Raw genomic sequence first — 519141 nt, forward strand, 5'->3', positions numbered from 1 at the left:
GTAGTTATAGAAGTATAGGGATATATTACTATTAATATTTTAATTTGCCTTTCTTATTATACTAAGCTCTACTATAGGATAGGCACGTATAAGCAGTATTAAGGTTGCTAGTAAAGGCTACGCATCTATTAGTATAATAATTAATAGATAGAGGAGTTATAGTATCCTAGAATAAGGTATATAGTATATGCTACCCCTAGTAGATAATATTACTAATATTAATATTATAGTATTTCTTTAAACTTTATTATATCTTTTAGACCTTCTTATATAGAGTACCTATAAATATAGCGTATATATTAAGAGAGGTGGTGTAAAGTTATTAAACACACTCTATTTACTTATAATATAGTATATATCCTATTTGCTATTATATATCCCCTAAAAAGTCCTTTAGGTATAGAACCTCTTTATCCTTGTCTGTAAGTTACATGTTATTATTATAGTTATCTATTAGGTCTGCACTATTACTAGTAGAATTACTAGTAGAATTATAGGAAGAATTAATATCTAGTACTCCTTATATATTATTAAGGTGTAATAGTTAACTAGTAGGGTAGCTAGTAGTCTATAGTATAGCGGCATCTTTAGTAGTAGTAAAGGGAATATTTTATTTATAGCACCTTTGCTAGTATTATATATACTACTTTTAATTCACCTTATAGCGTGCACCTTAGTGTAGAGTAAGATAATAATAATACTAGAACTTGTTCTATTAACTAGATATTTATAGGCAAGGGGTAGCAATTACTTACTATATACTATCTATAATAGTTTCTACATTAATATAGCACTTAGGGATATAGATAGTAGATATATAAATATAGATAGTAGTGTCTAATCTAAACTATAGCGTGTTCCTTTAATAAGCTATAATATAATTATACTAGTCTTCTAGTATAATAGCTTAGTAGCGTAAACTTACTATTTTGCTATACTAGATAATATGAATATTAGTAAGCTATATATATATTAGTAGAGTTATAAAGTTTTATATTTATTATAGTTACTATAATAAATATATTAGTATAGAAAGTAGACTTTGTATTATCTTCTTTTATACTATATAGGTATTCTACTTTATATATCTATATATTCTATTTTACTATAAGTAGATATACTAGATATAGTTTATCTTACTATAAGTTAGACCTAATCTTACCTACTACTTAAAATAATAGTATTAAAGATGTAGTATACGACTGCGATCGCGACAGTTAAGACTACTAGAATAACTATTTAAACTGCACCTAATTAAGGAAACTTGCTAAGCTTATAAGCTAACTCTTCTAACAAGATAAACTATGCTACAGTAACTTTCTGTAACTATCTTGCAATAACTAAACCTCTAACCTTGTTATTACTATTAGACTTCTATAATAGGATATTTAAGTGTGTAGATATATAATTGCTTAGAAGACTAATAACTATTTAAGAGTATAGCGTAACACTATACTCTGCGCCTATATTCTATTCTACTTAGGAGATTTTGCGTTAAAATATATTAGTTCTAGGATAGATAATTAACTTTAATAGATTATTAACTTAAATACTTAGGACTATTACCTTAAAAATAGTATAGAGAAGCATACTAGTCTACGTCTATTGCGTATCCTATTAGATTGCAAAGAGTGTTATAGCTATATTATAGAACCTATAATATTAAATTAATTAGTTTAGAATAGCTCTTTCCTTAACCTAATTAGATCCTAGAGTTATATTTACTAAGATTATATTTATAAGGATAGGCTAGAGTAACTTAGATAGTATATTATCTATATAAATAGTACTATAATATTAATACTAATATATATCTAATTTAAAAACCTCTAAGTCTAATCCTATATACTATAGTAATATTATAGTAGTTAGGGAGCTTACTTTACCTTTACTATATAATCTACCTTATAGAACTCTACTATTAAGTAGCAACTTAGCGTATCCCTCTATAACCTTAACACCTCTATCCCCTTATCTACTTTATTAATCCCTCCTATTACCTTCTTTATATAGCTTCTTCTTCCCCTTTTATATTAAAGCTACTTATTAACTACGCTAATTAAAGTTGCTTATTAGCTATATAGTCCTAAAGTTACTAAAACTCTAATAGAACTAAGTCTCCCTCTTTTAAAAGTAAATAGATAGTTTACTAAGTTATAGTTAGGTACGCTGCCTACGCAGGCGTATATATAAAGCTACTTATTAACTACACTAATTAAAGTTACTTATCTGCTACGCAGTCCTAAAGTCTCTAAAACCTTAATAGAACTAAGTCTCCCTTATTTAAATATAAATAGATAGTTTACTAACTTATAGATAGGTACGTTACCTATATAGGTATATATATAAAGCTACTCCTTAATTACGCTAAATTAAGTTACTTATTAACTACGCAGAACTATACATACTATCTATATTACTAAAACTAAGTCTCCCTTATTTAAAAGTAAATAGATAATTTACTAAGTTATAGTTAGGTATATTACCTATATAGGCGCAAATCTAAAGCTACTCCTTAACTACGCTAAATTAAGCTACTTGTTATCTACATAGTCCTATAGTTTTTACTTATCTTAGTAGAACTAAGTCTTGCCTTATTTAAATATAAGTAGATAGATTGCTAATTCTTATCTTAAGTATATTACCCACGTAGGCGCAAATCTAGAGCTACTTACTAGAGTGCTATAAAAGCTACTTAATAGAGTGCTAAAATACCTAGTTTAGATAAACTTACAGTCTAACTACGTTATTAATTAGTGCAACTCTATTAAAGGCTATAGTAGTTATATCTTTAGATAAGTAATTAATCCTACTATATATTATAGACTGGCCTTAAGGGAGAATGCAATAAGCGTTAATAATAGTATTTAGTATCTTAAAGGAGAGGTAAGCCCTTTATAGCTTTTTATAGGTGTCTAGTGTGTTCGCTTAGTAGTGGTGTTAGACTTAGTCTATCTTGTGTTAGACCTAGGCTTAGGTATAAGCCTAAGCCCTTTATATACCCCTAACCTTCCCCTATAAACTATCGTGAAATTGTCTTTCTAGGGGTCTAGGGTTATGTCTTTATCCTCTATAATCTGTATTAGGCTTTATTACTATATTTTTTAGTTTTATTATTATATCTTTATATTCCTTCCTAATTTATAATAGGCCTATATATTAAGCGATACGCGCGCGTAGCGTCTATACGCTTATTTTAGTACCCTACTATAAAAGTTCTAATATAGCTATCCTACCCTACTATAAATTTCCTAAACTTACTTTGTTATATAACAGATTTTCCCTACTAATTAGCCCTTTCTCTAATCTTTTTCTATTAATCCTGCCTATCTAGTCCCTATTATATCTTTGTCTATAGCTACTAGTGCTAGTAGTAGGGATCTACTATAAGGCGGTTAGACCCTGCGCTAGGCCTACTAAGATAAGGTGCGTACTTCTAATATTCTCCCTATATTTCCTACACTAACTTTTTATTTAGCACACATCTCCCTAAACCTAGTTACTTAGTAGCTTTATTATTTCTAGTAACTTAGATAATAAGGAATATAATAGTAGCTTTATAAAGCTACTTCCCTATAATTAGTATATTAACTAGCTTTATCTCTTTAGCAAGTGTAACTATTAGGAGGGTAGTAGTAAGTTCCCCTTAATTTTTGTTTCCTTTATAGCAAGTTCTAACTATATCTAGGGCACTTATACAAGTCCTGCTATTATAGCTATAAGACTTATACTTAGTTAGAAGCTATCCTTACTAATAATCCTAATATTTGCTAAGCTCTCTGCAACTAGCTTTAGTTTTATTATAGTTACTAGGAGGATTACCTTTATATTATAAAGAAGGGGACCCTTAGTACTTTTATAGGGAAACCTACTAAAGGCACCTATTACTAGTTTATACTATAGTTCTACTAGCTCTACTATTATTTTAAGGATCTTATATTAAGGGCTTAAATTAATAACACTATTACTCTACTTGCCCCTACTACTTACTTGCGCGCCTATAATTAGTATTAGCTTAGTGCTATTATTCTATCTACTACTAGTACTCTAGCATTTCCTCTTTAGTCTGCTATTACGCCTTTATATAGTAGTTATAGCAATAATAATATTATATAGCTTGCTACTACTACTAGTATTACCTTTTAGCGTATTAACTAGCGTATAAACAAGACCTAGGCCTAAACTAACCTTTATATTAATAGGCTTAAGAGCGCTACTAAGCGCACTACCTAAGGTATTAAGACTCTTATTATTAGTATTAGTTTTCCCTTATTCCCTTTATATCTATTCTAATATTTGTTTTCTTTAGGCCTAGGGTACTGCGCGTTAGCAAGCTATTAAAGCACTACCCTCCTCCTAACGCTGCTACTACTACTACTTATATTTATTAACTAAGTTGTGCCCTACCTATACTACGCGTAAGCGTTACTACTATTGCTAAGAGATATAGAGGTGTTAGAATAATATAAATAATAGTTTAGGGGGGGCTAAAGGGGGGTTAGTTATAGATAGTAATAGTATAGATACTACTACCTAATTATTAGCTATATTATAAAACTTTAGTAGTAGGGCACTTGCTTAGAGTGTTATAAGGATAATTAAAAGATTTCTCTAATACCTTTCTACTTCTTAATTATAATAAAGGTCTAAGTTATTATTCTAGTTTCCTTTTACCCTTACTTTCTAGTTTTTATACGTATTAGGCTATTATTATATATAGTATCCCTATACTATTCCTTAAACCTATGTAGAGCTATAGTATCCTATACTACCTCTAGTAGGTGCTATATTAGATTAATATACCCCTTTTATTTTACTAGGACTTAATACTTCCCTTTTCCTCTTATATTCTTTATATAAAGGATCTCTTCTACTTCCTATTTATCTAGCGTTATATCTTTATTTTCTAGAGTAACTATTAGACCTAGTTATAAGTCCTAAAGCTTCTAGCTTAGTAGCAGGTTATTAGTAGCTCTCTCTAGTAGATCTATATACACAGTCTTATATAAGCTCCCTAGTAAGTCTAATACTACTATAAGTAGAGTAGGAACTTCTATTACTTTATACTTTACCTATAGCTAGTTAAACTTTTTACTTAGTTAGTTTATCTTTATATTATATATTATAAACTAAACTATATTACCTTTTAGGAACTTTTTAGCTAGGTGTTAGGACTAGTTTATTACTTCCTATTATTATTACTATTAGAATATAAAAGTAGCTTGCGCTAGCTCTATACCCCTCTATAGGTGCGACAAGAACGCTATAGCCTCCCTATAAGGATTCTTAGGCTTTACTAGCAGTAATATTAACTTTTATAGCGTGTCTATAGTATACCTATTTAAAAGTAGATTTAGGCTAATACTAGTTATACTAGAGTCCCTATTATTAAGTATAAGTTAGTAGGCTAGTAGGTAGTTAGGCTAGTTAGTCTGCTTAAAGCATACTATTATGCGTAGTACTACCTACACTTCTTAGTTTACCTACTCTATCCTGCTATCTATCTAAGGGTAGTATATAGTAGATAGTAACTAGTTTATCTTTATTATCTAGTATAATATTATCTAGAAAGATCCTAACTAGTTAGAGCCTTAGTTAGTAATAATAGAGGATAGGAAGCCCTAGAACTACTACTAGTTATCCTAGAAGATCCTTATATAATAATTAGCTACTATAGAGACTATTACTTTAAGCTAAACATATTTAGACAATCTATTAGTAATAACTAATAGGTACTAAGGTTTTCTATTATCTTTTATAGGTAGGTTAACTATAAAATCTATAGATATTTAGGACTAGTATTATAACGTAACTAGTATAGGTTATAATAGACCCTATTAGCGCCTCTAGGAGATATAAGCACTATAATAATAGTAGTTCTAAATATACCACGTAATATCTCCTAATATTCTATCCTAATAATAGTTATAGCGTAGTATTTAAAATATTATATTCTTTCCTAGATATCCTACTAAACCTAATTTATATGCTTGCTATATAATAGTAGTTATAAGGGGTTTCTATATTAGCAACTAAATAACGCCCCTCTAAAGCAAAGTACCGTGTGCGCTAATTATATAGTCCCTAATCTATTACTTTGTGTTAGCTAGAACTAGGAAAGACCTAGCGCCTTTCTAAACTATATTAAGACGCACTTAGTATATCTTATCTTCTAATACTACTTTGTCCTATAGTGTCTATATATATAGGTTAGCAAAAAGGCTAGCGCCCTTTAGTAACTTAGACGCCTCCTCTACTTCTAACACTATAACCTAAATTAATTTAGGGCGTATTACTAACTATAGTGTTACTTTAGAGGAGTTTAAGTCTTATAGTTACCTACTTAAGGTATTAGGTTATCCTATAAGATAGCTAGGTCTATACTATAGGATATACTAATATTTTAAAAGTTCCTCTACCTAGTAGTACTATTACTTGCTTAAGCTTTAAAGGCTAGTAAAGTACTCTAGGTTTTTATAGTCTATAAATATTATAAATAGTTTATAAATACTCTATAACTCTACTAACTAGCTTTTAAGATACTTAATAATAGCTAGTAATTCCTTATTATATATAGTGTAGTTTTGTCTCTCTAGTGTTAGTGCTGCAGAGTAGTAAGCAACTAGACGCTAGACGCCCCTAACTTTTTGCAATAAGCAACCCCTAAGAGTATATCCTAAATAGTTAGCTTTTAATAATATTTCTTTAGCTAGGTCCTATTATATTAGTACTAGTCTAGATATAAATACCTTTTTTAGTGTATTAAATATACTCTATTCTTCCTCTCCCTATTAGAATAGGGTATCCTTCCTAGTTAGTTAGTTTAAAGGCGCTGCTACTTTAGAAAACTTTGTAATAAAATTATAGTAGAAGTTAGTAAAACCTAGAAAACTTCTTACCTCTCTTATATTCCTAGGGGATTCCTATTCCTATACTACCCTAAGCTTTTTAGGGTTAGGTCTAAGTAATTTGCCCGCCTTAATAATATAGCCTAGGTAGCGTACCTCCTTAATACTAAACGCACACTTCTCTAAGTCTAGGTGTAGTCCTACTTCTTTTAATAGTATAAGTACACGCTTTACTTTTTCTATATAGTTAAACTAGTCTCCTCTTAAATAAATTAGGATATTATTAAGGTAGGCTATTATATATAATCTAAGTAACTCTATAAGCGTAGTATTAATATATTATTAGAAAGTAGATAGCGCACTACTAAGACTAAATAGATATACTAACTATTTATATAACCTAAACTAGGTATAGAAAGCTATTAAGGACTTATAACCTTCTACTATTCTAACTTTATAAAAGGTAGCGCAAATATCTACTTTTGTAAACTAATTTGCGCTAGATAGTATACGCAAAGTTTCCTTAATAAGTAGTAGTAGGTATTAGTCTAATATTATTATACTATTAAGTATCTAGTAATCTATATAAAGGCGCTAACTGCCTAATAGCTTCTTTACTAGCAATACTAGAGCTCTAGCTATAGAAGAGCTTACTTAGATCTAGCCCTTGTCTATTAATCTAGTAAGTTATATTCTTAGTTCTAGTAATTAATTATAAGATATAGGGTATAGGGGACCCTATAGGGGGTTAGGCTAGGTTCTATCTAGGAGAGTTATTAACTAAACATAGTAATCTATACTACCTTAATAGGGTAGTAAACTACTTACTAACTCTTTATTAAACAGGTCCTTAAACTCTTATAGTTCTAGTAGTAACTTTATCTTTCTAGTTTCCTACTTAGGCTTATAGGGAACTATACTATTAGTAATATAGATAGTGTGTATATTAATAAGACTTCCCTTATTAATACTTTCTAGATATTTTATTAGGCGTAAGTTATATATTACCTATAAAATATCTAGTATATTTATTATAAAAATTTATACTTATATATCTTCCTATTAAGGTCCTTAATTTAGCAACCCTGCTATAACTAAACCTAAGATAATAGAGATATAGGTAGGATACAGGCGTCTCCTGCTCTCTTATACTACTATATTTCTTGCCTTCCTAATTATTAATTTGCCTTGTAGAATATCTATAACAACACCCTCTCTGCATAGCTATAGTCTGCCTAGTATTAATTAATAGGAGAGACTAGGTACTATATATGCTAAAAGCTAAGACTACTAACTATCTAAATTATAGTCTAATACTACTAACTATAAAATTCTTATACCCTTAGCAATTCCCTAGGTATATTATAAGGGTCGCAGGGGAATATCTATAAAGTTCCTACTAATCTATCTTGCTAACTTTTCCTTAACTATACTAAAACACTAGTACCCTAAATTAACTATTACTTATATATTCTCTACTCTACCTAGGAGGAGGGGAATAAAGAAAGGAGGATTATTTAACCTAGCCTTAATATATAGGGGATACTTAATAGGCTCTACTATTAATAATTCCTCTATTATAGTATCCTCCTTATACCCCTAACTTAGCCTAAAGTTAAGGGTAGCTAGTTTCCTAAATTAGGGCCACTTGCTAATACTGCAACTATCTTAACACCTACTAGTTATAGTAATAGGGTATTAGGACATGCACGCACAAAATAACTACCCTATCTACACTAGGTGTAGACCTTTGCTAGTTTCTATATATTAAATAGGTCCTATAGGATCTAGTTAGGACGTAATATTAGTAGTTTAGTAGGTGCACTTAATAAGGCTACTACTTCTACTATATTTATATTACTATCCTAATCTAAGTTAGACTTCTACTAGGGTTCCTTAGACTTACTAGCCTAAAGAAAACCTAGTTCTAGAGAGGCTATTTTAATATCTACTATAATTATCTTATATTCCTCTATAGCTATATTATAGTTTATTCTAGAGACTTCCCTATTAAGGGAAACTAAGCGTATATAACTATTAAGAGATTGCTAAAGTTATAAAAGCTTCTATTTATTATTCTAGTATAAACCTCCTAACTATATAAGAAGCTATACAAAATTTATAAAGAACTCTATAAAAGGCTAATTTTAGCCCTAATATAAGTGTTCTAATATAACTTAGGCGCGCTCCTACCTATAATAGTTACTATAATAGAACGCTAGGTAGTTAAGAAACCTACTTATATCCTAACGCTTACGTGTACTATTCTTAAAGTATAGTGCTATAGCGCGCTAGACTATAGGTAATAACTAGGACTAAATATATATAAACCTTGCCTCCTTATCCCTAATAAAGACCTTGTCTACACGTAGTTTAAACTCTATAGTTATTTACTAGAAGGAGAAGTTTGCCTTAGTACTATTATATAGCAAGCTAACTAGGAAGGGTTTATAACGTAAGGCAGGAGAGGGTAGAGGTAGCATGTTATTAAACCTGGCGGGCTTAGAGGAGGGTTAGGATAGAATCTAATTACGTATTTCCTTGTTCTATTAATATAGTATAGCTATTATAGTAGAGTCTTAAGCCTATTATTCTATTAATCTATAGACCTATTATATTAGCCTTTCTACTATATTAGGTTGTACCTAGTTATTCTAAATATCTAGCGCGTCTATCTCTTATTACTATTATAGTATATTTAGAAGAAGATACTAAAATATTATAGACTAGCCTTAAGGGAGAATATAATAAGCGTTAATAATAGTATTTAGTATCTTAAAGGAGAGGTAAGCCCTCTACGCCTTTTTATAGGTGTCTAGTATGTTCGCTTAGTAGTGGTGTTGGACTTGGTCCGTCTTGTGTTAGACCTAGGCTTAGGTATAAGCCTAAGCCCTTCACACTATAGACTTTAATATATTAATAACTTATAAGTCTACCTAGCGCTCCTAATACTATTAACTTTATCTTTAGTAGATAGATAGTTACCTATCTAATAACGTACCTATAGTTTTATACTAGCTATTCTTATCCCTATAGTATTCCCTTAATATTATTTTATTAAGTTAGTTAGTGTTAAAGGGATTAAGATATACTAGATACTAGCTAGGTTATAGTAGCGTAAGGACACTATACTAGGCGTAGTACTAGTTATTAAAACTAGCTTAGGTCTACCTAATAAGTAGTTATAGCAATACACGCGTCTCTACACGCGTCTCTCTGTCTTTATGTTACTTAGGGAGATGTCCCTATTAAGTACTTACACTTAAGGTAATAAGGTAGTACCTTCTCTATATTATTATTCTATTAATATTATTAAGATAGGTAGCACCTCTAAGTTAATAAACGCTGTAATAAGAGTTGTTGCAGCTAGTAGTAGTTGCACTTAGCACTATCTAATAAGCTCCTAGAGCCTATAGTTTATATAATAGATAAGTAGTAGGTTAGTATACACCTATACTTTCTAAGGATCTATAGTCTCTATAGAGGATAGTTATACCTAAGCTAAACTTAATACTTTACTTAACTAGTTATTTAATAGATTTTAAATTAGTAATCTTAGCTAGAATTAGGACTAGTAGTTAGTAGTTACTACTATAGTAAGGCTAAGGATCGCAACCTTTAGGCTTTTAAATAATAGTATAACTAGCGCTAGTATTATGCCCCTATAGGAGCTAAGGAGTTATACCTGTCCTTAATAAGGCTAATAGGTAGTATTAGTAGTAGTAGTATATAGTCTTTTAGTTTATTAAGGGCGTAGTAGTTTATAATTATAAGTATATAAGTAGGTATATTAAAGAATAGTTAATTATACTAGTATACTAGTTACACTTATAACTAGCAGGTAGAGTTAGTTAGAGTTAAAGTAGAGTAGCCTCTCTTTAGTAGTAGTCCTAGACTATAGGACTAATTATTTAGGTCTACTAACTATAGGTTATCTACCTATCTTTAGTATTACTTAGTGCAGATTAGACTATTATAGGCGTAGTAGGGCCTAGACTACCTAAACTTAATCTCTCTATAGTATTAGGGGACAACCTTATATTCTTAATTGCTTATAGTCTTTCTTTCCTTTAGAGTATTTAGTAATATTTACTTGCTAGTAGTAGAGGTTCTCTTTACCTAGCTATCTCTTAAGACTTTATAATAGAGATATAATTAAAGGGGTTTCTTACTATAGATAAGTATAAGCTAGCAAATTAGGGGCGTTAGACACTATTTATAGTAGCCTTTTTAAGCGTTATAGAGACTCTTTTAACCTCTTTCTAATAGAAGTAGGACTAGCTTAGGCTACTTCTATATAATCTACTCTACTTAAATCCTTACTTAGTATTAGTTTCTCCTCCTTATACCTTAGTTAGCCTTATAGACTAAGGATATTCTAAGAAAGGTTTCTAGGCTACTATAAGACTGTATTGCTACTATTCTATATAAAAGAAAGCTAGTCTAACTAGTGTAGTTTAGGTAAGACAGCCTATTAATAGTATAGTTAGCTTATTACTATCTACTATTAAAGGGCTTTATACTATAAGATATACTATCTAAGATACAAACTTGCTATATTATAATAGATACGCAGTTCTCTACAGGATACTATATAGGAGGGTAATCTATTTCTCCTTATATAGGTTATCTAGTTACTACTAGATTTATCTATATACAAAGGAGTAATTCTTTAATTATATAATATACTTATTTAATATATCCTATTACGTTACTCTTATATATAATATATCTATTATAAGTTTATTAATACTAAATTAAATAAAAGCTTCTATAAAGATAATCTTAACTTTAATAGTGTACTATTAAAGATAAAGAGCCTCTTCTTCTATAACTAGGCTTTCTATAGTAGGGACTACTATATCTTATAGTAGTTAACTAATATATATAATAGCCCTATTTTCTATCCTAAGCTAATATATATTAGTTCTATACCTAGCCTAGGAAAATATATTAACGTGTAATATATAGTTAATAGGGTATTTAAAGGATAGATTACCCTACTTTTAGAATACTATAGTATAGTAGACAGGTTATTACCCCTAAATTTAGTAACTTATAATATTATCCTCTTAAATAGTGTTATAGTTACTATATTAATCTACGTTAATTCCTAGTCTAGTATAACTTATATACTAATCTAGGTTATATAATAACTGCGTTTTAGTAAACATAAACTACGTGTAGCTAATATAGGTTAGTAAGAGTGTATTCCTAGATATTTATATCTTACTCTATTAATATAACTATTATACTCTAGTATATAGAGGAGTAGGTAAATAAAAGGATATAGTATAAATCTACGTAAGCTAATATAACTTATTAGCGTTAGTTATAATAAGTAATAATAATATAATTATAGTAATATATATAAATCTATATAATAATAATCTAGTATACTCTAAATTAATTATTAACCCCTTACACACGTATATAATACAACACGTTAGCACACCCTCTCTACACTTCTATTATACTAATATAGCATAACTATAGTATAATAACTTATTATTTAATAACTATATTATAGAAGTATATTAGTATAAAGATATAGCTAAAGATAATATATTATAAGTAATAGTAATAACACTAGTACACGTTATAATATAATAAGTGCACAAGTTATATATAATAATATACCCTTTCTATCTATAATAATATATTTATAATATATTAGCTTTACTTATAACCTTATCTACTATAAATACTACCTTTATTCCTAACACTATCCTATAGTTAATATAGGATTTAAGATCCTATTTATATAAAATACTAGAACTATATAGTATCTGCCTATAGCTAAAATTAGCAAGCAATAATCTAATTATAGTGTAGGTAGCAATATATACGCCTAAAGTGTTTGCCCTATAGATCTACACGTTTATAGTTAGTAAGAAGGGTATTAATAACCTTAATAAATATATCTACAAGGCTATAGATATATACTTTAATATAATCTAAGACTAACTATTTAGCTATATTTCTAACTCTAAGTAGACTAATATATAGGATACTATCCTTACTAAGTATCTATTTTTTAGATATTTTAATAGAGTATAGGTATTAAAATAGCTTATATAGTAGACCTAGATATATAGGAATAAGAACTAATACTCTAAACTAAAATATAAGTATATTATCTACCTCTTTAAATATACTAATCTTACTATTATAAAGGAGCTATTATGCATAATTATACTATACTAGGTAATAGTATTACTACCCTAATTACTTAAACGTTTGCTATCCTATAAGGCCCTAGCCTAGGGAGGTCTATTATATGCAGAGGTCTATATAGATACTAGTAGCTAATATCTAACTTTATTTATAGTAGTTTAGGTATATACTATAACTATATAGTAGCCTAGTTAGGATTCTATAGTAATACTCCCTAATATTTAAACTAAGACTTATTATAGGCTATAAGTAAGCTAGTATTACCCTATCCTATTAAATATATATAAAGACAATATCTACCCTAATCTAAATATACTAGTAGTATTACTAGCTTTAAAGACTAGGGTGCCTAGGATAGCAATAGTAGTGTTTTAGGGGTTAGTATTCTAACCTAATAGTTAGTATACCCCTAGCTAGTAGTGTTAGATTATAACAAGTACTAGTATAGCTAGATATAAGACTATAAAAGCAAACCTATTTATATAGTATACTAGCCTAACTAAATAATTCTACTCTAGATACTTATAAAAACACGCCTATAGAAGATAACTATAATATACTACTAGATACGTAATAACACTAACCTTATACTATTATAGACTCTCTAATAAAGACTTTAGATTCTACTCTACTAATATAGACTTGTAAGAATATATATATTAGGAATATAAAGGCTAGGCGTAACTATATAACTAAAGCTAAAGCTAAAGGTAATAGTAATAAGAGAAATACTTCTAGAGTATAAGGCCTAAAATTATAGTAGTCTCTAATATAAACTAGAGTATCTATTATAGATGCCCCTTATATAAATAGTAGTAGTATAGGAGAGCTAAATAATAGTAATAGTAATAATAGCGTCTAGGTTTATAGATAATTATAATATAAGAGGGTCCTAACTATATAAGTTAAATAATATATATATATAGTATTAGTATATATAAATAATATAATATAATATTACTATATATCCTATACTACACAAGCTTACTATATTATACTACCCCTTTACTACTATATATAATATAGTATATATAATAATATATATATATACCTAACTTTAAACTAATATACTACTAAAGAAACCTATAATATATATAGTGTAAGTAACTAACTTGCCCTAGAATATTTATAATATAGAGTATAATCTTTAGTAATACTACTACACTATAATATAGGAGTGTTGTTATAATAGGCGCCTTTATAGAACTTACTAACCTATTATTATAGGATATTTTAGATTGTAATTTTATATACTAGGTATACTACCTAGTCTCTTAGTTATTGTTATAGTGTACCTAGGTAGTAGTATACTACACGCCTATACTACCTAGGTATCTACTAGTACTAGTTCCTGTATAGTAACCCTACTAAATCATGCCTACTACGTGCCCTCTATCTACACTAAATTTTCCCCCTAGGTGCTATATATCTATCTACTATATAACCTATAATTAGGTATATTATATAAACTATATTTAAATAGATACTAAAGTTAATATATATAATACTAATAATATATAAACTAAAAAGTAGTTTACCTTTATAGAATATATAGTATAGTAAACCCTATTTAGGTTTACTTCTTATACTTAAACTACTTTATAGTCTACTTTAGATAAATATAGCTACTATAAACCGGTTTTGTACCGTAGTGACACCATGCCCATCAACATAAAAACGTAAAGACAAACCCCCCCCCCAACCCAGCCTCAAACAACAACCAACCAAAAGCTGCATAAAAAGCCCCATGAGACTAAACCAAAGAAGCCGTCCTTTGAAAAGTGGGAGAACGTGAGGTCAGCTAGGCCGTCTCTACATATGTATTTGCATACCACTCTCTTCGCAGCTGCCTCTCCAGCGAAGTCTGATCTACTCCTTCCAAACCCTGTTCTCCACTATCGTGTCCCTTTCTATCCACTCTTGTTATGCTGTTCAGGAGGCTCGAGGTCTTGTAGTCGTAAACAGCATTTACATACATTCTACACCTATCAATAAACGTGAAGAGAAGTTCAGAACACCCGCCCATCTACCGGTACCGGTAACGTAACCCATCATGAAGATCCCGGGTCCCACACCGAGCACAGTGAAAACATCATCGTAGAGTCACAGTCTCATCCATTTATTTTCCTTTGAATGCTCAATCAAAAGATGGCCCAGCATGCATGACATCCGATGGTTACTGCCACAACAACTCACATCTCGAAGCAACAAATCCATCGCCTAGGCACAGCTTTCACGTTATCCGCGAGGGTTTCTTCGATTTTGTTTCTGCCAGGATATGTGATAATTGCAGATATTGTAGATTCGGACAGCGTAGCCAGCGTCATCGCACTTTCCTGTCAAAATCATGCGCATTGGACTTGAACTCACAACCTACTTGGGGGTAGTGTAATCTGCTGCCTACGACTGAAAAAGACAACGAATAACATGTGAAGCGTAAAATCGGGAGAATGAGGCCTTGAACATTGATGAATTATTATGAGTTGCACATTACGAAAATTGGCTGTCAAGACATGCTTAGAGTTTTTCACGGAAGAACTTCTTTCCTCCCTTGCATTATCAACATCCGCAACAACAAAACACTTAAACAATTACTCATAGGGGGGGAGCAGAGGGGTCTTCCATGCACTGATCGACACGCATGAGCTGCTTGCCAGTCTTCTTGGCAATTTGGATGAACTCGCGAAGGTAGCTGACGGTGGAGGGGTACAGGTAGTGAAGGACAACGAGGTTACCGCCCTTGTCGACATCACGCTGGAAAGCTACCTTCTGCTGCTCGGGGGTGTTGGTCTCAGCCCACAACCAATCCTCAACATCAACAGACCAGTTGACAATGGTGGCCTTGGGACCGACTGCCTTGACCAGACGCGAGCGCATGCGGGCACCCTCGTTACCAAAGGGAGGACGGAAGTAGGGAGTGTCAAGACCGTTGAAGGAGTTCTTCATGGCCTTGATGTCCTCGTTGTATTCCCAGTCAATGGCAGCGTAATCAGGAAGTGATTCCATTTTTGGGTGAGTGTACGAGTGGAGGGCCAACTGGTGGCCAGCCGCCTGCATCTCACGGTAGACATTGGTCAGGTTAGTCGAGGAATCGACGAGAGGAGCACCGACGGTGAAGAAGGTAACCTTGATGTTCTCCTCGCGAATGATCTTGAGCACTTCCTGGGCAAGAGATGGAATACCGTCATCAATGGCGAAAGCAAAGGAGTTGGGACGTTTGCAGGAAAAGATCAGATTGCCGGTCGCGGCCTTCTCGGGAATGGTGGTGCCAGCAGGGACCGAAGATACAATCTCGATGGTGGAGAGCGTGACAGGATCAGAGCTGTAGAAACCCTTGAGGGAAAAGCCGATGACGCGGGACAAGTTGATGTTGAAGTGGTTGATGGGAATGTAAATGTGACCATTGCGAGCGTAGCGTGATGCTTCTGCAGAGTCCCAAGTCTCAGGAAAGGGAGCGATGTTGGAATCGCACTTGCTGTTATGTTGCTGGAAGGCGACGGTAAACTTAGTGGAGCCCTCGTAGGCAATGTGCAAGTATGAACCCTTGTACTTGGTGAAATCACTGCAGCCAGCGGAGACTTGGGTGTAGAAAGCATAGTCGGCATCATCCGAAACGATCTGGAGCTTACCACCGTTGTATGTGAGCTTCATGCCCTCGTCGCCACCGTGCCAGAAACCCAAAGCGTTGCTACCGGAGTTGGCGAACTTGTCAATGACCAGAGTGCTAGCAGATGGGTTACTGGGAGCAGGAACAGTGGCCACAGATTCTGGCGGGGCGGGAACGGTAGGGACAACGTATTCCGAAACAGTGTTACCACAGTAAAGAGACATGGGGCCAAAGGAAACCGTGTTGGAAAATCCAGAGAATAGCACAGTGACGAGCTTCTCGAGGTCAACGTTAGGGAATTTGGAGAAGGGTATGGAGTACAGCTTCTCAGTGCCGTCGAAGGTCCAACCAAGATCTGCAGTAGAAGCATAACCTGATACTACCTTTTCAGGGTCGCAGGTTGCAGACGAATCAAGCTGCAGGTTAAGAGTTGTGCCCCTGGGCGCTTTGATGCGAAGAGAAATACCGCCGTACTTGCCCTTTGCGTTGGTGCAGGGCATTTGGCTGTAGAAGTAGGCCTCCCCGGGGGTGTTGGGAACAAACTCGACGCGGTTGGCGGATGGCTTTCCGACGGTCACAGACTTCATGGTTCCATCGGAAGCAGTAGGGTAGTTGAAAGCATTGTAGAACATGAAGGTCAAACGAGACTGGGATATAAAGTCGTCGATCAATAAGTTCTTGCAGGTTCCGGAAGAGGGCGATGGCGATGCGACTGTTGCCATCGTAGAGCTAGGACGGGCCATTGAGCTCGAAGCCTTGCTTACTGAGGGGCTGGCAACAGCTCCACCACAGCCAAACGCGATATTACTGAGCTGCCACGCGGAAGTAGTGGAAGAGAAACCCGACCACACGAAACCTTGAACAGCATCCAGGTTGGCACCAGCGAACTGGGTCAGTGGCACAGTCATAGTCTGGAGGCTCCCGGTGAGGCCAGACAGCTGAATGAACTTGGACGTGTATGCCGTGGCCGAGCAAGCCGTTTTGGTTTGAATTTCCAGTGTAGCCGATCCGCCAGCTGGGCCTTTGATCTGGAATGTGACGGAGTTGTAACCATTGCTCTTGGCCTGCTGGCAAGGAAATGTCTCGTAGAAGTATGAGGATGATTTGGGGGTGAATGATAAGACCCCGCCGGAGGCTTTAATACTAGCCATGGAGCCATCATCTGAGTTGATTAGAGATTGTGTACGTTTGGGAACGGAACCACATGCTTACCGCTAGTCCACGAATTAAGGCTGTTCTGGTTCGAGGCGTACTTTGAGAAATCGTCAATCTTCAGAGGACCACTGCAGGCAGCATCGACAAGCGCAGGAGCCAGTCCGGCCACAAGGCCAATTAGGGTAGAAATGAGCATGATAGACTTTGTATAACGAGAGACGGCTGCAAAAGCGAATGTACGGAAGTGAAGACTTCCAGAGCAACAATCAGTCGCAACTCCTACAAGCCGACGGTAGGAGAAGACGGAAGCGGTAGTAGGTGAAGTCGACAGCGGGAGCACTGGTGACTATACGTCTATTTCCGGGTGGGGGAAGAACCTAGCGAGGCAAGGCATGACACAGGAGGAAGTTTGGTGGCGTCCTCGGCATGCAGGCCTTCACGGGGCGGCACTGTTATTTCCCATGCTGGGAACCCGAAGTTTTCATTGAAGGATGTGGCCCTGAGCATGGGCATGGGTAGATCCTCTGGGCGCCTGAGCTTAGAGAGGATTAGACATGGTGACGCCCTAGCCTGGATCTAAGGTGGGACAGGCGATGCCATAACAAGCCTTAAGCGAGTCCACTATACCTGATGATACAACAAAGGGGACCACACACACGGATCTCTCTCTCAGAGATCTCTCTCCTTAATTTACCAAATACCATTATTAGCAACGGTCACTATGGACGATCATTCCTTGAGGCCAGTCTACATGTCATGATTCATCAATGACCTACATGTACATAGTAACTTACTGTGTACTCCCCACACCCTCGGGGTACTTGAATTTAGCTGACATTAGAGATTGTACTATTCAAGTAATCTACAATATACGTGACTACAAGCCCTTCTTACCTTTGGCACCATCTTTTGTAGGCCAGGGCAAAGGGAGATGAAATGACTCAAGTAAGTTATTAGCTACATTAGCTAGAGCCGGCTACACTCCAAAGATTACTGATCGTTGCCCTTGGCTGTACCTACTTTGGCTTACCTGTATATAGGCCATTTATATCATTGTCATCGGACTGTTTAACGTTTGTTATGAAAAGGCCAAGACTAAGGTGCTTCTGAACTCTGTATGTGCATCCCGACGTTCGTTTCTTGTTGACGCTTACCTATGCGGCTCACCCCTGGAGGCGGGGATGCTTCGCCTAACTTGGCCTCCGTGCACCGCGCCTTAACTTCCTATGCAAGCTGACAAAGGATGTTGCATGGGCTTGTGTAAGCAAAGTGCTGTCACTGCATCCAAGTACTATGATGCAGACCTTCACTTCCACGGGCGGGCACTTGTCCATGATCTGCCAGGTCTTAGCCGCGAACAGGCGAAGAAGTAGTATGTGATATGGAAATAGCATCACCGCATCTGCGAATCATGGACCCCTCTAAAGGCAGTTGAGGCGGCTGAAACGCCCAGGACCACCCGGAAACGGACTTTACCAACCACAGCTCATGCCCGTTTCCAAGAAAAGACGGCTGCAAGAACAGAGCGACGCCTTCGTTAAAACAATACGACAAACGATACTTGGCTATGAAAAGCGAGGTCCAGCAGCTCTTGGCCGTGGTGTCAAATCGAGGGCAGCGATGGCGGAAACCCTTAGTGCCTACGGCCAACGAAATGCGAAGGAAGATACAACTTCACATTTCAATACTGAAATCGAGCACAGTCCGAGCTATCAAAGACTTAAAAGGGATTGGTAGCTATTTATTCGATGATTACATTAAATACATGGGGTTGCGCAGACACGAGCGAGGGACAGGGGCCAGCGCATGGCAACGAATGTTGTGGTCTGATGGCGCTGACACTGGTTGGCAGGTGACAGCAAATGGCAGCTGGCTTTAGCCTTTTGTCGGCCCTGCTGATGTGGTGTGCTCTGTCGGTAGTGGTAGTAGCAGTGGTGGTGTGTGGTGGTGAAGGTGGGCGCTGCCTTATGCTGCACGCGTGCTCGAGGAAGCGCGCTTCCCAGCTACAGTACCTATGTACATGACCTCACACTTCTTTGGCACGTCAGCAATCACTACCTACGGTACTACATGTCGCCATGCTTCCGTGCACATATCAAGCACCCAAGACAAATGGCAGATCCTGATTCCGACGCTTACCTCCTGCCCAGACCGCACTTCACCCCTGCCCAGAGCCAAGGCTTAATCAGCTTTCTGGGCACTGAGGCATTACTGAGGCATTGTTTCACGTTTCACACGCACGACCTCTCTTGAAGCAGCATAGTCCGCTCCCTGTACCATGGTAGCTTCTTCTCCCGCACGCGACTCATGACCAGGACCAGCGCCACACCGGACGATTTAACTCGACGCTTTCGCTTGCTCCTCACCTAACCAATTTGGTTGAACATAAACACAAAGGGTACATACCATAATGTTGGAGCAAATGATAAGCTTGAAAATCTGTATACATGCACGTCAGCTTAATGTACAAAGCACACATAGCTATCGACGAATCAGTCGAGCTACAAACCCGCTGTGCCTTCATCCTACCACTTGGACATGTATCACGGACTTGTAGCATCTTTGAGCAAAAGTTACGCAAGCCGTACTTTGGTCTCGTGTGCTTGACAAGATCATCTTGGAAACTATCACATCATCCGACTGTGGGTCTATCATAGTTACCATACCCAGTGATACTGTTCCAGGTATTCTGTTTACACGACTCTTCGTGCATGAGAACTAAACTACTTGCAAGCTGTGATAGTGAAAGTCTGATCATCCACAAGATGCTAAAAGATAACATACCTCAACAGCCAGATTCTCACAGCAGAATCTGAGCAGATGCAGTACACACCAGAGCCCTCGGCTATTCCTGCCGTTCATTCAACCCCGCTCACACCCGCTGCATACTGTAGACATCATCACTTCTAGTCTCTAGAACAGATGAAACCCGACATCTCCCATTTGAAAGGCCTTTTTATCCTCAAAAACGAAATCTCAACAGAATCTCTCGGTCGTGCAAGGGAGATTCCAAACAATGACAAATACTATCGAGTGTGTGCTCAACTCCAACTACCTTGCATGCGAACTGCTGAGCTAACTACCTAATAATCAGCCTTGAGAAATTGGCAAAACTGCTTGTAGCAAAAGGACCCCATAAGGCTGAACGGACATCTCGACGCGTACGGGGACTCTTCAATGGAAAATATGTATTTGACACGACTGGCGCCTTTCACGTCTGGGAACATTCTCGTTTCCCTCAGTAAGAGCGCACTGCCACCCTCTCCCCAATTCCCACATCTAAGTCGGTATTATTTAGATACTACATCCCGATTTCAGATTTCACCAAAGACGCCACCCTCAAAAAGCTCTCTGCCATAGAGGATGCAGACAATGCCGCCCACCTTGGCTGCCTAACCGTTGCCGACCTCAGCACACCCCGCGTGCTAATCTTCAACACCCCAGCTCTCGAGAATCTCGTCAAAGTCGACTTCAATGCCATCACCCAATGGTTCGAAGAAGAAGTTCCCATTTATTGCCACCCAAAAGACCCCTACAAACGCATAGACATCTTGCCTTCCACCCGACATATCAAAGTTGCTCTTGATGGGGTCGCACTCGCCGAAACCTCCAGTCCACTACTGCTGCTCGAGACGACGCTACGTACGCGATACTATGTGCCGCCGACAAGTGTGAATTGGGAGGTATTGACGCCAAGTCAGACAACGACGCTCTGTCCCTACAAGGGAAGAGCAGAGTATTATCATGTTGAGGTGAAGGGGAGGATGTTTAGGGACTTGGTTTGGTATTATAGGTATCCCACGAGTGAAAGTGCGTTGGTGGCGGGCTGTTTGTGCTTTTACAATGAGCATGTTGATATCTGGATCGATGGTGTGAAGGAGGTGAGGTGAGGCTGAAGGTAGCACAGGAGAGTGTAGGATGCAGCTGATGTTGTGAGAAGCATCAGAATATATATGTATTACCGAATATGACATACTGATTTGATGCAAGCATGCGCGAACCTTTTCATGGCTCCTGTGATAGAGACAATGCATTCAGACTCGGAGAAGGCACAGAGACTCTGTAAGCTAGGCTGAAGCCGTCACCCAGGTGATGAAATATGCCAGCGACGCAACTTTCTAGCAAACGCTCTGCTGCCTGCCCAACTTCACCTCTCATCAGTCACAGACGTATTTGAACGGCTGCACCGCCCCTTTTCGGCCTTTCTAATTCACGTCATTTCTAGACACCCGGGGCATCATCTAGTCCTCCAATCTATCTCCACCGTCTTCAACAATGCATCATTCACCTCAATTAACCTCGTGGCGCATCTTCAGACATAATGTCAAACGCCATGATGACGATGCTGTTCAGCGACCGACTGGCCTAAAGAGACTCAAACAGCAACTTCGCACAATCTACGTTCGCTTTGCACCTTCATCTCCAAAGAGGCGTAGTTCATGCGCACATTGTGGCACAGACTGCTACAGAGTGATGTCGCCAATCATGGCTAACTCTTACACTACAAGATCTAGTGGGTTGAGATCGAGAACGACACCTGATATTCCTGGGGACGGAAATACCCGCGATAGGAAGCCGCTGTGCCTGGTATGCTGGAGATATCACAGTCGATTTCAAGGCTGTAGTGGCGCGCCGCTGCCGTTTATTGAACTGAAAAGTGGAGAGCAGCCTCGCGATATAAGACCCAATAAAACAGGCTTCGATCCACCACGTTCTCCGGCTACGATGCAAAATTTGGCCGGAACGCGTCCACTGGGGGAAGTGGAGTTGATGGCTCATGGCGACTCAGGACAGCTAGGCTTGATGAGCGGCAATAATGACACTGCATGTGCTGTTGCGTATTGGAATGCGCGTTGCCCTGAGCAAGAATACGATAAGGATGTTTCTGTTTGCCAGACCTGCGGTAGGGCGGCGATGTTTAGTGACGCTGAAATGGAGGAATGGAACGATGTTGTTGGAAGATTGGCTCCTCGTGACCATGAGGGCATCTCTTACTTGGATGTGTCCGCTCTTCCACAATACGCGTTCACTCTCTCTTACCGAGACGCCCTCTGCAGGGACTACCACCAGTCGCATGCATTCGAAAGTCTGCTGAGTCTCGCGCATCGAGACGACATGATGGAGGATGATAAAATGGAGCCATCCAACCTTGAGGGGCACGCTCGAGACCCGCCTGAACCGTCAAATGATGCTCCAGTGATGAGCAAGTCCGCTGTAATCAGCATGACAGAGTTTGAAGCCTTGCCTTCGTGGTCTGATGTGGAAGACGAGGTTACCGACGACAATGAGGAAGCCATTGGTAATCTATCAATGCATTCAATTCCGAAAGGGGTTACACTTGGAAAATCAGTCAAGAACCGACAAAAAATGAATCACAGCAATGCCACATTCGATGCTTTGCTAGATTGGTCTGGTATGGGAGTTGGCAAAGATAGCCCCAGAAGAGCCCTCGATGTAGCATCGTCAACGTCATCTTCCTGGTATTCCAGTGACATCTCACAGGAGCTTGAATATCACACGGTCGCTTTTGGGTATGGTACAGAGCCTAAAACAGAGATGAGGCAAGACTTACACCCTGTCTTGGAGCCACCAAGATGCATTGGAGCTTCTGAGCAGGTGCATGCTAGGCCATTGTTGTCTGATTGCGAATTCGATGTTTTACCAGGATGGTCTGATGTGGAAGATGAGTCTCAGGACCATTGCTGAGTGCTGTGAGCGCTCATGTGCGTGGTCGAGGGCGAGGCTGGAGACATAGTGGTGCACGGTGTTCGAATGAGAGTCGCAGCATGATGGCCCCAATTGTGTATATGTCAACAGATGATGGAGATGGAAGTTCCATGATTTGTTGATTGGAGCTGTGCAGACGGCAGATTGCAGATGCGGAGAGCTGAGTGCTGAGTAAGAGTTGAGGGAAGGGTGTGAAAGCTGAGGGCTGAGGGTCGACAGGTGATGGAGCGCCTAGGCCCGTTTGAGGCTAGCGTCATGGAGATTCAGGGACGGACGACATGATTCGAGCGCGGTGATGCTTGGGCAAAAGGAAGCAGAGCCGAAGAAATCAAAGAAGAAGAAGAAGAAGACGAAAAAGAAGAAGAGCAGCGAAGAAGACCCAACCCGTGACATTACGAGACGAATCGAGAGACTAGACGACGCCGATTTCCCTCTTTTTCCCTTCTTCTTCGACGCCGCTGAGCAGCCAATGCGCCATCGCACCGTCGTTCTCGCCCACCCACGCCCGTTGTTACTCTGAGAGGAGTAGGTAGAGGAGGAGTGGTAGATTCCCCTCGCCTTTTGCCTCCATATCGCCCGACCAACTTCTACGACTACGCCAACTGATGACGACGACGACGACAGCGATGATGATGATGCTCAAGCCGCTGGTAGGCCGCCTGGCCCGACGGCCATGGCGATTCATCTTCCCCGGCCTCCTCGTTTTCTTCCTCGTCTTCACACTCTCGCGCCGCACCCCACACAGCCAGCCGCCGGTGCACAAGACCAAAACGAAGTCTTTCTTCCCGCCGCTCGAGAGCAAATCGGCCAACTCGATCGAGCTCGACTACTGCCAGAATTTCCCCGTCAAACTGCTCGATGAGATCCAGGTGGTGCTCAAGGTGGCCTCGAGCGAGGCGTCGACGACCAAGGCCCATCTGAGCACCGTCTCCAGCTGCATCACCAACCTCATCATCGCCGGCGACAGCGAGGAGCGCCTGGGCGATCGCCACATCATAGACATCCTGGCCGAACTGCCCAAGAGCTACGAGACGAACAACCCCGACTTCAAGGCCTACGTCGAGCAGAAGAAAGCCCACACCGAGGGCGAGACGGTCAAGGAACAGCAGCGCGCCTTCAAGCTCGACCGCTTCAAGTATCTGCCCATGGTCGACAAGGCCTACGCGGCCAACCCCACAGCTAAATGGTTCGTCTTTCTCGAGTCGGACGTCTACTTTTTCTGGGACACGCTGTTCCGCCTGCTCAGCCAGCTTGACGCCGCAGAACCGCATTACTTGGGCGCCCCACACAAGGGCTCCGACGGCCGCTGGTTCGCCTATGGCGGTGCCGGCATCGTCCTTTCTCAGGGCCTGCTGAAGCAGCTCATCCCGGCCAAGACTGTTGGGGCCCCCGACGTTGCGCATGAGAGCAAGCTGGCCACGCGCTTCGAGAGCTGGGTCAAGGAAGAGCAGCGTGGTGACGCCGTCCTTGCCTATGCCATCCAGAATGCTACGGGTCACAAGCTCCAGGCGCTGTACCCGACCTTTGCAAGCGACCCTCTCAAGACCGTCACTACAACACGCGATCGCTGGTGTGTTCCCATGCTTTCGCTGCACCAGCTCAAGCCAGAGGAGATGGAAAACCTGTGGAAGTGGGAGCGGACGCGGCAATACAATACGGTATGTCTTGCGCACGATCGAGGCAGGATAGTCATTTGGATGCTAGGCTAACTAATGCACTGCAGAAACCCTTCACCTACTCCTCGCTTCTCTCTTACACACACTCCTTCCTCTCTCAAGGCCCATCTCGCGAGTGGTGGGACAATCTCTCCACGGCTCCCGTGCCCAACGACCGGCCTGCGCATCGCAATGCGGGCTCATGCGGCTCCGAATGCGCCGCCGACAACAACTGCCTCCAATGGTCCTACTCGCAGACCGTCTGCCGTCACGCCGACTACATCAAGCTCGGCGATGCTGTCGACCGAGAAAATGGCGGACAGGGTGAGTTCGTTTCAGGCTGGGATACCGGCAAGCTACAGAGTCTCGGCTTCGGTGTCGAGGACAAGAACGGGCAAAGGGAGTTTTACGCAGGATGTGACGAGGCTACATGGTTGACTCCACAGATTATGCAAAACTGATACCATCACGGGCAAATTAGGGCATTGCTGGTCAATACAACATGTATAGGGAGGCGTTGAGGCTGCTTGCTGGCATATCTAGGCATGGCGTTTGTTTTCTGGACGGGGATAGGGATGGTGAAGGGGGAATGGAGGGACTCACGCACACACGCACTGGTTTTGTATATGAGGTGCGCTGTGATTGATGCGTGCAATGAGTCATGTTAGACGGGGCAGTGTGCTCCGCAAGAACTTGTCAGTCGATAAAAGGCATACACCACATTGGCCGATGGACGGCACTTGGAAACGAGGGGACTCTATAGCCTAATGCCTTGGATACCTTGTTGAATGAAGTTTGTATAAACCGTAGTAAGTAGTAATTACACCGCAAAAACCTCGCCCCTTTCTTTCACAACCACGTCCACTATCTATAGGCTAATACAGCCATCAGCTGAATCCTCAAGGAATAAGCCACCGTAAATCTGGCCCTCGTTCAAATTCGGGCTCTGGAATCCACTGTTGACAACATCGTCCGTTCCGGTAGGCTTCTTCAAGATGCCCATTTGGTACTGGCCACCGCCAGTGAGGTTGACGGCCTTGGGAGCGCCAACCGATTCGAGACGGTCGTTGCCAACAGAGTAGAAGATGGTGACTTGGCTTTTCAGGGCTGTTAGTATTCATCTTTACCAAAGAATAACATGGATGGAAGGAAAAGAAGGGTGACATACTTCTTAACATAGTCCAACTTCATGGCGAAGTTTTGCCATCGCTTCTGATCAATCTGCACACTGTGCAATTGCTTGCCATCCCTATCCAGGATCTTGAACTTGTTCTTATCCGCAGCGCTCTTTCCAATCAGACTTCCAGTCTGGAATTGGATCTGGTTATTGCTGAAATCCGCGGCTTCATGCCACACATTCAGGTACTCATGCGTCAGGTTGAGCGGTCGGGTAGGATCCTGCTTGACGCTCCAGTGAAGCGTCTTAACGCCCTTGCCACCCTCACCATCCGGCGCATCTTTTTGGAACTGCAGGCCCGCACGACGGAACCCGAGTTGTTTCTGGAAGATGGATTGGTCGGACAAGGTCACCTCGACCGGCATAAACTTTGTGCCGTCAAAACGGCTGGGTTCGCCGCCCGGGAACTTGAGGATTTGAGACCAGGTCAGGTTGTTGCCCTTGACAAAGTCTGGGTTGAAGAGGTTGTTTGGCGGCGCTGTGTCGAAGAAGGTAGGGGTGGTGTTGACGGGGACGCGGCCATCGAAGACGATGGGGCATGAGGGGTCTGCACGGGTGGTGACGGGCTTGGACTTGTGCGGTGCGGCGAGGGTGCTAGAGGCGAGGCCAAGGACTGAAATGAATGTGCTGGTAAACATTTTTGAAGCTCTATCTCGAATCGTAAAAGGGAAAAGTAAAGGAATGTCGGGTGAAGTGAGCGAAAAATGATATTTGCATGCGGAGCCCACGTCCATCTTATACCAAACCTAACTGCTCGCACCGGCACCATACCTCCTGTCTATTTCCCTAATTACTTCCCAAAGATCGGTCCGCGCAAGTGTTTCAGTGTGCGCCTCCAGCTCGTCTCGTGGCTCGACTATGGGGGGAGGCAATGTTCCTTCATTTGCAGGGGCCTGTGGTGAGTGGGCGAGGCAACGTTCCTTCATTTGCAGGGGCCTGTGGTGAGTGGGCGAGAAGGCGATGCTTAGAACGCTGTTATATTGCATGCTAGATATCATGTATAGTTCTAGGCAATATGTACTACAAATCTACGCAGTGTATTGATTGAACCTAGTATCTGGGCGTTGCCCAAATAAGACGCTCCTCCTAGGGCAATGTCGACGAAGTTGGTGTAGTTTTCGAGTCTATGAAAGTCCTGAAAGTCCTGAAAGTCCTGAATATTACGGTACATGCACGCAACACAGGTATAGCATCCACTAGGTACTTGCTGATTATTCCCATTCTTCCTTGAAGCTCAGTTTCCCCCCCATTTTTTTTTTTGCTTACTGTGAAGATTCACAATTTGCTCCTCTACGCACAAGAAGCTGGATGGAAAAGCGAAGACCGCAGCGCTGTGGCTTCGAGAGTCCTGCCATTCGCGTACATGAAGTGGCCGAGGGACTGCCGTCAAACGCCGCACCATTGTGTCTTGGCCACAGGTCGTTGGAGAACACCCGCGAGTGCGACCGAGGAAGAAGGGCAAGGTCCAATCCCGCGATCCAAATGCCAACCGTCCCGCACTCGGCGATTTTGGAGTTTCTGTGCCCGCGGCGAAATGCGCAAAGCAAGTCGATGCAAATTCACTTCAAGTCTGATACCAACGCTGCGTCTCCCTCTCCTGCCGGCTATCATCACTCCGTCCTGTCTCGGCCCTGCTCATTTAGCCATTTTCTTTGCAAGACCATCTTACTCTATCTGGCGCAAAACCGTTCAAGAATAGAAAAGCGCTTCTAGTTTGGTGCGACAAGGCACATTGGCCGTGTCCTTGACCGTTTGTATTGAGCTTGGTTGTCTATTTTGCTTACATATACATGAATGCTGTCGCCAGCTGGCAGATTCATGGAGCGTGGCATGCGTGCCCTATCCAATAATTCACCATTTTTTTCATCTTCTCGCCGTCCACCGCGTTCGTCCACAAAGTCCCAGGCGAGAGGAGAGTTGACGTTACCGAAAGCACGCTAGTCACGATGATGACGGCAGACATGTCTACGTGAAATCGTCCCAAATGCGACTCCACACAAAGAACGGTGGGGGTGGGTAGGTATAAGATGTAGCTCATCCACCACCACCCCAGGGCTTTTGAGAAGCCAATTAGCTAGTTCAACAACACATATCCAACCATCTCCACGATGACGGACACAGCCGACTCCAAGGCCATTGCGCCGTCAATCAACGTCAAGAATCTCAGCTACCTCTTCCCAGACGGCTCGAGTGGGCTCAAGGAGGTTTTCTTGCAATTGCCGCCTGGCAGCAGGACGCTCTTGATCGGAGGTGAATTACATGACATGCTATGACGTGACGTGCGCTTTGAGCGCGCCTTCAATGGCAGATGGCTGACGACCGCACAGCCAACGGCGCAGGGAAAACCACCCTTCTTCGCCTGCTGTCCGGCAAGCGCATGGCACCCTCGTGCTCAGTCTCCATCGCTGGCGTCGACCCGTTCAAGATGGGCCTCGAAGGCGTGACCTACCTCGGCTTGGAATGGGTGCTCAACCCCATCGTCCGCACCGACATCGACGTGCCCACCCTTCTCGCCTCCATCGGCGGCGACTACTACCCCGAGCGTCGCGACGAGCTCGTGCGCATACTCGACATTGATCTCAGCTGGCGCATGCACGCCGTGTCCGACGGCGAGCGAAGACGGGTCCAGCTGGCCATGGGTCTCCTCCGGCCGTGGACGATCCTGCTGCTCGATGAGATCACTGTAGATTTGGATCTGCTCTCGCGCAGCAACTTTTTGAACTTTTTGAAAAAGGAAACCGAAACACGGGCGTGCACCATTGTGTACGCCACCCACATCCTCGATAACCTCGCCACATGGCCGACACATCTGGTGCACATGAGCCTCGGCAGGGTGAAGAAGTGGGGTAGCGTCGAGGATATGGAGGTCAAAGTGGAACAGGGTGCACGCTTGTATACGGGAAACAGCCAACTGGGTGAGCTTGTCCTCAAGTGGCTTCAGGAAGACTTGAATGAGCGTGGCCCAAGGAACGGCAAGGGCGAGGGCAAGACATATGAAAGTCTGGAGGGCAAGGGTGGTTATGGCGCTGAGACGAGAGCGGAAGAGTAGACGGGGCTATATCTGAACAAGGGGCAGGAGATGCAGGAGACCATGGGCTTCAACAAATGCGGTCGCTGGAATTCAACAGGCGTTTGGGAGCTTCTCAACGATGATACCCCTTCCTTATTCAACATGTCAGGGCGTTCTAGGAGAGTCTCGTCAAGTGTGCACTATGACAGCACACCTCTGGCTCTGTGAAATTATATTATCATATTGACATGTAAGATGATGACCTGTCACTCTTCGCTCGACGTGCTGAACGACCCCAAGAATACAGCGCAGTCAACTCTATTCACCACAGCCTCTTGCTCCACATCCACAAGAACTCCATGGCGCTATTCGCGCGATGTTTACTTTCGCAACCAAGCCCAGATGTTCCCAGCTTCCAGGGTCTTCGCCTCAGAACCGGTGGCCGACTGTTCTGCGTCTTCCAAGCTCTGTTCCTTGCCGAGCTTCGGATTTCGAAGTGCCAATGAGAATCCGATGAGCAGTACCGACAGGCAGATACCAGCAATGCAAAGCAGTCTTTGCACGTGCCGATAAGCAGCTACAACAGCCTCACGTTCAAGGGTGCCCATTGGATATGTCGACGCAAACGTGAAAGGATCGGCATATACGGTGGCCGCGAGGGTGGGATCCCCAGTCTGCCGGAGGAGCTCTCCAGGTATGATCTGCTGCCACATGGCCCCTGACACTGTGTTTCCCAATGCGCTTCCAACATTGTAGACGGCGAGATAAATTCCAGTTACAATAGCCACGTCTAGCAAAAGTTAGCATTGGCTCTACCAATTTGTCCACTTACTTACGCTCATGCTTTGTCGCAGCTTGAATACTAGCTTGCGTCGGATAAGGGAACATTCCTCCTGCTATGCCTAGGCATATCTGAGCACCGATTATACCACTATGCGCATCGTTACCACTACCGCCACGGTAGTGTATCAAGAGACCAAAGGCAACCATGAAGAGACATGTTCCTGCAACAATAAAAGGCTTCAGGCGACGGACTCTGAAGACAATGCCACCGAGAATGAGGCCAGTAATGACAGAGGAAAAGCTGTACAGGGACGAAATGCGAGTGGCGCTCTTGATAGACTCGTCAAAAGCCACTACGAGGACGGTGTACAGGAAATCGCCCTGCATATACCAAGCTAAGGAAGGTTAAGCCATGACACTGGAGCGATGCCGTATAAACTTACCAAAATTCAAAGTGCATGCAATGCCCAAAGCGCCCCAGACGGCACGATCTTTGAGAAGCTGGTAGATGTTGTTAGCAGTGTGGCAACGAGGAAACTCAAAATTGCAAACATACATGGAAGGGCAGCATGGGATGAGGTGCCTTCATCTCCCACGCAATGAACATTGGTATGCAAAGAATGCCGATAACCAGGGGGGCTATCACTTTTGCAGTACGCCACTGAGACGAGACGCCACCCGCAATAGTAAATGGCTATATACGTTAGTCAGACTTGAAGAGCTTGGGAATAGACGAGACTTTACAGTAAGGATGCAGCCAAGCACCGCTATCACCAGAATAATTCCAGGGACGTCCAATTGCCAGAACAGCGCTGCAAGAAGCTTTTTCGGTCCATGCACCTGGTACGGTGTCTTGAAATCGTCGAGAGCACCAGCTCTTTTCGCTCTCGTATGTGCCCACAGCAGTGAAGCCGTCAACGGGATACAGCAAACCGTATAGATGATGCACCACATGCCGACACCCCAACGCCAGGTCGTAGACTCCAGTACAGCCTGACTAACATCGCCGCTGATCCATGTGTTGATCAAGAAAGGAATCGCGGGCACGTAAGAGAACAAGAGACGGGACCGAAGAGATGTGATATCAGCGATGATAATCTCAATGAGTACTATGATGACTGTATAACCCAGTTGATAGAGAACAGCGCCGGCAGCGAAGGCTGCTACACCAGTACTGGTCGCTTCGACTACAGTGCCTAGGATGTAGAAGAATATGGACAGGACGACGATTTCAATGCGGCCGAAGACATCAGCTGCGAGTTGTGAGTGGGCAGACTCGCTACAGACGGACCAGAGACATACCAATCTTGGCTGCAGTGGGTTGTGCAGCCGCAGCAATGACGCTTCTCAGGACGTTGATCGTAGCAAGGGTAGAGTGCTGCTGAAAGCCAGAGGTAGCGTATGGCTGATACGTGTATCGCAGTGTTCCATCAAGTCCATAGGCATAGGCTACCAGGAAGAGACCGATGAAGATGCAGACACGATTAGCGAGTGTAGTATGCGCATTCAAAGCCTCGATTCTTGCCACACCCGGAGACTTGTCGCCAATCAATGGTTTCAGGGTGGGGCTGCTTTGCTCGGGTTTGACATGCGTATGCATGGGATCTTTGTCATCTTTGACGTAGGCTGGATCCATTGCACTTGCCATGATGAAAGGAGGTGAATGGTTTGGATAGCTCAGTGCAGTGTACAATCTTGAGAAGCGGAAGGACTGGTAGCACAGCACTACATGTACACTCTGCGGACCCGAGAGATGGTCTGATAGAAGGAATCAATCTGATTTGCTGGATCTTTTGCATCAGCGGCTGAACCTTGATTTATACGGCGGGCCAGGCTTGTGGTTCCCCTCGGCACGAAGAACAAACCGAGAAAATTCTGGCGAGCCACAAACGGGGGCCCGGGAGGTAGTTGGGTTGGTGAAATGCTTCGGCGTACTCTGTGTGGTGGTAGTTCACTGGAAGAGTGGATCTGATAAGATTAGATGCACAGGCTGGGCTGGCCGTGGCGGCGCAAAAGCGGAGCTCCATCGGTGTTTGTAATTGTCCGGTAATATTGATGCGGTATTGAAAGAAGCGAGGCGATCTTTACGGGCCGTCTGGAACGGGCAAAAGGGTCTGGAAAGGGAAAGGGAAAGGACAAGGAAAAGGAAAAGGGAAAGGAGAGAAAATTTGGAAGGCTCGGAATAGACGGGCCCAACAAACACCAACTAACAAGGATTTCCTTCAACCTTGCCCTCTTCCATTCTTGGGACCATTACACAGTACATACTAAGTGCCATCTCAATTCCATGGCTATTTATCTAGCAGTTTTGTTTTTGCAGACTTTTCTAGCGTGTGGAACGGGCGCTTGATGGCTTTGAGTCTTTTGACCAAGCAAGACTCATGACATTCCCATACTCTGGACATGCGGAACTTGGCTGGCCTCGCAGCAACGTCTTCATGCTACTCTATCCATCTTCCATTGTTGGCTGTGACTGTGGCGTTCACGAAATGTGAATAAACCATTGGGAATGTTTTCCTCGTTGGGACTGGGTGGAACATACCTAGTCTGGGAAGTTGGATCACCATCAAGCCTATCCGACATGCCCATGGAATTTTGATGCCTAGATAAGCAAGAATTCAGGCAGCTGGAGGATGTGTAACGCATCTTTTTACATCTTGAGCCATCATCATACCATATCGTGTCTACTTAGCTTAGTTCTTAGGTACCGGTACCGGTACCGGTACGACCTCTGGAACTAGTGGACCCTTTCGACGCTAACCAAGTTGACAAGTCCCAAGTTTTGCCCCATGCACCACCACACGTGCACTCGACTACACATCGTATGCTTCGAACCTTCAGGTCCTTACGTACTATCAATATGGCCCGGGCGCCAGTCAAGCCTCTAATCACCATTGTTGGTGCCACCGGGACAGGAAAGTCGGATGTATGCATGTCAGAGCCATAGTAGACGATCCAATGCTGATCACTACAGTTAGTTAGCCGTCGAGATTGCGCGCAGATTGGATGGCGAGATTATCAATGGCGATGCAATGCAACTATATCGTGGTCTCCCCATCATCACCAATAAAATTACTTCTGAAGAGGCCAAAGGAGTGCCACACCATCTATTAGGTTGTATTGGGCTCGAGGAAGAGACATGGACAGTCGGGAAATTCGTAGGCGAGGGGCTGCGTATCGTATGTTGTCCATGTTGACTGCCTGTTTCAAACTAAAAATGTCAGATCGATGAGATCCAGAGTCGACGCAAATTACCAATCCTAGTTGGTGGTACTCATTACTACACTCAATCGCTTCTCTTCCAAGATGCCCTGACCGATGAGCCAACGTTGGATTTGCACGAGGACAACCAGAAATTCCCCATCTTACAAGAGCCTACAGCTACGATTCATGCAAAATTAAGAGAAGTTGACCCCGTCATGGCAGATCGCTGGCACCCCAATGAGCGACGAAAGATCCAACGGTCTCTGGAAATCTTTCTCAGGACAGGCAAGCCTGCTTCACAGCTTTACAGCGAGCAGCGAAGTTTGCGAGCATCCTCGTCTAAGACGATAGGCGAGGATAGCATCAAAGATCGCTCAAGTCTACGCTTCCCAACTCTAGTGATTTGGGTCCATGCAAACAAGGCTGTGTTGTATCCGCGACTCGATGCACGCGTTGACAAGATGTTACAACGAGGCTTACTGGATGAAGTACAACAGCTCAGTGACTACCGAGAACGCGAAATGTCTCGCTCAAACTCCAGTATAGACACCTCACGCGGTATTTGGGTGTCTATAGGCTATAAAGAATTCTTGGAATATCAGAACGCGCGTACTAATCAGGCGACCTTTGAATCTGAGCTCGCCAAACAGAAGCATATCGCGATCGAAAAGACTCAGGCAGCTACCAGGCAGTATGCTAATCGACAAATCAAGTGGATACGTATCAAACTCCTGAATGCACTCATACATGCGGATGCGAAGAACACTACCTTCCTTGTCGATGGTTCTGACCTGTCTAGGTGGGAAGAAGATGTCGTCCAGCCCGCAGTGACAATCACTCAACAATTTCTGAGCGGCCAATCACTTCCGGTGCCGATTGCACTTTCTCCTGTCGCCGCGGACATGCTCACCCCAACAAGAGACTACGATCTCGCACAGCGACCGGATCTATGGGAGAGGAAAGTTTGTGATACCTGTGGCACTATAGCTGTTACGGAGAATGACTGGACTCTTCACACTAGGAGTCGCGCGCATCGCAAAGCTGTTGGTGCAAAGAAGAAACAGGCCTATACCCAACGCGCACAAATCGAGGAGCGTAAAGGTGCACAGAAGGATGTCATCGATGTACTGGAGAACTACCTAGGAAGCTTCCAGGACAAGGAAGATCACAACCGAACTTGATATGATCGTACTTCCAGCCTACCGTCGCAGGACTCTGAAACAAGCATCATGGAGTGTTTGAGGCAGATGGCCCTGTCTTCGCGATGGCATGATTCATAACGACCGTACAGGATGAACTTATATCTTCCAAGTTTGATACACTATTTGAAGGATTTTTCTCGGGTTAGCCACGAATTTATTCCAGATTGGCGTTTTAGCATGGACAGCTGCAGGTGTATATCCCAGTTTCGGCTTCTGATCGAATATATAAAGTCTTGCAAAATTTTCCCGCGCATGTGGGACATGAATAAAGATTGTATCAATATCATGCAGGAAATGTTATATTACAGGTAGGTAGAGCGACTAAGGCCATAGTGGAACCTGCTAATGACGATTACTCCATGTCAGGGTATATGCTGTACAGTGATAACTTTTTCCAAAAAGGCAAATTGTATATACGGAGATGTATAATTACTTAGAAATAAGACTAAACAGGGACTCTGACGAATTTTTTCTGTTCTTTCTTTAGAGTTCTTAAGTTTATTTTCTTTTGGTATTTTTTAGCTACCTTGCTGGCTAATGACACATTTGCAATCAGCACTGTAATTTGCTTGAAAACTTCCAAAGGTGTATAGTTGAACCCAAACAGGTGTTAATTACTAGTCATTTTAGATAGGGTTGATAGCAAAATCTACACCATTGACTTATTTTAGCTTAGCCACTGGACATTTTATGATAAATTTGCGTTAAGAAACGTAGTATTGTAATAATGTTGTCGATATAGGCATTGCTACAGGGGGGGGGGTTCTACTGTAGTTTCAATATTCCATGCATATCCTGTACCATGGAATAGTCAGCCTAGTGCTCACATCTACCATACCATTGTACATATATATGTACATCAGAGTACCTATCTGAATTTCATAACTTCTCCCTTACATAATATTCGCCACCTGAAATTTGATTTGTGGAAATCATAAGTGTGCTGAGAAGACTACCGGATCGGGGTTTGAATAGATCAGGGTGAAAGAAAGCAAGACTTGGCAGCACGAGAACGACTTGCGAACACGAACCTGATTGCACTCCTACTGTCCAATTTCAGAATCAAAATCAAGATCTAGGCGAAAGACTTGCTCCAATTCTGTATTTTGCCGTCGAATAACGGACAGAACGTGCGCATACTTTCGAACTGGTCACACCACTGTGCCCGCCTATCCATACCATCCAATGTCGACTTTCAACTACATAAAAGTCAGCGGCGAAAGCTCCGGAGATGCATCAATTGCAGATCCAGATAGTCACCGAGAACCATCACGACCCACAACGTATTCCCGAATCTGCAAGATACTTCGATTCTCGCGATGGCTATTCACACTCGTACTTCTCGTTGCCATCCTTCTATGCCAGCTATTGATCCTGAATCGGCAACCGGACCAGCTGCAACTTGGAGGAGAGCTGAATTCGCTCATAACAAACTGTAAGTGCTGAGCAAAGATTAGCAGGCGTGCCTGAAATATAGACTGATTGCATGCCAAGTTTCCAAGCAGCAAAAGATGTTTAGAGAAGACCGTAGGTTCACCTCAGATCACAAGACCCCAGCGTCCGTCAATGCCACAAAGCAAAACTGGCTCAATCTGTTCCCTCGTATGTTTTCCTCAAAGAAAAAAACCCCCTTACCAGCGTATTCTAATAACCATTCGCAGGCGGTAATGGATTCCTCAACATCCCCAACTACGCAGACTACAACTTACCCCCACCCATGCACTTCCACGCAACACCAGGACAGCAAATCTACGCCATCGCCCTATTCCACGAGCTCCACTGCCTAATGTCCATCTCGGGCTTCATGGACAAACTCGTGCTGCAAATGCGGCGCAAAGACTTTACACTCTTTGACGAGGAGATCGAGCACAATGACCATTGCTTCAATTACCTGCGCAACGCAATCATGTGTTTTGGAGACACTACCTTGGAGGGGCAATCGCAAGACCCCCTATTTCAGGATGTTGCGGGAACGGATGGAACGGGGGCGCTGCATATATGTCGGAATTATGATGAGATTTTTGCTTGGGCGGGTAAACATAAACTTCATTATGAGGATGATGAACAGGGGCTTGGGGATCACCATCATTGATGCGATATAGGCTGTATAAAAATATGTAGAGGGACATGGTACTCTGATGAGATTGACTTGCCACCTACAAATCAACTCGTACTCTTACTCTTCCAATACACCATAGAAACTGCGCTGAATGTTTCTGAATCTTTGTGTGTGAATACTGTTGTGAATTACATTTACCATGATGATACAGAATGAGCTTACGGCCAGATAATCTTAAGCTTCACTCCTTATCTGTAGCCCTCATCTTCCCCACCGTTACTAGATAACTTGTCAACTTCGATCTCTGAGTAATATATATGAGAAGAGACACCAGACTATATTCTGATTTGTGGCTGATCATAGTGAGCGGCTAGCGACAATGAGTACTGGGTGGCTTATTTAGGTAAATGTCTCTTTCACAGGTTCAAGACCAGCTATATTTCGCAGGTGATATCAAGTGCCGTTACATGTTCACCACTCCACTCTCTTTAGCCAGCACATCCCATCCTACCAGGCGCCATACCTCCTGCTTATACCATTCTTCCACATTTTTGTCTTCGACCTTAGCTACATTTTGGAGAGAACCCACTCGCATTGCTGGCACGGGTTTCGTGAGGACATCAAGAAACTCGTCCTCGACTGCGTCACCGTACATGCATGTGACTAGCGTGCGTTGAAGTCGCTCTTTTGCAATTGGGCTCAGGCGAGCACGTGAATTTGTCGGCAAAGTCTTAGTACTCAGTGTACGAGCCAGATGCGCAGACGTTTTTATCGGGCGGCCAGTTTGGGGATTCATGTGGTATGGCGCCAACCCCATCGCTCGTTCGAGTATCAGGACGAGCGACTTCAGTTCCAAGCGAAGAGCAAGTGCTGTAGACTCGTCCTTCACGGTCCGCACCGACTTGGCATGATCTAAACCAGATAGAATATTTACCTCGACAGTAGTGCTTCGGTGATGCCCAAACGTGCAGTAGTAAAGCCTTTGCCCAACACGCTCAAGGAGAACGAAGACAAACCCATCAAAAAGCTTCTGATGGTTGACGTCTGATTTTTCTAGAAGCCCGAGAAAGCCCACCAGGAGTTGAGCAATAGCTCGAGCTGCTTCACATTCTTTGGGACAATGATCTACCATCGCTGGCTTGCCTTTTTTCACCCGGTTAGGCTGCGAGACGACCAGCTCCACTGTTTGACGAGCCGACCATTGAATTGCATCCAATGCGCACTTGAACGTCTCCACAAGCTCACAAACTACTAGGGTTGGCATCCGGTTGTTTGTATCAGCACTCGCAAGCTTACCAATGCCGACGAGTATCGACATGAATGCTCTTGCGCATACGGACAATGCAATCGCAAAATCTGATTTGTCGTGATCTAAAGACCTAGGCTCCGAATTCCCTAACCCCCTGCACGATAGCTGCTCGTAGTTGCGGGCTACAACGCGTATCACGCTGTTGAGTGCTGTGGAGGTCTTCACGAGACTGAGACATAGTGTACTGGATTCTACGTTAGAGGCTCGACATAAACTGTGTGTCGTGAACAATGCCTTTGTCAAGCATGCACCATCTATGAAGAATGTCAGCATCTGTCCAGATAGCCCGGATGATAGCCTACCGTGTCCCAGGGCATCAAGAAAATTCGAGTCGTCATCCATCGTATCCTGAGTCTCTACAACTGATTGCTGGGGTGCTTTGTGTTGTGGTCGCTTCCTTAACTGAACTAGCGAAACTGCCCGCCCTTTGCGTCTTGGAGAAGCTGGTATCTGAACATTGCTATCATCCGTTGGTCGGTCGATGCGAGCGGTGAGATTGTGATTTGATCGCTCGAGTTTGATATTCGAACTCTGCAAGCGGTCGCATTCCTCCTGTACTCGTCGACATTGGTCTTGCCAGTATGCGACCAGATCGATGTATTGGCTCGATTGCTGCTGCAAAGCTACTTCTGTTCCTTGGCGCGTATGCTGGCGTAGCTGTGAAATGTAGTCTGTGGCGCTGAGTTAGTAGCAACATGCAATGGGATCACAGCAACTCTTACCTCGTACGGATACATTGGACGGCTTCAAGCGGATAATTGCGATGGCAAGGGCGGTCTGCTCGAGCGTGGGCAGCTTTATGGACAGAAGGGTAGAGGCAGTTCGATTCATTTCCGATGCCTTTTATCCTGGCGTCTCGTGCTGTAGTGAGCTGTAGTGTGATGCCGAAATGGCAGATTGGTCCAAAGGAGAAGTAGGAGAAGCCCTTGGGCTTATGGTCGACATACTCGATTCCTTGGGAAATGTGGGGTTGCAGACATGCAGAAGGAGCGACTGAGCACACGCAATAGTCCCGCAAGAACACAATGGCGAGGGACAACATCGAGCATATCTAATCTCGGTAATATTGCAGTATGATACATTTGGTGGATTTTACGTACGTCTTACATGTCGTTAGGCTGCGGGTTAGTGAATCTGTGCCCTTCTTACCGCATCCGCTCCGTTCGCCGCTTATATGGTAATGGCTCCACTCTCTTCCTCTTGAACTCCACTGCAATCTGGTCTGCGAGACCAGCACGTTGCATCACATCCGCCATGCTATCATCCCATTTGGTGCGGAAGAGCGTGGCGGTAATTGGGCTCAGCTTATGAGTATCAACGAAGCTGCGAAGATTGAACCTGTCGCGTTTTGACTGGCTAACCTTCGTGACGTCCAGAGCTTGTGCATCTTTTTGGTCAAGTACGAAAATGGCAAGACGGTGGTAGGGCGCACCCTTGTGGGCCCAAGGTGCAATCCACGGCAAGGCAATCTTCTTGGCTGCTGCGTCTTCGGCTTTCTGGTCCTCGTGCGCGATCAAATGAAAGGGGATCGAGGTCTGTGTGGGCGAGAGAGGAATATTGCAGGCAATGAAATGGCATCTGTAGGTGAAGCTGTCTGTCTCGGGTACTGGAACGTCGGCATCTACGACTACCACGGTGACCTTTTTCTCTCCAGGGGTGAAAGTTTGCACGTTGAGGCGAGGCATCTTCTCGCTGATGGCCGAGCCAACGAAGTCACCCGGGCTTACAGACTTCCGTCCAAATGCTAAATCTACGTCTGCTACTATGTCCAAGGTGGGCAAAAGATCGGGGATGATAGCCAACTGGGTGACGCGCTGCTCAAGCACCAGACGCTTGTACTTGCGCCACTTCTGTTCGGCCAGATATCGATAGATGGGCTTGTTCATGTCGCCTGAAACAGAGGTTAGCTAGGCTCTTTGTTTGGATGCGCCTTGTAGCCTACCTTGTCCGTCCTCAAACTTCCTCTTCACGACAGGGTCGTTGATGTCGGCGAGAATGATAAGCTCGTTTAGATGATTCTTCATACTCCGCAAACGAGCCTGCTTGGCTGCGGGACCTCCACTGACCGCGGGGTCCTGCTGCTCAAGGTTCTTGATTCTCAGCTGCTGCGTTTCAATCTCCTTGATCTTCTCCTGGCGGTCCTGCAGTAGCACCTTCCTGGCCTCCTGAAAACACTGATACGGCAGCTGCTCAAACGGAATCTCGACAGCCTTCTGGAGAGTAGTCCGCCGTAAGGCCGCACGACGACGGCGTGACCCCACGGGTTGGACATGTTCTCTTCGCAGCAACCGCCGCTCCTGCTTCTTGTTTTCTACCATCTGGGGGTCGAGCGTGCCCCACTTCAGCATGTACTCGGGCGTGTCCTGGCGATCCGCATTCTGAGCAGCGGTCGCGGAAGATTCTGAGGGCGGTGGCGGTGGCGTGCTTGTCGGCGTCTGCTGCTGCTGTTGCTGCTGCACTACTTCCTCACGGACGGCGGTCGTGGATGAAAAGAGGCGTCGCGCGGTGCCATTGGCCGACGAGACTGGTCGCACGCATTTCAAACACGTGCTGAACTGGCGCAGCGACGGCGTGACGGATGCCATAATGTCGGTGAGTATGGTGGTGAGCGCGTTGGCCGCGGGCAGAGGGCAATATCCTGACCATGACGAGGTTCGAAAATGAGGTGGAGCGCACGGACCTTACTTTTTCCTTCACGTAAACCTCCGCGCCATCTCCGCAACGACGAAAGATGTGGACAACCCCAGCAGGCATGGCTTCCACGAGGATATCAACGCCAATGCGGGGCGCCACATGCACTCTCGGCCGGCTGTCGACACGGAACGGCCATTGGGACACTTTCAGACACCTCCCACTTCGCCCATCGGCCCTCACAGCCCTCACAACTCTCCAGAATTACCCCCCCGGCACGTCTCCCACCCGCTCTATCACAACCTCCATATCTTCGCGAGCCTCGGTATCCGACATCACCACATCGGTCGACGATTATGTGCCGATCAAGCCCTTTGAACAGCAGACGGTGCTCGCGACCATCCACCGATTCCCTTCTCTCGAACCCCTTCGCTTCCAGCAATATCCAGCCAACCACCTCTATCTACCCACCCGGCGAGATATTCTACATCGCGCCATCGTCTACGAAGGAGACAATACCCGCCTGGGCACAGCTTCTACCAAGACCAGATATGAGATCCGTGGCTCAAGGAAAAAGGTTCGGCCACAGAAGGGCACTGGAAAGGCTCGTCTAGGAGACAAGAAATCGCCCATGCTGCGTGGCGGAGGTGTTGCTTTTGGCCCCAGACCGCGCGACTTCGGCACCGACTTGCCGAAGAAGGTGTATGATCGTGCGTGGCGGACCGCATTGTCATATCGATATCGCAAAGGTGAACTGATCATTGTGGACAATGCCATGGAGATTGAAAGCCCATCGAGCCGGCTGTTGGAAGACATTTTCAAGCACCAACAAAAGCAGCTAGGAAAGGGAAGAAGTCTTCTGGTCACACTGGAGCAGCGACCCTTGCTCGAGCAAGCATTGGCCGACATGGATCGTGAAGAGCAAGCCCTCACGTGGGAGGAAGTTGATGTCAAGGACCTTTTGGAACTCTCTCGTGTCATGATCGAGCGGGAGGCTCTGCACAACATCCTCCTCAGCCACCAAGAAGACATCACCCACAAAGCCCTCCAGCCATGGCACAAGAGCTTGGTTCGGGCATCGCCACCAAAGGAGCTCGAGTCAATTATTGGATGGCAGGAGTTCCGCGACCTGGCACTCAGCGATCCTGCCGAAAAGGATGTAGCTCGTGCGACTGTCTATGAAGATGTAGCAACGAATCGTTACACCCATGCACAATCATTACTCCACGGTCCTAACCGCAACGAACTCATGATATCCTCGTACAACCTTTTAGCCGAAGCCAAGGAATTCCATTTTGCCCGAGCAACTGGCCTCTCATTCAAGGACTACTTGCAAATAAGGGCAGAAAAAGGCCCTTCGAAGATCCCATCCATTTCCCCTCGTATCCAGGCGCTAGACTATCAGATCACCGTCAAGACTGAGAATGCGACCACATTGGCCGAGACATCCAAATTGAAGAGCGAAGAGGTTACCGTGGCAGTGCGGGAGCTCGCGGTCGAGAAGCGCGAGGTCTTGTATGAGGCCGCCCTCCTCGCTGCACAGATTCATGAACACGTGGCCGAAGCCCAGGGGCTCCAAGGCGAGGCGCTTGCAGCAAAGCGGTCATTAGCACGGGCTAGCGACGAGCGAACGAGAGTCCAGCACTGCGAAACACGATTGCTCGAGGCGAAGCTTCACCTGGCCAAGCAGAAGCTTGTTGTGGCAGAGCAGAAGCGCTTTGGTGAGCGCAAGGCGCGAGACGAGGTGCAGCAGTGCACAGAGTTGTTGGCGGCGAGGCACGCAGCAAGGAAGGCGTCGAAGGGTCAAGTGGAAAGATTGGGTGATGCGCAAGAGGCAGAGAGTGGGGTGGCTACCGCAGAGAAGGAAGGTCTCCAGGAGGACTCTGTTGTTGACATGAAGCATCCGGAGAAGCCGGTGGTCGAGATCAACCAACCAGAGGTCAAAAGTCAGGAGAGGATTTGAGAGTAGCTACTTTGAAAAACTTGTGTATCGTACAATGTATCTATAAGCAGTTTTTAGTGATCGCGACACATCTATCCGTCACTATAGTGGCTGGTTTGTTACATGCTGTAGTGCTGTACATGATGTTCAAATCAAAGCTTCCGATAGATCCCTTCTGCCTTCTTGCCTACATGTTGTATGTGGCCCTGCGACCCGACCATTTGACGGCGCAAGCTGTCGGACTGAGTCGTGCAGATATTGCTTTTGCGCTTGTGGCAGATATGTTGACGCTGCACTTTGTTCTTGTGTGTTTCTCCGCGAAAAACCGCCGTGCTCGGGTCTTTAGTTCTCTGCTTCCTCGTTACCCCCCTCTTTTTCCTTCTTCTTCTTCTCTGCCTTGATTTTCGGGCCCTCGAGAACGATGACCATTACCCCTCCAATCGGCCCGTCAACACTCTTCTCCGTCGCGCCCTTGCACTCAGCGACGGTGTCGCGAATGGCCTTCATCACTGCCGCCGCCTCTTCTTCTGTTGCCTTCTTCCCGCGCCTCTTCGGGCCAAGGGTAATCTCCACCTTCCTGCCCTCCATCAAGAACTCCTTCAACCTCTCCATCCTATGCTTCAAATCCCCGCCCGCAATGGCCCAATTCAATTCCAAGCTCTTTCCTATGGGGCCCGTTCCCTGGCCCTTGGCTTCACGGCGCTCGATCTCAAGCTTTCGCTGGTGTTGGGCGCGCAGGTCGATTTTGGAAGTCACGCGACATATGGGGAGATTTTCGGGGTCGAGGTTGCCCGACTCGTCGACTTTACCCGGGGTCAATTGAACAAGGTGGTGTGTTACCTTGTCAAAGGACCTCAGCGCATCTTCGAGGGAGACATCTTTGTGGAAGGTGCCGTCTGCGTCGACAAGGTTGATGTAGTCGGCTTCGATGGCACGATCTATAACGTAGTAGTCACTGAGAGCCTGGCGACGCGTCTCCTTGGAGTATTTCTTCTCGCGGATGGTGGTGCGGGAGATTAGGGAGGGCGTGGAGATGGAGCTGGGTGGGTTCGAGGGTGCGAATGCTGGGGCATAGAGGAGCGAGATGGAGCTGGTGGCGCGGAGATTGGGGGCCACGAAGACACGGTAGAGGGCGCGCGAGGTGCCTGAGATGTGTGTGGGGGGCATCTTGGAATGGTGAGGAATGAGGAGGGGTTTGCCAATGGGATGTGGTAGAGTAGGTAGGGGCAGGTGATTTGGAGTAGTTCTAGTGTCGGAGTCCAACAGCGCCTTGCCGTGGTATCAATGTACCTAAGTAGTAGTATGTACTTGGATCCGAGCTAGTAGAGTAGTTGGAGTAACGTAACCCAACGTGACTTGATCGACTTGGGACGTTGGACTTTTTTGACGCTAGATCTTTAGTCGAATCCGGAGAGAAGCGACCCCCGAAGAACGCCCCGCGCTCACCCCCGCCTCTTCTCACATACCTTGGTGACGGGCGTCAGATCGGGGGAGCATGCGCCGTACAGCAACCACAAGATGAACTCACCAGCCGACGACGCGCATTGCTCTCTATTGTCCTTGCTGCATACATTCAGCCAGCCTTGAAAGCGAAAGCCACAGCCCGAGCCCACCATGAGTCATCCGCTCGCCGACTATCTCTCTGCGCTCGAGGCTCGTGATGCGCGTGAGCAGGCCCACGCAGCCTATGTGCATGCATGCAAGTCTTCGCCCCTTCACTCTCCACCGCGCAATAGGCATGAGCTGACCTGAGGTAGACACCAGACTTGCCGACCGCACAGCAGCTTCGGCACGCACCAAGGACAGCGCCGCTGCGTCGGCTCATGGCCCCTCGCCCGCTTCAGAGGCGCAACTACGCTCCGAGTTGGCTTCGACGCATCGCACACGCAGCGAGCTCGAGACCAAGCTCAGCGCACTCTCCACGGAACTCTCCACCCTCAAAGCGTCGGATGCGCAGCAGAAGCAGCGGATACAGCAGCTGGAGCGGGCCAAGACGATGCTGGAGCGACGTGGCAAGGATAGAGCAGATGAGCTCAAGGGCAAAGGCCGGTTCGTCGAGGAAGTTCAGGACGAGATGGTGGCCCTCAATCTGCAGCTGAACATGGCAGAGCAGGAGAAGGAGCGGCTCAGGAAAGAGAATGAGGACTTGACCAGGCGATGGATGCAGAAGATGGACGACGAGGCGCGCAAGATGAATGATCGCATGGGCTGGGAGGAGTCGAGGCCGAGCAAGGGCAGCAAAAAGTAAATGGACGCAGGACGTGGTGGATCAAGCTGCTACTCTAGACCTCTATCATCGCTCCAGCCAAGGTTATTCATTTTTCCATCATCATCATCATCTTATATGCATGTATGTCGCTGCTACTGTAGCCAACTGTTTGTCTTTCTTTCCTTTGGGGTCCGCGGCCATGGGTGCCTGGCTTGGCAGCCGGCGTGAGCTCCCCGCGTGCCCGCAGCCCGCAGCTCCTCCCACTCACGAGGTAGGCCTACCACCCCCGACAACAACCACACCAACCACAGCAACAACACGATCAATCAAGGCGACTTGAATACTCAATCCCGTCGTCGCCCACCATGGGGACTGCACTCAAGACTTGGGGTACGTGTGAGGCTTTCAGTTCGTCTTTGATGCAATCTTGCCGCAGATGTAGACGCATTTGCCCCTCCTAACCATGTTCCCATGTTCCCATGTTCACAGTCAGTGACTTGTTTCTTGCTCGCTCACTCACTAACAACCGCCCGCAGAGCTGGAAAATGCAGTACAACTGGTGGACCCGACCAAAGACGCCCTCTACAACTACTCGGCCTCAGCGCAAAAGTCGATCAACGAAGCGCACCCATGGCGGACCGACCCCCATTACTTCACTTCTGTTCGCATCTCGGCCGTTGCCCTGCTCAAGATGGTCATGCATGCCCGCTCCGGCGGCTCGCTCGAAGTCATGGGCCTGATGCTGGGCAAGATTGAAGCCCACACCTTCGTCGTCACCGATGCCTTCCGCCTACCAGTCGAAGGCACAGAGACACGCGTCAACGCCCAGGACGAGGCAAACGAGTACATGGTCGAATTCCTGCAGCGTGCGCGAGAGCAGGGCCAGTGCGACAACGCGGTAGGCTGGTACCACAGCCATCCTGGCTACGGCTGCTGGCTCTCCGGAATTGACGTCAACACGCAAAAGACACAGCAAATGTTCCAGGACCCTTTCTGCGCCATCGTCATCGATCCCGACCGCACCGTTTCGGCAGGCAAAGTCGAGATTGGCGCCTTCCGCACCTACTCGACCGAATACGTCGAGGCCAAAGACAAGGCTGGCGGCGCCTCCAAATCCCGCTCTGGCGGCACAGACAGCGATGGATTTCAAACGATACCGCTCGGCAAGATTGAGGATTTTGGAGCTCATGCAAACCACTATTACTCCCTCCAGGTCTCACACTACAAATCCTCGCTTGATGCCAAGCTACTCGAAGCTCTATGGAACAAATATTGGGTGCAGACGCTTTCTTCGTCGCCGCTGATTTCGAACCGCGAATACGGAACCAAGCAAATCAGTGATTTGGCGCGCAAGACGCAACAGGAGAGCGCAAACGGCAAGCGGTTCAAGGGAGGCCAGAGTTATCATGCTGGAGCAACTGCGGATAAAAACCAGCTCTCCAAGTTGGGTGCGGCGGGTAGCAAGATTGCACGAGAAGAGGATATGGGTCTTTTGGCGGCCAAGGTCAAGACTCAGGTGTTCAATCTGAATGGAACAGAATCAGAGCCAGAGCCAGAGCCAGAATCAGAGCGAGTAGTCGAGGAGAAGGCCAAGGTCATGGAGAGTCAGGAGGTGGAGATGAAGAGTTAATGGGGAGTGCATCACTTTTCTCGCTCTCGATCACGATGGAACGCTTGCACGTTGAATGCATGGCATGGAGTTTAGGCGCAGATACGGCCGGCTCAGGCTCGGTATAGGGACTAACTGGTGATTCTACTTGCACCTTTATGAACCTGAGAATTGTCGAATAACTCTATTCCTTAGAGGTAATGGTTGTACATGTTCTCTTCATCATCATCGACATCATCTTGCAAAGGGCCCCACCCTACTGTCCATCAAGGCGGAGGTTTCATTCCCCCACGCCCAACCTTGCCAACGTCTCTCTTCTTCCCAAAATCAACATGACATCGTAAATGCGCATCCCCTGTTCCTGCCCCGTCACCATCTTCCTGAGATAATGATATACATCTTTACTGCCAGCCTTGCCCTCGGCCCTCCCATCAATAATCTCCCATACCTTTTGCATGAGGTTCTCCTTGTTCCACTCCGACTGCGTCACTTGCGAAAGCATCTGCGCCCGCATAGGGATATCCGAAGACGTCGCGACAGGCGGTGCATCGTGGTAGGGTCGCAACGGCGTAAAGAAGAAACTGTTCCTGTATAGGAACTCGTTTGCATTTGTATAGTTTTCCGCATCCACACGTATGATGTCGGCAATATACGCCTCGGGAAACGGCGAACCTACAATTTCCTTCCACGCTTTGTACGGCGAGTCGGGTGCCAGCAGGAGCTTGGCTGTGTTCGTCACCATTTCGTTGAATTTTTCCTCGCCCTCTGCGGCACGCGCGCCAGCGTGCTTTCGTTGCAAAAAGTGCATTTTGCCAAATGTCACCGTGGTATTGCCCTTTGTGAACTTCATGCTGAAATTCCGGACCAAGGTTGGTAAATCCATCACATCCGTCTTTTCCCTGTGACTCCACCCAAGTAATGCGGCAAAGTTGGTCAGGGTCTCGGGGAAGATTTCCATGTCCTTGAAGGCGGTGATGTCGGTGTCGAAGTTGCGCTTGCTGAGCTTGTTGCCTTGCTCGTCGACGAGCAGGCCAACGTGTGCGAACTGTGGGGGTGTCCAGCCAAAGGCCGAGTACATGGCTATGTGCTTTGGAGTACTGGGCATCCATTCGCTGCCTCGGACGACATGGGTAACTTGCATGAGATGGTCGTCTACCACGTTGGCGAGGTGGTAGGTTGGCAGGCCATCTGATTTCAGCAGGATGGGATCTTCAAAAGAGGCCTCAGTGACGTGGCCGCGGCGCCGTAGAGGGCGAAAGGTGCCGTAGATGAGGTCTTTGTAGGTAGGATACTGGTCGGGTACCTTGAGTCGGATGGTATGGGACTCGCCGCGATGGGCTCGGTCGTCGCTCTCTTCCTGCGGGATAGAGGCGCAGGTGCGATCGTAGTCTGTTGCCAGGCCCAGCTTGTGCCTGTGTTCGGCGAGGGCGTGTAGGCGGTCGGCGGAGCAGAAGCAGCGATATGCATGGCCCGCGTCCAGTAATTTGTGCGCGTGTTGCTTGTATATCAGACTGCGCTCGGATTGCCTGTAGGGGCCGTAGGGACCTCCCACTTCAGGGCCCTCGTCCCATTGCAGCCCTGCCCAGCGCAGGTCATCGAAGAGTCGCTGCTCGGCATCGGGCACGGTGCGTTTCTGATCGGTATCCTCAATCCGCAGGAGGAACTGGCCGCCTGTACGTTTTGCGAGCAAGTAATTGAAGAGGGCGGTCCGTAGCGAGCCCAGATGCAAGTAGCCTGTGGGTGAGGGCGCGAATCGGGTGCGCGCGGGGGATGTAGGCAGGGCTGTGTTGATCTTGTTTTGGTCTTTGGCCGCCGCCTTGGAGGATAGGGGACGCCTGTGAGATACTCGTGAGAGCCGTCGCATCAGACAGGAGCGACATGTGTAGGCGGACATGGCGATGTTTTGTGATCTTCTCATTCCTGGTCCTTGATTTTGCTCTGTTTGTCCTGTTCCTTTTGGTTTCCTCCTTTTTCTTCTCTTTGCTGACTAGCTATTTCCCATTGTTCGGTTTGTTATTTTTTCAACCGGTCAATCGTTCTTTTTGCGGATGATTGCTTGAGGCTGAAAGCTACCCCATGCAACCACCAACCACTTTGCTATGCTTGGTGGTGGAGACACTTCACCGCCCGGCTGCAAGATGACTGAGGCCTACCTTACTCAGCACTGTGGACTCTACCCAGTCTAGCCTAGCGCAGTCGAATTGCTTCCCCGCTGTCTCATGATTACCTAATCATCCTTCTGATACCAGGACACAAAATTTGGTCTTATCGATAAGGCGGAGTGCGGAGGGAGTTTTAGTCGTAGCTCGCATTCACTCCTCTCTCTGGGTTGGGTTGTAGTTATACCCCCCTCCCCCCCCCTGCAATCCCTCAACAGCCGCCCACGGATGGTCTTCCTTTTGACAGTTTGATACATCTTGAACATATCCAACTATAGTTAGGGTAATTACTGCACTCTGCTTCCCTACTTGCGCCTGCCTTGTTAGACCCTTTTCCTTAGTTATACACTTGGATTGGACTACGTCTTCTTCGAAACACCACTTTTCAAGCCTCCTTCTTCCCCACCACGACGTGTCTTTCAAACGCCGCCAACAAAACCAAGTGAGGCTAAGACCTACAAACTCAGCGTGGGGCCCTGGCTGACGCTGGCCACCAGTGAACGACATGGATGAAGTCGACCTCTATGGTACTATGATGCGCTTCCCATCCACTCACAGCCCCATCTAACACAAAAAGAGGTCCTCGGCATCGACAACGGCGCGACCAAAGTCGAGATCAAAAAGGCATACCACAAGGTGCGCAGGCCTCCTTTGGGTCGCTCACCTCCCCACACTGACTCCTTTGGCCAGGCTGCGCTTGCACACCACCCTGATAAGGTCGCTGAAGATGACCGTGAAGAGGCGGAAATCCGCTTCAAGGCCGCCAAACAAGCCTACGAAATTCTTTCCGATGACGAGAAGCGCTCCATGTACGATACCCACGGCATGTCTGCCTTTGACCCGTCCAGAGGCGGAATGGGTGGCCAGCCCGACATGGACGACATTCTGGCGCAAATGTTCGGCGGCGGCATGGGAGGCTTCTCTGGAATGCCAGGTATGGGTGGCATGCCCGGTGGCAGGAACGTTCCCCGAAAGGGACGGTCTGTAGAACAGGAGTACGAGGTCACCCTAGAAGAACTGTACAAGGGCAAGACGACCAAGTTTGCCAGCACCAAAAACATCATTTGCTCTCTGTGTAAAGGCAGCGGTGGAAAGCAAGGCGCCAAGAGCCATGCATGTGGTATTTGCAACGGAAGGGGTACGTGTTGCCATGCCATGCTGACCACGACTTTAACTGATACCATTGCCGATAGGTGCTAAGCAAATCCTCCGACAAGTTGGTCCCGGTCTCGTGACACAAGAGACGGTCCCCTGTGGCAACTGCGAAAGTTCTGGACAAATCATCCCCGAGAAGCAGCGCTGCAAAAAGTGCAAGGGCAAAAAGGTCGTCGAGACCAAGAACGTCCTTGAACTATACATTCCCCGCGGCGCTCGACAAGGCGAGCGCATCGTCCTTGCGGGCGAAGCCGACCAATTACCCGATCAGGAACCTGGTGACATCATCTTCACCCTGACAGAGAAGCCTCATGAGGTTTTCGAGCGAGCAGGCGCTGATTTGCGTGCCGAACTCAAGGTCAGCCTTGTTGAAGCTCTCACTGGCTTCAGCCGCGTAGTACTTACACATCTCGATGGACGAGGTCTTCAACTGAATATCCAGCAACCGGATGGCAACGTTTTGCGACCGGGTCAAATTCTCAAGGTCCCAGGAGAAGGTATGCCAATCAAGAAAAGCGATGCAAAAGGCGATCTCTACCTTATTGTTGATGTCGAATTCCCCGAGGACGGATGGCTCAAGAATGATGCCGCAGTACAGAAGCTCCGCGACGCATTGCCCAAAGTGGAACGGATAGAAGAGAAGCCTGAGGAGATTGAGGAGATCGACGTTGAATGGGATGCAGATATGGAGGACTTCGGTGCTGGAAGTGGAGATCCACGTGCGGGAGGAGGCGAGTGGGAGGACGACGATGAAGACGGTGATGGTGCGCCTCAGTGCGCTACCCAGTAAGGTCTCGAACCTCCGCATGATACGGCGAATGTATTATGAGCGATATAAGTGCAATCGATTTTCAGACATACCGGTAGTGCATGCTATAACAATTTATCGGCACACATGCCGTTTTTAGCATATTGAAGTTTGCCAGAATGGTCAGTGAGCTTCTGCGCCCACACTAAGTCGTTAATCATGATTTTCTCATCATGCCTCACCGATTCTCCAAACAAACACATGAAGAGGCCACAGCTCTGCATACATATGATTGCGCTGGCTCGCATGCAGCGTACACCCCTAGTCATACTTGATTTGTGGTTGACGGGAGAAGCTGATATATCCTGATTGTCCAAGGACACACAGCCTGATGTACCCGTACCTTTGTGCGCTCGAATGTGAGAAACTATATGAACCTATCGATCAATTGCTAGGGCGACAGGTACAAGATGGCTGTACCCGAAAAAAAATTAGTCACACACGACATCACTACCGTCTGTGCCAACATCTGTAGGTAGACGGGAAGGTCTTAGATTGCGTGAGAAATTAATGTTTGGCTATTCGTCCAGAAACATCGGACAAATATGCTTATATTGATTGAAGCAATAGTGCACTTGTATCTTGCATTTGGAGTGAGGGAGTAAGCGCAAGCAGTGGATTGAAATACGTTTAGTCGTGCGGGAATTTCGCATCTCATGATATGATTTGTCAAGTGCGATGTTCTGACAAGTGTATTAGTATGTTCCCCGCAGGGGTATGCTGTTCATATCGTTACAGGAACAAACGGTACTGGCTATCTGCTGGTAGTTTATCGAGACTATTCTGTGGAAAACCGATCTTGTTTCGCCGTCTCAGAACCAAGTATGCACATTCAGTTGATATTGGGCAGTTACGCAACATGCGAATGCATGGGTGACTCATGAGTACCAAATAAGGACAAAGCAGCCGCTACACCCTCTTACTACATATTACTCCAACTACCGAAGCATTGATCGCTAGACCGCTGTCGGCCACACTTCAACCAGGTTCCGTTGGTCATAAGCCATGTGCAAAACGCCCACTACAAGGAAGATCGTTCCAAAAACGATACCAGTCAATCGCACTTTGATCAGGCTACATAATAGGAGGGCTCTCGGCCTGCACCCGACTCCGGTCTTGAGTCGAGGTCTGCAACGCGCCGCTGATCAGCCAACTCGATCATCCTGTCAGCCTCACGCGCTGGTATCGAAACAGTGGAGCCCCACTCTCCCGCGGCATCGGAAAAGTTGATAACAGCTAGCCTCTCCGCTACATACTATCAGCCTCAGTCATTGGAAGTAGGGTATGCATACATACCATCGCTCATGCCTCTTTCATATTCTTCTCTGCGTGACTGATGCCACTGGGCTGATAAGTCTGGGTTCATCTCCATGAAGCGAACAGGATACCGTGGCTGCCTTTTCATTCTAGAAACGATGTTTCGATACGTCACAACGTAATTGTCTCTGCGCGGCCCCGAGATCTTGGCTAGTGCGTAATCTACATGATATGCGCTCAGAAAATGCTCCAGCCAGGCGAGATCAGTTTCCCGTCCTGGGTACCTGTCGAGTCCTTGAATGAGCTGCTTGGCAAGACGGAGAGCAAATAGGCCGACAATGAGGAAATCAGGTGCGGGTTGAGCCGCTGAGCGAAGGTGCTGCGGCGGGTCAGCTGGCGGCGCTGGTGAGGTCAAAGGAACACGCCCAGCGTCATGCGGTCTGTAAGGTGCGGAGCTGGGGCGCTGCATCGTGAATTGGAAAGATAGTTGTAATTGATTGATGATGTTTTGATTGTGCTTGATAATAGAAAGGCTTGCAGAACCTCGTGTAACATGCTCCTGCCTCCAACTTGTCTTGGCATCAAACGAGCAAATAGCAAGCGCACACGATGAGTAACGTTGTAGTTACGTGGTTCTCCTGCTTCATAATTGTTACTATAGTGGTTTAATAGGATAGCATATCTTGTAATACCTCCTATGTTAAAGGAGTAAGCTTGCAAAGGAATACTTGGAAAACTAGTAGCCTTTGCTATGCATATTCTGTTATTTTTATATCACCCATAGTGCTTACCTTATACCGAGGTGGTGACTGCCCACCACCATTGGCGACTCCCCTATCCTGGGTTGACTAGGAGACACCCATTTGGGACTAGTGGATGTCTATATCTAGCCACCTTGGCCCTTTATCTATAGATTCTTTAATTAATACTTTCTTATTATATTAGGTTATAAGCCTAGCTTATCTACTAGCATACTTAGCTTTATTTACTAGTACCTGCTTACATTAATCTCTTTATTAGCCTTTACTACTTTAGCTATATCTATTGCTAATATTTACTATTATTATAGCTTCCTATTCTAACCTATTTAACGCGTTCTTACTACTATTACTAGCTCTACCTATAGCTTTATTAGAGGTACTACTATCCCTATATCTACTATTACTAGAGATAGATCCTCTCCTAGGACTATTAGTACTACCCCTACTACCTATTATATCTACTAAACCTATATTTAACTTCTATCTAGACCCTTCCTTATTACCTAAACTAGGTTCCTAAGGCAAGAACTATCTAGAATAGTAGTTAGCCTAGACTATAGTATTTAGATATACAGGTATTTAGCCTATCCTTGCTAGAAAGAAGCTAAGACTAATACTTCCTTCTAATACTAAGGACTAGGATAAGTAGGATAATAAGGCTTTAGTTATACTACTATTATTAGTTTACAATAACCTAATAATAAGCGTGGTAAGCTATAACACCTCTCTAGAAGCCTAGAAGTATCTTACTAACTACTTTAATAGGGACATAGGCAATACGTTAATCTTGCTTTTCTAGTTACTTATAAACCTCTACTATTATAATAGAGATAACCTTAGACTATACCTTAATAAATTCTATTAACACTAGATATATATAGCTAAACGTTACATAACCTCTATATAACCTATTATAGTAGTAATATATACTATATTTAACTCTAACTAGGTTAAGGGCTTATTCTTTCTTGCTACCCTACCTAAGATAATAGATAATATTATTAATAATTTATCTACTAGGAATATAACTGCGTTTAAAGATATTAAACCTAAGATCCTAGATATCTTAGAGAAGCACTTATTAGATATTACTAACTCCTTAGCTACTTATATAGCTAGATAAACAGCGTCTAGATAACTAAACACTAATAGACTACTATTAACTAGTACTAGTATACTAGAATACACCTAGTGTTAGAAATATAACTTATTATTTATTAGTTATATCTATCCTAACTATAAGCACCTTAAGAAGCACAAGGAGAACTAAGTAAAGGGAAAAGCTAGCACTACACTATAGTTATAGTTATTCTTATTATTAGGCTCTTAGAAGAAGCAGAAGGCGAATAATGCTGCTGCAGTTAACCCTAGTAAAGACTCTAATAGCTTAACTACTATTATTAGTTACTCTATATATTATTATATTAACTTAATAATACTACTACTGCGTCTAATACTTAATTTAAATAGCAAACGCGCTAGATTAGTAAGTGCATTTACAGTAATCTATTAACCTACTACTATTAACCTACCTATGTGGCTTTTTAATACTAGTGCCTCTAGGTATATATCTAGCTACGCTAATAACTTCCTGTCCTTAATACTAAAGACAGGCACTATTACTATAGCTAGCGGCATTAAGCTCCCTATATAAGGAATTAGCACAGTTTAACTTTACCTGTAGCTCCCTAATAGCTTAACTAATATTACAGTACTAACTAACACACTCTATAGCGCTAAACTCTATAGCACCTGCTTATTCTTATAGATATTTATTAGATATAAGGGGTTTAAGCTATTTACTAAAAAGGACAACCTATACCTTGTTAGATATAGTTAATACACACTATAGGCATAATATATATAGGGCCTTATATAGCTCTAGACTAAATAACTACTATTACTATTACTATCTACCTATATACTTATAAGCCTGTCCTCCCCTAATTAAATATTAATAGCCCTAGCCCTAATAACAATAATAACAGAGGCAATAGTAATAGTAATAAAGGCGAAGGACAATACACATAAGGGCAAAGGTTTTAGGATATACTAGGATTTTTATAAAGCTATAGGACATCTATTAGTGCTAAACCTATTACGTATCTATACTAATAGCTATCTAGTACTAGATAAACCTAATAACTTTATATATACTATATATTAATAATTAAAGTTAGTGTATCGTGTACTAATACAAGGAACACCACGCTATACCTAGCTACTTAAGCTTGTTTACTCTAATCTCTTAGGGAAGATGCCTACTTAAAGTATTAGTGGCTTATAGTATTATATCTCCTTTGTTAATAACTATACTTAACACTTATAGATTTAGTTCCTTAAGCTTAAGACTAACGCACTACAAGTAATTAAGGATTTTATTACCTATGCAAACACCTAATTCTATAATAATAATATACTGCAATATTCTATTGTTAAGACCTTCTGTTCTAACAATAGCGGCGAATACATTAGCTATAATCTTTAGAAATTTTTTATAGCTAAAGGAATTAACTATAAATTAATACTACTATACTACTATAAATTAAATAGCGTCCTAGAGTAATTTAACTACACCCTATTCTAGATTACTTAATATATAATACTATCTAATAATCTACTTTTCTTATAGGCTAAAGTAATAATATTAGCAAATTTTCTTAAGAATATTACGCTATATTCTTTAGACCTATTATAACATACCCTACACAAATAGCTCTTTAGGAAGAAGCTATCTATTTAGCACCTCTAACTATTTAGTATCTAAGGCTATATCTATATTCCTATAAAGGCCTAGAAGCTAGGCACTAAACTTCTACACTACTCTAAAGAAGGTATCTTTATTAGCTATAGTTATAGTACTAGGATAAGCTGTCTCTATATACTATAACAAGCTATTATTATTAAATCCTAAGATGTTACCTTTATCCTATAGGTTCCCTAGATATTTTAAGCAATTTAAGACTAGGGAATTAAGTATAGTCTATAATATCTAGATATAGAGCTTTAATATCTAAAATAGTAGCCTAGGGAATTAGTTATAACACTCCCTCCTATTAAAATTCTTAATAATACTAAGCTAGGGGATATAAGTAACCTTCTATTAGCACCTTAGACTCCTATGCTTAAGACTAGAGCGACAAATATGCTATATAACCTCTTAAGTAGCCCTAACTATCTCTCTATATAGGCACTACCTAGGATAGGACTAGATTTCTCTTCTTTAGGTGCTTAGAGTTTATAAACACCTACCCTACTCTAGAAGAAACCACGTATAAAGGAGATATTAGCACTAACACCTATAGCTATAACTTGTATTAGATAATAGATAAAAATGCTAGAATAATACTAGGGTTCCTATACTATAGCATAGCTCTTTACTATAACTTATAAGGAAGATGCGTTAGTATATATCTTATTATTCTTAATAACTTTCTTTACTACTATAATATTAACTAACACCCCTAGGATATTTATAGAAGCAATAGATAAGAATTATACTACCTTATAGTAGCTAGCTATTAATAAAGAAATTGCTAATTATGCAGAAAATAGCATATAGGAAGTTGTACCCTATTATAAGATACCTCTAGGTATAAAGCTTGTAGGTACTTAATAGGTATTTAATACTAAGCAAGATAAATCTAGCAATATTATTAAAAGAAAAGCAAGGCTTATAGTATAGGGATTTTTATAGCAACTAGGCTTTAACTATAATAATATATACTTACTAGTAGTTAGGTATAACAGCCTGCGTATCCTCCTAGTCCTTGCTACTCTATATAGATAGTAGATGTAATAGGTAGACTTTAATACTATATACCTAAATAGATATCTTAAGCACAGGATCTACTACTAACTACTACTAGGATTACCTTCTAATAGCGTACTGTTCTTGCTTAAGACCCTTTATAGTCTTAAGCAATCTAGACGTAAATAGTATACTATCTTATCTAAATAGTTAAAGTCTTAATACTTCTCCTAAGCTAATTTTAATCCTTATATCTTTATCTTAAGAGATCTTGTCCTTAGGATCTACATAGATAATATCCTTATAGTTAGTACTTAAGAATAGATTAATATAATACTCTACCTTATAAAAACTTACTTTTGCTTTTAAGACTTAGGATAACTATATATACTATTAGGACTTAAGATTAACTACTTTAATAACTATATAGAACTCTACTAATATATATATATTGTAGCTATTCTTTAAAGGTATAGTATAATAGATTATAATAGTTAATATACACCTATTAACCCTAGCTTGTTCCTACCTTGCATACCTATAGATATACCTATTAATATTAACTATTAGAAGAAGTTTTAGTCTATTATTAGCTCCTTTAATTTTATAGTAGTTATAAGTAGACTAGACATAGTATATATAATTAGTCTATTTAGCTTCTATAATACTAACCTATTAGAGAACTATCTTAAACTAGCATTCTAAGTGCTCTAGTACGTCCGCGCGACTTTACATTATTAACTAATAATTAGTACACCCTCTACCTAATAGTCTACTAAGATTGTAATATACTTTAACGCCTCCTACGTATTAGACCTAGATAACTTAAAATTATTCTCTAGCTATATCCTTAAGATTAATAGATTAGTTATCTTATAGTTATCTAAGCAATAGAGCTATATTACTTAAAGCATATATAAAGTAGAATATATAGCTGCCTTATATATAGTATTATATCTTGTCTAGGCTTAACGCGCTATTATAGAATTCCTGCTAGTTATACTACTATACTGCCTGCTTGTTAATAATAAACTAGCTATTACACTTATTTAAGACTAGAAGTTAAACCTATAGTTAAAGCATATCTATATTTATTACTACTTTGTAAGAGAATAATTCCTAGAAGGCAACTTTAATATCTAACACGTTTAATCTAGTAATAATCTTGTAGACTTATATATAAAGGCACTCCTAAGGCCTATATTAGAGAAGTTAGACGCTAGAATATTAGATATAATAAATAAAGGATAATCTTATTTAGGAGACTAGGGGATATAGTTTTTCTCTTATTTTCTTTGTATTTATAGTTACTATAGATTTAGGGGACTGTTATTTTTATATCACCTATAGTGCTTACCTTATACCAAGGTGGTGACTGCCCACCACCATTGGCGACTCCCCTATCCCGGGTTGACTGGGAGACACCTATTTGGGACTAGTGGATGTCTATATCTAGCCACCTTGGCCCTTCGTCCATAGATTCTTTAATCAATACTTTCTCATCACATCATATTCAGCTCCACTTGACCAGCATTACGGTAGTACTGCCAGATAAACGATAGTGTACGTACACCTAAAGTATGGTTATTGTGCAGATGGTTATGTAGGTCACGGTCTCTAATTGGTATTTGTCAAGCGTTACTGGTGCATACTGGTTGCCCTCGAACGCCTTGAGTCCAACAGTCCACATCATCCTTTGCTTTAATGAGCATCAAAACTCCAGCTACAGGATCCTTACCGGTATGGACGAAATATTTTGGGGGAATTAAATCAAAACAGACCCCGCTCATGACAATTTCGCATCATTGGGATGGAATATTCGCTGTTGCCTCATTATCGCGTGGTGCACTCACTTGTTGGGTGAAGCGATGGAGATCAGCGCTGAGAGAGGTCTAGTGTTGAATACCAACTAGGTATCACCAAAACGCGGGGGGGGGGCCGGGAGATTCGATAGGTGCGGTACATCTTCGGATAATGCCATGCCAGTTGCTTAATTTGACATTACAAAAGCTTAGGGCGCAATGGCAATCTACCGGTACCTACATGTCAGTCTGTTCTGTCTCATTGGAAACCGAATGGCTGTGGGATTCCACCGACCAGATACAACAGTAATTGGAATCAGCATGCATCTTCAACAAAATTGTTCACTCGGTGACGCAGGTGGCGCCCCCAATGTTCCGGATCACTTTAATGCTACGATGAGTTGGACAAGCTTTAAAGTAGCCGTGTGGTTGTGAACCGAATGAAAAATACCACATCAATTGAAGCATCGCAATTATCTCTAAGAATATTTCGCTACCGGTACCACACTTCGCATGTTCTCTCTCTCCTGTCACTTTGGCGGGCATCATGGTCAGCCACAAAGGTAGATGAATTTTCTCACGCAGCTCGCTGCCATCCCTAAAATTGATACCTACTTTGAACATCAAGATCAGACCTTCATGTTACCAGCGGCTCGGAATACATTCTTGTAGAGATACAGAATGAAATCAAAAACACTAAACCACTCGCGGCACCAAGCAGCTTGCAGCGAAAATGCGTCACATGATCACAACAGAAGATTATCATCCTAGGGTCACGCGTCAAGGTAGAACGGAAAGAGTCGAGTTTTTTTTTGAAGAATGCGAGTCTTATGCTTCATGGGCAGTGGTTACTATGGAGAAGACAATGCGCGACGTTCTAGGGGAAGTATCTCACTCGCGGACATTTGCAAGGTGCTCAATGTGCAACATCTTGTTGCTGAAGATAACAAGATAGCATATTCATTGGTACGCGCATAGATTAAAGGACAACAAAGGGCAGTATAGATTTTGGACATCTCAGAAGACTATCTAGGTGTATCAGCGACTTTCAATTATGTTATCTTGGCTGCACACCTGATATCGTACGCCAAGCAAGCACGGTGGGCGGCACTCTTTCTACCTCACCTTCACCTCCGCAACTTTTCATCGATGAATTGCCGCCTGAACATTTGTCTGATAAACAACGCAGACGCCGATTCATTTGGCATCTTCATGAACAGAACTATCAAAAATATCTGACTTCGGCTTTGTGTCTTCACGTTGACAACATTACTCACAACCTAGAACAGTCTGATTTAGTGAGCCTGGCGATGGACGTTACACCGACAGAACCGCCTTCATCGTTGCCGCCCCGCTCGCCCTCAATAATGTCTTTTGACGAGACCACGGATATCGCAGCCCTCCAGAGCGTTGTCGCCGATCTAACAAAGAGGAACAAATTGTTAGAGGCCCAGGTTACTGAGGCAATTTCAGAGATCAAGGCTTCATCGAACCGCGCTCAGACTCGCTATTCAGAAAAGTTACTTGCAAACCGTAACGCCGAACGTCTTCAGCAGGCGCTCGAAAATGAGCGAAGAGAGCGAGAAGATGACCAGATCAAGGCGGTTCGGTGCTATCACAGTTTGAAAGAAACCATCGCTGGCTTGATCAAGGAGAAGGATACTTTTTTGAAGACGAAAAGGAAGGATTCAGCTACGGATGATGAATCGCTGACAGCACAAGACGGTGCGGTTACACATCTACAAGGCCAGATTCAAACACAGCAAGACCGAATCACCAGACTGGAGACGGCTCTGGCAGCTTCCGAGGCTACACAAAACAAACAGGCCCAAGCAATTGAATCATCACTACCGGAGAGCCCTGCTTCAAATGCGCTGGCCGCTTTGGACTTGGAAGCACATGCGATAGCCGTGGCCAGGCTCAAAAGCGCTGAGGCTAAACTTATCCAAGAACGAATCGTGTTCAACAGAGCAGTCGAGGGGACTAAGACCAGGTTCCAAAACGAAGCTATAGAGATGAAGCGGAAGTTTGAGCAAGCTCGCCAACAAGAAGAGCAGAAAAGCGTAATGCTGCAGCAGCAGCTTCACGCCAAGACTATGGAGGTCTCTTGGTGCAGGCAGCAATTACAGAAGCAGCAAATGGGCTTGCAGGCTTCGCAGAGTAGATCTCAAAACAATGTGGGCAAATATGCTGCTTCTCAATTGGCACCCGAGCAAAAGAGCACACTTGATGAGCATGCGAAGAAACGGCAACGGGTAGACTCTGTCGGGTAAGTCGCTTCTTTTGAGTCTACCCTTCGGAGCTCGCTGACCGTGATATCATATATAGTGCTACCGGAACTCAGATCCCTCAGTTCAACCGCGCCGTCTCCAGGCAAACTCACCCTGCGAACTCCATTGTTACCCCGCAGTCACAGAGCAGTTCTGACGATGGTTACCGACCAAGCCCTACTACACCAGCACATCTCCCATCGTCTTCAAGCACTTCATCGCAAGATCGACATGAGAGACCTATGACACAACAGATGGCAAAACCAATGGGGATGAGTGATTTCCATCGCCGAAAGTTGTCGCAGAACTCAAATTCGACCAATACTCTATCGTTATCCTCCCCTCGGTCGACATCGCAGCGAACACTGAAGCAGTCTACATCTCAAGTACCGAATCAGGGACCACACCCGAGCCATATAAGCCTCGCTGGGTCGATTAATCGGCCGCAGCAAATGGATCAGTCACAACAGATGTACCAGCAACAACAGGCAGGCCATGCTCCAAGACCTTTCTACCAACAACCCCGTTTGCAGCAACAGCAGCAGGTCAATCCCCAGCAGCAGATGTCTCGACAAAAACGATCGACTGATGGACCACAAGCAAGCGGTACAATTCTCAATACCCAACAACAGCCATCTTTCGACTTCCAGGTGGGCCCGCATGTTGCAAATCAAGCGAGGGCAGCCAAGGGCATTCAAGACACCAGAGAATTGTCCTATAGGCAAATTCAAGCTGTGATGCACATACCAAATCCCAAACTTCAAACTTTGGACAGAAGTGATATGACAGGATCGCAGCAAGTGCAACAACACGATTTCAAGGCATCCGGTAAGGACGCAATGCTACTGCAACCGTCGATGAATGTACCCACGACGCCAGGCAAGGCGGCACAATTATTCCTGCCCCAGAATCGTCCGCAGTCAACATTGGCAAATGCGCAATTCCAGTCTCCTGCCTCACAATGGGCCGCCCAACAGCGTTTCGAGCGGATAATGAAAGCTGCTAGACAGAAGATGGGATTCGCACCAGGTCTCGACAGCGTCCAGACCCCGACATCGTCAAACCTCACAGACGATTCTGGCAGTGAACATCACAACAATATAACGCAGGTCACACATTGTCCTTCTGGGTTTGAGCCATCGCGAGAACCAAAGTCTTTAAGAAACGTCGCTGTGCCCATGTCTCCTGCTGCCGGGCAGGGCATTCGTTTACAGAGCGGCGGGTCAGGCAACCTGACTGCGAACTTCGATCATTCATTTCCTTCATGGTCTACAGAACTAGGACCCACTATGTTTGTGGGAGACAGTCTCCAATTTGATGGTTGGACGTCAGACCGAGTACTGGCACCGGTCACGAACACAACAACCGTTGCAAGCACCGCGCCACGCAGTGATACTGGCACTACTGATGTCGAGTACACTTCACAACCCGGCGAACCACTGCAACATACAACCCGAGATCCTTCGCTCTCCATACTTGGGGCCCAATTCCAACGTCCAAAAAACACCTGTCGCGCCCCCACTCCCAACGTCTCCGCACATATTCCCTGCGTATACTGTTACAGCCATTGGTGGGAGCACTCCTGCGAAGGACAGCCATGCACCAATTGTCAGAAAAAGGGTGTTGATTGCCTGCGGCCCAAGTGCGCCGATTTTGCCGATTGTGCAAAAGGTTACAGGTGCAAGCTGGTGCATGAAAACGACCCGCGCTATTACGATATGAACTACTTGATCACGCTGCCTAAAGCTGGCGCGATGCCGAAGCGAATTGGAACGAAGGCGAAGGCAAAAGAGGCACCAAGCGTGTTGGGCAAGCGTAAGGCAGACGCAATCACTGAGGCTTGAGGCCTGGAACTTGGTACTGATTTGAGTTGATGCTGTCTGGGTATGTTCTTTCTTTGTTCTTCTTACAACGAGCGCGACGAAAGCTGATACTGAACTAGACGAAGGTTAAATTTCAATCGAGATATTGTGAAGTCGGTTGGTATGGATGGACTCATTGGTTGATTTGAATACTGGAAACATTTTATGCAATAAGCAGACATTGAAAACATGTAATCACTTCACGAGAACGATGTGCTATCTTCTATGATTGCCTTTGTACACATTGATTATACTGCTTCATCAAGTAATGATCTCCAAGATATCGAAGCGGCCGTCACCGCGCAAGCATGTGTTGCTACTATGCTGCCTACCAACCTAGCGACAAACGCCACTCCAACAGCCTTCTTGGCCATCGCTGTCTCTTATTCAAGCAAGTACAAGTTGTACCTCTCGACTTATGTTAGCCTCCCTTCTTATCTTAATCCTCCGCTTCTACCAAAACGTTGTCCAACGAGAGAGGTTTCGACGCAACTTGCATGATCTGCTCTTGTTCCGAAGACAGCAGTTCTCGCAGACAGTTTGGCCGTCGCATTCTCATCTATGGGTAAAACACGTTGTACAACGTATGTGTGTGACCTTTGCATTCTTGTGACGGGGAACATCGCGATCGAGGAGTGTGTCGTCACTGGCATCGTCTGGAGCGTTGGAAGCAGTACTTGCCGTGGCGGGAGTATCCTCCTTTTTAGCTACCTCCAAATCTTTTGCTTTCCGTTTCCTGCCGCTGCTGGGTAGCTGAGTTCCTGCCAATGGCAATGATTGACAAGGAGCGTTCAGCAATCGTTCGTGCGTCCGCTGAGCGGCCTTCTCCACTCACCACTAACAAACACCGGGCTTTCGAAGACTCCGGTTACAACACGCTGACACTTCTTCGTCATCTACATCAGCATAGCCGACTCTGAACGCGATCAGTCAACAGGAAAGAGTGCCAAGCTCAGCACCAGTGAACGATCTCGGGAGGAAGAACTGGTAGCTGAGAGAGCGGTTGCGTAACCGCATCCACATGGTACACGAGAAGAATCGAGACCTTCAAGCACAGCTTCGAGAGACCAATAAGGACAGATGACAACTCGACAACATGGACTGCGAACTCCAAGCATCAAACGAACAGCTGGAAAGGAAGGTGCAATGGTTGGAAGGTGATCTGGCGGACATGAAGGAGACGGAGAAGGAGAGGAGAAGAAGCCGGCAGCGAAAGAATACGATCCCGCCTAGGATGGCTTGCTACCACTCGATGATGTCGTTCGCATGCATTGGAGAAAGCATGGCAAGTATCGCAAGGGGGAAGTTGGTAAGGGCTGCGAATCCTGTAGCCATGCGGCCCGCCATTGACGCCGCCGTCGCTGACGAGGTGGAGGAGGGCGAGGACGTGGAGATGGACTTGGCTTGAGGCAGCATATATATGATATAGGCATAACACGTTCGTAGGACGTGAAAATAAACATATGAAACAAAGACGTGAGGATCATGCGTATCGACGAGCCTCGTAGGGCAGCTCAGGACAACGGTGTAGACGTCACGAATTACTGTGTCATTATGGCCTTATGGATGCTGATAGACGGAGGCAACAATAATAATAAACGGTTCCATAATGATTGAGAAACATATCAAAAATGACCTGCAAGCACAGGTGAGAACGCTCCATTCTAGCACATACGTCTACCGGATATCTGTTGGACAAGAATGCTGATATACATTAGAAACAGTCAATTTAATTTGACATAGTTCCCTAAGACCGGTTAGCGCGAATATGGACACCCAATTCGTCATTAACGTACCTGGGAACTGCCCCTGCTTTCCTCGAACTTTACCGATCCACCACTCGTTATCATTCTGCGTCCGCGATACAATCTCTATGACATCGCCAGCGATGAAACTCAGGTCGCCTTCGGCTTGTGCCTCATAATCATAGAGTGCTGTCACAGTCTCGGCCGCTGGAACGCCACTCAGTCGTGATGGCTTCGGTTTTGGCGGGGGAGGTGCAGCACCCTTGGCCTTTGCGGCTGAGCCCCACGAGCCCGAGGACATGGCAGGTGATTTGACGTCTCCAACGGCTCCACCAGCTCCGGCTGGCCCAGGACTATATGGCGGTGGCGGAGTTTCTGTATCTGAAGAGATCGACGAACGCCCTCCCTTTGCTTCCAAGGCCTTGGTGGCGTACTTGGACTGCCCTGGTCGGGCGCCGGCAGGACGACCGCCAGTCGTCTTGAATTTTGTGATGGAGAGCTTCTCGACCTGCTCTTGTATATCGCCCCTCTTCTTCTCGTATGCCGCCTCAATATCGAGTGTCAGATCAAAGTAGCCAATGTCGAGCCGTTGCATGCGCTCGTGGAGTGTGTAAAAAACGTTTAGCTGCATGTAGTAGAAGGATTGGAAGAGTGGCTTGATGAACTCTCGCTCTAGCAAGAAGAGCTTCGGCAGCTCGTCCTTGAGGAGATCATTGAAGTAGTTGTAGTCCTGGGTTGCCTGCTCCACGTCGGCTTCGGCGCGGTATGTCGCCTTCTCGTCCTTCAGTGTCTTGTCCTTTTTGTCTTGCAACTTCTTAAGAGTGGCCCTGTGGCGATCGTAGTCCAATTGCTTGTGGTCGCGCTTGCTAGCAATCTTGCGCACCGCCTTGATAATGTCGAGTAGCTCGTCCGCTGGGCGGATCACCCGCGACTCAATCATCTCCAATTCGGGCTTGAGTGTTTCCTGCAATTCCTGAACCACAGCCTCGTACTGCTCGCAAGCTTCTATGCCAGCGGTGTTGCCTTCGTCCAGGTAGGAGTCAGGGTCAGACATTCGTCCAGAGATGGGTTTGTAAATCTCGGCGACGGCTTTGGAAAACTCGATCTGATGAGAGAGCATGCCTGGACACGGTCAGACCTGAAAGGATGCGCGCGCGCATGCGCGACAAGCGTTACACACCATTTATGGCTTCAAAGTACCTAGCGAGCGTGTCAGCATCATCCTTGGGTTTACAGTGGGCAGACAAGGCGCATTACTTTTTCGACTCTTCGTGCAGCTTCTTCGTCTCCTTTTCAAGCTCCTGGAATCGCCGCTCTGCGTCGAGATAGATGGCATCCTTTGTGATTTCGCCCTGGCCGTTGATGTAAGTAGCTTTCTTCCTCCACGGAATAGGGCGCATGTCGTGCCACGAGCCGGAGAAGGCTCGGGAAGGCTCAAGAAAGACATACCAGGTTGAACTTTTGTTTGAAGGTCTGGGGCGCCTAGATCGCAATTTGTTAGCAGCGTGCTGAAGGCCGAGCCGGCTTTGTCCCAACTCCTTTATGTCTACCTACCCTCGTCACCGTCTTGGTCAGGCCTTTCCACGACATGGAATATTGCTGGTATGCGGCGGATGGTAGTGGTAAGATGAGTCTGGGATGTGATGGGAAGAGTGAAATGTACTGTGTAAATGTACAGGTCCAGGAAGCGGAAGCGGAAGCAGAAGCAGAAGCAGAAGCAGGGTCCTGCGGTGGTATGGGAGATGGCGGAGCAGAGGGGAGATGACGTGGGTGACGAACTCAGGTGTGGCTGAGCGGCTTGGGGTGGTGAGGCGTTGAGACGTTTGGGTACCAAGTGGATGGATCAGCACTTGGGGTATCAATACCAGTACACGATGGTACTACTTGTAGAGTACTTTAAGCAAGCCAGAACAGGAATCAACGGTTTTGTCAGCAGTGGTGAGTGAAGGGAAGTCAGGGCAAAGTGTACACAGTATGTCAAGGTCGGAGGCGGGGAGAGACAGACTCTTGTCGCATGCGGCCGTCAAACATGCTTCCCGAAATACCCGATCGATCAAGTAGTTAGTTTCCCCAAGTTCTGGCACGATCGGTAACCACATGATTTGGGTACATTGACACCTGCAGTACCTACACGACATGATGTATAGTGAGTACATGGACAAGTCTCAGGCTTGTCAGGCTTGCTTGACACTGTGACACGTCCGTTGAAGAAGAAGAAGAAGACGAGGAAGACGAGGAAGAAGAAACGCATTGGGCCGAGGCGAATGATGATGACATGCATGATGAATACGGCACATGTGCAGACCAGAGCAACCAGTCATCGCACACCTTCAGTGCTGACTAATAATTACTAGTCTTGGCATCTCACATTGCAAAGAATCAGTGCAATCGCTCCAACGCCACCCACCGACAACCTCCCATCCCAACTTCCATCATGTCGAGCATCGTACCCACCGTCGGCAGGCAGGCCCTCCGCATCGCCTCTCGACGCTATCCATCCTCTGCATCTGCACGCTTCGCCCGTGTTGCTGCTAGCCAGAGGCACTATGTGTCATCCTCCTCCCCCGCTGGAGCTTCTGTGAACATTGACACGGCAAGCCAATTGGACACCAAGTCATACCGAAAGCAGACGGGTGAGCGTGCAGAGGATGCGACCATGCCGGCAACTGGCATGAGCGGGGATGTCATGATGTCTCCCACTGCAGGTAAAAGCTCCATTCCACCCATAATACAACGGAGAGGCTCATCATCTCAGGCATTCTCAAGCAAGCCACGGTGATGGATCAGGGCTCACGGCCCATCTATCTGGACATGCAGGCCACGACGCCCATGGACCCACGTGTAGTAGATGCCATGCTGCCCTATATGACGGGCATGTATGGCAACCCTCATTCGCGAACCCACGCCTACGGCTGGGAAACAGACAAGGCAGTCGAAGATGCACGTAAGAACATCGCCGACCTCATCGGCGCAGACCCAAAAGAGATCATCTTCACAAGTGGCGCCACCGAGAGCAACAACATGAGCATCAAAGGCGTCATGCGCTTTCTCGGTCGCGCTGGCAAGAAGAAGCACATCATCACAGCCCAGACGGAGCACAAGTGTGTGCTTGACAGCTGTAGACATCTTCAAGAGGAAGGCTTCTCCGTGACTTACCTGCCAGTACAGAATAATGGCCTTATCGACATGGCTCAACTCGAAGCTGCAATGCGCCCCGACACAGCCATGGTCAGCATCATGACCGTCAACAACGAAATCGGCGTCGTCCAGCCTGTAGACGAGATTGGCAGGCTTTGCCGTTCCAAGAAGATATTTTTCCACACCGATGCGGCACAGGCAGTGGGCAAGATACCTATTGATGTCAACAAGATGAATGTCGACCTGATGTCCATATCTGGCCACAAGATCTACGGCCCTAAGGGTATTGGCGCGTGCTACGTACGACGAAGGCCTAGGGTGAGACTCGATCCCATCATCAGCGGTGGCGGTCAGGAGCGAGGACTGCGCAGTGGAACCCTGGCGCCTCCACTGGCCATTGGTATGGGTGAAGCAGCGCGGATCTGCAACGAGGAGATGGCAGTAGGTACACCCGTTGTGTTTCGTTACATCCACTATGATTATTTGCTTCCGACATGCATGGCTTTCAGAGTGTTCGGCGGCTTCGGCCGTCGACGCACCATGTTGACAAATGTGCAGGGGTTATGAGTCGTTGTTCTGATCTTTTATGTTTCCATCTGGTCGATGTGGGCTCTACTGACCAGACACAGTACGATAGCAAGCGTATCACGTCGCTGTCGAATCGCCTTCTCGAGGGCTTACTCTCGCTTGAGCACACGACACTCAACGGTGACCGCGAACGACACTACCCTGGTTGCGTCAATGTCTCATTCGCATACGTAGAGGGCGAGTCCCTACTCATGGCACTGAAGGACATCGCCCTGTCATCTGGGAGTGCGTGCACTTCAGCATCGTTAGAACCCAGCTATGTTCTCCGAGCGCTTGGTAGCAGTGATGAGAGCGCACACAGCAGTATCCGCTTCGGTATCGGGCGATTCACCACAGATTCGGAGATCGACTATGTGCTCAAGGCAGTGCAGGAGCGAGTGACGTTCCTGCGAGAACTGAGTCCGTTGTGGGAGCTTGTGCAAGAAGGTGTCGATCTGAACACGATTGAGTGGAGCCAGCACTGAGCGATGAGGGAATTGATGAATGTACTATATTATACCCTGGGGCGGAGTTCGTTGTGTGGGAGGAATAGGCGCATGGTCAATTGGCGCACTTGGGACCACGCTCGCTGAGGGGGTTCATTGTTCACGATTGATATGACGACCATTTTGATTGTACGCTATTATATATGTTTGCCCATGGCTATGTACATGAATGTAATGATGAATAATCTACTGGGAAAGATGGCCGTGACGGTGCAGTAGGGAATGAAAAAGAAAGCAAGAAGCAAGAGACGGCACAAGGTGCCCAGCGGTGGAGGCAGACTGCGTGTTGCCAAGATGTCGGGTAGTTGGAGGACAGGAAGCTTTCCCCGCGTCCACGACACTAACCACCGGAGGATACAATTCTTACCTTGCGATACTTACGGTAGATGGCATACATGCCATAAATGTGCGATTAGATAGCCCAGGTATGAGCGCGGTGCCCGAAAAGGTGCTCAACTGGCTGTACAGCGTCCTCACCAGCGAGTACTCGCACGTCCAGCGTACATACAACGACGCAGCCGAGGTGCTCTCGAGTTACCCGTCGCTCACACCGCGCACTGAGATCTACAGTAGGGAATGACCATGGCAACCCATTTCACCTCTGGCTGCAACTCGGGACCGAAGACGATTCACTGACATATGTACAACCAGCGTATGAAAATGGAGCTTCGGCGCTGCTGCTGCTCCTCAGCGGCACCCTGCCCGTCACCTTTCGCGGCGCAACCTATGGCTTCCCGATGGCTATATGGGTCCCCTATGGTTATCCGCGAGAAGCGCCGATGGTATACATGACGCCCTCGCAAGACATGGTCGTGAGGCCCGGGCAGCATGTGGGCGGCGACGGTAGAGTGTACCACCCATACCTCGCGCAATGGGCGCAATACTGGGATGTAAGTTGGAATCATTCCTTTGATAGCCTACCAGACTCTGTGACCAACCCACCGACTGACCAACCTTACACGCAGAAGTCTACGCTGTTCGACTTGCTGGCAGTCCTGCGCGGTGTCTTTGCAAAAGAGCCGCCTGTGCGATCGAAGCAACCAATCGTGCATTCTCCCTCACCAGTGATTCCCCCTCCCCCTCCTCCAAAGCCCCCAAAACCAGGCGACCAGGACCAGAATCGAGCGACACCCCAACCATCGCATCATCGTTACTCACAGCCTCCTCCTTTACCTCCACCGCGGCCACCTCTATCGCCTTCGCCCCAACACCCACACGCACAATCGTCACAACAGCAGCAGCAACAACAACCATACCAGCTGCAAAGGAACAGCTATGGGTATAATCCCCAGAGCAGCCAAGGCAATCCCGACATCAGCCCGCCAACGCCCATACCATCAAGACAACCCCGACCGCAGGCACAGGCACAGGCGCAGAGCTATGCGGCGGCCCAACCATCATATGACATGCCAAGTCCAGTCAGCCCCGTGACACCTGATGGTTCATGGTCAATATCACGCTACTCGCACACAGGGCCGCCTCAATCGCATCAACATGCTCTCCAATCACAGCAGTATCAAGGACCCCCACCGCCGCAATCCCATCCATTCTCGGCTCCTCACACAGGGCCCCAACAGCAATATCCTCAACAGCCACCCCACGGCTACCCGCCACAATCACACCTACAGTATCCGCACCAACAACAGCCACAGCAACAACTCCGCCCGCCTCACCAGGCCACACCCGCCGCAAAGCCTCCAGTCAATCTGCTGGACGACTCTCTCCAAGTCACACTCCCCTCTCAGTCCAACAATCACCTACCCGTTCCCGTCCCACCCGTTCCTCCTAATCCCGAAAAAGACGCTCTCCTCCGTGCCCTCAGTCAAACTCTCGTCGCACAGATCCGCCAAACAGTGTCGTCGAATCAGTCCGCCATCGGCCCACTGCAAGCCCAACAGCAAGCTCTACAGACTGCACATGCGCGTCTCCAAGCAGAGCTGGGAGAGCTTCAGCAGTTGGACTCGGCCTTGGCAAGCAACGAGCAGGTGCTGAAAGGGGCCATGGTAGAAGCAGACCGTGTCATGGAAGATGCAAGAAGGCGCCAGGCGCCCGATGTTGACGATGTACTGGTTGCCCCAACGCTTGTGGGCGGACAATTGTACACTCTTGCGGCTGAGGAGAAGGGCATTGCGGATGCCCTTTTTATTCTGGGTAGGGCCTTGGACAAGGGGAGGGTGGGAGCCGAAGTTTTTGCAAAGGTACAGTCTCTCCTCTTCATCTTGTCCAAAGTGCCATGAGCGATAGGGAAAGACGCAAGGCTAACAACTGCGCGCAGCAAACGAGAAGCCTAGCCAGAGAGCAGTTCTTGAAGAAAGCGCTTATCAAGAAGATAGCGAGAGGTATGGCGCTGGACGAATATCAGATGCGCTGATCAAAAACTCAAAACCTATGTTCCCCTGCACATTCTGCATTGGCTTCTTCCAGTGCGTTGATTCAAGGCCATGGAGGACCACAACTATAAGCAAACATAGGTAGGCCTTGAAACATGGCCAAAATGGATGGACAGCACAACAGAAGAACACGGCATGATAGCAGTCAGCTCAGCCAGGGTACTGGGCGTTTTTGTACCCGTTGCAGACAGCACTCAATCTCGCTAGGCGGTTGAAGAGGCGTTGTTGGTGCAAGGATGCCGACCCCCTGATCTAACTTACCAATCATCAAGCACTACATTTAAGCTTTTCGATAAGTTTATACCAAGCACTCCAAATGTGAATATCAGGCAACCAGCCTCGCGATTGAACATATTTTCTCGTTTCGCGCGCGCACCAATTCTTTCTACATTCGTACTTCGTTCAGGGACCACAGATACTATACTAATGACAACACGATGTCTACACTGCATGACCAGTCGCACGCGGCTGTCGACTCGACTACGACGGCCCCAGCACAACTTACAGCTGTCCGAACACCCTTCTCCCACTGCTTCCGACCCACGACTGCAAACCACCCCTCTTCTTCGCCAACCTCCATCCTAGACGTTGAGCGCAACCCAGCTGACCGCTACTGGAAATTTACATTCGGCGCTTACATCCTCCTCCCCTTCAGCGGCCTTGTAGGAGTCGGATGCATTGGATACCTCCTCTCCACGCTCTCTCTATGGCCAACGTCATCCTACAATCCCGTTGGACCCTGGGACCTATGGCCCTCATTACTCACCTTCAGCCTCAGTATACTCTGGTGCAGTGTTTGCCTCTTCCTTTGGTACAAAAGCCGTCATACATTCCATCCTGGTCTCTACTTATCCGTCCACTTGGTCCTATGGCTCGGGTTCGTATTCACCACCCTCTTTGCACTCCTCGCATCTCGTATGATGATGCGCTTCGGCCACGAAGCGCAGATTGTGGAGTACGTCAGCATGCAAGGATACACTTCGAGTGACTACGGAAACTACCTACTCGTGGAGAACGGCACGTGGGTTTGGACACGCGACATGCGTTTCTCCGAGGCCACCCTGCACCTGCCACGAACCTGCCAGGGATCGGGCTACCCTGAACTTCCTCCCGCCGACGACATGCATTATGCCGCTGCTCTTGCTGCCAACGCTGCTGCTTGTGCTGAACAAGATGAAGGGGTCAATGAGCTCTGGCGTGCTAAGCCAATGCGTGTGGGATTCTCGCTTGCGGCGCTTGTTTGTCAGTGCATTGGGCTGGTGGGACATTTTCTGTTATTTGTACGCGCGTGTGTGGATACGAAGAGGTATAGGAGAGTGAGTGCGGCGAGGCGTATTGAGGAATTGGCGGGGGACAGGCTGAGGGAGACGAGTCCATTCAAGGTTAAAGGGTAGCGGGGCAAGACAATATCGCGATTCAAGTGAAGTTGAAGGGATTTGGGACCGGGTTTGTGGGAGAAAGTGCGTTGAAATTTGGGTAACAAGGTTAGAGACCGTGTCATCAAATGCGAATGTATATCACACATCATAAAAGGCGCTTTATTATGCCTTCTAGTCTGAACCCGTTCACTACACTGAAGTTTAATGGAACTTGTCGTGTCTTGTTCCAACCTATCTTCTCTGAATTTTGGAAATCTATTGCTGACAGACAGTCCTCCTTCCAGTCTCCATTATTGGAGATTGAAGATTCGCAAGGAACTGTCATCACTGGCCACCGCAAGCTGCTGACCGTCCAACTGGCCGGGTCTCCACGCAATCTGATTGATCGTCTTCGCCGGCAACAATCCCGCATCACCGACATGCACTTCAATCCCATCAAACGCATCTACAGGCGTACGCGCGATACAAATTTCCCCACCCTCCGTCCCAAATGCAAACTGCAGGTACGCACTCGCAGAGGGACTTTGATTACACGCAACCGCAGTCACAGCCGCATTCGCCGCCACAGAACCCACCAGCACCACCTCAGGTCCCTCGACCCGCCAAATCCTAACCATCTTGTCCCTTCCCGCCGTCAGAAACGTCGGCTTCTCCAGGGGGGCCCAGGAAGCGGCGAGAATCATTCGCGTATGGGCTTTTGGGTTTGCGTGCGCCAGCTGATACATGGAAGCTGCTTGGTTTCGCTCCCAGAGGACCCACTGTCTGTCTCGGCCCACGCTGAGCAGATACTTGTCGTCGGGGGAGAATTGTAATGCGGTGACGGTGAGGGAATGTGCTTTTAGTGCGGGTTTGACTTCGAGCCAGTCTTTTGTGTCGTATAGGCGGATGACGGCGTGGTCGATTGAACTGGCACGACATGCGGTTGCGACGAGCGTGGCATGGCGACTTACAGCCGCGGCGGAGATTTCGTAGCCGTGGCCGTAGAGTTTCTCTGTTTCGGGCCAGAGCAGATGGCGTGCTAGATGGTCTTCAAAGGGTGGGTGGTTGAATTGCAAAGTGGATTTTCGAATTACGGAGGAGGGGTCGATGGCTTCGGCGTCGTCTTCGTCGGCGTTTTGAAGGGGCTCGTCGTCGCCGATGGCTTGGATGGCCTTGTTGGAGAGGCCGAGGACGGGGATGTTGGCTGCGTCGGGGAGGTTGGCGGATGGAGAGGTTTTGATGTGGCAGAGGGAGTCCAGTATATCTGCGACACCTTTTGGCTCATCGAAGACGCGGAGTAGCTTCTCGTCTGCGCCGGAGATGAACTGTGTGTTTGTGACTACCTCGACACAGTTAAGATCGTAGCCGTGGATCTGGGGCCGTGAGAACTCATGCCATGAGGAGGCAAAGCCGTCGCGTTTCCACTGCGAGTACAGTCTTGTTGTCTGGTCTGAACTCGTTGAGAGAAGATACGACCCATCCCTGGCCCAGCTGACGCCTCTGACTGGACGTACATGACCCGTTATCGCGACTTGCTGTGCCCACATGTCTTCTGCAGTCGAGTACGTCCACTTCCTCCAACTACCAGTACGACCGAGTGATACCACAGAGTTACCATCCGGCGACCAAAGTCCGATCCAGAAACCTCCCGCGCTGCCAGTAGCGCTCGTCGAGCCTTTCTGCGCGCTGATCTCGCCGAGTCGGGTGATACAGATCCAAACACCAGAGCTAGGGTCAGATTGCCATATTGCCAGTGAGTTATCCTCAGACGTTGTGAGCAGTTGTAACTTGCCACCTCTGTGTCGCCATGAGGCCTGGTAGATCCAATCTTCGTGTCCAAGGAGAAGGGCCTCAAAAGTCACCGAATATTTGGAAATCACCGTACTAAACCAGTGAGCCTTGTTGGACAAGGATTTGCCCATGCCGCCCAGAGCAGGATCACTAAGCGCACTGCTAACAACGGGCAGCTCATCCCCACCGTGAAGTCTCCAGAGGCGAATGTATTTGTCCTGACTCGCTGAGGCAAGTAGCAAATCGCTTTTGGGGTCAGATGTTTCTCTTGTGAAATCAAGGGCGCGGATCCAGCCTTCGTGACCTGTGAGCGTGGCGGATAAACGAAATTCATCTTCTTTTGACACGAAGATCTGAATAGTGCTTCGTGTGCCAGCGGTTGCTAGGACGGTAGATTTGCTGTCTAACGCCGCGAGAGCAAGGTTCAGAGGGAAATATTTGGGGGAAAGCACGATAGTCTGAGTGAGCTTGACATCTATTGAGGAGAAGCCGGGGTCATGAGCAAGTTGCCATATTTTTATCGAGCCGTCTGATGATCCAGTTGCGATGATGTTCGAACCAGGTAGAGTTGCGATCCTTGTGATTGGGCCAGTGTGATCAGTGATAGTGATGACACACTCGAACTTTGCAAAGCTATGTCCTTGACTGCGCCATATTCGGATGGTATTGTCTGCTGATCCACTGAGAAGGATGGAGACATCTGCTGTGCCCGTGGAGTAGAATTTGACTGCATTGACGGCCTTGGTATGACCACTCAGTACTGCTTGGACGCCGGGTAATTTGCCATTCTTTTCTCATCAGCAAGTCGACCACGTGCAAGAGATCAAACTCACTTGAGGATCCCAAAGGGCGACGCAGTCATCGGCACCAAAAGCCAACAGCTGGCTACCACCTTCATCCCAATCAGCGGCAGCAGGATTCCGATTCCCACCTGTGGAAATGAAGTCGGAAGATAGCTTCATTTTTAATGACGATGCGGTCGGCTGGTATACCTACCTACATGTAGTAGTCATTCCTTTCGAGGATTTCTTTGACACTAACGTCGCTTAGTTGGCCTGATGCGGTATAGAACGAGAGGCAGGCTTTGGGTGCATCTGCGCAGCTTTACTACACCCACGAGTGATAGCCGTGGAGAGACTGCGCAGGTGCTGCCCCAATGTCAGACATGCAGAATGATACGATTCCGATAACTATCGAATTCAGGTAATGGTGTCTCAGTCTGCGAACCCAACGTCCACCACTTACACCACACATGTAGCGGCGGGCTGGAGATGCTGTTCGCGAACCAAAAGAGACATACACTTGCAATGCCCACGCAGGACGAAGCAGGAAAACCAGCAAACATTGCATTCCTCGTACGCCATCTGTGCGACAAGGTCATGAAGGACCCCAGGAAAGACTTGTTCGTCCTGGATGGCACTGTGTACGTTTAAATTTGCTCATCAGCTGATGTCCACTTACACACGCTAAACTCAATCATTAGACGTCCCGGCATCTTAGTCCTGATCAACGAGGCGGATTGGGAATTGGAAGGAGAGGACGAGTATGAACTAGGGAAAAACGACCATATCATGTTTGTGTCTACCTTACATGGCGGCTAGAAGTGAATAGCGTCTGATTTGGTTGTCAATGAAGCCAGGAATGAAATATCTCTCTCATGGCTAGATGTGGGCTTCCCACTTCTACACACAACACAGTAACTACCAAGATGCTACGATAGTATGTACATACCCGCATCAGTACTATATTATGCAAGGAAAGAGGATGAAAGAGTCACTGCAGTCCCTGTACACGTGTCGCGGTGCTTACGACGCTCGACCGTGTGTCATCCACCGTCAGACTGGGGTGAAACGTGTTCTGATCATACATCCGACAACCTCCATACTTCATGGCTTCTGCCTGGCCTTGGCAAGTAGAGAAGATGCAGAGACATGACGTCGTGTACTGACTTTGACGAGGACTAGTGGCACGATAGAAACAGGATACTCTGCGTATGCGGAGCAAGCAGTCCTGACGGTGGAGTTTTCGGTGGAACAGTTCTGCCCCGGAAGCATCCGGCAACGGACCAACTACCGTACCGCTACCTACCTAGTACTGTAAGTAGGTGTGTGAGAGCTGGACGGGGCATTTTGGTTTATGCAGAGTCGAACCTACTTCTAAAATATGTACCAGTACCGCCGGTGCGATAGGTAAGCTTGAGAGGCTTGGACAGCAAAGAGAATGAAAGCACCAAGCCTGGGCCTCGCGGGTCTGGTCAGGATGTCCGGGTGCTCGTGCTTTCCCGCCAAGCTCCGAGCACGTGCTTTCGCGATGGCCCGCGCGTGTCACCGCTCCAGGTTCACGTCGCGCTCTTTGCTTTTGCTGGCTCGCTCAGAGCCGCCTCACATCACTAAATCTACACATGCCCCCAGACCCAACATGTCCGAGTCCGATGAGGAAGCAGACTTGAAGCGAGCGTTGGCCATGTCATTGGGCCACCACTCGACAGGGGAAGAAGATGAAGAAGATCTTGCACAAGCAATTGCGCTCTCGCTTCAAGAGAGCGAACAGCAGGTCGGCCCGAAGTCTCCCGTGGGCATATCAAACCGTGTGACGACACAGGTTGAGCAAAGTGATGAAGCCTCCACTGCTGTGGGGGCATCCCTATCGAATTCTGATGCTTTCTCCAGAGGTCTCGGTGGGATGGACCGCAAAGCAATGGAGGAGGAGCGTCTCGCAAGGCAAAAGAAGCGCAAACACATTTCATCTCCTGAACAGCCTGTCAAACGTTTGACACCCGCGTCCGATGGAACAGAAAAGCAGAAGAACAAAATCGCTGCTCAGTCATCACCATCGGTCGTACTGCAGTATCCCAGAGGGGCCATCAAACGTACTTTTGCACACGCATATCCACGAACAAACGACATCAGCATTGACGAGCTGTTACAAACACCCAGCATTCACATGGCCGTCATTAGTTCTTTCATGTGGGACGCAGATTGGTTGCACAAGAAACTAGATCCTATCAAGGTCAAGCAGATATGGGTGATGAATGCCAAGGGCAAAGATGTCCAGAAGAGGTGGTTACAAGAAATGAAGGACACCGGCGTCCCGAATCTCACACTCCACTTTCCGCCCATGCATGGTATGATCCAGAGCATGCATAGCAAATTCCTCCTGCTCTTCGGCAAGAAAAAGCTACGGTTTGCTGTACCTACTGCTAATATGACTTGCATTGATTGGGGGGTTGCGAATGATTGGCAGCCAGGAGTCATGGAGAACTCTGTGTTTCTAATTGATCTTCCTCGACTCGCAGATGGCGTTTCCGCAGATCACGCCAAGCTTACAAAGTTTGGAAAAGAGCTCATCTACTTTTTGGAGCAGCAGGAATTACCGCGCAAAGTCATTGATGGGGTGTTGAATTTCGACTTCTCAGAGACTGCTCACCTTGCATTTGTGCACTCCATGTAAGTTGAACATGATGTGCAGCGCGCCGCGAAGTTGGACTTGTCTAATAACGATAGTGGCGGTAGCCATGACCCGACGACTGCTCATCCAACAGGTCTGCCGGGCCTTGCAGCAGCCGTGCGTGGCTTAAATCTTGGAAACGTGAATAATCTGGAAATCGACTATGCAGCCTCCTCGATCGGTGCTGTAAATGACAACCTCCTGCAACAGCTGCATATGGCTGCACGGGGAAAAGACTTTGACGCAAACACGCAGCCAGCAGGGGTTCGCGAATACTTCCGCATCTACTTTCCCACCAGGGAGACTGTGGAGAGGAGCATGGGAGGACCAGATTGTGGTGGTATAATATCGCTCCGATCGCTCGACTATCATGCACCCACGTTTCCGAGGGAATGTATGCGCGATTATGACTCGACACGTCGAGGGATGCTATCGCATAACAAGCTTCTCTTTGCGCGCGGGTGCAAAGAGGATGGAGGGCCACTGGCTTGGGTATACGTTGGCTCTGCGAACCTGTCCGAGTCGGCCTGGGGAGGCCAGAAAGTGGGCAAGAGTGGCGGTCTAGGAAAGCTCAATATTAGGAACTGGGAATGTGGTGTCATCGTGGCGGTGCCAGAGGAAAGACTGGCACGGATTGAGGAGGTGGGAGATGGAGGCACAGTGCTGCCAGAAATGGGGGTGTTTGAAGAAATTGTCGAGATTCCCTTTCACTATCCTGGGACTGTGTTTGGGAAAAGACGGCCTTGGTTTCGAGCTCGGTGAACTGCTTGCTACCCAGCACCACCATGTCGGATATGATGGACTGTAGTCAGTGGTCCGAGGCTAGTACAAGTTGCTCAACTTAGTTTTTGGACCGGCGATACGGCCATACTGAATCGAGACGACGAGATGGATGGGAAATTTCTTTTCTCTTGGCTTTCCCTTTGTTCTTCTTCTCCCATGAGTAAGAGAAAGGTGCCATGGTGCAAGAGATGTGCGTGACAAGGAGCTTCTACATTTACTTACCTAGGTATCGACAGCCTGTATGTACTAGGTACAATATAAGGCAATGCTTTACTCGAGAGCGATCGGCATTGCTAGCGATGCCTGTTGTCTGACATGTTCTACAGTAGCTACTGTATGACATGTGTACTGTGAGTGTCTTGAGCCCTTGTACAGACAAGGGGGGGCTGCATGCTGGTGCTTATGTTCGGCACCACCCGACAAGACAGATTCGATCATGCATTGTATAGGTAGGTAGGTGGTATGGGGGAAGGGATTGTGGTAGCTAGCTGACCTCATGGCTAGGGAGACAGACTCTCGAACGTTTGATCATCACCAGCACTGAAGTCTGAGCAGTGGATAGGTAATTGCAGATGAACCATGACGGTCGGCTGCGAGGCCCCATGTGCCAGCTCAGCAAAGATACCATTTTCTTAATCGTCTTCTTCTTTTGGAATCGATCGCACATGTTTGTCGGACCAGTTCGGCGGACCCAGGCGGCAGGATGGGGGCTGGGGGCAAGGGTGGTAGGGCAAGCGACTGTAAGTCCCCGACCCTTGAGGAGCCGTCAGCGTCCAAGCGTCAGACAGTGCGCAACTTGCGCCACGAGCGAAGAGTGAAAGGAGGAAGAAGCCAGGAGGAGGAGGAGGAGGAGGAGGAGCAGGTGGCGGCGACGTGCGGCTGCGGCTGCGGCTGCGCAGGATAACCTAGCTCATTGCACATCGCATGTGGTGCTTGCAGCAGCATACCTTAATCATGTCTTTGCCACGGTGTTTGGTACACTTGCACTTTGCATTGTAACAACTCCTACCTACACACGTCTCTTTGACTCTTTTGCCTTTGCTCCACTCTGCTTGCTGTGCTGCTGCTGCCTTTTTCTCCCCAAGCTCCAGCGCCATAGCCATGCGACGTGCGCTCTTTTGCCCGTCACACTGACCGATAAACATTTTCCCATTTCCCTTTTGCCTCCCCTTTGCCTTTTCTTCTGGTCCGCCCCGGCCCCCATGCCAGAATCTCTCAACGGCAGCCGCCCGCCACCCGCCGTGGACGCGATGTGCACGCCTGCACCGTCGCGAGTTGGACCTCAGAATCCCATCACGCATCCCATCCATGCCTGGTTCACGTCGCCAGCACGGTCGGCCCCGAATACGGCAGATGCAAAGGAACTGCCCCTGCATCTTATCCAGTTGATTCTGACCTATGTAAGTCGCACAGTCTTGGCATTGGTGTTGGTCATGGTTGCGCATCCTACGTATTTTCTTCCCTTCTTTCATAATCTTTCGTCGACGATGCCTGCACCTTCCTTCCTCGAAATGATTGCGCCTTCCCTCTTCGAATTCGATATGCTTGCCCCTTCCCCGCTTCGACAATGGCTCCTTCCCCCCCTTCCCCCTTCCCTTTCCCCGCACTCAGTCAACAAACACGAGAACCATTGCACCTTTCCACTCTTTTCACTTTCCCCCACATCCCTCGACGATTGCACCTTCACCTTCACCCTCACTCCCCCAGACCAGAGACCAGAGACCAAAGACCAATGACTACAAGACGACAACTACACCCACTCTTCACACACTCTCTTCAGCCGACAATTGCCGACATGTTCTTCTTTAGCTTGACGATGTTGGCGATCTCGCGCGCGTCACCCGTACTTCACGCCTCTTCTACTACATGACCCTCCCGCGCCTCTACGAAAATGTCACGCTTCACTCTCACGCGGAAATCCGATACATCGATGGAAGGCCAGAAGGCTATGGTGGTGGCAGTCCCTTCGCCATGGGCCTGAACACGCTGGTATCGCGCACCTTTACTGACTATGTGCAAAAATTTCGGGTCATAGGCGACTGGCGAGAGCACGACATGGGCGACTACAAGCAGGGCCGCGTTCCCGACAACAGCATGGTACTGCAGATAACCATGCGCGCCGTGCTAGACAAGATGAAGAACATCACCACTTTCTCGTACGTCTGGCTGGCTGGCACTTCTTCCCCCAGTATAATGGCTGACACGTACACTTAGCTGGGAGCTCAATACCCCGCCCCTGTATACCGTCTACCAGGGTCTCGTCGGTAGAACCACGCTCACATCTTTGGTTTTGCGATGTCAAAACTGCCGCACACCTCGGCCCACGACCGTCATACCGCCCATACCAAATCTCAAGTCAATGGTCATGTACGACATCGACCCATTGTGCTACCCTGATGACATATCCATGATACTCCTGGGCTCCAAGAAACTCGAGCAGCTGAAGCTACACTGGAGTCCGCGTATGCGGGAAAGTGGCGAGGAGTCGGTCAATCTGCTGGCCATCTTTGGCCGCTGTCTCGCTGCGCGGTATGCTGTGCCCATCAAGCGCCTGGCAATATACAATCTCTATACACGTTTCCACGGTGAAGGCGTGTACAAGGTCATAGACTATACAGTCCAGACAGAGGCCACCATCATCAATTCCATGGACTCCTCGGATCCCATGACCGTCTTCACCGACCAGCCCTGGCAAGTAGCTCACAAACCCTCCGTACCTGTGAACTTGAAGATATTACGGACAGACAACACGGACAAAGAAGGCGCAACCATTCTGGGCCGGTTTCAAGGCCTCGACCGACTCTACCTTGTTGCCAAGAAGCGAGGCAGAGGCATTTCATCGAAACCCAATACCGCTGCAGGCACACCAACAACGCCGTCAACGGCCACACCGGGTGTTGCTAGCGCAAACGGAACACCTACCGTCAGCGAGCACCAATCTCGGAATACAGCGAGTGAGTATCTGGCGGCCATCCAAAAAAATCATAGCTCCATCCGTCATCTTCTTCTGTCAGATCGCTGGCAGCTGTCCTTCGATACCTTTTACAAGCTCTGTCAATCCTGTCCAAATCTGGAACAGCTTGGATTCTGTTTTCTGGCACCTCCTCTGGAGTCGATGCGACAAGCCATAGCCATGGTACCCAAACTCTGGGCCCTCCGTCTTCTCCTCCCCCAGGATGCGGATGCCGCCGACAAGATCGATAACTTGGATTCCGACATGCACATGTTCGCCATCGCTACTGAGTTTTGGCGGCCAGAATACAAGAATCTAAAGTACCTCGGCATAGGGGACAATCATATATACAAGCTAGGAGGTGTTTATTTCCCGCCCAAGGCCAAGGATGACACGCCCGACTGCCTAGAGAACGGTATGCTAGCAAGAAGGTCAGGCCCCGTCCGTAAAGTGGAGCTTGTAAGCCGAGAGAGTGTCAATCACATTGAGATTTGGGGCTTGGATACGATGGAATTCGATCCCTCACCGTCTTGAAAGCTAGACAAGGAACACAAATGGACGGATCTTTTTGGCCAGGAGACGACGACCTATCTAGAGCCACTACCGCGTATGCGTCCGCTGTCTTGTCAAAATCGATGCTCTTTACTGTGCTCGAACAAGCCGGCGAGGTTACAACAAGTGAAGAGAGGGAATTTAAGGAGGGGCGTACTGGGGAACGCGGTGGCTCGTGTACCCACTTGCTTGACTATGAGCGCGTTATGGATTGGAGCAGAACAGCTCATAGCGCAAAGGAAGGCGCTGACGTAATCGGGGAAGAATGGTGACTTGCCGGGTGCATAATAGCACTCATTTCAACAGCCGATGAAATTCGATGCGAACATGGCACCGAGCACGAATACCAGAGTATTGGTTTTACGCAATAGCCACGACCAAACTTCTGGACTAGCGAAGAAGGATTCTGGAGGTAAAACCAACGACTTCATATGCCTCTGCTGACGCTTGAATGCGAGGGCACTTGCATGCGCGAGGAAATGGCCACACGTAGGTTGATGGAGTTTGCAGGGCATGCGCAGGTATACGGACTCGCATTTGCAGACACTGCCATCACGCAATGGAAGCATGCCATCTTAAGGCACTCTCAGCCTAGGAGGCGGGTGACAACTCGACAGCTTTCCGTACGTGACATTCAACATCAGCCTGCTGTGACTGGTCTAAATCAAAAGAATACTATTGCACGAGGACGATGATTCTACCAGTGCTTTTGAAAGGTGATGTCTCGATGGCTTTTGGTGGTTTTGATTCTCGCAGTGGTGAGCGATATCGGAGATGATTGATACACATGGTACTGGGAGGAGCCCGTGTACAAGTGAGTAGACTAGACTACCATCCAAGTGATTCGTGTCTAGCCGCATCACATCAGAAGATGCATGTAATCCCAAACCATCAGTTCACACTTCATGCTCATTTTACATTTCATGCGAGATATTTACTTCACAATTCCTCACAGCCATCTCCCCAACACCCACCGCATACACCCCCCCACCCCTCCTAAACCCTCTCTCAACCACCCACCCCCCTATCCTCCCCAACCGCCCTCATCCTAACCCCTCCACTCTCCCCAAACCCATCACCATCACCACCACCACCACCACCCACCCCATCAACACCCACCACCCCCGTCTGCCCCCCCTCCCGCCCAACCCTCCACGCGCGCGCCCAGTCCGCCCTCCCGGGCCCCTGCAGCGCATCTTGCCCGAACAGCGAACCGGGCGGAGAACGGTATCCGACGATGAAGAGGACAAGGGGCTCGCAGAGATCGGTGACGAGGCGGATGCGGAGGACGAAGGCGAGGTAGAGGAGGATGAAGATATTTAGGACGAGGGTTAGGGATAGGACGGGGAGGAAGGCCTGGGGGTCGGCGGCGTTAGATATTGTTTGCTTTGGTGTATTTTTATTATTTTGGGGGGAAAAGTTGGGAAAAGATTTTGCCTGTACGGACCTTTTGGTAGGGTTTTTCGCCGCCGGACATGTATTGTGCTACGCGGACCCAGGCGTTGAAGTATTCTAGTTGGGCTGTGTTGGGTGTGGAGGACGAGTTTGGAGTCTGGGCTTTCTGGTTGGCGTTGGACGAGTGCAGGCATTTCGATTGTGGGGGATTTTGGATGCCAGTGGCATCATGGGCATGTGTTCAAACATGAAGAAAATGATGAATCAACCTACCTGGGCCACTGTAAACGGAAAATTCTGCGTGAGATCAAGCACGGTACACATCATAATGGACGCCAACGCCTCGGCAGGACTAGGCAGAGTCTGATTCAGCACCGGCTCGCGGAGTTGCAATTGCGTCAGTATCCTAGCCGTGCTTGCGTCGCCGTCAAAGACGCCGTTGTTGAGGCTGATGGAGTTGAGCAGGTCAAAGGCCATGTCTAGCCAGCCGCTCAGCGCCACTCTATCGCCTTGAGATGCCGATGCGGTGGGCGCATCGTCGTCGTGCCATTTGCCGTCGTTTTCGCAGAGGGCTTCTAGGCTTTGGCCCTGGGAGGAGGCGTTGTAGCGGGTAGTGCATGTTGTTGTGATGCTGGTTTTCATCGAGCAGAGGAAGTAGTCGTTTGTGGTAGCATCTGGTGCTTTGCCGAGGAGATAGGCTGCTGGGCGAGGGCCAGTGGAGGTGTGGTTTGCAAGCTAGTGGTCTGGTGAGCAAGATGGAAGGGAGGTGGGTGTCGTGGTAGACTGACGGTATTTGCATCTTTTGGAAACTTTAGAAACACTGCAGGATGCGTTAGCGGGGATGTTGTATAATACTGGAAGAAAAAACGGGCAACTGTTACCTGGCCTCGCTTGCGTATTTTCTTCGTCTTCGTTGCGCCAGCCGAACACGCCATCGAGAACGGTCATGTTGTTGGCATTCGTGCCGTCTGGAAATGCTTGGATGGGCCAGTAATTGACCGCCATGGAAGTATTCTCCATCTTCACCGCGTTCGGCCACGTCTCGTACACGATTGGCTCGAGTTCCTCGCGTTTGGCGTTGACGCAGAGTACATTGAGGGCGAAGCTCGCGACTGAGGCGCGTACGGTGTAGGAACCGCCACCACCTTGGAGATCCTGGAAACAGTGTCAAGGACATTGATAAAGTGGCCGTGAGTTACTCACCTCCGGCTGGAGTAAATTGTTCTGTGGATGTCGGGCTGCCGCTGGAACACCTCTATGCGGGACAGCTATGGTGATGTTGTTGACTATTTGGAATTAGAGGTGGCAAGGAAGCATTGGTATGACGATGAGAGAACTCCACCTGGGTTGTGCTGCAAGACAATGTTTCTGCGCAGGACTACATACCTATTCTGCCAGCCTTGTCCGACTCGGCCTTCATATCAACTCGGTCTATCCACGTCGTCGTGACAGGGATATTGTCGTCGAGCGCAGCAAACACCGGTAGACGTTCTCCCAATTGATCAGACATCCATGGCGGCTTCCTTTGCGCAGTCTCATCATCCCACTTGGACAGATAACGAGCGAAATTCCGACTGCAAAGTGAGGACCACTCCACTGCCAGACACGTACTCCCTCCGAAAGCAGCATCTCCAACATCTGGCCACGCACTGAGACACTTTTCTCTAGCCTTGAGCGTGTTGGAGAAGCCGGACTCTACTTGGCCGGCTAGGGTTTGGAATTTCCACGGCGCGAGCCGTAGCTGCGGCTGCACTGATGATCATTTAGTACTTGGATAGGCTGCAAGTAGAATCTTCGCAAAAAGACTTACCCAGGGCACCCGCAGCAGTCGTATAGAGCAGCGACAGTACAGCCGTCACAAGAGAGAGCACGCCCAGCATGCTCCACCCAGCAAATCGAACACTCTGCCACTGTGTGACCAATGTCCCTGGCTGACTACCATCACTTAGTCTGATGCAACATTCCCACCTGTCATGAACGGGGCTCAACTTACAGAATCCACGAGCGCATTGCAATACTCGCCAAGTTGATGCCCTTTTGCTGACTCGCTCGCCTAGACAGAACCTGTCCAATAAAGACCAAAAAGACCATGACAAAAGACAACTCGATTGTCTTCGCTATGAATTGCGTCAACAGGGCAGCCGAGGATGGCGAAAAGCGTCCGTCTTTGGAGACGATGCGACCGTACTTTGGTTGAACCAAAGCAACGATGAAGAACAGGGCCGAACACAAAGTCGAGTACACCGAGGTAACCATGATGGTAATCGAGTATAAACTTCGCCGTGGCCGAAGCGGAGCCTGCGAGGAGACGAGCGGTACGCTACTTGCTGAACTGCCTGATGCCCTCGCCCCATGTCAGACTTTGATATTCCGGGCGTGCTGTCAGGGTCCATTGCCTACCTACTTCTGGAAGCAGCGGTCATGATACTCGGGCCATCCTGTGATGGCCGAAGAAAGGGGTTTTCTTCCCGTTCCATTGCCATGGTAGCGTATGCAAAGATATCGCAGAGTTTAAATGATTCAAGCTGTCCATCACCGTCAACCTAGACAAAATCTGAAAGCGCAACGATAAGAGCCGACATGATGATGATGACTGGACAGAAACAATTCTGGATGAACAGCAACGGCAGATGGGGTGGAACAAGGGCAGACGTTTTGGATGATGGATGGATTGCTGATCTTTTTAGTGCGACATGCCGGGCTGTCGCCCTGAGGTCAGCGATCCACTGCATATCACGTGTTGGCGCGTCGACAACTGTCCGCCTTGGTATTCGCGCCATTCACTATACTTTGACTACGACCCAACGTGATGTCTATCACAGCATCCTGCTACCAACGTCACTGCAAATACTCAACCTCTCCTCTCTCATAGTACTGACACGAAGCCTCTGCAGCCTCTAAATTGAATCTATATCTAACCTCCTTTCCTATCCCATCGTGTAAGACAAAAAGTTTTCTCTACTGCTGATCCAGCATGTGTTTAAACTTCTCAATCTGTTGGTTCTCGTTAGTCAACTGTGCCCTCCTTTGTAAATGCGTTCATATGAGGTTTCTGACCACTCACCTTTGTACTCAGGTACTTTTCCACCTCCTCACTCTTGATTCCCTTCTCGCCGCCCGTCTTCCATGCAATCGGAATCATGGCCACCCGCTCCCTGACGACAACCTCCCGATTGGGGCCCTCGACGGCATGCACCTTGTCCGGGTTATTGGTCAACAGCCTGATGCCCCTGTCACCATCTAGCCCCAGGTCCATGAGCATGGCGGTGGCGAGCCCATAGCTCCTCGCATCCGCAGGGTGTCTGAGCAGGATGTTCGCTTCATACGTGTCATTTCCCAAGTCTTGCAAATTGTAGGCTTTGAGTTTTTCGCCTAGGCCAATTCCTCGGCCTTCTTGGCGCAAATAAATGATGGCGCCGCCGGACGGGGACAGGTGCGGGTCTGCCATCAAGCGGGCGGCTTCGTCGAGTTGCTCGCCGCAGTCGCAGCGCGCCGACCAGACGGTCTCGCCGGTGTAGCATTCGGAATGTATTCTGACCAGAGGCAGATCGCTCGAGGCAATCGGCTGTACATTACCATTTTCGCTCGACGGCGCCGAGGACGGGGAGGGCAAGCCATTGACCCTTTTCGTCGTCTCGCGCTCGACCTGGTCGTCCGACGTCCGCTTGGTAGGAAGGCCCTCTGAACGCTTGAGCTGCTCGACCCGCGAGCTCGTCCGGCCGGGATACAAGCGACCAACATAGGCGCCCCGCGTCATGCGATCGAGTTCCGTCTCCCCCGGTCTTTCGGCGTCCAGTGACCGCGAGCGGATGTTGGCACCAAAGACAATGGCAAGGTGTTCTTTGGTGTCTACGCTGTTGCGGTAGACGTGCAGCCACATTTCATGGCCGGTGGTGGTCGGGATGCGGGCGCGCACCTCGCATTCGACATGTGGCAGTTTGGCCAGCAGCTCAGGCCGTGGAGCATCGTCTTGGAGGAGCGAGGTATCGACAGGTACGGATCGTGGTGGGCGGGGATGCGAGGGTGTGGAGACGCCAGCCGGAGTGGCCGGAGGGGTGAAGGCGGGCGAGATGATGGATGGGACGGCGTGGGCAAGTTGGGTGGTGGGGTGCAAAGAATCACGATGGTCGTGCGCACGTGTCTGTGGCGACGTCGTGGATGACGATGATGGGGATGCCTCGAGTACATAGCCATCGCGACTTGAAGGCCGAGGCTGGGGTGAATGGAGAGGCCGGAGGGCGGGGGATGCGTGTGCGGGGAGTTGGGAAGAAGGCATGACACTGGACTGGGTAGGAGAGAGATCGGGATTGGGTATCGGGAGTGGTAGGCGAGGGGAGAGACGGCAGCAACAAGAAAAGAGAAGAGGAAAAAAGAAGAAATCAGCCAATTGATGTTGGCAAGGTCAAGCGATGCGCATCGTGATGGCAAAGTGGAGGGAGAAAGGGGTCCGAGCCGACAAGTGGACAGTCGTCAGTCATCAGTCATCAAATTGTCCGTGACTTGTGCCGTGTGTGTGATTGTGTGGGTTGTCGTACCATACTCTAGTCGTCCTTCCGCTTCTCGTTTGACTCGGCCGTCTTTTGTCTCCCGGGGGAGGCGCCAGGCCAGGCAGTTCCCGAGGCCGGATGCGGCATCCATGAACTCCAACTAGAACTGCGGAACGGGCGGCCCCCGCTTTCGGCCATGGTATGTTATGTGTGATGTACTCTAGAGCATTGAATACACAGACCGGGAAGTAAGAGGGTGGCAGGCTAGAGTAGTGTAGTACTAGAGTACTGCTACTCTACATCGAGAGGGCCTGGCTACTGGCTGACATTAGTTGGTACTTTATCTGTAACCACGGGTTCATACACAGTCTTACCGTATATTTGCATTATGTAAGCAGTCCAGTCCGATGCCTCGGCAGTGGCCCCCCACCCCCCCCCCCTTCCTTCCACAAGCCCTTAGTCAGCATCACAGCCGGCCCCCTCTGGACCGAACACTTCTCACTCTGTTGGCCTTGGACACCCACGACAACACACGGTAGAGTAGACTATGTAATGACACTGCACTGACACGGTGTTGCCACGGTCATGGGTGGAAATATACTTTGCGTCCTGAGAATTCGTTTCCCATCCCACCTTCACCAGAGTAGGCACTGGTAGAGTACTCTACATCCGGCCTTCAACTCTCCACATCAATCCACTCTGCGCTCTCGCCCCCAAACCTCGTCTGCATTCCTCTTGCCCTTGGTCTCGGGCACATACCATGCGATAAAGGCAGCAAACGAGGCTGAGAGCGCTGCAAAGATCAAGTAGACCTTGCCGTGCAGCTTTGCGCTCGCCAACGGGAAGAACTGCGCTACCATGAATGTGGCAATCCAGTTGGCACCCAGCGCAATGCTCTGCGTCGCGTCCACCGCATCGGGCCCCACCAGTTCACTGGCGAGGATAAACGGTACCGGCCCCAGACCGACCGCAAAACTCGACACAAACGACAAGACGGCCACCGCCGAGAGCACTGGGATCGACTGCATAATGCCAATCGCAAGCAGGACCGAGCTCGTTCCCATGCCTGCAAGAGAAACCAGCAGACACGTCTTGCGCCCCAGCTTGTCTGCCAGCGGTGCGCATCCTGCAGTCACCACAATGTTGAGGGCCGAAACAGCCAAGTTGAGCAGGGCAGAGTTGGACTCGAGTAGCCCGGCCAGCAGGGAGACTCCGTACATGACGATGCTGTTGATTCCGCTAAACTGTTGCGCCACCATGACCATGATGACAGCAATCGCCGCCTTCTGGTAGTCCGTGTGCTTGAATACTTGCATGATGCTGAGCGTCTGTTCCTTGCTGGCCTTGGTTGGGATGCCCATCGCGCCGTCTTGGTTGTGCAAGAGCGTCTGCTCTTCGTCTGTAGTCTTGTTAGCGTGCACCACATCCAAAGACTCGTCCATCCTTACCACTGATCTCACTAGACCCGACGGCTCCCCAGCCACTCATCTCGTCTTCCACGTTGGCCTCTTCGCCTCTCAACTTGCGCAGCGTCTTCTTCGCCAGCGAGATCTTACCCTGCTCGGCAAGGTATTTTGGACTCTCGACGGATAGGAAGAGACCCGCTGCCTGTGCAAGCCCAATCAGACCTCCAATCGCCAGTATGATCCTCCAGTACGAGTCGTGGCTCAGGAAGTAGCCGAGCAACTGTGTGGTGAGGATGCCAACGTTGCACATGATTTGCGTAAAGGCGCCAAAGAAGCCCTTGTCTGCTGGTGGCGCGATTTCTGAAATGTAGAGAGGTACAATCACCACCGACGCCCCAGCGCCTACACCCGACAGCAGCCTGCCAAAAGCCATGACGGCGATGCTGGGGCTCAGGGCCTCAAAGACGGGGCCGATGGCGAAGAAGAGCGTCGTGATTTGCATTGCCCTCAGCCGCCCGAATCTGCCTGCCAGCGGTCCAGCGGATAGGGCTCCTATCAAGCCTCCAAGTGTGTACATGGAGCCGACCACGCCCCATTCCGTCGGGGTCATGGGTATGCATTGCGGGAGGTTTGGGCTGGCGGTGGTAGCTGTTATCGACTTCTTCTTGCAGCGAATCACGTCTTCGGGCGCGTTGAGTTCCGACTGAAAGGCATTAGGCTTTGTTGTTGTATGGGCAATGGCTGGCTCAAACGTACCAAATGGAAGCCAAACAGGAGCGGACCGAGCGTCGCAACGAACAAAATGTACACAAAGTACCCGGTGAGATGATGCAACTCCATGGCGAATAGAGAGCAGAAGGGGATGTAGGTGGTAGGTAAGCAGAGCTAGAGGCACAGGTTGCTGCCCCTCAAGAATGTGTGCTACTATAGCACGAGTGCGTCCTGTCAGCAATCAACGTGAACCCGGCGCTTGCCCGTCTCAGAGCGTCGTGCAGCTACTACTATGCACGTACGCCATCATGCCCGTAGCAAGTAAGGACATCCTGAAAAGTTTGGCCGTGGAGACCGTCTGGCTGCAGCGATAATGGTAGGTACATAGTCAATCAGGTGAACCAGGTACCGTAACGTGCCTACGGGCTGGTACGGGGCTTCATTCGGTGCCTGTGACGAAGCTTCGGCCCCAGCAGCTCACGTACGGTATGATGATCATCTATCCAAGACACCAAGGGAAACACCAGCCTGTCTCTCTGTTGAACCAAAGCGCCGAAACCATTCAGCTTACGCCATACGTGCAGGTACATGCCGGCCGGTAGATGATAGGTAGCGACATACCGTCTACCGTGTACTGTAGACAACATAACCTCCTCATCCATCCATGGCCACTTTGTTGTTCCGCTTGATTGTTGTTCCGCGAGCCTTGCCAACTGCGGCCCGAGCCACCCGGTCGACCTCCCAGCGCCCCAGCCTTCATTTCACCAGATAACATCGCATCGCCCTGTCACCCACTCATTGAAAAAACAAACCCCGGTAGAGCCTGACAAGGCCATGTTCACCGGATACAATACCAAAAAACGGGTCAACGAGCGTTACAAGATTGTGGGTTTCATCAGTAGCGGTACCTATGGACGAGTCTACAAGGCCGAAGGCCGGAATGGTCGCGCGGGAGAGTTTGCCATCAAAAAGTCAGAGTCTCTCCAATCCAACATTCTTGCGGGCCATACTAACCGCCTCCTAGGTTCAAGCCCGACAAAGAGGGCGAACTGCAATACTCGGGCATCTCGCAGTCGGCTATCCGAGAAATGGCCCTTTGTACCGAGCTAGCACATCCCAATGTGGTGCATACTGTCGAGATCATCCTCGAAGACAAGTGTATCTTCATCGTCTTCGAGTATGCTGAACATGATCTACTCCAAATCATCCATCACCACAACCAACCCCAACGCCAGGCCATTCCAGCGCGTACCATCAAGTCCATCCTTTTTCAGCTGCTGCAAGGCCTCCTCTACCTCCACCGGAACTGGGTCATGCACCGTGATTTGAAGCCTGCCAATATCATGGTTACCAGCTCTGGCAAAGTCAAGATTGGTGATCTAGGTCTGGCTCGCCTTTTTTACAAGCCATTGCAATCCTTGTTCTCTGGCGATAAGGTCGTCGTGACAATCTGGTATCGGGCACCTGAGCTTCTCCTTGGCAGCCGTCATTATACCCCAGCAGTCGACATGTGGGCCGTCGGCTGCATCTTTGCCGAATTGCTGTCGCTGCGCCCGATCTTCAAAGGGGAGGAGGCCAAGATGGACAGCAAGAAGACGGTACCCTTTCAGCGCAACCAGATGCAGAAGATTGTGGAAATCATGGGCATGCCCAGTAAGGATCGCTGGCCACTTCTGACGGCCATGCCAGAGTACACACAGCTGTCCTCTATGATGGCAGGCAACGCATCCCGCTTCCCTCGTCCACAGAGCGGCGATGGCCTTGAGCGATGGTACCACCAGACGCTGAACAACAATCAGTACCCCGTCGGCTCCGGGCCGGATACCCCTGGACCAGAGGGACTAGCACTTTTGAAGGCTCTGCTTGAATATGATCCGCAGAAACGACTGACGGCTGAGAAGGCATTGGAGCACCCCTACTTCACTGCCCATGGAAAAATCTCGGACAATTGCTTCGAGGATTCGAAGATCAAGTATCCGGTTCGCAGAGTCAGCCAAGAAGACAATGATATTCGCACATCGAGTTTGCCTGGCACGAAGCGGAGTGGTTTACCGGACGATTCCATCCTTGGGCGACCTGCCAAACGTCTCAAAGAGGGATGAGCCCGACTTGTCTCGTGACGAGAAACTCTGAAACTGCAGGTGGACAGTGCGACCATTGCATGAACATATGCATCTGTGTTTACGATCTATGTGGCATAGAAATCCCGGTCTTTGGCACAGTACAACGATGGGGAATTGCGTGAGCTACAAGCTTGACAGTGGAGAGGGGTCCTGTGCAAGATTAGGCCTCGCACAGACGTGGCGCAGGAGCAGCCTTGCGCTTCTGGCCCTGATTGCCCGTGCCACGTTGGAAAGAATGGCAGATGTTTCAAGAGGGTGTGTCTAGCAGTCGTGTGTGTCGATGGCCCAATGGACAATCTAAGCGTTGGCAAAAAATATGACCAGGGTGAAGGGTAGAGGAGAAGGGGGCGAATAAAGGGCGAGGTTGGGGTGAGTTGTAGCACAGGAGCACGGAACACAGAACATCTCAGAAGCAGCCTGCTCTTCAACGAAAGCACACGCCAAGGAGTGGGTGAGGGTTGGCTGTAGCCTGAGCTCGGAGCGATGTTAGTATATGATCTCTGTTACGTTGAAAACCTTGCTTGCTTCCCCCATTGTTGGTGACTGGCGGAGGTCTTGCCTCCTCACCCTGCTTTCCCCACTCTGATCTCGTACTTTGCTGTTGAGAGGGCTAAAGACACATGCGGTGACTTGAGTGAAGCGCCGTCACCATGGCCGTCGTGCATTCTCATCTCCCGTGTGTGTTTGCGTTCGTTAGTTGTGAATGTCAAATGAGCCTTGGCATGGCCGGGCGGCAGAGAAACGAGGACATGTTCATCTAGCTAATCAGACGACAGACTCACTGCTTGACTAGAGTGTACGGTATGCGTCTGTGTGCCCCGCAGCGGGCCCGGGCCCGTGTCGAGGTCCAACTTGTCTTGTCCCACTGCTTCGACTACGCCAGACTCGGCGCGCACAAGAAACTGGCCCAAGTCTGTTGCTGGCCGTTTGCCGCCATGGAAGAGTGAATGCCCAACAGTAGGAGATGGGCTCAACGCTTTCATTGAAGCCGGGCGGTGTTATGTGGCGTGATAGGCTTCCTTTCCTGTTTCGCCAGGTGGTCTGGATCCGTTTGTTTGTTTGTTTGTTTGTTTGTTTGTTTCTTGGTGGTGGTGTTCAGGTCACTTGAATGTAGAAGGCGCGCTCTGACAACAACTACGCTATAGGAAAGTACGATAGTTGGGTAATTACCTCCTGCCCTTGTTCTTCAGCTCTATAAACACTCTGACCCCTCGACCGTCCTCTCTACCATCTGTCTCTCTCCTTTCTGCCCACACCCTCGTTCATTGTCCTATCCGTCAATCATTTCATTCGCCTATCCTACTTTGTTCTCACCTCGTGCCCTACAATTACTATTCGTACGACCGCATCACCTCACCTTGGTTCCTAGGCTCATAATACACACAATACCTCCGCTTCATTCACCTACTAGCCATTGCTATTCCTCTTCCTCCGGCACGGCGACATGAAGATATTCACTGCTCTCCTTGCTCTTGCAGTGGCTGCGGCGGTTGCTGCTCCCACGCACGAGATCATGAGCCGCAATCTTGTTGCCGACGATGCCCCCCACCAGGACGACCCCAACTTCATCAGCGCTGTCATGCGCGCCCACTGGTACTGGCGTCGTCTTCACTGCGCTCAGGATCTGGTCTGGGACACGGCGCTCGCTGACGCTGCCCGCAAAGACATCGAGGAGTGCACTCATGAGCCTGGCCATGTAAGCGCATCCATCTCACCAAGGAGTGCCGGCAAGACTAACACGTGCAACAGAAACGCCCTGGCAGCAACCTCTCGTCCGTGACGCCTCCACCTCCCGACTACGAGGCCTGGATCGAGTTCGCCCGTACCGCTTCTCACGGCTGGCACGAGGAGGAGACCAAGTATCCCTACGGCAACCCTCACTTCGAAGCTGCCTGGGGCCACTTTTCGCAGATGGTCTGGCGCAACTCCACCAGCATTGGCTGTGCTCTCGGACACTGCAACGGTCAAGAGACGGACTGGCCTGGTCGTTTCTACTGCTGTAAGTAGTGGCTGCCATTATTGAGTCCCTTGTGTACTAACAGTGGTAGACTACTCCTTCTATGGCAATAACGTCGCTCCGGGACAGTTTGAGGAACAAGTCTGGGGCCCTGTCTGCAGTGATCCATCCGTCAACGAGGTTTCCGAGCGTGAGAACGTCGACTTTGACTGGGCAGTGTCGAGGTGAGCGACTACGGCGAGCCATCAACAGCATGGATGATAGAGAGGGGTGGGTTTCACGGATGTCTTGAACTCGGATCCACTTCTCCGCCCAACCAGACATGATGACGTATGACTTGATGGATACACTACGAATCTAACGGTGTCATGAGTCCTTTTTCGTTGTATAAACGTGCCTATCTGACTTGTTCTTGTGTCCGCATGTCAAAGGCATTAGCAATTTTGGTTGCCATGATTGGCGCACGGATAGCTATTGATGTCTCTGGTGGGCTGGATACGGTGACCATGCTGGGCTAAGCTTGGCTGTGAGGGAGGGGAATCAAAAGGACAAGGACAAAAATTGCAACCTCGTTCCATCATGTATGCGTGCTGCGACATGTGAGTTGTTTGTGAAGTTGGCGAATGACATAAGCAGACATGACAAGCCATGACAAGCCATGACATAAGCAAGGCACTTGCCGTCCGTTTGGCGGTCTTGGAGTTGAGTTATGGCCGTGGCCAGACAGGGAGGAGACGAGGAGGAGCGAGTACAGCAAGTGTGCACTGTAGAGTACTCTAGCTGTCTGCGTTTTTTTTTGATATGGCTATGTGGCGACTGCGTGATGGCTAGGTATAGAGTAGAGTATGGAGGTGCAATGGCCAACAACACTGCCAGTCCTTCGGCGCCGATGAACAGACCAGACGGCCGAAAACCGTGATTCCCCCCCACGGATGCGGGAGAAATGGGTGGTGGATACTCGACTGGGGATGGAAAAGAAAAATCCGATTGTCATGACTCGTCCGGTAATCGCCTCACGCTGATCCTCGTTCGCATTGCATGTCCACCTCTAGAGTATTCCCTCGCCGCAGAGAAGACAGAAGACGAAAAGAGAGACGAAGAGGAATAGAGTAGGAGTAACTAGTCACTACCCCAAGTGTGTCTCTCCCTTCCTGCCTCTCGCCACCCATCTGCAAAGCATGCGCTCTCCGCGTCACTGTTCTAGCCCTGTTCCGACGTCGTCTGCTTTTCCTCCGTTGCAGTCTCCCATCGATCGCGCATCCAAGCGGTTCCAGCTTGGAAACCCCTGCCGCAACGCAACGGGCGGGCCAGTTGTATTGCATCACCGACGCCCGCCACCCCACATGTCTGCTCAATGGCCGGTATCTGTCTCTCTCACACGGCTACAATGCTCACACGGCATACAATACGGTGTGCATGGTACAAGTGGTGACCTTGGATCGCATGTGAGCACATCAGACCCGGACTGCACGAGACACAAAGGAGGGCAGACGACTTCCAACTCCGGTGTCGCATGGGTAGGTCGCATGCGCTACTCTACCAGTACATGCTTACTTGCTACTACAGTACCTACTATCCTGCTGCCTGTTACCGGCTGCCTGCTGCGTACTACAGCAAATCTTGGATGTTTTTGCGTAAAAAGCCTTCCTTGCCTGGCATGGTGGCCGAAGGTTCCCGCTTTCCTCCAGAGTCTAGACGCATCTCACCACCTGGTCCCTCACTACCCGTTCCCGGTACGTTTCTCATCACTGGCGCTTGCTTGGAGTTCTCCTATATCTTGACGAACAAAAACATTCATCTTCCACCATCGCCTCCTACACGAAAAACCCACCATTACGCCGGCCAAAGGTGACGACAGGCATGTTGGAAATGCAACAAGGTGTACTTGCGCGTGGAGAGGCTGCCGATGCTGCTGCTGGGGGGCCCGTGTCCCTCTCTGCCGAGATCAACATGGCGACGCGGTAGGTGTGACGATGACTCGCTGCACAACTCTTCCCCCTTTTCCAAATTCCCATCTTCATCTCCCATGCCAATCTGACTTTGGGCATACCACAGATCGCTCCACACCGCCCTCAACCGCCTCATTACAAGCCGCCTGCCGCTCGCACTCCCTCCACACGCTCACGACGCCTCGCTCTACACGACCGGCCTCGTCCACTTTGCCCACATCTTCCTCACCTTTGAGTCATTATGGGCCGATCTACTACGAGATCATGTCGCATCCATGCCCCAAGCCGCCTCCTGGCCCACCAACGATGAGGGCGGCACCACATCCCCGCCCTTCTCTCCCCTCCTCTCCTATCTCCTTGTAAACCCGTACGACTCTCCCTCGCTCTTCACTTCCACACTCGGTGCACCAACCCCACCTTCCCCACAAATTGCTGCCTTCTTGCAATCACTGCGCCCACACGGTCTTTTACGCTCATCACGGCTCAAACGAGATCTGGAGCATCTGCTCGACCTGCACCCCACCGACCTGGAAGTCTTACTGGCCAAATATCCCGGAATTAAGGTCGCGGAATTTTGTACACATATTCGTAAGAGCGTCAACCAGAAGCCCTGGACGCTGGTGAGCTATGCATGGTGTTTCTACATGGCTGTCTTCTCTGGCGGACGCTGGATAAGAGGTACCTTGCTGCGCGCTCCGGACGACTACTGGCCGACTCGCCATGACGATATGAGCTTAGCCGATCGGGGATTATCCTTCTGGCACTTTCCCGGCGACCTCGATGGCGAGGATATCAAAGCCGAATTCAAGGCACGGCTGGCAGATGCGGAAGCCCTCTTCTCGCCAGATGAACGAATCGACATCATCGAAGAGGCCAAGGACGTCTTCAGGTTTTGTGCGACGCTGGTCGACGAGCTCGATGCCATGGTCGCCGCACAATCTCCGGATACCGAAGCAACGTCAGCAGGGCAAGTAGAGGAGCACCTTGAAACAGAAAAATCTGCGCTTCTGGCCCTCGCGCTTGCGCAAGGTGTGTCGGAGAAATCTGTGACCAAGTCAAAAGACCTACTCACAAGCTTTGTCCAAAGGCCAGAGGTCACGGGGACGCTGGCTGCCGTGGCGTGTCTGGCCTGTGTTGCGTTTTTCAAGTTTCTCTAAGGCATACATGCGCCGACCAAACGTGCATCATGCCATTTGCATCCTTTCTTTTTCCATTGTATATCGTCGTTATTGCCCTAATTCTTCCATTTGCACACTGTATGGCGACACAGAGAGATACCCCTAGATTCCTAGCTTTTACTCGGCAGCATATTCAATCTTCAATTTTTTTTTTCGGCTCCACTCGAATTCTCCCGTCACTGAATCAGTCTTTACCTGAATTGTATGCAGGGATGCCCGCCTGGCCCAGACAGGAAATCGCTAATGTGGGGGTAGCTCGGCTGGGAGAGCGGGGAATTATTACACCCGCATTTCCAACGTCACCATCGGGACATGCATTCTAATACCTTGATCGTCAGGAACGCTTGGTTCATGGCCGTGGTTATGTGCCAGTGTAGTGCGAGCAAGTTGGATTTTTTTTATCCCTTTACTTTTGAACATGACCTGTGCTATAATTTAGCACAATGAACATGTCAAAAACCATTACCTTGCCATGTATTTCTCCGCAACACCACGATAATACCCCATCCATCCGCATTTATCCTATATCCGGTAAACTCATTGGTGGAAGTTTGAACTCCACGCATGATTCGTCCACAGATACTACCTGCAAAGTGGAACAGAATGGATTGCACGACTTAATATGAATATCCATGTATCTATTGCCATGCGCCTTCCAAGATATCTCATTGATTTATTGGCGCCATGAAGCTTTTTCCCCGTCTCTACTTGGCCAGTACATTGCTAATCCCCTCGGTGACAGCCACTTTGCCAATCGTTCACTCAAAAGCTGGTATCATCCATGGTCGTCACCTCCCGGAATTCAATCAGGATGTCTTCCTCGGTATCAAATATGCACCTAAGCCAGTGCGATTTGCTCCAGCGGAATTGATCAGGGATGCGCCAGACAGGATTGTCAATGCGACGCAATTTGGTCTCGATTGCAAGGGCTACGGCTCAGATACAGATCGCCTCGTTGCAGCCAACTGGACGAGGATGGGCGAAGACTGTCTCCATCTTAATATCGTTAAACCTGTGACCAATGAAACGAATCTCCCTATTTTGCTCTGGATATATGGCGGTGGATGGCAACAGGGCGCGACGAGTGATCCACGGTAGGTACCCTATACTCATTCTCCCACTCACCAGAATCCCCAATTTACGGTACTATTCAAGCTAACGGATCCAGCTACAACATGTCCTACCTCGTCCAACAATCCACCCTCAACCGCAAACCCATCATTGGCGTCTCAATCAATTACCGCATGGCCGCTTTTGGCTTCATCTCCTCTACCGCCATCAACGCCGCCGGCGCCCAAAACCTCGGGCTCCGTGACCAACGTCTCGCCTTGCAATGGGTGCAGCGCCACATTGCTTCCTTTGGCGGAGATCCCGCCAAAGTAACCGTCTGGGGCGAATCTGCAGGAGCCTATTCAGTCGGCGATCACATCAACGCTTTCGACGGCGCAAACGACGGACTCTTTCGCGCTGCCATTTTGGAGAGCGGAGGCGCAGTTGGCCCACCGTTAAACGGCACGGATTGGTACGAGAAAATGTACAACAACCTCACTGCGAGTGTGGGCTGTGACGTTGCAAACAATACACTGCAATGCCTTCGCGACGTTGCATATGAAGAAATCGCACCGCATGGTAATCAAGGCCTCGAATGGTTCCACGTCCTCGACGGCTCGTTGATCCCCCGTCCAGCCCAGATGTCGCTGCACCAAGGCAGGTTTGCAAAACTCCCAATCATCCTCGGCACAAACACGGATGAAGGCTTCGGTGTCACGGGCGTAGATACAGACGATCAAGCTCTCACACAGCTCCAGGCTTCCAAGCGCTGGAATGTGAATGAAACCGTGGCCCGTCGTCTGCTGGCTCTGTACCCGAATGACCCGGCCCAGGGCTTGCCGTATGGCTGGGGGAATCGAACGTGGCCGGAGAATGGGCTGCAGTGGAAGCGGTATCAGAGTATAGCGACGGACTTGACAATGTTTGCGCCGAGGAGGTTGCTTGCGGAGAAGATGAGTGGGTATGTGGACGAGGTGTATAGTTATCGGTGGGATGCGCCAAAGTACAATAATACGCCTGCTAGTATTGGGGTGAATCATTTTTCAGAGGTATGTTTGTGGAGATGATGGGGTTGGGTGGGATGAAAAGCCCGTTTCTCCTTTCTCTTTCTCTTTCTCTTTCTCTTTCTCTTTCTCTTTCTCTTTCTCTTTCTCTTTCTCTTTCTCTTTCTCTTCTTCTTCTTCTTCATCTTCTATTCAATGTTCAAGTCCAGAAACTAACAATCCAAACCCCAGATCCCCTTTGTCTTCGGCAACCCCACACAAACCATCACCCCCCTCGGCACAAACCCAGCCAACCTCGCCCTCTCAAACCTAGTCATGCGCATGTGGACATCCTTTGCATACAATCTCGATCCAAACCTACATGGACGTACGTTTTCCCCCCACAGTCCCTCTTGCGCTCCCTCTTCCCAGTCTTTGCAAACGTTATAGCATGCTAACAGCTGGGAGTAAAGTCAAGGGGATACCGCACTGGCCCCAATACGGCAAAAATGTAACGAATTTTGTGTTTCGTACGGATAGGAGTTATGTTGAGCCGGATGATGATAGGCTCGAGGGCGTGGCGTATATTAATACGCTGGTCAGATGATGGAGATGATGGAGGTGAGGGGTATGTGGCGCTGAGACGGAGCGGCGGGTGAGGTCTGGGTAGAAGGGATAGCCATGAGAGTTCGAATGCTCAGCTATATTGTACTTCCAGTGAGAGTGTGTATCTGCGACGACATGGTTAGCTGTTATTCATTTTAATCCGGAGTTGATGGATCACGGGGTATGAGAAGCTGAAGTTGCATGTCAGGGCTTGCAAAGACAGATGAGATGGAAGATGATGCCGAAAATGGAGGAGAAGGAGACAAGCATGATGGACAAGATGAGCTGAGATGATGAGAAGGACATGTATTAAGGCTTTGTCTCATGGGGCCACCATGCCATGTCGAATGAAATGCAAAAACAAACATCTATAGACTCGATGCCTCAAGGGCAGACGACACGAGGGGTATACGGCGCCGTTCCAGTATGCAGAACGCCCGTGTAAGAAAAATCAAAACCAAGAAACCCAATTATAAGATCAAGACCAACCATAAACCAAGACAAGAAAACAAGAAAGGAAAGAAAAACCACAAACACCAAGATGAGGAAAAAAAAAGAAAAAAAAAGAGAAACCACAACACCAAGATAAGACGACCAGAGAGGAAAGAAAAACCACAAATCAGCCCCGTCCTTCAAGCATAGAAGGATCCATCGGCCTTCCCCTCTGGGACACAGCTCCCATGCTCAGGGCTAAAAGGGTTGAAGCCCTCTGCCTCAACTACCGCCTTCTTCCTGCCAAACACACCCTTGGCCTTGCGCTTGACCCGTCCCCAAACTCCCAACTCCTTCTTCAACTGCTTCTTGAAGGTCCGTCGGTCAGCCTTGATGTCGGCCAACCGAATCTTCTCCTCTGCCTCGAAGGCCACGGCAGTATTCTGCATGTCAGCAATCATAGTCTGACGCACAGTCGGGCAGGACATGACCGAGTCATGCTCCCTCATCAGAGATAGAATCTCTGGGATCTGGTGAATCGCCATACCGGCGCCGACGCTACGATCGTACAACATCTTCTCCAGATATGTCCTGCCGAACCGCGGCTGTCCTGGGAGAGGGACAAGGGTTGCGCGAACAACCCGAAGGACACCAAAGTCGGTGATGGTGCCCGCCTGGTACTGCTTGAGCAAGTTGCAAAGCAACTGGCCGCGCTCGAGAAGCCGGGACTCAGCGTACGTCCATGAGCGGTTGTAGTCGGTCAGCTCCGGTGGCAGGAGCTTGTCCTTCTCACTCAAGGCGTATGCTTGGTGGAATCGACCGAGTTCTGCTGCGGCGTTCCCAAAGTAGAACCCACGGTAGTGGGTCTGCTTGTAGACGGCGGCTTCGACGAGGAGCTGGAGGTACTGGTGCAGGTTGTCGTCGCGCCTAGGTTGGCCGGGAAGGTCGATAGACCCGGTCCGCATGGCACGCTGTGGCATCCGGAAGTACTTGTTGTCCGCATTCCGACGTGCTTGCACACGAGGAGCAACGTCCGGATGGGTGTAGTGGATGGTGCGGTCCATTTCCTCTTGTGAGACACCAAGGTCTCGGAGCAGCAGGAACTGGTCCATGTCGAAAATGCCCTCTTCTACGAGGGGCTCGAGGTAGATGTCGAAGTCCTCGGGATCCAGGAGCTGGGCATCGTCGGCGGGGAAGAGCTGCTCAACAAGGAACTCGTAATCGTCGATACTAATCTCTCGACTATTGAGCTTTCGTTGGAATAGCCGGAAATAGTTGTACCGGGCAATCCATGTGTGCTCAAAGAAGCCCAAGTCATTGGCACGAAGGTGGTAGTCGCCGAAACCAATGACTATATCGGCATTCAGGGGCTTGAGTCCGCTATCCCGGTCACAGAAGTGGTTGTTGAGGCGCTCCAGCTTGTCGTAGGCATCCTGACACCCATAGAATACCGCACCATATGTTATGGACATGATTCGCTCACGGCGCTCCAGCATGGCCATGGCATCACTGGCAGTTTGAGGTTGTCGCCGAACCTCTGTGCTGCGTGGTGCTGGTTCAGGGCGGGGGAGGGAAGGGCCAGCACCCGCGGTGTGCGTCTCCTTGGCCTTAGCAGCCTCTTTGGCGGTAATGTTCTTGAGCTTGAGGCCCAAGTGCTTCTTCAAACCTTTGCCATCCTCGGCCTTGGTCTGGAGAGTCGCATGACGTGCTGCGAGTATCTCTTCAGCCTTTGCGTATGCGGCCATGATCGCGTCGTGATGATTGGATTCTTGGGCAGGCGCGGCGGACACGATATCATCGTGAGGGCCAGTGGTCGCGTGGATGGGGGCCTCGCAGAGACTCTCAGTAGTCGGGCTCACCTCAGGTGAAGTGGCAGCGGGCTCCAAGTCGGTGCGGGCATTCTTGTTGGCTAAGCCTGGGGAGGACGAGCCAGCAGTCGACGGTGGTGTGGATGCGGTCTCCGGAGAAGATGGGCGCGATCGCTGTGTGGCAGAAGTTAGCTTGGTTAACACGAGACTGTAAGCTTAGTGACTGACCTGCGACTCTGATAGTTGACTGGATGGTGTATCAACCGAGACCTGACTTGTAGAGTTGTCATGGTCGCGGCCGGAGAATATCTTGCGGAAGCCGGCAGCGATGCGACCACCAGAGGAGTTGCGCTTGTGGTGAACCGGTTCAGCTGGAACCATGATGGTAGTGTCATTGCTGGCTTGGACAGTGGTCCCGTTGGACATGTGTTGGGCGGAACGCCTGGCGAAGAGTGTGGTGAGCGGCATGGTGAAAGATGCAGGAATCATGTGCTGCATTGTGTGTGATGGTGATGTTGAGGTGTTGAGTGTTGTTGTCGAAGTGTCGGGATGAGAGGTCGAGGTGTCAAATGGAGAGTTCGAAGTGTCAGGTGGAGAGTGAGACGTGACAGGTAGAGATGTGGGAGTGTTGGATGGAGATGTCCAAGTGTTGTGTGAGAATGGTCCAAGTGGAGATGGAGGATTCGAAGTGGAAGAGAAGAAGGTGATGTGTTGGGTGAAGATATGTAATCGTGTGTTTGGAATTTCGATGTATGAAAGTGTTTGAGGAGTCCAAAGATGAGAAGGAAAGGTTTGTGACAGGAGAGAGGCAGTTTATATAGACAAGGGTCCGGGTACAGAAACAAAACAGCAGGGCAATGTTTGGGTGGCGGCGCGGTCTGCAAGTGAAGGTGACAATATAGGAAGGCACGCATGCAAACGAGGCTTTCAGCCTTTGCAACATCGCATCCGTTGGCTAGGGAGCGGCTGGTCCGTGACTGGGATATCTGTATACAACAACGATTTTGTATGCAAATCCAATGTGATTTAGCTGTGACTGCCGCATTGAGTGCCTGTGTTGGCCGGGCAGAGTGGGTTGTGCTGTGATGCCAAGACCTGCGATGTTTTTGACATGGTCATGGAAGCTGACCACATCTGAGAAACGACGGCGCCTTTGAGATCATGTAAATACGGCATGGCAGAGCAAGAGCGGTTAACCAAGCAGCAGAGAATTGTCGCATACCCGTTATCACATAGGGTAGCCATCTCCAGATGATGAGTTAGTCGTGTACTTCGCACCAGAGTGAGATCGTTTGACATCAGTGATATCATAAGAGACAAGAAAGAGAGTAGACATTAGATGCATGAACTCGAGAAACGAGGTGGTGTGGATTGGATTGTATTCGCCTCGATTGTTTTGACTCGCAAACATGACTTGACATGTTGTCGAAAAGATGATAACGGAAGAAAATGCTGTTCCCTTGTACCCATAACTCCAACGCTTGCTAATAATTGAGACATTGAGATGAGAATGAAAGAATTACCTGTGGACATGTCGAACAGGTTTTGAACAGGTCTAGACGAGTCAAACGATGTTCAACGCACGTGACTATTGCCAACACGCACATGACTCTGGTCAACCAAACTTTCTGATCACCATGAACAGCAGTGCCGCCACCACACCATATATGCATGTGTCGACCCAGTCAAATGAACGGTCTGGGCTGCGTTGGATGACCTGTCGCCTCTGAAGAGGTAGTTGTGTGGTTCTGGTAGGTCTCGGCTGAGGTACTGCGGGTGCTGCCGTAGAGTTCGAGGCTTGCGCAGGCATTGCTGATGCTGATGTTGGTGCTACTGCTATTGATGACGCTGCGGCCGAGGCAGTTTCGGCAGATGGCTGCACCGCCTTGCCCTCCCCATTGCCTCCATTTGATTCATGTTGTTCTTTCTTCTTGTCCAGCTCATCGCGGTATGCCAGGCGAAGCTCCTCAGGCACCTCTTCTTCCTTGCGTGTGCCCTCCTTCGCTTCAAGCTCCGCCACGAGCGCCTCACGCTCCTTCATGATATCCGCATTACTCTTCCCGCAACCGGCACATGTCCACGACCCGCTATCCTTGGCCATACGCCCACGTGCCACTTTGCTGCATTCGATGCCTCCCAATTGGCCCTTGGCGTCTGTGTCCATGAAGCTCCTTATCGCGACCAGTGCTGTCCTGACGCCCCAAGCGGGCTGCCATGTCTCCTCATGGTGTCCAGAAATACTGAGGCAGATCTCACGATTGACTTCAAAGCGGCCAGTTGGCGTCAGGAAACGAAAGGATGGGGGTCGGAGGGGGTACTGGGGCGGTAGGATGATGCGGCCGTGGTAGATGCCACCAGCATATGCCGAGGGCTCGGGCGGGCCACGGATGGTGAAGTGCCATTCGAACAGATTCTCCTCCAGTGGTTCTGCATGGTAGTCTGCCGAGGCTGTGACGGAGAGCTCAGAAGCTTCTTTTACTGCGATTGTCAGTGGTGATGTCGTGTCACATGCTATGACATCGCTTACGTATGCGCTTGATGGTTGGGTTCTTGGTGTTGAATTGCCCGCGTGTGGACATGATGACGGGTGGTGACGTTGAGGGGACGTAAAGGGTAATCTCAAGACAAAAACTTGCGGGTTGAGTACATGGATAGGAGTAGGTCGAAGGAAAGAGTAACAGTAGCAGCAGTCTGCCAGCACACCGCTGAGCTGAAACGTTGAGGTTGACGTAGATGTTCCGCGATTGCGCCTAGTAGGAAACAGCCGCGGCCCATTAGACGCAAGCGGGGGCCCGCTTTTCAGTTCAGCCCTAACAGTAAGTCCTAACCCCTAATTACCGCATGCTACCCCCCAATCACTCCTTTCGAGGTAGATTAATACTGGAACTGCTATCTACATGTTGTGCCTCAACTAAAATATACCTAACAAGGTTTTCGTCGCATCGAGGTGACAAGCCATCTCAATTCACAGACACATGCTTAAGATAGCGCACTCTAGGGTCATGTGACCTACAGCCACAACCCATGTTAGATGGGCTATCTATCACCTACATAGGCAATACTTGTGGCATCGCACATGTGACACTTCAATCAATTCACTTCGTTGTAGAAAATGAAAACTGTTATTTGTAAGAATCATCTCCCCCACGCCTGCACCGTTGATTGCCATTCTACTGAACCGCTTACGGTACATGTCCTCAGCCGTTACCTCGCTCCGTCGCTGTGACCCACAACTCGTTCTGTAGGAAAATCCCAAAGTAATTCTGCGAGGTCCACGGCGTCTCTGGTTTCGAGATCGTCCATTCAAAATGGCGCATAAACTATTGCTGTCATTAGCATGGGAACACTCATCACATCAACGCATGATTTACCTCGAACAGAACTTTCGTAGTCTCCATCCAAGCCACAGGCTTCCCTAAACACTGGTACTTGCCATACCCAAAGATCATATCTGTCGTACGCCTCATGGCGAGAAGGCGATCCTTGTCGCTTTCCTCGTCGAGTAACCACCGCTCTGGGCGAAAGAACTCTGCGTCTTCACCGAACATGTCCTTGTCATGTTGGACACTCCAGACACTGTAGCTGATGTTTGTTCCTTCTGGGAAAAAGTATTCCTGGCCGTCTATTGTGAACTTATCGCCGCCCTTGGGTACCTTTTTTGGAACTACATCCGTCACAGGTGGATGGATGCGCAGCCCTTCCCGAACCACGGCCTGCAAATAGGGCAGAATTTTCAATCTCGAGTCCGAGATGACCCCTGACTTGCTGTCGACGCCGTTGGAGGCAATTTCGGCGTCAACCTCCTCTTGGAGTCTACGATATACCTGCGGATGAGTGACGATGTACAGCAAAGTGCATCGTAGTGTAGTCGCGGTAGTATCAGATCCTGCTACGATCTGCAAAAGTGATTCCGAAAGCAATTCATCTTTGCTCAGACCATGACGCATAAATGAGGCCAGCATGTCGGATCGTCCTTCGAGTGGCTTTCTAAGCCTACTATCGATAACATTTCGTGCAATGTACATCATGCGTCCCACACCCGTCTTGTCAGTCTCCGATGGTGCAAGGAGGTGAGCGATCAACGGCCATTGAAGGTATGGGACAAGACCAAAGGCTCCGAAGATGGTAATCATCGTTAGACCTACCTTGGTGGACTTGATGATGTCATGCAAGTCTGCATCTGCCTCTAGATCTCCAAATGGCTCCCCGAATCCGACACTGCTAATCACGTCCAAGGTGAAGTATTGGATTTTGCGGCCAATATCCACAGGGCGTGACTGCGCTGCAGTCGATGTGTATTTGGTTCGGATGAGATTGAGTAATTCAAGTACGCGATTGTCAATGTCGGATTCCAAGGCTAGATTTTCCTTGCCAGAATACTATATATCATCATTTAGGATTGAGACACCCATTGAGACGGCTCATCACTTACGCCTGATGCCATTTGTTGACGGCGTTTAGTGTGCTCCTCCTCGTCAATTTGGCTAAAGATGTTGTCTCGTCCAGGCCTCATGCGAGCAGCGGTATTGTACCACGCACTTCGGGTATATGGCGATCGTACTGAATTCATATGCGCAAGCAACTCGTGCGAAGATGTAAGGAGATCATTTGGTCCAACGCGAGCGATGCGGCCTGCGGAGCCATCGTCAGTAGGGTTGTCACGTCCGCTCCAAATCGGACGCAAGCGCACGACTTCTCGGTATCTAGATTAAATCACTCACCATACTTCTTGCTGACTTCATGGTACTCGAGATGATTGTGTCTGCTGAGTGTAGTAAGGGTATGCCACGCTTCTGACCAGCCTGTACTGAAGGGACCGGGGAAATTTTGCAATCGTCGATATTTACGATACTTGTTTCCCACGAAAATGAAAAGAGCAAGAAATGACAAGAAGTACCGAGCATCGTAAATTTGAACAGCCAAGGTCATCTTGGGCGATTGGGCAAGCTACACTGCCTTTGTAGACCGTGGCGGGTCGCGCTCGAGCTGCACTTATACCTCGACGAATAACCAGGACGCATGTCTATGAGCCTATTCCACCTTGAAGATTGCGCTTTTCACACCGATGTAGAAACCCTTGGTGCTCTCTATTGCTATCAGGTCTTAGCAGCATCTGCTCACTGCCTGCGGGGTTGGCACATTGTCATTGGTTCCGCAGTTACACAACAGATGCAAGATGCAGATGCGACGCTGACGGTAGGCGTCAAGATATCGTTCAATTTGCATTTTTCCAGTGATTCGAACTAGGATCGTAATGATCAGCTGTGCGGCGATCTATGCAGCGAATGAGGTATTCTGCATGCTACCGGTACCGTTTTCAAATCAAGCTACTCAACATGCGCATCGGTAAATGGCGTCGGATATACTCCACTCCACAGGCAGTCATGCGGTTCGATAGTCTTCCCCACACGTAAGGATCGCACATCTAAATGATTCCCATATTCTTGATTTCATTGGACACTACAGACTTCAATAAACAAGACATCTTGTCAGTCCTCTGGATGAAGACTCGAAAATATCAAGCATAACAAGTTCTGCCATTGCCTGGGAACATCAAGTGACAAACAGAGCAGGCGGCAAGTGCTAGAAAGCAACGGTCAATTGCCAAATATTGCTGAGGAGAAGCGGTCGGAGAGAGGGCTCCTTCCGAGCCGTACCGGCACATGTTCAGGCTGGCTGGATATAGAAATCCACGAAGCATTCTCAAACTGCACTACGGTAAAAAATTGTTTACTATAGAATGGTACGCTAGGGGTTTACTATATAGGTGTAAACTGACCTCGTGTATACCCGTAAATAGGTTTAAAGTGGTGGTTTACTTTTATTATAGGTAGTTTAAATTAAGTATAAAAAGTAGTTTTATATCTATTATACGCTATAATACCTAACTAAGACTAAAAGGGGTAGAGAAGATTAGCTTTACGCTATACGCACAAATAACATAATAATGAGTCATAATATTTTTACGAATAGGAGGTGGTGATAATAGAGGTGGTGATAGAGGTGGTGATAGAGGTGGTGGTGGTGGAGGTAGTAGAGGTGGTGGATGTAGTGGATGTAGTGGATGTAGTGGATGTAGTGGATGTAGTGGATGTAGTGGATGTAGTGGATGTAGTAGAGGTAGTAGAGGTAGTAGAGGTGGTAGAGGTGGTGATAGAGGTGGTGGTAGAGGTGGTGATAGAGGTGGTGGTAGAGGTGGTGAAGAAGATTAAAGAAAGGAGGGGTAAAATACTTAAATAGTTAGTAGGAAACTAGTTATTACTAATACTAGTAGATTAATAGAAGTAGAAATAAAAGTAGTTTACTTTTATGGAATACATAGTATAATAAACCCTATTTAGGTTTACTTCTTCTACCTAAACCACTTCTTGGTCTATTTTAGATAAATATGGCTACTGTAAACCGGTTTTGTACTGTAGTGCTGCTGCTTGAATTCTATCAAGCTAGCGAAAGTCCGCGTTGGGTACAGGTGATCGTTATTCTAGGACCCGAGATTCTCCGAAAAACCTTTAGGCACCACAGACATGTAAAATTTATCCCAAAGCCCCCGCAGCGACTGATGATGGCCGTTGACGAAAAATTAGGAAGACATTAGGTCATGTCTCACGTAGCATTGCGAGAAGATCACGATTTTGATAGCAACATTAGTAGTTCCTAAATTCTTTTTGAGAAACGTCGCAAGCGATATCACATGGTCGTCTTGAACATGGCTTTTGAGCTCGGTATGCTATCCCACATATTAATCAGATAGCTTCAGTCTCCAAAATCATGTTTTCAAAATAATGTTTCGAATTTCCATCGCTCCTATCATGGCTCAAAAGTTGAATGACCAATCAACCTTCATGTGCCCAAAATGCCTGCTATGTCAATATTTACGTTCTGAAGATTCTCATTTGAGTACTGATCTCCCCATGTATGACCAGGCAACATCCCGTCTAGTGTCATTTGTGATCGTAAAACCTACCGAAGCTCAACATGATCGGGTCAAGCTTGTTCTCTCCGTAGTGCTGTATGAAAAATTTACTTTGTTGAACTAAGCCGTTGATGAGCATCACCCGGAATTCCCCTGCCATGGACGCTGACTTGAGACTTGGGGAGTCATGTGAATAATAGGACGGTATACATGGAGCTACTAAGTATATGCAGAGATACCAATGATATCACCAGAAAATGAGGCGAACCTTACCTACGGATTGGCTCATTGTGAATTATACAAGATTCTGCAAACGATGCGAAGAATTAAGCTCGTTGAAGGGTCGTTAACTACGACCGTGCGATTATTATAATTGCAGCTTTGAATGCAGAGAATTGTAGCCAAGGGATGTCCCAATGAAATGTAAGTCATGTAGGAGGTGTGGAACTGAGAGCTTAGGCGTGCCCAGAGAGGATGGTTGCACCAAGATTCTTCAGGTTTACTGAGAGATCAATTAGCTGGGGGTGTTCATAAGGCTCTGGTGATTTTGGGCCTTGAAGCTTTCCCGAGGCTTTAAAGAAGAAACCATGTCATGATAGCTGACTGTATGAGCGACAATTGGGTTCCACCTATAAATCGAAAGCCTGTTCGCCTTCTTCCGGTATTGGCGAATGCCAGAAGAAGCCTGGCTGACTAGACATCAGAAATTGAATGTAGTCATCCTGGGTTCATATTAAATGCTTAGTCAAAAGCCCGATCTTGCAGATATAGACATGGAATTTGTTTGAATTTGGCGCTTTAACAAATACACTGTAAAGGAATTACGTAGAGTGTTGCTGAATTGTTCCTATCGCCAGGTGAGAACCACGGCGTTGCGCATGGCACGGGAACCGTGCAAGAGATGTAAACCCTTCCTATATAGACAGCAACCTGATGACTGCCGAATAAATATTGAATGAAAATCAAGCAGCAGAGGTGGGGATGTTGAGTTCAGACCTCGCATTATTTGATGACAATTCTTCTATCAAGTTTTGGGGGCGCTGCCCCCGAGGCTGCTCAGCCTACAGTCTTGATATGTCGCGAAACTCAATTGTCGAGGAGATCTATGGATCGGAAATATTTGTATAGAAACAGGATATTATAAATGAGGCCGATTTCCCTGTCGATTGAAAATGGAACAGTAATCTCGATGACGCTGGCAATGTTCAGTATCCTTTCACAAAATTTCGTATTCAAGTCACTGAAATGATGCGCCCACAACGCCAAGAAGCATATTGGTCCTTCGATCGTGTGTGTGGGGACACTCTTGCCGTGCGCATTGCAGAAATTTGATGTATGATAGCGACGCGCTTCTGGGCACAAACAGTGTCACGTCCTTCGCTTAGAGATAGAGCTGAATGCGAAATATCTTTAGTTTTGGGCATTAGTTTGCTCAATGTGAGCTTTACTGAAATATCAGTCAGGAAAAGTCAACTGTAAGTCCAAAGTTTCCAGCATCGCTCCTGCCGAGTTGATCCTAAGTGAACACAGGAATAGAATAATGTAATCGACCAGCGTTATCCTTCGATCGAGATGTTGAATTTCAAGCGAGTTGTCAAATGCTCTAGTGATACAGCATTTGATCAGCCAGTGCCATTTCCGGATCGGAGAAAGAGTCGGTGCTATTCAATGGAACTAAAGGATGGCTTGCGAGAAGATATGATCACTGGATCCAAAGCGGTCCATGAGGAGGACATCTTTCAACCGGACTTGACCGCAATCGGGCAATAGGCTGATGGTGAGCCCACCGTTTTTATCCCGAATTTCTGGAAGGATTAAAACTGAATGAGGCATTGGCAGACTGAGTGTTGTGTGCATGGCATGATGATGGCAGCAATGGCCCCCAGATCTGGCTCAATGCTCGGACATCAGGCATTAGCGTACAATACGGAGATTGTAATTATTCTAGACGTCATATCTGCTTGAGCAGATGAGAGACACCGATGAGATACCAATGGAGTTTTGAGTAGACGTTTGTGAAAGTGTTTTAGTGTTCCGTACTATGCGAAACACCACACATGGTGAGGAGAAGGTGAGAGATCAACTTGGGGTGTGAATCCCTCAATAGAAGCCCCGCGAGAGGGTATTCTTTCATTTTCACACTGGTCGTTAACTGCCATCAGGCACTAATTAGTGGGTTCTGTAAGACAACTAAGCTCCTTGCTGAACTAACAAACTACTATTCAGTCTATTCAATTTGACAGTATACATGACACTACGAAGAAGAGTGATGTTACACGGGACAAATCGAATATTTAGATTCGAGGTTTGACGCTCCAGAAGCCCACTGGCAGTCCCTTGAATACTCAGCCACTAGTATGCACTTCTCAACTTTCGCGTATTCACCCTCCTGCGTCACCACAAAAGTGAACTCAGGGCGCATGATACCCGCAGTTTGCTGCTGCCTGCAGTAGATCCCAACTAATTTAGCAACTCATCATTGACATGTTCAATAGAGATTTTGTGTGAGCTGCAGACAATTCTCGTTGCGGCATTGGGCTAAATGAGCGTTTTAATGTTGTGTATCTCCGGTTGCAGAACAAATCTGTCGTCTGGCTGTACAGTATATGATCTCCCAGCACACAAGCAGACATTCGATTTACATGTAGACTGCTATTCAAACTAGATGGTATGCATCTGAGATTTTCCAGCACTCACTGAGCCGTTCAGATTTCATGATTATGTGATATGAATTCACACACGCCACCTGCACTGTATGTAGGAAAATGTGAGGCGCACGCTTCAGTTTACCCCGTGCCAACCTAGATGAGCGAATATTGCTGATTCAGAGCACATGAATTTGCAACATGCCGTGAGTAGTGGTATTGCTACATGGGAAATCACCAGTGGGGCTTGGTTGCCGCTAGACGTCCTCCTATACCCGAATGTCGGGGGGTTGAGACTTGACTGCAAAGATGACAGAGGCATTTAATTCCTTCCGGTATTCACAGATGATCTCTACATGTTCACAGCGGAAGTCAAGACTCATGAATGGCTCGGGGACATTTTCCTACCCGTCGAAACGGCACAAGAACCGAGATGGTACCAACAAAAGTGCTCGGAAGGATTCTGCCAAGAGCGCGGCACAGTTGAGAGAGCGGGTCCGGTATTCTAGCATTGACTTCCTTCAAACTGCCAACAAGAAGGGATTGCCTGAAGCCACCAGAAGGGCCGTGGCACGTACTCATTTTCCCATCCGTTTCCATGATCGCATCTGCCAGAGAGCATCGCCTCATGATACTACACTCATAGGAGAAGGCGGCACATAAAAATCAGTGAAAATTGCTTTGGTTGCAAGTACCCTGTTCTGGTATATTCAGTTGATTTTTTTTGTCAGTAATGGCAACGGTGTACATGTACAAAGCCACTACACACGTATGGCATACACGCGGATTGGAACCTGGGACAAAGCAGGCGTCTATGTTTATGGTTGCTATCCCATTTATTATTATCTCAAGCATCGTCGTATTTTTGCGCTTCCATGTACGCTGGAACCTGCTACGCTCAAAACTGACTGCGGATGACTGTGAGAATGTCCTTGACACCGCACCACAACCTTGCCTAACCCCATATTGCACAGGGTTAATCCTCAGTGGCACATTCTTCACCATATTACTATCAGTAGCTAATATGATATGTGAGTTGCTCATCCTCCAATCCAACTTCGTAGGCTGTGATATTGATGTACTGCTTCAGGTGGCTGGTATGGAGTTGGCATGCACAGTGAGAGATTTCAATCTGAAATAACGGTATGCTGAATGCTGATGGCGCATGAAGCGGTCAACATTCCCACTCAGAATCTTACACCCATGTTGAAAGCCAATCTAGCAACTCGACTTCTCTACGTTGTGGCAATCTGCCTCGTGAAATTCAGCATCCTCGTGTTTTACCGAGAACTAGATCCACGAAAAGGCACTAGATTGATAGTGTATGTTCTAATGGCGTCAGTTGCCGTGCTCAGCATTGTGACCTTCTTCGTCTTGCTTTTTGTATGCACACCACCGTCTTTATTCTGGGATCTCCAAGGCCAGGCTCGAAACCCCGAGAAGTGTATTCCACAGAGCACCCAACAAGTGTTCTTCAATACGAATGGAATCATCAAGTGAGTTTTCGAGATGTTGATTCGGACTTGCCCTGATTCAATTCTCACATTCCTGACCCTAGTATCGTTCAAGACATCGCAATATACGTCCTACCGCTGTCCATTGTGTGGAAACTTCAAATGCCACGACGACAAAAAGTGGCTTTGTGCACACTCTTATGTGTTGGCCTGATCGCTGTTGCGGGTACGCTGAATCCCCAATGAGATAACTTGAGGAGCTGACGAGACAACAGCTGGCTGTGTGCGATTGTATTACGTGCTCTTCCTCGCCAATGACGCAGATACTTGGTACTATATGGCAGATTCACTGAATTGGTGCAGTATTGAAATATATGCTGGTAAGTGGTTCTATGGCCAAGCTTGGCCAGTCCATGAAATGGTAATAACACTTGCTCATTGAAGCGATCATCTGCAACTCGGCGTCCACATTCAGAGCCATACTGACCACATATATTCCGAAACTCTGGGGGAGCAGTCCAAGTCGTAGCGGCTACTCTAATTACCGGGATCCGAAGGAGCAGTCGCGAGAAGATGCCATTGCACTCAAGCCTTCACGTGGATTGGTCCATAAGTCTTTGAGCAATCGCATGTATGGCATTACTGATGTAACAGAGATTGGCAATGGTAGCGAGGAGGCAATCATAACGCCTGAAATAGTCAAAGATACGAACATCGAGATATCGAGCATGAAGAGGCCATGAAAAAGCTGCCACTGCAAAATGTTGAAATGCTATCTTCGGGATAATGCTTCAGACATCAAGTAATGCACTTTAAGAGCAACATGAGAGAAATAGATGAAGAACCAGAGATTATGGAACAGTTTACATGGATTACTTTACAAGAATAAAGACAAGATTGAGTGGGCAATAACAATTCAGCTTATTTGAGTTGTTCCAATACAACCCTCCATTGTCAACTTCCTCCGGCCCTCTTTCACGGCGACAAGCTCGTCCAAGAATGTGGTCTGCCAAGCGTCCTCAAGCCTTTGGGGACACCAACCTAGAATCTCACGCGCATAAACTGCCTTCGTAGCCTTATGGCCGGCCCAGCCACGTTCTGCGATGTCGATTTGTCCTGCTGTGATTTCATCGGCAATCTCCCGGAGGGAGACAAGACGGGTTTCCTTTTCCTTCGGAGTGCCCTTCCGTGGGAGAACGCCATCTGAGAAAGCCACGTCAAGGCATCTCTGATTGATCTCTTCGATAAGGACTCGACCGGCTTCCGCGAAGAGAATACCGTGATGGCCGGTAGGAATATACCCAACGCCGCGATCAGGCCGCTCTAATATAGTCTGTACCAGACGGACATAAATCTCGGCAAGGTCAAGGACATGAACACGGTCGAAGTTGGCAGTGTCGCTGAGTCGAAAGCCATAGCCGTGTTGTAACACATACATCATAACAAGAGGAACAACCAGCCCTTGCCTATTGAACAAGCCACTTCCCTCTCCAAAAATGCAAGGAGTGTTAACACTGATTGCTTGAACACCAGTGACAGATGCAGTTTGCAGCACTCTCAGCTCGGTAGTTCGTTGAGGATACGGGTCCTGTGAGTCAAGAAGCGTCATATGTTCGTAGATCCTCGACCCGTCTCTAGCGTCATTCCATTCTCGGCATGGCACAGACGGTTGTGATAGTGGACGATCTGCAAGGTTTGTGCATCCGGATATATGCAACATCCAGGGTGCGGGTTTGTCTTTTGCCACTCGTTGAGCTAAACCATTCACAAAAGCAACAGCACCTTCTGCGATGAAGCCAGATCCTGTGTTGATGATAATATCATAGTTGGCGGCCAATTGTTCGATGAAGATCGTATCGTGTAGGCCCTGCCATATGATTGTGTTGATGCGATGCCCATACGATTTTTTCAAAATGATTGCCTGAGACTCGTTGCGGACAAGAAGGTCTAATGTGAGAGATTTGAGCTGGGGGGCGGTGTTGGCGAGAAGTTCAGACAGTACTGTGCCACCGACATAGCCGGTAGCACCAGTCAATAAAATTTTGCTCATGATTATAACGATTGAGGATATAAGATATGGTAGAAACGGGGTACCCGAAGTGCTTAAGAAGTCCTGTAGATTGTAGTTTTTATGGACCAGGAAGGGAAGCAGTGCCGCGGAGACACGAATGAGCTAAAAAAGTCAAGAACAGCGAAGGATTCAGGAGTAATGAAGGAGGATTCTTAACCATGCATGTTGGTACATGTGCGGGAATGCAGGAGGTGTCACTTATACTCGCTAAGAGAAATCCTATACTCCTAAAAGTCGAAGAGAACGGGCGTGATAGTGAAGTACGCAGTAAATACATAGCTCATATCTATCATAGGAATAGTCAAGAGGCACACGCGTTTTGCTGTGTGTTCAAACTGCAACATCTTCGGTCCCGCCGTAATATAGATTTGTTGTGTAGAACAGCTTGCTGTCATGTTTTAAGGATCTACGATATATACTCTGATACGAGATGTTCTTTTGTGTTGTGAAACGTCCATGAGGTTCGTATGTGGATCTGGTCTGGCCCAACACTACGGTAAAATTGAATGAAGCACCGAAATCCTTATGAGCCCACGCACAACTAATGAGCAGCAGGATCTGACTTTAAAGTATGATAGTCATTATAAACATCTCAGGGCTTGCTAATAGCTGCGTAAATAGCTCATAGGAAATATCGACTGTAGTTGGAGTAGAGAGGATATGCCTAAGGATCCTGCTCCCAGATATCTGCTAACAGCTCAGCATTAGATTTTGTCATTTACGAACACCTTCAGCAGCGATTACGGTGTCCATAGTGCAGAGATTGGGCGCGACACGCGCGAAGGCAAATGACAGTAAAGTTGAATGGGAGTTGGACACAAAATTTTGAGAACCTGTTGATTGGAGCTAGGTAGGTATTACACGGCCGATCGTCTCAGTGATACTATGATGTTAGGCAATGAATGCGACCCCTTGCCTCAATGAGCATGGTGGTCGTGACACTGGCAATGTGTCGCCGCGCTCTTTCAAGCGACGTCTTGTAGGCTATATAGTAGCATCACCAACAAATCAAGCGATTACAATGTCTTTTACCACTTACAACGCAAGCATATGGTGCGACAGGCTTGTAATCGATCGTCACAACATGGTACAGGATTGGTCAGGTTATCCAAGAAAGAATGCAAGAATGAAGCAGCACAGATCGCCCAGAAAGAAGTGGAAGCAGCATGGGAGCAGGATCAATACAGACGAAGAAATGAAGCAATTCCCGGAGAGGGATGGGAAACACGCAGAAGATATGCCAACCCGTCCTGAGCTTCTTGACACCTGCCACAATCATTTCTTCTTGGGCCAGCCCTACCCACGAAAACAGCAAAGAGGATGGAAAAGGCATGTAATCGAAGTGTAATCTGGCATCTGCTTACGCAGTATGCGTTCAGTTGCACCATCTAATGAACCTATGATGGAATCTTGAAGATGAAGTATACTAGGTTGTCTATAACTTCCTACCCATTAGAGGGTCAATTGATCTAAGCTATTGGTCTTGCTTATGGTACTTGAAGTCCACAAAAGCAATGATACCCATCGCGCAATCCAAAACCTATCTCAATCGATCAAAGTATCGTCTTCAACCTGTCGCCAGTGACGGAGTTCCATCACCCGGCTACTGAAATATGACGACCTCGTGTTGAAGAGGTGCTGTTATGGGTGTAATCAATGTAACATTCTGTCCTCGTGGATTTAGTCCAAACAATCTTGCTCTACCTCAAATACTTCGAAAATAACCTCGACCATCCAGATGTGCTGATGCAGAATTTCAGCACTCGAAATATATTATGCCGCGTTCAAACCTCAATGAAGCACAGAGAAGAGGAATATATTGGAACGGTAAAGCAGGAGCAGGTGAGGTCGCCTGAGAATTGTGGGACCCGATACCGTTGGTCACGATGCGTCGAAAAAGATTTTGCGTGCGTTGGAATGGATTCATGCGACCGTGGTCGATTCTCTTATCTCGGAATTAACTTGGTATCTGATCGCAGGACGATAGGAGAGGCAGGGACAGGCGATCGCAAGACAGCTACGACAGCAATTCAAGAGTGCTCTGTGGGGAAAGGCATGCTGGATGTCTCTGCAAAGTCCTTTCAACTAGGCATTCAAGACCAAGAACAAGCTGTGCTATTAATAGCATTAGAGAAGAAAATGCAGAGTGATATACAGGCCGGCAAAATTCGCAGTCACTGTTCGAGATGTCGTCTATTCGATTGTGAACCACATTGACGCAGATAGATGAACGTAGAGTCTCAGTGGCTTATCGCACAACTCTTGTGGTTCTGCACCTAACGACGGATTCTTAAGTCTCTCAAATGGGATACAACCCGCTAAGGTACATAGAGCAGAGTACGCGTATATACGTGACGGGTGAAGTTGTGCGTGCGAAGTCCTCCCATCCATGGCTCAAAATTGACCACTACCTATGGCCTACAAAAGCTCACGCACCCTGTCGCCCATTCACCCCACAGAAAATTATGGTGGAGGATTTCTACTCCTATGCTTCCGCAAAGAACCGAAGGAATACTAAGATACTTACCGCTGGATTCAGGAATGCAGACCGTGGTCACGGGCATTGATCGTCGTCACGATGATGCTATCAGGCTAACTACTATAAGTTAATTCACCAATGTCGCTTCGGGCCGTGCCGTCGCTTAGGTAGATCTGCGCGGGGGATATCAGGGACACGCACGCAGGCTTGCTTTACATTTAGTATTGGCCGTTCAGTATCAGTGTATGCCTACGCTTGACAGCAGTCCAAGCACAGACAAATTCGATTTGATGGAAGGATGGTTACAAGATATAGCGTTTGCGCAAAGAAGTTACCGGCAGCAGCTGGTTTGCGTGACAGCGTGAACAAACTGGCAAAGTACCTCACCACAACGCACCGTCACAAAGCAGCAAAGGATGATGCTGATGCATAGACCATGACGTAGGAAATTCATCACGTGAGTCGAAATGACTCAATGCTTCTAAATGCCAAGAAGCAGTCGAGCCCGAAAGCCACCAACGATCCTTGTCGTGCCTGTTTCACATGCAACGAGGCGCTGTCTCTAGCCTACCATCTCCTACATTGTATCCCACCTCTCTTCTTCGTCTTGAAACACCTACTCCTTCATGGCCCTGCATCGGTGGTTTGCCATGCTGAAGCTCAGCCAACAATGGGCACCTTCCTGGTACCGCACTCGAATGCGCGAAGAGCTTCGAGAACGCCGCGCCGCGCACACCCGATGGCAGAAGCTCAGCGAGACATCAGACGTCCTCTTCGCGATACTGCGCGCCCAAAACGATGGACATCCAATCATAAGGCCACCACCATTCTACTTATGGCGTAACTCGCTTGTATACGGTTACATGGTAGCCAAATACACCTCAAGATGGAGCTTCTATCGCATGGCAGCTCGCTTTTGCCGCGGCGTCGATCATCGCTCGGTGTGCGAAGTCGTCAACCCTGCCAAAGATCATAAGCTTGAAGAAGTGGCTTTGCGTCACCATATGGATCCTGCAACCTTCAAGGCTTGCTGTCGCAAGTTACGACGGATATGGCCGCTTCTTCCGTGATAGGGTGCGTCGATTGCAATCAATCCATCAAGCAGCCATCAAGCAATCCATCAAGCAATCCATCAAGCAATCCATCAAGGAGACAATCAATAGATGTATAAAGAGACAGAAATATTGGCAGTTCTATGAGCTGTTAGAGTAGATATCCTCGCTTAACCGGTAATAAGAAAACAGCCTTAGCCATCAAATACCAAAAGCTTGACATCTGACCATCTACGTAACTGATCTCTTAAATTTTCTCAAGCTGCGCAAATGAATCCAATCAACCCGGCCAGCGATTCAGGAGGAAGCTGGGATGAGGCAGCCATTTCTGCTAAGCTAAAAGGTCCCAAAGTCATTGGTATCTACGGAATCCCCGGATCGGGCAAGACAACTCTTCTGGCGGAACTAAGCAAAGTTCTATATGCTGAGCGCTACTCCTTTTATGAAGGATCGGAGATAATCGCTCAGCAGATCCCTGGCGGTCTAGCAGCATTTCAGAAGCTGGATGACGAAAGAAAAAGAGACTTAAGACAGCTCGCTATCAAGAAAGTCTACAATGACTGCGTCGAGAGCCGAAAGACGGCGATTGTCACGGGTCACTTCATGTTTTGGACGGAGAACGACTCTCTCGGAAATGTCGTCTGTACCGAAAGCGACATGGCGACATACACGCACATCGTGTACTTGAATGTTCCTCCAGAGATCATCGAAAAACGCTGCAGCAAGGATGCTAGGAGGCAGAGGAAATTATCTTCGGTCAATCACCTATCAAAGTGGCAGCAAGCTGAGCTGGATAGGCTCTCACCTTTGTGCCACAAGCACGGTATCTTCCTCTCGGTCGTTTCTATCGATCAGATCTTGCAAGGAAAGGTCCAGGAATTGATACACGATTTCGATAACTACGACGAAGAGTATAACGATGACCACACAATGGACGAGCTAGATGAGGTTGTCTTTCACCACCTCGGCCAAGCGGAGACGGTCATGGTCATCGACGGTGACAGAACGATTACGTCTCAGGATACAGGCAAAATGTTCTGGGAAATCGTTCCTGCCCACGGTCCACATTGTAAACAAGGCGCAAGTCCACTGAAGGAGCTATTTGGTGGCCCTCTAGGCTATTCATATACTGCTTTTCGGCAAGCCACGCTCCTACACGAAGAAGTAGCTGACGATGAGACGTACGAGAATGTGTGTCAGCAGGTAGCCTCGGCTACAATCATACACTCAGAATTCTTATCATTGCTACAACTTGTGAAAGATCTACCCAGGGTCGGAGCCATCATCGTTAGCTGTGGTCATCGACGCATCTGGGAGATTGTGCTTGAGAAAGCAAACCTGCAGGAAACGGTGGCGGTAATGGCTGGAGGACGTATCGTCGATAAATTGGTAGTTACGGCGGCAACCAAAGCTAAGATCGTTACCGAGCTACAAAGAAAGCACCATAAGAGGGTTTGGGCCTTTGGAGATAGTCCGCTCGATATGAAAATGCTGCAGGCCGCGGACCACGCTGTTGTCGTGGTCACTGAGGAAGGCACAAGGAGCAAGTCCATGGAAGCCGCACTCGCCAACGCAATAGAAAATGAAGCCCTTTGTGCGCTTCAGGTCGTGCTACCGAGTTCGGCTCCACCAAGGCTTGATACTAGAAGGTTACCACTGGTCGATATAACCAAACTTGACTTTGTCAACGCTCTACTAGCTCGCACGGAACAGCCAACCGAACTTGCGATATCAACAGCGGCACAAACAGCCTCGAAGCTCCTGGCTACACCAATGCGCGATGCAGCTGTCCAGGGTCCCAGTCTGCGGAAAGCCCACCAAAGAACCGGCTGGTACCTTGCGCATGAACTCGTCTCCCGCATCATTGGCTTGCAACCTTGTCCCATTTCACACGTACTCGGCCGTCCGACCAGCGGCTTTCAGCTCGCAAACGAACATCAAACAACAATTGTATCCCTGATGCGTGGCGGTGATCCCATGGCATTGGGTGTCAACGAAGCCTTCCCACGTGCCAGTTACGTGCACGTCAAAGTCCCAGAAGACCTGCAATCTCATCATCTCGACGGCCAAGCGCAGGTCATTCTCGTGGATTCGGTGGTGAATACAGGGAAGTCTGTGATAGAGTGTATTGGAGCTATACGGTCTCATCGCCCTGAGATACGAATCGTTATCGTTGCGGGCGTTGTGCAAGCGCAGTGTTTGCATAGAGATAGTATCATGTATAAAGCGCTCTCTGCGGATAGACGCGTGGATATCGTTGCACTTCGGGTTTCTGAAACCAAGTTTACTGGAAGTGGTACAACTGATACGGGTAATCGGCTGTTTAATACTACCCATCTGGCTTAGCTAGGCGTTCATGGAGCTCTCTTTCGCTGAGAGCTCAAAGTTGGAGGCGAAACCAAGACTTCCTGCGGAGATGCAACAGGTCATGTAGGATTAGTCAATATTTGTTCGCATATTGTATCATGTTATTTAACATTTATCAAAAGCATTCCATAACCTCTACCGCACCTTTATTCTGATGATATTTCTTCATCCGTAACAGTTTAGAGCAGGAATCCTGTCAACACACATTTTCATACCCACTCGAAACAATTTGGCCAGAAACCTGGACGTCCTGCTTCTGATACTCATCACGCTCCCGTAGACAAAGCCCCATTCTAGACTAATCGCGGCAGTGAAATCTCCAGAAATGACGATACATGTACACCTTAAACCAGGCGCTAAACACTCCCTCAAAAGCAAACAACAAGCCGCCCACTTTGTCCTCCCACAGAGTGAAATCCTAGCTTGATTTCCCCCTCGCCTCACACTCTCAACCCCACCTTCTTCTTCAACACCGCATATTCACAGCCTTCCTCCAGATATCCCAGGCCAATATGCGTGTTCACATTCCAACTGACCTGAACACACGATGCGAAGTCACTTTCTGTCACAAATCGAATCCTCGTACCATTTCACCCAGACACACCACTCTCCCCTTCCTCCAAGCCCCTTTCCACTCCCACCCATGACGCGTAAACTGTACCTTGTATGTTAGGCTGCGTGTGATTTCACTACTTAGCAAAATTCAGAGTGCAAGAAGGAAAATCGCAAGTGATTTTTTCTTGTTTCGCTGGTGGCCGGTGGGGGGTAGTTGAAGTTGGAGGTGGAATTGTAGATTACATTACCGTCTTCACGTATCGCGCAGGACGAGAAAGCGCGAGAATCTTGTAGTACCGGTATGAGGGAGTGAGGTCACATTTTGCAAGATTTTGATATATTGTGGAATTTTAGAGGAATGTCTCTTGTTGGGCGTGAATGTTGTGGAGGACAGTCGTATTCTTAAATGAGTTTCAATTGAGCTTCTTCAGTGGTGGTGCATGGTGGATCAAGACGGCGTCTCAGTCTCTGTGGCTCTGTTGGCCCTTTGATAGACAGCTCTTCAAAGGAGGCGATGGATTAGAAAAAGAAGGTTGCATTTCCATTGTAGTGAGGTCTCTTGTTAAAATCGTCGTCGGCCAACGGGTAAGATAAACAACTAATAGTGCCCAACTAGTGCGCTTGATGTGATTAGTGTTGCTAAGCACGCCAAGTCTACTGAGCATATTATGTGACCGGGTTGACGTTAGTCGTTGATTAATCACGCATTCAACAGATAGCTATATCTAGCACTAAATCTTATGCGTTCCTCCCTCTTACGAAAAGCTAATCTTCCAACATGGCAGGCACACCAAATGTCACGTGCACTCTTTCCACTCCTAGTGGACCCATGCACATGTCGCCCAGCCTGACCGCAATGCCGAAATCGAGCCATGAGAACAACGGGCCGAACAGGCCGATACATTCGTGGTTCGGCAGATGTTCCTGACAGCTGTGGCAGCATGTAAGTCACCAACGGGCCTTGCCCGCGATGTGGCCAAGTACAGTTGCTCATGACATACAACCGCAGCCGATTGCTCTGTGTGCGTGCACAAGCGACTCAGTCCATGGGAAAGAGAGTAGTAAGCAGGCGTATGGTTCCAGTATACTTGTCTAGGTGCCCATGTTGCTTGTGCCAAGTATGACTGTACTGACCCATTCCAAGGGTGAAGAGGCGTGTTCTTTGGGGCGGAACAGGCTGTTAGTGAAATGCGCCTTGTCATTGTATGATCAATCATACCATGATCGATCATGGTTGTTAGCAATTGAAATAATAGGCGTAATTTTGTGATGTTTCGTTCATCACCTTGCCAGATGATCAGCTGGCTCTGGCATGAACTGGATCGACCAAGCGAGCCTTGTAGTTGGGACATGACCTAATCTTGATCCAAGACATATCATCTATGTACGGTAGGTACATCCGAGATCGTCCTGGTTTAACGCCCAACCTACAACACTCTATTAGGCTGCAATGGACTGTACGTCTGGTTGGTGAGCAAAAGAGAGTTGAGTTGAGAGGGACGAACACAGATGCCACGATGGACCAAGGAAGCCTGTATCTCGTTAGTCTTTGCATCATCCATCTCGCCCAAGACTACCGTTGGCAACATGGCTGTTTCCCAAGCAAACATGTTACCATGTCCGACCAAGTGGCTCTCACTCTTGGGATACGGTAGTCTACGGTCGCGACTCAAAAGACATGCAGATAAAGATCTTCGTTGTGCGCCTCGATCGGTCTTGGACGTTGCTGGGAGCCAGCTAGCCAATGAGGCCACAGCGTTAAACGACGGGCTTTACGGGCCACAGTAGCCCCAAAAGCAGAGTGGGTAGGGTGGGGTTGGCGCCCTTGTCTCATTGTCATATGACGGACATTGTGCGTGCGTGAGACATGGCCATGGTTCATGGATGCTAAATCAAGCGCAAGACGTGGGGTAGTTGCAATGCACTCGTAGACGGTAGTAATAGTCGTGCTGTGTTGAGAAGAACCTGGCGCTTTTGGCGCCCTCACCGAAGGCGAATCCCCAGCACAAGGAAAGCAGGAAACATTAGCTTCCGTTTCATCGAAATCCACAAGCTTGGGGTGGCAAGTCGTGAGTCGTTGCGTTGCTAACATGGCTGCGCGCTTGCATGTGGCCAGTCGGGAGTGGTTCACAACAACGGTGAGGCTAAGGCATCTGTGGGGGTGGAAGTTGAGTTTACGTACGAATAAGAAGGTGGTGCAAGCGCACAAGCTGATAGAGCTGAACGTTATCAGGTTTGGTTGGTTGCTCTGGGGAATCTGGCTAGCCCGCCCGCGCTGAGCGAGGCTCGACTCTAGAGTATGGCGGGACGGCGTATTGCTGATTTTACAGTACTCCTAGATAGCTTTGTCCCCTACCACATGTAGAGTATTGTACCTCCTATCCCGTGCCCGACGAGCTTCTCAGGGTGCCCACAACCGCATTGTGCGCAATGAGCAGTCACGACAATGGGCCATGTCCGATCGGCCCGCTCTGTGCACTTTTACCCGGGCCGACGTGATGCAGCAGGTTCGCTGGCGAGGCGCTGACTCCTGCTGGAACCCGAAGTTGATATTTCTTTTGCAGAGGGCTTACGCACCCATGCAGCTTGGCCTGGTAGTCGGTACCGACAGTTTGGATGGTGTCTTGGATGTGCGCCACGGACAAGGACGAACAACCTGACGCTTGGGCTGTTCTGAGCTGAGATTTGCATCAGAGGCGCTGGCGAGCGTCAAGCGATGGGCCCCGCGGTGGGGGACGATTCAGGATGAAGCGGTAGAAGACGTGACCTTTGTAGGTGCTGATGCTGCTAGATGATGTATTCAAAAAAAGAGGTGAAGAGTGAGAGAGAGAGAGGAAAGTTGGTGGGTTGGGGGAAGAAGACTGGGGAAGGGGGGAAGAGGGGAGACACGACAGGAAGGGAAAGAGAGATCAGCCAGAGCAGACAACAACAGAATGAACGAGGGTGAGAGCAAGAGGGAAGGAAGGCAGGCACGACTTGCTTGCTTGGAAGGAGCCGCAGAGTAGCTCATTTAGATTGGAAGGAGCCGTGGAGCATGGAGTAGGTAGGTACGGTAGGTACTTGTAGTGTGTAGTAACTCATGTAAGAGGGACAGTACATGCAAGAGATACTGCCCCATGCCATGCCCAGCTTTTTTCTCTCTCTCTCTGTCTCTCTCTCTCTCTCTCTCTCTCTCTCTGCCTAGTCCCTACCAGCCCTTGAATGGTCTAGGTAGCTACTACTGTGTAGCGCCAGGGCCCAGGCTGGGCTCGTAACAGTAAGGCAGAGAGATGCTGGCGAAGGGTGACGGCGATTGGACCGGGGAAGAGCAGTAGTGACAGTTGACTTCACCCCTGCCTGCAGGCCGATGGCTGGGATGATGAGGAGGGGGGGGGGGAGAGGGCCTCGGGATGGGATGGGGCATCGAATGCGCGACCAGCGAAATCTTGCTCGCAGCCGTGGAGGTTGTTGTTGGCGAGTCTGGCTGGCTGGCTGTCTGGCTAGGTCGTTGGCTGGCTGGTTGGCTGCACAAGCTCTCTGGTGAGCCAGCGTCTGTTCTGCTGCCCAGGAAACCTTTTTCTTTGTCTTTCCTTTCTCTGGGCCTCTCCAGGGAATAACTCCACTCCACCCTAAGTCCTTACCTAGTCAACCTGATGATGCCCTGTCTATGCCTTTGCAGGCATACTCGACCACCACGCCGCCACCACCGCTGTTGATCCATCTCATCTCACAGCCTCGCTACGGCCAACGCAAGACACGACCACGACGACCGGTTGCCTAGGTACTCTTCTAAACGCCGCCGTCTCTTTTTTTTTTCCAGACAATTGCACGCTCTGCTTTTCTCTGCCAGCCAGCCAGCCAGCCTGCCTGCCTGCCTGCCTGCCTGCTTGCCTGCCTGTCTGTCTCCTCCCTCCCCTCTGGCTTCAAAAGTAGTTGCGGTAGTGGTAGCGGTAGCGGTAGCGGTAGTGGCAGTAGGTAGTAGTCCTGGTCGTGTGTTGGACCGCACCAACCTTTCACAATACACCGTAAACGGTAGACGGTACACACGATACCTAGACACCATCTCCTTCTGTTGCTGCTTTTTCTCTGCTAGAGTACCCGTACCCGTACCAGCAAGCCAACGCTCCACAAGCCGAGCCCCCTCGACGACCCAGCGTCAGCCAGCGAGCCAGCCAGCCTCGTCCTCGACAGTCCCTTCTTCAGCTGCTTCCTACCTTGCCTGCCTGCCTGCCTGCCCGTCCGCCTGTCTAAACCGCCTGGGTTGCTGTGCTGCATCGCCCGCCCGCCCCGTCCGCCCGCCCGTCTGCCCACTCTCCCTCCCAGAACTCGCAGGCTCGTTCGTAGGTAGCCAGCCGTGCCGACTCCCACCAACGCCCGCTTCCAAACAACCACGCCGCTGCACGACACCACACACAGCCAGACAAAGACAAGTCTCTTCGTCCCCCACTTCCTCGCCTACCGCCTCCCTTTTCCCCTCCCCCGCCCCTGGGTCCAATGGCGGCTCTCAAGGGCGACCCTGCGCCTCGCGATGCAAGGTTAGCGCAGGTCATGCGCGAGTTCAAGGAGTTGGTGCGCAACTTCGAGGCGGGGCTGCTGAGTTCACTGGCCGACCAAGGCCAGGTCCATGGTTCGCCGCACACACAAGATGCTGAGCAAATTCGCCGTCAGGCCTGTCGACTGGCCATCACCGACCTCAGCAACCGCTATACCCCCAAGTACATCCGCCGCTCGCTCAACGCCGCTGAGTCTGCAGGCAAGCGCCTCGAGGAGCATTTGAGTAGCCTATCGCTCGACAGCAGCCGCCGCGACATCGCCCACGCCCATGCCAACAACGACAATGACGATGACGATGAAAGCGACAACAACGAGGACAACCTGGCTGGCCTACACAATGGCTACTTCCGCCTATACTCGACTGAGCTTTTTGACCTGCTGGGCCAGCCCGCCGAATTGCGCTTTGGCACTTTGCGCTTCCACAGGCATCGCACCTCCCCTCTCGACGCCGCCGCCGCCGCCGCCGCCATTGCCTCGCCGCACCAGCACGACACTGCCCAATCGCCCTGGGTCAACATCGAACTCGCACTGAATAACTCTTTCTACGTCGCCGATTCCATGGAGACGCTGCCCTATCACACCTTCCGCCTGCCGTCGGCCCCCTCGCTACAAAACCGTGGCATCCTCAGCAGAAAGCCTGAAGATCAAGGTGCCTTCCCTGCCTACGACTCGTGGCTTCTCTTCACTTTCCTCGGTAATGGCTGCATAAAGCTCGAAGTTCCCATCGAAATGTGCGCCGACGTCTACGGTGGTGCACTCACAGGTCGCGAGAACCACGAGGTGCTGTTCTGGGGCTTCTTTGTCGACGACGATGATGCCAATGGTGACGTCCCTGTTGCCTCGGACTAGCTCGAGCTCCCCACATGGACGGGAATATTTCGTTTGTTCTTTAGTGTGTTCTGCTGGAGTTGTCAACGGAAACGGTTAACAGGAGCTAGAAACAGCTTCAGGCTTGGGCATATTGGGGAGTTGGGGCGCACATTGCAATCACATTGGTCTGAATGGGCAAAGATGGCTTCGCTATGCTTCACCCGCCGCTTGACCAAGGTGAATTCGGGGTCATTTGCTTTTATAACGAACTTGATGATTCTCATGGAACCTTTTCTTCTGCACTTCAGCTTTCACCAACACTTCATATTCCAGTATGCTGGGGTATTGGGAACATGACACCGCCGCTGCAGTCTGCTAGCATGCATGTATTTTCCTTTGTTCCCCAGGGCTCTGGGCTTCACTGGTTCACATCCTTCTTTCTTTCAGCACTTCACTTTGGACCGACCTACGTTACATATTCAATCATCACCTTTGTATAGCATGGAACTACTGGCTCTCATTCCCCAAGAAAAAGTACAGGATATAAGCAATGTTGGGTAGACGGTAGCGTACGTTAGATAATGACATGTTCCAACCCTCGCATTCCGGGAACGCATGCATGCATGTAGAGCGTAGTGCCGGTAATGGATTTGCTAGTAGAAAGGTAATGCGCCGGCTCTACAACCAATCAGGCTTAGCGGAGAAAGATGCCTTAGCCGAAGTTTTCCCGCACAAGTTTCTCCTCACCACTGGCAACTGCCTGCCTACCTACTGCTACGGCAACTGGAAAACTTGATGCTGCATGCGATAACAGTTGATCCAATTTCCACCCGCAATAAACATCCACAAGCATACTTCAAATTGTAGCTTGAATCCTCTACAAACGCGATACAGAAAAGACACAATCTTACCCAGATAAACGTGATCCACAACCATGTCTTCGTCCACCACCATGGCGAAACCGACACCAACACAAACACCCACACTGGAAGTCCCAATCGATCCAACACCAAGTTTCACATTCACATCCAGACAGCAAAATCAAGCTTCAGATATAAAAGATGATTCTGATTCGGACTCTGACTGCGAAGCTGAATCCAAGTCAAGTTACTCGGCACTTAACAACAACGATCCTGGTCACGACAGCAATAACAATACCAACGGCCATCCGCGCAGCAATGTACAGCTGCAAGGCAAGGCACAGGAGCCCGCTAAACGGACAAAAAGTAGGAAGAGGAGGGACAGAAGGAAGGTGGGCGCCCTAACAGATGGGCTAGATGGGGTACTTGGGGCTGTGTTGGGGGAGTTGGGGAGTGGCGGAGGTGAGTTGATGTTTTTTGAATATTTTATTTTTTGACTCTCGTCTGTGTTGGTAATGCTGGTGGTTGATCTCTTGGTTGCAGAGGGCTGACTGGCTGCGGTTTGTGATAGGTCAGATTGGAAGTGCGAATGTGAATGCGAATGCCAAGATAAATGCAGATGAAGAGATGGAGGTTGAGAATTTGGAGATGGGGGCGGGGAAGAAGCTGAGTAAGTTTTACTTTCTTTCATCTCAATTCAATCGAAATGAAAATGAACGACGCCTCACCTTTCCCCTCCCCAACAAACTCACATAAACCCATCCACCCCGCCCCCCCCTCCCCATATCTCAAAACCACCCTGCAAACTCACCACCCCTCCTTCCCTCCTCCTTACTTCCCCCCAATACTCACACTAAACCAGACAAGCGCACACGCCAAAACCTCCTCAAAATGGAACACCGTCGCCGACAAAAACTAGCCACCAAGCGGCGCGAAATAGCCATAGCATCACCCCACCACATACAAACTCCAACGCCCAAGACGCCGCTAGATGCCAAGAAGAAGGCGACAGATGCAAGGCGAGCGCGCAAGGAGAGGGCGCGGAGGGCGCGGAAAGAGGGTGAAGTGGAGAGGATGGATTTGGGGTAGGGTAGGGGGGTGGGGAAGGTGGGTTTGAGCTTGTGGGGTGGTGTTGGAGGGGGTTTGACTGTGTCTGGTGGGTTGAATGTGGTTTTGGCTGAGGGGGGTATGTGGATAGGACTGTGTGTGATGGCAGGGGCTGAGTGTGTGCTTGTGCGGTCTCGCATGCGGCGTGTTTGTTTATATGTTGGGCTATACCGGTAAATAGTCTTACTACAACGCAAACCGAGAATACGAACTAGGTCCAGAGGCAAATCGTCCTACTCCAAACCCAACCCAAAACTCCTCCTCCCCATCAATCCACCCATCCCCCAACCCACTCAATCCCAGCATTCACACCAACCCCCCTTCTTCCCTTCCCCTCCAATCTTCCCTTCCCCTCCAATCTTCCCTTCCCCTCCAATCTTCCCTTCCCTTCCCTTCCCACAACATCCACCACTCTCCTACCTACAGAATCTAGTCCTGCCGGTATCAACTCAGCTTTATATCTAAAAGCCCTGAGGTCCTTGTCAGTACGGATTGGTTGGCCGATGGTGATGGTGGGGTGTAAGCGGTGATGTTGTGAGAAGATTATATAATTTGGGTATTTTGGTGCTGGGGATGCAAGTGTTGCGGTATGATTGCACGATTTGGCTCTGAGACCGGCATTGTTACTTTTGTTCCTGGCTGATGGGCTTTGAGGCTTATCCCGAGAAACAAAAAGTCCTTTGCTGGATACTGAGTCTTTCCTCACTAGCCTACCCATTGCTCATTGCTCATTGTTTTTTTTTAATCTAGAGGACGGTTCCTGTCAAGCTGGCTAGGATTAGAATTGCAGTTTTTTTGCAGCTGCTACTATACTTATACCGACAGCGTCGAGTCTGAGAGTAAATGTCAACGTGTACACTTGGAGAAATCAATGCGTAGTTGATTTTGGCTGCTCTGGTTTGAATTCGGCCGTGGCAGCATTAAAGGATCTTTCAGAGTTCTGTAGAAGGGTTGGCCGCAGTACAGATTAATTTCTGGCAGTGGAAAAAAAAACTACTGAGCGCGAATGGTTTTGGGAGTTAATAAGGGAAAGATGATTTGCAGTACAAATAACAGTCCGTTCTTGATATTTGCCGCGTTTTGCGAAAGGCTTTGCTTGGAGCTGGTAATGATTTAGAGTGCATGGCAGCTCTAATGCTGACAGTGCACATGTGGGGCGAAACAACAATGATAATTCATCCCTCCGCCCCTTCGCTTTCTTCCACTGCGCTTGAACATATCCCGGCTCTGTTCAGCCCCGACTCACCTTGGATACGCGTCCATTCATATCTGCCTAGCGTGAACCGGCTAAAACACATCTCCAAGTGCCTACCTGACTTCCTCACCAAACGCGCACCATGTCTACTCCATCTTCCAACACTAAACCGTCGCCCAACCTTGCAATTATTGGCGGAGGAATCGCTGGCCTAACCCTGGTAATTGCACTGCTCAAACATGCTCCAGCTCTTCCAGTCACGCTCTACGAGTCGGCATCAGCATTTGGTGAGATTGGGGCGGGTGTTGGGTTTGAGCCTGTGATGGTGCGAACGATGGGTCTGATTGATTCGCGCATTGTAGATGCCTATGTGAAGTGCTCTCGAGGTAATGCGCCAACAGATCCACCGATATGGATGAGGATGCGTGTGGGAGATCAGAGATGGTTAATGAGCGGCCGCGGAGATGGGATAGGGCTGGACAGGCTGGAGAAGGAAAATATCGGTCTTGATGAGGAGGTTTTTAACATACCATCACGCGGGAAAGGGCCAAGAGGGGGTGTACATCGCGCGCGCTTCTTGGAGGAACTAGTCAAGTTGATTCCAGCTGGCATTGCGCAGTTCCGCAAAAGGTTGGTTGATATTACAGAGGCTGCTGATGGCTCAGGTTAGTAAGATCTCGTGCGTTTGGTTGAGATGATTCTCGTTGACATTGTCAGGCAATGCGGTTCTGCATTTTGCCGACGGTACGACTGCAACTCATAGTGCAGTCCTGGGATGCGATGGTATCAAATCAAAGTCTCGTTCAGCTGTTCTAGGTGACCCCGATGCGACAGCTGCAGTGTTCTCTGGTAAATATGCGTATCGAGGCTTAATCCCAATGACCAAAGCAGTTGAAATCATGGGTCCGATAGTCCCCAAATCAGCGCAGATGTATCTCGGGTACCACGGTCATCTGTTAACGTTCCCGATAGCGAATGGAACCATTATGAATGGTGAGGTCAGATCAATCAAGCTCAAGACTCCACGCTGACTTGGCCAAAGTGGTCGCATTCTCGTCGCGATCAGAATGGGTAGAGAAGGATTGGGTGGTGAAAACTCCGCGAGAAGAAATGCTTGATGATTTCAAGCACTGGGGCGCAACCGTGCAATCGATCATGGAACATTTGCAGAAACCAGATATTTGGGCGCTCTTCGATCACCCACCGGCGTCAACTTATTACCGCACTAACCCATTGATTTGCCTCGCCGGCGATGCTGCGCATGCCAGCACGCCCCATCAAGGGGCCGGAGCGGGAATGTGTATCGAAGACGCATACATCTTGAGCCAGCTACTTTCGAAATGTCAATCTAAGGGCGATATAAGCAGGGCTTTCGCCGCATATGACCTTGTACGCAGGCCGAGAAGCCAGAAGCTCGTCAAAACAAGTCGGGAAGCTGGGATGTTGTGGGAATTCGAGGGTGAAAACGTGGGTGATGATCTGCGTGCATTACAACAGAATGCACAGCAAAGAATGGCTTGGATCTGGGACTATGATATCAGCGAGGATCTCGAAAGGGCGACACGCGCAATGGCAGGCAGCGCATAAACCCGACATCTTTCACCCTTCAAAGGCACGGCACTGCACATCGGGGGCTCCCTGGAGACTTTCTGTGTGTCACGTGGTTGGGAGATGCAATGCTAAAATGGACACAACGGGCGGCATTTGTGTAAAAGGGAGCTGAAAGGAGTGTCTGGTTAAAGTATGGGTTTGGGTACATGCCATATCCATGGCCTCCTGGCATCAACATGGTAGAGGTATATTGTGTACTGTGAAGGTAGTTGGTGCTGCACATGTGGTCCGGAAGCAAGCGCGTTCTCGGCCCGAGAACACGTCATGACTGGCGATTGGTCATCATCAACGCGTACCTCTCTCTGAATCTCATACATACATGTACCCCGATTCCCGATGCAGGCTCTTCATCCTGGAAACACGCACGTGAATCCTTTTCCATGATGAGTGCCCATCGCGATGTCGAAAACGGGTCCAGGCCCGATGAGCGCGCACCATTGCTGGCCCCAGAAACACTGCGGCGCGACTCCAACACAACGTCAACCAGTGGCGGGTCCCAGTCTGATGGACCCAAATGGCGGTATGCTTGGAGAGCACTTTGGATCCTGATTGCGGTGCTTCTGATTGCTGTGTTCATCAAAGGATGGATAGATGCCGATGATGTGGACGTAAGTCCCCGATCACCATGCTGCTTGCAAGGTCTCCGGCTGATGAGCATCGATAGTTTGACCTGAAAGGTGCTCTGAAGCGGGCACTGGGCGGTGGTCTCAGCGGTGCAGCTGCAATGGTCCTCCAGGTCCTTTCGTTGATGCCTATTCGCACAATCATGAACTACCAGTATCGCCATGGATCGTCATTGACAGTGGCCACAAAAACATTATATGCTGATGGCGGAATCGGGCGTTATTATCAGGGCATGGGCGCTGCTCTTTTCCAGGGTCAGAACATGAATCGGATTACCGACAATGACTAACGTGTTCGCATTAGGCCCAATTGCACGTTTCGGAGACACAGCAGCCAATGCTGGCATCTTAGCCTTGCTCCAGTCCAACGGCTATCTTAAGCAGTTACCATCACCCATCAAGACCGTTTTTGCATCACTATGTGCAGCTGCGTTCAGGATGGTTCTCACGCCTATTGACACACTCAAGACCACGCTTCAAGCACAAGGTCCCCGAGGATGGGCACTGTTAAGAAACCGCATAAAGAGCGATGGAGTGGGAAGTCTTTGGTGGGGAGCTTTTGCAACTGCTGCAGCGACATTTGTTGGGCATTATCCGTGGTTCGCTGTCTACAACTTCCTCTCCGAAACGATCAGCGAGCCATCTCGACAGCATCAGATCGGATGGTGGTTACTTCGTGCCGCCTTCATTGGCTTCTGTGCATCCGTCTCATCAGACACGATTTCCAACTCTTTGCGAGTGGTCAAGACGTATCGTCAGGTAAATGACACTAGGATCTCGTACACCGAGGCTGCAAAGCGCGTCATCCGCCAAGATGGACGACTTGGACTATTCGGTCGGGGCCTGAAAACCAGGATCTTGGCAAATGGACTGCAAGGTATTCTTTTTTCGATCCTCTGGAAACTCTTCTTGAAGATATGGGAGGACAAGACAAGTTAATCGAGTTGGCGTTTATCGTCAAGACAAGGCATCCGAACGCCGGCCACTAGCGAGTGTGAGTGTATGCACCTCTCAGGCACTAGACTGTTAATCCAGTAAAAGCTTGATCATGCATAGATGGATCATTTTTGTGCAACTTATAGCTGTTAATCCCCTTGAGATATCATTCAAGACTTCTTACCTTAGTATTCAGACGAAATATAGCATAAATGAGGCTAAGTACACCATTTTCCAGCCTGTCCGTAACTTTGGCCACAAATCAAGTGGAATTTTGGCCGCGGTGTGTGGGTGGGTATGTGTGCACGGGAACTATTTTACAACTTTCTCAATGTGCCTTCGAGAAAAATCTGTGAAGAATCAGTGAAATATTTGAACTATTTCATCATGTCTTTGTTCGAAAATCATCATAGATCAGAACAGGATCGTGTGCTGTCGCAGATACCACGATTTCCAGACGCGCTGTGGGAGTGACACCGGGCCTAACATTGATGTTGAATTCATCAACACGTGTAAATCCGAACATTACTCAAACCCAATGACCCATGCTCCTGGCCAATTATCACTACTTTCCAGATCCAAACTCGTGAAGATTTCCACTTTGGAAAAGCAATGGGCCATCTCGCGCTCACTCATATCTGACCAACTCAACGCCAATCACTTCCACACCACTACTTTCCAATCTTTGCCATGGCGTCCTCGAACCCCTTAACCAACCCCTCAACATCTCTCGCAAATTCAGCCAACGCCCCTACCAAATCAAACCCAAGGTCCTCCTTCCTCACCTCAAGCAAGTCGCGGAACGCCCACTCCCCAACAAACATATCGAAGCTTAGCGCCACAGTCAAATCCAATTCCTCTTCCAATTTGGCAATAGCTACATAGTCCACCTTGAACCTTGTGCTCTTAAGCGCAGTGATCTGGGCCTCGAGCGCGAAGGAATGAGAGTTGAGAGTTGTTTGCTCGGCTTGCAGAGTGAGGAGCAGTTTCAGTGCTGTTGTTACGACGGCTTGATCTGAGGGATCGCCTGGTTGGGAGTGAGGCATTGGGTCAGATGACATGCTGTCAATGAACGCGACTGTTTCTTCAACACTCTTATATAGTAGATTCTGCATCATGGAGGCTTTTTCCGCGGTGCAGGATTCTGAGTCTGATGATTCGATCGATTCGAAGCATAGCATCGGGTGGTTAGAGTCTTGTGGCTGTATTGTCTGTACATCTACCTCCTCAATATTTTGGCATGACTCATGTTCATCTTCGCTCCTGTCTGGCTCGAATGTAGCAGGTCCTGGTGGCGCATCCAGTGATGGCTTGCTTGACGCAACATCGCCTTGGACAACATTCTTTTGTGTCAACTCTCTCGGTGGAGTCAAAGTCGCATCTTGCTTCCCGGGGCAGTGAGCCATTTGCAAAGGCTTTTTCGCTCCACGCCTCTGCGCCTTTTTGGCCGCGAGTCTCTTTCGATTCTTCTCTGCTTTATGCAACCGTTTGCCTTCATTCTTCCGCGACTTTGATTGTCCATCGTTCAGTAACGACTTCTCCATCGGCGGAGCTGGGGAAATTAAATCATTCACTGTGCGCTGCTTTCGTGGGGGAGGGCTAGGCATCGCGCATCTCACGGAGCGATCGCGCTGTTTGTTTGGTGTCGGCGGCGGCGTCCAAAGTTGGACGCGATCAATAGTTCGAGCCTTGCGATCTGAAGATGATGACATATTGCAAGAGTGGCACGAGACGATTGTGGTGAGAATTCGAAGAGAAGGTTTTGAGATCAATTGGAATGTTGTTGCTTAGTGACAAGATTAAGTGAAGGTGAAGGTGAACACGTCACACGCCGCACAAACAATTATCTAAGAGATACAAGAGAAATAGTTTGTTGCATGAAATACTAAATCAGGTTATTTTAGAAGAGAAGGAAAAACTCTGTGGCCAATCATTCGCAGAAGACCAAGCACCTTACTTCAATACTCTGACGGCCGGGCGCATCTGCAGGCGTCTTAGGGTCCGCAAATGCAGTATGTGGTGTTCCCACAGCAAGTCCCTTCTTCCCATTTGGCATACCCTCACCATGGCTGTCGAAGCACTTCAACAACAACGCCTCGTCAGGTGTCATGTTGCTTTGATAGTAGAATTTATGGTTCTCGTTTGGTGCAACATACATGACCTCACCCTTTACCTCATAACCTTCTGTGGACTTGTCATCGAACTTGACGGGCGGAACCTCCTTCCCGCGATCATCTGCGTCCATGGAGTCGCGCTTTGGGTATAGCAGGTCCGTAGGAATCAAGTCTTCTGGTGATGTGCTACGCCAGTCGACGACTGCAAGAGGGTGGTCAGAAGCGGGGTTCTCAATTGGACGCCATACGTTGATGATTTGATAGCGGCCCTTGAGAAGGTCTTCAGCTTCATCTTTGGGCACGTGACGACGAACACGAGCTTCCGCCGCATCGGCCGTCTGATCGACATGAACTTGCTGTACCGGCTTTCGAGCAGCATCTTTTGTCCGTCGGCGGATGGTGTGATCGAAGATGACAATCTTCCTGATGCCTGGAATGGTGTCACGCAGCAGGTTCAGGACTTCGTGGTAGTAGCCTTCGCGCACAGCCTGGTCGTCGGTAAACAGCTTCTCTTTTGCCGGGTATTTTAAAACTTGGAATCCAGAGTTTTCCGTGGTGAATTCATGTTCTCTTCCACGGATATCTGTGACTTGTCTTTCATAGCTCTTCTCGCTGAAGCTATTGCCGCCACCGTCCACTTTGCTCCATGGCTTTCCCTCGTATGAAGAGGTATCAATGTGAAGAAATCTTGCGGTAGTCATGTTGATGGTTGCCTGTGAGTCTTGTGATTGAGATTGACAGGTAGGGTTACGTTGTGATGGTCGCTGTGATGGCGATGCCTTTATGCATTGTCTTGAAGCGTTCATGCAGAGTCCGATGCTTAGAAATGCTGCATGACGCCATGTCGGCTGCGCGCCACGGTGATTACGGTAGTTTGTAGCCAATCAATGGTCACAACCAGAGTTTGTGAGACCAACACTTGGTTACATGGAGTCGCGTGCTCTGCGCGGCAAATGTCGTCGTCGGACAAGAGGGGAATATTACGTTGAGTGACAGGACGATAAGAAGAATATAATCTGAAACATGATCTGAAGAAGGTCAGGCAAGATAATGTACGATAGGTATGGTATTCGTAACGTAAGCGGTCGGCCAAGGAGGGCAGATTGATTGTATTTTCCTGAAACAGGTAACTAACGCACTTCCAGTCCAAGACTTGTGAACTAGCATTGTTAACGATTGGATTTTGAGGTGCAGAGGCTGGAACGTAGCGTTGATGATAATGGGTGTAGAGTTGATGGTCACGTGCGGGAATCAATAACGGACAAGGGAAATCTTGGAATACGTTCATTGGCTAATTCATCTCCGCCACCTGCAATCGCCGTGCGTATCATCACTACTACCAGGCATGCATCACCGTCCGACTCCCTTCTGAATCCTTCGATTGATACGGCGATGCCACGCTACGTGAGCGATGATGATGAGCCCCTTGAGGATAACACTGCAAGACTTACAATCAGAAACAAGCGCACAGAACGTCTGAAACGAAAGGAAACCACGCGACAACGGAAGCGAGAGGCCATCATCAACCTCGCCAAGCTTCCCACGGAACTGATTCTTGAAAGCCTCGAATATCTGCTTCCAAGCGATGTTCTGAGCTTTGGCGCGGTGAACCGCCGCTTTCGTGATCTTGTTCATGCCAATGCCACCATCCTTGGTGATGCCATCATCAGACTGCGCTACCCCATTCTCGTCCAGTGCTTTCCAACACCGAGGCTTTTGTCAGAAGTTGAGCCAGACATCCAGAAGCTGCTTATCAATCCCGATCGGCAGAAACAATTGAGTATACATAACCGACCCTATCAGCATATCCAGTCGCCTGATCCCCATCAACTTTGCACCTGTCTCACGTGTATTCTCACATGGAACAATCTCGGGCTCGTTCTGGATTTTGCACATTGGCGCTCTCATCTAGACAGCGGAACTCCGATTCCAATCGTACCCAGGGGTCAGAAAGAGGCGTGGAATGATGAGTTGGTGGCCCGAAACGCCCGTATTGCCAGGAAAGCTGTGGAGAACTCTTTGTGGCACGCAAACATTCTGGAGCAGCACCTCGAAAGTACCACACACGCTATTCGGCGCCACGGAAAGAACAAAGGCAACAAGCGGGTTCACGTCGCCATGACAGATGCAGACGTTGCCTCTGGTGCGGATGGCTTCCTTTCAAAGCACGGGCCTTTGAGCCTGGAGTTCCCCTATCAGCGTGATGAGTATTATATGCTGTAAGCCATTAAATCATGTGGTCTCTTGGAATACTAACCAGTTTAAGGGAAGCATATCTACCCAACCGCTGGTGGAGAAAGAACGAGAACCGATGGATCTATACTATTGATGGCCAGCATCAGCGCGATCTAGAACTTGTCCAACGCCTCGCCAAAAGGTGATCTCTCTCGATCTACCTTCACACCCTATGTCAGTAAGTTTCTCTATCCTTCCTATTTTCTCGCATGTTATCACTTGGAAACTTGACGAGTCCGATGCTAACGATCTTTAGACACCAATTAGCAGTGTTGACTTGTTTCATGTCATGCGCCGATGAGAAGCCTGAGATAGATACGCCGCTGTCGTTGGATGTCCACCTCCAGACGCAATATATCATGAAACTTTTGACTGTTGCCAATTTCAATCAATCCATATTAGGCGTCAACTTTCTTATCGCGGCCACAGCCTCATTACCTGAGGTCAAAATCTCCACAATGTCTTGTAGGTATACGGTGGTCCGTATTGATCCCCATATTTATAAATCTTGGCTCTGGTATGTTGATCATCGAATAACCGATCACAACACTATTACCGCTCATTTCCACCACATCAATATGGGGCGTTTATTCCTCAAGAAAGTAGCCGCCTTCATATCTACCAAGCTACCGATGGATATTAGACCACAAGACCAAATCTCATGGCCAAAACAGTTGACATGTACGATGTCATACCGCATTCCCTCCAAGAACCTTCTTCTGCCATGATTCGACACCCTTTTTATGACTCCGCGAGGCTCAGTGTTTACCGTTGTATTATGGCAGCTGAATCCCAACCCTGGCTTCGGGTGGACAATAAGGGTGCTCAGATTTATCAACATCGCTGGCTTGCCCATCATTCTTGCCTTCATGTTGCCAAAATTGCCACCGCAGAGGACAGGTCCCTTGGTAGGCTGGGAAGCAGTTAAAACTATCTGTATTGTCTATATTTCTTATACTCGCGCTTCCTTATGGCTCTAGTGTATTGTGTATTCTACTATGTAAACATATATTTCGCATTCATCTGACTTTGCTAAATTATGGACACAGATTGCAACGTTCTCCCGGTACATTCTCAAGACTTCCGGCACTACCTATTTGATTTCGTTATTCTTCTCAACGGCGTCAGGCGCCGAGCTCGTGTTCTTTTGCGGAAATTCAAGAGCAGTCAATATGCGCGATCCACCATACCAGGTTCAATGTAAATACATCACCTGGACTGCCAGCAATGCATCATTTTCCTTTGGTGAGCTTTGGGAATCCACCTTGCGAATAGTATATCGACAGTTTAGGACCACAGTACAGCATAATCGAGCCATGTCCATCGCATGACTAAACAAGCACCACAAGGCTACTCAATGGTGCTTTTCAAGGCATGTAGTACTGCTCGAGAGATTTTGGGTCATACGGTTTGGTATGGTGAGGACACTGTGCCTCCACTCGAGGGCATAATATAGATGGTATGAGAAGCTAGGATGACTCTGCATGGTCTTTCTAAATTCGGTGTTAAGCGGAGCCAAGTTGGGGTTCTTCACTATCAAACCGACTTCCCTGATAGTCACTGAAGACCCTGTTTTATATCAGTAATTTCTCCCTTGGTGTCCTTGCATAACATCGCGGAATCTTTGCCACGGTCTTGGAGAAATACGCAACGAAGTGCGGACACATCGAATCTGCCAAGAGTGTCCCCTTCACCTCAGGATTTGTGCGTTATCATCCACTTGCCACTTAATTCCCATCTATAGTATTGCTCGTCTATCCTGATTTCATGCCATGTAAAGAACAGTTGTGAAGAACAGTTTCTAATGAAAGGCTCCCCACCATACAGATCACGCATTCAAGTCCCATTTTCTTGCAATCGTGCTTGTGCTTTTTCCAAGACGTCTTTTGGCATGTTGTACTGCAGTAGTGCGCGATCTTGCAATGACTGCATCTGGCTGCAGACGGTAAGTCACATTTCTGGCAGGTTAAGTATCTCTCATCGGAATCAATAGCCATAGAGTAAGACATCAAATGGGTGAAGTAAGAGGGGGCAAAATACTGCGTCTAGTGAGGCTGTAGTTGGCAATATAGGCGGGCCAAGTTTTCCATACCAATGAGATTGATTTCAAAGAAACACGTGGATCAGCAGAGTTAAGACATAATGTCATGGTCTGGTTCTTTGAAAGGTTTGACTGCTATGGATCATTGCTGGGCGTAGAGTGGCTGGAAATCGCTCTATCGCGCGATCTCCTCGACACACACACACTCCTATGCCCATGCTGAAACCCTCTTGGTCTTGACACACTGCAATAGTATAGTTTTAGAGCATCTTAAGCAATATTAGATCAGCTTGCAAAACCTCGTCTTGAGCAGCATTGACCTTTTGCCGTTGGAAACCCTGGTATCCATGTTCGTCAAACCTTACTTCAGAAACTCACGGAATGTTCGCGTGATAAGTTCCCCACTCTCCCCTGGATGTGTCCTGGCATACTCAATCGAATCTTGGAATATAGCAGTGAAATCATTGTGTTCGACGAATGCACTTGTCGCTGCACGGCAAGTTTCGATAAGTTCTTTCTCAGATTTTCCAAAATCAACATCGTTCTGGGACCTGATACGCGACAAGGGCATGCGATTCTTCTTCTCCCAGGCTACGATTGCCATCTCTAGCCTCTCCGCTGCGTCTCCGACAATGCCGTAGGTGAGCCTCGGAATCCCTTTAATATTTCGTAGAATACCGAAAATATGCTTGTGTGTTCCAAACGGATATGCTTTGCCTATTTTTGCGGAGAACTGCGCTTCGTAGACAGGCGTCTTCCATAATGCTCGATGTATCCCGTACTGAGAGCCGCAAAAATCAAATAGATACTGCTTTCCAGTCTTCGTGGATGTGATTCGAAGGCCTTCGTGCATGTATGTTGGCCAGTTCTCGAGGCGGAAGCCGTCAGAGTTAACGATCTTGATAGTGCGTGGAACCGATCCAAGTGTGATCGATACCTCTTCAATCTTCACGTTGAGTCCTTAAGATGGTTAATTCACGCTTACAACCAGTTATAAATGCAGACTTACCATCAAGAAGTCCACTCAGAAGCTGGTGAAGGAAGCCTAGAGCCTCGTTGCATTTCCAAGCACATAACACCGCCTGCTTCATTTGTTCATTCTTCATAAGATGTTGAGGGAACTTGACGAAATAGGTTCTCTTGCGCTGCTGATCCCCATCTTGAATGAGCCATTGATCACCACACTCCTCCACCTTGATAATTTGTGTATCGAAGGTCTGTTCACTGAAATCGAAGTATGCTTTCTGGACCAAGATAGCAACACGCGATAGTGCCTTCTCGAGTAGGCGTTGCTCGCAAGTAAGCTTGTGCGACTTCCAATGCGTAGTTTGACAGAACTTTCCACAGTAATTGATAGACCTGCAGCCACTACATTTATCTGTTGCAGGATTGCCACATGCAGCGCAGGTAGTAAGAGGCTGCGGCGTCATTTGCATGGCAAGCGAGAAATCGATCACTTTAAACAAGGTGGTGTCTTTTGTTCGTGTGGTTCTAAAGGGATCTGGAGGATGGGGCAATTATCAGGTCGCGGGAGATTTGGCAGCTAGCTTTGGCAGGTAAGAGGTGAAAGTAACAGTGAAGGCGTGCAGCTTTGAATGCGAAGCCTAGACCAAGTTTGTATTTGCGTATCAACAAACATTGCAGGATTTCTTTCTAGGCTAAGATTCTCCCTAAAGGAGTGGGAATGTTTTCTTAAGCTTGATACGGCCTAACGTTAAATCTAAGGTGAAAGTGGCGGCAAGGCCTACCATGGCGGCTGTCGACACAAGATACCTTTTTTTTTACGAAACTACATTACCGGTATCTTAACCAACGGTAGCAGTGTGCGCGTGGAATAATCCTTATTGGCGCTATGCAATCAACGAGTCCATTTGATTGAGTCCTCTATGGTTAAGAGTGTGGCAATATTGAGACGATACACAAATCACTTTGTATTTTAACGAGGCGTTTGTAACAATGAAAACATTGCTGCCTAGCCTGATACTGTAGGTCTCTACATATACCTCGCATCTAATCAGACTGGGAGTGATGTGGCCATTAGTCACGTGACTCTATTCTCTTTTGCTAGTTGAAGTTGAATCTATTATTCAAGGGATGTGAGGTCTTAATTCGTGATAGCCGCCAGTGAAAATCTCTCAGCTGAGATGCAGAGATTTTACAGTTTTGATACTCGACGTTGCCAATGAACCACAACGAACGGCCTGTTGTAATGTCACATGACTTTTGCGATCGTGACGTACCGCGCTGCTGCGCCACGCAGGTGGCGAACCTTCCTCCCTTTAACATCATTCACTCTTCCATGCCCTCCTAGATGTACGACAACTCCATATATCCAAGTCTACACCCACCTCTTCCCAAGCTTCTCAACCCAGCAAATTCAGAAACATGGACGAGGACCTCATCGCCTTTGGCTGCGTAATGGTGCTCTTCCTAGCCTTCCCCTTCATCACCATACTAGGCATCACCGGCTGCGTCGCCTACAGCCGCACCAAAGCATGGGACAAAGCCCGCAACCAGCGCGCCGTTAGCCTCGAAAGCAGCGAAACCAACCCTCTGGTCGAAAACGAGGACGAGTCCGACTTCTACGACACAGATGATGAGACGGAGCAGAAGACACGCAAGGCCGAAGAGGAGGCGGACAAGCATCTCACTTTTAGCCAGAAATTCAGAAAGGAATTCGCCAAGGTGTGGAGCGGAAAGGGCAAGCTCGATGTCATCCAGCAGAAGGAGCGTGAGGATCGCAGGAAGTTAGCCAAGGCGGTCGCGAGGGAGTTGGCCAGGCTTGAGAGGCGCAAGGCAAGGGCTGCGGCAAAAGCTACTGAGTCGGACAGCCTCCCGCCTTACGAGAAGGCATAAATGTCGATTTACGCTGGAGCAATGAGCTTGCACTGCCAAGGTTGCATCTGAGATGGAGATAGAGATTACCAGCCCTTAGTTTAGCCCATCGCGAAGGCGTCGACACATTCCACTTGGTTCAAATTGATATCCTAAGCCCAATAACTCTCCCTGTTCTCCTGTAGTGACTCTTCAATCGCAGTCGACATGAGCTGTGAGGTGGGCGTCGTGCTCATCATCCAACCTAAAAGCCTTTTCAACAACTTTCCCAAAACCGCAATCGTCGAACGCAGCACTAAGCATCACTAACCCTTATCCTGACACCCCATCAGCACACTAGTTTGCAGTGAGGCTACGCCTGCAATAACAAAGAGGTAATTCGTCTGGCTGGCTGGCGTGTGTCGGATCCTGGCGGCGCCTGAGTGAGCGCAAGGGTAGGCGTAGCTGGCCGTAGCTAACAGTAGCGGCTCGGCGGAGGACTCAATGGAAACGGTCCGCGGGATAATAGAACCTGTCTAGTGGGAGAAGAGGTGCGCGTGGTGTGATATTGGCTGCGCCGGACAGAATTGAGATTATTATTATGATAGATTGATTATGTGGACGATACCACACTACGATAGATACCATCCTCGTTAGGTAGCTCAAGAATCCTATTTGATTGAGATCTTATGAGAGCTCATCTGGGAAGCCAGACAAATGTATAGTATGAATATCGTTGATCCAACTCACAAAGCCTGCTACATGCGCTCTTTCACAATCTCCTCATCCGTTTTCCTCATGTATACATCACCCCTTCCTGGTGCCCGAAAGTCCAGCTGCTGCCGCAACAGCACATTCCCTTTAGCCCGCCCAGCGCAAGGTGAAATACTCTAACCAAGATCCCCCAGTACTACGAATGCGAAACTACCTGGGTGGTCTGGAGGGCTCGGAATAATATTGCTGGGCGAGATGTCGTGGTGCAATATCCACACGTCATTGTCCTCGACGCCAACGACAAGGAGGCATCCCACGTTACATGTGCAACAGCTTGTTGGTCAGCGCCACGAGGACATCAGATAGAAAGCTCGGAAAACCGGACGTGATGCGTGATGTGGCGTGTTAGGACCGCCCAGAGGCTCTCATCACCGTGCCACTATGTTGCCAGTGGGACTCTGCTGTTGAGCCCATTTTAGTCGCACAGTAGGTACGGTACCTAATCCCAGCCTCTGCATAACTTTAGTTCCGCAGGAATGGTACCGGTGGTATGTGTCTGGCTTCGCGAGCAGCGAAGCCGTTGTGGACGTCTTGGACGGTGAAGTTTCTGCGCACGCCTCAGATGCGCTGGCCATTGTATAGGATCGAACTGGAGGTCTGCGTTGAAATCTCCTGATGAACTCGTGGTGCAGATGACTTGGTTAAATCTGTGAGGATGTTTTTGCATTCTCGTCGATGTGAGTATAAGTGGCTGCTTGATCACTAGGGTGTTTTGTTCGTAGTCTCTATGCGCGTGCCATACTGATTGTAGATACTCTTTGGCAAAACAGATGCATGCGTGAAACGAGAGACAATATGTTCTATATTTGGGAGAATTTTGGCTCTGTTGCTAACATGTCACTGTTGACAAAGTCATTCATGAACAGCGACTACAGGTGCGAAAGTCAAGGTAACAACCCACCCGGGACTGAGGACGGAAAAACTAATACAAAACTTCAGATTGAATTCTAGGATCTCTATCAACAATATAACACAGAAACTCAACGCGACAGGGCAACAACTCATCGACATCCGCTGCCATTATCCAACAGCACCTCTTGCTACTTCCACTTCAATTCACCCCCACACGCCCACCTCAGTTTCCCCGAACCATCCTTTCCTGCTCTAACACTTTCGCCACTTCATATTCATAATCTCTCTAAACGCTGCATCCGCTGAACTCCCCTGCACATACCCATTCCTCTTCCCACCCCCAGCATCAACCGTCGCACTCAAGCTAATCTGCAACCTAGCATCCTTCTTCTGACAAACACTTGGTTCAACATCACTCATCTCTCCCTCCTTGTGCAGCAACACATCGTCTTCAAACGGACCGCTGAGTTTCTTCTGCGCATGACCCTAATCAAGGTAGTAAAATCAGTAAAAAGCAAGACATACTCACAAGTCACTAGACCACAAGCACAGAACAGCCTTTGAGTTCCTGCCCCCACGATATCGAAAACTCAACCCCAAAGCCTCAACTCAAACATGAAGACAAGAAACCAAATTGACCGAAACTCACCTTGCCCTTCAAATCCTTTCCCCCCGCATCAACCCACTTCCAGCGACTCACGAGACTCGCCTCAACACCAGCCTCCAACAACACATAACCCCTGAAATCCACACTGGCAACATCAAACACCCACCCTGCTGCATCCAGCCCAACAGTAACCTTGCACAGCGCGCGCGTAGTTGTGGCAATTGCTTTGGGTCCGTCGGCGGCCACAAAGGCGTCGAAGATGAGCGTCAGCGCGCTGTTGTCGGGCGCGAGGTTGATGGAGACGGAGGACGGGGGGCACCCGCTTCCCATGTGGCTGGTGCTGAGGGATGTTATGGTTACGGCGCCTTTGGGAGGACGGAGGGGGGGTGCGGCGGCTGGGATGGCATGGAGGGTGGGGATGGCGAGGGCGAGGGTGAAGAGAAGAGCGGAGTGATTGGGTAACATGATTGAGTGAAGAAATAAAAATATGATGAGAGGAGAAATCTGAAAGGATGTGTTTTTAGTATGTTAAAAGAGAAGTACAACACAAACAAAAGCAACGTCTTTTGTACCGCAGTTTACTAGTCCTTGAATCATATTCTATGTACGTTCTGAGTACGCCTAAACTGCTCAGTCGGTGGGCCCAATACTATATCTACCAATTGGATGTTCCTCACAAAGTGTACGGCGTGGATACTTACCCAAACGTGGACATGTAATCGATATACAGCCGTCATGAAATGTATACAATAGTGGAAATAAGATCGTTTTCTCATCGCTTCGGGAGCGCGGACAAGTCCAAAGCAGACTTTTCCAGTTCTTAAGGGTAGCGCCGAACGTGGTATTGTGTTTAGCCTATGCAACATGGTCTATTTCAATCTACCATACAATAGTACCCTGCATGTATTGCATACATGCAATAGCACATCCAGGATTAAGCATCGTAGCGACTCCGAGAAGGACTTTGCCTCGTGAGTTCAGCCTCCAGGCTCGCGTGCTGCACCAACAGAGTGGTAGTCACGCTACATCCGGGATCTCACGATTACCGCTTGTAGTCGACCACTGCCTGAATGCGCCACAATGTCAAGCAAAAAAAAACTCTTTTAAATCTTCGCCCATTTCAATCCCACCGCTGCAGCCACAACAGGCAATACACTAACCAATTCACCCAACCCAGCAAACTCGGGAGGAATTCTCGCCCGCACAAACGCACCCGCGCCCAACAAGACCGCAAACAAATTATACGTGAAGCTCCAGCCAAAGTTGAACGCGATTCGATGTATCGCTTTCCTGCTAACATTGATTATAGTGAGAATGTTGCTGAGATGCGGTCGCACGAGAACAACGTCAGCGGCGGATTGCGCAATGTCAGTGCCCGTGGAAATATGGACACCGATTGTAGCTTGCGCAAGAGAGGGGGCGTCGTTTGTGCCATCGCCGACGAAGATGACGATGGGGCTGCGGGGCTTGGCGGAATTTGTGGAGGGCGTGGAAAGGAGGTTTTTGATGTAGTTTTGCTTATCAGAGGGGGAGCAGCGAGAGCGGATGTTGGCTAGTGGGATGGAGAGTTCAGCGCCTATGGCTTGCACAGCGCCGTCATCATCGCCGGAGAGAAGGTGAGTAGTGATGCCTCGGGCTTGGAGCTGGGACACTGTGGAAAGGGCGTCGGGACGAATTGAGTCCTGAAGGCCGAAGGTTGCAATCAGGGTGTTGTTGATGGTGAAGCAGAACGTTGTGAGGCCTTTGGAGAGCATAGCTTTGACATGAGTGTGGTCGGACAGACCGAGCCATCTCGAGTTACCGGCACAAATATTTGCTCCATTGAAGGCGCCTTGTACACCTTTGCCGGGAAGTACCTTCGTGTCGACGATCGTAGAAGGTGAGATGCCCTGGGATTCTAGATGCGCTGCCACTGCGGCTGATACCGGATGCTTGATATTGACTAGCAAGCCCAGCAATATCGATTTAGATAAGTTGGCATCCTCTGCGAAGTACTCCTCATGAGTGACAGCTAACTCTCCAGTTGTCAAAGTGCCTGTCTTGTCGAATACCACGTCAGTAGTCTTGTACGCCACCTCGATACTGTTTGAAGACTTGAAGACTACGCCACGTTTAGCAGCTACGCCCGAAGCAATGACAATCACCATTGGTACAGCGAGGCCAATTGCACATGGACAAGATACTATCAATACCGTGATGGCATATGTGATAGCTTCAATCGTTGCCTCGGACCCAGATTGACGACGTACGGCAATGCCAACAGCTACCCAGATGACAAATGTGATGATCGTTAGGGCGACGACAACAGGGACGAAGTAGCTGGCAACTTTATCGGCAATTTCTTGGATCTTTGGCTTCGAAAGTTTCGCTTCGTCAACCATACATGCGATGGTCGTGATAGTATTGTTACCAGGCAAGCGAGTCAGTCGCACAGTGAGCATTCCGCTTCCATTGATAGAGCCAGCAATGACAGATGATCCAGTTTGTTTGTAAACAGGCTTGGATTCACCCGTTAGCATCGACTCGTCTACCTCCGACACGCCATTTACAACTGTGCCGTCGGTGGGGATGCGAGTGTCAGGCGCAACTCTGAATATATCACCAAACTGTAACAGTCTTGCATCGATCTCTTCCTTGGACCCTTCTCCGTTGACAAGGATGGCGGTCGGTGTCTGTAATGAACGAATGGAGATAGATTCGGCAGCTTTTTGGCGGGCGAGAGAAGCGACCCATCTCCCAACCATGATGAGGGTGACGAGTAGTGTACTCGTCTCGAAGAATTCGCCAGTTGAGAGTGGATTACCTGCTATCATATACCCATATGCTACCACTGAGAAGATGTACGCAGCGCTTGTACTCAATACGATGAGAAGGTCCATTTCAATCACCTTCGAGAAGATCAAGGCCTTGAGTGCTTTTGGGTAGAATGGCCCTGCTACCACAAATTGGACAATGGTCGCCAGTGCAAGTGAAGCCGAGCCATACGCAATCTCGCGTTCAGGTAGAGGTGCCCATGACATGACAAGGACGGGTATTGTGAGCACAGCGGAGAGAAGTGTCATGTACATCATGTGTCGAACGTGTCTGCTGCCTGCGTCCAGCGATGCGTCCAAACTTAACGGTGCAAGACGCATTGGAGCGCCCCATTCGCTATTGAGTAGGTCCCTCGCCCCAATTATCTTCGCATCGAACTCGACACGCAGCCCGTTCTTCCCTAGAAGCTTGACTTCCAGTACACCCTCTGGCCATTCTTCGTCGATCTTCTTCTTCACATCGCCGTCTACGATGAAGTCAAGGCCACAGCCCTGATTCGATATGACCTCGCACTTGAATTCCGTCGTGCGGTGAAGGTGGGTCACTATATCCTCCGGCGTTGCAACAGCTCCAACGATGTCCAGCTCAACGCGTGCGAGAACGAGACTGGTCTTTAGATTCTTGACGTATGGGAGAGTCCCTAGCGTACGCTGAAGCTTGGTCTCACAGCCGGTACAGGTCATACCAGAAATACTGAGATTGACATGTTGTAGGTCGGTAACACCACGTTCAAGGTCGACCGGGTCGTACACTTCGATCTCGGTGGTGGAAATTATCGGACCTAACTTGGGGTTGCAGCACCCAGATGATGATTTGGGAGCACAACAGTCGGTTTTGCCTTTTTGAGTGGGACACTTTTTGACTTCCACGGTACACTTAGTACTATCGTCTTTCTTTGGTCCACAGCAGCCATCAGCGCAAGAATCAGTTGATACGCTACCAGCCGTATCGTCACAACAGTCGGTCTTCGCATTGGCTTGGCAGCCTGCTCCAGACACAGTAGATCCAGGCTCATCTACCAACGGCTTTGCGGTATTCTCGCAGCGAGCAGACGTTGGATTGCTTGGGCAGTATGATGTCTGTGCTTTGGTTGTGGCAGTGGCCACAGCTGGTGTCGTTGTGCAACAAGCCTTGTCCGTCGCGCAAGCATCTGCTGTCTTCTTATCGGTTTTCGATGAGCAGCATGATGAAGTTGTAATATTCCTCTCTGGTGTTTTCGAGTTGCATGGCTTGCTGACTGGACTCTCTTCTCGTGCCGGTGGTGTTGAGCAACAACCCACTGATTTCGCTTTATTGCCTGCGTTCGGAGCGCAGCATGAATCTTGATCGTTTTTTGCGGTGATTGGGCGTTCGGGTAGAGATTCTTGAGTGGTGCTACAACAGGTAGCTGCACAGTTGTTCAGGTCATCTTTCGACGCAGACGCTTTGTAAGGGCTTCCGCTAACAGCTTCTTGCTTTGTAACTTCACGTATTGTTGAAGGTTCCCCAGTTTCTGTCGAAGGTTCGAGACTTTCTGTCGAAGGCAATCTCACGCTCGCGTTGTCATTAATCCGCTCACTTGCCGGAGTGACTTTCGAGCCGCAACAGCCTCCTCCACAAGCCATTTCGATGTTACGTATAAAAACACGTTTGGGTAAAAGTAAGAAAGAAGATCACACAATCTTAGACATTTGCAAGAACGGAGGTCTGATGTATTTACATTAGTGTGGAATTTACGTGGTTGCATATCGATATGTCATCGATTTGACGCTTGGCGTCCACGGTGAGAAAGAAGCACCCCGGCCGGCGAGGATCACATTGGCATTGTGATGATCGGCAAAGCGATGGCATGATGTACGTGAGAATCATTGGACTCATAATGAATTCTTTTCTCATATTCCGCTGTTCTTAGTACGTAAGAGTGGACATCGTGTGAAAGTATTAAGTGTCGGACACCTTACCCACCAGTGCCAGAGAAAATGAGCCAACGAAGTTTTTTGATAACATGGCAGTTTTATCGAATTGTCACGTTCTTCGATATTCAAGGATGTTGCCAAGTGAGATGAAAGAGGGGGAAAAGCTCTCGTGTATGCAAGCCAGCGCATGCGGTGGACCTAAAATCTTCTACTTGCTCACCAACTTAAACCCGAAATGGTCTCCCATGTCTTTGCTAAATCAGAGCCCTTCAATTCAGGAAATATCTTCCTGTGGAGAAATGCAATGTGGCGAGAGGCTCTATCTAAATGATGACGTTTTGAGCTATTAGTCATCCTTGTATCGAAAATGATCGAAGCGATCTCATCTTCGAAGTTTTCACCTCTGCCATAAGGCTGTAATTTCTACCACTAGTTAGTCACTGATCTTACTATAGTCCCCGTGATATTTACTATGGAGAGCCCCTTTTGATGTAATGCCATCACAATGGAAGCCTTCACGACGGAAACTGAATCTGGTTTGAGTGAGATCATGGGATCACAAAGGATATCAAACACTGGTGTACAACCCTTTAGTTTTGTTAGTGATGACGGATTCTTCAGCATAAATCGAAAAATTACTCGCCGGTAGAAGATGAGCAAACATAAATACGTGTTGCTTTAGCTCGGGGAACTCGATGTGACTCTCAATTACCCAAGGGATGAACAACTTCTCAAAGTCTCTCCTCAAGCTAACCTCTGTGTGACTGTTGTAAACTTCTGCGCGACCTTTGTAACGCCCATGAAGACTTTTGCGCAACTGTTGAAGAGTGATCATCCTCGTAGTCCCGTTGCTTTTCTGCAATTTCATACACTGGCAATGATTAGTTCGTTATAACGAGAGCAATATCGGAATACAAACAGTGAGAGAAGACCTCTTCGCAAAGTTTGTGATCAAACTTTCTACTGAGGCATTCACGTCCTTACTGCAAGGCGCAGAAAAGCCCAATAGCAGATCAACTATTGGCGTTTGGCTGCTTAAGAGAGTAGCCCCAGCCGCTCTTGAGCCCGTTGCATCGATGAGATTACGGCTGCTTTCGTTGGAATGCCCTGCACTATTGCGAGAGAGCTGGGTTCCTTTTGCCTTAAAACCCTTGCCACCATCCATTTGCGCTCCATGAACGCAAGCTTCGACCGAGCGGTTTCTGACGGCGGTAGTGGACGCTGTGACTTCTGCTTGCGGTTTGGTCAGTGAGTTCGTTTCTATAACGCTCACGTTGGAAACGGCTTCATCTTTCACTGAATTCTGATTTGGTCTGCGTGTGCTGGTTTTCTCGGAACGTCCCACTTCTTGGCTGGTGCTATGCCCAACGCTTTTTCTTGATTCCCGGACATGTCGGATATCGATAGGCGCAGGCGTGGCTCCAGTGGTACTCCGTCCTAGCGATATTGTATTGGCTTCAGCCCGAATCAACATTGTGCGGTCCCCTTCAATCAGTTTACTGTAGCTTTGCATCCATTTCTCATACTCGGAGAGTGGCGTTTCTTCTAGCATAGCCTCCATTCTGTGGCGTAGCTCCTTGCGCTTCGCGGCGGTTCCGAATTTCTTCTTCGCAAGTGGCAGAGCATGGTAGGCGAAAAGGTCAGCGGCAGTGTTGAAGCAGTCACTAACATCTGCGAAGGCGACATCTTGTGGGAGGATATCCCATTTCCAAGAGGTAGAGATCTTTTTCTCTCTCTGCATCAGGGCTGGTGTGGGGGTATTCATACTGGCTGGTTTCGTTGGATAAGTATCGACATTGATTACCGCATTGTTTGGTGTCTCTTCTCCCCTCATGTCAAGTTCTCTTGCCTTGCTCTTTTCCTTCCTCTTTCTTACCGTTGGGGTGAACGTTTCACTTGCCGACTGTTCCAAGTCAAAAATGTCACCAGAAGGGAGGTTGCCAGTGTTCTTGTCCGAAGCTTCAAGGTGTATAGGCGAACTAGGCTTAGCTGACTCTTGAAAGACAGCACCGTTAGATAACTCGTGTGTCGAATTGCTTGGAATTCGCTCTCGTAAGCGATGCATGCCAGCCACCACATCACCCAACACGTCGTCCCCAAGTGTGGAACCGTGCAGATTCGCGCTGGCTGCAACGATGGCCTCCACCCCAGCCTCCAGTTTTACAGAAGTGTCCATATACTCAGCAAGCATCCAGGTGACGCGATGAGCCATTTCAGCACGGAATATCTGGACCATTTTACGAATGTTCTCTTCTGGCGCGTTTTCCGTATGCATGTGCTCTTCGAGGACTTGTATGCCAAGCGTTTCCAGTACACCCTGAGGAAAGCATATCTTGACTAGGCCCTGCACAGCTTCCTTGAAGAGATCGTTATTAAGATCTGTGGATGACGAGATGACTTTGACTCGAAACCGCCAGTCATCGCTGGTGGGCAACGATGCAGCGTGTGCATCGTTGCTAGGAAAGTAGGGATCTTCCTTGCCACGAAAAACAGACTTTGCGCATGATGCTTTCTGTTTGAATGTCTGCCGTTTAGATGGAGCGGGATGGCTAGCTGAAGATGACACTTTTCGTACGCGTTTGGACGGAGTGGCCTGACTGGTTGATGGCGACTTCTAACGAAATGTCAGTTGTATTCAACCCACGGTGATCGCTCCAGTCCAGTCGCTTACCGGTCGTTTCTTGGTGCTACTCGCCATGTTCGGATGTGGCAGGAATCTCAGCTTTAGCAATACTTGATGCTGCAAGTGTTGACTGGAGGTTAAGTTGTAGCTAGTTTGAGCGGGGAATGACAGCACAAGGGCCCGTGACAAAGGTTTTGGCTCACGTGCGCTAAAATGAGGTGAAGGTGAAGTCGATCCGAACCTCGCTCAGGGAATGCTGGTGATCATTGTACCGTGAAGATGGGCGTGTTCACGATGTGGATAGACCTGAGCAGAGAACCAATGTCTCACAGAAATGTGGAGAGCTCGTTTAGTTTCAAATAGAAGGGAATTGTCTCGATAGCTTGAGCGTCCCTTGTCTTAGCAGGAGGCATCAATAGCTAGGTAGCAAAGGCCATGTTAGCATGCACTGGACACGTGACACGTCAACAGTGCATGTGAGAAAGATATCTCTCCTTGGTTGGATTGTGTAGCTTCCCATTGCATTGAGAGAACGACGAGGTCGTAGAAAAGCCAACTGTTAGGGCCTCTTTGGAGTTGAACCAGACAAAGATTAATGCCATATTTAGAGTGAAGAGTGGACGAGAGATTCCCTGTGTCTCGGACCTAAGAGGCTTTATCGTGACTGGTGTTGGAACGAACGAAACGCGCTCTCACGTGACAGCCCCCCCCCGTACCGGTAAGTTAGGAGACAACGCTGAATCTTGCAACCAGGAACCATTCGACACACATCCGACATGTTGCACACCCCGCCTAGCATTCCTCCATCATCGCAACATGAGCCAGTCTGGCCATGCCAGTACACGAAGAAGGCTAAGGTGAGAGTGAGGGAAGCGTTCGTGAAGTGAAGAAGTTGCCAAGGCCCATGGACGACGGGTGACGTTCCCGTCTCTGGTGGTGGGACGGCCGGAGCTGGGGTCCACCTTGCCCGTAACTTAAACAAACTTTCTTTTCTATCTGTTCAACTGATTTCTTGATCAACCGAATTTCTTGGTCAACTCTGTCCAACGTCGCATCGCCGTGCTCCACTCGCAATTCTTTTGCACAGCACGCGACGCCATGTCTCGTCTCATGGCGCCACCGACGCTTCCAGTGGCGCCGACGTCGATGCGACTGACAGTTGAAGTTCTTCCTCTCGCTGCCGAGCACGCCCACGGCCCATCGCGAGTGCAAGCCCTGGCCGACATGAAGGCCAGGAGGTTTGCTCTGCCTGTCCAAGTAAATCACACATTTCGACAAGTCTGGGGTCAGATTGAGGAGCGGTACAAGAAGAATTATCTGAACGCTCAGCAGGCAGCGTAAGTTTGGCTTGTTGTAGTTATGCTAGAGTCTATGGCAGGCGCTGATCATGTCCAGCGCATTCACCATCAACAAGCTCCAAGATGCCTACGACTGCGACTTGGACGTCGACGACACTGTCGGCTCCATCTTCGAAGGCGAGGCGGATCCCACCATGCGAAAGATCAAAGTCGTACCTTCCTTTGTCGACCGCGACTTCTCCGTGCCCGTGACTTCGAACCTGCGGCCCGCCTCCGCACAGAAACGATTACTAGAAGTTGCAGAAGAGCGCGCAAACAAGAGGCGACGCATAAACCACTCACAACTCCACTGCGTACGCGAAGAGTCGCATCCTCTGCGCGATCAGCCACTACCAACTACCGAGTCGGAGCTCTGCGGGGAAGATATCTCTGATGAAGCTGCAAATGGCTTACAGGCTGCGCATCGTTCCTCGAGATCGCATACAGGAGCATCTTTAGTCTTCGTGCATGGGGGACAGACAGGAGATGCCGAGTTTGGGTCTGGCATCAAGGCGGAATCGCCGGAGCTGGGGGATTTACCTCGACAGCCCACACCTGAAGTCGCACAGATAGAGGCCATGGTAAGAGAGCCATCCATACCCCTTCGGAAGGAGACACCGCGGGGAGCACGACTGCAAAAGAACACATCTCGCTCAAGAACACCCCATCAGTCGGCGCCTCAGGTATCGGAGGGCCATGTCTGCCCGCTCAAGGACATCACGCAAGACAGCGACCTACGCCGCCAGCAAAAAGATGGACTGCAATCAATTACAACAAACGAGAAAGCCGTGGACACTGCCATACTGCGCTCCCCAGAGTCCACACCCTCGCACATGCAACAAACCCCTCCAGTAGCTTCCCGACGAAAGGATTTATACGAGATATCAAGCTCTCCCGAGTTTGTAGGTCAGAAATCGAGCTCAAACATGACCACCTATGGCCGATCGCCAAAGACTGTGCAGAAAGCGGTGGCCCTGATGAACCGTGCCAGGCGGCTGTCTGTGCAAGCTCAGAGACACACTCCCACTAAACAAAGCCCTTCAAGAACATCATTAGAGAAGACTCACGCATATCCACTTGCTCAGAGTGATTTCATTGAGTCGACACAACAGGACGAGGAAGTTCTGATACGGTCGCGTCATGTTCAAAATGGTGTTTCCACTCCCATCCAAACCACACCAGCAAAGACATCCCGGCCAGGAAGCCTTAAGAAACCGTCTAGGACTTCACAGTCCGCCATCAAAGCCGCGAATGATATTGCAGCTTCAAGCTCCCAGCGAGGTATCGGCACGCCAAAAAGCACAAGTACACCGAGAAACGTTGATCCAAGTGTACAAGCAAGACTGGATCGTCTACGCCAACGGAAAAAAGTCCCGCCGGTTCTGGCTGACCAGTCTTCGCGTCGGGGCTCACTTCAGTCAAATACAAGTGCACAATCTACGGCTGCCACATTTTCTCCCCCAGTCTCCATTGACAAGACCGATACTGAGTCAGGAACGTCAGCTAAGAAGAAAGCGTCATCTGAGACGGCAACGCCTATCCAGCCACAGGTTGAACCAGAGACAGTCGCTCGCCTCCCTTCGCAGCCAGCTACAGTCAGAGCTACGACTCAAAGGACTCCAGTTCCACTTCCAGCAAACATAAGAAACTTATCACCAAAGAATACTTCGTTACACAACAACAGCACCACAAGTGATGTGAGAAAGCCTACACTGGAAAAGTTGAACTTCCAATCCGAGGGTGGCAATGAGCACTCTCGACAGCGTGAGTCACCCAACACTCATCCAGCTTCTGCAAAGACTAGCGCAAAGCATTCATCTGCCCATTCGTCTCATCAAGCTGCACCGGCGCAAAAGGCAGGTTCCGGGACTACCCCAATTTCAACAGCGACTGTACCTAAGAAGCGTGGACGTCCGAGGAAGAATCCCGTGGTCGAACCTGCAGCAGCACCAGGTCCATTTGCTGATCCTAGCAGAATTGAGCCACCGCAAGCGGAATCCATTGCCCCGATTTCGTCAAAGACAAGCTCTCAAGCCAAGTCCGTTGGCGAGGAGGTCATTATGGTTTCCAGTGCTGAATCAGAATCTTCAGAAGATCCTGAGGAAGACGAAACGTCTCATAATGTATCTGCGGCCATGGCAAACAGTAGCACCGTCCAACCTGAGTTGCAGCCAGAGAATGAAATCAGATCAAGCCAGTTACCGAGAACCTCGGAAAATGGGTTGGAGTCGGTAGAGCAAAGCGCGGAGCAGCAGTCCTCGGTACGGGATCAGGTAGCTCGGTCATTGCCAACCCAGGCACAAGATTCTTTGGCGCAAACGCAGAAAAACCAGAAGAAGACACCTTGGAATTCAAACTCCTGGGACTTCGGCAATATTGCTGATAAGGACGGAGTCTCCAGCGAGTCTATTAGCAATCAAGAAGCAAATGCACGCGCAGCATCTTCTCAACCATTGTCAAACGGCAAAAACGAGAGCATATCTGATGCAGGACTGGCACGCGAAGAAGAGAGCAAGTCACGATCCGTCAGTCCTGCCGTCTCAACTCGCTCTTCTCCGGCATTGACCCGTCGTCCTGCGCGCTTTTTGAGCCACTCGCCAACTCCTGACGGTTCCGATGCTGAAGACAACTCAGAGGAAACATCGGCTTCACCTTCAAAAGCCAGCACGCCCCAGGCGGTAAACAACGAAAGTGGAAGCAATAGCGATTCTGCATCCTCAGACAGCGATTCGGATGGCTCAGCCACTGACAACGAACTGCCAGACGCCCCACCGCCAGCCTCATCAACACAACCCCTATCCTCCTCGCTCCCTCAACCAACTGTACAATCAAAACCTCCGCAATCCACCCCCATGGTACCAGAGACAAGCCAGCCAGTCCCCGCACCCTCCCAACCCTACAAAAGAACGCCCATCCCCTTACCCCCCAACAGCCAACTCCCATCCACAGCTTCCCCTAGCCTCCAACGTCCCGCCACAACAGCAGCAAGAGCAGGACCAGGGCCCTCATCAGCAAGTCTCCAAACGCCAAACCGCAGACCCACCTTGTCATCGAAATCCAGCCAGTTCACCGGCCTCAAGGATCAGCTTGTCCAGGTGCAGACTCTGACTGGTGGTGCCAAGGGTAAGTTGGCCGCTGCGTTTGACCCGAGAAATATGAATCTCGGTAAGCTTTTCAAGGCTGGGGCTCGGGCTGGGGTGCCGGTTGGTGCGCCGAATGGGGTCAAGAGTAAGCCGGGTGTGAATAGGGCTGGTAGTGTTTTGGCTGGCTTGGAAGGGGGGAGTAGTAGCAGTGACGAGAGCAGTAGTAGTAGTAGTAGTAGTAGCGACAGCGATAGTGACTAGGCGTGTTCGACGAGGCCCGCGATATGGCTTCTTTGATGCCGTTTCTCTTGCGCTAGGAGGAGTTTTTAAAGGCCACACCACCGCTTACACGGGGTAGAATTCAGGATACGGAAATTCAGAATACAAGTACATGCAAGAGTCCACACTTCTCCTATCTCACCCTGTCGTCTCTAGACCGCACAGCAATAGTTCTAACCACCATACCCCGCTGACATGGCGAGATGTACACAGAGGGGAGGGTACATGGAGGATGGGATACCGCACGTATAGTGCTGGTGTACTTGGCCATCTTGGTGTGCTTGTGCTTGTGCTTGTAGTTTTTCTCTTTTCGCACAACTATCGCCGTTGGGCATTTACTTTTGGCAGGCGAGGCACAGGGAAGCAAAGCAAAGCACAGCACAGCACAGCACAGCACAGCACAGCACAGCACAGCACAGCAAAACAAAGCGAAGCACACCATCCCAACCCAACCCAAACCCTCCTCCCCTTGCCCCTCTCCATGACACAAGAAGCAAAAGCCAAAACGACAATAAAGAAAAAATTAGATATCTGTGAGATTCAATGATATGCCAGAATAAGGGGGTTATTTTGCGGGGAGCTGGGGGAGTCTTGTGTTCTTGCAGTGTGCTGGGTTGTTGTCGAGTATGGGGAGATGAAAAAGGGAAAGAGAAATCATATAATACAATCAGAATCAGTATAATTCCACCATTACTATCACCATGACGCCGATATCAATATCAGTATCAATATCCATGTCCAACACTTTCCCTCCTCCCCCTCCCAACTCAACCGAACCTCCCCCACCCCAAAAAACGCCAAAAAAAACCCCCCAACACGCCCACCCTACCTCAAAGCCCTCGAACCCGGCAACGACCGGCCCTCGCCATCCCAACCCCGCTCTTCATCCGTATCATCATCCGACGCTGCATGTTCATCCCCCGGCTCCTCCGCATCGCCATCTGCATCCGGGCTGCCCTCCCCACGACCAAGAAGGACCTCTCTATCCTCAGCGTCGGGGTCAGGGTCAGCATCAGCATCAGCGTCGCGATCGACATCGCGCATGATTTCGTCTTCGGATTCTGTTTCTTCTTCGCGTAAGAGTCTGCGATGTTGTTGGCGTTGAGATTCCTCGAGGTTGGCTGCGTCGAGTGCTTCGTCGGCGTCGGCGTCGGCGTCGGGATGTGCAACGCGTTCATCATCAGGACCAGACTTGCTCTTGTCCTTGCCTCGTGTCCGTCTACCCGTTCCCCGCCGTCCTTCCCATCTCTCCACCCTTCTCAACGCCCTGCCCAGCATCTTGGCCCGGTAATAACTCTCCTCGCCATGATCGTTGACCTCGCCGCCGAAATCCAAGGGCACAAGCCCGGCCGGCATGGGCGGGGGTGTTTGCGTCTTGGAAAGGTCCATGGCACCACCCGCACCACTATCAGCGGTACCGCCATAATACTTGCCCAGGCTGTGCGTCTCCTCATCCGTGTCGTAACCGTCCGGCATGCCCTTGCAGCGGATCCAGCTGAGCATAATCGGGTTTGCGCGACGCCGGCGCCGACTCGCGAGTGCGTATTCCTTGCGCAGGCTACGGGCAAGAATCACGTCGACGCGGCGGCGCCGGTATTGTTCTACTGCGAGTTGGTGCTGGGTGAGCGGGCGGGTGCGTTTGTGCGAAGGATCGGAGCCGTTGAGCGGGAGGTAGAAGCCGTGGGGCCCGTTGAAGGTGGGCGCGCTGGTAGAGGGGGAGGCGCCGTCTTGTGAGGCTGTGGCGTCGAGGCGTGATTTGAAGGTTCTTGCGGCGCTGCCGGGGTGGTGGAGGCCCGATGAGCGATTTCGCGACCAGTTGCCGCGGCCGGGACCTTTGGGGGCGGGGGACGAGGAAGGGCCGGCGTCGTCGTTTAGAAGGGTGTTTATACGCATGTTGGGTGTAGCGGCATGCTGTTTGCTTGTGGTGTTGTAGACAGAGTTTGGGGGAGAGGCCGAACGTGTGCGGTCAGTGTCTGAGGCATAGTCGCGCTCGAGGAGGGATTTGGCCAACTTGGTGCGGCCGCGGGCTGAGCCTGGTGGTTGTATTGGTTAGCTTCATTCTGGCTTGGGGTAATAGACTTGGAGGTGGAGGTCAAGTGCTTACCGTGGGAAGGCGATTGTCGATCTCTGCCAGGGGTAGAAGCGCCATCATCTGCTATGACAGAGAAGACAGGATTCTGGTTGAATGCTAGCTAGAATATCAGTGTTCACATTCAAGACCAGCAAATACCAAGGCCTCGACTCACCCTTCTTGTTCGTCCTCTTCGGTCCTGTGACGACAGGCGCCATGTCACTCGCAAGAATGGCGGTCCTCTCCTTGCGCTTGATCTCTCCAAAATTCTTCTCCTCGGGTGTATCCACATTCTCGAGCGCCTCCTGATCCGGCGTCAAGATGTCAAAGGGGGGACATTTGATTGGAAAATCGGCTGTCGCAGGATCATCTGCAGGTCCCAGCTGGCCGTGGCCAAACGGGTTGTTCTCCGCAGCGTGCTTGGAGAAGTCGCTTTCGAGATACCACCACATCAGCCAGAGAAAGGCGGTGGCACGGCTCCTGCTACTAAGATTGGGGCGCATGACGAGATCGAAGAAGTCGCGGGGCGGGAAGAAGTGCAGCTCCGAGATCTTGGGGGCGTATTGGGAGAGGACGAAGATGAGGTTGACGGGGTTTGTGCGTGGAATGGTGGCGGCCATGATTTCTTCAATGGTGCTGGGCTGCTCCCTATCTTCTGTGGCGCCCTTGAGGATGGACTTGAGGCGCGGCGCATCTTGCAGCTGCTTGTAGGCGTTGGGATCCTGGTGTGCTTGGAGCGAAGGGATCGAGTGATATGTTCGCAGCTGGGCGCGCATCTCGGGAAAGACTGCAACATGTTAGCGGGGTGTATGTGTGTGTTATTTGGGCGACAAATGCCCAAGCATGTCCAGAAAAACATCGCACTTACAGTTCAAAGTAGTATTCATGCGCCCGACATTGACCAGCAGACAGACCATGGCCATATTGATAGCAGCCGGCCGCTCAGTCAGCAACTTGTCCTTGAGAATCTTGCTGCACTTGCTGCTACCAGCCATGGCATCGAGATAGATGTCAGCAAACGTGTGGCCGCTCGTGCCATCCGACTGCTTGGTGAAGACAGGCTTGTCGTCTTCAAACACGAGCTTGAGGAAGTCGTACTGTATGTCCTTGCGCCAGAGCGGGATGCCGTCGTCCTTTTTGAGATGCTTGATCTTGTTGCCGCTGTAGACGGATGAGACACTGCCATTGGCATTGCGCCGTGTGGTTGTCGTCGTGGCCGTGTAATAGGGACGGGGCGCATCCGTGTCTGTCGCTGGTCGCGAGCCGTCTGGCACATCACCTCCTGCCTCGCTGTCTTCAGGCGCTGGTGTATTGGCCACCGATGGTGATGCTTTGTTGCTGTCTTCCATGGTCGGGTCTGCGAGGATGTGTCGCAGGCTGTTTCTGCTGTCCGCCTCTTCCACGCGTCCAGACGGAGGAGCGGACGAGGTAGGCGCGTCCTCCATGGCCATGGCGAGATCGGCGACCTCTTTGTGTTCAATCTAATCGGTTGCGCCTCGAGATCTTGCCAATATTGTGAAGCGATGAGAGACTGGGGATGTTGGATTTTGGGAGGTTTGTCTGTTGGGCGACTGCGGAGAATGTGAAGTTGGTTTCATAAGGTTACCAAGTAAAGTACGGTTACGGTTACGGTAAGGTAAGAACACGAAGTTGCAGATCGGCAACTTACCGGTAGCTCCCTCTTACCAAACAAGTCCAAGTTCCAGCCCCCCTACGTAACTCAAATCCCAGTCAATTCACTCCAGCCCCTGCTATTTCTCCCTGTCCCAGTCGCATTGTCACATGTCACATGTCATCATCATTATCATACATGTGTATCTTATATCTGCCAGATAGCACGCGGATGGATTCCATGACTTTTGGCATGCCCTTTCACCTACAGTAGTAATAGCAATAACAATGCTTCACTGTACTTTACTTCACATCTCAGCATAACCGCAAACTGCAAGCTTCAACCATGTGCATTCAATTGCACAAAGCCATGTACACCACACAAGACAGTCATCATGCTCATCTCTTCGAAAACACTGATTTCACATGCTCAAAACTATTGCTTTTTATCGAGATTCCCTTAACCCAAGTCATTTTTTCGCTGGGTCCGCATACTGCTGGCTTATGTGCACGGGAAGAGTACGAAGGGGGAGGGAGGCCATGGCTATCAAGAAAAAAAAGCCACAAACAAACTTCTTGTTCCACGATGCCAAACTGCCCCGCCGAGCCAGCCATGAAAAGAACAGCCACATGAGATGGTCACCGCAAAGAACCGGGGTATCTTCCGTCGTCGTGAATGTTGAGTGGGCAGCAACAAGGGCAACCCTCATGAACGCCGTCTACTATGCGAATGTCATTACCAGCAAACTTCTTCCGTCGTCCCAGACAAAACGTCGCGCACTGTTCCTCCGCGTGTGGAGAAACGCGGGACAAGAGGACGACGAGGGAAGACATTATCGCTGAGGAGTATGACCAGGGAAAAGGAATCGCTTTTGTCGTACGTGGGAAATCGCTGGAAAGGGGCCGTCCACGTGTAGAGAGTGCCGGAAAAACGAGATCTATAATCTCCCCAAGCAGCATGCTTAGCAGAACTGCGAAGACATAAAATATTCGTAATGCATGCCTATCCGTAAAGAGGCGGGCGGTCCTGCCATCAACGCTCAAGCTCGACAACGGGGGTGTCGAAAGGGTATCCTGTGCGACTAGAGCTCGAAAACAGGCAGATCCGCTTAGAAACAGGCGCTGTCTATATGCTGTTGGGGAATGAGATTCCGCAGTTCCGTATCGATCCGTGGAAGCCGATAAAGAAGCGCATCGATCGTTCAAAAAAGGCATAGGAAAAAAGAGAAAGGAAAGGTAGGCCGTAAGCGAAAGCAACACGAAGTCCCAGGGTATCGAACAGGGAAAATGCAATCCCGGGTTGGCCTGATCGTGAAGCCTCCAGGGTGGCGTTTACCACCAAGAGTTGCCGCCAGGGCCAGATGGGTTGCCGTAGCCTCCACCATAGCCACCACCACCACCTCCGTAACCACCAGAAGCAGGGGGGGCGGCATAGCCACCAGGAGCGGGTCCACCACCGTATCCGCCACCATAGCCTCCCTGAGGAGCTCCACCCCAGCCTCCGCCACCCATGCCGCCGCCCATGCGACGTACATCACGAGTTGCAGCGCCGCCACGGCCACGACCGCCACCGCGTCCTCCGCGACCGCCACCACCGAAGCCAGAGCCTTCGCGAGCAATAGATTCGAGGAAGCTCGGGACTTCCTGGTTGGCCTCCTTGAGGAGATCGAGGAGGTCGCGTACAACACCGCGGTTGCCACGGTTGAAGAAGGCAGTCGCGATACCAGTGTTTCCGGCACGACCAGTACGACCGATACGATGGACATAGTCGTCAATGTCGGTAGGCAGATCATAGTTGACCACGTGCTTGACATTAGGAATGTCCAAACCACTATATTGCATTTTACGTTAGTCAAAGATTCTCAGAGAATACATGTGGTGATTCTTACCGGGCGGCAACAGCGGTGGCAACCAAAATGGGGCAACGACCGTTGCGGAACATCTCAAGAGCCTTCTCACGCTCGCGCTGAGTACGGTCACCGTGAATAGAGGTGGCAGGGAAACCCTGGTTGATCAAAAAGTCGGAGAGGGAGTCGGCCATGCGCTTGGTTTCGACGAAAATCAAGGTGAGACCAGCACCGTGGGTGTGAAGAATATCAAGAAGAACTGAGCGCTTGTCGGCATCTTCAACGTATTCGACCTTCTGTGTGATGTTCTCAGAAGTAGATCCGACACGACCGACAGAAAGAAAGATGTACTCCTTCAAGAAGTCGCGGGCGAGCATCTGGATGTCGCGGGGGAAGGTGGCTGAAAACATGAGCGTCTGGCGGGCAGCGGTAGGAGGCATGTCCTCGCCCTCGACGATGCGGCGAATCTGAGGCTCGAAACCCATGTCCAACATGCGATCGGCCTCGTCGAGAACAAGGTATTTGATGTTGGCAAGAGAGATGCGACCACGCTCAATCAAATCGACGAGACGACCGGGGGTAGCGACCAGAAGATCACAGCCACGCTCAATCTGGCGAAGCTGGGAACCAATATCCGCACCACCATAAACGACACAGGGACGGACCCATGAACGGTAGGCGAACTTGCGGGCCTCCTCGAAAATCTGAGATACCAGCTCACGAGTGGGAGCAAGCACCAAAGAAGTGGGGTAAGCCTTGCGCTGACGTCCGTATCCGCCTGCCTGTGACTGAGGGGGAGGAGAAGGTCCGTTGACGAAGTTCTGGGCCAGGATAGGGAAGAGGAAACCACCAGTTTTTCCAGAACCAGTCTGAGCACAAGCCATGAGATCACGGCCGCCCATGACAATGGGAATAGAGTATTTCTGGACAGGAGTAGGGACCTTGTAGCCGGAGAGCTCGATGTTGCTCAACAGATGGTCGTCCAGAGGAGGGTTTGTGAAGCGAGTGACGGGCTCGGGCACACCCTGACCGGAAGCCTCGACGGGAATGTCGTCGTACTTTTCGAAGTTGATACCGGTCTGCTGCTTGGAGGGGTCGTTGGGGACTCCGAAGAGATCACGCTCGAGGCGCTGGTTTGCAGGGCCTGGAACGTGCTTGCCGTCCTTCCACTGACCGTCTCCAGAGCCTCGGGTAGAGCCTCCACCAGCACCACCACCTGGCTTGCCGTAGGCACCGGGGTCGAACCTTCCCTGAGGAGCGCCGCCCCATCCACCGCCCTGGGGACCGTCACGACCGCGGGGAGTGAAGTTGGGTGCGTTGGCCCAGCCGCCGCCGCCACCGTTCATCTGCTGGGGAGGACCGTGACTGTTGCATTATCAGCATGTTTTAATATCGTGAAGCAGCTTCTCAATGTACTCACCCTCCTGGTGCAGGTCCCCAAGCACTGCCACCAATGCCAGGGCCGCCGCCGTTCATCATCGCAGGCGGGCCGTCCATGGGGGCAGGGCCACCAGGGCCACCTCCCGGACGGCCGCGCAGATGGGGAGGAATGTAAGCAGAGCGCTCGCCGTTGAAGCCGTTGGGAGCGTGCTGCGAGTCGTTGAGGTTCAGACGACCCATGTCGAGTTGTTCAGCCATGATGAAGTAGGTGAAGAAGTGGTCGTGAGGCAAGAGAGGTTGGATTGTATAGTTTGTTGGTTTCTTGTGATTCTGCGAGATGACGTGGGAGAAAGTCAACGATTACTGTCTAGTCTCTGGCTGACTCGACGGTGAGCGACAGACAAAAACTGGCAGAGTTCTAGGAGACGAAAAGTCGGAATCGAAGGCAGAAACGCGCCTGAGAGTCGTTTTTTTGACAGGAAAGAAGGGAACGCCTCTGTCCTGAAGAAAACGAGAAGAGAGAAAAAGGGTGAAGACCAAAAGAGAGGACTTCACAGGGACTGTGTTGGTAGGATCGTGTTAAGAAAGCACACTGAGGGGGGTTTTATTGGGAGAGGGGGGGGAGAGTGGTGATGGACAGGACTGAGACTGAGAATTTTAGGGCGATAACACCCTGATGACAGTAGCGCGGCGCTTGGACCCTGACTTTTTCTCGCTTGCCAGCTGCGATAGTGATTGTGGCGAGTCGGTGAGACAGTGAGACTGAGGGTTGGGCGGTGAGACGGGCTACAACTTATTTATTTTTTGTTGGATTCGAAAGCCAGTGATGGGCTGCGTCATGTTGCCTGTTACCATGCTGTCCTGTGGTGACTGGTCTGGTGTGCAGTTGCTTGCAGCGTATCCTGTTTTACTGCGGTGGCGGCATGGCCTTGTTCCCTTAGCCCTCCCTCCTCGTGCTTGGCCACCGGGTTTGTCACACCAAACTAGCAGGCAATCTCCACAGATTTGTATCACAACTACAAACAAGCAGACAGTCAACTTACTCTATTCCTGTTCATGACATTGGTGTCTAACGATTTCCACAATCATGGGGAAGAAGGAGGTGGTGGTGGTAAGAGAGGTGCAATGCTCCCTGCTTACACTTTGTCTCAACTCAGGAAAAGTGTATTGCATCATTACAGAAGCCTGTTCTACACTTGAGAAGAAAGGCTATTTGCTATATGCATCCGCAATGGCATGTACAGTTTGGTTTCTAGACTATGCACACACTATCCTCCATCAAACTGTCAAGACTTGTAACATGACTACCCTATAAACCAAACCAGTCTCAATCAAACAGCTGTCTTGGAGATAGCATTCACAAAACAGAATCCCCCTACCATCCACAACCACAGAAGAAATAAATAAAAATGACTGCAGAGAGGGAGACTGATACAGTCGAGTTTTTGACAAGTACCTTGCAGCTTGCACCCTCTGCAGGACACTACCCAACGACTACAAGGTATGTTGTAGACACTACGCAACCACAGTGGTGGTGATGTGCGCAGATGATCTAAGGCCGGGCTGGAAAGATACTTGCCGTGATTACATGGAGGAGCAATACCATGCAGAAAAGATCATGAATTGCGAACCAAGACCGCAAGTGAAAAAACCAATAATATTCTGTGCAAGGCATCTACCGTTGATAAAGTCTAAGCCATACTCCTCGTCTTCGCATGCCCACTGCCGTTACCTCTAGACTTGAGAAAAAGCGTGCAGACAGTAGCGACGCCACCAATGATGAACACCTTTTGTGCGACCGACAGTCCCTCAGCAGATCCACCAGCCGCGGCAGCAACAGCAGCGGCCAAACCGGGAGTAGTCGACTTGACCGATTCCGACGACTGAATAGTAGCCTGTTCCTCCTTGTTGTTCGATGCAGCCGTAACGTCGAGATTGTCACCGGGAGTCGCGGGCTCCGCAACACCGTAGAGATCTTTAGGTCAAGAAGAAAAAAATCAGCCAGCATCCCTACAAAAGCCCGGGGCTACGACACCCGGAGCACGCCGTCGGCATACTCTAGTCATAGTTCAGCGTGTATACCTTCCGGAGGGACCTCGAGCTCGCCGCTCTTGGCAATGGTGACGGGCTTGAGGGGCTTGTCGCCGCTGCCCTTGGGCAAATTTTCAATGGCTTCGACCACGTTGTAGCCTTCGAGCACTTCGCCAAAGACGACGTGCTTGCCGTCGAGCCAGCTGGTGATAACGGTGGTGATGAAGAATTGGCTTCCATTCGTGTCTTTTCCGCTGTTTGCCATGGAGAGAAGGCCCTTGCGGGTATGCTTGAGCTTGAAGTTCTCGTCGGGAAACTTGGCACCGTAAATTGACTTTCCGCCGGTTCCGTCTCCCCTGGTGAAGTCACCTGTAAATGAGTGTCAGCAAAGGCCTTACGCGTAGCTCGTGATGAGAAGTCCATACCTCCTTGGATCATGAAGTTCTTGATAACACGGTGGAAAGAGGAGCCCTCATAACCAAATCCCTTCTCGCCAGTAGCCAGAGCACTCCAGGTATGTAAGCAACCATCTCAATTCCACATTGTGTCCACAAGAAACATACCGGAAGTTCTCAGCAGTCTTCGGTACAGTCTTGCCATATAGACCAATGACAATACGGCCCATGTCCTTGTCTCCGTTCTTCATATCGAAGAAGATCTTGAACGCACGTCTGATTAGCCACAGCTCTTGCGCTGATACTCTAGTATTTGCATACCTTGTGCGTGATCTTGGGTCCCTTGTTCGCCTCAGTGCCCTGGGCGAAGAAGACAAAAGCAAACGACAAGACCAGCATAAAGCTGATCATCAAGCGTTGAATGGAAGCCATGATGACGAATGTGTGCTCCTCTTCTGTGGCGGGGGAGCGTATGGGGGGGTTGTATGTATTTGTTTAACCCCTGGGGTGGTGCAATAGGGTGATGTAGCCGTGGTTGAAACGTGGTGTTTTACTTGCGGGCGGCGGCAAAGCGGCCTCCGTTTTGCCATGCCCGACCGCCTTCTCAATACACGCTAGAGCCATCTTGGTGATTCTCACGAAGCATCAAGTTGTTTGGTGTATAAGACGCTAAGCACCACCAAAAGTGTTTGAGGGGAGGTCGTCACGATGGTTAGTTTGCAATTGGGACCTCCGGAGTTGTACTGACTGTGATTAGGTGTTTATAAACGGATTCAGCTTCACGGAGGCGACGCTCGTCAAGGTATGCGCTCTCTTACGGATCCCCCGTCTCCCGTCGCGCGAGGATGGCTGACGGCTTGCTCTCACAGAGGTCCCTCGAATCGTTCTTTGGCATCGGTCCCAAGGTTTCGCAGAAAATTATGGCGAAGTTCTATATCCATCCGTGGCAGAAAGTCGGATCGCTGAAGAACTCGACGGTTTTGGAATTGACAGAGGAGCTCACGAACATGAAAATTGAAAACGATCTAAGGAGACAAGTGCAGGACGATATACGAAGATTGAGAGACATGGGAACCTATAGGGGAAGGCGGCACGCCATGGGGCTGCCAGTGAGAGGACAGAGAACAAGGACACAGGTAGGTTGGGATGTTTGGCAGTTGTGGATGGACTGCGCTGACTTGTGGGATAGATCACTACGGCTCGCCGTTTGAACAGGATGGAACGCGGTGGAACTGGACGCGTGGCCATGTAGGAGAGAATGCAATGGGTCAATTCATGTATCATATGGAATAGAGCACAGGCATGTCAGGAGTTGAATTTAATGTTGGGACGACTGAAGTCAACGTGGTCAACAACTTTACACTCACATGGAATTACTGCTTATGCAGAACAAACTGCCTACCTACCATGATAGAGCATTTTGCAACCATACCTATCCCACACATCAGCGACAGGAGGCTAAAAAGGGGCGTTGAGATGACAACGAATCCATCAGCACAGTCAGCCGGCGATATACAATTGCACGCTATAAATGTCCTTTGAATGCTAAATCACTAGTATTGCTTTTACTATCTTGATGGGCCGAACAAGATGAAGGTAAAATGCAGTAGAAGTATACTAGGTGAGTAAGCAAATAGGTATTGCCGACGTGCAAAAAGCCTAGTCTGGCAAAAGTCTCTCGAGACGAAGGATTGATTCTAGTGGTGGTGGTATAGTGATAATGACTAGCTACCTAAGTACTCACAGCCTACACTATGTAGGGCGATAGGTGCCCTAAAAGCAAAAGCTGTCTCAATTCCCCGCACTCGTAATCTCCCCCTGACGAGCAAGGAGGGCCGAAGTGCATCCTCCCATGGTTCACGGCGACCGTATGTAGTCAGGTTGGCCGTTGTGTGCTGGGGAGGGTCGGTAGGTAACTGAAGGAACCGCCCGCGGCTCCCTGCATCTGTACATGACCATAATTGCACAATGTTGCCCGTCGCGGCTGGCCGTCTTCGCTTCGGACAACAAGAACGTTTCAGCAGTGCTCGACCATTCTCGACGAGGGGGCGGGCTATCTGAGGCCGATCACGTGGCAAGGAATGTCGTACGATGTTAGAGACAGATGGTGTTTCTAGAGGTGGCATCGTCCTATGTAGGCCCTAGGTTTTGTAGTATGTAGGTACCAGCACCAGTCTCATCCACGGTAGGTAGAGTAGGGCATGCGCAGATTCAGCCGGAGGTCAAGCCAAGCGAGCTGCAGGTCCACAGCAACCTTGGAAGTAGGCATCACGTTAGATGATCGACGACATGCACTCCCTCCAATGCTTATCAGCGCCCCGGCCAGTAAGTGATTCTGGAATCTGGAGTTTGAAGTTGGAACAGCCGGCAACGATTCAAGTGTTTGCGACAGTACAGGTCAGCAGTCAGCAATCCGCCCAAGCTCGAGCTGTGGTCATGGAGCATCGCAATCACAGCTCGAACGGCTGACTATGATTGAAAATCTCGACACACCATCAGACAGTTCAAAGATGTGTCGCGCATGGGAGCGGTGGGCCAATCAAGGAGGCTACCGGGCTGAGAGCCAGGGGGTTGCCTATCCCCTGGTCGGAATTATGGAGCGAGAAGACAAGCAAGACAAGCAAGACAGGCAGAGGAGCAGGCGGATAGGGCAATATGGCAAGCCATAAATCACAAGGGGCCCAATCAGAGGAGAAGGGAAAGAGGGCATTTGGCGCCCACTACGACGAGACAATCAGACCAGACCTGGACTGGCATGTGTCGTGTCGCTTGGTTGGGGTTTCACCCTCCATGTGCATCCTGAGTGACTGCATGCAGCATTGCGGAGGCGAGATCATGGGGATAATGCGCTTGGGCAATGCATCCAGCGCGTTGGTGTTGGTGTGTCGTGGTGGGGAGGCGCGGTCTCGGTGAGAAGTGTAAGAAAGGTGAGAGGGGGGAGAAGGGGGACGAGGATGAGGAGGGTGAGCAAGTATACTATGTATGGAGTAGGAACATACTATGGTAAGGACCACAGACCACACAGTAGAGAGATATAGAAGGTAGAGAGGAGCTTGGTTCGGTTCAGAGACAATGCAGACCGAGCCATATTAGTAGATTGTGTTTTTTTATTCTTGTGACATATCACGGTGGCTTGTGAAGCGGTTACTTGCTCAGTGCTTGCTCAGTGCTTGCTGCAGGCATGTTTCAGCAGGCCAAATGAATGGAAATGGATTCTCGTGCCCTTGTGTGTGTGTGTGTGTGTGTGTGTGTGTGTGTGGAGGTTTGTTCCTGGTATAGGTAGGTAGGCGGCTGGTGCGGTTAGCCAGTCATGTAGGTGTACGGTAGCACTCGTATGAACACTTTGGTACTGTATGTACGGTATGTACAGTAGGTAGAGTATACAGTAGATCGTAGATGCAGTTACTGCTGCTAGGCAGGGTTAGGTGATGTCCATCGACTGTACTGTACAGACTTGCAATGAATAATACATGCTCTAAGAGTCTAGGCTGTATCCATGTACCGGTATGTGCTTGGACGCTTAGTAGACGACCTACCTACTGTAGCAGGCTAGGTTGTAGACTTCCGGCTGATGATGACCCTGGCAGCTGGGGGCTTCCCAGCCAGTCTGTCTGCCGCCAGCGCTCACTTCTGTCCGTCCCACTGACTGTCAATTGAGCAGCAGACCCATCGCCTTGGGAAGAGAGAGGTTTCGACTCTCCGACCCTCTCTTTCTTACACAGCCATGACATGGGCCCACTGCGCGTGCTGCTGAATCCCCCATTCCTCGCCAGACACGCCCATCGACATGATCTGACGCCATTCGAGCGAATCGAGAAGTGCATCAAGATTGCCATTCGTGAGCGACAACCTCGCCTGTGGCCGACGCTCCCATAGCCATGCTGCACGCCGCCGCCGCCAACAGCCAGACGACGACGACGACGACGACGACAGCAACAACAAGAGCGACTGCTCAGACACCGACGCAGACGCAGACGCAGACGCAGAGTCACACACTGCCTCGCGCCTTGTCTCAATCCCAGATGCGCCAGCCCAAACCCCCGCCGTTGCCCCCGTACACCCACAACCAGCATCAGAACCAGCACCAACAGCACCGCCAGCAACACCACCCCCTCAGTGGAACCACGCAGCCCGACCGGCCGTCTGCGTATGCGCAACTTCGTCACGCCTCGTCTCCCGCCCTGTCCCCTCCCGCCTCGCCTGTCGCCATGCCTCCTCCCGCTACCACAGGCGCCACCACGACCACGAGACCCAACGTGCGCACTGCCTCGATAGACTCGGCCGCCTCGTCGCTGTCTTCGGCCGCCTCACAGTCCAAGATGCCTCCCGGCCACGTCAACAAGAACTCGCAAGACACCAGCAATGCCAGCCCGCCCGACATGGCGCGCTTGATCGCGGTCGCAGGTTCGCCCGAGGCTGCACTGCTGGCCATGTGGAAGGAGAAGCAGAGCACATCGAATCACAATGCCCAGCTGTGGCGTCTGGTCGAGAAGCAGCGCGCCATGGTCATTGGCCTGCAAAAGGACCTCGAGCGCGCCCTCAAGGACAAGGATCGCTACCGCCGGAAAATGAAGGAGTACGCCGAGCAGACAGCCTCTGGGCCCGGCGCCCTCCAGCGGTCCGACACAATGGCCTCAACCGTCGAACGCGAAGGCAGTGAGTCGCCCTCGCCCGCGCTGAGCGAGCGGGCCGAAGACGCCGCCGCCGCCATGGCAGAGCAGCAGAAGAATTCAGAGTACAAGACGTCCCCATTGACACAGCAGCATCCTGCACCACACCTCATCCCAGACTCGCAACTAGCCCAGTCGCCCTCCCATTGCTCCGAGGCACATAGTGCCTCCAACACGGCCTCCAGTCTCAATTCACCCACGGGCGAGGACGACGAACGTGCGCAACCCCCCCATGTGGCAGGCAGAGGACTGGGCCTCGATGCTGCCTTGTCCGAAGGCTGCCAGGCTCCGCAAATCCTCGAGCCGCCTGCGAAATCAATCACCCCGCCGCCGCCGCAACAGAAGACTGCCGAGGCTCCTGCTGTGGAAGAAAAGGACAGCCATCTACAAGCACCTCAGTTATCCATCACCCAAGCCACACCAGTGTTGGGTGGCGATGGCTTCGACACCCCAACGCGCAAATCCGCGCAGACTCTACGAAAGCCTCCGCCAGCACCTCTCAACCTGTCCAAGCCCATCACGACCAGCGCACACCTCCACCAAGCCGTCCATGGAGACGACGTCGACTCCGACTACAATGACACTCTGGAAGTGGACGAGATCCCCATTGTGGAGCAACGCGGAAGGCGCAAGACTCGTGAAGAGGATGACCGCGTTCGAGAAGCGCTCTACACAAAGGAGGAGGATGCGCGCAGCAAGTCGAAGAAGCAGAAGAGCGAGAGCGAGAGTAAGCACACGCCGCTGTCACACTCAGCGGCAACAGAGGTCCCGGTAAGCGACCAGCAAGCGACGGCTGCAGTCTCTCTGTCGCCGCGCCAATATACCGGTCTTCCCCTGTCGCCCCGCCATCCTCCAGCAACCTCACTCAACGCCCTGCTAAGTCCAACAAACTCGGACACTTCCATGGTGGCTAACCGGAGCGTCGCATCTCTCGGATCGCCCATGTTGAGTCCGGGCCTTCCCTCTAGCCCCCGCCCCACAGATAGACCGCCTGGCTCGCCGTTGCCAAGACATCCCAAATCGACGTTAGCATCCCCACCCATGTCGCCTAGTGCCATGACCCATACTGCCGCGCGATCACTGCCTCAGCCAGGTCCCCCTGCCCCATATACGCCTCAGTCATACCAGTCGCCAGCTGTCAATCAGAATCAGGTGCAGGCGTCGAAAGCGTCCAGCAGCAGCAGCAGCAGCAACAACAACAACAACAACAACAACGCGTCGACTCTACTACAGGTGCCCGGCGCTCAACCTAGTCCAGACTCAACCAACAGCAGTCCTACGTTTGACGAAGTGCCAGATGCAGAACACGTCTACCGCGGTCTTGTGTCGGAGCAGTACCCAGGCCTCCTGCTCCCTCCCAATGCGCTGCCGTCGATTGAAGTCAAGGTCTTCTCGTCCCGACTACGGCCATCTCGTCTTAGTATGCTTGCGCCGAGTCCACGCGAGGAAGATCCAGTCTTTATTCTCGCCATCTATGCTCGTTCCGACAACAAGCAGTTATGGCGCGTAGAGAAGACTATAGCCACCTTACCGACCCTGGACGCCCAGCTCAAGTCTTTGTGTGATTTCCAGGGACGTCTTCCTGAGCGGTCTTTGTTCGGGGGTCACGCACCAGCCAAGATAGACGCTCGACGCATAGCACTGAACCAGTACTTCGACACTGTCTTGGAAACCCCGATGAACGAGCAGACAGCACGAATCGTTTGCGAGTACTTCTCCAGCGATGTTATCGGCGCACAGTCTGGGGACAGACTTGCTCCAGCGGATCCCACAGCAGGAGCAGACGTGTCAGTTCCCAAGATGCGACAAAGAAAGGAGGGCTACCTTACCAAGCGTGGCAAGAATTTTGGTGGTTGGAAGGCCCGGTTCTTCGTCCTCGATGGCCCCGAGTTCAGATATTACGAGGCAGAGGGTGGTGCGCACTTGGGCACAATCAAACTTCAAAACGCGCAGATTGGAAAGCAGTCGCAACAACAATCCAGCCAATCACCCCAAAGAAAAGACGAATCGGAAGACAACCAATATCGCCATGCATTCTTGATTCTGGAGCCGAAGCGCAAGGATTCCTCAAGTCTCGTACGCCACGTTTTATGCGCAGAGAATGACGAGGAAAGGGATGCCTGGGTGGACGCTCTTCTGCAGCATGTAGACATGCCAGATGATTCTTCACCCGTCGAGATACAAGTTCCCAGCGTTGCACGTTTGCAGAAGCAGCAACCCAGCCAAGACTCTTTTCGATCCCACACACGAGACAGCCCAGAGTTTGAGAAATCAGATCGATTACAAGGTCTGAGCTACGACGACACGGTGGCAGCAGAGGCTCCGGTCCGCGGTCCCAATCATCGGGATGCTATGGGAGCGAAACCCGGCAAAGGCTCACCGAAAAGTGCGTCCTTTTCACAAGACAGCCTGGGCCACTACCCTGCCATCTCAGCACCAAGCAATGGAACCCCCATTCGCGACGTGGAGATTTGGGGAAATAAACTAGCATTTAACGCTGGCCCAACCGCTATCAAGGACAAGAAGCGCAGCATCTTTGGGTTCAGGGGTCGTGGTGGCTCTTCCGAACTTGCAGCGATTCAGTCAGGCAACCAACTACAACATGCTGTGGAGCAACAGCAACAACAGCGATCACAACTTGGCAATCGCAGCATATTTGGCATACCTCTCCAGGAGGCTGTAGATTTCTCACAGCCTGTGGGAGTCACTGTTATGTTGCCAGCCGTTGTGTACAGGTGTCTAGAATATCTCAAGGCAAAACAAGCCATCAGCGAAGAAGGTATCTTTAGGCTTAGCGGGTCTAACATCGTCATCAAGGGTCTCCGAGATCGCTTTAATGTCGAGGGTGATATCAAGCTCCTAGATGGACAGTACTATGATGTTCATGCTGTTGCATCGTTGCTCAAGTTGTATTTGCGAGAGCTGCCGTCTTCCATCCTGACGCGAGAACTGCACCTCGACTTCCTCAAGGTTCTCGGTGAGTTGCCATTAGACTGTTGTCTAGCTGATTTTAACATTTTCACAGATATGGATGAGCGCAGTAAAAAGATCCAAACATTCAACGTTCTCGTACATAGACTTCCAGATGCAAACTTTGAGCTCCTCCGCCAGCTCTCCCTGTTCCTGATCGAAATCGTTGAGAATTCCGCTGTCAACAAGATGACTGTGCGCAACGTCGGCATCGTCTTCGCGCCAACTCTCAACATCCCGGCACCCTTGATATCCTTCTTCCTTACCGACTTTCCTGACATCTTCGGCCCCGCTCTCGACGAAGCAAGCTCCCCTATTCACGAACTCCGTAACGGCACGCCGCACCTCGGCGACGAAGCCATTCGCTCCCCACGCCGCCAGATGTTTTCCGATTTACCAACACCTGCGTACAGTGAGACGACGTTCCAGCAGCGTTTTGATCGGCCAACATATCAGGCTAGTGCAGCACCGAATTACCCGCCACCGCCACCACCACAGCTCCTCCAACAACCGCAGCAGCAACAATCTCAACAGCAACAGCAGCAGTCACAATATCCGTCCTACGAACCCTCATCCAGCGGCTTCATACCTATGCGTCCTTCCTACGATACACCGGCTTACGAACAACCGTACCAAGCCCAATCCTATCATACTCAGTCCGACAACTACGGTAGCCTAAACACTGCTGCACAGGGCGGTACGGCCAAAGAACAGAGACAAAGGAGACGTGAATCGGGTATGATGTTCCTGAACATGGGCCAGAGGCAAGGATCAAATGGATCAGCTCAGCAACACTTTCACAACCGAATGGATGGGAGGGGCGATGGGAGAAACCCCTTGATGGTGAGAGAGGAAACCGCCTTTGAATGAGCGTCATGGCGTCATGAAAAACATATACACAGTCATGTCAATGTGGCCAGTGTTTCGACAGTAATGCGATGGCAAGGGTGTCTGGGCTGGATTCTCAGCCTCCAATATCACTTGAGACCAGCTGTCCTGATGTCCCCAGCTTTTTGCCCGGGAGATGCCCTTTCTTGTGTAAGGCGTTGGTCCTCTGACACGTCTTGACACTCATCTTTATTTTCCAATGTTCATGTCTCATGTACAAATGGACCCTCTATCTTATTCCAGTTTTCTGTCTTCTTTTTGGCGAGCGAAACGAGTTATTCCATCCTCGACGATTTCTTCACCTTCCTACGCGACGAGATTAGTGCATCGGCTTGCTTTCCTTGCTTCTCCTTTCAACATACCCTCTCCGCCTGCCTGTGGATACTGCGGCCGACTCTTTTTTTGTTTTTGATATTGGGCTTTTTTTGTTTTTGTGGTTTTGGGGGGTTTTTTTTACATGAGGATTTTTTTGGTGGGTTGCATGCTCTTGAGAGGGCTTGGGGTTGAGAGTTTGTGAAAGGGGTATTCTTTTCTTGTTTGTTTTCGAGGGGAGGGATATTGGCTTGGAAGATGGAGGATGCGGATATGTGCATGTGTATGTGCATGGGGCTTTATATGTTAATGTCGACTGTGTATGCAGTATGTAGTGCAGTGAATCGTACTTTTAGCATTTGGAGAACATGACAATTGAATGCCTTTTATACTTGACCTTGTACTCGGTCGCCGCTTTTGAGTCTTGGATGCTGGTGAGGTGTGGGATCTCTTGGGCGGGATTGCACATTGTACCCACTGTACACCGAGAAATCAAAACATGGATGTGATGGACCTTGCATTCGATACATGGCCTTTGTGCATACATGGCCTTTGTACATACATGGCCTTTGTACATACACACCTCCCCCATCTCCATCCTCCCCACATCGTCACGCTGCAAGCCCTCCCTCCTCCTCTTATCAATCCATGCTGTGCAACCTTTGTACGATGGATGCTGCATCACGCATCACTCGCTCGGTCGTGCGAGTTCATGTCAGCCTGTAGTCCGCAGCCCCCCACTGATTCAACTCTGCATTGCATTGGTTAGGTTGGAGATGTAGCGCTACTCTCTATTTGGGGACTAGGTGTAGGGAGGTGGATGGGCTGGTTGGGGGCGAGGGCGGGGTGGGTAAGGACTGGGGCTGGGAATGGGGCTGAAGCTGAGGAGAGGAGGGGTGAGTGATAGATACGAGATGGCGGGGATGTAGGTGAATTTGATCTCTGCAAGGATGTGTATTATTTCTTACAGTGTGCTTTGAATGGGGAGGTATTGTGGCAGTTGGCTGCAGTGTCACTGGCGTTCCAAGGTTTGATGTTGCCGTTGGTGTTGTACGCACGGGGTGATTAGGCTGCCACCCCCACCCCATCGATCCACCCTTACCATACTCAACATGCCCCTACCCTACCGCTGTCCCAACCTACCCCAATCATCCACCCAACCCACCCCGTCAGGTTGAGTTTCAGACTACACGGCACAGCACAGCACAGCACTGTACTGGTCAAGTTGGCAGCCGTACGAGTACATAGAGGACATCTGCTGGTCCCCCTTCTTTCAGCCTTACGGACGGATAGTCCAGCCCTACGGACTCGCGTCGCAGATCTATCTGATCGACCCTTTTGACCCACTTTGGTGGGGTTGTTCTTTGTGTTCCTCTCTTGCTTTTCAGCGGGATTCCTTCGGCAGGGGGGCTGTGTGTGTGTGTGTGTGTGTGTGAGGATGCCTAATGTTGGGCGGCCGTCGAGGGGGTGTAAGAATTGTAGGGATAGGAAAGTCAAGGTATGGTATATTTTGCGCTCTCTTTTTGGTTCCCACTCCAAGATGTACTTCGATCGTATTGGGGTTTTAGATTCTGGTAGTATTTTTTTATTGTCATTGTGGTGGTGCATTGTTCGTGAGCGTGGGATGGCTTTGCTAATCGAGACGTTCCAAGTGTGACCAGAAACGGCCGTCGTGCTCCCAATGTCTGAGGGCGCAGAAGGAGTGTCATGGCTATCGCGATCCGCTGTCTATGATGTTCAAGAATGAGAGTGTGCATGTGGCGCGTAAGGCGGAGAGGAGGTATGAAGAGTTGGCCAAGGCGAAAGGGGGAGGAGATGGGAAGAGTAGGGGGTCGGATATGCTTATGCTTACGCCAGTATTGCATGAGGGAAATACGGATGTGTTTTCTTTTGGCAAGGAGTGGGGTTCTGCGAGGCATTCAAGTACAGATATGGATAGTTGGTCGCCGTACCGGTATCCTACGCCAAAAAGCATGAGGAGGGAACTCGTACCACCGATGGAACAACAGGCTCTCGGCTTCTTCATCGCCAACTATGTTGCCCAGCCAGGACTGATTCCCCGAGGGCAATTCGAATGGGTCACCGAGCTTCTCTGTCGAGATGATGTCGATGACGCATTTCGAGAGAGCGTCAATGCTGTCAGTTTGGCCGGATACGCAAACACTTGCAAGAGTCCGGCCATCATGCAAAAAGCCCAAGCAGCCTATGTCTCTGCCCTTCGCTCCACCAACGCTTCTCTACGCGACCCCACACTCGCTGTGAAAGACAGCGTCCTTGTCTCCGTCATCATGCTGGGCATGTACGAGAACATGATCTTCCACGACAAGCGCTCCATTGAAGCCTGGGCCAAACACGTCCACGGCGCCTGCACCCTCATCAACCTGCGTGGGCCCATGCAGTTCAAATCTAGCATTGCCCGTCGAATTTTCCACCAGTTCTACGGCGTTGCCCTACTTGTCGCGCTCGAAACGGGAACAACGGTGCCTGAAGGCCTCAAAGGCCTATACGAACATCTTCGTCCAAAATCCGACTACGAAATCCACGGCCGCCAATGGACGACCCGCATCGTAGAAGTCATGCACGACGCCATCAATCTCAACCAAGACAAGCGTGCAGACCCTAAAACCATGCTCGCCCGCGCCCTCCAAATCGACCGAGAACTCGACGAAGTCAAGGCCCTGATGCCGAGTATCTGGCACTACGAAACCGTCCACCTAAACACTCCCTCGCCATACCACTACGGCGCATTCTACAGCGTCTACATCGACCCCTGGATCGCGCAAATGTGGAACAATCTCCGCTCCTGCCGCATGTACCTCTACAAAGCCGTACGCGAAAATCTGAAAAAGGGCTGCGAAGCCTACGACCCCCCTCTCTTCAGCGAAGCCGAAGCCTTGCCCCAGAAACTCGGGGCCGAACAAGTCATGCATGCCACGGTCGCGGGCATCATTGCTTCTGTCCCGCAAATCACGGGCATGTTGCCCTTCCCCCGCGCCTCGGAGTACCGCTCCTTTACAGCTTCCCAACCACCCACTGCGGCGCCCCGAGCCCGTATCTCGGCGCGCCCTGCGCTCCAGCCGCCTGGTACGTTTCTCGACCCGGCCAAGAGCCCGGGGATGATGCATTTGATTTGGCCGCTGTATGCGGCGGGCCAGAGCGATTTGGCGACGTATGAGATGCGGGAGTGGTGTATTGCGACGCTGCAGTTTATAGCGAGGAGGATTGGGACGAGGCAGGCTGTTGTGTTGGCGGAGGAGTTGAAGGAGACGCAGAGGGTGGGGAGGAGGTCGGGGAATGTTACGGATACGTTGGAGAGTATGGATTTCTTTTTTGATAGGGTGTCTGCTGGGGTGGAAGGGGGAGGATAGGGGGGTTGGAGTTGAGGAAAGGCGGAGGGGGTTTGTTGGTTTGGAAGAAAAGTTGGAGTTTTGGGGGGGGGCTTGGGGAGGGATGGGTTTGAGGGCTTGCTGGGTGCGAGGTTCTGGCGTTGGGCGAAATTGAATAGCTCAAGGTATATGTTTTCGTTGGTTTCATGGTAATTTGGGGATACCTGAGCTAGATGTTGCACAGTATGCAAGGACATGGGGTTTTGCTTGAAAACCATCTTTCAGACGCACTGTCCCGGTTACTATTCTCGTTTCAAACTCAGACTACGCGCCTGACTGATTGGGATGGACATGGGAGAGTTTGTATTTGCAGCTCGATTAGCGCTTATATAGGTGGTAGATGGCTCCTCTTGTTTCTGAACAATTCAATTGCTACTGGGTTTGCCCACGTTGTTGAATAGGGTTCAAGTCTGTATCCAAAGTCCTTGACTGGGACGGCGATCTTATAAATTCCACTCGCACTGGATATATAGTGACGGAAAATGGCTAGGGATTCAGATACGTGGAAACGGAGTGTGATGGATGCACTTTGGCAAATGCTATAGTCTGTAGCCATGTTTGTGGAACAGATGGAAAAATTGTAATTTCTAGCATATGGAAGCTTGGAGTTGCAGATGCGCTGATTTATCCTTTGGTAGAATTGGATATGTTCAACGGGTTCTGTGGAGGCAAGTATTGTGGGATCCAGTGTTGGTGCTTAGAACCAACAATCTTGGTATTACCACAGGAGATAATTATAGCAGGGGTTGTGTAAGTTAATCATATTTCATTGGTGTGCTCCCAAGACAAGACGTTGACTTTCCACATCTTTAGGGATAGATTCACAATCTTATTGTTTAGCCTGATAGACAATGGGTTTTCACGAGTACACCCAACAGTCCTCGGGAATGAAACATTTTCCAGCAGAATGATCCAAGACCACTTATCTACGATTATTAGAAGTCAGAGGACACGTTGTAAGATGTCATCAAGAGCCTAAATCTTTAGAGCTTGTCCTCACCAATGCTCCTGCGGGCCGATTTTCACAGAAGAAACATTTTTGTGCCTGATGATGCCACGCGTCTAACTGCTGTGATTGACTGGCGGTCCAGACTGGTATCTTTATTCTGAGTATTCTATGCTCGTATTTGACCAATTGATGAGCCGGCGATGTATATCATTGCCACAGCAGGACGATGTTGACATTGAGAAAGGACACACTCTTAAAGGTGAGAAGTGGACATGTGTTGTGATTTCAGGGTTGGTAGTAGGTAAGTGCGTCCGCAGTGATGTTATTTTTTGCGATTTAATTACCTTCTTGCCATACTGCCTCTCCACGCTATTCACCCACTGCAGCTTCCTCGCTCAAGCGACTAAACATTTCATAAGCGCGTCCTCATATCAATTTTTGTGCTACGCCCTTCCTCTAACACACCACATCTATCCGCCAGCATCATCGGCGCCACCCACTAACACCCACAACCCATCTCTCTGTCGAATCCCGTTCATCAACAGCGCAACTACATCTTTATACCGAGCTCCTGCCCATCTTTTAGCCATGAGTGCCTCTATTGCCACGCAGTCCTCTACATCGACTGCCGCAACAGCAACCCCATCCTCCACCATGGAACAAACCAAAATCATCGTCAACGCCACCATAAAGCAAGTCAAGAACAAAACGGCAACTGGTATCGCGACCGTCAAGAGAGCCATTACAAAACTCGATAAGGCTATCAATGAGGATCTCAGGGCTAGCAAGACGCAGTCTGGGACAGAAGGGAGGGCGTGGAAGACGAGTCTTTGGGCATGTTGCACGCCTTGGGACCTTGGTATGTGCCGGACAGTCTGGATGATGAGACCGCATGCTGAAGAGGAGACGTATAGCTATCCTGACGATGTGCTGTCCGTGTATCACATTTGGCAAGACATTTCATCGGCTTCAAAATGATGGCGATATGTCGGGGTATGAACAGATCAATGCAGCGGTAAGTTGAAAAACAACTGTTGCCCATGTGTGAAGCAGCACACGATGTCAAACTTGTTACTATGTCCTTCTTTCCTGCATCACGCACTCCAATTAACTTCAGAGATGCTGGTCTTCACTCACATCTACCAGTGCCTATTCTACTACTTCGCACGCTGCTGGTGTATCCAACCTCTCCCCATCTGCATGCAATACAGCCTTTTCCGCGAGAAGCATAACCTAGAAGGCACACCCATAGAAGACGCTCTCAAAGCGCCATGCTGCTGTCCCGCCCTCATGCAAATTGAAAAAGAGTCAAAGCTGGTCTTTGCCGAGAAAAGAGGCGGCCTGGATGGCGTCATCGAAGAACAGTACATCGCCAGCGAGAATATGGTTATGGCCAGAAAAATTCAGATTATGCCTCAGAATGCTTCTGCGCCGTTGTATCGTATCTCTGAGGAAATGGCTGTCACACCTATGCAGGATGATGAAATGCCACATGAGAAGATTGAGGACGATGGTGTGAGCGAGATGACGGCGGTGAATGCAGAGGACATCCAGACACAGAGTGACGGAAAGAACGAGTTGCCAATGCCAATGCCAATGCCAGACGCGCAAGCTATAATAACTTCGGGTCTCGGGCTTCATGCCGATGGCGCGAGCGAGGTACCGATTGCATTCTTGGTACCGCAGTGCACATCGGAACATTCCCAGAGGCGTCTGTTCAGAACGATATGAGCGACGAGACCATGGTCGTTTCATGTATGATTTGATGGAGCACTGTACAATTTGTTTGAATCACGGGTTCCCATCGATTCACGACTATAAAGGTCTTCGAGGAGACGGTGGACGGTGACGAGATTGGACGAGGTGGGCGGGTGCTGCTGGACAGAGATGGCTCGACGTTACGCATTGTATCTTTCATTTTTTTCCTATGCCCTTAGATAATGCTGAAGATTGTTCGAATCCGTAGCGCGCATCCGAGATAATTCCTACTTGCTATATTTCCTCTGTGGACACTTTAGTCGCTCTGATTGTTCAGTTCATGTGACGCTTTTTGAAATCTGGATCTCACCGGTCGAACACGCCGTGATGCAGTCATCTCCGAAGAGACTGTATCTGTTCCCTGGTGCCCCCGAAATGCTGGATCCAGGCGAGAATTTAGTGACAAGATAGTGATTATATTTTGTGATTGCATTAGCTATAGCATGCCATGCATGTGCCACACTCGATTGATCATGTCGAGTAATCTTCAGTTCCAACGTGTATTGATAACAAATGTTTCTTGGAACGAACGACTGTATATCTGTAACATTACAGGCCATTAAACACGCCTTGTGCCATTCTGCCCTTCAAATTCAGACACTACGATGTACGTGTGGTGAGGGGGTATCCACCCCTGACACGAACACCCAAGGCCCTTCTTGCCTCCCAAATCTCCAAAAGACTCGACATTACTCCCCATCCTTGCCTTCGATCCACCTCGCCTCTCGCAACCTTCCGCTCGTCAATCTACGGCGCAATCGTATACGCATTCCCATAAGCATTGTCGCCCCCGGCATTCGCATTTCCATTCTCATACGCATGGGGCACGCTATTTACACCGCCATTAACGCCCACATCATCTGCATCATAGTGAAGTCTCAAACTGGTCGGAATCGGACTCTCCTTGGCATTAGCATCGAGATAATGCCGCATCGTGATGCCCGCCAACTTGTGCTCCGTCGTCGTAAACCGGCCCTGCTTCCCGGGCGCACGCCGTACGTTCTTCAGCTTGAAGACCTCGCGCAGCGTAGCTGCAAGAGATGGCCCGACGAGTCGCGCGCCAAAGCAAAAGTGCAATCCGTGACCGAGTAGCGTGTAGTCCTTGAACGAGCGGTGCGGGTCTAAGATCTCCGGGTTGGGAAACGCTACGGGATCCATGGCGGCAATCGACGTAGCCACGAGAATCGTGTGGCCCTTTTTAACAGAGACAGGGCCCCGCACGCCGTCTTGCACAGTGACGTCGCGCGTGGCGACACGAGGGAGGCCAGGGACTACGCCAACGTGTCGCATGCCTTCGTACACGAAACCTTGGAGTTCTCGGTCGGAGACGGCGGGATCCATGTGTGCGAGTTGGATGATGCGGTTCTTGTACTGCTCGTACTCGGGCTTGAGGTATAGGTCGATTAACAGACTGGCCTGCTGTGTGAGGTTGCCGGCCACTGGCGCGCCCATGCCAATGCAGTCACCCACATTATCGCCCATGGGGAGCTTGGTCTCCGCAAGCGCCTTGTAGATGCGATCTGCGTGGGGGCCGACTTCGAAGGTGCTGCCTTTGGCCATCCAGTCGACTAGGCCTTCCATGGCGCCTGTTTGCGTCTTCAGGTGCGTTTCAAAGATGGAGCGTAGGGGTGCGGCCGCTTTCATGGCGCCCTCGCGGAGTTTCCATTCGTTTTGGGGCAGGATGTTGAAAGATTGGTACATGAAAAGTACAAGGTATGCGGTAAATGCCTCGTAAATCGACAACAAGCCACGGGGTTGCTCCTGAGTCTTGAGAGGTAGGGCAAAGCGGTCTGCGAGCCAGAGAATGGGCGTGATGTTGGTGACATCGCGAACGATATCGATGCTCATGCGGCCCTTTGCGCCCTTGAGACTGTTCTTCTTGATAAGTTTCGCCACGTTGCTGCTGAAGAAAGAAGTGACGTTTGCTTCAAATCCTTCCTCGAAAAAGACTTTATGCAGGATCTTAGAGCGCTCGTCGTGCTTCTTTTGCTCGTCCCATCCTATCATGAAGTCATGGCCAGCGGTGCAGTTGCGAATGGCGGCTTGATACATCACAGCGAAGCTTTCGCGGTCTTCGAAGACGGCTTTGCAACCTTCTTGGGTACGCACACTGATGATGTCATTATCGTTGGCAGGGCGTTTCAGGTCATACTTGTCGAGAACTTTGTTGCCCGTGAGGATGCCTTTGGCTGCTTCAGGGGTATAGAAGGGAAGGAGAACATAGGGCGAAGTGCCAGTGAATCCACCAGGAAGACCTTGGAAGAGTAATTTGGGGAAGACGCCTCCGTATGCGCCGGGCACCGTGTCTGCGAGTAATGCCGCCCCCCATTGAGTCAAAGTGTTACTATTGAAATCGTAGCTGAGGAAGCGGTCGCCACGAACAAGTGCGACTGCGTCATCCAAAATGCCTCGTCCGGTAGTCTGACCTGGACACACTCCGCTGCCTGGCATGGCTGGCTTAGTGCACTCGGCCATCAGACCAGGGTAGAGTTCCATGTTCTCGATGTGACCATAGAGCAGTTCAGCTGATCTTGCAGTCTCTTTGTCTGAGCACCAATCCTCGAACGTCTCATAGGGCTTCAGGTTCAGATACCTGCGGAACTCGTTGAGGGTACAAACGTTGAACACCTCTCGGGCTTGTAGTTGGCCCATGAGATCAACAACTTTCAAGCTGGCCGGCGTGCCGTGAGCACCAAAAGCATGAGCAGGCTCTTCCGTGCAAGACTTGATGAGCTCTGCGAGCTCTTCGTCACGAAACTTGCCATCGGCATCACGTTTAAGACCACCAAAGGTCCAATGTTGCGGCAGCTGCTCCTTCATTTGATGGCCATAGTGCATCATGACTTCATGGAAGGTCTCGATGGTGACATCATCAATATTGGTGATCTCGGGCTTTACAGACCGGATGATGTCCTCCATCCAGCGGTCGTCTGCTGCACTTAATGCGGCATGCCAGTGGTAGAGCACAGCAAACTCCACGGAAACGTGACTCCCAGTCCCGCGCTCGACGCGTACACCACCTTTTTTGATCTCCTTGCCAAGATCTAGAGACCATTCAGAGTTGGCACGAGGAGTGTTCAGAATGGCTGCCACGTAATCGTGGAGAACCACAGAAGCGAAGAAGCCCACATTGATGTTGCGTGTGATCTGGAAGATGTCTTCGTCTTGCCTTGTTTGTTTGTCAGAAGGTGTAGCACTGATAAGATGTGTATAGTGCTTACCATTGCCTTTCCTTCTCGTTCAAGGTATCCCAAGGCTTGTACTTGCCATCCTCGTTTACAGAGAACAGTGACTCGGCAACATGGTTGTGGTTTCTTGAGAACATAAGAAGCACTGCAACAACGCCGGGAGGCATCATCATGATGCGATCCGATGCAATGGAGTCATTGTAGATCAACCCATTACGATATGTTCGTACACGCTTCTGCTCTACCTCTGTGTTTCCATACAGAGTACTGAGGTCGACGTAACTAGAGGTCTCGTTAATCCAAGGATTGGTTCTGGAGGTCTGGAAACATTCGTGAATGACAATGGTTGCGAAAGAAAAGAATAGCCTGTTCAGTCCTGACGGATGAGGGCGAAATGAACCGTTGCGCTTCAAGAGGGCTTCGTATACGTCTTCCACGTCGGGCAGATTAGGACCTGGTATAACCAGTTAGCTCTATAGGGAAATGGAAGCGCAGATATATACCTTTCGGCTTGGAAGGAGGCACATTACGCGCATAGGGCGATCCAGCTTTGCCCATGTCTGGATTGTGTGGGTTATTTCCAGAGCCGTCGTGTTTCCTGTATCGTGCTGAAGGTCCTGCATGTGTTGGCGTTGGATGTGGAAGATCGTTCCAAAGCATGGCAATAAAGCCATCGGATATCTTGGAGCTGAGACCACTGTTTGGTGGCAAGCCCTGAAGCATTTCCACGCCCTGCTCGAGCAAGAGATCCTTATCGTCAAGAGGCTCTCCGGATGCCAAAGTAGTTACGGCTTCTAGCGCGAATTTGGCATTCTTGACACCCAAACCCGTGAGATCGCTCATGATTGCAGTTTTCTACAGAAATAACATCAGCTTATGCTCATACATACTTGGTTACTTATAGAATTTACCTGGTTGTTCTTCAAGCCACTTGCCGCCTCTGCAGACCGGCCATCACTGGCTTGAGTCGGCTTCTTCCTGATCGAACCAAGCAATGATCTCAACGGACTAGGCATGTTGAAGAATGCTGCGTGGAAACATAAGACGTGTGTTACGGTGGGATGCTCCGGGGTAAAGTACCTGGAGAGCTCGAATCGAATGGGCCACTGTGACAGCCGAGCTCAAGAAGCGAGGTCTATGATTCGAGACAGGCTCCTCCTCGCCGGCTGTGCTTCGGAAACGACTATTTCGTACCAATGGCGTTGTCATGATGATTTTCAGCTGCGGCGGAACGATCAGCACAGGCAGTCCGCGAATCAGGCTTGGTGTTTACCCAGTCAGCGTGCATGGCCCTTGAACCGTATGGGGACATGCAGATTGACTGCTGTGGAGGTTGCGCCAAGATACAAGCTCTCCTTTTACCAAAGATGCCATTGGTGCTAGCTGGGGTAATGCAGGGCAGCACAGGATAGTTCCTAATGGTAGCTGGAGCTGAAAGCTGTCAAGCACTACATGGCGAGATGCCCTGGTTTGTGGAAAGCATATACGAAACACCGAGAGAGTTACCCCACTTCATCCTGTGCTACGTGTTCTGGCCGCGGACGCACAATACACCGATCGTACATGGAGTGGTGATCAACAACGCTACACTTGAATGCTGGTGCTACCCCATCTACGAATACTGGTACCGGTAGGTAACAGGAGGCTTGAACTGCAACGCTGATTGCTTCTTCGTTCTCCCCAGAGAGCGATTTGCAACCTTGCACAGGCCCCGGCGCACATGTCTCAAGTGCAGGATGATGGACAGGATCCTAAGGCTACACAGCAGGAACATCTGTTTCGACGAAAAGTCCCCGCTGCTGTTGTGTATGTAGATGGCTTCTCAACGAATCGAACATCTGATCGCCGCGGCCCGATTCAGCCAAGACGGGTAAATCTTGTGCTAATGAATGCACAGACAGTTCGGCGGGAGGCTTCAACTATCGGCACGGCGCGGGCCAGCTATACTGCTGATTGCATGCGCTACAGCTCCATTGTGCATGTCACAGACATGCCCTCTGACTAGAGGCTCGTACTATGTACAAGTGTCCATGGGCCGACGCAGTAGAGTAGCTCAGCAAGGAATTGTGGTATGCATCATGTGCAAGGGGATTATGAGACCTGAAGAAGACAGGATCAGCGACGGTTTGTCATGAGAGGATCTGATGCCTAGTACTGGCTAAATGAGTCTGGTGAAGGATTGGGTGGTGGTAGAGAGGATACAAGGAGGCGTAGGTACATGGTAGATACCTAGACACCATCGAGGGAGGGGGTTGGGGTTGGCTTAGAGATCGGTCGGCTGGGGCCGCGTCGGATCGGAGTGATCGGAGTGAACCCTGAGCTAGCCTAAGCGAGCCTGTTAATTTCCTCGACGTCGCCGACTTTGACTCCACCATTGCCAGCGAGGGAGAGAGTCCGAGAGATGGTACAGCGCCATAGTACGGCATGATGGATCAGCAATGCCGCAGATTTCAATACTATCCTCCGAACCAATGAGCACTGCGTGGCCACTTCATGGCGTATCTTGCTTACCATGGTCGTATTCATCGCCTACATCTCAGACTACTCAAGTTGAAGTAGCTTTCGAGGCCAATCGAGCACTATATGAGGTAGAAGACACGAAATACCCATGTAATACGCCCAGACGGTGAGCTACTGCTAATCTCCCTGGTGTCTGCCTACAGTTGCAGCGCGGGCACTTTGCACAATTCCCACAGTCGCATAAAATCCACAATCCACAAGATAGGATTGGCGGTCGATCAACAATCGATCTGCGATTTTAGATGCTTTGAAGGCGGCATTCGTCACTTTTAGGGCAAAGAGGGACATCAGGCAAGAACAGAGAGACCATGCGCCAGACGCCACTGACATCAGCTCTCAATATGCTTTCCCCTCGTGGGTCAGTACTACCTCGCCTGTTGTTACCCCTTGCCGCATTTTCTACATTTCATACTCGCCACCTCTTCCGTTTAAGTCGGGTGTAACATGCTGTTAATATGCCGGCGAAGGATCACGAGCAATCAAACCTCCTAATTCCCTCCTCCCAGCCCTATATACCCTCTCCTCGCGACAACAACATGGATGGGTACGGGGGCCCAATCGTGACGGCACGGACCCATGTTCCGAAAAAGTTTGTCCTCTGTTTCGACGGTACTGGCAATAAATTTTCTGGTACAGATGCAGACAGCAACATTCTTAAAATTTATCGCATGCTTGACCGTAATGGCGACGACCAATTTCATTACTACCAGCCTGGTATCGGCACATATGTTACCCGAGCTAATGGCTCAATGTCCCGGACGAGCCGACTGGAAAAGTTCCAGTCGTGGTATGCAAAGGCAAAGGATAGCGCAGTTGGTCAGTAAATTACAAAGCTTTCTACCATGCGTTTGGTGGCTAATAAGACTAGGCACATCTTTTGATCAACACGTAATGGCTGGATATCGGTTTCTGATGCGTTACTACACGCCAGGAGATGATATTTACTTATTTGGTTTCTCTCGGGGCGCCTACACCGCCCGTTTCCTTGCAGAAATGCTGGATCATGTTGGTCTGTTATCTGTAAGAATCTCGTATGTACCTAATGATGATTCAGTTGCTCACGACAAGTAGGCAGGCAACGAAGAAATGTGTCAGTTTGCATGGAAGTGAGTATGACTTTACCACGTCTGTGAAAATGTTGGGCTGATCAAATTTGAAGGACATTCCAGAAATGGCAGTGTCGACTTCCTGAAGATAAGGATACTGACCGCAAGCCTGGAGAGAAATCAGCCAAAATGAAACAGCTGGAGTTCATGTGCGCATTCCGCGAAACGTTCAGTCGCCCGGTTCGCGCAATACGTTTCTTAGGTCTCTTTGATACAGTCAACAGCGTTCCGGCGTTCGAGAATGCATGGATGCAACGCAGTAAATTCCCTTACACGGCCCGGAGTAGTGCACGAGTGATTCGACATGCCGTCGCCATCGACGAGCGTCGAGCAAAATTCCGTCAAGACTTGATCTCGCAAGAGAAACCAGACACAACCACTCTCTACAAGCGTCACCATAAGCACAATCATATCAGGAACATACTCCATAGTAACGAAGGGGTCGATGGTATGAGCGGGAAGAAAGATGAGATCGATCAAGGCCAACCTGGGGCTTCCTTACCGCCCATGCGCTTCAGCAATTCTCACGAAACATTTGGAGTCCGCAGCCTCAGTCCTTGCTACGATCAATGCGATGGTGGAAACGACTCCGTTACTCCTTCTATCCTGTCGCTCAATGTTGGAGAGACCTGGAATTCAGAAGAGGAAGAGGGCGAGCAGGACATACAGGAGGTGTGGTTTCCAGGTTGCCATGCGGTGAGTTGACAATACAGATGTCTATATGATATTCTGGCCCAGGCTGACATCTTATCAGGATATTGGCGGAGGCTGGCCCCTCGGTGATGACGATGCAGCCTTGAGCCATGTTCCACTTGTGTGGATGGTCCGGGAAGCGCAAAAAGCTGGTCTTGAATTTGATGAAGAGAAGCTTGAAGCTCTGTACTGCTGCCACGAGGACCCGATCGACGCGGATGGTAGACGGCAAGCCAACATACCAAAGTTCAAGATTGATCCCGCGCCGATACAGTCCAGCGTAGCCAACGGCACTGCTAACGGTGCAACATCAAGTGAAGCCACTGTTATCGGCTGGACGGATGATGACAACATCCTTAGCCACCATCGTGAGCATCCTGATACGCCTTTCCATAAACATTTGCATAGCGCAGCCACGCGCGGCCGCATTCATGATGTGCTTCAGTTTAACAATGGCGCTGGTCATGCAGGTGTTGTCTCGTGGAATATTATGGAGTACCTACCATTTCGCCGTATGGATCTGCAAGAAAACGGTACCTGGAAAGCGATCAGATGGCCGCTGCCCAAGGGTGAGACACGCGATATTCCCGCAACCGCAGTCATCCACTGCAGTGTGATTAAGCGTATGCTTGCAGACCCGACATACAGACCAGGGAATTTGATCGTTGGAGGTGGCGGAAGAGGTGTACGACGTGCGCCAACGGACCTGGGCATGGGCAAATGGGCCGTTGCATGCGAGCATGGCCATCACGTTGGCGAGTGCTTTGTACGAAAAGAACCGCCAAAGAGGACGAAGACAATGGAGATGGAAAACAAGAAAAGACCCTAGAATTTGCACGAAGTTTTCCTTGCACCGCAATTGCGTGTTAGTGAGAGTAAAGGAGCAAGCACCTACATTTATACACTTACTTAATACCTAGAGTCGAAATCAACTCCACTGCCTCTCAACTCACATGGCGCATCTTCCTGTTGATAAGCGAATCTGCGGGTAAGAATTCAAGAGCTATTTGTATCTTAGTGTCATTTTTACGTGAGGAGGGACCGTTTGTAGTGTATCATTGCGTTTGCAGCTGGCCAATGCGCATCGATAGCTAAGCATATATATCTCGATCTCACTCGCTCGCTTTCATTACATACCTCACCACTTCTACATCGACCAGTGACGCATACATGCCTGCTATGCTGATCCTGTGTTGGGCGCTTCTGTTCACCCTGACCTGGAGCGCTGGAGAGTATAGTCCAAGTTCCAATCATAGCGATGAACATGATCTTTTCAAAGAAGCATTCGACCATACCTCTGCGGATCAGGATCACATCTATGCTCGCGATTATGTCAGATTCGATCGCACCAACATAGCTAGCCAGGCTATGTGGGACATGGCCGTGGCAAATGCCGAGCGCCTCAGCTGTATGATGCGCCGCACCGACATTGACGCTGGCAAAATACTGCGTGACAGTCGCAGCACTCCCTCAGCTGAAAGCTCATTCAGTGGTCCATTCCAGGCTCGTCGTATAGTCACGTTGCTCAAGAGCTGGGGCTGGCACAAAACTCCAACCCCGGAGTATATGACAAGGTTTTTCACTCACTGGGGCTGGGATGAAGCCGAACGTGACTGGAAAGGGTTGTTCCAACTCAGAGACAATACGCCGATTCGGCTGAAACACGCAGATCCTAATGATAGAGGCCCTTTGGATACGCAGCATTATATTGGGCCAGACAATAACTTTTACTGGGTGAGTTGAATGCCTGTTCGCATTCCTTTATGATTCAGTGTACTGACTCACCCTTCAAGTCCACGGGAGCTCAGGTCAGCTTCGTGTTTAATCGTCCAGCAGGCAGTAAGTCGATGATCACTCGAGCATCTCCCCGAGCCATATTAACCCTTGTCGCAGTGATTTTCATTGCGGGTTTCCAAAACGTCAGGACCGAGTTTGTGGCCGTTCACCATTACCAGCCCAAAATAGCCGACCTTCCCAAGCTTCGATTTCTCTCTGATTTGCTCTGGGTACATTGGCATAGCTACAGCAGTTCATACATCAGCGAGCTGAAGTACTTTGCCATTGCACGAATCACAAGTCTACAAAGTCAACAGATGATTGCGTATGCTTTGGCAAAACGTGGCATCATAACCCCGCTTCCGGGATGGCCTGGTGTCACTTTCACTGCTGATGAGGAAGCGGGCAAAGCACTCATAGGTAAGTGGCACCGATCAGTTCATTCGACTTCCCACCATATGTCTATACATGCTGATTGCTACATTGTAGGCTCACTTGGCATGAGTTGCGCACAACTGCTTTTCGCTCACAAGTGGATTCTCGGTCTCAAGCACATATCCAAAGTCACTGTATTCCGAGATACAGAGAATGAATGGTATCCACAGGCCGTTTTTTACATTGAACCTGTTCCTGACAATCTCCTCATTCCACAAGAGGATGGAAATTGGCAGCCGTATCCTACAGGCGTTTCGGCAGCTATTGTAGACCTAGACACTCGAGCTGTGGCAGAACCCGGTCCTTATCAGCGTGATGCTGATGGCAATTTCTTCCGGCTCCATGACTTGACGCTTGGATCTTAGAATTTCTGTAGATTACTATTGTTGAGGGTACACATTTTTGGAGGTTTCATAAGCGGATGAGTCGGAGAATTGTCGGTGAAGTAGGACATTGGACTCCTCCAACCAACGTGACGTGTCTGATACAATTTGTGTCAATTAACACGTATAATTATTAGTTTTTATGAATGGGGCAGTCTATATATACCATTTCTGAGCCAAACCTTCCTTTTCTACATGCGTGATGTCCGAGATGTTCAACCGTGCGACGAGAGTAAACTATGCGCAGTTAGTATTTTTGGGGAAAGCCAAGAGGTTCAAAACCGCAGAGGCATTGACTTTTATTAACAGGTTGATTTTTCGAAGCGACAAGATGTGGCAGTTATTCCTATCAGAGTGAACAAAGTGGACCACACTTCCAGTGCATTTGAAGCTGGATATTGGATTGCTCTGTGTTCAAGAAGCGGAGGCATGTTAAAGTTTATATGGAACGACTCCATCTTGATTGTGCAGGCAAAGTAATCTGAAAGCAAAATGTCACAATCGTTCAGTATACTCCATATCAGATAGGCATAATGATTTTTCTACGAAGCGTTACTCAAAGTCTTCCTGCAACAAAAGCCGCCGCCTCTGTCGCATTCTGCTGATAGTTCAGATGAGCAGCAGTGATTATGAAACCACCCTCGCAGATGTTGTCCCCAGGCTCGCAGATCGTCAGGGTCCTCGATGCTGGAATGCTTCCAAAGGATTGGCCACGCTTGGGATCACCGAGCACAACCACTTCGACAAGTTAGTTTTACTGCAAATGTGATTATCCATATCTCAGAATGAACATACCAGCAGCTACTCTCGCAGCATTCACCGCAGAAGTGCGCTGTGCAGCGTTGTGCACAAGCTGAGCACCCTGACTGTACCCAGCAAGTACAATCTTGGTAGACGGACATCTGGTCGCGGCAGTGGAGATGTGTCCCGCCATAGCGGTGCTGCCAGCTGCGTCCCCACCCGCAAAGAAACCAGGGACGTTCGCAGGGTAGGTTACGCCCTGGATTGCGAGCTGGCTTGTCCCTCCGATGCGACTAGCAAGGTTGTTGAAGAATAAAGGACCAACTGCTGCTGGGTCTCCGACATTGCCGTCTTGACCTGTCCCACGGGCATAGATGACAGTGACGGGACGGCATGGGGTGCCATCGGTGAGTTGGTTGTCTGATTCTGATGAGCATTGATCATGTGGATAAAAGCGAGGTGCTTCGAGGTTGGTCATTACATGTGTTGCGAGAGTATTGGCGTTTGGTAAGTCCCTGGTCTTGAGGGTCAGGGAGAGAGCGGAAGTACTTCTCGGGTGAAAGGTCGGTATTGAGCAAATCTGAGATGTTAAACGACTTCTCAGTCGGCTGGGATAGGGCTTCTATGGTAAAGAGAACAAGAGAGAGGAGGGAAGAAGTAGAGAGTTTCATTTTTGAATTGATCAAGTGGTAAATTAGAGTAAATGCTGTGAATAGTAGAAGTCCGTCCCAGTATGGCAGCCGAGGAGTACTTATTCTTTTGTCTCGTGTGTCATGGAATTTACCGAAGATATACCATTGCGCAGTACCTGGTCGCCCATGCTTGCGGAGTCATGAACGGCGACCATCTCCATGAAGCTTGGTCTTGTTGAAGTGCGGTGACCGTTCCAAAAAATGTACACTCTCTGGCTTGGATCTTACCCTCGCAACCAATTGCATGGCTTAACACTGATTCCGAAAGTCTTGGACGCTCCGAAAATCCATTGATACAGTGCGTCAACTTCAAGACATTCAATCTCCTTAGTAACTACTTTGCCCAATATTCGGAGTATTTTGCTCCTGTCCCAAACAATGCTCAATTCCGATTGTAACTAGGCCATTCAGGCAGGAGTATCTTCCAAATCTTTGGGAAAAGTAGATCTAATGACGAGTGTTCTGGTCAGCTACAGTTTACATTGAAGACTACCGACTGTGATCGAATCGCAGGTCTGTGATTTAAAGAAGTTGTACTTGGCGCGTGAACCACATCGGGAAACAGTTGTGAACGGATGCACGCACCCGTTCTTGGTTTGCTGCGCCCGCCTATTCCAGTCGTGGGGCCGGGGCCCACCTTCTTCTTGAGGTTAGGTTTCCAGAGAGAGAATCTTGGGGGACTGTGGTCACATGTAGTGCCTTGGTATATTCCAACTTCCCTTCAATTTCTGGGTACTCCATGAGTCGGTACAGTTCAAATATCTGGGGTGCTCCTTCTGCCTAATTTGGCTAGGTCGTCAAAGTTTCACGATACTTGTCTTTCTTTCGATCGGCCTCACTTTGGCAGGAGGCCCGAAGACGTAGCGTTCTAGAACATAGAATATGTATTTGCGATGGGATGGTTTTGGAGATGACACGTTATGTAGGATCGTAGGTGTGCCAAGGCGCCAGGACTATCTGAGCAATGAGGCATATTGTTCGGGCGATGGGGTATACTATTTGGGCAATGGGATATACTGTTCGGGCAATGAGGAATACAAGCTGTGATGCTATGCAGGCAATCACCAACACGAGAAATTTGACACATGTGTATTGTGCCGACCCGGGAGAAGATTCATTTGTCAAGCTCTCAGTTCCATCTTTTTTATAGCGTCGAGAAAGTCTCCAATTGAGGAGCTTTCCCGCGGTATATGGTATATTGTTATGAGAGACTTTAGCAGCAAGAATGACATTACGTGACTTTAATCACTAAATGTACATATTTAGGAAGATGATGAGAGATACTTGCCAATGATTCGTCCAACGAAGGAAGGCTTACTAGCTTGTTAGATCCCCTGCCAGATCAGTGTAAGGCGCAGCCGCACACGAGGTGCTTACAGCAAGGGCACCTGCAAAGCGCCTACATACGCCAATCCACTCATGATCATTTTATCATATGTGCCATTTGTTCACAAATTATGCGTACCTTTTCAGTTGCAAAGTGCAGCGAGAGTAAACCTGCATCGTGGCAATCGGCCCGATAGCTCGGACTCTACATATCGAGGCCCTCTCACTGTGAATAGTAGACCCTACCTTGTGAAGATTGCCTTTGGTCCGTCGATTTTCATTGTTACATTGAGTACTGTAGTGAGTAAACCACTGAAACTTATAGCATCTTCTTGGTAAGCTGTCGTAAGAAAATTCAATTGGTCAAGCTTTATCGGTCGGATTTTCTTTAGCAATGTTAAGCAAACCTCAACTTGGGGGTCCTAACAACTGCTCTTCGTTTAGTGAGTTTGTGAAGAGCAGTGGAGCTATCTCGTCTCACGACTATAAAAGCCCGAGGCCCTTGCTCCATGACTTCTCATGTTGGTTCTTCAAGAATTAGAACGATTGTTTTGCCTTCACCACACTTTCGATATTAGACTTCGGACCTCCCATCCAGTTCTCTATGCCTTTTGCTGCTCGTTCATTATTAAAGGACCAAGAGTGTCCTCTTCATCTGGACGAACCCCAAATCCTAAACACGTATGTGAGCATATGAAGAGGAGTACTACGCCGTCATCAAGTAGGTGTGCATGGGAGACTGCGAGAGTGAGCTTCATGTAGCGCTATGTTTTTCACGCAAAGTCTGTCTTGGTGAGCCAATTGTAAGTACCGTACACGGCCCTTCTTTCTCGCTCTAACTCCAGCAGGCATCCCGACCCCGACAGGATATATACCCAAAGAGTACCAATATTACTGTCGATAGGTAATCGTGGCTGACACTTGACGATCCAGCGGCCAGCGATACCTATGGTACATATCGACGTCTATTGGCTGAACCGCATAGATTGTCAAGACGGGAGAGGCGAAGGCGAGTGTTGAGACAAAGATGCTGCGCCACGGCGTCACCGACTTTACACAAGGGCAGATGATGGCGTTGTGACAATAAAGCCTTCAAGGACCTGCCTGATGATCATGAGAGCATGGCTCGAGTTACGCAATCCGAGACAAGTATTCAACTTGAACAGCTGATACTCTTGCAGCACGACGCGGCTCTACAGCTGCATTCTGCCTTGCCACAGGCTTCCAAGGTTAGTTGAAATCCACTCAAGGCTGACAGCTGTGATTCTGTGAAGCATGCGGCAAACTTCACTACGCCTCTTTAGCGGCGCTTGAACATGCGACCCAACCCGCTTCATGCTACATGGTGATCTGACAGGCGTCATCGGTATTGTATTGGCTGTCGCAGAAACGACCCGGAGCTTACCTAGTGCATAATACGGCCTTTGGTGGGGTCGAGTTCTCCATGGGGTTGAACGGCACGCGAAGTGGGCGGGCCAGGCAAGTTAAGAGGTGGCCAAGAAGCTAGCTAAGTAACAAGCCGACCCAAGATACCGCCACGGTGAGTTAAGCATCAAACATGTTGGGCGGGTTGGCAATGTGTGTCGACTACTATATTCGAGGATGCCAAAGTTACCCTGTCCCATGGCAGACACCAGCTTTGATCTTGCTCCACCTCTGTTCCGCCAACAGCGTCAGCGTGAGCCCTGTTGATGATCGTTACTCGTAGGGGTTACATTGCACGACATGCTCACCGAACTACCTTACTAGCCCATGCATAGCTTAACCGGTCGCGGTGTTACACAGCTTTCATCAAAGGATTCCCGGTACCACTACCTACCGGTAGTACGGCGGGGTGTCCTTCCCGTTTGCTGCAGAAATACCAGAATACCTATAAAGCCGAAGCTCTTCTCACCTACTTTAGCGGCCTGTGTGATAATCTCCTAGACTTGTGTCAGACGCCTCCATCATGGATAGCCAGGACTACAGCGACAAAGATCGCACCCAGCATCATGATTCGTATGCTTCTATACCAAGTGCGTTTTTTAGTATAGGTACTGACATGAAGTAGTGCTTTCGAAGAACGTGGTGTTGTGAATACTGGCAACAGTGTATCGGCGAAGTGAGTTCATTACCTATACACAAGAAGTAATTCATCCAAGCAAAATGCCAATCAATAATCCAAGGATCCAGAATCCTCTCATTCACATGACCGAGGATGAAATGCTTCAAGATGTCGATTCATTCGCAAAGGAGCACGACTTCGAGCAACACCTGCCTCTGCTTCGCAAAGCTGCGCTTGTCGCACGCGACCCGATCAATATGAAAAAGGTCCCTGGGATCACTCAAGAAGAGACGGATGCAATCTCCAATGAGGTCCTGCACAAGTGGCGTCAACCGAAGATTCTTTACTTCACCATTGTTCTCTGCTCTGTTGGTGCTGCTGTGCAAGGTTGGGACCAGACTGGATCGAATGGAGCCAACCTGTCGTTCCCAGACGCCCTTGGAATTCCCACGTCGGAGATGGTCAATGGCGTTGTCAATCCCAATGCGGCCCGCAACCAATGGCTTCAAGGATTGATCAATGCCGGACCCTACATTGCTTCTGCTTTCTTGTAGGTCATAATACAACGACTAGACACACAGCGACTGACGTTCTTTAGTGGATGCTGGCTTTCTGATCCGCTAAATAATTTCTTCGGACGTCGTGGCTGCATCTTTATATCCGCAATATTCTGCGCTTTGTCGCCTATTGGATCTGCAGTCGCTCAAAGTGAGCACCCCGAATTCTAGTTTGATGAGTATTACTGACAAAAGTGTCAGCCTGGGAACAACTCTTCATTACACGCTTGCTGTTGGGTATCGGCATGGGGTGCAAGGGCGCATCGATTCCCATCTTCGCCGCTGAGAATGCTCGTAGGTACGATGCACCTCTTCCAGTGATATAGTCACTAATAAGGCTCAGCTGCGAGCATTCGAGGTGCGCTAGTTATGACCTGGCAGCTGTGGACAGCATTCGGTATCTTCCTGGGCACCGTTGCCAATTTGGCCGTCAAGGATACAGGAAGAATTTCCTGGCGCCTGCAATTTGGATCAGCTTTGATTCCAGCGCTTCCCCTCCTTATCGGTGTCTACTTCTGTCCTGAGTCTCCACGTTGGTACATGAAGAAGGGAAAATACACACAGGCGTTCAAATCGCTCAGACGCCTCCGCAACAACGATATCCAAGCTGCTCGCGATCTGTACTACATCCACGCGCAGCTGCGCGTCGAGAACAGTCTGATATCGTTGAAAACCAACATAGTCACTCGATTCATTCAGCTCTTCACTATCCCTCGACTTCGGAGGGCGACTGTTGCGTCAGGTGTGGTCATGATTGCACAGCAGATGTGCGGAAGTATGTTTCAAGCATGCCAGCATATACGAACAAGACTAACTATGAGCAGTCAACATCATCGCTTTCTACTCGAGCACAATCTTCGAGAAAGCTGGTGCTAGTGTTACAATCTCCCTCATTGCATCCATGGGCTTTGGATTGGTCAACTTCGTCTTCGCCTTTCCAGCACTCTGGACTATCGACACCTTCGGTCGCCGAACATTGCTCCTGTTTACATTCCCACAGATGGCCTGGACATTGCTCGCAGCTGGTCTCTGTTACTTGATTCCTGAGAGCAGTGCCGCCCATCTGGGTCTCGTTGCTCTTTTCGTCTACCTCTTTGGTGCATGGTGTATGTGTTTCCTCTGGCGTACGAGTTGTTCCCTGCTAATTGTGTCCAAGACTCGCCGGGAGAAGGTCCAGTGCCCTTCACGTACAGCGCCGAGGTCTTCCCACTTTCTCATCGCGAAGTCGGCATGTCTTGGGCTGTTGCAACATGCCTGTTCTGGGCAGCCGTCTTGTCAATCACCTTCCCGCGCATGCTAAGTGCCATGACACCAACCGGCGCATTCGGATTCTATGCAGGCCTCAACCTTATCGCTCTATGTCTCATCTTCCTCTTTGTACCTGAGACGAAGCAACGCACACTTGAAGAGCTCGACTACATCTTTGCGATTCCCACGCGGAAATTCATTAGCCACCAGTGTGGTACTGTGCTACCATGGTGGATCAAAACTTATGTCATGCGAAAGAAGATTGGACCTTGCCCATCTCTTATCAGCTTTGAGGGAGGTGGTGAGAATGATCAAGCTCTCGGGGAACAGGTGCGCAAGGCTAGTCTGGCTGGACATGGTGGTGAAGTCAGGGAGTCTAGTATTGCCGATAAGGCGAGCAAGGCGTTCTAGGCAGAGTCGCCACGAAGCTTGGTAGCAGTCGCTACAATGCTGGAAGCTGACCAAAACTTGATAATCACGACAATCATTACAGTTTCGGCAATCTCACCTGCTTCTACTCTTATGACTAACCTGGCTATATTCAATACCATGTCACAGTGGCTTCCTTACTATTACAATGCACATATTTGCGAGCAGGGTATACGCATTAACAGCACGCTCCACATGATAGCAAAGTAAAAAGGCAATCCCAGGGCACCCTTACGAGGCGTTCTCGCTACGACAACCACACACGGCTTGCGCTCCCAATACGTTAACTCCGCATACTTTATCCATGCTCTCCCGTGGATCCGCGCCCTATATTTCAATCGGATACCATTCCGTACACATGCACACAATACAAGGCAACCCTCCACCGTACAAACCCTACAAAACTACTCCCCCGGTCCTCGCCACTCAGTCACATGACATTTCCAAAAAATCTCCGTGGACATGGGATAAAGAAAAGAACAGGGCATCAGAACAGAAAACCACCTGATGTCAAACCACCACCATCCCACATCCACACACCCCAATTAATACTAACTCCGCGCCACGGTCGCCCCCACCACGCTACCCGAATGATCGGCCCCTGCCGCTGCGTTCTGCTGCAACACCTGTATCTAACATGCACTTTTGAAGCATGTCACAGTAGACATGCGCATCTGTGGCTTGGACTACGACCAAGCTACTGCATGGCACCTACAGCACACTGTCACGTTACCACGTTTATTCGGCACTTTTTTTGATCAGATGCTGCGGAAGCTGGCCGGGGCGGTGGGGGGCCCTATGGCCGATCAGCACACCCTCAGCGAGTTGTGTGCTCGAAGTGTATTTGTTATGTTAGAGTTTGGGGGGGTTGAGTGGAGCAGCCGTGAAGGGTCTGGAGGGGCGGTTGGAAATCGGGCCGATGGGAGGGGGAAGATCGCGATATTGCGGCTGGAGAATGCTAGGGAGAAACGAGGCGAGGGGCGGCATGGAGACGCGGGATGAGGTGCCGCTCGTGTTGGTAAAGATGTTGTGCATAGGGTACTTTGATAGTAGAGATTTCATAGTTATATGCAGGTGGTTGAGATTAGGAAATTGAGATATGTGAAACTAAATAACTTACAGTGGTAGAATCTGCAAGAGGTATGCAAAAAAAAACAATATGCTATGTGATGATTGAGATGCTGGGCTACTACAAAGGAAATGGGGAATATGTTGTGGTGTACCAAAACTCCAAGCATGCATGTGAACCTTTCCTCCCATCGTCATTACATAAAAAGTTCAAACCGTTCCACAGAACTAACGTTATGCCGTGGGTAATATCGCACTCGATGCTTGGCTGCAACTGTCGTCGTCGTCGGATCTCATGCCGTCCTTGTCGAGCGCTGCGCCTATCCAGCGCCAGTCAGATATTGAGAAGCTACGCCTGCTTTCTGCGTTAGTATAATTTCTCTCAAAGGAGATCAATAGGCAAATTTACCTACTGCCGAGCTCCGACCTTCTGCGCAGCATTGGGAAATAATAGTGCGAGACCTTCTTCCCACCCGCGCTCGGTCACGATGTCAATGACAGCTCGGCCAGACTCATCTGTAACTTGAAGATCGACGGGGCCGCCCATGTCAATGAGCAGCTTCAGGATCTCTGCATCGCCGTTCTCGACAGCTTGGAGGATGGCGTTCCAGCCACGATGCATCTTGTTGATGTCGGAGCCACGTGTGAGCAGCATCTGAAGGATCTCGGTATCTCCAGAGTATCGGCGAAGAGCCTTTACAATGGGAAGATGCTCTCCAGGGGCGTTGGGATCCGCATTTGCCACGTCAAGCAGATAGCGGACAATGTCCTTGCGCTCCTCGCGGATAGCTGTAGTAAGGGGAGAGAAGACACCACAGTTCTTGTCTTCGACACTGACGCCAGCTGCAAGAAGAAGTTTGATACTCTCAATCTGGTTGGCAACCACGGCCATTTCGACAACACCACGGAAGGCGCGAGGATTGGGCGTGGCGGCAAGCAGCTTCTTCAAGATGGTAGGCCGCTTCACGGCCATGCACAAAGGCCAATCTTGGCCACGAATGGCAGGATCAGCGCCACGGGATAGCAGGATATCGACCAGCTCGCCGCGGTCCTCACGAATCGCGGTAGTCAGGGCGGTGCAACCGTCAGCTGTGCGATCATTGGGGTTCACGCCCTGATCGAGTAGGTAGAGCATGACATCCTTGTCGTTGAACTTGACAGCAGTCTCAATTATTCCCTTTGGCTTGTGGAGGTCGGCACCAGCAGCGACAAGTTGTGGCAAAAACTGAGTGCGCTTGTGGGTGATGCACTTAAAAGCTGGATATTCGGCAGCGTTGTAGTTTGGGTCTGCACCATTTTCGAGAAGGTAAGTAACAATGTCGGGGCTATTGTCGCGAATAGCTGAGCACAGCGGTGTATAGACATTGTCCTTCCTGACGTTCGGCGAGACTCCATGATTGATCAAGATCTTGATAGAATCAAGTTTCTTCAAACTGGCCGCCAATTCCATGACACCGGGGGTCTTCTTGGTGTCAGCGCCACGTTCTAACAGCAGTTGGAGAGCTTTCGGCTTATAACATGATGGCCAAAGTGGATGTTTAGGGCCTGGCAGGTTAGGGTCCGCTCCGTGGTCAAGGAGTACCGACATCAGGTCGATGCGATTAGTTTGGATGGCCTGGAAAAGCGCAGTCGTACCCTCCCCGCTCTTTGCGTTCGCATCCCCACCAGATGTTAGAAGCATTTCCACAACCTTCGGTGATGTAGTCTTGTTCATTGCTGAAATAAGAGTAGTCGACCCGTTCTCCAAAATCAAGTCGGGATTTCCTCCATGGGCGAGATATAACTGAACAAACTCGGCCGAGTTATTGCTAGCAGCCAGAGATAATGGCGACTCTGAATCGGGTCCCGCAGATAGGTTAGGATCAGCCCCATGCTTCAGGAGAATCTTTGCAGATTCGAAGCATTGCGAGCGTGTGACTGCAAACAGTGGCGTTACACTTTCCCGATCAAAGCCATTAGCATCCGCACCATATCGTAGCAACAAGGTTATGCTTTGGACGTCCTGATTTTGCGCAGCAATCCGTAGCATAGCAGCCTCCATGTGAGATTCTGCCTTTGCTCCACCGTCTAGCAACTGCTCTAGTACTCGGTGTCTCCGCTGTTCAACAGCATCTAGGAGAGCTCCCTTGCCACCTATGTTCTTAGAACCTCCACTTTGGCGCGGTGCCCAGCCGCCTGACTGAGAGTCTACCTTTGATGAGTTATGCGTATGGTTGTCGTCGGCGTAGCGATCTTGTACGTTAAGATGATGCAGCCTGTCCTCAAGCGTTGGGGAGCGAGTGTTGTGCAAACGAACATCTCCGTAACCAGAATCCTCATGAAACCCGATATTCTGATGATACATGGTGTCCCTAGTCGAGTCGCTCGAGCTACCACTTGGGGGTGGTCGCCAATTTTTGTGGAGGTCGACAATACCTGGTGAGATTTCTTCATGTCTATGATGGGATGTGTCGCTGTGATAGGAGTGTTCATCGTGTCTGAGTTGGTTCAAAGACGGCCTGTCCAAACCATGTGGATCTGCATAAGGATGGGCCTTGGAAGGAGGCACCGGTGGCAAATCTGAAGTTGGGGCGGCATGTAGTGGTGGCAGACTCTTAGCCGTGCTGGGGCTCAGACGCTCCAATGCAGCAATGAGACCTGCGTATCCAATTCCCATTGAAGCATCTGCTCTGGCCTCTCCGAGTGTCCATCTGAACATGGCGGAGCTCACTTTCAAGGTATCGCGGCTTCGTGTCAGTGTATGCCGCATCTTGTCGACGTCTGTGTCGGCAAACATCATGCGAAACTTCATGCCAAAGCCACCTTTGTGGTTTTCTTTATCTACAACTATTTCGGATGTCAGTACCATTCTGTTGGTGCTGGAAAAGACACTCGCATCTGGATTAACCGCAAAATTACTTACATTTGTTGACCATTTGGCTGAGGACAGAGAACTCTTCATTGACTTGGCGCACACGCCTGTCAAGTTCCTGGGATACTTCCATGGGGAATCCATTGCGTGATTTGTTGGCTTCTGTGAGACCAGCTTCGATCGACCAGAGTACCTGGCAGAGGTCGATGAACTCTGCGGCGAGGGACTGAAATCCATTGACTGGGGTTTTTGCAGTACTGAGATACTCCAGCATACGAATAGCAATAGTATTACCCTGAGCATTCACTCGGGAGCATAGCTCCACCGACGATTCTTTCCGGGCAGGCGCCATTCTCCAGGTGAGCCAGGTGAACAAGGAAATGAATGATGGCAAAGCACTTCAAACGAGCGGGCCACGGGAGGTACTTTACACTCAGCTACACATATATGGCCCTGACTAGGGAAGTCCTTTGCCCCACTCTCTCGACCATGGAAATCAGCCCGTCCGCACGCTCTAGCCCAGGCAAGCTGCGAGCCACCGTGCCGCATTTCTGCAATTCGCATAGGGGGGCCTTTCCCGCTAAGTAGTACCTACCATGCATCTGCCAGAGGGTTTGAGCGACCTGCAACAAAGTTCACGCTATCGCTTGCTCCAAGGCCGGCACTAGCAGGTACCATTACAAGGACTAGATCTAGGGACACCCCAGTCCACTAGGGCATTGACCGCTCCTCTTCCACGTGCCTGGCAACGCCTTCTCGTCTATTAAGGTGAAGGCTGATAGCGTAGCTAGGAACCGTACGACATGCGGCCGAATGCTGCCGAATATCGCTCAACAATAGTGATTGCACTCCTAGAGTACAAATCCAGTTCTCTTCTCTGGAACCCAATCATGGATCGTCCCAAACGCAGAAACGCTGTGGACGCTCATGTTGGTGTCTCTAACACTGGCGGACTATCACACGGCTTGATTTTGAACACGCGGCAAAATCTACCAAAGCTGGTCATTCATCGACACAGCGACCGCATGGTACATGAGTCTATCATGCGCCCTTGGCGGATAAGAGTGCCTTGAAACTGAAAGCAAATCCGTCCTCAGGTAAGCGAGCCTAGAGAGGGGCACTTCAATTCTTAGACAGAGGACCGAGAAAACAAGAATTTTCCAGCCGTTACGCATTGTTGCCACGCTGGTTTGCGCTGGCCAGCGGGAATTGACGTGGGACCTCAGAGTCAAGGCCATGTGTTTGGCAACGCTGGCGCATGAACAACACGCCGAACGGCCAAAGGACCTTGGCCAGTTTCCTAATCGTCAAGCGGCAATTACATGCATTACCCTTGGATAGATCATGAAGACTGTCGATGCAGAGCACATTGGATCGCATGTGCGAGGCTAAGCCCGTAAACGTATGCCACGGTCCATTTCAGGGACCATGGATTGGAGGGTCCATGTGCGAAATTTCTGCTTGCGTTTGTATTTGAAATGAGTTATGTATGTACAGGGTGATGTGTACATACTATGTTACATACAGTAGACAAAATATGTCGCATCCTGCCTAGTTTGTCGGCGGTCAAAATTTATGTGATACTGACTCCTAGGTGATGTGTAACCTCTCAAGGGCAAGCGTGTGCCTCTGCAGCAACGAAACAGTGTATCAGGATGGATTGCCCCAATGAGCGTTGCATCGGCGATATACTCGGACGCTAGAAGCTGTGCGTTGATCCTGTGGCCAAGATGGTAGATCCGTTTTCCCCGCATGTCCAGGATGCTATGTACGCAGTCGTGTGTACTTTATCATGTACCTGGTTCTGTGGTTCTCTGTAGGTACAGTAGAGCAGGTAGGGGTTCATATTCAGGCGTGAAGGGCCGCACCAGAGGCCGATATCTGTGATTTGGCCTTTTGCCCCCTGCAGCCTCATCTCCCTCAGGCTATATTTGACCAAATAATTCGTATTACAGCCAGATCTTCTTCGGGACCCTCAGAGACTCTGCTGAAATGAACCTTCGGTAGCAGACGGCACCGATCCCAAGCCAATAAAATCTCTAGATGAGTGCATTGAAGGCAGACGCGAGCAACAGCCTTAGTCGCCAATCGCACCAGCCGGATTCTAAGCAGGGTACCGAACGCTACAGGTTCAATCGCCGAACACCAAGATTCTAGCCCTGGGCTAGTGTGTGATATCGAATCATTGGAATTTGGGCAGCGGCGCCGATGGCGGGCTGAAATAGCTCGACTAAGGCAGCCGAGGCGATGGTCTGCGATGCGAATGTCAGACTGTTCCTCGGAAGGGGAAATCCTAAAAGAGCAGCACATCCAACGTAAACTGGGCGCAAGTTCCACAAGTCGTACACCCTCAACGTATGTGTAGTATGCACCACAGTACCTATCCTAGCTATACTGTTGCCCAATCTGCCTACTCATGATGAATACCGGTTGAATAGCCGAGGTTTCTCAAAGGAGAATTAGCCGCGACCACTGGAATCCTCTACCGTATAGCTCGGAATCAGATCATATCTTGGATCGCCTTGAAGCTGGCAAAATAACGCCTCTCCCTTTCGAATCCACACTACTGGAACTTGCGCTATCGGAGTGGCATGTAGAGTAGTTTAAAGTCATGGACCATTTGATTTTGGTCCACCGTCAGGTTCTGGATCGGCCTGCCTTTTGCCGTCAGGAGTGGTGTCCGGCACGGTTCCGCACACATTTCTTCGGTCCAGAACCTTGGTGTCGGCAAGTCCCCGTCTGGAATTCCAACATCTCTTTTAAAAAAAAACCTGGGGGCCCACGCAAATCGAATGTGGGAAGTGAATGGCTGGCCTTGTCTATAGCCAATACCTATATGGAGGTACGAAAAATGGCGTCAGACTTGCGAGTAATTTTGAGTTTGACGGGGTTTGGAAGCCTTGATTCACGACGCAACGCTCGTGCGCAAATTGCTGTGCAACCATATTGTACTGTATGCGGAAATCCCATACCCGATAGCCGAAGTGGATCATTACACATCGATGGGTGGCTCGTGTACATATGTGGCGCAATGAACCAAAAAGTTTGGACATCCTGGACCTGGCTAGGAATTAAACGTTGGGGATGCCCACCATGGGTGATTTTCATGGTGCCCGATTGACTAGTCCTGCTACAATACCTAGACTTGAACTGCAAAAGTGCCAGAATGTGGTCCACGCATTAACCTTGCGTACGGGAAGTCAACGTGCCTTGCTTACCAGTACGGCAGGACATGATCTAGCGATACTTTGAGCCTTTGTTGATCAGTCAGAGCGGCCTTTCGATGATGATCACCTCATGCAATGCTCGTGTAGTACAGAAGATGCCGTTTCAGAGAGAATTGACATCTGGTTCAGGCGAAGACAAGAGTGGCCTATTTGTACCTAGTCAGCATCCTAGTCAGCATGATGTTCTCCCATGCCAATGCAGGTTGTAGTTATCACAAGCTCACAGATCGCTTGCTGGGCTGAGATATACTTACCGAAGTGCTCTTCATGACTGTCATACCTATCCATCTGAAACAGATGCCTTTTCAGCTCTACGAGCACCTTAGTAATTGTCAGGCCCAGCCCGCATGATTGCGTGATGGCCACGCTGTCACGTGAGAGCTTGGCACCCCAATTTCGCGCTAGGCGCCTGGAGTCCACCTGCATGTCATCATTCCTTGGAAACTGGTCAAGTCCATCATCGAACTTTGAAAGCACACTGTGGCACGACCTCGACCTGTCACGCGCCAACAAATCTGGTTATTAGAGACAAACAAAATGCTTGCCGAGTCTCAACACGATGATGCCACGCCTACGGATCTAGCGACCTTCAACATTGCCGATCTCGTGAAAACACCCCATAATGCGCGTCTCTACAAAGAAGTCCAGACCTTGAAGAAGCTCATCAATGAGCTTGTCGATTACCAGCTGGCACATCCAAAGATCAACAATCCACAAACTCGTGAAGAAATAGAATCCGAGAAGGCAACGAAACGGGAAATCGAGAAGCAAGAAAAATACATTCGCGCGCAGTTGTCCATCATCAAGTCTTTGTACCGACAGAGTGTGATGAAGGTGCGCGAGGAAAAGGCAAAGACGTCAGACGATAGGGCAGTCAATGACGCCTTGATACTAGGCTTGCATAACCTCAAATATGAGGAGCAGTCTCTGCGATCTGAGATATCGGCTGCGGAGAACTACGAGTACGTCCACCCGCAGGCCTTATAGATGCATCACTAACGCTGAAAAGCCATAAATACATGAAGCTTCCTCTTATTCCGATCGAAGAATTCCTCGAAGAGTTCCCGGAACACAGGGATGCGAACGAACAAGATCTCATGGCAGCACGCATAGAGCACGAATATCAAGTCCGCGTGAGGCTAGAAGAACGACGCCAAGAGAAGCTCAAGCAAAAGCAGAAGTTGATTGCCGAGGTAAAAAAGGGCAAGGACGATCTCACGAAGCTCGATACAATGGTAGAAAAGTTCATCGAGGCTGCGGAGCCCATCAAGAAAGTTCTTGCTACAGAGTAGGCGTCATCACCAGGACGAGAACATGTCTCCACACTCTCAGTATCAGAGATCAAATGAAGCATACCGGAATGCTCTCAGAGCCCCAGGGAACGCCATATCAGACACAAGCACCAGAAATTTCTAGGCTGCTTTCTCGGTGGCACCGGGTCGTACCATTACCGCACCAAGAGTATTCCGTCCCCACCAACTAAGGCAAGGTACAGTCCTGCAAGCGTCGAGGAAAGCACATGCATTACCAGCAGCCAAAACCCATTTGTCCACACCCGATCTCTGGCCTTGATCACTACAGTTACACTTACTATGACCAAGTCTACGAGGCGGGGGGGATTGCGCAACGGGCCGCTTAACATGGAGATTACATGATCTGAGATAGAAGTTGAATGTTCATTGTTCGGCCAACAATGATCAAGTACTTGCTCAAACTTCGAAATAACCCCATGATCGCATAGGTGTAAGCGCTGGGAGCTCTAAAAGAATATACATGTATATCCTTCTTAGGCTAAAAAATAATAGATATTCTTTCTAAGACAAAATAGACAAAAGTGCTCAGACATAAATCAAGGTGAACATGATGATGACTGGTGATGGTGAATGTGAGACTGTACATATTGGCAGCTGCCTAGAGCGAGTTGTGGGCCCTAGGATATAGGTTTTGGACCCTGAGAGCGGACGTTATCGCGTGCTATCTTAGCGCCTCGGTTTCACGGACATTCGCCCATGCTTCCTCCAAGTCTTCCATCCAACTTTTCCTTTACATGCTTGAACCCGCCGTGGGATCCTGCTCATGGCTTCTTTTCAGGGTCGCGCAGACGTCTTGAGCGTGAATGTAGCAGCGCCAGTGAAACGTGGCCCTCTATCCGGACCCATATTCTCGCTGGATATCGGTGATGCCTCGGGCAACCACCATGCCTTCCAGTCTCTATTTGCTAGAGACGTTGCGCCGAGCGATTGTAATGATCCGGCGCAGAAGCGACGGAAAATTACGAATGGAACAGCAGTTTCAATCCACCAGGTTGAGACCGATTCCAACAAGAGTGTGGTATTAGCCAAAGTCTCGCTGGATCTAGTCAGTCGCGTCCATGTCTCTTGCCCGTCTTGATGGTTGACATTACGACAGAACTCCCGAGTTCCAGCTGCTTCGCTACATTCATCGCAAAATTTCGCTGCCGTTTCACTCGAAAGATTCGACATCAATCCTCGGGCGCCGAATGCCTTCCGCATCGTTCTTTGTAACATCAGGAGTAGGACAGGCGTTGAGGTCATTGCCACCACCAGTACCGACTTTCTCGAATCGGCCAAGCCACATCTCGCAATAGCCGCTTCATTATTGCAGAAGAAACCGGCCTTTCGAGCAGTGTTCTGCCACTGTCGAATCGCTTCACCTGCACAAGGTTACAGCGCTTACAGGCTTGAGGTAGAAATCAGATGGTCTTTGGGCATATCAGTCGTGGAAGATCCCGCCGTTACTGCTCACTATATGAGAGAAGACCTACAATTACTGTCAAAGTACTTTCGAGACGGGGATGTTGAGGAGAGTAGGGAATGGGCGCTATCAGACTTCTATGATGCGGTCCACATACCACCGTTTGATCTGGAGATCTCGCCGCGCATACGAGGGAGTCTCATGGAGACAACTCTATATCCGTTCCAACAAAGAGCAGTGGATTGGTTGCTTCGCCGGGAAGGTGTTACCTTTTCGTCCTTAGGTGAGCTAGAAACATTCACGGAGCCAGCTCCGCCGTCGTCATTCAGATCGACCCAGGATGTGACAGGGAGGCAGTGCCACGTCAGTAATCTTCGAGGCAAAGTTGTTGCCAGTCTTGACGACGCCAAAGACGATGTTTTGCAAGGACTAAAAGGTGGCATACTAGCTGAAGAGATGGGTTTAGGCAAGACCGTTGAGCTAATAGCCCTCATAACCCATCATAAGCGAGATCTGCCGATAGAGAATATCCTTGACGCATCTACTGGTTCCTTTGTCAAACCAAGTGGCGCTACACTGATCATCACTCCCCCATCCATTCTCGAGCAATGGATTAGCGAATTGCATACGCATGCACCAGAACTCAAGGTCTTTCATTATACGGGCTTACCTCGACGATCTGCGTCGGATAAGTATCATGCTGCTGCAACGATTGATAGTTTGATGCGCTATGATGTAGTGTTGACTACATATGCCGTTCTTTCAAAGGAGATTCATCATGCTACGCCCCCACCAGATCGCATCACACGTCACGAGAAGCGTCACGAGCGCCGAGTTAGCCCACTTGTTGGTATATCATGGTGGAGAGTCTGTCTCGACGAAGCTCAGATGGTTGAGAGTGGCGTCAGTCAGGCTGCTAGGGTTGCGCGACTCATTCCGCGTTGTAATGCTTGGGCAGTTTCTGGTACTCCACTTCGAAAAGATGTGCAAGACTTGTTCGGTCTCCTACTTTTTCTCAGGTGCGACTATTTCGCCAACAAGAGTGCCGTCTGGAATTACATGGACAAAGCTTCTTTCAAATCCATCTTCGGCCAGATTGCTCTACGACACAGCAAGGACAAGATTCGTGAGGAGCTCCATCTCCCTCCACAGAAGCGTGTCGTCATCACTGTGCCATTCACTGCCATTGAAGACCAGCACTATACCGAGCTGATGCGTCAGATGTGCGACGCTTGCTGGCTCACCCCTGAGGGACTTCCCTTGCAGGAGGGCCGGGACACAAGTGATCCCGAAGTCATCGAACGGATGCGAGAGTGGCTAGTGCGGCTACGGCAAACGTGTTTGCATGCCAATGTTGGCCGTAAGAACAGGAAAGCCTTCGGTGCAAGGAACGGCGCTTTGAGGACAGTACATGAAGTTCTTGAGATCATGATTGAGCAGAACGATACGGCTTGGAAGTCTGAAACCCGCGAGATGATTATGAATAAGATCAAGGCTGGCCATGTCATGGCATTCGCTGGCAATATTGAACACCGAGCGCGATCTGCACTGACACTGTATGAGGAAGCTCTGAAGGATACGCAAAGCTACGTGGAGTCATGCAGAGCGGAGCTTCTCCTCGAGCGACAGAAGCTGGGGAAGTCCACTTCAGAGCAGCCAGATGTGCTAACGACGGAAGACCACGATACAAGCTTGGACACGGATAGTGAGGACTTAGGCCGGATACCGGTCCTTTGCAAGTCCCTTCGATTGTTTCTGGAGCTCGAACACGCTTGCAAGTTCTTCATTGCTACAACGTATCATCAAATCAAAGAAAAGGAAGATCTCGACAATCCCAAATCCGATGAGTACCGTAGATACGAGGAGCTTGAAGTATCATGGTACGAGCAAGCCAAGGCTATTCGACGCGAGCTCTTGAAAGAGTCTAAGGGCAGGGCTCAGCAGCAAATGGCAAAAATCAGTTCTCGAAAGCCATATTATCAGATCAGCAAAATTGTCGATCTACCGGGTCTTGGTGGTATTGAAGCACGCAGTATTCTCGAAACCATGGATAACATTAGCGACTACCTGAATGCCCAAGCGAAACAAATTCATACTTGGCGGATGAAAATTGTGGACATCTTGTTGTTGCCTTTAGTCGACGATGACGATGACAAGGACATCACAGGTGATGAGTACGACGATTCACTCAAATCTCAGGATGAGCTTTATGTGTACATCATGGCTTTGCGTACCCTGATTGCAGATCGCGGCGCTGCAGTGAACGGTCTGCGGGACACGTTGGTAGAGCACGAGATGAAAGCTGCAGAGAAACAAGCCAAGGGAAAAGAAAGCAATGGCGAAGAACGTGGTCATGCTCCTGAGCTGGTCATCGAAGTCGCAAATATCAGGCGAAAGCTACAAGCAGGTCTGACAGGTGGCTCACTGAAAGGTGTGGTCTCTGGTGTACGCTCGCTGATCACGGGGCTGCAATGGCGAGCAGACAGTGGCGACACTCGTGCGAAGGCAGAGCTAGATGTCAACCAAAAACATCTGGCTCGAATCCAGACGATCGCTACCCAGCAGATAAAGACCATCGCCGAATTAGAGAAGGAACAAGACATGTTTCGAGGTACCATGAACCAACGCCTAGAATATTATCGCCAGTTTCAGCGCATCTCCGATACAGTTGCAAAATGGAAAGAAGACCTCGACGAGACTTTTGACCAAAGCGAATTCGACAAGTTCGAGAGTTTACACGCGCAGAAGAAGGACCTAGTCGCTGTCTTAAAAACCAAGAATACGTATCTTACCCATCTACGGACTGAGAACCAAAATGAAGCAATGCCCGAGTGCATTATCTGTCAAGACGTCATTGAAATTGGTGTTATCACAACCTGCGGTCACAAGTATTGCAAAGAGTGTATAAACACCTGGTGGCATCAACATCGCACCTGTCCCATCTGTAAGAAAAGACTTTCGTCGAGTGAGTTCAAGGACATCAGCTTTAAGCCCAAAGATATGAAAGTGCAGGAAGAAACTACTCAAGTACCAAATACATCGTCAACAGCCACGCAAGCCTCGACACCTGGAGACGCAGGGACATCGATATACTCCTCCATGAGCGAAACCATGTTAAAAGAGATCAAAATGATTGACCTTCCTTCCTCGTACGGCACGAAAATCGATTCAATTGCGCGCCACCTCTTATACCTACGCGCCAACGACCCAGGCGCAAAATCCATCATATTCTCTCAATTCTCCGATTTCTTGGTTGTCCTACGCGGTGCACTGCGTAGCTTTAAAATTGGGGCTTCGAGCATCGTCGAGCGCGACGGTATCGCGCGATTCAAATCCGACCCCAGCGTTGAGACGTTCCTTCTAGACGCCAAGAGCGATAGCAGCGGTCTCAATCTCGTCAATGCCACCTATGTATTTCTCTGCGAGCCGTTGATCAATCCGGCATTGGAGTTGCAGGCTATTGCGCGGGTGCATCGGATTGGGCAGAAGAGGGTGACGACGGTGTTTATGTATCTTATTGCTGATACGGTGGAAGAGGCTATCTATGAGATTTCGGTGAAGAGGAGGTTGGAGCATATGGGCCGAGGGAGTGGCGGCGCTGCCGATGCTGTAAGGAAGAAGGAAGAAGATGGGGAAGACGACGAGATTATGGGGCAGGATGGGGGCAGGGGAGAGAGGGTCAAGGAAGAGAGTCTGGATCAGGCGAATTCAAAGGAGTTGAGGGATGCATCGGTCAAGCAGTTGTTGAGGAAGAAGGGCGACGGGGAGATTGTGAAGGAATGCGATTTGTGGAAGTGTTTGTTCGGCAGGCCGCGGACGGCAGCGGTCGCTCGACCGGTTGTGGAGAGGGACGTAGGGCGGTTGGAGCGGGTGACTGCGGCGGTGAGTAGGGCGACAGATGGTAGATTTTAGATTTCTTGCCCCTTTGTTCTCCTGAAGGAAGTTTAGGAGCATGAGGAGGTATGGTGACGGTGATGATGTAAAGCAGTCATGTTGGATACCCTGCGAATGAATAGGAACATGTATAATGCCATGATTATGAAGGTGAATATGAACAGCAAATTCGAGAGCAGGGACGTAAATTCTGTAAGTACTATGATGACGCAGCACAAACGAAATATGAACAAACGAGTGAGGCAGGCCTGCCTGATGTGGTATCATGTTGAAGCAACGCAATGTAGAACAATTTCATGTCCCACCCAAAAAAACTCACCCTACCATTCCCATCCCCCTCCCAAAACGCCAATGTATCCCAAAGTATACACATCATCATCTTCATTAACGAAAGAAAGAAAGAAGTCAAAATTAAAAAACCCCCAGCAACATCGTTCCCCTCATCAACCCTCGCACAACACAATACCCACCCCACTAAAGCCTGGTACCCCCCCACGCCCTAACCTCGCCCCTCCCCTGCTCATCAAACCCAGCACGCTCCATGAGCTTCGTAAACGTAGTATCACTCGTATCACGATGATGGCGGGCGGTATGCGGGAAGCGCGGGGGGTCGAGGAAACCGGGGGCAGGCATGAGGACGTCTATTGTTTCTGTGCTGTGGAGGCGGTTGGGGTCTGATCTGGTCTGGTTGTGGTGGGTTGGGGTGAGGAGGGTGCGGCGGGTGCCTGTTGTGGAGGAGGAAGGGGTGCGGCGTGGGGAGGAGTGAATGCGTTTTGGTTTTTGGGCTGGGGTGGCGTAGGGGTCTGATTTTGGGTTACCGGCGCGGATGGCGGGGGCGTTGTGGTAGGGGTGGCGGGGGGCGGGGGTGGCGGGGAGGCCTGTTTTGTTGGTGGTGGTGGTGTTGTTGGAGAAGCCAAAGTTGAGTTTGGGGGTACGGTCCCACATGCTCTTGATTCGAGGGGTGAGGCCGTGGATGACGGTGTTCCTTGGTGTTTCTTGCATGCCTTGGAGGATTCGGTCGGTCGAGTTTGGGCTGGGTTGTATGGAGGAGGAACCACGACGCATGAAGTCTGTTCGTGCGGCAAGAAGGGATGGGTCGTAGATGGGATCGCTGATTTGACGCGCGACGTGGCCAAAGTCGCCCGAGTACCGTGGTTTGGATTGGGATTCGCGGCGTTTACGGATCAGCCAGATGAGGGCCAGGGTGCCGAGTGCGCCGATGACGATACCGGGGAAGAGGCCGGCGGCGAAGGACTTGCCGTCAAAGGATGGTTGGATGGAAGCGGTTGCTGGAGCTGGACAATTCGATGTCTGAGAGGCGGATGCCGGGTTCGTGGAAGAAGATGTTGGGCGGGGAGTTGATGTTGGGGATGCGGATATGGGGGGTTTTGTCGTATCTTTGGTGCACATGTTGCCATTGCAGGTATAACCTAGTGGACAGCACCTGTCACCGCATTTTGGTAGGCTGATGCCATTTGTGTCGGAGAGGTGCATTTGGTTGTCCGGGTGGAGGGTTGCATTCAGTTGGTTAATATCGCAGGTGATGGTCTGGATGAAAGCACAGTCTTGTCCTGTTGGACAGCATATGACTGACTGTACAGTCACGCTGTTTAGAGACATGCAGGTCGTGTCTTTTGGACAGCAGAAAGAGGATGGAAATGTAGGTCCACATTGTTGCAGGCTGTCTTTCCCTCCACACACTGCCGCTTGTCGAGGCAGGAGGCTCGATGCATGTACCGAGGCGACAGCTGAGACGGCGAGGTAAAGTATAGATATCCTGGATAGCCGTGGAGCTGGCAGAGAAGAAGTCATGTTGTGCAGTTGTTATGGGGCAAAAGAAATGAATTTTGACAGATATTGTTTCGATTCAAAAAGGTCAGACCAGCAGACCTCGAGATGAGTGAAAGAAGAATGATTAGGTAGGTAGTACTGAGTAGAAACGGAGGAAGGGTGAAGAAACGAAAATGGAGACAGCGAAACAATAAACAGGTTGAAGGAAGTAGAACAACGTGCACCGCTGCTGCGACCGCGGGTATGTCCAGCTACAAATTTAGACATTGATGGACTGGCATCCGAGAGCCGCAAGTGAGGTCCATGATCGGGGAGTATGGGTAGGGCTGGATGCGACGCGCTGTCTCCACAGCCACCCCCCCATCTGGCGGACCCATTTGTTCTGCAAATAGCGCAGTGAGGGCGGCCGACTGGATATGCGGTGTTGGACAGAAAGTGTGAGCTTGCACTGGGCGAGTAACAGGGAGCAGGTGACTGAGTCGATTGTATGGCTCTCTATGGGCTGGCGAGAGAAGGTCGGGTGGATGTGAAACGGGGAATGCAGGGCGCTTGCAATGTCTGGTTGTCTGGTCTAGGTTGGACAGGCTTGGGACAGGCGCGTTGTGATTGGACAGCCCGGCCGGCCTTGTCCCTCTCTAGTTAGCGCGATCCTCGGAGCGCATTTGGGAAAAAGATGAGGAAGAGAGGATGTTGCCGACGACCTGCGCGCACCATCCCGACGCTTTCCCCCAATCAAGCAGCACACATGGCGATATTGCGCTGTTTGGCTCGGCGGCCGAATGCCCTACAGTCGCTGGTGGCAGGTGTTTCGAGGGTATGTTGTTGTTGTTGTTGTCGTTGTTGTTGATATGGGGTTGTTAGTGGTGGTGACGATGATGATAATGATGATGATGATGATACTGGGACTGACGCTGGCTGGTAGAGAACACCAACACCGTCCTTCACCCGCAACATATACTCGGTCCCGACACTGAACAACCATGTCGACCTTCAGCAGAATGGAATCCCAGGCCTGCTCTCCCCCAATGGCTTCAACACGGCCTACACGGACTACCAACAACACATGATTGACGAACTCAACGAGTCAACAGCGGGTACGCCTTCCAACACCAATTGAGACAAGGCTGTACATCGAGACTGACTGGCTGTTCACTTCTCTTCACTTGTCACAGGCACAGCATTCGAGAACCAAGACCCCAAATCCCTTGTCATAGAATTCGCCCGAGACCCCACGAAAGCGTATGCGTTCAACGTCGCCAGCATGGCCTTCAACAACCACTTCTTCTTCCGCGGCATCAACACCAACCCAGGCGTGCAGTCGCAGCCATCTGAAGACCTCGAGAGGCAAATCAACAAGGACTTCTCATCGAGAGACACGCTGCGTGAGACCTTTCTCGCAACCGCCGAGGCCATGTTCGGCCCCGGTTTCGTCTGGCTAGTGCAGACCAACGACACACAATTCGGCAGCCTGCGCATCGTGCCCACCTACCTCGCCGGATCACCGTTATCGGGCGCGCACTACAGACGCCAGTCGCACGACCTGAACACGCACAACGCCGAATCCTACGAAGAGCTGAACAAGGTGGGCTCGTTTGGCAGGGCAGCACAGCAGCAGCCGCTGGGGCCCAAGAAGCCGCTGGGTGGTGTGGATGTGGTGCCACTGATGTGTGTCAACACATGGGAACATGCGTGGCTGCCGGACTACGGCGTCAAGGGAAAGAGGGCCTTCCTCGAGGCATGGTGGGACAGGATTGACTGGGACCTGGTCAGGCAGCACGCGACTTTGATATCGAGACAAAGTCAAGGCCAGCAAAAGTTCCTCTATGAATTGTGACGGACGGAAATAAATAGGAAACATGTAGGAATATGTGTACAAGACATTTGCGACTGAACACGATGGCATGGGCCGGCCGGTGAAGGATTTCGTCAATGAAACATTGCGAGTCCCACAACCCGGTAGTACTCTGCAATGTATACTGCGTAGTGTTCATATGCAGTGCATCAAGCCCAAAGACCTATACACTATAGTATGCAAAAAGTCTTTGCAGTCTCGACGGGCCCTGCCTACCATGGCTGCTCGCCGCCCACACGTCTTTACCTACTCTGTCTTTAGCGACCCCTTGTCTCATCTCAGCCTATCAGTGCGAACATTGTAGCGAGGTCCCCAGCATTTTGATTGAGTGATGCGATGTTTGTTTGCGCTCACCGCAACCCTCTTTCGGACAGAATGAGGCTAGCGTTACTACGATGGCAACACCTCATCGGCCATTCACCGGATCCAGGCTTGACTGTCCATGGATGCGCAAAGACCTATTCAGAGTCCAAGGCAGACTTTCGATTATGTCAAAGAAGCTGCTCTCCATGTCAGCTTGAGCCTCACGAAGTCATCAGGTGGTCAACCTGTAGGCCGCATAGCCGGCGTCATGTGCACCGACAACCATTGGCGTCGCCCCTAGGCTCTTGGGTGAGTACATACACAGTGTGGAGATGACCAATACCAGCGGTAGCATGCAGTTTGGCTTCAAACGAAGCGACGATTGTGGCAATCAAACAATGAGGGTTTGTGGGACATGTGCTTGATAATACATATATAGATATATATATGGTGTACTCACGAAGCAGCACAGCCTCATTGCAGGCATGAACATGCAAATCAATGATTTTCGCCAAACTCACAGCTGCAGTACCTAGTAGTATAGCTTGCAAGTACTCTACTAGGTACGAACTGCTTCTTCGCATGCGAGTGCCGTCCAACCAATCGGCTATCGCACGAAAACTGCGCATGGAAACCTCCCCGGTCAAGATTGGCCCTGGTCCTGCATAAGTGCACACACATAGTATGACCTCACACCGGCGCCAGGATACACAGACATGGAAGGATTTTAGATACGTTTTTGCCTTGTTCCCTTGTCCTCGCCCACTTTAACTCCCTTTCACTACTTCTTGTTCGCACTTCTTAAAGGGGTCCAGGGGGTTGTATTTGATATGCAAAGATGATGATGGCGGCACTCACAGCTATTTTGCCCGTAGTGGCAAGAAGTTCGAGTCTTGCACTGAACATCTATCGAGTGGCGGCTGGCGAGCAGGAGACCGCAAGGGATTTGGTCAAGGTCGCAAAAGTCGTCAACCAATTTGCGTCCAATCTCAAGCAGATTGGAACCATGATCAAGGAAGAAGACCGTTTGCCCTCGCCTGAGGTATGTCAGCTCCTTTTTGTCTTTTTTCGGATATAATTGCTTTTTCCATATGCAACATGCAGAGCGAGCTGATCCTGGTCAAATGCATCGGGCATACTCGTACTGACCTTGTCGTAACAGGCTATTGAGATTTTGGAAGATGTGACTGGCCAAGCCCAAGAAATACTCAATGCGATCGAGTCCGCTACGGCTGCAGTGGATGGCGAGCAAAAACATCGCAAACATGCTGGATCATTGACGGGTAGTGATTACTTGCCACATGGCTCAATGGCTGCTGGTAGTAACTTGAGCTACCTCTCAGCCCATCTCGAAGCCCTCTGTGCGACCTTGTCCGTGCAGCTTCAGACTCTTTTCACGGCCCAGAGTATCATGTGGTCAAAGTAAGTCCTGCAAAATAAATCACGTTATGGAATGATGCGCTGACACTATCACAGGCTTCGTCCAACAATCTCACCACAACAAGCGAATAAGGCTGTAGAAAATGAAAAGATACAGCTACAATCCTTGATAATCGAACAACAAATTTTGATCCTGACAGCCGCCAAAATCTTCGAAGAAGGCGCATCAAAAGGCGACAGGCTCCGGGTGGAAACCAATGATTCAAAGATTCTCGTTTCTGGCAGCAGCAAGAACACGCCAGGCCCGGCCCAATTACATCGGTACCAAGATCGATACATTACGAGTCTTGATATGTCATCCTCAAATGAAGCTGGTTGGCTGCCAGCAGTATCGAGCATCACAGTATCCCAGTCCGAGCGTCTGTTGGAGAGATGGACCAGCCTGCCTCAGTTTGACGACCGCGTCCGCGCCGCTGAGCGTGAGGATCAAAAGCAGAAGCTTCAGGATAAACAGGCCACAGTGGAATCGGATAGTGAAGATGAAGATGATGCAACCACGAAACTTGCCAGTGATGGAGCAAGACGTAGACAATCTGGAAGTGTACAGCCGCTCTTCACGGACGTGAACGAGTCCCGCGATACTCTCAACGCCTCGAAAAGTGACAAATCGATACCATCATCGCCTGCATCCAGTGTAGATAGCCTCCCCGTTGAGGCAGCAGCGGCCGTCGAAGCCAAGGAAGAGGATGACGATGTCGACCTCGAGATACCTTGGACCTTGTGTGCACGAAAGTACTACTGGGAATTCATCGACGCCAAACAGATCAGCAGCAACACTGACCACGCGCCCTCCCTCGCCTACCAGGAACGAAACAGTTGGACGGAAATACTGGCGAGCTGGGTATGCAAGGAAGCCATCAGGGAAGCAGGCTTCAGATTCACACCGGTACAAAAGGACCGCAAGGATGGAAGGCGAACCAGATTCGAGACTTTGTTCTTGATCGAAAGGCCATTGCAATTTGATCATGTGAAGAATCTTGTCGAACGTACAGTCGAGATTTACAGACGAGATGCACCACCCACGCCCCCTGTACCGCGAACGAAAAGATCGTCTTCTCATCGACCGCCGCCACCGCAGATGAACAACGGTGTTGATCGAGATAGAACGCCATTACCACGCAACACCCACCCCCCACTCGACCGCTCAGACACTGCCTTCCTCGCACCCCTACCAGGCCCTCCCCCACTACCACGAAATCCCAACCCCCAAATCCCAATCCCCATTCCACAAAATCCCCAGAACGCACAGTTACCACCTCGACCACGATCCCCGCACCTCCCCGGCTATCCCACCCAACCACAGCCACAGCCATATACACACCCACCCGCAAACCAGCCCCCGTATCCTGCCTCGCCGCCACAATACTCGTATCCACCCAATACGCTTAATCAGAATATGAATACGAATATGAATATGCAGACACCGACCTCCCTTGGTCATCACTCTGCCCAACCACCTTCGCGACAACCCCAGATTCACCCACATCGTACTGCAAATGCACATGCCCATGCCCCCAGCTGTTACTACGATGACACTACGACGTCGGAGTCTGACTCTGGGGACTGGGAGAGGTATCGTGCGAGGAGACGGGAGAGGGAGTGGCGGAGGAGTGGGTATGGGGAGGAGAGGGAGGAGAGGGATAGGGATCGAGATAGAGATAGGGATTGGGATAGGGAAAGGGAGAGGGACAGGGATAGAGATCGAGATAGGGAAAGGGAAAAAGAAAGAGAAAGAGAAAGAGAAAGAGAAAGAGAAAGAGAAAGAGAAAGAGAAAGGGAAAGAGAAAGAGAAAGAGAAAGAGAAAGAGAAAGGGAGAGAAGAAAACGAAAAAGAACGAGTAAAGCTGCGGGAGCACTCTTGGGAGTCGGAGGCTTGACTGCGCTTTTGGATGGCTTGGGGGGGCTTTGATTCGCTGGACTTGTAGAGCATAAAAGACCTTTTCTTGTCTTGTCGAGCGTGACGGCGTTGGGCGTAGTCTGTGGTGTTATCTTGTGTTGAGGGAGGGGATCTGATTGATGGTTCTGTTGGAATGGTTTGGGCGCGTGTTTACTGTATGGTAGTCTCGGGACAATGTACTGTTTTGTGATTGGAAATTTCCGGGCCTCACGTACATGTGCATGTGGCGATGCCATCTTACTACTATTCATCTCGTGTGCATCTCCCCCCATTTTCCCTAGAATAAAAACGCCCTCGCTATGCAGAACAAAGCCGAATCGCCACATCCACCCTTCCTACCCATGGTTCTCTAAATTGCACTTCCCAATCCCAACCCTCTAATCCCCCCTCTTATTCCTCGATTTCCCCCTTCACCGACTGTCAGGCACATCCGGCAACCTCTCAATAACATACTTGCCCTTTGCCACACTGACAATCGGCACACCGGGCACTTTTCGAATCCTACGCTTCAAATCCCTATCATTGGTCGCAACCAAATAGACGCGATGTTTCTGCACACGCTCGGTGATGCAATCATCCGCATACGTACCCTTGTGATCGCAGCGCAGGCGCGTCCAGCGCTCGTCGCGCGCAATGCGCAGCGCGATGCGGTACTTGGGCCCCAGTTTTTCCAGCTCGGCCATGACGCAGGATGTGATGATGGGCGTGGCTTTTGCGTACAGCAGGTCCATGAGGGCTTTTTGGAGGTCGAGTTTGGCGTGGACGGTGTGCGAGAGGAAGTTGGTGTCGATGAGGACGGAGTAGGGGGGACCGAGGGCGGTGTTGGCTTGGAAGAAGAGGGAGGAGGGGGCTTGGGGGCTGTTTTGGAAGGGGGGGTTTAGGTTAGTTGGGTTGGGTTGGGTTGGAGGGGTGGGAGGGAGAGGGTTACATTTCTCGTTTTGCAGACTCTTCTTGCTTTTTCTTTGCGGCTTCTATTTCGCCGGCCATTTGGTTTTTCTTTCTAGAGGATTGTTAGGTGGTGGAATGGCAGGGGGTTATGGGTGGAGGGGGAGGGGGGGGGCGCATCGTCGCGTACAGTCTGGCATCGCGTTGGCCTGTAGAATAGATCAGTATGCGCGCTTCACTTGCGCAGAGGGTTATACAAGCATACCGATGAGCCTTTTCATCTGGCCAAACTTGCGGGTTCTCTTTGCCACTCCCATGTTTGCGTTTGTGTGTTGTTGTGTGTTGTGTGGACTGGGTGAGTGAAGAAGGTGAGTGCTTGGTTCTCACTGTGTAACTCTCTCTAATCGATAGCCCAGAACTTTTTGGTGGAGCAAACGAGACAAACGCCAAGAGTTCGGTGGTGTGCGTCAGGCGGCGGCCAAAAAAAAGGGCAGGAAGCACCGAGGCACGCGCTAAGCTAGTTGCAGCCAGCCGCGCCTGCCCTCCAACGCAGGTCCTGGCCCCTGGTTCTTCCTTCTCTCGAAATGCAGGGTCGCGCCTGACGCCTGACAGATGGGGAAGGCGCGCTGTGTTGACTGTTGACAGCATCCTCACCATCACCATCGTAGAGAAGTAGAAGTAGAAGTAGAAGTAGTTACCAACGAATAGATTACATATTTATTCAGCCTTCCATTCTTCACAACAACACAGCACACTTCCATCGCTTCCAACTTGCATGGTGGTCTTTTGCTTCGCAAGTATTCCATTGCCTATTCGTCATCTTTAGTCCGATCGCTTTGGCCTTCGCTTTTGGCTTTGGCTTACCTACCCAGCCTAGGCACATCGAAATCTCCAAGCGAACCAGCGGCACGAGCTCAAAGGCTTTCTCTGCGCATCCTTGACTTTCCGCCCCTGTCGCTGACCCGTCCATCGTCCATCCCTCCCTCCAAGACTCCCTCCTCTCCGCAACCACGGTTACGCACAGCACCCTTTGCCGTACACAAAGGCCCTTTTCTTCTTCTCCACCTTTCGTTCTGTCGTCGCTCTTTTCGTGCGCCCATCCTATCGATACCCACTCGCCTTGCCTGTTCCCTTTTGCTGTCGCTCTTCCCTCATTCTGCTTGGGCCACCGAACCCTGAGATCGCCAAGTGGAGTCTTTCACCCGCACTTCCAAGTCTGGTCTCCTAAACCTGCTGCACCTGTAACCATACCCTTTTCGCCGGTACTGCACCGCAACATTCCATAATCGGCTCTCGCCCACGTACACACATCAAGATGCGAGCCTCGGTGGGCCTCGCAGGCCTACTGCTCGTCGCCGCCACTTCTGTCGTGGCACAAGACAATGGCCTACCTGACCTCGCAACCATTTCCCAGCCGGACGGACCAGGAGAGACGGCAGCCAGCTCGGCACCAGCATCGAGTGCGCCGCAAACCACTTCAGCACAATCATCGGCCGATGCCGAAACCACACAAGCCAGCACGACTGCCACCCAGTCCGACAACAACGCCTTCCCAACCGTCACTTCTTCGAGAGCAGGCGGCCTCTTGGGCCTGCCAACCCTCGCTGGTGTCGGTATCCCAGAACAGAAAATCCCAGATACGGCCAACGCACCGTTTATGCAAAAGTCCGACCTTCCCGATGGCACTGTATTCATCTGCGTGGGCGCCATTCTCGCCTTCTTTGGAGCCGCCGTGCTCGCATGGCGCGGCATGGTCGCATGGTCGCTGCACCGCTCCGTCAAGCGTGCCGCCATGGCCCAGAACCTCTCCGACATGAAGGCCATGAGCGCAGCCCCCGGCAAGAAGCGTGGCATGTACAATGTGGTAGGCGCCAACTCGACCATGTCTCTGGACCATCTTTCCGCGGCTCCCATCGGCACCACAAAGTCGACCAAGCCATTTGCCCAGCAGCCCGGCGGCTCACCCAACGCGCGCTCAACCTCGAACCTGTTCTTCTCACCCACAGCAGGCGCTGCGGGAGGTGCAGCCGGCATCCGCGACTCGATCGTTGGAAACCGTTCCTCCACGTACCTCCCCGCAGGCTACTACGCCTCTGGCACCGCGCAACCTGCGGCCGGCTCCCCCATGACCCATGTCGGCGGTGGCTCTTCGAACAATCTCTCGACACCAGGAAACCGCTTCTCAGCACGCTCAGGCATCTCACCACCCGAGTCGCCCTCTCTCCCACCCTCGCGTGGCGGATACCCGCGCGCCCCGCCATCGAGAGAGGGCCTGTCCATGTACAATCGCAATAGTGTTGCGACACTAGGCAGCCATGGTCACGCGCGGAGTCCAGTATACGGCCATTCGGACACAGGCGACATGAGCAATCTGTCACTCAATGTGCCCGGGGGCAGTGCAACGGGCGGCCGCGCACCGAGCGCCTATCTGGAGGATTTGTTTGAAAACCACGGATCCGGGCCCCGGGAGAGGTTTTAGAAGGATCTCGAGGTCGGGAGTGTCCGAACTCCCTCTTCTTCTTCTTGCTCGAGCCGGCTGGGCTTGCTGACACGCTGGGAGGGTGGGCGAAGGAGCCGTGTACAGCGTTTGCGAGCGTTTATGGGCAGGGCTGGAGTCGTGCACAGGGGCATCATCAGGAGTAATGAAAGGTACGAGATTCTCTCTGTCGGGAAAGATGGCGACCGCGACGGTACCGCCAACGCACCCTGCCGACGGTAATGCGGCGCCGTGTGTAATGTGGTGGCATGTAGATGTGATGGCGCGAGGGGACATACAATACCACAACAGAGAGCCGAATTCGTGCTCGTGCTTGTAACCGTGACGGTACCCGTACCGTACCACTCACCGCCCAGTCTATTGCACAAATAGCCCCCGAGCTACTCACTTTTCTCTCCCAACCCCGCGTCCGCGCATACACTTTGTTTTCTTTCTGTGCGACATGCTAGCTAGTTGCCAAACTCAGCCCTCTGTTTATTTCTTTTTCTCTTCTTTTCTTTTGGAAGCTTTTATGCACTCGAGCATGCGAACTGGGACCACGATTATTACCCCACGCCCACATGGCGCACATGTCGTCTACTTTGTATGTATTTTCAAGGATGGTTGTACGGGGTTCGGGTGTGTGAGTTGTATGTATGCCGGGTTTATACTGGTGCTGGTGCTAATGTGCACGGATATGCATATGCACATGTACATGTATATGCGAACTTTGTTTTCGTATGGTTTTGTGTTTGTAACGTGGTACGACATTACGGCACGGGTACGGCATGGGTCTGGGGATGATGCAAGCACGATACCGGTAACACTTGAGGGTAGAGTAGAGCACAGCACAGCATGACACAGTACAGACACAGACATATGATATCGTGCAACTCCCCCCCCCCTTTTCACTCCCCATAATCAACATTTCAATCCAGCGATGGCAAAAGCGTAAACAACGTGCAAAGAGCTGCTGGCACGGGCTATTTGCGGCATCTCATAAAGCCTGAACGATATTCACTCTTCATGCAATTGTTACTCTTTTTGTGGGTGGATGTTTTCAGTTTTGGGTTGCTAAAAGGCATGCTCATTCTTTTCTTTATTGTACAAAAACTTTGCTTTTTGGGCTTTTGGGGGGGCACTTTTTAGCTGGGAGGGAAGGAGCGGTTGGGAGGTTGGCTGGTCGATGTCCGGACGATGTGATGTATCATAAATTGGAAGTGCAAGTGGGATTGGAAATATTCGTCAGGGTCGATCGAATCCAACCCAACCCTGCAGAACAGTATCCATACACCAAGACCCCCCTTTCCTGTTTCGACCAGCAGCACCAGCAGCCTGGACAATTCTACCTCGCCTTCTTTGCAATGGTCTTTCGTTTCCTTGCTTCGCCATTAAGATTAGACGATGTGGCATTGGCGAGCGCGGCGTCTTCCTCGGGAAGATTGTTCGAGTCGAGGAGCGGCTCATCGACTAGCTGCTGCTTGCCCAGAATTCGGCCGGCTGTTTGGTTGTATGCAAACTTGGGGAGCTTAAACAGGAGCGTATCGTAGATGGTGGGTTTAGATTCTTCTTCAGGCTGTTTCGTTGTTTTGTCAGTCAGTTGATTGGGTGCTTTGCATATAGATGTATGCATTGTTGGGGAATCGGGGAAATGGGGAGGACTTACGTCGAGGAGGAATTCGGCTTTGACGCCCTCTTCGGTTTCCTCTTCAAGGAAGACGTTGCCGACTGAGTCGACGATGAGGACTTTGCCGTTCTCGGCTACGATGCGCTTCTTGGCTCCCTGGGGACCAGAAGTGATTTCTGGCTCTACGGGCGCGCTGATGTCGGCGGTGCGGACTTTGCTGCGGGTGGAAATGACCTTTTTGCCCTTCTTCTTGTCCTCCTTTTCCATGGCGCGCTTCTCACGGCGGTTGCGGGGAACCATTTCAGGGGCATTCTCGTCGGGGGTGTCTTCGGGGCTCTCTTCTGGGAAGGCGTTCACGGCGGGCGTGGCGTCGATACCGGGGATACCTTGGATAGCTGTCTCGTCGCCCCAGGCCGTCTTGCGTGCATGCCTAATGTAGCGCTCGACAAACTCTTTGCGACGCTTCCAACCCATGAGCAGGGCAAAGTAGTGGAACCCACCGCCAAAAACGAGGAGAAGGCCAACGATGACGGAACCAAGACCTGGGCGGAAGCGCTCATAGTAGTATCCCGAACCTCTCCAAGCGGGAAAGCCATTTTTCAAGAAGTGATCGTAGCGTTCTCGCTCTGGCCCCTTGAGGATATTGGCGATAACCGAGAGCCTCTGGTAGCGGGTCGTGACTTTTTTCATATGCGCGTCGATTTCCCTCTTTGAAGGCCCCTTGCTGACCTTGACGCCGGGCGTGTTGCCCTTCTTCCCGCTGTTCTTTGCATAGTTTGCGATGAAAGCCTGACGGGCCTTGTCGGGGTGCAGTTCGCGCGACTTCTTGCGGTAGGCTTTGTTGAGCTGTTCTTGGGACGCGCCAGGCTTGACGCCGAGGAGGTCGTAGAATGTTACGTTGCTTCCCTCTGCTTTGGCGACTTCATCACGAAGACGGAAGATCTCATGGTCTGGTAGGAGTGTGGGTGTCAGCGAGGTGCGAGAGTCGACATGTGCAATGGCATGTGGAGGTGTTGATGTGTGCGTATGTGGCTAGAGATGTCGAGCTGTTGTTTGTGTGGCTAGGGAGATGTGTCCAAACAACCAAAAACCGTGGGTGGTGAACAAGTGTCATAATGGGCAATGGGTAATGGGCAATAGTACCTTCTTTGTTCCAGGCAGCTGCACAAGCTGCAAAGATGCAGAGGACCAGAGCGAGAAGAGCGTGGGACCTCATGGTTGGACGGTTGCTTGCAGAGGTGCCTGAGAGCTGGCGGGATGGAGCTTTCGGAGGTGAGAACTAGCCAGCTCCCTTGGGCCCTTACCGGTAGGGAGACTGCAGGCTTGTGCGGCCTTGTCGTCGGCAGTAACAGTGCTAGTACGTACACGATGAGGCCGGCTCGAGGGAGAGAGAAGAGTGAACGTGGCCCAATCGGCTTACTACTGTGTGTAGTGGGACGGGTGAGTAGAGTACTATACGGTTGGCAGAGTAAAGTAGAGTGTACCGGTATGTGAGCAGGAGGTACAAAAAGTAACAAGACACAGGCACACTCAACGTGTGGTCGTCACTGTTGCCACTCTGTCTGTTGCAACAACTATCGAAGCGAGCAGTGCAGGATCAAAAGAGCCGTTCGCCTTTCATTCCTCCCCCGCTACCTAAAATCGAAGGTGGCCTCTACACAAGTACCTATCTATGCATTTAGTTTAGCAGACTTTGTCCCTGGCCTTGCTTTGCCTGGCCTTGCTTTGCCTGGCCTTGCTTTGCCTGGGCCTTTTTGAAGCCTTTGACCCTGAATCTTGGCCTTTTGAGCCCCCGTCATCCCACCCGAGGCCAGCCCACACCCATTACCCACATACTCTACTGATACTGTACACACCACCCCCATACCTACTCTGGTACTAGCAAGTATCTATCTGCTCAAGCCTCAGCCCACACAACACATTCACTACCAAACAACCACTACCCAACTGGGCTCTCTCGCCTCCACACGCGTCTGCTTGCCACTCTGTGTTTGCGACGCCGTCGACTTCCGTGGTAAGCACGCCACTCTCTTTTATAGAGCAATAGAAGAATACAGTTTCCCTCACGGGATCCACTGCGAAAAGGACACATCTCGCTCAACATTCGGCCATTGCCTGGCCTTGGCCCTCCTCCCTCTTGTTACCATTTGACAAATACCTACCCATCCAACACGCACACGTCAAACCAGCTGACCATGTCTACTCCTGCAGAACGCCAAGCCCAACATCAGACTCTCATTCCCGCCGACGACGAACCATCACCTTATCCAGCTCCTCAGCCCACTCTGAATCCGCCCGCATCTACATCCATCATGTCTCGTTTCAGCATCCCCATCGACGCCCTGACGTCGCGCTTGAACCTCAGTGGACGCTTCGACAGCCTGAGCAACACCTCCGTGTCCTCGCGATTCGCCAATCTGCGCCCCATCTCCGAGTTCTTCGACGTCAAGCGCGTCTCTAAGCCAGCCAACTTTGGTGAGGTCCAGAGCCGTGTCAACTACAACCTGGGCTACTTCTCCAGCAACTATGCCGCCGTCTTCGTCATGCTCAGCATATACAGCCTGCTCACCAATCTGATGCTGCTCTTCGTCATCGTCTTGGTCGTAGGGGGCATGTTCGGTATCGGAAAGCTCCAAGGTAACGACCTGCAACTGGGTAGCTGGCGCGCCACCACGTCCCAACTCTATACCACTCTCTTCCTCGTCGCAGTCCCTCTGGGTCTATGGGCCTCGCCCTTTACCACCGTTCTCTGGCTCATCGGAGCCTCCGGTGTCACCATCTTGGGTCATGCCGCATTTTTGGACAAGCCCATCGAGTCAGCTTTTTCCGAGGAGGCGGTCTAGGTGGTCGGCCGCGAACTCCACACACTATGCCCCACTGGGGAAGACCACCAGGGGGCCCATCGGGTGTTGGGAGGTACTACGAGGGGGTGGACGATGTGCTTAGATTTCAGGAATTGGGGAGCGACGATGAAAAGAATGGTCGTCAGGTAGGCCGCCGAGGTCGGCGGGTTTTGGATACAACGGGCCTTAGTCAGGACGAATTATACTTTAATGATATGGATGTTCGCGCGTGGGAACGAAGGGCATCAGCCTACGACGAACCTTACCCTGGATTTGCAGACGTGGACGAAGGTTACTACGAGGACTTGGGCGAAGTGCTATCCCCCGAGGACTATGAAGAAATGTTGTTCCAGCGCGTTCTCGACAAGATCCGCATAGCAAGAGCTGCAGGCAATGAAGACGTTCAATTAAGTACAGAAGAGCTTGATGCGTACCAGTCAAAGCTTCACGGTGCAAGGACGCCTGCTGCGCGTCCTCCACCAGTGTCTCGACCTACTGACGCCTATTTGAATGACACAGCGAGCATTGCAAACGCACAGACTAAACATGTTCATTCTTCCTCTCGGCCGAAGAAAGAAAAGGAACGAACTTCGCGCCTCGGGTCCAAATCGAAAAAGGACAAGGACAAGTCCAGCCATCGAAAGCGTGTCTCCAATTCTTCTAGCATTACAAGTCCCATACCAGGCCAGAGCTCGCCTGGTTTCATGATTCCTGGACCAGATGGGCAGCCCGTGTTCGCCCCGATAAACGCATACCAAGGCAACGTCTCGCGCGATTCGATCCCTTCACCCCGTGAACAACTCGCCTCCTCACGCACAACGTCCCGCTCAACATCTGGCAATCTCCCACCTCAGCCCGCGCACCAACCAACGCCTCCACGCGAAGTTCTCGGCGCCTTCCCAGGCTCAGAGCACACCTACCGCCCACCCACACCCAGCCAGCACGAAGCATCCTTCCAACCCCAAAACCCAAACATTCCCTCCCTCTCTGCCCGCCAACAAGCCTATGCCCGCGAACGCCAACTCGAGGCCCAGGGCCTTCTCTCCACTAATGCACAACAGCAGGCGGCGCGCGCCGTCCCGTTTCCCGTTGAAATGTACCAATACCAGGCGTTTAGCCCAGCGCCCACTTCACCGACTAGCTCGCACACACAGACGCCGTCGCAGTCGCAGTCGCAGTATATAAGGCGAGTTAGCTCGGGCGCACTGAGCGACGCAAGTTATAGCAGTATGCCAAGACGGGTGCCTGTTCCCACGTCTTCACCTACGTCTGCGTCTACCTCTGCGCCTATGGCACTGCAGAGAAGTGCGATGGCCTCTTCGAGTGGGTTTGTGACGTCGGGTGGGGAAACGGGGGAGTGGGGATTGGGTGTTGAGGTTCCGTCGGGTGGGGATGTTGGGGCTGCGGGTGTTAGGACCATGGCTGCGGCTACGGCTACGGCTACGGCTACGGCTTCGGGAAGTGTTGGGAGTGGTGCTAAGGATGGGGAGAGGAGGAGGAAGAGTGGCAAGGCCAAAAAGAAGGCGTGAGGTTGAATGGGGTGGTTGGATTGGTTCAATGGGCGAACGGAGGTGGGCCATTTGGGTCTTCTTTTTTTAAGGGTAATGTTTAACATAGAGTTAGCAAACTTGAGTTTTTTCTTTTCAGTTTGACTCTGTGTGTTCTTGACCTTGCTTATTTTTCGATTAACTGAGAAAAGGCTCAGCTTCACAGGGAGAGGTGGACGTAGTTATGTAGGTAAGTACCTGACTAGAGTAGGTTCTTCTACTGTTGGGGTCCACTTCTTTTCGTGATCACAGACATATTGGGGTTCAGATGGTGGAGAGAGCCGAACAGAGAATCCAACGTTTATTGGGCATTTATTTTGATGGTGACAGTATAAGCCTTCATGGCTGACCAAATCTACATGATGGCTGTTCTCTTGCCGGATTCCTGATATTATCCAATACGGAAAGGATATCCATGAACGCGCTGAAGAACGAGCAGCTACTTTAGCTCCCCGCTCCATCCTGCATCCAAGCTAGAGAGCCATGATAGATGATGTCGTTCCGTCGTCGCCAAGGGGCATTGCCACTTAGTTGATCTTCTTGAGCTCGACCTCGCTGCAGCTGTGTTAGCACATGCTGTGGTTCGAATTGGGAGGAAACGGTGCAATGGAGCAACGTACAAGATGAGATCAGAGTGGGGAGGAATCAGGCCGGGGAACTCCCTATTGTTCATTTGGTTAGTAACTTCATCTTGTGAAAGCAGCCGGAACTGCATCGATGTGGAGTGACGTACTGAGCACCGTATGCGTAATCGCTGGTGATGTTGAGCCTCGCCTTCTCACCAAGCTTCATCTGGACAACGCCCTCGTCCCATCCTGGGACTTGTGTCAGCAACATGTACGTAGTCTTTGTCAACCCGTGCGTTGTGCCACGGCTGCGAACTGCAGCTTACCCTTGATAACGCGTCCTACACCAATAGCGGTCTGGAAAGGTCCACGGCCGGTCGTAGAGTCGAATTGCTTGCCCTTGTCGTCTGGCTGGCCGGCCGTCTTCAGCCAGCCAGTGTACTCCATGGTGACGGTATCGCCCTTTTGTGGCGAAGGGCCTTTGCCCTCGGCGATGACAATCTTTTCGACACCCATGTTGATTCGAGAGATGCTGAAGAGGCGGGTTGTGGTCTGACTGATGCGTTGTGGGTTGAGAAAGTTTCGCATGAGAGGGAGGTGTGCGGGATGGGGAGAGGAGAGGAGAGGAGAGAAGGGAGAGGTTTGCAGTGTAGTAGGTAAGTGAGAAGGGAGTGATGGAGGGAGAGGGGTAGTGGGGTAGCTCAGATCGTGCCTGCTGATGCACAGCCACGACGCTTATGCAAGGGCAAGATGATCAGGGCGGGGATGGAGGGGCAGAAACCAATGGATTATCTGTGGCTATACTCAAGAGGGTGAGTTGGGGCTGGGTTGCAGTGCGTAGGGTGGGGATTGCGTGATGGATGAGTACGTCAGCGTATTAATATAGTACTTGCAGTACTCTAGAGCTTACCTACTACACCGGTAGTCGGTAGTACCGTAGTATATGTAAGATTACATGGTTGGAGTCAAGTAGTAGGCGTGCCGTGTACCGGTATTGTACAGTGAATAGCTTCCATAGGGCTGAAGCGAGATGCTAAGCTTCGTGGCATTATTGTCGATACTATATGTACTTCGCGACACACGTTCAACAGTACATGGAAGAGTCGATACCAGGCGTATAGCCAACATGGGCTCGTCCCTAATTCTCTAGAGCCTGCCAAAATTCATGATAATCCATCCTCACAGCTGGTAGCCGTCTCAAACAGCTTGTCCCATAACGCCATGCCATGCAGAGAGGAGATATTGTACAACCAACCTATTTACACATTACACTATCCTCGGCTCTCATCAGAACCACGGCTTATTCCTCCTCGCCTCTCTTCTTGCCGCTTGCTATATCAACATGTCAGCCCGAGTGATGCGGTTTGAGAAGCGTGCGGTGGTAGCGGGGACGACGAGGGCGATCGTGACATTTGTCCGTGCAAGTCTCTCATAAGAGGTAGACGTACCCATTGCTCTTTGCACTCCCTATACGCTCTGAAATCTTATCAGCCTAAACTCTCTTGTGCCCATAGCTACATCCTCACTCACTGGAAGAAGTCCGAGCACATTGCCCTTTCGCCGCCATTGCGCTTCAAACACCGGATGCTCTTGTCTGCCGCTTCTTGACAAGGGTCAAAATACTCGCTATATGCTTTGCTGTTTGAGGCATCAGTTCCTAGCTCCGAGCACCTGAGACCGCGGTCCGGTATGTAGGAACATACTTGTCGTATTTCTGCGCCTTGGGACCGGTCCATTCTTCGGCCTTTGACGGCGTCGTGGACGGGGTCGAGGACGGCTGCTTGTCGCTCATGATGATGGCCGATTCGACAAATGGGAATTATCAGAGTAAGTATGAATTGCGCGAGATCGCAACCAATCGTAATGGCATGCTAAGCTTTGCGCCTCTGGAGCTGGACGAGGGGACCTTTTGGCATGCTGACGAGGTGTGAGGTGTTATCGATAACGTCCGACTTGCGCCACACGGACTCACCAACAACCATGCTCCGTACAGTTGTTTCCAAACATCTCCAAACAACCACACAACGTCGACAAGGAATACAATGACCAGAAGTGTAAAAGTCTCATCGCCCGAACAGAGTGGAAAGAGGCTATTGTCATGTCATCCTAATACTGTTGTAGGATAAACATCATGTCCTTGTTTTATCAAGCTCAGTCGATCAACCCAAATATTCACAACAACCAAACCTCCCCTCACTCAACCCTCGACGCCACTACCCGACTTTGAAATCCACCACAGACATTCTATATCATCCGATCCCTGTGACCTTGGAATTGAGTGCTTGTCTAGACTCGACCGACAAGCGCATGAAGGGCTTTGTCTAGCTCGCTTCAACCATGCTTACGGGTCGGCATAGTCTAAGGCTTGCAGGCTAGAAGACTTCCGTGAGCGGTAATGATCGTTGCTTGTGGGTAGGCGGAATCTCATAGGTCTGTGCTCAAAGCAAAGATGGTCAAATGCTTCAGAAGCGAGGTGAATACATGTGAGGTCGGTCAAGGGACAAGTTTGTATGCGAACAAGGTTAAACGTTGAAGTCTGGCTGATGAAGCCTATGGGCACTGATCATACCATAATGAGTGGCTCGAGTACACTTGAAGTCATGGAATGTTGGTTAGTAACATCTGTGGCGACGATGATTTCATCCGATCTCCGCATGAACTGACAACAGCAGTGGCCAATGTATCAAACGACCTGATCTTTTCGATCGTGAGAGTGTCGGTCCTTCTACAATGCTGTCCATGGACCCAACTCTACGGTGCCTGGACCAACTGAATCCGGGGACACATGGCCGTTGCCATTGACAAGTGCTTTGCAGATTGCGAGGGCCTAATGACCATGGACAATATATTACCGACGGACCCAATGTAAGGTGGTGAAAACCAACAGAAGTTTCAGAATTGATCTTTCCATTAGTATGAGACCTATCATACAAATACTTCTTCATGAGCGCTTCGCCACCATCGCAACCTTCTGCCATTTATATCAGGACCTGCGATCTCTTCGATACTAGGCAGTGTGGTACAGCAAACAGAGGTATGTGACTTCCGCTTATTTCGTTGCCTCATAGCTCGAATGTTATCTCGCCCGCAGTTTTACTGCTCGATTGAGACACTGATACTATGTATTACCCTCGTTGTCTTGCCTCATCTCGGCCCATAGTGCGGCACATCCTTATGTCTCTTCACTTTGCTCTCAACAGCACCTTGCTATCCATGTGTGTCAATACTTAAACTTTCTTCATCTGCGAGAACGGAAATTGTACTTTGTCCAGATCACCTTTTACACTGCGCTACTTCAGTCAAGCCCCCCATTTTGTTTGCAGGCAAGTGAGCATAACATGCAATTTGCCGGATTGATTCACTCGCACCAATTTACGCTCGCCGTAATCTTCCTTAGTCGTTTCTCAACAGTTTTATGTACAAACAGGCTCAGCTACTCTCCAGTCGAGATCTCGATTTCTTGACACAACCGACATCACCGAGCTTTCTACACCATTGATCTGCCGCTCATTGTGGCTAATATAACACCCGTCTAAGCCCTGTATTCGAAGGCAATGGCTTCCCCTAGCTCACATCAAATCATCTCCAGCCAGGCCGTTGCCCTGGAGAGCGGCTTGTTTAGACTGAATGGTCCACAAGATACGCCAGTATTCAACCCGAAGCAGCACCTCATCTTCGAGAAGACCCCCGATACCCTCACCATGCAGGACATTGGATTTTCTTCTGACATTGGCGTCTCTCCTGTAGCAGTAACACAAGCATTCCCACTCTTTTCATCCGAAGCGATCCGGATCATGCGTTCAGAAATTGCAAAATCCGAGGTCATTGCAAACCACACCTTCAGCAGCAACATTGCCGCCGCTCAACTTCGAGGCTACGCTCGTGACCATGCGCCCTTTACCTACGCTGCGTGGAACCACCCTAGCACCGTTGCCATCATGTCCACACTCGCGGGCATCGACCTCATCCCATGGGGAGACTACGAGATTGCACACATCAACCTCTCCGTCAAGTCCGAAGAAGAGGCCAATTCTGAACTTAGCGTCCACCATGAAAGATGTCACAAGCGTGTACACACCGACGAGGGTATCGACATGAGGTCTTCAGAGGGCACAGATGTTGACAAGCCCATTGTCGGCTGGCACACCGACTCCTACCCTTTTGTCTGCGTACTCATGATGTCCGACTGCACCAATATGGTGGGCGGCGAGACTGCACTTCGCACTGGCAACGGCGATGTCCTTCGTGTTCGTGGGCCAACGGAGGGTAGCGCAGTGATTCTACAGGGTCGGTACATTACTCATCAGGCATTGCGTGCCCTCGGTGCAAGGGAGCGTATCACTGCAGTCACCTCATGGCGTCCTCGCTCGCCGTTCATCAAGGATGATACAGTACTGCGGACTGTGCGTCCCGTGTCAGACTTGAATGAGCTCTACTACGACTTTGCAGCGTACCGTCTCGAGATCATGGAGCAACGCATTCGTGCTGCCCGTGACGAGATGCGTGCTCGTCGCATGGTTGGGCAAAAATTTGACACGTTTGGGCACAAGGGATTTCTCACAGAGTCGGCGACTTTCTTGCAGCATACTGATCAGGAGCTTGTTGATATGGACAAGGTCTGCAAGGGAGCGGTTGAGACGGTCGATATTCCTGATGTTATTGTGCGCGAGGAGCGGATGGTTTCTGCGGGGAGGGGTTGTGATGCTTGAAAAGGGTGTGTTTGCATATGAACTTGTATGTTGTTGGATTGATGCTGATGTTGTGATGCAATATGTGCATGTCACTTACAATTCTGTAGTACTTATAAACTGACGATTGATTCCCTTTTCTCTCTCTTCTTATGCATATGCAGTGAAGATGGAATTGCAAGTGAAGATCGACATGCCCAGTACCTACACCAGAGCTACGTTGAAGACTTGGCCATGGTGAGGCACGTGAGGTGTAGAAGAATGATGGATACCTAGGCATTTCACATGCAGCTAATGGGCCTGATGCTAGCAAACTAGGGATGGGGATTGGAAGCACGAGGGAGATCTGCGAGCTCTGAGAAATTCGTGATGTCACAGGCATCCAATTGAAATGGTGGTTGTTCCATTCACTACACATTACAATGGATGGATGGTCCATATTGTACACAGTATCGAGGACTACAGTGACTGGCGGCTGGCTGGGCGGCGCTTAGCGTGAAGTGAAGTGAGGGCTGGAAGAGGAGACGGCGGGAAGAGCGGGTATTCTCCGGCGCTTGCAGATAGCAGAAGAGCGTGAAGGGAAAGTGAGTTGCAGCCAACATGCAACGTGCAACTAGTACTTGCTAGCAGTTGCTAGGACTAGAGAAGTATCCGTGGGCCGTCGATGCTTGCTTTGCATACATGCTCTTAGTACATGCACTCTTCACTCTTAGTACATGCACGACCGACGCCTGCCAACATCAACCACCAACCGACTCTCGTGGGGGGGCAAAAGTCCCCATACCAGCCCGTTGCTTGATTTCCACCACCTCCCATCAACCCCCCCCCCCCCTCCCATCTCTCCGCGAAGCTGGCTGCCCTAAAAGCTGAGCTTGTGTTGTTGGCTAGCCATGGATTCCATTTCCAGAGAATCACCAACCCCGCCTGGGGGCAGCGCTCGCCCCAAGAACTCGCGCGATGTCCTCGCCCGATCGTCGTCATCGTCCATGAACAACAACAGTAATAACAGTGCCAACAACAACAACAACAACGGCAATAACAACACGCAGCCTTCTGCTAGCATGGCCTCTAGCTCCAGAGCGACGCGTGCGAATACGCCCACGGCCAGCCGCTCCGCCTCAAAACTGGTCGACGACGCCAAACAGCGGCCTGCCAGCAGAGACAGCCTCAAGGCCAAGATGCTGAAGAAAGACGAGATGCCTCAGCCAAGCAAATCAGAGACTGTGAGACTTCACAGAAGCCTGCACCCATGGAGCCTCGGGGACAAGTGACTAATGCCACACAGCAACTCAAGGCGCTGAAGACGGACTTTGACAGCCTCCGCTCACATCTCACGTGCAAAATATGTGACCGCCTGCTCTACCAGCCCTACACCATATCTTGTGGCCACACCTACTGCTACACTGTGAGAAGATAGAAAGTCGCCCGCTTGCGCCTGGCAACGACTAACATGACGTAGTGTCTCTGTACCTGGTTTGTTAGCAACAAGGCTCGCAAGACATGTCCCGACTGCCGCATCGTTGTCAAGGAACTACCCGCTCCCGCCTACGTGGTGAGTATAGTTTCCCCGTCCATCTCTCAATCAGCACAGCGCGCTGACATGTGACCAGATTCGAGAAATGACCGGCATCTTCATTGCCCGAGCCGAACTACTACCACCTGGAGAGACCATCGAAGAACACAAGAAATGGCAGAAAGACGAGACCGACGCCGTACAACTGGACAAGGACAATACCGACGCACGTGATGGCGGTCTGTTCAAGGGCTGCTTCAAACCGCACCCACTCCACGGACGAGGGCCGTCGCTCCAGGTCGTGCGAGATCAAGAAGACGGTGTGGACCGATGTCCAGTGTGCACGTGGGAACTTGAACATGGTGGGTGCACACAATGTGGGCTGATCTTTGACGAGACTGGCGAGGTCTCATGGGGCGATAGCTTCACGGGCTTCAGTGACATGGACGAAATGTCAGAACACGACACGGAAGGTCTCGATGCAATGGACATGTTGGAGGCTGGTTATGATGATGGCTACGACGAAGCCTACGACGAAGCCATGGACGGCTGGGGCGCATATCCTCCCGATCAGAACTCATTCATGATGCGTCGTTTCCTGGAAGGCGCCATGCCCGGAACTGCAGCCTTTGCACGACGAAGACCCATGACGCACAGCGAGGCAGGAAGCAGACACTCATATTCGCAGAGCGTCATGTCAGACATCTACGGCGACGAGATGGACACACTGCAAGAAGAGGACGAGGAAGAGGAGGAGGACTCCTCTATGAACGACTTTATTGATGATGATGAGGTCACAGCCTCCAGCTCAGCAAGTGCAGAATCGTCACCGCCTGGTCCAGCTCCTCAACCTTCCAGCCAACGGGCACGCACAACGAATAGGGCTCGTCGCGTAGTAGAGTCTGAAACTTCATCAACTATTTCCAGTGTTATAGAGGAGGAAGAAGAAGATGAAGAAGACCAAGGTCCAATCCGCAGAGGTCTTAGGAACGCCTCCCAAACACAAATTCTGAATAGAGCAAATGGTTCTAGATCATCACATGGAGCCTCATCAATGGCATCAACAGAAGCTTCTACCGAAGACCTCGACGAGGACGAGCAGTCTTTATTGCGGGAAGAGGGGTGGATGAGACAAAGGGACGATGATGAAATGGGTGAAGAGGATGAAGACGATAGTGATGGAGGAAGAACGACCGTTGGGTGGGAGCCGCTCGCGAATTCAAATGACAGAAGCCGAATGGGCGGTTCTCTAACACCTACTGCAGATCATCCTCGGCCTAGCGCCCCAATCCGCCCGCCTTCGCGTACCGGCAACGTTCGAGTAATCAATGCCTCGCGTGGTCTCCGACGGAGATCGTCCGTTCTCTCATCAGCAACTGCCAACTACGAAGATGGTGAGGCCGATGATGACGACTCCGACCAGGACGGCGACCTCGACATGGCTATGAATGCCCTTCGAACGCGCCGATCGCAAGCCCAATTGCGAAGTGCTGCTTTCCCAAATTCAGCTGCGCGCTTCACGAATGCGGGATCCGGACAGGCTGGCGCAGCGAACGAGCATGATACAGACGAGAACTCAGACAACTCACAGGCTGGCCGCCGCAGGCGAAACCCCCGTGCTCAGCATCGAGAGTATGACCCACGCATAAGCTGGATGTTTGCTGCTCACCAGCAAGCACTTCAACAGCACCACATGCAAGATGTCCTCATCGATGTTGAGTCACGGTCCATCACTCCGTTGGCTCGCCCTAGGACACGCAACCGCAATCGAACCAGTCCAGCACAGAATTTCTCACCCTTCATGGCCCCAGCCCGTCTACGTACCCCTCACATGGAAGACAATCAAGCTATCCGGCCAGGTTCGCGAGGACCTTTGTCCCCGCCCAGGCGAACCGCCATGTCTCCAGCCCAGTTTGCGGTAATATCTACTGGGAACCCTAGCAGATTTGACCGTGCACCGTCCGTAGGCTCGAACAGTAATACTTCGACGGCCTTGCCTTCCGGCGGTTCGGCAACACCCTCTCAACATTCTATTGATGACATAGCGCAAGTTCAAGCTTCCGCGGCCCTGGATATGATTGATCGCCCACAAAGCCGAGTTGGGGGCCCTCGTCCGCCATCTGCAAACAGTCGCCGTAACTCTGCCGGTTTCTCGCCCGTAAACGCGGCCTTTCCTCATGCTGCCATGGGCCTCCACGTCCAAGGATCAGCCCTGCCACCGTTCCAACCGCGTGGTGGAAATCCTTGGGCAGCATACGTTCAGGCACGCAATTTACGGAGTCGCCACTCGCGGCAGGTCCTTCGGGAACAGTCCTCTGTCGCTACTCTCAGGCCTGCAAGCTCCCGGCTCAACCTCCGAGACGCCGCCAACCCGCCTCAGAACATGCGACCACAAGTGTCACGCATGAACTTGCGCCCACAGCCATCTAGACGACAGCTTAATAATCAATCGTCGACACGAACACTGCGTGCGAGTGAGCATGCTAGGCCACCACCATCGCCAGCTCAGGAGGCCGAAACACAGAATCAACCCCCTCTTCGGCCCTTGCGACAAACCACACTGACCCCTGACGAACGAGACACACGGGCGCGTGAACTTGTCGAGACACGCAGACGCGCTATTGTACCACCCGTCAACGCACCAGCGCGTACCAACCCATTCACGCAAGGTTTCCAACGCCCTGGCAACCCCATCGCCTCTACGATTATTCAACAGCCTCCCACTAATCAGCACGTGCGAAGCAACTCGAATGAATCGATGCAGTCTGCCAATTCAGCAGGTACCACACAAGGCACATCAACATCTCCAGCACTAGGTCGACGAAGGAGCAACCGTAATCTGACGAATGCAACACCACATGGAGCTACACTACCGACGCAAGGACAGCAGTATGCACAACCGCCTGCCGCCTACACGAACAGCTATTTCCGCCAGCGACAGGGACAAATGGCCAACTCGCCGGGCGTATATGAGGGACCACTGAACAATAACACGAGGAATATGAATCCAATGATGGCGGGGCCGCTGATCTAAACGAAAAAAAGGCGGCTTCTGAAGCTGTGGTGTTTCTACTTTGATGGAAGCCTATGGACGGGCCAGGAGTGCTTTTGCACCCGAAATCGGGAGATTTCCAAGAGCGGCAAAGATTGTAATTTTCCCTTCTCCTTTGGGGGTTTTTTGAGATTTTTTTATGCATGGAGGGATTGTTGGGGGATCAACAGTGTGTCTGTAGGCCAGTCCTTTTTGGACCGTGGGCTTTTGCGAAGATGTGCATGGGTGAGGGAGGTTGTGAGTTTGAGCATGAGCATGAGCATGAGCATGAGCATGAGCATGGGATGCGGGTTTGATTTCCATCGGAGGACTCTTTTTTCTTGTATTTTTTTCTTTGGCTTTTTTCCCTCGTTGTCGGTTGGAGGTTTGGGGGAGTGAAGGGTGAGGAGCGAGGGAAGAGCAGGGGGAAGGAGGGTGAGGGGGTAGATGGGATGGTGTGGGTCTGCCACCAAGGCTTGTGTGAGGGGTTTTCTTTTATGAGATATGAAACATGATTATGCATTTTGCTTTTTTTTGGTTATTTTGGGGTTTTTGGGGGGGTTTCATTGGGGGAAGGGGGGCGTGTGTTGTGTAGGTCAGTATATGGTATCGTGTCGTGTTGTGTTGTGTTGTATATTGTGCTGTGATGAATGAGCGAGCATCGAATGGGCGCGGCATGGCGTAGGCATAGGTTTAGGCGGGGACAAATTCCAGGGCATTTTTTTTTTAGCTTTTTGGTCATCTTGTTTTATGTCTGTGTTTGTGTTTATGGATTTGAAGTGGCTTTACTTTTATCTTTTTCTGCTTCGTGTTTTTTGTTTTCGAGGTTTTGAGTTTACCAAGGGGAGGGGGAGGCTGTTTAGGGGACTCTTGGGTTTGAGGTTGGTTGGTGTGAGATTGGGGAGAGGGGAGGTGAGAGGTGAGAGATGGACATGTTTGGACATGTTACTCCCCCTCTGTCATGCATACACAACACATGCAAATATAGACATGGCTCAGTCTATTAGACCATCAGGACTAATAGTACTCATATGCCCCTCCTCTTTCTCGTTTGACCCTCGTGATTTCTACACTCACACTCACACACACATACAGACGGAAAATACCAAGAGTGTGCACTATAGTACCATGTCGCATTCCAAGACTTCACCCTGTGCATACACCGTTTAGACAGCCACCAGGGCCTTGGACTAAGGGAGATCCTTACCTTGGGGTTGATGAAACAAGCGGCATGTAGATCTTCACCGAGAGAAGGACATGGATTGGAATGGACATGCACAGGTGTACAGAAAAGCAAATCCACCAACAGCAAGAAGCGTCGTGCAGATGCTTTCGTGCATTTACTATCTTCTCTACAAATCTCTCCTATTTCCATCGCGCCCTCCTTGCTGATCCATGTTCAATTTGACTCGGCTGAATATATTTCATCATGCAGATACCGAGTTGTGTCATGTAGCTCGCCTCTTCCCTCGCGCCTATAGCACATATACTCCGAAACACCCTTCCATGGCATTGATGAAGCCTCATCACGATGCCTGACAATTTGTCTCCAAAATTAGTGCTCGACATGGGCGTGACCCACGCTGCTCCTACTCCGTACATTGCTTTGTAGAATTGCGATGACGTGAAAGTTTAGTTGGCATCCGGACCCCAAGCCGAAAGCCGACAGATAAAGTAAGCATGCATCGAAGCGAATAGAAAATGAAAGCGTGGGCCGCACGGCACAAATGCCGAAACCCAGAAAGTCGACATGCGGCGTAAGCATGCGGAGAGCCGCCAACGTAAGATAATTTGAGGGTCGAGATCGGCATTCCGTCGCCTCGGAATGTCGCGCAGCCTCTTGGAGAATAATGAAACGGGTACAGCAAGGGGAGTTGTGCCAATGTCGCAGCCAACTATACATGCTGCCGTGCAATAAGGGCGAGGTAGTGCTGAAGTGAACGCTAATCGTACATGACAGATCTGGCGGCTCCATCTATCAAACAGATGATCCTGTTGGTGTGACCGTGATCAGCTACTACCGGGGTATTAGAGCGGGTACAACGGGATTCCCTACCGGAGATGTTGAAGCAAACTGGTGTCGTGACGGTTAATCCATGTAGAAATCGCCCTTTAAGATTCGCTCCTGCATGGCGTCCGGAACCTTGGGCTGCTTGGGCATCTCACGGACGGGCGGCTCCATGATGGCCACACTCTTGGCTCGCTGGTGGGAGACGCCGTGGGGGCCCATCAGGCCAGGGGAGGGACCGGACATGGAGCCTCGCTCAGCTCGGGTGCGTAGGTTCTCCGCGAAATTATAGCCTTCGCCTGTTGAAGACGATGTTAGCGAGTAGTCCTCAAAGATGACTTCAGGCTGCTCAGTGATGGTGGACGGCCAGAGGTATGAAATGGAGAGCGATCGCCGCGAAGTGCCAGAAGGGGAAAACGGATGCAAGAGTGATGATGCTGAGGGCAGAGAGTGCGATAATGAAGACAGACCTCGACCTCGACCAGTCGGGGGAGAGGATGCTTTATGGATGGAGGGTCTACCATTTGGGTTCCCAACGCTTCCACTGCCCTGCCTGACATCGCGCAGAGCACGAGCTCCAAAGCTCAAGCGACGGGCAAAGGGGGTTGCTGGGTTGCTGCTGGTGGCTGATGTGGAGGGGGCATAGTCGTCTTCGAATGGGCTCTCGTCGACGGAGCCGGAGTTGGCGCTAGAGATGCTCTCAGTGCGGGTCCGCGGGATCGTGAAGGGTGACGTTTGGCTGGGCGAAGCTGATAGGCCAATGGTGGTAAGGGAGAGTCGTCGCCGTTGCGCGTTGACGGCTGCAGAGGCAATGGGGCCAGAGTAGCCAGCCTGTTGGCCCACGTAGCTGTTGGAGCGGCCAAAGAGGTCTTGGAGGGTCTGGCCGGTGACCGAGGCACGCCGGCAGTCGGTGGCAGGCGGTGAGTGGAGAGGTGGTGAGTTGCTGCCGTTGGACATGTTGTGTATAGTGGGTAGGTAGCAGCGAGAAGAGTCAAAAGGCAAGGTGATTGTAGGATGATGATGCTGTGGTGGCGATGTTGTCAAATGTTGTGTGTTGAGTAGTCGTGTTCTTCTGGAAGATGTATCGAAACGTGTGTGTGAGTGTATGTGCGTGTGCGTGTGTGTGTGTGTGTGTGTGTATATATGGTGTTCAGGTGGGTTGGAAGAGAAGCAGAAGCGGGTGTAGGAAGGAAGAGGGGAAAGGCAGGATGTTTGATATGTACTGTGGCATCTGCTTGCGCACGGACACAAGATGATAGCAACCACCCCCCCGCTCTCTCTCTATCTTTCCCTCTCCTCTCTCGTCTGTCCGTCGGTCGATTCGATGATGGGGTGGTCGGGTTGCAGTACGTCAGCGGGGCAGGGATGGCGTGATTAGCGAGCCAGCGTCTCAGGGAAGTCGCGACGAGGGGGGGGGAGGGCGTTGTGTAACAAGAGGCTAGAAGGAAAGGGCTACTATGTACAACAGCGTTATGTACCGGTAGAAGAAAGTAAGTTAAGTTAGGAAGGGGACACCCGTCGTTGGAAGGGGGGGGGGGAGGAAGGAAGGAAGGGATGGGAGGTCAACAGTAATATGGAAGGCGCAGCGGGCATGTGCCAAAGCGTGCAGCTTCCTTCTTTGAATGGCAGGCTAGTGCCGTGACGGATCTTAGCGTGCCTTCCCCGCAATGTCCACCCCTACCCAACCCTCTACAAGTCCACCCACGCTAACTGTACAAGGAATAGCGGCCTACTTTAACTGTTGTGGAAGGAACAAAGCACACACCAACTGTGTGGAAAGCGCAGCCGACGCATGGCCAATCAGACCCCCATCAGCCAGACCCCGCACTCACTCACACACACACACACACACACACACACACACAACATACTATGGTAGAGTACACATTCACACTCACACTTACTCCCCTCACTCACGCCAGTCCGGACCCACCCCACCCTCACCAGGCCTGCTTGCCAACACCCACCTTCTCAAAGGATCATCATCGCGACACATCTCCTAGTCTTCTTGGCGCAAGCTTAGTCGACTATTGTAATCCCTCCATACACCGTATCCCATGTCATGTGAACGAGCTACATACATACTTGCCTCCAACATCAAATCGTGGCACCATCACCAGAACCAGAACCTTGCAACAAAATATCCAAATATCCCAACTCTTGGCTTTCCACTCTATTTGGATCATCTCGAGTCTGACTCTCTACACATGCATTGTCTTGCTTGTCTCGTCTCGTCTCGTCGTCTCGTAGGTGTCGCTTAACTTATCAAGTCGCAGCACCAGCAGTGCGGGGCATACCTAAACGTTAGTCTACCTCGAACTCAATCGACCATCTGATTCATCATACCGCCATCTCCTCTTCCCCTCCCACCTCGCACCCCAGTCTCTTTGAGGGAAGATCATGCTACGCTCCAGGCCGCATCGGCTTGCTCATCACTACCAGAACCATGGGTCTCATGCCCCGACAAACAAGGTTTGGTAATCCAGCCCAACCAATCTGTCGTGAAAGAAAGTCAGCTTGTCCGTCCGAGACGACAGCGACCAGTCTACTAGGTACTGCATACCGACAGCTTAGCGGATCATGGAACCGGCCACTGAGAGGCTGCTATGACCGAATCGGTGTGTAACCGGTAAGGAAATCTCTGGAGTGATTGATCCCCCTCGTTTCACACTACCAAACAGCTGGATGGGCGTGTCCTTCGTATCATTCGACCCTCAGCTACAGAGCCCTGACCGTCACGCCAGCAGACATGTGCATCTGGAGAGATCCTTCTCAGATGACGGACAGTGTGGGTAGGTCGTACAATGCGATAAAGATGCACATGTTGTAGGTACCGTAGAAAGCTTACTTGCGGCCCGATTGGCACACTCGCGCCCGGATCCGCTTTCGTGCATTTCGGTTCCATTTCCGCAACTCGTCAGCCAAAAAACCCCAGCCTCGACGTGTTGGGCCCTGGCACTGACAGGAATGCGGGCAGTTGAATTGGCCGGGATTTATACCGTCTGCGACTCAGTTAGATTACTCTTGGACAATTCACTCGCCGTTGCTCCGTCCCGTGGCATGTGAATTATGCAATCAACACCACGCTGATCAGCATCCTGAGGAAAGAATTGATCAAACGGAAGAAAGGGTTTGCATAATAGTGTTATATACAAGGAGTGTAAGAAGTAAAGGCGATCTAAACGATAATGCAGACAACCTCCCAAACAAGTCGCTATCAAAACCAACACAGCAGCAAGGACAGAACCAAACCATAGGTCAAAACGAAGAAAAGAGAGGGAGTAGAAGCCATGCTAAAGGCTACAAATCGGGGGACCACTAGGTTAGACGGACCCGAGGGAAGCAAGGATTGTGTCCAATGGCTATAGTCGGCCTAGAGAAGGAGAAGAGAAGATACACAAAAACGAGTGAGCAGCAACAGGGAAGAAACAAAGCTGTAGCGGTCAAATGAATACGAGAAGGAGAGACAAGATTGACAACGCTGTGAAAGGAATGATAGGAAACCAGATACCACCGTCGCCAAAACAAAAACAGGAGAAAAGAAGGGAAAGGTCGGGGAACCCATGGGGGAAACATCCCACCAAAAAAAAGCTACATCCTGTCAATGAATGAGATCAAGATGGCATGCTTCTCTTGGACTGCCCTTCACGCACTTCAGACGCCGCTCTCTTCCGATTTTCAAACACTACTGTGCGGAAGGCACTGGTGTATTCCGGCGGCGTCTCAGGACAGGCCAACTTCTGCTCGGTGCCTTGCAAAGTCTCCCAGTGGTTCCGAAGGACATCCTCTTGCGGCAAAGAAGCGAGCGCATCAATCACGAACGGTGGCTCTCCAGTGGCAGAGGCACCAATCAGTGCAACAAACAGGTTGTTCTCAACTGGACTGGTCGGCGCCTCGATTCCCCATTGGGTATCCTCATAGGCGTTGCAGTTGCGGTCAGTCACACGGTCCAGTATCGTGACGAGCGCTGCGGCTGCTCTTACGGCCAGGTCTCTGGTCTCCAAACCCGAGTCGACTCGGTCTTGGTAGAATTCGTCGATGGCGTTGACGAGTGCCTTGAGCTTCGTAGCGCAACTGAGCACGTCGACATGCGGCGCATCGGCCGATGCATTGACTGGCCCGTTTGCTATGTATTCGTCCAGAGCATGAAAGTTCTGGTTGATGCGATCTTCCACCTTTTCAAAGAAGACGCGGCCTTGGAAGTCCGGATCGATGATCTTGCGCATCTGCAGGAAGAGGCCAGGGTCCCGCGACGCATATTGGGTAAAGAGATCGGTAACCTCCTGGTACTTCTTCGATCGTTCCGAAGTGAGGGGTGACTCGGGACATTTGAATTCTCCAGGAAGAGCATCCCGAGGTTCAAAGACAGACAACATCGTGGTGATTGCATCGTGCATCTCTTCATCGTCTTCTGGTAGGTCGTCCTCTTTGAATGCCCAGTCGAGATCGCTTGCAATGATGCCCAGGCCTTTGGCCTCGAGAATGTCTGCTGGCTTCACGTCGGCAATGGTAGATCCATCCTTGGACAGCTCCAATGGTTGCTCGTATAGCTGTTCCGGACTTGTTGAGGCCGAGATAATCTGATCACCAACCCAATATATGTGCTGCAGCTGGCTTAGTGGGTTGCCAAAGAACGGATGTGGCTGATAACTTACCTTGCAAGCCAGACCTTGCTCGTTGGAACCACATGTGCACCTTGGACTGCCCAGCTTCCCTCCCATCGCTACAGTTATGTCGTCGTCAATGTAAAAGTACTTGGTCGGGGTGCCGTCTGGGCTGCTCTCGTCGTCAGAGACGGCGCAGTATTTGATCCTGATATCATTGTCCTCAAGCCCTCGTTTGGCTCTTCTACGAAGATCCGTGTCAAAGGCGGACACATTGTACTGCAGATTGGTTGTCGAAATGACAAGAGAAGGCGTTGGAGAGACAGGGGAGGATGACTCGATTGAAGGAAGAGGATGGTCAGGGACAAGGTCCGGCAGAGTATGAAGGGACTGAGGACTGGCTTTGGCTGCCTTCTTAGCTCCGGCTCGAGTCGTGACCATGGTCTCCCCAAGTGAGAGCCGTGAGAACTGCTCTGATGACATGAAGATGTTGCGACTTGGGATGCTCCTTGACACTTCACGCCTGTCAAGGAAGCTATATATCAACCAACCTCTTCGGCTCCACGCCACGCCACACTCCTGGATGATCCATCAGGCATCGAAAATCGACCATCTTACAGAGGGCGCTTAGGGAATGGGCCTTCCGTGCCGTACAGTGTTGAGGCGTCTGAAGCGGATGTGGCTGTTCGGAGCTGAACCGACGGTGCATACGATGATATGCCCCAGTGCCGCAGGTGTGCCTAGCTGCCTGGAGCTAGTCCGAAGGATGACGACGGGTCGCGTGAAAGTCGCAAAGGTGCATATACACCCAACTTGCGTTAGATCTCTGAACGGGACATGAGGCACAGTCGCTGTTAATGTGCATTTAATCGGAATTACCCCCAATTGTGCACCAATGGTACCTGGCCGCTCGATCCTGGTGTTGGTGGGCCCCCAGTTTGTCGTGAAGCTGGGTTAAGCCTGAGTAGGCAATTAAGGGGCTTAGCATTATCCGCGTCCAGCAGATTAAGCTCCTTTACCGCCGTGGGCTGGGCGTATATGCCGCTAAATACCTGAGCAACCTATCGTCCGTTGCCTTGAGCGTCGAGTGGGAGTGATGCTGCAATGCGCCGCTCGCTATCACCGCAGCTGGGGCGAGGCTCGTGATGGAAAGTGCAGCCTGAAAGCTGGCTCATAACCCAAAACTAAACCCGACAGCATGGCCGCTGGGGCCCGGACGCGGCCGCTACAACAAGGTGCAAACTTGCAATGAAAATGTTCGACATACGGACAGAGTCTAATGAGCGACTTCCGAATGTCGTTGGTGTGGAAGTGTGGAACGTGAGCATGGTTCAACTCAGCCTCGTGGCGGCGTTCCCCGAGAGCATTGTAAGAACCCTGCAACCACCAGTCGTTAGCGAGCCCCCCTGGCAAAATATAAGGCTGACAGCTGAAAGAGGTGACTCTGAGATGGGGTCTCGTCTCGCGCAAGTTTCTACCAAACACCATCATCCATTCTGCGTGGCACCTGTCGAGCGCAGAAGGGGCTTGTTTTTTTGACAGAAGCTGCCTTGGGCCTCTGTCTCAACGGCCATGCATACATGGCTCAAAAATGGATTGTGAAGCCAAGGGACCCCTCCTCCCCGGTCTTTTGCACTGCGCCCTCACTTGCGTCCAAGAATAACGGACCTGCAGAATGGTTGGAGAGAACGCGGTGGACCATTCTCTTCGTCATCGTTGATCCTCGCCGCCGCCGTGGCCCGGCTCGAAAATAGTCGTGCCTTAGCAATTCCCCAACCGTGCCGTTTGCAATGTCTCCCCCCCCTCCCTCTCTCCCTCTCTCTCTCTCTCCCTGGCACAGCACACATACGGCTCGAGTCGGTGCAAAACAGGGCATGTTTAGTTGAGATATCTGCCAGGTTTCGAAGCGATCTCTGAAGGATGCAGACGACTGTGACCCGTCCGCTTTCTTGCATCGTCCTCACGTCTGTCCGATCGGCCACTCATACGAGCCCGCTAACCGCCGAGATGCAAATCGAGCAGCACAAAATCGCAGGGCAAACAGCCCCCCAATTCAAAGAGCACGTGTGATTAGAAAGCCATGTTTTGTAAAATGCTGGCCAGAATTCGGCCGCGTTGTGTTTATATTGGGTTTCGTGGAGACCAACGGCTGAGCCGGAGGGTCCAGGATAGAGTGTTTGCAAGAGAAGACCAGCTTCTTTGCATCTGACAAGACATGAATTGCAAATACTCCGCCGCTCGTATGACTACGCTACTGTCTCACCATGTTGCCCGAGCATCCTGGTTGTAGGAAAAGTGTCTAAGATACTGCCACGCCGGAGAGCCTCTGGCAAACTGATGAGAGAGATCGAGACCGAGCCTGGACAAATGTTAGCTCAGGTTGATCCCTACACTCATCGCACCTACTCAGCCCTCACCTGCCTCCCGTGGCACCACCGTGCAATGAGTTGGCTTGCGAAGTTTGCTTGGAACCCAGCTCCTTCCTCTTGCCGGTTTCAATGATGTGCTTCATGTTGATCCCTCCCCATGGAAGCCCGGAGAGTGTCTCGTTTGATTGCATAGCTTCGGGCTCTGGAGACGTATACGAGCTTCCTGCGTTGCGTTGGTTTTCTGCTTGACGTTCGGATTCTTCCTTGTTTTCCTTGGTCTTGTCACCTATCCTTGCATTAGCAAGTTGATCGGGGGGGTTTGTTACATCAAGATGTAGTTCATACGATATCTTCGCTGAGCCAATTTGTTCTGTATCTTGCGTCGCTCGTTTGGGTCCATCACATTGGACCATTGATCCGCTTCATTCTTTGGAACCTTTCCTCCAATCCCCCTAAGGTCCCCTCCTGATGACTGCGTCTGCTGAGACATGATTCTTTAAAGGTTGAATGCACTGAGTGTCCAACTTAGTCCATGTGCATTATACAGTGAGACCCATGGGTTGAAGACTCTTTTGGATGCTCTGGAGGATATTGCGTACGTCTTGCGTGTTTCAAGTGACAGAGAGTCTCACTAAGTCGTCAAACGTCCGACAATGGCTTTGAGTTTCGGTGAACTTTTCGATCCAATGCTCTATCAACTCTCTCCGTGTTGATAGCCAGTGCTTACTTGAGTGGATAGGAAATATTGAAGAGAGACCAAGAGAAGTAAATGAAGATAGGAACACCAAAGAGCAGCACAACATGCAATTGATAAGCTATTCGCACCGCGTGAAGACATATACAAATTTTCGTAGCAGCCTAATTCCAGTCGAAAAGAGCAAAGCTTGTACCAGGACTGTGATGAGAGACTGAGTACTCTATGCATGGCCGATCCTTTTGGCCGAATGTCTAGTCAACGCAGTGGGATCTTTCAAAGTCTGATCGTCGTAGGTCGAACTGAGACGCAGGTGGACAACGGCCGAGACCGAGGAGAGATAGGCACCACTTGGAATGCCGGTGTTTCCGAAGTCTTGTAGAATAAGGATGCTATATTAGGAAGACATGATGCTAATTCAAAAGAACATCATCGGCGTTTCCGTATGCCGAATTACAATGTAGACCTCTGGCGTTCATTTCAACAGATTCTAAGGCAGCAGGAAAGAACCATGGTCAAAAGCATACAGGGAGCCATGCACTAGTGACAGGCCCATGAGTGGACGCCATGCTCCAAGAGCATACATTACCATGTGTAGTACCTGCGTGCATCGCTACCATTTGATCGGTGTTATGATTTCGGAAAGGCCGCACAAGATTAGCCTTACCATTGGGCTAAGGCGGAAGATGATCGATGAAAGCATCTTGGCAGCGGCTTCGTATGTCCCAGTCGTACCCGTGGACAGGGGCGGTATCGACGCCGTTGGATTTGGATGACTGCGAGTGATGATGCTCGCTGATTGAGTGTAAAGACTAAGAGAAATTACTGTACTTCGCCTACAAGTGTCAGTCCCATGCAAAGCACTGCAGATGGAGGATATGATGCGGTCATGCGTATGAACACAGGGGTTTTGGTAGTTAGTCGCGATCACCACGATGTCTGCCTTGGGTGGTAGCCAGGGCGCGAAATAGAGAAAAGACTGACGGCATGGGCCGGTTTGGGCTATCGTGTGTCCAGACGGCGAGAGAGGTGCAGGTTTGATGCAGTGCGGAGTCTGAGGAAGAAGCATTGGAGTTGCGGTCTCGAAATCGCATCCTAGTCCCAAAGAGGGGCACGGCAAGTAGCGTTGAGTGGTTTGATAGGCGCAGCCACATTGCAGCCACAAGTTCATTGGCTTGGGTCAAGTGGCTGTGCAAATACCAGTGAACACTTGACCGCCAAAACATGTTCGCTCTACTTGCGTCAAGGGTAGCCCTAGACATCAACATGACGTCCGTGTCTTTTGGGACAGATGAGGGGAAAAAAAGCACGTCTCCAGACAGTCTAGATATGGCTTCTGGCGTCTTTCACCCCCCAAGTCAAGATCAGGGCCCAAACTTGACGCCAGTGACGCGTCGAGCTACGTACAGCTTACAGCACAGGTAACCGCTAGTCGAAGTATCGTCGAAGAAGAGACAGGTTAGCCGTGGTGTGGAGAGTCGAGCAAAGGGCTACTCTACGATGCAGATGGTTCACAATGCTGTAGGTGCCCATTCCAGCGTCCCTCTTCTCACGAGACGCGAAGCTCTCTCCAACGTGGGTGCATGTTTGTCATAAAAATAGTCCTACACATCTAAAGGATGGCAATGAGTAGGGTGGAGTAGACACGGTCCTGCTAAAAACCTATTTCAATCTGCCACTAGAAGGAATGTTGCATTCGAGGCCATGGAGAGCTGAACCAAGAAGCAGGCAATCGTGGGGGGGAAGCACATACAAACAACAGGCTGCTCCGAACGGACATCTCCCGAGAAACGACATGCATGGATCGTTTCGTGGTGGGGAGAGTGTGGCAGAAACAGTTGTTGCAGGTGGTCTTCTTGTTGTTGTGATGAAGACGGAGCTGAAGAAAGAGGACAGCGACTGGTTTTGTGGCCGGAAGAAAATTGGCTTGTCGCGCTCGGACCTCGCGGCCCCCGCCTTTGTCAGCAAGCCTTGGCGATGGACGCGGTGAAAACCCAGCAGAGCCTGCCGTCGACTTTTCTTCTCTACACACAATCATAACAAATGGACGATTAATCAACGGCCACAACGGGCAATCTACCTTGTGGTTGTCATATTTGCGTCTTAGAGTAACTCATTGGCACTTTTAGGCTTTTTGCTTCGACTTCCATGTTGCTTGAAGCCACCTGCGTGACCGCACATTTCTTTGCTGTCGTGGAATTGCGGCTCTTCTCATCACGGATCACGGTATGATGATGGCTGCTACCAGACCTTGGGCTGCAGCACTGTTGACGTTGATGTTGAATGGGGTGTCGCGTGTTTGAACGGCCTTGCGTAGCCAAACCATGCCGTGTCTTGGAAGTTTCTGCCTGTACCCTCCTCTTGACTTGCAAAAGAGCAGGCCGTCCGATGGATTGATTCGGCGGCTTTTTACCTTTGGGCACAACACAACAACAGCGGCGGCTGTGGCCTTTGGGCTCCGCCAGCAGCAAACTGCGAAACTGTCGACTGGCTACGCAGTACATAGACAGACAAACACTGCACTGGTCGAGAGGGGAAAGCCAGGTCGGGTTCCTTTGCCAGCAAACGCAGATAGCTACCTAGGTACTGCCGGACAGGGGCGGAGCTTTTTACCATGCATAGACAAAATCGGATTAGAGTTCTGGAGCTTGAGCCTTGCGGGATGCCATGTGTTGCAGTGGAACCGCCCACGGGACACATTACTCGTCATCGCGTCCGGACCAAGGACCAAAGGGACCCTTCAAGTCTCCTTTCCATGTGCATACATACTTCTCTCGATCATATCATGGCAACATTCTTCCTCCGTTAATTGGCGCCACACCACCAGGCCACTATCCGCCGTTCCCTAAGCCATCCATACCCTGCCCCCCTCCCCTTCGTGCACGTTCTCGCTGCTCCCCAACAGTCATCCCCCCCGTGCGACGACCCGTCCAACGTTGGGAAGACCATGGCGTCGGCGCTGAACAAACGTCAGCAGGCGCGCAATGAGCGCACCTTGCAGGACCTCATTAAGAGTGTACCTGGGAATGGCACGTGTGCCGACTGCGGCACTAGAAATCCAGGCATGTTCTGCGCGAAAACCCCCTCTTCCCCCCTCGCCTGCCCTCTCCCCTTCCCCCTCCCGTGCTTACATCGTAATACTAACAGCGCTATACAGGATGGGCAAGTTGGAGTGTAGGTAACCCCCGATTGTCAACGCTCATGACCATCCGCCTCTCCCCTCCAAACGCCCCAACTCGCGACCGTGAAACTGACGCCAGCTCTAGTTGGGCATCTTCCTGTGCATGCGATGCGCCGCGCTACACCGCAAACTCGGAACACACATCTCCAAGGTCAAATCCTTGAGCATGGACAAGTGGGACAATGCGCAAGTCGAAGTAGGGAGTCTCTTCAAACACGGCATCTGATTCGCGAGTTGACAAATGTCTAGAACATGAAGCGTATCGGGAACGTCGAGTCGAACAAGACATACAACCCACGCAACGTCAAGCCACAAATACCCATTGACATTGATGAAGTGGACAGCGCCATGGAACGCTACATACGCCAAAAGTACGAACAGCGCATATACATGAACAATGTGCGACTGGGTGGGCAACAGAACACTGGCAGTACCAGCTCTGAGGACAGGCCGCCGCCGTTACCCCCAAAGCCGACAGGTCGTTTTGGATTTGGATTGCGGAAAGCTGCCACATCTCGAGATCTTACGCCGCCCGTCTCACCTGGTATCGGAGGCTTCGATCACGACATGTCACCACCGCGCGTCAACAAGCCGTCTAGAGTATTTGGTTCCAACGTCCAAACATCAGGAGATGGACTGGATTCGAAATTGACTACCCTACGGGACATGGGGTTTCCGGATGACAAACGGAATGCCACGGTACTGAAGGGACTCAATGGCAATTTGGACCGAACTGTAGAGGCTTTGATTAGGTTGGGCGAGCAGAACCCTGACAGATCGAGGGGAAGTACTCCCACGCCGCCCAGCAAACCCGTTTCGAACGGGCTGAGCTTCGAACGCACTAGCACAGCGCCTGCTGCCATCTCGACGAATCCATTTGATGCGCTTGACGCCTCCGTTGCGCAACAAAAGCCGCAGGCTGCACCAATCCAGACCCAGCAAGCAACCTATGACAACCCATCTGTACAGCCAACCTCATCATCTAATTCTTATAATCCATTTCTACAGCAAGCCATGCAAGCGCCCTCCCAGCAACAAATTTATCCTCAGCAACAGCAGCAGCCACAGAATCCTTACCAACAGAACCCTTGGAGTCAACAACAGCAAAGCCTCGAACAATCGTTCCAGGGCATGCAGCTGTCAAATCAGCAGCCTCAACAGCCTCAGCCGTCTCAACAACCTCAACAGCCTTTGTTTCCAAACCGCACGGGAGGATATGGTACGGCTCAGCCTGCGCCGTACGCCCAGACCAATCCGTTCCAGCAGTCGTTCACGCCTCCGCCGATGCCTCAGATACCCGAGCAGTACAGCTCATTTGTGACGCCACAACCGCAATATCAGTCCATGTCCTCGCCTTCGAGTCCGGGAAACCCCTTCCTCCGATCCTCTAAGAGTCAAGTCTTCACTCCTATGCATTCTAATTCGAATCCCTATGGACAGCCGTCGTTCCAGCAACAGCAACAACCGCAGGGGCAGCAGCAACAGCAGTTGATGCAGCAACCTAGTCAACAACAGAGTTTCCAGCAGCAGCCTAGTCAACAGGAAATATTCCAGCAGCAGCCCAGTCAACAGGAAATATTCCAGCAGCAACCTAATCAACAACAACCATTCCAGCAGCAAACCGCTCAACCGCAGCCATTCCAGCAGCAGCCCGCTCCACAGCAATCGTTTCAGCAGCAGCAGGCATCTCAGCAGCAGCCGCAACCCTCTTGGGCAACGCAGCAGCAGAGTCAAGCGCCTACCCCGCCAGCATCAAACCCTTGGCAAACTCAACAGCAAAACTTCCAGCCCCAGCAAGCTGTACAACAAAACCAACAGTCAAGCTATGCAGGGCAGCCACAGAGCTTCCAAGACCAACAACAGGCCTTCCAAACCCAACAAAAAGCCTACCAGCAGCAGAGCTCTAATCCCTTTGACAACAATTCAATATTATCACTGTACAATCAGCCACAGTCTACGCAACAAGGTCAAGCCTCGAACCCGTCTGGGTCGACCAACATGACAGCATCTGGCAATATGAACCCGTTTGGCCAAGTATCTGGGGCTCAACCACTATCGGCTGCTCAAACGCCAGGCATCCGGCATGTTAGTAATGAGAGCGTGGACTTCTCTGGGCTAATGGGTGGCAGGCATTCTCCAGATGCATTTTCAGGGCTGAGTTCGAGCTTCAGACGCTAAACAGAGCGCCTTGCCTTGCATAACTGTGTGCACGGTCGGTGGCGGGGGATTGGTTTTTGTGAAGGGGAGTGGATTAGCATTCTGCATTGGAGAAGTAATATTCTGGCTTGGAGAATTGGCATTCTGGAATGAAAGAGGATTTGGATGTCAAGTGGAAATTGTTGCTGCCTCTGCAGGCGGGAGGGTTGGATTTCTTGTAGGATCAGAGAAGACAGCGAGCGCATAGCCCCGATAGCTTAATGGACAAGTTTTGTTTCTTCTTGAAGCCGCAGCATGCTCATGCGATCAAAGTATTGATTCTGCCAGCAAATGTCTCCGCTGCGTCCGCACAATAGAATAATACGGACGATTATAGCTCCCTTTCGTCAGCCCGTCCCACATTCAACAGAGCAACGACATCCACCTCCACCGACGCAGTCTTTCGTGTCCATTTCCGTAACCAATGAAGATTTGGCCGCCGTGGTTCATGCAGAACATCCCACATGTACCTGCTTGTGTCTCGGCCTTGGGGTCGAGGCTAGACCTACCAGGATCGCGCCCAACCACCAAAGGGCGGTCTGTTAGTGCAAGCCGACGACGATCATTTCACCTTGTCTGCTCCACAAGTTCGCTCGGCACATGTGCCTTTTATTGAGCTCGACAATCGTCCCCCATCCGTGCTGAAATTCTATCAATATTCATCGTTATTCCCCGTCTTTTCTACGTCCCTGCGCAACCCTCCCCTCCCCCGCCCTCCCCCGCCCTCCCTCTCTCTCTCTTTCTCTCTCTCTTTTCCATCGCTTGAGAATCACATTACAGTTTGCCGGAGCTGACAGCTGAAGGTTTGTATGTAGATCAAAGGATCCACGACGGCCCACGGGACGGAACGATTGACCTAGCGTTGAGGCGAGTAGAAAGAGTTCCTAGCAAAAGGCCGTGGATGGCCAGAAAAGTGCTATTGAGGCCCAATTCGACCCACTCTTGACCGGACAACGTGTGCGACCAAGGCTCAAGGAGTCATCTACGTTGCGCTGTCGCTGTTTTAGACTGCTTCCTTCCATTTCACACACACACACACAGTCATACACACCAACGAGCAGGAAATAGCAGAAAGGCGCCACAACACGTTTCCGACGTCTTCGCTTCCATAGCTTATATACCATACCTACCCACGAATGCGTTGGGGGAACCGATATACACACAGCCACCGCATCCCAGCCTCTACGCTCCGTGCACGCGCCTCGAGAGACCCAACAGCTCCTCGTCGACGCCTGACAACTGCACTGGTCCCAAAACCTACGTTGAACACCAGCTACAACCCGTCTCATCTCCATCCAACCTCAACCTCAACCTCAACAACAATGGCTGGCTCCAACATCTGGAACCCCTTCTCCTCTCCTTCCTCACGCCGAAACTCCCCATCGCGCCGCTCAACCTACGCACGCTCCTACGCCGGCTCTTCATACTCCGGCACATCGCGACACCACAGTTCTACATCGCGCTACAAGCGATCCCCCCGTGACGGCTACCTCACCCACCTCTACAAGAAACTGCAGCACTTCCTGCGAGAAATCTGGCGCTACGCCCAGCGCCACCCGTACAAGGTCTTCTTCGCCGTCATCGTTCCCCTCGTCAGTGGCGGCCTGCTGCACAAGCTCGCAAAGCAATTCGGCGTCAACCTACCGCATCTTGGCAACAGCGCTGCAGGCGCCGGTTCCTCGACTTCGGCGGCGCGCGGCCGGTATAGCGGCACGTCTTACTACCACGACAACCCAAGTCACAGCTCGGGCGGATACTACGGCAGCAACGGGTACGACAGCCAGCGCGGCTCCGCCAACGGCGGCGGCGGCATGATGAGCGGACTCGGCAACATTGACCTCCAGAGTGTGGCGGGCGGGATTGGCGGATTGGCCAGCCTGGCGAGTATGGCAAGCAAGTTCATGTGAGGATGGGAAATCTGAAAAGGTGACTTTTTTGTGCACAGGGACGGCGGAGAACCTGCTTACGATTGTGAGGGTGGCGAATGTTTTGACCGGTGGCTTTGGGTTTTGCGATGCCCCGAGGGCGAAAGAGGGGGAGATTGAGCTGCGGTCGAGATGTTGAGGGGGAAATGAAAAGGAGAAGAATAAAAGAGCCTGGATGCCGTGGGGTGGATGATGGGATGGTTGTTGATCTAGGAAGATTTCGCATTGGAGACGGTATCATGATATAACGGAAAACAAACCCCGACTGTGTTAATTTTTCGGCGCGGACTTGTTGTCGTCGTCGTCGTCGTCGTTTTGTTTTATTTTTATTTTTTGCTTTTTATTTCCTTGCTATACGCAATGGCTTGGGTCACTTGTGTATTCCTTTCCTGGACTCTCTTTCAGTACAGTTTTGATCGGCTTGACTTACGGTTAGAGATATCCCCCCCGACTACTTCTGAGAGGTTTGGTCCTCAGAACGTGGCATGGCGTTTTCTAGGTTCGTTTTCAAAGTATATAGCTGAGTTCTTTGGGAGGATAGGGAGGGTGAAAAATGTTGATGTTGTGTTTGCATTCATATCAGACTTGAAGATGTTAAAGTAAATTCTGCCAATCCATTGTGAAGTCTCGTTAGGGTATCGCAATTCATGCTCCCATTCCCCTCCACCCAAAACCAGATACCACATAAGCCCATCCCATCCACACAGCCCTCCAACCCACCAACGAGCTCCTTCACCCCGAAACAACATTAGCAAACACCTTTGCGGCCAACCCACTCAACAACCTCGCCTTATCCGCCTGCGGCATCTCCTGAAAAACGCTATACACGCTCTTCCCCCTCGTATCCCTCACAGCACCCAACCGATTCCCCGCCACCGCACCCGCAACCATGCCCGGGAAATTAGCAACAATGAAGCCCATGGCCCCCCCACTCAGTCCACCCACCACAGACCAGAACTTCCCCGTCGGACTCGCATCCGTCTCCGCCATGCCTTCCTCACGCAACATCTCCTCGAATATGCCCCCGAATTGCTCCTCGCTAAACTTGTTGTGCGACTCTTCCGTGTTGCCCGCGGGCGCGCTGCCAAAGCCAAAGGCGGACCAGGGGAAGCCTGATGCGAAACCGCCGCCACCGCCACTGCTGCTGCTGCTAGAAGCATGGGGGATCTCGTCGTCAAAGTCGGACTCGGGTGTCGCGGTGCTGCCTGTGAAACTGTTGAATGTGCGTGCGGCGTCGTAGTCGCGGCGGCGTGTGGCGTCGGAGAGGGTGTAGTAAGCGTCGTTGATTTGCTGGAAGCGTTTTGTGCGGGCGGCGCGCTCGGGGGAGTCGGTGGGGACGCGGTCAGGGTGGTGTTTTAGTGCTGCTCTGGTGGTGGGTGTGTGTTAGAAGGGGCGGGCGGTGGGTGGTGGATTGTGGCAAGATAAGGGAGGGGTGAGAAAGAAGGACGCACTTTTTGTAGGCATCGCGGATTTGCTGTTGGCTGGCTTTGGAGTCGACTTCGAGGACTTTGTCTAGGGAATTGTGTAAGCTGTGGAGGCGATTTGGCGAGGCCTCGAGGCTTACAGTAATCTGTTGGAGGTGCTGTGTCGTGTTAGCTGGGACTCGATCGTAGAGGTGGAAAAGCGTACCCATTATGCAGGCTTCTTTGTTGATGGAGATTTTTTATGGGTGGTTTTTGGGTACGGTGAGTATCTGGCTTCGTATTGGGAGGTCTCTAGGAGGAAGTAAAACTAACACGGTGGGTTTGCGACTTGGACGCGGCTGAATGGTTGATGACGTAGCGGGAGGTTACCGCTAGTTGATGTGGCTTCACGTACACACGTGCATAATCGGACATTTACAAGTCATGGGCTAAACTTTGTACGCCCTCATTTCAATACCTTAATACGATGAATGTGGGTTTGGAACACTTTCAAAAACGATGTATTACACGCTTGCCAGGTGTGATTGATGGGCATACACTACGGTACAAAACCAGTTTACAGTAGCGTTACGCGTAAGAGGAAGGGGTCTAGGGCGTTTAGCTAGCGGTGTTGCTAGAACAGGCGTAGACTCTAAGTTAAAGTTTAATAGAGAGCGCTTTATAAGCGCGGGCACAGGATAGCGGGAGTTTAAGGCTAACTAACGTTGTGTGATAATGCTTCCTCCGGTTCCATTTGCAGATGCGCTAAGATGATTAGAAATGGTTAACTTAATTAATAATAGAGCCTACTAGTATAGCTTTAAGCTTAATTTATCTATAATAAAACTCTTTTTAAGTATCTTAAAGATACTTTTTATACTAGCTATCTTTATAAGTAAGATACTATCTACAATACTACTTTTTTATAAGTATACTAGTAGGGTGTCTAGCTCTACCTAAAGACCTGCCGCTACTATTTAGATAGCTAGAAACAATCCTAGTAAAAGCTTACTAGATAACAATTCCTTACCTATAAATAGCTAGTATAGTTAGCTTTAAAGATAGGAGCTTATAGTAGTCTCTTAAAATATAAGAGATAAGCTTAGGGGTTTTATAGTAGTAAAAGCGTCTTTTATAGATTAAGGCTATAGGATATATAACTACCTATGTAGATATTACGCTTTTAGGCACTAAGCGAATATAAACGCGACGCAAAATACACATAGCTCTTAGGTATAAATTAAATAGTGTAACGTATAGCTAGATTAATAATATACTAGCTCGCTTAGCTATTTAGGCACCTACGCTTTTTAGCTATTATATTATAACAATAAGGCAGAATTGCTTGCCTATTATTCTATACCAAGTTAGGCCTAATAAAGGCCTAACTAACTAATATATATAGAGAGCAGCTTACCTATAGTTAGGATAGGTATATTCTTCTTATCCTTTTATGTAAGACCTATAGGTATAGGAATCTTATCCTTTTCTATATAGACACGCACTCCTATATACCTTTAAGTTATATTAGATACCTTTTAGATGCCCTACCTACCTATATTATTATATTATAAGAAGATATAGAAATTTAGATTACTAAGGTTAGGAATAATTTAGGAGATGGATTATTAGATTATATCTACTATAATTGTACTTATATATATAGAGCTTTAGCTACCCTTACTAGAAGGTAAATAATTAGTAAACCTTCCTTACTAGAGCTCCTGCTTTTTATTAGGCACTTAGTAGTAAGCTAGTAGTTAATTAGATAGTAGGTTATATAAGGGTATTAATTAGGGTTAATTAGATTAAGATACTCTATAATCTAGTTAATATCCCTCTTATAACACACCCCCTAGGTATAGGTAGATCTTTTATTATTATAGTTATACTTATAGTTAGTAGGTAGTATAGCTAATTAGAGCGTTATATATCTAAAGGGTTAAATTAGCTTACTTTTTAGATACTAACTAGCGCGCTTTCCTTATTTAGCCTACGCTTACACGCGTAGATATTATCTAGACTAAGCTCTATAACTCTATCTACCTAACTATAATTTTTTACTATAGCTTAAATTATAAGATTATATAACCCTAAAGATCTAAACTATATCTATATCCCTACTAATCTATATCTTAGTTAAAGTTAAAAACTACTACTTATACTTACTCTACTTATACTACCCTTATTACCTCCTATATAGCTAAAGCTATAGTTACTAAAGCTACTACTACTAAAGAAGAGCGTACTACTACTAAGTGTAAGGCTATTATAGAGTATATAGTAGCTAAGTATATAGCTACTACTACTATAGTTAAGATTATAAAGCTAAGGAAGGTTACTCCTACTCTAGCTCCTACTACTCTAGCTCTAACTCTAGCTCCTGCTCCTCCCTAGATACTACCTTATATCCCTGCTCCTACTCCCTCTTTAGCTCCTAAGGAGACCCTAAGATCCTCCTATTATAGAGAGCCTAGTATTTATTATACTAAAACTTATCTAAATTATCTACACTCTACACTCTTTAATAAGTCTAATAGTAAGTGCTATAACTCTTCTAGTAGGGGGACTTAGTACTAGTAGTGCTCCTTTAAGTATAGCTATATCCTAATATATATAATCTATATAAGAATTTTTCCTTTATAATACTTTAGTAAGATCTTATATTAATAAACTAATAGCCCTAAGCTTACCTAATATTCTACGCTATCCTTCCTAGTAAGGAAGTAAGTAAGTAAGAGCTAAGACCTTCTTAAGGATAAGAAGTAGAGAGTCTTAGTACTCCTTAAAGAGAGTAAGGCTAAGTAGCAGGAGCTAGTAAAAGCTGCTGCTACTACTACTAAGCTTGCGCGCAAGGCTACTACTATAGCTAAGGGTACCTAGAGCTCCTTATTAGAAGATAAGGACTCTAGCTCCTTTAAGGTTCCTTCTATAGATCCTAGGTTAGGGTAACCTAGGTAGCTCCCTATAGACTCTAAGGCATACTTTACGCGCGTAATAGAGCTCCTTAGGGAAGCTACCTAGTTAATAATAGAGAAGTAAGCTATAGTTAGTTATTTTTATATTATATATTAATAGATCTTATATACTACCTTACTTTAATTAATACTATATAATATATACTCTACTATTATATAACTTTAGGTGCTCCCTAAACCTTATAAATTATTATATAGTTAGGTTTTTAGTAAGCCTATTAGCTAGTATATTACTAGTAGGTAGGTAGGTAATATAGAAAGATCCCTTTATATACTCTTATCTAAGCTATATATTTTAAATATCTATATAGCGTAGCTTAGTAGTAATCCTTTTATTATTACCTACTACTAACCTAATAGTTTATTAATTATTATAATTAATTATCTAGGTAGTATCTAAAGTAAGGTGTATTTTAGTTAAAAAGCGTTTTAACACTATTACTTCTTTACTTACTTACTTAAGTGTAAGAAGCTCTACCTTAGTAGTTAAAGTAGTAATAGTTACTTATTAAGCTACCTTCTAAATAATAGGTCCTCTAAAGAGCGTGATTAGGTATTTATATAATAATTACTAAGTATTAATATTATTAGCAAATAACGTATTACTATATATTATAAGCTTATTAAGATCCCTATTCTTATATTAGATTAATTAGTATTAAGTTTAGTATAGATAGATAATTACTTAATTAACTGCATTAAAGTGTTATTTAGATAGGTTAGTAAGGTATTAGGAGAGCTAGGAGGCTATATAGGTAATATTAGGGCGCACTATAATTAAGGTGTAAAGGATTAATCTAACGCGCTCCTAATAGTCCTTAATCTCTTTTTAGTGGCTTCTCCTATACTCTTTTTAATATCTTTACTTAATAGTAGTGTAGTAGGGAATTTTCCTATCTCTACTAGATTAAATTTCTTTATAATCTTGTTAATGTATTTATTATAAATAAGCGTTATTATCTATCTCTTTCTATCCTAGATTACTCTTACCCCTAGAAACCAGCTTACAGGTCCCTTTTCTTCTATAGTATATCTTTGCTTTAGAGCTTAGATAACTTTGTAAGCTTAGCTTGTATAGTTTTAGTAATAGAGTGATAGGATATTGTCTACATAGAATATTAACAAGATACTGCAATCTCTATTAAAGAATAGGTATAGCTCCTCTTTAGAAGTAATAAGCTTATTTTCTTAGAGTATAGTTAAGAGCTTATTATACTATAATAATAGTAAGTCTTTTAGTCTATATAGAGCTTGTTTAAGCTTAACGCACTTCCTAGGTATTTAATATCCTTTAGGTAGCTTACAGATAACTATAGGGTGTTAATCCCTTAAGGCGTTAAGGAAAGCTCTAATAACGTTATATTAATATATCTTAAGGTTAAACTTAGCTCTAATAGCTATTATAGTCCTAAAGGTTTAAGCTACTAGGGTAGCTGCGTAGGTTAAATAAATTAAGTTAGTAAGCTATAGATCTCCTCTTACTACTATCCTTGCTTTGCACTTAATTAGGTAACTATCCTAATTAAGCTTATATATAAACACCTATTTAAGTAGGAGTAAACGCTCTCCCTTAGTTAGCCTATTAATCTCCTCCTAGGTACTAGCTTTTAGCAGAGTATTAATTTCTTTATATACTATATCTCTAAATTGCTATCCTATTTAGTAGTTATAGAGATCCTTCTATTATTTTAGCTCTTTTTATAGAGCGTCCTAGTGCGTATTTCTTTTAGGGTTTTTAGGGGATTTACTCCCTATTACTACTATAATTATAGCATAGATTATAGTATTTAGTTTAGGATATACTAAAAGATCGTGCAAGGGATTTCTAATTAGATCTATATCTAATAGATCTATTACTATGTATATCCCTGCACTTGTAGAGCCTCCTAGTGGTTTATTAGGGTCCTGTCCCTAAGCTTGCTTACTAACACGCGTTAGTAGCAGTCCTTTAACTTGCAGTTTTCTACTTCTTCTAGGAGCTTTAGGTGCTGCTTGTGAGGGATCTACAGGAGATGCAGAATCTAGTCCTAAAGTAGGTAGGTAGGAGCTCTACTTACCACCCCTATAAGAGCTAGATAGGGTGCCCTTACCTATCTCTGTGCTCTTATAGAGTGACCCACTAATAGCACTCTCCCCTCTAGGTCTTTTCTAGGAGCTACCTATCGTGGCATTAAAGTAAGTTAGATTACTACTATCTTAGGTAGTAAGACCCTAATCTATAACCTATATATGTAACAATAAGGCAGAATTGCCTGCCCATTGTTCCATGCTAAGTTAGGCCTAATAAAGGCCTAACTCACTAATATATATAGAGAACAGCTCGCCTATAGTTAGGATAGGCATATTCTTCTTGTCCTTTTATACAAGACCTATAGGTGTAGGAATCTTATCCTTTTCTATATAGACGCGCACTCCTATATGCCTTTAAGTTATATAGGATACCTTTTAGATACCCTACCTACCTAAGTTATTATATTATAAGAAGAATATCCTCCTAGCTAGTAATAGTATTTAAGAATATCGCACTTATTGTTATTTTAAGCTACTAATTTAGTTCTAGTAGCTATCTAACCCTGCAACTCTATAGTTAGAATAGCTATTAGAACTTCTAATAACTAAAGCCTATAGGCTTAGACTTCTAGACCTATAGGTAGTGCTAGATTACCTTTAGAAAAATCGCGTTAGATTACGTTAAGGTAGAGACCTAGAGACTACTAAAAGCCTAGAGGAATTAGAGGTAAAGCTAATATCCTCCTATAACTAAACCCCCTAAAAAGAAAAGATTTATTATTCTTATTAACTATAAAATATTAGATAAAGGTAAAGGAAGGGTATCTAGTTTAGCTATGTTTAAAAGCCTATTTATTAATAGAAAGAAATTAGATAAGGAAGACTTAATTAATAACGCCCTCCTTAAAGGACCTGCTTCCTATCTATCTCTTAAGGTACCCTATGCTCCTAGGAAATCTTAAAGTAACACCTCCCTTAAAGATAAATATATATTAACCCTATCTAAAAAGGAGAGGTTAGAGGAATAAGTTAAGCAACTTACTAATTAGTTATATAACACCTCCCTCTATAAGGAGATATAGGGTACTACCTAACCTAGCTAGTCTTTAGCTTCTATATTAAACCTTATAGTATATACTATAAAAGCTAAGAGATAATCTAAAAAGATGCTAAATATCTCTATACTTAGTAATAGTGCTAATCCTACTTTTAGATAATAGCAAGTATCTATTTAGGATAGGCTAGAGATTAACGCTAATTACTACCCCTCTTCTAGAGCTTAGATAGCGTTAGTCTAGGGACACTGCTTAGGACTAGCAAGAGAATACTTAGAGCCACGTTACCTATCTAATTCCCTAAGTCTTTAATTCTAAAAAGCTAAGGAAATAATTACCCTCCTTTAAACTTACTTTATTAATAGAAATAAGATAGCTAAGAGTTAGACTATATTTAACTACCTATATATAACTAATATAGAGATATTCCCTACTTTTAAGTTATAATTCTAGAGTCTTGCTATTAGAGGAGAAGTACCCTAATTAGAGTAGTATTACTACCTCTAGATAAAGATTACACCTTCCCTAAGGATACTAAATCTTGCTTTCTAATAGAATTAGCATAATAATTTTAAGACTATAGTAGATTATCTTACTACTTTTAATATAGAACGCTACCTATACCCTACCTTATCTACTCCTACCTAGACTACTCTATTATCTAGAAAAGGACTAACCCCCTTCTAACACTCTAGAAACTAGTCCTATTTAGACGCTAATTAGAAACCCTATAATAGACCTTTAATAGCTAAACCTTATATACCCTACTTGTAATAATAAGGCACTACCCCTTAAAATAATTAACCCCTATCTACTACGCTAGCTACTCCTAGTACTACTATAACAGGAACCCTAGTAAATTGCTATAATTATAGAAAGCCTAGGCACTTCTCTAGTAACTGCCCTAAACCCCCTAGGATTTAGGCTATAGATGTAGAATAGGTTATTAAGAATTCTAAGGAAGAAGAAGCTACTAAATTAACTAATTTAGATAGCTATTAGACAGGAAATAATAACGCCTAGGAGGATCCTCCTTCCTAGGCCTAACTTAATATAACCTATTAAACCTTTCCTTAACTAAATTATTTATTAGTTCCTATTTACTTACACGTATAACCCTTTACCTTAATAGATCTAGTATTTGCCTAAATACTTTAGTAGATACTAGGGCCTAAGGTTACTTATTTCTTAATTTAAAAATTACTTATAATATCTCTTCTATACTTAGGGTACCTATCTAAAAGCTACTATACAAGTTTACTATTAAAGGGTTCTAGGATTAGATTACCTCCCTAGTTGCCTACTATATTCAGCTTTATATAATAGTTAGTGGCTAAAAGGTTTATAACTGCCCCTTTATAATAGTAGACTTAGGTTCTTAGGATTATATTATTAGATAATACTAGCTAAAATAGTTCTAAATCCTAATTAATATAGATAAATCTTAACTAATCTAGCTAGAGAAATATCCTCTAACCTACGACCCCACACCTCCTATTCTAGTACAACTCTACTAGCAAGTGCTATCTACTCTAGTTACCTACAATATCTTGCAAAGAGACGCCCTTTAGGATTAAGAGGAGAACTAGAACTAAAATAGTCCTAGTTTAATTAACAGGATACGTAGTATACTTAAAATTCTAGCTACTTATAGGGCTACTACCAAACCTATTACGCCACCTACCCTAGTCTAATTACTAACTATTACCCTAACCGCAAAATTCTAAATTGCTACTATTTCTGCTAATGCTTTCTATTTTAATATAAAAAAATCCTCTAATAAATTCTTTACTACTAGCCTGTATAAGATTAAGCGTAGGATCTAAACCCTGTAACAATAAGGCAGAATTGCCTACCTATTGTTCTATGCTAAGTTAGGCCTAATAAAGGCCTGACTTACTAATATATATAGAGAACAGCTCGCCTATAGTTAGGATAGGCATATTCTTCTTGTCCTTTTGTATAAGATCTATAGGTGTAGGAATCTTATCCTTTTCTATACAGACACGCACTCCTATATGCCTTTAAGTTATATAGGATACCTTTTAGATGCCCTACCTACCTAAGTTATTATATTATAAGAAGAATATCCTCCTAGCTAGTAATAGTATTTAAGAATATTGCACTTATTATTATTTTAAGCTACTAATTTAGTTCTAGTAGCTATCTAACCCTATAACTCTATAGTTAGAACAGCTATTAGAACTTCTAACAACTAAAGCCTATAGGCTTGGACTTCTAGACCTATAGGTAGTACTAAATTACCTTTAGAAAAATCGCGTTAGATTGCGTTAAGGTAGAGACCTAGAGACTACTAAAAGCCTAGAGGAATTAGAGGCAAAGCTAATATCCTCCTATAACCAAACCCCCTAAAAAGAAAAGATTTATTATTCTTATTAACTATAAAATATTAGATAAAGGTAAAGGAAGAGTATCTAGTTTAGCTACTTTTAAAAGCCTATTTACTAATAGAAAGAAATTAGATAAGGAAGACTTAATTAATAACGCCCTCCTTAAAGGACCTACTTTCTATCTATCTCTTAAGGTACCTTGTGCTCCTAGGAAATCTTAAAGCAATACCTCCCTTAAAGATAAATATATGTTAAACCTATTTAAAAAGGAGAGGTTAGAGGAATAAGTTAAGTAACTTACTAATTAGTTATATAACACCTCCCTTTATAAAAAGATATAGGGTACTACCTAACCTAGCTAGTTTTTAGCTTCTATATTAAACCCTATAGTATATACTATAAAAGCTAAGAGATAATCTAAAAAGACGCTAAATATCTCTATACTTAGTAATAGTGCTAATCCTACTTTTAGATAATAGCAAGCATCTATTTAGGATAGGCTAGAGATTAACGCTAATTACTACCCCTCTTCTAGAGCTTAGATAGCGTTAGTCTAGGGACACTACTTAGGGCTAGCAAGAGAATACTTAGAGCCACGTTACCTATCTAATTCCCCTAGCCTTTAATTCTAAAAAGCTAAGGAAATAATTACCCTCCTTTAAACTTACTTTATTACTAGAAATAAGATAGCTAAGAGTTAGACTATATTTAACTGCCTATATATAACTAATATAGAGACGTTCCCTACTTTTAAGTTATAATTCTAGAGTCTTGCTATTAAAGGAGAAGTACCCTAATTAGAGTAGTATTACTACCTCTAGATAAAGATTACACCTTCCCTAAGGATACTAAATCTTGCTTTCTAATAGAATTAGCATAATAATTTTAAGACTATAGTAGATTATCTTACTACTTTTAATATAGAATGCTACCTATACCCTACCTTATCTACTCCTACCTAGACTACTCTATTATCTAGAAAAGGACTAACCCCCTTCTAACACTCTAGAAACTAGTCCTATTTAGACGCTAATTAGAAACCCTATAATAGACCTTTAATAGCTAAACCTTATATACCCTACTTGTAATAATAAGGCACTACCCCTTAAAATAATTAACCCCTATCTGCTATGCTAGCTACTCCTAGCGCTACTATAATAGGAACCCTAGTAAATTACTATAATTATAGAAAGCCTAGGCACTTCTCTAGTAACTACCCTAAACCCCCTAGGATTTAGGCTATAGATATAGAATAGGTTATTAAGAATTCTAAGGAAGAAGAAGCTACTAAATTAACTAATTTAGATAGCTATTAGACAGGAAATAACAACGCCTAGGAGGATCCTCCTTCCTAGGCCTAACTTAATATAACCTATTAAACCTTTCCTTAACTAAATTATTTATTAGTTCCTATTTACTTGCACGTATAACCCTTTACCTTAATAGATCTAGTATTTGCCTAAATACTTTAGTAGATACTAGGGCCTAAGGTTACTTATTTCTTAATTTAAAAATTACTTATAATATCTCTTCTACACTTAGGGTACCTATCTAAAAGCTACTATACAAGCTTACTATTAAAGGGTTCTAGGATTAGATTACCTCCCTAGTTGCCTACTATATTTAGCTTTATATAATAGTTAGTAGCTAAAAGGTTTATAACTACCCCTTTATAATAGTAGACTTAGGTTCTTAGGATTATATTATTAGATAATACTAGCTAAAACAGTTCTAAATCCTAATTAATACAGATAAATCTTAACTAATCTAGCTAGAGAAATATCCTCTAACCTATAACCCTGCACCTCCTATTCTAGTACAACTCTACTAGCAAGTGCTGTCTACTCTAGTTACCTATAATATCTTGCAAAGAGACGCCCTTTAGGATTAAGAGGAGAACTAGAACTAAAATAGTCCTAGTTTAATTAACAGGATACGTAGTATACTTAAAATTCTAGCTACTTATAGGGCTGCTACTAAACCTATTACGCTACCTACCCTAGTCTAATTGCTAACTATTACCCTACCTATAAAATTCTAAATTACTACTATTTCTACTAATACTTTCTATTTTAATATAAAAAAATCTTCTAATAAATTCTTTACTACTAGCCTATATAAGATTAAGCGTAGGATCTAAACCCTATCTAAATAGGACATTCTTAATAACAGCCTACTAGATTAGAAGCTCCTATCTAACTATAACTCCTATTAGGACGTCTTTAATAAGGCTAAGGCTAACAAACTTCTAATCTATTAGCCTTATAACTATAAGATAGTCCTAGAGGAACCCCTTCTAAACTACTAGAGTCCCCTCTATTATTAAAATACTAAGGAACTCTAGGCTACTAAGGAATATATATAAGAGCACCTATAGAAAGGTTTTATTAAGACTTGTTAGAGCCTATTTACCTCTCCTATCCTATATATTAAGAAGCTAAATAGAGGCCTTAGGATCTATATAGATTACTATAAGCTTAATAGCTTAACGCGAAAGGATGCGTATCTAATACCCTATATAGATAATCTATTATCCTAGCTAGCTAAAGTAAAAATCTTTACTAAGCTAGATATTTATGCTGCCTTTAATAAGATCTAAATAGACCCTAACTTAGAGGAGTACACTACTTTCTACACTAGGTATAGTGCCTATAAATACAAAGTCCTACTATTTAGGCTATATAATAGACCTGTAACCTATTAGCGCTATATAAATAATATACTAATAGATTATTTAGATAACTTCTATATTGCCTATCTAGATAATATCCTTATCTACTCTAAAAACCTTACTACTTATAAGGACCACGTTTAAAAAGTCCTTAAGTGTCTTTATTCTACTAGATTATAGGCTAATATTAAGAAAAGCAAATTCTATATAACCTATACCTGTTACCTTATATATATCCTTACTAATAAAGGCTTAGAGGTAGATCCTAACAAAGTTAAAGTACTCTAAAACTAGTCTGCTCCTAAGATAATAACTAGAGTAAAGTCCTTCCTAGGATTTACTAGATTCTACTAGTAATTTGTAGAAAACTTCTCTAAGATAGCTAAGCCCTTAACTGCTCTCTAGAGCCCTACTACCCTATTTGTATAGACTTTAGAATGCTAATAAGCCTTTAACTAGCTTAGGAATGCCCTGCTAGCAATCCTAAGCTTAGCTTACTTCTATCCTAAGTACCCTCTAAAACTAGAGATAGACGCCTCTAATAGAGTTATTGCAGCTATCCTCTTATAGGAGCATCCTAATAGGAAATAGTACCCTATATTCTTCTTTAGTTAGACCCTTACTAGTTCTAAACTTAACTAGGAAATCTATAATAAAGAATTATTTATAATAATCTGCGCCTTTAAGAAATAGCGTGCTAACCTAATAAGTACTTAGTACCTTATTAGAGTATACACAGACTATAGAGCACTAGAGTACTTTATATCTACTAAAGTCCTTAGTGCTAGGCAAGCTAGATAGCTAGAGGTTATAAGTCCCTTTAACTTCTAAATTAAGTATACTCCTAGATCTTATAACGCCTAAGCGGATATCCTAAGTAGAAGGGAATAGGATATAATTAACCTTAAGGCTACTTAAAGGGATAATTATTTACAAGTAATAATTACCCTAGATAGGTTACACCCCTAAATTAACTCTAACTTAGCGCAAGACTACCTAGCTAAGCGTTCCTCCCTAATCCTTGCTTTAATTATAGTAGTTTAGAACCCTATAACTCTTAGATCCCTAGAACTTATTAAAACTCTTCTCTAAGAAAATAGGTCCTTATTCCTAATAGAAAGATTAGAGTTGCCTAAGTACTATTAGATAGAAAATAGACTCCTTCTCTACTAGGATTAACTTTGCGTGCCTACTAGATTAGTCCTATATACTAGACTAATTTGTAAGGCTTATAATTAAGTATCTACTACCTACCTATTAGCTACTAAAACCTATTAGATTCTAGCCTAATATTACTACTAGAAAGGTATAGAGACTACCTATAAACGCTACGTTTAGAACTATATCCTATATAGCAGAGGGCACCTAAGATAGCACTAACTCCCTAGCATACTCTACCCCCTTCCTATCCCTAGTCTACTAATGCAACACCTGTGCATTAATTTTAAGGATTTTCCCTAGGATTAATATAGTTATAATTAGATTATAGTTATTATTAATCGCCTATTAAAGCAAGCTATTACTATCCCTTGCTATAAAACTATAGACGCCTAAGGTATAGCTACCTTATTTATTTAGTAGGTGTACTAATTTAGACACACTCTAGATACTATTATTTCTAATTAAGGCCCTTAGTTTATATCTAGTTTCTAGTCTAAGTTCTATTAGATTATAGGCACTAAAGTTAAGCTCTCTACTACCTACTATAAATAAACTAATAGATAAACTAAAATTATAAACAAGTATATTAATTAGAGACTAAGGCCTTTTGTATCCTATTACTAAGATAACTAGAGCAACCTACTACCTATAATAGACTGTGCCTAAAGTACTCTTCTATATTTATCTATTAGTATAGCTCTATATTAGCTCCTCTTTAGTTCCTTACTAAAGCAAAGTTAGTATTAGAAACTAGAAAAGACCCTATCTACTATACTAGAGAAACTAAACCATAAGGACGCCTTATCCCTTGCTACTTAGATACACGACGCCTAGAAGATTACTAAAGAAAATATAGAAAGAGCTTAAGACTAAATACGTTCTACTACTAATTGCTATTACTATCTAGTTAACTAGAAGGTTAGTAACTATATTTATCTATCTACTACTAATCTTGCTATTTTATAACCTAGCTAAAAACTATCTAAATAATAGGAAGGTCCCTTTAAGGTATTAGAATAAGTAGGAAACGCGTATCGCCTCTAATTACTACCTAGTTCTAAGATCTATAATATTTTCTCTCCTAATATACTATATAAAGATCCCTAAAACCTATTACCTAGATAAGAGGCTCTAAAACCCCCTAGTACCCCTATATAAGGTGTAGAGGAATATAAGGTAGAAGAAATCCTAGCTAGTAAATTATATTAATCTAAGCTAAAATATAAGGTTAAAAAGGTTAGATATAATCCTAATCCTATTTAGTATCCTACCTCTAACTTTATAGGTGCTCCTTATAAATTATAGGTATTCTACTAATAGTATCTAAATTAGCTAGGTCCCCTACACAGCTTACTAAAATAGATTTAAGCCTAGGAAAAAGGCAAAGAGGATCTAATATTACTTTATAATAATTATACCTAATATTAGAACTAATTTATATCCTATTTAGCTATACATTATCTATTAACTACTATCTATTACTATTATTCTTGTTGCTATTTATTGTTATATCCTATTTAGAACTAACCTAGAACCTTTAAGGTTCCTAGGACACTACCCCTAGGAAACCTCTTTATTCTATATCTATCTCTCTATTAGAACCTAGTTTAGACTCTGTATTAGCTAAGATAGCGCCTAGACTATCTTTCTTGGCTAATAAAAGAAGGAATCTGCTAGAATTAGTAAAGGAACCCTATTAGACTTAGATACTTACTAGATTGCAATACTTATTCTAGGAGATACAGTACTAGCACTTCTTAGAATTCTTTGACTTAAAATCAAAATTATTAAACCTGCCCCTAGCTAGAGCCCTAACTGCCCTTATACAGAGAGCGCGATAAGCGACAGGGAGAACTCCTAGTAGTACTAGTACTGGCATGGCTAAAGGTTCTAATTTAGATTAGCAACTGTTTAATTATATAGATTAAATACTTACTAGATTTTAGATAGATTAGGTTAAATATTTAAAAAATTAGGGATATAGGAATAAGAAAGTTAGTAGGTAGAGGGCTAGTTATATGCAGGCCAGGGATAGGGGTCTGTGCCCTAGGAAGAAGAAGTAAAGGTAAAGGCAGAGGTAAAGGTGGAATTATTTTGCAAAAAGCTCTTCTTTAATAAGGGATCTGAACCTAATCCTAAGGATAGGGACTATCCTTTCTCTATAGGAGGGGGTAGTATAATAATAAGGTAGAATTGCCTGCCTATTATTCTATGCCAAGTTAGGCCTAATAAAGGCCTGACTTACTAATGTATATAGAGAACAGCTCGCCTATAGTTAGGATAGGCATATTCTTCTTGTCCTTTTGTACAAGACCTATAGGTGTAGGAATCTTATCCTTTTCTATACAGACGCGCACTCCTATATGCCTTTGAGTTGTATAGGATACCTTTTAGATGCCCTACCTACCTAAGTTGTTACAATATAGATCCTTTATCTCCTATACTAAAGTTTAGTTCTAGTGTTAGTTTAGGAGTTTAGAGCCCTATTAGCTTAGGGGACTTTATATAGATCCTTTATACTAAGCTAGCTATACTTAGTACCTATACTAGAGGTGTCTGCTTAGGGGGTTATAAATTACTAGGCTAGCTAGCCTAATTATCTACCTCCTCTAGCTCTACCTTACCCCCTAGCTCCTACGCTAGGTTTAGTCCTCCTTACTTACTAGACTTCTTATATTACTTTACTATAATATAAAGCTAATTAAAGATATTAAGCTCTTTATATACTTCTCCTATATTAGAGATCTTATCTTTACTAATAATATTAACTATCTTTTAAGCCTCTAACTATTAAAGCTACTCTAGATCTTTCTCTTTATAGAAAAGATCCTTATTAAAGGTAATATTCTGCGTTATAATAATCTAATTAAGTAAGGGGATCTATATCCTATATATATTAGATGCTCTATATCCTACTAGATATCTAATATAACCCTAAGGGTTTACCTTAAAAACCCTCTTATAACGCCTAGCTACTTAATCTCTATTAAGGGGGTAAGCTTAACAGCTATAGGCGTATATTCTGCTCTAATTAGGGCAGAGATTAGTAGTTACCTCCCTTATCTACTCTAGTTACTACTACCTAAAGTATCTAGTAAACTAATAATCTAGCACTTTATTAGGTAATATTATATTATAAGTATAAGACGGGCTTATATTGTAGAGCTAAGTCACTACTTTAACAATTTTAGGCTAGAGCTTTGTTAGTAGGTTAGCACTAATCCTTATTTTAATCGATTTCGTTATAATCTCCTGCCCTGCTCTTTCTGCTCCTCTATTAGGTTTATAGGTATATATAGGTGAGCTCTTAATTTTAATACTATTATTAGCTACCTAGATCTAAAAGCAAGATTTGCTATACTAAGAGAGTATTATAATATTATTATCTTATATAATCTTAACTATACTAAGCTTATATTAGTTAAGTATTAAGCTCTTAAAACTTTTAAACACCTATATAATCTTATTAAGGTTTTTAGCTTATAGTAGATAGGTATAAAGCTTTCCTAAGTAGTCGCACTTTAATACTAAGATCTATTGCTTGTAAGCTATACCTGTTAGTATGTTAAATAGATCCTATAATACCTAGTAGTATAGATATAGTAATCTTTCCCTTAGTTATCTTAATATAACCTATTAGGCATGTGTAATAGCGCAGTGCTTGCATTTGCTCCTAGGAGTTCCTTTAATCCTAATATTTATTACTAACTTAACTAGAGCTTTAAGCGCCTTAGGTCCTAAATAGCCTAATTATTAGTGCTAAAGCTCCTTACTATCATGTCTTAGGTAAGTTGTCTAGGATTATTAGGGTTATTTAGGCACTATGCTTTAGATTATTTAATAAGGGGTAGAGGGCTTATATTCTAGGAAAGTTAAGTTAAACTTGCGCAGTAACTTAGCTAATACAACGCTCTTTCCTAATAATCTAAACTGCAAGGTAGTATCTAGCCTAAGGAACTAAACTCCTGCTTTAAGCAATTAAGCTTCTAATATAATATTTATATAAAAACCTTCTACTAACACTATATTAGTAAGCACTAAATCTTCTGTTTTTAGACCTCTTGGTCTATTAAGAGTATTAGGGATTACTCTAGTCCCTCTGCCTAAGATTAGAAAAGCTTAAGTTCCTGCTTTAACTATCTTATATTTAACTAATCTAAACAAGCTTTCTTCTAGGTAGCTTATATTATTAACTAGGTGCACTACACCCCTATTATTAAAGATAGTGCTCTTTAATAGAGCGTAAGCTTTAAAGTCTATAGTTAAATAGATCCTGTTTGTTTTCTCTACTATTAATATAGGGTTAATTAGTGCTGCCTAGATACTACCTAGATAGGTAATCGCGCTTGCCTTACTACTATAATCTTAATTAATAGGATAGGACTTAATTAGAGCTTTTCTTAACTCTTTGAATTTTTAATTCCTATTAATCTTTTTCTTAATCTCTAATTATTAAGTAGTAGTAAGCTTATTACCTATATTAGTCTAAGCTTTAATAACGTTTTTGTATTTAGGAGGTTTCTATAGGTAGGATCTACTATATAGGCATAAAGACTCCTTCTTAGGTTAATTAGAAGGAGGAGCTCCTATTATTGCAAACACTCTAGGACCTTTAGCGCTTAATCTTATATCGTTTTCTTAGAGAAGTAATAAATAGATCTTAGTAACCTACAGGAGGTTATAAGTTAGCTCTCCTATTACTAACTTTTTAATAATCCTTTAAAACATAGTTTAGCCCTAATCTAGTAAGATCCTAGTAGATAGAGCTTTAAGATAATCCTGTACTATAAGCTATCCTTTAATATTAGGAACGTTATATACCTTAGCTTGCGTATATAGGATTGTCCACTCCTTCTACTAGTAATTAGTATCTTAGCTACTTATCTTTACCTTAGCAGGATAAGCTTTGTACTATAATCTTGCTAGTATTGCAGCGCTTAAATTAGTTAGCGCTAGGTTGTTGTAGAGCACTTAGATAAGTGCTTAGAGGGTTACTCTTCCTTAATTAACAAGCTCTATATAGGCTAGGGTAAGGATCCCTTAATCTACTATATTATTAACCTATATAAAAAGGTTCTAGATTACTAATAACTTTAATACCTAATCTAATAAGCAGGTTTAGTACTAAGCTATTTTAAGTTTATACTGCTCGCTTGTTTTATTAGATAGCGCGATATCTATTAGCATATTAGGCTTAATAGGCCTATTCTTAAAGTGGTTTTTAGCATCCTAAGCCTTAGGGTCTACCTCTACCTAGATCCCTTTAGTTAGGGCATAGTATCTAAATTAAATGTACTAGGTAGGCTAGTTAGTTAATCTAGTAAGTAGGATATCCCCCTTTAGGATTTAGTTGCTTATAGTAGAAGAGTAATAAGTAAGCTTCTGCTTAAGAAATAGTATAAAGAAAGAGTAAAGCTTGCTACTTAGTGTCTAAGTTAAACAATACGCTTAAATAGATAGGACGATCTTTAATAAGGTAAAGCGCGAACTAGGCTTATAACTATAGAAATTTAGATTACTAAGGTTAGGAATAATTTAGGAGATAGATTATTAGATTGTATCTACTATAATTGTACTTATATATATAGAGCTTTAGCTACCCTTACTAGAAGGTAAATAATTAGTAAACCTTCCTTACTAGAGCTCCTGCCTTTTGTTAGGCACTTGGCAGTAAGCTGGCAGTCGATTAGATAGTGGGTCATACAGGGGTATTGATTAGGGTTGATTAGATCAAGATGCTCCGTGATCTGGTTGATATCCCTCCTGCAACACAAGCTAACTAGGAAGGGTTTGCAATATAAGGTAGTAGAGGGCAGAGGTAGTATATTATTAAACCTAGCAGGCTTAGAGGAAGGTTAGGATAGAATCTAATTGCGTATTTCCTCGTTCTATTAACGTAGCATAGCTATTATAGTAGAGTCTTAAGCCTATTATTCTATTAATCTATAGACCTATTGTATTAGCCTTTCTACTATATTAGGTTACACCTAATTATTCTAAATATCTAGCGCGTCTATCTCTTATTACTATTATAGTATATTTAGAAGAAGATACTAAAATATTATAGACTAGCCTTAAGGGAGAATGTAATAAGTGTTAATAATAGTATTTAGTATCTTAAAGGAGAGATAAGCCCTCTACGCCCTTTTTATAGGTGTCTAGTGTGTTCGCTTAGTAGTAGTGTTAGACTCGGTCCGTCTTGTGTTAGACCTAGGCTTAGGCATAAGCCTAAGTCCTTCACATGCCTAGCACTAAGGACTTTAGTAGATATAAAGTACTCTAGTGCTCTATAGTCTGTGTATACTCTAATAAGGTGCTAAGTACTTATTAGGTTAGCACGCTATTTCTTAAAGGCGCAGATTATTATAAACAATTCTTTATTATAGATTTCCTAGTTAAGTTTAGAACTAGTAAGGGTCTAACTAAAGAAGGATATAGGGTACTATTTCCTATTAGGATGCTCCTATAAGAGGATAGCTGCAATAACTCTATTAGAGGCGTCTATCTCTAGTTTTAGAGGGTACTTAGGATAGAAGTAAGCTAAGCTTAGGATTGCTAGTAGGGCATTCCTAAGCTAGTTAAAGGCTTGTTAGCATTCTAAAGTCTATACAAATAGGGTAGCAGGGCTCTAGAGAGTAGTTAAGGGCTTAGCTGTCTTAGAGAAGTTTTCTACAAATTACTAGTAGAATCTAGTAAATCCTAGGAAGGACTTTACTCTAGTTATTATCTTAGGAGCAGACTAGTTTTAGAGTACTTTAACTTTGTTAGGATCTACCTTTAAGCCTTTATTAGTAAGGATATATATAAGGTAACAGGTATAGGTTATATAGAATTTGCTTTTCTTAATATTAGCCTATAATCTAGTAGAATAAAGACGCTTAAGGACTTTTTAAACGTGGTCCTTATAAGTAGTAAGGTTTTTAGAGTAGATAAGGATATTATCTAGATAGGCAATATAGAAGTTATCTAAATAATCTATTAGTATATTATTTATATAGCGCTAATAGGTTACAGGTCTATTATATAGCCTAAATAGTAGGACTTTGTATTTATAGGCACTATACCTAGTGTAGAAAGTAGTGTACTCCTCTAAGTTAGGGTCTATTTAGATCTTATTAAAGGTAGCATAAATATCTAGCTTAGTAAAGATTTTTACTTTAGCTAGCTAGGATAATAGATTATCTATATAGGGTATTAGATACGCGTCCTTTCGCGTTAAGCTATTAAGCTTATAGTAATCTATATAGATCCTAAGGCCTCTATTTAGCTTTTTAATATATAGGATAAGAGAGGTGAATAGGCTCTAACTAGTCTTAATAAAACCTTTTTGTAGGTGCTCTTATATATATTTCTTAGTAGCCTAGAGTTCCTTAGTATTTTAATAATAGAGGGGACTCTAGTAGTTTAGAAGGGGTTCCTCTAGGACTATCTTATAGTTATAAGGCTAATAGATTAGAAGTTTGTTAGCCTTAGCCTTATTAAAGACGTCCTAATAGGAGTTATAGTTAGATAGGAGCTTCTAATCTAGTAGGCTGTTATTAAGAGTGTCCTATTTAGATAGGGTTTAGATCCTACGCTTAATCTTATATAGGCTAGTAGTAAAGAATTTATTAGAAGATTTTTTTATATTAAAATAGAAAGTATTAGTAGAAATAGTAGTAATTTAGAATTTTATAGGTAGGGTAACAGTTAGCAATTAGACTAGGGTAGGTAGCGTAATAGGTTTAGTAGCAGCCCTATAAGTAGCTAGAATTTTAAGTATACTACGTATCCTGTTAATTAAACTAGGACTATTTTAGTTCTAGTTCTCCTCTTAATCCTAAAGGGCGTCTCTTTGCAAGATATTATAGGTAACTAGAGTAGATAGCACTTGCTAGTAGAGTTATACTAGAATAGGAGGTGTGGGGTTGTAGGTTAGAGGATATTTCTCTAGCTAGATTAGTTAAGATTTATCTATATTAATTAGGATTTAGAACTATTTTAGCTAGTATTATCTAATAATATAATCTTAAGAACCTAAGTCTACTATTATAAAGGGGTAGTTATAAACCTTTTAGCCACTAACTATTATATAAAGCTGAATATAGTAGGCAACTAGGGAGGTAATCTAATCCTAGAACCCTTTAATAGTAAGCTTATATAGTAGCTTTTAGATAGGTACCCTAAGTGTAGAAGAGATATTATAAGTAATTTTTAAATTAAGAAATAAGTAACCTTAGGCCCTAGTATCTACTAAAGTATTTAGGTAAATACTAGATCTATTAAGGTAAAGGGTTATATGTGCAAGTAAATAGGAACTAATAAATAATTTAGTTAAGGAAAGGTTTAATAGGTTATATTAAGTTAGGCCTAGGAAGGAGGATCCTCCTAGGCGTTGTTATTTCCTATCTAATAGCTATCTAAATTAGTTAATTTAGTAGCTTCTTCTTCCTTAGAATTCTTAATAACCTATTCTATATCTATAGCCTAAATCCTAGGGGGTTTAGGGTAGTTACTAGAGAAGTGCCTAGGCTTTCTATAATTATAGCAATTTACTAGGGTTCCTATTATAGTAGCGCTAGGAGTAGCTAGCATAGCAGATAGGGGTTAATTATTTTAAGGGGTAGTGCCTTATTATTACAAGTAGGGTATATAAGGTTTAGCTATTAAAGGTCTATTATAGGGTTTCTAATTAGCGTCTAAATAGGACTAGTTTCTAGAGTGTTAGAAGGGGGTTAGTCCTTTTCTAGATAATAGAGTAGTCTAGGTAGAAGTAGATAAGGTAGGGTATAGGTAGCCGTTCTATATTAAAAGTGTAACAAGGCTAGGCTAAAAAATAGCTAGCGCTTACTAGATGCCTAGGCTAGACTTGAACAAGGTTCATGGGTTGGCACTAGGGTCTAGCACTATTATCTGTTAAGATATATATATTATACTATGCGAGGATTACTTAGCTTAAGTATTCTCGTGCGTACCTTTTGGACCATGGCCAAATTGGTACAGACAGGGGAGATGACGTAGTATTTATTTTATAGGCAGGGCGCCTACCTTGTTACATAATACTTAAGCAAATCCAAAGGTTAAGGGTTCGAATCCACGTGCGGCGTGAATTTGTCTCTAGCTTAAATTATGCTTAGGGGACTAGGCTAGACTAGATCTGCTAGGGTTAGTGCTAGGGCCTATTTAGGACTAGGCTAGACTAGGTTTCTAGGGTTAGTGCTAGGGCTTGCTAAGCCTAATTGGGGTAAAGCGGATATATATTGCCCTTAGCCAAAGAGCTCGTAGCTTACTTGTCTTAGGGACTAAGACATTTAAGGAGGGAGGTAGTGTAACAAGGCTAGGCTAAAAAATAGCTAGCGCTTACTAGATGCCTAGGCTAGACTTGAACAAGGTTCATGGGTTGGCACTAGGGTCTAGCACTATTATCTGTTAAGATATATATATTATACTATGCGAGGATTACTTAGCTTAAGTATTCTCGTGCGTACCTTTTGGACCATGGCCAAATTGGTACAGACAGGGGAGATGACGTAGTATTCATTTTATAGGCAGGGCGCCTACCTTGTTACAAAAAGTAGTAAGATAATCTACTATAGTCTTAAAATTATTATGCTAATTCTATTAGAAAGCAAGATTTAGTATCCTTAGGGAAGGTGTAATCTTTATCTAGAGGTAGTAATACTACTCTAATTAGGGTACTTCTCCTTTAATAGCAAGACTCTAGAATTATAACTTAAAAGTAGGGAACGTCTTTATATTAGTTATATATAGGCAGTTAAATACAGTCTAACTCTTAGCTATCTTATTTCTAGTAATAAAGTAAGTTTAAAGGAGGGTAATTATTTCCTTAGCTTTTTAGAATTAAAGGCTAGGGGAATTAGATAGGTAACGTGGCTCTAAGTATTCTCTTGCTAGCCCTAAGTAGTGTCCCTAGACTAACGCTATCTAAGCTCTAGAAGAGGGGTAGTAATTAGCATTAATCTCTAGCCTATCCTAAATAGATGCTTGCTATTATCTAAAAGTAGGATTAGCACTATTACTAAGTATAGAGATATTTAGCGTCTTTTTAGATTATCTCTTAGCTTTTATAGTATATACTATAGGGTTTAATATAGAAGCTAAAAACTAGCTAGGTTAGGTAGTACCCTATATCTTTTTATAAAGGGAGGTGTTATATAACTAATTAGTAAGTTACTTAACTTATTCCTCTAACCTCTTCTTTTTAGATAGGTTTAACATATATTTATCTTTAAGGGAGGTATTGCTTTAAGATTTCCTAGGAGCACAAGGTACCTTAAGAGATAGATAGAAAGTAGGTCCTTTAAGGAGGGCGTTATTAATTAAGTCTTCCTTATCTAATTTCTTTCTATTAGTAAATAGGCTTTTAAAAGTAGCTAAACTAGATACTCTTCCTTTACCTTTATCTAATATTTTATAGTTAATAAGAATAATAAATCTTTTCTTTTTAGGGGGTTTGGTTATAGGAGGATATTAGCTTTGCCTCTAATTCCTCTAGGCTTTTAGTAGTCTCTAGGTCTCTACCTTAACGCAATCTAACGCGATTTTTCTAAAGGTAATCTAGCACTACTTATAGGTCTAGAAGTCTAAGCCTATAGGCTTTAGTTATTAGAAGTTCTAATAGCTATTCTAACTGTAGAGTTATAGGGTTAGATAGCTACTAGAACTAAATTAGTAGCTTAAAATAATAATAAGTGCAATATTCTTAAATACTATTATTAGCTAGGATAATATTCTTCTTATAATATAACAACTTAGGTTAGTAGGGTATCTAAAAGGTATACTATATAACTTAAAGGTATATAGGAGTGCGCGTCTGTATAGAAAAGGATAAGATTCCTACACCTATAGGTCTTGTACAAAAGGATAAGAAGAATATACCTATCCTAACTATAGGCGAGCTATTCTCTACATACATCAGTAAGTCGGGCCTTTATTAGGCCTGACTTGGCATAGAACAATAGGCAGGCAATTCTGCCTTATTGTTACACTATATAGGAGAGGGCACCTAAGATAGCACTAACTCCTAGGTATACTCTACCCCCTTCCTATCCCTAGTCTACTAATACAACACCTGTGTATTAATTTTAAGGATTTTCCCTAGGATTAATATAGTTATAATTAGATTATAGTTATTATTAATTGCCTATTAAAGTAAGCTATTACTATCCCTTACTATAAAACTATAGACGCCTAAGGTATAGCTACCTTATTTATATAGTAGCTATACTAATTTAGACACACTTTAGATACTATTATTTCTAATTAAGGCCCTTAGTTTATATCTAGTTTCTAGTCTAAGTTCTATTAGATTATAGGCACTAAAGTTAAGCTCTCTACTACCTACTATAAATAAACTAATAGACAAACTAAGATTATAAATAAGTATATTAATTAGAGACTAAGGCCTTTTATATCCTATTACTAGGATAACTAGAGCAAGCTACTACCTATAATAGACTGTGCCTAAAGTACTCTACTATATTTATCTATTAGTATAGCTTTATATTAGCTCCTCTTTAGCTCTCTACTAAAGTAAAGTTAGTATTAGAAACTAGAAAAGACCCTATCTACTATACTAGAGAAACTAAACTATAAGGATACCTTATCTCTTACTACTTAGATATATAATATATAAAAGATTACTAAAGAAAATATAAAAAGAGCTTAGGACTAAATACGCTCTACTACTAATTACTATTACTATCTAGTTAACTAGAAGGTTAGTAACTATATTTACCTATCTACTACTAATCTTACTATTTTATAATCTAGCTAAAAACTATCTAAATACTAGGAAGGTCCCTTTAAGGTATTAGAATAAGTAGGAAATATGTATTACCTCTAATTACTACCTAGTTCTAAGATCTATAACGTTTTCTCTCCTAATATACTATATAAAGATCCCTAAAACCTATTACCTAGATAAGAGGCTCTAAAACCCCCTAGTACCCCTATATAAGGTGTAGAGGAATATAAGGTAGAAGAAATCCTAGCTAGTAAATTATATTAATCTAAGCTAAAATATAAGGTTAAAAAGGTTAGATATAATCCTAATCCTATTTAGTATCCTACCTCTAACTTTATAGGTGCTCCTTATAAATTATAGGTATTCTACTAATAGTATCTAAATTAGCTAGGTCCCTTATATAGCTTACTAAAATAGATTTAAGCCTAGGAAAAAGGTAAAGAGGATCTAATATTACTTTATAATAATTATACCTATTATTAGAACTAATTTATATCCTATTTAGCTATATATTATACTATTAACTACTATCTATTACTATTATTCTTATTACTATTTATTATTATATCCTATTTAGAACTATCCTAGAACCCTTAAGGTTCCTAGGACACTACCCCTAGGAAACCTCTTTATTCTGTGTCTATCTCTCTATTAGAACCTAGTTTAGACTTTATATTAGCTAAGATAGCACCTAGACTACCTTTCTTAGCTAGCTTCTAGATAACTAGTGTAGTAGGTTTTAGAGTAGGTGCAGGAGTAGGTATAGAAGCTAGAACTAATTTAGACACCTTCTTATTAAGCGCCTTTATCTTAGCCTATACTATAAAGGTTACCTCCTAATTTAGTGCTATTTCCTCTTTAAGTTTATTAATAGCCTTTATTAAGCCCCTAACTACTAAGACTATCTTATAAATACTATTCTAAAGCTAATATAAGTTAGATATAGTAGTATACTAGGTAGCTATAAGGATTTTAGTAGCTTCTATACCCTTAGTCTAAGTATTAGTAATAGTAACGTACTTAGCTAGGTTTTAGGTAGCTTCTTAAATAGTAGCCTTAAACTACTTAATATCCTTCTAATAAGTAACTATAGTATCCTTATCCTTATCCCCTTTAGTATAGTTTGCTACTAGGCTATAGTACTTATCTAGAGCACCCCTAAGGGTAGAGTACTCTAGGCTAATAAAAAAAGGAATCTACTAGAATTAGTAAAGGAACCCTATTAGACTTAGATACTTACTAGATTATAATACTTATTCTAGGAGATATAGTACTAGCACTTCTTAGAATTCTTTAACTTAAAATTAAAATTATTAAACTTACCCCTAGCTAGAGCCCTAACTACCCTTATATAGAGAGCGTAATAAGTAATAGGGAGGACTTCTAGTAGTACTAGTACTAGTATAGCTAAAGGTTCTAATTTAGATTAGTAACTACTTAATTATATAGATTAAATACTTACTAGATTTTAGATAGATTAGGTTAAATAATTAAAAAATTAGGGATATAGGAATAAGAAAGTTAGTAGGTAAAGGGCTAGTTATAGGTAGGCTAAGGATAGGGGTCTATACCCTAGGAACAAGAAGTAAAGGTAAAGGTAGAGGTAAAGGTAGATTTATTTTATAAAAGCTTTTCTTTAATAAAGGATCTAATCCTAATCCTAAGGATAGGGACTATCCTTTCTCTATAGGAGGGGGTAGTATAATAATAAGGTAGAATTACCTACCTATTATTCTATACTAAGTTAGGCCTAATAAAGGCCTAACTTACTAATATATATAGAGAATAGCTTACCTATAGTTAAGATAGGCATATTCTTCTTATCCTTTTATATAAGACCTATAGGTGTAGGAATCTTATCCTTTTCTATATAGACGCGCACTCCTATATGCCTTTAAGTTATATAGGATACCTTTTGGATGCCCTACCTACCTAAGTCGTTATAAGTAGTAGTGTTAGACTCTGTCTATCTTATGTTAGGCCTAGGCTTAGGTATAAGCCTAAGCCCTTTATAGTATAGCAGAATAGACTAAGGTACTAAGGAAATATAATTAGGAATAATAAGCTTAATATTTATATACCCTAAGATAGCTTATTCTATCTAGCTTCCTTTATATTCTTTAATTACTATAACTACGCTTAACCTTACTACCTAAAATCTTATAATACCTAGAAGGAAGAAAGTAGGTATATTATAAGCCTAAGCACTATAATAGGTAGTAAAAGTTCTACCTAGAAGATAATTCTTTACACAGGTTACTATATTTAGATACCTAGTTAGGTCTATTCTTATTACCTTTATATAACTATATAAGTAATAATCTATATATATAGTATATATCTTCTATACTTATTCTTAGCTAGGTATTTAAGAAAAAGGGAAACTTACTATATAGACTTATAATAAATAAGAGGGTCTTTAAGTAAATCCTAATTAGCGTTAGGGCTCTAATAGTTTCTCTAATAGATAGATAGTGAGGTGGTAAAGACTAGGTAGCTTGTTGACTATGAAAGATGGGGGTGGAAAGTCTTCTCCTGAGCCCATGCACAAGCGTGTATCTTCATCATGCCAGACGTAATCGTGTTCTCCTGCATTGCATTGAGAGGTGTAGCCATGTCCTGACTGTCAAGGATATAAGGCGTATTCGAGACCCACACACGCTCCCTATGCTGTTAAAGGCATGTAGATTCGTACGAGCTTGATGTTGAGTATCACGATCCTGCCGTGCTGAATGTGCATGGTCGCTTACTGTGTAGGTACGATTTGAGCGCAGGCTAAGAAGAGGGGTTAACGAACCGCCTCCGCGAAGGAACGCGGCACACCATATGGATCTTTCTATGCATGGGCATATGCATTCCGATACGATGGCGACTTGCAGCGGATCGTGCATCCGCCACTACAGTGCCTGGTTCATCCAATCGCACAATCACGCACTGAACCACACGCTCTCAACCACGCACTAAACCATACATGGCGGCTAAAATAAAGAACGTACGAAATGGGTTCCAGAGTGCCGATGCAGCCTGGGCTTATTTTAAGAGGGCATCAAGGAAGTCCTGTCCGTCAAAATGTCTAACAAAACACCAAATTGCTCGCAGGAAAGCAAAGGGTCCTAAAGAATTATCTAAGGCTGCTGCAAAATACAAACGTTTCCTAGACAAAATCTATAATCCTAATAATTAATATTTATTCACAATCGCATTCTCCCAGTCTTGGATTAATTCTACGAAAGCTTCTATACTCAAAGAATTGGGTTTAAAACTTATTGAACGGGGAAGTAACGGCGCGGTTGCACAATCTGTATTTGACACGACTTTGGGAGATAATTATGCTTTGTGTCAGCCCTAACCGCAGAGTTAAGAGGGATGATTACGTATGAAGGTGTACCGCTAGAAGGAATAAAGGAAGCCTTTGGAAATTACCTGGTTGACAAAATTAAAACTGCAGAGATTAATCACAACTGGAGAGCAGTGACAATGTGCCTCCCGCAATGGCCAGGAAATCTCTCTGAGAGTAGAATGTCGCTGGCAATTCCCGAGGAATGTGTCAACGAGCTTGCAAGGGTATTGTATAAGGTGGAAGTAGAGCGGATCGCAGACACTTGTCGTATCGTGGTTACACTTAGGCTTGTGATTTTGAGTGATTTTGAGTGTGTGATTTTGAGTGTGTGATTTCAGACCTGCACAGAGCCACTACTCGGGATGCAAGCCTTTGCGCATCTTCAAGCATCGTCATGACTAGTAGGGCAAGAACCACGCATTAGGAATACCAGTGGCCTATGCTCACTTCTTCTTTATACAGAAGTGGTTATGGATACACAGTTTTAACGAGATGAGTTCACCTCTTACCACGTACATTGATTTGGTCATCGCCGTGAGCCGTTAGCACCGCAAACCCCTTTACACCCGCACCACCATGATGGGAACATGCGGCATTCTCCTGCAGGACCAGGGAGCCCATACGAAGAGGAGAATCTCCATCGAGCGTGGACGTGGACGTGAGGGTATAAAGCATCGTATGTTGACTTTATTCTTCATTCCCAGCATCATCTGGCCGGCTTTTCCCATCGCATTTCCACCTGCATCCTCTGTTCTATCCCCTGCGGCACGATAAATCGCAACATACTTGGTATCCACCGAATCGTTCACGCTCCCGACGCCCAGCACCGTCTAAAACATCTGTGATAGCCTGTGTGTGGAGAATCATTAGTCCACTCACGACTACGCCGACGCCCTCCATCGCCCAGACGGCCCTATCGCCCTCTACCTCGCCTCGCTCTAGCCCGGCAATAACGTGCTTAAGGTAGGCACTAGCAGTAGGCGCCTCACTACTATAGCAAAGCGTAAGGTTGGCTAAGGGTACTGTGTCGCGGTGGACGCAGTCTAGGGCTTCCTTACTACTAATGTTCTGTGGACCCTTCGCCACTATGATCTCGCCGTCGCTCCACAGGGTTCGCCTCAGAACCAAGTGCATCTCCTCTGCGCCAACATCACAGACGGCGCCTCCTTAGACTGTGCTAGAAGGCATGTCAGCGCGTGAGATTAAGGACGTTAGCGACAAGCTTATCCGCAATGGCAAATACAACTGCACTGGGCGGGCTATAGCAACAGCGTGCCGCATAAACACGTTGCATTAGGACCAGCTTGACCGTGCCTATCGTGACTGCAAGTTGGCAGAGTTCCTGCAGGCCGCTGTAATTCGCAACACCAACCAAGTTCGTGCTGCCTCTGGTAAGGCACTCGAGACCACCCAGGTTGGCGTGATGGTGTCCCTCTGCCAGAAGTAATTTGTGCCTAGGCTGTCTGGCGTGGGTTTTAGTATTATATGGAGGGAGGGCACACTTACCCAGGATTTTATAGAGTTAGATCCTAGGTTGCTAGCTTTTTGCAATTCTATGCTCACTATTTACGTTAGTCTCCCTATAATGCAGTGCATAGGTAGCCTTATACTATCCTAGTCATCTTAATCTCAGAGATCTTGTTAGAGACTAGTAGTAAGGGGATTCATACTAATACACTACTATGCCTTGCCTCTTGCGGTAGTGATCACTCTGAGTTTTCCAGATCCGTTCGCGCCAATCGAAGAATCTCCTTCATTCGAGAATACAATGTCTTGTCCTCATTCTCCCACGGTTTATCCATTAGGAAGACTGCCTGTCGCAGCCTATTCACATATGGAATCAACGGCTAGTAGTATAGCGTGAAGGCTTTCGTGATCCGATTAAGAAAATATCTTTCCCTACTCACAAGCCCTGACTTCAATTCCGCCAATTCCTCCATGTTCACATAATTCCACTTCTCAAACTCCGTCGCCCTAACATCTTTGGCTGGTCCATCATAATAAATGCATATCCAGAAGAGGACCCAGAAGAACGATTCGAGATCGTGCATGAACGAATGCTTCTCTTCGTCGAGAAGCACCCCAATTGCCATGAACGCTCGCGTGCCCGTCTTCCCTCGCGCTCCTAACGGTTCCTCGCGATTCTCCTTAACCGCAAGATCAAGATCAATTAGAAACGCGGGCCAAGAGGGATTATCGTCTTCCTCGTTAATCAAGAGGTTGTTCAGTAAGATATCGCATTGTAGCATGTTAGCCTATATGTGTAACGACTCGTATCCATTAATACAGCCTTCTAACTGCGCTAGAAGGCTGACTATTAAACTGGTCTTGTAAATAGGTTTCCCGTAGTCGCGAACAACAACACGGCGGTGGACTCGATTCGCCACAGCATGCTTTATTGGGGAGCCTAAGCAAGTGCGCTTACTAGGCGGTAATGGCAGTGCTGTGCAGCTTAAGGATCGCTTCCGCCCGCTAGTGTTGCTGCTGCTTCTGTCTCTCCGCGAGGCCCGTTGTCCGGTCGTGCTTAGTGGCGGCATTAACTTTTCTAGCTTGTAGTTCGTTGCCTTGGTTATATCCAGGCCTTTCCGTACATTTGCGCGGATGTCGTCGTCTTAACTGCCTACACTAACTGTCTCATGGTGGAAGTACCTAGCAACATTTATCACCCCCTTCTTAGTTGCCTCGCGTAACAATTCGCCTTCCTCTTCGCGCTCTAGATACTGCCATGAATCCTTAACAACAAGCGGCGTGTTAGGATCTTCTTCTTTATAAACTTTCCAGCAGGTCGTTGCTCGACCAGCGACGCAAGGCACCCGTTTTATCAACCTATCAATAACGAGGCGCTCTTTCCTATTCTCCCGCTTAATCTCAATGTACCGCTTGTCTCTAACTATAATAATCGTCAGATCGAACCCTAGCTGTTCCTCGCTCATCCAGAGAAAGCCAAGCATTGCAGACACAAACTGCAATCCATCTTCGTTTATGTCAAACTGCTCGGAAGCGATACCTCCAAGTCGGTCGAATGTCCATAGCCGCATAAAGGGTCCACAGAGAGTGAAGCCAACAACAAAGCGGCGGCTGTCTTAAGCAGCGAGCACCTCCCTCGCATATCTACCAAGATCGAGCCATGCCTTAGACGCTTTGTCAGCTGACGGATTGCTCTTAAGCTCCCTAGGTATCAGAATCTGTGACCATCGACACTTTAAGTTCACGCCGGCGTTTAGATCGTCCACAAAGCCAATGTCCAGCTTGCGATCGGCAGTGGAGCCTTGCAGAGGCTGATTTGGCTGTGCCAGTAGTCGCCGCCGAACTCTAGATTCCAGCTGATGCCCTTCTGTGAGGTCCAACAGCCGGTCTGTGAGCGGGGCAAACCAGTTTAAAACATCCTTTTCTTTCGCCCCTTCAGGCCAGCCTTGCCAACCGCTCGCCAACCGGTAGAGTGGTTTATCTCCTTCCTGGCACTTGTCGAACACAGCCTGTGCCGCAGGTCTCAGACCTGGCACATCTCTGAAGAACGCGTCGAAGAAGCCAGGTATGCCAACGTATAGGTGTCCAAGCTCTTCCTTCAGCACATTGTCTACGTGTTTGCGGTGCTCGGCTGAGTTCGCGAAGCTGCCCGTGTTGCTGGACAGGGGTGTTTGTGGGAAGGACGAGGTAGGGCGGGGTGGAGGCGTTGATTTGGTGACGGCATTGTAGACTGCATCCCAGACAAATTCGTCAGGCTGAAGTGTGAGGATCGCGTCAAGCAGAGGTCGTACTCGGTCAGCGTCGAAACCGTCAGAACCGACTGCGGCATTAAGCCGTAAGAGGTCGTGGAAGAGACTTTTACTCCCATTCTTGGATTGTAGGAGTCGAGCGGCAGGAAGGGCCTGCAAGGCAGATATAAGAGTAACCAGCAGGTCTTGGGTATCTGAAATGGCGTTAGAACTACGCAGTAAAGATAGTCAGGTTGTACTACCTTCATAACCCACCTGATCAAGCGCTTGCGAGGAGTTAGGGACGCCTATGTCATCGCATATCGAATTGAAGGTATTGCGGAAGCCATCTAATCCTTCACCTATCGGTTTAGACCGTATGACCTGCGACCGCGATTGCGTAGACATTCTCGAAGGGGCATATAAGTCGCTAAAAAATGCTACAGCGCCCGTCGCGCACACAGCCACTCGCAATCCTACGTGACCCAGAGAGGGCGAAATAAGACTAGGAGTGATGAAGAGAAACGTGCGATGTAGGGTAGCGATGGCGAGAGAAGGTAGCGATGGCGAGAGAAGGTAGCGATGGCGAGAGAAGGTAGCGATGGCGAGAGAAGGTAGCGATGGCGAGAGAAGGTAGCGGCTGCGCGCGACAACGCGCGGGCCCAAGGAGGCTGGCTCGGCGCCACGTCGGTACCCCAAGATGTTGATTGGTCTGTGCGTCAAAGGCAAGTTTGCAACACTATCTTTATCTCATTCATCAGAACGCTCTAAATGTTGTCGCGATAACAAGACCCTGTTAGCTGTCTTTAGGCTCCTAAGTTGCAATAACGACCCTAACAGCTTAATATCGCTGCTCGCGCACTGTCCGTAGCAGCTTCTCCGTGAAGGCTTTAGCTGCACCACTACCTTGCGTCATGTAGTTATGTGCTTCGTCTAGCGCGACAATCTTTCTGCACTGTCTGCTGAATGAATACGGAGAGGCATATGTCGAAAAGTGCGCAGGCGGAATCTGCGTCGATAATAGGGTCCTATATAAATGTTTCAATAAAAATAACGTGATCTACCACCAAGCGCCCACCCCCACCGAGCGCCTACTAACACTAAAATTCACCACCTAACGAATGCTAGGGGGCTGTATATGTGCGCGAAGTACACAATCAGAGAATTCATACATACCTCCACACTCACGCGTGTACTGCGACTTGTTCTCGCTGCATCCGCTTGATTTGCACATGCTGCTATGGTACTTTGCTCCGTCAGTTCTCGAAGCGTGTCGTAAAGCTCGCTAGAGCGAAGGTTGATGCTGAGAGATTGTTTATTTAATCTCATACTCTCAGCATCCAGCTGGTTGCGGTCTTTAGTAAGGCTGTTGCTCTCGGCACTCAACTGGTATTCGTCTTTGCTGATCTTGTAGCTCTCCGCTGTGAGGCGGTTGTGCTCTAAACTTAAGATTCGGCCAAGCTGCGCGGCTGTTAATGGTATCCGATACAGGCGTAGGACTCTCACATACGTGGATTGTGAATCGCTGACAGGAATCATCAAGAGATTTTAGTATGTCATAGAGATCTGTCAGCTTCTCGAAGGTCCCTTTGATACTGTTGTGTGTTCTGCCGCAGTCGGAAAGGTCGGAAAAGTATGCCATATCCCCACCTGGCTCGGCGAAACGTTTGTATGCTCTCAGTGTGAGCGACAGGGAGTCTCGAAGTTGCCGTAAAAGCTGCATAGTCTGAACAATCCAGTCAAGCGATCTCTTGATATCTTTAGAATCTAGGTTTGCCTGAGCAATACTCTTGTTGCACGGATCATTCGCTCTCTACTCGCCAGTTAGTTGCATGTCGTTAGATTCTTCTGGGAAGTAGTTACCCATTTAGTGATTGCTTCCTCGACTGTGCGAACTAGGTAAGTCCACTCTTTCAAGATCAGTTCGCATCGTATACCCACGACCTGTAGCCAGTACTTTCGCGCATCCCATGTCGTATCGTCTGCGTCTTTGATATAGTCGTCATCACGGTCCGCAGCGAACAAGTCGTGTGTCGGCTCATCTTCTACTTGCGATACGAAGGAGGTCAATGGAAGACCTGTATTGGCGAATGCGTATCCCGTCCATTGGGTGTCGCTCCACCCACACACCGTTACGCTAATATGCGATTGATAAATGAGATATCTTGGAGCTTCTTCTGGAGAGTTGGCATCCTCAAGAAAAGTCAAATCAGCCACTGGATCATTCTTCTCGGTTCCGTTATCTGTGCCACCCACCGGTGGAGCTGGTGCCTTTCTTAGAATAAGATGGGCAACGTGGAACTCGAGGCGAAACGTGTTCAAGCTACCCCTTGGGAGATGTACACGAAAAGAGGTTTCTAAAGCGACATGCTTGTACATGGCATCGCGGATAGCTTCAATCTGGTGGCCCCAAGCTGTCTCGGCTAGCGCACGCACGAACTCTGGTGTGATCTTTGATATATATATCAAGCGTCGGTCCACATTTGCTCAGCCAGCGAGTCCATATCGTTGCTCTAGTAGCTTGTCCCGCAATTCTTGTGCGTTGAGGCCTGTTGGGTAGGATCGACTGCGTCCGCTTGGGTATTCACGATCGTCCATCCAGGCCCAAGGTTCAATTTGACGCGTTCTTGTAGAGTCATGCCTCTGCGTGTCAAAGAAAGCTTGCACTACATTGGTCTCCCAAGAAGGTATCGAGCCATCCAAGTCACCTAACAAGGTGTCCAGGATGTCATTGGATTCTTCAATTGCAACAACCCCGTCATCTTCGATGGCATCTGAATTGGATGTACCATCCTCGTCCGAATCATTCTGTCGAGCTTGACACAACGGTTGATCTCCGATCACGCGTGACACATAAAATTCTGGGACCAGTGCTTTCCGTCTTTCTTGCGAAGCCCTCTCTTGGTACTCTTACGACGAAACTCTGCTCTGCGAGGAGAACGACCAGCATTACGGCTGAAAGCGTCCCGGTGTGAAGGAAGAGAGGGTGATGTGGATGTTGCAATCTAGTGCATGCTCAGCATTATGTTCGATGTGACAATGACAGTGACGTTTGACGTGGTCTATCCAAGTGCAGGGCCATGATTGGACATACCATAATGAATTGATATTTACAGGTCGGTAGTAATGGGTTGTCTACAGATCAGTAAGATGTGTTCGCGAATATAAATCTTGGACAAAAAAAGAGATACTAATTCTCTGGCGTCGGACCCAAAGACAATGAAATGAATGCTGCGTAGATGAAGATGTTCGTATGCATCCATAGACCTGGCCGAGCCCTGTATTATATTATAACGTTCGATCACGCTCGTAACGTCGGCGCTTATGGTCCAATGCATATTGAGACAGCCAGTGATGACAGGATTAAGACGACAGTGGAGTCAGTTTTGCTTTTTTTGCTCCAATTCTCGAATGAGGATGGACTTTGTGTGGGGCCTGCTTTCTGTTGCCATGTTGCTGGTATGTCGGCGTCTCGCTGGAGCGAGTCAGTCTTCCAACAGCTGAATCTTGAGTGCCATCGGTCCTTTTTTAGACGGATTCTAGAATCAGCTTTGCAATTGACGCATCTCGTTCCCTGTCTAACTGTTTGATTGGATGCTGGCTATTCTTCAACAAGCTGTCGATCTGTATCAGGAAGGTCGAAGTTGTGGATGGTGTTGCGGGGACAAAGATGTACCGTAGGGTGTGACAAGGACGACCCATGCCAACGACGTTCGTCATCGCAGCCAAAGCTCAAGCTTCCGTACCGTGTTGTCCACAGCACAACACCCCTCTTCCCATACACAATTGAAGCTATTTAGCTTCCACCTATATCGACAATGATACTAAGAACGTATCCCCTCCTCTCGCTTGCCCTCGGCACTCTGGCAGCAACAACATCCCACCTTCAAAATGACGCACCCATCCATCTCACCACTCTCGACCCAGAAACCTCCACAGAGCTCCTCCATCTGCACCGCTCCCTCGTCGAGATAGAATCTATAACTTCAAATGAACGGGACGTAGGCCAATGGCTAACATCCTACCTCCGCAACTCCTCCTGGACGGTCGAGCGCCAGCAAGTCTCAGAGAACCGGTACAATTTACTCGCGTACGGCAAGAAGCGCGAAACCACCCTTCTCCTTACCTCGCACATTGATACTGTCCCGCCATACTGGCCATACTACTACAACAAGACCACAGACGTTATCGGCGGACGTGGTAGTGTCGATGCAAAGGGTAGCGTCGCGGCCATGATAATGGCCACCACGAGCCTAAAAGGGCAACTACAAGACGACATATCGCTGCTCTTCGTAGTAGGCGAAGAAACAGGCGGTGACGGCATGCGCGCATTCAGCTCCTGGAACAAGCGCCCCAGTTCCCACGAAATCATCATCTTCGGCGAACCCACCGAGGCGAAACTTGTCTGTGGCCACAAAGGCATGCTCGGCTTCAAACTCCAGGCCACGGGCAAAGCTGCGCATTCAGGCTACCCATGGCTGGGCGTTAGTGCAAACGATGTGCTCGTCGAGGCGCTGGGAGCCCTGTTGGAGCTGCGTCAACATCTTCCCTGGAGCGACAAGTACGGCAACACGACCATGAACTTTGGACGGATCGAGGGCGGCGTCGCTGCAAATGTAGTCGCAGAGACAGCGAGTGCGAATATTGCGACCAGACTTGCAGCCAGCACCCCAGACCTCGTCCGCGAACAAATCGTCAACGCCCTGAAAGACGTAACTGCCGCTGCGCAAAAAGCCGGCGGGGACCTGCAGGTCGTGTGGGGCAGCGAGGGCTACGCGCCTGTGGATATCGATTGCGATATTGATGGCTTTGACACGCTAACTGTGAATTACGGGACCGATGTACCGCTGCTAAGTGGCTCGCACAAGCGATATCTCTATGGTCCTGGCAGCATCTTCGTTGCGCATAGCGACCACGAAGCGCTCAAGCGCGCGGAACTCGAACAAGCGGTGCTGGATTATCGGCGGTTGATTATCAAGGCGAGCGAGGTGCATCAGAAGGACAGGATGGGTCAAGGGCCTCCAGGACAGCAGATTGAATTGTAGATGCCAACTTAGATGTTTAATCTGTGTATATACGTATATCAATCTACAACACATGAACAAATCCACCCCCATCTCCCCCTCAAAGAGCCAAAACATTGTACCCCCACGCTTAGTCCACCAGGAGAATAATCTCACTCAAGTCATTTCCAAAGAAACAACACCAGGCAGGTCTGAAAAAGCAGGGATTTCCCCCCCTAAAAGCAAAAAGAAGATCAACTCATCCGCACAAGTCAAGACCAGCGCAAGCAAAAGCGCAAGCGAAATCGAAATCCAGGGAGGAAGAAAAAGACAGAAAGTCCACACCCAAGACATCTCCCCAAAGCCCCAGCACTAGCAGCCGAGATGGTGGAAAAACTGGGTGCATGACTTTCTCTCCCTCACCCTTTCCCCGGTCCTTTCTCACTCACACCTGCTCACACTCCCAACTCCCATCGTATGAGGATCTCCTCTCCCTCCAGAAAGTTCTCTGCTCTTGCGCATTCCGTCGTTGCGGTGGCGACGACGAGACCGTCGCAGCCATTGGGCGGGGGCTGGACGGTCTGGAAGGTCTGTTCTGTGCGCTGGGTTTTGTGTGGGAGGAAGACGGAGGGAGGATGTGGGTGGAGGGTTTTGGAGTTGGGGTGGGTTGGGGGGACGTGCGTGGGCTAGCGTGGTTGGGGGAGTAGGAGGTTGGTGCGGTGGGTGAGGGGAGGGAAGGTGAAGTGGGAAGATTGGACGTTGATTATTTACATATTTTTTGGGGGGGGCAGAGGAGTTAGGATAATGGGGGTTTGTTGGTGCTCATGAGCAGAGCATGGAGCATGAAAAAAGGCCAACGCCGATTTGATGCTGGAGCTAAGAGTCTATCGTACATTCATCATACATACCTGATCATCCAGATTCACAAACATCTTGTTTTACTAGCAGTGGAAGAATCTTCTCACTGTTCCTCTCCGCCTGCTTGTTCCGAGCTTGCCGCCGTCATACCCAAATCCCTCAAGTTCCAGCCGTGACTCTCTTTGACCCAGTCCTTCTTCTCGCCCAGTACAACAGTCCTCGCATTCGCCGCGCCCTCGACCAAGTACTTTTGCGCAACTTGCCGGACTTGGAGAGTCGTTGTGTCGAGAAGACGTTCCCTCCTGGTCTGCCACATCTCGTCCGTGATGCCGTTCAAGAAGACTCGCATTCCCTCACTGCTCACACTCTGCGGCGCATCCAGGGACTGGAAAACACTCAACTTGGCCTCTTCCAGATCCCGATTTGTCCATGCCCAATCGCGCGCCCATGTTCCAGCGTCAGCCATGATCTTCAGGCTGTTTAGGGGATTTGGATCACGGTACGAGTACATGCCGAAGACGCCGCTGAGACCGCGCGCGTAGGCCCCACCGCCGTAGGCCCCGCCTTTCTCGCGAATTTCAGGGTGCAGCTGCTTGAAGGTAAGCATTTTGGCGAGGATCTCAAGAGGCCCGCTGAGCTCGTCATTGTAAGCTACTGTTCGGTATGCCTGGGCGGAGTAGTAGACTTGGTAGGGAAGGGGGAAGAAAGTCTTGGTGCCACGGGGGAACGTTTGCTGCTCTCCAATCTTGAAGCTGGGCACTTCCTTTGGTAGGGTGTGGAGGAATTTGCGGAGCGCCTCTTGGTTGGAGGTGGCGGATTCGGGACCGCAATTGATGGCAACGCGGAAGTTGCATCTGTTGGCTATAGCGAAGCCCTGAATGGCCTTGAGCTTGGACATTACGTCGGCGAGAGATTCTTGAGATGCGAGACTGGTCATAAGTTTGACTTGTGTGAGACCGCTGGTCTGCTCAATGAGGCCTCCATGTCCCACGGTTGCTTCCGCATACCGCATCGCATAAGAGTGGCCAGATTCGGCAATGGAGTTGATAGCACCGCTTGCCGAGCTTTGAAGGAGCTCGCGAACCTTCTTCTCCGCTTCAGGCCCGTCAAAATTCGTCTCTTGAATAATCATTCGGAGGAGCTCGTACAAGTCGGGAACATTCCGGTCGAATGCGTAACCTGAAAAAACGAAACCCTCCGACAGTTTGTTGAGCCGATTAGGCGACTGAGAGCAGTGATAGGCTACAGAGATACCCCCCGTCTTTAATTTGATCTGCTCCTCGAGCTGCTCCATGGTCTTATCCTTGGTTCCGAGACGCATGATGGCGCTTGTGAATAGTGGGATCATGACTCGAAGCTCATCTGGAATCTCGCTGAACTTGTGAACAGCACGGAAGTACGTCAGACCATTGGTGGGTACCTCACGGAACTGAGCGCTGACTTCATCTAGGTTTAATTGTTGAATCGGCTTCCTCTCTTTCTCACGAGGTATATCCTTGACGTGCACCGTGGGTAGGCAGCTCAGATCCTCATTTCTCGCCTTCTCTTGGACTTCCAGCAGCTCCCGCTCGCGCTTCTCCAAGTATTCCTGGGCATCCTTTTCGCTAGGGAATTGCTTCGTAGTCTCAGAGATTTTTGATGCAAGCCGCTGACTTTCTTCCTCGGCCAGCTCCTCGCTGAAAGTCTCAGACGGGCGCATGGTGAAGGTAAGAGTATTCTCACTGAAGAGATACTTCTCGATCAAGCCTTCTAAATAATCACCCTCGGCATGCTTTTTCTGGAAAGCGTCGACAGTCTCTTGCCACGCAAGCGCATCCATGGGGTCGATGCCATTGAACCAGCCAGGCTTGAGCCTTTGGAGGATGCTCATGCCAAAGTTGGCAGTCTTGTGCTTTAGCGACAGCTCTAGCTGATGCAGGATGCCATCCACCTTGATCTTATCAAACCCATTCTTTCGCACCTCCGCAAACGTCTTGACGATAGCCTCGCGTACTCCAGGCACGTCATCGGCCTTGACGGCGTCCAATCCAACCGTAAAGACACCCCGGGTACCGGCGCTGTCATATCCCGTATTGGCACTGAAGTCTGCGCCCAGTCCAGATTCAATCAGATTGCGATATAGAGGAGACCCATAACCGCTCATGAGCAAGCTGCTAAGGACACCGAGACCAAAGTTCTCGACAGCATCTCTTGTGTCGCCCATTAACCAGGTGACGGATGTCTTGTACTGTCGGTCTTGCGGGACTAAGGGATCCAGGGGACCAGAAACCGTGACATGTTTGGGAGCATCCAGCGTGATCGGCCCTTTGATATCTTGCGTGACTGTTATCCTGTCGAAAGCATTCAACCGCTGATCGACCTCGTGCAGATGGCTCTCCAGGGGCATGTCGCCGTATGTCAGGATCTTCGCATTGCTAGGATGGTAATGGTCGGCATGGAACTTTCGCAATTGCTCCCATGTGAGGTCGGTGATCTTCTGGGGGTCGCCGCCCGAGTTGTTGATGGCGGGAAAGAGGTGCTCCTGGAATTTTGTGTAGAAGAGATAGCTTGCGTCCGACATTTGGCCCTTCATCTCGTTGTAGACAACGCCCTTGAAGACCAGCTTCTTCGCATCTGGGTCCTCCGTCTCTGCCGCCATTGGATTCTCAGGCCCTATCCGCCAGCCTTCTTGTGTGAAGTCGTTTTCCTTGAGAAGCGGGTGAAGGGTTGCATCGAGGTACACGGACATGAGGTTCTTGAAGTCCTGGACATTAGTCGTGGCGAAGGGGTATCCGGTGTGATCGGGGAAGGTCCAGGCATTCATGAAGTTGGAGAGCGTGCGCGGGAGCATCTTGAAGAAGGGGTCGCGAATGGGATATCTGGTAGGCTGGTCAGTCAAGTGCGCAGACAGCATCCTGCCTGGACTGGCCAAGGTTCACCCACTTCTGACTCCCACACAGCGTGGTGTGCTCGAGGATGTGTGGCACTCCAGTGGCGTCGGGGGGGTTCGTCTTGAAGCCAATGGAGAAGACATTGTTGGCGTCTTCGCGGGCAATGTGCAGGTAGTCGGCGCCCGTCTTGTCGTGCTCGAGGTGCAGTGCGGTCAATTCAAGTTCAGGCACCTGCTTGACGCGCTTGAGAGTGAAGCCATGTAGCTTCTCGCCGACGTTGGGGAAGCTGGAGACATGTCTGCTGCTGGCTGATCGTGGTGATGGCAGGAAGCTGGTTCTGTTGGCCGAGGCAACGTGCGGGGTCCTCAGCTGCCAGCGGGCGGATCGTAGCATGGCTTGTCGAGGGAGAGGGAGGGAAGGAAGAGGGGGGGAGGGGAGGCCGTGTCCGCCTGTAGACGTAATGGGCTACTTTCGCATACCAGAGAGTCGGGAATCAGTAAAAATGTCAGATGGAGTAGAGGCGGCGGCTCACGGTTCACGGCAGTTCATGACGCGCCCACTGACGCCGATTGGCCGCCGCCACCATAGCCAAGCACCAAAAGCACTCTGCTTAACCAACCAGCAAGTTGGCCTGCAAAAATTGACAAGAGGGCAGCAGCAGTGGTGGCAGCAAGTGGTGGCAGCAGCAGAGTAGTAGCAGAAGCAGCAGTACATGGCATCCAACAGCCTGACTGTGCGCACTACCGGTACAGACTCACTACTGCTGGTACCGGTAGCAGCTTTGCTATGCGAGAGAGGGCCTTTAGATTCGTTTGGGCCTTTGTCCACAATTCTGATTCCTGGCCAGCCGCTGAAAAGCTGTCGTATCCATGATTCTCTATTTCTTGAAAAGATAGAGAAGAGAGTAGTGTGTGTCTTTTTGGCGCAGGTGGTGACTGACGAAACGAAACCATCAAGTCTCTGATCCCCACCCACAATCTTTCCCCCCCCCCGTGCACACACACACGCACACAACCCACACGCACACCCACACCCACACCCGCCACGAGACATCGCCCGGCCCGCCCACTTTCCCCCCTCCCCCTCCCCCTCCCCCTCCCTCGACTGTACTTGCCCTGCACCACCTGTACATAGCACCGCTGTGCAAGCCCACTTGTCTTGAGAGTCTTCGCGCCGTCGCCGCCTCGTCTTCCTGTCTGAAGCAGTCCCGAGACATCGGCGGGCCACCACCGACCCTCCCTTTATACGACCACGCGCATCGAGATCTGAACCGCTGCAGCGGCGAATGCGCACTGCGACGTACGAGCGAACCGTGTGAGGAACCGTGGAGATTCGTGTGCATGTGTCGAGCCTTCGTCTAGGAGTCACGGGGAGCCTCTCAGCGGAAGCGCCCACCCGACTACGCAGCTACGCAGCCAGCTACGCAGCTACGGATTCATGGCAACTGTGGCCCAGCAGCGCCAGCCGACGACGACCCAAACTCGTCCCACTCACGACGGAAGCCGCAGTAGTGCCTCTGCTTCGCCTGCCATCATGCCTCCCGCCCAGCATGCACCCACGCCCGCGCCCGCGCCGGCGAAGAAGGGCAAGGGCAAAAAGGCTGCCGACCCCTCGGAGCAGCAGAAGCAGATCCAGGCCAAGATTGCACAACTCGAGCTGGACCAGGCTGGCGACAAGGAGCAGGAGCTCGAAATTGGTGCGTTCACGTGTGTCTTGCAAACCCCTGGGGCAAACCATCTGCAGGTGGCGCACTCGAGGTTGCGCCCACATTTGACTTCTCGAATCGCTGGCTGACGTGTGGACTGGACAGAACGCGAAGTGAAAAAGGCCAACCGCGAACTCTCCTCTCTCCTCTCCAACATCGACGGACCCCTGTTGCGCCTCGAGAGTGTGCAAAAGCGCTATTCGGAGCTGCTGGCGGACATGAAGCGGACCGAGCGCGAGCACCAAAAGGCAAAGAAGCGCGGGGATCAACTACAGAAAGAAAAGGATGCGCAGAGATCCGAATTGAACAAAGTCACAACCATGAAAGACAAGCTGGACAAGTTGTCGCGTGACTTTGCCAAAGAGAACAAGAAGTTGAAGGATGAGTTGCATAAACTCGAAACAAGCGAATCGGCTGCCCGGCAGGAACTGCATGACCGCGTGGAGCATCTAGTCGCTGATGTGGATGAATGTATTGCAGCTACCACAGGGCCCGAACCGCAGAACCAGGCGGAGTTGGAACTGGATGAGCTGTGCGTGCCCATAGTTCAACATGCGCAATCCATGCTAATTATTCTACAGGTTCCGCCAGAAGTTCAAGTCATTCATTGATCAGTACGAGCTGCGAGAGTTGCAGTTTCACTCCCTACTTCGGACCAAGGAGCTGGAAATCCAGTATCAGATGGCTCGATTAGAACAACAGCGCAAGCAACAAGAAGCTGAGTCTTCGAAATCTCATCAATTGACCCGTCAGGTCTCTACATTTTCGCAAACAGAGACTGAGCTCAGAACGCAGCTCAACATATACGTGGAAAAGTTCAAGCAGGTAAGTTATTCACGCTACTCCTCGCTGTCCGATAGCATCTTGGTTAATACTGACTAGATGCAGGTTGAGGAGACTCTCAACAATTCCAATGACTTGTTTCTGACATTCCGCAAGGAAATGGAGGAGATGTCGAAAAAGACCAAGCGACTCGAAAAGGAGAATCAGAATCTCCAGCGCCACAAGGAAATCACCAATCGCAACATTGGTGAGATGGTCGAGGAACGCCACAAGATGCAAGAGGAGCTGGCGAGGAAGACCAAAGAAGCAGAAGACCAACGCAAGAAGATTGCTCGTCTGGAGACGCTATGTCGGGGCATGCAAGCACAGGGGCGCGGCCAGGTTCCCATGAACGAGCTGGAAGAGGATGAAGAGGTTACCGAGAGCGAGTACGAATATGGTGATCACGAGGAAGACGAAGAAAGCGAAGAGTACGACGATGATACGGAAGAGGATGCCATGGATCCAGCACCCGAACAACGCCGGCCTTTTGGCCCTGTCCCACCGCCGCCACCACCACCACCACCACCACCACAGTCGGTCGTGCAGGTAAAGCCCAATGGGCACAAACAGGTCAATGGGCAGATCAATGGCGTCAAGCGCTAACAGCGGACTTGTAGTCCCTTGGATCTCATTGTTAGCAAAGCACTGTGGACTACATGGGTCCGAGGAAAGGGCCATTTTCGTGACTGCACAGGAGTTACCGCGCTGGTTTAGTCTTTACCGTTTCATGGGCCTTGGTAGATCAAGCCAAGACCCCAATGAGGCCGTTCAGTCGTCGTCTTCTGCTGCCACACCAACGCAGGTGCGATCATGGCCGCCCAACAACCATCGCAAACGCTTTTGTAGACGCCTATTGCTGCTGGCGTACGAGATGTACACTACAATCTCCCAAGTCAATACAATCGCATCGGCTGTTTTGATGCTTTTAAATGTTCGTCCCATTGATGATATATTTGACCCTCTGATACGAGGCAGCGACCGACATTAACACCCGACTGTGGTATAGATGCATGATTGCAAGATAATAGTCAACAGCTTTCCACAGTGACTACGTCTACTAGATGATCATCGCCATCTGCATCTGCATCATCGCCACAGTAGCATGGCATTTTTCGGTACAATGCAGCCACCTAGACAGACAGGCCCGGCGCATGGTTGGACTGGCGACTCGACCTGCCTCGGCACGTTTTCCCCGCAAGGACCCTGGCCCTGGCTTCGTCGCGGCTAACCCTACGACAGCTTCCGCTATTTAGCAACCATCCCCCACCCCTTCCCCAACGCTTGCCATCATGTCTGCTCTAGCGTCGCATTGTCGAGCAAAGGGTATAAACTTCTGGCTCATTCCCTTTCTACAATAGTCGCTCTGTTCCTCGTGCTTTTGGCTGCCAAACTGTGCATTCAGAAGGTACTCATCATGGCTCCTTCTCTTCAAACGCCGCTCTCGAAGCTGCTAGGGATCCAATACCCCATCATACTCGCTGGCATGGCACGAACATCTGGTGGCCCCCTCGCAGCCGCCGTCTCCAACGCAGGCGGCCTTGGGGTGATCGGAGGTCTAGGCTACACACCTGCCCAGCTCCAATCCATCATAGACGACCTCAAATCAAACCTTTGCGATCAATCGCTGCCCTTTGGCGTAGACCTCGCACTTCCGCAAGTGGGCGGCAGCGCACGAAAGACAAACCACGATTACACACATGGACAGTTGGACGAACTGATTGAAGTCACTATTAAGAACGGCGCAAAACTCTTTGTGAGTGCTGTTGGCGTGCCTCCTGCGCGGACAATCAAGCGCCTGCATGAGGCTGGGATTCTGATCATGAACATGGTGGGCCACCCTAAACACGCCAAGAAAGCACTCGATGCGGGCGTAGACATTGTATGCGCACAGGGCGGCGAAGGCGGAGGACATACCGGTGATATCGCGAACAGCATCCTCATCCCCTCGGTTGTCGACGTAGCCCGCCAATACAAATCCCCTCTGACGGGCGAGCCGGCCATGGTGGTAGCAGCAGGCGGCATCTATAACGGGCGCAGTCTCGCATCTTCCTTGATGCAAGGCGCACAGGGTGTATGGGTCGGTACTCGGTTCGTTGCTTCGACAGAAGCCGGGTGCTCGCAGATGCACAAGGAACACGTCGTTAGTGCCGATTTCACGGATACCGGACGCACACTCGTTGTATCGGGACGCCCGTTGAGAGTCAGGTACAATGACTATATCAAGGAGTGGCATGAGCGCGAGGACGAGATCAAGAAGCTGACGGAACAAGGCATAGTACCGCTGGCAAAGGATATGGATGACGGAAAGGATGTGGATATTCCCTTCCTGATGGGCCAGGTTGCGGGAGTGATTAGGGACATCAAGCCTGCAAAGGAGATAGTGGAGGATATGGTGACGGAGGCGGTAGAGATGTTAAGGCTAGGGGGGACATTTATTGGGGGTGGGAGCAAGTTGTAGCAAGTAGTCGAGAACCTTTCTTTGGGAACTACACAGCGCTGGTAGTTTTGTCTGGAATGATTGATTGTGCAATGGCAACTCTAAAAAAGTCTGAAACCTCCGAGGCTGTATCCATACATGAGCCTAGTGCCAACATGAGGCACGGATTCTCCAATACCTGCTTTTGAATACGATTCCATCATTGTCTCTCCTTGAATCGCTCACTGGTGCAACGTCACACCCGCGCCCTGCTGACAGGCCCACGGGCATGACATACATGGTTGATTCGCCTCGTCAAGTGTGACACAAGACTTCACCTTTCCATCTTTCTCTTGACAAGCAAAAACGACTCGTCATCAAAAGAGCATCCATGTCAGGCAGCGAATTGTCAAGCAACCCAAGTCGACCACGTTTCCCAGGCAAGTGGACCTTGGATGATCGACACCCAGGATCCCACGCCCACACCCCCCGACCAAGACAAGCCCAATCCGCAACAAACCGCTTCTGCTCAGGAGACAGAGAGCAAGCAACCAGACCGTGAAGCAAAATCTCATCTGGACAGGCAAAAAAAACCTCCCCCGGCCTTGCCGTCGTCCCATCAACACCACCGCACAACGACATCTCTACCACAATCATCACAACTTATTCTTACTTGTACTACCGTATATACCTTCTTTCTTCTCATCCCCACCCGCACATCCACCCGCCCATCCGCCTCGCAGTTCCCCCATCCACTAAACCTAGACGCACCCTTTCGCGTTGGCCAAACCCAAAAACCCCCAACCCAACCCGCAAAAAAAAACCGGCCGAAGAGCACGTCTCCTCACTCCCGCGGCGATTTGTTGCGCGCGCGCCCGTCGCCGCCGCCGCCCCCCACTCCGAACCCCCCAATAACGCGGCCGCTTCAACGTTATTGTCGTTCTTTGGTCCTGGGGAGATTCCAGGTCTCCGTTGTTGTGTATTCTTGTTCTAATTCTTGTTCTTGTCTCTGTTCTTCTTAGTTCATCTGTTCCGCCTCCCGCCTTTCGTTACACACGCGCGCGCGCGTGCCGGTAGATGACGGCGCTGCTATCTCGACCCACACGCATACGCAGCGGCGGCGCGTGGAATGCAGTCTAACATTCGGGCTCAGGCTGAGATTCAGGCTCGGCGGAAAAAGGTACGTTTTTTATCTATACTGCTAGGAGAGGGAAGGGGGAAGCCAGTTGGGTGCATTGTTTGTTTGGTTCGGGTTTCCGCCACCAGGGGATAGGGATACGAGGTCGCAGTTTGAGGGGAAGACTGGGAGGAGAGAGATGTTTGGTGTTTCCTTCTCTGGGGTGTTCATTTGGCTGACAAAAGGGCGGTTTAGCAACTCGCGAATTCGTACAAGCAGTTACTTGAGTGAGTTGTCCCTACTTCTTTTCCCAAGCTGGAGGTTGAATGCTGGATGACTGCGCGCATTCAGGGGAAAGTGTCGGCACCTTGTCTTCATCTTTCAACACAATACATGGTATACTAATCGGTATCATAGTGAATTTGCCGCGGAAGATTTGAAGACGGTCGGGAACTATACTCTGGGCAAACTTATAGGAAAGGGAAGCTTTGGGAAAGTATACCTCGCGACGCATAAACTCACCAATGGGTCGAAGGTATGTCTGCCCTCTTTTCCTTTCCCAACTGGACTGGATGAAGTTGCTCTGGAGAAATAGGAAGCTAATTTGCAGGGCTGCACCAGGTCGTCCTCAAGTCCGCGAGGAAGAACGATGCGAACCTCGCCCGAGAGATACATCACCACCGCCAATTTATACATCCGCACATTGCCCGCCTCTACGAAGTCATAGTTACAGAACAGCTGGTCTGGCTCGCGTTGGAATGGTGTCAAGGCGATGAACTCTACGACTACCTGCTGAAAAAAGGGGCTCTCGAGCCCCCCAAGGTCCAGCGCATATTCACACAACTCGTCGGCGCGGTTTCGTACGTGCACAACAAATCCTGCGTCCACCGCGACCTCAAGTTGGAGAACATACTGCTGGACAAACATGGCGATGTCAAATTGGTCGACTTTGGCTTCACGAGGGAGTACGAGGGAAAATCAAACTATCTGCAGACGTGGTGCGGAACTGTATGCTACAGCGCACCAGAAATGCTAAAGGGGGAGAAGTACGCGGGCGAAAAAGTAGATGTCTGGAGTCTAGGCATCATTCTCTATGCCCTACTCGTCGGTGAACTGCCCTTTGACGACGATGACGAAATCGTCACAAAGACCAAGATTCTCAAGGAAGAACCCAAATACCCCGATACCTTTCCTGCACAGGCGCGCGAGCTGTGCTCCGCCCTCTTGTCGAAACGGCCCATTCTCCGACCGACGCTCGCGGATATATTGCAAAATCCGTGGCTGAGTGAGCATGCGCCGCGACAGCAGGAGACGCTGAAGTTGCAGCAGCCCGCGCCATTTTCCACGGAATTGGAGAAGGAGGTGCTGCAACGAATGAAGGCTGCTGGTGTGGATATTGACATGGTGATTGAGAATGTTCTGGCACAGCGGTGTGATTCCCTGGCCGGGTGGTGGGCATTACTTCTCGAGAAGGAGGAGCGCAAAGCGAAGAGACGGGAGCGCAAGAGGAAGGAGAGAGAAGCCGAAGCGAAGAGTCTTAGGCGATTGAGCGCAGCGAGCAGTGCGTTGGAGAAGATGGCACCGACGATTAGGGAGATTGATGAAGACGGTTTGCCATCGCCTGGAAATAGTCGTACGCCCAAGAGCCGTGGGAGGACTATGAATCGCAGGAGTATGCAGAGTTCGTTGCCCCTTCCCTAAATCCCTTCTCACTCCCCGTCCACTCTACAGTACTAACGAACCTCAATCAGGTGTTCCTGACCTTCCCGACCTCCCCGAATCGAGCTCCATAACCACGCCCACTCTTCCACCGACCGACAAGCCCCTCCCTTCCCTCTCCTCACGCCACTCTCGCACCTCACACTCCTCTAGTCGCCCCCCACTCCCAGCCAAAGATCTCGAACGCCGAAAATCACGCTCCACCATGCTCCAAACCGTAACGACGAACCCAGACCTGCTCTCCCCAAACGGCTTCGTACCCAAGAACCGGCGGCGCAAACAGCCCTTCATCAGCCATCTTGTGTCTCTGCGAAACTGGATCAAAGAAACCAGCAAACGGGCACGAAGTCCGCATTCAAAGGCCAGTAGTGGAGGACGCTCACCAAAGATGTCTGGGCATGGCGGTCTTGGAGGGTGTGCAACTGGGGAACGGGGAGGCGGCGATCCAAAAAGGCTCAGTACAGCGAATCGATCCAGTGCGCATTCAAACACGCTCACGCCCACAACATCGTACCACCAGCCCCGTCCGCGCGTCTCCACAAACGGCTCAGGCTCCGTGCGCCGACTCTCTGCTTCCCCTGCACCCCTAACCCCCCGCTCCAGTTACCGAAGGTCTTCAGGCGGGCTCAGAGGCAGAAAGAGCACTTCCTCCAGTGTATCCTCGATCCGCTCGATGCCACACCACCACCATAGCCATAGCAAAGCCAGCTCTACATCCTCTGCTAGCTGCACTTCGCCTGCCGTCTCGAACTCTGGCCACAGCACCTCGCGTGTGCCCAAGAGCCCGCACGCCAGTGTCAAGGTCCTCCCTGCCACGCCTACTTCGTCGACCTTTCCTTCCAACATCCGCCTGGTGCGCCAGGGATTCCCCACCGAATCCACGGCTGCTTTTGGCTCCGCAGCCGCCATCCCCCCGCAAAGCCCAGGCTTCGTGTTTGCGAAACGCAAGCGCAGTCCGTTCAAGGGGCCCATGCTTAGCGTAACAACATCATCGTCAGCCATGGCGTCCGCTCACGGGATCAGCAATGGCATTGGTGGCGGGGCGTGGAGGAGTCGAAGCGGGAGCGAAGGCGGCAGTCGGGCCACGAGTGTCCAGGGTAGGCGCAGCGGCGAGATTATGGGTATCACAGAGGAAGAGGAAGAGGATGTGGACGAGATCGAGGAGGTTGAGGAGGTGGATTTTAGGGTTGCGTTGGGGGCCGGGGAGTTTATTGAGGAGGAGGAAGGAGGCGAGGAGGGCGCTGCAGTCGAGGGAAAGGCGTAGCGTGCATAGGAACGAAGGTGTAAAGCGGGAGATTGGAGATGAAGAAGACGGGGAAGATCAGAGAGACTAGGCAAGATGGTTTTGTGTAATAACGAAGGTTTGGAGGGGTTGTGTTGCACCCTGATGTATTGACCGCGGGGATTGCTTGGATCCTGGATCCGGATTGTGCATATTCTTCATCGACGACGGCACTTGTTCTTCGCACGAGGCTTGCAGTATTTTTTTCTTTTCTTTTGTTTTTGGGGGTTTCCTAGCGGGTTGGGGAGAGGAGGGAGAGAAGAGGGGGGAGGGTTCTTTTTTCTTATACCTTTGAATTCGAGGCGAGTGGTTTTTTGTACGAAGATTTCTATGGCATTGAGCGTTTATTTGGTTTTTGTTGTTGGTGTGTTGTCGTTGTCGTTGTCGTTGTCGCTGCTACTATTATCGTTGATGGTGGTGGACAAATTCAAGATGGGTGTATAGACCCTTTTGTTCGTCTTCTTGTTCGTCTTCTTGTTCGTCTTCTCCCCAGTATATTCATTCATATATCACCTGCCATCTGCACACACCTTCCACACAAACCCTGCCCTTGGCGTACCTTTGTACTACCTCCCCTTTCCAACTCACTCCGTACCTAACGCGCCAGCCTGGTTGCAAATCAAACGAAACCTTTTATTCTATCTTGCGTTTCCTCGTAGGTTAGCACCCATGGGTCCCGAATTCAAGATACTTCAAAGGGCCATCTAAGGTACGGTACCCCGCACACAGATAGGTGAGTGTTAGATGTTACATATCTGATCGCATTACTGTGGTTTGGCATGGCTTGTGGATAACATCTTTGCAGTGTACAAAATCACGCGTCTGGATCAGTGGGGATGTATGGTATGTACATGGGTTGGTGCTTTTCTCCCTTTCGCCTTGGGCCTTGCCTGTTTCCCGAAATTGCAGCCCGCAGTCCGCTTACCACTTATCGCTTACCGCTGACTGCTTATTGTTTACTGCTTAAAGCTTACTGTGTACTCCTACAACGTTCAACGTACAACACAACGCACACACCCATCGTACGCCATCGTACCAAGATCCAGCTCCGCACCGCAGCGGGTGCTACGCCGAATGCAGATTTCAGAGGGCTAGAAGCGAGATGGACGTGGGATGTCGATGATGGGGGTGGGGGGTATGAGGTAGTACCATGTACGATCTGGGTAGTTTTGTTCTTTCTTGATCTGTTGTTTGTTTTGATGCGATTTGAGATTAGCTGCGTCGCTGCAGCGCGGCGAAAGTAAGTCAGTTTACCTACTCCACTCGACACCTAAGGAAAGCAGGCGAGCTCATCATCCCACGGCGACGATTCCCAACCTCCAAACCAATCCCCTCGCCAGTTTATTGCATTCCCCTTCTTCTACGATGGCCATGTAGAAACGCCTCCCGGGAAGCTTTTGCGTAGAGCTCCGTGCGCCAGTGTGCACACATGTCCATGTGCATGCCACGTGTCTTGTGGTACGGTACGATGGGGGATACAATGAATAGGTAAGGAGGGGTACCGTAGCATTCTTCCTGGCACAGTGGGTGTGCAATACGCAGTACACGGTACACAGCATATTAGCTTCGTGCATCTAACACGATTCGATTGCAGCAACGAAGCATGGCGCTGAAAAGGGCAGCGCAAGGGAACACTTTCAACACAGCACAGGACGTGGTGGAGCGCTGATGCGGCTTGCCATTCAAGGCGAGAAAATGCGGTGTGCTGTGAGACATGAAAAGACGGTCGAGGTATACAGTCAAGTACGGAGGGGAGGTATATGGACTATGTGTTCTGCATGCACGAGTGACTTTTGTGTGTCTCTTAGCGTAAGCCGCAATTTCTAGCTCGGCCGTTATTGTGGGAGTGAACGATGTGAGCTCCCCTTTTCTAACCCTATGCGGACCGTATTGTTGCTAATCTGTGCAATGTGCATGCATGCGGAAGGGCGCGGGACGAGGCTGTGACGAGAGAATGGGGTAGGTTTGAAGCATGTCTTGATAGCGCAATCATTTAGTCTCTGGTGTGTATAGTGCTGTGATTAGAATAGGCGGATATAGCATAGTAGATTCAACAGGGCGGCAATTTGCGTATCGTGCTATAACGGCTAGTTCGGTGTATTGACAAAGTGAGATTTGATTGAAATCAAACTTGGTAGTGGTAGTAAGCGTAGTATGTAGATGAACTCGGAGGCTTGGGAGTAAGGCGTTTGTGAGTTGAGATGTATGTGGTTACCTACTGGCAGGTTACCGTAGTGTATTATAGATTTGTTTGTTCAGTCAATGTAGTGCGACTGGTCTCTCTGCGTGTACACCATGTCAATATCTACTCTACTGTAGTGCATTTACTCTGAATCACAAGTAAAAGTTCTTGAAAGTGCCTTAATCACAGTGATCAGCCTTTCGGTTTACTTACTATATTTTGTGGCCAAACCTTTGCCCCTTGCCGGTAATGTGCAGTCTAAGGTAGTAGTGAAAAATAAATTCGTACTCCAAGTGATCATCTAATTGGAGAGAACAATTTACTTAAAAAGAAAATAAGCTGCAGGCTGTGACTCTGTAAGTCCAACCCACCCAAGGCCAGCAGTTTTATCAGCTGTACATAAATGTGGCCCAGTCTTGCTAAGAAGACTCAAGAAATAAACTGTGCTACCAGCAACCTTACTTGCTATTCGACCAGCCACTCAATCAGCTATCATTATGAAGCTACAGGTAACTCTTCTTACTGCTATGCTAGCTCAGGCTCTAGTTAGTATCTGGGCAGGAACTAAGGCAACTAAATTGTTTACCGGCTGTTGAAGATCTTCCAGCGGGTTGGGTTTGTGGTGTACGTATTGAGTTCCTCATGATACTTCTTAAGCACTAATTTAAAACAGCGCAACAAATCATTTAGCTGCGTACATTTATTTCCGTAATCACAACTATGTACGACAGAGAAGTCTAACCTCTATTATAGTGTCAGAGTAAGGACATTAGATCTTCTGAATACAATATTCATCGAGAGTGTCGCCTGGCCCAAATGACAGGAGAGGACGCTGGCGGACCCTTGGGTGGGTTTTCTAAAGGCTGCGGTCTCGGTGATCTCGATGTAAGTTCTTGCCTGTCTAGTCTCTTGACGTGTTATAACTAACTGCTAACAAACCCCTGTGTAGAAGACCTACTGCGCAACATGTTCCATTCACACACCTAATTAATTTTACTAATTTTTGACAATGCAAAATATAATCGCCTACGGAAGGGCATGCTAATTTTAATTGTGGAGAAAGGGCAATCCCTCAACTATGTAACTACAGACTGATTTGAGGAAATAACAAAAGGAGTGCTTTTTCAATACATGACTTAGCCTTTGTGCTTATCATTGCAGCCTTGGTAGATATCAAGGAGGGGGAGTAGCAGGCAGTGAAGTAAAAATCGAGTCGCAATATCAACACTCCACCATATGGATTCCATAAAGGCGGCGAGGTAGAAGAACTTACTTTTGCCTCATTTCTTCCGTGCTACAGATCGGCAAATGTTATTCGACCTGGTCACAGTTGTAACGAGTGCAACGCTCGTTCCATCTTAGACCAGCGCAGTTGACCCAGCTCAGTGCCGATACCTACCGCCCCGACTCTGGTCCGAGTCCCTCTCTGCCTTCACATATAAAAGGCGCCTTATGCTTATAGATAGATAAACAAGTTCTTCTTGTCCTTTCGTACAAGCACTACGGTACAAAACCGGTTTACAGTAGCCATATTTATCTAAAGTAGACCACAAAGTAGTTTAAGTACGAGAAGTAAACCTAAATAAGGTTTACTATACTATATATTCTATAAAGGTAAACTACTTTTTAGTTTATATATTATTAGTATTATATATATTAACTTTAGCGTCTATTTAAACATAGTTTATATAATATACCTAATTATAGGTTATATAGTAGATAGATATATAGTACCTAGGGGGAAAATTTAGTATAGATAGAGGGCACGTAGTAGGCATAATTTAGTAGGGTTACTATACAGGAAGCAGTACTAGTAGATACCTAGGTAGTATAGGCGTGCAGTATACCGCTGCCTAGGTATGCTGTAACAATAACTAAGAGACTAGGTAGTATACCTAGTATATAAAATTATAATCTAAAATATCCTATAATAATAGGTTAGTAAGTTCTATAAAGGCGCCTATTGCGACAACACTTCTATATTATAGTATAGTAGTATTACTAAAGATTATACTCTATGTTATAAATATTCTAGGGCAAGTTAGTTGCTTACACTATATATATTATAGGTTTCTTTAGTAGTATATTAGTTTAAAGTTAGGCATGTGTATATATTATTATATATACTATATTATATATAGTAGTAAAGGGGTAGTATAATATAGTAAGCTTATATAGTATAGGATATATAGTAATATTATATTATATTATTTATATATACTAATATTATATATATATATTATTTAACTTGTATAGTTAGGACCCTCTTACGTTATAATTATCTATAAACCTAGACGCTATTATTACTATTACTATTATTTAGCTCTCCTATACTACTACTATCTATATAAGGGGCATCTATAATAGATACTCTAGTTTATATTAGAGACTGCTATAATTTTAGGCCTTACACTCTAGAAGTATTTCTCTTATTACTATTACCTTTAGCCTTAGCTTTAGTTATATAGTTGCGCCTAGCCTTTATATTCCTAATATATATATTCTTATAAGTCTATATTAGTAGAGTAGAATCTAAAGTCTCTATTAGAGAGTCTATAATAGTATAAGGTTAGCGTTGTTACATGTCTAGTAGTGTATTATAGTTATCTTCTATAGGCGTGTTTTTATAAGTATCTAGAGTAGAATTATTTAGTTAGGCTAGTATACTATATAAATAGGTTTGCTTTTATAGTCTTATATCTAGCTATACTAGTACTTATTATAATCTAACACTGCTAGCTAGGTGTAACAATAAGGCAGAATTGCCTGCCCATTGTTCTATGCCAAGTCAGGCCCAGTAAAGGCCCGACTCACTAATGTATATAGAGAACAGCTCGCCTATAGTTAGGATAGGCATGTTCTTCTTGTCCTTTTGTACAAGACCTATAGGTATAGGAATCTTATCCTTTTCTGTACAGACGCGCACTCCTATATGCCTTTAAGTTATATAGGATACCTTTTAGATACCCTACCTACCTAAGTTATTATATTATAAGAAGAATATTATCCTAGCTAGTAACAGTATTTAAGAATATCGCACTTGTTGTTATTTTAAGCTACTAATTTAGTTCTAGTAGCTACCTAACCCTACAACTCTATAGTTAGAATAGCTATTAGAACTTCTAACGACCAAAGCCTATAGGCTTAGACTTCTAGACCTATAGGTAGTGCTAGATTACCTTTAGAAAAATCGCGTTAGATTGCGTTAAGGTAGAGACCCAGAGACTACTAAAAGCCTAGAGGAATCAGAGGCAAAGCTAATATCCTCCTATAACCAAACCCCCTAAAAAGAAAAGAAAAGATTTGTTGTTCTTATTAACTACAAAATGTTAGATAAGGGCAAAGGAAGGGCCTCTAGTTTAGCCACTTTTAAAAGCCTATTCACTAATAGAAAGAAATTAGATAAGGAAGACTTAATTAACAACGCCCTCCTTAAAGGACCCGCTTCCTATCTATCTCTTAAGGTACCTTGTGCTCCTAGGAAATCTTAAAGTAACACCTCCCTTAAAGATAAATACATGTTAACCCTATCTAAAAAGGAGAGGTTAGAGGAATAAGTTAAGCAACTTACTAATTAGTTGTACAACACCTCCCTCTATAAGGAGATATAGGGTACTACCTAACCTAGCTAGTCTTTAGCTTCTATATTAAACCCTATAGTATATACTATAAAAGCTAAGAGATAATCTAAAAAGACGCTAAATATCTCCACACTTAGTAATAGTGCTAATCCTACTTTTAGATAATAGCAAGCATCTATTTAGGATAGGCTAGAGATTAACGCTAATTACTACCCCTCTTCTAGAGCTTAGATAGCGTTAGTCTAGGGACACTACTTAGGACTAGCAAGAGAATACTTAGAGCCACGTTACCTATCTAATTCCCTAAGCCTTTAGTTCTAAAAAGCTAAGGAAATAATTACCCTCCTTTAAACCTACTTTATTACTAGAAATAAGATAGCTAAGAGTTAGACTGCATTTAACCGCCTGTATATAACTAATATAGAGACGTTCCCTGCCTTTAAGTTATAATTCTAGAGTCTTGCTATTAGAGGAGAAGTACCCTAATTAGAGTAGTATTACTACCTCTAGATAAAGATTATACCTTCCCTAAGGATGCTAAACCTCGCTTTCTAATAGAATTAGCACAATAATTTTAAGACTATAGTAGATTATCTTACTACTTTTAACATAGAACGCTGCCTATACCCTACCTTATCTACTCCTACCTAGACTACCCTATTATCTAGAAAAGGACTAACTCCCTTCTAACACTCTAGAAACTAGTCCTATTTAGACGCTAATTAGAAACCCTATAATAGACCTTTAATAGCTAAACCTTATATACCCTATCTACAACAATAAGGCACTACCCCTTAAAATAATTAACCCCTATCTGCTACACTAGCCACTCCTAGCGCTACTACAACAGGAATCCTAGTAACTTGCTATAATTGTAGAAAGCCTAGGCACTTCTCTAGTAACTACCCTAAACCCCCTAGGATTTAGGCTATAGATATAGAATAGGGTGTTAAGAATTCTAAGGAAGAAGAAACTACTAAATTAACTAATTCAGATAGCTATTAGACGGGAAACGACAACGCCTAGGAGGATCCTCCTTCCTAGGCCTAACTTAATATAACCTGTTAAACCTTTCCTTAACTAAATTATTTATTAGTTCCTATTTACTTACACGTATAACCCTATGCCTTAATAGATCTAGTGTTTGCCTAAACGCTTTAGTAGATACTAGGGCCTAAGGTTACTTATTTCTTAATTTAAAAATTGCTTATAATATCTCTTCTACACTTAGGGTACCTATCTAAAAGCTACTATACAAGCTTACTATTAAAGGGTTCTAGGATTAGATTACCTCCCTAGTTGCTTACTACATTTAGCTTTACATAATAGTTAGTAGCTAAAAGGTTTATAACTGCCCCTTTATAATAGTAGACTTAGGTTCTTAGGATTGTATTATTAGACAACACTAGCTAAAACAGTTCTAAATCCTAATTAATATAGATAAATCTTAACTAATCTAGCTAGAGAAATATCCTCTAACCTACAACCCCGCTCCTCTAATTCTGGTACGACTCCACTAGCAAGTGCCGTCTACTCTAGTTACCTATAATATCTTGCAAAGAGACGCCCTTTAGGATTAAGAGGAGAACTAGAACTAAAATAGTCCTAGTTTAATTAATAGGATACGTAGTATACTTAAAATTCTAGCTGCTTATAGGGCTGCTACTAAACCTATTACGCCACCTACCCTAGTCTAATCACTAACTATTACCCTACCTGTAAAATTTTAAATTGCTACTATTTCTGCTAATGCTTTCTATTTTAATATAAAAAAATCTTCTAATAAATTCTTTACTACTAGCCTATATAAGATTAAGCGTAGGATCCAAACCCTATCTAAACAGGATACTCTTAAATATAGCTTGTTAGATTAGAAGCTCCTATCTAACTACAACTCCTATTAGGACGTCTTTAACAAGGCTAAGGCTAACAAACTTCTAATCTACTGGCCTTACAACCACAAGATAGTCCTAGAGGAACCCCTTCTAAACCACTAGAGTCCCCTCTATCGTTAAAATGCTAAGGAACTCTAGGCTACTAAGGAATATGTACAAGAGCACCTACAGAAAGGTTTTATTAAGACTAGTTGGAGCCTATTCGCCTCTCCTATCCTGTGTGTCAAGAAGCCAAATGGAGGGCTAGTTATAGGCAGGCCAAGGATAGGGGTCCGTGCCCTAGAAAGAAGAAGTGAAGGTGAAGGCAGAGGTGAAGGTGGATTTATTTTGCAAAAGCTCTTCTTTAAAGAGGGATCTAAACCTAATCCTAAGGATAGGGACTATCCTTTCTCTATAGGAGGGGGTAGTGTAACAATAAGGCAGAATTACCTGCCTATTATTCCATGCTAAGTCAGGCCTAGTAAAGGCCCGACTCACTAATGTATATAGAGAACAGCTCGCCTATAGTTAGGATAGGCATATTCTTCTTATCCTTTTGTACAAGACCTATAGGTGTAGGAATCTTATTCTTTTCCGTACAGACGCGCACTCCTATATGCCTTTGAGTCGTATAGGATACCTTTTGGATGCCCTACCTACCTAAGTCGTTACACTAGGGGCACACTAACTATTAGGTTAGGATACTAACCCCTAAAAACGCTACTATTACTATCCTAGGCACCCTAGTCTTTAAAGCTAGTAATACTACTAGTATATTTAGTTTAGGGTAGACGTTATCTTTATATATATTTAATAGGATAGGGTAATACTAGCTTACTTATAGCCTATAATAAGTCTTAGTTTAAATATTAGGGAGCGTTACTATAGAATCCTAACTAGGCTACTACACAGTTATAGTATATACCTAAACTACTATAAATAAAGTTAGATATTAGCTACTAGTATCTACATAGACCTCTATATATAATAGACCTCCCTAGGCTAGGGCCTTATAGGATAGCGAACGTTTAAGTAATTAGGGTAGTAATACTATTACCTAGTATAGCATAATTATATATAACAGCTCCTTTATAATAGTAAGATTAGTGTATTTAAAGAGGTAGATAATATACTTGCGTTTTAGTTTAGAGTGTTAGTTCTTATTCCTATATATCTAGGTCTACTATATAAGCTATTTTAATACCTATACTCTATTAAAATATCTAAAAAATAGATACTTAGTAAGGATAGTGTCCTATATATTAGTCTACTTAGAGTTAGAAATATAGCTAAATAGTTAGTCTTAGATTATATTAAAGTATATATCTATAGCCTTGTAGATACACTTATTAAGGTTATTAATACCCTTCTTACTAACTATAAACGTGTAGATCTATAGGGCAAACACTTTAGGCGTATATATTACTACCTACACTATAATTAGATTATTACTTACTAATTTTAGCTATAGGCAGACACTATATAGTTCTAGTATTTTGTGTAAATAGGATCTTAAATCCTAAATTAACTATAGGATAGTGTTAGGAACAAAGGCAGCGTTTATAGTAGATAAGGTTATAAGTAAAGCTAATATATTATAAATATATTATTATAGATAGAAAGGGTATATTATTATAGACTAGCCTTAAGGGAAGAATGCAATAAGCGTTAATAATAGTATTTAGTATCTTAAAGGAGAGATAAGCCCTCCACGCCTTTTTATAGGTGTCTAGTGTGTTTGCTTAGTAGTAGTGTTAGACTTAGTCTATCTTGTGTTAGACCTAGGCTTAGGTATAAGCCTAAGCCCTTTACATACCCCTAACCTTCCCCTATAACCTATCGTGAAATTGTCTTTCTAGGGGTCTAGGGTTATGTCTTTATCCTCTATAATCTATATTAGGCTTTATTACTATATTTTTTAGTTTTATTGTTATATCTTTGTGTTCCTTCCTAATTTATAACAGGCCTGTATATTAAGCAGTACGCGCGTGTAGCGTCTATACGCTTGTTTTAGCACCCTACTATAAAAGTTCTAATATAGCTGTCCTACCCTACTATAAATTTCCTAAACTTACTTGTTACACAACAGATTCTCCCTACTAATTAGCCCTCTCTCTACTCTTTTTCTGTTAATCCTGCCTATCCAGCCCCTATTATATTGTTGTCTGCCACTACTAGTGCTAGTAGTAGGGATCTACTATAAGGTAGTTAGACCCCGCACTAGGCCTACTAGGACAAGGTGTATACTTCTAACATTCTCCCTATATTCCCTACACTAACTTTTTGTTTAGCACACATCTCCCTAAACCTAGTTACTTAGTAGCTTTATTATTTCTAGTAACTTAGATAATAAGGAATATAACAGTAGTTTTATAAAGCCACTTCCCTATAATTAGTGTATTAACTAGCTTTATCTCTTTAGTAAGTATAACTATTAGGAAGGTAGTAGTAAGTTCCCCTTAATTTTTTTATTTTCTTTATAGCGAGTTCTAACTATGTCTAGGGCGCTTATGCGAGTCCTACTATTGTGGCCACAAGACTTGTACTTAGTTAGAAGCTATCCTTACTAATAATCCTAACGTTCGCTAAGCCCTCCGCAACTAGCTTTAGTTTTATTATAGTTACTAGGAGGATCGCCTTTATATTGTAAAGAAGGGGACCCTTAGTACTTTTATAGGGAAACCTACTAAAGGCACCTATTACTAGTTTGTGCTACAGTTCTACTAGCTCTACTATTATTTTAAGGATCTTATATCTAGGGCTTAAACTAATAACGCTATTACTCTACTTGCCCCTACTACCCACTTGCGCGCCTATAATTAGTATTAGCTTAGTACTATTATTCTATCTACTACTAGTGCTCTAGCATTTCTACTTTAGTCTGCTATTACGCCTTTATATAGTAGTCGTGGCAACAACAACGTTATATAGCTTACTACCGCTGCTAGTGTTACCTTCTAGCGCATTAACTAGCGTATAAACAAGACCTAGGCCTAAACTAACCTTTGTATTAATAAACTTAAGAGTGCTGCTAAGCGCACTACCTACAGTATTAAGACTCTTATTATTAGTATTAATTTCCCTTTATTCCCTTTATATATATTCTAATATTTACTTTCTTTAGGCCTAGGGTGCTACACGTTAGTAAACTATTAAAGCACTACCCTCCTTACACTGCTGCCACTACTACTACTTATACTTGTTAACTAAGTTATCCCCTACCTGCACTGCGCGCAAGCGTCACCGCTGTCACTAAGAGACGTAGAGGCGTTAGAATAACATAAACAATAGTTTAGGGGGGGCTAGAGGGAGGTTAGTTATAGATAGTAATAGTATAGATACTACTACCTAATTATTAGACATATTATAAAACTTTAGTAGCAGGGCACTTACTTAGAGTGTTATAAGGATAATTAAAAGATTTCTCTAATACCTTTCTACTTCTTAATTATAATAAAGGTCTAAGTTATTATTCTAGTTTCCTTTCACCCTTACTTCCTAGTTTTTATACGTATTAGGCTATTATTATGCGTGGTATCCCTATACTATTCCTTAAACCTATCTAGAGCCTTAGTATCCTGCACTACCTCTAGCGGGTGCTATATTAGATTAATATAACCCTTCTATTTTACTAGGACTTAACGCTTCCCTTTTCCTCTTGTATTCTTTGCACAAAGGATCTCTTCTACTTCCTATTTATCTAGCGTTATATCTTTATTTTCTAGAGTAACTGTTAGACCTAGTTATAAGTCCTAGAGCTTCTAGCTTAGTAGTAGGTTATTAGCAGCTCTCTCTAGTAGGTCTATATGCACAGTCTTATACAAGCTTCCTAGTAAGTCTAATACTACTATAAGTAGAGTAGGAACTTCTATTACCTTATACTTTACCTATAGCTAGTTAAACTTTTTGCTTAGTTAGTTTATCTTTATATTACGCATTGCAAACTAAACTATATTGCCTTTTAGGAACTTTTTAGCTAGGCGTTAGGACTAGTTTATTATTTCCTATTATTATTGCTATTAGAACGCAATAGCAGCTTACACTAGCTCTACACCCCTCTATAGGTGCGACAAGAACGCTACAGCCTCTCTACAAGGATTCTTAGGCTTTACTAGTAGTAATATTAACTTTTGTAGTGTGTCTATAGTATACCTATTTAAAAGCAGATTTAGGCTAATACTAGTTGTGCTAGAGTCCCTATTATTAAGTGTAAGTTAGCAGGCTAGTAGGTAGTTAGGCTAGTTAGTCTGCTTAAAGCATACTATCATGCGCAGCACTACCTGCACTTCTTAGTTTGCCCGCTCTGTCCCGCTATCTATCTAAGGGTGGTATGCAGTAGACAGTAACTAGTTTATCTTTATTATCTAGCACAACGTTATCTAGAAAGATCCTAACTAGTTAGAACCTTAGTTAGTAATAATAGAGGATAGGAAGCCCTAGAACTGCTACTAGTTGTCCTAGAAGATCCTTGCACAATAATTAGCTACTATAGAGACTGTTACTTTAAGCTAAATATATTTAGATAATCTATTAGTAATAACTAACAGGTACTAAGGTTTGCTATTATCTTTTGCAGGTAGGTTAACTATAAAATCTATAGATATTTAGGACTAGTATCGTGACGCAACTAGTATAGGTTATAACAGACCCTGTTAGCACTTCTAGGAGATGTAAGCACTATAATAATAGCAGTTCTAAATATACTACGCAATATCTCCTAATATTCTATCCTAATAATAGTTATAGCGCAGTATTTAAAATATTATATTCTTTCCTAGATATCCTACTAAACCTAATTTATATGCTTGCTATATAATAGTAGTTATAAGGGGTTCCTATATTAGTAACTAAATAACGCCCCTCTAAAGCAAAGTGCCGTGTGCGCTAATTATATAGTCCCTAATCTATTACTTTGTGTTAGCTAGAACTAGGAAAGACCTAGCGCCTTTCTAAACTATATTAAGACGCACTTAGTATATCTTATCTTCTAATACTGCTTTGTCCTATAGTGTCTGCATATGCAGGTTAGCAAAAAGGCTAGCGCCCTTTAGTAACTTAGACGCCTCCTCTACTTCTAACACTATAACCTAAATTAATTTAGGGCGCATTACTAACTATAGTATTGCTTTAGAGGGGTTTAAGTCTTATAGTTGCCTACTTAAGGTATTAGGTTATCCTATAAGATAGCTAGGTCTATACTATAGGATGTACTAATATTTAGAAAGTTCCTCTGCCTAGCAGCACTATTACTTGCTTAAGCTTTAAAGGCTAGTAAAATACTCTAGGTTTTTATAGTCTGTAAATATTATAAATAGTTTGTAAACGCTCTATAATTCTGCTAACTAGCTTTTAAGACACTTAATAACAGCTAGCAATTCCTTGTCGTGTATAGTATAGTTTTGTCTCTCTAGCGTTAGTGCTATAGAGTAGTAAGTAACTAGGCACTAGACGCCCCTAACTTTTTGCGATAAGTAACCCCTAAGAGCGCATCCTAAATAGTCCGCTTCTAATAACGTTTCTTTAGCTAGGTCCTATTGCGTTAGTACTAGTCTAGATATAAATACCTTTTTTAGTGCATTAAATATACTCTATTCTTCCTCCCCCTATTAGAATAGGGTATCCTTCCTGGTTAGTTAGTTTAAAGGTGCTGCTACTTTAGAAAACTTCGCGATAAAATCGCGGTAGAAGTTAGCAAAACCTAGAAAACTCCTTACCTCTCTTATATTCCTAGGGGATTCCTATTCCTGTACTGCCCTAAGCTTTTTAGGGTTAGGTCTAAGTAATTTGCCCGCCTTAACAATATAGCCTAGGTAGCGTACTTCCTTAACACTAAAAGCACATTTCTCTAAGTCTAGGTGTAGTCCTACTTCTTTTAATAGTATAAGTACACGCTTTACTTTTTTTATATAGTTAAACTAGTCTTCTCCTAAATAAATTAGGATATTATTAAGGTAGGCTATTATATATAATCTAAGTAACTCTGCAAGCGTAGTATTAATATATTGTTAGAAAGTAGATAGCGCACTACTAAGACTAAATAGATATACTAACTATTTATACAACCTAAACTAGGTGCAGAAAGCTATTAAGGACTTATAACCTTCTACTATTCTAACTTTATAAAAGGCAGCGTGAACGTCTACTTTTGTAAACTAATTTACGCTAGATAGTATGCGTAAAGTTTCCTTAATAAGTAGTAGTAGGTATTAGTCTAATATTATTATGCTGTTAAGCATCTAGTAATCTACACAGAGGCGCTAACCTCCTAACAGCTTCTTTACTAGTAACACTAGAGCTCTAGCTATAGAAGAGCTTGCTTAGATCTAGCCCTTATCTATTAATCTAGTAAGTTATATTCTTAGTTCTAGCAATTAGTCACGCGATATAGGGTATAGGGGACCTTATAGGGGGTTAGGCTAGGTTCTATCTAGAAGAGTTATTAACTAAACATAGTAATCTATACTACCTTAATAAGGTAGTAAACTACTTGCTAACTCTTTGTTAAACAGGTCCTTAAATTCTCGCAGTTCTAGTAGCAACTTTATCTTTCTAGTTTTATGCTTAGGTTTATAGGGAACTGTATTACTAGCAATATAGATAGTGTGCATGTTAATAGGACCTCCCTTATTAACACTTCCTAGATATTTTATTAAGCGCGAGTTATATATTGCCTATAAAATATCTAGTATATTTATTACAAAAATTTGTACCTATATATCTTCCTATTAGGATCCTTAATTTAGCAACCCCGCTATAACTAAACCTAAGATAGTAGAGATATAGGTAGGATACAGGCGTCTCCCGCTCTCTTATACTACTATATTTCCTGCCTTCCTAATTATTAATTCGCCTTGTAGAATATCTATAATAACGCCCTCTCTGCACAGCTATAGTCTGCCTAGTATTAGTTAATAGGAGAGACTAGGTACTATATAAGCTAAAAGCTAAGACCGCTAACTATCTAAATTATAGTCTAATACTACTAACTGTAAAATTCTTATACCCTTAGTAATTCCCTAGGTATATTGCAAGGGTCGCGGGGGAATGTTAATAAAGTTCCTCCTAATCTATTTTACTAACTTTTCCTTAACCACACTAAAACACTAGCACCCTAAATTAACTATCGCTTGCACGTTCTCTACTCTACCTAGGAGGAGGGGAATAAAGAAAGGCAGATTATTTAACCTAGCCTTAATATCTAGGGGACACTTAATAGCCTCTACTATTAATAATTCCTCTATTATAGTGTCCTCCTTATACCCCTAACTTGGCCTAAAGTTAGGGGCAGCTAGTTTCCTAAATTAGGGCCGCTTGCTAATGCTGCAACTGTCTTAACACCTACTAGTTATAGCAATAGGGTATTAGGGCATGCACGCACAAAATAACTACCCTATCTACACTAGGTGTAGACCCTTGCTAGTTTCTGTGCATTAAATAGGTCCTATAGGATCTAATTAGGGCGTAATATTAGCGGTTTAGTAGGTGCACTTAATAAGGCTACTACTTCTACTATATTTATGTCGCTATCCTAATCTAAGTTAGACTTCTACTAGGGTTCCTTAGACTTACTAGCCTAGAGAAAACCTAGTTCTAGAGAGGCTATTTTAATATCTACTGCAATTATCTTGTATTCCTCTATAGCTACGTTATAGTTTGTCCTAGAGACTCCCCTATTAAGGGAAACTAAGCGTATATAACTATTAAGAGATCGCTAAAGTTGTAAAAGCTTCTATTTATTATCCTAGTGTAAACCTCCTAACTATATAAGGAGCTGCACAAAATTTATAAAGAACTCTATAAAAGGCTAATTTTAGCCCTAATATAAGTGTTCTAACGTAACTTAGGCGCGCTCCCGCCTATAATAGTTACTATAATAGAACGCTAGGTAGTTAAGAAACCTGCTTATATCCTAATGCTTGCGTGTACTATCCTTAAAGTATAGTGCTATAGCGCGCTAGACTATAGGTAATAACTAGGACTAAATATATATAAACCTTGCCTCCTTATCCCTAATAAAGACCTTATCTGCACGTAGTTTAAACTCTATAGTTATTTACTAGAAGGAGAAGTTTGCCTTAGTGCTATTATATAGCAAGCTAACTAGGAAGGGCTTGCAACGTGAGGCGGGAGAGGGCGGAGGCAGCATATTATTAAACCTGGCGGGCTTAGAGGAGGGTTAGGATGGAATCTAATTGCGTATTTCCTTGTTCTGTTAATGTAGTATAGCTATTATAGTAGAGTCTTAAGCCTATTATTCTATTAATCTATAGACCTATTGCATTAGCCTTTCTACTATATTAGGTTGCACCTGGTTATTCTAAATATCTAGCGCGTCTATCTCTTATTACTATTATAGTATGTTTAGAAGAAGATACTAAAATATTATAGACTAGCCTTAAGGGAAGAATACAATAAGCGTTAATAATAGTATTTAGTATCTTAAAGGAGAGATAAGCCCTCTACGCCTTTTTATAGGTGTCTAGTGTGTTCACTTAGTAGTAGTGTTAGACTTGGTCTATCTTGTGTTAGACCTAGGCTTAGGTATAAGCCCAAGCCCTTCACATATATTATTACATGCAACTTGTGCACTTGTTATATTATAACACGCACTAGTGTTATTGCTATTACTTATAATATATTATCTTTAGCTACATCTTTATACTAATATACTTCTATAATATAGTTATTAAATAATAAGTTATTATATTATAGTTATGCTATATTAGTGTAATAAAAGTGTAGAGAGGGTATACTAATATATTACATTATATATATGTGCAAGGGGTTAAGAATTAATTTAGAGTACACTAGATTATTATTATATAGATTTATATATATTACTATAATTATAGTATTATTACTTATTATAACTAACAGTAATAAGTTATATTAGCTTATATAGATTTATGCTATATCCTTTTATTTACCTACTCCTCTATATACTAGAGTATAATAGTCACATTAATAGAGTAAGATATAAATATCTAGGAATACACTCTTACTAACCTATATTAGCTACACGTAGTTTATATTTACTAAAACGCAGTTATTATATAACCTAGATTAGTATACAAGTTATGCTAGACTAGGAATTAACGTAGATTAATATAGTAACCACAACACTATTTAAGAGGATAATATCGCAAGTTACTAAATTTAGGGGTAATAACCTATCTACTATACTATAGTATTCTAAAAGTAGGGTAATCTATCCTTTAAATACCCTATTAACTATACGTTACACGTTAATATATTTTCCTAGGCTAGGTATAGAACTAATGCGTATTAGCTTAGGATAGAAAATAGGGCTATTGTGTACGTTAGTTAACTACCAAGACATGTAGTAGTCCCTACTATAGAAAGCCTAGTCACAGAAGAAGAGGCTCTTTATCTTTAATAGTACGCTATTAAAGTTAAGATTATCTTTATAGAAGCTTTTATTTAATTTAGTGTTAATAAACTTATAATAGATATATTATATATAAGTGTAACGTAATAGGATATATTAAACAAGTATATTATATAATTAAAGAATTACTCCTTCCTATATAGATAAATCTAGTAGTAACTAGATAACCTATATAAGGAGAAATAGATTACCCTCCTATATAGTATCCTATAGAGAACTGCGCATCTATTATAATATAGCAAGTTCGTGTCTTAGATAGTATATCTTATAGTATAAAGCCCTTTAATAGTAGATAGTAATAAGCTAACTATACTATTAATAGGCTATCTTACCTAGACTATACTAGTTAGACTAGCTTTCTTTTATATAGAATAGTAGCGATATAGTCTTATAGTAGCCTAGAAACCTTTCTTAAAATATCCTTAGTCTGCAAGGCTAACTAAGGCACAAGGAGGAGAAACTAATACTAAGCAAGGATTTAAGTAAAGTAGATTGTCTAGGAGTAGCCTAAGCTAGTCCTACCTCTATTAGAAAGAGGTTAAAAGAGTCTCTATAACGCTTAAAAAGGCCACTATAAATAGTATCTAATACCCCTAATTTGCTAGCCTATACTTATCTATAGTAAGAAACCCCTTTAATTATATCTCTATTATAAAGTCTTAAGAGATAGCTAGGTAAAGAGAACCTCTACTACTAGCAAGTAAATATTACTAAATACTCTAAAGGAAAGAAAGACTATAAGTAATTAAGAATATAAGGTTATCCCCTAATACTATATAGAGATTAAGTTTAGGTAGTCTAGGCCCTACTACGCCTGCGATAGTCTAATCCACACTAAGTAATACTAAAGATAGGTAGATAACCTATAGTTAGCAGACCTAAATAATTAGTCCTGTAGTCTAGGACTACTACTAAAGAGAGGCTACTCTACTTTAACTCTAACTAACTCTACCTACTAGTTATAAGTATAACTAGCGCACTAGTATAATTAACTATTCTTTAATATACCTACCTATATACTTATAATTATAAACTACTACGCCCTTAATAAACTAAAAGACTATATACTACTACTACTAACACTACCTATTAGCCTTGTTAAGGACAGGTATAACTCCTTAGCTCCTATAGGGGCATAATACTAGCGCTAGTTATACTATTATTTAGAAGCCTAAAGGTTATAATCCTTAGCCTTACTATAGTAGTAACTACTAACTACTAGTCCTAATTCTAGCTAAGATTACTAATTTAAAATCTATTAAATAACTAGTTAAGTAAAGTATTAAGTTTAGCTTAGGTCTAACTATCCTCTATAGAGACTATAGATCCTTAGGAAGTATAGGTGTATACTAACCTACTACTTATCTATTACACAAACTGCAGGCTCTAGGAGCTTATTAGATAGTGCTAAGTGCGACTACTACTAACTGCGATAACTCTTATTATAGTGTTTATTAACTTAGAGGTGCTACCTATCTTAATAATATTAATAGAATAATAATATAGAGAAGGTACTACCTTATTACCTTAAGCGTAAGCACTTAATAGGGATGTCTCCCTAAGTAATATAAAGATAGAGAGACGCGTGTATTACTATAACTACTTATTAGGTAGACCTAAGCTAGTTTTAATAACTAGTACTACGCCTAGTATAGTGTCCTTACGCTACTATAACCTAGCTAGTATCTAGTATATCTTAATCCCTTTAACACTAACTAACTTAATAAAATAATATTAAGGGAATACTATAGGGATAAGAATAGCTAGTATAAAACTATAGATGCGTTATTAGATAGGTAACTATCTATCTACTAAAGATAAAGTTAATAGTATTAGGAGCGCTAGGTAGACTTGCGAGTTATTAATATATTAAAGTCTATAGTAGGATTAATTACTTGTCTAAAGATATAACTATTATAGCCTTTAATAGAGTTATACTAATTAATAATACAGTTAGACTACAAGTTTATCTAAACTAGGTATTTTAGCACTCTATTAAGTAGCTTTTATAGCACTCTAGTAAGTGGCTCTAGATTTACGCCTACGTAGGTAACGTACCTAATATATAAATTAGTAATCTATCTACTTATATTTAAATAAGGTAAGACTTAGTTCTACTAAGATAAGCGAAAACTATAGGACTGCGCAGATAACAAGCGGCTTAATTTAGCGTAATTAAGGAGCAGCTTTAGATTTACGCCTGCGCAGGTAATATACCTAACTATAACTTAGTAAATTATCTATTTACTTTTAAATAAGAGAGACTTAGTTTTAGTAATATAAATAGTATATATAGTTCTACGTAGTTAATAAGTAACTTAATTTAGCGTAATTAAGGAGCGGCTTTATATATACGCCTGCGTAGGCGACGTACCTATATATAAGTAAGCAAACTATCTATTTATATTTAAATAAGGGAGACTTAGTTCTATTAAGGATTTAGAGACTTTAGGACTGCGTAGCTAATAAGTAACTTTAATTAGCGTAGTTAATAAGTGGCTTTATATATGCGCCTGCGTAGGTAGCGTACCTAACTATAATTTAGTAAACTATCTATTTGCTTTTAAAAGAGGGAGACTTAGTTCTATTAGAGTTTTAGTAACTTTAGGACTACGTAGCTAATAAGTAACTTTAATTAGCGTAGTTAATAAGTAGCTTTAACGCAAGAGGGGAAGAAGAAGCTATATAAAGAAGGTAATAGGAGGGATTAATAAAGTAGATAAGGGGATAAGGGTGTTAAGGTTATAGAGGGATACGCTAAGTTACTACTTAATAGTAGAGTTCTACAAGGTAGATTATATAGTAAAGGTAAAGTAAGCTCCCTAACTACTATAATATTGCTATAGCACGTAGGATTAGACTTAGAGGTTTTTAAATTAGATATATATTAGTATTAATATTATAGTACTATTTATATAGATAATATACTATCTAAGTTACTCTAGCCTATCCTTACTAATATAATCTTAGTAAATATAACTCTAGGATCTAATTAGGTTAAGGAAAGAGCTATTCTAAACTAATTAATTTAATATTGTAGGTTCTACAATATAGCTATAACACTCTTTGCAATCTAATAGGATACGCAATAGACGTAGACTAGTGTGCTTCTCTACACTATTTTTAAGGTAACAGTCCTAAGTATTTAAGTTAACAATCTATTAAAGTTAATTATCTATCCTAGAACTAATATATTTTAACGCAAAATCTCCTAAGTAGAATAGAATATAGGCGTGGAGTATAGTATTACGCTATACTCTTAAATAGTTATTAGTCTTCTAAGTAATTATATATCTACACACTTAAATATCCTATTATAGAAGTCTAATAGTAATAATAAGGTTAGAGGTTTAGTTATTGCAAGACAGTTATAGAAAGTCGCTGTAGTATAGTTTGTCTTATTAGAAGAGTTAGCTTATAAGCTTAGCGAGTTTCCTTAATTAGGTGTAGTTTAGATAGTTATTCTAGTGGTCTTAACTATCGCGATCGCAGTCGTATACTACATCTTTAATAGTATTATTTTAAGTGGTAGGTAAGATTAGGTCTAACTTATAGCGAGATAAACTATATCTAGTACATCTGCTTATAGTAGAATATATAGATATATAAAGTAGAATACCTATATATGTAAAGGGCTTAGGCTTATACCCAAGCCTAGGTCTAACACAAGATAGACCAAGTCTAACACCACTACTAAGCGAATACATTGCACACCTATAAAAAGGCGCTAAGGGCTTACCTCTCCTTTAAGATACTAAATACTATTATTAACGCTTATTGCATTCTCCCTTAAGGCTAGTCTATAATATTTTAGTATCTTCTTCTAAATATACTATAATAGTAATAAGAGATAGACGCGCTAGATATTTAGAATAACTAGGTGCAACCTAATATAGTAGAAAGGCTAATATAATAGGTCTATAGATTAATAGAATAATAGGCTTAAGACTCTACTATAATAGCTATACTACGTTAATAGAATAAGGAAATACGCAATTAGATTCTATCCTAACCCTCCTCTAAGCCTGCTAGGTTTAATAATATACTACCTCTACCCTCTCCTGCCTTATATTACAAACCCTTCCTAGTTAGCTTACTATATAATAGCACTAAGGCAAACTTCTCCTCCTAGTAAATAACTATAGAGTTTAAACTACGTGCAGACAAGGTCTTTATTAGGGATAAGGAGGTAAGGTTTATATATATTTAGTCCTAGTTATTACCTATAGTCTAGCGCGCTATAGTACTATACTTTAAGGATAGTGCACGTAAGTGTTAGGATATAAGCAGGTTTCTTAACTACCTAGTATTCTATTATAGTAACTATTATAGGCAGGAGCGCGCCTAAGTTGCGTTAGAACACTTATATTAGGGCTAAAATTAGCCTTTTATAAAGTTCTTTATAAATTTTATATAGCTCCTTATATAGTTAGGAGGTTTATACTAGAATAATAAATAGAAGCTTTTATAATTTTAGTAATCTCTTAATAGTTATATACGCTTAGTTTCCCTTAATAGGGAAGTCTTTAGGATAAACTACAACGTAGCTATAGAGGAATATAAGATAATTATAGTAGATATTAAAATAGCCTCCCTAGAACTAGGTTTTCTTTAGGCTAGTAAGTCTAAGGAACCCTAGTAGAAGTCTAACTTAGATTAGGATAGTAACACAAATATAGTAGAAGTAGTAGCCTTATTAAGTGCACCTACTAAACTACTAATATCACATCCTAACTAGATCCTATAGGACCTGTTTAATATATAGAAACTAGCAAAGGTCTACACCTAGTATAGATAGGGTAGTTATTTTGTGCGTGCATGCCCTAATACCCTGTTGCTATAACTAGTGGGTGTTAAGACAGTTGCAGCATTAGCAAGCGGCCCTAATTTAGGAAACTAGCCGCCCCTAACTTTAGGCTAAGTTAGGGGTATAAGGAGGACACTATAATAGAGGAATTATTAATAGTAGAGGCTATTAAGTATCCCCTAGATATTAAGGCTAGGTTAAATAATCCTCCTTTCTTTATTCCCCTCCTTCTAGGTAGAGTAAAGAACGTGCAAGTAATAGTTAATTTAGGGTGCTAGTGTTTTAGTGCAGTTAAGGAAAAGTTAGTAAGATAGATTAGTAGGAACTTTATAGATATTCCCCCGCAACCCTTGTAATATACCTAGGGAATTACTAAGGGTACAAGAATTTTATAGTTAGTAGTATTAGACTATAATTTAGATAGTTAGTAGTCTTAGCTTTTAGCCTATATAGTACCTAGTCTCTCCTATTAACTAATACTAGGTAGACTATAGCTATATAGAGAGGGTATTATTATAGACATTCTATAAGGCAAATTAATAATTAGGAAGGCAGGAAATATAGTAGTATAGGAGAGCAGGAGACGCCTATATCCTACCTATATCTCTATTATCTTAGGTTTAGTTATAGTAGGGTTGCTAAATTAAGGACCCTAATAGGAAGATATATAGGTATAAATTTTTATAATAAATATACTAGATATTATATAAGTAATATATAACTTACGCCTAATAAAATATCTAGGAAGTGTTAATAAGGGAAGTCCTATTAATATACACACTATCTATATTACTAATAGTATAGTTCCCTATAAGCCTAAGTATAAAACTAGAAAGATAAAGTTGCTACTAGAACTATAAGAGTTTAGGGACCTATTTAACAAAGAGTTAGCAAGTAGTTTACTGCCCTATTAGGGTAGTATAAATTACTATATTTAGTTAATAACTCTCCTAGATAGAACCTAGCCTAACCCCCTATAGGGTCCCCTGTACCCTATATCTTATAATTAATTACTAGAACTAAGAATATAACTTACTAGATTAATAGATAAGGGCTAGATCTAAGTAAGCTCTTCTATAGCTAGAGCTCTAGTATTACTAGTAAAGAAGCTATTAGGCAGTTAGCGCCTTTATATAGATTACTAGATACTTAATAGTATAATAATATTAGACTAATACCTACTACTACTTATTAAGGAAACTTTACGCATACTATCTAGCGTAAATTAGTTTACAAAAGTAGATATTTACGCTGCCTTTTATAAAGTTAGAATAGTAGAAGGTTATAAGTCTTTAATAGCTTTCTATACCTAGTTTAGGTTATATAAATAGTTAGTATATCTATTTAGTCTTAGTAGTACGCTATCTACTTTCTAATAATATATTAATACTACGCTTATAGAGTTACTTAGATTATATGTAATAGCCTACCTTAATAATATCCTAATTTATTTAGGAGGAGACTAGTTTAACTATATAGAAAAAGTAAAGCGTGTACTTATGCTATTAAAAGAAGCAGGACTACACCTAGACTTAGAGAAGTGTGCGTTTAGTATTAAGGAGGTATGCTACCTAGGCTATATTATTAAGGCGGGCAAATTACTTAGACCTAACCCTAAAAAGCTTAAGGTAGTATAGGAATAGGAACCCCCTAGGAATATAAGAGAGGTAAGGAGTTTTCTAGGTTTTACTAACTTCTACTATAATTTTATTATAAAGTTTTCTAAAGTAGTAGTGCCTTTAAACTAACTAACTAGGAAGGACACCCTATTCTAATAGGGAGAGGAAGAATAGAGTATATTTAATACACTAAAAAAGGTATTTATATCTAGACTAGTACTAATATAATAGGACCTAGCTAAAGAAATATTATTAGAAGTAGACTATTTAGGATACGCTCTTAGGGGTTGCTTATTGTAAAAAGTTAGGGGCGTCTAGCGCCTAGTTACTTACTACTCTATAGTACTAACGCTAGAGAGACAAAACTACACTATATATAATAAGGAATTGCTAGCTATTATTAAGTGTCTTAAAAGCTAGTTAGTAGAGTTATAGAGCGTTTATAAACTATTTATAATATTTATAGACTATAAAAACCTAGAGTACTTTACTAGCCTTTAAAGCTTAAGCAAGCAATAGTGCTACTAGGTAGAGGAACTTTTAAAATATTAGTACATCCTATAGTATAGACCTAGCTATCTTATAGGATAACCTAATACCTTAAGTAGGTAACTATAAGACTTAAACTCCTCTAAAGTAATACTATAGTTAGTAATACGCCCTAAATTAATTTAGGTTGTAGTGTTAGAAGCGGAGGAGGCGTCTAAGTTACTAAAGGGCGCTAGCCTCTTTACTAACCTGTATATATAGACACTATAGAATAAAGTAGTATTAGAAGATAAGATATACTAAGTGCGTCTTAATATAGTCTAGAAAGGCGCTAGGTCTTTCCTAGTTTTAGCTAATATAAAGTAATAGATAGGGGACTATACAATTAGCGCACATAGTACTTTGCTTTAGAGGGGCGTTATTTAGTTACTAATATAGGAACCCCTTATAACTACTATTATATAGCAAGTATATAAATTAGGTTTAGTAGGATATCTAGGGAAGAATATAATATTTTAAATACTACGCTGCAACTATTATTAGGATAGAATATTAGGAGACGTTATATAGTATATTTAGAACTGCTATTATTATAGTGCTTATATCTCCTAGAAGCGCTAATAGGGTCTATTATAACCTATACTAGTTACGTTATAATACTAGTCCTAAATATCTATAGATTTTATAGTTAACCTACCTATAAAAGATAATAGCAAACCTTAGTTCCTATTAGTTATTACTAATAGATTATCTAAATATATTTAGCTTAAAGCAATAGTCTCTATAGTAGCTAATTATTGTGTAAGGATCTTCTAGGATAACTAGTAGCAGTTCTAGGGCTTCCTATCCTCTATTATTACTAACTAAGGCTCTAACTAGTTAGGATCCTTCTAGACAACGTTATACTAGATAATAAAGATAAACTAGTTACTATCTACTACATATTACCCCTAGATAGATAGTAGGATAGAGTGGGCAAACTAAGAGGTGTAGGTAGTGCTGCGTATAATAGTATGCTTTAAGCAGACTAACTAGCCTAACTACCTGCTAGCCTACTAACTTACACTTAATAACAGGGACTCTAGTATAACTAGTATTAGCCTAAATCTACTTTTAAATAGGTATACTATAGACACGCTATAAAAGATAATATTACTACTAGTAAAGCCTATAAATCCTTGTAGAGAGGCTATAGCGTTCTTATCGCACCTATAGAGGGGTGTAGAGCTAGCGCAAGCTACTATTATATTCTAATAGCAATAATAATAGGAAGTAATAAACTAGTCCTAACGCCTAGCTAAAAAGTTCCTAAAAGGTAATATAGTTTAGTTTATAATATATAATATAAAGATAAACTAACTAAGTAAAAGGTTTAACTAGCTATAGGTAAAGTATAGAGTAATAGAAGTCCCTACTCTACTTATAGTAGTATTAGATTTACTAGGGAACTTGTATAAGACTGTGCATGTAGATCTACTAGAGAGAGCTACTAATAACCTACTACTAAGCTAGAGGCTTTAGGACTTATAACTAGGTCTAATAGTTACTCTAGAAAATAAAGATATAACGCTAGATAAATAGGAAGTAGAAGAGATCCTTTATATAAAGAATATAAGAGGAAAAGGAAAGTATTAAGTCCTAGTAAAATAGAAGGGGTATATTAATCTAATATAGCACCTGCTAGAGGTAGTATAGGATACTAAGGCTCTAGATAGGTTTAAGGAATAGTATAGGGATACTGTGTATAATAATAGCCTAATACGTATAAAAGCTAGGAGGTAAGGGTAAAAGGAAACTAGAATAATAACTTAGACCTTTATTATAATTAAGAAGTAGAAAGGTATTAGAGATATCTTTTTATTTATCCTAATAACACTCTAAGTAAGTGCCCTACTACTAAAGTTTTATAATATAGCTAATAATTAGGTAGTAGTATCTATACTATTACTATCTATAACTAACCCCCCCCTAGCCCCCCCTAAACTATTATTTATATTATTCTAATGCCTCTATATCTCTTAGTAATAGTAGTAACGCTTACGCGTGTTGCAGGTAGGGGAAGACTTAGTTAATAAGTATAAGCGGCAGTAGTAGTAGTAGTAGGAGGAGGGTAGTGCTTTAATAGCTTACTAACGCATAGCACCCTAGGCCTAAAAGAAGTAAATATTAGAATAGATATAAAGGGAATAAGGGAAAATTAATACTAATAATAAAGGTCTTAATACTATAGGTAGTGCGCTTAGCAGCGCTCTTAAGCTTATTAATATAAAGGTTAGTTTAGGCCTAGGTCTTGTTTATACGCTAGTTAATACCCTAGAAGGTAATACTAGCAGCAGCAGCAAGCTATATAATATTATTATTACTATAACTACTATATAAAGGCGTAATAGCAGACTAAAGTAGAAATACTAGAGTACTAGTAGTAGATAGAATAATAGCACTAAGCTAATACTAATTATAGGCGCGTAAGTAGGTAGTAGGGGTAAGTAGAGTAATAGTATTATTAGTTTAAGCCCTTAATATAAGATCCTTAAAATAATAGTAGAGCTAGTAGAACTATAGCACAAACTAGTAATAGGTGCCTTTAGTAGGTTTCCCTATAAAGGTGCTAAGGGTCCCCTTCTTTATAATATAGAGGTAATCCTCCTAGTAACTATAATAAAACTAAAGCTAGTTACAAAGGGCTTAGTGAATATTAAGATTATTAGTAAGGATAGCTTCTAATTAAGTATAGGTCTTATAGCTATAATAGTAGGACTTATATAAGCGCCCTAGATATAGTTAGAACTTACTATAGAGAAAATAAAAATTAAGGGGAACTTACTACTACCTTCCTAATAGTTATACTTGCTAAAGAGATAAAGCTAGTTAATATACTAATTATAGGGAAGTGGCTTTATAAAGCTACTATTATACTCCTTATTATCTAAGTTACTAGAAATAATAAAGCCGCTAAGTAGCTATGTTTAGGGAGGCGTGTGCTAAGCAAAAGTTAGTGCAGGAAATATAGGGAGAACACTAGAAGTACGCACCTTATCTTAGTAGGCCTAGCGTAGGGTCTAACTACCTTATAGTAGATCTCTACTACTAGCACTAGTAGCTATAGATAAAGATATAATAGGAACTAGATAGGCAGGATTAATAGAAAAAGATTAGAGAAAGGGCTAATTAGTAGGGAAAATCTATTGTATAATAAAGTAAGTTTAGGAAATTTATAGTAGGGTAGGATAGCTATATTAGAACTTTTATAGTAGGGTGCTAAAACAAGCGTATAGACGCCACGCGCGCGTACTACTTAACATACGGGCCTGTTACAAATTAGGAAGGAATATAAAGATATAATAATAAAACCTAAGAATATATAGAAATAAAGCCTAAAATAGATTATAGGGTACAAAGATATAACCCTAAACCCCTAGAAAGATAATTTTATAATAGTTTATAGGGAAGGTTAGGGGTATGTAAAGGGCTTAGGCTTATACCTAAGCCTAGGTCTAACACAAGATAGACCAAGTCTAACACTACTACTAAGCAAACACATTACACACCCATAAAAAGGCGCTAAGGGCTTACCTCTCCTTTAAGATACTAAATACTATTATTAACGCTTATTGCATTCTCCCTTAAGGCTAGTCCATAACAATATAGTATAAAAGAAGACAACACAAAGTCTACTTTCTATACTAATACGTTTATTATAGTAACTATAATAAATATAAAACTTTATAACTCTACTAATACGTATATAGCTTACTAATATTTATATTATCTAGTATAGCAAAATAGTAAGTTTATGCTACTAAGCTATTATACTAGAAGACTAGTATAATTATATTATAGCTTATTAAAGGAACACACTATAGTTTAGATTAGACACTACTATCTATATTTATATATCTACTATCTATATCCCTAAGTGCTATATTAACGTAGAAACTATTATAGATAGTACGTAGCAGGTAATCGCTGCCCCTTGCCTATAAATATCTAGTTAACAGAACAAGTTCTAGTATTATTATTATCTTACTCTATACTAAGGTGCACGCTATAAGGTAAATTAAAAGCAGTATATACAACACTAGTAAAGGTGCTATAAATAAAATATTCCCTTTACTACCACTAAAGATACTACTATACCATAGACTATTAGCTACCCTGCTAGTTAACTATTACACCTTAATAATATACAAGGAGTACTTAATATTAATTCTTCCTATAATTCTACTAGCAATTCTGCTAGTAATAGTGCAGACCTAATAGACAACTATAACAATAACATGTAACTCGCGGACAAGGATAAAGAGGTTCTATACCTAGAGGACTTTTTAGGGGATATATAATAGCAAATAGGACACACACTATATTATAAGTAAATAGAGCGTGTTTAATAACTTTACACTACTTCTCTTAATATATATGCTGTATTTATAGGTACTCTACGCAAGAAGTTCTAAAAGATATAATAAACTTTAAAGAAATGCTATAATATTAATATTAGTAATACTATCTACTAGGGGTAGCATATACTATATACCTTATTCTAGGATACTATAACTCCTCTATCTATTAATTATTGTGCTAATAGGTGCGTAGCCTTTACTAGCGACCTTAACACTACTTATACGTGCCTATCCTATAGTAGAGCTTAGTATAATAAGAAAGGCAAATTAAAATATTAATAGTAATATATCCCTATACTTCTATAACTACGTATCTAGTATAATAATAGTTATTAGTTATAATAATTAAAAGCGTATTAGGTAACTTTTAACCCTACTAGCAAATATACTTTACACTAAGATATATATAATAGGGACTGGTTTTAAGAATATAGTAGGAAAGGATACTTCTAAGACCCTAGGGATCTAGCTTTACAACTTATATTAGACGTAGTAGGTATAGTAAAGAACCCTAAGAAATAATAAAGTATTATACTAGTAGTGCTATATATCTTAAACCTTTACCTATCTATTTAGGATTAAGACTATAATACACTTGTTACTACTATTATACCTAATACTTTTAATAAAAAATTTATAGACACTTAGCTATACCTAATAGTAGAGGAATTACACTAACTTATAGTTAGAGTTTATATATATAACGCAGACGCTTAGGAAGAATTTATCCTTTACGCCTACCTTATACTAATAACTAGAGATAGGCTAGCTATAGTAGAGATTATAGGAATAAAATAGCCTAGTATATTAAAAAGGAGTTACTACCTATACCTATACAAAGGAACTAAGGGGAGAACTAGTAAATACTCTTTCCTAAATAGAGATACCCTTTACCTAGTTATATATAATAATTTAGCTACTACTATTAAAGATATATATAAATAATAGACTAATATACTAGCCTCTAGATACACTACCTTATACTAAGATGCTAGTATTAACTACTACTTTATCCTATTAGACCTCCCTACTATACACTTTCCTTATAGCTTTCCTATTAACGTTATACACGTAATATCCTATAACATACCTAAAGCCTTATTCTAACTCTAGAAAGGGGATAAATTTAATAATAAGACTATACTATAGCTTATTACTAACGCTAATTAGGCTTTAATTAATAAAGGTCTTTATAAGTCCTATTCCTTAGTACTAACCTAAGTTAGCACTACCCTATAAAGCACTATAATATATAAGATATAGACTTTATTTAAATAGCAGACTTTTATACTTACTTATAGAGCGCTAGCTATGCAGGTCTATCTTTAGAAGGAATATACTAATAACTTCCTACGCTACTATAAACTACTCTTCTATATAAGCTAGAGGGAGTTTACTATTAACTAGATTAATAAGTTAGAACTATTAGTAGAGAATTTTATTTGCTAGTATAAGTTACTCTACTACTATAGTAAAGTAGACTAGTTACTATCTTACTCTATTTAGATTTATTACCTACTCTACCTTATATCTAATACTAGGAATTTTAGACTACCTATATACTATACCTAATAGTCTTTAGAGAGACTTATTAGTTATATTAAGAAGATAGCAACTTCTCCTTCCTAGAAGTATATTAGTTTAGAGTAGAATATACTAGTATATAAGTGTATTATCTACGCGTAATAGCTTAGGCTTAGTATAGAGTATAATATTAATAAAAATATAATTATAACTTAGCTATAAGAGCACTATCTAAAATCTAAGTCTTATAGTAGTATAGATACGCACTAGGGACATATCCTAGATAATACTTATACTACAATTGTAACTATAGTATATGCTATATAGACACGCGCCTAGGATATAGTTATATATAACTATTATATACTTCTAAATAGGTGTACTATTAGGGTTTTAAGGAATTATAAAGATAGTAACTACCCCTAGAGCACTGCGTTTATTATATATTACGCTACTAGAAATAATTATAATAACTATATTTAGCTCTCCTTTAGGATAGTAATATACCTATTTTAAGATCTAGCTAATAACTCTAAATAGGTAGGAGTACTTTAATAGTAATAGATATAACCCACTGCTGCTATAGGCTAACTAGCCTAACCTTAGAGGATAATAAAAGATAATAATAGTATTAAATAGATTTAAATAATAATAATTATTAACCTTATAGGAGTAGCTATAGTTTACTATAGACGCAGCGCTTAACTTTAACCTAGTAATAAGCTGTATATTATTAATAAACGCGGATAGTCTAAGACTAACTACCTATAGTTAAGTAAGATAATAGGTCTATATCTAGCTTTATAGTACTAGGCTCTTTATACTAATACTATTACTATATAATATACTAGTATTTATTAGGTAAGTATATTATCTATATATTACGCTAGACTATTATTAGATATACTAACTTACACTAATTGCCACGTAGTTATACTACTTGTATACCTATTTAATTTATATTATACTGCAGTTTTCTAAAAATAAGTAAGGTACGCAGTAGATAGCCTTACAATTACGCAGGTATAGGCTAATAATTAGGCGGTTTTAGGCCTATTAATTAGGCGGGTATAGGCTATTAATTAGGCGGGTTAGGCCTAGGGACAGGATAGGCAACAACGTACTAGTAGTTTATATAAGGATACTAAAAAAAATCTAATACTATTATTACTATACCTAACACTTATATTTTATCTTTTATAAACTACTTTATATACTCTACTAATAGGTCTATTATAAACTACTTTATTTACTCTACTAATAGGTCTATAGTAAACCACACTATGTTTATACTACAAAAAAGTAAACTACTACTTTAAACCTATTTACAGGTATACACAAGGTCAGTTTACACCTATATAGTAAACCCCTAGCGTACCATTCTACAGTAAACAATTTTTTACCGTAGTGAAGACCTATAGGAGTAGGAATTAATTCGTTCAATCTCCATACAGACGCGCACTCCCATATGCCATTGAGCCGTATCGGACCCCTTTCGGACGTTCCTATCTACCTGTGTCATTACAACAGTAAGCTATATGACCTGGTTACAAGCCTGCTAAACCTATATTGGCGCTTAGCGTGTACTTAGCGTGTATTATACTAGGGGATGAGGTTTTTTTATAGATATATAACATGGGACCCTTACGCTAATCCTAACCCTAACCTCCCTAATCCTACCTACTAATACTCCCTTACCCCAATTAACTCTAACTCTAGTTGTATATATTACGCCAAGCGCCAATATAGGTTTAGCAGGCTTGTGACCACGTTATATAGCTTACTGTGACTAGGTTAAATAACATTTGCCCTACAGATCGCCAATATTCCCTTTTTTTTACTGCTGACGCGATGTGCATGCATGCGGAAGGGCGCGGAGTCATGGATCACAGCAAAATGACTGCCGAGCTTACGCTACATCGGTGTATTGGCAAACTATAAGCTAATGGAATCTGAGCCAAACTTAGTTGTGGTGGTGCGTGTGTATGGAATAGGTAATGTTGAAGGTGTAATAACTAAGCTCATGAATGATTTAGGAGATGGATGATTAGATTGTGACCATCGAGATACTGGATTGTGCTCAAATGTGTAGAGCCGAAACTTGGCACCCAGAGGATCACGATCAGTATAACTATGCTATCCCGGCTCCATATCGGGCCGTTGGTCAGGTGGCATTGGGCAGATGAGTTGATAGTAAGCTCAACAGAGACATTGATCAAGGATGGGCATTATCAAGGAGCTCGATGTTGATAACAAACTAGGTTTGCAAGTAGTCCTAAAGTATGGATAAAGCACGCCCAATCTCTCTATTTATCAGGTAAATCATCTTGTAAGTGACCTAGAATATCGTAGCCAAGCGGCAGGCCTTCCATGCGTAATGCGCTGTCTGGAAGACATATAATAAATGAAAATCTGACATTCTGACTGGTCCTACGTATAGAAAGGGCCGCATGGAGGACCGTACTAGTTCCAAGATCAAAGCTGCAGACTGTTACTTTGCTAGTCCGTGTCCGCAGCTTGAATGCATATAAAGTGGCCTCCCTCTGAAGCCTAGAGAGCAACTCTTCTTACCTCAAATTGTTTATTAGCCACTATTATCATGCAACTGCAAGTAACTCTTCTTACTACTTTGCTCGCTTAGGCTCTAGTAGTGTCTGGACAGCTCTATTATACGCCTAGGCTTTGTACCACACAGCGCCTAGTACTAAATCCAAAAGAAGATCCTAATACATCATGTCCTGTAAGTTACACTAATTTAGTTCTCTATAACACTTATAAAGGCACTAATTTTAAGCAGGATGGCCACGTTTATAGATGTGTACGTTAAGTAACCATAAGTTGCCTACTAGAGAGAGATCTAAACTCGAGTGTAGTGTATTTCAGATGGAGTGAATCGTGCTGGGTTTAATCAGGATAAAACCTGCACCTTACCTATTATTGATACTGGAGGTGTTGCAATAAAACCTTGCAATAATCTAGATATTGCGGTACGTTCTTGTCTGCCAAGTGCCTTGACGTATTTTAACTGTGTACTAACACACACCCCTTTAGGCACCCACTTGTGTAAAAATCTTCTCTCTAAATGCCCGTATATTCTACTAACTCATGACAGTGCACAACTTAGGGTGCTGGATAACGTAGCAGAGGGAAAGGTGACGAAGGAGCTGAACGAGATTCAGGCTCGTGGTGGGCCAGCAGAGATGGAAGGTATACGGAGGATAGCAGAGAGACTTTCAGACATGATTAACTTAACTCAATTCACTCCCTTAGTACTACATCTTGCACACCTTACTTTGGACATGACGAATGCTCTGCCACACGGGAACGACAGGGCAAAAAAGCAACTAACGTGTCTTTTGACTAATATACCTACTGGACCTCTAAGCAACACTACTGCGCGTTCGCATTTGCAAACATCATTGGCTTCGGTTGGGCTTGCCAGTGACATAGATACGGCAACATCTTCGCTTCGGTTGGGCTTGCTAGTGACATATGGGCAACATCATTTGCTGGTGGCTGACGGATATACATTGAGGCGTTTCAGCCTAAGCCATGCGGGCAGACAATGGTTCATGGCTGCACGCATCTTGATGCCGCGCTATTGTGCATCGCAACGAACTCGTATTTGTCCTTGATAGGGAGGAAATGAGATGTGAGACAGCGCGGGCAATGGTGACTTGATGGACTTGGAGGAGAGGTCGAGTACCTACGGAGGGCGGGGTGGGTTTGGATGGATAAGCGGCTGTACACGGACGGATTGGGGAAATGGGCGGGTGTCGCACAGATGCGGTCGGAACGGTATTGAGTGAACTTGTGTTCATGCAGTTGGTACAATGGCGTCAGGCGAACCCAGCTGCTTGGTGACCGTTTGCTGCTCTTTCCCGAGGACCCAACATGGGCAATGGACGATGGGTAGGTACCGGCCCATCTCGACGCGTCTGAAGTGTCGCCATGGAGATTTGATATGTAATTGTACCTGCATAGCGTTTGTTGTGGTTGAGTTGGGCTCAAATGAAAGGGTTCCCTGGTCTGCCCCTGCAGCTGGCAGCCAGTTGACCATAAGGCTATTCAAGCGCGATGGCCCAGACGCCATGTAATTTAGCCGTCTTACCGAACGTTCTATATATCTAGCTCGCGGTTGCTGATGTTCATAGTGCGGCACGTTGATGCTGACGAGGTACCTACCACAGTAGAGTGTTTGATTTGGCCTTTACTGGGAGTCCAGCCATTTAGGGATCGGCCTTGTCACTCCTCACACGGGACCATGTCCATATGTGCAATTCGTTGCTGGCAGATTGCACTGGAGGGGACTGCCGGTGGGCTGGAATGCGGGACGGCCTAACGGATGCCTGCAAAGGGTGTGTCGTCCAGTATCCAATGGGCCGTGAATGCGCAGCGTATCACCTGATGCTTGTCATGGTGACTGAGAACATCGGCGAGTGTCTTCGAGTTGCATGCCAGGAGAAGTGGAGTTGAATCTCCAGGCGGCGCATTGGGGGCCCGATTTCGCGCAAATGTCTCGTTGACGACTTCCGCAAGCTGGCTGGCGACGGGCTCCAAGTCGATGCCCACCCAGCCAGGTCGAACAGGAGGTCTATCGCCCGATGCATATAAATTGACCGTGCTTGCATGCTTCCAGAAGACCACGTGAAAGACGAACGAATGACAAGCGCCACCACCAGCCGGGCTCGAGTCCGAGGCAGCCATCGTTTCGGCACAGGCAGCAAAAACCGTTATCTACCCCGGTTCGCAAAGGGCAGGTTGTGGAGGACGGCCTGCAGCTTGGGGCTTGGGATCCAGACAGTGACAGTTTGCCGAGCCGTGTTTGCAGGTGAAATACGGCCGGTGAATGGGGCCGCGAGGGAAAATGGACGAGATGGACGAGTGAGCCGATGAGAGTTAGTTGGACTGGGCAGCTGGGAGTGGCTCTGCCCAGTCCCTACCGTACGGTACCTACACACACAACTAGGTACAATGAAATGCAAGCCACCGTTGCCATCTATCTTGCGATGCCCGTTGCCCATCAAAGGAGGGGAGGGGGTGGTGGCCTGGGTGAAGCAGAAAGGGTCACATGGGCGTTTGAGTCACATGACAGATGTGCGCGACATTGGAATGGCCATGCAACACAAGGAAGACATGGATGGGTAGATTTTGGAGGTGTAGGGCATAGTATGCATGCGGGAGATTTGTTGCTACAAGGCTCAAGGCTCAAGGCTCAAGGCTCAAGGCCCAAGGCTCAAGCCAGTCAAGGGAATCCAATGGAATCCAATCATCATGCATTGATGGGCAATGGATGTATGTGCCGCTGTGCTGCGATAAAGATACGCCCCGGCTAGGCCTGATATTGTCATCACCCCCCGGCGCATACACTTTGTCGTTAGCAGACAGTAGAGTACGCCAGGTAGCTTGTTCTGTTCCCTTGAATTTCTTCCCCCTACTAGCCCTACCGGTACTTGAACACTCACACTACACACACACACACGCACACACACACACACACACACGCACACACACACACACACACACACGCACACACACACACACACACGCACACACACACACACACACGCACACACACACACACACACATGCCCCATCCCTACACCCACTGTACACCCACTGTCCTACCCAGTCTGCTAGCCTGCGACCATTAACCCGACTGTCTGGGCCCGTCTTTTGACCCTGCCCTGCCCTGACGCCTTTTCCGGTACTCGGTTGAGCTCGCGCTCAAGAACCGCCCAAGCCCAACCACGCCAGAATTCCTCGTCGTCGCCACTCACCACTCCATACCTACTCATACTTCATCAGCAGCAACCTTTGACCAAAGGCCCTTCCCCCACAAAGCGAACAGCAGACCCGCTCACGGCTGCACAGCCGACCGAAAACCCCGCAGATCCACTGCATTAACTTTCATTCTTCTTTCTTTACTCTTCTCGTCCACTGCCGACTTGCGCCTTTAACTAGCAAAGACTGCGCCCGCCGTGCGCTCGGAACCATGACCATCGACGACGACATGTACGGTACCGAAAAGAGCTTTGGGAGACAGTCGCAAAATTCCGACTACTGTGGCGAGTCCTCTCGCTTCCACGAGGGCATTGGGAGACGGGTCATGGAGAGTTTCAAGCGGGATCCGAATTTTGCCATGACGCCCAAGGGCAGCATGGGAGCCGATGGCAAGGTCTACGACGTCGAAGGTGCAGCAGCCAACACAGCAAACTCGCCTCTGGCAAGAAGACTCAAAGGTCGCCATCTGCAGATGATTGCCATTGGAGGCTCCATTGGTACGTCACCCTCACCCACACCCTCAAACCCCCCACATGGCCTTTGCTTTGGCCCCAGTCTATCCCCCCACCCCGTGATCTACAGTGATTGATGGCTGCTCGCAGGTACGGGCCTCTTCGTCGGCTCAGGACAAGCACTGGCAAATGGAGGCCCAGCGTCGCTAGTCGTCGCCTACTGCCTCGTTGGTCTCATGCTGTACTGCACAGTGCACGCGCTCGGAGAGATGGCGGTGCTTTTCCCCGTCGCCGGCTCCTTTTCGGCATATTCCACTCGCTTTCTCGACCCAGCGTGGGGTTTCGCCATGGGTTGGAATTATGCTCTGCAATGGCTAGTCGTGCTGCCATTGGAGATCGTCGCTGCCACCTTCACTATCGAATTTTGGAATCATGGATCGGTCAACAACAACGCTTGGGTTGCCATCTTCTTGATATTGATTGTCATCATCAACCTGTTTGGGTAAAGTAGACCTCGTGCCCGTTTCCTAATCCAACCGACTAACGACATGCAGTGTCAAGGGATACGGCGAGGCTGAATTCGTCTTCTCCATCATCAAAATCACTGCAGTCATTGGCTTCATTATCCTCGGCATCATCATCAATATTGGTGGTGGCCCCCAGGGCGGCTACATTGGCGGGAGGTTTTGGCGAGACCCTGGTGCCTTCAACAATGGCTTCAAGGGCCTATGCAGTGTCTTTGTCAATGCCGCCTTTGCTTTCTCCGGAACTGAGCTCGTCGGACTGGCGGCTGCAGAGACAGCCAACCCCCGCAAATCCCTACCCACGGCCGTCAAGCAAGTATTTTGGCGCATCTCGCTCTTCTACATTGTCTCTTTGACCATCGTAGGCGTCCTGGTTCCCTATGACGATCCCAGACTCCTACAGGATAGCAACACTGCCGACGTCGTCGCCTCCCCATTCGTCATCGCCATCAAGAATGCTGGGATCGAGGGTCTTCCATCCGTCTTCAATGCCGTCATCATGATTGCCGTCCTCTCCGTCGGCAACTCCTCCATCTACGGCTCCTCCCGTACCCTCGCCGCGCTGGCAGAACAACACCAAGCCCCTCGCATCTTCGCCTACATTGATCGCCAGGGCCGTCCCCTCGTCTCCATCGCCTTTGCCTCCTCCCTCGGCCTCCTCGCCTTCCTCGCCGGCGCAAGACGTGAGCTCCAAGACCAAGCCTTCAACTGGCTCCTCGCCCTCTCCGCCCTGTCCGCAATCTTCACCTGGCTCTCCATCTGCCTCGCACACATTCGCTTCCGCCAGGGCTGGAAAGTCCAAGGCCACAGCCTCGACGAACTGGCTTTTCGCTCCCAGCCAGGCATCATCGGCTCCTACATTGGCCTCTTCCTCAACTGCCTCGTCCTCGTCGCCCAATTCTACGTCTCGGTCGCGCCCTTTGATATGGACAGGCTCACTACCGCTGGCCGTCTCCAACGCTTCTTTAGCGTCTACCTCGCCCTCCCCGTCACCATTGCTTTTTACATTCCCTACAAAATCTGGTTTCGCACCTCCATGGTGCGCTCGCATAACATGGATCTCGTCACTGGCATTCGCGAACTCAACATCCAGGCCCTCATTGAAGAAGAGCGCGAGGAAAGGCGCAAGTGGCCAAAGTGGAAGAAGGTCTATAAATTCTTTTGCTGAACCCCAGCACTGTTTTTCTTCCTTTTTTTTTTTTTTGATTCTATTATGCCAAGATCTATAAGATTCCCCCTTCTTCATTGTTTTTCCGCTTTCTTCTGCATCATGGCGGCGGCATCTTGCATGTATTTCCTTTTTTTTAACGCTAGCGCCGCCATTTTTCTCCTGCGATCTTCTTCGACAGGTAGTATTCTTCGATTAGTGCGGTTTGTCATGATACCAGGCGGCGTACTGAGAGGTACTGCGCAGCCTTGCACTACGGCCCATGGTCGCGTGCTCTGTTTTTATACGTGTTCATGTTGGAATCGGAGGGCTGGTATGCAAGATGAAGAGAGAGAGAAGGAGGGACGGAGGACTAATCAATACCAAGCATGCTTATGTGTATGTGTTGTACGTGTACACCAACCATGCCGACAAATATATAAAGCTATTCACGACTTCACAATACAATTCCTGTGCATATTGACTCACACAACGCAGTCAAAAATATCAACTTACCACGTACAACAAAACACAGCCTACTCATTCACAACCGCCTGCACAATCGCGCCCTTGTCCCCTTCATCCAACTCATCCAACATCTCCATATCCCGCTCGTCCAGCGCAAACCCAAACACATCTGCATTCTTCGCGATCCGGCTCGGCGAATCGCTCTTGGGCAAGGGGATAAAACCCTTTTGCAGACTCCAGCGGATGAGCACCTGGTTGGGCTCGACCCTGTGTTTCTCAGCGATGCTGACGAGGGTTTTGTCCGTGGCTTTTTGGTTGCGGACGATGGGGCAGTAGGCTTCGATTGCGATGTTGTTTTCTTGGCAGTATTTTACGACGGCGCGTTGTTGGCACCAGGGGTGGAGCTGGGTGCGGTTGCGTTAGCTGGATGGTTGGTTGGGGTGGGGATAGAGAGAGAGAGCGTGTGTATGTGCGTGCAGAAGAGTGCTGTCCAGGGGGTCTTTCAAGTACCTCGATCTGGTTGACGGCTGGAACTTTGTCCGATGTAGCAATCGATGCGATTTCCTTGATCTGTCCGATTCCATAGTTACTAACACCAATATCCCTCGTCCTGCCCTCTTGCTTCAACTTCTCAAGCGCATTCCACATCAACTTGCGCTTCTCCGCGCCGAAATTCGGGCTGTGAATCAGGAACAAATCCACGTATCCATGCCTGCCAGCCAGCTTCTCCACGCTTTCCACGAGCTTCTCGTACGTCGAGGCTGCGTCATCGCCCGCGAAGAGAATCTTAGTCGTGATGTAGACTTGCTCACGGGGAACATTGGATTCTTGGAGTGCGCGTCCGACTTCGGCTTCGTTTTCGTAGTACTGGGCTGTGTCGATGTGGCGGTAGCCGGCTTCGAGAGCGGTCTTGCACGACGCGACACATACGTCTGGGGGCGATTGGTAGACGCCGAAGCCGAGTTGGGGAATCTTGTGGTTGGAATTCACGAGCGAAAAGCTTGAGGATATGCTGAGGTTCTTGGTAGACATGTTGGGTGGCGGGGTAATCGGCGAAGAGGGGTAGGTGAAGCTCGTGATGTGTATGCAAGATGGCACGGGCAGCATGGAGGAGATGGCACAGAAATGCATACCAGACAAAGAGGGAATTTCGACAGGCTACCCAAGTCAGTATTTTCCAAGTCTTTTTTTTTGTATGCGGCTACAGAGCATGCATATCCAATATTGCAGATTCGCATGGAGGAGTTAGTCGTGAGGTCACTCCCTAGCGAATTCCATACCCGGAAGGTGGGGGTCCATGGAGTCTGGTGGGGGCCCGTCTGGATTTGTATTCTTGTGCCGTCTTGAAATATGGTCATAGGATGGCTTTATGAGGTTTTGAGTGTAGAGATGAAGCATCGTCTCAAGTGGGACTTGTGAAGTCTGAGTGTTCAGAGCCAAAAGTCTCGGTATCTTCGTCTGGTCCATCTACTACCGGTACTGCCCTTACCGGTACTGGGACGCTAGTGAATAGCCCCCACCGCGTTTCCCCCAAAGCCCCAAATTATCGCATTTCAGTCTGAGCTCTCAAATGTCGCCATGCTTGTTACAACTACCAGCGTTGTGCTAGAGGGAGAAGGCTGTGAAGGAGTTCCAAGAGGTAGTCCGCAACCCCTAAAAGTCATGTGCCATAAGCACCGACACACCTTCACACAGTCTTCAACAAACATGGCATCAGAAACTATTCAGTGAAGCTCAAGGCCGAGCTAATAAACCCTACTCCAAATTTCCTTAAGGTGGCTAAACTTCTGTCCTGGCAGCTCTGTCTCCGCCTCCATTCTTTTCTCTCCTGCTCTCCTGCACAAGTCACTCGCGGACGCACTTGACATTCTTGCCATGCTATCTGATTCCATCACTCCGGCTGGCTTGGTCATGGAAATCATTTCTTCGATACAACAAGCTTTGTTGCTCGGCTATAGAGTAGGCAGGGCTGAATAGACGGGACCATACACCCTTGGTGGCTTGCGCAACCACTATTACAACGAGCTGAAGACTCGAGATGGAATAACGCAAGTATGGTCTCCTACGACTTGATTGCCATCTTGATCGTCTTTTCCAACTGATTAATTGATCAACCATTTACGTGTACATATTGGACTTTGGGCACACCGTACTTATGGTCTGTCTATGGCACTGCACTGGCATTGATTCACCAAGCCGGAACGACCATGATTGCCTTACTTGCCCTTGATTTTGCCCCTTCGATCCGGCGTTATGCAAAACCAACACCAGCAACCATGTTCCAAACACAGGAACTATCACGAGTGGCAACGACCTTTGCAGTAAATTGGTAATCCTACCGACGTATATTGTAAACATAGAAATGTTCAAGGGTGGTCCCAAGTTTCATACTCGACAAGTAATTGAGGGTTTCGGGAAAAACGCTACAAGCGGTGCAGGCAAGGAAGTCGTTTGCTACTACTATCAGGCCGACAAGAGCACAACCAGCATGCAGCCAAACATTCCAAGAGACTTTGGTTTACCTGAATTCCATCTTTTCCAAATACAACCTCTCAACCGATACTTTTTGCGAAGTTGAAAATTCCTTTTAGACATGCAAACGTTGTATTTGCCAAGTCTAACGACAGATTCTCACTCGGATTGTACTGGTATATCTTTTCGATGATGAAGGGGTGAACAGGTAGAGCTACCATAGCCAATCTGTGTCTCCAAGTATGACATCTTCGTCGATCAGTTGGGGCATACTCTTTACGAGTCTTGCACTCTAATCGTTACAAGATCTTAGGTTATAGAGGAGCTGTGCAACTCACAAAGCGATGGGTAAAGAAGAGATGATGACCTAAGGCTCCTCACGTAAATGGCCTTGCTTGGTGGTGAGATATGATCCAAGGCGTTTACCCTCCATAGCTTCTTTAAACCCAAACCATCTTCACAATTTCCTACAATGTGTGCCGCTTTCTCTTACAGTTAACTAATTGATACTGTTCTTTGCCTAGAATTGAATACTCCGTTTGTTGCTATCGTAATTTTGATGGGAAATCGACAGGTTTGAGACACGGCAAGTCTCTAGGAGGTGTGGCACCACATACAAATGGTATGGGAGAAGCAGCAAGCATCTTTGCAGAGCGCAGCTATTTCTTACAATCCTCCAGCTGACACTTAAAGTCAATCAATCATCCAAGGGGACTATTTGAATACCACATGAGAGCATTCGCCGGTTATATGACGCCAATTATCTCTTCCCGTAGGACAACTATGACTCCAGGCCAATCACTCATCATCAGAGAATAAAAAGTTCTTCCTAAGTCTAATAGAAACTCCAATCCCATGTTCACATTCATGAGAGCTGCTAGTTTTAATGATCCAACTGTTCGCAATATTCAAGTCTGCCATCGGTTATAAACGAAATGGTCTATCATTTACCATAGCTAGCGTGATACGCACAGTGCTTGTTTAAGCACCCCAACATCTTCTTAGCTCTAGAGTATGTCAAATAAAGTGGTGGAGATAATATGTAGTTTGTGTGCGCGAGGCCTGGCAGTGCAATCGGATCAAGTCAAATAAGGCTCATCAGGGGAATCAGGGTTTGGGTAGCAAATAAGACCGCGTGACAAATGTTGATGATTCCTACGATTCCTCCGTCAGTTTCTGTACTACTTGACATGTTAAATTAGGCCAGACTAACTTTAGCAATGCCCTAAACAAACGACAATGCCATCGTAAATTAAGATATAGGGTAAAAGGCAAAATGTCTGCTATCTGACATACTGTGGGTCCTTAATATCCAGAAACTCCCAGTCAAAATCAACATGTCCCGAGCAACCTCAATTCTCGTTTGTTCATTCACGGTTTCCGCGAGCGCCTTGAGTGATGACCAATCCCAGGAATTCACGACGCATCAATGACTGCAGTCTGTTTCGCACGGCAGATTGATTGCCGTGGCAGCCTATTTTACCATAGGGGAGGTTGGGTGTCTCGACTGGTGAGCGTAATAGGAAGCTGATCATACCACTTGATAAATTTTCGTTCCATCCATACATGCTTGCTGTCACGTCTCAGAGTCAACTGCCGTGAGCCAACATGTACTTCCCACCTTCACGCTGTGTGGGAGAAGCACCCTCAGTTTTGGGAATACATCAGTCACCCGAGTTCTACTACTCCAATGAGATTCTGTCGCTCACTGCACTCCCCTCCGTCCCGCAAATCTTCGTCCGCCCGGCGAACGACCGCAAGCGCGCTGACGAGATGAAGCAATTCTTCGCACACCCTAAGGGAGATCATCTGACCATGCTCAACGTCTATCACGCATTCAAGGGTGAGGAGGCCCAGGTGAGCCCTAAGCAATGGTGTCACGATCAACATATTAAATAGTGAATTAGCAGTCGTATTACCAAAGCTACGTCCTAGAGAAAAGGCAGACAAAGTTTCCGTAAAGCTCTTGGAGAAAGTGGGTGAAGACTTTGTCGCTCGCCCGAATCGAATGCAACTAGTCTAGACAGCTAATAAAGCATAGTTCTCCAGAGATGGCTCTATCTACCTCTTGCCATTGTTGGAAGGCGCAAGTTTCCATCTTTTTGTAAAATCCATAGTCTTAGCTTGCCTTGTGAGTGGATGGGATGGAATGTACGCGCGTCAACTACCTTGGTGATTTGGTCAATCTCATCGCTTTACTGTACGTAGGCTGGGGAAATTTGGCTCAATGGAGGCAGGTGAGGCAGACCAGTAGGCCAGCTCTTGGAAGTATATCACAAGATTGAGGAAGACTAAGCCAGAGGAAGATGGAAGCAAACCGGCGCGCAATGATCTCGCAACGGCAGGCAAAAAAGAAAGTTAAAAAAAACTGCGAGCAAAAGTACACTTGCAGCACACAATGAGGCAGTCAAGTGGCTCGAAGTGGGTGACGAGGAGGTGGTGTCGTTTGGGACCCACTCGAAACATCAACATTGTATCGACAACTATAGCAGCTTCTACGTGAGAATTAGTGTGCGCTTCGATGAATACTCTAGCGAGTCCCAGGCACTTCCGTGGTCATGACTGGGATGGAACAAACACTCAAAACCAAGTGTCTTCTGAAGAAAGTGGGGGTGCATGGATTGTGCATTAAGCTCGGTGCAAGAGGAGGGACTACCATCATCCGTGATCGCTGTGGGAGTAGTACTTACCGACGTGATCTTGCGGTGATGTTGGAATACTCATGGCTATACTAATTTGACAGGATGATTTACGTTGTTGCAGATGATGATAGTGTTCATTTCTCACAGATGTTCAAGATCCTTGAGGCACTCAATTTAAGCGATCTGGTAAAGAGGCTGCAACATGTCCAGTTCAGCGAAATCTCATGGGTTACTGAAATGCTCGGGAAAGGAAACAAACCACAACTCATTCTTGATAAAACCCTAAAGCGATAACAGCTCTTACAGAAGCCAAAGCAAAGAGAATGGCAGTGATGTGCCGCCATTTACATCAGATCACGGAAGCCCTTGACACTTCTACGCTTCTTATTCAAGACCTATCAACTCACTCAACCAGCGTACATGTACTCAACACCACTGCCCTACCCTGTTGTGAGCTTGGCTCAGGACCTGATCTACCATGTGGACTGATAAGGCTGCACCATCTAAGGACTACGAAGCACTAGTAGACAAGGAACCAGCAAGCTTACTCCGCGTTCCATAACATCCGAAAATCGTAAAGGCTATATATCGCTCGCTTGAACGGGCGGGCATGGTGACATATCTGACGACTGGCACGGAGCAGCTCGTGGAATATCTGGATGATGAAGATAAAGACGAGGATGAAAATGACGACAACGACCACCCGGTTGCTACAACTCCAAGTCTTGCAGCACTCTTAGAGGGGACCGAAAATAGTGCTAGAAATAGCATCAAGTTATCTGGGATGCCGCCACTACCTCACATCCCACCACTGAGCCCAGACCCACCCTCATCCGAGCGAAATCCAGGCTACTCATCTTCACTGCTCTGTTCTCATCAATCCAATCCCAAAAACACATCTCCTCGCCCATGACCCTCCTTACCAGCCGCAAAACTTGTCTCACACCGCTACATCCTGCAATTCTCCTCGTGCCGAATTAGTCTACCGTCAAAGCAACACACAAGCCCCTCATACACGCATAAATCCACAAGTCGCAGAAAAACAACGCATTCATATCTCTCAGAGTATAAAACAAATACTCGTTGGATACCTAGCAGTATACTCAGATGTATTCTACGTCCGTGGTATAGATCAAAGGTAGTGCTGTGGAGAACAAGTCACGTGTATGTTTGTGTATGTTTAGGAAAGCAGGGATATGGCAGTATATATATTTCAGACCTGCGATTCTTGTTTTGCGTGGTGTAGGAGTAGTAGCAGGAGTTGTTTAACGCTAATACCAGCCGTCGAGGAAAAGTAGCAGGACCTGGGCTTTTCTGAAGAGGATTTACTTAAATGTACTTTTGCTAACGTCCATGTTTTACTTTGATGTGAGGAACCTTTGTTTCGAAGTTGCACTCCATACTCCCTAATCTATTCACACCACCACCATACCGGTGCGTTCTACAATCCACAATCCACAGTCCACTTATTTTAGTGTCACAACACACTAGTCACGATATATGCACAAACTCATGCCCTATAAAGCGAGAAACCCAAATTACTACCTCATAATTTAGGAGAAACGGGGGAATATGTGTACGTGCACTTGCTGCATACCTACCTCTCTAATGCATACATCTAGCTCTACTACAACCTTAGCTTGGCTATACATAGGTCAAATGTCCTAGCTCCCCACCCTTTTGCCACGTTTCATGTTTCCCAGGTCCATCTTTTTTAAGAGTGTTGTTCTTATCCAACTCTACTATTTCGCGCACGCAAAGTCCAAACTAACATACCGGTACACAGCCCCCCCCTACCTTGCCCATCCTACATGACTTACAACACGAACCTGCCCAGTTTTTGTGCCCCACCATGCCTGACGAGCATAACAAAACACAAGCCAGCATGACACGAACGTTACGCGTCCAAAGTCCAAAATAATCAATGTAGAAACGCCCCGCACCTACCAACCTCCCCTCGCCCCCACAGGATAAACGCGCGACCTATATGTTGAGGGAAATGCTAATTGTCCTCGCCACAATAGACTAATCGTCCTCGCCCTAAGCACTTAGCGCCAGGTACCCCGGCCGCCTAGCAAATTAGTAGCAAGCCAAGGTAGCACTAACTGTATCGTGCTTTTAAAACGTAAATATCTAGTAAGGAAAAATTCTATAGATAAAAAAATTAAGCGAGCGGTAGTAGGATTGTAGCAGATAACTATCTTAGTAGTTAGTAGTAAGTTAAGTGGGCAGAGGATAAGTATTACTCACATTCACCTACTAGTTTCTAACCTATACGTGATAGCGCAGTACTAACAGGCGACGTGTTTAGCTAAAATAGGTGCTAAACTCTAGAGCGTGTTTAAGATATCGTGATATTTTTTGTGGTGTTAAGCTCTATAGAAAATTTTTACCCCCTAGTCTAGTCCTATTTAGGAACCTGCTAGTCTTATCTAACCTATTTAGGTTATAGCTAATCCTATCTAAGTTAGATCTAGTCCGTGCATTTAGAACACCAAAACTTCTAACTACAACCCTTACCTCTACCCTCCACCTCTACTGCAACCCTCACCTCGCCCATCGTAGCCACTAATAGCTTAACCTTGATATCAGCAGTCGGGTTAATATAATCACGTGGTATATCCTTCACTCCTACCCTAGGTTTGCTAGCGAAAGCTGCGACTTCACCGCTAGCAATAGCTGCAAAGCGAATTAGGTAGGTATTGTATCTCCTTGTATCATAGAAAATTACATACAACGCCGAGACGGAGTACTTGGGCGATTACCCCTTGGCGCTTCCCTATTAGGAAGGGCGAGGACGATTAGTCTATTGTGGCGAGGACAATTAGCACTTCCCATATGTTGAAACGCGGCAAGGCTGGAGGGATTGTTGAATCCTAGTCGTCCTACAAAGAAGCGCACGGCAGGACCTTGGCCTTACTTGCATACTGAGGTTGCTGTAACGACGCAGGTAAGTAGGTACGTCCGATAGGGGTGCGATACGACTCAAAGGCATATGGGAGTGCGCGTCTGTATGGAGATAGAACGATTGATTCCTACATCTATAGGTCTTGTACGAAAGGACAAGAGAAACATGTCCATCTATCTATGGGCGAGATGCTGCCTATATACCTAGGGGACTCGGGCCAAAGGTAGGTTCAAGTCAGGGTGCTAGCCCTAGGAATCGACTCGAATAGTCGTGGTGACTATGAGTGGCAGAGTCGTTACAGCCATCCAGCATCCTCATTATTGGCACTGTCATGAGTTAGTAGAATAGACGGGCATCCAGAGAGAAGATCTTACACAATAGGTGAACTAAAGGGTTGTTAGTACATGGTTAAAATACGTCTAGGTACTTAGTAGGCTAAAACGTACACCAGTACCACCATTGCATGGCTCTCTCTCTTGGAAATCTCCTTGGGTAGGATAGGTGCACTGTGCAGGGTCCATGAACGCATTATAACTTTCGTCAGGCAGCACACACTACACTTAAGTTTAGATCTCTCTCTCTAGTAGGCAACTTGTAGTTACTTAACGTACACAGCGATAACTTTCGCCAGGCTGCTTTAAATTAGTGCCTTCCTAAGTATTATAGAGAACTGGATTAGTGTAACTTACATTACATTCTACACCATTTCCTAGTTTTTCCGAATTCTCTGTGGCACAACTCTTGGCTGTAAAAGGAAATCTACCGGTAACTGCAGACGCTACTAGAGCCGGAGCAAGCAAAGTAGTAAGAAGAGTTGCTTGTAGTTGCATGATAATAGTGGCTAATAAAGTAGCAATGTTAGGTGAGAAGAATTGCTATTTAGGCTTTAGAGGGAGGCCACTTTATATACATTCAAGCTGTGGATACAGAAGAGCCTTTGAAAGTACCAGTCTACGGCTTGGATCTCGGAACTAGTGCGGTCCTCCATGACTTGTCGTCTTCGAGTATTATTAGCATACCCTTGGTGATCTTGGAATCAATCCTGTGCAGGTGCTCGTGTCAGAATGTACTATGGTATCAGACAAAAGTGCTCCCCTGTGGGGCGCCTGTGCAACCCCTATATCTAACTATACTAGATTTGGGCGAAATAGTAATATATTTATTTTTTACACTTTCCTAGTACTTTATGTGCCTACCTTAGGCTTAGATTACTACCTAGTAGCAAGCCCTTGTACTATTTACTAATAATCAGAGCCTATTAGGTATAATTGAGTCCTACGCTATACGCACAACCTCTTATAGTTAGGTGTAGATAGTAGTGTAATTAGTGTTTAAGACATAGATACATAGTAGATAGGTAGAGGTGATAGAGGTCGTGATAAAGGTGGTGATAGAGGTTAAGGACTGAGAGATAGAAACATCAAGAAACTTAGGGGTGCATTAATTACGAGGATACGAGTGTAAACGAGGTTTAATCTAAAATGGGTGGGTTGAAGGTATAAAGGAGGGGAGGATCATAGGATAGAACGACAAGCCTCTTGACACTTTGACACATCTTATCAATGGAAGTTTCTTCTCCTCAATTCTTCTCTCAAATCAAGTCGATTACCATGAGTTATCTACTTCCGCGTCCTACCCCTCCTCCTTCTCCTTGTTTGAGTGGGTTACTCTCCCTGTCGGTTCACTATACAAGTTACTATAGATTTGCATGAAGATATCAAAATACAGAGTTTCTAATCTCTGTGAGCACGGCCCTAATCACCCCCAGCAAGTAGACCCACGGGTGAGCACTTTTACCTATTACCATAGTACGCTTCGAGACGCTTATAACGCTCCGCCCTGCAGGAGGTGGGGGAAGGCCCTCGTGTGAGTGGCCATGTTGATTCATGGGCAGACCTTTGTACAACACTAGCTACCCGCCAGGTTCCAGCGAATCCGGCTGCTGACGGCTGCAATCTAGTTGTGACTTGGACACTTGTCTTTCGAGTATCAGCTGATCGTAAGCGACGCACAGTACATGCACAATCGCAGACTCATGGACTCATGGACACATTCCAGGCTCCTGAGTTTATACGCCGCACGGTAGCCACACAAGGTACAAGGCCATAGCCGAATGGGGACGCTGGAGTAGGGAGAAGAGCTCCACTTAGCGAAAGCTCGAGGAAGAGCCAGCGTGACTGACTTGCAGCACCAGAGACGCAGAGTCGAGACGGCCTTGACGACCGCGGGCCGGAGAAGAAAGTAAGCAAACCAAGGGTTAGTGACAAGCAAGTCAGTTGCAACGGTTTTGCGCGGCAATATTACGCTAGCCTACCTCGGTAGGCCATGCATCTTCACGCGATGACGTGCATCGCGCAAGCATGGCGAAGCGACGCCGTCGTGTACGGAATCGAAGTCTGTACAGCAACAATTTTATTACTACAGGTACTATGAAGAACAAGCCAACCGCTGTGGACAGTCGCCTTGAATCGGTAAGATGCTCGGCGGTGTGAAGAATGGTGATTGGCAGTGGGTGCATGCAGTGGTGGGGAAAATATTCTTCGACGTTGACCGTAGCTAGTGCGAGCTGCGCAATACAATACAATAGGAAATAGGCGAGCGGGGAGATCCTTCCAGACTTCCGACGGTAGGGATAGAGATTGCCAAAGAGGGACAAGCCAGGGCCTGGCTTTACCATCTCGACGGACCCGCTTGCAACGGACGTTCCTCGATGCGCTGGTGGGATGTGCTCTGCCTACGCGTGCTGACCTGCATCCTGTGCTTACAGGATTCCTATGCGTAAACTTCGGCAACAGTACCGTGCCATTGGGTCCATTGACGCCAACACACCAAGTCCCGGCAAAGTGCTCACATGCCCTGAGTGGTCCTTGGTTCGGATGGGAGCTGAAAATAGCAAGGATCTGAATCGGTCGTCTATGGCGAGTTTCACCTCGACTTGAAGACCCTGAATGGACAGCCACTGTATAAACAACAAGCTTGGCGGCTTTCAGGTTGACAAGTTGGTGACACCAAAAGGAGGTTCTTGTGACACCAGACGGCTTGAAGGATCCCATCTCGTTCGGGCCGCAAGATGGCAAGTTTGCTGTATCCCACAGCCGAGAGTTGCACGGCAAGTGGACACGTCCAGGTGCATATCGTCAGAATATTGATCGAGTCTCGACGGTGGCTGATAGCACAACCCAGCTATTGCATGCGCAGAATGCGGCGTAGGGGCGACTCCAAGGAAGCAACCTCCCTATGGGCAGCCATCTCCCTCTCAGCGGGACACCATGCATCCATCCGAAGACAGGACAGGTTGTCGAATCGCCAGCAGCTGGTCATCGGTGAGCGAACCCGTTGGAGCCAAGGTGGATGGGAAGATGGAATCCGTTGAATCCTCTCTTCACCCGGGATGGATTCTCATTTCCTTCTTGGGGTCATGGTGCACTGTTCAGTGACTGACGAGCAAGATTGTGACGATGACAGAAAGTGATGATACCTATTCCTACCTACCTAGCGAGGGTGGTCCTCTTGTTTGGTGTGATCGGTGAGATGGCAAAGGCAGAGGCCAATGGGGAGTGGATCGACATGAGGGAACACAACGTCGAAGCCCGGGCTTGCGGCATGAGCTCCTACTCGATTGATACTCGAGCAGCATCTCGTGGCGAGCTAATGCGCGAGATTTAGAGCTGGAAGCGGGCTGTTGATGGCAGGCATCCTTTACAAAGGCACAGCACAGCTAGCAGCTACTCTAGGGATTGGCACGCCACATGACGGTTACGATGCTAGCTGAAGTCAGGATCGGTGTCTGGGGTCTGGCTACTAGCACATTTGAGACGGTGGCTTGAGAGAGAGAGAGAGAGAGAGGAGACGGCAAAAGTAGTCTGGTAAAGGATGGTGAAGGTCGGGCGAAGGATGGGATTTTCAGGAGGCGGATGGATGGTTGATGAATCATGAGATGAGATGAGATGGGATGGGGAAGTGGCTGATGAAGAGGGTGAGTAGTAGCGTGGTAGCGTAGTAGACCGAGGAAGGGACGACCAGCCAGTCCGTCTTGGCAGTGATGAACCCACCACAGGACGGGCACAACGGTCCAGCAGCACACCAGAGGACGACGGGGGGAAGGGGGAGAGGTAGGTCCCGATGCTGCAGTGTAGGTGTGCATGTACTGTAGAGTATGTACCTACAGTACATGTCGCATCCGGTCGCCCTTGTCCACGTCACGGCGCGTCCCGGAGAGAGCTTGGGGCAAATCGGTTCCTGCCGCATGGTTACCCAGAGGCGTGGAAAGTTGACGAGGGAAAAAGGGCAGGGCAGAGGCTGCGTAGAGGAGTAGAATAGGGTGGGAATAGAGGAGTGAGTCGAGAGTCTATTCCGTGGGGGAGGGGACATGGTCTGCTACTACTCTGCTACTCTGCTACTACACCGTACTCCTACTGTGCATGGCCGGCGTGATCCAGAGATGCATTGCAAAGGCGAGTGTGATGGTATGCAGGCTGCGGGACGCGGGATCCCCAACAGGCCCACCGTTGTTGTCCGTGGCCGTGTGTGTTCTGTACCGAAGATGGAGTAGAGTGCTCTAGAAAGCTAGTACTATAGCCAGCCTCGAAGCTGCTATTGTACTACTCTACTCTTCCTGTAGTATGGAATACTAGACTCTCTTTCCTGGCATCACTGTGCGATGATGAGGCGGTGGACAGGCATGGGGCGGGCTGGGGGGCGTGTTTCCGGTTTGGGATAGATCACGTGACGTGTCCACATCCACCTGCATGCATGCAAGCGGCACGCTTACCGCGCCGAGAGGATGGAACCTTGAAAGACACACAGACAAACCCACAGACACAGCCATAGTACTATTACAGTACAGTACGATAGACACACTCACACACAGACACACACACACTCACACACACACATGTGGCCGGCGCGGGAACGAGGACAGGTGAGGCCGAGTTCCGACTGGTAGTTGCAGCTGCTACTGCTCCTGGCTATTATTGCTACCTGCAGGCCCCGGTCCGAATGCCCGTTGTGGCCATTACTGTACTCTACTGTGTACTCGTATAAACTGGCGTGAAATACTCCCATGTCGCCGGACTCTTTTTTTTTTCTTTGTTGCTCGTTTCACTGATGGTGTGTGGTGAGGATGATGATGATGATGATGGATGAAAGTTGTAGTGTAGTGATGGTGGCTGAACAATGCGCTGTGGGTGCCGTGTCCCGATAAGGAAGAGGCGATGGATGACGGATGGGATGGGATGGGATGGGATGGGATGGATGAATGGATGGATGGATGGAGTGCATGGCATCATCCTGTCCTGTAGGTACTGTAACTGGCATGGCAATCCCCGTTGGACCACTGGCTGGACAGTGCAGGCCATGCGGATGCCATGGCCTGCCCAGGTGTGGATAAAAAGACTAAAAAGACTGGACGGAAGACTACGAACAGAGTGAACGGCGGACGCGGCACACGAAGCCGGCGTCCGAGTCACTAGCGGCCACCAAGCCCACACGTCCTAGCGCGCAAGGCCCGCGGCTGGAGAAACAGGGGACCAACACACGGCCTGGTCTCCCCGCTGCCGCCATGCTGCAAAGCATATTGTACACAGCCAGTACACCAAGTACATACGGCACACACACACACACACACACACACACACACACACACACACACACCCTCACTGTACAAGACTTACCCTACCCTACAGTAGGAACAATTATGGACCCCCCCCCCTGGTCCCCTCCCCCCAGTCTTCACACTGCAGTACGCTTGGTCTCCCACCTTACCCATCCTTCCCTTCCCCACCCCCCCTCCCTCCCTTGCCACCACCCCCCCCCTCTCTCCTCCTCTTCCCCCCCCCCCCTCTCCCGCGCGTGCGCGCTGTGCCTAGTGTGTGAACCAGTGAGAACCCAGTCTCTGCGCCCCTCAAGGCTCAAAGCACATTGGGCCCTTCTTCCCACCACCGCCGCCGCCGCCGCCGCTGCTGCTGCTGCTGTTGCTCACAGAGTCGGCTAGGAAGGAGAAAGGGACCCCTTCGCGGCCGTGAGACTGAACTGCATCTGTACCTACCTGTACTCCTTCTTCTGTGCCACCACCCGTCCTTCGACTGTCCTCGATATCTCTGCTCACCAGTGCCGCCGCCAATCCCTCTCCCCCCCCCCCCCACCTCTCCTCAGTCCGCCTTTAAAGAGCACCAGAGTCCCCTATGCTCGTCATGGGGAGCGAGTGGCACCTCCGCGGGCAATTGTCCGAACCCAGTCGCTTCTCGCTGCAAACCCTCCCCAGTGTACGAGAGCTGATAGAGTCCACCGACTCGACGTTCCACCATCCTCCCAACGCTGTCCTGCCACCGCCTGCCTCCGCCGACCGTCCTGTCTCTCGTTCAACGCCTTCCACAGCTGCGCCCATCCACCCCGTTTCTGCAACCCCTCCAGCCGCGCCTGAACACCATCCACCGTGGAATCCCGTCAACCACGCGAGCCCGCACGTCAGGCAAGTCCTTTGATCGCAATCTTCTGCTTCTGCACCATGCTAACCTTTTCCACACAGCCCTACCACTGTCACGGCTCCTGCCAGCTCTGGCCCAGAACACCACACTTACCAGTTTCCACCACCTCGGGCCACAGCGACACCTTATCCTGCCTTGTCCACATCCACCGCCCCAGCTTTCTCCTCCCAACCACCAGTCCATGGTGCACGCCAAGACTCCATCTTTCCGCGCTTCGACTCCCAAAAAGAACCGCAGCCCAGCACCACTTCCTCCTCCTCCCATCCCTCCTTTTCTCCAGCTCATCCAAGGCCAAGCGACAGTCACGTTGTGACGAGCTCACGACCCAACTCCAGTCCTACCACCATCACCTCGCCCCTTTCTGCGTCCACCCAGGCCCATGCGATCCAGAGTCATTCGCATCCCAGAGCTCCCACTTCAAGGCGTACTCAGTCTGCCTCCCACTCATCAAGTATACAGGCCCCCGCTGCTGCAGCGTTCAGTGTAGAGCAGCTTCCCGGTCCAGTCGCTGCGCCATCCCACTCCGAGTCTCGGACTATGCAAGAGCTTGCTGTGACCGAGCAACAGGGCAATACGCAAACTCGGCAGCAGCGTTTCAACGTTCGATTTGCCTCGAGCAACAACTACAGTCCAACCACCTTCGCCATGGCACCCGCCCCAAAACCTAGGTCCAGTCCTCCCGTCATGCCCGTTTGTCCGGCTTCGCCTGTAGAAACGGTCGAGTCGCCCAAATCCGTTCCGGAACAGCAGCCAGTTACGACGTCTGTGGAACAGTCGAAAATCACCAGAAACGACATTCGGAATATGACGGACCCCGCCCAAGAGTTGTCTCGTCAGTCGCGCAGAAGCCCGTCGGTCGAGCGATGCTTGGGTTGCAACGAGGCCTGGAAGCGACCTTTGCCCGATTTGCGCCGGCCCGCAGATATGGGACCGACAAAGAATGGCAATGACCTAGCTACGGGCAACATGAGCATCATAGAGCAACTGCGAGCTCACGGACGAAACGCCGAGATGGCGCATGACAAGTGGAGGGAAAGACACTACCATTGCGTGCCACGAGAGAGCCATGAACCCTCTTCCAAGACCGAACAGGACGACTCTCGCAGTACCCGGAGCTCGAATTCCAACGGCACCTCGAGAGAGGCCCGGCCTGCTCAGAATGGCTCCAGTAAACGCGTACGAGATGCCTCGTCCGAGGCTGAACAAGCGGCCAAGGTGCGGAAAGTCACATCGGAGAGGGGCTAAGGGATGGGCCTGGAAGGAAATTGCGCATCACTGGCAAACGAAGAACATATTATCACAAGTGCATTCGCATTGGAACGGTGTTGTTGTTTTTTGCAAGGGGAAAAAGGAGACTTTTGGATACCCGGTTGTTTTGTCATTGTTGTTGCCGTTGTTGCCATTGCCATCCTCCTGGCCATGAAACATTTTTCACACTTCTCTTTGCATTTCTTCTCGAGGGGGGATTTAGGATAGCCTTGGATGGGCAAAATTTTGGCGTTTATATTCATGCGGGGGGAGTCTGTACCACGGGAGACTTACCCCCGGCGGCGTTGTTGGGCTTCGCTTGGTTTTTTCGCTTGCATCTTTTGGCGGCAGCTGCTTCTCCCTCTACCTTTTGTGTGGTCTTTCTCCTCGACCACGACGACGCCTGTGTATGAGACTATGTATTTGCTCACCTTTGATGTCGCATCTTGACCGACCCTGGGCACAAATGTTTACAGATTTGGGCTCTGAACCGTGTATATACCATCCACCTCGTCACATCTACCACTCTTGTCCCCGTTCTCCACGCGCTTGACCGGATGCTCTCTGCCATTGCCTATTTTCCCTCGCGAACCCAAGCCATGACAAAGGACCAAGTGGGTGGACCCCATCAGCCTTGCAAATCACCAAAACAATACAACCTCGACGAGCAGCCAGACACACCACCACCGCCCGAACCTGATGGACGGTTTACCCGTTGGCAGTGCCCACATGGCCCCAGGTACAGACTGGACAGGACCGATTCGGACTTTGAGCAGACAAGGGCACAACACATACACACTTGGGCACCTTGAACCCCCGAAACCATCCAACCCACACACGCACGCAAACGTCAGCGTCAAAGCGGTTCGGTACGAAACTCTGGTCCATGGGGCAAGGACTTGAAAACAAACTTTGGCTAACACACACACCCTCTCATCCCCGTCTGTCCGTGACTCGGGCAAGTGGCAAGATGGGAGGGACGGCAAATGCCGACGGCTTGGGGGGGTGGGTGGTATGGGTTTGATGGCTTGTTGGTTCTGCAGATGTATGGTGTTGGATTGTCTACTCTGCGACATCAATGGCGTACATACGGTGCGAGGGTCAGTCTACTAGGCCACGAAGGTGGAGAGAGGCGGTTGTCCAACGGCACACACGGCCCAGAGCGTTTTGCTCAGTCTCTCAGTCTCTCAGTCTCTCAGTCTCCTCTCGGTGTCTGTCTTTGCCTCGAGAACGCCATGCGATCACTCGCATCTAGCAAGCGAGCTTGTCTTGCGTCGCTGCTGTCCAACCATCTCGTTCCAGTCTAGTCGCGACACGGCCGACGATTGGCTGTGCGGGGGTCCCTCGGAACGCCAGACGCTGTCGGGTAAGGCGGGGGCCTTCTGGCGAATCAACGACGCACGCGCCAGTTTCCTCTTCCGGTTAAGGCGTTCATTGCGGGGCGGGAAGGGGGGGGAGGGAGACGGAGACGGAGACTCGATCCATGTGACGGAGGGCCGGATCACGTGGCTGTGAGGTCTGCCGGGGGCTTCCTGTCTTGCCACGGGTTTGCTGAGCTTTGTTGTGCGGCACATGGATGCTCCCAACCAGGTGGGCGAGGCGAGCGGGCGGCGGGTTGCACAAACAGCAAGCCCCAGATGGTGGGAGCGAGGACAAGGCACGTGTTTTGCTTCGCTGTTATGGATGCGACAAGCCCATGGACGCGGCCCTTCTCCAAGAGGCATCGCGGCATGGAGATCAATATTCATCAGGCTTCCCATGCCATCTCTTTTTTCCATCCCGACCGTCCTTGACGCGCAGCAAAGGGCCGAGCAAAGGGACAACGCATCCGAATGACATCATCGTTCCTTGTGGGTCACATCAGTCTCCCGTTATGCCCTGGGACTGGGGCAACGAACTCCCTTCCAGAAGTTCGCGCTCTTGTCTCTCGTGCTCTCTCTCTCTCTTTCTCTCACGCGATCTGTCGCTGATCCGTCAGACCACTGCTGATCCACCCTCTCTGTCCCCAGCCAGCGTCTCTCTCGTCCCTTTTGCCACCCCAACCCACTCACCCACAGCCCACCGGGGATCCGACACGGTGGTTTCGCCTGACGTCATCGTGTCGGAACATCCCAAGCAGTGAGGCGAAGGAAGGTGTGATATGAATAGGTCTATTGCCGATCGACAGAGCGAGGACCAAGTTTGGGGGAAGAAGGGCAAAGCAGACAGGCCTCTGTGCACTGGCTGGGGACCATCAAAGTCTCTCTCTCTCTCTCGGTGGCACCGACCCTTTTTTTTTTTTGTCATTTTGCTCGATCGTCGTGGACGGGATGAGGGTGCCAGGTTGGTCAAGGGAGCCAATCCTGTTGGATTCGCAATCGCGCTAGACCCAACGGTGCGAGGTGGGCAGATCGCTGGTAGGTATTCGGTCCGTTGGCGTCCGAGGGCTGTCGGTCTGCTGCAGATCGGATGCCGATTCCCCCCGTCCAAGTGCCGCACCGGCGTACTCTACTGTACAAGGTCCTGTTTGATGAACCGTTGAAGAGCAGGCAGGCCAGGCAGGCCACACACGAGGCTCGGATAGGGTTATCCAGAGGTGTCGCCAAAAAGTGATCGGCCATTTGCCCCATGAGGGAAGGAGGGAAGCGGCGGCTCGGTCATGAGCTTTCTTGCTACCGGTGCATCCCACCCCTACTCTTCTCCATCGACAGGCCGTTGGAGGGAAATTAGGCAAAAGGCATCGCATCGCATCGCATCGCATCCTTAAGCGCATTTGCCCTGACAGCCGCGTCGACGGCCGTGTGACACAGCAGTAGTACTCGGCCATCCATCTCACGTGCAGGAGCGTGGGAAATTGCGATGCACTCCTGGGATCCCAGCCCTGGTTGCACCCGGACAGGCGTTTGGACATGGCTGTTCCATGCCCTGCCTCTTGTCTGCCTGCCTTGTTTGTACCACTTTCATCTCGAGTCCGCTTCCCCATCTTGGCGATTCATCATCGCTGCGGGAACGCACAGACGACAGCCGTCCGCCACCTTGGGGCCTGCTCTGCCTTCCCTTCGCCCTCTTCTTTCCCCTACCCTCCCCCCAATCCTTTGTGTTGTTGTTTTTTGCGCCTTTCTTTCTTTCTTTCTTTCTTTCTTTCTTTCTTTCTTACCCGCGACTCGTAAGCAGCACCAACCACCAACTACCCCCCCACATGCGACCCGTTAGCCGTCTGGCGTGATGACAATGCCTGGGTTCGTGCTCTTGCCCCCCGCCGCACGCGGTCCATGAATCAGGCCCCACGCAATCACCGGTGGGGAAGGATGGCCCCTTGCCACTGCACGCCACGACTGTTGTCATCCTCTGGCCAGGGACTACTGTTGTACTCACTCTACCGTGTTGTAGGAAGAGGTACTACAGTAGGTACAAGTACGGGTGCACACAGTTGGTACTGCCCCATCTCATTGGCCCTACCAGCCACAATCCCCGCCGTCTTCCCTGGCTAAACGCAAGCACATCGCCCTCTGCCCTTTGGCGGGTGCGACAGCCTGATGCTGACTCGGCATCTTTCTTTTTGCTGTTGCTGTCATGCAATCGTAGAGTACAAGATTCCATTCATCTAAATGCATCCCCCGCCGCGGACAACATCTGACTCGACTCCGCCATACACATATATGACATAATATATAGTATATAATAGCACAACACGCACAAGACCTCCTATACCCTCACAATCTCCCCGAACTCCCCTGGTCTTTTTTTTTGGCCTATTCTGCCGCCAACATGCACAACAAATCACGTGCCCGAGCATTCAACCCAGCCACTCCCCCCCCCCCAGCCTGCGCCGCCCGCAGCCCCCAATGAGTACGAGACAAGCCCACACGCACAGATTTGTTGAACATGTGTTTTTGTGACGATACGACGGCAAGCCGAGGATCCCCAACGCAAAAAAAAAAAAAGAGCCCAAATCGATGGGGCGCCAGGCGCCGCGCTAGCCGCGCGAAATAAAACAAGGGTCGGGAGGCACAATGGGATGGGGATGGGGATGGGCGGAAGAGGCACGATCCGAGCTGGGCTGGGGGAACAAGGCCGTTCCTTGATCAATCGAACAGAAACCGTTCTGCGGGTGTCGAGGGCTCGGGACGTGCCTGCTTGCCTGCCTGCCTGCCTGCCTTGTCTTGCCCTGCCTGCCTTGTCTTGCCCTGCCTTGTGTCGTCTTGCACCCTGCCTTGTCCTTTTCCTGCCCTGCCCTGCCCTGCCCTGCCCTGCCAGCTTACCTGAATCGCACTCTTTCCATGATTACTATTCTACTCTTTGGCAGACTGCGGGAGCTGAACAGTTGGTCTTTGCGATGAGACTTTGGAACCTGTGCTGACGTGTGGGATGGAAAAATCTCCTTTTCTTCTTCCCTCTTTTTATACTTTGGACCGCGTGTGGTGACCGTTGTGCTGACGGCCGTCACGCCCCAACCGTGTGCACGACACAGACACGGCACGCGAAAATGCACCCAGTCTAACTGTTTGTACACCGTCTCGTCCACCTTCGGCTGCTTTCTCCAACAGGCACCTTTTCCACTCATCGCCAGGAAGGCGGGCCGTCTTACTATACGGGGGGTGGTGGGGAGAAACGTTCGTGGGCCATGCGCCCACCGGACTGTTGTTATATGTACAGTACTAGTATGCATGTACACACGGTACCTACAGTGAATCGATGATATTGTATTCTTCTCTCCTTTGCATCCCATCATTTCGGTGCTCGGCCGAATTCACAAATGTACCCGGTACACGAACTCGATACAATCTACAACTCGCACATCCCTCCGCAGATACGGATTGGATGATGCCCGCTTTGGCCGCGAAAGCTGCGAGAGAGCGAGAATCCGTAAACCAACCCCCGCCCCCCCTGTCAAACCCCTTTTGTTTGTGCACCACCACACTGGGCACATGTGCGTCCGTAAGCCTTTGTACCCTGATCTCGCGTGCGTGTCGAACCACCACCTGCCACTTACCACGACCACGCCCCTCCTCCTTCTTCCCATCCTCATCCGCCATCTCACCAGACGGAAATGCTCGGCTGCACGCATCCGTCTTACGATGGCTGAGGCGCTGCATACTCGTCGCCTCGCCTGTCTGACAGGTAGCTCCACCGGTACAGCGTACCTACCACAGCACAGCCATCCACTCTCCCCTCTCACCCTGCCCACCATCCGACACTCCAGCCACGCCGAATCCGGCACCCATGGGATTCCTCATCGGCATAGATGCCCTACATGCGATGCCTTCTCCCTCCTCCCCAACCCTCCCACCTCGATCTAGACCATGGCCTGTACAACTGTCTCACCCCGTCTGCCGGCCCCCCCTAATGCGGAAGTCGTGGGGATTTTCATCCAGCTCGGGCTCAATCTCGTTCTTGGGCGGTTTTTTTGGTCGATCGTTTGTGTGAGGGATGGGGTGCGCGGAGGATCTAGAACTGCAAGGTAGGTGGTATGGCATGGGCGCCTGGATCAATCTTCGAGTCTGGGTGTCTGTTGTGTCTGCTGTGTCTGTTGTGAAACCGCAAACGGATACTGGGTATCCTGCACACGATTGGCAAGACTGCCGCGTCTGGACGCCCGGGCTCCCGAGTTTTCGGCCTCGTTCAGAATAGGTCACTAGACTCTCTCTCTCTCTCTCTCTCTCTCTCTCACATACAATACATGCACTCGACTCATCCCCATTTCCATTTCCCAAACCCGCACCACGGCCCCCCACCCAATCCAATCCCAATCCCCTCAGCCCTACACCTCCATCCCTGCAAAATCAAGCGGAAAGGGTAAAGTAAAGAAAGGAAATACACATGGATTCCCCCTTTTGTCTAGGTTGATTTGGAGTTTTAAATCTCATGTAGGTTGCTTCGGATTGTTTGGTCTTGTCTTGCTTTGTTTTGCTCAGCCCTGTTTGGCATTGTCCTGCTCAGCCTAATTCAGCTCAGCTCAGCTCAGCCCAGCTACTCTCTCTCCTCCAGCCCAGCCTAGCTCAGCTCCGGTTGCCCAACCCCACGCCTCTAACGGACTGGATAGGAAGCCTAGTTTTTACCTTCTCGTCTGTGGGCGTGGGCGTGGTGTGTGAAGGAGTGGGTCAGGTTGGCTTGATTGATTTGTTAGAGATTTGACTCGTCGTCATCATCTCCACTATCCATTCAATTCATCCAATCCAGCCAATCTTTTCATTCTCCCACCAATTCACAATGTATCTTCACATACCCCTCATACGCCCACGCTCTCTCATGACGAACCCACAAAGCCACAATACCCCATTACTCCTCCCACCTCCTCAGCCCTCTTCTTAATGATGCATCTTTTTCGCTATATGCAGGAGGTACGGTGTAAGATGTAAGACGCAATCTCACCCATCTTTCCTCGCCGTGTTTTAGAAATTTGAGGGAAATGGCCCGGCGAGTCTGGTGGGTATCTCACGCCACTACCATCATCATCATTAGTATTCTTTCGTTCCCGTACGGCCCGCTAGAACAAAGGAATATATCCACATAACATATGCTATCCCACCACATGCCACACCGAAGTAAGCGCTAGCCTCCATCCCTCACATTACCCATCTCCCTACTCCACTGAACCACCTTGCCCTCCACAATAGCCATGGCATATAACCTCACACTCCATTACACCATACTACACATATATATCTGCACATCCACCGCGTCCTCGCCTCCCAATGTCCAAGTCCGACGTTCCCACCACCCCACGGAGCCCGGGTCCTTATTTTTCCTCCGTTCCTGCGATAGACAGGGGTACATAGATTGGCACGGCCTCGGTGAACGGGGCCAACATTCCTAGGGGGGTAGGGACGTGAGATTGCTAGTAGGGTAGTGCACTATGAAATTGTATGGTGCTGTTTCAGTGCTTGTTTGGTGTGCTATTGGGGCGCGTCGGTTGTACTGCGGTGCGGGAGAGGGATTGGGTGCGGTTGTGCAGGGTATGTGTCGAGTGTAGTTTATGGACGGTCTTGGTGTTGTGGGAAGTTGATTTTGGGTTGGGGGTTTTTGCTTGGGGTGGGGGTTGGGTTTTTGGGCGGGTGGGCGGTGGGACGACTGGGTGGCGTATTTGTATCGGTGGCGTGAATGAGGAATCTACCTAAACGGTTAACGCTAAGACTTTGTCGGGCTTGGCTGTAGTCTAGCATGTCTATGTGGGTGGGCCATGATGATAGTTTTAGCGCAATGTGGACTACTGTGTATACACCGGGAGCTAGGGAGATTAGGTTCAGGAGGAGAGGTTTGTGCTGCCTGTTAGAAAATCAGGGGAGGAGGATGGGCTGTGTAGGAATGCACTGGGAAGAAGTAGAGTCTAGGATATTTCAAAGAAACGAAGCAATTTGAACGAGTATTGGCTAACGTTTTGGAGGGGAGAAAAGGCAAGTCTATGGTATTCAAATGTCATGATCACCGTGATAAATAGCTGGGGCAGGTTTGGTTGTGAGTACGACAACTGCCCTCCTTATCTTGTTGCAAGCTTTAGAATATACATCGCTCTATCTCTCCATCCATCTCTCCATCACTCTCCACCTCCTCTCCCTCCTCTCCCTCCTCCCCCTTTTCCCCACTAAACCTCACTTCCCAGCCCCTCAAGCCAAACACCCACCCTTCCATCCAACGGCCCCATCTCCTCCCAAATACTCAACGGCGAAGCCGGAAGCAGCGGCGCTGCAACAACGCGAAAACTCTGTCGTGGCGGTATAAGAAACGGGTTCATAGGCGAGGTCGGAGATGTCGCGAATACGGACGGTGTGGGCGGCAGGTATGTGCTTGTGAGATAGTGTGGCAGCGGAGGGATGGGGGTTACAGGCCTGGGGGAGAAGAGATGGAATGGTGATGTTGGGGATGGCGCCGATGGTGACGGGAGGGTGTGTGTTGGGCCGCGTGTTGTTGGGGTGCGAGAGGCGCGGCAGTGGGGAGGACGAATGGGCAGGATGGATAGGAACGTGGGGCGTGGGCGCAGGACCGTCATAGTTGCTGTAGCCAGTGAAACGGTGTGGTGTAGTGGGTAGATACCGGAAGAGTCGTGTTCTTTTCTTTCGCGTTGGATTGACGGCGAGGAGAGTGTGATAAATATTGCCAAAGAATTGTGGATAATGTCCCTGTTTGATTGTTGATTGGGGAACCGGTACTTGTGTGATGATTTTCATAATGATAGTGAGCTCAGGACGGTATAAATAAGGTATTTGTGAGGCTTGAGCGTGAAACTTGTGTCTTGATCAATGTCTCAGCCACCTAAACAACAAACCAAGAATGCATCTTGAGAACCCAAGTGGCGTTCACATACAAAGGCTTGTATAATTTCCACCCTCTTCATCAATATAGTGTAGGCCCACCCTGACTATGAACATGCCAAATTTCCAGTGTCTGTGTTGTCCTTCCTCCCATCAGCGTGCATAGCATATTGGACCCTGGAGATCAACGGAGTGCGCTGTAATTTCGTTCGATTTGAGACATTTTCGACTGCAGTGCACATATCGAGGTTAGCAAAAGTCCTTCTAGGGGATAAGACATGTGTAAGCCACACGCACATGGCTGCGCAGCGTAGCATTGGCATGCCATGCGAGTAAGGCACATGAGCATCTCATGTCACGATAGTAACAATATCTCATGGGTGATCAAGGGATGTGGGATGAAGCACCTTGAAACTTTCTGTCCTACAATGAGATGAGAAGCGGCATATCTGCGAATTGTTGGGAACGTACTTGCCATGACATAGCTAGCCTTTGAGCACATCCACGCACAACACGAATAATAAGACAGGTTTGTAGAAGTGTCCACGGCAATCAGTACAAGCCATTGACAGTGAGCATATGGAGATGATCAGGTAACATCAAATTCGTACTTCATAACGCGGTCATTCCGCCCCCAGGGTATAATATCCGCAAACCTCCAAGAAGCTCTCCTCATTCTCCGCACGAGCACGTTCAAGATTCTTCAACATTAAGAACCTGGCCACGGTCATCCATGGCCACCTTTGCGCGCTTGAGCGACGCCTTCCTCGGGTTTGGCGCGTTGAAAATCTCACTGAGCTCCTCCAAACTGCGGCCAGCAGTCTCTACGAAGAAGAAGTAGATGACCACAATCTCTACGCAGATCCAGCCAATGAAGACTAGGTATAGCCTCCACTCAATCTTCTCCATGCCGACGGCGATACCGTATGTGTTGACGACCATGGCAATGTTGAGGAACAAGAAGTTGAGACCAGAGCCCTTGGCACGTGTGCGATTCTCGAGACACTCGACCGAGTAGAGTGTCTGAAGAGGCGTCCAACCCCAAGCGAAGAAAATACCAAAGAGGTAAATGCTGGCAATGGTGCCGATCGAGAGTTTGCTATTGCGCTCTGAGGCCGCCGTGAATGCAGTGAGGAGAATGTAGGCAAAGAGACCGCCCCAGAGACCACCCATGAGCATCTTTCGGCGTCCCAAGCGATCCAGGAGGGTTGCTCCGTAGATAGCGGCAAGCATGGAGAAGATTGGGTTGATGGCATTGATCAAGAGCTGCGTGTTTGGGTCGTCGATTCCCGCCTGCGCGACCATGAGGGGCATGAAGCTGAACGCGTTAGATTGATAGAGAGGTTCAGGGGGGTCCAGGTGGACTTACTATGACACTACATTGTTACCACTCCACTGTCCGAAGAACGCCATGCAGATGACCATGAAGAGACGATAACGCGCACCCCTTGTGCTTACAAGCTCACGGAAGTCCCACCACGGATTGTCACTGCGTGTTGCCGAGAAATCTTGGGTGATCTCGTGGAGTTGCAGTTGGACAATGGGAGAATTTTCGTCACCATCACCGTGGTATTTGGCCATGATAGCAATAGCCTCTTCCCTGCGATCATGGCTGAGGAGCCATCGAGGTGTTTCAGGGAAGAACATGATGCATGCCATAACGATGGCTGGGATGAAGCATTGAACGATAGTCGGAATTCTCCAAGCCCATGACGAGGTGGCCATGTGAAGATTTGTGCCGTAGGTGGTCCATCTTAATTCGTCAGCTACGATCAAGGTCCAGAGTATAAAAATCAAACTTACCCAGCCAGGATGTTGCCAACCCACCAGAAGTTATTGTACATGCCGGCCATTGTTCCGCGGTACGCTGGGTGAGCCAGTTCGACAGTATATGCAGGTCCAGCAGCACTTGCAACGGAAGCCCCGAAACCGAGAAGGAATCGGCCGCCGATGAATTGACCCGTAGTGTTAGCTGACGCTTGGACTGCTGTCCCAATGATGACTACCAGACAACCGACGAAGATGCATATGCGACGCCCATAGCCATCGGCAAAGAAACCGCAGACCGGGAAAGCAGCAATTTGACCAAGATTGTAAATAATGAAGATGATGCCGGCAGACGAGCCTTCGCCACTGAGCCCAAAGGAGTTCTGGTATGATTTCATAGCGTTGATGGCACCCATAAGCGAGCTGTCAAAGCCGTTCATGGTGGAAACAAGGTAACCAACGCCCATGATGCCGTAAAGCTGTATCATGCTCTTCGAAAACAGCTTTGGCTTCTGTGCCTCAAGCGCAGCAGCTACAAAATTAGAACGTGGTAAAACAATGTCGCGGTGTATCGCGAACACGATGAGAGAACCTACCAAGTGCCACATTGGCAACGTGAGCCTCCTTGATATTGGCCGACTTGTCCAGGCCGTCGTCCACCCTACTAACCTGGTGGGTGACGGCACCCATATCGCCATTCTTTTCGGCCATTGTGATGTGAACTGAGATAGGACTCAGGTGAGTTGTCGGATGCGCCCAGAGTCGAGCAGTGGAGACCACTGTATTATGCTGACCTGCGATGATCTTTCAAGAACCCGGGGTGGTGGATCAACTTATACAGCTCAGGGATTTGCAGGCATCTCCGCAAAATAGAACCCCGTCCTGCACGTGCGGATGCACCGAGGCAGTCCACGAGCAAGGGACAACATGCACTAAAATCCGCATTTCTCCAGGTAGCCGTTGGCCATTTGATTCCCGTCTCAAAAGCGCGTATAGGGGCGGCAACAAGCACCTCAGCGTTGCAACGGCTATCGAGGTTTTCGCATCTAATCCTGCAACCTTTCCTAATCCAGCCACGAGCGAGGCAAAGGGGAAGACCTTTCTGCGGATATGGTGCTGGAAGGAGGTCGGCAGCGGGTAGAGACCCCAAAAGATCCAAGTGCATTCAGTTGACCAGAGAATTACTATGGTAAACCTTGAATCATAGGCCGGGCTGTCCTGCTCATCTTGCTTTCCGTACAAAGCTTGGTGTGAAAACGAGGAATCACGCGTCGTTAGATAGCTTGGCGAAGTGGTGGAGCGGGGGGGTCAGCTTCTGGATCTGGAGATGGATTCGTGGAGAGATCCGGAGTGAAATGTGGGCCAAGACTGTTCCAGGTCGTGATCCGATTTGTGCTCGGATCCAACCGTCAGCCAGCCCGTGGTTTAGCCAGGTCGGGTGTATGCATGCGAAGTGCCATAGCACAACGAGCATTAGTTAGATCGTACCTCGTTAGTGTAGATCAACACGTAGAGTACTACATGTCAGATACTTCACATACTTGACATAACCGCCACGCACACCCAATTATGTTGGAGATCTGCCCAGGATGCGGGTGTGTCGAATCTTGCAATCCCCCCCCCTTTCACCAGAGCCATTGCACAGTGGCATTCCGCAGACGTACAGACGAATCCGGTCAGGATCTCAAGTGAACCCCGCGCCGGCCGGTATTTAGCCCGATCGCCCGGCCCCTCAACGGCATTATAGACAAATATGGGCAACAGTTCTCCGCTTGCCAAGAATGTTTCCCGATCAGGTGAAGAACACATCATTTTGTCTTGGCAACCACTCTACAGTTGACGGTACCCTTTGCTAGTGCATCCTGGGTCGTGGGCGACCGGACGGATTTCCCAATGAGTTCATGCCGCGGGGTCCACGACTCCATACCATTATTACGTGGGGCAGTCATGATGGAAGAACAAGAAGAACCATCACGCAGGCTTTGCGTCGACAACCTCTTCACTGCACAAATTACTACTCGTCATGGCGTCAGGACAGCATCCAGCAGGAATTCCAGACTGGAATAATCTCGAAATCCTACACAAGAACACACTCCCAGTTCGAGCATATTTCCACAACTTCACCTCGGAAGACGATGCGCTCACCTATGATACAAGCCGCTCAAAGACGCACAACCTTTCCGGAACATGGAAGTTTCAGCATGCTTATTCCCCTTATGAGGCCCCAGAGGGCTTTGAGTCGCCCTCCTTCGACATCTCTAAATGGCATGATATTGTCGTTCCAGGAATGTGGCAGTTGCAGGGCTTTGGAAAAGGACCACAATACACCAATGTGATCTACCAGATCCCTGTTGATCCGCCAAATGTCTCCTTCACCGAGAACGAGACTGGTTCCTACATTAGGAAATTTACCGTTCCCAAAGAGCTCAAGAAAGATCAACTCCGTCTCAGGTTCGAAGGTGTTGATGCAGCCTTCCATGTCTGGGTCAACGGGAAAGAAGTCGGCTACTCACAAGGCAGCCGGAACCCAGATGAGTTTGACATCACGGATCTAGTTGACCCAGACTCGGAGAATACCTTGGCAGTCAGGGTATACCAGCTTTGTGATGGAACGTACATTGAGGATCAGGACCAGTGGTGGTTAAGTGGCATGTCAGTTTAAGGCTCGTAATATAGCAGCGTTCGAACGAGAGAGGCTAATCTGGTCAGTTTCCGCGATGTGCTTCTCGTTGGTTTCCCCAAGGAATCACGAATCGACAATGTGTTTGCCCAGACAATTCTGGACTCATCATACACAGATGCAGAGCTCAAGTTGAAGATTACTACAGTCGGGTCCGGAACTCTTCATGTCAAGCTCTTAGACGCTCAGCAGCAGGTTATTGCTTCTACAGACACCCAAGTCCAGAGTAGCGGAACTACAGATCTATCCATTCCAGTGAAAAATCCGTTGAAATGGACCGCGGAGTCACCCAATCTGTATCAAATGGTCGTATCTCTTAATGGCCAGCATATTCCTCACCAGATTGGCTTCCGGCAAGTAGAGATGAAAGATGGCCTCATCAAGGTGAATGGCAAGAGAGTCGTCTTCCGCGGAGTCAACCGTCATGAACACCACCCGGCTTTTGGCCGAGCAGTCCCCTACGAGTTCATGAAGCAAGATCTCATTACGATGAAAGAACATAACATCAACGCTATACGCACATCACATCAACTAAATGACCCGCGTCTATACGACCTCGCGGATCGACTGGGATTTTGGGTCATCGATGAAGCTGATCTGGAGTGTCACGGGTTTGAAAGCATCGCAGATGCTGCGCTCTCCAATGATCAGCGGAATCTACCTTTCCGTGAAAGACAGCTCCTCACGCGCTTGAAGGCTGCAGAGTGGACTACGAACAACCCGGATTGGACTCAAGCGTATGTGGATCGCGCTGAAGCGCTTGTAAAGAGGGATCAGCTCCATCCCTCAATTATCATCTGGAGTTTGGGTAACGAAGCATTCTTTGGACGTAATTTTGTGGCCATGTACGACCACATCAAAGCCTACGACAACAGTAGACCCATCCACTACGAAGCAGACATACACGCTGATACTATGGATATGTACTCACGCATGTACCCTCCCATTGACGAGATTATTGCTTTCGCTGAGGACAAGAGCAAAACAAAGCCTCTAGTCTTGTGCGAGTTCATCCATGCGATGGGTAATGGCCCTGGTAACATCAAAGAGTACATCGATGCCTTCTACAAGTACCCAACTCTTCAAGGCGGGTTTGCTTGGGAATGGGCCAACCACGGCTTGTTGAAAAAGGATGAAGCGAGTGGCGAGGAGTACTACGCTTACGGAGGCGACTTTGGCGAAGAGGTACACGACGCAACATTTGTTATGGACGGTCTAGTCAACTCGGACCATAAGCCAAACGCCGGATTGGTCGAGTACAAGAAGGCCATCGAGCCGGTACAACTGCTAGAGTCAAACGGGAAGAAGGCAACATTCATAAACCGATACGACTTCATCACGCTGGATCATCTCAGCTGCGAATTCAAAACTTCGAGCGAGAAGGGTCCCAGTGCACAGAAGGGGTCAATTGAGATTCCATCAGGGGTCGCTCCAGGTGCCACCTTCGAAGTAGACCTTCCTGAGGTATCAGGTCAAGAAGGCGAGGTACTGCTTGATATTTCCTTTAAGCTCAAGGAGGACACACAAGTCTTACCAAAAGGGTTTGAGATTGCGACGGCGGAGACTCCAGTGGTCGCTGTTGCATCACTGCAACGACCATCATCCTCCAACAAACAGTTTGATGTCACAACGTCAAAGAACACCCTTCAGATTGCTAACTCAACGTCTACATGGACATTTAATACCCTTCACGGTACCCTCACATCATGGGTTCAAGTATCTACGGAAGTCATCTCGAAAGCCCCAGAGATCGACTTCTTCCGCGCCCCAACAGACAATGACATTCCACAAGATGGCTGGGACTGGAAGGACAAGCACCTCCATCTCACCAAACCCTCTACGCGCAAGTGTTCATGGTCACAAGAAGGCGAAAGCCTGAAGATCACTGTGCATCAACGCGTCGCACCGCCCATACTATCATGGTCAATTGAATGCATTCTCACCTACACCTTCAAGGCCGACGGTACGCTCTCTGTCCACGTCACCGGTACTCCTAAGGGTGAAAACCTGCCTCGCACCCTTCCCCGTGCTGGTATCGTGCTAGAAACTCCTGCACAGTTCCAGAATGTCAAGTGGTTTGGTCGTGGGCCCGGTGAATCCTACCGCGACAGTAAATTGTCGCAGCCTATTGGTCTTTACACCGCATCCAAGGTTGACAGTCTTTGGGTGGACTATGAAGTCCCACAGGAAAGCTCGAATAGAACTGATACACGCTGGCTTTCCCTTTCCAATGGGTCTGGCGCTGGTATATTGGCTCAGTTTGTAGACAAAGACGACAAGAGGCGGCCATTTGACTTCCAGGTCAGCCACTATAGGATGAAGGATGTTGCTGCTGCTGGACATCCGTTCGAACTACGCAAAAAGAAGAGGGAGGATGTCGTGGTGAGGCTGGATTGGCAACATCATGGATTGGGCAGTGGCAGCTGCGGACCTAGGACTTTGGATGAGTATGCGTTGCTTTGTGAACAGTTTGAGTTCGAGGTTTTGTTGCAGGGGCTATAGGATGCAGGCAAAATGATCACTGCGGTTGGATAGTACTGGTAGAGTTTCCCAAGTAGACACCGTAGATGCAGTTTATGTTACCTATCTGCAAGAATACAAATCCTCGAGGATGGAACATCTCGAATCCTATTATGTTGACTCGTACCAAGTGTGTGTGGTGTGACTACTTCAGCGCAGTTACTGGGCTCATGGTAAGTTATATGATTTCTTCAGCAACTTTCTCATCCTTGCGTTGAACTGTATATGATGGCGAAAGTGTCATATGCGTCACGCTGGCCTAGAGGAAGCGGGCACAACCTTGTGAGCTTCTACTTTAAGGGCATTAATACTACCGGTACTGCACGAGAAATTTTTGGTTTATGATAGTTCTGGCCATTAAAAAAAGAAAGGTTCCCACTGAGGTAATGAGTTTGGATACGATTATTCTGAGCGACTGTCTCCGTCTAAAATGCCATACCCAGCGTATTACCGTGTGCTTCGGTGTAACGTCGTGATGTAGTAAGGTACCGAGGTAGGGATATCCTTCCACGGATGCTGATCATCCCTTAGAGACACTGAACGTAATTACAAGTAATACGCCTATCCTCCTTTCATCACAGAGCTAGAAACGGGGTGGTAGGAAGGAAACCAATTGCTGGCTCAGTTGATCGTCGTCTATCCTGGCCCTTAACATGACTCTACATGGGCGCGACCTGCGCAAATCTCAACCACTAATAGGCACTAACTTGCTGACGATGATGCGGCCGTTGTGCCCTCCATCTTGGTCTTAATTCCGTGAGCGCGTCTTGTTAGCAGCAGATTACGACGACCTGAAGCTCCAATGGTCTTGCCAAGTCACCATCATGTTTCTCTTGACCGATCAGTGATTGTCCACCATCCTAAATGCGCTGCTGAATACGCGCTGCCGCCGCCACCATGATACCTGCCTCCATGGCATCCTCCGCCTCGCCCATTGCTGCCACGACGGCCACGAGCAGTAATCCCGCTCATTCACGCAGAGTACCCCTCGACAAGCGGAAACGGACAGAAACGAGCTGCGACAAGTGCAAGTCGCGCAAACAAAAATGTCGAAAAGAGCCGGGCCAGGACTCGTGCAAATACTGCATCCTCCATCACATCCAATGCGAGACGACACAGCCACGCAAGAAACGTCTGTATGGCAGCGTCGAGGGCCTGGGCACCCGTCTGGCACTGCTCGAGTCGCTGGTCAAGGGACTTGTACCCGAGGCCGATGTGTCGAGTGTCGAGTCGTTGCGCCAGCTTGCGACGTCGCTGAACATAGCTCTGCCCGACGCACATCTGGGCGAAGCCGATGGCGAGCCGGACAGCAGCGACAAGGAAGGAGAGGACGCAATCTCCCTTCTCCCTGACCAGCAGGGCCAAGTGCAATATATCGGTCCTGCGAGTTCTCTGGCCTTCCACTTCAAGCTGCGCACACTGGTAGGCCGCGGTGCCAAGCGCGAGTTCACATTGTTTGGCAAGAATGCTGCTGAAGATGAGCTCAGTCAGGGGGCCAATGATCCCCGTGCCCTCTCTATGCCTGCTGCAACCCCAGATGTACACGAACGGCTGCCCATCGAACACCACAACCGCTCCGGCATGCCTTGCCCAGTGTTCGAGTCGCTGATCACCGCTTTCTTCGAGCGCATCAATCCGGAGCTTCCCATCCTACACGAGCCTTCTTTTCGAGAGGCTTACGAAGCGTGGCTGGTGAATGCTGACAATTTCGATCCTGCTTGGCTGTGCAGCTTCCTCTGTGTCCTGTTACTTGCACGTCGTATAGCTCGCATCACTTTCCCAGAGGAGCAAGAGAAGGTATGGTGGCGGCGGGTACAGGCACTGCTCCCTGTAGTGATCTTCACCACCAGCGTCACGGCTGTCCAGGCACTGACACTGGCTGCAATACACCTCCACAACACGAACCACCGCGATGCATGCTGGAATCTCACGGGCGCAGCGATACGTATTGCCTATGCCATCGGATTGCACCAGGATAAAGCAAGTGCAGGACAGCCACCTGTTGTGCGAGAACTGAGAAAGCAGCTATGGTGGTCAATATATAGCTTGGAACACGCCCAGATCACGTCCTACGACCGCCCAGGCGCTATTGGGCATCCAAGCCCCAAAATCGGCTGCCCAAATGAGAGGATACTTGGTATGGCAAGCTACTACCCACTGGATTATCGCAAATGGGTGAACAGCCTTATGAGACTTATGGCATCGGCTTGTCGAGCACCAAAAACAGTCAAACAACACGCGAGCGAGGAGTCCTACGTTGGTCCACTGTCCCCTGCAGCAGCAGTGTTGCGTGACATGCAAAGATGGATGGATTCGCTCCCTCAACACCTCCGGCTCGAGACAATCGACACTACTCCACAAATGTTCCAACGGCCAATTGCAATCATGCATGCGTGGTATCACTACATCATAATCGTACTCTGCCGCGCGGCTCTGCTCGCACGAGCTTCCGTTCTTTCCAAAGAAGGCCATGATTCCCCCAATTCTGCTCTAGTAGCTATGGCCAATGCATGTTCAGAATCTGGTCAAGATCTTGCCAGAATACTGCTTCGTCTGGACTCTCTCGAGAAGTTCGATCCCATTACGACTTGTGATATCTGGTTCGCTCTCACCTCGAGCTCGGCACTCGTTCTGGACCTGGTCTGCTTGAACAAGCTTGCCAACCCACTAGGCATGTCCGAGTCCGCCATGCTGCTTTCACAACTTGCAGATCTAGCGCAGCGTCAGAGGCGTAACCCTTGTATTCCAGGCACCCTCGACAAGTTTGCCTCGCTAGTTCCAGAACTGCACTCCATGGCTGAGGCACTGCATAGCACAACTACTCCCGCTGGCGCTACAGACGCCGGTGTGAAATCGGTGGGGGCTGTATCTGTTGCAGCACCCCAGCCCCATCATGATCCAGAACCATATCAGTACCTCCCCCCAAGCACCAACAGTGGTGCATATATATTTGCAGACAATATGCAGGATCGCTACGAACAGGATCCTGCGTACCCCGTATTGGGCGGTTACCCAAACACCCGGTCTGACCGAAGCACACAGTCACATTTCATGGACTTTACGATCAATAACATTCATGATTGGAATTGGGGGGACTTGACAAACCTGCTTAGCACAGAGGCGGTGCCGGACATGCATTCGCATGTTCAACCTCCGCCCGGTCCACCACCCGTAGGGCCAAGGTGAAATGATCCACGGCGTTTGGCGCGCACACACACGAGCAAATGATGTCGGGCATTTAGTATGCTTTGTGGTTTCGAGGCGTTTGTGAATTCCGTTGCGTCCAAGCAATGTAATGCAGTTTTACGCAAATGAGATGACTATCAACTACCTCTAATGAAAGAATTTAACATTACTTCACTTTCTGTGTCCCCTTGACCACATCATGTGTATTCCCGGTGTTGCATCCAATGGCACTAAGCTGGTTGTGCTGGTGACGCGCGATATTGTGTCTTCTGGAAGATGAACAGAGAGGCAAGATAATTGGGGCATTGCATTTCACTCGCAAGCTATGGGTAGGTCTCGCCGTGGTCATACTCGTCATTGGCAAGTCCACAGGGTTCCGATACTTGTTAGATGTAGAGTCGGCAGAAGGACTATATATAAAAGGGATGACCGGATATGAGACTTGGTCAAGGATTCAACGATTTTGCGAGAGTGTGATGCTCGTTGGCGCATTTTATGCAGGTTCAAGTCATTATGCGTGCCTGAGAAAGGCAGAGATGAAGTTCGCTTTTTTGTCTAGCTACTTAAGCTGCATCATTATATACAGGTATGTATATCGGCGAATTGTGAGCTTTGTGGTCCGCGCAGCAATCTTGTTGACGCTTTGGAGATAGCCCGTATATACACTCTGTTCGTCACGATACTTTTTCCCTTTTTATTGTCGATGATAGCTAGTTCGTATTTGAACCACACGAGAATATATAATCAGTGTCGCATATTGGTATAACAGCTGTATCAATTTGGTCACGGGCCGAATACCGAACTCCCAAGGAATGATTCCTAATCATTACCGTATGTAACTTGAATAGTGGTCGCGTTAAGGAGAACTGAAGATCTTCGCATGCTGTGTAATACGAATAGCGACTCATGGTACCGAGCATCATGAGATACTCAGATGAAATATACGAGACCTCTGAATAACAAAAGGGGAAAGGCGAGATGTAAGCATTTTGGATGCGATATCAATCCCTAATAGCAAGTGTTGCGTGGCTCAGACTCGTAGAGCAGGTGTTGCGATGGAATGGTCTGGAGTAGGGTAGCTACTTTTGTAGTATTAAGTGGGTCGAGGTTCGTTTGGGTAGTTCTAGATGGAGGGTGTGGAGCCGACGGGCTGTCCAACGTCCCGAGATATCTACTTTTTCGGTAATAGACCACTCGCTTTGGGAAATGGTTGGTTGACAACATCGGCCTCGCACCTAGATCCAGTCCGATGAGGAGGATGGTGGACTTTGGTCTGGGCCATTGTGTCGGATCGTTGGGATCTGACAAGCATGCGGATTGAACTTGCATTTGCACCTTCCTAAGACATAACAGATGTTTTTGCTTCTACCGTTTATGAGCACTATCTTTGTCAAGTCAAGGTCATGATCCCCTGACGCTCATGCATGTGGCTGGCAATTGCGTCTTCCTCGGCCCCGCCTCCGCGAACCAAACTCCCAAGACAATGAATTTCTGACGTTGGCAATCACCTCACGTAAGAATCGATAGTGATGGATTTACTCTTCAGTTCCATGGCTCTTCCTCTCGATTGTCTTTGCTGATAACAAGGACTTCTTAGTACGATGATGCTGTCTTCTCAGCACGAGAGGACCGGCGAGGATTTCGTCATGGCTAGGGTATGCATGTAAGAAAAGTGTGATTTGTCTTGCGCACCAATTGCGACCTTGCCGGCATACTTCCGATCTTAACTCTTGAACCTGAAGTGCTTCTTCTGCTGTAATTTGTCCGGCAGACTCTACCTGTATACCAGTAATATGCACTAAGCGCCGCCACTGCAGGCGCCCCACGGTCCCGACCACTGAGACTGTTTCCAGCTTGGTTATTTACAGAATAGTGACGTTAACGTTGATGCTGTTCAACAGACCCTCCAGATTTTTCTGATGTCTCAGACTGAGACAGCAGTGATTCATCTTTGCACAGGAAGCAGTTGCATGTTCGTTCTATTCCAAAAATTTGCCGGCGTTCGCTTGGAGGGAGATGTTGGGAGCAATGAAAGACACAATCGAAACTCAATTGCTTGTCAACAATGAGTTGGTTCCTGCAAGCGATAACACTACCTTTGATCTCTTCTCACCACATACGGGTGAACTGGTCGCGAAAGGTACGATTGTGGAGGAGAACCCGTCTACTCAATGATGTTGCTAAACTAGAAACAGTCGCTGAATCCACGATCGATGATGTGAACACTGCAGTGGATGCAGCTGAAGCTGCCTTCCCAGCATGGAGCGCCCTCTCACCGCAGCAACGTGGTGTACCGCTCAAAAAGCTGGCCGAACTCGTACTTTCTGAAAAAGACGAGCTGGCCTACTTGGATGCGATTTCCATGGGCCGGCCTGTCAAAACGTTCTTCGACGCCACCTATGCGGCTACTCACTTCAATTACTTCGCTGAGGCGGCTTACCCACAGGGTCAGACGAGTTTGAATACGCCTGGGTTCTTGAATATGAGTCTACGACAGCCATATGGTGTGGTAGCGATCATCATACCCTGGAATGCGCCGCTAGTATTCTTCTCGAAGAAAGTGGCACCAGCGGTAGCAGCCGGGAATTGCGTGGTTGTTAAAAGCAGTGAAAAGGCTCCATTGACAGTACGTCTACTTTCCACTGTCTATTGTAACGCTATCAAAATTTATCGAAGATGTTGCATCGCTAACTGTATAACTCAGCCTTGGAAAATATCTCAATGGATCTCAAAATGCGGTTTCCCGCCCGGCGTCATCAACGTGCTGTCTGGCCATGGCCAACCCTCTGGCGACGCACTCGCCTCCCACATGAAAGTCCGCGCACTCTCCTTTACAGGATCAACCCGCACAGGCCGAGCCATCCAGATTGCAGCTGCCAAGTCGAATCTCAAAAAAGTCATTTTCGAACTTGGCGGCAAATCTCCCGCGCTCATCTTCGAAGACGCAGACATTGAACAAGCAGCCAAGGAGACCGAGAACAGCATCATGTGGAACTCGGGACAGACATGCATGGCCAATAGTCGCATCTATGTACACGAAAGCATAAAGGACAAATTCATAACCTCCTTCACCCACTCTGCCCAGCAACGAATTCTTGGCGACCCTACCAATCCAACCACCAACAACGGTCCCCAGGCCGACAAGACCCAGCACGCCACCGTAAGCGCATTCATCGACCAGGGCAAACAAGACGCAGAATCCACAATCACAATCTCCCCCACCTCACCCAGTCCTTCTCCCAACCCCCCATCCTCCCTCCTCATCCCCCCAACCATCCTCCTAAACATACCGCCCACCTCCCCCCTCACCAAGCACGAAATCTTCGGCCCCGTCGTCCTAATCAACACGTTCGCCACCGAAGCCGACGCCATCCGTCTGGCCAACAACTCGGAATTCGGCCTCTACGCCGCACTCTACACGCGCGATCTCGAGCGCGCCATGCGCGTGGGCAAGAAGCTAGAGAGCGGCATGGTCGGTGTGAATTGCACGGGGCCGACTGGATGTTGGGATTTGCCGTTTGGAGGTTGGAAGCAGAGTGGGTTGGGTAGGGAGAGTTTATTGGGGAGTTTGGAGGAGTATATGGAGGTTAAGAGTTTGTATGTCAGGGTTGGGGGGATTGGGGGGTAGGAGGGGGGGTCAAGGATGAGGTATGTATCAGTGATTCTGGAAGTTTGGGATGCAATTTGACGCGTGCTATAGTTCAGATTTATGGTGGTTGTGCAACGTGAATGATGTAGGCTATAATTCTGATGTTGTATTCGACTTTATTCTCGATTATTCTCTATCAGGAAGTACGCGATCCAATATTTCGATCTAAATTCACTATTCAAGTTCCATCTGCTCTAATGAATGTGCCCTTTATTCTCCTGCCTTTACCTCCCATCCATCCAGGACACATCTCACGTCACACTACACATACAATCACCCATGATCCTCCTACACATGAACGCCTATCTCATCACCACCACCGTGAGTCCCCCACGCCTACCTCTTCGAATACACATCCACAAGCTTCTCAACAAGCTCTGGCTAGTTCCCCTTCACACCTTTCTTCCTCTGCCTCAGCCGCGCCCGGAGCTGAGACAAACTCAGATCCCATAAATCTTCGCGGAGCTGCTGCACTTCATCGTTTTGCGCAGTCTCCTCAGTCTCAGCTTCATAGTCTGCATAAGCAAAGCTATCTATGCTCTGCTCGTCTCCCACATCCATGCTCTCATATTCGTCATATACAAGACCAGCTGGTGGATCGGGAGGCATTGATGTTACTTCATCATGACCAGTTGGTGACTCGGACCGCATAAATGTATTTTCCTCAGGATGAGCAGGTGACTCGGGATGCATGAAAGTCACTTCTTCCGGGCCGCGAGGCTGGACCACGACGTTGTTGTAATTCTCGATATCTTGGAAGTAGTTGCGACGGGTGGGGGTCGTTGGACGGTCGGTACTCTCGTTTGTCATGAACAAGTCGGTGAGAGGGTGGGTGGGTATGATTGGGTCTGGTCTACTGAAGATACTGGTCGAAGCATAGAATCTAGTAGGAGAGGATAAGCTGGAAGAGGTATGGATGGCTCGTGGAGGGGATAGAGAACGGAGGGGTGGGACAGGGCCGAGGTGTCGCCAGCCCCAGGCTGTGAAGGGATTGTTGTTGCCCATGTAGTCGTTTTCCATTGTGAATTTGGGAAGTTTGGAAGGTTGAGTGTTACCAGAAGCCTGGAGTCCTCTATGATCTAGCTGAAGCGTTTCTCCTTTGGCAAGGCAAGGCTGAGTGAGGTACATTCGAGATCCCAGGACGATGAAAGTCCTTATATACTAGGACGAGGGAGGAGTGAATGTGACAGGAGAACGGGCCCAATCCTTAATGGAAACAGTGCGTTCATCCTGCAGAGCGTTGGCCTAGCTTTCACTGAGACACTACACACTAAAAATGTTGAGAATCGAAGACACATGTGACGGCCATGCTAGTTCAAGGAATAATACCACTTACAAATTGCCTATACACATACAAAAGGTTGACAATGATCTCTCACAGCCTGAAAACATACGAATGAATTGACAAATGTCTCTTTTGAGAAACCAACATGTACAATCCATGTCTAACGACACGCCCCTCAGACATGACGATCATCGTTCATCAGAAAACATCACAACAAACAATCGGCGACAGCTGTACAGTACGTATTAGGTATATAGACTCTATTCGCCAAGTTCCAAGTATCTTGTACGAATCTCTATGAGTCTAGTAGCGATCGAAGAGCCATACATACCTATCCACCTACCAACACAGCAAATATCCAACCCGATATCAAACAGCAAACACACATACCACCAAACCGACCCATGAAAAACTTAGGGCAACCTCAATATCCGCTAGTAGGTACAAGCCACACACCACCGACATGCCATGATGGCTATAGGCGCAGAACACAATACTACCCAAAACACACAAAGTAAAGGGAAACTCACTCCTAGTACCACGAAACTTTGATACTGCAACAGGCAGTACTGACCCTTCCCTAACCCCACACTTAAATAATGGTACTAGAGACACGAATATACCACTTCATTAAACATCTCCAGCATCAAGCCCGCAAAATCACACATATAAAGCAAATATCCACTCTGGTCTTCATCTCAGAACATTTTCCTCATTGCATGCTGTATATAACAAGACCCAAGTTTGCTATTCGTTTGAGTTTGCGTATGATATCTGCTGTATGATAGGTACCATAACACGTGAACATGCCTCCCAGTCTTTCTCGTGTCGGGGGTACGGTAATGGATGGTTATATCTCTCCTCACTGATGGCTGTTTAGACTTGAAAGCATTATATAGGTTACTTTCACCTGCCAATGCCATTAATTTGTGCACATTACCACAACCCCCCCACGCTGGCCCTTCTCTCAAGTAAAGACAAACCCCGTGTCTGTCCACCTCGCCTAGAATGCTGTGGCGTAGTCAGTGGATCTGGATATGGCGCGAAGAAGTATTTTGTAAAATACGCTGTGACACCCTGTTTGCTGGACGGGAATTGAGATGGTCTGTGGCGGTTGTAAGTGGTGTATCGTAGGCATTCATGGAAGTTGAGAACGCGTTTGTATACTACTAATCTATTCATCCATCCATTTCCAAACTCACCCCCTACACAGCCCCGATCCCAAACGCCCAACATAGCCGCAAAATCCCTAACACCTACACTAAACAAACAAACCCCTCCATTGCATTAAAAAATACACAGATAGTTTCTTTCCCGCGGGGATATGTGAGGAATACCCCCTTCCTCGCACTCTCGCACTGTAGCATAGTGCAATATACTGCAATACAGTGTACTACAGCAGAGACACCAGGAATCTCCGTAGAACGAGGGTCACAAGATATACTGGGATGGAGACACGCATAGGACTGGGAGAGAGTACGACGAGGCGTAGGAGGCGATGCGATACAGTCTGATACACTGTGATATTCGCACAGGGAAGAGACAGATCTCATCCAGCACGACACCCTCCCACATGAAAGAAACCAGGCCAAAGCTGCTAAAAAGGGGAAAGAGGAAAAATAGGAAAGAAAAGGCATAGCACACATGCCGAGCAAGACAAACGTACAGAAAACCCCCAGCTAGCGCAGAAATGCGGGGGGCCCGGGGGAGGGGGGAGAAGGAGTGTAAGCGGGGCGTATAGGAACAGGGCTAGAAGGACGACATACGAGGCAGGAAGAAAAAAAAAAGGTAAGCGTGCGAATGGATCCCATGTAAACTAGGCTTGAAAGCTGAGAACAAAGGATATTCAATACGGACTGTTCCACCTCGCTACACACACGCAAGAACCCCATTCTCCCATCTCCAACCCTCCTCACCGAAACCCCCCTCAAGCTCATCACCACCACCTCCCAAACCCTTCTATCCATCCTCCATCCTCCCATTCTCCACCCAATACCCCAGATTCCCTCCTCCCCCCTAACCCCGTCCCAACCGCCCCCCCCCCCCCGCATCCCCACCCCTAGCGCGCCCCCAACCCCTGAAACTCTTACTTGATAGCACCGCCAGCGCCAAACCCCGCGTTTTCGCTGCGGCTCTGGGGCGGGCTAGACGGGTGTGGGGAGGTGTGTTTGTGGGTAGGTATGTAGGTACGTGGGCAGGTGGGTGGGTATGTGTGCGTTAGTGATGCATGGGGGAGAAAAGGGTTTGAGAGTTTGAGAGTTTGGAGAGGGGGAGTGCTGGTGTGTGTGAAAGCGGTTTTTCCAAGAGCGTGGTGCTGGGCTTGGCGGGCGATGGATCACCAGTACCGGTATGTATCTGTAGGTAGATACACAGGTACACAGCGAAGTAACCATCTCCAGCGCCCACACACACCACCAGTGCTGATAATCCCACAATACCAATGTACCCTACACACCAACAAAAGTCACAACCCCGCATCTCGAAAGCGCCACTACAAATACAACACCTACAATAGGCAACACCAGCCCAGCCGCACAGCGCAAGCTCCACGAAGCACTCCGAGACATTATCAAAGAAAAACGGTAGGACCGAGATGTACATCCACCCGCGACACCGTGCAGAGACAGAATTTTCACGGCCGACTGTCTGGTCTCGTGGCTTGCCGAAAGAAGGACCGAGGATTACATGTATGTGTGTACAGTGTAGAGACATAGTCTACCTACCTACCTATCGGTGTGAGAGTTCCGTGTCGAGGCGTTGTACATGGTGGGTGAAGAGGGACACGTCAGGCGGGAAACTGGGCTTGGGTGTGCGACTGTATTTGTGAAACCGGTGTGCATTTGAAGCCGCGACACGAGGGGGTACGGGCAAACAACCATGTGTGATGCATGCCGATTAGCTGGCTCGCGCAAATTACAAAAAAGGCAACGCATGAAGGTGAGAAGGGAATGTTGAACAAGAAAGACGGCGATTTTGAGTAGAGTTATTATTATTAGTATTATTATTATTGTTACTATTATTTTCTGCAGTCTTGCTCTGTCTCTCTCTCTCTCTCTCTCTCTCTCGCGATGATCGCGTGACAAGAAGCACACAAAGAATATACCGCCAGCCATGAGGCAGAATTGCAGTCTGATCAGCCCCAAACGCCACAAAAAGTCGAGATGGGTGAAGAAGAATCAAAAGTTAAAATCCTTTCACGTTCCGAACCTTGTTGCAGGCGAAGGGCGGCCCACCGCAGTACCGGTACAGGAGAGACCCTGACTGTGATCGAAGAAGGCGCAATCTGGAAAATCAAACAGTGGGGCCCGGGCGTTGCGCGGGCAAAGCGGGCACACTCCCAGACGCTCAGACTTTGTCGTGGTTATCAGTGGAGCGGCCCTAAAAGTCTTAGCAGAGCGGCGCTTGGATGAGCCTCGAGTCAGATTGGGGAAGGGGGAGGGGTCTCCACAGATAAAGGATCAGGGAGAAATTGGGACATGGCTATCCATATCTCACAGGAAGAAGGAAAGAAAAAAAAAGTCTGCAGCAAATGGCGAAACTTTCGGCAGGATGCGATTAAGTCGACGGGATCCTTGAATTACGGTAAAGTAGTTTCTTTTTGGGGGGGGGGGGGGTATAGCAACTGCAGCAGGCATACAGACAGACAGACAGGCAGGCAGACAGACAGACAGACAGACAGGCAGGCAGACAGACAGACAGGCAGGCAGGCAGACAGACAGGCAGGCAGGCAGACAGACAGACAGGCAGGTAGGAAAGCAGGCAGGCAGGCAAGCAGGCAGTGTGAAAGCGTATGTACTGAGGCGCGGACTGGAACCAACTTTACCGTACCTACTCTGGCCGTCAGTATACAGTCATGTACGCAATACGAGCCCCTCCTTGGCAACAGGCATGCTAAACCCAATTCGGAAGGGCGGCACGGCGCTTGGATGGGGGGAGAAGGGAAGGGGATCGAGCATAAGCGAAAAGAGGGGGGCAATGATTGGTTGTGAGGCGCGGACAACAGGGGCCAATCACGGATATGGAATTACGATGTGTTTGCGCCCAGGTTGATGGGAGCATTGGACCACCATCTGTTGTCGTCTGGAGGGTACAATACGAGACAATCTAGATACACGTGGTGTGGTGTCTTGGAAGTCAGCACCATCTGCGCAAGGGGCTCTGATGGTGGTCAAGGGTGGATCACAGTGTGCGGCGGTGCGAGTTGGTCGCCTCTTCAGGGCAAAACATCGGTCCTGTGCATATCATGGTTTTCTCCACGCCTTGATAAGGATTGGGAAACTGGCATGGGCGGACAGGGCGCGGCTCTCAAGCTTACTGTCTACCTATGGACAATGCTATGTTCATAAGAGGAACGCGGTCACCGAGGCGGGCAAGTGAGACGGGTGGTGAAGAGGCCAACAACTGTCAGGCGGCGGGAAGCTGGTGCTGGGCTGGTCAGGCTCGAGATGGGATCAATGTAACGCAATACTGCCGTTGTGGCCTTCCCTTGCCTCGCCTTCCGCTCATTGCCTACCCTACCACACGCGACAACTGCGCCGCAATCAGTGCGCCGCAATCATGATCATGTCGCAATCAGCAGTGCTTGGCCAGGTCAGCACGAGAGTGTGAATGTAGCGCAGTGCAGTGCAGTGCAGTACAGTACAGTACAGTTCAGTTGTAGTGCCTACATACTGTTTGCCTGCTACCCTGCTATTCCATGAAGCTCGTTTTGCCGCAAGTGGAAGCCAGTCATCCCTCATCCCTCATCCCTCATCCCTCATCCCTCATCCCTCATCCATCATCCCTCATCCATCATCCCTCATCCATCATCCCTCATCCATCTCGCAATCCCTAGCAGACACGAGACGCCTCAAAAACGCCCGCCGCCATGGCGATGAGGATCTGTGACAAAGAACTTCTTCTTCTTCTACAAGCGTGGCTGTCGCATCAACAAGCCAAGCGAGTCGGAGATGAAGGAGCGGGGGAGGCGGCCTAGACCGTTTAAGGAAGGTGCAGGTCGGAGAGGGGAGGGCACGTGAGGGGAGCGCTCGATGGCACTAGGCAGGTATGGTAGAATGGGTAGAGACGATTGTCTTGGCTCACCAATGACAACTCGCCCCGCGCCTCCACAAGCGTGGTTGGCCTTTGATGTGCCCAGCTGGGGAGCTCATAGTGAGTAGGGCCGGGGCGCTGCATGCAGATAAGACGGAGCCTTGGGGCCTTTTCTCTTCTTCCCAACCCGCAACAGCCCATCCAGGCGCCCGGAGAGGCAACTGGCAAGAAAAGCGGCGTTCGCGCCACTTCCTGCCAATCCCTCTCCCAGCCAACAAGAACAGCGGCCCAGCCAAGCAGGCCAGCTGCATGATTCCGGCTTCTAGAAAGGCTGCTAGAAGGGCCTTGCAACGATGCCCTGCCGCTCCCTTACTCCATTCTACCTACTCCAAGAGGTAGTCCACCCCCAGACCATGGAATTGTACCAGCATGTACACAGTGGTATCTATGTACATGGCACATACTATACGCGCGCCAATCGCTCCTTATCAGCCGGACCACGTACCCAAACAGGATTAACAGATCCCCCCCACCCCCCCCCCAGAATACATTGCCAATGCCACCCCCCGCCACCCACACCAGCACGCTTTCGACCCCGCCGCTGGCTCCTGGGCTGCGAAGACCTTCCAAGCACTCTTAGTATCCCCAACCAACCAACCGCCCCCCCCCTCCCCTGCCCCATCCTAGCTTCTTTGACAAACGAACGGTTGCGGAGGGTCGTGTGCAGCCAACCACACCCCGTACCGGCCTATCAGTTGCCCGCTGCAGGATGCCTGGCACTTTCACCTTTCTCGACCCTAAGCCGGCCTGTGCACTACTGACCTGGTCGCTTGCGCCGTCCTGCCATTCTTCCCATGGTCTGGATAAAGTGTTATTGTCCCCCGCTGATCTCTCTCTTGTAGACGCATTAAAGCTCCTTGCTCCCTGGGCCTTTCACTCTTGCCCTCTAATACCCCCTTTTTTTGTTTAGTATTTTCTAGACAGCGTTTTGCTGTCCTCTCTGCCCCCGTCATGGATCACGAGAAGGCGCTGCCGCCTGATGAGAAGACGAGCATCCCTCACCCTTCCGTCGAGTCTGCCGAGCAGCAAGATGGTGAATGGCGTGAGAACGAGGACTTCATGACCCGCAATGGTCTGAACCTCAAATCCTTCCAACGCCGTCCCAGGGGTGGCCCGCTCATCGTCCTCGACAAGTCCATGAAGACGCGCCATCTGCACATGATTGCCATCGGTGGCTCCATCGGTGCCGGTTTCTTCGTTGGTTCTGGAGGTGCCCTGAACAAGGGTGGCCCTGCCTCTGTCCTCATTGACTTCTCTCTCATGGGTATCATGATCTTCAACGTCAGTAAGTAATCACGTACACGGAATCGCCCTGAGCCTGCCTCACCAGACCCTAACATTCCACTAGTCTACGCTCTTGGTGAACTCGCCATCATGTACCCCGTCTCTGGTGGTTTCTACACCTACTCTACCCGCTTCATCGATCCATCCTGGGGTTTCGCCATGGGCTGGAACTACGTCTTCCAATGGGCCATTGTCTTACCGCTAGAACTCAACGTCGCCGCTCTTACTGTGCAGTATTGGGATGGTGCCAAAGGAACCAGCATTGCCGTATGGATGACCATCTTCTGGGTCTTCATCATCTTCATCAACGTCTTTGGAACCTTGGGTTATGCCGAAGAAGAATTCTGGTCGTCCTGTCTCAAACTGGGCGCGACTGTCGTCTTCATGATCATTGCCCTCGTCTGCGTTCTCGGAGGTGGCCCAAGCGGCGGGAAATACGACGAGTACTACGGAGCCCGTAACTGGTATGACCCTGGTGCCTTCAACAATGGCTTCAAGGGTTTCTGTACCGTCTTCGTTACTGCTGCTTTCGCCTTCTCCGGAACGGAGTTGGTCGGTCTGGCTGCTGCCGAGACAAAGAACCCCCTCAAGTCGCTCCCCGGTGCCGTTCGTCAGGTCTTCTGGCGTATCACCCTCTTCTACATTCTCGGTCTCACCTTTGTCGGCCTGCTCGTGCGATCTGACGACCCACGTCTGCTCGGTGCCGAGGGTGACGGTGCCAACACTTCTCCCTTTGTCATTGCTGGAAAGGATGCCGGTCTTCGTGGATTCGACAGTTTCATGAATGTCGTCATCATGGTTTCCGTCGTCTCCATTGGTGTCTCTGGTGTTTACGGTGGTTCGCGTACTATTACTGCGCTTGCAGACCAAGGTTACGCACCCAAGATCTTCACTTACATGGATCGCTCCGGACGTCCCCTTTTCTCGGTCATGTTCATTCTCGGATGGGGCGCCCTCTGCTACATGAACCTGGCTTCCACTGGTGTTGTCATCTTCAACTGGTTCGTCTCTCTGTCTGGTCTTGCAGCCCTCTTCACCTGGGGATCCATCTGCTTGGCTCACATCCGTTTCCGCAAGGCATGGGCCTACCACGGACACACTCTCGATGAGATTCCATTCAAGGCTGCCGGAGGTGTTTACGGATCTTGGATTGGCCTTACCATCATCTTCATTGTTCTCTGCGCCCAGGTAAGTTTCATCACAGCCAACCAATGATTTCTTTTACTAACAAACTCGCCAGTTCTACACCGCCATCTCTCCCATCGGCAAGCGTCTCGGCACGGCTTCGGATTTCTTCCAAGCCTACCTTGCTGTCTTCGTCGTCTCTGCCTTCTGGATTGCTGGTTACTTCTGGAAGCGCACTGGCTGGCTCAGGACCGCTCAGATGGACGTCGACACTGGCCGCCGTGAGCTCGACTGGGACCTCATCAACCGTGACCGCGAGGAGATGAAGACCTGGCCTGCATGGAAGCGTCTGTGTGCCCGCATCTTTTAGACGCATTCGTCTCTTGGTGCTCTCGCATAGTTTAGATGCTATCGAGCTTCGAGACGTTTGCACTTTTCATTTCGAAAGTGGTGGCCACGACGTTGATGCATTAATGGTAGCTTCCCGCATGTAATTTCATTACCTTCGCTCAAAGCGTTGCGTTTCTTCAATGCCTCGTTGTTCATGTTCACTGTGACTTGTACATGTTATTCCACTCGTAAGTCAAGTCAAACAAGGCTTGCTGCAACTGCATAGAGAATGGTAATGTCATGACGGGACAGCGAGGTAATGTGCACCTAGTCCCGCGCCATGCGTACTTATATCTCGATTGATCAGGCACAGATATATTCTTGCTCTTCACAAACAAGCCTTCTCCCCTCTATACTCGAGCCTGAAAGAATGGCCAGTTGTGAGTTGGGGAACTGTTGATGGAGGTTTGCAGATGCCCTGAGTACTTTGCAAAGCACGCACAGACAGGCGCATTTGGGCAGACTCTTCTGTCACGTGTGCACTTTGGCGGTCGGGTGCCAAGCTTGGAAGGCTCGATGGTGGCAGTCCATTGCAACTTCCAAGATTCAGTCATGGGAAGCCTGGGCTGGAACTGAGCTGTTCGAACATATGACGTTGTGCGAAGGCTGCGTGTACTTCGAATTCTCCTGAATCTCCATTCCGGGGCTGAGTAGGTGAGATGGTAACATGAGGTTTTGCACTATGCTTGACGTCGAATCTGTAGGTAATGCATGATACGTCACTTCCCAGTGCAGAAAACGGGCAAAGGCCACTTCCTATCGTGCTCCTCCTCAATTTCCTCGGGACGCGAAGGATCTCTACGGTAATTGCTCACCGATACGTCAGCAGCACTTAACCCACTCTTCACACTTCCTTTGTAGCCATTCTCAGTCAATCATCATATCTCGGTCTATCGTTACTTCAGGGCATACAGTCTCATTGCTATCCTTAAAAAAACTTCGCATCTCGCTCTCGCTCTCGCTCCATTACAATGTCTTCAAATGGCAGAGGTCGGTACTACTTGGACACCAAAGCTGCCATTCGCATGGTACATGGGCTGAAAAACATCCCCACCCGCGCCCCTTCACGCAAGGATTCCCTTGTAGACACACCCAGCAGTAAAGAGCTACTTCGATGGCAGACACTTTTCGGCTTCACCGCTGCGGATGCCGAGGTCGAGTTCATGGAGAATCGTGCCATGACAAGCACACATGTTGCCCGGCCTGAGTCTGCCGCTCTATGGCCATGGGAGCGTTGCCGAGCGTTGGGTTTTGACTTGGAGAGCTATGCTTATTGGCTCAGGATCGTGGAGCAGCACAAATTACTCCAACCCCAAGAGACCGCAAACGCTGTTCGCCATGCTGCCGACAGTTGGGAAATCTTTGTGTTCATGCCAGTAGACAGACTCGTCAATCGATTCAAATGGACGCCGGAGATCCAGAGACAACAGGGCTCAACCATCATTGCAATTCGCGACGACAAGGATTGTCAACAAAAGGCCATAGTCTTGCGCGCGTAGGAAGGGCGTTTACTTCGTGACCGCCTTCCGCCAATTGTTCAAGAGAATGGGAAGTTGCTTACGACTGGCGTAACAAGATGCATGACTATGTTCCCAACTCCAAAATCGCTACACGACGATTCACAAGCCCCGCGCATATATAGTACGACATTGCCTCAACACCGACTCAATCAAGGAGAGGTTCCTCGTCCGCTGCAAGGAGAGTATCCTGTATGGTATTTTCTCACCGGGGGCATATCACGGCAGCAAATTCTCATGAACTTGCTCAAGCTCGACAGGCTTCCAGACATGCGACCAGCAAGCATCAGGGATATGAAGGTAGTGCAGACTCAATACTGCTCTTCGCTAGTTGCAGCTACAACGGAAGACGTCCAAGCTGGTCGAGATGTCTGCGAAGGCTACGCATACCTTGTCAAGAGCGAGGTCGAAGAGCTCGCCTTGCGACAATTCAAGACTGCCCTTTATGATATTGTCCGCTGCAAAATCACCATTTCTAAGACAGGAACATTCTCAACTTACTCCGATGTGGAGGGTCTCACATTCGTATACACCTCAGGCGAAACCTCGTTTCAGACCTTGTGCGAGCATCCCAAAGAATTGTTAGAGGAAGTGATGGCAAAGGAGCGTATGGTCATCCAACCGACATACGATGCTCCAGCACTGGTGTCACAGAAAGCCACGCCAACCCTGCATGTATCACCTCAAGTGGCCATGGCTGCTCCTTCAAGAAACTTTTTGGTGTCAAGTACCGATTTCGCGGGTGTATGGTGGGACGAGGACTACGACGAGGACGACATAGATGTAGGATATGAAATGTCCTTCACGCCGGCTGTGCGGCCCCCGAGGCTTGAGGACCTTCCTGACCACACAATTGCTCCTCCAAGAGGTGATCCCCCGCCGTTCAGAAGCGGACTTCCACGATCTACCTATATACCTGTCCAACATACTCCAAGAGCAGGACGCAATTATCAAGGCCAGGGTATCCAGGACGAGGAGACAAAACGTCAACGAAAGCGAGAAGCAGCTCAGGCTGCACGGGAAGCGAGCGCTGCCCAAGAAGCTCAAGATGCAGTGCTTGCTCGACTGATTCGAGCGGAACTCTTCAGTACAAATGAACAAGAAGCCCGAGATGCTGCAATGGCTCGAAGGCTCCATTTGGAACTGAATGAAGACCCTTCTCCGCGCAAGCTCGATGGTTCGCAGCCCGCATCGCAATCCATCTCCTCTGCATCCGGATCGACATCTTCTGCACCTAAATCGACATCATTTGCGTCAAAATCCAGGCGGTACGCGGCGGACTCTGCTACTCCGCAAGTTACTTCTACCGCATCCACATCTACGTCTGCGTCTGCGTTACGTACCAATGATTCATTTATATACAACGGAGTCTGGAACGCCAGCTGGGGTGCATTTGAAGAAGTGGTGGAGCCTTTGAGGAGAATAACTAGTGCTGAACTAGTTAATACTAGACCGCCTGCCACTCAAGAGTCTATTCATCAAGAGCATGGTACTCAAGCGCCTAGCACTCGGGTGTCCGGTACTCAAGTGTCCGGTATGTGGGCGTTCAACTTTTCGGATCTGCTGGTCTGGAGCTAACGTACGGTACTAGTTTCTGTGGAAGAAGTGAACTCAGAAGAGGGAGAGTCTGACGAAGAGGAGCGCAGCTCTGGCAAAGGTAGAGCCCAATCCTGCAAAGAACAAGACGACGTTGTCAAAGACGAGGACGACTCTGATGAGGATGGAAGAGACTCCAGCAAAGGAAAAGGTTATTCTGGCCAAGCAAAGGACTATTCTGGCAAAGGGAAGGGAAGATCGGATGACCAAGCCGGCAGTTCCGACGAACAATCACAGACTCGCTGGAAAGGCAAAGGCAAAGTCGCCAGCACAACATTTGACGACAAGAAGTCGATTTTGATGAAAAGCATCAGTTTCCCTTCGACCTCTGTCCGAGAAGCACCCGCAATAGCTAAAAGTAGCCAGTCCATGTGCACAAGCATTTCTCTGCACAGGGAGATCCCAGCAGAAGACTCTCGCGACAGAGCACGCCATATAGCCGCAAGCTGCCTTGACTTCACCGTGGAGCATCATGGCAACGTACGTTATGATGAGGTGCAGATGCATGGATACGGCGGACACAGACAGCTCAGACCTGATAGTCTGGGCTGTAAACTAGGCAATTATCTCGCAGCTTGGGCGCGCGATGAGTTCACATCGACCTATCGTTCGCTTTGGAACGGAAGAGGTCATGTGGTGCGGCGTGTCCAATGGCAACTGGCTTAGCAGATGATTGTGCGGTGAAGAAACGGCCGGCTTTGCAGGAGATGAAAGAATCTCCTCCTTGGGTTATGTAAAGAAGCCGTACCAAGGTGGACGGGTTACTGAATTCACGCGATTCGTAATCGGCAACGCAAGTGCAAAGATGCGTGACGTCACCTGCTCTGCCTGCCCCCACCAGACTTCTAGCCCAATGAACCTTAATCTCCATTGCAATCACCATTTGAAATCCAGATCGACATTCTGCCCCCCACTCTGGCCTGCGCCAAGCATGCATCTTTGCGCAAGAAGCACATATTACAAAGCTGCCTGCATACTTGATTATAAGGGCGCAGTTCATATGACTATAGAATTAGCGCTGCGTGAACTTGTATTCAGCATAGGGTTAGGCCGTGCCAAGCTCTACTAGCTAGCTAAGCAAGGTTAACTAAATATTATACTATAAGATTTTATAACATATTCTAAACCTATTCTAAATATATTCTATACTAGTAATACTATAAGCTACTACTACTATACCTATTACTAATATATCCCTTATATCCTATATAAGTAGATTAAAACATGTTTAGAATATATTCTTAATAGGTTATAGAAGTACTATTAATAGTACCTTACCCTTAGCTACGTCCTAGATAATATTAGGGTATAGCCTATAGTTAGCCCTAATAGGGTAGTTAAGATAGAGAGTAGAGAGCGCTACTACTATACTAAGATTAATAATAAGGGTACCTTATATAGAGTAAGAATAGGTTTTAAATATATTCTAAATAGGTTCTAATATTCTTAGGCTATTCTAGGTACTAGGGGCACTCTATATACCTATGCTAAAAAAGATTATAGGCTTAATATAGCTTACTATAAGGTTAGTAGGGTTAAGAAGACTAGCTAGCCCTCTATAAGGGAGGTCTATAAGGTAAAGAGTAAATATATTATTAACCTATTCTTAACTTATTATACTAATATATATAGACTTCTATATAAAGGTTATATATAATTACTAGAATACTTCTTACTATAAGTTATTTAGAATATATTTAAAACTTATTACTAATATATTTTATAGAAGTTCTCTAAGCCTAGCTAGTAGCTACTATAGGCCCTTTAGTAAATACTAATACCCTTCTAAATATAATTTAGAAAAAGACTTATACTAGCTATAATAGTAATAAGGTATAGCCTATAAGAACCTATTAAAAATATATTACTAACTTATTATAGCTTAACTTTATTACTATATCTACCCTACTAAGGATTTAAGGTTATTAGGTTCCTTATACTATCTACGCTTATAATTATCCTAGCTATAGTAAGTTATTTATAATATATTATTAACCTATTCCTAATATATTTTAAGACTATTACTTTAATACTAGTATAGACCTTACTAATTCCTACTAGAATACTGCCTAGTTCTACTTGTAGTATGCTTTTATAAAGCCTAGGGAGGATAAGGAGGATAGAGAAGATACTAGAGAGGGGGAGGGAGATAATAATAGTAACAAGTAGGAACATATTAAGAATATATTAAGAATAAGTTCTAATAAATAATATATAATAGTATATAACCTAAAAGGGTAGTAGTAATTACTAAAATAAACTCTCTACTCTTCTTTTTTTTTTCTATCTACTAAAAGTAAAATACTATTTACTTTTATAGGGTCCTTTAATAGTATATAACTTTTTCTTTTAACTTTTATAGGTATTATAAAGCTCTAGTAGTCCCTTAGATTAAAGAAGAATCTAGTATTTATAGGTGTCTAGCTATAATATATTATTAATATATTCTAAATATATTTTAAGAGACTAGACTTATATCTCCTTTTTACTACTTTTGCTAAATATTATTTATAGTGTAAAGGGGAGCAACTATTTACTCCTCTTCTTTACTCTCTACTTCCTCTTTAGCCTCTACTCTAGCTACTACTTCTTATTATAGACTAGCTATCTTAGAGGGTTCTTAAACCTTAGAGGAGGCACTTAGTATAGTCTACTCTACTAGCAGAGAACGTATTATTAACGTGTTTAGAACACGTTCTTAAGTATTTACTATTAAGCTCCTATAGAAGATCCTTACTTCTATAATACCTTGTATTATAGTTCTGCTATAGTTTACTAGGGCTATTTAAACCTTAGAATAATACCTCTTAAGGTAGTAGATAAGATTGCCTCTATTAGAGAAGTAATACTAAAATAGTTATTAATATATTATAAACGTGTTCTAACTTATATATATATATACTCTATAAAGTTCCTATACCCCTAATCTAGCCTAAATAGCCTAGTAGAAAAGCTTGCTAGGAAATACTATACACCTATTATTTAGGTAGGATATTACAGGAGAGAATACCCTAGTATTAGATAGAAGTAACTTAAGCTTAATACATTACTAGTATAAATCCTACTTAGTATTAGAACAAGTTTATAACATGTTCCTAATATATTCTATTATATACTAACTTTAAAAGATCTTTATAGACTATATTAACTAGTTATATCTAATAATATTAGGAAAGATAGATAGTAAAATAGTATTAAACTCTTAAATATAAAAAGTTCTTGTAGAGTATAAGAAGAAAGAAGAAGAAAGAGAAGAAAAAAGAATATATATTTATCTACTTATATATACTTATATAATAGACTAGAATATATTAAGAACTAGTTAGGAACTAGTTACTATATTTATAAACTAACCCTACCTTATATAAAAAGTAGCTATCTCTTTCTTAAGTTTAAACTATACCTTTTATAATTTAAATAGTGCCTTTTTCTATATAAGTTCTTCCTTGTCTACCTCTAGCTTTTCTTTTCTCTCTTTTAGAGCCTAATTACTAAGAAGAGCCTTTTATTATAAAGTTTATAGTTATAGACTAATAATAAGTTAGGAACGTGTTATAAATATATTTCGCGAAGCATACCTTTAGGTTGCTATTAGTAGAGGAGAAGAGCCTAGTAGTAGAGAAGATAGAAAAGGGGCTAGTAAACTTCTTTCTAATACTACTCTACTACTTGCCCTCTAGCTTTAGGCTTTTAAGCGTGCTCTTTTATTTCTTATTAGGACTAAGATATATCTAGTTAAGTTAGATATAGTAAGACTTACTTTATTATTATCTAGAGTATTATTATTATTATAGGACGCGTTCTAAATATATTCTAAATACGTTTTAATTAGCAAATATATATAACGCTAGTGTAAGACTTACTTTCTCCCCTTTAAAGCTTTTTAAGGTACCTTTGCTTAAGCCTATTAGGAGTTCTATAGTTATAGTATATTCTAAACTTACTCTAGGCTTTAAACTCTTTTATATCCTATAGATCTATCTAGTATACACTATATAATATTACTTATATAATTCTAATAGGTTAAGAATAGGTTATAAACTTACTTCTAAGTAGCCTTAAGAATACTTACATGCTTACTAGTTTTATATCCTTTCTAGCCTGCTTGCTTAGCTATATTTAAATAAGATTCTAGTTTTTCCTATACCTCTTTTAATATTTTACTATAGTATTGCATAATCCTAGTAGTAATTACTAGGTTTTTCTTATAGATTACCTAGTTTTAGGTATCTTTAGAGGGTTTATATTCTAATTATATAAGAATAAGTTAGGAATATGTTTAGAATAGGTTTAGAATATATTTACTTATATAAGAGGAGGTTAGTAAGCTAAAAGTATTCCTCTACTATTAATGCCTATAGTAATTTACTTAGATATAAAGAGGTAGTATTATCTAGCTCTCTTTTATATGCTTTGTGAATACTTCTTTATAGATGTACTTAATAAAATCTTATATAAGATTAAAGTTGCTAGCGCTAGTTACGCTTATAGGGATTAATTAACTAGAGATAGCGCCTAAGTCCTAGAAACAAGTTAGAAACACGTTATAAATAGGTTATAGTGCGCTATAAAACTTGCCTATTATCTACTTGTTACATATATTAATAGTAGTCCTATAGAATCCCTATAAGTAAATATACCTCTATAACACTTGTCTTTTTATAAGTGCTTTATACTTCTAAAAGAAGTTAGTAATAGCAACTTAATATATATTAGTTATATCCTTATTTATAATAATTTAGCTAAGTGTAATAACTATAATGTGTTAGAAACATGTTATAAACCTATTCTTAATGCGTATACTTCTTTTTCTATAGGTAGAAGATTACTATTAGAATCTCTACCTATACCCTATATAACCTCTTATATAATATATCTATCTAGAATATATCTTAATTTAATAGAATTAATGCCTACTCTTTAAAAAGGTAAATAATTAAGTTACCTAAGCTTAATATAAAGATTTGCTATATATACGCCTATAGTAACGTATTAGTAATATATTCTAAACCTATTCTCTTATACTATATATAGTTTTAGGATCCTAATACTTTATCCTCTACTTATAGTATACTCCTCTAAGGCTACTCTTAAATAGGAACTATAGAAGCTTTTCACGCTTTATAATACGCAAGATTTTATCTTTATTTGCAAAGCTAATATGCATTTCTTTAATAGAATAGAAACCTTTAAGTTAGAGATAGGTTTAGAGCTAGGTTAAGTTTAGGAACTAGGCTATAATAAGTTAGGAATATATTTATAATAAGTTATAAATAACTTATATTATATAAGCTATAGAGTAAGTATAGGCTATAACACCTTTACTACTTCCTTAATATTACTATTAGATAGTATTAAGGGAGGAGGAGGTATATATATATATATACTAAAAGAAATAATAGTAAAAAAAGGTATTACTACTATATCTATTAGTATAATTACTTAGAAGGTAACTTTACACAGGATTTTAAATAGAGATCCTTGCCCTTATAGATAATTAACGCCTAGAACATGTTAGGAACATGTTAGGAATAGGTTGCAATATGCCTACCACACTTCTTTATCTAGCTTAACTATAGCTTAACCACAGAATATAAAGCAGGACTACTAGAAAGATTTAATATCTCCCTAGTTAGAAGACCTTATAGATATATAGAGTCTACCTCTAGTAGTACCTAACTAAAATAATATTTTTTCCTAGTAGTAGATATTAGGCTATAGTTCTAATAGCTAATATATAGTTAAGCCTATTCTACAATTTACTAACTTATTATTAATACGTTTTAAATATATTTAAGTTTTGCTCCTTATCTAATTTACTATAGTCCTTATTATAGGATAATAAGACACCTAGTAGTCCTTATAAATCCTTAAAGAGAAGCGCTTAATAAGGCTATAATAATAGCTTCTTATTTGTAGTTCTCTCTGTAGAATTTTCTTAGGTACTATACTTTTTAAGGTTTAGATCTAATTATATAATATATTATTAATAATATAATAAGAACACGTTTATAATATGTTCTTAAGATACTTATACGCTTTTACCCTAGAGTATTAGTATTTATACTAGCTTGCTAGCTAGCTATTAAAGAATAGTAAAGTTGTAGGCCTATTAAGATAGATAGACTAGTAGGAGTATTATACCTACTAGAATTAGAACAATTTAAGAACGTGTTCTTAACGTGTTACCTATATAGCCTGCACAAGCACCTCTTCTCTTATTAGGTAAGAGCTATCTTTATATTGCTAAACTAGTATTATATACCTATACCCTTAGCTATATAATTAAGGGTATGCTAGGAGAATAGCTATATACTTAATAATTACTAGTGTAAGTAGTAGTCCTTAACTATTACTATAAGTAAGGTATATATTATACCCCTATAATATATTACTAACCTATTCTAAACTTATTCTATTTACTTTTACTTACTTCCTTAACGCTACTACTACTATCCTCCTCTAGTACTTTATATAGTTACCTAAATTTATCTCTAATATTACTATCTAGTTTAGATATATTATCTAGTACTACTATACTAAACTCTAGTATAGTATTTAGGAACACCTATATATTATTAAGAATAGGTTTAGAATATATTTAAAAAAGATAGTAATAAAAACTACATTTACTTGCTTAAATTACCTTAATTTATACTTAACTATAGGCTAGTTTATATAACTATAAAAATTTGCCGCTGTGACGTGGACTTGAACCTACAGGGATATTCTAACCACTTGGAGTAAAGCCCAAGTCGCCCGACGCTAAACCCATGGTCATATGACATGCCACCACCTCGATTATGAAACTGAAACGGATGGGGGTGTCCACGCGCTAACTCTACTTGGCAGGATTTATTTTCCTGGTGGTACACGACACCCCCGTCACCCGTGGACACCCTGTGGCACTGGTCATGTAGTGCTCAGGTCAGGTCAAGTTATGCTGCTTGATCTTGTCTTCTTGCCCAACAGTGCTAACAATATGCTTTACCGATTAGGCCTGCAGCCTTACAATGCTGCTCATCTTATACTGCTTAGCATAATCACTAGCACTACGAAATATAAGCTCTCTAACATAGGGTGCTTTTTTAAACGGTGGCATGTAGCTTATCTGTGACCACTTTTCTGTAGTGTTGTTACGAGTCTTACGAGCCTAGTAGTGGTGCACTTCGCCGTTACCAGTGGTCCGTTACCAAACGTTCGGTTCTCTGTGTCAAGAGGTTGGTTACCCCAAGTGGGGCTCTGAGGAAGATTGTCGTATACTTGGGATCTGTTGCTGACACAGCAGACACAGTGACACCAGTGATTTCTCAGCCGCCTTGGGCATCTTCCTATCGTTCGACTGACTCTCCTCGAGGAGAGATGGTGCAGTACGACACAACATTGTCCTACTAGCGTATGCACAACATATCACGTACTCTCCAAGGCGCAGCGTTTGTTTCAGTCTAGCTATCCACAGCTCATGACGTCTTATGTTCATATCACACATATCCACCAAGAAATACAAGAAAACCCTCCAATCTATCTATCCCCAAACCAGCCCGCATAGCGGACAAAACCAGTCCCCCCAATCCACCAACTAAACCCCTGGACCCAGCACCATGGCAAACAAACCCCCAAGAAAAATAAAACAAGTAAACGCAACGTGATCCCTGTACCTTATCTATAGCCCTATATCATCCGTGATAACTACGACTATTCGCAACAACAGCATGATGACAAAACCAAAACCAGCCCTGCGCAGATCGTAACAGTAGCTCAGTCATCGAGGCCAAATTGAACTATTAGATGGAATAATCCATTGATTATCAAGACAAACCATAATCTTCCTCTGCACAAAGTTTAGCTCCCATCATCCCTGGCATGTGAAAGGTTCCTGGGGCGGGAGGTGCATCCGATGAGTTGTTACTGGGAATTATTCTCGAGCCTTCTGGGAGGTGATTGTCAAACACTACCAGTAATGGTAGTTCTAGACAGGCTTTGCACAATCCCTTTGCTATCCATGCACCCCTACTCCCCACTTGTTGAAGCCGAGGCCGAGGGGTTTTGGCTTTTCTGTGTACGGGGGTTTGAGAGAGTACCTGACGTAGGGTGGGGATGCATGTAGGTCGGGGTAGGGGGGGGGAAGCTAGCTGGTGCAGTTCAGGCTTCTACAGCTGGTCACAACTTACGGGGATGCATGGGGTTCAAGGGTAGTTCTGTTGGGATTCCATGCGATTCAAAACGGATGGGGGCAGAGAGGTACATACATAAAGGTGTTGGGGAGCCCGTGTGACTTGTTCACTTTTTTCTGTTGTGTAGCATCTGGGTCTTTCTGCTATAAGTGTCATTGGATACAATCACGTTCAGCTTCTTTTTTCTGATCCTATTTGAAAAATGCTTTGTTAGGTATTTGATCTTGCAAGGAAATTGTTCAACTTGTGGTGCATATGACAAAGATGGTGTCGATCAAGAATTTGGTGTTTGGACTGTCGACTGCGGGACTTGCGCTTGCGCAGTCGACGTGTTCGAATCTTCAGGTTCGAAGTGAGGGGGAACCAGCTGGTGAGATTAGGAATATTGGTGGTTGTATGTTTAATTCCCCTTTGAATTCCTATCCCATCTCATCTCATCCAGATCTAAACTAACAACAACCCCCAAAAGTCCCAACCTACCTCTCCTACCCGAGCAACACCACGAAAGCTACAAAAGCCATCCTCTACATCTCCGACATCTTCGGTATCCCGCGGCCAGAAAACCGCCTCCTCGCCGACTCCCTCGCCGCAAATGGCTACCTCGTCGTCATGCCCGACATCTACTACAACGACTCCATCCCCGTCGACACTGATGAGTCCACTCTCGACCTATCATCATGGCTCCCCAATCATCCCCCAGAAGGCGTCGACGCCGTCATCAACTCCACACTCTCCTATATGCGCGGTGAGTTGGGTATGCAGCGCATTGGCGCAGTGGGCTACTGTTTCGGGGGCAAGTTTGTACCGAGATGGTTGAGGGAGGACGAGGGTCTTGTGGATGCTGGATTCATTGCGCATCCGAGTTTTATGTTGGATGAGGATCTGATGGGTGTGGTTGGTGGATTGAGTATTGCAGCTGGGAGTAAGTTTCTTATCTTCACATTTTTATTGTTTCCCACCCCCCGGCCTCCTTTGGTTTACCAGGTTATGTTGCAAGGGGCGGTGATGGTGATTATGATGAGCATCATGACGGGGATGACAAGGCTAATATGTACACTCAAACAGCCGACGACCCATTATTCAACACAACTCAAGTCGCACGCGCAGAGGAGATCCTAGCAGAAAGAAACTCGACCTTCCAAGTCAACCTCTACGCCCTAGCCCAACACGGTTTCGCCGTCAAAGTCAACGCCAGCATGCCCGCGCACGTCTTCGCCAAGCAAGCTAGCTTCGTGCAGGCCGTCACTTACTTCGACATGTGGTTGTAATGCAAATCGGGACATGCTTATCTTCATCTCGATACATACATAGTATGTGTCGTTGGAGATAGAGTATTCTGCGGGTGCGTTTGCATGCCAGTGTTCCTTCTTATCCCTATTGCACCGACCGAATTCGACCGGACCAATGCTTTGCAACCGCCACTTTGGCCGTCAACAGCAAAACTATGAACGAGCTCGGGGCGGCAACTAGCTGCAAGTCTGTGACGGGCGAACGTGCCATAAATGTTCCATGTAAGATCGGTCTGCTTAGCCGACTTGGGAGCTGCGTTGCGACATCACATTGGATTTTGTACATACTTCTTTGAACCACGGTATAGCGATGGCAAACCGGGGAAGTCTAGTCCACGATAGTTGCATCATTTCAGTATACTGTATATATTCTTTTGATCTGGTTGTCCAATCGAAGTGTGCAGAGGAGATAAGGGTGAGTGCAAACCCATGGCTTATCAACGCCAAGAAACATGAAGGAAATGTAGTAAGTGATTAGCCCCGCCCTGATAAAGGCCATGTGGGTAATTGTAACCCCATGTTTTCTTTTTGACTCGAGGGTTGAATCCATCATGTCCCAGTTTATCCAGCACGCACCTTGCTTTCACACATAAAGGTTTTTGCAGCTTGCCAGTATGCACAGTGCAGTACAGTACAGTAAACCAACAAACCTACTCCACGTCACTCATGCCGATCCCTTCGATCACTCTCCTTTCCACCCCAGAATTGGTCAGGATCTACTCTTAATCAAACCCATATATTAGCAGTGTCGGCCGCTTCGCCCTCTTCGTTTATTTGGGGGCTCACCAAATGCATCGTTTTCATCATCGGCAGAATGCCCCGATCCCCGTCGAGCTTCCAAGTACTTGACCCTGAGCTGCAATCGATTGCACTCGGCATTGAGCTGATTAATCCGCTTCTTCGCATCTTGCAGCTCATTCCAGACCTTTGTGAATCTTCTATCACTGACCATCTTCCTGTTCTCCTTGGGCTCGGCAATGGTCTCTGACTCCCCATCCAGCTGTGCCTGAAGGGCTTGGAGGAAGAAATCAGTGGTGATACCTTGTGTCAGTGCTGCGGCGATCGCGTCGCGAAGTTGGTCTAGTAGGCTGATCATCTCTTCAGGGACGCCCTTTTTGGCATCGAGATTTGTAATACGACGGCGCAGGTCACGTTCAATCTGTTGCAGCTCTTTGTATTCTTTCTCAGGGTTGTCCGACTGCTCGGCACGCTGGTGGAAGCGTGATAATAAGCCGTATGTGGTGCGGCAGCCGGAGTAGCCCGGCTTGGAGTTGTTGGGCGGAGGTAGGTAGTTTTCCATGTTGCTGATTATCGCGGCGATGGCGGCGTGACCGTGTCGGTTTTTGGGAGGATCATCCATGTTGCTGGTCATAAATGAAGCTGCCATGACGCAAGAATGTTGGTTGAACAAGAGTGACTATGAGCAGTGCCTTATTTCCAATAATTTCCAACGAAAGGGGAGGCAGCTTAGTAAGGATATAGTCGTATTTCTATACCTCAGAGTATAGCCGCTAGATGGATCTATGGTGAGAGAGCAAGAAAGGGTCGGAACAAACGCTGTCCACGATTAGTTGTGAGTGCACCTTGCATGGGCTAACACTAGCGGTCTCATTGGCTCCGTTGCGACTAGTACTACGAAGACCTGTACAGGCAAACATGATACGTCTAATGGTAATCTATCTCCTCGATAAACCAAAATGTTCTCTACAACCATGACCGTGAATCCCTAGAAGAGGCCACAAAGATATATAGTAAACGTGCCGCTTTCTCCTAATCTGTATAGAATAAATGAACAAATAGGATATCTCCAGCCATACCTCTACAAGTCATGCAATCACCAATTGGACATACAGAAGACACTCCGTTTTCTCCTCATACCACTTATAAACTAAAATACCTCCTGTACGTCGCGCAATACACGTGCAAAGTATACACTTTTTGTCTATGTCTGTTCATGTTCATACCCCTGCCTAGCGTCAAATTCACGTTACCGGTATACCCTGATCGATAGTTGTCTTTTTCCGTGCCGAAAGGCAAGCTTCTTAGCTCGGGCTACCTGCGCCTGGCTACGATGACCGTTTGACCCTCCTATTGACCTGGAAGTTATCGGAAGTTTATTCAAAATAATTCTACCCAGGAATGGACCCAGAAGTTCGCATTGAACTGTTAGCGGCGCGCTTGCGTGCGACCAGGCCTCCTGTTATCAGGACGGAGACCCGGTACCTACTGGTACCATGAGACAACTTGCACCAATTCTAGAATCTAAATCATGAGACTGGGCTGACTTACTTGCATTTTCTGTGTGCTCCTCACCCTATGTGCCTGGATTCGCGTGTCTGTACTTGCGTATCTGTATTCTTGCTTACTGGTATATTTGCCAGCTTAAGAGTTAGATACATGGAGCCAAATACTATCTATTTAGGCAACCCCATCCTAAGACTATGCCCGGGTCAGTAAGAAGGGTGAAGATGTTAATGTAAATACAAAGCAGATCTTGTGAAAGCAACAACTCCTCAATTTTCTTTCTTCACATCCATGGTCCATATTATCCACTATTCTAGACAGTCTAGAACAGCCACACCAATCCACATTCACCCTCTCTGTTAGACCGTAGAATAGCTCATGTCCTTACACCTTCAGGACTGGGAGGATATATAGTAATAGACTTTCTAACATCATTGCATCTGTTTTCTACGCCCGCAATTCCCTAAAATTAGTCATGTTCAATCACACACTTAGAGCCTCCTGACCGTAGCTAGAACCCGAAGGGTAAGCTTCTGGTTCGATCAACAGACATGGGAGAGTCATTATCTCGCACTTTCACCTTGCCTAGCTTGACACATACCGGTATGCGGGTTGCATACAGACAATCAGAGGCTGATTAGAACTGGATTTATTCAGCTTTAGGTATTATTCACGTCTACACGACTTGCTTGCCTCTTTGATATCGAAGTACTGGTAAATTGCGGCAGACGTCCATCACAAACTCTTCTTGAAATTCTCGTGGCATTGGTCGTGGTGCAAGTCTGGGGTGGTACCGGTACTGGTCGCTATAGCCTATTAGATTGGTAGAAAAAGCTGATTAAGCACAGTCTGTGAACAATCAATTCCTCACGATCTCCGGCAGCCGGCATCCCCGTTATCTCCGTCATCCCAGTGTCTCCGGCGCCTCCGGCAGCCCAAGCCACTCCCTGCCATGTAGTTTTGCGGACGACGCACGAACGTTGAGCATGAGCAGTAGATTTCGACTACATTCTCTCTCTCTCTCTTTCCGTCTCCAAGCTGTGGATATCATTCAAAAACAAATGTGGCCAACAAGGAAAAACATGAGTAAAGCCATGATGACACGTAAGGAGATGCAAGTCTCTTTATCAACATGAGAGGAAACACGCGATATCCTACTTCCAGATCTGCGATTTTTCACATTCCCCAATCAATCACTACCACTTCTCAATGTCCCAAAATATTTACCCAGTCACCCTACGAACTATCTGTATCCGTCCTATCCTTCTCTTTCCTCAGCCCGGTAACCGTCTCAACATGGTCAGTTCCCAAATGCGCCGCCTCCACGAAGAGGCTCGCAACAAAGCCCAAGAACCCAAGACAAGTGTACGTAATCCACATATTCTGCATCGCGTACGCAAAAGCCTTCTTCGCTGCAAGCTCCCAGACCGGATTGTCCAGCGTGCCCGGAAGCATCACATTCGCCATGGCACTGTCGCCATCCAGCTGGCGTAGCAGATCTTCTGGCAGGCCCGCGGCGCGCAGAGCCGGCGCGCGGTTGTTCATTGAGTTCTGGAATATCGTGCCACCGATGATTGTCGAAATGGAAACTGCAATGTTTCGAATAAATGCCAGGGTTGACGTTGCCGTCGCCACGTCTTGTTGCTCAACCTGACTTTGGATTGCGATGAGCGGCGCTTCGAAAAGCACGCCTGAGCCGAGACCGCCGACGATAAGGAAGCAGACCGCCTTGACCGTGGATGTGAATGCATCGAAGGAGATGAAGAGGCCGAAACCAAGGGTGAGTAGCAATGTGCCTCCCCATGAGATCTCCCGGAATCGGCCAGTGCGGTGGATGATGAAACCGCAAATTACCCCACTGATTGCGCCAGTGACGATGAAGGGTAATAAGAGGAGACCTGACCGTACAGGGGAAGCCTCTAGGACTGACTGGAAATACAATGGCATATAGTACTCTCCAGCAATAAAAACCTAGAAACTTCAGTAAAGGTAAAGGTATTTCGCTCATGGGGAATACATACGAAACCGTGGAAGAAAACGACTGCAAACGCAGCAACATTTGTCCTTCGTCTGAACAACTCCATTGGAATGAGGGGATACTTGGCAACACGAGCTTCGCTATAGACAAAAGCAAAGATCATCAGACTTCCAACGACCAGCAAGGCAATGATCTTAGCCGAGTCCCATGGGAAGAGAACACCGCCAAAATCCAGACCCAGTAGCAGCATCAAAGTGAAGCCTAGGAACGTGAATATGCCAGCCCAATCAATGGCCTTGATACCATCAACAAAGGAAGTATGTTCATGTTGTATATCAAGGAAGAGTAGGACCAGAAGTGCGGAGAAACCGCAGATAGGCAGATTGATCCAAACTGAAAGCTAATCAGCAGCTACACAGCCATCTGTCGTTCAAAAGGGGCAACACTCACAACACCACCGCCATGTAGCCAGACTAGCAAATACACCACCAAGTACAGGACCAATACCGCCCGCAAGAGCCCAAATACCTTCTGTAAATCCCATGAGCAGACTTCTCTGCCTCAAGCTAAAAAGATCACTGATGCACACATGGACCAGCAAAATCGACCCACCACCCGCGACTCCCTGAAACGCTCTTCCGATGATCAATCCTTCCATTGTCTTGGCCGAGGCGCACACAGCCGAGCTAATGAAGAAGATGACAAGTGCAGCAAGGATTATGATCTTGCGGCCCCAGATATCTGAAAGCTTTGCCCAGATGGGACCGCTCGCAGCGCTGGCGAGGAGGTAGGCCCCTCCTATCCATGTGTACCCTGCTGCAGAGCGGAGGTCACGGGCAATAGTTGGTGCAGCTGTTGCGACGATTGTAGCATCGAGGGCTGCTACGAAGAGAAGGAGCTGGACTTGGTCAGCAGGTCCATGTATGAAATGATGTCGAGCTTGAAGGCGAAAATGAAGATGGACAATGTCAAGGTAGATTGACATACAAATAGCGCGGTGATGATGGCCACCATATGAAATCTGCTCCTCTTCTTCCCATCATTCGCAATTGACACTGCCTTTTCCAATGCCACGCCATGAGCATCCCCTGTGCGTTCGTCTTTCTCTGTCGTCCCCGTGGCTGGTAGGACGTCTAGTTCCATTTCCTGTGCCATTGTCTTTGCCTCGATGATGTCCCCGTCCTCTCAACTAACACAAGAAGGAGGAAGAAGAAGAAGAAGAAGACGCTAGATATAGCTGATCGCTGACCGGAACATGAAGAGTCACACCCACAATCCACAAGCTGAAGTCGCATACGCTGGGACCTCTGAAGCCCTTTTTCATCGCGTCACCGCTTCGGTCGGTCCAATCGCCTATTTTAGCGGGGCAGACTAGCCATGAATACTTGCCTGTATGGGCATGGCGCGCGCCCTTCAAGATGTTAGTCAATGCGGGATGATGGGGAATGCCATATCGACGAGCGAGAATTCTATGTGGATGGATGCAAATGAATGAATGAATGAGTGCTGAGTGCATAAGCCTTGGCGTTAAGAGAGAACACTGGGGGCGACTGAGGTGCATTTTGTGTTGATTTGAACTAACCGTGTCAGGAGATCGTGATTAGGTAAGCTGCGTTACTAGCCCCACCCCATCAGGTCGACCCGTCCCTTGGCTGGCTTGGACAGGGACACTCACTCCTCATCTTCAACATTGTTGAATCTCTCGACGAGTCCTGCATCAATGAAAGCGACAATGATCTCTTTAATCCTATCGGCAAGGTGGACAAATTTTGCCTCATATCCAGTCTTGGTAGTTCCAGATTTTCCAACATGTGACTGCATCCATGGTAGTATATATACACCTCTACAAGGCCACTACAGCTCGGATGCCATCGGCTGCTAACTGGAGTTTGCTTACCTAATTACATCGGAAGGCAGACATATAAAAACATGTCCTCTGTTTCTTTTCTTCACTATCTAAAAGATTGGAGAATTCCAAGCATGTAGGTATCAACTTGCAATTCTGCTGTATGCCCAGTAGCTAACTACACACAGCAACCGGTGAATCATTAAGCATAATGTCCGGCAATGGCAAATACCTCATCACCGGCGGCCTTGTCGTCACCCTCGACGATAGCCTTGGGGATTATGAAAACGGTGCGATTCTCATCGAAGACGGCGTCATCAAAGCCGTAGGCAGGGCAGAAGATATCAGCGCACCTGGAGCCGAAGTCATTGATGCCAGCGAAGGCGTCGTCATCCCTGGCTTCGTAGACTCGCACCGCCATCTCGCCATGAGTCTCATGCGTGGCATCTCCATTGACCAAAACATCTGGCCCTTTCTCATCGATGTCTTCACCCGCTTCTGCCCAGCCATCAGTGTTGAAGACATGCACATGGCCGGACTCATTGGCGGTCTCGAGGCCATTGAAAGCGGCACCACCACCATCATGAACCCCTCAGACTCCATGAACTCGGTCGCGCACGCGGCCGCTGAACTGCAAGGACTCCGTGAATCTGGGATCCGGGGCTACCACTGCTACGGCATGGGAGGAGGTCCCTACGGCGACGTCGCTGCCGGGAAACCCGGCTGGGAGGCTCGAATGCAGCATGCCAAACAGCTCATCGAGGAGGACTCGGCCAGCAATCTCCTCCGCGTTGGCGTCCACCTCAGCATGTCCAGCACCGTCCCCTTCTCCTGGATCAAAGATGAAATCCAATTCGCCCATGCCCTCTCCGCCTTCACCGTCTCGCACTCGAGCACCCTCCGCGGCACCGATTTCACACGGGACCTCGAGATCCGCGCAGACATGGACGTCATGCTACCCGGCCACCTCTACATCCACTGCACCAACGTCCTCGACCACGAAATGGCCTCCATCGCCGCCACCCGCGGCGCCCTCGCCCTCACCCCAGACCCCAATATCCAAACGGGCATGGGCTACCCGCCCCTGCGCCAGGCCCTCGCCCACGGCCTCCACCCCGCCCTCAGCACCGACAGCTCCTGCACGACGCCGCCGGACATGATGTCAGCCATGCGCCTTCAACTCGCGACCCAGCGCAGTCTCGACCACGCCGCCGTCCACAGCACAGGCAACATCTCGTCCACCACCGAACTCGTCGCCCGCGACGCCCTGATCTGGGGCACACGCAACGGCGCCGCCGCCCTCGGGCTCGCCGACAAAATCGGCACTCTGACCCCCGGTAAACGCGCCGACATCGTCGTCATCACCAACAAACGGCGTCTCTCGGCCACGGCGAATCCCCTCGGCACAGCCGTCATGCACGCGTCGACTGCGGATGTGGATCTCGTCATGGTAGACGGCAAGATTAGGAAGCGGGATGGGCAGCTTGTTGGCATCGATGTTGCGGATGTGAAGGCGAGGGCGCGACAGGCGTGGGCGAGGATACGTGCCAAGATGGAGAATCTGAAGTCGGACACGGGGCCGGAGGCGCTGCAGGAGTTTATACGCCAGACAGAGAGGAATCATCGGGTTAATACGGCGGATGCGTACCGGTAGTTATAGTCTGGAGCAATGGGAAAAAAGGGTTTGGGGGGGTGGGGAATACAGCGAGAGTACATCAGTCACACAACCATCATGCACGCCCATGACACACGTATAAACATGGAATGCTATACAGCTCAGCCGTTATTTCGTAAATTCCATGACCATCATGTTTAGCAGGATAATAGTCCTATGTCGTTTTCTGCGTTGACACACAACACAAATACAGGCGCCGCAGATCCATGCTCATGCTAATCATCCTCGTTATGCAAAAGGAAAGAAGACATACGTAAAGATGTTAAAATGGTAACAAGAATTTGGCCAAAAAAAAAGGGCAGAAAAGACTACAGTAGCATGATCAAGCAAGGGGAATGTATGCTAGCAGACTGCTCACTCGCTCGACACCTCATCTCTTTCATTTCCTTTTTCTTTCATGAGCTCCTCGCCACTACCTCCTCCGCCTTGGCCTCTCCTCCTCGCCCTCACTCTCCTCCTCCACTGGCGCCGGCGTCCTCCTCTCCCTCGCCCGATGCGCCTTCCTTCTCCGATTATGACTAACATTACTTGCACTATCATCCGGGCCAATCTCGCTCTTCAAATCGTCATTGTTCAACCCCTCGTCAGGATCACGGAAACCCGGTGTGTCCATGCGCACGCCCACCTCGTCCACGCCCATGCCACGTCGTTGCTGCGCAACCATGGAGAGGGCGGCGGCGCGCTCGCGCAGTCGGCGACGTACCGCTTCGGCTTGGTGGTGCAACTGCTCAAATGCGTCTTCCATGGCTTCCATGCCGAGGTAGATTTCGCGTTCGATTTCGGCCAGGACCGCGATTTCGGTTTCTTCGTCGATTTGCACGGGGGCGCCGCCCGGGGGCCGAACGCTTCCCGGTCGGGTGCTGCCTGGCCGGGAGTTTGGTGATGGACTGAATGTGCCAAACTTGTTGGCATTGCTCGGGAGTGGTGATGCAAAGCGCTGTGGCCCATCTGTAGCAGGTATTTGCCCTGCTCTCGATGTAGTACGCGGCGGTGTCGTGTTCATGTCGGGCATATCCTCCATGCCCGACCAGAGAAAGCCATCGAAGCGGCCCGAGACCAAGATCTCCCACTCATGTTTTGTGACGGCTGCGAGGGTGGCAAGCATGTTGTGCATGGAGGGATGGCGGATGAGATACATGACTACTAGTTGATTTCTCGGTGGGCTGAACAATCGGTATAGACGTTGGAGCGCTAGACCTGCCTTTGCCAAGTACGGTGGGACGCCGGTGTCAGGTTTCTGCGTGCGTGGGTTTGGCAGTTTTTCTAGGCCCCAGAGGAGAGCGTAGAAGAGTGGACGTTGGGGTTGCTCGAGACGGGTCAACATGATGAAGGTTAGTGTTTCGTCATCTGCGTCTTCGGGGACGTTTTCTGTTTGGTCAGAGAGCCAGGATTGGACTGCGACTTTCGTCTTCTTTGACTGTTTTTCGTAGTGCTCGCGGTATTGTTCAGGAACGTCAACGTCGATTCTTTGACAAGGTGCCTCAAGGTCAGATGATATTCCTAAACCAGGACCAGGACCCTCATCGTAGGGCGGCCAGGCCGGGAGTTCGCAACGGCCCGAGACTAGCTCCAAGATTTCACCCCAGTTTACACCAGCCGAGTCTTCGGGGAGGGAATGATCAAAACACATCATGCATTCACAGTGCTCCGAGGATATGTTACGTGCAAAAACGTTCTCGAGTCTGTCTAGAAGACGCCGTGCAACTGATTTGTAGCCAGTGGCTACGGCCAGGGAACCACTGGTATCCATGACTGTATTGTAGCTGTTGAGCACGTTTTGAAGAGGTTTGAAGAAATTTCGAACATCGTGGGCTTGTGCACCCGATAATCGTGGCGTTGTATACTGTGAGTACGCTGAGGCAGGAACACCGTCGATAGCAGCCAGGAGACTTCTTGGTATCGCCTTGGCCAGACCACCGTTTTGTAGCAGATAATCCACCCGAGGCGCTTCCATCATCATGGTTGGTGGCGGCGGAGGTGGCGGCGGGGTCATTGGTGACTGTTGTGAGTGCGTAGTGTCTACTGACTGCGTCCGTGACATGGGATCCGTCATGATTTCAATCATGGGCGGTCCATCCTTTACAGAGGACACCACCGAGGGCAGTACGGAGTGTTGGGTGGGCGTCGGTGGCGAAGAGTCGACGATGGAGGATTGTGATATTTCCGATTGTTCTGGTGAATTCGCCCTTATTTGGGTATTGTGGTCCGGGGGTACAGAGGTAGTGTCCGAGTCAATTGTATACTCTGATGGGGCTCTCGTCTTCAACTTGACCGGTGTCGACGTTCTTCCAGGCGGGCGAGCGCTGGACGGACTGGCTGTCTTGGTCCTGGGTGCCAGCTGAGGCGACTTGGCGCGTATCGTACTGGGCTGTGAGTTTGTGGTGGAGGTGAGGTCGGTCATGTCGAAGGCGTCCTCTTCCTCCCGTATGCTGGACCGTGATGCTATCCGCGGGCCAGCTTGGGATGTGACGTGGGTGCTGCTATCCACGCTCCGCCGCCCACTTTGCATCTCGCGGTGGACGGCGTCTGAGTCCTTGCGTCGCATGCTGTTTGCACTGGCCTGTTTCCGCAAGTCGGCCGTGGTGGTGGCAGTCAGCGGCGGACTTGGGGGTGGCCGCGGGGGTGTGGGTGCAACGCGAGCGGGCGGTGGGGGTACAGTGAAGGGGTCGCTTCCAGCGGGCATTTTGGTGGCATCGCTGTCGGTCGTGCCTGTGCTCATGGTCGACTTCCTTTTCTCTGAGTCGTCGCGGGCGTAGATGCTCTCCTTGGCGTACGTCTTGGACAGCGTGGGGTAGGGCAGACTGATGCGCGACGTGTTGTTGGAGCTAATGGAGCCTCTGCGCTCCATCTCGGGCACGACGGCCATCTTGTGCGACTTGGTCGATGGCGACGATGTCGAGGTCGAGGTGCGGCTTCGCTCCGTCGACGGGCGCTCCCGCAAGCTACTGCTGCTCTCAGTAACGTCCTCCTTGGACTCTTTGGAGCCCGAAGAGCGGGGCTTGCGGGACTTGGTGCTCTTGCGGTGCTCGCGGTCGCGGTCCTTGTCGCGGTCACGGTCCTTGTCACGGTCCCGATCCTTTTCTCGATCGCGGTCTTTGGTCCTGGGGCTGGTGCGCTCGCGGTCGGGGTCCTTCTTGCGGCGGCGGTGTGAGTCGGAGGGGGTCGACATGGACATGACGACGGAGGACAGCACAACGACAGGCGGGCACAGTTGTTGAGGGGGAGGTGGGGAGGGGGTGTGGTGACTGTGTTGGTGCCGCAAAGCTGGTGCGAGCCTGCTGCGGGCGAGATCACTCCAGCGCGGCTATGAGCCTCTTGGATTGGGCGTTTGCAGCGGGCACGTCGCGCGGTTGCGCCTATCAGCAGGGCAGACCGCCATGCATCTGCGAGGCGGGCGGGCAAGCAGGCTGTATGGCTGAGGGGGGAGGGGATCGTCGGGGTGGAATGGCAGAAGGGCGAGAGGGCGAGAGCGAGGTGGTAATTCGGGAATCTGCAGCAGGAATTCCGGGTAGCAAGGGAGGGCAGGGCAGCAGGCTGTGGTAGAGGGTTCCTAGTAGAGTAGGGTGTCCTAGTGTCCGCTGTCGTGGGTTGCAAGACTGGGCAAAGTCCTGCTGCTAATGTTAGGCCTGGTGCTCTGACGTGTAAAAGTGCCGCCCGGTCTCAGCCTAGCCGACAGCCAATAAGTTAGCCCTTCTGCAGGCCATACCGGTGCAGCAGATAGAAAAGTGCTGTGGTATGTACAACACGAGACGAAGGCACACAACAAGAAAACCGGGAAGCAACACCTCTGCGCACACGGCAAAAACTCCAGCTTGATCAGCGAACTGGGAAGCACAATCTTCACGGCCCGGTTCTTTTGCTGTCACAGCCATCGCCATCTGGCACGGCCCTTGGGCGTCCACGTTTGGGCCGTACCTACAAATCGGGCCTCAAAGGAATACGGTTGCTGCACTTGCTCTGTTGGCATCATTTCGCACACGCACGTCATAAGGTACCTATGCCGCAGCTTGCATACTGGACATTGAAAAGAGGTCCTCTGGAAGAAGTCGCAGTTCCAGAGCATTGGTAGAGGTACAAATCATGCGTCCAGCTTCATGCACAAGCCGTATACTTTAGCCTACCATAGCAGGTAGTGTGTGTGAGCGGTGACGATTGCAGATTCTAGAGTGCCGCTGCAGTGTCTCAAAACAACTGCTATAATAGACGGGTACTGGCTGCACGTGGAGATGTGTCTAACCCTGGAGCATATTCTGAATACAACTTGTAACAAGCCTAACATTCCGCTGCTACCTCTTCACATTACACCACAAAGACACCACACCCACGTCTTGGGGTCAATATTGTAAATCGAGAATCAGCTATCATGAACAGAACCCAATTCAATCCAATCCAGTCCAGTCCAGTCCGTGTCGAAGAGGTATCACGCGAAAAAAAGGGGGAAAAGGCCAATGGGATGTACATGCTTCACCAGGCCAAAGCCCCAATCAATCGCTCTCGTTTGCCATTTCCCCTTCCCCTCCATAAGATGAATGAAATCCGAATCCAAAGCAAACATAATGGCCAAGAGTTCAGGGACGTGGTAATGTACAAGGTGTGGAATGCTAAAAGGTGGCCAGGTGGCAAGATAAAGGCAAAAATAAAAACACAGCCGTAGCGACAGAGTATGTGGACAGGATTCGTAGAGAGACACTGTACCGTGGGTATATCATCTGAACGTATCTTGATCCGTAGTAGAGAAATGTAAAAGGGCGCATAGAGCAAAGCTAGAGCGTTGCGCGTCCGTCTGCCCACCCGCCCTGGAGTGGCAGAGATGCAATCAATCTTTTCGTCTTCTTCTTCAGAGTAACCCTCTACTGGTATAACGCCGACAACTCCTTTGCCTGCTTGGCCGTTTCATGGCCAAAATCAAGCTTCATCATAGACGGTGAGCTGTTGAAGTGGTTTTCAACGCTGGATCTAGTGGGCATTCATCGTTTGATCCCATTGTGAATAGTCTGCAGCAGCCTCTTATCAGCGCTTCTCAATGTCCTTGCTGCTGAGCTTGCGTGTTATTAACATGCTGCTGAGCGAGCTGAGCACGTAGCGTAGTGATCTCATTCTGCAAAGTCGAGATCCTTTCGTTGTGTTCCTTTTCCATGCGCGCCATTCGGGCTTCAATGTCGCGAACATATTGCCACACATCCACCTGGTTTCCCATGACCTCGCGCATGCTACTTCCACTTCCACCATGGCTGGACATGCTGCCAGGCTGCGAGGATGTGCCTGGAGCGGCCATGGTCTGGTTCTGAAGCAGGCTTGGGCCATTGGTCTTGCCACCCATGGAGCCTTGCTTAGACGCCATGGGGTTCAAGCCAGGCAGCGAGGGCAAATGAGGGGCGCCATTGACAGTGGGTGGAGCCAATGCCATGGGCGGCGTTCCTCGCGCACGCCCGTACATGTGTTGCGAGATACTCGGGGACCGCGATCCATGCATGTTAGCTTCCGGGGCGCCGAGACGACGGTGCTCTTGCTGGCCTGGCGAAAGGGGCTTGGGACTCTCCGTCATGCTCCCGTGAGCAAACACATTCGACTGGTTTGCATTGTGAATCGAGGATATACTCGAGGGCGCTGCTTTTGGCGACAAGTTAGTCCCTTGCGTTGATGCTGCCGGATAGTATGGGCGAGAGGTGCTAGGCAAAGTCGAGGCTCGGTTGGCAGCAACAGGTGGGTAGGTGCTAGAGTGCTGATGATACGAACCTTGCGCAGAGTTGCCCGTGTTCTGCCTTTTTCGCGCAGGCTCACTGACACGTCGGCCTTCGTCGTCAAGCTCGTCCTCTTCATCAGGTTCCCCAGTATACACGACGCCGTCCATGCCCTCGCCGGCTTTGCCATCTCCCATCTCCTCGCCATCCATGCCAAAACTAGATCGACGACCTGCACAGCCCCCTTGGCCCTTGTTATGCCGTGCGAGCGCATCTCCACGGGCAAATCGACGCCCGCACTTGAAGCAAGTATGTGGTCTTTCACCGGTATGCAGTTTCGTGTGGCGCTTCAGGTCGTGTAAGCGGCGGAAACGGGCCTGGCAGGTTGGACATTCATAGGGCTTTTCTTGGCTGTGAGTTAACAAGTGACTCTTGAGATTGTGGTGTCGCGTAAAGTCGGTGGAGCAGTATGGACATTTGTGTCTCTTGGTGGACGGCGACTTGGGCGTATTCTGACCGTAACCTGGAAGACTCATCTGACGGGCTGGAGCACGTGGATCCTCCAATGGCATTGGACCAGGAAAGGTAAATGCCCGATTGCCGGGGTTGTCAGTTGGGTTCGGCGCAATCAACTGGTGATGAGGCTGGTGCTGATGCTGGTGCTGTTGTTGTGGTTGCTGTTGCTGCTGTTGTGGCGGTTGCTGAGGCACGCCTTCCTGTGCGGCATTCCCAACAGGGCTGGCCATCACATCGATGGTAGGAGCACCTTGTGTGGCTGTTGCATCACCGTCACCAAAACTCGAAAGGCTTACAGGGCTTGTGTGCATGGCATCTCCGGTGACTCCGGCCTGCTCTGGTATCATGAGGGCGGGTTTTGCTGCCTTGTCGCCTTGGGCGGTCATTGGCGGAAGCGTAGGAGGTGCATCGGATGGGCGGCTCATGGGCTGACTGTTGTTCGCAGTTAGGCTCTGCAACGCGGCGGCAGCGGGGTTGGGGCTCGTTTGCCTCGCAGTCTGTTCTCGATATCTTCGCTCGTCGGCGAGGGCGGCTGCTCCCGTGAGCGGTGCTGGAGAGAGTCGCGGTGAAAGGCCACGCGGTGACTTGGTGAGGTGGGTTCCGAAAGTTGCGCCGCCATGGGCGTTCCGTGCCGTCGAGCCTGGTGTGGTCGGGCGGTTTGGTGGTGCAAAGGGCCCAGTGTGGGTGGGCGTGATCGCTCGCGTTGATGCGGCCATGGTTCGGGGGGGTGGCGAGGCAGGGCTCGGTATATGTGCGAATGATGTCTGCAGAGCCGCATCAGCACGTTGTCGGAATGGAGAGGCGCGACATGGCCACCCCAGAGGCTCTCGCACATACTACCTAGTATGTACATGGATGGAGGTGGCAACAGGATGGTCGCGGTAGGGCACTTGGCTTGACTTACCTGCTGTGGCTATGTTGCTATAGATTCAGGTTGATGCGCTGACAGGCAAGTGATTCTGCAGTGGTTCCGTCTGGGCCAACACTCATGCCAGAGGCTCCCTACCAGCACGCACTCCCGCTTCAGAGGCACTGAGCGACTCGAAAGAGCCAGCTTCGCGACGGCGCAGTTGATTGCCTCACAAACGCGCTCGGTTGCGGATGCGGATGCGGGTCCAGCCAAGGCGATCACCGTCTGATGTCCAGACAGCCAGCGACCCAGGATCAAGGACCAGGGGATGCGCAGAGCACAGCAAAGGCTGCAATGGACAATGTGCAGCCGTTCTAGGACTGGAGAAGCTGTACCGCGAGGGTCGAGGGTCGCAGGTTGTGCCTGTGACGACAGCAATGGGCGGGCCGGGGCTGGGGAATGCGACAGAGCTTAGCGGCCAGAGGGCGTGTGAGGCTGCAAAGCTGAGGCCGGGCGAATGCGTCCGCGAGTTACCTAGCCAGGTGGGGGTGCGCGCGCAGGCGGACAGCACACACACACACACACACACACAGCGAACCGTATGTAAAGAGTATGAGTGGCACTGGGCGTGGGCAATGGGGAGGGAGACGAGGGAGGGGGGGATGGCTGCGGGTGTCTGCTCGTCCGGTCCAGGTGCAGCTCGCAAAGCAAGACGACAGTTGCGGGAAATCGCAGCGTCGCAGCGTCGCAGCGTCGCAGGGTTGTGGAATGTTTGATGGTGCGCGTCGAAGGCTGGTGCTGCCGATGACGAAGAGTTGGAACGAGGTTGTGGCTGAAGAGTGCGCGGGCTCTCCTACTACGGGCGTACGCAGACTAGGTACTGTAGGTGCTGTGGGGACGCTGGGCCTGGGATGGGGCGCACTCGGACCAAGATTTCTCTCCAGTGCTTTCGTTCTCTCTCTCTCTCTCTCTCTCTCTCTCTCGCTCGCTGGGCGTCGCACACCTTAGTCAGGATTCAGAAGCAAGCAAGCAAGCGAGCAAGCAGGGCAGGCTCAGAGAAGTCAAGTCAGACCAGACTTGATCCGATGCAACAGCAGACAGGCGAAAAGGTGGCGGGCGCTTTTCTTCGTCCAAGAGAGGCTGAAGATGCAAAAGGACAGGCCAGCGCAGCGATCATACCTTTGCGCGGAGAGGAGAGAGAGAGAGAGCAAGACGAGGGCGGACAGCCTCATGCGCGGCTGGCCGGCATGGCCATGGTCGAATTGGCGATAGGCCCACGACGCAAGCCATCGAGGCTGTGTACGCGGCGGCTTGCTGAGTAGACAGAAACCTCGTCCACTCACACCACCGAGCAGACGAAAGTCCCAGACCCACCAGGACCCTCCCCCCTCCTTCAGAAGCTTCAGAAGGCGCATCGCATCGTCGCAACTCTCTGCCGTGTGAGCGCCACGGCAGGCGGCGTATGCACTCGCCGCTGACCGGCGCGCCCCCCCCCCCCTTCCAGCGGCCAATTGAGCCATCTACCTGGAACGCCGCAACCGACCTCAATGGACAATAGAGTTTTAGTATTGTACACAGTAGTAGAGTACGGTAGGTAGTTACGGTACCTACCAGTTGTCCGCCACAGCTTGAAAGCTTGAAGGCTCTGCCATGTTGTGGCCAAAAAAAAATCCCCCCAACAAACCTGCCAGACCCGCACCCAGCTTCTTGTGACAGCCTGACAGCCCAGATGCCGAATGGAACGAGCTGGTGATGGGTGGCGCAGCGATCACCCTCTCCAAGTGTCTCCAATGTCTCCACTGGCCCCAACCTTGGAACAGCACCTCGTCAACACCAAGCCCAGGTGAAGCAAGAATAGTCTGCCATCTCCCTCGACCGAAGCCATCTATTCAGTGTACACACCCTGATCACCCCTTTTCTGCACTACATACGACATGCAGAGTTACAGACAGTCTCATTTTCACAGAAAACCAGATGCTAGTAGTACTAGGTAGTCATGTAAGAACCATACAGGCTGATTTCGCTTTGCCAATCCTGTCCATCATGTATCCAGTTCGAGGCAGCCACTCCCCTTTGCTTGCGCCACTATCACCATGCGGCTGTGGGTGTAAACCATAATACAGTACATAGTTTGGTACATGGTATGGTACATCTTTGCAGGTACTGTAGCTGTTCTGGTCAAGCACACTGATGCTATTTCGTGGCTCATCAGGATCCACTACCAGACCACCAACTACCCACTCCATACTACCGTACCTCGAAGACTCCCCCAATGGCCATTGCCACAACCCACCACAAGCCTCCCGACTCATCGCTCCTTGTCGCAGTCAGCCGCCACTACATGTACTATACACTGTGTGGTTCACACACGAATCGGTCTTACATCTAACGGCCTACCCTTCAGCCACCAAATCCTGCGTCATATCTCATAGACCTTGATCTGGATACTAGACCAGGTACCTACCATGTTGCACCCACCCCCACCCCCAACTCTACTACTGTGCGGTACGACTTTCCATGCCAACACAAATACCTCTCCAACAAACACCCTGGCCTCGTCGCCTCTGCAATCGATCGATCGGCAGGCACGCGTCGGCCGCTTTTGCGCCCGAACCTCCTTGCTCTTCTGTCCGTGCAATGAAGCAAAGCAAGTTCTAGTTGGGTACAAAGCATCCCGCTTCAGCATGAGTTTCTGATGGTCTGCAGAGCCAAGATAGATCACGATGAGTCGTTCCCCGACATTCAACCACACAGATAGGTAGAGTAAGACAAGTGAAAAGCAGCGAGTCGTTGCAGCGAGGCTGTGTGAATCTGCTCCTCCTATTCATCTCCGCTCGGCACCGAATCACTTCTTTTGCCGTCTTCCCTGCCAAGTATTCGGCCTTATACCCTCGAGTAGTCTGCCGAATGGTCGCTGCACCTCCGTTGTCAACCAATCAGCCACCGCGACACTTTACAAGGACCCCACAATTGTGGCTGACTTGCGGGCTTGACCCTCATTTTGAACTTGACGATTACCGCCACTTGTGCACCTCAATCTGAACTCCATTTGTGTTCGCAAGTGTAGGACCGTTGATGCGACGAGCCTTATACCCTATGCAGACTGTACACACTAGGCATGCATTTCGTTACAGAGTAGGTGAATACGATAGCGAATAGAACCACCGACGTGTTCGGCATGCGTCGCCGTGCATGCCGAGTTGACATTGAGACACTGCGCCTCAGGTTGTAAAACTGGTTTGGGTAGGTAGGTGTCTGCAGACCAAGATCCCGCCCTGGCGTGTGGGCTCCACCCAAGCCGTACTATTATCACGTGGAATCACGGATAATGCCTGAGGTACTGCCTCCGATCCGATGGCCATCCACCCGTCCGATCTTCTAATTCGAAATGCCACAACTAACACAAAAGACCTGCATTAAACATCACATACCATAACCGGACAGCCTGCTATATCACAAAACAGACGTTGAGGGATCCATCTGTCTGCTTTGCTGACACACTAACGATTAGGTATAAGTTGTTCGCCCTCGTACTAGGGTTTCTTCATAAGCAATACATCCTCCCGTCCGCAATGCGTCTCAACTTCTCAAGAAGAAACTGTTGTGTGACAAAGGAGGGGTAGCTATATGCTAGAATCTCTAATGCTCTAAATGCGAAGATAGTTAAGCTCTATCTCGATAGACGCACTCCAATAATCTATCTCCTGAATTATTCCTAAGCTTAGTGATTACTCATTCCATACGATCAATCATCTCTTCCAATTAGAGCATATGGAATGAGATGCTCCTCAGTAAAAAATACTGTAGTATTTCAGCAGCTAGGCATGATTTGGATATGGGGCAAGATAGGGCACAGCTGTGATGGTCATGCATCTATTAGTGTACGTCTAACTTGTCTAACTGTCTTGTGGGGATGAATAGGAGTACGCCGCGGTCCCTGGGCTAGGGCAGCGCCAACCCAGAAAGGGCTGGCGCGACTCGCCTCATGCAACCGCATCATGGAACGTCGTTGAAGGGGCATGGTACCCAAAGAAGTAACCCAGGTTGAATTGTGTCTGGGTGGGGAACTTTCGGGTTCAGCTCTTTCAGCTTGTCCACACTGGTACAAAAGTCGGGTGCAATATACTTGTACTCATCCCCTGACGCGACAATGTACGCGCCGTTGCCTGATGGGTTCTTGAGGCAATCTCGTTTACGTTCAGTGCACCGTACTTTGATATTGACGCCAGGCCTGAGGTCATCCTTTGGGTTTATGTTGTTCCAATGTCTGACGACTTCGGGTTTCATGCAGAAGTCGTCCGCAACTTTCTGCACAGTGTCGATACCGGTAGTGAAGTACCATCCTTCGCCCTGGTTTTGAGGGTTTCGCTTGCATTTCCGGCGCAATGCGTTTGACATGCCTATAGAGGCTGCTACCAAAATGATAAACTTGAGTCGCATTGTAGATAGTCGTAGTCTTGAGGTCCAACGATAAGAAATGGTATATTGCGAATAGGAAATGATTTGAAGATGTCGAAGATGCCTATAATAGGATGTGGGAGTAAAGAGAGAATTGCTTTAGATTGTTGTTTGAAGAGGGATGATTATACCATAGGTATTTATATGCTGTTAGTGGTGTGCAGCTACTGTAACACATACAGCGCCCAGTCTGTTACCCTAAATTGACGGTGAGATACCGCGACAAGTGGCCCACAATATCAGCTATTGATTCAAGAAGTGGATACATTGCTGACTGCCAAGGCCTGAATTGATGTTAGCTAGACCAAAATATCTTTGCGCCAAGTAGTGATTATGCCAACATCCATCACAACTCGCTTTTCCCCTGCCTCGTAATAACATCAGTCCGTCTTAAGAGCATTAGCTGAACTATACTATAGAAGAGGTACAATAGAACCCCCCTGTTGGAGAATATCACACTGTGCACTCACTATGCAGACTCATATGGCCACCTGTTTACGGAGGTGACTTTCAAAAGTTCTTGCTTGTAACAAGGTAGGCGCCCTGCCTATGAAATGAATACTACGTCATCTCCCCTGCCTGTACCAATTGGCCATGGTCCAAAAGGTACGCACGAGAATACTTAAGCTAAGTAATCCTTGCATAGTATACTATATATATCTTAGCTAAGCTTAGCCTAAGATAATAGTGCTAGACCCTAGCGCTAACCTCTAAACCTTGTTTAAATCTAGCCTAGGTATCTAGTAAGCGCTAGCTATTTTAGCCTAGCCTTGTTACACTACTTCCCTCCTTAAATATCTTAGTCCCTAAGTGTAACAAGGCTAGGCTAAAAAAAATAGCTAGCGCTTACTAGATGCCTAGGCTAGACTTGAACAAGGTTCATGGGTTGGCGCTAGGGTCTAGCACTATTATCTAAGGCTGTTTAGCTAAGATATATATATTATACTATGCGAGGATTACTTAGCTTAAGTATTCTTGTGCGTACCTTTTGGACCATGGCCAAGTGGTACAGGCAGGGGAGATGACGTAGTATTCATTTCACAGGCAGGGCGCCTACCTTGTTACACTAAGATAAGTAAGCTACAAGCTCTTTGACTAAGGGCAATATATATCCGCTCTACCCTAATTAGGCTTAGCAAGCCCTAGCACTAACCCTAGAAATCTAGTCTAGCCTAGTCCTAAATAGGCCCTAGTACTAATCCTAGCAGATCTAGTCTAGCCTAGTCCCCTAAGCATAATTTAAGTTAGAGACAAATTCACGCTGCACGTGGATTTAAACCCTTAACCTTTAGATTAGCTTAAGTATTATATAATAAGGTAGGCGCCCTGCCTATAAAATAAATACTACGTTATCTCCCCTACCTATACTAATTAGCTATAGTCTAAAAGGTACGTATAAGAATACTTAAGCTAAGTAATCCTTGCATAGTATAATATATATATCTTAGCTAAGCTTAGCCTAAGATAATAGTGCTAGACCCTAGCGCTAACCCATGAACCTTGTTCAAGTCTAGCCTAGGCATCTCGTAAGCGCTAGCTATTTTAGCCTAGCCTTGTTACATTGCTAGCGTATTTGTTAGCGGTTAATCTATCGTCCCAACTTTCTTAGCACACACACTTATTTTTGAAGCTATAGATAGTACAGAGGTAACTTTCAAAGTTCTTACTAATAGGGGTGTCTATATTACCGCTAGGGTGGTAGATAGGTATAGGTTAGGTTAGGGTTAGGTTAGCTTATGTTAGACCCTGAACCTAACCTAAACCTAACCACAAATTTTTGCACAGGCAATAGACTTAGGTTAGGTTTAGGTTACATAGGCTATAGGCTTAGGGTAGGGTTAGGTTATATAGACCTTAGGCTTAGGTTAGGTCTTACGTAAGTAGGTTAGGGTTAGGGTTAGGTTATATAGGCTATAGGCTTAGGTTAGGTCTAGGGTCTTATATAATCTACTTATAGTATATATATAATAGGCATGTATCTTAGGTATCTATTATAGTGTTATAAACTAGACTTAAGGGAGAATGCAATAAGCGTTAATAATAGTATTTAGTATCTTAAAGGAGAGGTAAGCCCTCTACGCCTTTTTATAGGTGTGTAGCGTGTTTGCTTAGTAGTAGTAGTGTTAGATGTGAAGTGTAACAATAAGGCAGAATCGCTTGCTATGGAAATTTGGATCACTAAGGTTAGGAATAATTTAGGAGATAGATTATTAGATTATATCTACTATAATTAGACTTATATATATAGAGCTTTAGCTACCCTTACTAGTAGGTAAATAATTAGTAAACCTTCCTTACTAGAGCTCCTGCTTTTTATTAGGTACTTAGTAGTAAGCTAGTAGTTAATTAGATAGTAGGTTATATAGGGGTATTTAACTAGAATTAACTAGATTAAGATACTCTATAATCTAGTTAATATCCCTCCTATAATATACCCCCTAGGTATAGGTAGATCTTTTACTATTATAGTTATACTTATAGTTAGTAGGTAGTATAGCTAATTAGAGCGTTATATATCTAAAGGGTTAAATTAGCTTACCCTTTAGATACTAACTAGTGTAAAGGACTTGGGCTTATGCCTAAGCCTAGGTCTAACACAAGACAGACCAAGTCTAACACTACTACTAAGCGAACACACTAGACACCTATAAAAAGGCGTAGAGGGCTTATCTCTCCTTTAAGATACTAAATACTATTATTAACGCTTATTGTATTCCCCCTTAAGGCTAGTCTATAATATTTTAGTATCTTCTTCTAAATATACTATAATAGTAATAAGAGATAGACGCGCTAGATATTTAGAATAACTAGGTGCAACCTAATATAGTAGAAAGGCTAATATAATAGGTCTATAGTTTAATAGAATAATAGGCTTAAGACTCTGCTATAATAGCTATACTATATTAATAGAACAAGGAAATACGCAATTAGATTCTATCCTAACCCTCCTCTAAGCCCGCTAGGTTTAATAACATGCTACCTCTACCCTCTCCTGCCTTATATTACAAACCCTTCCTAGTTAGCTTACTATATAATAGTACTAAGGCAAACTTCTCCTCCTAGTAAATAACTATAGAGTTTAAACTGCGTGTAGATAAGGTCTTTATTAGGGATAAGGAGGCAAGGTTTATATATATTTAGTCCTAGTTATTACCTATAGTCTAGCGCGCTATAGCACTATACTTTAAGGATAGTGCATATAAGCGTTAGGATATAAGCAGGTTTCTTAACTACCTAGCGTTCTATTATAGCAACTATTATAGGCAGGAGCGCGCCTAAGTTGCGTTAGAACACTTATATTAGGGCTAAAATTAGCCTTTTATAGAGTTCTTTATAAATTTTATATAGCTTCTTATATAGTTAGGAGGTTTATACTAGGATAATAAATAGAAGCTTTTATAACTTTAGTAATCTCTTAATAGCTATATACGCTTAGTTTCCCTTAATAGGGGAGTCTCTAGGATAAATTATAATATAGCTATAGAGGAATATAAGATAATTATAGTAGATATTAAAATAGCCTCTCTAGAACTAGGTTTTCTTTAGGCTAGTAAGTCTAAGGAACCCTAGTAGAAGTCTACCTTAGATTAGGATAGTAACACAAATATAGTAGAAGTGGCAGCCTTATTAAGTGTACCTACTAAACTACTAATATTATATCCTAACTAGATCCTATAGGACTTATTTAATATATAGAAGCTAGTAAAGGTCTATACCTAGTATAGATAGGGTAGTTATTTTATGCGTGCATGTCCTAATACCCTATTACTATAACTAGTAGGTGTTAAGATAGTTATAGTATTAGCAAGCAGCCCTAATTTAGGAAACTAGCTACCCCTAACCCTAGGCTAAGTTAGGGGTATAAGGAGGATACTATAACAGAGGAATTATTAATAGTAGAGGCTATTAAGTGTCCCCTAGATATTAAGGTAGGGTTAAATAATCCTCCCTTCTTTATTCCCCTCCTCCTAGGTAGAGTAGAGAACGTGCAAGCAATAGTTAATTTAGGGTGCTAGTGTTTTAGTATAGTTAAGGAAAAGTTAGCAAGATAGATTAGTAGGACCTTTATTAATATTCCCCTACGACCCTTGTAATATACCTAGGGAATTGCTAAGGGTACAAGAATTGCATAGTTAGTAGTATTAGACTATAATTTAGATAGTTAGCAGTCTTAGCTTTTAGCTTATATAGTACCTTATCTTTCCTATTAACTAATACTAGGTAGACTATAGCTTTGTAGAGAGGGCGTTGTTATAGATATTCCACAGGGCAAATTAATAATTAGGAAGGTAGGGAATATAGTAGTACAAGAGAGCAGGAGACGCCTATATCCTACCTATATCTCTATTATCTTAGGTTTAGTTATAGCAGGGTTACTAAATTAAGAACCCTAATAGGAAGATATATAGGTACAAATTTTTGTAATAAATATACTAGATATATTATAAGTAATATATAACTTACGCCTAATAAAATATCTAGGAAGTGTTAATAAGGGAAGTCCTATTAATATACACACTATCTATATTGCTAGTAATATAGTTTCCTATAAACCTAAGTATAAAACTAGAAAGATAAAGTTGCTACTAGAACTTTAAGAGTTTAAGGACCTGTTTAACAAAGAGTTAGTAAGTAGTTTGCTACCTTATTAAGGTAGTATAGATTACTATATTTAGTTAATAACTCTCCTAGATAGAACCTAGCCTAACCCCCTATAGGGTCCCCTATACCCTATATCGCGTAATTAATTACTAGAACTAAGAACATAACTTACTAGATTAATAGACAAGGGCTAGATCTAAGTAAGCTCTTCTATAGCTAGAGCTCTAGTATTACTAGTAAAGAAGCTATTAGGCAGTTAGCGTCTATATATAGACTACTAGATGCTTAATAGTATAATAACCTTAGACTAATACCTACTACTACTTATTAAGGAAACTTTACGCACACTATCTAGTATAAATTAGTTTATAAAAGTAGATATTCACGCTACCTTTTATAAAGTTAGAATAGTAGAAGGTTATAAGTCCTTAACTACTTTCTGCACCTAGTTTAGGTTATATAAATAGTTAGTATGTCTATTTAGTCTTAGTGGTACGCTATCTACTTTCTAATAATATATTAATACTACGCTTGCAGAGTTACTTAGATTATATATAATAGCCTACCTTAATAATATCCTAATTTATTTAGGAGGAAACTAGTTTAACTATATAGAAAAAGTAAAGTATATACTTACGCTATTAAAAGAAGTAGGACTATACCTAGACTTAGAGAAATGTGCTTTTAGTGTTAAGGAGGTACGCTACCTAGGCTATATTGTTAAGGTAGGCAAATTACTTAGACCTAACCCTAAAAAGCTTAGGGCAGTATAGGAATAGGAATCCCCTAGGAATATAAGAGAGGTAAGGAGTTTTCTAGGTTTTGCTAACTTCTACCGCGATTTTATTATAAAGTTTTCTAAAGTAGTAGCACCTTTAAACTAACTAACTAGGAAGAACACCCTATTCTAATAGGGAGAGGAAGAATAAAGTATATTTAATGCGCTAAAAAAGGTGTTTATATTAGGACTAGTATTAATATAATAGGACCTAGCTAAAGAAACGTTATTAGAAGCGGACTATTTAGGATATGCTCTTAGAGGTTGCTTATTACAAAAGGTTAGGGGCGTCTAGCGCCTAGTTACTTACTACTCTGCAGCACTAACGCTAGAGAGACAAAACTACACTATATATAACAAGGAATTGCTTGCTATTATAGAGTGTCTTAAAAGTTAGTTAGTAGAGTTATAGAGCGTTTATAAGCTATTTATAATATTTATAGACTATAAAAACTTAGAGTACTTTACTAGCCTTTAAAGCTTAAGCAAGTAATAGTGCTACTAGGCAGAGGAACTTTTAAAATATTAGTACATCCTATAGTATAGGCCTAGCTATCTTACAGGATAACCTAATACCTTAAGTAGATAACTACAAGATTTAAACTCCTCTAAAGCAATACTATAGTTAGTAATGCGCCCTAAATTAATTTAGGTTGCAGTGTTAGAAGCAGAGGAGGCGTCTAAGTTACTAAAGGGCGCTAGCCTCTTTGCTAACCTGTATATATAGACACTATAGGACAAAGTAGTACTAGAAGATAAGATATACTAAGTATGTCTTAATACAGTTTAGAAAGGCGCTAGGTCTTTCCTAGTTTTAGCTAATACAAAGTAATAGATTAGGGACTATATAATTAGCGCACACAGCACTTTACTCTAGAGGGGTGTTATTTAGTTACTAATATAGGAACCCCTTATAACTACTATTATATAGTAAGTATATAAATTAGGTTTAGTAGGATACCTAGGAAAGAATATAATATTTTAAATACTACACTGCAACTATTATTAGGATAGAATATTAGGAGATGTTATGTAGTATGTTTAAAACTACTATTATTATAGTACTTATATCTCCTAGAAGCGCTAATAGGGTCTATTATAACCTATACTAGTTATATTACAATACTAGTCCTAAATATCTATAGATTTTATAGTTAACCTACCTACAAAAGATAATAGTAAACCCTAGTACCTATTAGTTATTACTAATAGATTGTCTAAATATATTTAGCTTAAAGTAACAGTCTCTATAATAGCTAATTATTGTGCAAGGATCTTCTAGGACAACTAGTAGTAGTTCTAGGGCTTCCTATCCTCTATTATTACTAACTAAGGCTTAAACTAGTTAGGATCCTTCTAGATAATATTATACTAGATAATAAAGATAAACTAGTTACTGTCTACTATATACCACCCCTAGACAGATAGCGGGACAGAGCGGGCAAACTAAGAAGTGCAGGCAGTGCTGCGCATAATAGTATGCTTTAAGCAGACTAACTAGCCTAACTACCTTCTAGCCTGCTAACTTACACTTAATAATAGGGACTCTAGTATAACTAGTATTAGCCTAAATCTACTTTTAAATAGGTATACTATAGATACGCTATAAAAGATAATATTACTACTAGTAAAGCCTAAGAATCCTTATAAAGAGGCTGTAGCGTTCTTATTACACCTATAGAGGGGTGTAGAGCTAGCGCAAGCTACTATTATATTCTAATAGTAATAATAATAGGAAGCAATAAACTAGTCCTAACGCCTAGCTAAAAAGTTCCTAAAAGGTAATATAGTTTAGTTTGCAATATGTAATATAAAGATAAACTAACTAAGTAAGAAGTTTAACTAGCTATAGGTAAAGTATAAAGTAATAGAAGTCCCTACTCTACTTATAGTAGTATTAGACTTACTAGGGAACTTGTATAAGACTATGCATGTGGATCTACTAGAGAGAGCTACTAACAATCTGCTACTAAGCTAGAAGCTTTAGGACTTATAACTAGGCCCTATAGTTACTCTAGAAAATAAAGATGCAATACTAGATAAATAGGAAGTAGAAGAGATCCTTTATACAAAGAATACAAGAGGAAAAAGGAAGTGTTAAGTCCTAGTAAAATAGAAGGGGTATATTAATCTAATATAGCACCTACTAGAGGTAGTATAGGATACTAAGGCTCTAGATAGGTTTAAGGAATAGTATAGGGATATTACGTATAATAATAGCCTAATACGTATAAAAGCTAGGAAGTAAGTGTAGAAGAAAACTAGAATAATAACTTAGACCTTTGTTATAATTAAGAAGTAGAAAGGTATTAGAGATATCTTTTATTTATCCTAATAACACTCTAAGTAAGTGCCCTGCTATTAAAGTTATATAAGGTAGCTAATAATTAGGTAGTAGTGTCTATACTATTACTATCTGCAACTAACCCCCCCCTAGCTCCCCCTAAACTATTATTTATATTATTTTAACGCCTCTATATCTCTTAGTAATAGTAGTAACGCTTGCGCGTAGCGCAAGTGGGGGAGGACTTAGTTAAGGAGTATAAGTAATAGTAGTAGTAGTAGTAGGAGGAGGGTAGTGCTTTAATAGTCTACTAACGTGTAGCACCCTAGGCCTAAAAGAAAGTAAACGTTAGAATATATATAAAGGGAACAAAGGAAAATTAATACTAATAATAAGAGTCTTAATACTATAGGTAGTGCGCTTAGCAGCGCTCTTAAGCTTATTAATATAAAGGTTAGTTTAGGCCTAGGTCTTATTTATACGCTAGTTAATACGCTAGAAGGTAACACTAGTAGCAGTAGCAAGCTATATAATGTTGTTGTTGCTACAACTACTATATAAAGGTATAATAGTAGACTAAAGTAGAAACGCTAGAGTACTAGTAGTAGATAGAATAATAGCACTAAGCTAATACTAATTATAGGCGCGTGAGTAGGTAGTAGGGGTAAGCAGAGTAATAGTATTATTAGTTTAAGCCCTTAATATAAGATCCTTAAAATAATAGTAGAGCTAGTAGAACTATAGTATAAACTAGTAATAGGTGCCTTTAGTAGGTTTCCCTATAAAGGTGCTAAGGGTCCCCTTCTTTATAATATAGAGGTGATCCTCCTAGTAACTATAATAAAACTAAAGCTAGTTATAGAGGGCTTAGCAAATGTTAGGATTATTAGTAAGGATAGCTTCTAATTAAGTATAGGTCTTATAACTATAATAGCAGGACTTGTATAAGCGCCCTAGATATAGTTAGAACTTGCTATAAAGAAAATAAAAATTAAGGGGAACTTACTACTACCCTCCTAATAGTTACACTTGCTAAAAAGACAAAGCTAGTTAATACACTAATTATAGGGAAGTAGCTTTATAAAGCTACTATTATACTCCTTATTATCTAAGTTACTAGAAATAATAAAGCTGCTAAGCAGCTGTGTTTAGGGAGACGTGTGCTAAGAAAAAGTTAGTGTAGGAAATATAGGGAGAATATTAGAAGTACACACCTTATCTTAGTAGGCCTAGCGCAGGGTCTAACTACCTTGTGGTAGATCCCTACTACTAGCACTAGTAGTAGCAGATAGAGATATAATAGAGGCTATATAGGCTAGATTAATAGAAAAAGAGTAGAGATAAGACTAATTAGTTAGGAAAATCTACTATATAACAAAGTAAGTTTAGGAAATTTATAGTAGGGTAGGATAGCTATATTAGAACTTTTATAGTAGGGTACTAAAACAAGCGCATAGACGCTATACGCGTGTACTGCTTAATATATAGGCCTGTTATAAATTAGGAAGGAATATAAAGATATAATAATAAAACTAAAAAATATAGTAATAAAGCCTAATATAGATTATAGAGGACAAAGATATAACCCTAGACCCCTAGAAAGACAATTTCACGATAGTTTGTGGGGGAAGGTTAGGGGTATGTGAAGGACTTAGGCTTATGCCTAAGCCTAGGTCTAACACAAGACAGACCAAGTCTAACACCACTACTAAGCGAACACACTAGATACCTATAAAAAGGCGTGGAGGGCTTATCTCTCCTTTAAGATACTAAATACTATTATTAACGCTTATTGCATTCCCCCTTAAGGCCAGTCTATAACAACTAGCGTGCCTTCCTTATTTAGTATGCGCTTGCGCGCTTAGATATTATCTAGACTAAGCTCTATAACTCTATCTACCTAACTATAATCTTTACTATAGCTTAAATTATAAGATTATATAACCCTAAAGATCTAAACTATACTTATATCCCTACTAACCTATATATTAGTTAAAGTCTAAATCTACTACTTATACTTACTCTACTTATACTACCCTTAATACCTCCTATACTACTAAAGCTACTATTACTAAAGCTACTACTACTAAAGAAAAGCGTGCTACTACTAAGTGTAAGGCTATTATAAAGCGTGTAGTAGCTAAGCGTATAGCTACTACTACTGTAGCTAAGATTAAGAAGCTAAGGAAGAGCGCTCCTGCCTTAGCTCTTACCCCTCTAGCTCTAACTCTAGCTCCCGCTCCTCCCTGGACCCTACCTAATACCCCTGCTTCTTCTCTAGCTCCTAAGGAGACCCTAAGATCCTCCTACTATAGAGAGTCTAGTATTTATTATACTAAAACTTATTTAAATTATCTACACTCTACACTCTTTAATAAGTCTAATAGTAAGTACTATAACTCTTCTAGTAGAGGGACTTAGTACTAGTAGTACTTCTCTAGGTATAGCTATATCCTAATATATATAATCTATATAAGAAATTTTCCTTTATAATACTTAGTAAGATCTATACTAATAAACTAATAGCCCTAAGCTTACCTAATATTCTACGCTATCCTTCCTAGTAAGGAAGTAGGTAAGTAAGAGCTAAGACCTTCTTAAGGATAAGAAGTAGAGGGTCTTAGTGCTCCTTAAGGAGAGTAAGGCTAAGTAGTAGTAGCTAGTAAAAGCTACTACTACTACTACTAAGCTTGCGCGTAAGGCTAATACTATAGCTAAGGGCGCCTAGAGCTCCTTATTAGAAGATAAGGACTCTAGCTCCTCTAAGGTTCCCCCTATAAATCCTAGGCTAGGGTAACCTAGGTAGCTCCCTATAGACTCTAAGGCACGCTTCTTACGCGTAATAGAGCTCCTTAGGGAAGCTACCTAGTTAATAATAGAGAGGTAGGCTATTATTAGTTATTCTTATATTATATATTAATAGATCTTATATAGTACCTTACTTTAATTAATACTCTATAATCTATACTCTACTATTATATAACTTTAGGTGCTCCCTAAACCTTATAAATTATTATATAGTTAGGTTTTTAGTAAGCCTATTAGCTAGTATATTACTAGTAGGTAGGTAAGTAATATAGAAAGATCCATTTATATACTCTTATCTAAGCTATATATTTTAAATATCTATATAGCGTAGCTTAGTAGTAATCCTTTTATTATTACCTACTACTAACCTAATAGTTTATTAATTATTATAATTAATTATCTAGGTAGTATCTAAAGTAAGGTGTATTTTAGTTAAAAAGCGTTTTAACGCTATTACTTCTTTGCTTACTTGCTTAAGCACAAGGAGCTCTGCCTTAGTAGTTAAAGTAGTAATAGTTACTTATTAAGCTACCTTCTAAATAATAGGTCCTCTAAAGAGCGTAATTAGGTATCTATATAATAATTGCTAAGTATTAATATTATTAGCAAATAACGCATTACTATATATTATAAGCTTATTAGGATCCCTATTCCTATATTAGATTAATAAGTATTAAGTGTGGTATAGATAGACTATTACTTAATTAACCGCATTAAAGTGTTGTTTAAATAGGTTAGTAAGGTATTAGGAGAGCTAGGAGGCTATATAGGCAATATTAGGGCGCACTATAATTAAGGTGTAAAGGATTAATCTAACGCGCTCCTAATAGTCCTTAATCTCCTTTTTAGTAGCTTCTCTATTGCTCTTTTTAATATCTTTACTTAATAGTAGTGTAGCAGGGAACTTTCCTATCTCTACTAGATTAAATTTCTTTGTAATCTTGTTAATGTATTTATTATAAATAAGCGTTATTATCTATCTCTTTCTATCCTAGATTACTCTTACCCCTAGAAACTAGCTTACAGGTCCCTTCTCTTCTATAGTATATCTTTGCTTTAGAGCTTAGATAACTTTATAAGCTTAGCTTGCGTAGTTTTAGTAATAGAGCGATAGGATATTGTCTATATAGAATATTAACAAGATACTACAATCTCTATTAAAGAATAGGTATAGCTCCTCTTTAAAAGCAATAAGCTTATTTTCTTAGAGTATAGTTAAGAGCTTATTATACTATAATAATAGTAAGTCTTTTAATCTATATAAACCTTGTTTAAGCTTAACGCACTTCCTAGGTATTTAATATCCTTTAGGTAGCTTGTAGATAACTATAGGGTGTTAATCCCTTAAGGCGTTAAGGAAAGCTCTAACAATGTTATATTAATATATCTTAAGGTTAAACTTAGCTCTAATAGCTATTACAGTCCTAAAGGTTCGAGCTGCTAGGGTAGCTTCGTAGGTTGAATGAATTGAGTTAGTAAGCTATAGATCTACTCTTACTACTATCCTTGCTTTGCACTGAATTAGGTACCTATCCTGTAACGACTTAGGTAGGTAGGGCATCCGAAAGGTATCCTATACGACTCAAAGGCATATGGGAGTGCGCGTCTGTACAGAAAAGGATAAGATTCCTACACCTATAGGTCTTGTACAAAAGGATAAGAAGAATATACCTATCCTAACTATAGGCGAGCTGTTCTCTATATATATTAGTAAGTCAGGCCTTTATTAGGCCTAACTTAGTATAGAATAATAGGTAGGTGTTGCAGGAGGGATATCAACTGGATCACGGAGCATCTTGATCCGATTAATCCCGATCAATACCCCTGTATGACCCACTATCTAATCAACTGCCAGCTTACTACCAAGTGCCTAATAAAAAGCAGGAGCTCTAGTAAGGAAGGTTTACTAATTATTTACCTTCTAGTAAGGGTAGCTAAAGCTCTATATATATAAGTCCAATTGTAGTAGATATAATCTAATAATCTATCTCCTAAATTATTCCTAACCTTAGTAATCTAAATTTCCATAGTTATAAGCCTAGTTCGCGCTTTACCTTATTAAAGATCGTCCTATCTATTTAAGCGTATTATTTAACTTAGACACTAAGCTAGCAAAAGCTTTACTGTTTTGTTATACTATTTCTTAAGCAAAAGCTCACTTATTACTCTTCCACTATAAGCGACTAAATCCTAAAGGGGGATATCCTACTTACTAGATTAACTAACTAGCCCACCTAGTACATTTAATTTAGATACTATACCCTAACTAAAGGGATCTAGGTAGAGGTAGACCCTAAGGCTCTAGATGCTAAAAACCACTTTAAGAATAAACCTATTAAGCCTAACATGCTAACAGATATCGCGCTATCTAATATAACAAGTAAGTAGTACAAGCTCTAAATAGCTTAGTACTAAGCCTACTTATTAGATTAGGTATTAAAGTTATTAGTAATCTAGAACCTTTTTATATAGGTTAATAATATAGTAGATTAAGGGATCCTTACCCTAGCCTATATAGAGCTTGTTAATTAAGGAAGAGTAACCCTCTAAGCACTTATCTAAGTGCTCTGCAACAACCTAGCGCTAACTAATTTAAGCGCTGCAACACTAGCAAGATTGTAGTATAAAGCTTATCTTGCTAAAGCAAAGATAAGTAGCTAAGACGCTAATTGCTAGTAGAAGGAGTAGACAATCCTGTATACGCGAGCTAAGGTATATAACGTTCCTAATATTAAAGGATAGCTTATAGTATAGGATTATCTTAAAGCTCTATCTGCTAGGATCTTACTAGATTAGGGTTAAACTATATTTTAAAGGATTATTAAAAAGTTAGTAATAGGAGAGCTAACTTATAACCTCCCGCAGGTTGCTAAGATCTATTTATCACTTCTCTAAGAGAATAATATAAGATTAAGCTCTAAAGGTCCTAGAGTGTTTGTAATAATAGGAGCTCCTCCTTCTAATTAACCTAAGAAGGAGTCTTTATGCCTATATAGTAGATCTTACCTATAGAAACCTCCTAAATACAAAAACGTTATTAAAGCTTAGACTAATACAGGTAACAAGCTTACTACTACTTAACAATTAGAGATTAAGAAAAAGATTAATAGGAACCTAAAATTTAAAGAGTTAAGAAAAGCTCTAATTAAGTCCTATCCTATTAATTAAGATTATAGTGGTGAGGCAAGCGCGATCACCTATCTAGGCAGTATCTAGGCGGCACTAATTAACCCTATGTTAATAGCGGAGAAAACAAACAGGATCTATTTAACTATAGACTTTAAAGCTTACGCTCTATTAAAGAGCACTATCTTTAATAATAGGGGTGCAGTACACCTAGTTAATAATATAAGCTACCTAGAAGAAAGCTTGTTTAGATTGGTTAAATATAAGATAGTTAAAGCAGGAACTTAAGCTTTTCTAATCTTAGGCAGAGGGACTAGAGTAATCCCTAATGCTCTTAATGGACCAAGAGGTCCAAAAACAGAAGATTTAGTGCTTACTAATATAGTATTAGTAGAAGGTTTTTATATAAATATTATATTAGAAGCTTAATTGCTTAAAGCAGGAGTTTAGTTCCTTAGGCTAGATACCACCTTATAGTTTAGATTATTAGGAAAGAGCGTTGTATTAGCTAAGTTACTACGCAAGTTTAACTTAACTTTCCTAGAATATAAGCCCTCTACCCCTTATTAAATAATCTAAAGCATAGTGCCTAAACAACCCTAGCAATCCTAGATAACTTACCTAAGACACAATAGTAAGGAGCTTTAGCACTAACAATTAGGCTATTTAGGACCTAAGGCGCTTAAAGCTCTAGTTAAGTTAGTAATAAACGTTAGGATTAAAGGAACTCCTAGGAGCAAATACGAGCACTACGCTATTACACATGCCTAACAGGTTATATTAAGATAACTAAGGGAAAGATTACTACGTCTATACTACTAGGTATTATAGGATCTATTTAACATGCTAATAGGTATAGCTTACAAGCAATAGATCTTGGTATTAAAGTGCGACTACTTAGGAAAGCTTTATACCTATCTACTGCAAGCTAAAAACCTTAATAAGATTATACAGGTGTTTAAAAATTTTAAGAGCTTAATACTTAACTAATATAAGCTTAGCATAGTTAAGATTATATAAGATAATAACGTTGCAACACTCCCTTAGCGTAGTAAATCTTGCTTTTAGATCTAGGTAGCTAATAATAGTATTGAAATTAAGAGCTTACCTGTATATACCTATAAACCTAATAGAGGAGTAGAAAGAGTAGGGCAGGAGATTATAACAAAATTAATTAAAATAAGGATTAGTGCTAACCTACTAACAAAGCTCTGGCCTAAAATTATTAAAGCAGCGACTTAGCTCTATAATATAAGCCTGTCCTATACTTATAATATAATATTACCTAACAAAGTGCTAGATTGTTAGTTTACTAGATACTTTAGGTGGTGGCAACTAGAGCAGATAAGGGAGGTAACTACTAATCTCCGCCCTAATTAGAGCGGAATATACGCCTATAGCTGTTAAGCTTACCCCCTTAATAGAAATCAAGCAGCTAGGCGTTATAAGAGGGTTTTTAAGGTGAACCCTTAGGGCTATATTAGATATCTAGTAGGATACAGAGCATCTAATATATATAGGATATAGATCCCCTTACTTAATTAGATTATTATAACGCGGAACGTTACCTTTAATAAGGATCTTTTCTATAAAGAGAAAGATCTAGAGCAGCTTTAATAGTTAGAGGCTTAAAAGATAGTTAACGTTATTAGCAAAGATAAGATCTATAATATAGGAGAAGCATATAAAAAGCTTAATATCTTTAATTAGCTTTGTATTGCAGTAGAGCAATATAAGGAGTCTAGTAAGCAAGGAGGACTAAACCTAGCGTAGGAGCTAGGGGGTAAGGTAGAGCTAGAGGAGGTAGATAATTAGGCTAGCTAGCCTAGTAATTCACAACCCCCTAAGTAGACACCTCTAGCATAGGTACTAAGCATAGCTAGCTTAGCACAAAGGATCTATACAAAGTCCCCTAAGCTAATAAGGCTCTAAACTCCTAAACTAACACTAGAACTAAACTTTAATACAGGAAACAAAGGATCTATATAGGTTATAGATTAGGGTCTTACTACCTAAGATAGTAGTAATCTAACTTACTTTAACACTATAATAGGTAGCTCCTAGGAAAGACCTAGAGGGGAGAGTGCTATTAGTAGGTTACTCTATAAGAGCACAGAGATAGGTAAGGGTACCCTATCTAGCTCTTATAGGGGTGGTAAGTAGAGCTCCTACCTACCCGCTTTAGGACTAGATTCTGTATCTCCTGTAGATCCCTTACAAGCGGCACCTAGAGCTCCTAGAAGAAGTAGAAAACTGTAAGTTAAAGGACTGCTACTAACGTGTGTTAGTAAGCAAGCTTAGGGACAGGACCCTAATAAACTACTAGGAGGCTCTATAAGTGCAGGGATATATATAGTAATAGATCTATTAGATATAGATCTAATTAGAAATCCCTTATATAATCTTTTAGTATATCCTAAACTAAATACTATAATCCACGCTGTGATTATAGTAGCAATAGGGAGTAAATCTCCTAAAAACCCTAAAAGAAATACGCACTAGGACGCTCTACAAAAAGAGCTAAAATAATAGAAGGATCTCTATAACTACTAAATAGGATAGCAATTTAGAGACGTAGCATATAAAGAAATTAATACTCTACTAAAAGCTAGTACCTAGGAGGAGATTAATAGGCTAACTAAAGGAGAGCGTCTACTCTTACTTAAATAGGTGTTTATATACAAGCTTAATTAGGATAGTTACCTAATTAAGTGCAAAGCAAGGATAGTAGTAAGAGGAGATCTATAGCTTACTAACTTAATTTATTTAACCTACGCAGCTACCCTAGCAGCTTAAACCTTTAGAACTGCAATAGCTATTAGAGCTAAGTTTAACCTTAAGATATATTAATATAATGTTATTAGAGCTTTCCTTAACGCCTTAAGGGATTAACACCCTATAGTTATCTATAAGCTACCTAAAGGATATTAAATACCTAGGAAGTACGTTAAGCTTAAACAAGCTCTATATAGATTAAAAGACTTACTATTATTATAGTATAATAAGCTCTTAACTATACTCTAAGAAAATAAGCTTATTGCTTCTAAAGAGGAGCTATGCCTGTTCTTTAACAGAGATTGCAGTATCTTGTTAATATTCTATGTAGACAATATCCTATCGCTCTATTACTAAAACTACGCAAGCTAAGCTTATAAAGTTATCTAAGCTCTAAAGCAAAGATATACTATAGAAGAGAAGGGACCTGTAAGCTAGTTTCTAGCGGTAAGAGTAATCTAGGATAGAAAGAGATAGATAATAACACTTGTTTATAATAAATATATTAATAAGATTGTAAAGAAATTTAATCTAGTAGAGATAGGAAAATTCCCTACTACACTACTATTAAGTAAAGATATTAAAAAGAGCATAGGAGAAGCCACTAAAAAAGAGATTAAGGACTATTAGGAGCGCGTTAGATTAATCCTTTACACCTTAATTATAGTGCGCCCTAATATTGCCTATATAGCCTCCTAGCTCTCCTAATACCTTACTAACCTATCTAAACAATACTTTAATGCAGTTAATTAAGTGATTGTCTATCTATACTAAACTTAATACTAATTAATCTAATATAGGAATAAGGATCCTAATAAGCTTATAATATATAGTAATGCGTTATTTACTAATAATATTAATACTTAGCAATTATTATATAGATACCTAATTACGCTCTTTAGAGGACCTATTATTTAGAAGGTAGCTTAATAAGTAACTATTACTACTTTAACTACTAAGGCAGAGCTCCTTGTGCTTAAGCAAGTAAGCAAAGAAGCAATAGCGTTAAAACGCTTTTTAACTAAAATACACCTTACTTTAGATACTACCTAGATAATTAATTATAATAATTAATAAACTATTAGGTTAGTAGTAGGTAATAATAAAAGGATCACTACTAAGCTACGCTATATAGATATTTAAAACATATAGCTAAGATAAGAGTATACAAAGGGATCTTTCTATATTACCTACCTACCTACTAGTAATATACTAGCTAATAGGCTTACTAAAAACCTAACCATACAATAATTTATAAGGTTTAGGGAGCACCTAAAGTTATATAATAGCAGAGTATATATTATATAACATTAATTAAAGTAAGGTAGTATATAAGATCTATTAATATATAATATAAGAATAACTAACTATAGCCTACCTCTCTATTATTAACTAGGTAGCTTCTCTAAGGAGCTCTATTACGCGCGTAAAGCGTGCCTTAGAGTCTATAGGGAGCTACCTAGGTTACCCTAACCTAGGATCTATAGGGGGAACCTTAGAGGAGCTAGAGTCCTTATCTTCTAATAAGGAGCTCTAGGCGCCCTTAGCTATAGTATTAGCCTTGCGCGCAAGCTTAGTAGTAGTAGTAGTAGTAGCTTTTACTAGCTCCTGCTACTTAGCCTTGCTCTCCTTAAGGAGCACTAAGACCCTCTACTTCTTATCCTTAAGAAGGTCTTAGCTCTTACCTACCTGCTTCCTTACTAGGAAGAATAGCGTAGAATATTAGGTAAGCTTAGGGCTATTAGTTTATTAGTATAGATCTTACTAAAGTATTATAAAGAAAAAATTCTTATATAGATTATATATATTAGGATATAGCTATACCTAAAGGAGTACTACTAGTACTAAGTCCCCCTACTAGAAGAGTTATAGCACTTACTATTAGACTTATTAAAGAGCGTAGAGTATAGATAATTTAGATAAGTTTTAGTATAATAAATACTAGGCTCTCTATAATAGGAGGATCTTAGGGTCTTCTTAGGAGCTAGAGAGGGAGTAGAAGTAGGAGTAGGGATATAGGGCAGGGTCTAGGGAGGAGCAGGAGCTAGAGTTAGAGCTAGAGTAGTAGGAGCTAGAGTAGGAGCGCCCTTCTTTAGCTTTATAATCTTAACTATAGTAGTAGTAGCTACGCGCTTAGCTACTATACGCTCTATAATAGCCTTACGCTTAGTAGTAGCGTACTCTTCTTTAGTAGTAGTAGCTTTAGTAACTGTAGCTTTAGCTACGCAGGAGGTAATAAGGGCAGTGTAGGTAGAGTAAGTGTAAGTAGTAGTTTTTAACTTTAACTAAGATATAGGTAAGTAGGGATATAGGTATAGTTTAGATCTTTAGGGTTATATAATCTTATAATTTAAGCTATAGTAAAGATTATAGTTAGGTAGATAGAGTGTAGAAATTTAGATTACTAAGGTTAGGAATAATTTAGGAGATAGATTATTAGATTATATCTACTACGATCGTACTTATATATATAGAGCTTTAGCTACCCTTACTAGAAGGTAAATAATTAGTAAACCTTCCTTACTAGAGCTCCTACTTTTTATTAGGCACTTGGCAGTAAGCTAGCAGTTAATTAGATAGTGGGTCTTATAGGGGTATTAATTAGGGTTAATTAGATTAAGATGCTCTATAATCTAGTTAATATCCCTCCTATAACACACCCCCTAGGTATAGGTAGATCTTTTATTATTATAGTTACGCTTATAGTTAGTAGGTAGTGTAGCTAATTAGAGCGTTGTATATCTAAAGGGTTAAATTAGCTTACCCTTTAGATACTAACTAGCGCGCCTTCCTTATTTAGCCTGCGCTTACACGCGTAGATATTATCTAGACTAAGCTCTATAACTCTATCTACCTAACTATAATCTTTACTATAACTTAAATTATAAGATTATATAACCCTAAAGATCTAAACTATACCTATATTCCTACTAACCTATATCTTAGTTAAAGTTAAAAACTACTACTTGCGCTTACTCTACCTGCGCTACCCTTATTACCTCCTACGCTATTAAAGCTACTATTACTAAAGCTACTACTACTAAAGAAGAGCACGCTATTACTAAGCGTAAGGCTATTATAGAGCGTGCAGTAGCTAAGTATATAGCTACTACTACTATAGTTAAGATTATAAAGCTAAGGAAGGGCGCTCCTACTCTAGCTCCTACTACTCTAGCTCTAACTCTAGCTCCTACTCCTCCCTAAACCCTACCCTATATCCCTACTCCTACTCCTACTCCCTCTCTAGCTCCTAAGGAGACCCTAAGATCCTCCTATTATAAAGAGCCTAGTATTTATTATACTAAAACTTATCTAAATTATCTACGCTCTACACTCTTTAATAAGTCTAATAGCAAGTCCTATAACTCTTCTAGTAGGGGGACTTAGTACTAGTAGTACTTCTCTAGGTATAGCTATATCCTAATATATATAATCTATATAAGAATTTTTCCTTTATAATACTTAGTAAGATCTATACTAATAAACTAATAGCCCTAAGCTTACCTAATATTCTACGCTATCCTTCCTAGTAAGGAAGTAAGTGTAACGACTTAGGTAGGTAGGGCATCTAAAAGGTATCCTATACGACTTAAAGGCATATAGGAGTGCGCGTCTGTATAGAAAGGGATAAGATTCCTACACCTATAGGTCTTGTACAAAAGGACAAGAAGAACATGCCTATCCTAACTATAGGCGAGCTGTTCTCTATATATATTAGTAAGTCGGGCCTTTATTAGGCCTAACTTGGCATAGAACAATAGGTAGGCAATTCTGCCTTATTGTTACACTACCCCCTCCTGTAGAGAAAGGATAGTCCCTATCCTTAGGATTAGGTTTAGATCCCTTATTAAAGAAGAGCTTTTTACAAAATAATTCTACCTTCACCTCTACCTTTACCTTTACTTCTTCTTCCTAGGGCACAGACCCCTATCTCTAGCCTGTATATAACTAGCCCTCTACCTACTAACTTTCTTATTCCTATATCCCTAATTTTTTAAATATTTAACCTAATCTATCTAAAATCTAGTAAGTATTTAATCTATATAATTAAACAGTTGCTAATCTAAATTAGAACCTTTAGCTATGCTAGTACTAGTACTACTAGGAGTCCTTCCTGTTGCTTATCGCGCTCTCTATATAAGAGCAGTTAGGGCTCTAGCTAGGGGTAGGTTTAACAATTTTAATTTTAAGTTAAAGAATTCTAAGAAGTGCTAGTACTATATCTCCTAGAATAAGTATTGCAATCTAGTAAGTATCTAAGTCTAATAGGGTTCCTTTACTAATCCTAGCAGATTCCTTCTTTTATTAGCTAAGAGTACTCTGCCCTTAGGGGTGCCCTAGAAGAGTACTATAGCTTAATAGGAAACCCTGCTAAAGGGGATAAGGATAATAAGGCTATAGTTACTTATTAGAAGGATATTAAGTAGTTTAAGGCTACTATTTAAGAAACTACCTAAAACCTTACTAAGTGCGTTACTATTGCTAATACTTAGACTAAGGGCATAGAAGCTACTAAGATCCTTATAGCTATATATTATACTACTATATCTAATTTACGTTAGCTTTAGAATAGTATCTATAAGATAGTCTTAGCAGTTAGGGGCTTAACAAGGGCTATTAAAAAACTTAAGGAGGAATTAGCGCTAAATTAGGAGGCAACCTTTTTAGTGTGGGCTAAGATAAAGGCGTTTTACAAGAAGGAATCTAAATTAGTCCTAGCTCCTGTACCTGCTCCTGCACCTGCTCTAATCCCTGCTACACTAGTTATCTAGAAGCTAGCAAAGAAGGATAGTCTAGGTGCTATCTTAGCTAATACAGAGTCTAAACTAGGTTCTAATAGAGAGATAGATATAGAATAAAGAGGTTTCTTAGGGGTAGTGTCCTAGGAACCTTAAAGGATCTAAATAGGATATAATAATAAATAGCAACAAGAATAATAGTAATAGATAGTAGTTAATAGATAATACATAGCTAAATAGGATATAAATTAGTTCTAATATTAGGCACAATTGTTGTAAAGTAATATTAGATCCTCTTTGCCTTTTTCCTAGGCTTAAATCTATTTTAGTAAGCTGCGTGGGGGACCTAGCTAATTTAGATACTATTAGTAGAATACCTATAATTTATAGGGAGCACCTATAAAGTTAGAGGTAGGATACTAAATAGGATTAGGATTGTGTCTAACCTACTTAACCTTATATTTTAGCTTAGATTAATATAATTTGCTAGCTAGGATTTCTTCTACCTCCTATTCCTCTACACCTTGTATAGGGGTACTAGGGGGTTTTAGAGCCTCTTATTGTTATGGACTAGCCTTAAGGGAGAATGCAATAAGCGTTGATAATAGTATTCAGTATCTTAAAGGAGAGATAAGCCCTCCACGCCTTTTTATAGGTGTCCAGTGTATTCACTTAGTAGTAGTGTTAGACTTAGTCCGTCTTGTGTTAGACTAAGGCTTAGGCATAAGCCCAAGCCCTTCACATACCCCCAACCTTCCCCTATAACCCATCGTGAAATCGTTTTTCTAGGGGTCTAGGGTTATGTCTTTGTCCTCTATAATCTATATTAGGCTTTATTACTATATTTTTTTTTTAGTTTTGTTATTATATCTTTATATTCCTTCCTAATTTATAACAGGCCTATATATTAAGTAGTACGCGCGCGTAGCGTCTGTACGCTTGTTTTAGCACCCCACTATAAAAGTTCTAACATAGCTATCCCACCCTACTATAAATTTCCTAAACTTACTTGTTACACAACAGATTCTCCCCACTAATTAGCCCTCTCTCTACTCTCTTTCTATTAATCCCGCCTATCTAGCCCCTATTATATTATTATCTGCCACTACTAGTGCTAGTAGTAGGGATCTACTATAAGGCGGTCAGACCCTACGCTAGGCCTACTAGGATAAGGTGCGTACTTCTAATATTCTCCCTATGTTTTCTACACTAACTTTTTATTTAGTACATATCTCCCTAAACCTAGTTACTTAGTAGCTTTATTATTTCTAGTAACTTAGATAATAAGGAATATAATAGTAGCTTTATAAAGCCGCTTCCCTATAATTAGTATATTAACTAGCTTTATCTTTTTAGCAAGTGTAACTATTAGGAAGGTAGTAGTAAGTTCCCCTTAATTTTTATTTTCTTTATAGCAAGTTCTAACTATCTCTAGGGCGCTTATATAAGTCCTACTATTATAGCCATAAGACCTATACTTAATTAGAAGCTATCCTTACTAATAATCCTAACGTTCACTAAGCCCTCTATAACTAGCTTTAGTTTTATTATAGTTACTAGGAGGATCGCCTCTATATTATAAAGAAGGGAACCCTTAGCACCTTTATAGGGAAACCTACTAAAGGCACCTATTACTAGTTTGTGCTATAGTTCTACTAGCTCTACTACTATTTTAAGGATCTTATGTTAAGGGCTTAAACTAATAATACTGTTGCTCTGCTTGCCCTTACTACCCACTCACGCGCCTATAATTAGTATTAGCTTAGTGCTATTATTCTATCTACTACTAGTACTCTAGTATTTCTACTTTAGTCTACTATTACGCCTTTATATAGCGGTTATAGCAATAATAATGTTCTATAGCTTACTACTGCCACTAGTGTTGCCTTCTAGCGTATTAACTAGCATATAAATAAGACCTAGGCCTAAACTAACCTTTGTATTAACAAGCTTAAGAGCGCTACTAAGCGCACTACCTATAGTATTAAGACTCTTATTATTAGTATTAATTTTCCTTTGTTCCCTTTATATATATTCTAACGTTTACTTTCTTTTAGGCCTAGGGTGCTACGCGTTAGTAGACTATTAAAGCACTACCCTCCTCCTACTACTGCTACTACTGTCGCTCGTACTCCTTAACTAAGTCCTCCCCTACCCACGCCACGCGCAAGCGTTACTACTATTGCTAAGAGACGTAGAGGCGTTAAAATAATATAAACAATAGTTTAGGGGGAGCTAGGGGGGGGTTAGTTATAGATAGTAGTAGTACAGATACTACTGCCTAATTGTTAGCTACCTTATAAAACTTTAATAGCAGGGCACTTGCTTAGAGTATTATTAGGATAAATAAAAGATATCTCTAATACCTTTCTACTTCTTAATTATAATAAAGGTCTAAGTTATTGTTCTAGTTTTCTTCTACACTTACTTCCTAGCTTTTATACGTATTAGGCTATTATTATACGCAATATCCCTATACTATTCCTTAAACCTATCTAGAGCCTTAGTATCCTACACTACCTCTAGTAGGTGCTATGTTAGATTAATATACCCCTTCTATTTTACTAGGACTTAACGCTTCCCTTTTTCTCTTGCATTCTTTACATAAAGGATCTTTTCTACTTCCTATTTATCTAGTATTGCGTCTTTATTTTCTAGAGTAACTATAGGGCCTAGTTATAAGTCCTAAAGCTTCTAGCTTAGTAGCAGATTATTAGCAGCCCTCTCTAGCAGATCTATATACATAGTCTTATAGAAGTTCCCTAGTAAGTCTAATACTACTATAAGTAGAGTAGGGACTTCTATTACTTTATACTTTACCTATAGCTAGTTAAACTTTTTACTTAGTTAGTTTATCTTTATATTACGTATTACAAACTAAACTATATTGCCTTTTAGAAACTTTTTAGCTAGGTATTAGGACTAGTTTATTACTTCCTATTATTACTACTATTAGAACGCGATAGCCACTTACGCTAGCTCTACACCCCTCTATAGGTGTAATAAGAACGCTACAGCCTCTCTACAAGGATTCTTAGGCTTTACTAGTAGTAATATTAGCTTTTATAGAGTGTCTGTAGTATACCTATTTAAAAGAAGATTTAGGCTAATACTAGTTATGCTAGAGTCCCTATTATTAAGTGCAAGTTAGTAGGCTAGCAGGTAGTTAGGCTAGTTAGTCTGCTTAAAGCATACTATTATGCGCAGCACTACCTGCACTTCTTAGTTTACCCGCTCTGTCCCGCTGTCTATCTAAGGGTGGTATGCAGTAAATAGTAACTAGTTTATCTTTATTATCTAGCATAACGTTATCTAGAAAGATCCTAACTAGTTAGAGCCTTAGTTAGTAATAATAGAGGATAGGAAGCCCTAGAACTGCTACTAGTTATCCTAGAAGATCCTTACACAATAATTAGCTACTATAGAGACTATTACTTTAAGCTAAACGTATTTAGATAATCTATTAGTAATAACTAATAGGAACTAAGGTTTACTATTATCTTTTACAGGTAGGTTAACTATAAAGTCTATAGATATTTAGGACTAGTATTATAACGCAACTAGTATAGGTTATAACAGACCCTATTAGCGCTTCTAGGAGATATAAGCACTATAATAATAGTAGTTCTAGATATACCACGCAATATCTCCTAATATTCTATCCTAATAATAGTTGCAGCGCAGTATTTAAAATATTGTATTCTTTCCTAGATATCCTACTAAACCTAATTTATATACTTGCTATATAATAGTAGTTATAAGGGGTTCCTATATTAGCAACTAAATAACGCCCCTCTAAAGTAAAGTGCCGTGTGCGCTAATTATACAGTCCCTAATCTATTGCTTTATATTAGCTAGAACTAGAAAAGACCTAGCGCCTTTCTAAACCGCATTAAGACGCACTTAGTATATCTTATCTTCTAATACTACTTTGTCCTATAGTATCTACATGTGCAGGTTAGTAAAAAGGCTAGTGCCCTTTAGTAACTTGGACGCCTCCTCTACTTCTAACACTGCAACCTAAATTAATTTAGGGCGTATTACTAACTATAGTATTGCTTTAGAGGAGTTTAAATCTTATAGTTGCCTACTTAAGGTATTAGGTTATCCTACAAGATAGCTAGGTCTATACTATAGGATGTATTAATATTTTAAAAGTTCCTCTGCCTAGTAGCACTATTACTCGCTTAAGCTTTAAAGGCTAGTAAAGTACTCTAGGTTTTTATAGTCTGTGAATATTATAAATAGTTTATAAACGCTTTATAACTCTACTAACTAGCTTTTAAGACACTTAATAATAGCTAGCAATTCCTTATTATATATAGTGTAGTTTTATCTTTCTAGCGTTAGAGCTATAGAGTAGTAAGTAACTAGGCGCTAGACGCCCCTAACCTTTTATAATAAGCAACCCCTAAGAGCGTATCCTAAATAGTCTACTTCTAATAACGTTTCTTTAGCTAGGTCCTATTGCGTTAGTACTAGTCTAGATATAAATACCTTTTTTAGTGCATTAAATGCACTCTATTCTTCCTCTCCCTATTAGAATAGGGTGTCCTTCCTAGTTAGTTAGTTTAAAGGCGCTGCTACTTTAGAAAACTTTACAATAAAATCACGGTAGAAGTTAGTAAAACCTAGAAAACTCCTTACCTCTCTTATATTCCTAGGGGATTCCTATTCCTATACTGCCCTAAGCTTTTTAGGGTTAGGTCTAAGTAATTTGCCCGCCTTAATAATATAGCCTAGGTAGTGTACCTCCTTAATACTAAAAGCATATTTCTCTAAGTCTAGGTATAGTCCTGCTTCTTTTAATAGCGTAAGTACACGCTTTACTTTTTCTATATAGTTAAACTAGTCTCCTCCTAAATAAATTAGGATATTATTAAGGTAGGCTATTGCATATAATCTAAGTAACTCTATAAGCGCAGTATTAATATATTGTTAGAAAGTAGATAGCGCCCTACTAAGACTAAACAGACATACTAACTATTTATACAACCTAAACTAGGTGCAGAAAGCTATTAAGGACTTATAACCTTCTACTATTCTAACTTTATAAAAGGCGGCGCGAATATCTACTTTTATAAACTAATTTACGCTAGATAGTATGCGCAAAGTTTCCTTAATAAGTAGTAGTAGGTATTAGTCTAATATTATTATGCTGTTAAGCATCTAGTAATCTACACAAAGGCACTAACCACCTAATAGCTTCTTTACTAGCAACACTAGAGCTCTAGCTATAGAAGAGCTTGCTTAGATCTAGCCCTTGTCTATTAATCTAGTAAGTTATATTCTTAGTTCTAGTAATTAATCACGCGATATAGGGTACAGGGGACCCTATAGAGGGTTAGGCTAGGTTCTGTCTAGGAGAGTTATTAACTAAACATAGTAATCTATACTACCTTAATAAGGTAGCAAACTGCTTACTAACTCTTTGTTAAACAGGTCCTTAAACTCTTGCAGTTCTAGTAGCAACTTTATCTTTCTAGTTTTATACTTAGGTTTATAGGGAACTATGTTAGTAGCAACATAAATAGTATATATGTTAATAGGACCTCCCTTATTAACACTTCCTAGATATTTTATTAGGTGCAAGTTGTATATTACCTATAAAATATCTAGTATATTTATTACAAAAATTTGTACCTATATATCTTCCTATTAGGATCCTTAATTTAGCAACCCCGCTATAACTAAACCTAAGATAGTAGAGATATAGGTAGGATATAGGCGTCTCCTAAGCTCTTGTACTACTATATTTCCTGCCTTCCTAATTATTAATTCGCCTTATAGAATGTCTATAACAACGCCTTCCCTATATAGCTATAGTCTACCTAGTATTAGTTAATAGGAGAGACTAGGTACTATATAAGCTAAAAGCTAAGACTACTAACTATCTAAATTATAGTCTAATACTACTAACTATAAAATTCTTATGCCCTTAGTAATTCCCTAGGCATGTTGCAAAGGTCGCAGGGGAATATTAATAAAGTTCCTACTAATCTATCTTGCTAACTTTTCCTTAACCGCACTAAAACACTAGCACCCTAAATTAACTATTGCTTGCACGTTCTCTACTCTACCTAGGAGGAGGGGAATAAAGAAAGGAGGATTATTTAACCTAGCCTTAATATCTAGGGGACACTTAATAGCCTCTACTATTAATAATTTATCTATTATAGTGTCCTCCTTATACCCCTAACTTAGCCTAAGGTTAGGGGTGGCTAGTTTCCTAAATTAGGGCCGCTTGCTAATACTGCAACCGTCTTAACACCTACTAGTTGCAGCAATAGGGTATTAGGGCATACACGCACAAAATAACCGCCCTATCTACACTAGGTGTAGACCTTTGCTAATTTCCGTGTATTAAACAGGTCCTATAGGATCTAGTTAGGACGTAATATTAGCAGTTTAGTAGGTGCACTTAATAAGGCTACTACTTCTACTATATTTATGTCGCCGTCCTAATCTAAGTTAGACTTCTACTAGGGTTCCTTAGACTTACTAGCCTAAAGAAAACCTAGTTCTAGAGAGGCTATTTTAATATCTACTATACTTATCTTATATTCCTCTATAGCTGTGTTGTAGTTTGTCCTAGAGACTCCCTTATTAAGGGAAACTAAGCGAATATAACTATTAAGAGATTGCTAAAGTTATAAAAGCTTCTATTTATTATCCTAGTATAAACCTCCTAACTATATAAGGAGCTATATAAAATTTATAAAGAATTCTATAAAAGGCTAATTTTAGCCCTAATATAAGTGTTCTAACGCAACTTAGGCGCGCTCCCGCCTATAATAGTTACTATAGTAGAACACTAGGTAGTTAAGAAACCTGCTTATATCCTAACGCTTACGTGCACTATCCTTAAAGTATAGTGCTATAGCGCGCTAGACTATAGGTGATAACTAGGACTAAATATATATAAACCTTGCCTCCTTATCCCTAATAAAGACCTTGTCTGCACGCAGTTTAAACTCTATAGTTATTTACTAGGAGGAGAAGTTTGCCTTAGTGCTATTATATAGCAAGCTAACTAGGAAAGGTTTGCAGCGTAAGGCAGGAGCAGGCAGAGGCAGCATATCCTTAAACCTAGCAGGCTTAGAGGAGGGTTAGGATAGAATCTAATTGCGTATTTCCTCGTTCTATTAACGTAGTATAGCTATTATAGTAGAGTCTTAAGCCTATTATTCTATTAATCTATAGACCTACTATATTAGCCTTTCTACTATATTAGGTTGCACCTAGTTATTCTAAACATCTAGCGCGTCTATCTCTTATTACTATTATAGTATAATTAGAAGAAGATACTAAAATATTATAGACTAGCCTTAAGGGAGAATGCAATAAGCGTTAATAATAGTATTTAGTATCTTAAAGGAGAGATAAGCCCTCTACGCCTTTTTATAGGTGTCTAGTGTGTTCGCTTAGTAGTAGTGTTAGACTTGGTCTGTCTTGTGTTAGACCAAGGCTTGGGCATAAGCCTAAGCCCTTCACACTTATCTAGGTAACAGGTCTTAGGGATCTTTGTATAGTATATTAGGAGAAAAAACGTTATAGATCTTAGAACTAGGTAGCAATTAGAGGTGATACGCGTTTCCTACTTGTCCTAATACCTTAAAGGGGCCTTCCTATTATTTAGATAGTTTTTAGCTAGGTCGTAAAATAGCAAGATTAGTAGTAGATAGATAAATATAGTCACTAACCTTCTAGTTAACTAGATAGTAATAGCGATTAGTAGTAGAGCGCATTTAGTCTTAAGCTCTTTCTATATTTTCTTTAGCAATCTTCTAGGCGTTGTGTATCTAAGTAGCAAGGGATAAGGCGTCCTTATAGTTTAGTTTCTCTAGTATAGTAGATAGGGTCTTTTCTAGTTTCTAATACTAACTTTGCTTTAGTAAGGAACTAAAGAGGAGCTAATATAGGGCTATGCTAATAGATAAATATAGGAGAGTACTTTAGGCACAGTCTATTATAGGTGGTAAGTTACTCTAGTTATCTTAGTAATAGGATACAAAAGGCCTTAGTCTCTAATTAATATACTTATTTATAATCTTAGTTTGTCTATTAGTTTATTTATAGTAGGCAGTAGAGAGCTTAACTTTAGTGCCTATAATCTAATAGAATTTAGACTAGAAACTAGATACAAACTAAGGGCCTTAATTAGAAATAAAAGTATCTAGAGTGTGTCTAAATTAGTACACCTACTAAACAAATAAGGTAGCTATACCTTAGGCGTCTATAGTTTTGTAGCAAGGGATAGTAATAGCTTGCTTTAATAGGCAATTAATAATAACTATAATCTAATTATAACCACGTTAATCCTAGGGAAAATCCTTAAAATTAATGCACAAGTGTTGCATTAGTAGACTAGGGATAGGAAGGGGCTAAAGTATGCTAGGGAGTTAGTGCTATCTTAGGTGCCCTCTCCTATATAGGATACAGTTCTAAATATAGCGTTTATAGGTAGTCTCTATACCTTTCTAGTAGTAATATTAGGCTAGAATCTAATAGGTTTTAGTAGCTAATAGGTAGGTAGTAGACACTTAATTATAAGCCTTACAAATTAGTCTAGTATATAGGACTAATCTAGTAGGCACGCAAAGTTAATCCTAGTAGAGAAGGAGTCCGTTTTCTATCTAATAGTGCTTAGGTAACTCTAATCTTTCTATTAGGAATAAGGACCTATTTTCTTAGAGAAGAGTTTTAATAAGTTCTAGGGATCCAAGAGTTATAGGGTTCTAAACTACTATAATTAAAGCAAGGATTAGTAAAGAACGCTTAGCTAGGTAGTCTTGCGCTAAGTTAGAGTTAATTTAGGGGTGTAACCTATCTAGGGCGATTATTACTTATAAACAATTATCCCTCTAAGTAGTCTTAAGGTTAACTATATCCTGTTCCCTTCTACTTAGGATATCCACTTAGGCGTTATAAGATCTAGGAGTATACTTAATTTAGAAGTTAAAGGGACTTATAACCTCTAGCTATCTAGCTTACCTAGTACTAAGGACTTTAGTAGATATAAAGTACTCTAGTGCTCTATAGTCTGTGTATACTCTAATAAGGTGCTAAGTACTTATTAGGTTAGCACGCTATTTCTTAAAGGCGCAGATTATTACAAACAATTCTTTATTATAGATTTCCTAGTTAAGTTTAGAACTAGTAAGGGTCTAACTAAAGAAGGATATAGGGTACTATTTCCTATTAGGATGCTCCTGTAAGAGGATAGCTGTAATAACTCTATTAGAGGCGTCTGTCTCTAGTTTTAGAGGGTACTTAGGATAGAAGTAAGCTAAGCTTAGGATAGTTAGCAGGGCATTCCTAAGCTAGTTAAAGGCTTATTAGTATTTTAAAGTCTATACAAATAGGGTAGCAGGACTCTAGAGAGTAGTTAAGGGCTTAGCTGTCTTAGAGAAGTTTTCCACAAATTACTAGTAGAATCTAGTAAATCCTAGGAAGGACTTTACTCTAGTTATCGTCTTAGGAGCGGACTAGTTTTAGAGTACTTTAACTTTATTAGGGTCTACCTCTAAGCCTTTATTAGTTAGGATATATCTAAGGTAATAGGTACAGGTTGTATAGAATTCGCTTTTCTTAATATTAGCCTGTAATCTAGTAGAATAAAGACGCTTAAGGACTTTTTAAACATAGTCCTTGTAAGTAGCAAGGTTTTTAGAGTAGATTAGGATATTATCTAGATAGGCGATATAGAAGTTATCTAAATAATCTATTAGTATATTATTTATATAACGCTAATAGGTTACAGGTCTATTATATAGCCTAAATAGTAGGACTTTGTATTTATAGGTACTATATCTAGTGCAGAAAGTAGTATACTCCTCTAAGTTAGGGTCTATTTAGATCTTATTAAAGGTAGCATAAATATCTAGCTTAGTAAAGATTTTTGCTTTAGCTAGCTAGGACAATAGATTATCTATACAGGGTATTAGATACGCGTCCTTTCGCGTTAAGCTATTAAGCTTACAGTAATCCACATAGATCCTAAGGCCTCTATTTAGCTTCTTAACGCATAGGATAGGAGAGGCAAATAGGCTCTAACTAGTCTTAATAAAACCTTTCTGTAGGTGCTCTTGTACATATTCCTTAGTAGCCTAGAGTTCCTTAGTATTTTAATAATAGAGGGGACTCTAGTAGTTTAGAAGGGGTTCCTCTAGGACTATCTTGTGGTTATAAGGCTAGTAGATAGAAAGTTTATTAGCCTTAGCCTTATTAAAGACGTCCTAATAGGAGTTATAGTTAGATAGGAGCTTCTAATCTAATAAGCAGGTGTTAAGAGTATCCTGTTTAGATAGGGTTTAGATCCTACGCTTAATCTTATACAGGCTAGTAGTAAAGAATTTATTAGAAGATTTTTTTATATTAAAATAGAAAGCATTAGCAGAAATAGTAGCAATTTAGAATTTTGCAGGTAGGGTAACAGTTAGTAATTAGACTAGGGTAGGTAGCGTAATAGGTTTAGTAGCAGCCCTATAAGTAGCTAGAATTTTAAGTATACTACGTATCCTATTAATTAAACTAGGACTATTTTAGTTCTAGTTCTCCTCTTAATCCTAAAGGGCGTCTCTTCGCAAGATATTGTAGGTAACTAGAGTAGACAGCACTTGCTAGTAGAGTCGTACTAGAATAGGAGGTGCGGGGTCGTAGGTTAGAGGATATTTCTCTAGCTAGATTAGTTAAGATTTATCTATATTAATTAGGATTTAGAACTATTTTAGCTAGTAGTATCTAATAATACAATCCTAAGAACCTAAGTCTACTATTATAAAGGGGCAGTTATAAACCTTTTAGCCACTAACTATTATGTAAAGCCAAATATAGTAGGCAACTAGGGAGGTAATCTAATCCTAGAACCCTTTAATAGTAAGCTTATATAGTAGCTTTTAGATAGGTACCCTAAGTGTAGAAGAGATATTATAAGCAATTTTTAAATTAAGAAATAAGTAACCTTAGGCCCTAGTATCTACTAAAGCGTTTAGGCAAATACTAGATCTGTTAAGGCACAGGGTTATATATACAAGCAAATAGGAACTAAAAAACAATTTAGTTAAGGAAAGGTTTAATAGGTTATATTAAGTTAGGCCTAGGAAGGAGAATCCTCCTAGGCGTTGTTATTTCCTATCTAATAGCTATCTGAATTGGTTAATTTAGCGGTATCTTCTTCCTTAGAATTCTTAGCAACCTATTCCACATCTATAGCCTAAATCCTAGGGGGTTTAGGGCAGTTACTAGAGAAGTGCCTAGGCTTTCTATAATTATAGCAAGTTACTAGGGTTCCTATTATAGTAGCGCTAGGAGTAGCTAGAGTAGCAGATAGGGGTCAATTGTTTTAAGGGGTAGTGCCTTGTTATTACAAGTAGGGTATATAAGGTTTAGCTATTAAAGGTCTATTATAGGGTTTCTAATTAGCGTCTAAATAGGACTAGTTTCTAGAGTATTAAAAGGGGGTTAGTCCTTTTCTAGATAATAGAGTAGTCTAGGTAGGAGTAGACAAGGTAGGGTATAGGCGGCGTTCTATATTAAAAGCAGTAAGATAATCTACTATAGTCTTAAAATTATTGTGCCAATTCTATTAGAAAGCAAGGTTTAGCATCCTTAGGGAAGGTGTAATCTTTATCTAGAGGTAGTAATACTACTCTAATTAGGGTACTTCTCCTCTAATAGCAAGACTCTAGAATTATAACTTAAAAGCAGGGAACGTCTCTATATTAGTTATGTACAGGCAGTTAAATACAGTCTAACTCTTAGCTATCTTATTTCTAGTAATAAAGTAAGTTTAAAGAAGGGTAATTATTTCCTTAGCTTTTTAGAATTAAAGACTTAGGGAATTAGATAGGTAACGTAGCTCTAAGTATTCTCTTGCTAGTCCTAAGCAGTATCCCTAGACTAACGCTATCTAAGCTCTAGAAGAGGGGTAGTAATTAGCGTTAATCTCTAGCCTATCCTAAATAGATGCTTGCTATTATCTAAAAGTAGGGTTAGCACTATTACTAAGTGTAGAGATATTTAGCGTCTTTTTAGATTATCTCTTAGCTTTTATAGTATATACTATAAGGTTTAATATAGAAGCTAAAGACTAGCTAGGTTAGGTAGTACCCTATATCTCCTTATAGAGGGAGGTGTTATACAACTAATTAGTAAGTTACTTAACTTATTCCTCTAACCTCTCCTTTTTAGATAGGGTTAATATATATTTATCTTTAAGGGAGGTGTTGCTTTAAGATTTCCTAGGAGCATAAGGTACCTTAAGAGATAGATAGGAAGCAGGTCCTTTAAGGAGGGCGTTGTTAATCAAGTCTTCTTTATCTAATTTCTTTCTATTAGTAAATAGGCTTTTAAAAGTAGCTAAACTAGATACCCTTCCTTTACCTTTATCTAACATTTTGTAGTTAATAAGAACAATAAATCTTTTCTTTAGGGGGTTTGGTTGTAGGAGGATATTAGCTTTACCTCTAATTCCTCTAGGCTTTTAGTAGTCTCTAGGTCTCTACCTTAACGCAATCTAACGCGATTTTTCTAAAGGTAATCTAGCACTACCTATAGGTCTAGAAGTCTAAGCCTATAGGCTTTAGTCGTTAGAAGTTCTAATAGCTATTCTAACTGTAGAGTTGTAGGGTTAGGTAGCTACTAGAACTAAATTAGTAGCTTAAAATAACAATAAATGCAATATTCTTAAATACCATTACTAGCTAGGATAATATTCTTCTTATAATATAACAACTTAGGTAGGTAGGGCATCCAAAAGGTATCCTATACAACTTAAAGGCATATAGGAGTGCGCGTCTATATAGAAAGGGATAAGATTCCTACACCTATAGGTCTTGTACAAAAGGACAAGAAGAACATACCTATCCTAACCATAGGCGAGCTGTTCTCTATATATATTAGTGAGTCGGGCCTTTATTAGGCCTGACTCGGCATAGAACAATAGGCAGGCAATTCTGCCTTATTGTTATAGTAAGTAGGTAAGAGCTAAGACCTTCTTAAGAATAAGAAGTAGAGGGTCTTAGTGCTCCTTAAGGAGAGTAAGGCTAAGTAGTAGGAGCTAGTAAAAGCTACTACTACTACTACTAAGCTTACGCGTAAGGCTAATACTATAGCTAAGGGCGCCTAGAGCTCCTTATTAGAAGATAAGGACTCTAGCTCCTCTAAGGTTCCCCCTATAGATCCTAGGTTAGGGCAACCTAGGTAGCTCCCTATAGACTCTAAGGCACGCTTCTTGCGCGTAATAGAGCTCCTTAGGGAAGCTACCTAGTTAATAATAGAGAGATAGGCTATAGTTAGTTATTCTTATATTATATATTAATAGATCTTATATACTACCTTACTTTAATTAACACTATATAATATATACTCTACTATTATATAACTTTAGGTGCTCCCTAAACCTTATAAATTTTATATAGTTAGGTTTTTAGTAAGCCTATTAGCTAGTATATTACTAGTAGGTAAGTAGGTAATATAGAAAGATCCCTTCATGCACTCTTATCTTAGCTATATGTTTTAAATATCTATATAGCGCAGCTTAGTAGTAAACCGCTACGGAGAGTAACCTATTTAAACGAGGAGAAGTAGAAGAGGCAAGGTTTAATAGTAGTGATCCTATAGTAGAGGATATAGGTTTAATGCAGAAACATAAGTAAAAAGATAATATTCTAGAGTTAAAGTCCCCTAGGAGTTATCCTTCTCCTATCCTCTGATCCTTTATGCCTTTATACCATTCAATCCGCCTAACTTTTTTAGGCTAAGCCTTGTTTTTCTCCTATATATCCTATACTACGGCACAAACCTCCCCCTCCTTTAAGCTTGGCCCTATTAAGCTTAGCCCTTACTCTCCTCCTCCTAGTCTATAACCCTAGTTCCTAGCTTATTAAGCTTTAGGTAAGGGAGTAGGAGTATCTAGGGTCTCTAATCTTAAACCTAAACTTAACGAGATAGTTCTCCTCTATGCCCTTGCTAGGCTTCCTAAATAGCCTAGCCCTAGGCGCCTAGATCCCTCCGCCTTTCGTTCCTCTTTAATAGCTCCTAGATGCTTTTTAACTATATCTAGAGTCTCTAATTGCTTAATCTATCTATTATACCTCTACTACTCTCCTACCTTAGTAGGCTGTACCCCCTTTATACTAAAATAGGATTAGTCTAGTACCCTAGCTTCCTTATCCTCGCTAAATGCAAGCTTCTTATTCTTAACGTAGATAGCCTAATTCTTCTTTAACTCCTTTACTATCTTAACCTAACTCTTCCTAATCTATGCTCCTATCCTTTCTCTATTTAAATCTCCTATTAGGTACTTCTAGATCTCTACCTTTACTAATAGGTTATCCTATTAAACCTAATATATAATTACCTTTAAGACCTAGGTAGGATAGGTAGCCTAGATATCTCTAGGAAATTGCTATTAGACTCCCCTATATTTAACTATGTGCCCTAATAGAGTCTTTAGGGCTATACTTATCTATAGGTAGGCTAGTATAATCTCTATATATATCCCTATTTCTAGCACCTCTATTATTATTATATTATCCTATACTTTTACATACTATAGTAGAACTATACGCCGCGTTTAAGTAGTAGGTCTAGTAGATCTATATAGCATTACTAGGCTTATAATTCTTACCTATCCTTTTTAATAGATTTCCTTCTCCTATCTTACTATAGGGCACTTCTCCCTTAGCTTTTTAGGCTAGTGCACCCTATCTTCCTATACCTAGATATAGGCCCTCTTGTTCCTCCTTAACCCCCTATCTATCTAATTTACCTAATTCTTCTATACTTCTTTAAATCTAATTAGGAGCTTAGTATAGTTATCTTAGTCCTTATTATTAAAAGAAACTAAGCCTTAGATTATCTTAAGCCCTTATCCTAACTACGCTGCCTTAGAAAGGTTTACGTCTACGTAATAAAAGAATATCTAGTCTCCTACCTAGGCGTACTTAGTATAGTATAGGTATAAGATTAGGTTTATAGTTTCCTAGATTATAGTGTATTAGAGCTAGTATCCTATATCTCCTTATACTAGCTATTAAATAATAGAGTAGTATATAGTCCTGCACTACCCTAAATTAGCTACTTACTTTATCTCCCTTAAGTGCTATTTATATATCTTAAAGCACTTATCTACTATCCTTACTAGTTCTAGGTCTTTATAGATCTAGGTAAAGGTGTCTAGGGTTATGCTTCCTTTCTATAAGAAGCCTTAGTAACTCTACTTAAATCTTATTACCTGTTATAGTTAGGCCTAGTTAATTATTAGTACTATCTTCTTTAGCTAGTAGTAATAAGCTTGTAAATGCTTAGAGGTGTAATCTTAGTTAAATAGCTTAGTAAAAGCTACTATAGTAACTAGGTTAGCTTGCAAATTTCCCTATTCTCTAGGCTTATAGTATAGCACGTTTAGCTATCTATTACTTACCTCTACGTTTAGAGTCTAAGTATAGAGCCCTATCTTGCTAGTAATAAATTTTAAGTAGCTAAAGCATACCTAATTTAAATCCTGCACTATCCTCCCCTTAGCGTCCTAGATAGTGCTATAATTAGTAACTTTGTAGTACTATGCTTTAACTAGCTTCCTTTACTTAGTATTATTAAGTGCGCTACTCCTAATCCTAGCAGCAATTAATTATAGTATAGAGCGTTAGTTTTTACACTAATAGGGCGCTTTATTCTTAACTATAGTATACTTATCTTTAGTAACACCCTCTTCTTCTAGTATTATTATCTTAGTGTCTAGAGTCTTATTAAGTTTCTTAAGCAGTCTAGGTAATAAGTTGCGTAATTTATTTATTACCTCTATATTAGTATCCTATAGTTATAGGCCTACTACTATATATTAACTAATAATTCTAAATTCCTAGTAAACGTTCTCTCCTATCCTTTTTAAGAGCTAGGCGGCGTGTCTTCCTTAGGCTCTTATTATCCTTTGCATAGGCGATTCTACTAGGGATTCTTCCTCTAGGATATAGGTAGCTAATTTAATTTCTCCTAGGGTAGTATCTAGTATATCCTCTGTCCTCTTCTTATAACTCTATAACTCCCTTACTATACTTCCTACCCTTAATAGTCCTCTATTCTAAACTACACTCCTATCTAGTAGTATAGTCTAGGCGCGTCTAGCGTAGGATATAGTCCTAGGTAGCTAGTTACAACCTAGATTCTTAATCTCTTGTGTCACCCTCTCCTCCTCTGCTTTCTTTTTAGCTACTTCTCTACTTCCTTACAGAGAGCTAGCTAGGACATCTTTAATTTCTTTTAGCACTAGTATCCTATAGTTTATTAACAACCTTATACCCTCTTTCTATATCTATTTGCTTAGGGGGATTATACTAAGTAGCACTCCTACCTAGTTCTCTAACTTCCTGTACTATTGTAGCACTAGGCGCTAAATCCTAGCGTAAGCACTATCCTCCTCTCTATAGCGCATGTTAAAGTTGCGTAGGTTACTTATACCTTTAAGCGTTAGTCTAGGTAGGGTATACAGGCCTGTTACGTAGTAACAAATAATTGCCCTAACACGTTGCAAGAAATAGTCCTTTAGTTCCTCTTTTACCTTTAAGATAGTATCTACCTTTCCTATTAGCTTAGTAATTATAACCTAGACCCTATGCTAGTTAGTAATATTAATAAAATTGTCTTTTAACTAGTTTTAACCCTATATTCTATAGTATACCTCTAAGTTTAGGAAGCTAGCAAGCTAGTCTAGACCTATATAATATAGGAGGTACCTTACGTCTATATATCCTTAGTATATCTAACTAACTTATAGGGTAAATTAGCTTAGGTATTTCTAACTAAATTTAGCGTAATTAGCGTGGATATACTATATTACTAAGCGTATTTTATTAAGTTGCTTCTTATATATATTGCGCGCTTCCTTTATAAATAGGTACTATAACCTAAAATTAGCTACACTACTATATAACTATATAAGTGCTAGGCTAGACTCTATAAAGCTCCCTACTACTATTATTAATCCTAAAGTTTTATTAAAGTGCTCCCCTAGTGCTCCTATAAAGTTGTCTATAATATTCCTCTATTACACAACAGTGCTTATACGCATCTTATTAATCTAGCTACCTATAGTTACACCTCCTTTTTATAGAAGAGGGATACCTTTATAAAGTGCCTAGGTCTACGTGTTAAACTCTTTAGGCTAAACTAAGTCTAACCTTTTAATAGCTAAAAGACTCCTCTATTATAACGTATGCTAAAGGTCTAGTGCGAAACTTCTAGGTGTTATAGGCTGTAGCTGTAACCCTCTAGGTTATAGGCTTAACCTTAGGGACTGCGGGGAACCTATTAATATTAGGGATCCTAGTAAACTTAGCTTAACTACTAGCTATTTTCCTTTCTAGACTTCTAACAACTATTTAGGGCTTATTATTTTATTTAGGATCTTCTAGTAGTAGCTTTATTAGATACTTGTGGTTTTATTAGATATCTAAAGTTTTTAGTGTAGTTTATTATAGTAGTAGCAGCGCAGGTAGAATATATACAGGAACACGCGTGCCTTCCTATTATACTTACGCCTTCCTATTGTTCTCCTACCTTTACTTTATTCCACCTTTACTTTATTCCACCTTTACTTGTTTATTATCCTTCTACCTTTACTTGTTTATTGCCCTTCTACCTTTACTTTCTTATTATCCTTATTATAATCGCTTATTCGCGCGTAGGTAGGTAGTTAGTGTAGCTAATTAGAGCGTTGTATATCTAAAGGGTTAAATTAGCGCACCCTTTAGATACCTATTTGGGACTAGCGCGCTTCCTGCCCTCCCCCTACTAATCTTGCGCCCGTCCCCTAGCGCATCTTTTCCTAAGTTTTAACACTAAAGTATTAATACTATTAACTCTTAATTATTAATTATCCTCCTCTTAATTACTTTTTGTGGAAATTTGGATCACTAAGGTTAGGAATGATTTGGGAGATGGATCATTGGATTGTATCTACTACGATCGTACTCATATATATAGAGCTTCAGCTACCCTTACCAGAAGGTGAATGATTGGTAAACCTTCCTTACCAGAGCTCCTGCTTTTTGTTGGGCACTTAGCAGTGAGCTGGCAGTCGATCAGATAGTGGGTCCTACAGGGGTATTGATCAGGGTTGATCGGATCAAGATGCTCCGTGATCCAGTTGATATCCCTCCTGCAACACTTTTGCTAGAATCTAAGATATTAAAATATTAGTATTCTACTTATTCTTTGTCTAAGAGCGTCCTAGGTCTAATCTTAAGAGTAGGACTACCTATATCTAGTTGTAGGATTTCCTAGTCCTAATTCTCTAATTTAACTTCCTTATTTTCTTCTCTTCCCTCTATACCTAACTTATTAAACTACGCAGGCGGCGCTTAGAAGATATGCCTATTTTCCTATAGTGCCCTATCCTACAACTTTATAAGTCCTTAGTCTTCCTAGTTTACCTTATCCTAGCTTCTCTAGTAGAAGATCTTTATCCTCTAGCCTAGTGTTATATGTGCGAACTTAGTTCTATCTAAATCTTTTAGCTAATACGTCCCTAACTCTAGAAAGCTCTACGCTACTAGTTATAGACCTAGCTATTTATTACTAAGTTTCCTATCTCTAGATATATCTATCTAGCAGACTAAATCCTATAGCAGTACTAATAAGCTAGGGCTAATTTCCTCTCTTTAAATTTCCTTATAGTTATCCTAATATTCTTTCTTCTATAAGCGCAGCCTCTTAATTCTTAATACTATATCTTTAAGAAACTAATCTCTTAGGTTAACCTAGGTGGCCCTTACTACTAGTAGCTAAGCCCTATCTATTATCTGCCTAAAGGGAAGCGTCTGCTATATTAGAAGAGCTAGTTTAATTAGGAGCACTAGGTTCTAACTAGTAACTAGCTAGTATATAGAGTATCTAGTATTTTCTTAAATAGATATTTAGTTAGCTAGGAGTACTATTAGTAGATTAGAGACCTAGCTCCCCTAGAGCTTTGCAAGTGCGTTAATAATTAGTTTATGCCCTCCTTTAATTTTTCTATTAGCCTAAGGGTTATAGGTAGAGATCTAAACCCTACGTATGCTATAGATAGTAGCTAAATTATAAATAACTTTTTAGAAGTTAGGCCCCCTATTAACTACAATCCTTTACGCTATACTCTATCTATATAGGATGTCTTTGTATATAAATTTAGCAATAGTTTTTAATCTATTATTTAGTAATACTTGTGCTTTAGGCCACCTACTTAAATAGTCCTAGCCTATTACTAGGAATTATTTCCTAGAATTATAAGGCATGTAGACTACGTTAATAGCTACTATCTCCTATAGTACATAGGAGTAGGTGTTAGTAAGTATATTAACCTTCTTCTTACTACTTCCTTTCTAATACTTATAATATATATATAGAGTAAGCCTTACTATCTTATATATTCTTTCCTACTAATATTACTAAGCTATTATTAAGTAGATAGTATTTACCCTATAATAACTAATAAGGCAATGTATTTCCTATATAGCAGCAATCCTAACGTCTTTATTATTAACTACTTATCTTACTACTATATTTTAAGATATCTTATAGAAGAGGAACCTATCTCTTATAAAGAAGTTTAATACTTATTTCTTCTATACCCTTAACTCCTTCTATAGAACGTCTAGGATTTTAAACCTAACTAGAAACTAGGCAATTCCTTCTAACTTAGCGCTATATTTAGGATATAGTACTTTATCCTTTATTAGATTATATAACTTAATATTAGTAATTATATACTTAATAAAGTCTTTAACGTTGTCTTTACTTTTACCTAAGGGTTCCTATCTATCCTCTTTTAGATATTAGGATAAAGCATCTACAACTATATTCCTCTTGCCTAGAATATATTAAATTTTAAAGACCTATGCTAAAATAGCAGCAAGCTACCTATTTATTACCCCTCCTAGTATTTTGCTTAAGGACTAATTAAGCTAAGTAATTAAGGTTTAAGCGTCTGTCTTAATAATAAATAGTGTTCTATAGAGCTAAACTCTAAACTTTTTTAGGGCCTATAGCACTACTCTATACTCTAGCTTAGTAGAGTGCTACTTTGCTTTAGACTTTAACTACATAGTACTTTTAAACTAGCATAGATATTGCCTTCTATCTAGCCCTATTTATTCTAGGGAAGCTCCTATGCCTTCCCTACTAGCGTCTACTATAAGGTAGATAGTCCCTCTAGTCTTATAATTAATAGTTATTAGGGCTAGTGCTATAGTAATAAAATGCTTAAGCTCTTTTATTGCTACCCTCTGTAGTTCTTCCTATATCTACCTAGTGTTGCCTCGCAGGAGTATAAATAATAGCTTTGCTTAGATAGCAAAGCTAGGAACCTATATCTAGTAGTAGACATAGATCCTAATAAATATCTAGACTTCCTTTACATTTCTATATTCTAGCTATTTTACAATCTTTTCTACCTTTATACAGTTAGGGTATCTTCCTTTAAAGCTAACCTTATAGCCCACAACGCTAAGATAAGCTATACCCTAATAATATTTCTTTCCTAAAACTGTACCCCCTACTTGCTTAATATCTACTAGGACTTAGTTAAGCTACTGCACATACTTAAGCATAAATCTCTAGACCCTAGGAAGCGCCTCTTTGCCCCTATAGTTAGTCTTAGGCCCCCCTGCTATTATATTATCTATAAATAGCATTATATAAGGGGAATAATCACGTAGTATTTTTATTATAATTCTCTAAAAGGCTACTACTAAGTTTGTTGCTCCTTATACTATAGTGCAGGATTATAGTAGGCTAATAGGGGTGTGTATAGTAGTTATATCTCTACTATCTAGGTAAAGGGTAATCTAGTTATATCCTAAAAATATATCTATTAGGGATAATATCTTACACCTAGCAAATTTCTTAGAGAATTTATCTATAGTTAGAGGTAGGTTTATATCCCTCTAGCTAACCTTGTTTATATAGACAGTATTTTAGACTAGTTAGTGCTTCCTATCTTTCTTTACTACTAAGAAATATAGGTTCTAGTATAGACTATTGCACCTCTTAAGTGTTCCTTAATCTAGACGCTCTTCTAATATCTAAACAAATTCTTCTTCTACTGCCTTAGCTACTAGAAAACTGCGTATTTGCTATACTTTATGCGGGATTATCTTTATTTAGTAAGGTAGGCTAATATCTTAAGTAATACGTCTACTTTCTCTAAAGTTAAAGGTAATAGCTACTTCTCTATTAAGAATTATTTCTTAAAACAGAGTCCTTTCTACTGCTAATAAGTCTAGACTAAATTTCTATTCTTGTATCCTCTTAGTAGTTAGCCTAGACCCTCTTAGAAATAATATATATCTTTTCTTAAAAAGATAGTTAAAAGGGCTAAGGTTAACTCTTTCGCGAATACTAAGCTTTAGTAGTTAGTTTTCCTTAGCTACTATTTTCTAGTCCTCCCTTCTAAACTCTATATCCTTATCCTTCTCTTTTAGGTTATCTACTAGTTAGATTTTCTTGCTAACTTTTTTATACTTAGTGCTTACCTTAGTAACTATTTGCGCTACTTTTTATTATGCACCTTAATTTAGCTTATATATTACTAATATTAGGTTTAGCTCTTAGATAGCCTATAGGTCTTTGCTTGCCCCTACACTATATCCTATAGTTTATGCTACCTATTTTTCTAGTATCTTTTTATCTTCTAAGGTAAATAGTTATCTATATTTACTAAATCCCGCTTATAGCTCTATATAGTCTACCTCTTATAGAAATTTTAAATATACTATATATTCTGCTATATAGTATTTATCTCCTAGGTATTAATTTTGTAGGATCTCTTTCCTAAGCAAGGGTCCTGCTATTATTTTTCTAACTTATCTTCCTCTTCTATTTTATCTCTATCTTCCTGCTTTAGATCTAAGGCTATAAAGACTGCATTCCTTTCCCTATCTAAGGATAGCACCTAGTAGGTAACCCTCCTGTAGATATTATACTAAATAGCTAGCCTAGTAGAGGTATACTATAGCCCTCCTAATATAGCTAAGCAGGTTAGGTTTATAATTACCCTAAAATAAGTTAGGGTCTCTACCTCCCCTATACGTACTAGTATATTCCACGCGGTTCTAATAAATAGGTCTATCCTGCTATTAGCTATAACTACCCCCTATATATACCCTAGGGTCTAGGTTAGTGTCTTAATAGGTACCTATAACGCCTGCGCAGCACTTAATCTTAAGAGATTTATTTATACCCCTATATTAATTAGGTAGTTTACTATATTCCCCCTTATACTAGTCTAGTAGGTTAGTAGTTCTATGTAGAAAGTTATCTAATTTAATTCCTAGTTAGTGTAAGACTTATCTTTTTCTTCTTATATAACTAAATCTTTTCTATATCTATCTAAGTTTTATCTAAATTAGAGCCTTACTTAGGTATTAAGTACTTCTAGCATCACGCGTATATTACTCTAACCTAGCGTAGGGTTCTTTACTTCTAGCTCCTCTAATTAGTTAATATATCTAAAGGGAGAAATTAGCGCACCCTTTAGATACCTATTTAGGACTAGTGTACTTTCTAGGCCCCCTAGCTCTGCTATATTTACCCTACTAAAGTAGTTATTATCCTGCAGGACTTAAGTCTAGGGTTCCTATAATAACGTCTTAATTTATTCCCGTAGATAATCTTGCCCTAGTAGGTTAGCTACTATAATTCCCTAGACTTCCTGCCTAAGAAAAGTAGCTACTATTTAGTTTAGGCTTAGGCGCATTATTCCCTTAAGCTCTTTATTCTTTACTTCTTTAAACTATACTTTTCTTCTAGTTATTAGTAGGTCCTAATTAGGCCCTAAATTCGCATAGCCTTTACCTATATTATCTAGTAGCTAGATTATTATAAAGGGGTCTGTATAGGCCTAAGCTAGGTATAGAATCTCTAGGGTCTCTTTAAGTTCTATCTCCTTACTTGCTCCCTCTTCTTAGTTTACTAGGTTTTGTGCTAGTCTTCCTCACCTGCGCTTCTAGATTAATCCTGTCCTTACTTCTTCTAAGACTTAGTCCCTTTGCTTTTCTTTCTCCCTTATAGAGGCGTAGATCCTAGGTGTATTCTTGTCTGCTAATCCTAGGATAATATATCTTAAGTCTATATAATCTAGCGTTATTACTACTAGGTCTTCCTTATTAGTTTATAGTATTTAATAGTTTAAGAACTACTTATATTCTTTTTAAGTATCTACTAGTTCTAATCCTTAATTCTAGGAAGATATTACGTTAGCTCCTACTCTTTTTGCTGCTAGGTTGTCTAGTCCTTAAGTCTGCCTCTACTACTAGCCTCTTAAATCTATTCTATTAAATAGTTCTAGCTTAACCTATAATACTAGCTAGCTAAGGATATCCTTAGTAACTTTATAGTATTTACGCAACTTTTTCTTTATCTAATAAAGAGTATAGTTCTATAGTACTAGCTTAGTAACCTACCCTAGTCTTTTATATAATAGTCTATAGTAAAATATCCTAGTCCTTATTTCTAGATTCTAGGAAGTGTTTACCTACCCTAGCGCTATAAGTTCTAGCTAGGGGGGGTAGTCCCTTGCTAGGTAGGTTTCTAATCTATATATATTACAGGTAGGTAGTTTCTTATTATACCCCCTATAACTCTATAGCCCTAGCTAAGTAGTTAATATTTATATAGGGCCCTAGGTTCTTAGCTAGTTTATTAGTAACCCTCTAATTACTATAGTATTCTAACGTATTCCTTACTTTATCCTAGTATTAGTTATATATAAAATAAAGTAAAGCTAGTTTACTAGGCTTTTTAGTAGCAGGCCTATTATATAGTGTTCCTATAGCCTATTAGCCTTAGCTAAACTTATCTTTATTTTTCCTAGTGCCCTAATTAACTAGTCTATTTCTAGGTTAATATTTAGTAGTAGTTAGGTAGTAGCTTGCGCCTTTTTAACGCCTTTTGCTACCTCTATAATTTCCTCCTTTATAGGCGTAGCTTTTGCTAATTCTAATATCTAATATACCTGCTAAGTATCTTCCTCTATTTAGCTAGCTAATATATATTTTATTCCTTCTCTTTACTAATAGATTCTTTTAATATAGGTATAGATCTTCTCTAGCTTATAGCTTGCTACCTTATTACTATTAGGCCCTCCTAGCATACTAAGCAAGACTAGCTCTTTATCTACCTAGGGTAACCCTCTAAAGAAGAAAAATCTAACTTCGCTTTTATGTAGCTATTTAGATACTAGGCAGGTATTACTATATACTATAAAATTAGTATAGTAGTCTAAGAGACCTAGGAAGTTTCTAGAGGCTTCTTATATATATATATCTAGGAAGGTTTAGGTACCTATCCTTTAGGCTGTATCCTAGTCCCTCTAGTGCTCCTTTATAGCTTCCTGCAGCTCCTCCTAGTCTTGCTTCTAGTAGGGTCTAAGCTTCTTTATAAAAGTTCTGCATATAGTATTATAGAAGTCTAGCAGAATTTTTAGCTAATCTACTTTATCTAGCCCCCTATTTTCTGCTTAGTAGTTATAGTTATTTAGGAACTCTATAACCTCCCTTCCCTAGAACTAAAAGTTAGTTTTCCTAGGCCTTATAGGGACAAGGACTCTTCTTAGGGGTCTAGAGGTTTCTATTTTAGTTAACCCTAGGGTAATATTACTTTCTCTAGGTATTATTCCTAGTAAAAAGGATAAGCTTAGTTAAGGTAGTAGGCTTCTATAAATATTAAAGGAGGTGTATAAACTAGTAATATTAATTAAAATTATTAGATAAGTTAGTATCTACTTACTTATATTACTTCCCCCCTTTCCTATCTCTTACTTTTATAGACTGTATTTTGTTTTTAGTAGATTCTTATTACGTTAGTAACTTTAGCCTAGCCCTATTTTCCTGCTAACAGCGCATACTATCCTATAGCCTTTGCTATAGCTTTTCTATTAGTAGTAATATTCTAGGTGTTCTAGCACTTCTAGTATTGCTAATGCTTCTTGTAGTTCTAATTATTCTAATAGTTCTAGTTATTCTAGTTCTAGTTATTCTAGTTCTAGTCGTTCTAGTTCTAGTTTTTCTAGTTCTAGTTATTCTAGTTGTTCTAGTTCTAGTTATTCTAGTTGTTCTAGTTCTAGTTATTCTAGTTCTAGTTATTCTAGTTCTAGTTGTTCTAGTTCTAGTTGTTCTAGTTGTTCTAGTATTTCTAATATTTTCTAGTTAGCCTCTTAGTGTTGTTACTCTATTCCTACTAACGCGCGTTAGCTACGTCCTAATATAGGCCTACTATTTTTGCCTTAACAATGTTAATTATTAACACTACCTATTTTTTAATTTTTCTCTACCCTCCTTATACTTAGAGAAACGTCCTCTTAGTTGCATGCTGCTAGGCCCTCCCCTTTACTAAGATAAGATAAGTTCCCCTTAGGCTTCGCTATTTAAACCGCTAGGGAGAGTAACCTATTTAAACGAGGAGAAGTAGGAGGGGCAAGGTTTAATAGTAGTGATCCTATAGCAGAGGATATAGGTTCAATGCAGAAACATAAGTAAAAAGATGATATTCTAGAGTTAAAGTCCCCTAGGAGTCGTCCTTCTCCTATCCTCTGATCCTTCATGCCTTTATACCATTCAATCCGCCCAACTTTTTTAGGCTAAGCCTTGTTTTTCTCCTATACATCCTATACCACGGCACAGTAGTAATCCTTTTATTATTGCATACTACTAACCTAATAGTTTATTAATTATTACAATTAATTATCTAGGTAGTATCTAAAGTAAGGTGTATTTTAGTTAAAAAGCGTTTTAACGCCATTGCTTCTTTGCTTACTTGCTTAAGCGCAAGGAGCTCTGCCTTAGTAGTTAAAGTAGTAATAGTTACTTGTTAAGCTGCCTTCTAAATAATAGGTCCTCTAAAGAGCGTGATTAGGTATCTATGTAATAATTGCTAAGTATTAATATTATTAGCAAATAACGCATTACTACATATTATAAGCTTATTAGGATCCCTATTCCTATATTAGATTAATATGTATTAAGTGTGGTATAGATAGACTATTACTTAATTAACCGCATTAAAGTGTTGTTTAAATAGGTTAGTAAGGTATTAGGAGAGCTAGGACGCTATATAGGCAATATTAGGGCGCACTATAATTAAGGTGTAAAGGATTAATCTAACGCGCTCCTAATAGTCCTTAATCTCTTTTTTAGTAGCTTCTCTATTACCCTTTTTAATATCTTTACTTAATAGTAGTGTAGTAGGGAATTTTCCTGTCTCTACTAGATTAAATTTCTTTGCAATCTTGTTAATGTATTTATTATAAATAAGCGTTATTGTCTGTCTCTTTCTATCCTAGATTACTCTTACCCCTAGAAACTAGCTTACAGGTCCCTTTTCTTCTATAGTATATCTTTGCTTTAGAGCTTAGATAACTTTGTAAGCTTAGCTTGCGTAGTTTTGGTAATAGAGCGATAGGATATCGTCTACATAGAATATTAACAAGATACTACAATCTCTATTAAAGAATAGGCATAGCTCCTCTTTAGAAGCAATAAGCTTATTTTCTTAGAGTGTAGTTAAGAGCTTGTTATACTATAATAATAGTAAGTCTTTTAATCTATATAGAGCTCGTTTAAGCTTAACGCACTTCCTAGGTATTTAATATCCTTTAGGTAGCTCGCAGATAACTATAGGGTGTTAATCCCTTAAGGCGTTAAGGAAAGCTCTAATAACGTTATATTAATATATCTTAAGGTTAAACTTAGCTCTAATAGCTATTGCAGTCCTAAAGGTTTAAGCTACTAGGGTAGCTACGTAGGTTAAATGAATTAAGTTAGTAAGCTATAGATCTCCTCTTACTACTATCCTTGCTTTGCACTTAATTAGGTAACTATCCTAATTAAGCTTGTATGTAAACACCTATTTAAGTAGGAGTAGACGCTCTCCTGTATTTAGCCTATTAATCTCCTCCTAGGTACTAGCTTTTAGTAGAGTATTAATTTCTTTATGTGCTACATCTCTAAATTGCTGTCCTATTTAGTAGTTATAGAGATCCTTCTATTATTTTGGCTCTTTTTGTAGAGCGTCCTGGTGCGTATTCCTTTTGGGGTTTTTAGGAGATTTGCTCCCTATTGCTACTGCAATTACAGCGTGGATTATAGCGTTTAGTTTAGGATATACTAAAAGATTGTGCAAGGGATTTCTAATTAGATCTATATCTAATAGATCTATTACTATGTATATCCCTGTACTTGTGGAGCCTCCTAGTGGTTTATTAGGGTCCTGTCCCTAAGCTTGCTTACTAACACGCGTTAGTAGCAGTCCTTTAACTTGCGGTTTTCTGCTTTTTCTAGGAGCTCTAGGTGCCGCTTGTAAGGGATCTGCAGGAGATACAGAATCTAGTCCTAAAGCAGGTAGGTAGGAGCTCTACTTACTACCCCTATAAGAGCTAGATAGGGTGCCCTTACCTATCTCTGTGCTCTTATAGAGTGACCTACTAATAGCACTCTCCCCTCTAGGTCTTTCCTAGGAGCTACCTATTGTGGCGTTAAAGTAAGTTAGATTACTACTATCTTAGGTAGTAAGACCCTAATCTATAACCTATATAGATCCTTTGTTTCCTATACTAAAGTTTAGTTCTAGTGTTAGTTTAGGAGTTTAGAGCCCTGTTAGCTTAGGGGACTTTGTATAGATCCTTTATGCTAAGCTGGCTATGCTTAGTACCTACGCTAGAGGTGTCTGCTTAGGGGGTTGTGAATCACTAGGCTAGCTAGCCTAATTATCTACCTCCTCTAGCTCTACCCTACCCCCTAGCTCCTACGCTAGGTTTAGTCCTTTTTACTTACTAGACTCCTTATATTACTCTACTATAATATAAAGCTAATTAAAGATATTAAGCTCTTTATATGCTTCTCCTATATTATAGATCTTATCTTTGCTAATAACGTTAACTATCTTTTAAGCCTCTAACTATTAAAGCTACTCTAGATCTTTCTCTTTATAGAAAAGATCCTTATTAAAGGTAATATTCTACGTTATAATAATCTAATTAAGTAAGGGGATCTATATCCTATATATATTAGATACTCTATATCCTACTAGATATCTAATATAATCCTAAGGGTTTACCTTAAAAACCCTCTTGTAACGCCTGGCTACTTAATCTCTATTAAGGGGGTAAGCTTGATAGCTATAGGCGTATATTCCGCTCTAATTAGGGCAGAGATTAGTAGTTGCCTCCCTTATCTACTCTAGTTGCTACCACCTAAAGTATCTAGTAAACTAATAATCTAGCACTTTGTTAGGTGATATTATATTGTAAGCATAAGATAGGCTTATATTATAGAGCTAAGTTACTGCTTTAACAATTTTAGGCTAGAGCTTTGTTAGTAGGTTAGCACTAATCCTTATTTTAATTGATTTTGTTATAATCTCCTGCCCTACTCTTTCTGCTCCTCTATTAGGTTTATAGGTATATACAGGTGAGCTCTTAATTTTTAATACTATTATTAGCTACCTAGATCTAAAAGCGAGATTTGCCCCACTAAGGGAGCGTTGCAATATTATTGTCTTATATAATCTTAACTATGCTAATCTTATATTAGTTAAGTATTAAGCTCTTAAAATTTTTAAACACCTATATAATCTTATTAAGGTTTTTAGCTTGCAGTAGATAGGTATAAAGCTTTCCTAAGTAGTTATACTTTAATACCAAGATCTATTACTTATAAGCTATACCTATTAGCATATTAAATAGATCCTATAATACCTAGTAGTATAGACGTGGTGATCTTTCCCTTAGTTGTCTTAATATAACCTATTAGGCATGTGTAATAGCATAGTGCTTGTATTTGCTCCTAGGAGTTCCTTTAATCCTAACATTTATTACTAACTTAACTAGAGCTTTAAGCGCCTTAGGTCCTAAATAGCCTAATTGTTAGTGCTAAAGCTCCTTACTATTATGTCTTAGGTAAGTTATCTAGGATTATTAGGGTTATTTAGGCACTATGCTTTAGATTATTTAATAAGGGGTAGAGTGCTTGTATTCTAGGAAAGTTAAGTTAAACTTGCGCAGCAACTTAGCTAATACAACGCTCTTTCCTAATAATCTAAACTGCAAGGTGGTATCTAGCCTAAGGAACTAAACTCCTGCTTTAAGCAATTAAGCTTCTAATATAATATTTATATAAAAACCTTCTACTAACACTATATTAGTAAGCACTAAATCTTCTATTTTTAGACCTCTTGGTCTATTAAGAGTATTAGGGATTACTCTAGTCCCTCTGCCTAAGATTAGAAAAGCTTAAGTTCCTGCTTTAACTGTCTTATATTTAACTAATCTAAACAAGCTTTCTTCTAGGTAGCTTATATTATTAACTAGGTGTACTACACCCCTATTATTAAAGATAGTGCTCTTTAATAGAGCGTAAGCTTTAAAGTCTATAGTTAAATAGATCCTGTTTGTTTTCTCCGCTATTAATATAGGGTTAATTAGTGCCGCCTAGATACTGCCTAGATAGGTGATCGCGCTTGCCTCACTACTATAATCTTGATTAATAGGATAGGACTTGATTAGAGCTTTTCTTAACTCTTTAAATTTTTAATTCCTATTAATCTTTTTCTTAATCTCTAATTATTAAGTAGTAGTAAGCTTGTTACCTATATTAGTCTAAGCTTTAATAATATTTTTGCATTTAGGAGGTTTCTATAGGTAGGATCTACTACATAGGCATAAAGACTCCTTCTTAGGTTAATTAGAAGGAGGAGCTCCTATTATTATAAACACTCTAGGACCTTTAGAGCTTAATCTTATATTGTTCTCTTAGAGAAGTAATAAATAGATCTTAGCAACCTACAGGAGGTTATAAGTTAGCTCTCCTATTACTAACTTTTTAATAATCCTTTAAAACATAGTTTAACCCTAATCTAGTAAGATCCTAGTAGATAGAGCTTTAAGATAATCCTATACTATAAGCTATCCTTTAATATTAGGAATGTTATATACCTTAGCTTGCGTATATAGGATTGTCTACTCCTTCTACTAGTAATTAGCGTCTTAGCTACTTATCTTTGCTTTAGCAAGATAAGCTTTATACTACAATCTTGCTAGTGTTGCAGCGCTTAAATTAGTTAGCGCTAGGTTGTTGCAGAGCACTTAGATAAGTGCTTAGAGGGTTACTCTTCCTTAATTAACAAGCTCTATATAGGCTAGGGTAAGGATCCCTTAATCTACTATATTATTAACCTATATAAAAAGGTTCTAGATTACTAATAACTTTAATACCTAATCTAATAAGTAGGCTTAGTACTAAGCTATTTTAAGTTTATACTGCTCGCTTGTTATGTTAGATAGCGCGATATCTATTAGTATATTAGGCTTGATAGGTTTATTCTTAAAGTGGTTTTTAGTATCCTAAGCCTTAGGGTCTACCTCTACCTAGATCCCTTTAGTTAGGGCATGGTATCTAAATTAAATGTACTAGGTAGGCTAGTTAGTTAATCTAGTAAGTAGGATATCCCCCTTTAGGATTTAGTTACTTATAGTAAAAGAGTAATAAGTAAGCTTCTACTTAAGAAATAGTATAAAGAAAGAGTAAAGCTTGCTAGCTTAGTGTCTAAGTTAAATAATACGCTTAAATAGATAGGACAATCTTTAATAAGGTAAAGCGCAACCTAGGCTTATAACTATAGAAATTTAGATTACTAAGGTTAGGAATAATTTAGGAGATAGATTATTAGATTATATCTACTACGATTGGACTTATATATATAGAGCTTTAGCTACCCTTACTAGAAGGTGAATAATTAGTAAACCTTCCTTACTAGAGCTCCTGCTTTATGTTAGGCACTTGGCAGTACGCTGGCAGTTAATTAGATAGTGGGTCTTACAGGGGTATTAATCAGGGTTAATCAGATCAAGATGCTCCGTGATCCGGTTGATATCCCTCCTGCAACATAGAGTTACGGAGCTTAGTCTAGACAATATCTACGCGCGCGAGCGCAGGCTAAACAAGGAAGGCGCGCTAGTTAGTATCTAAAGGGTAAGTTAATTTGACCCTTTAGATATACGACGCTCTAATTAGCCACACTACCTACTAACTATAAGCGCAACTACAACAACAAAAGATCTACCTATACCTAGGGAGTGTATTGCAGGAGGGATATTAACTAGATCACAGAGTATCTTAATCTAATTAATCCTGATTAATACCCCTATATAACCTACTATCTAATTAACTGCTAGCTTACTGCTAAGTACCTAATAAAAAGCAGGAGCTCTAGTAAGGAAGGTTTACTAATTATTCACCTTCTAGTAAGGGTATCTAAAGCTCTATATATATAAGTACGATCGTAGTAGATACAATCTAATAATCCATCTCCCAAATTATTCCTAACCTTAGTGATCCAAATTTCCACAGTAGGTTTCTTAACTACCTAGCATTCTATTATAGTAACTATTATAGGCAGGAGCGCGCCTAAGTCGCGTTAGAACACTTATATTAGGGCTAAAATTAACCTTTTATAGAGTTCTTTGTAAATTTTGTGTAGCTCCTTATATAGTTAGGAGGTTTATACTAGGATAATAAATAGAAGCTTTTATAACTTTAGCAATCTCTTAATGGTTATATGCGCTTAGTTTCCCTAAATAGGGGAGTCTCTAGGACAAACTATAACGCAGCTATAGAGGAATATAAGATAATTACGGTAGATATTAAAATAGCCTCTCTAGAACTAGGCTTTCTTTAGGCTAGTAAGTCTAAGGAACCCTAGTAGAAGTCTAACTGTGAAGGGCTTGGGCTTATGCCTAAGCCTAGGTCTAACACAAGACGGACTAAGTCTAACACCACTACTAAGCGAACACATTGCACACCTATAAAAAGGCGCTAAGGGCTTACCTCTCCTTTAAGATACTAAATACTATTATTAACGCTTATTATATTCTCCCTTAAGGCTAGTCTATAATATTTTAGTATCTTCTTCTAAACATACTATAATAGTAATAAGAGATAGACGCGCTAGATATTTAGAATAATTAGGTGCAACCTAATATAGTAGAAAGGCTAATATAATAGGTCTATAGATTAATAGAATAATAGGCTTAAGACTCTGCTATAATAGCTATGCTACGTTAATAGAACAAGGAAATACGCAATTAGATTCTATCCTAACCCTCCTCTAAGCCCGCTAGGTTTAATAATATACTGCCTCTACCCTCCCCCGCCTTACGTTGCAAACCCTTCCTAGTTAGCTTGCTATATAATAGCACTAAGGTAAACTTCTCCTCCTAGTAAATAACTATAGAGTTTAAACTACGTGCTAATAAGGTCTTTATTAGGGATAAGGAGGCAAGGTTTATATATATTTAGTCCTAGTTATTACCTATAGTCTAGCGCGCTATAGCACTATACTTTAAGGATAGTATACGTAAGCGTTAGGATATAAGCGGGTTTCTTAACTACCTAGTATTCTATTATAGCAACTATTACAGGCAGGAGCGCGCCTAAGTTGTGTTAGAATACTTATATTAGGGCTAAAATTAGCCTTTTATAGAGTTCTTTGTAAATTTTATATAGCTCCTTATATAGTTAGGAGGTTTATACTAGGATAATAAATAGAAGCTTTTATAACTTTAGCAATCTCTTAATAATTATATACGCTTAGTTTCTCTTAATAGGGGAGTCTCTAGGATAAACTACAATATAGCTATAGAGGAATATAAGATAATTATAGTAGATATTAAAATAGCCTCTCTAGAACTAGGTTTTCTTTAGGCTAGTAAGTCTAAGGAACCCTAGTAGAAGTCTAACTTAGATTAGGACAGCAATATAAATATAGTAAAAGTGGCAGCCTTATTAAGTGCACCTACTAAACTACTAATATTACGCCCTAACTAGATCCTATAGGACCTGTTTAATACACAGAAACTAGCAAAGGTCTATACCTAGTATAGATAGGGCGGTTATTTTGTGCGTGTATGCCCTAATACCCTATTACTGCAACTAGTAGGTGTTAAGATAGTTGCAGCATTAGTAAGCAGCCCTAATTTAGGAAACTAGCCACCTCTAACTTTAGGCTAAGTTAGGGGTATAAGGAGGATACTATAATAGAAGAATTATTAATAGTAGAGGCTATTAAGTATCCCCTAGATATTAAGGCTAGGTTAAATAATCCTCCTTTCTTTATTCCCCTCCTCCTAGGTAGAGTAGAGAATGTGCAAGTAATAGTTAATTTAGGGTGCTAGTGTTTTAGTATAGTTAAGGAAAAGTTAGCAAGATAGACTAGTAGGAACTTTATAGATATTCCCCCGCGACCCTTGTAACATACCTAGGGAATTGCTAAGGGTACAAGAATTTTACAGTTAGTAGTATTAGACTATAATTTAGATAGTTAGCGGTCTTAGCTTTTAGCCTATATAGTACCTAGTCTCTCCTATTAACTAATACTAGGCAGACTATAGCTATATAGAGAGGGTATTGTTATAGACATTCTATAAGGCGAATAAATAATTAGGAAGGCAGGAAATATAGTAGTATAAGAGAGCAGGAGACGCCTATATCCTACCTATATCTCTATTATCTTAGGTTTAGTTATAGTAGGGTTTCTAAATTAAGGATCCTAATAGGAAGATATATAGGTATAAATTTTTATAATAAATATACTAGATATTTTATAGGTAATATATAACTTACGCCTAATAAAATATCTAGGAAGTGTTAATAAGGGAAGTCCTATTAATATACATACTATCTATATTACTAATAGCACAGTTCCCTATAAACCTAAGTATAAAACTAGAAAGATAAAGTTGCTACTAGAACTATAAGAGTTTAAGGACCTGTTTAATAAAGAGTTAGCAAGTGGTTTACTACCCTATTAAGGTAGTATAGATTACTATATTTAGTTAATAACTCTCCTAGATAGAACCTCGCCTAACCCCCTATAGGGTCCCCTGTACCCTATATCTTGTAATTAATTGCTAGAACTAAGAACATAACTTACTAGATTAATAGATAAGGGCTAGATCTAAGCAAGCTCTTCTACAGCTAGAGCTCTAGTGTTGCTAGTAAAGAAGCTATTAGGCAGTTAGCGCCTTTATATAGATTACTAGATACTTAATAGCATAATAATATTAGACTAATACCTACTACTACTTATTAAGGAAACTTTACGCACACTATCTAGCGTAAATTAGTTTATAAAAGTAGATATTTATACTACCTTTTATAAAGTTAGAATAGTAGAAGGTTATAAGTCCTTAATAGCTTTCTATACCTAGTTTAGGCTATATAAATAGTTAGTATATCTATTTAGTCTTAGTAGTGCGCTATCTACTTTCTAGTAATATATTAATACCACGCTTATAGAGTTACTTAGATTATATATAATAGCCTACCTTAATAATATCCTAATTTATTTAGGAGGAGACTAGTTTACCTATATAGAAAAAGTAAAGCGTGTACTTACACTATTAAAAGAAGTAGGGCTACACCTAGACTTAGAAAAATATACTTTTAGTGTTAAGGAGGTACGATACCTAGGCTATATTATTAAGGTAGGCAAATTACTTAGACCTAACCCTAAAAAGCTTAGGGCAGTATAGGAATAGGAATCCCCTAGGAATATAAGAGAGGTAAGGAGTTTTCTAGGTTTTGCTAACTTCTACTATAATTTTATTATAAAGTTTTCTAAAAGGGTAGCACCTCTAAACTAACTAACTAGGAAGGACACCCTATTTGTTATAGACTAGCCTTAAGGGAGAATGCAATAAGCGTTAATAATAGTATTTAGTATCTTAAAGGAGAGGTAAGCCCTCCACGCCTTTTTATAGGTGTCTAGTGTGTTCGCTTAGTAGTAGTATTAGACTTGGTCTGTCTTGTATTAGACCTAGGCTTGGGCATAAGCCTAAGCCCTTTACATACCCCTAACCTTCCCTATAGACTATCGTGAAATTGTCTTTCTAGGGGTTTAGGGTTATATCTTTGTCCTCTATAATTAGTATTAGGCTTTATTACTATATTTTTTAGTTTTATTGTTATATCTTTGTGTTCCTTCCTAATTTATAACAGGCCTATATGTTAAGTAGTACGCGCGCGTAGCGTCTATGCGCTTATTTTAGCACCCTACTATAAAAGTTCTAACATAGCTATCCTACCCTACTATAAATTTCCTAACTTACTTTATTATATAGTAGATTTCCCCCACTAATTAGCCCTCTTTCTACCTTTTCTATGTTAATCCCGCCTATTTAGCCTACAACATGTCCTTATCTACCGCTGCCAGTGCTAGTAGTAGGGATCTACTAAGAGGCGGTTAGACCCCGCGCTAGGCCCACCAAGATAAGGTGCGTACTTCTAGTGTTCTCCCTATGTTTCCTGCACTAACTTTTGCTCAGCAAACTGTCAAAGCACTACCCTCCTCCCGCCGCCGCCACCGCCGTCGCTCGTACTCGTTAACTAAGTCCTCCCCCACCCGCGCCGCGCGCGAGCGGCACCGCCGTTGCTAAGAGACGTAGAGGCGTTAGAATAACATAAACAATAGTCTAGGGGGGGCTAGGGGGGGGTTAGTTACAGATAGTAATAGTATAGACACTACTACTTAATTATTAGCCCTATTATAAAACTTTAGTAGTAGGGCACTTGCTTAGAGTATTATAAGGATAAATAAAGGATATCTCTAATACCTTTCTACTTCTTAATTATAATAAAGGTCTAAGTTATTATTCTAGTTTTCTTCTACACTTACTTCCTAGCTTTTATACGTATTAGGCTATTATTATGCGTAATATCTCTATACTATTCCTTAAACCTATCTAGAGCCTTAGTATCCTGCACTACCTCTAGCAGGTGCTATATTAGATTAATATACCCCTTCTATTTTACTAGGACTTAATACTTCCCTTTTCCTCTTATATTCTTTGTATAAAGGATCTCCTCTACTTCCTATTTATCTAGTGTTGCGTCTTTATTTTCTAGAGTAACTATAGGGCCTAGTTATAAGTCCTAAAGCTTCTAGCTTAGTAGCAGATTATTAGCAGCTCTCTCTAGCAGATCTATATACATAGTCTTATATAAGTTCCCTAGTAAGTCTAATACTACTATAAGTAGAGTAGGGACTTCTATTACTTTATACTTTACCTATAGCTAGTTAAACTTTTTACTTAGTTAGTTTATCTTTATATTATATATTATAAACTAAACTATATTACCTTTTAGGAACTTTTTAGCTAGGCGTTAGGACTAGTTTATTACTTCCTATTATTATTACTATTAGAACGCAATAGTAGCTTGCGCTAGCTCTACACCCCTCTACAGGTGTAATAAGAACGCTATAGCCTCTCTATAAGGATTCTTAGGCTTTACTAGTAGTAATATTTGCTTTTATATAGTGTCTATAGTATACCTATTTAAAAGAAGATTTAGGCTAACACTAGTTATACTAGAGTCCCTATTATTAAGTGCAAGTTAGCAGGCTAGTAGGTAGTTAGGCTAGTTAGTCTGCTTAAAGCATACTATTATGCGCAGCACTACCTGCACTTCTTGGTTTACCTGCTCTATCCTGCTATCTATCTAAGGGTGGTATGTAGTAGATAGTAACTAGTTTATCTTTATTATCTAGCACAACATTATCTAGAAAGATCCTAACTAGTTAGAGCCTTAGTTAGTAATAATAGAGGATAGGAAGCCCTAGAACTACTACTAGTTATCCTAGAAGATCCTTGCATAATAATTAGCTACTATAGAGACTGTTGCTTTAAGCTAAATATATTTAGACAATCTATTAGTAATAACTAATAGGAACTAAGGTTTACTATTATCTTTTATAGGTAGGTTAACTATAAAGTCTATATATATTTAGGACTAGTATTATAACGCAACTAGTATAGGTTATAATAGACCCTATTAGCACTTCTAGGAGATGTAAGTACTATAATAATAGTAGTTCTAGATATACTACGCAACGTCTCCTAATATTCTATCCTAATAATAGTTGCGGCGTAGTATTTAAAATATTATATTCTTTCCTAGATATTCTACTAAACCTAATTTATATACTTACTATATAATAGTAGTTATAAGGGGTTCCTATATTAGTAACTAAATAACGCCCCTCTAAAGCAAAGTGCTGTGTGCGCTAATTATATAGTTCCTAATCTATTACTTTGTGTTAGCTAGAACTAGGAAAGACCTAGCGCCTTTTTAAACTACATTAAGACGCACTTAGTATATCTTATCTTCTAATACTGCTTTGTCCTATAGTATCTATATATACAGGTTAGCAAAGAGGCTAGCGCCCTTTAGTAACTTAGATGCCTCCTCTGCTTCTAATACTATAACCTAGATTAATTTAGGGCGTATTACTAAATATAGTGTTGCTTTAGAGGAGTTTAAATCTTGTGGTTGCCTACTTAAGGTATTAGGTTATCCTACAAGATAGCTAGGTCTATACTATAGGATATACTAGTATTTTAAAAGTTCCTCTGCCTAGTAGCACTATTGCTTGCTTAAGCTTTAGAGGCTAGTAAAGTACTCTAGGTTTTTATAGTCTGTGAATATTATAAACAGCTTATAAACGCTCTATAGCTCTACTAACTAACTTTTAAGACACTTAATAATAGCTAGTAATTCCTTATTATATATAGTATAGTTTTGTCTCTCTAGTGTTAGTGCTATAGAGTAGTAAGTAACTAGGCGCTAGACACCCCTAACTTTTTATAATAAGCAACCCCTAAGAGCATATCCTAAATAGTCTGCTTCTAATAACATTTCCTTAGCTAGGTCCTATTACGCTAGTACTAGTCTAGATATAAATGCCTTTTTTAGTGTATTAAATATACTCTATTCTTCCTCTCCCTATTAGAATAGGGTGTCCTTCCTAGTTAGTTAGTTTAAAGGCGCTACTACTTTAGAAAACTTTGCGATAAAATCGTAGTAGAAGTTAGTAAAACCTAGAAAACTCCTTACCTCTCTTATATTCCTAGGGGATTCCTATTCCTGTACTACCCTAAGCTTTTTAGGGTTAGGTCTAAGTGATTTGCCCGCCTTAATAATATAGCCTAGGTAGCGTACCTCCTTAATATAGAACGCACACTTCTCTAAGTCTAGGTATAGTCCTACTTCTTTTAATAGCGTAAGTACACGCTTTACTTTTTCTATATAGTTAAACTAGTCTCCTCCTAAATAAATTAGGATATTATTAAGGTAGGCTATTATATATAATCTAAGTAACTCTATAAGCGTAGTATTAATATATTGTTAGAAAGTAGATAGCTTACTACTAAGACTAAATAGATATACTAACTATTTATATAACCTAAACTAGGTATAGAAAGCTATTAAGGACTTATAACCTTCTACTATTCTAACTTTATAGAAGGTAGCGCAAATATCTACTTTTATAAACTAATTTACGCTAGATAGTGTGTACAAAGTTTCCTTAATAAGTAGTAGTAGGTATTAGTCTAATATTATTATACTATTAAGCATCTAGTAATCTATATAAAGGCGCTAACTACCTAATAGCTTCTTTACTAGCAACACTAGAGCTCTAGCTATAGAAGAGCTTGCTTAGATCTAGCCCTTATCTATTAATCTAGTAAGTTATGTTCTTAGTTCTAGTAATTAATTACAAGATATAGGGTACAGGGGACCCTATAGGGGGTTAGGCAAGGTTCTATCTAGGAGAGTTATTAACTAAATATAGTAATCTATACTACCTTAATAGGGTAGTAAACCACTTGCTAACTCTTTATTAAACAGGTCCTTAAACTCTTATAGTTCTAGTAGCAACTTTATCTTTCTAGTTTTATACTTAGGTTTATAGGGAACTGTGCTATTAGTAATATAGATAGTATGTATATTAATAGGACTTCCCTTATTAACACTTCCTAGATATTTTATTAGGCGTAAGTTATATATTACCTATAAAATATCTAGTATATTTATTGCAAAAATTTATACCTATATATCTTCCTATTAGGGTCCTTAATTTAGAAACCCTACTATAACTAAACCTAAGATAATAGAGATATAGGTAGGATATAGGCGTCTCCTGCTCTCTTATACTACTATATTTCCTACCTTCCTAATTATTAATTCGCCTTATAGAATGTCTATAATAATACCCTCTCTATATAGCTATAGTCTACCTAGTATTAGTTAATAGGAGAGACTAGGTACTATATAGGCTAAAAGCTAAGACCACTAACTATCTAAATTATAGTCTAATACTACTAACTATAAAATTCTTGTACCCTTAGCAATTCCCTAGGCATGTTATAAGGGTCGCGGGGGAATATCTATAAAGTTCCTACTAGTCTATCTTGCTAACTTTTCCTTAACTACACTAAAACACTAGCACCCTAAATTAACTATCGCTTGCACGTTCTCTACTCTACCTAGGAGGAGGGGAATAAAGAAAGGAGGATTATTTAACCTAGCCTTAATATCTAGGGGACACTTAATAGCCTCTACTATTAATAATTCCTCTATTATAGTGTCCTCCTTATACCCCTAACTTAGCCTAAAGTTAGGGGTGGCTAGTTTCCTAAATTAGGGCTGCTTGCTAATGCTACAACTATCTTAACACCTACTAGTTATAGTAATAGGGTATTAGGGCATGCACGCACAAAATAACTACCCTATCTATACTAGGTGCAGACCTTTGCTAGTTTCTATGCATTAAATAGGTCCTATAGGATCTAGTTAGGACGTAATATTAGCAGTTTAGTAGGTGCACTTAATAAGGCTGCCACTTCTACTATATTTATGTTGCTGTCCTAATCTAAGTTAGACTTCTACTAGGGTTCCTTAGACTTACTAGCCTAAAGAAAACCTAGTTCTAGAGAGGCTATTTTAATATCTACTATAATTATCTTATATTCCTCTATAGCTGCGTTATAGTTTATCCTAGAGACTCCCCTATTAAGGGAAACTAAGCGTATATAGCTATTAAGAGATTACTAAAGTTATAAAAGCTTCTATTTATTATCCTAGTATAAACCTCCTAACTATATAAGGAGCTATATAAAATTTACAAAGAACTCTATAAAAGGCTAATTTTAGCCCTAATATAAGTATTCTAACACAACTTAGGCGCGCTCCTGCCTGTAATAGTTGCTATAATAGAATACTAGGTAGTTAAGAAACCTGCTTATATCCTAACGCTTACGTGTACTATCCTTAAAGTATAGTGCTATAGCGCACTAGACTATAGGTAATAACTAGGACTAAATATATATAAACCTTGCCTCCTTATCCCTAATAAAGACCTTATCTACACGTAGTTTAAACTCTATAGTTATTTGCTAGGAGGAGAAGTTTACCTTAGTGCTATTATATAGCAAGCTAACTAGGAAGGGTTTGCAACGTAAGGCGGGGGAGGGTAGAGGCAGCATATTATTAAACCTAGCGGGCTTAGAGGAGGGTTAGGATAGAATCTAATTGCGTATTTCCTTGTTCTATTAACATAGTATAGCTATTATAGCAGAGTCTTAAGCCTGTTATTCTATTAATCTATAGACCTATTATATTAGCCTTTCTACTATATTAGGTTGCACCTAGTTATTCTAAATATCTAGCGCGTCTATCTCTTATTACTATTATAGTATATTTAGAAGAAGATACTAAAATATTATAGACTAGCCTTAAGGGAGAATACAATAAGCGTTAATAATAGTATTTAGTATCTTAAAGGAGAGGTAAGCCCTCTACGCCTTTTTATAGGTGTCTAGTGTGTTCGCTTAGTAGTGGTGTTAGACTTGGTCCATCTTGTGTTAGACCTAGGCTTAGGCATAAGCCCAAGCCCTTCACACTATTCTAATAGGGAGAGGAAGAATAGAGTGTATTTAATACACTAAAAAAGGCATTTATATCTAGACTAGTACTAATATAATAGGACCTAGCTAAAGAAATATTATTAGAAGCAGACTATTTAGGATATGCTCTTAGGGGTTGCTTATTGTAAAAAGTTAGGGGCGTCTAGCGCCTAGTTACTTACTACTCTATAGCACTAACACTAGAGAGACAAAACTATACTATATATAATAAGGAATTACTAGCTATTATTAAGTGTCTTAAAAGTTAGTTAGTAGAGCTATAGAGCGTTTATAAGCTGTTTATAATATTCACAGACTATAAAAACCTAGAGTACTTTACTAGCCTCTAAAGCTTAAGCAAGCAATAGTGCTACTAGGCAGAGGAACTTTTAAAATACTAGTATATCCTATAGTATAGACCTAGCTATCTTGTAGGATAACCTAATACCTTAAGTAGGCAACCACAAGATTTAAACTCCTCTAAAGCAACACTATATTTAGTAATACGCCCTAAATTAATCTAGGTTATAGTATTAGAAGCAGAGGAGGCATCTAAGTTACTAAAGGGCGCTAGCCTCTTTGCTAACCTGTATATATAGATACTATAGGACAAAGCAGTATTAGAAGATAAGATATACTAAGTGCGTCTTAATGTAGTTTAAAAAGGCGCTAGGTCTTTCCTAGTTCTAGCTAACACAAAGTAATAGATTAGGAACTATATAATTAGCGCACACAGCACTTTGCTTTAGAGGGGCGTTATTTAGTTACTAATATAGGAACCCCTTATAACTACTATTATATAGTAAGTATATAAATTAGGTTTAGTAGAATATCTAGGAAAGAATATAATATTTTAAATACTACGCTGCAACTATTATTAGGATAGAATATTAGGAGATATTGCGTAGTATATTTAGAACTACTATTATTATAGTGCTTATATCTCCTAGAAGCGCTAATAGGGTCTATTATAACCTATACTAGTTGCTTTATAATACTAGTCCTAAATATCTATAGATTTTATAGTTAACCTACCTATAAAAGATAATAGCAAACCTTAGTTCCTATTAGTTATTACTAATAGATTATCTAAATATATTTAGCTTAAAGTAATAGTCTCTATAGTAGCTAATTATTGTGTAAGGATCTTCTAGGACAACTAGTAGTAGTTCTAGGGCTTCCTATCCTCTATTATTACTAACTAAGGCTCTAACTAGTTAGGATCCTTCTAGATAATATTATACTAGATAATAAAGATAAACTAGTTACTATCTACTATATACTACCCCTAGATAGACAGCAGGACAGAGCAGGTAAACTAAGAGGTGCAGGTAGTGCTGCGTATAATAGTATGCTTTAAGCAAACTAACTAGCCTAACTACCTGCTAGCCTGCTAACTTATACTTAATAATAGGGACTTTAGTATAACTAGTGTTAGCCTAAATCTACTTTTAAATAGGTATACTATAGACACACTATAAAAGATAATATTACTACTAGTAAAGCCTAAGAATACTTATAGAGAGGCTACAGCGTTCTTATCGCACCTATAGAGGGGTGTAGAGCTAGCGTAAGCTACTATTATATTCTAATAATAATAATAATAGGAAGTAATAAACTAGTCCTAATACCTAGCTAAAAAGTTCCTAAAAGGTAATATAGTTTAGTTTACAATACGTAATATAAAGATAAACTAACTAAGTAAAAGGTTTAACTAGCTATAGGTAAAGTATAGAGTAATAGAAGTCCCTACTCTACTTATAGTAGTATTAGATTTACTAGGGAACTTATATAAGACTATACATGTAGATCTACTAGAGAGAGCTGCTAATAACCTACTACTAAGCTAGAAGCTTTAGGACTTATAACTAGGTCTAATAGTTACTCTAGAAAATAAAGATATAATACTAGATAAATAGGAAGTAGAAGAGATCCTTTATATAAAGAATACAAGAGGAAAAGGAAAGTATTAAGTCCTAGTAAAATAGAGGGGGTATATTAATCTAATATAGCACCTGCTAGAGGTAGTATAGGATACTAAGGCTCTAGATAGGTTTAAGGAATAGTATAGGGATGCTATATATAATAATAGCCTAATATATATAAAAGCTAGGAGGTAAGGGTAAAAGGAAACTAGAATAATAACTTAGACCTTTGTTATAATTAAGAAGTAGAAAGGTATTAGAGATATCTTTTATTTATCCTAATAACACTCTAAGCAAGTGCCCTACTACTAAAGTTTTATAATATAGCTAATAATTAGGTAGCAGTATCTATACTATTACTATCTATAACTAACCCCCCTTTAGCCCCCCCTAAACTATTATTTATATTATTCTAACGCCTCTATATCTCTTAGTAATAGTAGTAACGCTTACGCGCGTTACAGGTAGGGGAAGACTTAGTTAACAAGTACAAGTAGTAGTAGTAGTAGTAGTAGTAGGAGGAGGGTAGTGCTTTAATAGCTTGCTAATACGTAGTACCCTAGGCCTAAAGAAAGCAAATATTAGAATAGATATAAAGGGAATAAGGGAAAATTAATACTAATAATAAGAGTCTTAATACTATAGGTAGTGCGCTAAGTAGCACTCTTAAGCTTATTAATATAAAGGTTAGTTTAGGCCTAGGTCTTGTTTATACACTAGTTAATACGCTAAAAGGTAACACTAGTAGTAGTAGTAAGCTATATAACATTATTATTACTATAACTACTACGTAAAGGCGTAATAGTAGACTAAAGTAGAAATACTAGAGCACTAGTAGTAGATAGAATAATAGCACTAAGCTAATACTAATTATAGGCGCGCGAGTAGGTAGTAGGGGTAAGTAGAGTAATAGCGTTATTAGTTTAAGCCCTTAATATAAGATCCTTAAAATAATAGTAGAGCTAGTAGAACTATAGTATAAACTAGTAATAGGTGCCTTTAGTAGGTTTCCCTATAAAGGTGCTAAGGGTCCCCTTCTTTATAATATAGAGGCAATCCTCCTAGTAACTATAATAAAACTAAAGCTAGTTACAAAGGGCTTAGTAAATATTAGGATTATTAGTAAGGATAGCTTCTAATTAAGTATAGGTCTTATAGCTATAATAGTAGGACTTATATAAGCGCCCTAGATATAGTTAGAACTTGCTATAAAGAAAATAAAAATTAAGGGGAACTTACTACTACCTTCCTAATAGTTACACTTACTAAAGAGATAAAGCTAGTTAATATACTAATTATAAGGAAGCAGCTTTATAAAGCTACTATTATACTCCTTATTATCTAAGTTACTAGAATTAATAAGCTGCTAAGTAGCTATATTTAGGGAGGCGTGTGCTAAGCAAAAGTTAGTACAGGAAACATAGGGAGAATACTAGAAGTACGCACCTTATCTTAGTAGGCCTAGCGTAGGGTCTAACTACCTTATAGTAGATCCCTACTACTAGCACTAGTAGTAGTAGATAAGGATATAATAGAGGCTAAATAGGCAGGATTAATATAGAGAAGGTAGAAAGAGGGCTAATTAGTAGGGAAAATCTGTTATGTTACAAAGTAAGTTTAGGAAATTTATAGTAGGGGGGGGGATAGCTATATTAGAACTTTTATAGTAGGGTGCTAAAATAAGTATATAGACGCTATACGCGCGTACTACTTAATATATAGGCCTGTTATAAATTAGGAAGGAATATAAAGATATAATAACAAAACCTAAGAATATATAGAAATAAAGCCTAAAATAGATTATAGGGTACAAAGATATAACCCTAAACCCCTAGAAAGACAATTTTATAATAGTTTATAGGGAAGGTTAGGGGTATATAAAGGGGTTAGGCTTATGCCTAAGCCTAGGTCTAACATAAGATAGACTAAGTCTAACACTACTACTAAGCGAATATATTACACACCTATAAAAAGGCGCTAAGGGCTTACCTCTCCTTTAAGATACTAAATACTATTATTAACGCTTATTGCATTCTCCCTTAAGGCTAGTCTATAACACTAACTTAGATTAGGATAGTAACACAAATATAGTAGAAGTAGCAGCCTTATTAAGTGCACCTACTAAACTACTAATATTACGTCCTAACTAGATCCTACAGGACCTGTTTAATATATAGAAACTAGCAAAGGTCTACACCTAGTGTAGATAGGGTAATTATTTTGTGTGTGCATGCCCTAATACCCTATTACTGCAACTAGTAGGTGTTAAGATAGTTGCAGTATTAGTAAGCGGCCCTAATTTAGGAAACTAGCTGCCCCTAACTTTAGGCTAAGTTAGGGGTATAAGGAGGACACTATAATAGAGGAATTATTAATAGTAGAGGCTATTAAGTGTCCCCTAGATATTAAGGCTAGGTTAAATAATCCTCCTTTCTTTATTCCCCTCCTCCTAGGTAGAGTAGAGAACGTGCAAGCAATAGTTAATTTAGGGTGCTAGTGTTTTAGTGTAGTTAAGGAAAAGTTAGCAAGATAGACTAGTAGGAACTTTATAGATATTCCCCCGCGACCCTTATAACATGCCTAGGGAATTGCTAAGGGTACAAGAATTTTACAGTTAGTAGTATTAGACTATAATTTAGATAGTTAGCGGTCTTAGCTTTTAGCCTATATAGTACCTAGTCTCTCCTATTAACTAATACTAGGCAGACTATAGCTATATAGAGAGGGTATTGTTATAGACATTCTATAAGGCGAATTAATAATTAGGAAGGTAGGAAATATAGTAGTATAAGAGAGCAGGAGACGCCTATATCCTACCTATATCTCTATTATCTTAGGTTTAGTTATAGTAGGGTTTCTAAATTAAGGATCCTAATAGGAAGATATATAGGTATAAATTTTTATAATAAATGTACTAGATATTTTATAGGTAATATATAACTTACGCCTAATAAAATATCTAGGAAGTGTTAATAAGGGAAGTCCTATTAATATACATACTATCTAGGTTACTAGTAATATAGTTCCCTATAAACCTAAGTATAAAACTAAAAAGATAAAGTTGCTGCTAGAACTATAAGAGTTTAAGGACCTATTTAATAAAGAGTTAGCAAGTAGTTTGCTACCTTATTAAGGTAGTATAGATTACTATATTTAGTTAATAACTCTCCTAGATAGAACCTAGCCTAACCCCCTATAGAGTCCCCTATACCCTATATCGCGTGATTAATTGCTAGAACTAAGAACATAACTTACTAGATTAATAGACAAGGGCTAGATCTAAGCAAGCTCTTCTATAGCTAGAGCTCTAGTATTATTAGTAAAGAAGCTATTAGGTAGTTAGCGCCTTTATATAGATTACTAGATACTTAATAGCATAATAATATTAGACTAATACCTACTACTACTTATTAAGGAAACTTTGCGTACACTATCTAGTATAAATTAGTTTATAAAAGTAGATATTTACGCTACCTTTTATAAAGTTAGAATAGTAGAAGGTTATAAGTCCTTAATAGCTTTCTGCACCTAGTTTAGGTTATATAAATAGTTAGTATATCTATTTAGTCTTAGTAGTGCGCTATCTACTTTCTAATAATTTATTAATACTACGCTTATAGAGTTACTTAGATTATATATAATAGCCTACCTTAATAATATCCTAATTTATTTAGGAGGAGACTAGTTTAACTATATAGAAAAAGTAAAGTATATACTTATACTATTAAAAGAAGTAGGACTACACCTAGACTTAGAGAAATATACTTTTAGTATTAAGAAGGTACGCTACCTAGGCTATATTATTAAGGCAGGTAAATTACTTAGACCTAACCCTAAAAAGCTTAGGGTAGTATAGGAATAGGAATCCCCTAGGAATATAAGAGAGGTAAGGAGTTTTCTAGGTTTTACTAACTTCTACTATAATTTTATTATAAAGTTTTCTAAAGTTATAGCGCCTTTAAACTAACTAACTAGAAAGGACACCCTATTCTAATAGGGAGAGGAAGAATAGAGTATATTTAATACACTAAAAAAGGTATTTATATCTAGACTAGTACTAATATAATAGGACCTAGCTAAAGAAATATTATTAGAAGTAGACTATTTAGGATACGCTCTTAGGGGTTGCTTATCTTAAAAAGTTAGGGGCGTCTAGCGCCTAGTTACTTACTACTCTATAGCACTAACACTAGGGAGGCGAAACTATACTATATATAATAAGGAATTACTAGCTATTATTAAGTATCTTAAAAGTTAGTTAGTAGAGTTATAGAGCGTTTATAAGCTATTTATAATATTTATAGACTATAAAAACCTAGAGTACTTTACTAGCCTTTAAAGCTTAAGTAAGTAATAGTGCTACTAGGTAGAGGAACTTTTAAAATATTAGTACATCCTATAGTATAGACCTAGCTATCTTTTAGGATAACCTAATACCTTAAGTAGGTAACTATAAGATTTAAACTCCTCTAAAGCAACACTATAGTTAGTAATACGCCCTAAATTAATTTAGGTTATAGTATTAGAAGCAGAGGAGGCGTCTAAGTTACTAAAGGGCGCTAGCCTCTTTACTAACCTGCATATGTAGACACTATAGGACAAAGCAGTACTAGAAGATAAGATATACTAAGTACATCTTAATACAGTTTAGAAAGGCGCTAGGTCTTTCCTAGGTTTAGCTAATACAAAGTAATAGATTAGGGACTATATAATTAGCGCACACAGCACTTTGCTTTAGAGGGGCGTTATTTAGTTACTAATATAGGAACCCCTTATAACTACTATTATATAGTAAGTATATAAATTAGGTTTAGTAGGATATCTAGGAAAGAATATAATATTTTAAATACTGCGCCGCGACTATTATTAGGATAGAATGTTAGGAGACGTTGCGCAGTATATCTGGAACTACTATTATTATAGTGCTTACATCTCCTAGAAGCGCTAATAGGGTCTGTTATAACCTATACTAGTTACGTCACGATACTAGTCCTAAATATCTATAGACTTTATAGTTAATCTACCTATAAAAGATAATAGCAAACCTTAGTTCCTGTTAGTTATTACTAATAGATTGTCTAAATACGTTTAGCTTAAAGCAACAGTCTCTATAGTAGCTAATTATTGTGCAAGGATCTTCTAGGACAACTAGTAGCGGTTCTAGGGCTTCCTATCCTCTATTATTACTAACTAAGGCTCTAACTAGTTAGGATCTTTCTAGATAATATTATACTAGACAATAAAGATAAACTAGTTACTATCTACTATATACTAGCCCTAGATAGATAGCAGGACAGAGCAGGCAAACTAAGAAGTGTAGGTAGTGCTACGTATAATAGTATGCTTTAAGCAAACTAACTAGCCTAACTACCTACTAGCCTGCTAACTTACACTTAATAATAGGGACTTTAGTATAACTAGTGTTAGCCTAAATCTACTTTTAAATAGGTATACTATAGACACGCTATAAAAGATAATATTACTACTAGTAAAGCCTAAGAATCCTTATAGAGAGGCTATAACATTCTTATTACACCTATAAAGGGGTGTAGAGCTAGCGTAAGCTACTATTATATTCTAATAGTAATAATAATAGAAAGTAATAAACTAGTCTTAACGCCTAGCTAAAAAGTTCCTAAAAGGTAATATAGTTTAGTTTATAATACGTAATATAAAGATAAACTAACTAAGTAAAAGGTTTAACTAGCTATAGGTAAAGTATAGAGTAATATAAGTTCCTACTTTACTTATAGTAGTATTAGACTTACTAGGAAGCTTGTATAAGACTATATATATAGATCTACTAGAGAGAGCTACTAATAACCTACTACTAAGCTAGAAGCTTTAGGACTTATAACTAGGTCTAATAGTTACTCTAGAAAATAAAGATATAACGCTAGATAAATAGGAAGTAGAAGAGATCCTTTATATAAAGAATACAAGAGAAAAAGGGAAGTATTAAGTCCTAGTAAAATAAAAGGGGTATATTAATCTAATATAGTACCTACTAAAGGTAGTATAGGATACTAAGGCTCTAGATAGGTTTAAGGAATAGTATAGGGATGCTATATATAATAATAGCCTAATATATATAAAAGCTAGGAAGTAAGGGTAAAAGGAAACTAGAATAATAACTTAGACCTTTATTATAATTAAGAAGTAGAAAGGTATTAAAGATATCTACTATTTATCCTTATAACACTCTAGGTAAGTGCCCTACTACTAAAGTTTTATAATATAGCTAATAATTAGGTAGTAGTATCTATACTATTACTATCTATAACTAACCCCCCTTTAGCCCCCCCTAAACTATTATTTATATTATTCTAACGCCTCTATATCTCTTAGTAATAGTAGTAACGCTTACGCGCGTTATAGGTAGGGGAAGACTTAGTTAACAAGTACAAGTAGTAGTAGTAGTAGTAGTAGGAGGAGGGTAGTGCTTTAATAGCTTGCTAATATATAGTACCCTAGGCCTAAAGAAAGCAAATATTAGAATAGATATAAAGGGAATAAGGGAAAATTAATACTAATAATAAGAGTCTTAATACCTTAGGTAGTACGCTTAGTAGCGCTCTTAAGCTTATTAATATAAAGGTTAGTTTAGGCCTAGGTCTTATTTATACGCTAGTTAATATGCTAGAAGGTAATACTAGTAGTAGTAGTAAGCTATATAATATTATTGTTACTATAACTACTATATAAAGGCGTAATAGTAGACTAAAGTAGAAATACTAGAGCACTAGTAGTAGATAGAATAATAGCACTAAGCTAATACTAATTATAGGCGCGCGAGTAGGTAGTAGGGGTAAGTAGAGTAATAGCGTTATTAGTTTAAGCCCTTAATATAAGATCCTTAAAATAATAGTAGAGCTAGTAGAACTATAGTATAAACTAGTAATAGGTGCCTTTAGTAGGTTTCCCTATAAAGGTGCTAAGGGTCCCCTTCTTTGTAATATAGAGGCAATCCTCCTAGTAACTATAATAAAACTAAAGCTAGTTATAAAGGGCTTAGTAAATATTAGGATTATTAGTAAGAATAGCTTCTAATTAAGTATAGGTCTTATAGCTATAATAGTAGGACTTATATACGCGCCCTAGATATAGTTAGAACTTGCTATAAAGAAAATAAAAATTAAGGGGAACTTACTACTACTATACCGTCAGGGAGAGTAACCTATTCAAACCAGGAGAAGTGGGAGGGGCAAGGTTTAATAGTAGTGATCCCATAGTAGAGGATAGGGGTTTAATATAGCAATATAAGTAAAATAATAATATTGTAGAGTTAAAGTCAAGTCTGCTAGAGTTGTTATTATCCTATCCTCTAATCCTTTATACCTTTATACTATTTAATCCACCTAACCTTTTAGGCTAAGCCTTATTTTCCTCCTATATATCCCTTACTACAGCACAAACCTCCCCCTCCTTTAAGCTTAGCCCTATTAAGCTTGGACCTTACTCTCCTCCTCCTAGTCTGCGACCCTAGTTCCTAGCTTGTTAAGCTTTAGGTAAGGGAGTAGGAGTATCTAGGGTCTCTAATCTTGAACCTAAACTTAATAAGATAGTTCTCCTCCGCGCCCTAGCTAGACTTCCTAGATAGCCTAGCCCTAGACGCCTAGATCCCTCCGCCTTCTGTTCCTCCTTAATAGCTCCTAGATGCTTTTTAACAGTATCTAGAGTCTCTAATTGCTTAATCTATCTATTATACCTCTACTACTCTCCTGCCTTAGTAGGCTATACTCCCTTTGTGCTAAAGTAGGATTAGTCTAGTACCCTAGCATCCTTGTCCTTGCTAAATGCAAGCTTCTTATTCTTAATATAGATAGCCTAATTTTTCTTTAACTCTTTTACTATCTTAACCTAACTCTTCCTAATCTATGCTCCTATCTTTTCTCTATTTAAATCTCCTATTAGGTACTTCTAGATCTCTACCTTTACTAAAGGGTTATCCTATTAAACCTAATATATAATTGCCTTTAAGATCTAGGTTAGGTAGGTAGCCTAGATGTCCCTAGGAAACTACTATTAGACTCTACTATATTTAACTAGGTGCCCTAATAGAGTCTTTAGGGCTATACTTATCTATAGGTAGGCTAGTGCAATCTCTACATATATCCCTATCTCTAGCACCTCTATTATTATTATATTGTCCTACACTTTTATATACTATAGTAGAACTATACACCGCGTTTAAGTAGTAGGTCTAGTAGATCTATGCGGTATTACTAGGCTTATAATCCTTACCTATCCTTTTTAGTAGATCTCCTTCTCCTATTTTACTGTAGGGCACTTCTCCCTTAGCTCTTTAGGCTAGTGCACCCTATCTTCCTATGCTTAGATATAGGCCCTCTTGTTCCTCCTTAATCCTCTATCTATCTAATTTACCTAATTCTTCTATACTTCTTTAAACCTAATTAGAAGCTTAGTATAGTTATCTTAGTCCTTATTATTAAAAGAAACTAAGCCTTAGATTATCTTAAGCCCTTGTCCTAACTACGCTGCCTTAGAAAGGTTCACGTCCACGTGACAAAAGAAGGTCTAGTCTCCTGCCTAGGCGTACTTAGTATAGTATAGGTATAAGATTAGGTTTATAGTTTCCTAGATTATAGTGTATTAGAGCTAGTATCCTATATCCCCTTACACTAGCTATTAAACAATAGAGTAGTATATAGTCCTACACTACCCTAAATTAGCTACCTACTTTATCTCCCTTAAGTGCTATTTATATATCTTAAAGCACTTATCTACTATCCTTACTAGTTCTAGGTCTTTATAGATCTAGGTAAAGGTGTCTAGGGTTATGCTTCCTTTCTATAAGAAGCCTTAGTAACTCTACTTAAATCTTATTACCTGTTATAGTTAGGCCTAGTTAATTATTAGTACTATCTTCTTTAGCTAGTAGTAATAAGCTTGTAAATGCTTAGAGGTGTAATCTTAGTTAAATAGCTTAGTAAAAGCTACTATAGTAACTAGGTTAGCTTGCAAATTTCCCTATTCTCTAGGCTTATAGTATAGCACGTTTAGCTATCTATTACTTACCTCTACGTTTAGAGTCTAAGTATAGAGCCCTATCTTGCTAGTAATAAATTTTAAGTAGCTAAAGCATACCTAATTTAAATCCTGCACTATCCTCCCCTTAGCGTCCTAGATAGTGCTATAATTAGTAACTTTGTAGTACTATGCTTTAACTAGCTTCCTTTACTTAGTATTATTAAGTGCGCTACTCCTAATCCTAGCAGCAATTAATTATAGTATAGAGCGTTAGTTTTTACACTAATAGGGCGCTTTATTCTTAACTATAGTATACTTATCTTTAGTAACACCCTCTTCTTCTAGTATTATTATCTTAGTGTCTAGAGTCTTATTAAGTTTCTTAAGCAGTCTAGGTAATAAGTTGCGTAATTTATTTATTACCTCTATATTAGTATCCTATAGTTATAGGCCTACTACTATATATTAACTAATAATTCTAAATTCCTAGTAAACGTTCTCTCCTATCCTTTTTAAGAGCTAGGCGGCGTGTCTTCCTTAGGCTCTTATTATCCTTTGCATAGGCGATTCTACTAGGGATTCTTCCTCTAGGATATAGGTAGCTAATTTAATTTCTCCTAGGGTAGTATCTAGTATATCCTCTGTCCTCTTCTTATAACTCTATAACTCCCTTACTATACTTCCTACCCTTAATAGTCCTCTATTCTAAACTACACTCCTATCTAGTAGTATAGTCTAGGCGCGTCTAGCGTAGGATATAGTCCTAGGTAGCTAGTTACAACCTAGATTCTTAATCTCTTGTGTCACCCTCTCCTCCTCTACTTTCTTTTTAGCTACTTCTCTACTTCCTTACAGAGAGCTAGCTAGGACATCTTTAATTTCTTTTAGCACTAGTATCCTATAGTTTATTAATAACCTTATACCCTCTTTCTATATCTATTTGCTTAGGGGGATTATACTAAGTAGCACTCCTACCTAGTTCTCTAACTTCCTGTACTATTGTAGCACTAGGCGCTAAATCCTAGCGTAAGCACTATCCTCCTCTCTATAGCGCATGTTAAAGTTACGTAGGTTACTTATACCTTTAAGTGTTAGTCTAGGTAGGGTATACAGGCCTGTTACGTAGTAACAAATAATTGCCCTAACACGTTATAAGAAATAGTCCTTTAGTTCCTCTTTTACCTTTAAGATAGTATCTACCTTTCCTATTAGCTTAGTAATTATAACCTAGACCCTATGCTAGTTAGTAATATTAATAAAATTGTCTTTTAACTAGTTTTAACCCTATATTCTATAGTATACCTCTAAGTTTAGGAAGCTAGCAAGCTAGTCTAGACCTATATAATATAGGAGGTACCTTACGTCTATATATCCTTAGTATATCTAACTAACTTATAGGGTAAATTAGCTTAGGTATTTCTAACTAAATTTAGCGTAATTAGCGTGGATATACTATATTACTAAGCGTATTTTATTAAGTTGCTTCTTATATGTGTTACGCGCTTCCTTTATAAATAGGTACTATAACCTAAAATTAGCTACACTACTATATAACTATATAAGTGCTAGGCTAGACTCTATAAAGCTCCCTACTACTATTATTAATCCTAAAGTTTTATTAAAGTGCTCCCCTAGTGCTCCTATAAAGTTGTCTATAATATTCCTCTATTACACAACAGTGCTTATACGCATCTTATTAATCTAGCTACCTATAGTTACACCTCCTTTTTATAGAAGAGGGATACCTTTATAAAGTGCCTAGGTCTACGTGTTAAACTCTTTAGGCTAAACTAAGTCTAACCTTTTAATAGCTAAAAGACTCCTCTATTATAACGTATGCTAAAGGTCTAGTGCGAAACTTCTAGGTGTTATAGGCTGTAGCTGTAACCCTCTAGGTTATAGGCTTAACCTTAGGGACTGCGGGGAACCTATTAATATTAGGGATCCTAGTAAACTTAGCTTAACTACTAGCTATTTTCCTTTCTAGACTTCTAACAACTATTTAGGGCTTATTATTTTATTTAGGATCTTCTAGTAGTAGCTTTATTAGATACTTATAGTTTTGTTAGATATCTAAAGTTTTTAGTGTAGTTTATTATAGTAGTAGTAGCGTAGGTAGATTATATGCAGGAACACGCGTGCCTTTCTATTATACACGCGCCTTCCTATTATTCTCCTACCTTTACTTTGTTCCACCTTTACTTATTTATTGTCCTTCTACCTTTACTTATTTATTGCCCTTCTACCTTTACTTTCTTATTATCCTTATTATAATTGCTTATCTACGCGTAGGTAGGCAGTTAGTGTGGCTAATTAGAGCGTTGTATATCTAAAGGGTTAAATTAGCGCACCCTTTAGATACCTATTTGGGACTAGCGCGCTTCCTACCTTCCCCCTACTAATCTTGCGCCTGTCCTATAGCGCATCTTTTCCTAAGTTTTAATACTAAAGTATTAATACTATTAACTCTTAATTATTAATTATCCTTCTCTTAATTACTTTTACTAGAATCTAAGATGTTAAAATATTAGTATTCTGCTTATTCTTTGTCTAAGAGCGTCCTAGGCCTAATCTTAAGAGTAGGACCACCTATATCTAGTCGCAGGATTTCCTAGTCCTAATTCTCTAATTTAGCTTCCTTATTTTCTTCTCTTCCCTCTATACCTAACTTATTAAACTGCGTAGGTAGCGCCTAGAAGATGTGCCTAATTTCCTATAGTGCCCTATCCTACAACTTTATAAGCCCTTAGTCTTCCTAGTTTACCTTATCCTAGCTTCTCTAGTAGAAGATCTTTACCCTCTAGCCTAGCGTTGTATGTGCAAACTTAGCTCTATCTAAATCTTTTAGCTAATACGTCCCTAACTCTAGAAAGCTCCACGCTACTAGGTATAGACCTAGCTATTTATTACTAAGTTTCCTATCTCTAGATATATCTATTTAGCAGACTAAATCCTATAGTAGTACTAATAAGCTAGGGCTAATTTCCTCTTTTTAAATTTCCTTATAGTTATCCTAATATTCTTTCTTCTATAAGCGCAGCCTCTTAATTCTTAATACTATATCTTTAATAAACTAATCTCTTAGGTTAACCTAGGCAGCCCTTACTACTAGTAGCTAAGCCCTATCTATTATCTGCCTAAAGGGAAGTGTCTACTATATTAGAAGAGCTAGTTTAATTAGGAGCACTAGGTTCTAACTAGTAACTAGCTAGTATACAGAGTATCTAGTATTTTCTTAAATAGATATTTAGTTAGCTAGGAGTACTATTAGTAGATTAGAGACCTAGCTCCCCTAGAGCTTTGCAAGTGCGTTAATAATTAGTTTATGCCCTCCTTTAATTTTTCTGTTAGCCTAAGGGTTATAGGCGGAGATCTAAACCCTATGTATGCTGTAGATAGTAGCTAAATCACGAATAACTTTTTAGAAGTTAGGCCCCCTATTAACTATAATCCTTCGCGCTATACTCTATCTGTATAGGATGTCTTTGTATATAAATTTAGTAATAGTTTTTAATCTATTGTTTAGTAATACTTATGCTTTAGGCTACCTACTTAAATAGTCCTAGGCTATTACTAGGAATTATTTCCTAGAATTATAAGGCATGTAGACTATGTTAATAGCTACTATCTCCTATAGCGTATAGGAGTAGGTGTTAGTAAGTATGTTAACCTTCTTCTTGCTACTTCTTTTCTAACACTTATAACACGTGCGTAGAGTAAGCCTTACTATCTTATATATCCTTTCCTACTAATTATTATGGACTGGCCTTAAGGGGGGAATGCAATAAGCGTTGATAATAGTATTTAGTATCTTGAAGGAGAGATAAGCCCTCTACGCCTTTTTATGGGTGTCTAGTGTGTTCGCTTAGTAGTAGTGTTAGACTTAGTCTATCTTGTGTTAGACCTAGGCTTAGGCATAAGCCCAAGTCCTTTATATACCCCTAACCTTCCCCTATAAACTATCGTGAAATCGTCTTTCTAGGGGTCTAGGGTTATGTCTTTGTCCTCCACAATCTATATTAGGCTTTGTTGCTATATTTTTTAGTTTTGTTGTTATATCTTTATATTCCTTCCTAATTTGTAACAGGCCTATATATTAAGTAGTACGCGCGTGTAGCGTCTATGCGCTTGTTTTAGCACCCTACTATAAAAGTTCTAATATAGCTATCCTACCCTACTATAAATTTCCTAAACTTACTTTGTTATACAACAGATTTTCCCTACTAATTAGCCCCTTCTCTAATCTTTTTCTATTAATCCTGCCTATCTAGTCCCTATTATATCTTTATCTGCAGCTGCTAGTGCTAGTAGTAGGGATCTACTATAAGGTGGTTGGACCCTGCGCTAGGCCTACTAAGACAAGGTGCGTACTTCTAATATTCTCCCTATATTTCCTGCACTAACTTTTTATTTAGCACACATCTCCCTAAACCTAGTTACTTAGTAGCTTTATTATTTCTAGTAACTTAGATAATAAGGAATATAATAGTAGCTTTATAAAGCCACTTCCCTATAATTAGTGTATTAACTAGCTTTATCTCTTTAGCAAGTGTGACTATTAGGAGGGTAGTAGTAAGTTCCCCTTAATTTTTATTTTCTTTATAGCGAGTTCTAACTATATCTAGGGCACTTGTACAAGTCCTGCTATTATAGCCACAAGACTTGTACTTAGTTAGAAGCTATCCTTGCTAACAATCCTAACGTTTGCTAAGCCCTCTACAACTAGCTTTAGTTTTATTATAGTTACTAGGAGGATCACCTTTATATTGCAAAGAAGGGGACCCTTAGCACTTTTATAGGGAAACCTACTAAAGGCACCTATTACTAGTTTGTGCTATAGTTCTACTAGCTCTACTATTATTTTAAGGATCTTATATTAAGGGCTTAAACTAATAACACTATTACTCTACTTGCCCCTACTACTTACTCGCGCGCCTATAATTAGTATTAGCTTAGTGCTATTATTCTATCTACTACTAGTGCTCTAGCGTTTCCTCTTTAGTCTACTATTATGCCTTTACGTAGTAGTTATAGCAATAACAACGTTATATAGCTTGCTGCTGCCGCTAGTATTACCTTCTAGCGTATTAACTAGTGTATAAACAAGACCTAGGCCTAAACTAACCTTTATATTAATAGGCTTAAGAGCGCTGCTAAGCGCACCGCCTAAGGTATTAAGACTCTTATTATTAGTATTGTTTTTCCCTTGTTCCCTTTGCATCTATTCTAATATTTATTTTCTTTAGGCCTAGGGTGCTACGCGCTAGTAAGCTATTAAAGCACTACCCTCTTCCTAACGCTACTACTACCACCGCTTGTACTTGTTAACTAAGTTGTCCCCTACCTGTAACGCGCGCAAGCGCCACTACTATTACTAAGAGACGTAGAGGCGTTAGAATAATATAAATAATAGTTTAGGGGGGGCTAGGTAGGGGTTAGTTATAGATAGTAATAGTATAGATACTGCTACCTAATTATTAGCTATATTATAAAACTTTAGTAGTAGGGCACTTGCTTAGAGTGTTATAAGGATAATTAAAAGATTCTTTCTATACCTTTCTACTTCTTAATTATAACAAAGGTCTAAGCTATTATTCTAGTTTCCTTTTGCCCTTACTTCCTATTTTTTGTGCGTATTAGGCTATTATTATATATAGCATCCCTATACTATTCCTTAAACCTATCTAGAGCCTTAGCATCCTATACTACCTCTAGCGGGTGCTATGTTAGATTAATATACCCCTTCTATTTTACTAGGACTTAACGCTTCCCTTTTCCTCTTGTATTCTTTGTATAAAGGATCTCTTTTACTTCCTATTTATCTAGTATTATATCTTTATTTTCTAGAGTAACTATTAGACCTAGTTATAAGTCCTAAAGCTTCTAGCTTAGTAGTAGGTTGTTAGTAGCTCTCTCTAGCAGATCTATATGCACAGTCTTATACAAGCTCCCTAGTAAGTCTAATACTACTATAAGTAGAGTAGGAACTTCTATTACTTTATACTTTACCTATAGCTAGTTAAACTTTTTACTTAGTTAGTTTATCTTTATATTACGTATTATAAACTAAACTATATTACCTTTTAGGAACTTTTTAGCTAGGTATTAGGACTAGTTTATTGCTTCCTATTATTATTACTATTAGAACGCGATAGTAGCTTACGCTAGCTCTACACCCCTCTATAGGTGTAATAAGAACGCTACAGCCTCCCTATAAGGATTCTTAGGCTTTACTAGTAGTAATATTAACTTTTATAGCGTGTCTGTAGTATACCTATTTAAAAGTAGATTTAGGCTAATACTAGTTATGCTAGAGTCCCTGTTATTAAGTGCAAGTTAGCAGGCTAGTAGGCAGTTAGGCTAGTTAGTCTGCTTAAAGCATACTATTATGCGCAGCACTGCCTACACTTCTTAGTTTGCCTACTCTATCCCGCCGTCTGTCTAAGGGTGGTATACAGTAGACAGTAACTAGTTTATCTTTATTATCTAGTATAACGTTGTCTAGAAGGTTCCTAACTAGTCTAAACCTTAGTTAGTAATAATAGAGGATAGGAAGCCCTAGAACTGCTACTAGTTGTCCTAGAAGATCCTTACACAATAATCAGCTGCTATAGAGACTATTACTTTAAGCTAAACATATTTAGACAATCTATTAGTAATAACTAATAGGGACTAGGGTTTACTATTATCTTTTATAGGTAGGTTAACTATAAAATCTATAGATATTTAGGACTAGTATTATAACGCGACTAGTATAGGTTATAATAGACCCTATTAGCGCTTCTAGGAGATATAAGCACTATAATAATAGCAGTTTTAAACATACTACGCAACGTCTCCTAATATTCTATCCTAATAATAGTCGCGGCGTAGTATTTAAAATATTGTGTTCTTTCCTAGATATCCTACTAAACCTAATTTATATGCTTGCTATATAATAGTAGTTATAAGGGGTTCCTATATTAGTAACTAAATAACACCCCTCTAGAGCAAAGTGCTGTGTGCGCTAATTGCATAGTCCCTAATCTATTACTTTGTGTTAGCTAAAACTAGGAAAGACCTAGCGCCTTTCTAAACCGTATTAAGACGTACTTAGTATGTCTTATCTTCTAGTACTACTTTATCCTATAGTGTCTACATATGCAGGTTAGTAAAGAGGCTAGCGCCCTTTAGTAACTTAGACGCCTCCTCCGCTTCTAATACTACAACCTAAATTAATTTAGGGCGCATTACTAACTATAGTGTTGCTTTAGAGGAGTTTAAATCTTATAGTTATCTACTTAAGGTATTAGGTTATCCTATAAGATAGCTAGGCCTATACTATAGGATGTACTAATATTTTAAAAGTTCCTCTACCTAGCAGCACTATTGCTCGCTTAAGCTTTAAAGGCTAGTAAAGTACTCTAAGTTTTTATAGTCTGTGAATATTATAAATAGCTTGTAAACACTCTATAACTCTGCTAACTAACTTTTAAGACACTCTATAATAGCAAGCAATTCCTTGTTGTGTATAGTGTAGTTTTATCTCTCTAGCGTTAGTGCTGCAGAGTAGTAAGTAACTAGGCGCTAGACGCCCCTAACTTTTTGTGACAAGCAACCCCTAAGAGCATATCCTAAATAGTCTACTTCTAATAACGTTTCTCTAGCTAGGTCCTATTATATTAATACTAGTCCTAATATAAACGCCTTTTTTAGCGCATTAAATGCACTTTGTTCCTTCTCTCCCTATTAGAATAGGGTATTGTTGCAGGAGGGATATTAACTAGATCACGGAGCATCTTGATCCCAATCAATCCCAATCAATACCCCTGTATAACCCACTATCTGATCGACTGCCAGCTTACTACCAAGTGCCTAACAAAAAGCAGGAGCTCTAGTAAGGAAGGTTTACTAATTATTCACCTTCTAGTAAGGGTAGCTAAAGCTCTATATATATGAGTACGATCGTAGTAGATACAATCTAATAATCTATCTCCTAAATTATTCCTAACCTTAGTGATCTAAATTTCCATAGTTATAAGCCTAGTTCGCGCTTTACCTTATTAAAGATCGTCCTATCTATTTAAGCGTATTGTTCAACTTAGACACTAAGCTAGCAAGCTTTACTCTTTATACTATTTCTTAAGCAGAAGCTCACTTATTACTCTTCTACTATAAGCGACCAAATCCTAAAGGGGGATATCCTACTTACTAGATTAACTAACTAGCCTACCTGGTACATTCAATTTAGATACCATGCCCTAACTAAAGGGATCTAGGCAGAGGTAGACCCTAAGGCTCTAGATGCTAAAAACCACTTTAAAAATAAACCTATTAAGCCTAACATGCTAACAGATATTGCGCTATCTAACATAATAAGCAAGTAGTACAAGCTCTAAATAGCTTAGTACTAAGCCCGCTTATTAGATTAGGTATTAAAGTTATTAGCAATCTAGAACCTCTTTACATAGGTTAACAATATAGTAGATTAAGGGATCCTTACCCTAGCCTATATAGAGCTTATTAATTAAGGAAGAGTAACCCTCTAAGCACTAATCTAAGTGCTCTGCAACAACCTAGCGCTAACTAACTTAAGCGCTGCAACACTAGCAAGATCGCAGTACAAAGCTTATCTTGCTAAGGCAAAGATAAGTAGCTAAGACGCTAATTGCTAGCAGAAGGAGTAGACAATCCTATATGCGCAAGCTAAGGTATACAACGTTCCTAATGTTAAAGGACAGCTCGCAGTACAAGATTATCTTAAAGCTTTATCTACTAGGATCTTACTAGATTAGGGTTAAACTATGTTTCAAAGGATTATTAAAAAGTTAGTAATAGGAGAGCTAACTTACAACCTCCTATAGGTTGCCAAGATCTATTTATTACTGCTCTAAGAAAACAACATAAGATTAAGCTCTAAGGGTCCTAGAGTGTTTGCAATAATAGGAGCTCCACCTTCTAACTAACCTAAGAAGGAGTCTTTATATCTATACAGTAGATCTTACCTATAGAAACCTCCTAAATGCAAAAACGTTATTAAAGCTTGGATTAATACAGGTAACAAGCTTACTACCACTTAACAATTAGAGATTAAGAAAAAGATTAATAGGAATCTAAAATTTAAAGAGTTAAGAAAAACTCTAATTAAGTCCTATCCTATTAATCAAGATTATAGTAGTAAGGCAAAAGAAAACGTGATCACCTATCTAGGCAGTATCTAGGCGGCACTAATTAACCCTATGTTAATAGCGGAGAAAACAAATAGGATCTATTTAACTATAGACTTTAAAGCTTACGCTCTATTAAAGAGCACTATCTTTAACAACAGGGGTGCAGTGCACCTAGTTAATAATATAAGCTACCTAGAAGAAAGCTTGTTTAGATTAGTTAAATATAAGATAGTTAAAGCAGGAACTCAAGCTTTTCTAATCTCAGGCAGAGGGACTAGAGTAATCCCTAATACTCTTAATGGACCAAGAGGTCCAAAAACAGAAGATTTGGTGCTCACTAACATAGTGTTAGTAGAAGGTTTTTATGTGAATATTATATTAGAAGCTTAATTGCTTAAAGTAAGAGTTTAGTTCCTTAGGCTAGATACCACCTTACAGTTTAGATTATTAGAAAAGAGTGTTGTATTAGCTAAGTTACTGCGCAAGTTTAACTTAACTTTCCTAGAATATAAGCCCTCTACCCCTTATTAAATAATCTAAAGCATAGTGCCTAAACAACCCTAACAATCCTAGACGACTTACCTAAGACATAATAGTAAGGAGCTTTAGCACTAACAATTAGGCTATTTAGGACCTAAGGCGCTTAAAGCTCTAGTTAAGTTAGTAATAAATATTAGGATTAAAGGAACTCCTAGGAGCAAATGCAAGCACTACACTATTACATATACCTAACAGGTTATATTAAGACAACCAAGGGAAAGATTACCACGTCTATACTACTAGGTATTATAGGATCTATTTAACATGCCAACAGGTATAGCTTACAAGCAATAGATCTTAGTATTAAAGTGCAACTACTTAGGAAAGCTTTATACCTATCTACTGCAAGCCAAAAACCTTAATAAGATTATACAGGTGTTTAAAAATTTTAAAAGCTTAATACTTAACTAATATAAGCTTAGTATAGTTAAGATTATGCAAGATAATAATGTTGCAACGCTCCCTTAGCATAGCAAATCTCGCTTTTAGATCTAGGCAGCTAATAATAGTATTAAAATTAAGAGCTTACCTATATATACCTATAAACCTAATAGAGGAGTAGAAAGAGTAGCGCAGGAGATTATAACAAAATCAATTAAAATAAGGATTAGTGCTAACCTACTAACAAAGCTCTGGCCTAAAATTGTTAAAGCAGCAACTTAGCTCTATAATATAAGCCCGTCCTATGCTTACAATATAATATCACCTAACAAAGTGCTAGATTATTAGTTTACTAGATACTTTAGGTAGTAGCAACTAGAGCAGATAAGGGAGGCAACTACTAATCTCTGCCCTAATTAGAGCAGAATATACGCCTATAGCTGTCGAGCTTACCCCCTTAATAGAGATTAAGTAGCTAGGCGTTACAAGAGGGTTTTTAAGGTAAACCCTTAGGGTTATATTAGATATCTAGTAGGATACAGAGCATCTAACATATATAGGATATAGATCCCCTTACTTAATTAAATTATTATAACGCGGAACATTACCTTTAATAAGGATCTTTTCTACAAAGAGAAAGATCTAGAGTAGCTTTAATAGTTAGAGGCTTAAAAGATAGTTAACGTTATTAGTAAAGATAAGATCCGCGATACAGGAGAAGCATATAAAGAGCTTAATATCTTTAATTAGCTTTATATTGTAGTAGAGCAATATAAGGAGTCTAGTAAGCAAGGAGGACTAAACCTAGCGTAGGAGCTAGGGGGTAGGGTAGAGCTAGAGGAGGTAGATAATTAGGCTAGCTAGCCTAGTAATTCATAACCCCCTAAGCAGACACCTCTAGCGTAGGTACTAAGCATAGCTAGCTTAGCACAAAGGATCTATATAAAGTCCCCTAAGCTAATAGGGCTCTAAACTCCTAAACTAACACTAGAACTAAACTTTAGTATAGGAAACAAAGGATCTATATAGGTTATAGATTAGGGTCTTACTACTTAAGATAGTAGTAATCTAACTTACTTTAACGCCACAATAGGTAGCTCCTAGGAAAGACCTAGAGGGGAGAGTGCTATTAGTAGGTTACTCTATAAGAGCACAGAGATAGGTAAGGGCACCCTATCTAGCTCTTATAGGGGTGGTAAGCAGAGCTCCTACCTACCTACTTTAGGACTAGATTCTGTATCTCCTGTAGATCCCTTACAAGCAGCACCTAGAGCTCCTAGAAAAAGCAGAAAACCGCAAGTTAAAGGACTGCTACTAACGCGTGTTAGTAAGCAAGCTTAGGGACAGGACCCTAATAAACCACTAGGAGGCTCTATAAGTACAGGGATATATATAGTAATAGATCTATTAGATATAGATCTAATTAGAAATCCCTTGCATAATCTTTTAGTATATCCTAAACTAAATGCTATAATCCACGCTGTGATTGCAGTAGTAATAGGGAGTAAATCTCCTAAAAACCCTAAAAGGAATACGCACCAGGACGCTCTACAAAAAGAGCTAAAATAATAGAAGGATCTCTATAACTACTAAATAGGATAGTAATTTAGAGACGTAGTATATAAAGAAATTAATACTCTACTAAAAGCTAGTACCTAGGAGGAGATTAATAGGCTAAATACAGGAGAGCGTCTACTCCTACTTAAATAGGTGTTTATATACAAGCTTAATTAGGATAGTTACCTAATTAAGTGCAAAGCAAGGATAGTAGTAAGAGGAGATCTATAGCTTACTAACTTAATTTATTTAACCTACGTAGCTACCCTAGTAGCTTAAACCTTTAGGACTACAATAGCTATTAGAGCTAAGTTTAACCTTAAGATATATTAATATAACGTTATTAGAGCTTTCCTTAACGCCTTAAGGGATTAACACCCTATAGTTATCTGCAAGCTACCTAAAGGATATTAAATACCTAGGAAGTGTGTTAAGCTTAAACGAGCTCTATATAGATTAAAAGACTTACTATTATTATAGTATAATAAGCTCTTAACTACACTCTAAGAAAATAAGCTTATTGCTTCTAAAGAGGAGCTATGCCTATTCTTTAATAGAGATTGTAGTATCTTGTTAATATTCTATGTAGACGATATCCTATCGCTCTATTACTAAAACTACGCAAGCTAAGCTTACAAAGTTATCTAAGCTCTAAAGCAAAGATATACTATAGAAGAGAAGGGACCTGTAAGCTAGTTTCTAGGGGTAAGAGTAATCTAGGATAGAAAGAGATAGACAATAACGCTTATTTATAATAAATACATTAACAAGATTGCAAAGAAATTTAATCTAGTAGAGACAGGAAAATTCCCTACTACACTACTATTAAGTAAAGATATTAAAAAGAGCACCAGAGAAGCCACTAAAAAGGAGATTAAGGACTATTAGGAGCGCGTTAGATTAATCCTTTACACCTTAATTATAGTGCGCCCTAATATTACCTATGTAGCCTACTAGCTCTCCTAATACCTTACTAACCTATCTAAACAACACTTTAATACAGTTAATTAAGTAATTATCTATCTATACTAAACTTAATACTAATTAATCTAATATAGGAATAGGGATCCTAATAAGCTTATAATATGTAGTAATGCGTTATTTGCTAATAATATTAATACTTAGCAATTATTATATGGATACCTAATCACGCTCTTTAGAGGACCTATTATTTAGAAGGCAGCTTAACAATTAACTATTACTACTTTAACTACTAAGGTAGAGCTCCTTGCGCTTAAGCAAGTAAGCAAAGAAGTAATAGCGTTAAAACGCTTTTTAACTAAAATACACCTTACTTTAGATACTACCTAGATAATTAATTATAATAATTAACAAACTATTAGGTTAGTAGTAGGTAATAATAAAAGGATCACTACTAAGCTGCGCTATGTGGATATTTAAAATATGTGGCTTAGGTAAGAGTATACAAAGGGATCTTTCTACATTACCTACCTACCTACTAGTAATATACTAGCTAATAGGCTTACTAAAAACCTAACTATATAATAATTTATAAGGTTTAGGGAGCACCTAAAGTTATATAATAGCAGAGCACATATTATATAGTATTAATTAAAGTAAGGTAGTATATAAGATCTATTAATATATAATATAAAAATAACTAGCTATAGCCTACCTCTCTATTATTAACTAGGTAGCTTCCCTAAGGAGCTCTATTACGCGCGCGAAGCGTGCCTTAGAGTCTATAGGGAGCTGCCTAGGTTGCCCTATCCTAGGATCTATAGGGGGAACCTTAGAGGAGCTAGAGTCCTTATCTTCTAATAAGGAGCTCTAGGCGCCCTTAGCTGCAGAAGCAGCCTTGCGCGCAAGCTTAGTAGTAGCAGCAGCAGCTTTTACTAGCTCCTGCTATTTAGCCTCGCTCTTCTTAAGGAGCACTAAGACCCTTTGCTTCTTATCCTTAAGAAGGTCTTAGCTCTTACCTGCCTGCTTCCTTGCTAGGAAGGATAGCGTAGAGCGTTAGGCAAGCTTAGGGCTATTAGTTTATTAGTATAAGATCTTACTAAAAGTATTATAAAGGAAAAATTCTTATATAGATTATATATATTAGGATATAGCTATACCTAGAGGAGTACTACTAGTACTAAGTCCCCCTACTAGAAGAGTTATAGCACTTGCTATTAGACTTATTAAAGAGCGCTAAGCGCAGATAATTTAGACAAGTTTTAGCACGACAAATACTAGGCTCTCTGTAGTAGGAGGATCTTAGGGTCTCCTTAGGAGCTAGAGAGGGAGTAGGCGTAGGAGTGGGGGCCTTAGGCAGGGTCTAGGGGGGAGCAGGAGCTAGAGTTAGAGCTAGAGTAGTAGGAGCTAGAGCAGGAGCGCCTTGCCTTAGCTTTGCAATCTTAGCTATAGTAGTAGTAGCTACGCGCTTAGCTGCTACACACTCTGCAATAGCCTTACGCTTAGTAGTAGTACGCTCTTCTTTAGTAGCAGTAGCTTTAGTAACTGTAGCTTTAGCTGCGTAGGAGGTAATAAGGGCAGCGCAGGTAGAGTAAGCGTAAGTAGCAGGTTTTAACTTTAACTAAGATAGGTTAGTAGGGATATAGGTATAGTTTAGATCTTTAGGGTTAGATAATCTTATAACTTAAGCTATAGTAAAGATTATAGTTAGGTAGATAGAGTTACAGAGCTCTATCTAGATAATATCTACGCGCGTAAGCGCAGGGCAAATAAGGAAGGCGCGCTAGTTAGTATCTAAAGGGTAAGCTAATTTAACCCTTTAGATATATAACGCTCTAATTAGCTACACCACCTACTAACTACAAGCGTAACCACAATAACAAAAGATCTACCTACACCTAGAGGGTGTGTTACAGGAGGGATATTAACTAGATTACAGAGCATCTTAATCCTAATTAATCCTAATTAATACCCCTGTATAACCCACTATCTAATTAACTACTAGCTTACTACTAAGTGCCTAATAAAAAGCAGGAGCTCTAGTAAGGAAGGTTTACTAATTATTTACCTTCTAGTAAGGGTAGCTAAAGCTCTATATATATAAGTACAATCGTAGTAGATATAATCTAATAATCCATCTCCTAAATCATTCCTAACCTTAGTAATCTAAATTTCCACAGGCATTCTTCCTAGTTAGTTAGTTTAAAGGTGCTGCCACTCTAGAAAACTTCGCGATAAAATTATAGTAGAAGTTAGCAAAACCTAGAAAACTCCTTACCTCTCTTATATTCCTAGGGGATTCCTATTCCTATACTACCCTAAGCTTTTTAGGGTTAGGTCTAAGTGATTTGCCCGCCTTAATAATATAGCCTAGGTAGCGTACCTCCTTAACACTAAAAGCATATTTCTCTAAGTCTAGGTATAGTCCTACTTCTTTTAATAGCGTAAGTACACGCTTTACTTTTTCTATATAGTTAAACTAGTCTCCTCCTAAATAAATTAAGATATTATTAAGGTAGGCTATTATATATAATCCTAGTAACTCTATAAGCGTAGCATTAATATATTATTAGAAAGTAGATAGCGCTCTACTAAGACTAAATAGACATACTAACTATTTATATAACCTAAACTAGGTGCAGAAAGTAGTTAAGGACTTATAACCTTCTACTATTCTAACTTTATAAAAGGTAGCGTGAACATCTACTTTTGTAAACTAATTTACGCTAGATAGTGTGTGCAAAGTTTCCTTAATAAGTAGTAGTAGGTATTAGTCTAAGGTTATTATACTGTTAAGTATCTAGTAGTCTACACACAGACGCTAACTGCCTAATAGCTTCTTTACTAGCAACACTAGAGCTCTAGCTATAGAAGAGCTTGCTTAGATCTAGCCCTTGTCTATTAATCTAGTAAGTTATATTCTTAGTTCTAGTAATTAATTACGCGATATAGGGTACAGGGGACCCTATAGGGGGTTAGGCTAGGTTCTATCTAGGAGAGTTATTAACTAAATATAGTAATCTATACTACCTTAATAAGGTAGCAAACTACTTGCTAACTCTTTGTTAAACAGGTCCTTAAACTCCTATAGTTCTAGTAGCAACTTTATCTTTCTAGTTTTATACTTAGGTTTATAGGGAACTGTGTTACTAGAAATATAGGAGGTGTGTATATTAATAGGACTTCCCTTACTAACACTTCCTAGATATTTTGTTAGGCGCAAGTTATATATTGCCTATAATATATCTAGTATATTTATTGCAAAAATTTATACCTATGTGTCTTCTTATTAGGGTTCTTAATTTAGTAACCCTACTATAACTAAACCTAAGATAATAGAGATATAGGTAGGATGCAGACATCTCCTGCTTTCTTGTACTATTATATTTCCTACCTTCCTAATTATTAATTCACCTTGTAGAATATCTATAACAACGCCCTCTCTGCAAAGCTATAGTCTGCCTAGTATTAGTTAATAGGAAAGACTAGGTACTATATAAGCTAAAAGCTAAGACCGCTAACTATCTAAATTATAGTCTAATGCTACTAACTGTAAAATTCTTGTACCCTTAGCAATTCCCTAGGTATATTACAAGGGTCGCGGGGGAATATTAATAAAGTTCCTACTAATCTATCTTGCTAACTTTTCCTTAACTACACTAAAACACTAGCACCCTAAATTAACTATTGCTTGCACGTTCTCTACTCTACCTAGGAGGAGGGGAATAAAGAAGGGAGGATTATTTAACCTAGCCTTAATATCTAGAGGATACTTAATAGCCTCTACTATTAATAATTCCTCTATTATAGTGTCCTCCTTATACCCCTAACTTGGCCTAAGGTTAGGGGTGGCTAGTTTCCTAAATTAGTGCCGCTTGCTAATACTGTAACTGTCTTAACACCTACTAGTTGCAGCAATAGGGTATTAGGGCATGCACGCATAAAGTGACTACCCTATCTATACTAGGTGTAGACCTTTGCTAGTTTCTATACATTAAATAGGTCCTATAGGATCTAGTTAGGACGTAATATTAGTAGTTTAGTAGGTACACTTAATAAGGCTACTACTTCTACTATATTTATATTGCTGTCCTAATCTAAGTTAGACTTCTACTAGGGTTCCTTAGACTTACTAGCCTAAAGGAAGCCTAGTTCTAGAGAGGCTATTTTAATATCTACTACAATTATCTTGTATTCCTCTATAGCTACGTTGTAGTTTATCCTAGAGACTCCCCTATTAAGGGAAACTAAGCGCATGCAACTATTAAGAGATTGCTAAAGTTATAAAAGCTTCTATTTATTATCCTAGTGTAAACCTCCTAACTATATAAGGAGCTGCACAAAATTTATAAAGAACTCTATAAAAGGCTAATTTTAGCCCTAATATAAGTGTTCTAATATAACTTAGGCGCGCTCCTACCTATAATAGTCGCTATAATAGAACGCTAGGTAGTTAAGAAACCTGCTTATATCCTAACACTTGCGTGCACTATCCTTAAAGTATAGTGCTATAGCGTGCTAGACTATAGGTAATAACTAGGACTAAATATATATAAACCTTGCCTCCTTATCCCTAATAAAGACCTTGTCTGCATATAGTTTAAACTCTATAGTTATTTACTAGGAGGAGAAGTTTGCCTTAGTGCTATTATATAGCAAGCTAACTAGGAAAGGTTTGCAGCGTAAGGTAGGAGAGGGCAGAGGCAGCATGTTATTAAACCTAGCGGGCTTAGAGGAGGGTTAGGATAGAATCTAATTGCGTATTTCCTTATTCTGTTAACGTAGTATAGCTATTATAGCGGAGTCTTAAGCCTGTTATTCTATTAATCTATAGACCTATTGTATTAGCCTTTCTACTATATTAGGTTACACCTAGCTATTCTAAACATCCAGCGCGTCTATCTCTTATTACTATTATAGTATGTTTAGAAGAAGATACTAAAATATTATAGACTAGCCTTAAGGGGGGAATATAATAAGCGTTAATAATAGTATTTAGTATCTTAAAGGAGAGATAAGCCCTCCACGCCTTTTTATAGGTGTCTAGTGTGTTCGCTTAGTAGTAGTGTTAGACTTGGTCCATCTTGTGTTAGACCTAGGCTTGGGCATAAGCCCAAGTCCTTCACACTAATATCGCTAAGCTATTATTAAGTAGATAGTATTTACCCTATAATAACTAATAAGGCAATGCATTTCCTATATAGCAGCAATCCTAACGTCTTTATTATTAACTACTTGTCTTACTACTATATTTTAAGATGTCTTGTAGAAGAGGAACCTATCTCTTACAAAGAAGTTTAATACTTATTTCTTCTATGCCCTTAACTCCTTCTGCGGAATGTCTAGGATTTTAAACCTAACTAGAAACTAGGCAATTCCTTCTAATTTAGCGCTATATTTAGGATATAGTACTTTATCCTTTATTAGATTATATAACTTAATATTAGCAATTATATGCTTAATAAAGTCTTTAACGTTATCTTTAGTTTTATCTAGGGGTTCCTATCTATCCTCTTTTAGATATCGTGATAGAGTATCTGCAACTATATTCCTCTTGCCTAGAATATGTTAAATTTTAAAGTCCCACGCTAAAATAGCAGCAAGCTACCTGTTTATTACTCCTCCTAGTATTTCGCTTAAGGACTAATTAAGCTAAGCAATTAAGGTTTAAGCGTCTATCTTAATAATAAATAGTGTTCTATAGAGCTAAACTCTAAACTTTTTTAGGGCCTATAGCACTACTCTATACTCTAGCTTAGTAGAGTGCTACTTTGCTTTAGACTTTAACTATACAGTACTTTTAAACTAGCATAGATATCGCCTTCTATCTAGCCCTATTTGTTCTAGGGAAGCTCCTGCGCCTTCCCTACTAGCGTCTACTATAAGGTAGATAGTCCCTCTAGTCTTGTAATTAATAGTTATTAGGGCTAGTGCCGTAGTAATAAAATGCTTAAGCTCTTTTATTGCTACCCTCTATAGTTCTTCCTATGTCTACCTAGTGTCGCCTCGCAGGAGTATAAATAATAGCTTTACTTAGATAGCAAAGCTAGGAACCTATATCTAGTAGTAGATATAGATCCTAATAAATATCTAGACTTCCCTTATATTTCTATATTCTAGCTATTTTACAATCTTTTCTACCTTTATATAGTTAGGGTATCTTCCTTTAAAGCTAACCTTATAGCCTATAACGCTAAGATAAGCTATGCCCTAATAATATTTCTTTCCTAAAACTATACCCCCTGCTTACTTAATATCCACTAGGACTTTGTTAAGCTGCTGCACATGCTTAAGCACAAATCTCTAGACCCTAGGAAGCGCCTCTTTGCCCCTATAGTTAGTCTTAGGCCCCCCTATAGTTATATTGTCTATAAATAGTATTATATAAGGGGAATAATTGCGTAGTATTTTTATTATAATTCTTTAAAAGGCTACTACTAAGTTTGTTACTCCTTATACTATAGTGCAGGATTATAGCAGGCTAATAGGGGTGTGTATAGCAGTTATATCTCTACTATCTAGGTATAGGGTAATCTAGTTATATCCTAAAAACATGTCTATTAGGGATAATATCTTGCACCTAGTAAATTTCTTAGAGATTTTATCTATAGTTAGAGGTAGGTTTACATCCCTCTAGCTAACCTTGTTTATATAGATAGTATTCTAGACTAGATAGTGCTTCCTATCTTTCTTTACTACTAAGAAATATAGGTTCTAGTATAGGCTGTTACACCTCTTAAGTGTTCCTTAATCTAGACGCTCTTCTAACATCTAAACAAATTCTTCTTCTACCACTTTAGCTACTAGGAAACTGCGTATTTGCTATGCCTTATGCAGGATTATCTTTATTTAGTAAGGCAGGCTAATATCTTAAGTAATACGTCCACTTTCTCTAAAGTTAAAGGTAATAGCTACTTCTCTATTAAGAATTATTTCTTAAAACAGAGTCCTTTCTACTGCTAATAAGTCTAGACTAAATTTCTATTCTTATATCCTCTTAGTAGTTAGCCTAGACCCTCTTAGAAATAATATATATCTTTTCTTAAAAAGATAGTTAAAAGGGCTAAGGTTAACTCTTTCGCGAATACTAAGCTTTAGTAGTTAGTTTTCCTTAGCTACTATTTTCTAGTCCTCCCTTCTAAACTCTATATCCTTATCCTTCTCTTTTAGTTTATCTACTAGTTAGATTTTCTTGCTAACTTTTTTATACTTAGTGCTTACCTTAGCAACTATTTACGCTACTTTTTATTATACACCTTAATTTAGCTTATATATTACTAATAGTAGGTTTAGCTCTTAGATAGCCTATAGGTCTTTGCTTGCCCCTACACTATATCCTATAGTTTGTGCTACCTATTTTTCTAGCATCTTCTTATCTTCTAAGGTAAATAGTTATCTATATTTACTAAATCCCGCTTATAGCTCTATATAGTCTGCCTCTTGCAGAAATTTTAAATATACTACATGTTCTACTATACAGCATTTATCTCCTAGGTATTAATTTTACAGGATCTCTTTCCTAAGCAAGGGTCCTGCTATTAGTTTTCTAACTTATCTTCCTCTTCTATTTTATCTCTATCTTCTAGCTTTAGATCTAAGGCTATAAAGACTGTATTCCTTTCCCTATCTAAGGATAGCACCTAGTAGGTAACCCTCCTGTAGATATTATACTAAATAGCTAGCCTAGTAGAGGTACACTATAGCCCCCCTAATATAGCTAAGTAGGTTAGGTTTGTAATTACCCTAAAATAAGTTAGGGTCTCTACCTCCCCTATACGTACTAGCATATTCCACGCGGTTCTAATAAATAGGTCTATCCTGCTATTAGCTATAACTACCCCCTGCGTATGCCCTAGGGTCTAGGTTAGTATCTTAATAGGTACCTATAACGCCCACGTAGTACTTAACCTTAAGAGATTTATTTATGCCCCTATATTAATTAGGTAGTTTACTATATTCCCCCTTATACTAGTCTAGCAGGTTAGTAGTTCTACGTAGAGAGTTGTCTAATTTAATTCCTAGTTAGTACAAGACTTGTCTTTTTCTTCTTGTATAACTAAATCTTTTCTATACCTGTCTAAGTTTTATCTAAATTAAAGCCTTACTTAGGCATTAAGTACTTCTAGTATTGCAAGCATATTGCGCTAACCTAGCGCGGGGTTCTTTACCTCTAGCTTCTCTAATTAGTTAATATATCTAAAGGGTGAAATTAGCGCACCCTTTAGATACCTATTTAGGACTAGCGTACTTTCTAGGACCCCTAGCTCTACTATATTTACCCCGCTAAAGTAGTTATTATCCTGCGGGACTTAAGTCTAGGGTTCCTATAATAACGTCTTGATTTGTTCCTGCAGATAATCTTGCCCTAGTAGGTTAGCTACTATAATTCCCTAGACTTCCTGCCTAAGAAAAGCAGCTGCTATTTAGTTTAGGCTTGGGCGCATTATTCCCTTAAGCTCTTTATTCTTTACTTCTTTAAACTATACTTTTCTTCTTATTATTAGTAGGTCCTAATTAGGCCCTAAATTCGTATAGCCTTTACCTATATTATCTAGTAGCTAGATTATTATAAAGGGGTCTGTGTGGGCCTAGGCTAGGTATAGAATCTCTAGGGTCTCTTTAAGCTCTATCTCCTTACTTGCTCCCTCTTCTTAGTTTACTAGGTTTTGTGCTAGTCTTCCTCGCCTGCGCTTCTAGATTAATCCTGTCCTTACTTCTTCTAAGACTTAGTCCCTTTGCTTTTCTTTCTCCCTTATAGAGGCGTGGATCCTAGGTGTATTCTTATCTACTAATCCTAGAATAATATGTCTTAAGTCTATATAATCTAGCGTTATTACTACTAGGTCTTCCTTGCTAGTTTATAGTATTTAATAGTTTAAGAACTACTTATATTTTTTTTAAGTATCCCCTAGTTCTAATCCTTAATTCTAGGAAGATATTGTGTTAGCTCCTACTCTTTTTGCTGCTAGGTAGTCTAGTCCTTAAGTTTGCCTCTACTACTAGCCTCTTAAATCTATTCTGTTAAATAGTTCTAGCTTAACCTATAATGCTAGCTAGCTAAGGATATCCTTAGTAACCTTATAGTATTTACGCAACTTTTTCTTTATCTAGTAAAGAGTAAGGTTCTATAGTGCTAGCTTAGTAACCTGCCCTAGTCTTTTATATAATAGTCTGTAGTAAAATATCCTAGTCCTTATTTCTAGATTCTAGGAAGTGCTTACCTACCCTAGCGCTATAAGTTCTAGCTAGGGGGGGCAGTCCCTTACTAGGTAGGTTTCTAATCCACATATATTATAGGTAGGTAGTTTCTTGTTATACCCCCTATAACTCTATGTCCCTAGCTAAGTAGTTAACGTTTGCGTAGGGCCCTAGGTTCTTAGCTAGTTTATTAATAAGCCCCTAATTACTATAGTATTCTAACGTATTCCTTACTCTATCCTAGCGTTAGTTGTATATAAAATAAAGTAGAGCTAGTTTACTAGGCTTTTTAGTAGCAGGCCTATTACGTAGTGTTCCTATAGCCTCTTAGCCTTAGCTAAACTTATCTTTATTTTTCCTAGTGCCCTAATTAACTAGTCTATTTCTAGGTTAACGTTTAGTAGTAGTTAGGTAGTAGCTTGCTCCTTTCTAACGCCTTTTACTACCTCTATAATATCCTCCTTTGTAGGCGTGGCTTTTACTAATTCTAATATCTAATATACCTACTAAGCATCTTCCTCTATTTAGCTAGCTAATATATGTTTTATTCCTTCTCTTTACTAATAGATTCTTTTAACGTAGGTATAGATCTTCTCTAGCTTATAGCTTGCTACCTTATTACTATTAGGCCCTCCTAGTATACTAAGCAAGACTAGCTCTTTATCTACCTAGGGTAACCCTCTAAAGAAGAAGAATCTAACCTTGCTTTTATATAGCTATTTAGATACTAGGCAGGTATTGCTATACACTATAAAATTAGTATAGTAGTCTAAGAGACCTAGGAAGTTCCTAGAGGCTTCTTGTATATATGTATCTAGGAAGGTTTAGGTACCTATCCTTTAGGCTATATCCTAGTCCCTCTAGTGCTCCTTTATAGCTTCCTACAGCTCCTCCTAGTCTTGCTTTTAGTAGGGTCTAAGCTTCTTTACAAATGTTCTATATATAGTATTATAAAAGTCTAGTAGAATTTTTAGCTAATCTACTTTATCTAGCCCCCTATTTTCTACCTAGTAGTTATAGTTATCTAGGAACTCTGTAACCTCCCTCCCCTAGAACTAAAAGTTAGTTTTCCTAGGCCTTATAGGGACAAGGACTCTTCTTAGGGATCTAGAGGTTTCTATTTTAGTTAACCCTAGGGTAATATTACTTTCTCTAGGTATTATTCCTAGTAAAAAGGATAGGCTTAGTTAAGGTAGTAGGCTTCTATAAATATTAAAGGAGGTGTATAAACTAGTAATGTTAATTAAAATTATTAGATAAGTTAGTATCTGCTTGCTTGTGTTACTTCCCCCCTTTCCTATCTCTTACTTTTATAGACTGTCTCCTCCTCCTTAGTAGCTATATCCCTAATACCCTTCTGTTGCAGGAGGGATATCAACTGGATCACGGAGCATCTTGATCCCGATCAATCCCGATCAATCCCGATTAATACCCCTGTATGACCCACTATCTAATCAACTGCCAGCTTACTGCCAAGTGCCTAACAAAAAGCAGGAGCTCTGGTAAGGAAGGTTTACTAATTATTTACCTTCTAGTAAGGGTAGCTAAAGCTCTATATATATAAGTACGATTGTAGTAGATACAATCTAATAATCTATCTCCTAAATTATTCCTAACCTTAGTGATCTAAATTTCTACAGTTATAAGCCTAGTTTGCGCTTTACCTTATTAAAAGATCGTCCTATCTATTTAAGCGTATTGTTTGACTTAGACACTAAGCTAGAAAGCTTTACTCTTTATACTATTTCTTAAGCAAAAAGCTTACTTATTACTCTTCCACTATAAGCGACTAAATCCTAAAGGGGGATATCCTACTTACTAGATTAACTAACTGGCCTACCTAGTACATTCAATTTAGATACCATGCCCTAACTAAAGGGATCTAGGCAGAGGTAGACCCTAAGGCTCTAGATGCTAAAAACTACTTTAAAAATAAACCTATTAAGCCTAATATACTAATAGATATCATGCTATCTAACACAACAAGCGAGCAGTATAAGCTCTAAATAGCTTAGTACTAAGCCTGCTTATTAGATTAGGTATTAAAGTTATTAGCAATCTAGAACCTCTTTACATAGGTTAACAATATAGTAGATTAAGGGATCCTTACCCTAGCCTATATAGAGCTTATTAATTAAGGAAGAGTAACCCTCTAAGCACTAATCTAAGTAGTCTACAACAACCTAGCGCTAACTAACTTAAGCGCTGCAACACTAGCAAGATCGCAGTATAAAGCTTATCTTGCTAAGGTAAAGATAAGTAGCCAAGACACTAATTGCTAGTAGAAGGAGTGGACAATCCTGTATACGCAAGCTAAGGTATATAACGTTCCTAATGTTAAAGGATAGCTTATAGTATAGGATTATCTTAAAGCTCTATCTGCTAGGATCTTACTAGATTAGGGTTAAACTATGTTTTAAAGGATTATTAAAAAGTTAGTAATAGGAGAGCTAACTTATAACCTCCCACAGGTTACTAAGATCTATTTATTACTACTCTAAGAAAATAATATAAGATTAAGCTCTAAGGGTCCTAGAGTGTTTGCAATAATAGGAGCTCCACCTTCTAACTAACCTAAGAAGGAGTCTTTATGTCTATATAGTAGATCTTACCTATAGAAACCT

General features: G+C 45.2%; 142 protein-coding genes across 142 annotated transcripts; 86 read left to right on the forward strand and 56 right to left on the reverse strand.

Moving 5' to 3' along the window:
• Positions 1–15089: 15089 nt before the first annotated feature.
• On the reverse strand, positions 15090–18270 carry IAQ61_007788 (uncharacterized protein). The gene is made up of 2 exons (XM_066097737.1): positions 17845–18270; positions 15090–17794 (listed from the first exon to the last, which is right to left on the reverse strand). Exons 1-2 carry the CDS (start codon positions 17981–17983, stop codon positions 15621–15623), a joined length of 2313 nt encoding a protein of 770 aa, XP_065952234.1. The 5' UTR covers positions 17984–18270; the 3' UTR covers positions 15090–15620.
• A 1005-nt stretch (positions 18271–19275) lies between these two features.
• On the forward strand, positions 19276–19524 carry IAQ61_007789 (uncharacterized protein; the record flags this gene model as incomplete). The annotated part of the gene is made up of 1 exon (XM_066097738.1): positions 19276–19524. The coding sequence occupies one exon, from the start codon at positions 19276–19278 to the stop codon at positions 19522–19524; it is 249 nt and encodes an 82-aa protein (XP_065952235.1).
• A 1279-nt stretch (positions 19525–20803) lies between these two features.
• On the forward strand, positions 20804–21538 carry IAQ61_007790 (uncharacterized protein; the record flags this gene model as incomplete). Its single annotated transcript, XM_066097739.1, has 4 exons — positions 20804–20820; positions 20882–21028; positions 21086–21429; positions 21489–21538. 4 exons carry the CDS (start codon positions 20804–20806, stop codon positions 21536–21538), a joined length of 558 nt encoding a protein of 185 aa, XP_065952236.1.
• Positions 21539–24143: 2605 nt separating this feature from the next.
• IAQ61_007791 (uncharacterized protein) lies at positions 24144–25630 on the forward strand (the record flags this gene model as incomplete). The annotated part of the gene is made up of 2 exons (XM_003842014.2): positions 24144–25172; positions 25238–25630. The coding sequence occupies 2 exons, from the start codon at positions 24144–24146 to the stop codon at positions 25628–25630; spliced, it is 1422 nt and encodes a 473-aa protein (XP_003842062.2).
• A 407-nt stretch (positions 25631–26037) lies between these two features.
• IAQ61_007792 (uncharacterized protein) lies at positions 26038–26984 on the reverse strand (the record flags this gene model as incomplete). Its single annotated transcript, XM_003842013.1, has 2 exons — positions 26038–26266; positions 26338–26984. 2 exons carry the CDS (start codon positions 26982–26984, stop codon positions 26038–26040), a joined length of 876 nt encoding a protein of 291 aa, XP_003842061.1.
• Positions 26985–28454: 1470 nt separating this feature from the next.
• IAQ61_007793 (uncharacterized protein) lies at positions 28455–29395 on the forward strand (the record flags this gene model as incomplete). The annotated part of the gene is made up of 2 exons (XM_003842011.1): positions 28455–28596; positions 28674–29395. The coding sequence occupies 2 exons, from the start codon at positions 28455–28457 to the stop codon at positions 29393–29395; spliced, it is 864 nt and encodes a 287-aa protein (XP_003842059.1).
• A 341-nt stretch (positions 29396–29736) lies between these two features.
• On the reverse strand, positions 29737–31787 carry SIT1 (ferrioxamine B transporter; the record flags this gene model as incomplete). The annotated part of the gene is made up of 6 exons (XM_003842010.1): positions 29737–30146; positions 30193–30534; positions 30583–30640; positions 30696–30833; positions 30884–31392; positions 31442–31787. 6 exons carry the CDS (start codon positions 31785–31787, stop codon positions 29737–29739), a joined length of 1803 nt encoding a protein of 600 aa, XP_003842058.1.
• A 1176-nt stretch (positions 31788–32963) lies between these two features.
• On the forward strand, positions 32964–34524 carry IAQ61_007795 (uncharacterized protein; the record flags this gene model as incomplete). Its single annotated transcript, XM_003842009.2, has 3 exons — positions 32964–33065; positions 33118–33318; positions 33364–34524. 3 exons carry the CDS (start codon positions 32964–32966, stop codon positions 34522–34524), a joined length of 1464 nt encoding a protein of 487 aa, XP_003842057.2.
• A 1083-nt stretch (positions 34525–35607) lies between these two features.
• Positions 35608–36756, forward strand: IAQ61_007796 (uncharacterized protein). The gene is made up of 3 exons (XM_003842008.2): positions 35608–35980; positions 36040–36147; positions 36207–36756. The coding sequence occupies exons 1-3, from the start codon at positions 35731–35733 to the stop codon at positions 36635–36637; spliced, it is 789 nt and encodes a 262-aa protein (XP_003842056.1). The 5' UTR covers positions 35608–35730; the 3' UTR covers positions 36638–36756.
• A 311-nt stretch (positions 36757–37067) lies between these two features.
• On the reverse strand, positions 37068–38744 carry IAQ61_007797 (uncharacterized protein; the record flags this gene model as incomplete). Its single annotated transcript, XM_066097740.1, has 3 exons — positions 37068–38167; positions 38216–38584; positions 38636–38744. The coding sequence occupies 3 exons, from the start codon at positions 38742–38744 to the stop codon at positions 37068–37070; spliced, it is 1578 nt and encodes a 525-aa protein (XP_065952237.1).
• A 314-nt stretch (positions 38745–39058) lies between these two features.
• On the reverse strand, positions 39059–40498 carry IAQ61_007798 (mitochondrial 54S ribosomal protein mL38; the record flags this gene model as incomplete). The annotated part of the gene is made up of 2 exons (XM_003842006.1): positions 39059–39804; positions 39856–40498. 2 exons carry the CDS (start codon positions 40496–40498, stop codon positions 39059–39061), a joined length of 1389 nt encoding a protein of 462 aa, XP_003842054.1.
• Positions 40499–40644: 146 nt separating this feature from the next.
• Positions 40645–42507, forward strand: IAQ61_007799 (mitochondrial 54S ribosomal uL4m domain-containing protein; the record flags this gene model as incomplete). Its single annotated transcript, XM_003842005.2, has 1 exon — positions 40645–42507. One exon carries the CDS (start codon positions 40645–40647, stop codon positions 42505–42507), a length of 1863 nt encoding a protein of 620 aa, XP_003842053.2.
• A 321-nt stretch (positions 42508–42828) lies between these two features.
• On the reverse strand, positions 42829–43653 carry IAQ61_007800 (uncharacterized protein; the record flags this gene model as incomplete). Its single annotated transcript, XM_003842004.1, has 1 exon — positions 42829–43653. One exon carries the CDS (start codon positions 43651–43653, stop codon positions 42829–42831), a length of 825 nt encoding a protein of 274 aa, XP_003842052.1.
• A 447-nt stretch (positions 43654–44100) lies between these two features.
• On the forward strand, positions 44101–44734 carry IAQ61_007801 (uncharacterized protein; the record flags this gene model as incomplete). The annotated part of the gene is made up of 2 exons (XM_066097741.1): positions 44101–44175; positions 44240–44734. 2 exons carry the CDS (start codon positions 44101–44103, stop codon positions 44732–44734), a joined length of 570 nt encoding a protein of 189 aa, XP_065952238.1.
• A 326-nt stretch (positions 44735–45060) lies between these two features.
• IAQ61_007802 (uncharacterized protein) lies at positions 45061–46325 on the forward strand (the record flags this gene model as incomplete). Its single annotated transcript, XM_003842002.2, has 2 exons — positions 45061–45085; positions 45232–46325. 2 exons carry the CDS (start codon positions 45061–45063, stop codon positions 46323–46325), a joined length of 1119 nt encoding a protein of 372 aa, XP_003842050.2.
• A 259-nt stretch (positions 46326–46584) lies between these two features.
• IAQ61_007803 (uncharacterized protein) lies at positions 46585–48222 on the reverse strand (the record flags this gene model as incomplete). Its single annotated transcript, XM_003842001.2, has 1 exon — positions 46585–48222. The coding sequence occupies one exon, from the start codon at positions 48220–48222 to the stop codon at positions 46585–46587; it is 1638 nt and encodes a 545-aa protein (XP_003842049.2).
• Positions 48223–48968: 746 nt separating this feature from the next.
• Positions 48969–50408, forward strand: IAQ61_007804 (uncharacterized protein; the record flags this gene model as incomplete). The annotated part of the gene is made up of 3 exons (XM_066097742.1): positions 48969–48990; positions 49074–49583; positions 49657–50408. The coding sequence occupies 3 exons, from the start codon at positions 48969–48971 to the stop codon at positions 50406–50408; spliced, it is 1284 nt and encodes a 427-aa protein (XP_065952239.1).
• A 662-nt stretch (positions 50409–51070) lies between these two features.
• Positions 51071–52389, reverse strand: IAQ61_007805 (uncharacterized protein). Its single transcript, XM_003841999.2, has 2 exons — positions 51723–52389; positions 51071–51674 (listed from the first exon to the last, which is right to left on the reverse strand). Exons 1-2 carry the CDS (start codon positions 52150–52152, stop codon positions 51496–51498), a joined length of 609 nt encoding a protein of 202 aa, XP_003842047.1. The 5' UTR covers positions 52153–52389; the 3' UTR covers positions 51071–51495.
• Positions 52390–58730: 6341 nt separating this feature from the next.
• IAQ61_007806 (uncharacterized protein) lies at positions 58731–62111 on the forward strand (the record flags this gene model as incomplete). Its single annotated transcript, XM_066097743.1, has 3 exons — positions 58731–58782; positions 59003–60266; positions 60326–62111. The coding sequence occupies 3 exons, from the start codon at positions 58731–58733 to the stop codon at positions 62109–62111; spliced, it is 3102 nt and encodes a 1033-aa protein (XP_065952240.1).
• A 1114-nt stretch (positions 62112–63225) lies between these two features.
• On the forward strand, positions 63226–63537 carry IAQ61_007807 (uncharacterized protein; the record flags this gene model as incomplete). The annotated part of the gene is made up of 1 exon (XM_066097744.1): positions 63226–63537. One exon carries the CDS (start codon positions 63226–63228, stop codon positions 63535–63537), a length of 312 nt encoding a protein of 103 aa, XP_065952241.1.
• A 316-nt stretch (positions 63538–63853) lies between these two features.
• On the reverse strand, positions 63854–65464 carry IAQ61_007808 (uncharacterized protein; the record flags this gene model as incomplete). Its single annotated transcript, XM_003841996.2, has 6 exons — positions 63854–63876; positions 63926–64996; positions 65055–65074; positions 65132–65226; positions 65324–65356; positions 65429–65464. 6 exons carry the CDS (start codon positions 65462–65464, stop codon positions 63854–63856), a joined length of 1278 nt encoding a protein of 425 aa, XP_003842044.2.
• A 675-nt stretch (positions 65465–66139) lies between these two features.
• Positions 66140–68358, forward strand: IAQ61_007809 (uncharacterized protein). Its single transcript, XM_066097745.1, has 3 exons — positions 66140–66579; positions 66630–67453; positions 67642–68358. Exons 1-3 carry the CDS (start codon positions 66309–66311, stop codon positions 68062–68064), a joined length of 1518 nt encoding a protein of 505 aa, XP_065952242.1. The 5' UTR covers positions 66140–66308; the 3' UTR covers positions 68065–68358.
• A 154-nt stretch (positions 68359–68512) lies between these two features.
• On the forward strand, positions 68513–70456 carry IAQ61_007810 (uncharacterized protein; the record flags this gene model as incomplete). The annotated part of the gene is made up of 4 exons (XM_066097746.1): positions 68513–68654; positions 68737–68975; positions 69051–70283; positions 70361–70456. 4 exons carry the CDS (start codon positions 68513–68515, stop codon positions 70454–70456), a joined length of 1710 nt encoding a protein of 569 aa, XP_065952243.1.
• A 456-nt stretch (positions 70457–70912) lies between these two features.
• IAQ61_007811 (uncharacterized protein) lies at positions 70913–71869 on the forward strand (the record flags this gene model as incomplete). The annotated part of the gene is made up of 1 exon (XM_003841993.2): positions 70913–71869. The coding sequence occupies one exon, from the start codon at positions 70913–70915 to the stop codon at positions 71867–71869; it is 957 nt and encodes a 318-aa protein (XP_003842041.2).
• Positions 71870–72012: 143 nt separating this feature from the next.
• Positions 72013–74669, reverse strand: IAQ61_007812 (uncharacterized protein). The gene is made up of 2 exons (XM_003841992.2): positions 74458–74669; positions 72013–74412 (listed from the first exon to the last, which is right to left on the reverse strand). The coding sequence occupies exons 1-2, from the start codon at positions 74584–74586 to the stop codon at positions 72145–72147; spliced, it is 2397 nt and encodes a 798-aa protein (XP_003842040.1). The 5' UTR covers positions 74587–74669; the 3' UTR covers positions 72013–72144.
• Positions 74670–75225, forward strand: URM1 (Ubiquitin- modifier 1; the record flags this gene model as incomplete). The annotated part of the gene is made up of 3 exons (XM_003841991.2): positions 74670–74827; positions 74883–75047; positions 75108–75225. The coding sequence occupies exons 1-3, from the start codon at positions 74781–74783 to the stop codon at positions 75223–75225; spliced, it is 330 nt and encodes a 109-aa protein (XP_003842039.1). The 5' UTR covers positions 74670–74780.
• Positions 75226–75844: 619 nt separating this feature from the next.
• IAQ61_007814 (uncharacterized protein) lies at positions 75845–78749 on the forward strand (the record flags this gene model as incomplete). Its single annotated transcript, XM_003841990.2, has 3 exons — positions 75845–77070; positions 77128–78303; positions 78359–78749. 2 exons carry the CDS (start codon positions 75845–75847, stop codon positions 77831–77833), a joined length of 1932 nt encoding a protein of 643 aa, XP_003842038.2. The 3' UTR covers positions 77834–78303; positions 78359–78749.
• Positions 78750–79056: 307 nt separating this feature from the next.
• IAQ61_007815 (uncharacterized protein) lies at positions 79057–81341 on the forward strand (the record flags this gene model as incomplete). The annotated part of the gene is made up of 3 exons (XM_066097747.1): positions 79057–79254; positions 79664–80010; positions 80069–81341. The coding sequence occupies 3 exons, from the start codon at positions 79057–79059 to the stop codon at positions 81339–81341; spliced, it is 1818 nt and encodes a 605-aa protein (XP_065952244.1).
• A 609-nt stretch (positions 81342–81950) lies between these two features.
• Positions 81951–85237, reverse strand: IAQ61_007816 (uncharacterized protein; the record flags this gene model as incomplete). Its single annotated transcript, XM_066097748.1, has 11 exons — positions 81951–82018; positions 82574–82715; positions 82807–82920; positions 83028–83489; positions 83543–83574; positions 83636–83909; positions 83958–84040; positions 84141–84506; positions 84565–84689; positions 84748–85090; positions 85159–85237. The coding sequence occupies 11 exons, from the start codon at positions 85235–85237 to the stop codon at positions 81951–81953; spliced, it is 2088 nt and encodes a 695-aa protein (XP_065952245.1).
• Positions 85238–85712: 475 nt separating this feature from the next.
• Positions 85713–87030, reverse strand: IAQ61_007817 (uncharacterized protein; the record flags this gene model as incomplete). Its single annotated transcript, XM_003841985.2, has 2 exons — positions 85713–85748; positions 85819–87030. 2 exons carry the CDS (start codon positions 87028–87030, stop codon positions 85713–85715), a joined length of 1248 nt encoding a protein of 415 aa, XP_003842033.2.
• A 900-nt stretch (positions 87031–87930) lies between these two features.
• Positions 87931–89487, reverse strand: IAQ61_007818 (uncharacterized protein; the record flags this gene model as incomplete). Its single annotated transcript, XM_003841984.1, has 3 exons — positions 87931–88640; positions 88690–89350; positions 89404–89487. 3 exons carry the CDS (start codon positions 89485–89487, stop codon positions 87931–87933), a joined length of 1455 nt encoding a protein of 484 aa, XP_003842032.1.
• Positions 89488–89609: 122 nt separating this feature from the next.
• SSN3 (cyclin-dependent protein kinase) lies at positions 89610–91460 on the forward strand (the record flags this gene model as incomplete). The annotated part of the gene is made up of 2 exons (XM_003841983.2): positions 89610–90329; positions 90383–91460. The coding sequence occupies exons 1-2, from the start codon at positions 90193–90195 to the stop codon at positions 91458–91460; spliced, it is 1215 nt and encodes a 404-aa protein (XP_003842031.1). The 5' UTR covers positions 89610–90192.
• Positions 91461–92242: 782 nt separating this feature from the next.
• On the reverse strand, positions 92243–92464 carry IAQ61_007820 (uncharacterized protein; the record flags this gene model as incomplete). The annotated part of the gene is made up of 1 exon (XM_003841982.2): positions 92243–92464. One exon carries the CDS (start codon positions 92462–92464, stop codon positions 92243–92245), a length of 222 nt encoding a protein of 73 aa, XP_003842030.2.
• A 461-nt stretch (positions 92465–92925) lies between these two features.
• IAQ61_007821 (uncharacterized protein) lies at positions 92926–93666 on the forward strand (the record flags this gene model as incomplete). Its single annotated transcript, XM_003841981.1, has 3 exons — positions 92926–93177; positions 93231–93480; positions 93530–93666. The coding sequence occupies 3 exons, from the start codon at positions 92926–92928 to the stop codon at positions 93664–93666; spliced, it is 639 nt and encodes a 212-aa protein (XP_003842029.1).
• Positions 93667–94491: 825 nt separating this feature from the next.
• On the forward strand, positions 94492–96544 carry IAQ61_007822 (uncharacterized protein; the record flags this gene model as incomplete). Its single annotated transcript, XM_066097749.1, has 3 exons — positions 94492–94955; positions 95005–95399; positions 95494–96544. Exons 2-3 carry the CDS (start codon positions 95299–95301, stop codon positions 96542–96544), a joined length of 1152 nt encoding a protein of 383 aa, XP_065952246.1. The 5' UTR covers positions 94492–94955; positions 95005–95298.
• Positions 96545–97249: 705 nt separating this feature from the next.
• Positions 97250–99205, forward strand: IAQ61_007823 (uncharacterized protein; the record flags this gene model as incomplete). Its single annotated transcript, XM_066097750.1, has 4 exons — positions 97250–97659; positions 97734–98664; positions 98851–98986; positions 99072–99205. 4 exons carry the CDS (start codon positions 97250–97252, stop codon positions 99203–99205), a joined length of 1611 nt encoding a protein of 536 aa, XP_065952247.1.
• A 631-nt stretch (positions 99206–99836) lies between these two features.
• Positions 99837–101870, reverse strand: IAQ61_007824 (uncharacterized protein; the record flags this gene model as incomplete). The annotated part of the gene is made up of 2 exons (XM_066097751.1): positions 99837–101636; positions 101709–101870. 2 exons carry the CDS (start codon positions 101868–101870, stop codon positions 99837–99839), a joined length of 1962 nt encoding a protein of 653 aa, XP_065952248.1.
• Positions 101871–102963: 1093 nt separating this feature from the next.
• IAQ61_007825 (uncharacterized protein) lies at positions 102964–104023 on the reverse strand (the record flags this gene model as incomplete). The annotated part of the gene is made up of 4 exons (XM_003841977.2): positions 102964–102999; positions 103050–103055; positions 103216–103922; positions 103972–104023. The coding sequence occupies 4 exons, from the start codon at positions 104021–104023 to the stop codon at positions 102964–102966; spliced, it is 801 nt and encodes a 266-aa protein (XP_003842025.2).
• A 618-nt stretch (positions 104024–104641) lies between these two features.
• IAQ61_007826 (uncharacterized protein) lies at positions 104642–106373 on the reverse strand (the record flags this gene model as incomplete). The annotated part of the gene is made up of 4 exons (XM_003841976.2): positions 104642–104764; positions 104816–105823; positions 105877–106076; positions 106166–106373. 4 exons carry the CDS (start codon positions 106371–106373, stop codon positions 104642–104644), a joined length of 1539 nt encoding a protein of 512 aa, XP_003842024.2.
• A 5443-nt stretch (positions 106374–111816) lies between these two features.
• IAQ61_007827 (uncharacterized protein) lies at positions 111817–113199 on the forward strand (the record flags this gene model as incomplete). Its single annotated transcript, XM_066097752.1, has 7 exons — positions 111817–111922; positions 111977–112033; positions 112093–112119; positions 112174–112498; positions 112561–112682; positions 112732–112836; positions 112901–113199. 7 exons carry the CDS (start codon positions 111817–111819, stop codon positions 113197–113199), a joined length of 1041 nt encoding a protein of 346 aa, XP_065952249.1.
• A 173-nt stretch (positions 113200–113372) lies between these two features.
• Positions 113373–114506, reverse strand: IAQ61_007828 (uncharacterized protein; the record flags this gene model as incomplete). The annotated part of the gene is made up of 1 exon (XM_003841973.2): positions 113373–114506. One exon carries the CDS (start codon positions 114504–114506, stop codon positions 113373–113375), a length of 1134 nt encoding a protein of 377 aa, XP_003842021.2.
• A 1042-nt stretch (positions 114507–115548) lies between these two features.
• On the forward strand, positions 115549–116137 carry IAQ61_007829 (uncharacterized protein; the record flags this gene model as incomplete). The annotated part of the gene is made up of 2 exons (XM_003841972.2): positions 115549–115860; positions 115958–116137. 2 exons carry the CDS (start codon positions 115549–115551, stop codon positions 116135–116137), a joined length of 492 nt encoding a protein of 163 aa, XP_003842020.2.
• Positions 116138–117632: 1495 nt separating this feature from the next.
• Positions 117633–118076, forward strand: IAQ61_007830 (uncharacterized protein; the record flags this gene model as incomplete). Its single annotated transcript, XM_003841970.1, has 1 exon — positions 117633–118076. One exon carries the CDS (start codon positions 117633–117635, stop codon positions 118074–118076), a length of 444 nt encoding a protein of 147 aa, XP_003842018.1.
• A 252-nt stretch (positions 118077–118328) lies between these two features.
• IAQ61_007831 (uncharacterized protein) lies at positions 118329–120404 on the forward strand (the record flags this gene model as incomplete). Its single annotated transcript, XM_003841969.1, has 1 exon — positions 118329–120404. The coding sequence occupies one exon, from the start codon at positions 118329–118331 to the stop codon at positions 120402–120404; it is 2076 nt and encodes a 691-aa protein (XP_003842017.1).
• Positions 120405–122649: 2245 nt separating this feature from the next.
• IAQ61_007832 (uncharacterized protein) lies at positions 122650–123072 on the reverse strand (the record flags this gene model as incomplete). Its single annotated transcript, XM_066097753.1, has 1 exon — positions 122650–123072. One exon carries the CDS (start codon positions 123070–123072, stop codon positions 122650–122652), a length of 423 nt encoding a protein of 140 aa, XP_065952250.1.
• Positions 123073–125453: 2381 nt separating this feature from the next.
• Positions 125454–126362, forward strand: IAQ61_007833 (uncharacterized protein; the record flags this gene model as incomplete). The annotated part of the gene is made up of 1 exon (XM_003841967.1): positions 125454–126362. The coding sequence occupies one exon, from the start codon at positions 125454–125456 to the stop codon at positions 126360–126362; it is 909 nt and encodes a 302-aa protein (XP_003842015.1).
• A 661-nt stretch (positions 126363–127023) lies between these two features.
• On the forward strand, positions 127024–128272 carry IAQ61_007834 (uncharacterized protein; the record flags this gene model as incomplete). Its single annotated transcript, XM_066097754.1, has 3 exons — positions 127024–127645; positions 127755–127853; positions 128046–128272. Exons 1-3 carry the CDS (start codon positions 127258–127260, stop codon positions 128270–128272), a joined length of 714 nt encoding a protein of 237 aa, XP_065952251.1. The 5' UTR covers positions 127024–127257.
• A 286-nt stretch (positions 128273–128558) lies between these two features.
• IAQ61_007835 (uncharacterized protein) lies at positions 128559–129008 on the reverse strand (the record flags this gene model as incomplete). The annotated part of the gene is made up of 1 exon (XM_066097755.1): positions 128559–129008. The coding sequence occupies one exon, from the start codon at positions 129006–129008 to the stop codon at positions 128559–128561; it is 450 nt and encodes a 149-aa protein (XP_065952252.1).
• A 619-nt stretch (positions 129009–129627) lies between these two features.
• IAQ61_007836 (uncharacterized protein) lies at positions 129628–131072 on the forward strand (the record flags this gene model as incomplete). The annotated part of the gene is made up of 3 exons (XM_003841965.1): positions 129628–130150; positions 130203–130478; positions 130528–131072. 3 exons carry the CDS (start codon positions 129628–129630, stop codon positions 131070–131072), a joined length of 1344 nt encoding a protein of 447 aa, XP_003842013.1.
• A 407-nt stretch (positions 131073–131479) lies between these two features.
• Positions 131480–132658, forward strand: IAQ61_007837 (uncharacterized protein; the record flags this gene model as incomplete). Its single annotated transcript, XM_003841964.2, has 3 exons — positions 131480–131704; positions 131761–131974; positions 132024–132658. The coding sequence occupies 3 exons, from the start codon at positions 131480–131482 to the stop codon at positions 132656–132658; spliced, it is 1074 nt and encodes a 357-aa protein (XP_003842012.2).
• A 668-nt stretch (positions 132659–133326) lies between these two features.
• Positions 133327–134367, reverse strand: IAQ61_007838 (uncharacterized protein; the record flags this gene model as incomplete). The annotated part of the gene is made up of 1 exon (XM_003841963.1): positions 133327–134367. The coding sequence occupies one exon, from the start codon at positions 134365–134367 to the stop codon at positions 133327–133329; it is 1041 nt and encodes a 346-aa protein (XP_003842011.1).
• Positions 134368–134585: 218 nt separating this feature from the next.
• IAQ61_007839 (uncharacterized protein) lies at positions 134586–135575 on the reverse strand (the record flags this gene model as incomplete). The annotated part of the gene is made up of 1 exon (XM_003841962.2): positions 134586–135575. One exon carries the CDS (start codon positions 135573–135575, stop codon positions 134586–134588), a length of 990 nt encoding a protein of 329 aa, XP_003842010.2.
• Positions 135576–135819: 244 nt separating this feature from the next.
• Positions 135820–136992, forward strand: IAQ61_007840 (uncharacterized protein; the record flags this gene model as incomplete). The annotated part of the gene is made up of 2 exons (XM_066097756.1): positions 135820–135830; positions 135978–136992. The coding sequence occupies 2 exons, from the start codon at positions 135820–135822 to the stop codon at positions 136990–136992; spliced, it is 1026 nt and encodes a 341-aa protein (XP_065952253.1).
• Positions 136993–137243: 251 nt separating this feature from the next.
• On the forward strand, positions 137244–137732 carry IAQ61_007841 (uncharacterized protein; the record flags this gene model as incomplete). The annotated part of the gene is made up of 1 exon (XM_066097757.1): positions 137244–137732. The coding sequence occupies one exon, from the start codon at positions 137244–137246 to the stop codon at positions 137730–137732; it is 489 nt and encodes a 162-aa protein (XP_065952254.1).
• Positions 137733–139406: 1674 nt separating this feature from the next.
• IAQ61_007842 (uncharacterized protein) lies at positions 139407–139898 on the reverse strand (the record flags this gene model as incomplete). Its single annotated transcript, XM_066097758.1, has 1 exon — positions 139407–139898. One exon carries the CDS (start codon positions 139896–139898, stop codon positions 139407–139409), a length of 492 nt encoding a protein of 163 aa, XP_065952255.1.
• An 88-nt stretch (positions 139899–139986) lies between these two features.
• On the reverse strand, positions 139987–140475 carry IAQ61_007843 (uncharacterized protein; the record flags this gene model as incomplete). Its single annotated transcript, XM_066097759.1, has 1 exon — positions 139987–140475. The coding sequence occupies one exon, from the start codon at positions 140473–140475 to the stop codon at positions 139987–139989; it is 489 nt and encodes a 162-aa protein (XP_065952256.1).
• Positions 140476–141430: 955 nt separating this feature from the next.
• IAQ61_007844 (uncharacterized protein) lies at positions 141431–141901 on the forward strand (the record flags this gene model as incomplete). Its single annotated transcript, XM_003841959.1, has 1 exon — positions 141431–141901. The coding sequence occupies one exon, from the start codon at positions 141431–141433 to the stop codon at positions 141899–141901; it is 471 nt and encodes a 156-aa protein (XP_003842007.1).
• A 1822-nt stretch (positions 141902–143723) lies between these two features.
• IAQ61_007845 (uncharacterized protein) lies at positions 143724–144596 on the reverse strand (the record flags this gene model as incomplete). Its single annotated transcript, XM_003841957.2, has 2 exons — positions 143724–143971; positions 144135–144596. Coding segments are annotated over 2 exons (696 nt in total), but the record flags the coding sequence as incomplete, so codon positions are not given.
• Positions 144597–145195: 599 nt separating this feature from the next.
• On the reverse strand, positions 145196–147589 carry IAQ61_007846 (uncharacterized protein; the record flags this gene model as incomplete). The annotated part of the gene is made up of 1 exon (XM_003841956.2): positions 145196–147589. The coding sequence occupies one exon, from the start codon at positions 147587–147589 to the stop codon at positions 145196–145198; it is 2394 nt and encodes a 797-aa protein (XP_003842004.2).
• A 1428-nt stretch (positions 147590–149017) lies between these two features.
• IAQ61_007847 (uncharacterized protein) lies at positions 149018–151499 on the reverse strand (the record flags this gene model as incomplete). The annotated part of the gene is made up of 5 exons (XM_066097760.1): positions 149018–149224; positions 149273–149389; positions 149445–149672; positions 149721–151415; positions 151473–151499. The coding sequence occupies 5 exons, from the start codon at positions 151497–151499 to the stop codon at positions 149018–149020; spliced, it is 2274 nt and encodes a 757-aa protein (XP_065952257.1).
• A 904-nt stretch (positions 151500–152403) lies between these two features.
• Positions 152404–156245, forward strand: IAQ61_007848 (uncharacterized protein). Its single transcript, XM_066097761.1, has 2 exons — positions 152404–152761; positions 152820–156245. The coding sequence occupies exons 1-2, from the start codon at positions 152523–152525 to the stop codon at positions 156103–156105; spliced, it is 3525 nt and encodes a 1174-aa protein (XP_065952258.1). The 5' UTR covers positions 152404–152522; the 3' UTR covers positions 156106–156245.
• Positions 156246–156923: 678 nt separating this feature from the next.
• Positions 156924–159876, reverse strand: IAQ61_007849 (uncharacterized protein). The gene is made up of 4 exons (XM_003841953.2): positions 159063–159876; positions 158370–158981; positions 158228–158311; positions 156924–158156 (listed from the first exon to the last, which is right to left on the reverse strand). The coding sequence occupies exons 1-4, from the start codon at positions 159643–159645 to the stop codon at positions 156949–156951; spliced, it is 2487 nt and encodes an 828-aa protein (XP_003842001.1). The 5' UTR covers positions 159646–159876; the 3' UTR covers positions 156924–156948.
• Positions 159877–160345: 469 nt separating this feature from the next.
• IAQ61_007850 (uncharacterized protein) lies at positions 160346–160648 on the forward strand (the record flags this gene model as incomplete). The annotated part of the gene is made up of 1 exon (XM_066097762.1): positions 160346–160648. One exon carries the CDS (start codon positions 160346–160348, stop codon positions 160646–160648), a length of 303 nt encoding a protein of 100 aa, XP_065952259.1.
• A 489-nt stretch (positions 160649–161137) lies between these two features.
• On the reverse strand, positions 161138–163290 carry DED1 (DEAD-box ATP-dependent RNA helicase; the record flags this gene model as incomplete). Its single annotated transcript, XM_003841952.2, has 3 exons — positions 161138–161636; positions 161695–163017; positions 163073–163290. The coding sequence occupies 3 exons, from the start codon at positions 163288–163290 to the stop codon at positions 161138–161140; spliced, it is 2040 nt and encodes a 679-aa protein (XP_003842000.1).
• A 1433-nt stretch (positions 163291–164723) lies between these two features.
• Positions 164724–166070, reverse strand: CPR2 (Peptidyl-prolyl cis-trans isomerase B; the record flags this gene model as incomplete). Its single annotated transcript, XM_066097763.1, has 6 exons — positions 164724–165007; positions 165115–165432; positions 165489–165571; positions 165627–165721; positions 165780–165913; positions 165959–166070. Coding segments are annotated over 6 exons (1026 nt in total), but the record flags the coding sequence as incomplete, so codon positions are not given.
• A 96-nt stretch (positions 166071–166166) lies between these two features.
• Positions 166167–166710, forward strand: IAQ61_007853 (mitochondrial 37S ribosomal protein uS13m; the record flags this gene model as incomplete). The annotated part of the gene is made up of 4 exons (XM_003841949.1): positions 166167–166169; positions 166216–166260; positions 166328–166594; positions 166648–166710. 4 exons carry the CDS (start codon positions 166167–166169, stop codon positions 166708–166710), a joined length of 378 nt encoding a protein of 125 aa, XP_003841997.1.
• A 670-nt stretch (positions 166711–167380) lies between these two features.
• Positions 167381–168127, forward strand: IAQ61_007854 (uncharacterized protein; the record flags this gene model as incomplete). The annotated part of the gene is made up of 3 exons (XM_066097764.1): positions 167381–167544; positions 167620–167719; positions 167823–168127. The coding sequence occupies exons 1-3, from the start codon at positions 167410–167412 to the stop codon at positions 168125–168127; spliced, it is 540 nt and encodes a 179-aa protein (XP_065952261.1). The 5' UTR covers positions 167381–167409.
• A 940-nt stretch (positions 168128–169067) lies between these two features.
• Positions 169068–174676, forward strand: IAQ61_007855 (uncharacterized protein). The gene is made up of 2 exons (XM_066097765.1): positions 169068–173105; positions 173154–174676. The coding sequence occupies exons 1-2, from the start codon at positions 169337–169339 to the stop codon at positions 173966–173968; spliced, it is 4584 nt and encodes a 1527-aa protein (XP_065952262.1). The 5' UTR covers positions 169068–169336; the 3' UTR covers positions 173969–174676.
• A 1060-nt stretch (positions 174677–175736) lies between these two features.
• On the forward strand, positions 175737–177666 carry IAQ61_007856 (uncharacterized protein; the record flags this gene model as incomplete). Its single annotated transcript, XM_003841946.2, has 2 exons — positions 175737–175796; positions 175951–177666. 2 exons carry the CDS (start codon positions 175737–175739, stop codon positions 177664–177666), a joined length of 1776 nt encoding a protein of 591 aa, XP_003841994.2.
• Positions 177667–179221: 1555 nt separating this feature from the next.
• IAQ61_007857 (uncharacterized protein) lies at positions 179222–180364 on the forward strand (the record flags this gene model as incomplete). The annotated part of the gene is made up of 3 exons (XM_003841945.1): positions 179222–179492; positions 179548–179648; positions 179780–180364. 3 exons carry the CDS (start codon positions 179222–179224, stop codon positions 180362–180364), a joined length of 957 nt encoding a protein of 318 aa, XP_003841993.1.
• A 435-nt stretch (positions 180365–180799) lies between these two features.
• Positions 180800–184770, reverse strand: IAQ61_007858 (uncharacterized protein). The gene is made up of 4 exons (XM_003841944.2): positions 184491–184770; positions 184083–184434; positions 183613–184033; positions 180800–183560 (listed from the first exon to the last, which is right to left on the reverse strand). The coding sequence occupies exons 1-4, from the start codon at positions 184593–184595 to the stop codon at positions 181139–181141; spliced, it is 3300 nt and encodes a 1099-aa protein (XP_003841992.1). The 5' UTR covers positions 184596–184770; the 3' UTR covers positions 180800–181138.
• Positions 184771–185299: 529 nt separating this feature from the next.
• Positions 185300–185584, forward strand: IAQ61_007859 (uncharacterized protein; the record flags this gene model as incomplete). Its single annotated transcript, XM_066097766.1, has 1 exon — positions 185300–185584. One exon carries the CDS (start codon positions 185300–185302, stop codon positions 185582–185584), a length of 285 nt encoding a protein of 94 aa, XP_065952263.1.
• Positions 185585–186635: 1051 nt separating this feature from the next.
• IAQ61_007860 (uncharacterized protein) lies at positions 186636–188727 on the forward strand (the record flags this gene model as incomplete). The annotated part of the gene is made up of 5 exons (XM_003841943.2): positions 186636–186915; positions 186968–187119; positions 187171–187205; positions 187259–187901; positions 187960–188727. The coding sequence occupies 5 exons, from the start codon at positions 186636–186638 to the stop codon at positions 188725–188727; spliced, it is 1878 nt and encodes a 625-aa protein (XP_003841991.2).
• A 341-nt stretch (positions 188728–189068) lies between these two features.
• On the forward strand, positions 189069–190474 carry IAQ61_007861 (uncharacterized protein; the record flags this gene model as incomplete). The annotated part of the gene is made up of 4 exons (XM_003841942.2): positions 189069–189632; positions 189692–189737; positions 189792–190094; positions 190164–190474. The coding sequence occupies 4 exons, from the start codon at positions 189069–189071 to the stop codon at positions 190472–190474; spliced, it is 1224 nt and encodes a 407-aa protein (XP_003841990.1).
• A 574-nt stretch (positions 190475–191048) lies between these two features.
• On the reverse strand, positions 191049–191904 carry IAQ61_007862 (uncharacterized protein; the record flags this gene model as incomplete). The annotated part of the gene is made up of 3 exons (XM_003841941.1): positions 191049–191230; positions 191288–191653; positions 191715–191904. 3 exons carry the CDS (start codon positions 191902–191904, stop codon positions 191049–191051), a joined length of 738 nt encoding a protein of 245 aa, XP_003841989.1.
• A 1945-nt stretch (positions 191905–193849) lies between these two features.
• On the forward strand, positions 193850–194332 carry IAQ61_007863 (uncharacterized protein; the record flags this gene model as incomplete). The annotated part of the gene is made up of 3 exons (XM_003841940.2): positions 193850–193936; positions 193977–194054; positions 194237–194332. Coding segments are annotated over 3 exons (261 nt in total), but the record flags the coding sequence as incomplete, so codon positions are not given.
• Positions 194333–195060: 728 nt separating this feature from the next.
• Positions 195061–198665, forward strand: IAQ61_007864 (uncharacterized protein). The gene is made up of 8 exons (XM_003841939.2): positions 195061–195249; positions 195302–195352; positions 195417–195845; positions 195894–196003; positions 196054–196146; positions 196196–196627; positions 196677–196958; positions 197009–198665. Exons 1-8 carry the CDS (start codon positions 195200–195202, stop codon positions 197509–197511), a joined length of 1950 nt encoding a protein of 649 aa, XP_003841987.2. The 5' UTR covers positions 195061–195199; the 3' UTR covers positions 197512–198665.
• Positions 198666–201844, reverse strand: IAQ61_007865 (uncharacterized protein). The gene is made up of 3 exons (XM_003841937.2): positions 201500–201844; positions 199011–201423; positions 198666–198952 (listed from the first exon to the last, which is right to left on the reverse strand). The coding sequence occupies exons 1-3, from the start codon at positions 201798–201800 to the stop codon at positions 198832–198834; spliced, it is 2835 nt and encodes a 944-aa protein (XP_003841985.1). The 5' UTR covers positions 201801–201844; the 3' UTR covers positions 198666–198831.
• Positions 201845–202251: 407 nt separating this feature from the next.
• IAQ61_007866 (uncharacterized protein) lies at positions 202252–202789 on the forward strand (the record flags this gene model as incomplete). The annotated part of the gene is made up of 2 exons (XM_003841936.1): positions 202252–202476; positions 202613–202789. 2 exons carry the CDS (start codon positions 202252–202254, stop codon positions 202787–202789), a joined length of 402 nt encoding a protein of 133 aa, XP_003841984.1.
• A 2331-nt stretch (positions 202790–205120) lies between these two features.
• IAQ61_007867 (uncharacterized protein) lies at positions 205121–206530 on the forward strand. The gene is made up of 2 exons (XM_003841935.2): positions 205121–205637; positions 205685–206530. Exons 1-2 carry the CDS (start codon positions 205213–205215, stop codon positions 205965–205967), a joined length of 708 nt encoding a protein of 235 aa, XP_003841983.1. The 5' UTR covers positions 205121–205212; the 3' UTR covers positions 205968–206530.
• IAQ61_007868 (uncharacterized protein) lies at positions 206531–211695 on the forward strand. The gene is made up of 2 exons (XM_066097767.1): positions 206531–207033; positions 207085–211695. The coding sequence occupies exons 1-2, from the start codon at positions 206752–206754 to the stop codon at positions 211300–211302; spliced, it is 4500 nt and encodes a 1499-aa protein (XP_065952264.1). The 5' UTR covers positions 206531–206751; the 3' UTR covers positions 211303–211695.
• A 63-nt stretch (positions 211696–211758) lies between these two features.
• Positions 211759–213096, reverse strand: IAQ61_007869 (uncharacterized protein; the record flags this gene model as incomplete). The annotated part of the gene is made up of 1 exon (XM_066097768.1): positions 211759–213096. One exon carries the CDS (start codon positions 213094–213096, stop codon positions 211759–211761), a length of 1338 nt encoding a protein of 445 aa, XP_065952265.1.
• Positions 213097–213820: 724 nt separating this feature from the next.
• IAQ61_007870 (mitochondrial 37S ribosomal protein mS42) lies at positions 213821–214909 on the forward strand (the record flags this gene model as incomplete). Its single annotated transcript, XM_003841931.1, has 3 exons — positions 213821–213889; positions 213998–214169; positions 214248–214909. The coding sequence occupies 3 exons, from the start codon at positions 213821–213823 to the stop codon at positions 214907–214909; spliced, it is 903 nt and encodes a 300-aa protein (XP_003841979.1).
• Positions 214910–216068: 1159 nt separating this feature from the next.
• IAQ61_007871 (uncharacterized protein) lies at positions 216069–219448 on the forward strand (the record flags this gene model as incomplete). The annotated part of the gene is made up of 4 exons (XM_066097769.1): positions 216069–216272; positions 216393–216601; positions 216707–218508; positions 219108–219448. The coding sequence occupies 4 exons, from the start codon at positions 216069–216071 to the stop codon at positions 219446–219448; spliced, it is 2556 nt and encodes an 851-aa protein (XP_065952266.1).
• A 1319-nt stretch (positions 219449–220767) lies between these two features.
• On the forward strand, positions 220768–221931 carry IAQ61_007872 (uncharacterized protein; the record flags this gene model as incomplete). The annotated part of the gene is made up of 1 exon (XM_066097770.1): positions 220768–221931. One exon carries the CDS (start codon positions 220768–220770, stop codon positions 221929–221931), a length of 1164 nt encoding a protein of 387 aa, XP_065952267.1.
• Positions 221932–223273: 1342 nt separating this feature from the next.
• On the reverse strand, positions 223274–224771 carry IAQ61_007873 (uncharacterized protein; the record flags this gene model as incomplete). The annotated part of the gene is made up of 3 exons (XM_003841926.1): positions 223274–223504; positions 223595–224505; positions 224699–224771. The coding sequence occupies 3 exons, from the start codon at positions 224769–224771 to the stop codon at positions 223274–223276; spliced, it is 1215 nt and encodes a 404-aa protein (XP_003841974.1).
• A 979-nt stretch (positions 224772–225750) lies between these two features.
• On the forward strand, positions 225751–226398 carry IAQ61_007874 (uncharacterized protein; the record flags this gene model as incomplete). Its single annotated transcript, XM_066097771.1, has 1 exon — positions 225751–226398. One exon carries the CDS (start codon positions 225751–225753, stop codon positions 226396–226398), a length of 648 nt encoding a protein of 215 aa, XP_065952268.1.
• A 26-nt stretch (positions 226399–226424) lies between these two features.
• IAQ61_007875 (uncharacterized protein) lies at positions 226425–227927 on the forward strand (the record flags this gene model as incomplete). Its single annotated transcript, XM_003841925.2, has 1 exon — positions 226425–227927. The coding sequence occupies one exon, from the start codon at positions 226425–226427 to the stop codon at positions 227925–227927; it is 1503 nt and encodes a 500-aa protein (XP_003841973.2).
• Positions 227928–228209: 282 nt separating this feature from the next.
• Positions 228210–229464, reverse strand: FPR1_2 (FK506 binding protein proline rotamase rapamycin-binding protein). Its single transcript, XM_003841924.2, has 5 exons — positions 229422–229464; positions 228838–229367; positions 228679–228760; positions 228566–228607; positions 228210–228500 (listed from the first exon to the last, which is right to left on the reverse strand). Exons 2-5 carry the CDS (start codon positions 229097–229099, stop codon positions 228473–228475), a joined length of 414 nt encoding a protein of 137 aa, XP_003841972.2. The 5' UTR covers positions 229100–229367; positions 229422–229464; the 3' UTR covers positions 228210–228472.
• Positions 229465–229516: 52 nt separating this feature from the next.
• COX23 (Mitochondrial copper homeostasis protein) lies at positions 229517–230424 on the reverse strand. Its single transcript, XM_003841923.2, has 4 exons — positions 230215–230424; positions 230042–230149; positions 229960–229987; positions 229517–229843 (listed from the first exon to the last, which is right to left on the reverse strand). The coding sequence occupies exons 1-4, from the start codon at positions 230301–230303 to the stop codon at positions 229799–229801; spliced, it is 270 nt and encodes an 89-aa protein (XP_003841971.1). The 5' UTR covers positions 230304–230424; the 3' UTR covers positions 229517–229798.
• A 129-nt stretch (positions 230425–230553) lies between these two features.
• On the forward strand, positions 230554–230836 carry IAQ61_007878 (uncharacterized protein; the record flags this gene model as incomplete). Its single annotated transcript, XM_066097772.1, has 2 exons — positions 230554–230571; positions 230633–230836. 2 exons carry the CDS (start codon positions 230554–230556, stop codon positions 230834–230836), a joined length of 222 nt encoding a protein of 73 aa, XP_065952269.1.
• Positions 230837–231084: 248 nt separating this feature from the next.
• Positions 231085–231458, forward strand: IAQ61_007879 (uncharacterized protein; the record flags this gene model as incomplete). The annotated part of the gene is made up of 4 exons (XM_066097773.1): positions 231085–231122; positions 231184–231267; positions 231328–231376; positions 231426–231458. 4 exons carry the CDS (start codon positions 231085–231087, stop codon positions 231456–231458), a joined length of 204 nt encoding a protein of 67 aa, XP_065952270.1.
• A 607-nt stretch (positions 231459–232065) lies between these two features.
• Positions 232066–233220, forward strand: IAQ61_007880 (uncharacterized protein; the record flags this gene model as incomplete). The annotated part of the gene is made up of 1 exon (XM_003841922.1): positions 232066–233220. One exon carries the CDS (start codon positions 232066–232068, stop codon positions 233218–233220), a length of 1155 nt encoding a protein of 384 aa, XP_003841970.1.
• Positions 233221–234027: 807 nt separating this feature from the next.
• Positions 234028–238245, forward strand: IAQ61_007881 (uncharacterized protein). The gene is made up of 4 exons (XM_003841921.2): positions 234028–234422; positions 234485–234604; positions 234659–234751; positions 234810–238245. Exons 1-4 carry the CDS (start codon positions 234090–234092, stop codon positions 237744–237746), a joined length of 3483 nt encoding a protein of 1160 aa, XP_003841969.1. The 5' UTR covers positions 234028–234089; the 3' UTR covers positions 237747–238245.
• Positions 238246–239832: 1587 nt separating this feature from the next.
• On the reverse strand, positions 239833–240708 carry IAQ61_007882 (uncharacterized protein; the record flags this gene model as incomplete). Its single annotated transcript, XM_003841920.1, has 1 exon — positions 239833–240708. One exon carries the CDS (start codon positions 240706–240708, stop codon positions 239833–239835), a length of 876 nt encoding a protein of 291 aa, XP_003841968.1.
• A 2657-nt stretch (positions 240709–243365) lies between these two features.
• Positions 243366–244838, reverse strand: IAQ61_007883 (uncharacterized protein; the record flags this gene model as incomplete). Its single annotated transcript, XM_066097774.1, has 1 exon — positions 243366–244838. One exon carries the CDS (start codon positions 244836–244838, stop codon positions 243366–243368), a length of 1473 nt encoding a protein of 490 aa, XP_065952271.1.
• Positions 244839–246614: 1776 nt separating this feature from the next.
• On the reverse strand, positions 246615–247214 carry IAQ61_007884 (uncharacterized protein; the record flags this gene model as incomplete). The annotated part of the gene is made up of 3 exons (XM_003841917.2): positions 246615–246714; positions 246773–247010; positions 247070–247214. 3 exons carry the CDS (start codon positions 247212–247214, stop codon positions 246615–246617), a joined length of 483 nt encoding a protein of 160 aa, XP_003841965.2.
• Positions 247215–248008: 794 nt separating this feature from the next.
• IAQ61_007885 (uncharacterized protein) lies at positions 248009–248194 on the forward strand (the record flags this gene model as incomplete). The annotated part of the gene is made up of 1 exon (XM_066097775.1): positions 248009–248194. One exon carries the CDS (start codon positions 248009–248011, stop codon positions 248192–248194), a length of 186 nt encoding a protein of 61 aa, XP_065952272.1.
• Positions 248195–249213: 1019 nt separating this feature from the next.
• On the forward strand, positions 249214–249408 carry IAQ61_007886 (uncharacterized protein; the record flags this gene model as incomplete). The annotated part of the gene is made up of 1 exon (XM_066097776.1): positions 249214–249408. The coding sequence occupies one exon, from the start codon at positions 249214–249216 to the stop codon at positions 249406–249408; it is 195 nt and encodes a 64-aa protein (XP_065952273.1).
• A 957-nt stretch (positions 249409–250365) lies between these two features.
• IAQ61_007887 (uncharacterized protein) lies at positions 250366–252800 on the forward strand (the record flags this gene model as incomplete). The annotated part of the gene is made up of 5 exons (XM_066097777.1): positions 250366–250480; positions 250576–250592; positions 250685–250795; positions 250849–252684; positions 252729–252800. 5 exons carry the CDS (start codon positions 250366–250368, stop codon positions 252798–252800), a joined length of 2151 nt encoding a protein of 716 aa, XP_065952274.1.
• Positions 252801–254117: 1317 nt separating this feature from the next.
• IAQ61_007888 (uncharacterized protein) lies at positions 254118–254702 on the forward strand (the record flags this gene model as incomplete). Its single annotated transcript, XM_066097778.1, has 1 exon — positions 254118–254702. One exon carries the CDS (start codon positions 254118–254120, stop codon positions 254700–254702), a length of 585 nt encoding a protein of 194 aa, XP_065952275.1.
• Positions 254703–255452: 750 nt separating this feature from the next.
• On the reverse strand, positions 255453–256662 carry IAQ61_007889 (uncharacterized protein; the record flags this gene model as incomplete). The annotated part of the gene is made up of 4 exons (XM_066097779.1): positions 256350–256662; positions 256285–256302; positions 256172–256232; positions 255453–256086 (listed from the first exon to the last, which is right to left on the reverse strand). Exons 1-4 carry the CDS (start codon positions 256351–256353, stop codon positions 255453–255455), a joined length of 717 nt encoding a protein of 238 aa, XP_065952276.1. The 5' UTR covers positions 256354–256662.
• Positions 256663–285141: 28479 nt separating this feature from the next.
• Positions 285142–290028, reverse strand: IAQ61_007890 (uncharacterized protein; the record flags this gene model as incomplete). Its single annotated transcript, XM_066097780.1, is given in 11 exon segments — positions 285142–285282; positions 285343–285690; positions 285751–286046; positions 286062–286517; positions 286551–287345; positions 287394–287801; positions 288037–288085; positions 288307–288591; positions 288641–288943; positions 288994–289581; positions 289801–290028. Coding segments are annotated over 11 exon segments (3897 nt in total), but the record flags the coding sequence as incomplete, so codon positions are not given.
• A 920-nt stretch (positions 290029–290948) lies between these two features.
• Positions 290949–292175, forward strand: IAQ61_007891 (uncharacterized protein; the record flags this gene model as incomplete). Its single annotated transcript, XM_003840605.2, has 1 exon — positions 290949–292175. One exon carries the CDS (start codon positions 290949–290951, stop codon positions 292173–292175), a length of 1227 nt encoding a protein of 408 aa, XP_003840653.2.
• Positions 292176–292227: 52 nt separating this feature from the next.
• On the forward strand, positions 292228–292509 carry IAQ61_007892 (uncharacterized protein; the record flags this gene model as incomplete). The annotated part of the gene is made up of 1 exon (XM_066097781.1): positions 292228–292509. The coding sequence occupies one exon, from the start codon at positions 292228–292230 to the stop codon at positions 292507–292509; it is 282 nt and encodes a 93-aa protein (XP_065952278.1).
• A 585-nt stretch (positions 292510–293094) lies between these two features.
• Positions 293095–296254, reverse strand: IAQ61_007893 (uncharacterized protein; the record flags this gene model as incomplete). The annotated part of the gene is made up of 2 exons (XM_003840604.2): positions 293095–295849; positions 295914–296254. 2 exons carry the CDS (start codon positions 296252–296254, stop codon positions 293095–293097), a joined length of 3096 nt encoding a protein of 1031 aa, XP_003840652.2.
• Positions 296255–296363: 109 nt separating this feature from the next.
• Positions 296364–296555, forward strand: IAQ61_007894 (uncharacterized protein; the record flags this gene model as incomplete). Its single annotated transcript, XM_066097782.1, has 1 exon — positions 296364–296555. The coding sequence occupies one exon, from the start codon at positions 296364–296366 to the stop codon at positions 296553–296555; it is 192 nt and encodes a 63-aa protein (XP_065952279.1).
• A 591-nt stretch (positions 296556–297146) lies between these two features.
• Positions 297147–298994, forward strand: IAQ61_007895 (uncharacterized protein; the record flags this gene model as incomplete). Its single annotated transcript, XM_003840603.2, has 5 exons — positions 297147–297160; positions 297223–297557; positions 297672–298098; positions 298148–298391; positions 298455–298994. 5 exons carry the CDS (start codon positions 297147–297149, stop codon positions 298992–298994), a joined length of 1560 nt encoding a protein of 519 aa, XP_003840651.2.
• Positions 298995–299805: 811 nt separating this feature from the next.
• Positions 299806–300849, forward strand: IAQ61_007896 (uncharacterized protein; the record flags this gene model as incomplete). The annotated part of the gene is made up of 1 exon (XM_003840602.2): positions 299806–300849. The coding sequence occupies one exon, from the start codon at positions 299806–299808 to the stop codon at positions 300847–300849; it is 1044 nt and encodes a 347-aa protein (XP_003840650.2).
• Positions 300850–301936: 1087 nt separating this feature from the next.
• Positions 301937–304907, forward strand: IAQ61_007897 (uncharacterized protein; the record flags this gene model as incomplete). Its single annotated transcript, XM_003840601.1, has 5 exons — positions 301937–301987; positions 302180–302211; positions 302342–302459; positions 302546–303605; positions 303676–304907. The coding sequence occupies 5 exons, from the start codon at positions 301937–301939 to the stop codon at positions 304905–304907; spliced, it is 2493 nt and encodes an 830-aa protein (XP_003840649.1).
• Positions 304908–307604: 2697 nt separating this feature from the next.
• On the forward strand, positions 307605–308098 carry IAQ61_007898 (uncharacterized protein; the record flags this gene model as incomplete). The annotated part of the gene is made up of 5 exons (XM_003840600.2): positions 307605–307616; positions 307669–307731; positions 307781–307801; positions 307861–307992; positions 308057–308098. The coding sequence occupies 5 exons, from the start codon at positions 307605–307607 to the stop codon at positions 308096–308098; spliced, it is 270 nt and encodes an 89-aa protein (XP_003840648.2).
• Positions 308099–337571: 29473 nt separating this feature from the next.
• IAQ61_007899 (uncharacterized protein) lies at positions 337572–338907 on the forward strand (the record flags this gene model as incomplete). The annotated part of the gene is made up of 3 exons (XM_066097783.1): positions 337572–337632; positions 337694–338431; positions 338636–338907. Coding segments are annotated over 3 exons (1071 nt in total), but the record flags the coding sequence as incomplete, so codon positions are not given.
• A 241-nt stretch (positions 338908–339148) lies between these two features.
• Positions 339149–339517, reverse strand: IAQ61_007900 (uncharacterized protein; the record flags this gene model as incomplete). Its single annotated transcript, XM_003840598.1, has 1 exon — positions 339149–339517. One exon carries the CDS (start codon positions 339515–339517, stop codon positions 339149–339151), a length of 369 nt encoding a protein of 122 aa, XP_003840646.1.
• Positions 339518–339702: 185 nt separating this feature from the next.
• On the forward strand, positions 339703–340146 carry IAQ61_007901 (uncharacterized protein; the record flags this gene model as incomplete). Its single annotated transcript, XM_066097784.1, has 1 exon — positions 339703–340146. One exon carries the CDS (start codon positions 339703–339705, stop codon positions 340144–340146), a length of 444 nt encoding a protein of 147 aa, XP_065952281.1.
• Positions 340147–340315: 169 nt separating this feature from the next.
• IAQ61_007902 (uncharacterized protein) lies at positions 340316–343100 on the forward strand. Its single transcript, XM_003840597.2, has 3 exons — positions 340316–341091; positions 341197–341548; positions 341601–343100. Exons 1-3 carry the CDS (start codon positions 340806–340808, stop codon positions 342736–342738), a joined length of 1776 nt encoding a protein of 591 aa, XP_003840645.1. The 5' UTR covers positions 340316–340805; the 3' UTR covers positions 342739–343100.
• Positions 343101–344316, reverse strand: IAQ61_007903 (uncharacterized protein; the record flags this gene model as incomplete). Its single annotated transcript, XM_003840596.2, has 2 exons — positions 343101–343589; positions 343696–344316. 2 exons carry the CDS (start codon positions 344314–344316, stop codon positions 343254–343256), a joined length of 957 nt encoding a protein of 318 aa, XP_003840644.2. The 3' UTR covers positions 343101–343253.
• Positions 344317–344442: 126 nt separating this feature from the next.
• On the reverse strand, positions 344443–344652 carry IAQ61_007904 (uncharacterized protein; the record flags this gene model as incomplete). Its single annotated transcript, XM_066097785.1, has 1 exon — positions 344443–344652. The coding sequence occupies one exon, from the start codon at positions 344650–344652 to the stop codon at positions 344443–344445; it is 210 nt and encodes a 69-aa protein (XP_065952282.1).
• A 729-nt stretch (positions 344653–345381) lies between these two features.
• On the forward strand, positions 345382–345763 carry IAQ61_007905 (uncharacterized protein; the record flags this gene model as incomplete). Its single annotated transcript, XM_003840595.2, has 2 exons — positions 345382–345506; positions 345557–345763. Exons 1-2 carry the CDS (start codon positions 345393–345395, stop codon positions 345761–345763), a joined length of 321 nt encoding a protein of 106 aa, XP_003840643.1. The 5' UTR covers positions 345382–345392.
• A 1502-nt stretch (positions 345764–347265) lies between these two features.
• PRP43_2 (DEAH-box ATP-dependent RNA helicase prp43) lies at positions 347266–347556 on the forward strand (the record flags this gene model as incomplete). Its single annotated transcript, XM_003840594.2, has 1 exon — positions 347266–347556. The coding sequence occupies one exon, from the start codon at positions 347266–347268 to the stop codon at positions 347554–347556; it is 291 nt and encodes a 96-aa protein (XP_003840642.2).
• Positions 347557–348909: 1353 nt separating this feature from the next.
• IAQ61_007907 (uncharacterized protein) lies at positions 348910–349212 on the forward strand (the record flags this gene model as incomplete). The annotated part of the gene is made up of 1 exon (XM_003840591.1): positions 348910–349212. The coding sequence occupies one exon, from the start codon at positions 348910–348912 to the stop codon at positions 349210–349212; it is 303 nt and encodes a 100-aa protein (XP_003840639.1).
• Positions 349213–351524: 2312 nt separating this feature from the next.
• On the reverse strand, positions 351525–352037 carry IAQ61_007908 (uncharacterized protein; the record flags this gene model as incomplete). The annotated part of the gene is made up of 5 exons (XM_003840590.1): positions 351525–351533; positions 351582–351593; positions 351654–351761; positions 351819–351839; positions 351897–352037. The coding sequence occupies 5 exons, from the start codon at positions 352035–352037 to the stop codon at positions 351525–351527; spliced, it is 291 nt and encodes a 96-aa protein (XP_003840638.1).
• A 2215-nt stretch (positions 352038–354252) lies between these two features.
• Positions 354253–354873, forward strand: IAQ61_007909 (uncharacterized protein; the record flags this gene model as incomplete). Its single annotated transcript, XM_003840589.2, has 2 exons — positions 354253–354530; positions 354704–354873. Exons 1-2 carry the CDS (start codon positions 354278–354280, stop codon positions 354871–354873), a joined length of 423 nt encoding a protein of 140 aa, XP_003840637.1. The 5' UTR covers positions 354253–354277.
• A 2525-nt stretch (positions 354874–357398) lies between these two features.
• Positions 357399–358937, forward strand: IAQ61_007910 (uncharacterized protein; the record flags this gene model as incomplete). The annotated part of the gene is made up of 2 exons (XM_066097786.1): positions 357399–357676; positions 357734–358937. 2 exons carry the CDS (start codon positions 357399–357401, stop codon positions 358935–358937), a joined length of 1482 nt encoding a protein of 493 aa, XP_065952283.1.
• A 1244-nt stretch (positions 358938–360181) lies between these two features.
• Positions 360182–360664, reverse strand: IAQ61_007911 (uncharacterized protein; the record flags this gene model as incomplete). Its single annotated transcript, XM_066097787.1, has 1 exon — positions 360182–360664. One exon carries the CDS (start codon positions 360662–360664, stop codon positions 360182–360184), a length of 483 nt encoding a protein of 160 aa, XP_065952284.1.
• Positions 360665–366523: 5859 nt separating this feature from the next.
• Positions 366524–367084, reverse strand: IAQ61_007912 (uncharacterized protein; the record flags this gene model as incomplete). Its single annotated transcript, XM_003840582.2, has 1 exon — positions 366524–367084. The coding sequence occupies one exon, from the start codon at positions 367082–367084 to the stop codon at positions 366524–366526; it is 561 nt and encodes a 186-aa protein (XP_003840630.2).
• Positions 367085–367861: 777 nt separating this feature from the next.
• IAQ61_007913 (uncharacterized protein) lies at positions 367862–369646 on the reverse strand (the record flags this gene model as incomplete). Its single annotated transcript, XM_003840581.1, has 4 exons — positions 367862–368486; positions 368538–368921; positions 368972–369467; positions 369532–369646. The coding sequence occupies 4 exons, from the start codon at positions 369644–369646 to the stop codon at positions 367862–367864; spliced, it is 1620 nt and encodes a 539-aa protein (XP_003840629.1).
• A 1312-nt stretch (positions 369647–370958) lies between these two features.
• On the forward strand, positions 370959–374117 carry IAQ61_007914 (uncharacterized protein; the record flags this gene model as incomplete). Its single annotated transcript, XM_003840580.1, has 2 exons — positions 370959–371587; positions 371645–374117. The coding sequence occupies 2 exons, from the start codon at positions 370959–370961 to the stop codon at positions 374115–374117; spliced, it is 3102 nt and encodes a 1033-aa protein (XP_003840628.1).
• A 915-nt stretch (positions 374118–375032) lies between these two features.
• On the forward strand, positions 375033–377321 carry IAQ61_007915 (uncharacterized protein; the record flags this gene model as incomplete). Its single annotated transcript, XM_003840579.2, has 1 exon — positions 375033–377321. The coding sequence occupies one exon, from the start codon at positions 375033–375035 to the stop codon at positions 377319–377321; it is 2289 nt and encodes a 762-aa protein (XP_003840627.1).
• A 1599-nt stretch (positions 377322–378920) lies between these two features.
• Positions 378921–381139, forward strand: IAQ61_007916 (uncharacterized protein; the record flags this gene model as incomplete). Its single annotated transcript, XM_003840578.2, has 4 exons — positions 378921–379461; positions 379517–379947; positions 380026–380914; positions 381060–381139. Exons 1-4 carry the CDS (start codon positions 379338–379340, stop codon positions 381137–381139), a joined length of 1524 nt encoding a protein of 507 aa, XP_003840626.2. The 5' UTR covers positions 378921–379337.
• A 212-nt stretch (positions 381140–381351) lies between these two features.
• On the reverse strand, positions 381352–382098 carry IAQ61_007917 (uncharacterized protein; the record flags this gene model as incomplete). The annotated part of the gene is made up of 1 exon (XM_003840577.1): positions 381352–382098. The coding sequence occupies one exon, from the start codon at positions 382096–382098 to the stop codon at positions 381352–381354; it is 747 nt and encodes a 248-aa protein (XP_003840625.1).
• A 5343-nt stretch (positions 382099–387441) lies between these two features.
• Positions 387442–390125, forward strand: INDA1 (Amino-acid permease inda1; the record flags this gene model as incomplete). Its single annotated transcript, XM_066097788.1, has 3 exons — positions 387442–388631; positions 388695–389818; positions 389871–390125. Exons 1-3 carry the CDS (start codon positions 388298–388300, stop codon positions 390123–390125), a joined length of 1713 nt encoding a protein of 570 aa, XP_065952285.1. The 5' UTR covers positions 387442–388297.
• Positions 390126–391116: 991 nt separating this feature from the next.
• Positions 391117–391644, forward strand: IAQ61_007919 (uncharacterized protein; the record flags this gene model as incomplete). The annotated part of the gene is made up of 1 exon (XM_003840575.1): positions 391117–391644. One exon carries the CDS (start codon positions 391117–391119, stop codon positions 391642–391644), a length of 528 nt encoding a protein of 175 aa, XP_003840623.1.
• An 81-nt stretch (positions 391645–391725) lies between these two features.
• IAQ61_007920 (uncharacterized protein) lies at positions 391726–394424 on the forward strand (the record flags this gene model as incomplete). The annotated part of the gene is made up of 2 exons (XM_066097789.1): positions 391726–393196; positions 393254–394424. The coding sequence occupies 2 exons, from the start codon at positions 391726–391728 to the stop codon at positions 393922–393924; spliced, it is 2142 nt and encodes a 713-aa protein (XP_065952286.1). The 3' UTR covers positions 393925–394424.
• Positions 394425–400240: 5816 nt separating this feature from the next.
• Positions 400241–400604, forward strand: IAQ61_007921 (uncharacterized protein; the record flags this gene model as incomplete). The annotated part of the gene is made up of 3 exons (XM_066097790.1): positions 400241–400356; positions 400416–400478; positions 400553–400604. 3 exons carry the CDS (start codon positions 400241–400243, stop codon positions 400602–400604), a joined length of 231 nt encoding a protein of 76 aa, XP_065952287.1.
• A 961-nt stretch (positions 400605–401565) lies between these two features.
• IAQ61_007922 (uncharacterized protein) lies at positions 401566–402922 on the forward strand. Its single transcript, XM_066097791.1, has 3 exons — positions 401566–401826; positions 401902–402354; positions 402498–402922. Exons 1-3 carry the CDS (start codon positions 401688–401690, stop codon positions 402698–402700), a joined length of 795 nt encoding a protein of 264 aa, XP_065952288.1. The 5' UTR covers positions 401566–401687; the 3' UTR covers positions 402701–402922.
• A 538-nt stretch (positions 402923–403460) lies between these two features.
• IAQ61_007923 (uncharacterized protein) lies at positions 403461–404108 on the reverse strand (the record flags this gene model as incomplete). Its single annotated transcript, XM_003840571.2, has 1 exon — positions 403461–404108. The coding sequence occupies one exon, from the start codon at positions 404106–404108 to the stop codon at positions 403461–403463; it is 648 nt and encodes a 215-aa protein (XP_003840619.2).
• A 1775-nt stretch (positions 404109–405883) lies between these two features.
• IAQ61_007924 (uncharacterized protein) lies at positions 405884–408522 on the reverse strand. The gene is made up of 4 exons (XM_003840570.2): positions 407931–408522; positions 407394–407841; positions 406987–407336; positions 405884–406936 (listed from the first exon to the last, which is right to left on the reverse strand). Exons 1-4 carry the CDS (start codon positions 408096–408098, stop codon positions 406202–406204), a joined length of 1701 nt encoding a protein of 566 aa, XP_003840618.1. The 5' UTR covers positions 408099–408522; the 3' UTR covers positions 405884–406201.
• Positions 408523–409000: 478 nt separating this feature from the next.
• On the forward strand, positions 409001–410443 carry IAQ61_007925 (uncharacterized protein; the record flags this gene model as incomplete). Its single annotated transcript, XM_003840568.1, has 1 exon — positions 409001–410443. The coding sequence occupies one exon, from the start codon at positions 409001–409003 to the stop codon at positions 410441–410443; it is 1443 nt and encodes a 480-aa protein (XP_003840616.1).
• Positions 410444–410876: 433 nt separating this feature from the next.
• On the reverse strand, positions 410877–413639 carry IAQ61_007926 (uncharacterized protein; the record flags this gene model as incomplete). The annotated part of the gene is made up of 1 exon (XM_003840567.1): positions 410877–413639. One exon carries the CDS (start codon positions 413637–413639, stop codon positions 410877–410879), a length of 2763 nt encoding a protein of 920 aa, XP_003840615.1.
• Positions 413640–415484: 1845 nt separating this feature from the next.
• IAQ61_007927 (uncharacterized protein) lies at positions 415485–417377 on the reverse strand (the record flags this gene model as incomplete). The annotated part of the gene is made up of 1 exon (XM_003840565.2): positions 415485–417377. One exon carries the CDS (start codon positions 417375–417377, stop codon positions 415485–415487), a length of 1893 nt encoding a protein of 630 aa, XP_003840613.2.
• A 1219-nt stretch (positions 417378–418596) lies between these two features.
• Positions 418597–418833, forward strand: IAQ61_007928 (uncharacterized protein; the record flags this gene model as incomplete). The annotated part of the gene is made up of 1 exon (XM_066097792.1): positions 418597–418833. The coding sequence occupies one exon, from the start codon at positions 418597–418599 to the stop codon at positions 418831–418833; it is 237 nt and encodes a 78-aa protein (XP_065952289.1).
• A 2674-nt stretch (positions 418834–421507) lies between these two features.
• On the reverse strand, positions 421508–421951 carry IAQ61_007929 (uncharacterized protein; the record flags this gene model as incomplete). Its single annotated transcript, XM_003840564.1, has 1 exon — positions 421508–421951. One exon carries the CDS (start codon positions 421949–421951, stop codon positions 421508–421510), a length of 444 nt encoding a protein of 147 aa, XP_003840612.1.
• Positions 421952–519141: the final 97190 nt, after the last annotated feature.

Source organism: Plenodomus lingam (assembly GCF_022343315.1).
Source record: "Plenodomus lingam strain CAN1 chromosome Unknown contig_3, whole genome shotgun sequence".
Lineage (NCBI taxonomy): Eukaryota > Fungi > Ascomycota > Dothideomycetes > Pleosporales > Leptosphaeriaceae > Plenodomus > Plenodomus lingam.

What these genes read in the sequence shown, in the direction of transcription:
- IAQ61_007788 (XM_066097737.1), bottom strand. Translation starts at nt 17,983, where the DNA reads ATGCTCATTTCTACCCTAATTGGCCTTGTGGCCGGACTGGCTCCTGCG. An exon ending in CCTTAATTCGTGGACTAGCG is followed by an intron (nt 17,795 to 17,844) that starts GTAAGCATGTGG and finishes TAATCAACTCAG; the next exon opens with ATGATGGCTCCATGGCTAGT.
- IAQ61_007796 (XM_003842008.2), top strand. Translation starts at nt 35,731, where the DNA reads ATGTCGACTTTCAACTACATAAAAGTCAGCGGCGAAAGCTCCGGAGAT. An exon ending in GAATTCGCTCATAACAAACT is followed by an intron (nt 35,981 to 36,039) that starts GTAAGTGCTGAG and finishes TTGCATGCCAAG; the next exon opens with TTTCCAAGCAGCAAAAGATG. An exon ending in CTGGCTCAATCTGTTCCCTC is followed by an intron (nt 36,148 to 36,206) that starts GTATGTTTTCCT and finishes AACCATTCGCAG; the next exon opens with GCGGTAATGGATTCCTCAAC.
- IAQ61_007805 (XM_003841999.2), bottom strand. Translation starts at nt 52,152, where the DNA reads ATGCAGCGCCCCAGCTCCGCACCTTACAGACCGCATGACGCTGGGCGT. An exon ending in TGAAAGAGGCATGAGCGATG is followed by an intron (nt 51,675 to 51,722) that starts GTATGTATGCAT and finishes GATAGTATGTAG; the next exon opens with CGGAGAGGCTAGCTGTTATC.
- IAQ61_007809 (XM_066097745.1), top strand. Translation starts at nt 66,309, where the DNA reads ATGTCGAGCATCGTACCCACCGTCGGCAGGCAGGCCCTCCGCATCGCC. An exon ending in CATGATGTCTCCCACTGCAG is followed by an intron (nt 66,580 to 66,629) that starts GTAAAAGCTCCA and finishes TCATCATCTCAG; the next exon opens with GCATTCTCAAGCAAGCCACG. An exon ending in TCTGCAACGAGGAGATGGCA is followed by an intron (nt 67,454 to 67,641) that starts GTAGGTACACCC and finishes GACCAGACACAG; the next exon opens with TACGATAGCAAGCGTATCAC.
- IAQ61_007812 (XM_003841992.2), bottom strand. Translation starts at nt 74,586, where the DNA reads ATGAAGCTATCTTCCGACTTCATTTCCACAGGTGGGAATCGGAATCCT. An exon ending in TCGCCCTTTGGGATCCTCAA is followed by an intron (nt 74,413 to 74,457) that starts GTGAGTTTGATC and finishes TGATGAGAAAAG; the next exon opens with AATGGCAAATTACCCGGCGT.
- IAQ61_007848 (XM_066097761.1), top strand. Translation starts at nt 152,523, where the DNA reads ATGTCTCGTCTCATGGCGCCACCGACGCTTCCAGTGGCGCCGACGTCG. An exon ending in CTGAACGCTCAGCAGGCAGC is followed by an intron (nt 152,762 to 152,819) that starts GTAAGTTTGGCT and finishes GATCATGTCCAG; the next exon opens with CGCATTCACCATCAACAAGC.
- IAQ61_007849 (XM_003841953.2), bottom strand. Translation starts at nt 159,645, where the DNA reads ATGGCCATGGAGGACGCGCCTACCTCGTCCGCTCCTCCGTCTGGACGC. An exon ending in CATGAATACTACTTTGAACT is followed by an intron (nt 158,982 to 159,062) that starts GTAAGTGCGATG and finishes AACATGTTGCAG; the next exon opens with TCTTTCCCGAGATGCGCGCC. An exon ending in TCGACAATCGCCTTCCCACG is followed by an intron (nt 158,157 to 158,227) that starts GTAAGCACTTGA and finishes TACAACCACCAG; the next exon opens with GCTCAGCCCGCGGCCGCACC.
- IAQ61_007855 (XM_066097765.1), top strand. Translation starts at nt 169,337, where the DNA reads ATGCTGCACGCCGCCGCCGCCAACAGCCAGACGACGACGACGACGACG. An exon ending in CGACTTCCTCAAGGTTCTCG is followed by an intron (nt 173,106 to 173,153) that starts GTGAGTTGCCAT and finishes ACATTTTCACAG; the next exon opens with ATATGGATGAGCGCAGTAAA.
- IAQ61_007858 (XM_003841944.2), bottom strand. Translation starts at nt 184,595, where the DNA reads ATGCCTAGTCCGTTGAGATCATTGCTTGGTTCGATCAGGAAGAAGCCG. An exon ending in GTGGCTTGAAGAACAACCAG is followed by an intron (nt 184,435 to 184,490) that starts GTAAATTCTATA and finishes TTATTTCTGTAG; the next exon opens with AAAACTGCAATCATGAGCGA. An exon ending in GCCTCCTTCCAAGCCGAAAG is followed by an intron (nt 184,034 to 184,082) that starts GTATATATCTGC and finishes TGGTTATACCAG; the next exon opens with GTCCTAATCTGCCCGACGTG.
- IAQ61_007864 (XM_003841939.2), top strand. Translation starts at nt 195,200, where the DNA reads ATGGATAGCCAGGACTACAGCGACAAAGATCGCACCCAGCATCATGAT. An exon ending in CGCACCCAGCATCATGATTC is followed by an intron (nt 195,250 to 195,301) that starts GTATGCTTCTAT and finishes GACATGAAGTAG; the next exon opens with TGCTTTCGAAGAACGTGGTG. An exon ending in TACATTGCTTCTGCTTTCTT is followed by an intron (nt 195,846 to 195,893) that starts GTAGGTCATAAT and finishes GACGTTCTTTAG; the next exon opens with TGGATGCTGGCTTTCTGATC.
- IAQ61_007865 (XM_003841937.2), bottom strand. Translation starts at nt 201,800, where the DNA reads ATGGCGCCTGCCCGGAAAGAATCGTCGGTGGAGCTATGCTCCCGAGTG. An exon ending in CAGCCAAATGGTCAACAAAT is followed by an intron (nt 201,424 to 201,499) that starts GTAAGTAATTTT and finishes CATCCGAAATAG; the next exon opens with TTGTAGATAAAGAAAACCAC. An exon ending in CAGAAGGTCGGAGCTCGGCA is followed by an intron (nt 198,953 to 199,010) that starts GTAGGTAAATTT and finishes CGCAGAAAGCAG; the next exon opens with GCGTAGCTTCTCAATATCTG.
- IAQ61_007867 (XM_003841935.2), top strand. Translation starts at nt 205,213, where the DNA reads ATGCTTGCCGAGTCTCAACACGATGATGCCACGCCTACGGATCTAGCG. An exon ending in TCGGCTGCGGAGAACTACGA is followed by an intron (nt 205,638 to 205,684) that starts GTACGTCCACCC and finishes AACGCTGAAAAG; the next exon opens with CCATAAATACATGAAGCTTC.
- IAQ61_007868 (XM_066097767.1), top strand. Translation starts at nt 206,752, where the DNA reads ATGGCTTCTTTTCAGGGTCGCGCAGACGTCTTGAGCGTGAATGTAGCA. An exon ending in CCAAAGTCTCGCTGGATCTA is followed by an intron (nt 207,034 to 207,084) that starts GTCAGTCGCGTC and finishes ACATTACGACAG; the next exon opens with AACTCCCGAGTTCCAGCTGC.
- FPR1_2 (XM_003841924.2), bottom strand. Translation starts at nt 229,099, where the DNA reads ATGCGAAACTTTCTCAACCCACAACGCATCAGTCAGACCACAACCCGC. An exon ending in GATTACGCATACGGTGCTCA is followed by an intron (nt 228,608 to 228,678) that starts GTACGTCACTCC and finishes AATGAACAATAG; the next exon opens with GGAGTTCCCCGGCCTGATTC. An exon ending in CCCCACTCTGATCTCATCTT is followed by an intron (nt 228,501 to 228,565) that starts GTACGTTGCTCC and finishes ACACAGCTGCAG; the next exon opens with CGAGGTCGAGCTCAAGAAGA.
- COX23 (XM_003841923.2), bottom strand. Translation starts at nt 230,303, where the DNA reads ATGAGCGACAAGCAGCCGTCCTCGACCCCGTCCACGACGCCGTCAAAG. An exon ending in AAGGCGCAGAAATACGACAA is followed by an intron (nt 230,150 to 230,214) that starts GTATGTTCCTAC and finishes TGCCTCAAACAG; the next exon opens with CAAAGCATATAGCGAGTATT. An exon ending in GGGAGTGCAAAGAGCAATGG is followed by an intron (nt 229,844 to 229,959) that starts GTACGTCTACCT and finishes ATGTTGATATAG; the next exon opens with CAAGCGGCAAGAAGAGAGGC.
- IAQ61_007881 (XM_003841921.2), top strand. Translation starts at nt 234,090, where the DNA reads ATGGATTCCATTTCCAGAGAATCACCAACCCCGCCTGGGGGCAGCGCT. An exon ending in AGCCAAGCAAATCAGAGACT is followed by an intron (nt 234,423 to 234,484) that starts GTGAGACTTCAC and finishes AATGCCACACAG; the next exon opens with CAACTCAAGGCGCTGAAGAC. An exon ending in GCCACACCTACTGCTACACT is followed by an intron (nt 234,605 to 234,658) that starts GTGAGAAGATAG and finishes AACATGACGTAG; the next exon opens with TGTCTCTGTACCTGGTTTGT.
- IAQ61_007902 (XM_003840597.2), top strand. Translation starts at nt 340,806, where the DNA reads ATGACCATCGACGACGACATGTACGGTACCGAAAAGAGCTTTGGGAGA. An exon ending in TGCCATTGGAGGCTCCATTG is followed by an intron (nt 341,092 to 341,196) that starts GTACGTCACCCT and finishes GGCTGCTCGCAG; the next exon opens with GTACGGGCCTCTTCGTCGGC. An exon ending in GTCATCATCAACCTGTTTGG is followed by an intron (nt 341,549 to 341,600) that starts GTAAAGTAGACC and finishes AACGACATGCAG; the next exon opens with TGTCAAGGGATACGGCGAGG.
- IAQ61_007922 (XM_066097791.1), top strand. Translation starts at nt 401,688, where the DNA reads ATGACAAAGATGGTGTCGATCAAGAATTTGGTGTTTGGACTGTCGACT. An exon ending in GATTAGGAATATTGGTGGTT is followed by an intron (nt 401,827 to 401,901) that starts GTATGTTTAATT and finishes AACCCCCAAAAG; the next exon opens with TCCCAACCTACCTCTCCTAC. An exon ending in ATTGAGTATTGCAGCTGGGA is followed by an intron (nt 402,355 to 402,497) that starts GTAAGTTTCTTA and finishes ACACTCAAACAG; the next exon opens with CCGACGACCCATTATTCAAC.
- IAQ61_007924 (XM_003840570.2), bottom strand. Translation starts at nt 408,098, where the DNA reads ATGGCACAGGAAATGGAACTAGACGTCCTACCAGCCACGGGGACGACA. An exon ending in CCATCATCACCGCGCTATTT is followed by an intron (nt 407,842 to 407,930) that starts GTATGTCAATCT and finishes GACCAAGTCCAG; the next exon opens with CTCCTTCTCTTCGTAGCAGC. An exon ending in TCGTTTTCTTCCACGGTTTC is followed by an intron (nt 406,937 to 406,986) that starts GTATGTATTCCC and finishes TGAAGTTTCTAG; the next exon opens with GTTTTTATTGCTGGAGAGTA.